This window comes from Mustela lutreola, chromosome 13 (assembly GCF_030435805.1).
Source record: "Mustela lutreola isolate mMusLut2 chromosome 13, mMusLut2.pri, whole genome shotgun sequence".
NCBI classification, from domain to species: domain Eukaryota; kingdom Metazoa; phylum Chordata; class Mammalia; order Carnivora; family Mustelidae; genus Mustela; species Mustela lutreola.
Genome location: NC_081302.1, coordinates 33268234 through 33844949, shown reverse-complemented (window position 1 = coordinate 33844949; position 576716 = coordinate 33268234). Strand labels below are relative to the sequence as shown.

The 576716-nt window shown below is 39.3% G+C and overlaps 1 protein-coding gene across 3 annotated transcripts; it reads right to left on the bottom strand.

The window, feature by feature from the left end:
• Positions 1-101831: 101831 nt before the first annotated feature.
• Positions 101832-543382, bottom strand: KLF12 (KLF transcription factor 12). Of its 3 annotated transcripts, XM_059144589.1 has the most exons (9): positions 542414-543382; positions 392889-392952; positions 335594-335683; positions 250752-250820; positions 242962-243508; positions 214607-214742; positions 172459-172521; positions 130834-130991; positions 101832-111778 (listed from the first exon to the last, which is right to left on the bottom strand). In XM_059144589.1, exons 4-9 carry the CDS (start codon positions 250773-250775, stop codon positions 111597-111599), a joined length of 1110 nt encoding a protein of 369 aa, XP_059000572.1. In that variant the 5' UTR covers positions 250776-250820; positions 335594-335683; positions 392889-392952; positions 542414-543382; the 3' UTR covers positions 101832-111596. The 3 variants fall into 3 exon arrangements, with proteins under 3 accessions (XP_059000572.1, XP_059000570.1, XP_059000571.1); XM_059144587.1 differs by lacking the exon at positions 250752-250820 and having other exon boundaries at positions 542414-543381; XM_059144588.1 differs by lacking the exons at positions 250752-250820; positions 542414-543382 and adding an exon at positions 542163-542375.
• Positions 543383-576716: the final 33334 nt, after the last annotated feature.

Here is a 576716-nt window from a genome sequence, read left to right as displayed (position 1 = left end):
AAATCAACAAAATTTTGTATGTATGCAATTCTTATAAACAATGTGTGTATGAATTTATTTTGAAGACACTCATATAAAATATTCATGGTGAAGTTAGGAAATTTTTAAGTCTTTTCAGGTACATTCCCACACTCTGTAAATTGTGTTACTCCAGTGTTTCCCATCCACTGTAGCAGGCTGCCTCAGTGTAAGTGCTCAGATTTGAGGGGCAAAGTAGATTTAAAAAGAAAAATCCTTCTGTGAGAAAATGGGCTTGAAGGTCAGTCATTGCCAGGAAAGGTAGAGTCCTTGTAAATTATTTCAGGTCCTTCTGCACACTATACCAACAGATGCGCCCAGCTGATCTTACGACAGAGTATGTGGCGATTTTTGCCCACCAGTGACCTTTTCTCTTCTTTGTCCTGTGTCCAGAGACAGGCTACATTCCCAGCCTTCCTTGCAGGTAGGTGTGACCGTGTGGCTAAATTCTAGCCCATGGATGACCTGAAGTGCTGTGTGTCATTTCCAGACCATGTTAAACAATGTCCCACAGATGCTCCTTTCTTCTTACAGATTTCTGGGATGAAGGACACGTTCAAGATGACCTTGTGAGCTACACGGCAGAGCAACTGCCACACTGAATCCCTGAATGACTGCATGGAGCATATAGCCACTTATTTTCTAAGATGGCCACGATCAGTTTCTTCCCTACCCACATGTACGCAGAGTTCCCCAATAAGAGATAGAGCCACCTCCTCGAATTCTGTGTGGCTTGACCACTTAACAGAATGAAATGCATTGTGAGATTTCCTTGCAGCTTCTGTGAAGGCTTCTTGGAACTCAGTCACTGTTAGGAAGCCTAAAGAGCCCTGTGGAGAGGTCCCTTGGAACTACCTTTAACTTGCCAGCCATATGTGTAAATTATTCTATACTCTAGCCCCAGCTGAACTGCCCCAGCTGATATCATGTAAAGCAGAGAACTGACCAGCAGATCTCAAATTCTGAATTCACAAAATTGTTAAATATAATAAAAATGAGTACTGCTTTAAGCTGCTAAATTTTGACATAATTTATTACATGTCAATAAAAAACCGAAACACTGTCTTACCTCTACCCAAATACCACACTGGAATGTATATATATATAAACAATAAGCTTCTAATTCTTTCATCTCTATTTAGCTATAATTAACAAATAAAATTATATACATTTTGTGTATACAACTTAATGATTTAATATAATATACATTGTGAAATGATTACCACGATCATCAATTAACACACTGTTAATTTCATTGTTGCCTTTTATGTGTTGGTGAGAACATTTAAGATATACTCTTTCAGCAAATTTCAAGTATAAAACACACTATCAATAACTATAATCATGATGCTATACATTAGATTCTCAGAAGTTATTTATCTTATATGCAAAAGTTTGTATTCCTTGACCAACACCTCCCCTCTTCCCCCACTCTCCAGCCCCTGGGAACCACTACTCTGGTTTCTGGTTCTATAGCTTGACTTTTTTCGATGCCACATGTAAGTAATACCATACAGACAAATACACGGTATTTGTCTTTCTGTGTCAGGCTTATTTCACTTAGCATAATATCCTTCAGGATCACCCATGTTTTTTTGTTTGTTTGTTTTTAAGATTTTATTTATTCGACCGAGAGAGATCACAAGTAGGCAGAGAGGCAGGCAAATAGAGAGAGGAGGAAGCAGGCTCTCCACCAAGGAGAGAGCCCGATGTGGGGCTCGATCCCAGGACCCTGGGATCATGACTTGAGCCAAAGGCAGAGGCTTTAACCCTATGAGCCACCCAGGTGCCCCCACCCATGTTTTTCTAAATAGCAAGATCTCCTTCTTTTTTATGGCTGAATATTATTTCATTGTATGTATATGTAACAACTTCTTTATCCATTCATCAACAGACACTTAGTTTGTTTCCATTCTTGGTTATTGTGAATAATGCTGTTGTGAATATAGAACAACAGATAATCTCTTCTAAATATCGATTTCATTTCCTTTGGGTATATACTCAGAAGTGGGATTGCAGAATCATATGGTAGTTCTATTTTTAATTTTTTGAGGAAGCTCCATATTGTTTTCCATAATGGCTCTATCAATGTACATTTCCACCAACAATGTACAAAGCTTTCCTTTTCTTCATATTCTCACCAGTTTATATTTTGTCTTTTTGCTAATAGCCATCCTAACAGGTGTGAGATGATATCTGTGGTTTTAATTCGCATTTCCCTGATGATTAGTGATATTTAGCACCTTCTGTATACCTGCTGGCCATTTGTATATCTTTGAAAAAAAAGCAAACAAATGTCTTTTCAGATCCTTTACACATTTTTAATAATTGGATTATCTGCTTTTTGGCTATTGAGTTACACAAATTCCTCAGGTATGCTGGATATTAACCCCTTATTGGATACATAGTTGACCAATGTTTTCTCTCATTGCATAGGCTGCCTTTTCATTGTGTTGTTTTCTTTGCTGTGCAAAAGCTTTTTAGTTTGATGTAGCCCCAATTGTTTATTTTTGCTTTCGCTACCTGTGCTTTCAGTACCACATCCAAAAAATCACTGCCAGGACCAACATCAAGGAGCTTTTTTTTTTCTATATTTTCTTCCATGAGTTTTGTGATTTCAGTCTTACATTTAAGTCTTGAATCCATTTTGAGTTCATTTTTTTGCATGTGGTGTATAATAAGCATCCAATTCTGTTCTCTTACATGTGGATATCCAATTTCCCCCACACCATTTATTGAGGAAACTGTCCTTTCCCACTTGTGTATTTTTGGCACCCTGGTTGAGATCAATTGATACTATGTGCTTGGGTTTATTTCTGGACTATCTGTTCTGTTCCACTGGTCTGTGTGTCTGTTTTTATGCCAGTACCATCTTGTTTTGATTACTGTAGCTTCATGACTAGTTTGTAATCAGGAAGTGTGATATCTCCAGCTTTGTTCTTCCTTCTCAAGATTACTTTAGCTAATTAGGATCTTTTGTAGCTCTTATTATTTTGAGCCTACATGTTTAGGTTGGCTTAATTGTCACTACAGGAGGAGGGAGAGGTATTCCTTCCTTTTGTAGTACATATATTGTAAAAAAGAAAAGTAGAGAGCACTAGAAGAAGCAGAGCAAAAGTCAACTTGTCCCAATCTCCCCTCTCTTGATTGAAGTTTAGGAGTAAGGAAAAAAGCAGTTGAAATAAAATGAGGAAAACAGCCAGGAAAGAAGGGCTTCTGATAAGCTTCCTATTTATAGTTCGTGGAAGAAATACTATTGCAGGTTGTCTTTGCAATCTTGGGACACAGCACAGTATGGGTGCAGGGACAGAGCTTGCACAAGATGACCTCAAGTCACAAATGGTATATACAGAACTCCAAAGATCCTGTATGTCCTCGGGATCTTTGGAGTGGGGGTTTGGTGCAGTTATCTGAGAGTTGAAATGGATAGCTTTGGTTGGATTTGCCTTTGTGGTGGCAAACTGGTGCCAAAGCCAACATCTAGAGAGCTGACAGGGACAGCTTGGAGTTACAACCATATCATAAAAGAGGTAAAGGGAGCCATGCTTTTGGAGAGTACGGCCAAGCCTTATCAAACTGAGAGACCAGTCCACAAGTTATGCAAGTAACAGACCTCAACTGCAGACACTCCCAGACCAGTCCAGGCACAGCCCAGAGCAACTGAGGACCTGCGTCTCCCCTACCACCATGAGGTCACTTGAACCATATTTCCTTCGGTATCTGAAAACCATCCTTGAAAGAAGCAGAGGAGAGTTCAGAAAAAAAGAGTCTATGAATTTTATCTGAATGAAACTGAGAGTTTATCTGATGACATTGTTTAAATTATTGTGTCAGAAAATAGTGACTTGGTCTATCATATTTCATTACCTAGTGCTGGGGAAACTTACGAAGGAAATCAGATCAGTTGTGGGAAAATATAGAAAGCACACTTTCTCTATACATTGGAGTGCATTTTGAGCACATGTGTGACCCCGTTGGATATATATCATCATTTCTGTTTTCTAGATAAGCAAACTACATCATCAAAGTCAGAACAATATCCATGACACGGCAGACTCTAAACCTCTTTTAAAGCTCAGCCCAGTGCTTTTTTTGTAGACTCTGCTGCCTCTCGTCCTCATAGTCCATATTTCTTTTCCTGCTTGTGCCTTAGACCTCAGATAGAAACCTTAGACTTAATTTTGGAATCTGATTATAACCATGATGGGGAGGGTGGAGAGAGAAAGAGTACATGGTGTTTTGAGGGACTCACAACACAGCAAATACACACACACATGCACACATGCACCTGCAATTGAAGAGTAAATATTTCCTATGTATTTACACATATACATACTGATAGAGGCAAATGTCACAGTGTACATGTGTGTATGGGCTCAGAGTTGTACCATTGAATGTAATGAATTTATTTTGCATACCTATCCTGTGGAACTATGGATACCTGGCGATTTTGCTTTGGCTCTGGGTACTTGCTGTTCCTGTGCCTTATGGAGGAATGTTTGAAGAGGAATGTGATTTGTTTGCCAAATACTCTAGATAGCTGAGGTCCACCACTTCTAGGAGGAAGTGAAGAGTTCTACGTTATCTTGCCCTTGAAGGTATATTCTTGGGAAGTATAAAAGCTCACCCTAAGCTGAGAAAGAGGGAATCTAAAATCTGCCTCTGAGAATCATAAATGATTATTAAAAAGCTGTTAAATGTGTGATGTCTTGCGGCTCCACATTGATTTGCTTCCCCAAGCAACTTTGTAAGACTGTGGACATTCTTTGTAAGAATTATTTGGTCCCAGTGGGCTGAATGGAGTAAGGATGGCTCTCTTTGTATGGTGATGTCATACTCCCAGAGGGTTCTGGCAGTTCTTGGTATATGAGGAAGTGAAAAACAGTGACAACCCTAGCTTACAGGAGATTTAGCTAAAGAGAAGTACTATTATCAACCATTACTCAAAGAAGCCCACTCAAAGGGGAGGAGCTGCCATGGGAGCTCTAAGTGGGAGCCAATGGGAGTGACTGAGGAGCATCACAATAAGAAGTTCACGAGAGAGGACTTCTTCCCTGCAGCTTTCTTTTAGGATAAGTTTATCCCAAGAAAAAAGGAAGGCAATCTACATTTTCTATTTATCATCCTAGGGTGCTAAAAGTAAATTTTCTTGTTAAAAAATTAGTGGAGAGCGCCTGGGTGGCTCAGTAGGTTAAGGGTCTGCCTTCGACTTGGGTCATGATCCCAGCATCCTGGGATCGAGTCCCGCATTGGGCTTTCTGCTCAACAGGGATCCTGCTTCCCTCTCTCTCTCTCTGTCTGCCTCTCTGCCTACTTGTGATCTCTCTCTGTCAAATAAACAAATAAAATCTTTTTAAAAAATTAGTGGGGTTGGAACCTCAAAAATTCCAAGTTACAGCTTAAGTCAACACAGAGATCTGCTCACAGCTTCTCAGCCTTGAGAAAAGACTCAGGAAAGAGGACTGTGTTCATAGAAGGGGCTAAGTGGTAAGCCATTGCTCTTGTAACCTTGTATGAAAATCAACAGAACTTCAGTTAATAGTCCTTTTCTTCTCCATTTGAAGTACAACCCTGCAAAACTGATGAGTTTGCAGGCTTATTGCTGGCACCTGTGAAAGGATTTTTTAAAAATATAGCTCCCAAAACAAAGCAGAAGAGCAGTAGTCTCCCTAATCTTTTAAGAAGCCCCCAAAATAATCATGGAAAAAAGACTGGTGTATACTGTTCAAATAAGATGTCGGGTCTTATTTAATTTCTAATGTTTAAATAGATATGAAATTTGTCTGCTAGAAGTGCTCTCTGTGTCTCTGATCTTTGTTCTGTTATAATCACAACTCTTAAATTACACTGGATCTATACCTCTAATATATCCATTTTTCAATACTTGACCTTCACACATTTTAAACATTAAGTTAGTCATGCTCCCAAATTCATTTTTCAGATATATGTTTTTCAAATGTTAATTTCATTATAATCATCTAAGAAAATGATGGGTTCCAGCTAAGTATGGTAATATTATTGCCACTTGATGGTCAGTCTAACCTCTTGGCCAGTCTCACATAATCTTTTTTTTTTTTAATTTAATATCTTTTGACCCAATAGATTAGTTTTAGGATGACAAGTTGACTTAAAAGGAAATTTAGAGACAAGAGCAATGTTCTTTCTGGAGAGCCTTAATCAGAGAGTAAGCAAAGAATCAGAATCAGATCTGGAAGGTTTCTTTATTTCTATTTTAAAATCTCCTAAGTAAAATAAATCCTTATGTCCATCTGTCTTAATAAATAGACTGGAAACAGGAGCTCTTTTGGACTATGATGCTAAGATTTGAGTGGTTGGAGTCTATGATGATTTTGGCTCTTAAGCTCCAGGGATAGTAACCTTCATAGTCTGTAACCTACTGCAAATATTCTTGGGTAGGATTCTTTTTAAAAGCAAATAAAAACAATTCAGACATTTTTCATGCAAGTTGCCTCTTACTTTTCTCTTTGTATCAATGAGTTACATGCAGAATGGAAGTGTACTTGATCCAACCAAATGACTCCTACTGGTTTTTTACTTCTCAGTATTCAAGGGATAAATTGAAAGTGTTGCTCATCTATTCTGGTTACATAAGGTAACAAGACTATATAATATGGTTGTAAGATAGAGAAGGCAGGTTAGAACTAAACAGATAAAAAGACATTTTAGAATTCATTGGAAACAGAAGAAAGTCTGGCCCAGATAGGAAATGTAGATGGAAAATAGAGGGAAACTATAAGCAACAGAGGGGAAGGATTTCAGTTTTCCTTCGCCCTGACAGCTTTAGAGGTGTGGAGAGAAGACAGGTAGAAAGTAGACAACATAAGTAAGAACAACTGTGCAACCCAGGCTTTCCTAAAAGACAGGAACTGAAGCTATCCTGGGACTTGACAGGTTGGGAAGGAGAAAGGGCCAGCACCAGTTAAGAGAAGAGAGTTGACAGAAAAGACCTTAAGGAAGATCTTAGAGACTTCGAGACTGACGCAGATGCAGTTTGGTCTTGGGAAACTGGCAGGCTGAACACAGAAGTAAATGTATCCTGAGGTCATGTACATGTTTGAGAAAACTAAACAAAGCATCTTAGAGCAGTGAATACATTTTGCAGACTAAGATTTCTCAGGAATTCTCAGTATCTATAGCTAATCTACTCATGTCATGAGTCTATGTACAGCAAAAAGGGATGAATAACAAATAGTCAACACAGTGAAATGAAAAGTAAACATTTCTTCAAAACATTTTATTAATTCCCTACTACTTACTTATTCTAACCACTTGGGACTCAGAAAAATCTGTTCCTTCATTTAATTTATGTTCTTATGGGATAAGGCAGGTGACTAACCCAAATAAGTAAAATATATATAATATGTAAGTTGGTGATAAACGCTTTAAGAAAAGCAAAGCAACCAAAAAAGTTCTCAGGAATAAGGTCATATTTGAGCTCAAATGAAGGAGGTAAGGGAGGAAAGCATGGGGATAAATGGGCGAAAAATAGTCCAGGCAGACATAAGAATAAGCGTAAGAGCTTGGAGGTAGGGGAATGCTTGACAAATGAAATCAAAGGAGACTAGATGAGAGAAATGTAGAAGAACTGAGGTTAAAAAGGTGATGAGGAATCTTGTTATGACAGGTATTGTAGGTCTTCAGTATCAGTTATGTATTTTTACATAACAAACTACCCCAAGACTAGAGTAAACAAGAGTAACATTTATTTTGCATGCAAATGTGCAATTCAAGAGGGGTTTATGAAAATTGTTAATCTTTGCTCCACATGGCATCAAACAGTGCTGCTCAATCGGGTGCGGGGGGCATCGAGTTAGTGACATCAAATGACAGTTTGGTCACATGACTGGCAAATTGGTGCTGACCGGGAGCAGTCAGAACTATGGGCCTTATGCCTTATTTCTTCTCTTCGTGATCTCTCCATAGGTGTTTTGGGTTTCCTCACAGAATGCTGGCTGCATTCCAAGTGCGAGCCTTACAAGAGAATAAGGAAGAGATGCATGGCCTTGATATGACCTAGTCTTAAAGTCACAGAGTATCACTGCTGATGTGCTTCTTGGTCAGGTCAGCCTTAAATGTTTGTACAGTTCCAGTGGGAAGGGTCATAGACTTCACTTCCTGGTGGGGGAATGACAAGGCTCTGTAAAAGCATGTGGATGAAAGATATATTATGTGATCGTCTTTGGAAAATACAATCTGTTGAACCACAGTAATAGCTTTGGAATTATTCTGAGAGAAAGGAGTGACCATTGTCACTGAGGAGTGATTGACGTTTTCAACAGGTCATGCAGTCTTCTGTGTTGAAAGTAGGTGACAGCGAGCAAGAGCTCAAAGAGGGTCAATAATGATGAGGTCGTTGTTGTAATAGGGTGAGAGTAAAGGTGGCTTGGACTAGAGTTGTGGCAGTAGAGATGGTAAGAAGTAGGGAGATTGCGCATACTAGAAAGGTTGAGCCAACACGTGTGAGAAAGAGAAAAGTCAAGAATGGTCCCAAAGAGGATATCCCTTCTTGCTAAAAATGACTGGCTTTTATCAGACAAACTCTCCCCTAGATAACAATTAGATAATTGAATAAAATGTACACACACACACACACACACACAGCCAAAAACATTTGTTCGAAGGCAGCAGAAAACTCCCAATGCGGACAGTTAGGACTTGAGAATTGAAGATACCAAAGGGAAAGAAAACACATGAAGGGGAGCCCAACACTTCATGCTACTTTGTCCTTTGGGTCATGTGCTGGTTTATAACTGGGGCATGTCTAAGAACTGAGAAGCTGAGCAGAAATGTGATGCTAACTGGCAAATAAGCATCAAGGTGCTAGAGAGACAAAAATTGGAGTTCAAAGCTATGAAGGCAGCCAAGAGTAGAGGGAAAAGACCTCAGACAGCAGAAAAGTGCAAAAAGACACCAAAAAAGGTGAGGTAAGCATTTGGTGTCACTTTTCCGAAGAGCCTAGAAGCTGAGCAGCACCATTGTGATGGTGTTAAATTTTCTAAAACTGTAAGAACTCCCCAGCCACTGATTCAAGAAGCAATACAACCTCGATCAGAGAAACATAAAGGGACTACGCTGAGTCACAGCATGGTAAAACTACTGATGTCCAAAATCCAACCAAACATGATAGAGGTAACCAGAGAAAAAAAGAAACGTAAGCTATAAAGAAGCTACATTAAAACAATAGCGTGATGTCTGATTTTTTAATGGGAGTGAAAGCTAGAAAATGATAGAATACCATCTTTGCTGAAACAAAGGACAGGTTTCTAGAACAGCATTTCTATGTCAAAAATATACCTATTTTATAAATTTTAAATTAATTTTAGAATTGCCTTCCAATCAAGTTGTATTTATTTACATCCCTACAAATGATACATGAATGCTTGCTTTGTTGCATTCACCAGCACAGGTAATGATCACTTTCTGATCTTTGTGAATTTAGAAAACAAAATACTATTTGTCATCTCAGTTTCTATTTTTTGACCAATATGGGTGGTGATTCTTTTTATACTATATTTGGTTTCTCTACTCAATGTTTCCTACATTTAGAAAATCTTAGATGCTCACAGTTTTATTACTTACCCACTGATTATTCATTGGCACAAGGAAAGCTCTTCACTGTGTTGTTACCTTTATTTTGTATCTGATGTCTTTCCTAAACTCGGTTACCAGATCTAGTAATTTTCAGTGAATTCTCCTGAGTTTTCCAGGTAGTGAATTTACACTCTGTAATTGATACTTTTGTATAACAAGAGATATACTTACTACTTTTGCTTGGTTTTTTCCTCAGGTACGCCTCCAGAATAATACTGGAAAATAGTAAACATTATGTAAACATTAAATGTATTGTATTTTTATGTAACAAAATAAACAAATTATGTAAACAAAATAGTAAACATTATGATATTGTAAGTTTCTTTTTTTTTTCACCATACAAATAATCATGTTGGCTTTGATTTGTGATAAATATGATTTGTCATTATATAAACACCCTTCTCTTTCTAGTTTACTGAGAGGTCATTTTTAAGACTTTAATTTCATGAAAGGCATTTTTAACATTTATTGTAACAAATTTATTTCTTTATTAGTCTTTTTTTGTTCTATCAATATGGTTAATTATATTAATATATTTCCTAATGTTGACCTATCACTATATTCCTAAAGTACTATATTTTTACGCTATGTTGAATTTTCATTTCTAATTTTTTTACCCTATAATCTTTTTCTGCTATCTAAAGTTTTGGTAGCAGATTATGCCAGCCACATGTAATGAATGAACAACAATGTCCATACTTTTATGTACTCTGTAATAGCTTCATTGGCATATTCTAAAACAATTTTCCAACAGTTTATCATAAGACCCATGGGGAGGCTCAAGAAAGGAAGCAGTTTTCTGACAATTTTGTTGATTTCCTTTGTGGTTACCTCTTCCTTTGTTTTTGTTTTAACTTCTCTCTGTTGATGTTTTTTTTAACTTATATATTTCCTGGAAAATTATATATTTCATCATTTTTTCAAATAGATTAGCAAGGAATTGTGGATAGTGTCTTTGTGTAAGTTTTAATTTCCTATGGCTCTATAGTTATATGAACTATAATTATAGTTCATAGTTATAGTTATATGTTGTATATTTACAAATTTTTCTGTTTATCTTGATTCTAACAGCCAGATTTTTTCTATATTTTTTACTGGAGCTGATCTTAGATTTTTTTGCAAATCTAATTTTTTCTAGTTTCTAATATGTTATTTTCACTTTTATAGTTATGAACTCTTTTCTCTTGCTTACTTTTGGATTTATTTTTTTCCTATATTTTTAGCTTCTTGGGTTGAAGCTTTAATTTATATAATTTTTTTTCATTCTTATTTATCAAATAAGGTATGTAAATTTCTGAATATTTATATCTTGGCTGTGCATTATAAGTATCCATCCTTTGTATATGAGTTGATACACAAACAAGAACTTTAAATGTCAGTTTTTGAGAAATGTACCCAAAAGCCTATATTCAAAGGATGTGAATATGAAAGAAAGTTTGAACAATTTGAGAGTACAGTGAAATTTCTTTTAGCTGTAACAACTAACAAACCATCCAGTTGGATTTGTGTCTTGTTTTCTGGTTGTTGTTTTTTTTTTTTTTTTTTTAGATTTTATTTATTTATTTGACAGAGAGAGATCACAAGTAGGCAGAGAGGCAGGCAGAGAGAGAGGAGGAAGCAGGCTCCCTGCTGAGCAGAGAGTCCGATGCGGGACTCGATCCCAGGACCCTGAGATCATGACCTGAGCCGAAGGCAGCGGCTTAACCCACTGAGCCACCCAGGCACCCCTTGTTTTCTGTTTTTAAAGGCAAATTGTATTGGGGTGGCAATATTACATAAGATATATATTCAATTTTTAAAAAAATCTTCAAGGGGACTACTTGGGTCAATGACTGTTGATTCCAAATCCTCACACTGTTTCAGTTCTTTATAATGATCCACTGGGTCTAGAAGGATGTCCTGAGGCATTGCGAGATTACCATCAGGAATTACATTATTTTTATTATATTAGTCTTAGGAAATGTCATGAGTACTTTTCTAGAAGGATTGGAGTAATATTTACAAGGATTTTGACAAAAAGAAGTTTCCATTTAATTCTTGATTACTTACAGAATACTTCATTGTCTGAGCAGTTAAATGAAACACGATTTTATAGTCTTTCTTTTATGCTTACACTACTGAGCACATTCCATACTGGTTAGTATTCTACCACTTTGGGTATATTATCTTATTTACTCTTCATAACAACATAATGAAAAAGGCAGTGATGGGGCAACTGAGGCACGTAGTGGTTCAGTCATACAGCCAGGAAATGGCAAAGAAAGACTCAAATCCAAACTGTCTGCCCCCAGAGCCCATGTTCTTAATTTTTTACAATACTACCTACCAATGGGTTGGAAAATGTGAGGCCACAAAAATCACAAGGGAAATTCCTGTGTAAATTTACCACTGGCTGGGATGACCCAAGAGTATGGCTGAGTAACTTTTTAAAAAACTTTTCTACCACTCTGGGTGACAGAGTGTCTCTTCCAGTGCAGGGACACAATCCTGTAAAGAAGGTGACACTTCTATTACCATTTCAGGGAGGAATTATGCCCATTAAATCATTAGCACAAACATCTAGACCGTTTCTGTTTTGTCTTCCAAGTCATGTACGAATTTTCCCATTCAAAGGAATCTAGTTTAAAGAAGCCCTTGCCTCAGTATGATACCACACCCAAGAGAAGTATGTGCTTTTATTTGTTTGTGGCATCAGTGTTGGGAACCAGGTGCAATGTCCCTAGCAGATCACAAGATATGCCCTCAACACAGGCCACCCTCAAAGGATGTTTTCTTTGACTTCCATAGGTTCTTTCCAACTTGGCATGGGATGGGAACTTTGGGTTTGCTTCTGGAGAATCCTTTGTTTTTAAAAAGCTAATATCCATTTCCTCATTTTTCTTGGCAAAAAATAAAACAACACTAATCGTATTAACACTTGGTGCTAACAATGAGAACCCAGAGATAGATTAAAAGTGGCCATTAATTAGGCTACTCCACTGGATAGCTGAATTCCAGAAGACTCAGAAAATTCACATAAAAACACCAATCAGTACAAAGTCTCAAACTTTTCCATTTTCCTATATTTATCATGATTTTACCATCCTTCAGTAACAATTGGGTAAAACATGATGATCTTATTCTGACTTTTATTCGGGATGACTTGTGATGTATTTGCCACAGCACAAGGCTTCCTTTGCAGGGACCAAATGCATGAAACTTTACCATGCTTTCTACCTTGCCCGCCAAGTGCTCAGGACTTTCTCTTAGTTCTTGTACTTGCATAGTCATGCAATGTCTTCTCTAAAAAGGAAAAATAAAGGAGCTTGAATAAAACAAACAGTTGATATTGATCTAAGCTCACTACAAAGGAAAGTAATTAAAGGACGGATCATTATTTCTCTGATGCAATTTTTAATCGCCCCCACAATAAATTCTGTACCTTGATTATCCCGCAGCATTCAGAGATCTGTGCTATTGTGTTCCAGGTTTCATACAATGTAGTTCAATTGAATGACCTCATGAATGTGATCAAGGCAAGTTTATTCGGTTCTTGTTTTAGTAAGTACTGTCTTACTCATCAGCTGGCTTTTTTTTTTTTTTTAAAGACCCTGGATAAATAACTTCAATAATGAGAGTTTACAGAAATGTAGCTGTGTCAACAAGAAATGAGTTTCCATTGACTGTTAGTGTAATTATGTCTCATATTTACTACACTGAATTCAAATGAGAGGGAACAAAGTCTTTAAATTTAGGCTGTCTGTATCTTCAGTAAATTTCCAACATTCTATAATGCAATAAAAAGGAATAGTTTAAGTTCTTGCTGAAAGGAAATTAATTTTGTTCCAATATAATGAGATCTTGGAGAATATTTCTCATGTAAGAAAAATCGAATAGAAATATGTATAAATTGTTGTTTTCATTGCATTGATTTTCTATTTATTGCCTTCTCCTCTAAATATTGAGCCACTCGTAATTTTTGAGTAACAGCATCAGATATTATAACACAGCATTTTACATTTAGCATGGTTTCATCTTTCATTCCTTCACTTTAAAGCCTTTTCTTTCTATTTTTCCCATTAAATTATTTCATTCTGTGTCTAAACATAGTCATGTTCTGTCACTTACTGTCTCTTGGATATGTTTCGCCTCTTCAATTAGATGACAATCCCCTTGCAGAAAGGGAGGCATGCCTTTCCCTCTTTGTTTCTTTACCTTGCAGACCAGTACCCTGAATAGTGGATAAGCAAGAAATAATTATTGATTATGATTTGGAATTTGCTCAATGAAAATTATCAAAAGTCAGAATGAAAAGATAATTAATGTAAGTCATGTAAATTCTATTAGTACAAAGATCAGTTTTTATGAAAGACGCATGATATACCAGGCACTAGATATACATTCTGTGTTTGAGCCCTGAGGTAATTATTCGTTCCACTTTTCAGTATGGAAATGGAGATTCAGTGAGGCAAAGTTCAGAGACTTGATCAGAGCCGAACAGTCCAGTTGCGGCAGAGCCAGGTTTTATGTCTGGCTGACTCCTGAGAAGGACCTTTTTCCTCTGTGCCATAATATCTTTCATGAAAACATTAAAATATAAACCTCTGTCCAAAATTAGATCCCTCATTTGGTCTGCAAGAAGTGAATGATGCTTCTTGCTGCCAAAAGTAGTGATTTTTTCTCTTCTTCCATTGAAGGTGAGAGGGGAAAGCAACTTGTCTTCTTACTCTTGCAAAATTAGCTGTGTACTATAGACTATTTCCTTCAAACGTAAATAAAAATGAAAGCTAAATTAAGAGACTGATGTGGGGGGCGCCTGGGTGGCTCAGTGGGTTAAGCCGCTGCCTTCGGCTCAGGTCATGATCTCAGGGTCCTGGGATCGAGTCCCGCATCGGGCTCTCTGCTCAGCGGGGACCCTCCTTCCTCCTCTCTCTCTCTCTGCCTGCCTCTCTGACTACTTGTGATTTCTCTCTGTCAAATAAATAAATAAAATCTTTAAAAAAAAAAAAAAAAGGAGACCGATGTGGTTTCATAACTATCTCTTGAACTCAGAAATGAAAGGATATGCCTTAATGATAATAATAGTAATATCAACAATAAGTTGTTGTATATATCTGAAATCATAACTTCAAAGTGCTTTTGCATATATTTTATAATTTAATAATAATTCTATAATGGCTTGCCTTATAAGATGGAATATTACTAAACTATATTTTATAGATAAAAAAATTTAGATTAAGCAACTTGACCCAGGTCCCAAGCAACAGATGGCCCCTAATGTTTTGAATCTGAGTTTAGTGCTTCCATCATACAAAAGATATAGAAGAGATAGACCAGAAAGTAATGAAGAGCGTCTTTAACCTGTAATAACAGGGTAGATAGAATAAAGCCCTGATTAAGAAAAAGCTAACAAAAATTCAACAGACTGCAAAATTAAATATATTCAAAATTAAATATATTCAAAACATGAATTTCATAAGCTTGCTGCTTGTAAAAGCCGACAGAGAGAAGATGGGCTTACCCACATTCTAATTTGCTTTTATCATCAACATGATAACATGATTGGCTGAAAAGAGGCATCACACTTCAGAAGGGTTAACTAAAGCCTGAGACTGGTTAAGGGATAAAAAGAGTGAATGTAATTACTCTCAATGAGCTTGGATCTCATTACCCATGCAGATTATATCCCAGATACAAAATGAGCTCTTGTTGGTGAGGTGTGGTAGACAAGAGAGGTGCTGAACGGCTGTGTGTATGTACATACCCGATCTTTAAAGAGATGAAGAAAACAGATCTTGCAAACCACGTGCCATAAACTGAGCTATTGATTCTAGACATAAGTCTAGAAAGGATTAATAAAGAAGAGCTTAGAAATCCTCAAAGATGCCCTAGTCACAGAGTGGGATCAATTACATTATGTATTAGTTTGCCAGGCTGTCCTAATCAAGCACCCTATGCTGGGTGACTTTAAAAAAATAGATTTTCTCACAATTCCGGAGACAAGAAATCTGAGATCAAGGTGTTGGCATGGTTGGTTTCTTTTGAGAGCTTTCTCCTCAGCTTCTAGGTGGCCCATCTTCTTTTGTCTTCATGTGGTCTCTCCTCTGAACCGGTGTTCAACTTCCCTCTTCCTATAATGATTACAGTCACACTGGGCTAGGGCCCAGCTTAATGACCTCATTTTAATTTAATTACTGCTTCAAAGATCCTATCTCCAAATACAGTCACATTCTAAGGCACTGAGGGTTAGGACTTCAACAAATGAATTCTGGGGGATACAATTCGGCCCATAACAGATTAAGTCAGATTTTTCTTTCATTCTTAATAACAATACACCTGGAAAGAGGAAAACTAATACAATGGTTCCTCACCAAGATGTAGGCGTGGTATGTTAAAATCAACCGGAATTTTCCCAATATTTTCTCTGTCTTGATCACCCACATAAAGATTCTGATTATTCATTATTCTCTCCCTGCTCCAGGAGAGAGCTACCATTATACATTTTTTTAAAAGGTTTTATTTATTTATTTGACAGAGAGAGATCACAAGTAGGCAGAGAGGCTGGCAGAGAGCGGAGGGGGGAAGCAGGCTCCCCACAGAGCAGAGAACCCGATGCAGGGCTCGATCCCAGGACCCTGAGATCACGATCTGAGCTGAAGGCAGAGGCCCAACCCACTGAGCCACCCAGGTGCCCCCCATCATACATTTTTGAAGAGCTAACATTTATTGGACACTTGCTATTGTCAAGTACTATTACGTGTTTAATGTGTTTTATTTTATCTAATCCTCATGAAAATCTTATGAGAAAATTCGATAAGATATTAATATTATCCTCATTTTATAGACAAGAAATCTGAGGCACAGAGAGGTTAAGTGATTTGCACAAGGTCTCAAAGCTAGTAAATTGAAAAGACAGGATTCAAAACCAACATATCTGGCTCCGAATCCAAAGCTCTTAACCACTACACTTTCTCTCGCAACATAGTATGTCTGAAGCTCAGCAAGGCACTTCTCATAATGTCCCATGAACACAATGATAGAATAGAAACTGAATTATAAATTAGAAAACAATTAAGTACATCTATACATTTTGGATGACTCTTCCTAAAGAACGTTAGCTCATGGACTGATTATCACATGGAAACACGGTTTCCACTTCTCATGCCAAGGGACTCTTTCCCTGGTCCTGTTCTACTCTATATTTAAATCAGTGATTTGCATAAGAACATAAACAAACAAGATTATCAAATGAACACATGAGATTGAACTGGGAAAGATGGAAAATATTTGTATTTCAGGATTAGGATTTGTATTTCAGCTTTATGTGGGAAACAACTGTGAGGAATATACAAAGGTGAACATTTCTTTTAGGACTGAGGCCAGTGGAATGGGGATCACTTAGCCTGTGGGTTTTCAGGGATGTTACAAAGAGAGGCCTCATGGTCTGTCTTGATGTCATCTTCCAGTCCTCTTGGTAGAAAGGTCATGAAAGACATGAGGACATGAAATCAGAAGAGGTATAAAAGAACTGACTTAGTAAGCCCCAACATAGGCATAGAAGGATAAGACCCACTTAACACCAAAATTTGTGGACCAAAAATCTTAACTCTAAGACTTCAGAAGCTTGGAAATTTTCTCATTTAAATAAAAAAAAAAATCTTGTTTATTTCTTTTTAGTCCTTAGCAGGAAAATTCCCAAACCCTTGAAATCTCAAAGGATCTACACAATGGCCTATGAAAAGAGCAAGTTAAGAAGTGCTAAGGATATGGTTGGTTGCTCCTCAAATTCTGGGGCAGAGGTGATGGGAAGATCCCAGGGAGCAAAGTGACTGGTTACAAAGGCCAAGTGTCTAAGGTCTGTTTGCGGGCAAGAAAGAAAGGCCCATGAACTAGCTAGGGCAGGGAAGGGGGCATGTAGGATATAAAAACCGAAAATCCTGACAGGACCTTTAATAACTGGAATTATTTAGCAAATGGACAGGAGTATTTTTAAGGCAATTTGTTCCCTGCAGAAACGAATAAAATTGTAAAGGGGTTTGTGTTGATGATAAGCGTGGTTGTAGATTTTATAATGAATCTACTGATTTTATTATCAATAGATTTATTATCAATTTTTTATCATTGAGACATGAAAATTAAATATTGATGGGTTAATTACTTCAAAAGATAGTCCAAATCTAGAGATTATGCCTTAGACTATACATTAATGAAAGCCTACTGTATATTTGTATGTTTACAATATACAAAGTGTCTTTGCAGACTTTACATCTAATATTAAATTATCTCCTTTAATTATTCACTAGTCCAGTCACTCCAACCCCAGCTTCTAATTTCCACTACTCTCCTGAATTGTTTCTAACTAGTGACCTCCTAACTTTTTACATAAAATCAATTCTTTTTCATCCTGTCTCATGAAACTCAAAACTCTTTCCTGTTCTGCCTTCCATGACAGCACACAGTTCCAATTATATCCCTCTCTCTCTGTGTCCATTCCTTCTGGATCTTCTATTTCGATTGCAGGTTCTTCTTGCATCCGACAAAGTTAGGGTTCCTTGGGGTTTTGTCCTTGGTCCTGTTTATTTCTCAAGCTTCAACTGCTGCTTGGACAATCACATCTAAATCCAAAGACTAGGTACCGATGTTTCCCAAATATCTCCAGCTGAGTCACTGTCACTGACCTTCAAACCTGTTTTTCCTACTGTATACTGAACGTCTTCACTTGGACATCCCAGAGGATTTTCAGATCTCACAGCCTAAAATGGAATGAATCATCCAGTCTTCTAATTTCCTCTTCACTCCTCATTCAGTGTTTCCAATATTATTGGATTACGACATTGTTTCTCAACTGCCAAGCCATTAACCTGGAGATCATTCTGGACTTTCCTTATTTCATACTCATAATTGGTCTCCAAGTGCTGTTGTTTCCTAATCATCTTGAACTTGTTCCTTTTGCTTTAACTCTGATATTTACCATCTCTTGCTGGACAAATGGAAAAACTCCCTGCTCCAGTCCTAGATTTCATTAGTCCAACTTCCACATCCCAGCCTGAGATCTTTCAAAAACATGAAACTTATGGAGCCTTTGTGCTTCTATACTTGCTCACCCCTGCCTTCAGGTCAACAAACAAACTTCACACTTTGGCATGGAATACATTCTGGCACATTTCTGCATCCGTGCCTCACTACACCCTTCCTTCTTAGGCACTACATGTGTAAGTCACATTATGCATTCAATAGTTCTCAATCACACCATCCTCTACCACACCTCCGTGACATGTTATTCCCTCCATCTTGACCATTTTTTCTCATTCTTTCTTTTACTCAACTCAGACATCACTTCCTTTCTGATTCTTTCCTAGCTGTCCCTCTCCCCTGAAGAATTAAGAATGTCTTCCATGTTCCTTTGCCACCCTATACAAAGCTCTATATTTGCACTATTCTGTATTTTCACAGCCCATGGATGCATCTATCTCCTTGAAAGACATAAGCTCCTTAAGCAGATACCACATACCAATTTTCTTTGTGCCCTGGCAACTAATATAGTGTCAGACTTACAGCAGATTGCAAATATCTGTTTAATGAACAAAGCATCTTCTTCCTAGAAAGAAATTAGCAAAAAAAAAAAAAAAAAAATCATAGGAGAAACTTATAAAGAAGTGATTGGTTTCCATCACAGAGCATTTGAGTATTAAAGCAATTCATGGAGCTCTGATAGGCATGCCTCATTTTCCCGAGATTAGTGACCTCCAAAAGTTGTCGCACTGCTCTTGCCTTCTGCTACTGCCAGAACTCCAGGGAGAAAGACAGAAATGAGGCTGGGGAGGCTCTCTGATGACTTGTAGCACAATATTCAGTGCCCTTGAGTGACCTCCTGGATACCCCCAAATTCCACCTTCATAGGCTTTACCAAAAGATAACAAAGAAGAAATTTGATAAATTTAGAATAATGAGGTAGAAGGGCACTTTGGAGAGGCCCAACTTGAGCAAACAGGCAGCAAAAGTTAAGCTCTTTAAGAAAGAAAGGGAGCATTATGCCCCATGGCTTCCAGTGGCGAGTGGAGCTGCTCAGAAGACAGTTCAAGACACCAAGTCACAGACCAGCCATGTACCAGAAGGGAGACACTGCGACCTGTGAACAGGCAGGGTAAGACATTCAGAGACAGAATGTGGCATATCTCACCTGGAAGTGGGTAATTTGTGACCCGAAAGAAAATTGCCAAGCAGACAATGCAATGCAGGCTGAATGCCGGCAAGACCAACAAGTAGTCTGTTTCATGGTCACGGTCAGCGTTCATGGACAAACAGCCTCATAAAAACTTGGGGCTTGTGAACAAATCCAACCCACAGCCTACTTTGAACAGCCTGTGAACTTAAATGATTTTTACATTTAAAAAATAGTGAACTATGGAAAGAACCAAGATGCCCTTCAACGGACGAATGGATAAGGAAGATGTGGTCCATATACACTATGGAGTATTATGCCTCCATCAGAAAGGATGAATACCCAACTTTTGTAGCAATATGGACGGGCCTGGAAGAGATTATGCTGAGTGAAATAAGTCAAGCAGAGAGAGTCAGTTATCATATGGTTTCACTTATTTGTGGAGCATAACAAATAGCATGGAGGACATGGGGAGTTAGAGAGGAGAAGGGAGTTGGGGTAAATTGGAAGGGGAGGTGAACCATGAGAGACTATGGACTCTGAAAAACAATCTGATGGGTTTGAAGTGGCGGGGGAGTGGGAGGTTGGGGTACCAGGTCGTGGTTATTATAGAGGGCACGGATTGCATAGAGCACTGGGAGTGGTGAAAAAATAACGAATACTGTTATGCTGAAAATAAATAAATTTAATTTAAAAAAAGTTGCCTTGATTTATATCTTTTGAATAAATGGAATATAGTAAAAAAAAAAAAAAATAGTGAACAAGGGGCGCCTGGGTGGCTCAGTCGTGGAGCAGCTGCCTTTGGCTTGGAACATGATCCCAGGGTCCTGAGATCGAGCCCCGCATTGGGCTCCCTACTCAGTGGGAAGCCTGCTTCTCCCTCTTCCACTCCCCCTACTTGTGTTTCCTCTCTTGCTGTTCTCTCTCTGTCAAATAAATAAATAAAATCTTTTTAAAAATAGTGAACAAATAACAGAGAACAGTATGCAACAGAGATCATATGGCTACAGAGACAAACATTTCCTATCTGGCCCTTTACAGAAAAACTTTCCTGTCCCTTTATAGATGCCTCTGTACAGCTAAGCCTCCTTACTTCCAGAACAGTTTATAAAATGGCACCCATTGGGATGAAATTTTTGAAAGTTACACTCTCACTAAGTTATTATAACTAGCTTGGATTTCTTTGTGTTAAAGGTTAAGAAGTAGACCTTATTGTCTTGCCTAAATGGATGATTTCCATTTGGAGAGAGCCTCTATGTTCTGGTCAGGGGAAAAACACAGGACAGGAAGTTAGGAGATCTGGTTCAAGTGACAACATCATTACTGGTTGCAGATCTTAGGCCGCTCACTTAACATCACAGAATTCTAATTTCCTAATCTGCAAAATGGGGATAACACCTGCCTTATTGCCCCTTGTATGGTGTGAGGATACAGTGAAATAACAGATGTAGCAGGCTTTGCAAACTTGAAAGGGAGCTACAAATAGAGGTATTATTATAGATGTGACATCATCGACACTTAATTATGGCTACTTGGGGGAAGATGAAAGACAGATAAATTAAGTTGTTAGTTATTAGTGGAAATTCTACTCATTTATTCTTTTATCTCCTTCTCATTAAGTCTTTAACAAAATTAACAAGTGTCAGGGCCTATTGAGTCGAAAGTTTTTATTCCTTAGTTCAATAAGTTAGTGTATCTGTTGATTGTGTATTATGCGCTCAGTACCTTTGGGAGGAGGGAAACTAGAACTACAGGAGGAAAAGAATGCAAGAAACCTAGAGAATTAAAAACCAAGTCAAATTAAGCAAGCAAACAAATAAAAACACCCACTTTTACTATCAAAACCCATCCCTTTAAAGCTGGTTAAAATTGTTCACATTCAGGAAACTCAAGGTTAATAGGGCTGGCAGTGCCATGAACTCAAATACAGTTTAACTTCTTTCTCTATATCAGAGAAAATGCTATTTTTTTTCTTGGGCCCCATTCTTTTTCCTTTTCTTAAGTACGCAGAAAGACTATATTTTTCAGCATCCCTCACAGTTAGGTTGGGACACGCAACTAATTCTGGCCAACAAACTCAGGCCTAAGTGATACGAGCCACTCTCTGGCCAGAGGATAAAAGAACAGTAGATTTTCCAGCAGTCTCTTTTTCCTTGCCCTGGAAAGCTTCTTAAAGTTCCATATCAAGATGGCAGAGACATAAAATAGAAGCAGCCTCAATCCCTGAGTTATTATTTGAAGGTGAGACATCCTGGTGATCTAGAAGCTTCTCCTTTGTATGAAGAATTGGTTTATTTCTTTGTTTTTACCATAAGCCACTGAGACAATATTTGTTTGTTAATGCAGACTTACCTAGCCTATTCTAACTAAGGCATTTTCCTCCAAGCTAGATATCATAGTCAACACACAATTCTATATTAAAGACAAACAAAAACTCTTCTGAACTTCTGGGGAAAATGGCAGAATAGGAGAATCCTTGGCTCACCTTGTCCCAACGATATATCTAGATAACACCCACATCAGCATAAATAATCCAGAAAATGACCTGGATACTGGCAAAACAGACTCTCCACAGCTAAATGTAAAGAAGAGACCACACTGAGGAGGGTAGAAAGCGCAGAGACACAGCTGGGAACTAAAAGGACCCGCAGGACCATCCACAGAAGAGAGGGAAACTATGGATTCAAAGAGAGGAAGGAACAAACCCTCATACCCGTCACCCTAGGCACAGGGAACCACACTGGGAAGATGAATCCCCATAACATTTGACTTAGAAAACCAAAGAGGCCTGGCTTTGTGAGTTCTACCAGCAGTGGGGCTTAGCACCTGGAACGTTAAAAACCAGCAGGCTTTCGGAGAGCCAGAAGGGCAAGAAAATGAGCCCCTTCCCTCAAGGAGACAGTACAACAAACAGCTCCACAGAGAGAGCACAGAAGCCACAGTTTGAAAAATGCCTAGGGTATACAGAAAGGAGATTTGCTTACTATCTCCCAGAGCATGTGCTGGAGGAGCAGGGATCTTTGGAGACTCTCCAACAACAAAGGAGCTGGCAGGGGCCACTTCCCTCCTCTCCCCTCCAGCCTAGATACACGGACACCTGTGGGAACCAGCAGAGCAGAAACATTCTCCAGCTAGCTAACAGTGCACTCTGCCTCCCCAGGTTTCTTTGGATTCACCCTCTCCAACCCAGTGGCCTCAGCATAGTCCTTGCTAGCACCTCACATAATGCCCTTTTATTCCCCTGTGGGCCCCCGCCCTCAAACATACCCTTGACAGGAGTCCATCCAAGGTGGTGCCACAAACCTAATACTGTGTAAATCATCCCTATGGGGTCAGCACAACTCCAAAGTGACTCCTTCCCCAGAGAGAGCAGAAAATAACCAAACACATTAGTCTGACTGCAGTCCCAGCATTGGGCTGGGGGCAGATGAATGGTCTGACTGCATGTTCCCCCTGCCAACAAAAGCTTCTCATGGGACAACACGGAGAGAGTGCCCTAAATTTCAGTGCTACCACATAGCTGACAAATGCCTGATCTGATTCAGCTTACACCCAAGAAGCCCCCAGACTACCCCACTAAAAACATGGGGACCCAACTGCTCACAACAGAAAGAGAAACATTGCAGATGACAGACTGAAGACAAAGGTGGCTCAGCCACAAAAGTAGGGCACACACAGCACATATAGGAGACACCCCTGAATTGCTAGGTTCTGGTGAACAGAGGACATTGAATTGCAGGGCACTACAAAATCTCTTCTTCATAAGGCCACTACTTTCAAGAGTAGAAGACACAGCTGACTTTCCTAACACAAAGAAACAGACACACAGAGTTAAACAAAATGAGGAGACAGTGGAGGATGTTCCAAATGGATAAACAGGACAAAATCACAGCAAGAGAGCTAAATGAGAGATAAGTAATATGCCTGCCCTCACTGGACTTTGGAAAAGAGTGGACTCTTCAGTGAGTCCCCCCAATAAAGATACAGAAAACATAAAAAGAACCAATCAGAGACAAAGAACTCCACTGATCAATCTTTATCCAGACTAACCATACAAAACCAAACCAGAACACAACAAAAAGAGCAGACTCAAACAAAACCAGAAGTAAAAGAGGAGAAATAACAACCAACAACACAGAAATACAAAGGATTATAAGAGATTATGAAAAACTATATGCCAACAAATTGGAAACCCAGAAGAAATGGATAAATTCTTAGAAACATATAACACCCCAAAACTGAATCAAGAAAAAAAAATTTGAACAGATGAATTATCAGCAATGAAATTGAATCTGTAATCAAAAGTCTCCCATGATGGCACCTGTGTGGTTCAGTTGTTAAGCGTCTGACTTCAGCTCAGGTCATGATCCCAGGGTCCTGGTATGGAGCCCAGTATCAGGTTCCTTGTTCAGTGGGAGGCCTGCTTCTTCTTTTCCCACTCCCCCAGCTTGTGTTCCCTCTCTTGCTGTCACTCCCTCTCTCTGTCAAATAAATAAATAAAATCTTAAAAAAAAAAGAAAAACCACCCCCCCTCAAACTCCCAAAAAACATAACTAACATAACGTAGGACCAGAGAACTTCATAGGTGAATTGTACCAAGCATTTTAAATGCATTAATAACTATTCTTCTCAAACTATTCAAAAAAATAGAAGAGGAATAAAAGATTCCAAATTCATTTTATGAGGCCAGTGCTACTCTGATACCAAAATCAGATAAAGACACTCACAATAAAGAGCCCTATAAGCTGATATTGCCAATAAAGACAGATGCAAAAATCCTTAACAAAATATTACCAAATGGAATCCAAAAATACATTCAATAAAAAACCATTCACCATAATCAAGTGAAATTTATTCCTGGGATGCAAAGATGGATCAATATTTGTAGATCAATCAATATGATACATTAACAGGAGAAAGGATAAAAACCACATGATCATTTCAGTAGATGCCCAAAAAGCATCTGACAAAGTACAACATTCATTCATGTTAAGAACTCTCAACAAAGTAGGTTTAGAGAGGAACATATATCAACATAATAAAGGCCATCTATGAAAAACCCACAGTGAACATCATACTCAAGGGTGAAAAATTGAGAGATTTTCCTCTAAGGTCAAGAACAAATTTTCCCCTAAATTCTCACCACTTTTATTCAGCACAGTACGAGAAGTCCTAGCCACAGCACTTAGAAAAGAAAAAGAAAAGAAAAGGCATCCAAATTGATAAGGAAGAAGTAAAACTTCTACTATCTGCAGAAGACATGAAAGACTCCACCAAAAATCTGCTGGCACTGATGAACATGATGAGCACTGAGTAATGTATAGAATTGTTGACTCACTATATTGTACACCTGAAATGAATATTAAACTGCACATTAATTATACTGGAATTAAAATAAAATTTGTAAAACCTCTTATGGTATTCCTGAGACAATTGGAAGTTTTATTTTTCCATGTGGTCATTCTGCATGCCTTCTATATCTCTAACGCTAACTCCAATAAATCACAATTATTTATGGGTTAGGCTATGTTAAATGAATATATATATATATATATATATATATATATATGACTCCTGCCTTATATATATACTTAGGTATGATACACACACATACATACATACACTTTTGTCTCAGAGTCCTTAGTTGTTTCTTCCACCTAAAATATTCCTCCCCCAGATATCCTCTTGGCTAACTCCATTGTCTCCTTTAACTCTTTCCTTTGGTCTCATCTCAATGAGGCCTACTCTGACTATCCTAGTTAATGCCACAACTTGTACCTACACACACACACACACACACACACAACCTTCATACTCTACTTTTACCTTTTTTCTCAAAGAAAATTTACTTTTTGCTATAGAATTGTTTTTAAAAAATTCCATTCAGTCTATCATGCAGCTAAAAATAATTACTGAGTATATATAATATTACTAATTTTAACCAATTCTATATGGAAAAGTCATAGTTCCTGATGGAATATGTAGCACTAAGAAGAAATTTACTAAATGGACACATATCAACATAAAAGATCGCAAAAATAAAATATGGAATGATAGAAGTATGAGACAGAATGAAGTTTACAGCACTAATCCACTCATTTCCATTTAAAAACATTTATGTAAATTTAATAACACTACATTTTCAAGGATGCATATTTAAGTAAAGAAGGAAAATGAAATAGAAGGATAAATGTTAAATACAACTAGAGGTTGTTATCAATAGGGATGAAAGAGAATGGGAGGGAAGATTAAAAAAAATCAGCAACAAATAATGAAATAATATCAAAACTCTACGGGGTTGAATAGCACCCCCTCCAAATTCATGTCCTTCTCAGAACCTCAGTATGTGACTTTATTTGGAAATAGGATTGTTACAAATGTAATTAAGACAAGGTCATACCGAACTATGGGGGGTTCCTTAATCCAATGTGACTTATGTCGTTTTAAGAAGAGGAGACCCGCATAGAGGGAGGAGAGTGTGGAGATACATGAGGAGAACAGCACATGACAATGGGGACGGAATGGAGTGACGTACCTACAGACAAAGACTACCAAGGATTACCAACAAGCACCAGAAGCCAGGGAGAGGAAAAAAAGAACCTTCATCTAGAACCTTCAGAGAAAGCATGGCACAGCTGACACCTTGATTACAGAGATCTCCCCTTCCAGAATCGCGAGACAATAAATTTCTGTTGTTTTAAGCCACCAAATTTGTAATACTTGGTTATGACAGCTCTAGCAAACTAATCCAAAAATGAAAACAAAAAGTCCTGCCTAGACCCGTGATAATGACCGTGAACTGATGTTACTAGGGTAAATAGAGGCTGCCGTGGAATTCTGTTGTTCTGGATCTGGGGAACAAGATCAACACCCGTGTGAGAAGTCAGCAGCATGCTGTCTAAGACTTGTACTGCATAGAACTGCTCTTTGTCAAGGTTGTGGTCTGATTGATGCTGCCTTCGTGGCTGTCTAAGAGAAGCTACCACAGAAGGGTATTCCTTCTGTACTTGGAAACACAGCCCAAGCTTGCTTAATCAGGGTATGCGCCAAAAAAAATGTTTAGACAAGTTTGTGTCAATCATTTCTACAAGAGGTTCTTAGGTCCCTGTCGATGAGCTGTATTTCTGAGATATTAAATTTTGCTAAAAAACAAAAACACTCCAACTGGCCCCAAACTTCAGTTAACTGTTGGTGCTTGAGGAAAGGTGAGAATCTCAGATTAGACCCTGAAGTCTGACTTGTTTCTAAAAAAGGTGGACACAAATTGCCCCAGAATTGATGGTCTGAGCATCTTCTTTAAAGTTAGGTGGCTTAGCTTGAGGCTTGAAGATGGCGGAGAAGTAGCAAGCTGAGACTGCTTCAGCTAGCCGGAGATCAGCTAGATAGCTTATCTAAAGATTGCAAACACCTGAAAATCCATCGGCAGATCGAAGAGAAGAAGAACAGCAATTCTGGAAACAGAAAAACAACCACTTTCTGAAAGGTAGGACCGGCGGAGAAGTGAATCCAAAGCGACGGGAAGATAGACCCCGGGGGGAGGGGCCGGCTCCCGGCAAGCGGCGGAGCAACCGCGCACAAAATCAGGACTTTTAAAAGTCTGTTCCGCTGAGGGACATCGCTCCAGAGGCTAAACCGGGGCGAAGCCCACGCGGGGTCAGCGTGGCCTCAGGTCCCGCAGGGTCACAGAAGGATCGGGGGTGTCTGAGTGTCGCAGAGCTTGCGGGTATTGGAACGGGAAAGCCGGCTACAGAGACAGAGCCGACAGTAAGCTCGCAGCTCCGTGTTACCTTGAACCGGTCGCAGGCTCGGTGAGCTCGGAGCGCGGCCGGAGGTCAGGCAGACGGGAGTAACTGGGCGCTGTTCTCTGAGGGTGCACTGAGGAGTGGGGCCCCGGGCTCTCGGCTCCTCCGGGCCGGAGACCAGGAGGCCGCCATTTGTATTCCCGTCCTCCGGAACTCTACGGAAAGCGCTCAGGGAACAAAAGCTCCTGAAAGCAAACCCGAGCGGATTACTCACCCCGGCCCCGGGTAAGGGCGGTGTAATTCCGCCTGGGGCAAAGACACTTGAGAATCACTACAACAGGCCCCTCCCCCAGAAGATCAACAAGAAATCCAGCCGAGACCAAGTTCACCTACCAAGGAGTGCGGTTTCAATACCAAGGAGAGCAGCAGAATTCCAGAGGAGGAGAAAGCCAAGCACGGAACTCATGGCTTTTTTCCTGTGATTTTTTTTAGTCTTGCAGTTAATTTAATTTTTTCTTTTTCATTTTTTTTTTTTCTCGCCTTCGGGTAAAATTTTTTTTTAACTGTTACCTTTTTCTTTTTTAACGATTTTTTACTAGTTTATCTAATATATATATATATATTTTTTTTACATTTTTCTTAGGTGTTTTCTTTTTTAAAAAAAAAATTCTTTTCTTTTCTTTTTTTTTTTTTTTCTTTTTTCTTTCTTCCTTTTTGAACCTCTTTTTATCCCCTTTCTCCCCACTCACGATTTTGGATCTCTTCTAATTTGGCTAAAGCATATTTTCCTGGGGTTGTTGCCACCCTTTTAGTATTTTACTTGCCCCTTCATTTACTCTTATCTGGACAAAATGACAAGACGTAAAAATTCACCACAAAAAAAAGAACAAGAGGCAGTACCGAAGGCTAGGGACCTAATCAATACAGACATCGGTAATATGTCAGATCTAGAGTTCAGAATGACAATTCTCAAGGTTCTAGCCGGGCTCGAAAAAGGCATGGAAGATATTAGAGAAACCGTCTCGAGAGATATAAAAGCCCTTTCTGGAGAAATAAAAGAACTAAAATCTAACCAAGTTGAAATCAAAAAAGCTATTAATGAGGTGCAATCAAAAATGGAGGCTCTCACTGCTAGGATAAATGAGGCAGAAGAAAGAATTAGTGATATAGAAGACCAAATGACAGAGAATAAAGAAGCTGATCAAAAGAGGGACAAACAGCTACTGGACCACGAGGGGAGAATTCGAGAAATAAGTGACACCATAAGACGAAACAACATTAGAATAATTGGGATTCCAGAAGAAGAAGAAAGTGAGAGGGGAGCAGAAGGTATACTGGAGAGAATTATTGGGGAGAATTTCCCCAATATGGCAAAGGGAACGAGCATCAAAATTCAGGAGGTTCAGAGAATGCCCCTCAAAATCAATAAGAATAGGCCCACACCCCGTCACCTAATAGTAAAATTTACAAGTCTCAATGACAAAGAGAAAATCCTGAAAGCAGCCCGGGAAAAGAAGTCTGTAACATACAATGGTAAAAATATTAGATTGGCAGCTGACTTATCCACAGAGACCTGGCAGGCCAGAAAGAGCTGGCATGATATTTTCAGAGCACTAAACGAGAAAAACATGCAGCCAAGAATACTATATCCAGCTAGGCTATCATTGAAAATAGAAGGAGAGATTAAAAGCTTCCAGGACAAACAACAACTGAAAGAATTTGCAAATACCAAACCAGCTCTACAGGAAATATTGAAAGGGGTCCTCTAAGCAAAGAGAGAGCCTACAAGTGGTAGATCAGAAAGGAACAGAGACCATATACAGTAACAGTCACCTTACAGGCAATACAATGGCACTAAATTCATATCTCTCAATAGTTACCCTGAATGTGAATGGGCTAAATGCCCCTGTCAAAAGACACAGGGTATCAGAATGGATAAAAAAACAAAACCCATCTATATGTTGCCTCCAAGAAACACATTTTAAGCCCGAAGACACCTCCAGATTTAAAGTGAGGGGGTGGAAAAGAATTTACCATGCTAATGGACATCAGAAGAAAGCAGGAGTGGCAATCCTTATATCAGATCAATTAGATTTTAAGCCAAAGACTGCAATAAGAGATGAGAAAGGACACTATATCATACTCAAAGGGTCTGTCCAACAAGAAGATTTAACAATTTTAAATATCTATGCCCCCAACGTGGGAGCAGCCAACTATATAAACCAATTAATAACAAAATCAAAGAAACACATCAACAACAATACAATAATAGTAGGGGACTTTAACACTCCCCTCACTGAAATGGACAGGTCATCCAAGCAAAAGATCAGCAAGGAAATAAAGGCCTTAAATGACACACTGGACCAGATGGACATCACAGATATATTCAGAATATTTCATCCCAAAGCAACAGAATACACATTCTTCTCTAGTGCACATGGAACATTCTCCAGAATAGATCACATCCTCGGTCCTAAATCAGGACTCAACCAGTATCAAAAGATTGGGATCATTCCCTGCATATTTTCAGACCACAATGCTCTAAAGCTAGAACTCAACCACAAAAGGAAGTTTGGAAAGAACCCAAATACATGGAGACTAAACAGTATCCTTCTAAAGAATGAATGGGTCAACCGGGAAATTAAAGAAGAATTGAAAAAAATCATGGAAACAAATGATAATGAAAATACAACGGTTCAAAATCTGTGGGACACAACAAAGGCAGTCCTGAGAGGAAAATATATAGCGGTACAAGCCTTTCTCAAGAAACAAGAAAGGTCTCAGGTACACAACCTAACCCTACACCTAAAGGAGCTGGAGAAAGAACAAGAAAGAAACCCTAAGCCCAGCAGGAGAAGAGAAATCATAAAGATCAGAGCAGAAATCAATGAAATAGAAACCAAAAAAACAATAGAACAAATCAATGAAACTAGGAGCTGGTTCTTTGAAAGAATTAATAAAATTGATAAACCCCTGGCCCGACTTATCAAAAAGAAAAGAGAAAGGACCCAAATAAATAAAATCATGAATGAAAGAGGAGAGATCACAACTAACACCAAGGAAATACAAACTATTATAAGGACATACTATGAGCAACTCTACGGCAATAAATTTGACAATCTGGAAGAAATGGATGCATTCCTAGAAACATATAAACTACCACAACTGAACCATGAAGAAATAGAAAGCCTGAACAGACCCATAACCAGTAAGGAGATTGAAACAGTCATTAAAAATCTCCAAACAAACAAAAGCCCAGGGCCAGACGGCTTCCCGGGGGAATTCTACCAAACATTTAAAGAAGAACTAATTCCAATTCTCCTGAAACTGTTCCAAAAAATAGAAATGGAAGGAAAACTTCCAAACTCATTTTATGAGGCCAGCATCACCTTGATCCCAAAACCAGACAAGGATCCCACCAAAAAAGAGAGCTATAGACCGATATCCTTGATGAACACAGATGCGAAAATACTCAACAAAATACTAGCCAATCGGATTCAACAGTACATTAAAAAGATTATTCACCACGACCAAGTAGGATTTATTCCAGGGCTGCAAGGTTGGTTCAACATCCGCAAATCAGTCAATGTGATACAACACATCAATAAAAGTAAGAACAAGAACCATATGATACTCTCAATAGATGCTGAAAAAGCATTTGACAAAGTACAACATCCCTTCCTGATCAAAACTCTTCAAAGTGTAGGGATAGAGGGCACATACCTCAATATCATCAAAGCCATCTATGAAAAACCCACCGCAAATATCATTCTCAATGGAGAAAAACTGAAAGCTTTTCCGCTAAGGTCAGGAACACGGCAGGGATGTCCATTATCACCACTGCTATTCAACATCGTACTAGAGGTCCTAGCCTCAGCAATCAGACAACAAAAGGAAATTAAAGGCATCCAAATCGGCAAAGAAGAAGTCAAATTATCACTCTTCGCAGATGATATGATACTATATGTGGAAAACCCAAAAGACTCCACTCCAAAACTGCTAGAACTTATACAGGAATTCAGTAAAGTGTCAGGATATAAAATCAATGCACAGAAATCAGTTGCATTTCTCTACACCAACAGCAAGACAGAAGAAAGAGATATTAAGGAGTCAATCCCATTTACAATTGCATCCAAAACCATAAGATACCTAGGAATAAACCTAACCAAAGAGACACAGAATCTATACTCAGAAAACTATAAAGTACTCATGAAAGAAATTGAGGAAGACACAAAGAAATGGAAAAATGTTCCATGCTCCTGGATTGGAAGAATAAATATTGTGAAAATGTCTATGCTACCTAAAGCAATCTACACATTTAATGCAATTCCTATCAAAGTACCATCCATCTTTTTCAAAGAAATGGAACAAATAATGCTAAAATTTATATGGAACCAGAAAAGACCTCGAATAGCCAAAGGGATATTGAAAAAGAAAGCCAACGTTGGTGGCATCACAATTCCGGACTTCAAGCTCTATTACAAAGCTGTCATCATCAAGACAGCATGGTACTGGCACAAAAACAGACACATAGATCAATGGAACAGAATAGAGAGCCCAGAAATAGACCCTCAACTCTATGGTCAACTAATCTTCGACAAAGCAGGAAAGAATGTCCAATGGAAAAAAGACAGCCTTTTCAATAAATGGTGCTGGGAAAATTGGACAGCCACATGCAGAAAAATGAAATTGGACCATTTCCTTACACCACACACAAAAATAGACTCAAAATGGATGAAGGACCTCAATGTACGAAAGGAATCCATCAAAATCCTTGAGGAGAACACGGGCAGCAACCTCTTCGACCTCTGCCGCAGCAACATCTTCCTAGGAACAATGCAAAAGGCAAGGGAAGCAAGGGAAAAAATGAACTACTGGGATTTCATCAAGATCAAAAGCTTTTGCACAGCAAAGGAAACAGTTAACAAAATCAAAAGACAACTGACAGAATGGGAGAAGATATTTGCAAACGACATATCAGATAAAGGACTAGTGTCCAGAATCTATAAAGAACTTAGCAAACTCAACACCCAAAGAACAAATAATCCAATCAAGAAATGGGCAGAAGACATGAACAGACATTTCTGCAAAGAAGACATCCAGATGGCGAACAGACACATGAAAAAGTGCTCCATATCACTCGGCATCAGGGAAATACAAATCAAAACCACAATGAGATATCACCTCACACCAGTCAGAATGGCTAAAATCAACAAGTCAGGAAATGACAGATGCTGGCGAGGATGCGGAGAAAGGGGAACCCTCCTACACTGTTGGTGGGAATGCAAGCTGGTGCAGCCACTCTGGAAAACAGCATGGAGGTTCCTCAAAATGTTGAAAATAGAACTGCCCTATGACCCAGCAATTGCACTATTGGGTATTTACCCTAAAGATACAAATGTAGTGATCCAAAGGGACACATGCACCCGAATGTTTATAGCAGCAATGTCCACAATAGCCAAACTATGGAAAGAACCTAGATGTCCATCAACAGATGAATGGATCAAGAAGATGTGGTATATATACACAATGGAATACTATGCAGCCATCAAAAGAAATGAAATCTTGCCATTTGCAACAACGTGGATGGAACTAGAGCGTATCATGCTTAGCGAAATAAGTCAAGCAGAGAAAGACAACTATCATATGATCTCCCTGATATGAGGAAGTGGTGATGCAACATGGAGGCTTAAGTGGGTAGAAGAATAAATGAAACAAGATGGGATTGGGAGGGAGACAAACCATAAGTGAATCTTAATCTCACAAAACAAACTGAGGGTTGCCGGGGGGAGGGGGTTGGGGAGAAGGGGGTGGGATTATGGACATTGGGGAGGGTATGTGATTTGGTGAGTGCTGTGAAGTGTGTAAACCTGGTGATTCACAGACCTGGGGATAAAAATATATGTATATAAAAAATATATGTTTATAAAAAATAAAAAATTAAAAAAAAAAAAAATAAATAAAGTTAGGTGGCTTAGTCGTTAAGCGTCCCCCTTAGGTTCAGGTCATGGTCCCAGGGTGCTGGGATCGAGCCCTGCTTTGGGCTCCTTGCCGGGGAGCCTGCTTCTCCCTCTCCCTCTGCCTGCCGCTCCCCCTGCTTATACTTACTCTCTCTCTCTCTGTCAAATAAATAAATGAATAATCTTGAAAAAAGAATAAAGTTAGGATGATTTTGACTTAGGGAGCAGAGCATGCTGCTTCCCGACCCAGTACCCATGCCTGCTAATACAACAGCCCCAGGCCCTTTCTCCGACCCCTCCCACAGCCCTTCAGATCCTGGACCTTAGCAGTTTCAGAAAGAGTCCTAAGACACATTCTTTACAACCGTTTTTGTCAACTTGCTTTTTTTTCCCATTTACGGAGGTATAATTGATAAATAAGTTGTAAGATATTTAAAATGTACAATATGATGATTTGCTATGTGTATCTATTATGGAAGACACCCCCCCTGCCCCCCACCCTGCCACCTCAGTCACTTTACCCTTTTTCTTTGTTGACAGCATCTCTCGGCCAATTTCAATTATACGTGACAGTGTTACCAGTCTCTACCTTCTACATTAGATCCTCAGACCTTATGCATCTTAGGGCTGAAGATTTGTACCTTTCCACCTATTCCCCTTACCTCCCCCACCAGCTGGTTCTCTCTTAGAGGCTAGTAAGGTTCTCTGTGTGATCACATAACCATTGTTTCCTCGGGCTCCAGCCTCGTCTCCCACCAACCCCCACCCCTACCTTCTCAGTTCCCCAGAGAGTCTCATTCAGGAGCTAAACTGGGGGCAACAACAACAACAAAAACCCTGCTTTTTCTTTTTAAACAATGCCTCAGGAAATTTTAATATAAGTCCTCTGGCAATACTTTGAGAAACAGTTTTCTAGATTTTCCAGCTTAAATGTGCCTAGGACTCACGTGAAGTCTTATTAAAATCCACATTCAGATTCCCTATAGGTCTAGGACAGAACTCCATTTCCAGCATTTCTAACAGGTTCCCAGGTCCCGTGAGCAGAGCTGAGCCATAGGCGACTCCTGAGGTGAGAAGCTTTTAAAACCCAGTGCATCAGCACAATCACACGTATTTTTCTGAAGCTCCCAGGTGATTCCAGTACAAAACTAGGTGCTAGGCTACAAAGCCTGTAGCCACTTCGGAAAATAATGTGAAGGTTGTTCAAAAAATTAAAAATAGAAATGCATATGAGCCAATAATTTCACCACTGGGTTTTTACCCAAAGAAAACAAAAACACTAATTTGAAAGAATACAGGCACCCGTATGTTCACTGCAGCATTATTTACAATAGCCAAGATATGGAAGCAATCTTGAGTCTATCAATGGATGAACAACAAAAAGATATTGTGTGCGTGAGAGTGTGTGTGTGTGTGTGTGTGTGTGTACCCCATGAGATACTACACAGCCAAAAAAAGGATGAGATTCTGCCATTTGCAACAGCATGGATGGACCTACAGGGGATTATGTTAAGTGAAAAAGTCAGAGTGAGGGGCGCCTGGGTAGCTCAGTCAGTTAAGCATCTGCCTAAGGCTCAGGTCATGATCTCAGAATCCTGGGATCTGTCTAAAACAAGAAATTTGTTTTAAAAATGAGACACAGCTAGCTAGCCTTCAAGCCCCATATCGGGCTCCCTGCTCAGTAGAGAGTCTGCTTCTCCCTCTGCCCCTTCTCCTGTTCATGCTCTCTCCATCTCAAATAAATAAATAATTTTTTTTTTAAAAAAGAGAGAGAAGAAAAATCAGACTGAGAAAGACAAACACCATATGATTTCACTTTACATGAAATCTAAAAACAAAAACAAAAAAACAAATGAATAAACAGAATCAGACCTGTAAACACAGAGAACGTACTCATGGTTGCCAGAGATGCCCAAAATGGGAGAAGGGGAGTGACAGACACTGGCTTCCAGTTATGGAATGAATAAGTCACAGGACTAAAAGGTAGAGCATAAGGAACAGAGTCAATGGTATCGTAATAGCCTTGTGTGGGGACAGCACCTACATTTGTGGTCAGCATAGCATCACGTTTAAACTTGTCAAATAGCTGTTGTCCCCCTGAAACTAATGTAACATTGTGTACTAACTACACTCGAATTAAAAAAAAAATGTTTTAAAAGTGACAGTTGTGGATAGACCTTTGTATATTTTGTCATTTGAGAGTCAGAATATAATGTGAAATTTTTCTTTATATCAGATTTATTTCTGAACCTCTTACTGTACAGGTTAAGGTGCAGAGTAGTGGTCCTGAGACTCAGCAAGCTAGCCTTCCACATGCCCCTGTGGATCAACAACAATGAGAATGTAAAGGCATCAGAGCAGTCTCATACTCAGCATAATAATCTCTCGATTTCCCTCAGTCATCCTGACTGAGTACTCATCTTGGTCAGGAGCCGTCTTCTGGCAGCAGATACTTGAATATTCTGCCCAAATCTGGAGTCCAGTTTCCAGCTCTTTCTTCCCTTCCTGCTCTCTTTGTGTCTTTTCCTTTCATCAAATGATTCATCAACAAGAAAACTATTTATATAATTAAATTCTGATTTCTATAACCCCCACCTGCTTGGGTGGCAGCTTCAAAGGGGTTTCTTCCAGGACATTTGCTTACAGGACAGAGCCAACCTTCTCTACTCCAGTTCCTGATTATCAAAGGGGATAACACCTGTGGAAAGTACCTTGGAGCCATATTATGCTAGGTCCCGTCATTGTTGCTGGTAGTGGTGGGAACTCATGAGAAGTCTTCTGAGGTGATCAGATGTAGCACTTGGCCAGAAAATCAAAACATCTGTCTAAAACAAGAAATTTGTTTTAAAAATGATATATCAAAATGTTGTATTTTTTTAAGTTTGTTTGTTTGTCTTTAAGTAATCTCTATACCCAACGGGGGGATTGAACTCACGACCCTGACATCAAGGGTCGCATGCTTTTCCAACTGAGTCAGCCAGGTGTCCCCAAAATGTTGTATTTTAACCTGAAACATTTGTGGACATAGCTGACATTCAACCAGCTTGCAATCATCTGAAGATCCTTTCTGCTGGGACAGCCATTTGTTTTGATTGGTCAGGGTCAAGACCATACTGGCTGTTGAAATATTTGGCTATCATTCCTCTATATTCATCCATCTTTTGACATAGGATCAAAATTATTTCTTGTCTTTATATCTTCTGATAGGAATTCTGATTCTTTCCTCCCATGAACTGCACCCATAACATAGCATCCTCAATTTCCAACATTAGTACCTTTAGTGTTCCCTGAGCATTGAAAGTCAGTTAAAATCGAGTGTAGAGGGGCACCTGGGTGGCTCAGTGGGTTAAGCCTCTCCCTTCAGCTCAGTGGAAACCCAGAGTCAGATGCTTAACAGACTCAGCCATCCAGGCTCCCCAGAGCTGCTTTTCAACTCCGTGCTTCCTCTTTAAGATTTTTGGACTATACTTATTAATGGTGCTTATCCTTCTGCCAAGCATTTCACAAAAGCCTTCCTCTGACCTTAAAAGAAAAGTTCAAAAAAAAAAAATACTATTGTTAAATAAGTTTGGGAAATGCCACAAACCATACCCTTCTAGGAGATTCATAATGCTCATCGGGATATTAAAGGCTCTGAGAAGTCCTGTAGCAAAGGCCTTTGTTTAATTTTGTTTACCTTAGGGTTTCATCCATTTAACAAAGTAGGCCGTTTCATATAACATCTAATCCTGAAGAGCTAATGTTTAATGAAACAAACACACGTTAGTAAACAGTACCAACTAGCAATAAAGAAAGTATTAATCTGATTTTGCAGTAGATTAAACAAATACCATCTTAATATCACTTTGAAACAGCACAATTTGTGCAGGTGTCCCAAAGCACTGTACAAATTTCGTTTAGTGGTAATGTTCTCCCTTGTACAAATAGAGAAACAAAGGTATAAAGAAGCATTAGGTTGCTTGCCAGAGTACACACAAGTTTGAGACGAATGAGAACCATAGCCCACATGTCTGAACAATGATTTCTAAACTGTGTTTACAAACAGAAAATTGCAAGTTGTAGCCACTCACCCCAACTGAAGTCTCCATTTAAGTCACGTTCTGCCTTGGTGATTGTATTTTCATTTCATGAATTTTAATTGAACACACTTATAGAATGAACACATATTAGTTTTTGCTGATTTTCACATATTTACCTCCCTAGGGACAGTCGATGATCACTTTTGTTAACTGCACGGTGAAGAAGGTGGAAAAAAAACCTCTGCTCTCACTCAGATAAATGTCTCATTGAGGAGTAGATAATATTTCTCCATGTGATTTTAACATCAAACCAATTAAAAATAAGAACCAAGGTAAACAGTGTATTCTTTGAGCCTGAAATAGAAGACAGAACTATACAGAGCTCAGGGGACAGAGTAACATTGACCTATAGATTAAATTGCTGGTGACTTTCATCAATAATTGAGAGCAGGGACTCTATAAAATCTCCAGCAGCGGCGGGGATTCATGGGTCTGCTGTCTTCGCTCAGAAGCTCATTGATAATACAAAACATGAATATATGGCTTTCTGTTGGCGTGATTCCGACCTTGAGAGAACGAGGCCCAGTCACTTGTAAGGCTCAAGAGATTTATGTGTTCTGAAGTTCGTCAGCATAAAAGGTGTTTCCCAGCAGTCTGGAAGTGCGTGCTGTGTGGTAGAGGGAGGACTTGGAGGGCTACCTGCCGACCCCCTCAGCCAGTGGTGGGAGGCGGGGCCTGGTGATGTGTGACCTCACAAGCAGATTTAGAGACATGCTCGCGCTATGTACATTACCTTTGAGTGCTCTCCCCCCTACCAAGCCTCATCTCCTTGGTCACGAACAATATCTGTTCTTTCAGAATGCTGCAATGCTTTCCCTCAAGGCCGAGCCAGAGTTGTCAAATAGAGATGAAGAGCCTTTTGGCAAAAAAAAAAAAAAGTGCTCTTAAAATGTTTACCTTCTCATACCTAATGGTTTTAGATCATATCTTCTTAGCCTAGGAGACCATTATATAAAGTACAATTAAGATCCTCTTGACATTTTCTACGAGTTCCAATTCAGCTTTGCTAATGGCTATAACTTCGTTGCCTTTTTTTTTTTTTTTTAATACCATACAGTGTTGGAAATGCAGTTTATAATAATGTGGACTACCCAGGGTGCACTTGCGGTAATTACACAGAATGTCAACAGCCTCTCTGGCTGGATCCTGTGTTGATTGCATCTCGTGACATTTTCATCTGGTCAACTTGTTGGGATTACACCTCTGCGGGCAGGCGCCTGCCCCTCCAACACTGTTCACATGGATCCTGTCGATTGAGTTTAACGTTCCCCCTGTTCAACAAAGGAAGTAGAGCTGGACCTAAGAACGGGAGCACTGTTGGCATGGCCAGTGTCCCACCCATACTGCCGGCAACTTTCATTCAGGAACCTTCTCGTGAGCGTCTAGTATAGGCTCAGCCCTGTTGTAGGCAGTAAAGGCACAACGCTTAATAAGAGCCTCTCCTGCTGTCACTCCGATGTGTCGAAGTAAGAAAGTTCAGAAACATCTTTCCGCCAGCAGAAAAATTTCTTCACAGAAGAGAAATCCCACAGGGGTTAAAGTTGGAACCACGGAGCTCTATTTCATATCCTCTTTCTTTCTTTTCCTTCCTTCTTTTCTTTCCTTCCTCCCTCCTTCCCTTTCTTCCGTCTTCCTTTTTCTTTTTCTTTTTCTTTCTTTTTTTTTTTTTTTTTTCGTTTTTTTTCCTCCCTGGGCCCACGCTCTCCAGAACTCTAGTTCTAAATACGCTTTATGTGGACCATGATTTGGTAAATAAATAGCTGAAATGAATTGGGGCCCATGCTCTACGGGGCTCTGTTGTACAACCTCTTCGGCATAATCTCCACAATAAGTCTATAGGACAGACGTTATCATCGTTTTGCAGACAAGGAGACTGAGGCACAAATAGGTCTTATTTCATTTCGTTTTGTTGAAGTCTCACACAGACTTGTTTTGTTTGAAGTCTCACACAGCTCGTGAAAGGAGAACCTGAAGTTTGAACTTGGATTATTTGCAAAGAGACTGATGCTGCTTGGCCATTAGGAGGAAAGTCCTGGGGACAAGAAGAGAACACGGACTTCCTTAGCCATCCCGGCTGCAGTACCTATGGCACCAATTGCCCTGTCAAGAGGCGTAGGGACTAAAACAGAAACAGCCCCGTATGTGATCCACATTTTGTTGTAAATATACTGACACTCAGGTTGACTGCTTAGTGTACGCTACAGTTGATCCCCAAGGAGAGAGTCACTCAATCAAGCTAACGAATTTTGTTCTACTTATAAAGTTCTGAAATAAAGGAACTTCTTCCAGTGGTATTTCAGCAGAAGCCTGAACAGACAAGTCACCTCTTCTAGCCAGAGCTGCCAGGATTCTGGGGAGTGACGTGGGTGCCTCTTACAGAATCTGATAGCATCAAGCTCATTCGGGTGGAGGACTTCTCCATTTTATATGTACAACTTATCATTTTGATAATAAGTAAAAAGGAGGAAGTCAGAGGAGGGAGCAAATTATATCCTGTTCCCAGTACACTAAGGAGAGGCTGCACATTTGGAAACGCTCACCTGTTTTTCAGCCCATTCTGAATCTGGGAAAACGGGGTGAAGAGGCCAATAGGTTAACTGGTCAGGTTAACAGTACATCTCAGAGAGTCTCAATTAGATGCTGGGAAGTGTTAAACCATTGATCAAAGAGATGTCCTGCCTGTTACCCAAGAATTGCTGGGGTTAGAATTTCTCTTTACAGTATCGATCATATTTTTTACTTGCTGGACTGGTTAAAGAACAGGTTTGGTCCTGTCCCTAGATTTCTTCAGGGCTAAAATGTGGAAAAAAACCCAAAACTGTATAAGAGTCGTGTTTATCTGAATGGGCTCCTATGTAGTTCTCACTGTCTTTGAATACAATTTATTACATTTCATTTGTGGTCTTTTTAAGCTAGTCGATTATCTTTTTTCCTGACTACAAATCTATTTGAGTCTGGATAAAATAAGTGCCAACATTTATTTATGATTTTCTTAACCACTGAGTTAGATTCTTTGGGTCAAGCTTTTCATATTACCATGCTGCAAGTTATTGGTTATAAAGCTTCTGCATATTTTTATAATTATCTTAACCAAAAACTTAATGTTCTATCAATATATTTGAAAGAGTCATATAGAAAAAAAGATGTAATATGTCGGAGAAGTTTCTTTTTTGCTATATATTTATGTAACAAAGGATTTTTGCTATGTTTTGTTATACTTAATTAGAGCTGGTTTTATAGTCTCCTATCTCTGTTGAACACCAAGCATATAAAGTTATAATGCAGCCTGCTAAATTTCTATGAATTAATATAACATAGGTGTATTTATTATATTAAAAATAAAATGAAAATGTGAGGCCTTATTATGGATGAAATAAGAAAAAGTAAAATACTAGAAAAATAGAAAGAAAAAAAGAAAAAGTAAAATACTAGAAAAAATTTTAAAAAGGTAAAATACAACCTTAAAGTATTCATTCAGATGAGGTGGATTAACTAAGTCACCGACTTTCACTCTTGATCAAATGATTGAATAGTAGGACAAATAAACATGAAATCATAAGAAAATAAGATGTCCTGGCATCACTGAGATGAGTTATAATAGCATTCACAGTGGAAAAAAACCGACATAAAATGTGTACATTTCTCAAAAGGAGCAGATCTAGAACCGTATGCCAAAAGGTATACATCTGTTATGTTTGCAAAAAGGTGTTGGCTGATACAATTTATGCATTTTAGTGTGTTAATTATTTTCTGAAAAAGTTATACATCGTTTAGAAACTTACGAAATGGTGACTAGAAGTACACTGATGAGCTATTTACTCAAAAAAATTTCCTTTTTTTAAGATTTTATTTATTTATTTGAAAGAACTAGAAAGAGCATGAGCAGGAGAAGAGGTAAGGGGACAGGGAGAAGCAAAACCTCCACTAAGCAAGGAGCCTGGTGAGTACTCCATCCCAGGACCCCGGGATCATGACCTGAGCCAAAAGCAGAGGCTTAACAGACAACTTAGCCACCCAGGTGCTTCTGAAAATTTTTAATATTATTTTAAAAATATATACAATAAAATCAAGTATTTTATGAAAGTTGTATGAATTTTGACACACAGATATTTTTATGTAGCAAAAAAGAGGGACAGCTGACTGAGCACAGGAGAAGCCTCTGGACCGTTCGGAGTTCTCTGTACTGATTGCCATAAAGAGCGCCGATGCCATAAAAGAACCTCAGCATCGGCGCTCTCCCATTATCTCCTTCTCCCCAGCACTGGTCCCTGTAGGAGAGCCCGTTGATGCTATTGCCACCAGCCACATCAGTTATGTTGCCGATGCCCTTCGAACGATCCCTCACCAGAGTCCACTGATCACGTCCACAAAACAGCTGTCTATGGTGTCTATTCTGAAACCATGAATGTCCAGGACACTGGTTTCCCTGTAAGGCTGGCTTGATCTTCCAGAGCTCCTGGCAAGGTCCTTCATCATTGCCAGCATTGTTAAACAGGGGCTACCACTTGGCTCTCCTAATATTTCCAGCTACTTTTAGGAAGTCCTTCCCCGATGATTTTGTATTTTTTTGACTTTCTGAAATGTTTATTGACACATCCTGTTTTTTGGGGGTCAAGGTCTCTTTAGGCACTGGGCCAAATATCTGAACAACAGGCATGGTGTGGCTCTCACAATCCTTCTCCCTCTCCAGCATCAGCCCTGTGCCGTTGAGTCATTCTCTATTATCTAGAATGAGTCTTTTTTCATAGGGTCCCCCTTGGCCCTTCATTCAACCTTAAAGGGCTCACCTCTGTGGTCCCACAGACATGTCCAGATTTGCCGAATTCTATGGGCACACAGCATCACTGGCTAGATTTGTCTATTTTCCCAAGATGAGCTACATCTCACATTCCCATTAGGCAAGTCAATTGATATTCTCAATAGACTTGATTCTCATATTTTAAAAGAATCATATTAGAAAGGATTTATTTAGCCCCTTCCACATAGCAAGCACTTTCCTAAGTCCTTTGCAGGACCTCATCTCATTCAATACTCTCAACCCCGGGTTGGAGTTCTCGCACTGTCGCCAGCCTACAGGTGAAGAAACGGATACCACGAAAGGTTAAATATCTCCTCAAGGTCACACACCAAGAGTGCGTATCATGGCTACACAGGAAGTCGATGAGGGGATCCTTCAGACTGCTTTAATTTTATCTTAAAAACGGTTTTTGAAATTGGCAGTTTTTACTAGGCTCGGCTTCGTCACTTTCACATTGTTTCCCAATTTATGTCTTTTTGCAGAACAGAATTATGTTAAAGAAAATATTTCATAAGGAAGTTTTACCATAAAATTATGTAAAATGGAACTCTCCAGAGTTTCATGTTCCACTTGCCCCCTGTTTGGTCAAGCATGCTGGAAAATGCTCTCTTAGCTGGACTGAAATTACCCTTTTAAGAATCAGAGACAAACTCCAACAAACAGTAAAGCATTATGTCTCTTTATACTACTGGTGGAAACCTCAGGTCAACAGAAGTACCTTGGGAGCTGGGTGGGGGAAATTATGCATTGTGCGACTCGGAGCGGCTTACCGCCCCCTTTAACCTGAGCCAGCAGATGGGAAGTTCCATCGCCCAGGTCTGCAAATCTTCTGTCTTGTTGTTTGGCAATCTGCGTGTGTTAATCATTCACCTCAATGATTTCTCAAAGAGTACTTATTCCCAAAATAGAGAAGCGGAAGTCAGCCTATACCACTGGGCAATAATTCCATCTCCTGTAATTTTCCCATAGGAGTAAACCTGATCAATGTCACTGTTGTTGAAATTCTGCAAGTGAACCAACTATAGAGTGCAATTCCCCCCCCCCCCCCCGGCGCCCTCCCTCTTGTTTTCATGTACTTTGTAACCTGAGGAGAAGTTTCCATGAGGAAGCAGAGTCCATGTTGAAGTGACTGAGTGATGTATGGAAGATCTCAAACACAGAGGCTGCCTTTAGACTTGAAAAAGGAATAAAACCCTGTTGTGTCCAAGACTGACCTGTGCAAGTAGAATGCTCAATGTTTTCCTTTGCAGAGGCGCTGGCAAAGTTCATTCCCTCAGGTGAGGATCTCACAAGATGCCCACTGTTCTCCGCTCTGACGTCCCCATGGTGATAGATCTACCTAAATAACACTACCCATGAGGGCTTTTCATCCCTTGGCAATGATGCTCATTCATGATTGTGGGCAACGTTCTTTGCTTTACTTAGGAAAAGATTTCCCACCGTATTGATGCCTACCTAAATATCAGCTAAAAATAAACCAAAAAGAAAATAATAAAAAGGAGAATCGAGTTAATTACCCATCATTCTGGTTAGTATTTAGATTATTTGAAACAAAAGCAAGTCAGCTTTTTTCATGTTTTTCTTTCAAAGCCACGTAACTTTGCAAAAGTAGTTCCACCTGAGATTAAAACTGTTGAAACTTCCCTCCATTTCTTTTTCATTCAAGATTATTTATTTTTTCTTTCCCGTTTCAATTTTGTTATGGAAATTAGTGCAGTTATGTGGACATTTCCAAACCACACCATTTAATAGAACTGAATCAAGAAGAAAGAAGAAAAATATTTTACAGGGAAGTTTTCCACACTTGACAGATGATGTTTACATTTAGTTATTTTCTAGAAGAATTGCCTGGAATCTAACTTGAGATCTAACTTCCAGGTCTTGCTTTGGGTCCTGGGGCTTAGACTCACAGGATGTGTTAAATTCCATTCAGTCTTTGGAGCAAACTTGGTTCCCAATGAAGAAGAAATTCTTACCATAATCGTAGTCTACTTACATAGAAATTAGGATCCAGGATCCCCACATCCATTACGCCACGGGATTTTCCCTTCTCTTTATGTACAGGTGAAATCTTACTAAAAGGACTTGGGAGGGCTGCTAAGGTAGGATATTGGACTCTCTGTTTATCTTGAATAGGCATCAAGTGTTGTCAGTCCTTGACACAGGAAAATAAAGTTTAGCTGAATGAATAGGTAAAGGACATACCCATCTAGAGAAATAATCGTTAATTTGCCTAGTTCATTAGATGTTTCCTGTTGACAGTTTCATTCTCAGATGAATGGCTGTGTCATTAAATGGCGGCTGTTCTATCCACTGAGAGCTAGTCATTCAGGGGCCACACTAGAAAGTATATCAGTGAACAGCCCCTGAGTGCTCCAGTGTCCCTGGCCCGGTGCTACATGTATTTTACGTATAATTTCTCATGCATTCCTACACCACACTACAAACATAAAATAAGTTCAATTTTTAAAAAGGATTTATTTATTTATTTGAGAGAGAATGAGAGAGAGAGAGGGAGAGAGAAGCTTCAGCAGACTCCAAGCTGAGCGCGGAGCTGCAGTGGGGCTCCACTCAAGACCCTGAGATCATGACCTGAGCTGAAACTAGGAGCCGGCTGCTCAGCCAACTGCACCGCCCAGGGGTCCCAAAATAAGTTCCATTATTACCGTCATTCTGACATGAGGAAGTGGGGTTAGAGAGACTTTTGAGTGTTTATTAAATTGGATTGGTGGGAAAGGTGGAACAGAAGGAAAAAGGAGCTGACATGCATTGAGTGTCTAGTACCTGCTAGGAAGAGTACATTCAGGACTTCATTGAAACCCAAAGAAATACCTAGAGGAAGGGATTTTAGCCCTCTTTTAGGCAGGCAGATTAATGTCCTGAGAAATAAAGTCATTTCCTGAATATACTTAGCTAGAAAATGAAAGTGAGAGAGAAATCCAGGATTGCTCACAATCTCCCTATTCAAGATACACGATGGATCCATTAGCAGAAGTTCACCTGACTTCTACAAAAGTAGACTGCACTTGTAATCATACATTTTTCCTCCATTTGAAACCACGTCGACGCTAGAAATAAAGCTTAAAATGAGATTTGTATTAGTTTCGAGGGTTGTTGTAACAACCTATCACAACTGGGTGGCCTAAGGAACAAAAATCTGTTGTCTCACAATTCTGGAGGCTAGAAGTCCAAAATCAAGGCATCAGAGGATTAGTTTTCTCCAAGGGCTGTGAGGGAATGATCCCTTCAAGGTCTCTCTCCTTGACTTGTGATGACCGTCTTCTCACTGTGTTTCTTTGTATTGTCTTTGTCTGTCCTTGTCTGCTTCCATCCAAATTTCCCCTTTGTATAAGGACAACAACCATACTGAATTAAGACCCACCTTAATAACCTCATTTTAACTTGATTACCTCTGTAAAGACTCTATCCCTCAGTAAGATCACATTCTGAGATACTAAGAGTTACTACACTAACATACCCTATATATGAGACACAACTCAACCCATAACAGAATTTAATCTTTGACTTTATAGAGACGGAGATATAGTAAGCTTGTGCTGGGGCCCAGGATTCTGGATGCTTGTGAAGAATCTCACTTGGCATCTCCCTGATATTCAGGCTTGGTTGAGAAGGAACCACTGGTTAAGGAATGAAAACAAGAGAAATAAATACAGACAGCACCTGACTCCAGACACTAGAACATGGAATATTAAAATTTTCTCCTGGCCAAGAGGTATGCTGCATTTCCCCTATACATGAGACTCTAGGAAGAAAAAGCGCATCCTGCTTGAGTCTCCTACCCGTGAGCTTCTAGTGTCATTGACAGTGGTTGACATCCCTTCCCATGCTGGAGCAGTGCTGAGTGGGGGGGCTTCTATTACAATTGGAAGAGCTCTGCTGCTCTGCTGCTCTGCTGCTTAAGTGGGGAGATCTGAATTGGCTTATCTTCCTGATGTTCTTCAAGTCCAGCACTGTAGCAACTGGTTTCCACACTGCTTGTACTTATCTGTTAGTGATAAGCTGTACTCCCTCTTAGAACAGTTGCTTTCCCATTTTGCCTAGGTGGCATGTAAGATAAATGTAATTTGGATATTCACTTGATCTCCTGATGTGGGACACAAGGCAGAACCCAGGAGACATCTTTAGTACAAAGATTCAGGTGTAGATTTATCTGGAAATATTTTCAATGGTCAGGGACATGCATTCTCTGTAATGAGATTCTCAAAGCCCACAAGAAAAAAGATAAGAAAGATCTCTGAGGTCAAATTGGTGGTAAATATCACATTGTTATCTCTGCTGATAACTTGCTGTTTATTACGGGATATGCATTATACTGGTGACAGGGTGAGTGAGGAACTGAGAGAAACTGGAAAATGCTAAAATGAGGGGAGGATTATTATTTTGTTTATGTGCAGTGTCCATGTATGCATAAGAGAAAGAAAGAGAGATAATAGAAAATAAATTCTTTGGAAGTATTATTTGACACATTCACAGCCCGTTCCTAGAACGAAAGAAGGTTTAAGTAAGTCAACAAAATCTTCCAAGAGTCTTCAGTTCAGGAAAATCTGTTTTACTTTTGTTTTTGTGGGACTTTTTTTGGTTTTGTTTTGTTTTGTCTTGTCTTGTTTTTAATCACAGGACCCAAAAAGCCATAGTTCCTAAAGGTAGAGGATTTTCTAGTAGTTGGAAACACAGTCATAGGTTCCAGATCCCCCTAAAGTCTGACTTGTCTCATGTATTTGAATTCCTATATGTAGAATCCACCTCCCCCTGATGATGGACAGAAAGAAAAACCTTATATTTTTTATGTGATATCCACTCCTGACTTTGACTGGTGAGTCTTGACCTTTGTACATCTTACATGATAAACCATGTCAGAACACAACCCAGTCCCCTCCACATTCACATGAGAGATGTTCACGATCGGTCATGGGTGTGTCACAAGTTCACAGTGTCAGTGTTCACCTTCCTTCATCCATAATATTGTTTCTAGTATGGATTGTAACTGTTAGTTTTTTATCTTTATGAGTCTTGGGAAATGAAGGCTACTTAATACATTAGGAGGGATAGAAGGATGTTCAGATTTGGATGGGAGAGCCTCACAGACCAGGTGCTAAAGACCACAGGACTCAATCAACCAGATGGTAGTATCCATTTTGCTCTCTTTGTCCCAGCTCCTGACCATCCACAGGTATCAGCAATTATCAGAAGATAGAGCCCAGTTAATCCAATTTCTCAAGATCCAACCCCAACTCTTCTCTATCCAGACCTTCCACCTTTAAAGCATCTCATTTTCATGTGTAACTTTTCAGAATTACATGAGAAACTCAAAATGGGTGAAAAACTTATATGTGAGAGGGGAATTCATCAAAATCCTAGAGGAGAACACAGGCAGCAACCTCTTTGACCTCGGCCACAGCAACTTTTTGCTGACACATGACCAAAGGCAATGGAAACCAAGGCGAAAATGAATTATTGGGACTTCATCAAGATAAAAAGCTTTTTCACAGCAAAGGAAACACAGTCGACAAAACCAAAAGACAACCGACAGAATGGGAGAAGATATTTGCAAATGTCTTTTAAGATAAAGGGCTAGTATCCAAAATCTATAAAGAACTTATCAAACTCAACACCCAAAGAACAAAGAATCCAGTCAAGAAATGGGCAGAAGACATGAACAGACATTTCTCCAAAGAACACATACAAATGGCCAACAGACACATGAAAAAATGTTCAACGTCACTCAGCATCAGGGAAATACAAATGAAAACCACAATGAGATACTACCTCACACTGGTCAGAATGACAAAAATTAACAAGTCAGAAAACGATGTATGTTGGTGAGGATGTGAAGAAATCTGTCGGGAATACAAACTGGTGCAGCCACTCTGGACAACGTATGGAGGTTCAAGAAGTTAAAAATAGAACTACCCTACAACCCAGCAATTGCACTTCTAGGTATTTACCCTAAAGATACAAATATGGTGATCTGAAGGGGCACCTGCACCCCATTGTTTATAGTAGCAATGTCCATAATAGCCAAACTATGGAAAGATCCCAGAGGTCTATCGACAGATGAATGCATAAAGAACATGTGGAATGTGTGTGTGTGTGTGTGTGTGTGTGTGTGTCATATATACCATATATATATATATATATATAAATGTCTGTATTTGTGTGTATATATATATATGTTTGTATAGATAGGAAAACATAAATGGAATATTACACAGCCATAAAAAGGAAATCTTACCATTTCTAACAACATGGATGGAACTAGAAGGTATTATGCTTAGCTAAATAAGTCCATCAGAAAAGACAATTGTTATATGTTTTCACTAATATATGGAATTTAAGAAACAAAACAGAGGAGTATAGGGGAAGGGAAGGAAAAATAAAAAAGACAAAATCAGAGAGGGAGATAAACCATAAGAGATTCCTAATCATGGGAAACAAACTGAAGGTTGCTGAAGGGGAGGTGGGGGGATGGGGTAACTGGGTGATGGACATTAAAGAGGGCATTTGATATAATGAACACTGGGTGTTACAGAAAATGATGAATCACTGAACTCTACCCCTGAAATTAAAAATACATTATATGTTAATTAATCTAATTTACATAAATTTAAAAAATTAAAATAATTATATGAGAAAGAGCAAGGTGCAAGTTTTACTCTTTCAGTCATTTGTCTTAGTGAAATTAAAGGTGCTATCCACTTTTTTATTCAATAAATATCAACACTTATTTGTCCTCTTTGGTAAATGATTTCTACAACTGTACTCCTAAATTGAAGTGGGTTTTTGGGGGGAGGGAGAGGCACTTTCTAATAATAATTTAATTATCTTATGTTTTGAAATATTTGAAAACACTAGTGGGATATGAATTGGTTCAGAAAAAGGTACATTTTCCCAATTTTTTAATCAACAGGGTAAAAACATTTTGCCCTATTTACCCAATTCTCCAGATTTCAGTAGTTTTTTTTTTCTTTCTAATCTAATTTATTCCAGATTCTCTGATAAAGCATGAGGGTATGAGAAGCTTTGAGGTATAGAAAAAAGTATAACAATTAGTGACATGCAAGTAATAATATGCTACATTATGGTTCAAAGGGGGTTCATGATAGGTGTCTATGTCTGTAATGTTTATCCATCTTGTCTCCTTTCACATGATCTGGGAAGGTTAGGGGCTGTAGTTTATTATGCATTAAAAAATACTAGCTGAGGGGCGCCCGGGTGGCTCAGTGGGTTAAAGCCTCTGCCTTCAGCTCGGGTCATGATCTCAGGGTCCTGGGATCGAGCCCCGCATCAGGCTCTCTGCTCAGCAGGGAACCTGCTTCTTCCCTCTCTCTCTCTGCCTGCCTCTCTGCCTACTTGTGATCTCTCTCTATCAAATAAATAAATAAAATATTTTTTAAAAAATACTAGCTGATTGTGGGTACAAAAAGAGTGCACATGGCATTTTCTTGTGTATATTTTATCTACTCAATAGGAAAGAACCTTGTTTTGAAGGTGAAGATATTATTTACAAAGAGACCATATATTAGATTTCCCTAAGGGACATTTTTGATAACAAGCAGTACTCTAGTTCTGGGCACATAGCCCTATAGATATATAAAAAGAAAGTCAGTCTTGGCATTAGTTGTGAGAAGTTGTAAATATTAAACAAAAGCAAAACTTTTAAGTAGGAATTGTTCAGCAACATACAAAATGCAGGAAAAGTTTCACTAACTAACTTCCCAGAAGGAAAAAGGATTTAGGAATAGAATTAATATATTCTTTTGAATCAGAATCTTCCATTAAAGAGGAATAAGGAGAATCCAGAATATTTGTGTAGTAAAGGCACAGATTTCCTCATATTTTGGGTCAAACAGTGTTTTACCTAATCCATAATAGTAGCTAGCACATCTTGTCATTGGAAAGATCAACACGGAGTTCAAGAAATCATAACAACTTCATATTTTAAAAATTTGTGGAACCTAATAAAATTGGAATTAATTACATATGAAAAGTGAAACTCAGCCAAAATTTGTACCTGATTATTTTGTGGTCACTTTCCAAATTAAAGGGACATCTGTAAGGAAAGCGGGGATCCAGCAACATGATAGAAACCTAAGGCTGCAGATGGTGCTCTGAGACCCATCTCCCTTTTTTTTCTGTACATTATTCCTAAAGCAGGTTACAGTAATATCAACTAGTGAACTGTGGAGTTATTTCCAAGCCTAGCATTGCTTGCATTCTAGTGGTCTCTTTAATAGTACATAGCAGAAATTCAGTTCTGCGGAATGTAAAGCTACAAGGAAGAAAATTAGAGCCAAATTGGGGGGGGGGGGGGTGTCCAGGAACGATAGTTCCAGATAAGCCTGAAATTGCTTCTAAAACAGCCAATTAAACAAAGAAACAAAAAATCCGAATCTAAATTCTGTTTACAAAACTATTCTTGGAGTAGTCTGTTCAGACCATGGAGATTCCAAGGAACATCTCCTGCATCAACGCTGCATGTTTGCTACTCCCTAGTGGCCCCTCAGTGGTGAGATCCCACCCTACAAGAAGCTGTGTACATTTCTTTAACGAGTTTCCAATTCTGAGCCTACACCTACTAAAAGGAAATCAGAAGGGGCACCTGGGTGGCTCAGTGGGTTAAGCCTCTGCCTTTGGCTCAGGTCATGATCTGGGTCCTGGAATCGGGCCCTGCGTCGGGCTCTCTGCTCAACAGAGAGCCTGCTTCCCTCTCTCTCCGAAGAAAACTTATATGTAAATGTTGAGGTTTAAAAACTGGCCTATAAGCAAGCAGAGAATGGATCACAGCAGATATTCAAGGAAATATTGATGAACTGACTGTGCTGATTGTTTTTAGCTTCTGGAGTTTATTTTGAATGAATTGCTACCTAAAAGCAGTTAGAACTCACTTCAAGGGGCCCTGTTACTTTATAATCCACAGTAGACAAAAAGAAGAGTCAAAGATCAACAAGGAAATGCTTGTATTTCTTGAGGAATTTGTCTCTGGAGAGGAGAAGGCACCCACCCACTACACACACCATTAACTAGGATCTCATGAGAAATACTATGTTCAGGGGGTGCCTGGATGGCTCAGGAGGTTGGGTGTCCGCCTTTTGGTGTTGGCTGGGGTAGTGATCTTACAGTCGGTGGGTGGAGCCCTGCAGGATGGGACTCCACTCAGTGCGTGGAGTCTGCTCTGGACTCTCTCTCTCCCTCCTGCCCCTCCCCCTGCTCCCTCTCTCTCTGTTTCTCCCTCTTGCTAAAATAAATAAAATCTTTTAAAAGTATTATGTTCACTTGAGGTCTCATAAATGTGATGTAACTTGGAAGATTGTGTAATCATTTCTGTAAAAAGAAACTATTAGTAAATAAAAAGTAACTTTATAGCTATCATCTACAATGGAAGCCTGAAGAAGAATAAAGGATATAAATTATGTTACTCTGTTCACTGGAATAAATACAAGAGGATAATTAAGTCAATGCAACTTAAAAATCAATGCAAAGAAGAAAGAGTAAGCCTTATAAAGAATATACTTGTTTTACACAACGTGGAACTTTTAGTAAGGAACCATATTTTTTGGAGATTGCTTCAGAAATAGCAACTCAGCTGACTTTATGGTTTACATATATCTTTGAGTTAAGGGAGAGTATGGACAAGATGACCTCTTGAGCTTTTGCCAAACCCCTGTGACAAGTAAGGTTTAAATAGAGGTAAAATTTATAACAAAACACCATGGGAAATATAAACACATGCAAATGTCCAGCTGGCCCCAGTAACTCTCATTGATATGTTAAATATGAAGCAAAATTATGCCTTAATATTGCTGATTTATTTTAATAAGACCACTCATGGAAGACATATTACTGTAGAAGGTTAAAATGGCCTGCTTTGCATGCACAAATTAATACATAGTCTAGGAAAATGTAACCACAGTCAATCTCAACTGATTTGGATGTTGACATTATTATTTGAGTGGGTATACTGCAAATGCATATTTGAAATCAAGAGGATTTGCCAAATGAATTAGAGAATGACTGGACATGTTTGGATTTTAAGTAAAACAACGTGAAGACTGAAAAAATTCTGGACTGTAATGTTACTTGTTTTTCCAAAGACTCACAAACTCAGTCCAAATCTTACCATCATTCATTCATTTATTGATTCAACTAGCATTTATTGAAGCTTACTGTGTACCAAACACTGTCCTCAGCACATCAGATTCAATGGTGGAAAAAAAGGAAAAAGACAAAAATCCCTACTTTAGACTTCTACGTTAATTGGGAGCTAAATACTTGTAAGAGAAGATAGTCCATAAGTAAATAAACTAGTAACGAATAACATTATCTGAAGGTCTCATGGACTCAGTGAAGGAAATAATCAAGGTGATTTGATAGACAGCAACTGGGTAGGGTTGAAGGAGGTAGAGTCAGAAGCTACTAATTGTGTGGTCTTGGAAGGCTTGGCCAGGAAGACAAAATCAGGAAGGCTGGATTTTTACCCAACTTCTGCCACCAACCAACTGTTGGATTTAAACAAGGGACACCTGTGAAATGAGCAGCTTGGTTAAACTAAATAATTCCAGGAGCTTTTTACAGCCTATGGTAGGAAGAATGGCTCCCCTAAAAATTGCCCCCCCCCACTAATCTTTAGCCCCCCTCTAATCCCTGGAACCTGTGAATACATTGTGTCACAGGGTAAAAAGGATTTTCCAGACATGATTAAGGTTAAGGACTTTGAGATGGGAAGATTATCCCAGATTATCTAGGTGGATGCAATCTAATTGCATTAATCTTAAAAGCAGAGAATTATTCTGGACCTGAGGAACTCTATCTGCTATTGCTGGAAGAGGTCCTCAGGGAAAGCATGAGAAGGAATTCCTGCAACCTCTAGAAGCAAAGACCACCAGCCCCAAGCTAACAGACAGCAAGAAAATGGGGGCCTGAGTGACACAACCTCAGGGAATTGAATTTAACCCACCACCTGAACCAGATTTATCTCCGAATCTTCCAGAAGGAAATGGAATCCAGCCTTATGAGACTTTAAGCAAGGGACCCAGCCAAGATGTACTGGGAGATAATAAATTGATGTTGTTTCAAAGTTGAGCTTATGGTAATTTGTTGTGACAGCAATAGAAAACCAACACACAGCCACTGAGTGAAAACAGCAGAGTCATCCTCTACCCTTGTCTTCAATCTTTCACACTCCCCCACCCTCAACTCCAAAAAATCAATAATTCCTATCAACTTTACCTCCAAAACAGGCATTGACCATCTTCTCATCTCTGCAAAAGTTAACTTCATCTCTCAACTGGACAGTCCCGAAACTGGACCCTCTACCTCTAATCTTATTTTGACTCCTGATCCTTAATCTGTTCTCCAAACTACTGTCAATACTTCACTTTAAAAAATGTAATCATGACATTTCTTTTTGTGAAATCTTTCAATAATTCTACTAAATCAACAGATACAAGTTCAGCCTTCATGGATATAAAAATGCCCATCACATGGCTCTTATCCCCCCCACCTTCTACTCTCCTATCCCACTCTCTGTCTTATTCTTAACATTCTCATGATGGAGTATTGTGGTTTTCCGTAAGTATCACTCTTAGACGTGGGCATACATGGAATCTATTCTAAGATCTCTGCTTTTCAGGGGGCCTGGTTCTCCTGGTCTTCCTCACAGGTGAGTTATCCATGTGACTAACGGGATCCATCCTTCCTCCTTGTAGTCCATATTACTAATGTCTGGTCTCCTGGATTCCCTGGACAAATAGGCCAAAACCCTTCCAGCACCTGCATGGGTCTCTTCCCCTAAGTTTATGCTCCAAGGACTAGACTGTAACCCTTGGCATGTCTGAGGTGGGCTAGCCAAAGGCAAATGTTACCATTGTTGCCAAAGAAAGGGAGGAGGGAGATGGAGCCAGGGTGAGAAAAGAGAATGGCAGGTGATGGATTAAGGGCTGACTCACTCTTCGCCATCATATTTCTAGCCTGGGATTCCAATAAGTTCTAGTATTCCAACATAGAACTTGGCCTTCTACATTGTTATGAAGGTACATTTGTCAAAGTAGGAGGATAAAACTTATTTTACATAGCAGGGTGCTGGCTTGATTTTACTTCTAAATATTTTGACACAAGGTATGTAGCCTCCATTTTTACCCTTGCCCTGATCCCTGTGAATGTCAAGGGTGTTTTTTCTTCCCATACCATGTCTTCATATGGTTTCCTCCATTCTTCACCTGGCTAACTCTCACACATGTTTCAAGATTCAGGTCAGTGGTTGCCTCCTCCAGGAAGCTTTTGCTGACTCTCCAGAGTCCCTTCCTTCTCAATGTGTGCATATCTGAAGCTATTAATTAAGTCTCTCCTACACTGTAAGATGAAGAGCAGAGACTATATTTTATTTACTCTGTTGCCTCACTACCATAATGTCTGGCACATGGTATGTGTTTAATTAAAATTTACTGAGCCACCTGGGTGGCTCAGTGGGTTAAGCCTCTGCCTTCAGCTCAGGTCATGGTTTTAGGGTCCTGGGATAGAGCCCCGCATTGGGCTCTCTGCTCAGCAGGAAGCCCGCTTCCCATCCCCCCCCCCCGCCTACTTGTGATCTCCGTCCATCAAATAAATAAATAAAATCTTTAAAAAAAATTTATTGAACCGAAAACTGAAAGCAAATGTTTCACTTATAATATATTCAACAAGTATTTATTAAGGAATAAAACAGCTCAAAGGGGGGAAAATTAGGGTGTGAGAGTGTGTGTGTGTGTGTGTGTACATGTGCAGGTGTGTGTGTGTAGGTGGGGGAATAGATGTGGCAAACACATCTTTCCAGGTCACGTGATAGTAATAGTTGACATTTCTTGAACACTAACCATTTGTCAGAAATTGCACTAAGTATCTCACAGTTAGAGTTATCTCTTACAGCTCTATGATGTAGACACATCACACTCTTCACTTTATAAATGAGGCAAGAAGAGCATAGAGAGGGTAAGTGACTTTCCTAAAGACCCAGAGACAGTCAGTGATGGAGTCTGGAGGGGCTACAAAACTTGGGTTTTGCCCATCAGGACATGCTGCTTCCTGACGCCTCCTCCACATAAAAAAAAAAAAAAAAAAAAAAAAAAGAAAGTTTGGACCCCCAGTGCCTTTTTGAAAAAGAGAAGATACCAAAGGTAATCTTCAAGGCATGTGTAAATGTTAGCTGAAAATTAATTGCATGTACTTTGGGAATAAATATAGAAACATCGGAAATGTGTAAATAATAACATTGCAAAGTAAAAAGAAAAATTTGGATTAAAATAAGAAAATAATAATGTACTCTACTCAGTGAGCAGGGGGTGTGTCCCAAAGGAAGCTGGGAGGTCTTGTTTCACTACAGTAGAGTTTCTGGAAGCTTCATAACACAGGATGTAAGACGGGAATGTATGGGGGCTGAGTTGGTCTTCAGCTCCAAAATGTAATACCAACACAAGTTTTGCATTAAAATGTTTTAAGACATAAATTGTTCTTCACAACAGTTTTTCATTTAAAAGAGGAGTTGCCACATTTCTTAAAATGATATTTAAGGCCATTTTACATGTGAACTTACTGGATTAAATCATTATTTTTAAGTTGAATTCAGAAAAGCAACTCTTTTGCCATTTGGGAAAACTACATTTCATGCCAAATAAGCAGTAATATTTTTAGTGGGCAAAAAAGTCACCCACGGACTCTTTTGTACGAGAAATTTCTCTGTAAGTGAACTTACTGTTTATTTCTATTTGTTACAACTGAACTTAATGCTTCAGTTCTCATTGGGCCCAATGGTTGGAAATTTGATCTCAGTCTACCCAGTGAGGTCTTCTACTCCCACTTCACCTACTCTTGGCTTCTCCCAGGATTAGGTCTACATTTATGGTGGTTGACATGATGTTGAGGCATAGGAAGGGCAAGAGAGGGCAACAACACCAACACTGGCGTCTTTGAGATGTCCTTGTCTCAATCTTGCCTCCAGTCAACATCTATCTGTGTAGGTATTGCTGTCTCCCTCCTCATTCACAATCTCACACCCTTTCTGTCTCTCCCACTCTTGTGTCATGCCCATCCCTCTTGGGTGCCGAGGATCCTTTTAACAGTTGTTCCACTGGACAATGGAGAACTTGGTGCAGCTGTTTGGGGCCTGTCTGTGCAACACTGCTTCTACATCCAGCCATGAAAGCTAGAGATGCTGGAAACTTGCTCCCTATCCAATGGCTGAGGACTCAGATCCACTTGTTCTTAGACATTCCAACTGTATCCCTGGTTTCTGTGGCACCCTTTCCTCTAGGTGTTTGGCTAAAGAAAAGCAGATCACTGCCCCCCTGCCCCCCTCAGAAATCAACAATGTGTAAGCTTCCCTGCACCTACATTTTGAATTTCTCCTTCCTCCTCCCAGAGCATCTTTATCTAGCGTGGGGCAAGAAGTCTGGCTCTTATATAATTATGCATTGTTCCTAATCTTTTGCTTCATTCTAAGGTCTAAGTTTATGAAACACCAAGGCCAAGATTAGACTTTTTCGACTTTATAATTTCCTGTCTCTTCTGACACTGTGTACATGAAATTTTCAACTTTCTTGTGCTAAAGGAATAGCCATAGGGGTAGGAGGATGCAGGGATACCGTCAAACTTGCAAAACATTGTGTCACTGTCATAGTTCAGAGATAAACATCAGAGAATCAGGAGGTGATCATTTCCCATGTGATCATTTCCTCTCTGGGCCTTGGTTTCTTCATTCATAGCATAAGAAGTAAGGGGAGACAATTTTCCATGTTCTTTTTTGACTCTAGAAATGTTACTTTAATTGCTTTTGGGGGGAAAGTTTTTATCTAGTTCTGTGCCCTTAAAACTCTGTGATCATATACTCAGGGGATTTACACTTGACTCCCACCCATATGCAGCATGTAGAAGTAGGATCCCCTCACCCACATTCTGAATTATTAAATTAAAGCTAGTATCTAATTTCCATAATGGAAAAAATCCATATAATGGATTTGTCCAATGTAACTTAGAAGTTAAATTCTCTAAAATTTGGGACTTCAAATATACCTAGGTTTCTCATCACCTTCTTTTAATGTGTATTAGTTATAGTATTAGTAATAGTATTAGTAATAATTCTTATTTACTTTGTATGAACTTTTTAGTTTCCTTGTTTTTAGAACTGGGAGATAAACTGACAAGTACCTGACCGAGAGGTGTTTTACAAAAGAATCACAATTATATTATGAACATTTGAAAAGTGATTTGCTTTTGGAATTGTGAATTATTTTAAACAAAGTCTCTAATTTTAAGAATAAAGGACTTCCACTAATCCATCAGACACGGTCAAGGGTACTGCTGATAATACATTCCAAACTTCAGCAAAAAAAACACCCAGCAAGTAATATAATAAAAGAATAATGACTGTCTTCTGGGCCACCAAGAGGAGGAGACATGAAGTTACATTACAAATACCACACAGTAGTCTATATCCGTGTGGCCAAAAGTCTATTTATGTTGCTTTCTAGCTCCCTTGTTATTATTTTGTTCTTACTAACATAGTTGGGAGGTTATATATAGTATATGTGCTATAAAACACTAAGGCCATGTTTTTAGTTTTCAGACAGTGTGAAAATTCAAATAAAAGTCTAAGTTCAGCTTTGACGCCAATTACTCCTTGACTTTAAGAAAGTCTTTCAACTCTATCTGCATTAAGAGTTTCAATGATGTCTAGAGCAAATGCTAGACTTAAACTAAAATTGATTCTATACTGCTTCCTTAGCTGTAAATAGGAAGCATAATATCGTTACCATCTGTCTCACAGAGTGGGTATGGGAATTCAAGTTCTTCTTTCACAATAGTGAATGGAATTTTGCATTTATGTAGTCATGTGCTTAATGCTTAATTACTGCAGGAGGCCATTCGCTCTCTGAGGGCGGAGGGAGTGTCTGTCTTCCCCACTGATGCATTTCCAGGACCTAATGCAGTGTCTGGCCCATCACAGATGCTCTGTTTGTAAGTTTATTAAATGAGAAGCTTCAACCTAATGTGGGTGTTTTCTCAGGGTATTGAAAACAGGTGAGCAACACCTCAACCCTGCTTTCTCAGAAGACAAAATATAGAAGCATGTGGCCATGGTTGGAGTCAACTATTGGCAAAGAAATCAAACTACTTTTCTAAAAGAGAAATACTCTAAATTTGTGCTGCTTGAAGTATAGCCCACAGACCAGTCACACCAGCATCAACTGAGAACAAGATCAAAATGCAAATTCTCTTTTTCCACCCCAGACTCACTGACAGATACTCTGGGATTGGAAGCCAGCAATCTGTATCTTAACAGGCCTTCTGGTGATTCTAGTGTGGACTGAGTTTGAGAACCACTGTCTCAAATAATCGTCCTCACATACCTTCTTTATGTAGTATGTACTTATTCTTTTACTTCTCTCAGCTAAGCTAAATATAGTCAGCCTGATGTTGTCTAGCTTCATCTTAGAGAATAATAATTAAATCTACAACAACAATTACAGCAAATGCTCTTGAGTACTTACCATGCTCTAGGCCTTGATTGTAGCACAGAAATCTCAGGCAAACTTATAAGACAACAAATCTTATCTATTTTATATACCAGAAACCAGGATTTTAGTGTATTTTCCTATGGCCAATAAGCTAGTGTTTCAAATATCAGCAGCTTGGTGCCAGGGCTGGGCTTTCAAGTACTGCGTGAGACTTTGGGTGCCAAGCCCCTGGCTGAAGGTAAACCCCTTGCATTTTGGATCCCAGCCATACAGTGAGGGGCACGTGTGAGCAAGTCTCTGCAGCTGACCCAGCTCCCCATTCTGATAGAGAGCTAAGCACCTTCTATAGAGAAGGGTCATGGGATGCCTAACGTTGGAGTCAGATTTTTCCTCAGGAATTATCTTCGGATCTTTTCTCATGCAAGGGTGAGACTGTTTAGTGTTGTCTACACAAACTTTGGTGAGTGCCAAAAACTATGATTATTTTCAGTTTGGCAGAGTTGCTACTAATCAGTCATTTCTGGAAATACTTAGACAATGGTTTCCATTGTTTCTCGAGGTTTATTTTCGCCCTCATCAATCTCAAAAGAGAGCTTAGGAAATGGGAGAAAGGAAGATGTTAAGGCAGGATCTAGGAAGGGAGGAGGAAAGAAGTCAGAAGACGAGGCTTTACCCTCAGTCTTTCACTGCTGGTGTAGGAAGTGTCACCCGTGATAAGTCAGGAGTGGTGAGGCAGATGGAGACCCCCCCTCTGGTGAGACAGTCATGGCAGAGAGGGTGCAGTCAAGGTGCAGGTGGCTGCCCTGGGACTGCATGTGGGCACCTGGGCAAACCGTCTTGACTTGACTGGATGCAAGAAGTCTAAGGCAACATGGCGGCCATGGCGCCATGACTGATGCAAAGAAGCGGCAAGAAAGGCAGCAAATGGGTCATGGCCAGGAAGCAACAGGTAATGGAGCAGCCAAGAAAAAACTATGCTAATGCAGTGGCTTCTTTAAGCGTTCTCCTGGGGACTTGCCTTTTTGACATCATTCCAGGTGGTTTCTTCTGGGGCCCAACCCACAGCGGTGAGAAAGACCAAAGAGTGACTCCGGACTGAGTGCCTACCATGAGAGACATTTTGCTGCTCACTCTACAGATCTAATCTGGTAGAACTTCCCCAAATATCTGAGGGGTAGGTGGTATTACATTCCCCATTTTATATATGAGGACTCTGAGATTTAGAGATACTAATTCATTTGTTCAAGATGACCAGCTGGTAAGAAGTAGAGCTACTCAGCTGTCTCTGATTCTATCATTTTGTTTTATTTTGTTTTGTTTTTCTAGTAGATGCTATCTCTTAAATGATGGGAGGAAGAAAGGAGAATAGGGAATTTTAGGGGACAAGGCTACTTCCTCATACTGAATAAGGAATGCTTGAATGAGATCAGACCTCTCCACTTACTTGAGTTATTGCTGTTTTAAGTGACCTTTTTTGGAGCTTGATTAGGTCTCTGGTTGGACATAATTAAAAGGAGTCTGTGAATTTAAATAATCACTATTTATAATTATATATGAAATGCTATATATATCATATAATACATATGAATATATATAATTCATAATATACATACGAATCCTCTTTTGTTTATAAAACTGATCAGTGTTTTCCCAAGAGCATCAGTCTGGAGGTAAAAGGGAGATTATACTGATCATTTTTCTTTGCCTTTCATACTCAGATACTATTTTAAGCCCGCTTATGACCACCTTCAGTTCTTTTTTTTTTTTTTAAGATTCTATCCATTTATTTGACAGAGAGAGATCACAAGTAGACAGAGAGGCAGGCAGAGAGAGGGAAGCAGGCTCCCTGCCGAGCAGAGAGCCTGACGTGGGACTCGATCCCAGGACCCTGAGATCATGACCCAAGCTGAAGGCAGCGGCTTAACCCACTGAGCCACCCAGGCACCCCATGATCACCTTCAGTTCTTATAGAGTCTTCAAGGGTATCTCCTGTGAGCTCACTAGCAAGTCTTCTCATCTGCTGTGTGGCGTTCACCATTTTCCTCCCTCTTGTTCTGCTGACATCAGCAGCTGGGTCCTCAGCTCTACAAGCAGAGTTGCTTGAATTGGGTTCACTCTCCTCATAGGACCCATGCCCACCTGGAGAGCACAGATGGCCTTCTGGTGCCCTCAAAGCTGCCAGTGCTGCTGGCACTATTCCTGGGTCATGGACCAGGTAGACCACCACCAGGAAGCACAAACATGCCTGCTTTTGACCACCAGAGGCATTCTTAGTAGACCAAGTCCTTGGCTAACATGTCTCATGATGTACCCGTGCTTCTATGTAAGACAGTTTTCTTGTGTGGATTTTCCTACCAGTTTGTCACATATGAGCAGACATGTCTGAAACAAACAATGTATGCTACGTAGATTCAAACGAGGAAATACATACATGTAAACACACAAGTCACATGTCATACGTGAGTGGTCCAGTACTGTTGGAAAGCTTCAAGGAAAAAATCAAGTTTGTATAAAATAGAAAGTAGTAAGACTACACTTTCCAAACATGTAATTACATTGATTTCTCTTTAAACCCAAGAAACTTAGCCAAGATTTAGGAAGATGAGGAAATCCTCTTAGAATGGGACACATTAAAATACACAACAAAAAAATGTTCAAAGTATGACTTATGGTATGGACTTATGCTCTTCTTTTAAGTGATTTCCACAGAAGGCATGAAGCATTTCATTTCTGTCAGAAAGGGTATCCTTTGTTATGGTCAAGTTGTACTGAAATCCCCAAACACCCAAAGGCACAGCCAGCCTCCACTGCAGATTCACTGGCGTTGACAGAACAATGGCAAAAAAACAACACAATGTGTGCACAGTGCTGCCCTCTGACATTCTGAGTCTTGGGTTTTGAACTCCACTACCGACTTCTAATGAGCCACACAGGGCCAGGCAGAAGAGGGCTCCTTCGCCCTACACTAATAAGACATAAACCTTACACTGACTAGAAAAAGCCAGATGCAAAGAGCCCCCATATATAATTCTCTAGATGTGAAATCCAGAACAAACAGATCCACAGACACATAGCTTAGTGATAACCAGGGGCTGAGGGAGGGGAAATTGGGAAGGAACTTGTAGTGGATAACAGGTTTCTTTTGGGGGCGATGGGTATGTCCTGAAGTTAGTCAATTCCAGCACAACATGGTAACTATCCTAAAAACCACGGAACCACTCTTTTAAAATGGTGAATTTTGTGTTACGGAGTTATATCTCAAAAAATTTTTAAAAATAAGAAGGTCTGGTTTACAGCAGACCCAGAGGTTATTTCTTTTCTTCACTGTCCCTCATTCTAAAGCCAAAACTCAGCTCTCTCCTGCTAATGGAAGGAGATGATAGTCTTGTCTTTCTGCCAGCAACAGGGAAAACGGAAATCAGGAAGAAAAATAAGCAGTAGCAAAAAAAGAAAGCAAAATTTACAAGGACCTTGTTTACCTCGAGTGTCCAGGACCAGGCTGGCCCAACCTGGGAAGTAGCAGGAGTCTCGGACTGGCTACAGCACCGAGCAAGAGAATACCATCGAAGGAGAGAGAGCCAGAACCAGAGCCCGATCAGAAGACCCCACAGTCTCCCCTGAGTGAGCGGGTCTGGCTGGCCTCAGCTGGGAAGAACAGAGAGTAGATGGCTGGGGGGGGGGTGCAGAAAACACGTTCCACTCAGTGCCTTGGAATCACGCAGACACAAATCAGAATCTGTCTTCCTTGGATGAGAATTGACAACCTACCTGAGACAGCAGCCCCACCCGGAATTTCCTGTCCCCATACACCCTGAGCTATTTTTTCCCCCAGCATTTATCAGCACCTGACAGTACATACATGTACATTATTTTTTATTGTTGTTTTTCTTTTAAAGACCCAACATGGAGTCACTTATCCCTGTGACAGACAGCGGAACAAGACTAAATGGCAATTTTAGCCGCTTCCAGAAATGTAACCTTTAAGCAGTCAACCTGGAATTACCTGATCAGCACTACAGAGGGAATAAGCATGATGGACCCCATTCTGTCCCCCAAAGGAAGGTGACTTTGCCTGAAATAATCCTTTTATTTATGACTTCCTTGACCTACCTTCTTTCTGCCTTTATAAGCCTTCTGTTCTGTGCAACCCTCAAAGTTCCCTTCTGTTTGCTAGAGAGCTGCTGCCTGATCCCTGAATCACTGAATAAAGCCAGTTAAGTCTTTAAGTTAACTCAGTTGAATTTTGTTTTTTTAAACAATATTTACTTATATATGCATGTGTGTGTATATATTTGTTTCCATGAAAGCAGAAACTGTTTTGTTCTCTGCTCCATCCCAGAGCCTGAAACACTGCCTGGCACATAGTAAGTGCTAAATAGGTATTTCTTCAAAGAATAAATGTAGGGATAATGTCAGAGGAGCCAAAGCCCTTCTCCTTCAAGCTCTGGAACAAAAAGGATGGAACCCCAGAGAGATGACACTTGACTTCCTAGAGCAAAGGAACTTGTATGAAAACAAACAAGGACAGATTTTCCTCTTGCAAATTGAAGTTATGATTTGAGTTTCATAATCATTCACAAATTGAAAGTTCAGTCGGGAGACATTTATACAGTACTGAGCACTTTTCAACTTTTTACCTTTTTCGTCCCAACACACTTGATAGCTATAACGAACTTTGATCTGAAATTGATGGCTCGTTCTAACACATGGGTTGGGTGGAACGGAAGGGGGCAGGGTGTGGGGGTGGGAAATCCTGGAGACGCTCAGGTTTCTTGTTGAGGTTCTGTGGTTTTAAAAAAGTCTAATGATTTGGAGACAACTTACTCTACTGTTTGAGGACACTGGTTTCAGGGTGATCAGATGATGAAGATACCCAGGTAAAAATAAAAGCATACCTCAAAATACTTCAAAGTATGCAAGAATAAAAAGAAAAAAAAAAGGAGCGCTCATTTTTAGATGTAAAAATAGACAAATTATGGTGTCATTGAGAGAGAAGCTTCATACAACAGAAAATTCCTTTAAGAAATTATTTTTGGAGGGAAAAAGACATCAAGAGTAGGTAAAAGAATAAAGAGAAGTCTTATTGGGTGAAGTATTTATTATACAACATTTTATTTCTATTAGCATGATGGTGAGAGATTGAGGAAATGTACCTATCCATTTAATAAGCATTTATTTCAACATCCACTCATGGTCAATAGTGGGGTTAGTGCTGAGGAGCCTGGTTAGTCAGATGAGCCCAAGGACAATGACAATATGATATTGGGCAATTGGGGAGGATGTATGTACACACACACACACACACACACACACACACAGTGTTCTGCGCACAGGGGCGGAAGCACCTATCCCAGCCTTGGGGGAGGGGAATGGATGCTGAACTTACTGGCAAAGGCTTCTCTGAGGTTACAAAAGCTGAGAGCAAGGGAGAGTTACCCCAACAAAGAAAAGAAAGAATGGCTAAGGCAGGTTGGGGGTGGAGGAAGGCTGGCTCAAGCTCCTAACAAAGGCATCGGAGACAAGAGAAAGCAAATGATTCAGGAGCAGAAATCCCCACAGAGAAGCAGACTCCAGGGTGGCCTGACACCATGGCTGAATGCCTCCCGAAGCATTGCCCACCGGCCCACACCTTCAGCCACTTCCTTAACCACCAAGGAAAAAGATGAAAATGACCAGCCTCCTGACAGAAGGAATGCTGTCCTGGCTGGCAGGGGAGGGGTAGAAAAAGACAGAGAAGAAAGGTAATAGAAACGGATAGATAGTAGTTATAAAATCATGGGATGCAGAACTTCGAGATGGAGGTTGAGAGAAAATCATGTGGTCTACTTAAATAAGAGAGGTGGGAGGAATATTTATTATGGTTCGAGCAAGAAAATGTTTTTGTTAGGCAAACTAAGGTTGTCCAGGGAGAGGGATTAAAACTGCAGGAGGATGGGGGATGTGGCTAAACCAGAGGACGGATGGGCATCTGCTCTCAGGAGGAAAAGCCTCCTGACTCTGGGCTCGGTGGATTTCCCCCCCGACCCCAGTCCCCACCCCACCGAGCAACTGAGGGCACCGCCTGGGAAAGTTAAAGAAAGGAAATCTTTCATGGACACCACTCCCTGGTGTCTTTGGCAGGTGTCGTCATGCCCTAATGTTTAAATACTTATGTATGTGTATTTGAATGACAGTGACCTGTGAGACCGGGAGTCAATTAAACATAAGACAAGTCCGTCAAAATAAGGGACAGTGATAGCGTCAGAGAAAGAATGGAGGAAGAGTAGTTGGTTCTTTAGTGTACACTTTACAAGGGGGAAGATACAGAGACATGGGGACATAGAAACAAACAAATGGAAAAAGTACCTACGGGCAGCGGGACTTGGAAGTTGCTATAGAAAAGAGGGCAAAGTCCATTCAGCCTTCTCCGTGGCCAGGCCACCACCGGGACACCTGTTTATGGCCCCGTGCACAAGGTAAACAGAAAGAGATGTAAAAATGCATTGACTGCTTCTCTGCCGTGGTTTAATGAAAACCACAACACAAGGCACTACCCCCTTCCCCAGTGCACCCCAGAATCCAACACAGCACCCCAGGATCCAACATGAGCTCATGATCTCCTCCTCTTGTTCACCCAACTGGCTCCTTCCTATGTTTCCTCCCAGAAAATATTACCACGATCCGGTTGTGTTGGCCAGAAGTGGAGAAACGGTTATCCTCCGGCCCGGCCCGTTCAGTCAACACACCCAGTCAACATTCAGGTGCCTTTGCACAGTCACTTAAGGCTCACGCCAACCAAATAAGGTTTATAGTTTTATGCCCATTTCAAAGATGAGAAAATTAAGGTTCAGAAAGTTTCACTTTATATACCGAAGCATGGCTAAACAAATTAGTGGCATAGGACGTTGTAAGACAAGCTGTAAGGCAAAACGACTGCCATCACACTCAGAGTAAAAGCCAAAATAGCCTTTAAATGACCTCCAAGAACTGGCCTCTAAACATGCCTCATTGCTTCTCGCCCAGTGCCCCTACCATCCTACGCCCTATCCCAGAGTCTAACCATTTTGCTGATCCGGAAATTCACACTGAAGCTTCTGGCTTGGCACCTGCTGGCTGATTTCCTGGAAACACCTCCCAGCTGGGTGCGTCCCCACGGATGCTCCCTCACAGTTTCTCTGTGTCACTGCATGAAAGACTCCCCCCTCTGAGTGACCTCTCCCAGAGGAGCTCCCCGGACAGGGCTGTCTTTCCCCCTTCCCAGCTCCATTAGCCTGTAGCACATTAGTCCTCCTCTCCCAAGGGCATGACCTTCAGCAACTATGTTCCCATTCTATCCCTGGTACCTAGAACATTCATTGAAAGGGAATGGATACTTTGTGGATATTTGATAAACGTGAATTCCATGTGGCAAATGCCTCTTGGATCCATGGTGCCTTCTGCATTCCTGCTGTTCTGCTTGGCTTCATGTCACCTTCATAGCTTGTCAGGACCATTGCCATGACCCCAAATGGTCCTAAATGATCTCCCCTACTTCCAGTCCCCCTTCATTAGAATTCATTGTTCACTTTTTTTTATATATAATATATGTTTTAATTTTTTCAATTTATTTATTTTCAGAAAAACAGTATTCATTATTTTTTCACCACACCCAGTGCTCCATGCAATCCGTGCCATCTATAATACCCACCACCTGGTACCCCAACCTCCCACCCCCCCCGCCACTTCAAACCCCTCAGATTGTTTTTCAGAGTCCATAGTCTCTCATGATTCACCTTCACTTTTTTTTAAAAAAATTTATTTATTTATTTATGTGAGAGATTGGGCGTGCAGTGGGGAGGGGCAGAGGGAGAGACGGAGAATCCCAAGCAGACTCCACATTGAGCACAGAGCCCGATGTGGGGCTCGATCTCACGACCCTGAGATCATGACCTGAGCCCAAGCCAAGAGTCAGACGCTTAACCGACTATGACACCCAGATGCCCTAGAATTCATTATTCGTTTTTATCTAATTTTTACACAGGTGCCAAAATTACCTTCCTAATATGCACATCTGTCATGTCATTTGCCTCTTCAGACACCTTCAAAAGCCTTCATTGCCTACATTAAATCTGTATTTCTTAGTTTGGGATTCATAGTCCTTTATCGCTTTGCTTCTAATTACCTTTACAAAAAATTCCTCCAGTAATATCCTGTGTTCCAGACACACTAAACTGCTCATAGTCTCTGCAAATATCACAGATGCTCAGATTTGTTGCATCCTCTACCCACTGAAATTCTTCAGGAACCAGTGAAATTGTTACCATCAAAAGAAGGACTTCATGGGGTAGTATTTGAAGAAAAGGAGAAATAAGAAAAGGGAAAGTAAAAGAAAAATTCTACTGATCTTAGAGTGAATAAGAACTAACTTATGGATGAATAGAGCAAAGACTGGGGGAAAAATATGGAAAAGAATATATAGGAAACAGGCTAAGAACACATTGACTATAAGGGCACTAAAGCAGGAAAAAGGCTGCATTTCTTGGCTGGAAACGTTTTAGTTATATCTGGTATTATAATAATTACTTATTTTTTCCACCTTGTTTCAAAAGGTTTAAGTTTTATAATAATAGTTGTGGTTTTTGAGTAGAACATGTTCTGGACCAGATACTGAGCTAAAATGCTTTGTAGGCATTAACTTATTTAATATTTAGAACCATATACAGAAGGTGATGTAACCTCTTTTTTCAGTAGAGGAAAATTGGGTTTAAATGCTAGTCATGGCCAAATCTGTTTTTGGACCCACAAGAATCTGAATTCATGCCCAATGCTCTTTTTAAACATACCACACAAGGCCCTAAAATTTGGAGACATGTCCTAAATAGTTCCTTTTTCTTCCTTCTCTTTTCTAGCAAGGCCATCTCGTCCATGGCTGGCTACCCAGAGTAGCAAACTTATAAGTGCTATACTCCACTTACTATATTACAGAATACAGAGCCACATATCAAACAGGTTCCATTTTATTATGACAGTTACATCTGAATTTATCCTTTTAAACTTTTCTGTCTTTACTCAGGTTGGCTTCAGTTGTCCTGTTTTAATAGAAAGGAATCATAACTCTCCTGCAATATAATTATACTTAAATTTTAAAGCAAAAATTCTGAACTCTGTACCTCATGGAATGACTTACATTTAAGGGACAGAATACAGTGAGGCCATTAAGTGAACGAACTTTGGAGTCACAGTGCCTGGGATCAAATCCCAGCTGTGTTGTGTACTTGCTAGGAGACCCAGAGCAATTCTCTGAATTTCTTTCTAGGCCTCGTCTTCCTCATCTACAGGTTGAGGAAAGAGTTTCAGACATGTCCAGCCACATGTAATGAATTGATGTCATTCTCTCAAGGAATCTATAGGCCACAAAGAAACAAATAAAATCTACCAAAAGCACTTTGGAGGACTTTTCATCCTGTTTGCTACTGTGACATGGACCAATATGGTGGCCAAAACTTAGTCATCAAACGGGGCTACCTGAAGATGAATCGATCATAAACTTGGATTCAGCTTCAGATTCAAGGCTCCTTCTAACTCTTCATCTACAGCCAATGGACCTGTAGTTGCTTGGCGTGGGAGGAAAGTTACATGGAAAATCTACAAGGGTGTTTTCAAAACACTCTGAGACACTGAGGATCAAGGAGTATTAGAATTCCATGGAGGGAAGAAGAGCATTCCTCAGAAGAGCAGCACCACAGACATGGGTAGCTTCATGCCTGAAAGACTGCTGCATCCGTGGTAGAGGAGCTGGTGGTAGCAAAATTAAATGCACTTGAGGAGAGCAGTGTCTGGCAGATCTGGGACACCCGATGAGAGGAAGTGTAGGTGCCCCAGAGATGAAGCAAATGAAAACCATGAGACACTCTTTGGGGACCCCAGGAAGGACTCTCAGGACTTTACAAAAGTTGGAGATCCTCAGAAAGCAGATGGAAGGGTGAAAGGTTATTGGTTAACACCTAAGAAAACAGCCCAAGAAACTCGTCAACAGCCACCATGGGAAAGAGTGTAAGCTAAGCCCACATGATGGTAGATTACAAAACATGGCCACCAGTTCTTCCCATCTATTTGCAGTATGACTTTGCATCTCATCCCATCAAAGGCAAAGTTTTCTTTGCTTTACCTCTGGAGTTTAGAATTAACCATGTTCCGTGTGTTGGCTGGTGTCCCAGTAGCAAACATGATGAAAGGACCTAAAAAGTACTTCCAGTAGGAATATCTTTCTTATGCTACTCTTAGGAACCCTACCACAACCACCGTGTAAAAGAGCCTCAGGTAGCTCAGTTACTTTCTTTGTCCCTGCCAATAGCTAACAGCTAACCAGAAATATGAGTGAGGACATTGGCTTCCAACTGACCACGAAGCCTGATTGGCTCCAGCTAACCGCAAATGAACAGGTGAGGCCATTTAGGTCTAACCCCAAATGAACTAGTTGAGGCCATTTCAGCACAAATTGCTGATCTAATGAATTATGAGCTAAAAAAGCTCTTTTGTTTTAAACCACTACATTTGGGATTGGTTTATAATCAGTGTTATTCTGAATGACATCCATAGATTTGCTATCCATCTGCCTATCCATCCACACTCCTACTTCTTACTTACTTTTTTCCCCCCAAAAAGAACATGAGATTGTTTACAGTAAAGGACTGGATACTCAATAAAGTTAATAGAAATATTAAAGATAAGAGAAAGCATATATCGTGGTCTTGGAGTCTAATAGGATTGTTAGTGATTAACATTATAGGCGTAATTTGCTTTATTGTGCTGTACAGATAAGGTGTTTTTATATTGAAAGTTTGTGGCAACCCTGTGTGAAGCAAGACTATCTGCACCATTTTTCCAAGAGCATTTGCTCACTTCATGTCTCTGTGTCACATTTTGGTAATTCTCACCGTATTTCAACCTTTTTCATTATTATTATATTTGAATTGCTGCAATCTCATGATAAAACTTTAACAGATGAAGAGTTACTTCTTATGGATGAGCAAAGAAAGTGGTTTCTTGAGATGGAATTTACTCCTGGTGAAGATGCTGTGAAAACTGCTGTAATAACCACAAAGAATTTCAAATATTAAACAGAAGCAGGGTTTGAGAGAATTGACTCCAATTTTGAAAAAAAAATTCTACTGTGGTTAAGATGCTATCAAACAGCATCCCACGCTCCAGAGAAATAGCTCGTGAAAGGCAGAGTCAATCTGTGTGTCAAAACTTCAATGTTGTCTCATTTTATGAAATCGCCACAGCCACTCCAGCCTCACCAACTGCCCTGATCAGTCTGCAGCCATCGACTTGGAGGCAAGAAGATTATGACATGCCAAAACCTCAGGTGATGGCTAGCATATAAAGTATTTTTAAATTAAGGTATATCCACTAGTTTTGTTTTTTTTTTTTTAGATATAATGCTATTGCACACATTGTAGGCTACAGAATAGTATAAACATAACTTTTATAGCCACTGGGAAACCAAAAAATTCATTTGACTCACTTTATTGCAACATTTACTTTATTGCAGTGGTCTGGAACCAAATCTGCAATATCTCTGAGGTATGCCTGTACATTTAACTCTGCAGTGCCTGAAATCCAAACCAAAAAACAATTAAAATTTGTGAGTAACTAAGACAGGTCAACCACAAAGTTCCAGTTACATGCTAAACACTTTATATTGCTGTTACTAATGTTTATAGCTTTGTGAGCTGGATATCACTATTCCAATTTTATGGATAAGAAATTGAAGACTTGAGATATTTCCCTACTTGGCTAATCTGTGGAGAGCTGAAATTTAAACCAAGGACTGTACAATTCTAAGATCCATGCCCATTTCAATTCAAAGCAGACAAAGTTTTTCTAAAATGTTATACAGAGGATAGTCAAGGATACTCTAAATCTGTTAAATATCTCTTTTCTTCATGACATACAGCATTGCCTTAGTTTCAGACCTCATCATTGCCTAGATATGCTGTTGGGCTCAACTATAACTGGTTTCTTTCAATCAAGTCTTACCCTACCCCTCCTTCCTAGCTTCTGCACTTCTGTAGGAATGACCTTTCTAAAAGTCAAATATGATTGTGTCAGGTACTGAATGAAAAAACTTTAGTGGCTCCTCATTATCTCAAAGATCACAGTCCTCTATCCATGTCTAGAGTCTCATTTCCAACCACTGGCCACTAGGCTTCCCCCATTCTCCAGCTACACAGACCTACTTGCCAGTCCCCAAGCAGACATCATCTTTGTTCCTTCATGTTCTGCATTCCCCCATTCCCTATGTCCTCGCTCACTGCTAACCCCCTTCAAGTCTTCTTAGTTAATACTGTTTCTTCAAGACAGCCTAAACATCTCCAAGATGACCAGACTGTATCTGACCACTGATGGCACCCTGGATGTGCCTTTTGAAAGACTGCTATCACGCACTGAATCATATTTTCTTGAGTTAGAGATGTGTGTTATTCAGCAGTTGTTCCCAGCACGGAGTCTCATGTCTGGCACAGACAGTCATTCAGTAAATATTTATTGCAAGAAAGAATAATTGTCTTCAATGGCAGTGTTCCCCACACATGCAGAAGCAGACCCCATGGAGCTGATCTGAAGAACTACTTCCGTTTCTCTGTAAATTCTGGGCCCAAGTCTATTAAATATGGAAGGGATCCTATTGCTTCAACTATGTAGCCTTTGAAGATCAAATACAAAAAATATCTACTTTAAGGAAAAGAGAAATGAGGGAATGATTCCTAAATTAGAAGTTTGGGGCTTTGGGTATTTTCACCTGCTTTTCCTGCATTGCCATGTCATCTTTGAGCCTTCATGACCATCATGACCCCAAATGCTGCAAACCTACCTCTCCCACTAGGGCCGCTTCACCAGGTGTTTTGATAGCCACACCTTCCATTCAGGATCACTAGCAGTTGAAGTCACAACTGCTACTGAGATGTCGCTGAGAACTGTAAGAGAGAACAGAGGACGTTGGGAGACATAGAGAATTTGGGGAGAGAACAGAACATTTTCAGAGAAAAAAGAGTTCTGGGAGAGAAAAGAGAAATGTGGGAGAACAGCTAAGATTGTGGGAAAGTACAGAGGATTGTGGGAGAGTACAGAGAATTGTGGGAGAGCACTGAGGATTGTGGGAGAGTACAGAGAATTGTGGGAGAGTACAGAGAATTGTGGGAGAGCACTGAGGATTGTGGGAGAGTACAGAGAATTGTGGGAGAGCACTGAGGATTGTGGGAGAGTACAGAGAATTGTGGGAGAGCACTGAGGATTGTGGAAGAGGGAATTACAGAAAAAAAGTATTGTGGGAGAGATTAAATAGTTAACCTGCTACTCTTCTCCCCACCTTTCCCATAGAATACACACCCACTGCACACACACTCCCCTCGCAGTCTATGTGAGTCATGTGCCTCCCTCCCAAGCCACACGGCCTTGGCTCCTTCCTGATCACTTACTTTCCAGCCCCACAACTCCTCCTGCTGGGACCACACACAGTGCTTTTCCAAGGCTATACCTAGCCCTCCGGCATGGGTACGGAGAACTGTAGGAAAGACATGGAATTAGGGGAGAACAGAGAGAATTTTGTTTGGGGAGAGAATTATGGGAGAGAACAAAGACTTGTGGGTAAGAAGAATTAAGGAAGAAACAGGTTTTGGGAAGAGAAGAAATTGTAGATATGGATAAACGGCTTTCTGTGCTTTGTGTGCTCCCTCCTGTAGGAGCCATATCCCCTCCTGTACAGCTATACCCCTGCACTCATTCTAGGCCCCCACCCACTCCTTTCTAGGCTTGGGCACTGACCACCCATATACTCTTGTGCTTCTTCATAGCCATGCCTAACCTTCTGAGGCCATGCCCCTTGGTTCCACAGAGCTACACTTTTTCTAGCTGAGACACACCCTTCTTCCTATATATTATGCTTCTCTTGTCCAGACCAATTCTCCACATTCTGCCTTAGTCCTACCACAACCTCCCAGACAAAGTTGCTCTCATTCCCTTAGGATGTTCCATACCTCCTATTGCCCTCTTACTATGGCCTGGCTGGGTCTCCAGAACTCAGCTGTGGGCACATCTATGCCCCTTGGGCCTCACTGCCTGTGTTCCATCAGAAACATGCCCTCTCTAACACACTACACCCCTTCCATAGGGCCGTGTCCCTACCTACTGGGTTTTGGCAAATGTTCTCTTTCCTAACCATGTCCCTTCCTTCACTTACCATTCCTTTCCCTCTAAAGCCCCTTTCCTGCTAGTACGTGTGTTGTCCATGGTCACTCTCTTCCCACCATAGCCACACCCCATTCCCTCCTTTTGGTCTTGCTCCTCTCATCCAGTCATGCTCCTACCCGCTCATATCTGCCCCACCCCTCCAGCTCTTCTCTTTGCTTCACCATGACTCTGCACTCCTTCAATGATATATCCCTGCAATGCACTGTGGCCCCAGACATCCAGTCCCTGCAAAGTTAGGTGTTCTCTGTCTCAGCTCAGCCCTTACTGTGAGGGGCCACATCTCCTTTCTCTCTCTCTCTCTTTTTTTTTTTTTTTTCCTTAAAAACCCTGGAGGGATTGTCCCTCCATATCTCCTGAAAAACCCACTCAGACCCAGAGCTTTGCTCACGTAGCATTTGTACAGTGAACTGAGTCTTGTGGAACCCTGATCCTTGCCTAAAAAATCACTTTCTTCAGATTTCTCCCAGCTCCAACCACCACAACCTGATGGGTAGCAGCAACTCCACTGTTCAGTGGAGAAAGAACTAGTGGATGGGTTTTGGACCATGTTCCCTCTAGCCAATTTTCAAAGCCACTGAATCTGTTTTCTTACAGCAAGGTTTCTTGTTTTTTAACCCAACCTGTGGACTGTGTTCTTTCCAGCCTTTTAGCAGATCTCAAGTGCTAGCATTTCCCAGGCATCCAATGCCCCATTGTGTGTAGGGCCTGTCAAGACAATATCACACTGAAACATCCCCTGGTTAGCTCTGAGCTCTAAGATTCCTCTGTTATCCTTCCTCCTTCCATTTACAACTCAGGTTCCATAAGAAAACCATGGAAAGATTATGACCAGCTTTCTTCCCTGAACAGTTCTTAGGGATACACTTAACCAGGGAGGTGAAAGACCCTGTTGTCTTTCACAAGGTGAACACTGTATAGGTGAACTTTATAGATGAAAACTATAAAGCAATGAAGGTGGCTGGATGGTTCAGTTGGTAAAGTGTCTGACTCCTAATTTTAGCTCAGGTCATAATCTCAGGATACTGAAATTGAGCCCTGCAGGGTAGTCTTCATGCTCAGTAAAGAGGCTGCTTAAGGATTCTCTCCCTTTCCCTCTGCCCCTCCCCCTGGTCATGGGCTCACCCACTCTCTTTTTCTAAAATAAATAAGGTCCTAAAAAAATAAAAAAGGAAACTATAAAGCATTGGTGAAAGAAATTTTAAAAGACACAAATAAATGTAAAGATGATCTTGTGTTCATGGATGAAAAGAATTAATACAGTTAAAACATCCATATTACCCAAGGTGATCTGGAGATTTAATGCAATCTTCATCAAAATCTCAGTGGCATGTTTTACAGAAATAGAAAAAGACAATCCAATATTCATATGGAACCACAAAAGACCCCGAGTAGCCAAAGCAATTTTGAGCAAGGAAAACAAGGCTGATGGCAGTACACTTCCCGATTTCCAACTATATTACCAAACTGTAGTTATCAATAATATGGTGCTGACGTAAAGACAGACATATGCTTAATGGAACAGAACAGAGAGCTCAGGACTGAACTCACTCATGTATGGTCAACTGATCTTTGACAAAGGTGTTGAGAATATTCAATACAGAAAGAATAGTCTCTTCAATAAAAGCTATTGAGAAAACTAGATATTCACCTACAAAAGAATGAAATTGGATCCTTATCTTATAGTATATACAGAAATTAATTCAAAATGGGTGAAAGACTCAAATATAAGGCTTAACTATAAAACTTTTAGAAGAAAACAGAGGGGCAAATCTTGACATTGGCCTTGACCAGATTTGAATATAACACCAGAGGCATAAGCAACAAAAGTAAAAATAGGTGAAGAGGATTACATTAAACTAAAATGCTTCTGCACAAAGGAAATGATCCACAAAGTGCAAAGATAACCTATAGGATAAGAGAAAATGTTTACAAATCCTATATCTGATAAGGAATTAATATCCAAAATATATAAGGAACTCCTACTCTTCGGTAGAAAGATAAATGAAAAGCCCAATTTAAAACTGGGCAAAGGGGGACACCTGGGTGGCTCAGTGGGTTAAGCCTCTGCCTTAAGCTTGGGTCATTATCTCAGGGTCCTGGGATCGAGCCCTGCACCAGGCTCCTTGCTCAGCGGGGAGCCTGCTTCCCTCTCTCTCTGCCTGGCTCTCTGCCCACTTGTGATCTCTCTGTCAAATAAATAAATAAAATATTTTTTTTAAAAATGGGCAAAGGACCTGAATAGATATTTCTCTAAAGGAGACATAAAAATGATCAATAGATACATGAGAAGGTGTTCAACATCACTAATCACCAGAAAAATGCCAATCAAAACCACAACGAGATATTACCTCACATCCGTTAGGTGTTGGTGAGGATGTGGAGAAAAGGGAATGTGTGTACGCTATTGGTGGCAATGTAAATCAATGCAAACACTATAGAAAATAATATGGATGTTCTTCAAAAAATTAAAAATAGAATTACCGTATGGTCAGCAATCCCAATTCTGGAAACCCATCCAAAGGAATTGAAATCAGGATCTCAAAGAGATATCTGCATTCCCATGTTCATCACAGCACAATTCACAATAATCAAGATAGGGAGGTAACAAAAATGTCCCCTTATGGGAGAATGGATAAAGAATGGATAAAGAAAATCTTTATCCATTCCACAATGGAATATTATTCAGCCTTTCAAAAGAAGGAAATTCTGCCAATTGTGACAGCACGGATAAGCCTGGGGGACATTATGGTAATGACACCGAAGAACAAATACTACATGGTCCCACTTACATGAGGAATCTTAAATAAACTCATAGAAGCAGAGAATAGGATTGTTATTACTAGCAGCAGGATAATGTGGTAGGCTGGTGGGCGAGGGGAAAGAAGCAAGGAGGTTTAGATCAAAAGGTTCAGAATTTCAGTAGTGCAAGATGAGAAAGTCCTAGAGAGCACAGTGCCCATACTTAACAATATTGTGTACTTAAAATTTTTTCAGAAGACAGATCCTTTGTTAAGTGTTCTGTGTTCTGTTGCATACTTACATGCATACATAGGGAGGAAACTTCGAAGGTGATGGATATGTTTATGGTATTGATTATGGTGGTGGTCTCATGAGTATATACTTATCTCCAAACTCATCAAGCTGCATAACATTAAATATGTACAGCCTTGTGTATGTCAATCAACCTCAATAAAGTGGTTTTAAAAAAAAAAAAAAAAAAAACTTCACCAAGGATCCAGAATAATTGTCATTGAGAAGAGTATTTTCTCAAAATTCTGCCATAAAATAAGTTTGATTCTTGCTCCAAACACCTTTGTTCTTCTTTTACTTTGGTTTCACAAAAACAGAAATGAAACCCAAAAATGAGTAGAATGAGAGAACTGTTGCTTTGGATGTGTTGAATGGAAATATTATTCTGTTTCATGTTGTTCCCCTGGAATGACTTTCTTTTTAGAAAATATTACTAAATAACTAATGAAACATGCCAAAAGGCTAAGCATTAGTTTAACTCTGTTCAATCACCTAGTTCCTGTATACAATCCAAGCTTTTAATGGCATTACAACTTCACTCCCTGATATTAAAGAACACCTTTAATTTCAAAACACCATGTTCATGCCTTCTTTGGGTTTCAGAAACCACTCTTCTACTGCATTTCAATGACTATGTATTTTTTCTTTTCTGTTCTTGTATATGAATCATGTAGATGAAAGAGTATATAGTGTACGTTCATGCTGTTATTTATTTAAATATTAATAAACGCTTTAAAACAATCAAACAAAAATCTCTGAACAGACCCTCCTGGGGAAAGCCACTAGCCACTCAGTCACTCATTCATGCCAAGCAGTATTTTTCAAATATTGTGTATATTCCAGTGACAAATAAGAGAAGTCTAAAGGAGCTTATGGTCTGCAGTTGCCCCACCTTGGGTTTTGATAAGACAAGAAATGACTAGAAAGTTGAGGACAGGGTTGAGAAGTGGAAAAAGAATTTGGAGATCGCAGATCTTCCTGATTCTATGCATAGAATATTTTAGGGTAGCGAACATAAGAAGCCACTTTTATAGTACTTACTATAATCCTTTACCCAGAAATTCTCAATCATTCTTCACTGAATGTTAAAAAAAGAAGCTTTCAGGGGCACCAGGGTGGCTCAGTTGGTTAAGCCCACATCAGGCTCCCTGCTCAGTGGGGAGCCTGCTTCTCCCTCTCCCCCACCTTCTCAAATAAATCAATATATCTCTCTCTCCTTCTCAAATAAATCAATAAAATCTTTGGGGGGAAAAAAGAAGCAGCTCTCAGTCCTGATGAAGAAACTAGTTGCGAGGTCTGTCATAACACTGAAAGCAAATTGTTCTAAAAAAATAAATCAGAATGGATTCAAGATTAGCATCATTATGATGTTGCTTTCAATCACTTACTTATTTAAGCAGAGAGAGAAAGAGGTGTCCTTCCAGCCTGGGAGTGGGAACTGAACTGGGAACAGTCATGGGAGGGTAACTAGAAGGTGAGGTTCCCCCATCATGAGAATTCTGTCTTAGACTATCTTCTCTGTCATTTCTCTCAGTCAGGCATTTGAGAGGGCTATGCAGATGACAATTGGAAGTTACACTCTCTAAAAAACATATTTCATCCTGAGGCTGGATTCTACCTGCTCCGGAAACCAGAAGACAAGTAAAAATTTAGTATTGTCTCTTTAAGTCAAGAAGCTAGATTGATACTTCATTAGCGTATTGGTTTTCTACTACTATATGACAAATTTCTACAAACTTAGTGGCTTAAAACAAAACAAAAATTTTAACTTCACAGTGCTGGCAGTTCAAGAGTCTGGGAATGGCTTAGCTAGGTTTTCACTCCGGGTCTCCCCAGGCCGAAATCAAGGTGTCGGCCAGCCAGGGGTCTGATCTGAGGCTCAGGGTCCTTCCCCAAACTCACTGGTTATTGGCAGAATTCAGTTCCTGGTGGCTCTGGAACTGCAGTATTCAGCTACTAGAACCCGCACAGTCCCCTACTTCATGACTCCTTCCACATCATGGCGGCTTGCTTCTCCAAGACCAACAGGAGAATCTTTCTGACTTCTTGTGAGGGCTCACTTGGAAAGGTCAAGCTCCACATAATCTTAATTTAAAGTCAACTCCTAGGGACTTTAATTATATGTGAAAAATTTCTTCACAGCTATACCTAGATATTGTTTGACTGAATAACTGAGATAATGTGGACATTCTAGAAGTCAGGCATCTTGGGGGCTGTCTTAGAATTCCACCCCCACACTTGAAATGAAAAACATTTAAATATTTGTTCCTACCAGTGTGACTGCTGAGATTCTTGAAGATCCAAGAATTGCCTTTCACTATCCATTTTGGGGAAAAATTATCTTCACAAAACTACTGCAGAGAAAAGTTGCCTCTTTTTGGCCACTTGGATATTCTTCAAATAGAGGATCTTGTTATTTCAAAAAATAGATTTTTCTATGACAGTTAAACTGTGGGAAGTCATGTGGGAAAATAAGACCCGTTGGTTGCAAGAAATGTAGCTCATGAAAGAGACTCCACAAGAAGAGGTCAAGGTATCACTAATTAAGAAAAGATTGTGTTGAATAGCCAGTCACCTGGATTAAATTAAGTCCATTTCCTTGGATACAAAGCGCCTGGACTCTGACAACCAGTCTGTTCTAGAATCCCTCTGTGCCTTTTCAGTAACCCACAGAAAATCTGGTATTCAATACTTTGAGTCCATAAATCCATTAAAAAAAATAAGAATGCACATTACTCTGTGGGAGGTCTGTTTGTTCTAATGAGCAAAGAATAAAATAATTATCTCACACAATGCTGCAGGTGTAGAACTCAGAGCAACTTCAGTAACTGTGTGTGCAATTGATAATAGGTCTCCAGTGAAAGAACATTTTTAGATCTCCCTTCTCTTAGAGTTTGTTTTCTTGCAAAGTAGCCGATGCCAAAATTAGTGCAACTGCTCTTTTTGGAGACTTCAAACACTGCAGTCACGTTATTGGTTCTTTTGTTTAATACATTCTCTCCATATGCTGTTGGCTTTCCTATTCAGAGAGCTCAAACCTTTGTATGTGCCCTTGGGGAAAGATGTGTGGCCTCGGTTTTGAGTCAGGAAGTGTAGCTTCTCAACATGACTGCCTCCGACTCATGTTCAATTGCTTTGGTTTGATTTTCCAATGCCAATAAAGCTGAAAACATCAATAGTGTTGCCCAAATAAATCTATTTTTGTCTCAGAGTAATTGTGAAGTCCTTGTATCAGGAACTATGAAGTCAAGTTGGGTAGTGTTACTCAGAAATGCATATGTGTCTGATGTTATGAGTCACATGGAGAAACGGATTCTTTTGTAAGCGATTGTCCTGTGGACAGTTTACGAAATGCCAATGGCTCAAGTGAGACAAAACTTGGCTCTGGACGTGAAAAAAATTAAAAACAGAAGGTTAATTTTAAACTTAAAAATGAAAGCACTTTTATTGGATTTAACCAAGAAGTAAATTGAAAAACAATAAAAATTAATTTAAAACACTCTCGAGTTCCAGAAATACAATTGCCAACCACCTTCCTTCTCCTCCCTGCTCCTCGGTAGATCATTTACCTTCCTTCCCTGAGAAAATAGACCACCCCAGGCAAAATGCCTTCAAACTCATTTCCCAAACCTTACCTACAGGGGCTCCATGAATGGCTGCTGGACGAGTAATGGACAGGCGAATGCACAGCCCCATTCTCCACTCCTTTCCTTCTGTTCAGTAAAAGAGAGCCTCTCCTTGAGCTTAGCTCAGACTCCTGGTGACCAAGCCCCCCACCTGTGCTGGATACAGCTGGGTACAGCTCCATCCTCCAAAGCAGTTCTTGGGTCCTCCCTCGTTGGGGACCTGATTCCCTCAATCAATCCTTCTCTCGCCTAGCTTCCATTTCTCCTGGTTCTTTCCAGTTTTTCCCATTAACAAATCAACATGTTTCGGCTCTTTCCTCTGATGGGAATGGGCATATGTGTGTGGACACATATATACATATTAATACATATACAAACCCGTATATGTTGCAACTTATTTAGACATTCCCTTGTCGATAGCCATTTGGTTTATTAACACATTTTTGCTCTTAAGAACATGTTCCTGTGTCCTTGCCCACAAGTGTTGACAGTTTTTCTAGGGCAGAGGTCCTCAAGGGTCCTATCCCAGGCCTATCAAGATAAAATCTCCAAGGCTGTTTCTTAAAAGCCTTGCAGATAATACTAATGAACAGCTTCAGTGGAAAGCTGTAGCTCTAGGGTGAGAAGTAGAAAACCTGTAAGAGGGAATGCGTATCTCACAATTGATTACGTAATGCGCAATTGCTCCCCAGTGTAGCAGGACCTATCTCCTATACTACCTGTATGGGAAGACTTTTTTTCTGCTTTCTTGTCACTACGTGGTATTGTCAGACATTTCCATTTTTCCCAATCCAGTGTGAAATTACATTTTAAATGATACTCGTTTATACTCCACTTACTAGCGAAGTGGAGCATTTTGTCATGTATTCTTCCCTTCTGTTTTTTTTTTTTTCTTCCATAAGTTGCCTGTTCACATTTCTTACCTATGTTTGTGTTGGTGTATTTATCTTTTTCTCATTGATTTATAGATGGCCTTCAAAATATATTCTGTATAATACTCTTTTTTCTCTATTTACAAAGTATCTTCTCCCAGTCTGTTGCTAGTCTTTTAAATTTGTAAGTTCTTGAGCAGTACTACTGGGTACAGCTTCCAGCTTCATTGCTTATGTTAAGTTGTTTTTTGTTTCTAGAACTGGAATAGACTATTCTTAGACTTTTTCTATTTCATGTGGATTCCAGCATCAATTAGTGAAGTCTGATGAAAATATTCTGTTGAGACTGTAACTTCATTGAATTTGTAGACTCCTTGACATCTTTGCTTTAAGACATTGAGCCTTTCCTCTCTTGAATATGGAGTAGTTTGCATTTATCTGGGTCTTTCATGATGATCCTTCACATAATTTTAGAATTTTAAAATTTATACTTTGATATGTATCTGTAGCTTTTATTGCTGTCACAAATTGGATCCTTTTATTGTGATTTTTACTTGGTTATTACTGAGCTAAAGAAGGCTATCAATTTTCATATGTTGATACTTATCAAATCTTGTAAAGTCTTACTGCCTCAAAAATATTTTGGGTTCTTTATGTATACAATCTTATTGACTGCAAATGACAATTTGAGTTTTCAAATCCTTCTCTATCTTACTTCTTTTTCCTGTACTTGTTTGTCTGCTGCCACGTTGAATAGCAGTGATGTATAAAAACACTGTGATGAGTTGCCCAGATGCCCCTTCAAGGACGAACCTGTTGTTCCACCTGCTGGGAGCACTGCCAGCAGGGAACCTTCACTTGGTGAGCCCCTTCCTTCCAAGATTGCTTCAGGTACAGAGATCCATCTTGTCCAAGGTCAAATCTCTTCTTTGGACCCTACCACATCCAATGGTATGGATCTGTCCAGCTTGGGACAAATCAGAAGAGTCATTCTAGCTCCATAGCTTCCCAGGCTGTGGCTGTTGTTGGATCTACTTCACAGTTCAATGTTTCCCTCACCCAATAATTCTTCCTTCCCCACTCTCTCATTGGTCTTGACCCCAAGGGCACTCCTTTTTTTTTTTTTTTAAGATTTTATTTATTTGACATATCACAAGAAGGCAGAGAGGCAGGTAGAGAGAGAGGGGGAAGCAGGCTCCCACTGAGCAGAGAGCCCGATGCAGGGCTCGATCCCAGGACCCCAGGACCATGACCTGAGCTGAAGGCAGGGGCTTTAACCCACTGAGCCACCCAGGTGCCCCCCCAAGGGCACTTCTTAATGAAGATCTGGCATGCCAAAATCTATCTCAGAGTCTATTCCCAGAACTTCAACTATGATACAGTGACTGGGAGCTTAGAATGGAATACCTATCAATCAGAATTTAGGTTACAAGCAACAGAGAATGTCTCTAGGTTGTCTAGGCAGAAAGTAAGCTCCATGAATACAGGGATGTTCACCTCTTTAATGTACCAGTGTGCCATATGCATGCACGAAGGGAAAAAAAAAAACTACGTTGAGGGCATATAGGATGGCTCCGAAATGGTAGGGAAAACCAGAGACATAGGCTTGGAAGAGCAGAAAAAAATAAAAGTTTTGGAAGCCAGGGTCATGGCCAAACTCAAACATACAGTGAGGACATTGCTACAAAAATTAGCATCTTCATTTATATGAATGCCTCCGAATTTATGGATTCCACATGTTGCTGCCTCCCCTACTGAAAGAGACCCTCCACTGTCCTTTTTTATTCATTGCATAGAAAAAAATTATATTTTCAGAACTATATTTCAAAATTAAAGTTCAGAAAGGAGTGTCATGTGTTATAACCCTAGCTGCCACAGGCATGGATCTTTTTCGCTTTGGATGTGGGAGATGGGCTCTAGTCCCCACTAGGGCTTTTGAAATCAGGAACTCCCCAAACAGCAATGGGAGTTCAGATGCTGGGCAGCCAAAAACATGAAAAAAACCATTGTAGCTTCTAAAATTTTACTAAAAGGCAGGAACATGCTAGGAAGTGTTTAATAATTGGCACTCCAGTGGGGGAAAGGCATTAATCTGCAGCATTTGCCAACTTCTGGGCGACAGTATCCTATCATGCTGAATTTCGGACTACCAGTGTGATGTTTCTTAACACACGGTTGGGAAGAGATGAACTCAATCCTTTCTCATGAGTTGGTATGAGCTGGCTCCTTAAAACCATTGCAATAAATAGAATGATCATTATAAGCTTGATTTCTCCTTTTCCACCCAAAAAATCTCCTGTCCCCTTTAGTTACAGCCCTTCACAGCTGTCTGTAATGGAAAGACTGTCTATGCCTGTTAGCTCCACCACCTCAAATCATTCATTCCTCATTTTTACTCTAAGTCCATCCACTGCAATGTACATTAGCTAATTAGGCTGTGGTGGCCAAATTCCCTGAACACTTTTCTGTACTTATGGTAGCATTTTCTACCATAAACTTTTGTGTCATGAAACTCTTCCATTAGTGTCTGCAATGCCACATTCTTCAGTGGTCTGTCTGATTCTCAATCTGGCCTTTCTCGGTCTCTTTCATAAAGCCTCCCTTTTTCTGTCCTCCCCTCAAATGCCACAATTCCCCATGGCTCCATCTTGGCCTCTCTTCATACTCTGAACTACCATCTATAAAATATAGACTTTTTATTCTACATCTTTTTTTTTTTTTTAGATTTAGAATTTTTAAAGATTTTATTTATTTATTTGACAGAGATCACAAGTAGTCAGAGAGGCAGGCAGAGAGAGAGCAGGAAGCAGGCCCCTACTGAGCGGAGAGCCTGATGCGCAGCTCGATCCCAGGACCCTGAGATCATGACTTGAGCTGAAGGCAGAGGCTTTAACCCACTGAGCACCAAGGCGCCCCTTGATTCTACATCTTAAGGCTTGTTCTTGCCATTGATTCCCAGAGCTACACAAGTACATCGAACTGTTTTTGGATTTTACCTGGAAGTTTCCTTGGAACTTCAAAATTGACATGCTTAATACTATCACTTTCCACTCGTCTTACTCCTTGCTCTGTCCCCTACCCTCTTCCACCATCCCAAGTCAAAACCTTCCTTTTATTCTCTTTATCAAAACCAGAAAAATGTGAGCAGTTTTTAAGTCCTCTCTTTCCCTAACCCACATCAAATTATCACCTAGTCTCCTAGATTGTTCTATTTGCAATCCCATGGCTTAAGATGAAGACACCATTGACTCTTCCTCATTAACTTTCTTGCCCCACTACAAGTTATTTACCCTCAAACCTGGGGTTCTTGTTCAAAGGCATATCTGATATTGCTATCTTTCTACTTAATTTCAATAATTTCCAAAAGTGCTCAGAAAAAACCATAAATATAACATATAAATATATGTTTATATGTTATATTTATTTATTTATAAAATATAAATATAAAATATAAATATTTATAAAATTATAAAATTTATAAAAATTTATAAAGTATAAATATAAAAATATTTTAAAAATATACTTTAGCAAGACATCCATTGTCATTATTGCTAATTGTAACTGACCCCTCAACATCCATTCCCAATCCTATCCTCTGTTAAAGAACAAAAATTCAGCTGATTAAATGTGAAAAGCTAATTGGCTTTATTAAGTGGTATGTGAATCAGGCAGTGTGTCATCTCGCAAATTCAAAGGCTCTCTGAGAAATGGCACAAAATGCAAAGTTTTTATAGGAAGGAGGGTGGGCAAGGGAGTTATTAGTAAAAGAAAACAAAGGATTTTTTCAGGCAACTCCCTAAGGAGGAAGAGCAGGGGGTCTTTTCATGCAGGTTACCTAGTCCTCTTTTGTGGGGATAGAGAGGACCCCTGTGACAAATTACCAGTACTGACCAGAAAATTTCTGACTGACTGGTTAAGAGTACATTTCTGAGGGAGGTTGAAACTGCACGTAGGTTAGGAATTGAGTCCCAGGGTGATGTAGCCTAGCATGAGTGACTCCATTTTGCAACTGTGATTTTCTTTTTGACACCTTCTATTATACAGCAAAGTGATTTTAGGAATGGACACTTACTTCAGAGGTAAATCCTGGTTAGTCTACTCCAAAATGATGGCCCTATCACCTTTGCCAATGATTGATTTGAAATTCCCAGAGCTGAGACAATTGATGCAGGGCATCTTGCTGGTAACATTTATTGATGGAGATGTTGATATGGTGACTAAGTGGATCCAATCTAAGACTGAAATGAAAAGTTTCATTCCACGATTAGGAGAGTTCTTTCTCTTCCCATGTTGCAGTAAACAAGAAAAAAAAAAGTAGTCTTGGGTGCCATCTTAATAGGCTGCTACCTTACTCTTGATTACTCTTGGCTGCTATCTTAGTAGGCTGAAGTTGATACTGTGAAGAACAAAATAAAATAATGGAAGAAACCAACCAACCCTGAATATGCTGTGACTTATTTTTTTAAGCTGGTTTGAAATCAATCTGAACATCATAAGGCTCTTCAAAATCTAGTCCCTAATTACCTTTCCAGTGGCACTCCTCCTTATTTGTCTTCTTATATTCTAGTGTCATTTGAGGACTAGCAACATTGGTATTACCAGAGAACTGGTTAGAAATACAGAACCTCAGGCCCCACCCTAGACCTGCTTAGTCAGAATCTGCATTTCAATAAGATTCCTAGGTGACCATATGCACATTAGAGTTTGAGAAGTGTTGGTCTTGACCAGTGGTGCTCAAAGCATGGCTCTCGAACCAGCTGCATGAGCATCAACTATCTGGGAACTCATTAGGAATACACACACCCAGGCTTCCCAGACCTATTGAATCAGAAATCCTGGGGTGGTGTTCCCAACAATCTGTGTTTTATTTTGTTGTTGTTGTTTTTTTCATTTCTCTCACATCTTTTTTTTTTTTTTAATTTAAGTTCAATTAATTAACGTGTAATGTATTATTTGTCTCAGGGATACCAGTCTGCGATTCATCACTCTTACATAATACCCAGCGTTCGTTAGAACACATACCCTCCCCAATGTCCATCATCCAGTTACCCCATCCTCCACTGCCATTCCCTCCAGCAACCCTCAGTTTGTTTCCTATGATTAAGAGTTTCTTATGTTTGTCTCTCTCTATGGTTTCATCTTGTTTCATTTTTTCTTTCTCTTCCCCTATGAACCTCAGCCTTGTTTCTTAAATTCCACATATCAGTGAGATCATAGTATAATTGTCTATCTCTGATTCACTTTTTTCTCTTAGCATAATACCCTTAAGTTCCATCCACATTGGTGTAAATAGTAAAGAGTTCACCTTTTGATGGCTGCATAGTATTCCGCTGTATATAGCTACAACATCTTCTTTCTCCATTCATCTGTCGCTGGACATCTGGGCTCTCTCCATAGTTTGGCTATTGGACATTGCTGCTATGAACATTGGGGCGCAGGTGGCCCTTCATATCATTGCATTTGTATCTTTGTAATAAACACCCAGAGCAATCTGTGTGTTAATGGCTTTGTCACTTCTCCTCCAACACAAGGCACAGGTTTTCCATTTTAAGTGTTGTTGATATTGTCTGGCTCTAGAGCACTCTCAGAACTGCTGGCTCTATCACTGTTGCCTAAACTTACTATACGAAGAAATCACTCAAAGAGCCTTGGAAATGACTGATATTTGCATGCCACTCCCAGAGAAGTTGGGCTTAATATGGAGTGGAACCTGGGCACTGGGGCATTTTCAAAGCTCCCCAGGTGATTCTAACTTTGAGCCATTTTGAGACCACTGATCTACATTCTAACCATACTGAACTGCTTTTGCTGATTCTCCCAAACCACAAAACTCTCTTATTCTGCACCAAATCCTTTGCTTTCCCCCACTCTCACCTTTCCTTTCTTTACTTGACTGGTGTATTCGCCTTTCACAACTCAGTTGCAGGTATCACCTCCTGCCAAAAGTTTTCTCTGATTGCTCAGTTTGGAATAAGGGCCTCTGCCATGTACCTGTGGCAACCAGAGCTGTTGTCTCACTGTGTTCCAGTTTATCTCTTCTGACCTGTCTTCCCTATGGAATTACAGTCTTTTTGAGTGTGGGAGGCCAGTCATATACACTGTTTCCTTCCTTATGTCTTAACAAAACCTGGCACATAGAAAGGAGACTCCGTAAGCATTTGTTGAACCAATGCACTAGGGCAGGAATCACATCTTCCACTTTCTTGGTGATTATCCTTCCTCCTCAAGAAATACTTCCTGGAGAGGTGCCTGGGTGGCTCAGTGGGTTAAAGCCTCTCCCCTCGGCTCAGGTCATGATCCCAGGGTCCTGGGATGGAGCCCCGCATCGGGCTCTCTGCTCGGCAGGGAGCCTGCCTCCCCCTTTGTCTCTGCCTGCCTCTCTGCCTACTTGTGAGTTCTGTCTGTCAAATAAATAAATAAAATCTTAAAAAAAAAATACTTCCTGGATTTTTTATTTCTTCTTCTTAAAGGAACTAATTTCATTGAAAAGTCCCCAAATTAAACCAGACAAATGTTATAACTATAGGAAAATGAGGGGGAAATAAAACTAGGGAAACTTGGATAATGCCATTGATTAACCGCTGTATGAAGGCTGCGCGTTGTGTAAACTGGGTGATTTTTTTCACTGGGGTAAGGATGTGGGTTCTGACTAAGACTGGATTACCTGATGACTATATATAGTTTCGGTGTGGTTAAGATCCTGGTTGGGGGCAGACAATTCCAGAAGTGCCACTTACTCATTGTGTGTCTCTCCTCAGCTCCTCAACTTCCTTCAGCCTCAGGGTCCTTAGCTCTAAGGAGTGTGTAGTAATGTCTGCCTCATAGGGATACATCAGGCTTTCAGTGACACAATATTTTTCAGGCATGTATCAGAATGCTTTGAACCTACTAAGTGCTCCATGTGTGGAAGTAAGAGTTAATAGAGTATTTCTAAATTCTATTTAGACTCGTGAGTAGAGCTTGGTGCCAAACTCTTCATTGTGTTTTGGTGTCTTTGTTGATCACATTATCCTCAAAATATGAGCTTGGACTCCTCGGGTTCTCTGCATTTTGTGTTTAACTCCTGATTATCCAGGAACAAAACCAGAAACTATCTCCCACCTACTCTGCCTCCGCCTTTCTCACAAACCTATGCTCTCAGAGATGCTAGTTCCACTTCTTTCTCCAGAACAATGGGTGCCTTGCAGAGTGGCGAGAATCCCCAAAAGATGGCCGCAAGGGACAGAAGGACGGGAGGGCTGGTTTGCGGATAACTGGCTCACAAGCAACAAATTACTGCTTCTAATCGGAAGTCTCAGGATGTCAGCCTCCACAGTGAACACCAACCTGCGCCAGAGGAAAGGAGCTGTGGAGTTTCCCCGGAGGTGGAGTTGTGGCCCTCAGCTATAAAATAGAGCCCTTTGTGTGCCAAACGCCGAGGGTACATTGAGACAAGACACGTTCATTTATAGGCATCAATAAAGTGAAAGCGTGAGCTGTATGAACAGAATTGAGCTGGTCAAGGACGGCGAATTCCTGCAAATACCTTGTTACTCATTGAATGTAAATGATCTACTTCTGCATTTTATCATGTTTACACAGCGATATTTTGTGGTGGCCGCTTCCAGGTTTATGTGTATTTTTAATCTGGGAAAGTCCAGGGCTTATTCACTCCTATGTTAAATAAAGGTCACTGGAAAAAATCAGAAACTCATCTAAAGCAAGAGAGGGATGGCAAGTTTTGGCAAGCGTGTACCAAAGTATTTCAACTTTTTTTTTTTTTTTTAAACTCCATTGTCTTGAAACAAAAAAATGGCTTATTGCGTTGCAAATAAAAAAGCAGCTATCTCAATTAGGTAAGTGACAACAACAAAAAGGCAAGACCCCGAGGGTGCCTTCTACTTTTATTAGAGCCACAGAGAACTAAGGACCTCGGCATGGATGTAGAAGGTCAAAGGGATTGAAATGAGGAGAAAAGGAGAAGAACCCCAAACTTCGGTTCTCATATTTTATTAAACTACTTAACATCCTCTGAAGCTGTTCATACACATTTTCCTCACCTTACAAATAAAGAACCCGAGGACCAGCAAGCCCATTTATTTGCCTCAGACTCCCACAGCTAGTAAGCCTCAGGTTTGTCACCAAGCTTGGGTCTATCTGCCTGGTCGGATCTTGAGTGTTCCTCTCTATGGTGAATATGCTTTGTTTCTTTTGAAAAAAAAAATGTGGGTACATGTGTGTTGTGTATTCATTGTACCACTCAACACCTGCAGTAGAGAGTTCATCAGCGCATGGGGTCTAGACAAGACTTTGAATTCTAGCTCTGTCTACTAGTCGTGCGACCTTGGACAGATTTGTTAAATTTTGTGAATGTCGGTTGCCTTATTTATAAAATGGGATAATATGGGGAACAAGATTGTTGGCCAGATTAAAAAAACAATTATGCAGAGCTCAGCATGTGATAAATGCCCAAGAAACGTTAACCATTGCTTCTAAGGGGGTTCTGTGCTCAAGGCTCTGGGTAAGGTCCTTATAGAGGATAAAAGCTGAAAAAGACTATTGTCCTCAAGGAAATTTGAGAGAAAATAGAGGGAACTTGCCTTTAGATATAGCCTAGCAGTCTGATTAATACAGAGAAGAGACATTTGGGAGGACTGGAATTTGTATGCTGAGTAAATGTGAGTTTTACATATCTAAAAACAATCACCACTTTCCATGGAATGTTTACAGCATTAAAATTCATCCCGTTGAATTTCAGATCGTTAATATTATCACACAGAAATTCTTTTTTAAAGATGGAGACAAAAATTTTGTCTCCCGTATGACAGACACAGAATGGTTGAGAAAGTTAAGAAGGACACTGAGTGAATTTATTTATAAATTCATGAATATGAATTTACTCTTCAAATATAAGAATAAATATATGTATGGGATAGACAAATAGATAAAATATATAATCTAAAATCTGTTTTGTGATGCAATAGTTCTAATGTCAATAATTCTTGGCAAGACATTAGCAAATTTAAAAAAAATTTATTAATCCTTTTGCTGCCTTGACCTGTTCTCAACCACACCCCTGAGAGAGATACTCAGTTCTTTTAGAGGAAAGAACAGAAGGTCACGGGGGTGGGGGGGAGCACTCTACAATTCTCCAAACCTATGCTTTTGTGTTTCTAGTCTCTTTCCCATTAGTTTTAAAAAAGAAAAAAGAAAAGAAAAGGTATTTGGTCACAGTCTGCAACTGAGTAATGGACTGAGTAGTGAAAACTAGTATCAAAATAGGTTTGATTTGCCCAGAACCCTCAAATAAAAGATATACCTTGAATAAAGCAATTTGTAGTAAACTTCTTTTCTGAACATTTTCCTTGCAGGTATTTCGTGGAGTAATCCACTCGGGCATTAGATTGTGTGGACGCTGGTGCACGAATGTGTATTTTGTCAGTTCTTCCTACTCAACAGGAAGTAGAGTTGAGTAATATATCCTTTCCTTCTTCGGGGCGAATTTCCCTGAGCAAAATCATAAACTAGGTAAAGATTATTTTCCAGGACTCTTATCTCTCCTTCACAAACCTTTGTACACTTTTCCCTTTACCTCGTGCCACTTCTGTGACTCCCAAGTACCGTGAGCTACCACAACCGCCATCACAGGCAGAGCACAGTCCCACGACGACAGTACCGTACCATTTTCATTCTTCCTCTTGACTCCAACCTGCTCTTCTAAATACATTCATAGACTCCTTCATAAGAAGGTGTGACTGTTGATAAGGCTACCACTTTTGCCCTTCCTGGCATATTGAGTAAGTGATAAGAAGCCTTAGGCAAGTAAGTGAGGTCTAATGTGTAATTTCAAACACTACGTGCCCAGATATGGAACACATTTACTGGGTAGGTGGGTTGGCAAGGGTATTTCTAGCCGAGCCCCAGCAAAGCAGCTACTAATCTGTGTAAGTTCATACTTAGTAATCATGATCTTCTTTGTTCTAGCTTTTAAAACCCACCCTTACAAAGGAAAAATACCACTTTTCCCTTCCTGGAGATGGCAGGGAGATGGCCCCACACTCCACGTAAGACTAGGATGAGGATAAAAGGGTCCCTGCTTTAGATGGGATTGAGAACCTGGGACTCTACGGGCAGGGTCTTCTGAGACGGAGGGAGTGTGCGCACTCACTCAAGTTCACAAAACACACAAGTGACTCCTGCTCCTCCGGGGAGGAAACATGGATGGGTAGAGAAGGGCAGGAGCTAATCCTCCTGAAATTTCCCTCCTGCAGAGTAAAGTAGAAATCCCTTCCCTCTAAGGAGTTGAGGAGCCAAGAATAACAACAAACCCCTTCCTGAAGGCCAACTTTAGGACAGGCCCTGCCCTGGGTGCTTTGCCTGTGTTCTCCTGTGTATAGCTTGGAAGGGGAGGAGGGTGGTGCCCCTACCCTCGGTGTAAAGACGTGTCTCCTGAGGCAAGCCACTGGTATGCCTCATTCTGCTGGTAAACTGACTAAACAAGATCTAAAAACAGCTTTTCCTGGCCTTAAAGCAATTGCTCTTTCACTGATTTGACATCTTGAACCTCTTCAACCTTCTGTAACCAAGACTAAGACTCTACCAACGTATTTCATCACAAGTTTCTTTTTTAACCTCTATCCTTAAAGCATGCACAGCTACAACCTTCTACTTATTGCCTTCGGCACAAATGGAGAAAATCCATTTCCAAGTTTGGTAGACAGTTGGGTTTTGTTTTTGTATTTTTTTTCCCCTCTCTCATCATAAAACCAAAAATGCTATGACTACACCATTATCAGCAACTGACGAGTCCACTCACAATGCTCTTTACACTGATATCAAACATGTCCAATTTGTCAATTGATGCCAACAGGCCGGTGGCGTTATCTTAAATCTAAGGTAGAGGAATCTCTCATCGATAATACATTCAAAAGAAGTAAGACTAGAAGAAATACGACAGCAGAGCCCTGTAGGTGATAAGGAAGCGAAGAGATAGAAACACCAGTGCCTCATGAAGCTTTATGGAGCAGTTAACCTTGAGACTTGACCATAGGTAAAGATCAAACTCCAACTTCGGGTTAACAGGTTCATCGAGCTTTACAAATACCTTGGTTTCACTATTTGTGCTTTTATCTGCTTCTGGACTTTATTACTGCTCTCTGTCCAGTGATAGTCTTTATATACACAGAATGCCAATGAAAAGAAGTCAAAAGGTTTCCTTTGTTATCTTTAATGTCTTAAGGTTTTAATAGAGAGGCATACCTTTCTACCAGTTAGAGATCCACAGAAAATGCCACCTGTCTCCCCTGCGAGGGTGACAAGCATTTCACGAGGCACAGTCCCCAGATAAAGGCAAAGAAACCATCGAAGTAGCAGCTCTCCAGGGTCATAGTAAAAAATAACTAGCCCATGATTAGCATTTCATTGCACATGCACAAAAGCTAATTAAATACCTCACGCGATACAGCCGACATATTGGTAAATAAATATATCACAGTTACACATCGTAAAAAAGGGACTATTATTTTGGTTTGATGTGAATAAAGGCAGCCACATCAATGTGGAAGATGAATTTTTAAAAAGGAAATGCAAAATTTTTCAGGCCCCATCTGGGCTGAATGAGTCCAATATTACAGAAACCTTCACAGAAGACAGGAAATGACAATTCTAGAATAAAATACATGAAATATTGGAAGAAGAAAGAAAACAACAATTAATGGTGTGAGGAAATGGCCTGTTCTCACTTGCCTTGTCTATGAGGAAGTACTGTGTAGGCTCATGCCTTCTTGCTCCAGAGGCTCCTTCTACCACAGGGGCAAGCTCCCCAGCCCTGTGATGCTACTACTTGAGGGAAATCAACATTTCTGACTAGAAAATTGAACTTCTCATCTACAATTCTACCCACTCAGCAAGAGCTATAGTCAACACATTTTTTTTTTCCTTGAAGAACACTATTTTCTGATTGCAGCGAATTTTGTATACCAGCTGTCATTCTGAGTTTTAAAATTCTTTATTATATAATATGTTTTTAAAACCACTCATAAGCAAATAATAAAAGGAAAGCCATTTTTAAAACGATTTTATTTTTAAGTCATCTCACACCCAATGTGGGGCTCGAGCTCACAACCCCAAGATTAAGAGTCACACACCTCACCAACTGAGCCAGCCAGGTGCCCTGAAAGCTGTTTCTAAATAAAGACTCATATATCAGGTATAGCATCAATTTAGGGCTTTCCACATGTGAATTGTATTGAAGATTTTCTTTGGAAAGATGCAGAAGTATTAAAGTAACAGAAATAAAAAGACTTTTTTGGGACGCCGAGTGGCTCAGTTGGTTAAACTGCTGCCTCTGGCTTGGGTCATGATCCCAGGGTCCTGGGATAGAGTCCCACATCGGGCTCCTTGCTCAGCGGGGAGTCTGCTTTTCCTCTGCCTCTGCCTGCCACTCTGCCTGCTTGTGCTCCCTCCCTCTCTGACAAATAAATAAATAAAATCTTTTTTTTTTAAAAGACTTTTTATTGTCACAAGACTGTGTGGATTGAAATAGTGAAAACAATATCGAATGCTAACAAGTGTGGGCACTAGGAGAGAGTCTGAGCAGAAACTTTCAGGTAAATTTGCACCCTGTAATTTTATTTTATTTTTTAAAAAATTTATTTGACACAGAGAGAGATCACAAGTAGGCAGAGAGGCAGGTGGAGAGAGAGGGGAAAGCAAGCTCTCTGCTGAGCAGAGAGCCTGATGCGGGGCTCAATCCCAGGACCCTGAGATCATGACCTGAGCCAAAGGCAGAAGCTTAACCCATTGAGCCACCCAGGTGCCCCCCGCCCCCGGTAATTTTAATAATTTGTGAACTTTTTACAGTATTTCTACCCATAAAGTGCTTTAATATTTTGATAAAAATCCATTTTCTATTTTTAAAAAATTCATATTTTATCATAACAATACATATCAGGAAGTTGCAGTGAAAGATTATGGAATACTTTTGCTAAGTCTCCTACTGATGTTAATTTTGATGTGAATAATTTGAAGTTATTAGTTATATTATTATGCTCTTTCTTTAAGAAAATCAAATATATTTATGTGTGTGTAAGAGAGTGCATTTAAAATATGACTTAATTTTCCAAAAAATTTACCAGAACATTCATCTTCAGAAGTAAAAATATCACTCACTCTCTATTCCCTAAATAATAAAGACCAAATTCCAGAATTTAGCCTTTATGGTCCTCTGTGATCTAGTTCAAAGGTACTCTTCCAATTCATTATTTCTATTCTCCTTGTTAAAGTCCTATCTATAAATTGGATCATTTATGTACCCATCAAATATATATTGAGTGGCAGGTTGTACCAGACTCTATGGATTTAAGACAAGGAAAACACAACTTCTGCTCTCAAACAGCTTACAATGTAGCTAAAAAGAAGATATGTAATAGGTATTTACAGCATTATAAGTGCAATATTTGATGTATGTTTAAGGCACAAGAGGAAATTCTTGTCACTTCCTAGCCGGATAGGTAATAGATTCCGAGATTATATAGGGGAAGTAATGAATACATTAGAATTCACTAAGTAGACACACAGAAAACAAAGTTCTAGGCTAGGGTGACATGTATGCAGGCATGGAATGTAGGTCCGTTCCAGTACAGAGGTCTGACTATTGCTGGAACACAGAATGCAGGGGTTCACCATCTCCCCAGTACTGTCTATCTATTCAGTTCTTTGTTAATTGCTCCCACTGCCATTTCTGCAGGTTAGAGTGAATAAAGTTGGTTGCGTCTGGGAACCTAATGACTTTGACATAACCTTAGACCAGAGTTTGTCAACTTCAGCACTTCTGGCACTTTGGACAGAAGAATCCTTTGTTATGGGGGACTGTCCTGAGCATTGCTACATGTTAAGTAGCATCCTTGGATTCTATCCACAGGCCAGTAGCGCTATTTGTCCCAGTCATGATAATCAGAGTGTCTCCAGTCATTGATAAATATCCCTTGGCCATGAAAATTGTGCCCTTATTAAGAACCACTGTCTTAGATCTGTGTGTTCGCATGGTCACTTTCATATTGGCGAGAGTTATAACCCTACTTTATAGGAATGATTATAAGAAAAAAAATCCATCCTATTCCAAAGTCTTCAGGAGTATAGCGTATAATCAAGTGTATAAACCCAAATAAATGCAAATTCAATCAAGTAGAATTGCATTGGGAGTGTACGTGTGTATATGTGGGTATGTACAGACTTCCCTGAGAATATGGAAAAATTTGCTAATAAAAAAATTTAGCCTGGGGATGTGAAGTACATAACCACCCAAGTACTCTTGCTAAGTTATAGTTCACATTATGAATAGGGGTCCATGTTTATAACCCAATAGGTTTTCCATCCGTGTTAATACTATACCTGTATCTCAAATGAGATCTCCAGTCTCAAGCAACTTCATTATCTGAGAAGGTAAACCCCAAACTATTTGAAATGTTCTAATTGTTTCCCTTTAACCCCAAGACAGTTTATGATTAAGTATAGAAATATTTAAGAATCATAATCATGGTGTTAATATTTTTGTGTAAGAAATCTGTGCCTAGGGGCGCCTGGGTGGCTCAGTCGGCTAAGCGTCTGCCTTTGGCTCAGGTCATGATCCCAAGGTCCTGGGATAGAGTCCTGCATCGGGCTCCCTGCTCAGTGAGGGGTCTGCTTCTTCCTCTATCCTTCCTTTCCTGCTCATGATCGCTCTCTCAATCTCTCTCTCAAATAAATAAAATCTTAAAAAAAAAAAAAGAAATTTGTGCATATTTGACACTTACAGCAACTAAGAGTATAACAGAGTATGTCCTGCTAGAAGCTAACCTTATGAATCTAATTGGAAACATGAAATTTAAGCAATGGCTTAAATTTCTTAAATTTTAAGTTGAATCTTATAAAAAATTTATATGCAAAGTCAGAACATTTAGAGAATTTAAGAATCATCATATCTAAAGTTTATAGATTAATTAAAATATTTAGTTCTTGGGAATGGCTTGTTGTTCATCCATTAAACTTCATAAAAGAAAAAGTATATATATTAAATTTACAAATTCAGTTTTTCATGTTCCAAGGAATTGAATTGCTTTCATCACCTTACAACAAGTGTTACATTTGCTAGATTAATAAATACAATAATACTATTAGGATGTTGAAGGAAAAGGTTAAGGAAGAACTAAGCTTTGGAATCTTTACATTAATAATTATATATTAACTTTAAAAATGAAGTAACTTCTGCAGAGTCTCTTTTAAAGATGTAAAGTCAACCTCAAGGGCAAAAAAAAAAAAAAAACCCTCAAGGATATAATGAAATCTACATGGAAGTAGTAGTAGTAAAGTTTTGTAATGGTGAACAAATTTCACACTGTCAACCATGAGAGAAACCTGCTCCATATCCCTTCTATGCAATGCACTCAGTCTACATTACCGGTTAGTGTTCCCTCTGACAAATTTTTAATCTGAATCTAATCATAAGGATACAAATCTAAATGGAAGGACACAGTCAAAACAACTGGCCTAGATTCTTTGAAACTGTCAAAGTCATGAAAGACCACCATCAAAACAAGCAAGCAAAAACCTAAATGAACAAAAACAATAATCAAGAAAAACAAAAAGAAGAGGGGAAAAAGGAAGGAGAAGGTGGGGAAGGCTAGTGATCGTGTGACCCTTCCCTTGACGGGATCTGGATCCCCAAAACTAAAAATCTGTAGAGGTCTTTACTGAGATATTTTTACAACTCGGATGGGATGATATCCTGGTTAAGGGATAGGTGTAGAAATACTCAGGGAAGAAGTCTAAAAGACATCCACAATTTGCACTTAAACAGTTAAAAAATGTGTATAGACAGTGCGCTAGCTGACTTGTCGATGGGTATACGGATGTTCACCATTGTATTTTTGAACTTTTCTGAAGGTTTTTAAATTTTCAAAACAAACAATTGACTAAAAACCACAAGTCACACTGAACCCATTTTATTCCCCTAGGAAGCTCATGAGCCTCATGAGAAGTTGACTCCAACCTGTGGCACAAGGGAACAAGTCTTATTTAAGGGTTCCTTTGCCAAAGACTGGCTCAGGGCTGTGCTTATTTCAGAATTTGGACCAATGAAATAGGAAGAGAGGTTTGCTACAGATTTTCCTTCCTGTTGCTGCTTCTGGGAGCAAGTCTCTCTTTTCCTCTGTTATGCTTGTACGTGGGTAGGAGCCCTGGGACTTTTGCAACCATCTCACAGCCAGCCTGAGGTAGAAGCTGCCAAAAAGAGCAAGGATGACAGGAGTTTCAGAGATAAACTAAGGCTCAAAAGATGACAGTACCTTTGCTCTTCCAGTTATGGAAATCAATTAATTTAAGTCAGTTGAAATACTACAGCCAAACATAGCATCTGATACGAGTTCCATCCCTCATGAAATGACCTTCCCATTTCCATTCCAAGCTGTAACTGGCCACAGAATTTTTCATGAGGAAAGAATTACCTTTATTTGGCAAAATATCTGGGTTGGTCCCATAGGAGAAAAGGTAAGGTCGGGGAGATGAGAACTAGCCTGAGAAATCAAATAGAAGGAAGCATTAGTCAGGCTTCTCTTGAGAACCAAAACCAGCAGGGTGTGGGTGTGTGTGTGTATCTCTATATCTCTAACCTCTATCTCTCTATCTGTAGACAAATTTGTTTTAAGGAATTGGCTGACATAATTGCAGAGGCATGTAACTCTAAAATATGATGGGCAGGCTACCAAGCTAGGGGTTTAGTGGTTCAGGGAAGGGCTGAAGTTCAAATCCAAAGGTGTCTACTGGGAGAAGTCCTTCTTTCTTAGGGGCAGTTAGTTTTTGTCCTATTAAGCCCCCCATCTACATCATGGAGGGTAATCTGCTTTATTGAAAGCCCACCGTTTAAATGTTTAATTTATTAAAACAAAACAAAACAAAACAAAAAAAACTACCTTCATGGAAACAACCCAAATAATGTTTGACCAAATATCTGAGCACCATAGCCCAGCGAATCTGACAAATAAAATTAATCATCACAATGGATACCCTGCTCAGTGTGAGAAATGAACCCACCGGGATTTGTCCTGGGAGATGTTGGGCAGGACAAAAGGAGAGAGATAGACCAGTCAACTAGAGACTTTCAAACTTTACTTTTTACATTGGGCCTCCTCACTCTCATGCCCATGTGTACATAACAAAAACAAAAGCTACTCCTCATCTTCTCCGCTCTTTCTTCTCCCCCATTCCATTCCATTCCATCTTATCCTACACCGTCCCATTTCATTCTTTACCAAATTTTGGAAAATGTTCATCTTGACCCATTAAATGAATTCAGTTGTCAGTAGTGGGACACAACGCTTCAATGGCAAACCATAACTACACAATTTACACATGCTTGTGTTTGTATGTGTGTACATTTGTGTAGTAAATCAAGGAAGAGGCTGACAGGACGGACCTTAAAATGATCCCAAAACCAAGAGTTGGAGTTGATTGTGATAACGCAAGCAACCTTGAGTCCTTTCCTCCCAGTGCTGCGTATACCCTCAAAGTTCACAGAAATCTTGGGGAGGGCTTGGGTATGAAATTAGGGACTGGAGCATCCACATGCTATATAGATCTCAGGGAACATGGAGGCCCAGCTGATTGCCTGTGTTATGGAAAAGCTTCTGTCTACAACTAGACTTCCAGGACACCGTAGCCAGTGTTAGTGGTGCTAATCCATTTTCCTTTCCCTTCCCTTCCTTTATCCTTTTTTTCTTTTCCTTTCTCTTTACTTTCTTTCCCTTCCCTTCCTTCCTTCACCCCCCTTCTTTCTTTTTAAAGATTTTATTTATTTATTCGACGCAGAGAGAGAGAGAGACCACAAGTAGGGGGAGCAGGAGAGGGAGAAGCAGGGAGCCTAATGGGGAGCTGGATCCCAGGACCCTGAGATCATGACCTAAGCCGAAGGCAGACACTTAACCAACTGAGCCACCCAGGCGCCCCTCATTTATATTTTCTACCCTAGTGTATTTATCTACCCTAGTAGGATGTAACTTACTTGTGGTTAGAGATTATGTCTTAGGTACAAATTTTATATCTTAATTAGTATAATACCTACACAGACTAACAACTCATATATGTGCTTTTCCTTATTTTATGCATGTAAAAATTGTTCCTAGTAAACATAATAACATTGACGTGTCATGCATGAGTGTCTGAACAAATAAACCATGAAATTTCCCAACCACTCCCCTTATTGTAGATATATTGACTCTAACTTCAATGTTCACTTTAGCTACAGAATATTGTTGTATATATTACCAAGGAACCAACGATCATTGCCTGAGTGACTATGTGAATTCATGTCAAACATATTACAAATCAATGGCCCCAGATCAGCAACGAGAGGTGAAGTAGGCTCCAGAGATCCTAGATCAGCCACAGAATGTACCGGCCACGTTAATGTCAACTTAAAGGGCCATGAGGATGATCAACCACGTTAATCCTCAGGACCGCATCTACCTCCCAACCTGGGCTATGATCAAGCTTAAGAGTTCAGAGGAGTCTGGGGCAGCAGCAAGGCCACTCTCCAGATGCTAGAACTGACCAGAGTCTTTGGTATGGTCTGAAAGCTCCAAGGTACACAGATATTACAGTAGCTCGTGGCACAGATTTGCAATCCTCTCCAGGGTAATGGATTCCAATATATTCACATGAACTGTAGCTATAACAAAAGGGGGCATCATGATGGCTATCCATATGTTTAAGCAATTTTGGGACATTCCTGAGTGAACCTGTTTTTAGCATACCTGCTGGAGTCTAATGTTGCTGATGTCATCATGGGCTCATAAAACAGTTTTCTCTCTCTCTCTGTCTCACACACACACACACACGCAGGAATTCAACACAATGAAACTGTAAAAGAAAAAGATCGTGTAAAAAATGTTCCTCTACAGGGAAAATGCGATTTATTTCAGAAATAGATATTCACTCAAGTGTATGAGCTGTGTAGGCGTTCATTGGTGAATTTAGACTAAACAGGAAGTGATGTAAATTACACTTATTACACTGTTGGGAGAGAAATATATTACATCCAGACAGCAGTCAGACAAAGTACAAGGAATTCATTGTGTAGAAAGAAACCGTGCAACTTTGGTGGGAAGACAATACACTATATGGTATGAAAACCATCAGTGGCCACCTGGGACTAAAATTATTTTTTAGGAAGCATGATTTTATTCTAGCACTGATATATTTTTTCTTCTTTGATAAAGCCCCAAGGTATTCAATTCTAAGCACATTGCCGTTTCTGTACTTTTAACCACTTCATGCTGTTGTTTTGTAGTCGTTATATTGCAGACAGTAAGAAACAATGAAATCATTAAGACTTGGACTAGAAATCCTAGCTTTGATGAAACACCCAGAGTAAGGGAGAGGACTGAGGAAGATACAGAATTATCTAGCACCCATTTAATCCCACCTATTGCGGAAGTATCCCGGAATCACTCAAGAGAAGAAATATTAACAAAGAGGTTACCTTGAGAGTCAAACAGTATCATGTGATTTCTTCCATGAGATTTGTCTCATTGGTCTATCTTTATGATAAAGTTTCCTGGGATGAACTGAAAAAACAAACAAAAAACGTAACTAGGGAGCTGGTTTGACTGTTAGCTGGCCTAAAGCGGACTTTTGGAAAATCAGGTCGAAGACATAAATTTAACGTCGAACTTACTGTTTTGTTACAAAGTCATACCCAAAATGAAGTAATTGAATGAATTAGGTTCAGCCTTACAAGTTACTACCATGCTTCATTCACCACAGTGTAGAACAAGACAGACCTCTCTAATTTGTTGGGCTCTGCCTTAATGGAGTATGTCTAACATGGCACAGCTAGAATCTTCACAAATAATTTAGCAAAAATGCACTTATGGTTTATTGCCTCGATTTTCAAAAAAGCCTTATAATCTTTTAGTGAGTGATTTCTTTTGCCGAGTTGGGATTGTGATCACCATGGAAGTATCAGGAAAGTTCTGACTGGGGGAGACCCCATCAGAGTGCTCAGAACAGCCAGCTTTGGGAAGGTCGGAGCAACAGGGCACAGAATCTCCATCCTGATGCCAAAGAAGCGTGTTTGGATGGGGATGGGGTGGGACGCACTCCCCCGTGGCTCTCTCCACAGGGTCTTTGAGTGGCACAAAGCGACTTTGTAGAACTCCACGTTCATTTGGAAATGGAGTTCTGTCAGTAATAAAGTGAGCCCCAAATGACTTCAGTCTCTGATTTTTATGAGTTCTTAAATTACACTCTGGTTTGTGGAGTCTGAGATGAAGGGTAGTATTTTGTTCATTTTTTTAATATTTGTATGTACATATATAATCAAAGGTATTTGTTGACTGCTTCGACGATACTGAATGCTCTTAACTCTCTCTCTCTCCCACCTCAGCCCCTGCTCCCCACCTTCTACCCTGTCTCCAGCCCCGTAGGACACCAGTCCTGCAACCAGACTGACTGGAGCAATTGCCTAAACTCAGTGCCTCACTTTTTTTTTTTCTGTAAAAATTAAGAAATAACAGAACCTAACTCAGAACTTTCATAATGAATAAAGAGGAACAAATATAATGCTTAGAACACTGCCAAGCATCTATGAAGTTTTATTTTATTATTACAATTTTAATTATCATCTATCACCTTTCTGTAGAATTGTTAGTAGTATTGACTGGCATTCTCATTGTGGAATGGATTTTTCTTGTAGATCTTCAATGGAAAGACACCATGCAGGAAGATACTTACATAGATTCTTCAAGTGCTTATTTTAGCTATTATTCCAAAGATTTTCTACTCATTAATGGTCTTATTTTCAAAGCCTCATAATCCAGTTTTCTTAAAAATATACAGAAATTAGCTTTGGCATGTGCTAGATGGATCATTCTGTACGTAGATGATACAAAAAATCTGAAAAAAATAATTCATTCAATTATAGAGATTCCATTTTCGGCTCTGAAAGGTGTTAACTTTTTCATATCACTTCATATTTCTGGACCACTTTTTAGTTTTATATTCAGTAAACTATTACATTAGGAATCCTTCTTTAGGTGCTCGTTGTTATGAGAAAAAAAAAAAAAAACCCAAACCTGTTCATTTTTGGGTACACGCTGTATCTCATTCTGTGCTTCAAATCACTATACACAAGTGGTAAAACTTTTCATAACAAAGGTTTAATTAGAATGGTTAATAACTATGATTTCCAAAGTGTCTGAGTCAGCCTTAGTAATAATTAGGGAGTTTTGTTCCATACAAAATGCTTTATTTAACCTTCATGCCTTCATTCAGATAATTATACAAATGCATACAGTTAAGGTTTAAACTCTATTTCGGTTCACAGCTCAATTCATAGGAAAGTTGAATACAGAAAAGCAATGCACCAACAGAATATGTCTGAGACACCATTAAAAACGATAACACTTGTTCATTTAAATCTCTGAGAATAGACTGGAATAATCATCCTCTGAGAGAATCTCATTAGGAGGGTCTCCCTTTACATCATCATAGGGCAAAAAAAAAAAAAAAAAAAAAAAAGAAAGAAAAAAGAAAGAAAAAAGAAAAAAAAAAGAAAATCACCATTTTACAGTAAAAGGAAAAAAGCTCTGAATATATTTACAATACATACACTATACATAAATACAAGAACAACACTTACATAATATTAATAAACTTATAACAGGGGTTGCCTAAACACTACAGAGTATATAAATGCAGAGGAAACTATTGGGAAATTAGATCTTTAGATAAGCTGGAGAAATAAATTCATTTGCAATTAAAACTCTGAACAGAAAACCAAATGAAGATCTAAGAAATGAACACCTTTGCTTGCCAGCATCACTGAGGGGGGAGTGGTGGTGTCCTTTAATGTGTAGGACCTCCTGTGGGCATTCTAACTCTCTGGGATCAGAGACCCAAGAGTCTTTTGTGAAATTACATCTGTTAAGTGAGTAAGACGCAGCACATCTATTCAATTTGCTGTTCAGAGGCTTTTGAGCCTAGAATAACTGTTTTGTAAAGTAAAGGACGTTTTTGTATTTTTCCACAGATGGATCTTGTGATCCAGTCATCATGTATAATGAGCAAAGTGTCAAGGAAAAGGAAAAAAAAGATACCTGCTTGAATTGGCCAAAGATGCTATTTTTCTTTATTCCCATCTATTTTTTTTTTCAAATATGAGTGAGAGATTTATTCAGAAGAACGTGACGTCTGAACTGACCCCCCCACGCCAAGAGCAGCGTCTAGACTACTACTAATTATAACTAGGTCATTTTAAGTGGCAGGTGGGTATCTTGAAGGTGGTCTGTTCTCATCGTTTCACAACACAGAAAGTTCTGAGTACATTCTTCAATGGACAAACATGAATCTGCTGGTTTCTTTCTTTTTTTTTTTTTTTAAATGAGCATGTTATGATACACATAATTGCATTATGATGTAGGATGACATAATACATAAGACGATGTTTTCAAGCTGGTTTTGGAAGTAGTGATCTCGCATCCACAGAGAGTTGGTTTGCCAATGATGCAATGTGTCCCACATAGACATGGACGAAACAATACAGCCACCGTTCCATGGGCGGGGGGTGGGGGCGGGGAGATGGTGATTTTTTAAAAAATGGATTTTTAAACACAACAAATTGCGGACAGACAAGTTGATAGGAAAGAGCCTTGAATATAGGCACCAGTGCCCCAGTTCAACAATACCCATCCAAAGTAATGAAGCTTGAGGAACAAAATATATATTGCTGTCTAATGTAATTACAAAATCCTGCAACGGGAAAACTAGAAACACAAGTAGGGCAAAAGCATTTCTTTGTAATGTTTTATGCCTATCTTTGGAGCCTGAAATTAGCAAAGGGAAGATGTTAGTGTGTCCCTAAAATGTCTTACTTTTTGAATACTTGAGCATTTTGACTAGAATTTGACCCAAATCCTATCCTCCTCTTCACCCTCATTTCTCCCCAAAAATGAATCTCTGTCAAAGTCTTGGTGGGCCCACTTTGGAAAAAGGAAGATTGTGTTCACCCAGTCCCTGGTTCTTGCTTTGCACAAAGGGCAGACTCTGTGGTCTCAAACGTTTACAATTTCTAGAGATGAAACCCAGAAAGAAAAACAAAGTCCTGATGTGACTATTGCCACTATCCATCTCTTTCAACTCACTTCAAGTTGTGGTTTGGTTGTTGAGAAACTGTTGCTTGTGAAACCCAATTAATGGGGGAAGAGAGCCCCTTCCTGCGGCAGCTCGTGCACACAGAACACTTGCTCTCAGCATAGAAGGGAATTTGTTTATACAGGTTTTATCTCTTCCCTCGCCAAGGAGCAGGGAGAAAGACCATAATTCAGGAGATTCATTTTCAGAAGAAAGAAACACCATGAGAAATGACATTCTCTTGATGTTTTCTAAGCCCATTAGTATTTCCATGAATCAATAGTGTCAGGGAGCTTGTAACACCGAAAAGGGGTGGGGGTTGACTCCTCTGATGTTGGACAGCTTCTTACACAAAATTCAATTAAACTAACAACAATACTATAATCAAATTATCCATAAGGCTATTTAAAACATTCTGAGGTGGTTCCATCAGGTGAGAAATCGGAAAAGGCATTCTCCGTTCTCTCTCATTGCTCAGCATCTAAATGGTTGTGATTGCCACCCCAAAAACAGCCACCAAGAGTGGGCTCTGTCAGTAACTATGCGTTCGAAGGAGGTGAAGACTTCAAATGCAATTTGAGCAGATTCTAGAAGGTCTGCAGGTGGAAAGGTTTTTACTCTGCCTACAGAGAAATATGGGGAATGGAGAAGACCCACTATGGCAACATGCCACCCACTAGGGAAGAGTGCTCATGATTTGGGATCTCTAGGCCAAACATTTGGGAGGAAAGTGACAGGTTCAGGGAGACTGGTCATTGCTGTTTGTTTACAATGATCCTTCATGCATGATTTTCCAGGAAAGGACTGATTTCAATCTTACCTACCACTGTCCTATCATGTGCTGCCTTGTACTTGGAAATAGGACTACCTGGCCATAAAACAATTTCAGTGAAAAACAGGACAACATGGCTGCTGGGAAGGCAGGTACAGTGTAGTGCAGGGGGAAGAACCCCGGCTGCAGAGCCAGAGGTATGCGGCTTCACCTTCCCACTCTGCTGTTCAGGGTTTCTGTGTTTGCCGGTGACTCAGCCAACTCTCTCTGTGCTTCCATTTCCCAACCATGAAATATAGACCTGTCTATGGGTTAGTGTGTCCAAAAGTGGTCTAGGTGAATGCTTGGTGTAGAGTAAGGCTTTAAGAAAGAAGAGCTATTGTTTGCATGGTTTGCTGAAATTTGGACCTTCTCACTTGGTACTTCTAGACACCTTGCAGAAAGCAGCCCAATCAGAAGACTTGACTTTGGGGAGATTAAAGAACCCAGCACCTTTCCTTTGACATTTCATTCGTTCTTTGACACTCTATCCTGACACATTTCCTTCTTTCTGAAACTTAGAGGAGGAAACGGTTGATGATTTCCTAGACCTGGTCTGGTTCTAGAGAGGTATGTAGATCACTACCTATCAGGGTGGTCTTCACTGTCTAAAGCCTGAGTGTTTAATCACAGTTAGACTTTTAAAAATTGCTTTTATCAAATGTTTGGCCCTGAAAGAATGTAATTTGACTGGTAGCCCTCAATAGCTTGTTTGGGTGGATTTGTGCTCTGAGATGGTAAGGCTGGACATTTCCAGGGTTCTTGTCTATTCATATAATCGCAGTGTATATTTCTATTCATGACTCCATGTCTAGAAGTAAAATAATCATAGGAAAAAGTCGGGAAGTTCTGAACGGAACTCTGGTAATTTCCCGGACCAACTCCAAATCTTGGTTAAAGCTAGGCTGACCGAGTGTCAGCAGTCTTCAGTAGACTTTTTAGGGGAGAAATGATGGTGTGGATATTCATTCCAAAATGGTTCTGTGTATGATAACAGCAAATATTAGGGAAAAAGGAAATGAAGAAATGTAAAGATGAATCTGTGCCTTTGATATTAGTGGACAAAACAAAGTAGAACAAACAAATCTCTCTAGTGTTTTGCTCTAAATAAATCGGGCTTTTGTTAACTGAGCAACGCTTTTTTGAGCCACGCACAGTGCTTTGCACGTTTGGGGCAAATCCGTGAAGTTTTTATCTGACAATTATAATTGCCTTATGCCAGAATGTATGTTGAGGAGAACCTTAACATTCAGATTTGCATTCTGACGTTCTGTAAGTAAGATTAAATTAAGAAATATTAACATAAACAAGATTAGGAATATTTAAAAGTCACAAAAGAATTTTTGTGATTATGCGAACATATTCAGTTTACTACGTGCATATATTTAGTCGGTGTGTGTGTGTGTGTGTGTGTGTGTGTCCAAAGTGTGGAGGAAAAACCCAGTGTAATGAAGAATTATTGCTGTGTAAAAGTATAGGAATATCTCATTGGTCATAATGTCTATTGACAGGCACTTTCAGCTTTTAATTCATTTCTGAAAATGGGCATTAGCTTATTCCTATTGCCAGTGTAGATTCATTTAACATGTGGCCATAACCATAGCTCTTCATCTTGTCAACATGTAGCTACTCTCCAAACTCTTCATTCCCTCTGCAATTAAACAAGAATAAACACCTCACCGTTGTTTTGTTTTCCGTTCTCGTCAAGAACTAGTTCAAAAGGGGAGCCTGGGTGGCTCAGTCCGTGAAGAACTAGTTCATCGAGGAGGAAGATAATGGAGAAAAGAGAACAATTGCTAGAAGCTTCTCTTGAGCACAAGTAAAATCCGATGCAGCTATTTCCCCCTTTCCAGGCAAAGACATTTTGAATTTGGAATCAGTTGTTTGCAACTTAAAATGACTTCATTGTGTTTTAAACCATCCTGGCTAAATGGAGACGAGTGGCCACTCCGTTTTGTCAGAGCACAAGGAATGTGCTCTGCCAAAGGAGAACAGAGTTCCCATGGCAATATTGCTAATTGTAAGATATACAAGGCATATCTGAACAAGTTTCTTTTTTTTTTATTGTGATGAAAACTAGAAGCTCTTTTTTTTTTCCCAACATACTTCATCAAACTATTTACAACCTCTGTAAAATTTGCAAGTTTGAAAATACTTTTCCACTATCACATATGTTTACGAATACAGCAAAATATTTTCACTCTATTTTTTTTAAAGATGCAGTATCCTCCTATTTCATTTTCTTACGAAAATCTGAATTTCTATTGCAACTGCACAGTATTCAGCATAAAGTACCAATGGACATGGGTCGCTAAACAGACATTACTCTATAATGAAGCTGTGAAAATATAGCATTTTTAAATTTTTATGTACACCTCTTAACTATAAAATGCAGGCAAAGTCATATATAGCATCATAAGCTGATTCCCTAATAAGGTAAATAACTTACATCTCTAGATAGCATGGATTATTACAAATTCATTCTTTTAAAAAAAGTTCTTTGTTGATATTTGCTGGCCCACTGGCTGCCATGTGTGTGCTGGCATGTGTGTTGGGGGTGCCTGTATGGGTAAGTGGAACGCAGTGTGGGGACAAGCAGAAATACATACGGAAGACACGACTTACCAAACCCCTTTCCTAGATGAGACCAAATCAAATGGAAAGACTAGTTTTAATGAGATGCTCTACCTGGGAAAAACTGAAGGAAGAGATCTGGGCAATGAAGTTAGAGAATACATTTACCTCCTCCATGTACAGGCGTGAGTGCAGAGCGGAAGCGGAGGCTGGGCTATGGACTATGAGTATTAAGGCTTCCCGGGCCTAATGTGATCCGTGGGAATTCTCTCCCGCTCAGTCCCTCATGTGAAAACTCAGCGTGTCGTGGGTGCTGGCATTCTGAACACTGCTGAAACTGTCCGTCCTCGTTGTGTGAGGACACCTTTATAACAACATCGTGGCCACATTTCTAAGCAGTCATAACAACAGGACAAAGGCGATTAGTTAGTATATCTGAAGGCCTCACCTTACCGGATTTATTCAATGGCAGCTTTGGTACGTATAATAAATAAAGTACAGAATAAGGAATACTGCATCTTTATCCATATACATGTCACTGTTCGAATGAACTGATTTCAAAGTGCAGAATTATATTTACGTTTAAAACACAAGTGGCAAAATTTGAAGTTAAAAAAAAAAGTGTATAAAAGGGAACACAATCTTTGTATAAGCTATTCCAAATTTCAACCACAAGGAGAATGGCCTTTCTAATCCCCTAGAACTGGCATTTGTAAACACTGTAGCATCTTATAAGTTCTTTCCCCCTCACCATCCTCTTCCTATTTTCCACTTAAACTCTCAAGTGAATAAAAAGTGCTCTTTTTAAAAATGCAGTTTGTATTACTGTTGCTCCACTGCTTTTGAAAATAAATGTCCTATAGTGTTTTGTCGAAGGGACGGCAGGCAATAAGTAGGATACTCCTTATGGGAAAGCCATTAGGAAGTTTAGTCTAAACGTCTTAATAGAACTTAAGACAAGCCATCAAGCAGGCTTCCCGGAGTCCACACATAACTGACAGGATGAGGCCGGAGGCCGATGGGGAAGCGTGAGGCTGCTTCCTAACAACTTAAGGTCAGAATACGGGGAGGGAATCTGTTAGAACCTCAGGGTAACCTGTAACTTTTCAAAGAACGTTAACTGCCTTGAACTCCCATCTCTACAACGCACAGAGACCTCCAGGCCTCCTGCAGCTTCTCAAGCCACCACGGCAGTCTGCGGAGAAGTTCTCAAACACGCGCCCATGTCCAACTGCGAACTGAACAGCTCCAGAGTTAAAACCAAAGAATGCTTCTAGTTAGGGGATGGACAAGTCCTGTGGATTCTGTGCCTTTTCTGGTGTTCATCATCTCCTACTGTGCTTTTCTAAAAGAGGCTAGGATGGACACAGATGAAATGAGAAGGCTTCTCCACGCCCGAAGATACTCCTACCTGAAAACCCAATTCCTTCTCTCCCCAACCGCTTTCCTTTCCGAGGGGAAACATTAGTAGAAAACTCACCAGGGAGAATTTGTTCTGTTCCAGGACGAGCCCTGGGGAAGTTCCAGTCCTGGGGTGAGATCAGCAACTCACTCACTCACTGTTTGTGCTTGGATCCCTCTTTAGAAGTATCGAGCGTGTCAAGGGGGCAGAGGGGGGTTGGGAGATGGCAGAACGCCGACAGTTTCAGCGGTTAACTTACCATCTCGGTCTGATTTCCACTCTCAGAGGGTGAGGAGAAAAAGCTCACTTCCCTGAACCCTTCCTATGTGATCAGAGAGGTGCAGCCCATTTAGCTCTGTGCTAAATTTAAATCAAGCCGTCACTCAGGAAACTCCCACTGCCTGTCAGTTCTATGAATTCTAAAAACCATTTCTACCTGTGACACTCTCAAGACATCTCTTTGCACAGAAGAGATCGGCCCATCCTCTGAGAGCAGGCAGAATGGAGTCAAGTCTACACCGCTGCTGGGCGATTCGCCTACTGACTGCCAGCCAGGTTCCAGGACCAGGAAAAGCGAGGGTGGCTTGGTTGTGTTGGCCACTCTCCGTGTACTTTGCCAATGACCAGGAACCAGTGCTAGAATGCAGCAAGAGACCTTTTTCTACCCAAAATGGTCACAGGCAATAAGAAGTAGGAATTGTATACAGTACAGATAAAAAAACTTTCCAGTTGGTAAAAAAACAAAAAACAAAAACACCCCAAAAAACCAAAGAAAACAAAAAAAACAACCCCCCCCCAAAACAAAAAGCCAAAAAACCAAAAACAAAACAAAACAAAAAAACCACACACAAAAAAACAGTGCTTGGTGGGTAATAGATTATGTAGCAAAAAAAGTTATTTATCAATAGACTCGAAGCCCTTGTTCGAGGGAAATTGCCTGATGAGTTTTTCAGACCTGGCAGAAAATGCAGAGCACATAGTTTTTGAAGATAGAATTTGACCTGAACATCATTATGCTGTTGCTTGAACATTTAAAACAATTCCTTTTAATACCATCCAACATGAATTGTCCTTGTTTCAATGATTTATCGTTCCTTGCTTCATCAGAATAAGATTCTCTGAATTAGGGGATGATCCTAAAAAGGACAGTTCTGCCACAGGAAATTATTTCAGAATGTTCAAACATTTTAAAAATGAGCTAGGAATATTGTGAGGTTAATTTGTGCAATTCCCCAAATCAAGTGTTTGTAATTAAAATACATTGCAAAGGTCTATGCTGGCAAACTTTTATATCTAAGCTATAAAAAATCTTAACAACAACAACAACAACAATAACAGAAAAAGTCACCAAGCCCCTTAGCCACGTACAGCTGAAAGAAGAACAGCTTTTAGTGGGGGAAAAAAAAATATGATAATTTTTCTGAAAGAATGCTTGTTGGTGATGTATTGCTTTGTTTACTGTATACTGCACTAGTCGCAAGAAAGGCTCATAATTTTAGGGGGTTGACGGGACTGTCATCTCCCCTCACCCTCAGCACGGAATGAGTGGGTTCAACATCCCTGTCTGTGTCAACGCAGAACCCCTGGGGTCTGATACAGTTTAGAAAATGAAATCTGTATAGAAGAACCTAATGGAGAGTCACTTAGCCTTGGCTCTCCAAGTGAGGAAACTAGCACCATGTTAGGCTTTCCTCGGGGAGCACTCCCTTTCCACTGACTCGGTTCCAAGGAGGACTGACCCCTTAACCCAAGGGTTAATTCCCTGCTATGCCTCCTTGGCCTTTCTGTTCACCAAATAACTGTTTTCAAACAAGAAAAGGGGAGCATAATCTTTAATTGTGGTATTCCACCAAGCAGGACAACAAAATTAGCAGAAAGATTACCTCAGTGCTGTCCCTGTAACCAAGACCGCTAAACCACTGGGGTGTTTTTTACAATCCCTTTAGTAAGTATGAAAATTGTGGTAACGTGAGTCCTCAGTGAAGTTATTGTAGGAAAGTCCTTTTATTCATTATTGCTTTTCTCCTCAAGAGGCGCTTTATCCCATCTCTGCTTTGTCTGATTTTTCATGTTCACTGACTTTGCCCGAGCAGCCCCACCTCTTACCTTGGTGCCAGTGTGTCTAAGAAAGTTTTTTTTTTTTTTTTTCCTTCCCCCTGATTCCTTGTAATCAAATACTAGGGGCAGGAAGAGATGATGCCTAGGTGACAGGACACTGCGATTTGAAGTGGGGCAGTAGTTTTTTTTTTTGTTTGTTTGTTTTTTGTTTTTTTTTTAAGACAGGCTCTTCCTATTCAACTACAGAACACCTCGGTGCCGGTCCACGCCAGGGCAGACGCTGGCACTACGCTCCACCTGAAATGTCGCTGCCCCTCTGCTCTGACAGATGAACAGAACGGAATCGAAACAAAACAGAAACAATCAACGACAAACAAATGAAAGATTCAATGTCGGTTTCTCTTCAGGGCATGGCCTAAGGACAAGTGGCAGGTGGCGCGACTGCCAAGGGCCGCCTGAGTGCCCCTTTCTTTTCAGGTCATGGAACTCTCCAACAGGCTGCTTCTTCTCTACTTTCATGCTGCTCGCTGGAAACAGACTGGATGTGTGTTCTAGCTTACTGAGACAGGAACTAAAATTTCAGTAAAAAGAAGGGGGCAGGGTGGGGGGGGGTGCGGGAGAAGAATCCCAATCTGAAAGGTCCTGCTCTAGCCATCGGCTGGTGATAGGTGACCTTTAAGGGATCGATAACAAAACGTCTGACAGCTCAGAAAACGTACAAGCTACAAACATCTTGAAACGGCAGAGTACACGGCACGGGGAAACAGTGCCTGTCTCTTCAGCGTTTGTGTCACGGATCTCCCAGGCCAGCGTGAAGACGTTTCTCGTGCAGTCGCGATGGGGGTTACCTTCAGACCGAAAAGGAGAAGGGTTCCTTCTTGTTCCTGCTCTGGTTTCAGACATCGTGGGATGGTGACGCCCTTTTGCGTTAACACTGTGGAGGGGATTCAGCCCTGCTGAATGGGGTGCCGCTAAGAGACCCAGCTCTTACGCTCAGCTGGACGGGAAGCACTCCTCACACCAGCATGTGCCTCCGGCGGTGCAGGGCCAGGTGGTCTGACCGGGAGAAGCTGCGATCACAGTCCGCGCACTTGAACGGCTTCACGCCGGTGTGTTTGCGGTAATGCCTTGTCAGCTCGTCGGAGCGGGCGAACTTCCAGGTGCAGCCTTCCCAGGTACACTTGTAGGGTTTCTCTCCTGGAAGAAAAAGGGACACACGCTTTGGGTGCTCCATCACTCGCCCCCAAGAACCAAGCCAGCCCTAGGGGTGGGGGCACTGTCCCTCTCCGTGGGGTTTCCGTGTGGTCATCTTTGGTCGGGAAGCCTCTGCACCCTGCCAGCGGGGTGGGGTGGGGTGGGGGTCAGTCAGGTGGGGACAGGGAGCGCGTTCCATTGCCTCCCTCCCGTGGTGACATCTGGCCAGTTAGTTCTTTAACACTTGCCTCCTCAGTGATGGGGACGATGGTACTTTATGGTCAAAGCATCCAAAGGGCCAGACTGATCACTATGGGATATAACCACAACCGCTTGACTAAAGAGGCATTCTAGCTTTCTGCCTAGGCTGATTTGGCTCTAATTCTGACACTCACGAAGAACTATATAGGGTCATTAATTACATTTGGTTTCAATACCCCTCCCCAAATGTGCATCACTTAGATGGTTTAAGGCTATTTTAGGACACAATGTCCATTTATCGGTCACAATGTCCATTTATCGGTCATGGGGAATAGGCACAAAATCTCGTCGAAAGGCAAAAGCATTCCTCCGCTCACCAGAAATTAGGTATGAATGAAGCAGATGTCATAAACATCTAGTTTTTGCTTGTCTATTGGAAAAGAATCCTAGATAGCTTACAAGTGTAAAGTTTAAATACTCTCTTCAGTGATTTAATTAGGGTGAGCCCTGAAGAATCATCAAGCTGGTTTCAGTGTTGAAACTCATGGTGAAAAGCCGTCTGAAGAAGTATGTAATTTGACCAGGTCCTTCAGTCAACTTGTAAGGAAGGTAAAATATGCAAAGGCTTTGCTTGGAAAAGATACACTATCCACTGTCCAAATGAACTCCCAGGGGGAGAGAGACAATGGTTGACCCAGGTGTGGGTTGTTTTTTTTTTTTTTTTTTTTTTCCTGGCTCTCATTCAGAATGGATGCCCTGTCCCCATGCAACCCCACATAAAAGTGATCTCTCCTGTTCCTCCCATCAAATAGTCAACAACAGGCATCCTGGCCACACGCAGTTTTTGGTCAAAAGGGCCTAAGATAGGAAAGGGAGCTTTTTGCAGATTCCTATGCATAGAGCTGGAGGGTGAGTATTTTTAACCCTACTTTACAGATGAGAAAACTGAGGCTCAATGTAGTAAGGTAACTTGCCAGTGTCAGAAGAAAAAAATGTACTTGGCTCCAAATCCAGTGCTTTTCACTGTGCTGCAGTGGAATGCATAGTTTTTTCCCATGTAAACTTTGTCACACCCTCAAAGTTATTTCTACTTTCTCAGGTATTCCCAAATCATTCATTTCTTACTTATATCATGTACCGCAATGTATCATAAAAGTTTTATTCAGATGCCTTTCTCCTCTACCCGTTTCTGAATACATGGAGGTCAGTGCCTCTACCATTTCAATATCTTTGGAGCCTAGAGTAAGTATCAAACAAATGCTTGTATGAATTAGTGAAACTGACACACACACACACACACACACACACACACGGAACCACTGAGCCCTATCAATGAGCGGACAGGTGATGCCTACATGGGAGAACCAGTCTGAACTGGACCCAACAACTTCCATTCAACCCTGAAATAAATGCTATCTATACGGGTCCTTTTAGGATCAAGTGACCCTTTCAGAAGGGAGTGAATAACACAGACCAGTTAAATCCAGAAATATTGATGCATTAACTGTGGGCCTCAGAAAGCTCCAGCTTACTCTGAAAGGACTCCTTTCAAGGAAAAGCCTACTGAGTGCAATAACCCAAAACCTCAACCGCTGACTCATTCTAGATGCCCTACAGAGACAAAAATCTTCATTTGCAGGTGTCTACTGACCAAGTTGAACAGAAATTAAAAAAACAAACAAACACAGAAATCAGAACCCCTAACTGAAAAAGATTGAGGGTCTCCTGCATAGTATATTAATGGCAACTGTTACCATGCTTTTATTTACATGTCCTCCCTGTGTGTTTTTGAATTCACATCAGGAGCATGGGTTCTAACAAGCTGAGCTGGACAGAAATCATGACTTCAAAAACACATCCATCTTTGGGACACTGTGCTCAGCTGGTGGCCTCTGTCACTAACAGGCATCTCCCAGTCCTCTCCAGACTGGAACCAGTCCAGAGTGCAAGGTTTGGAAAGGAAAGAATAGTGGGTTTTCTTAATTGAAGGATGGATGCTCAAAGTGTCATATATGTTTGACTCCCTTTGCCATTCTGGATAGGGAGGAAGGGGACCCATAGGTGGGATAAGCCTGGAAAGTTAGCAGAGGCCAGGAGGGGATGAGATCCTCCAGTGTCACTTTTCAGGAAGGATGGTAGAGTTTTGAATGGCCCACCATGGGGACAGTTTATTGTCTCAGGTGTTCTCGGAATTTCCTCGTACACCTTAATACTACACCGTGTGTGTACACCCTGTACACACTTAATATTCTCTAATTTCTTCCTCACAATTATAATAGTATAACTTTTCCTTCCATTTCGGCTGTTTAATAATGACACTTATGTCCTTTCTACTCGAAAATCTACAGCAGAGAGTGGCTCTTCGGGGCTAAATCTAGTCTGTGGCCTGCTTTTTGAGCAATCTTTGAGCTTAGAGTGGTTTTTATACTTGGTACGTGGTTGGGGAAAAAAAAATCAAGAGGGCTATTTCACAGCATGTGAAAATTACATGAAATTCAAATTTCAGCATCCATAAATATGTTTTTGTTGGAACAGGAGTCTCCATACTGTTTCAGGCTATCTGCACTGAAGGCAGAACCGAGCCCTGCGACAGAGAACGCATGGCCTGTGGTGCCTAGAAATTTACTATCTGGCCCTTTACGGAAAGTTTACTGACCCCTGGTGTAAGGGGTCACCTGAGCCTTCCGCAGGCTTCCTGATTATGTTAACTTACTGAATTGGGATACATAATGCACATTGTTAATTTGGGATGGGTGGTGAGGGAATATTTGGGCTTTAAAACAACCACTTATTCTCCTCATAGGACACCATTTAAAATTCTAAGAGCCTACTCAGTAATAAATACATATGATATTTCATGGCAAATACTTTAAATTGAGAATTCTGGACTGAGTGACTCTCTGAAAAGGCTCACTCAATCTGATCTGAGTTTTAAAAATATCTTTAGGATCTTCCCTGCTCCTTAAAAGATGAAGAAGGTCTTTCTTATAACAGGAAGGTCAGGACGGGGTAGGGTCAGGAATGTCTCTATATACTTTTATTAACAGGTGATACGGGCAAGGAATGTTATGCTTAAGCTTTTATGGATATTCAAAAGAAAGTATACCTTTTTTTTTCTTTTTTTTTCTAAGATTTTTATTTATTTGACAGACAGATCACAAGTAGGCAGAGAGGCAGGCAGAGAGAGAGAGAGGAGGAGGAAGCAGGCTCCCCGCTGAGCAGAGAGCCCGACGTGAGGCTTGATCCCAGGACCCTGGGATCATGACCTGAGCCGAAGGCAGAGGCCTTAACCACTGAGCCACCCAGGCGCCCCAGAAAGTATAAATTGTAAGAAATTTGCAAGGAATATTCACTTATCACTCAGACAATTAAGTTTACTCTTATCTGGTAACCAAAAGAACAATGCTTCTACACAACCCCTTTACAAAGCCACTGCGAACCTTGACCAGTTACTATTCTACTGAGTCTGGGAAGGCAGGCACAGGAGGGAAGGGTCAGAAACAGCTTAGCTGTATGGCATCATTTCTAATATGGACATTTCAGGAGGTGGGGCACAGGGGAAGCAGTAACTGATGGTAAGGCTTTCTTCTGTGAGCCCACAGAGGCGGAGCAGGAAAATTGAGTGCAAAATCCAAGTATTCTGTGAGGTGGAATCCAGGGCAGTAAGCAATCCGGAAAGACAAGGCTGGGTGAGATGGGAAAAGTGGGTCGAAAGGCACAAACTGTCAGTTACAGAGAAACAAAGTCATGGGAATACACAGCAAAGGCAGGGTGACTAGAGTTAGCAACACTGTATTACATATTTGAAAGTTGCTAAGAGAGTAGATCTTAATGAAAAGTTCTCATCACACACAAAAAAATCATCTGTATCTGTGTTGACAGATGTTACCTACACTTACCGTAGGAATCATTTCACAACCTATACAAATACTGAATCATGTCGTACACCTGAAGCTGATTTAATGTCAGTTATATCTCAATTAAAAAAAAGAAAGACAAGGAATAGCTCTCAAAAATACCAGAGGCAGACATGTCCCTGCTCTTGAATAAAACCACTGCAAATGATAAATAAGTTGATAAGTTATTAAGGGGCTAAGCGACGAATGAAGGCACATATGAAGAATGTAAACCTTTTCCACTAGGGAGTGGGGAGGGAGAAAGCCTATCAGAAAAGAGTAAGCTTAACTGAGTGATAAGTGAATTTGCCTTGCAAATTTCTTATAAGAAGGTATACTTTCTTTTTAATATTCATGAAAACTTAAGCATAATATTCCTTGCCCCTACTGCTGCATTAATAAAACTGGAGTGTACGTATTCTCTCCTCATGCTTAAAAAAAAGAGGGAAAAAAGAAAATGATTATCTTCTAATCTCTCTTCAAAATTAGAGGCTGAGCTATGGGGGTGGGGGAGGAGATGGCCACTCTGACCAGGTACTGGCCTGACCTCTGCCCCTCAATCAGGAGAGAACTAGGGTTTGATTATACCTGCCCACTACCTAGCATTTTATTAAAAAAAAAAAAATCAATCAATGCTCTTTTTGGGCCAGTCAAGTTCTAGAAGTGGATACAACAACAATTTTAGTGGCCACTGTATTGTATTCAACTATACATTGTATTTTACACTTGTGCCTTAAAGCAGTTAAAAGGATATGATCTTACAAGCAAATCAGGGTAACAGAAACTTCCTGATGTGAGTAAAAACTTATTAAATGATAAATTTGTTTGTAAGATGTATTGCAGTATGCATAAATGAACCCCGGAAAGGATATAATGAGCAGACAGAATCTTTCTTCCACCCTGTCTTCTTTCCTTTAAAATCTTCCTAGAAAATAAAAAAACTAAATTTAATGTTAAGAAGTCAGCGTGGTAGGTACAGAATGGTTAAGTGTATTTTCCACGACAATTTTCCTATGGAGAGAGGTTGGCTTGGACGGAAGAGAGGACTCCATCATCTCCCAATCTGTGCTTCTCCCGCACATAGCTGCTGGGCGTCAGGCTGATTGACAGTGACGGTAAACACGATTTCCAGTAATTTCTGCAGGAATTGTGAACTGCCCTTCAACGCGTTTGAATTGGATTTCAGTAAATGTGTTATTCAAACCTGTTTTCCCTAGAAATAAGCTGAAAATAAAAATAGCATGCCCACCTTCTTCCTTTTGTCTAATTCACAAGTACACTTAGAATCTTGAGTGGCAAAATCTCTGAAAGCATGGTTAATATCCCTCAAAATAATGGGAAGTTTTGACTGTAACATCGGATCATCTTTGATTTTTGTTTCTTCTACTAATCCCATGAAATAATGAAATGACAGAAAATGGTATCGTGTATGTCTTTACCAATAAGTCTTAGTAGATAGTATTTCTTGGCTAAATTGAGACATTAAGTTGCCAGTGTCTCAGGAAAACCAAAGGACACCATCTGGGTGATCAATTGGTAGCTTAATCCAATGCCATACCTTGGGAAGCAGTTTACTAACTTGTAGGTCTTCAGTTTTTAAAGCGTGAAGTTCTCCATGTCCCATAACAAATCCAAGCCATTTCCACACTTTGTGTTTAAAAAAAAAATAAAGAGAGAGAAGAAAAGAAAGGATCTGGCCATTTTTTGAGTACAAGCTGTCCTCCTCTGTTCTTTAAAAAACCTGGACTACACTATGAGAACCACTGAAAAAGGAAAATGCAAACCAAAACTAATAGCAAGAGCTTCTATTTTTTAAAGTGGAACAGTCCTATGAAGATGAAAGAGAGAGGGGGGGGGAGAACAAATGAGGAGGTTTGCAAAGTTTTGTTTTAAAACACTCTTTTTAACTGCACTTTCGGGGTTCAAGTTAAGTATAATTTTTTATGCAAAACTGCCTGTGTGTGTGTGTGTGTGTGTGTGTGTTGTAGTCACAGGCATTATTTAAACAGAAGTCTAATTAAGTGTCCTGAGAAAATGAAAACTCACGTCAGGTTTTTTGTTGTTTTTTTTTTTTCCTTGCAACAGTCAACAAACTGATTTATTATGAGAACCCCTGTCTCTTTCAATCTTGGTTAAAGAAAAGGATTAAGAGTCACTAAATGCATTTCCATGACATTTACCCAGCAGAGGCATAATAAAGTCTAAAGAAAACAGCAGGTATTGAATGGATTCCCAAAACCCACGAAACAAAAATAACTTTTTCAGGTCCCTCCCATCTCACCATCTGAAATGCTGAAAGGTGAATGTGTACTGAGACAAAAGACAGGTGCCCTTTCATATTAAAATGACGTGTGAGCAAGACGGAGGAGAGGAATGCGTCTTTGAAAAAGTCTGGGTCAAACAAAACAGCCATGTTCTCAAATCAGCTTCTCTCTAATATTTTCTCAAGCAACTGAAAAGGAACACCTTTTGCAACAGGAAGCAGAGGCATTTTTTTTTTTTTTTTCAGTTCAGAAGTGCATTTCTGAAATGTGTCCCTGTTTAACTTTTATAAAGTTACGGGGCCCCAGACGCTGACAAATGAGCTTCATTACACTCAAGGCTCAACATATTTTCTGTGACAATCTGTTTCACTTGAGGAATGGTATTTGCATATGGGGGGGGGTGGGGGGGAGTGGACCAGAATCAAGATTCCTATCTTGTCTTCTGGTTTCTGTTACATTAGTTCATAAAAGTTCACCCTATTTTAGATCTGGGAGGAAATAAGTTACTTTTAAAATGAGGACACAGAAACCTAGAGCTGAGATTATGCAGTGCCTGACTTGTTCTCTGGGTAGACGGGTAGACTGAGGCTGCCTTCCCTCTTGGTGGCGGTAAGGCCGTAGGAAATAGCACAGGCTTTGAAATCAGGGAGAAAGCCTGGCCAAACGTTGGCTCAGTCATCTGCCAGCAATGAGACCTCAGGCTCAAGCGTTCAGCTTTCTGAAGCACTGTTTCCCCATCTGTAAAATGGACACACTATTCCTACACTTGTGAAACGAAGAAGCCCACGTAGCCAGTGACTGACAAATGATAGGTTATTTAATTTTAAGTTATAAAATTCAAGATTTTTCTTTCTTTTTTTTTTTTCCCTAGGACATAAATAAAGTTCAAAACAGATCCTGTTTGCTATTAAAAACGAATTAAGGGATTTCTGGTAATTGGATACCAATTTGATCTTGATTTTCCTAACATTTTAAAATATAAATCTACTTTATAGGCCAAAGAGAACAATGTAGTATTCAATAATTTGTTGGACCAATTTGACCTTATCAAGTTGATCAAACACATTGTGTCTGAATTGTGAATTGTCTGGTCTGAGTTAACTGTCTTCTTCACGATGTGTAAATGAGATCAGGTGGATTTGGTCTTTCTTCCCCATGCAATTCCATAATGGCTATCTTTGATAAAAACAGGATGTGCCAAAGCACATAGCACTTTCTGTGCACCACACTTTGTTCTAAAGAACTTTATGGAGGCGAACTTTACGAAGTTCCCAATGAAGTAGTTATAGTAACCAACCCCACTTCACCCAGAGTTGGTACGTGGTAGACGTGGGATTTGAACCCTGGGAGTCAGACACCAGGGCCCTCAGTTTGAACCTCTCTTCTATATTGCCTCCTGACACTTCAAGTCACTGCTTTAATAAACCAGGCTATCTGGTCAGAGCTGGAGAAACAGGCTAAAAATGTGAATTCGTACTTACAGGACAGACAATATGTCAACACAGAGATACTAGTCCTTCTTATGTAGAAATCAAGTATAAATGAACCAAAATATCCTATAATAAAAATATACTTTACTGAAAGCAAAAAGTTCAAGGTCTGTTTGGCTCTTCTGAGTTTCTATTTCCACACAGTGACAATATTTATTTTCCCATGTTTCTGGTTATACTTTCCTTTCCGTTTCTTTTGCACAGTATCATTCCTTTACCTGTCACATAAAGGTTTGCCACGATTTTGACTGACTTCTCACCTGCCCATGTTCTCCTTGGCTCCCGTGGCTTCCACCACGACTTGTAAGGAAAAGATTCCTAAGAGTCGACACCTCAATCTCTCTCCTAAGCATTATAGAGATTTCCCAAGTGGCAGTTCAAAAGCCATCTCAACCATTGCGACCAAAACTCCACTCGGCATCTACCATCTGAATAAGACAAGTTTCTCCTTCTGTTTTGCTAAGTGGAAAGAAAGGCAATCCTACTTCCTCAGGTATCAGTCAAGTCATGAACTTCTCTTAGCTGGAGGATTTCTTGGACTCCTCACTGTTACTCTCTGCTGTGCAACCCAATTATTCTACCTGTCCGTGCTGCCTTCCAAGGATCTGCCCGGCCGTCCTCTCCAGTTTATCCCTGCCGTGGCAGGTGGCCTTTCTTTAGGTTCTTGCCACCTTCCACTGAAACCAACGTCTAATGGTTCTGTTTCCCTGCCTTATGTGCTACCCACTCCAATACCATCTGCACTACTTGGAGGAACATTTTCTCAAACACAGCCTGATCATGTAGCTCTTGGGACCCTGGACACACTTATGCTAAACTCTCATCACACCCTACTGTGATTGCTGGTTTTCCTGTCTGCCTGCCCCACTCAACAGCTCTGTACTGAGGAGGGTTTGCGCTTTCTTCATCACTGTATCCCCAGGGCCCACACAGCTCGGTGCTAACAAATGCTGTTGGTTAAATGGAGGACACTACTTAAATTCAAATACCTCACGTTCTTTTAAAAAGATAACATACAACAGTCAAGTTAAAGAGTAATCTGGGGGCGCCTGGCTGGCTCAGACAGTAGAGTGTGGGATTCTTGACTTCGGGGTTATGGGTTTGAGCCCCACAATGGGTATAAAGCTTACTTAAAAAAAAAAAAAAAAGAGGGGCTCCTGGGTGACTCAGTCAAGCCTCCGACTCTTGCTTTTGGCTTAGGACATGATCTCAGGGTCATGAGATTACGCTTTGTGTCAACGCAGAGTCTGCTTGAGATTCCCTCTTTCCCTCTCCTATGCTCCTCCCAGCTCGAGTGCTCTCTAACATAAATAAATAAAATCTTTTTTTTTTTTTAAGATTTTATTTATTTATTTGACAGAGAGAGATCACAAGTAGGCAGAGAGGCAGGCAGAGAGAGAGAGAGGAGGAACAGGCTCCCTGCTGAGCAGAGAGCCCGATGCGGGACTCGATCCCAGGACCCTGAGATCATGACCTGAGCCAAAGGCAGCAGCTTAACCCACTGAGCCACTCAGGCGCCCCCAATAAATAAAATCTTTAAGAAAAAAAAAAGTATTTTGTGAGGCAGGGAGTCTATTGCTAGCATTCTATCCATTCTACCATCTTTTCTAGTCTAATGAATGAGAATATGTATTTTTGAGAAGGAAAATAAATTTGGGAGGTTTCATTTAAAACTGGTGCCATTTAAAGTTCTGGTCTGCAAACAAATACCTCAATTTTAAAAGATTTTTATTTATTTATTTGATAGACAGAGAGAGATCACAAGTAGGCAGAGAGGCAGGCAGAGAGAGAGGGGGAAGCAGGCTCCCTGCTGAGCAGAAAGCCCGATGTGGGGCTCGATCCCAGGACCCTGAGATCATGACTTGAGCTGAAGGCAGAGGCTTAAACCACTGAGCCACCCAGGTGCCCCAAATACCTCATTTTAAGCCTTTAAAATTAGTAACATGATGAGTAATGGGGCCTTCTATTTTGCTGCTCAAATGAGCATTAACTGTTTTCATCTTTAAAACAATATATTTATAATTCTTTTCATTCTTAGTTATGAAGACTTTTATTGAATAGTCAAGCACAATAAATGTTTTTTATATATTATTTAGGGGTGGATATTGTTTCCGCAAAGATACAGCTCCTCATTATCTTTTATCTTTAATGATTTCATTAAACTCACGAATTTCATATTAGTAGTAATTTTGCCATTCAGGACAGGATGACTAAAACAATCTAGTCATTCTTTGATGGAACACGAGAAAGTTACAAGGGTTGGGATACTACTATCCAACTCCTGCTACACCACCATTTTGACTGGAATATGGATAAAATAAACCCAGAAGTAAAAGAGGGAAAACACAGAGCATGGTCATGAGATGCCCTGATGTTTTGAACTTTCCATTGTCATTAACGATTTGTGCACTAACACAAAAAGAATTAGGAAGGAGGGGCGCCTGGGTGGCTCAGTGGATTAAGCCACTGCCTTCAGCTCAGGTCATGATCCCAGGGTCCTGGGATCAAGCCCCACATCAGGCTCTCTGCTCTGCGGGGATCCTGCTTCCTCCTCTCTCTGCCTGCCTCTCACTGACTTGTGATCTCTGTCTGTTAAATAAATAAATAAAATAAACCTTAAAAAAAAAATTAAGAAGGGGAATTCATTTAGTAATTTATTTATTTAACTGAGGTAATAATTGGTAAGGCTGTTTTAAAAGCCATTACTTTTCTAAAGCTATGTAAAAGATGAATTTATTTTTAAAACAAATTTTAAATAGGGTAACACATTTTGTTTTTGCTTTTGTTTTTTTTTTAAAGATTTTATTTATTTATTTGATAGAGAGAGATCACAAGTAGGCAGAGAGGCAGGCAGAGAGAGAGAGGAGGAAGCAGGCTCCCTGCTGAGCAGAGAGCCCGATATGGGACTCGATCCCAGGACCCTGAGATCATGACCCGAGCCGAAGGCAGCAGCTTAACCCACTGAGCCACCCAGGCGCCCTGTTTTTGTTTTTTTTTTAAGAGGGAGAGAACCCAGGCACCTGCCCCGTGCCGGGAGGGGCAGAGGGAGAGAGAGAGAATCTTAAGCAGGTTTCACTCCTGGTGCAGTTCATGCCTGGTGCAGGGCTCAGTCTCACGACCCTGAGATCAGGACCTGAGCCAAAATCCAGAGTCAGATGCTTAACCATCTGAGTTACCCAGGCACACCCAAATAAGGTTAACACTTTCCAAACCAAGTCAAGTGAAATATGCATGGCATCGGCACCTGCATGCAGATAATCATAAATCCCAGCTCAGCATGTTTCTACATGGTCACTCTCTAGGATAGGTTAAAGTAACACCTCCACAAATGAAAACAAGTGCCACACATCCACAGCACTTTGCTTTTCATCCAGAGGATTCGGGTTCCTTTTTATTTATTTATTTATTTATTTTAAAATTTTTATTTATTTTTTTAAAAAATATTTTATTTATTTATTTGACAGAGGGAGATCATAGGAGATCACAAGTAGGCAGAGAGGCAGGCAGAGAGGGAGGAGGAAGCAGGCTCCCTGCCCAGCAGAGAGCCCGATGTGGGGTTGATCCCAGGACCCCGGGATCATGGCCTGAGCCGAAGGCAGAGGCTTAACGACTGAGCCACCCAGGCACCCCCAGGTTCTCTTTTAGAAAGGGCACTCCGGTGCTTGCTCGAGGGGGTAGGGGAGGCCCACCAGCCTCCCACCAGCCCGCCAGACAGGGCCCATCCGCCCTTCCTGGCTTTCGCGCTCACCCGCGGCTCTCGGACACGCTGCACGTGGCGGCCAGGCCCCTGCTGTCTCCCCCACCGCATTCGGAATCCCTGCTGTCTTCACGGCGGACCCCTTCCTGTGCAGAGAGCCTCCCACCGAACGAGCACTCTACAGCTGCCTATTTAATCATTAATGCTTCTGGTCCTTGTCTTCTCACTGGCTTTCTAACAAAGTAAAATTTTAATAGACTCAGAAGAAAGACCAGTTCACATTAATGAAAAGCTTTCAAAACAGACCATTTAAAGTCCCTTGTTATGTTCTGACTTCAAAAGGACCTGCATGACCGTCACTGAACAGGTACGGGCTGCTGGCTAGCCGACGGGGCAAGGCGGCTGGCGTGGAGAGGAGGCTGGCAGGTTCCTAGCGAACGTGTCTGAGACCCGGTGTCGTGACAACGGGACAGGTTCTAGAGAGCCTGGAGCTTGAATCCCAGCTCCACGGTTTGTTCACTGCACGAAAGAGGGTGAGTGCTCTAACCTTCCAGGGACTTCACAGAGGCGACTGAAATAGGTCAAGCGCTAAGAGAGCTGAGCTGAGCACTGTACCCGGGATCTGGCAGGTCCTCAGGAAATGTCAGCTCCCTCCCATCTGTGGTCTCCATGTCTGTTCACAGCATTTCTTACTCCTAAACCACACGTACCAACATCTTCAAAGCCTCCCTCTTCCTACCCTCATGTCATCAGACGGTGGGCCTGTTGTTTCTACTGCGGCCTTGTTTCCCATATGGCTCCCTTTGTGCTGGGACACGGAGATACCCAAGAGCTCTAGGCTCATGGAGGCTTCTACCTGGCTGGGGAGGGAGGGTAGTCAGACAGCCTAACAGACCAGGGGACACTGAAACAATTTTGAACAATTAATAGAGTTTCTAAAAAAGTAGGAAGAAAGGAGGGCCCTAAGCAGGCCATTTCAGGTCAGGAGTAAAAATGAAAGACTGAACTCCATAGAGTTTAGCACATTTGGAGATTCATGCGTTTGTATGACTGAGGAAAGAGGGAAATTGGGATAGGGTCTGCAAAGGAGGTTTAACAGATGAACAGAAGTCAGATGAGAAGGGCTTTGCACCCACAGTAGGAAGGTGTCCCCAGTCTCCTTAGCCATAACAGACAGCTCCGTGTTCTATTCTCATTTTGCTTCTACCTTTATTATACAGCTTTGCACTCTTGGCCTCTGTCATGACCGTTCATGTGAATCTTATCTAGTTTACTTATGGACCTCTTCACTGAAGATGGGGGCTTTGTCTCTTTTTGCCTTCTTCAAGAAAAAACCCAGCATGCCTTAGACATGGAAAATGCTCGAGAAGTGTGTGTCCTGTTAATTCTGTCTACACAGATTCAAATGGAAAACTGTCTTTTACTAAGTACTTTAAATATATTCCTTATAAGATTATGTGTATCATCATTTTGGCAAAATGATGATAAAGAGGACTTGTTTAGGCAACAGCTTTCGCTTCACTTTTTCTGAATTATAAAAATGTTAAATTAGTAGGGTCTGAAGTACAGAGATGACATGATTATAGCTACTTGTGATGAGTGAATACCAAATGAGGCACAATTTTTTGCCTTGAATCTACTGGTCGCAACAGCAACAACATATATCTGTATCAATATTCATATACACAATTTCAGTTGAACACCGAGTCCCTCCAATGGCTTAGTCACTGCATTTCCTGGGATATAAAACCGAGGCCTCCTGCAGTAATTATACCAAAGAGTGCTATGTTTATGTTCAAAGATAATAATGAAACAGAAAACCTGAGGTTCACAGAGTGAAGTAGCTTGTCTAAGTTTGCCCACCAGTTAGGGGCCAAGGACAGATTCAAACTCTCACCTGCTGCCTTCAAAGGTGGTTCTAGTCCTACTACAGTTTCCTGTTTCTCAGCAAGTAGCAGTATGCTCAGACTTACGAGTGGTTTGGCCAAGACTTACCAACAACTTGTTAGGAAAGGATTTTTTACCTGAAAAATTCAGTTTGCTCTTAAGTGATTAATTATCTTGGCATCGCTAAGCCTTATGCTTTATCTAACAACAAATCTAGACAGCAGACCTGACACAGTTTTATACGAGTGAGTTATTTAATGAATGAAGACAGATGTGGGAGTAGGAGTAGCACCCCACCACCTGATCGAGCAACTACCAGACCTATGAAGAAAGGCCACTAATATGCACAGCTGTCACAGAGCTCGTGAATTTCTTTGTAGGAATATCATCAAACCATTTCAGAATCTCACCCAGTTCAACATAATGTCAAATCAGAAGAAAGAAATGTAGGAATAGCAGTGAAAAGTGATGAGGCAAGTAAAAAAGTGAGAAGGCATGGAATCTGCAAGCATTTAGGATTGACGTGTGTGTCTGAATGTGTGTGTGTGTGTGTGTGTGTGTGCGCGCGTGCGTGCGCACGGGTGTGTTCCAAAGGCACCGTGATTATCTGATATTAATTACAAAGGCATCATTTCTCAAGGGAAGAGCTAAATCATACAGCATGTCCTTCATTTATAAAAGGTAGGGAAGGACACGTTTTAGAGACTTAAATCACAGGTGGTTAATAATTTTAAAGCATCCATATGAGTTAACGTATTTGAAGTGTAAAATTCAGATACGACTCACTTTTGATGAAGCCAGAGAGATAAGAAATGTGTTTGCTTGACAGTTACTAATTTTTAAAATTTAGACATACGTTACATAGGGATTAAAATGAATATTAGACAACACTGACTGAACAAGCCTCACGGATTTTTGAAGACCAGGGTATCAAGCTGGAATATAAAATGCTCCCAGAGTCATTCAAAACTGAATATTTTTCTATGTTAATTACTCCTTTAAAAATCTGGCTTTAAATTTATCTTTATATTTTCTTTTCTTTGTTCATCATTAAATGGCCATATTTCACAGGACACTGATCATTATGTCCTGGCCCCCATGCCACCAGAGAGCTCTCCTGGACTTTCAGACCCTCCCAGACGAAACCCAACAGCTGGTTGTTGTGCGCCATCTAGTGGCTACAGGAATCATTGATGCCTGAATGTTGCTTGCTTGTTCTGCATTTTAGAAATACCGGGACACATATTTTTAGAAAATAAGAGAACTGTGAACAGCAGTACCAGATTCATAAGACTATTTCCTCCTAAAATTGATATTTAAGTCATTTAATAAGCAATACAAATCTTAAAATGAAGTGAGGGAAATACACAGTACATGCTAGTTATGTGTAACAAAGGTTTAAATGACCATTAATTTAATTACAGTGTGTATGTACTTAAATAGACTGTACATTGCTCCATGTAGGGGAGACACAATTTATGCCAGTGAATAGGAACAATGTACCTGCTGACAACCATGGGTACAGGATTGGGGAGATACATATATTTTTTTCCTTTTTACCACGCCTTAAATAATTCACCATAGGCAAGTGTTAGTAAAGGTAGTTAAAAGTGTTTGCTCAAATCTTTACATTATTATCTAAACTGCATGGCCATGACAATACACTTAAATTATTTCCAAATTAAAACAAAATTATTTCCAAATTTAAAAAGGCACTCTTTCACACTTCTTCAACTATATTTAATTTACTGTGCAAATTCTAAAGAGATGATTGATCACATACTAATAAAGCACAAAAGGTCAAGTGGTAAAGGTAAAATTAACATGACTTTATCAAAGGAAATTTCTTACTGCTACTTGCTTACCTCCCATAGCGTGCGTACTTCTCATAAGTCATCTGTTATAATCCCAAGCTCTACATTCATTGTTATTGGTCACACAAAAATAACTTACTCAAAATGCCTGAAGCAAAGGTACGGCTGAGAACTTATTAAAAGCAAAGCAAGCCAACCTGAATCCCTCTACAACTAGTTTTGATTTCATTTTGAACAAAAAGTTGAGAAACCTTGCATAGAATTATAAATAGAAACACACCAGGGCTCACTTTGAACCAAGTTTCACTCATTATTTTTAAAAGGACTATTACTTTATAATTTAGGAGGATATGTCTTGCGGAGTAAATCTCTCTCTGTTAAGTGGATGAATGGATGTGGCATGTCTTGGTTTGGAGTAGGAATTTCACAAGGAATTTGCTGATGTAGTTGTGATACTGAGAAAGAAGGACTAAAGGTAGGATAGTTAGGTGGTTTTTTAGTTACTGGTTAACGAATTAGGACCCAGTTGGATAGAAGTCTTTGGGGTCACATCTCAGAGCCTCTTCCTTTAACCTGTCTTACTTAATACCTGGCAAAAATGGAAAAGCTGAAGGAGAGAGCTAAAATACTAAATGCAAGGTAGGCGGGGAGAGGTTTCAAAGTCATTTCAGCTTTTTAGAAGAACGGACCCAAGTCAACCAAATGGATGTAGACTCATTATTTCCCAGACTTGAAAGGGCATCCACAGCCCTCAGAAGACTGGCTCTGCTCTGTATCTCCCACAAAAGATCAGCCAGCCAGCAGTGAAACATGTCCAGTGAGAGGAAATGCACTACTCCCAAGGGAGGGGCAGGTCAACTATCAACACAACATTGCGTGTTGAGGTTTAACAAAAAATCCGTATAGGTACAAGGGAGGAACAAGATGTAATCTTGGTAGTCTTTGATTTAGAGGACTTAACAGAGAGAGTCAACTGCTAGAGGACTTAATACTATTTTTACATTTTAAGAGGTGCCCATTCACAAGATCTCTCCCTTCAATTTGTGGTGTGAAAACTTGAAAAGACACAGTGACAAGTGGGACGATATCTAGAAAAAGATGGCTAAGACCACTGAGGGTACCTGATTTGGAGAAATGAAGATGCCAGTGGTTCATGCCGGGGAGGGGCACCAGGGCCAGGGAGTAACAGTGAGAGCTCTGGTTGAACAGGTAGTTGGGGCTGTTCCAGTCAACCTGAAGGTACTGGGAGCCAAACAAGGCCATAACAGGCCACTCGATATGGAGGAGATGAGGACTCTGCCCTCAGAAATTTCACCCAGCTTGTCTTGTGGAGGAGTGAGCTCACTCGTGTAGGAACAATACCTGACCAGGAGCCACCATTGCACAAAGGGGATAAAGACAGCTGCAACCATGGGTGTTGTGAGGGATCAAATAAAACAGAAGACATGTACGTGCGCAGAAAACAGCATCGCAGGGACTTGTTCCTTGTGAGCAATGACACCCAAGGGATTTCCGAAGTTGGGCAACAAAGTAGACTCTGTGGCGTATATGGTTGATGCGGACCCTAGGAGTCTATGATTTCATCTTATTAATAACCTAAGCTAATTAATGATGCTTCAACATTCAGAGTTTATACTGCTTTCAATGGTAATGCATGCATCACGTCTCCCGTACTTTCATTTTTATGTTAACTGACCTATAAGATACAATCCCGAATGTCCTGGGTTTGCTTTCCTCCTATCCACTATGCATCACTTGGATAATGGAACAGAGGTGTCTGTGTACAAATGAGGCTAACATGTATCTCAGAAAGTTCAAGAAATAACTCAAAAATACGAGGATTTACAGAAAAAAGCTTCCTGTTCCTTTATTTATTTTTTTAAACCAGAAATGCTCCCATGAAAAGTAAGTCACGTGACCTGATCATACTTAACGACTGTGATCGCTGTTCATTACCTACTGACAGGATGGAGCACGCTTCTTTGACCCTCATGTTTTTATACTCATTCTTGGTAAAGAAATGGTAAAGAAGTTGATTCAAAAATAGTGCCAGAGAGATAGATGAGAACCCCTCCTGGGGAGGCTCAGAATCGATGGAAAGGGCAAGAATCTGGAATTCAGCAGAAAGAGGAAAAGGTCTGGGAGCAGGAATGAGAGCTGAAGAGGCAGTTTGCACAACGCCTTGAATCGGGAGAGGTATTCGAAGTGGGTGTTCTACGTTTGATGAGCAAAAGTAAACTCCAGATCCTGCAACGTGTTTTTGAGTTCAGACAAGCCTCCTACACCAGCATGGCATCACACACACACAAAGGATGCCTCTGCTCGACGTGCGGACTCACGGCGCAGTCTCTGCCCAGCAGCTTTAGAAACCGTCCAATGACATGACGAAGTAAGCGGCAAGGAACGCTGCCTCGCATGATTTTGCTACCTCGGCCAGGAAATGGTGTTCATAGTGGGATCATTTTAGTATATTTTGAGATGTAATACTATTCACAGATCTCAGCGGGAGTCTGTTCCACTTGAAGTTTCCAGGTGGAGGCAGATGCTGGCGTCTGGTGACCCTGGACTCAGCCGGCTTGTCCCGCGGCCCGTAGCTACCAGAAATTACCAGGAGTGTGTAGGAATGATTTTCCCTCTCCTATCTGCTCCCTTGAGCTCCACACATTTCAGTCACCACTTTTCCTAGAAAAGGTAGTGTAATTGTGGGGCTCTCTCCCTACCTTCAGTCTCTTCCCAGAGCCTCCCACTGGGGGCTCCCAACAGGACCCAGGAGCCAAGGAGGCTGGGGATGTGGGCTAAGGAACACATAAGGCACAGGACGGAAGGGGTGGGTAGGGGGCTAAGGCAAGAGTCACTAGGTTATTTCCTGGGTGGGTGGGCGGATGGATGGCGGGGGGTGGACGGTGACAAGAGTAAGTCGTGTGTAATCTCAATTTCTTTCTCTCTAAACTGAATATTAGAAGTCCTCCCTCTCTATATAAAATACCAGTGAAAATCAAACGGAATCACATGAAAATATTTCTTACATTCCTTACAGAGATACACACACACACACACACACACACACACACACACACACATATATATACATATATGTCAATTATATATATATATATATATATATTTTTTTTTTGGTTCATTTGTTTGGTTATTTGGGGGAAGAGACCAAGGGGAGAAAAACATGATCTAAGTGGTGCTTAAAATGCTACATTTAGGGACGCCTGGGTGGCTCAGTCATTAAGCAGCTGCCTTCGGCTCAAGTCAGGATCCCAGGGTCTGGGATCGAGCCCCACATCAGGCTCCCCGCTCTGTGGGAAGCCTACTTCTCCCTCTCATTCCCCCTGCTTGTGTTGCCTCTCTTGCTGTGTCCCTCTCTGTCAAATAAATAAAATCTTAAAAAAAATATAATGTTACCTTTAAGAGGATAGGACAACTTTGCTCAGCGTTTTTCAGTGTGCTTTGCGGACCTTTTAGAATCTGAGAAACTAGACAATGGTTAAGTGGCAACACTGACTATAAAAAAGGCTCCATCACTGAGTCCTACCACCGTAAAGGTCCTTAAGACATAGACGATGAACTTCACCATTGCTAAGGTCACTAAGACCTAAGTCTTTTTCAACTGAGACAGGGGAACACACTCCCCTCAGACCGGAAGTCAACATTAGACCGCAGTATAAGGAGCGAGTATAAACCACATTCCTGGGCACTCAGGACCCGAAGTCGAACAGTGGCCCCTTTGGGACTTTCCCCGATGCCCCATCTCCCCCGCCCTCCGCCCCAGCCCAGCGAGGAACTGTGGGACAGCGTACCTGTATGTGTCCTTCGGTGAGCCTTCAGGTGAGAACTTTTTGTGTATACTTTGTTGCATCCCTCAAAATCACATCTGTGGATACGCCGTTTTCTGGAGTCTGGGGATTCAGACCGTCTCTGGCGTCTTGTGCTCTCAATACTAAACGGTGAGATTGAACTGGAGAAAGAAACAATGTGGTTAAACCGTGACCAGCACAGCGCTCCGTCTTCATGCTAGTGACAGGAGACCCCAGCCGTAGCCTGTCGCTTGCTACAGACTCAAGGCCCTACGGACACATTTCCGACCATCCCTTTCTTGGACATGGTTTATTTCTTAATCTCGAAGGCAGGCAGCTTGGCCTGCTTCTGAGAAAACACTCCTCCACAGACAAAGATATGCTTAAAACAACAAGATAGAAACAAAAACTCCAAAAAATCAGTGGTAAGTGAGGAGATCTTCCTTATCGAAAGAACAATCTGGAATCCTACTGAAGGACACAGAGAGTATTTTTGGAAGCTCAGCTACAGACAGACAAAATGAGGGCATTCCGTAAGTAACACAGGGGGTCTGAACTGCACGTGACAACATAGAAAACTGAGTAAAATCACAAGGTACATTTCAAAACAAGTGAGGTCAGGCTGAAAGAAATGACATCAGTACATCAATAACATGAGTCATGACAAGCTATTTCTGTTCAGTGAAATGCACCTGACATTTAGCTTTTCCAGTTGGTGGTTTTTCATGGTGAGGAATCAAGCACATTGTATTTAAAGATTAGCTGTACCACCACTATGAGAAAAAGTTTCAACTATGAAATTTGGCCCCGACTTGCACAGTGTTTAATCTTAATGCCACAGCAGAAAAACAGGATTAGTTTGTAACGTCAGGTAATTGATTAACATGTACCTCTTCAAACTTTAATCTCTTTTGATTGAGGTAGAAACGAAGCATATGACTAATCGTTTTCGGTTACCCACGAAGTTCTTTACTATGATCACAAAATATAACACAAACGCGATCATCCCTATTTCTAGTGTAAAAAATTCACCACTGCTCATATTGGACATATTTTCTTCCAGCTTTTTCATGTGTTGATGTTTTTCAAAATTAAAGTTTATTAGTAAATTACCTCTTACAAAAACCTGAATGACTGAGCAAGAGTTCTTTGAAGAAAGTGACGTTTACGCTTCACTTAAGCCGATTACAGGTAAAGGGAAAACCCCACCCCCCATCCCTTCCTTCTCCTCCCACGGAAAACCTGTCATACATTTTCTTTAAATTCTTTCAATTCGTTCCAATTATCCTTACCTATACAAACCTACAGTCACAGAAGCTCCTAACAATGTTTTGTTCTTTAAGAGACATGTAGAGGGGCACCTGTGTGGCTCAGTGGGTTGGGGCTCTGCCTTTGGCTCAGGCCATGATCTCAGGGTTCTGGGATCGAGCCCTGCTCAGTGGAGAGCCTGTCCCCCCCCCCCCCCCGCCTGCCTTTCTGCCTACTTGTGATTTCTCTCTCTCTCTGTCAAATAAATACATAATCTTTAAAAAAAGAGAGAGAGACATATAGATACCATCATATAGTTCCCATCCCTTTGTGGATTTCTTTACACTTGCCTTTTGCTCACTCACCATTAAGCACAGTTTATGCCAACACTGTCATTTATTTACTTCAAGTGCTATATCCACAACCCATCTATTCTAAGATGATTTTTTTTCATATTTTGATGTCTCTAAAATCAGATGCTTCTTATACAACTTATGGCTTGTCATAGTTTAACTGGCATAAAATTATCTTTTTGTATTAGTAGTACATACAGCAGTGGTGCATTTTACAATATGTGGTACTTTTAACTTAGATCAGAGGTTGGTAAACTTCTTCTGTAAATGGCTAAATAGCAAATAGTTGGTTTTGACTTTGAGAGTCATGCAGTCTATGTCATAAATCAACTCTGCCCTTGTAACATGAAAGTAGCTATAGACAATATGTAAACCAGGAGTGTGGCTAAGGTTCTAATTAAACTTTATTCATAAAACATGGGTTGTATTTGGGGCCAGTGGTTGATGCATGACTTAGATGAAACATGGTAACAGTCCAGTGAATATTCAACTGAGAGTTTTAAAGTCTATTTCTTAAGCGATCGACATTTAGCTTATTTCTGAAACTTCACTGTAACATTGCTCCAGTGAACTTTTCTTCCCCCTCAATGTTTCCTTCTACATATGCGCCTTTTAAGTTTTCAATGTATCTTCTCACTTGTACAAATAACAGATTCAGCTGCCAAAGCTTTCTATTATTAGCTAAGACAAAATATAAGTGGTGTTTTTCTACTTGTGCCTTGAAGAGTTTATGACAAGATCTTTATTAGTAGAATGACAGAAAATACGGGATAGCTAAGCCACTTTTTCGAGCCTTCTTACGAATCAGTGTGGATTTGTGGTTTTCCACATAACTGACTCAGTTGTGGTAACTGGAGCCTATTGTGAAAAAGTCAAAATAGTGTGCCTGGCCCGCCGCACAAAGGAACAGCTTTGGTCGCTCCCGCCAAAGTATGCTCGGCCTAGGCTGGGTTTCTGGTGAACAAAACTGTACGTGTGGAGATAGGACAACAGCAGTTCATTTCTTGAATATCTAGTCATGAAAATAAACATGGATCTTGGTCCTTGGGGGCCTCAAAAATAGAGATTTCTGTGTCATGATATGTTTGACATCTTTTAAATCAAGAGAAAATGATATGGTATCTATTTCCTTCAAATTATAAATTCTATAATCAGAACGGTGTGTGTTGTGCAGTACTTTCTACAGACTAATAAGTATAAATATAGCTATGCGTAATCACATAATACGTTGTTTTGTCTGCAGTTTATTTTAGCTGTTTACTTTGCCTTGTATTTGTATATAGAGAGAAAGTAAAATATAAATCTGAACTTAAAACCTAGTAAGTACTAAGCAGGTCTTTAAGGGAACAAGGAAGTGAGGCTGCTCTACGGTCCCTCTATCACGGAGCCATTTGGCAGATGGCTAAGGAAGGTTAAGGCCACGGAACGGCATGATAGTACTTCACCAAGACTCCTGAATTTACACCGAAAGAAAGACATGTTAGGGTACGGCCTTAATGCTATAAAACTTCACACATTGACTTTCTTCATTTTAAAGTAATATATTTTAGGATACTATGAAGAACCACTCCCTCAAGGTATCTATGCAATAAACATTTTTAAAAAATTAAAAATGTAAGTACCATGGACAGCCACACCCAGCAGAGCTAGCTTGGGTAAAGTTTTTCCCTGGCTTCCCTTTTAAAACGGTAGAGGTATCCTCAGAAGATGCTGAAGAACCTTTGGCCAGGCTGTGCCTTTCAGAAGCACTTATTTGATCTTTGCAGAAATGTAATAAGAGGTGGGCTGAGGTAGAGAACAAAATGGCGGAAGAACTTAAAGAACACAGGAAGATGGGTGGACACTCCAACTCCGTGCAGGACTGCCGCTATGTTGGGGGTCCACGCAAGAACCCACAGATGGCAGGCACTGGAGGGGGAAGACAATCAATCAATGGTGGGGGTTTGGTCAACCCAAGTTCATGGCAGTCAAGGTACTGGGGCCAAGCATCTCTGGAGCCTAGAACACTGTGGGCATTCCAGCAATGTTTGCTAAATTGAATGAATGAATGAATGAGTGTAGTAAGTCAAGTATTCCTAATTTTTAATTTAATATTATCAATCAAGTAATTAATCACTCATTGGTTAGTTAATCCTTACTAGGATTCTTTTATTGCAAGTCTTCAGATAATGGTCACTCAATTCTTCGCTCTTACTCTCATTTCCCTAAACTTCATACTTTAAATACTATACAAAAGGTGGCTACTAAGTATCAGAGAGTCTGGGTAACCATTAAAACCACATACACATAAGTGTCTCAGTTCTTTGCCCTAAATTCCAGAGGATAGCATTCTAAAGCATTCCTTACAATTATAATTCTCAGGGGAAGGCCACTGAGATCCCTCAGAACGTGTAGAGGATGCCAGTGAGTGAATAAAAATCCTCCCTTTGATCCCAGCAAGCATGTGTTGAGCAGGAGAGGGTGAAGAGTGATCTTACTCTTGCGATCTCCAACTGGCCCATCTCACTCCAAGGCCCACACGCGTGGGCATTCAGGAACAGAACAGCTATCATTGCTCTCCGGGTGCATCTATTCTGCCCTTTCTATGTTCTCTGAGCAACGTGCCCTTCGCTCAGATGGCCCTTCAGGTATCCCCAAATAACATGCAAACCGGTTCTGTGCTTTCAAAGCTGGTCTTGTTCCAAAGGTGGAAACGCCGCATGTACCAACATAGGATTCTTCCAATAATCCTTCACAGTGAGCTGACAGGATGAAAATGGGAGGGCCACCTCCGCCGCCAATGTGAAGGCATCTGCACGGTTCACAAGAACAATAACTAAAGGCCCATTCCCTTCCCCAGAAGGTTAGACCATTTGGAGTAGTGAATGAGCGCCAGAGGGGGTCTCCTAGGCACTGCATTGTAATAATGAGATCTAGAGAGAACAAATGAGTGAATCATGACTTCAGTTGCACAACAGTCCCGCTTGGAATGGCAAGTTAAATTAGAATTAAACCCAGAGAGGCTGGAGAAGTCACATCCAGGAACAGCTCTATTAAAATAGAAGGCACTACATGGCTGCCATGAATGAAATTAAGGTTAACTGTAATCAGCAGGTAATAAAAGACCATTTGTCACATGTGACCTCAGTGTGATGAGATGCCCTTCAATGAAATTGAAGTTTCTATAGGTGCTTAAAAAAAAAAAAAAAAAAAAAACCAGGACATTCTTCTCAGGCGGAAAAGAGAAAGAGGACATGCATATCCCAAATTTTCAAACAAGAGCAGAAAACAGTGGAATAGCGGGTGGTTTCACAAGTTCACAGGTTCACCCTCAACTGGGAGGAGCAGGCTGCAGATAACGTGATGGCTGACAGTTACGGAAGGCCGAGCACACACAGGCTGGGCTCTAAATGCTTTCAACTTCAAAGCAACTCTGCGAGGTCGAGGTGATTGGTGTCCCTCGCTTAAAGATGGGGGAAACCGAGGCAGACAAGTGGAGTGGGAGGGTAAGACAAAGTGGGCGGCCACCCTACACCCGGATTCGAACCCAAGTGGTGGACTCTAGGACCCAATCTTAGTTATTACTTCCTACGGACTCAGATTCAGGTTAATATCATCCAGCACAAGAGAAAACAGGAGGGGCTCCTGGGTGGCTCAGTGGGTTAAGCCTCTGCCCACAGCTCAGGTCATGAACTCAGGGTCCTGGGATCGAGCCCCACATTGGGCTCTCTGCTCAGCGGGGAGCCTGTTTCCCCCCTCTCTGCCTGCCTCTCTGCCTACCTGTGATCTCTGCCAAATAAATAAATAAAAACTTTAAAAAAAATTGGTAAAACAGGAAAATGCAACAACATAATCTGTGTCATTTAAAGTTTCCCCCTCATTCAAGGATAGGAAAAAAAAAGGGCAAAAACATAAAAGCATTCTTACATGGAGTCTGCTATAATAAAGTGTATACTTCTTTCTTGAGAATTTTAAGGTAAACAGCTTTATAAATGCTGCCAGTCGAGGCAATCAGTATCATTATTTACTATTAATCTACCTAAGAAAACACTTGCCTGAGTTGCTGTGAAAAAAATATTTATTGCCAAGGTCATGTTTTTAGAAGGCTGAATCTTCCAGTGGAAGCCGATTCTGTCTTCCTTGACCAGCACCGCCACAGAACTAGGTCTTCCCCTGCCATTCCTGTTTATTAACCATGATACCGAAAATGATTTTCAATCAGCTGCATGCCAGTTACCTTAAGGGAAGGGGGGAACGTTCAGTCTTAAAAATCTACTTTGTACCGTTTTCGAACGTTTGTCTTCAAATTATTTTGAATTGGACAGAACATAGTACTTACTGGAATTGTAAATTACTTTCTGCCACAGGATACATGTAAGAACGAACTACTTCCTTGTTAGCAAATCAAACACCATGTTGGGAATGAAATATCGAGGCCAGAAGCCAGAAAAGAAGTTGATGAGACTTTCAGTTAACCGAGGCATTACAGAAATCTTGGTCAAAGAGCTTCTGTTTGCTTGCACAAGCTAGACATTTGCATTTTTTTCTTTTTCTTTCTTCCCCACTTCCTTTCTTCTTCTTCTTTTTTTTTTCTTTTGCAGGCTTTCTCTCAGCCAGTAGATGGCTCTCAGCAGCAGCAATCTTTGTATTAAATCTTGCCACATGATAACCGATTCTGTCTAGCTGCTATCAAACCACATCAGTGTCTTTCCTAGGATATTAACTGGGGAAAAGGTGCTATTTAGATACACTCCCTAATTCCCAGAAGCTACACCTTAAGGCAGCACAGGTTTACCAGCGTGAAGAAATCTTTCCTTCCCCCTCTTTTCTCTTGCCACCTACGGTTTCCTATGGAAAACTACTTCTGATAACAGATTGAAATTGTCAGATCAGCAGTTGCCATCCTTTCCAGAAGCTGTGATGAAGGCATCAGACCACTTCACGTTCAAATCTGGATTCAATAAAAATATGCCACTTTCACAAACTGTAAATCAAGAGTAATACATTCACTAAAACAGGTCAACAAGCTCAATCTTACCATATATTCAACTAGATTTTGGCACTTTTTTTTCATACGAACAGAATATGTCCAAAATGTAGTTCTAATTATTGTTTTGTGTTAATAAGGAAAATTTCCTGCTAATTACAGATAATAGGTTTCCGGATGAGCTTTTTTGGGGTGGGTAGACAGACTCAGTGTATCACAGTTTTTACTTAAATATAGCAGCTGCCACTAAGTGTTCTTCATCACTTGCTAGACCATTAAAATACTCAAAACTGCTACAGGCTTATCTTTCTGCTCTTTTTTTTTATTCACGGTAGTTTAGCCAGTAAGTTCAGAAGCTGCAATAACAAAATTCTTAAAGATAAAATGGAGGAAAAAATGAACCTTTAATGGCATTAGCTGTGATTGGTTTTATTTTCATACTTATGATGAATTCAGATTACAAGCCGAGAGGAGCTAGTGTGTTAACAGAAGAGATCCATTTTCGATAAATAGTATCTACTCAAAATAGTTACTTTGGGGGAACAAAGCATGACTTGCAAAGACTTTACCCCATAAAATCAATCCATAATACAAGTTGAAACAAGTGTGGATTTCCGAATTACTCTCGACACTCAACACTGAACAAAAGACACATCACGTACTGAAATGTTCAGATGAACTTGCTGCAGAATTTCTTCAGAAAACAATGGGGTTTAAATTATGTTTTATGCCATGAGGTGTAGCTGGATGGATCATTTGAATCTTCCATTTACTAAGTTATTATTTTAATCTGAATTTTTAAAACATTTTTATTCTAGTTCTTAACATAAAAAGTGTTACTGGTTTCAGAACCAATGGTTCTGAAAGTGATTCATCAGTCAGTGTTCCATCAGTCTTATGTAATAGCCATTACATCATGTGTACCCCTTAATGTCCATCACCCAGTTACCCATCCCCCACTCTCTGCCCTGCAGCAGTATTTTCATCTGAATTGAAGACAGGCCCTGTCCTCAGTTTGCCTTGAGCCCTACCACTCGAGGTTGCCTTGAAAAGAGTTGCACTTTCCATTTATTTTACTGGTGCAGCCCTTGAACCCATTTGATCTGGAGATCCCCTAGAACCGTGCTAAGTTAAAAAAATAAGTTCTAGCTATTTAACTGAAGAGAAACCTTGAACTCCTCAAGAATGCAGATATAATCTTCGGCGTTCCCCCCCTGAAGCGGGCACAGCAACTGATGCTTGAAAGGGTGAAGGGAAAGGAAGGAAGGAGTTTGGGGAGCACAGTCAACCCTGGGAAGACTTTACTGAAATGTTGACACTGGAGTCTCACCATAAAGGAGTTAGTTTTTCTCTATCAGAAGGATCTTATTATCAGGCAGATTCACTAACAAGATAGCCTTATGGAGGTCCCCCAGGTAAGTGCAGTCTAGATAAAACTCTTGTGTTTTATTTTTATAAATTTTTCAAGATTTTTACTTATTTGAGAGAGAGAAAGCGGGCAGGCATGAACGGGATGGGGAGAGAGGCAGAGGGAGAAGCAGGCTTGCCGCTGAGCAGGATATGGGGCTCCATCCCAGGACCCTGGGATCATGACCTGAGCTGAAGGCAGACGCTTAACCGACTGAGCCACCCAGGCATCCCTAAAACTCTGTGTCTTAAATACTAAAATATATCTAAAATGTTTCAAATATACAGTTCTTGTGAGATATTATAATGCAACCATAAATAAGCTTTTGAAGTGACCACCAAAACAGGCCTCCATCTATTTTATGCTGATCATTAACCAGGTCTATGTTACTCTAGAGATTTCTTTTATTAACACTGAAATTATATCAGTTAACTATCTGGTACTTAAGCTTACATAAATTATTGAAACAGTTTTTATTGCTCGTAGGGGATATGTAAATAACAAGACCGAATAGGTTTCATTGGTAATGTTGCACTTGAGTTTTTGTTGGCCAGTAAGGCTGTCTGGTGTCACAAACAGGCATTTCTCCTAACATCAAAATAGGATGTGCTTGAATTCTGGAGAAAAACAAAAATCTTCCCATTTAATGGAAGCAACATTTTACTTTTTAATTTCCTCTCCTGAAAACTTTCATCTTCAAATACTCTCCCAAATTAATGATGAAAAAATAAGAAAGTATATGAAGGTGACCCACATTCATATTTGAAAGACATTTGGAACATGAGGAAACAGGCTCAGCAGGTTGATGAATTATCACATCACAGCCACACAGCTAAAGACTGGCAGAGTTGGAACCAGATGCCCAGCTTCCTAACCTCTCAGGCTAGGACTTTTCTACTCTCCAACGAGGTTGTGGAAAGATCTGTGTCTAACTTTTACTTAGTATGTAGGAAAATCTGCTTGGCAACACTGATATTCTTTTTTTTTCCCCCCTTACCAAATAGACTAAAATTCCTATCCTATTTACTTTTTTTGCTTTGGCTGCCAGGAAACTCAACCACAACAGCCTAGGATTTGGTGTGTTTATTTTCTACCTTAATTGTGCAACCCCAACCCTGAACTATATAGTTTAAATTTTATATAGTACTTTTAAATGTGTCTCATAAATTTCTTTCTGCACTAGGTGGACTATTTAAGTTAAACAAGGAAAACAAAAGGGCACTATGGACTTAAAAACAGAGAAAAACATGTTGAAATTTGAATCGGGGTTTTAATATGCAGAACCCTAAAGTTTCATGATCAATAAGCTCATATTATTAAGAAAAAAAGAAAATGAGAATCTTACTTTTTGTTGCTATTCTGATAGAATACAGCAGAGACCATAATCTAAAAATCTAGCTTTGAATTATAACTTATAAGCAATGGTATTTTAGACATTTAATCTCCTTGATTTTCAGATGCCCATAATTCAAATGTGGAGCTGTCAGAACAATTAGCCAAGAGTCATGTAAACCTAACTCAACATCTAGTACATCTTTAATACTTCTTTTTTTTTGTTTTTAAAGATTTTTTTTTTTATTTATCTGACAGAGATCACAAGTAGGCAGAGAGGCAGGCAGAGAGAGAGGAGGAAGCAGGCTACCTGCAGAGCAGAAAGCCCGATGTGGGGCTCGATCCCAGGACCCCGGGATCATGACCTGAGCCGAAGGCAGAGGCTTAACCCACTGAGCCACCCAGGCGCCCCCATCTTTAATACTTCTTAACCTTGGGCTCCTTCTTCCTTTTTTGGTTAATAACTTTACGATTTAATTCACATAACCTGTAAACTGTACAATTCAGTCGCATTCCTTACATTTGCAATGATATGGAACCAGAACCTCTGCCTAGTTCTGGAATATTCTCATCACCCCAAAAGGAAATGCCATACTCATGAGCAATCACACCACCTTCCCCTACCCCCAGTCCCTGGTGACAACTAATTTATTTTCATCTCTATAGATTTGTCTGTTCTGCACATTCAGTAGGAATAGAATCATGCAGCATGTGGCTTTCTGTGTGTGGCTTCTGTCCTAAATTTAGCATAAAGTTTTCAAGGTTCACCCATATGGTAGCTATATATATCAATACTTCATACTTCATTCCTTTTCATAGCTGAATAATATTCCATCCTAAAGATCACACTTCCTATTAGCTGATGAGCTTTTCAGCTATTATGAATAGTGCTACTACGAACATCTGAACATTTGTACAGGTTCTCACGTGAAGGTGTTATTAATTCTCTTAGGTATGTATCTAGCGGCAGAATTACTATGCTAGATTATATAGTAATTCTAGTTTAATATTCTAAGAAATTTACAAACTGTTTTTCAAAGTGACTACACCATTTTGTAACTAATTTCACCAGCACTGAAAATTGTACTATCTCTTCATCCTCACCAAACATTGTATCTGTCTTCTACACTTTAGCCTTCCCGGTGTGTGTATCTCATTGTGGTTTAGCTTTGCAATTTCCCTAATGACTAATGAAGTTGAGCATCTTTTCATGGGCTCATAGACTGTCGATCTTCTCTGGAGATAAGTCTATTCAAATACTTCACCTATTTTAAAATTGTGGGTTTTTTTGTTTGTTTGTCTTTGTTTTTATTGTTGTTAGATTTCTGTCTATTCGAGGATCCAAGTCTCCTAACAAATATATGATTTGCAAGTATTTTCTCCCCAATCTGTGGACTGTCTTTTCACTCAATCTCTTGCACATATGTGCTGATGATGAAATATCATTTGCACTGTTGGTATTTTTTTATTAGGCTTTTTCCAACTGAGAAAATCAGTAAGACGAGAGAGCTTAATTTAGTAATAGTCGGCTGTATAGGTATTTTTCATCTTAACAATGTTGATTCAATAAAATAAAACAAGAGGGGTGTCTGGCTGGCTCAGTTGGAAGAGCATATGACTCTTGATCTCAGGGTTGTGAGTTCAAGCCACACGTCGGGTGTAGAAGTTACTCAAAAAAATAAAACTGAGAAATAAGCTGAGGGTTTTGGAGGGGAGGGGAATGGGGGGGGTTGGGTGAGCTGGTGGTGGGTATTATGGAGGACACATATTGCATGGAGCACTGGGTGTCGTGCACAAACAATGAATGCTGAAACACTGAAAAGAAATAAAATAAAATGGAAAAAATATTTAAAAGCCAAAAAATATTTTCTGTGAGTTCCCCCTAGCAAAGCAAGTGGGCATCAAAGGCATCCTCTAGGAGTTTTATAATCTGGTGAGGTGTAAGACTTGGATATTTATCTAGCTCAAGCAGGTGAAGAAGACGCAGACCCCTGCCGGCTGGAGGACCTGCCCAAGTCTAGCCTCCACCCTGTAAAGATGGATGTGGATTTCTCGGAGGCTTATATTTTCAGGGCTACCTCGTACGCTAGCATTTCTCCTGATGCTAGAAACAGGACATTCTTCAATCTTCACATCAGGAACAACCACATAAACTCACCTGAGTGTTTAGAATCCCTTTCACTATAGACGTCCAGAGGCTCCTGGAGCTTTGGCTTTCTATTCCTAGTGTTCTCTAGATTTGCAGAATGCCTTGGGCTACCTCTGTGAGGCTCACTGGTCCCATCCAGCCTCAGGCAATCCTTCCTCTCCCTGGTCCTCTTGCTCCCTCCTCTTTTTTCTGGTTGCTGCTCCCACCCTCCATCTCATCTTTATTCAAGAGAAAAACAACACATTCCTTCCCTTTGTGAAGGCAGAGCAGCTTTCTCCTACAGAAAGCCTTGGGGCTACTGTTATAGACAAGTCTGTGGTTGGGAGGTAGGTGTGGGCTTTAGCTTCCAGTCCACCTCCAAGCATTTCTAAGGACACATTTTCCACACCAAGAGAGTTTTGTTCTGGAGGAACTTGGTGACAGCTGTTAAGATAATAAACATTTCTCCAACTTATTATGTATGCAAATCATAATTACACAAGCCGTAAAAATGATATGTGGTAAAGAGAGGAATAATTAAGTACTATGGGATTAAAGGGAGAGAGCATTTAATTCTGGTTGAGATCAGGACAAGCTTAATGTAGGATACCAACAAGTGGGTCTTGAAGAATCGTGAGGCACGGCCATGTAAGCGGTAAGGAGGAAGCAGACGAGAAGATGACAATGGGCTAGGTACCAACGACTTTGTTCCTTTATAGAGAACATACTTCATAAATCCTAGAATAATCAGGATTTTTTTTTTTTAGGAGAATTCTGGCTTATGAAAAGATTTATTGGTGAGGAAGTGATTAAAAGTCAAGAGAACATTTATTACCATGACCCAAGAAGTAGATTCTTCTTGAACCAAACTAGTGTCTTTAAATCTGAATCAGAGAGGACCGACTCCCAGGCATTCCAGAAGTAGCTCTGTCCGTTGGTGACTGGTTGGATAATAGCAGATAAGAGAGAGGAAGGAATGAAAGGTGGCCCCAGCGTCTTAGCCTGGGTGACCAAGATAATAGCAACGTCATTAACCAGCCTACCTAGAGACCAAAGGAAGAGTGGCAAAATAGGAAAAGGTATGATTAAAATTAATCTGCATATAAACAATAGATTTACTTTGAAAAGACAATAGAGTGGCATTTTCTTTTCATTTCCTAGGCCAGTCATAATTTAACAAGGTAGTAGAAACTAGGTAATAAAGAAGTATTTTCAGGGATAACTTGAATGGATTTCATAAAAGAAAGCTTATAAAACAAACTTAATGGTAATGGAATTTCATTAAGTGCTGTCCAATCTGTAATTCTAAAGGCCAGGTACTTTGTAGAGAAAATTAGACTAAAAGATGCACAGTTTTTGTTTATTCAGTCAATTAACATTCATTAAATGTGTTTGGGGATATTATAGTTGGCAGTTTACATACTTGATGACCGAGGTGATTGCTTTTCTGATTGGTTTTAATTATAGGAGTTTGTTTTTCAGGACCTCAAAGAGATCCACTTAAGTAGAGGGGAGGACAAGGATGAAAGAAACCCTTTTGGAAGCTCTTGTTACCGCCTCAGGCAGTTTGCTGAGTGTTTTACGTATTAGAACAGCTTGAAAAGTGAGTGGACTGAAAGACAAGAGTTCAGAACTACCAGGTTAAGAATCTTGCTGATGAATTTTTAGCTGCGTCTTAGAAAAACTTATTAGCTTCCCTAAACGTTGGCTTCTTTTTCTATAAAACAGTCATACCTAACTTGCAGGGTTTTAAGAAGGATTAGGGTTATAAAAATGAAACACTGCATATAAACGGGTAGATACTCAGGAAGGCACTGAGGTTACTGTTGTGTCGCTTTGTGCTGACCTCGATTATAACCCCATTTTACAGATGAGGAATCTGGGAGTCAGTCACGCTAAGTGACTCACCTGAGAGCACCAAAGGGAATCGGATGATGCCTTTTCTTTAGTAATTGTTCTCCCAAGCACTTAAAAACACTGCCTGGCAGAGGAGGTGCTCCATAGAAATTTGTGGACTATTCATGAAAAGTATCTCACATCTATGTTCCTCCCCTTCTCTTCGTTTCTGGATGCTGGAGGCTCCCTGAGCTCAGTCCTCTGGCCACTTCTTTTTGCTGTTTCAACTCTCCTTGGTGAGCGTGTCCCTTCCCATGACTTGTACAGGTGGCTCCATATACCATGTTTTTGCATCAAACCCATTTTTATTTCGATGGCCCCTTCTCCCTGAGCTCCAGACTCACGTATCTTTTGACCTTGCGCTCAGACGTCAAACAGACACCTCTAACAAGGTAAAAGCAGGACACATGATATTCTCCCTCGAAATAGCTCCTTCCCCGGTTTTCTCAACCACAGAAAACTGACTACTCCCCTGGGGGCTCATTCTCTCCCACCTACAACAATCTGTCCATAGGGCCCTACTGGCTCCACTTTCAAAATATATCCCAGACTTGACTGTTTCTCATTATCCTCGCCGCCATTTTTACCTCTTACCTGGCTTCCTGCTACAGCATCTAATCAGAATCCTTGTCCTTTCCACACCTTTTCCCCTTCTCCCAGTCTCTTTGTTTATTATGGTAAATATACGTATCCTAAGTTTACCCTTGTAACCATTTTTAAGTGTGTGTTTCAGTGGCATTAAGTATATTCACATTATACAAGCCATAAAGACTGTATAGAAGAGTAACAAAGTACTAGGGAGGAATGGGAGAGTGAACGCGCTCTAGGAAATAGTAAACACGACAGGGAGAGTCATCAGGGAAGCTTATTGTGGGATATGGACCAGGAGGTCTTGGAGAGTACAGATAAGCAGCCATGTGAGTGGTAAAGAGAAAGCTAAAGAGGACAACCTGGCCCAAGTACCATCAACTTGGAATGTTCCTTTACCAAGAACTGCATTTTGTAGGTCCTGGAAATATCAGGACTTCTGTTTTGTTTTAGAAAGAAAATTCTGGCTTATGAATGTAGAATTCATTAGTGAGGAAGCCATTAATGTCCATGATGACCCACAGTGTTAGCCGGGTGTGGCCTTAAGAGGTGGCAGCTGCTGCCTTTCCAAAGCCATCCTGAATATCCCACTAAGCACACATTCATCAAGTTGGCTGGTCTCCATTCCTGAAGCCCAATTAATTGAAAAATTTTAGTTGTCCCAACATTCCCCTGGTTCCTTCATTCAAGGACTTTTCTTCCAGGCATCAAAGCCTACATATCATAACTCATTTATAGGGGAAACAGATGTGCAGTTTGAGAACTGTTTTAGACTAGTGACATTAATTAAGGATATTGTTTCCAGAAAGCCTAGAGTTTCTGTGAATTATAATCTATTTCTCCCAACTCAGAGAGTTCATTATCAATATAATAAATATCTGATTCTTCCAGCTGCCAAAAGAAGCCATAGTACTTTAAGACTATCTGTCTGTCTCCAAGAGAAAATAAAATGATTCACACATTTAAAAAGTCAGCATTTTATGATCTTCCCCATTACCTCATTAGCTCATAATTTCCACACGTTTATACAGTTTCAGGTGATGGGGCTACATGTGAAGGATCATATTGTCAAGCAGAAACATGACATATTAGCAAGCATTTGTTAGAGGTAGTGGGCAACTTTCCACAAGATGTATAGCATGGCTTCTGTAGAATAACACAGACGATAGTTGTTGGATGGGTTGCTGCCATGAAGGATTAATGGGATCTGTTGTGATCCACTGTTCAAACATGCCCAACATCCTCAGGGCAAGTTCAGGGGCATTCACAAAGCAGGTATGCAGAAAAATGAAGTGCTGATGTTTTTTATGAAGAAAGAGGGACCAAAACATTAGTGCTTCCCAGTGGAAAATTACATACTAATAAATACACTCTAACACAGGGGCACCTGGGTGCCTCAACTCAGGTCTTGATCTCAGGGTCATGAGTTCAAGTCCTGCGCTCGGCACCATCCTGGGTGTGGAGCCTACTTTAAAATATCTGTATCTACACACACACACACGCACACATGTATATATCATAATTTCCATCTTTCATTCAAAAAAACTTAGAGCAATAAATGAAACATTTTTTGATCTGCCATTCTCTTTTATTATATACTAACCTCTAAAAAGAAATCGGTGACTTAAAAATAAATTGATGACAATTAAAAAAATAAATTGACGACTCACTGATTCCTGAGATTTCATCCCCTGTTTGCCTTCCAGTCAATACAATGCATTTCTTTTTCTTTGGTCTTCTAGCTAGACTACCTGAGAGCAACTTCTGAGGCCCTTCAAAAAGCTGAGGGGTTCATAAGCCTAACAAATCACCCAGAAGCTTAATGCATTCAACGTGTTCGTTACTGGCAATGACACAGAAGGATTAAGTATGAGTTATCAGAAAACATCTGTGAATCAGACATAAAGTTCATACTAATTACCACTTCAATTTTTCTTGTTTATTGGGTAATTAAAGCACACTTTAATATAGAATAGCAAGGCTTTGACTTTTTCTAATTCTGTCCATGAATATTATGCATTTGTGAAAATATATGAAACTGTCTCATTTAGCTTTATCTGAAACCCATTTTTTTTTTTTAAAGCAAGAAGATTAAAGAATATGTATAGTGGAACTAATTAAGCAACTTCTTTGGAAAAATTTCTGTGTGAATTTCTCAGAATTTGACTAAATTGGCCAAATGTACTTTGGGATTAATAAACGACTGTGAACCAGTGACACCAAAATATCTGAGAATTACAATTGGTGGATGTGAGAAATCATTATTAAAATCAAGATTACTGAACTTACGTAAATCTACTTCACTCAGCGTGCATTTTTTTTAAATGTTCACTTTAGATCCATTTTTCCATGTTTGTGGTGTGTGCGTGTGTGTGCGTGTGTGTGTGTGTGTGTGTGTGTGTGTGTGTGTAAAATAGACAAGTAGAAAAAGATATTGTCTCTGACTTTTATAACTTAAAATCTGGGTGAGTCAATGTGTATTATGTTTGTGAAAAAACAGCAACAACAAAAGTAGTCCACGGACCAAGTGTGAGAAACCGTGGAGGGATTCCGACAGCGTCTACGAGAGCCGAGGGATACAAGGAGAGTGTACCATCGCCCTGAAAGGGGTGTATACATAGTTGACAGGCTATGAAGGATAAGGACCTTGGTAAACACAGCCACAATGGTTTTCATACCCCTTCCATTTATGTGATTATTACCTTTTAAAAAAAGATTATTTATTTGAGAGAGAGAAAGAAATGGCAGGGGGTGAGGCGGGTAGAAGGAGAGAGAGAATCCCAAGCAGAGTTCCCAACACAGGGCTCAATCCCATGACTCCGAGATCATGCCTTGAGCCAAAACCAAGAGTCAAGAGTGGGACGCTTACCGACTGCGTCACCCAGGCACCCCGATGAGATGATTACTTTTTCACCCCAGATGCTGGTCATCTATTACGGAGAGGAGCAGGGTTGTAGTTAAGTGCCTGGGGCCGTGTAGTCGGCTCTCCCAGCCCCATGTATCTAAGTGTGAAGCTGTGGGCAGGTACCTGAAGGCCCCAATACCTCAGTTTCCTTTCTCTAAAATGGGACAAATAAATGTCCTTGCCTTATAGGACTGTTACAAGTATTAAATGAGCTAATACATGTAAAGCATTTAAGACAGTTCCTGCTACTTGGCTAGCCTTTGCTATACTTGGCTGGCCTCGATAAATCCTACCTCCCTCTGACTCTCAGTTTTTGATGGGGAATACGTTAAGCATTATTGTTTACCTCGAGGGAAATGGCACAAGTGCTCCAATAAAATTCAGTTAAAAAGATGTATGTCAATATAGTCAACAATACTTATTATAAACTCCAAAGGTGCTAAGAGACTAGACTTTAATTGTTTTCACCACAAACAAGGAATGATAATTACGTGACAGGATAGAGGTGTCAGCTAATGGTGAGATGATAATCGTATTGGGGCTGCATAAAGGTATTGGATCAACATGTTGTATATGTCAATTATATCTCAATAAAAAATAATGAAATGTTTTTCATATAGCCCATATAGGATATAAAAGTGGGAGCATAAAGTCAATAAAACATTCAAGGAGCTTTAGATCTCTAGAAAGTTTGCAAATGCTTGGGAGAAAAGGTGGGGAGAATGAGCACACCATTTCCGCCTTTCTCGTTATTGTTATCTGATGTTCTCTGGAGACTCTCAGGCACCACTGTAGGCTGTTAGTAATTCCTGAGTCATTATTACATTTACACAGAGCTGATGATAAATAATCAGAAAACATTCTAAAACAGCTTTGCCAATGATAAAAACATACGTAAATTTATCTGCGGCGAGCACATTCTTGGATAACTTCATTTTTTATTAATTTTTAAACGATTTTATTTATTTATTGGACAGTCAAGAGATCACAGGTAGGCAGAGAGGCAGGTAGAGAGAGAGAGAGAGAGAGAGGAGGAAGCAGGCTTGCCACTGAGCAGAGAGCCCGATGTGGGGCTCGATCCCAGGATCCTGAGATCATGACCTGAGCTGAAGGCAGAGGCTATAACCCACTGAGCCACTCAGGCACCCCTAACTTTACTTTTTAAAAAAGCTAAGTTTCAAATCCAAATAAGACTTTTCCCTCTGAGCAGAAATGCATTACCTTCTGAAATGGGATAATTAAAAATTGCTAAGATGCACAGCAGTGTCCAGTCCAGAGCTGGTCTGCTGAGCTACAAGGGTCCAGCACTTGTAGAACTGTTCAGTTTTATAGGCTTTGTGACCAAGACCTGTGACCTGTTTATGCGCTCCCGAAGTAACAAGAAGACTCCTCACCTTTGAGAGTTGCCAGGTAAACCCGCTGAAGCCTTATCACAGATCGTTTAGAATGAATCACGGCATGCCTCTGTTAGTTTTATTAAATGAGATCAATTCCTGATTTATTGTTTCAAAGCAACTAGTCGGACTTTCTTTGCCAAATGTTCTTTTATCTCAAGAAGCAGGAATCAGGAAAGCGTTCTCGAAACACCCTGAGTCCTGAGGGGAAAGCATTTTGTGCTCTAGCATATGTCTAAGTGTGAGAGCCTCTGTAGCGTATCAGCGTGTGGGCAGACTTTTAGGAAAACGCAGGAAAAACAGCAGAGCAATCTGCTCTGACAGACAGTACAACTTATGTATGAAAAGCCTCCCCAGTGCTAATGCGATTTACACATCCATAAGACAGGCCTAAAAATTCCAGAAGCAAAGGCAAAACATAAGGCATAAAATGGGACGCGGTCTCAAGTGCTAACAACATTTTTACATATCCCATTTTTTTTTAAAGTTTATAATAACTCCTTCCATTCCTATAGCATCTTTCCTCCGAGAAGTTAAACTTCCTCTAAAGATGTTTTATTTGTCTGTAATGTTCCAATTCATCCCGACAATGTCTCCTTGGAACGGAGAGCAACTTGACTGCATCATACAGGAGAGAAAAACTGAAGGGCCATGAGGCCGCCTGCAGGACTGGTTCCTGTCCCCAGGTCGGGGAGAGCTATCGGCCAAAGAGCCCCAAGAGTTTGGGGCTGTTGGTCAGGTGGAACCATGGTTTTGAAGCCTTAAACTCTCATTTCATTGTTGGACAAGAACTTTGCTCTCAGATTTGCAAAGAATAACAGTAAAGACTTCTACTGCATTCTCCTGGATCCCAATTATTTTTATGGTTCTCTCTCTCTCTCTCTCTCTCTCTCTCAAAGATTTTATTTATTTATTTGTCAGAGAGAGAAAGAGCACACAAGCAGGGGGAGCAGCAGGCTGAGGGAGATGAGCAAAGGAGCTCAATGCGGGACTTGATCCCAGGACCCTGGGGTCATGACCTGAGCCAAAGGCAGACGCTTAACTGACTGAGCCACCCAAGCACCCCATATTCTTATGGTTCTTAGGCCAACAATGCATCCTCTCTTAACTCCACGGCAGTTGTCTTAAGTCCCATTCCAGAGAAGTTTCAGAGCCTCGGCGTCATTATTTTGAATTATTTCAGTTTCAAGTATGTAAGGATTATCCAACAACGCTCTAATTCGCCTCTTTGACCCCCCCAGTTATAAATTTCACTTATCAACAGCTCCACTATTCTCTGTGGCTGGCTTTAAAACAATAAATTAGAAATCGAAATTTATAGAAAACAAATTTATGCTAGGCAAAATGCCGCTCTGATCTCTTAAATATTCCAGGTTCGGTTTTAACAAACTTCTGAAAGAAGATGTCGCCGTGAGGTTGGTCGCTTACTGAGTGAGTTTCACAAGCATTTACCAAGCACCTCCCATGTGGGAACACAGCACGTGGCTCTAGGGAGGCCGGGAGGAAGGCGCTGTCCATCCCTGCTCTCGTCTGTCACACATCCAACACAGGCTACCAAGGGACGAGACACATCGCATTCCTGCCGCCACTTACACTGACCTTTTAAGAGAGGGTGGAAAGCCTATCGATATGGTGCTAGAAGAAAAAAATGACGGAAGTAAAGGCCAGTGTTTATTATTTCAGATTCGTGCTCCAGGCATTAGACTAGGAGAAGATTCCTGAATATTTAGGGCATTCTGTGGAACATGCACAATTTTTCACTTGAAAAAGCAGAACATTCTAAAGAATTGAACCAAATCTTTTAAATTATTTGCTAGCTCTAGTCCAGTCAAATCTGAGTTTATTTTTTTTATTTTTTTTTAAAGATTTTATTTATTTATTTGACAGAGAGAAATCACAAGTAGATGGAGAGGCAGGCAGAGAGAGAGAGAGAGAGAGAGGGAAGCAGGCTCCCTGCTGAGCAGAGAGCCCAATGCGGGACTCGATCCCAGGACCCTGAGATCATGACCTGAGCCGAAGGCAGCGGCTTAACCCACTGAGCCACCCAGGCGCCCCAAATCTGAGTTTAAAAGAGAGGGCATGTATAGATTTCAGTCTCTACTCCGAGCAGGACAAATGGGAATTTTCTGTGCCCTGAACTTTTTGGTATTTAAATCGTAACAGTGAACAATAGCTAATATTTACGGAGCAACCGAATGTTTGCCAGATACTTGGTTGAATCTTTTACATGTATCATCTTATTTAGTTCTTTCCACACTCTAAGAAGACAGCATTGTCATTCCCATTTTACAGATGAGTAAAATAAAGCTTAGGCAGATTAAGTAGGCTTAAAATGAGTAAGTCAAACAGTAGATTGTTAGCAACTAATACCAACCCTCTTAGCAGTGAGGATACGGAATGGTAGGACGTATACTTCTGAATGAGAGCTCAAGTAGTACAATCAGATATTTCCTTGAAGGAGACATTTCAGCCAGGAGAGACAAGAGTCAGCTCTCCCTGTGAGGAACTCAGTATGGCTCAGCTTCCCACTGCGCCCAGGGGTGACTATTTCTCACTTCTTTCACACCACCCTCTTAATAAGTCAGGGAGACTCACGGTTCTCCTCAGCACAAGGAAAAAAGTTAGCGATTAGCCCCATTCTTCCTTTGCTGTTTTGTTCTCTAAGAAAAGCCCGTACGGTTCCTTTAGTTTCTCCACTTATAAATGAGAAAACTCCCTAGATAGGAGGCAGGCAGGAGCACGTTACATTTTCAGTGGACTGAGGACATCAGCCTTTTTTGATAGCAGATTCCTCTTTCTTCAGCTCTGGCTGCATGTTGTTTCCGGAATCTGAGCCTAAAATCTGAGCGACTTTGAAGGGGCCTATTCCTCTCTGAATTACAAGCTGCATGTGGCAGGTGTTGTTACCATGACTCACGCTCGCAGAATATTGGCAGAAGGGTTTACCATAACTTTCCTCAGGATCAACTCTTTTTATGTAGAGTCTTAAATTCTATTGTCCGATCAGTGCTATCTTCTATAAAATAGACTACTGTTTAAAGATCCTGAAAGCACCAGAGAATTTAGCTTTGCTTAAAGACTTACGATATGATTATGTAACAATTTCAATATTGTATTTAGAAATCAAGAGGAGGGAAAAGAAGTACCGGAAGGAATGTCTCCTCATTCGATTCAAGTTACATGGAAACTTACTTTGAAATGGCTTCTAAAAAACCTACCAAAGGATAGAGCGTGTGTATTACGTGGTTTGCAGAGATTTTACGTGTGTCTGAAAAAAGCTGATCCTAGAAGCACATTTGAAAAATTGTTTTGATAACAGCTTGCTTCAGAGCCACCAATAATTTCATAATAACCACCTTTTTAAAAAAGTTCCTCTGTGACAATGAGAAAACACCAAGGTGGTTTCCAAGAAAGTTGTGGTGTTCAAGAAAAGGAGAGAATTCATGACTAGAAAGTACATCGAGAGTTCTTCTAACTCACTAATTCCTTGAGGCAGAATTGTATTTCAAGCATTGCAGAGAGAAAATCAATCTACACCTTTAAAAAGGGTTTGAAAAGCCATTTCAAGAACCCTACTAACCTCTCTTGTTGATCTGGAAGCTCTTCTTTCCGCCAACTACAGATACGCTTCCTTACTTCAAACAAACCCAAATACCAAGATCTAAGGCATCTCTGTACTGAAATAAAATAGACCTGGCTTGTCTGCTTTTAAATTCTCCTTCCAGAAATAATAATTCAGGTCTGACTTTGGGCAGCAGGGGCGAGGGTGATCCAGGGATAAATTTGGAATCGGAAGATCGAGATATGCCAGCTCTGTTGCACGAAGGTTGCGTTGCCTAGCACGAATCCCTGAATCTCTATTTTGGACCCTTCATTTCATCCCTGACAAAATGGGATCAATACTACCTGATGTTAATGTCCCAAAGGTGGGTTGTGAATTTCCCAGGAGAGAATGGCTGAAATAGGATTTTAAACGAATAGACGAATGGCCCTTCTGATAGGTATCTCTTCCAGGCAGGTTTTTATAGAACCTGTTTTGGCAAACCAGTGGGAGGAGTGGAGAATGGGCGGAAGCGGGCTGGGTGGTGGACACCTTGGAGTCCGGGTCTGCCCCATGGGAGTTGGTCTAGTACAGGGAGGGGTGGCGGCAGCACTGGTGAGCCACTCCAAAGCAGGGGACACAGGAAGAACGGCTGTGAGGCCGCAGGGGCGGGGGTGAATGTGTAGAAGAACAAGGTCAGAAAGGAAAGGAGAAGCCAAGTCCACCTTGGGCGAGCCTGACACCAGCAAGGTCACCACCTGCAAAATCTGTATTAGAAGATGAAGAAATAAAACTGCAGGGTGAGACACAGATGCAAGTTACAAATACAGAATTAGATATGCATGCAGAGGTGAATGTGTGTGTGTCCCTCTACTTTAATATCTGAGCTCATTATTTTCTGAGTGTCGCCCCCTGAATTCACCTTCAAGGAGGGCTCATTCTTCAGAAATGAAGAAATGCTGATACTCATGCATCCTGGTGTCAAATCCTGAGATGCCGGTGCCCCTAGAGGTACAGATCTTCTAGCCTTAGCCAGCTACATCCTCTGGACCAAGGCCTGCTAATATAATCAGTCATTTTTTATGAGTACCTACAAGAATAGCTGTTATTTATTGATTCGAATAAACAACTTATTCATGTATTCCTTATGAGAAGTTGCAGTTAATGCATCTGTATTCATTTTAAAAATATGGCTCCTTCCCATAAATCGTCTATAATGTGGGGTTATTTTTATGCATGTGCTCTTTGACCCCTGGAGACATAAGGGAACAGTGAATGCCTAGTGCAAATGCATATTCCCTTAAAGGATATTTTCTTGTAGGAAACAGGTGACTCTACTCCCACCCAGCTGTGAGTAAGGAATCACGAAGTTGTGACACAACTCACCGTGAATGGGGTTCTGTCAACAGCTACAGAGTAGGCTCTGGTTTTCCTCCTCCAGTGTAGGAAATCATGTGACATGGAGGTCAACCGGAACGAGGACTGAAGGGTATATTCTAACCGATATAACTATAATCATGCATATTTACAAATATTAAATGCTATTATTATATCCCCAGTACATATCCCAAAAAAAGATCATGGTAAACCCAGATTGTGACAACGACTGGTTTCATAGTTTGTGAAAGCGTCGTGTGCAAGAACTACTATGTTTCACTGAGCCCAAGTACCAAGTGCGGAAATGAAAAAGAAAATGCTCCTTTTTAGACATTTGTTATCATGCAAAGCACATCATTTTTACCTCCCAAGGACAGTAATGTCCTACTAAGCAGGTAGCAGATGCTGCCTTTACCAGATAAAGGGTTGTTACTGGGGTGCCTGGGTGGCTCAGTGGGTTAGACCTCTGCCTCAGGCTCAGGTCATGATCCCAGGGTCCTGGGATCAGCGAGGAGCCTGCTTCCCCCTCTCTCTTTGCCTGCCTCTCTGCCTACTTGTGATCTCTCTGTCAAATAAATAAATAAAATCTTAAAAAAAAACCATGTCATTACTGAATGTCTGACGCCTTCAGAAGGGGTCTCTAAACCCAGGGAGAAAGAAGCATGGCAACACCACTTCACAGTGGAGTAGCATCAGGTTGGTAACGATTCACAGATGAAAGCAACACACAAAAATACTGCATCACCACAATTAGGTGTGTGTATGTGTACACAGGCAAACAATGATGGGATTTTACTAGTTCAGTCATTTTTCAATTTATATACATGGGAAACCATACGGAAGGGGCAAAAGCAATGGAGATCAGACACATTTCTTTAAAACTGATAAATGAAGTTTAAAAATGTAAATAACTTGTACTCATGAATTCCATGACCTCAAATGATGTTAATGCTGAAGGCCTACACAGGAGGCAATATCTAAATGTTAAGTTGGTGAGGTACTGAAAACCCTACCTATGACAAAGAGGTGACATTCTCTTTACAAAAGGCCAACAGCACACAACCGCAGTATACCTGCTAACTCGTTCACGACTTTGAACTTTTCCTGTAAAGACAGAAGCTCCTCGAGGGTACCTTTATATTCCCAGTATTAGACACAACTGAATCAATAACAGTGAAAAATGCTAGGGCTTGGCGTAGAGTAGGTGCTCAAAACAGGTCAGACTTCCAATGACAAATATCTTAATATCTTAACAGAGCAAATTTTGGAAAACCTGTTAAAATATTCCAGAAAGCATTCTACAAGAATTTGAACACTTCAGTTTGAATGCATGTCCCATCCCTTCTAGTCTTCCTTCTTCAAACATTTCTTGAGTGCCCATTATGTACGGGCCACGGTTTTTGCAAGGTACTGGGGACTTGGGGCCCAAAAGAGAAAGGCCGTGCACACGCATACACATGCACACTGAAGTGCTGTGATAGAAATACTTGATAGGGACCCGAAGAGGAAGCCATATGTCATCAGCAAAAAAGTGGGGGGTTAAGTTGCGAACAAGGCTGTTTTCATGAAAGGACATTATACAAAAGGAGATGGAACTTTGAAGAACATCAACGTTTAAAAGGAGGTAAAGGAAGAGGAATGAAAAGAAGGGACACAGTAGAAGCATCAAGGTCAGTTTTATACATCATACCGGAGAATTCTGTTCACCTAGGTCTCAATCTTGTTATCTGTAAAAAGGCCAAAACAAAACAATTTCTAGATATTGAGATAAGTAACATTGGCTATATAGATCTCTAGTTCTACAAAAACTAGCATTGGGGGCGTCTGGGTGGCTCAGTGGGTTAAAGCCACTGCCTTCAGCTCAGGTCATGATCTCAAGGTCCTGGGATCGGGTCCCGCGTCGGGCTCTCTGCTCAGCGGGGAGCCTGCTTCCTCCTCTCTCTCTCTCTCTCTCTCTCTCTCTCTGCCTGCCTCTCTGCCTACTTGTGATCTCTCTGTCAAATAAATAAATGGAATCTTTGAAAAAAAAAAAAAACTAGCTTTGCCACCTCCTCAAAATAATAATAATCCGTATTTCTTGAGTCTGCGAAACACTGTCCTTTAGAGCTTTATATGTATTAGCGCATTTATTCCTGACAAGAGCCATGGGACAGGGGTTAATAGCAAGCCTTACTTTGTAGGTTAGGAAATCGAGGCACAGAGATATTAAGTAATTTGCCGAGGGTTATAGAGGGAATATGTGGTCACTGAAATACGAAAACCAGCTGGCTGACTCCTTAATCTCTCTTCTGCTTCTCCTCATTTTAAAGGTTAAGGTAATAGTATGTTTTAGGACGTCTCACAGCATGGTTATGAGGAATAAATGAAAGGATACGTATGCAACTGTGTGAAGCTGTAAGAAGCTCAGGAATATAAAATATCACAGAAAGGCGGTTCTACCAAAGCACACTGTCCGTTTCCTGAGGAAATCAGGCTTCACTGTTTCCCTTTGGAGAGAAGTGTTAAAAATGAGGAGTTTGTGGAGAATCACTTTGGAGACCTCCCTCTATCACCAGAGGATGAATTATTTACCAGCAATATAACCAGGCATGCCTGGGAGCAAATTATTGATTTCAGTGCCCCTTTCTAATTCCGTAGCTGGTTCCCTCTGTTATGAGGTGGCACATAACCCACAGGAGGCAAAGTCAGACACAAATGACGTTTGGATGATTGTCCTTGAGGAAGTGGGTAATTAGGAGTTGGCATTTTAATAAAAATAATAGCTGACATATATGACCCTGCTCTGCCCAGACCTTTAACCTGAATTAATACAATGAAGTTTCAATCTGCTGAGCTCTGGGAAAGAGATATTTTTGTTGCATTTTACCTCAGTGGAAAATGGTGGTGAGGATGATGATTCCCTCAAGCCAAAGAGCCAATAAATGTAGCAGACAGAATTTGAACTAGCATCCCCCTGATCCCAAAGCCTCTGCTTTTTCCACTGAGTGCCCTGGACTTCTATTTTTTTTTTTTTTTTTAATATTTATTCACCCCGGGTCAGTTTTAAAGGTCTTAAAAATTACTGGAGAACAGAAATCTACATTGAGTACCTCAGAGGCTCCATCTCCCTCTGTGGCCAATTACACCACAAGATTTGCTTTGATGGGCATTTCCTACAGAGTAAACAATCTTCCCTTATTTTCATCAGGAGGCACTTTTGGATGTGTGCTTTGGGATCCCGGGCCCATGGCTGCTATGATCATGGGGAGGTCCAGATTTTCAGCTCTTAGAGAGAGAGAGACGATTTAACTTTTCCTACCGACATGGATTGACATTTTGCCCAGCGCCACTTAAAATTCAGTACCTGTTGAGCCAACTAACAGATTAAAGAGAAAAAGATATTTATTCTCTGTTCAGCTGAGAATGTCATATGCCTTAATCCCGTTAAACCACAGACCCCGCATTTAAATCTTGTTCCAAATCCTATTTCCAGAGTTGTGATGTTTGTGGATGCCTGTGCCTTTGAAGGCATGGTAATAAAAACTAGAAGATTGATTTTCAAATCCATCAATATACACAAGAAACAAAAAAGCCATCGAATTAGCACATCCAAAGGACAAAGAATTAAAAAAAAAAATTACCCACACAAAGCCCATCCAGGAGGTGACCCTTTTTTATTGGACTAATTACAAGGAAATATAAAAGGGCAAGCTTTTATTAATCAAGCTCTTTTCACTCAGCCATGAAGAACTGCTAGGCAGGAAGAAAGCAAAGAGACAGGGTGTTAATGCAAGCCTGATAATTAAATTCAGAATCGAGTGGATCAGAAGGAAGGGCATATATGGAAAAGTCAGGTGGAGGTAAGAATTGGAACCCTAATCCCTTATAACATCATATGGTTTGTGGAAACAAGAGAAAAGGAAAGCCATCAAATATACATTTTTAAAACATCAATAAGGAGGCTACATTTAAGACAAAAGTGAACAGTGAAAATAATACCACCGAAGCATTCTGTAACATCTTGCCTTCCAGGGCATAAAGAGCTTTCCTACATAATCTCTTCCATTTATTTTTGTATCATTCTTGTGAAATGTATAGGCAAGAGCAGACATGAGGGACTCAATCTTGCCCCAGATCACATAATTAGAGAGTGACAGAACAGGTCCCAAATCTCTGAAATTCAGGTCGGCATTCTACCATTATCCTTCAAACATTTCGTCGAATGTCATAATTATAATCACAAACAGTGAAAGTGTAGAAATGATGTAACCAAGGTTTCAAGACGTTTCTAACGTGAAAAAATTCTTGTTGCCCTCTGAATCTGAGTATTTCCCCTCGTTTTAAAATACTAAATAAGGGGGCGCCTGGGTGGCTGTCTCAGTGGGTTAAGCCTCAGCCTTCTGCTCGGGTCATGATCTCAGGGTTCTGGGATCGAGCCCCGCATCGGGCTCTCTGCTCAGCGGGGAGCCTGCTTCCTCCTCTCTCTCTGCCTGCCTGTCTGCCTACTTGTGATCTCTGTCTGTCAAATAAATAAATAAAATCTTTAAAAAAATAAAATAAAATACTAAATAAGGAATGGGAAATGGCCATGAAAAAGGGAAGAGGGAATCCGCCAAAGTCCAGAGATGGAAGTTCTGATCTTAGCTTAAATTCACTGTGCAAACTAAGCCTCAACCGGGCCTCGGTGTTCCCATCATCAAAATGACGAGGTTGAAGGAGATAATTTATTTTGTGGATCGGTATATATGCTCCAGCCTGCCATGCCACGCCCTGAGCGCAGCCAGGAAATGATGGTCCTCACGATGGGAGAAGGGGTGCTTCTCCCTCTGGAGATGACAAGGTTGGAAGATCATCACACGCATACACACACGAAATGGTGACCATAAATCATGACGAGGGTGATAATCTGGTTCACAGAGCATTCGAGGATCGGACAGGAAGAGGCTGACAGACTGGGGGACTGGAGGGAAGACTGCACTGAGGAGAATTCTTAAGCCTTTCAGAATTGGTTTTCTTGGTGAACAAGGTATTTTTGGAAAAAACACATTCAGTGTGGCTGGAACGCAGGGTCCACAGAGGTGGGGAAACAGAGTTGTCTTGCAAAACACTTCATGAGCTATGCTAAGGGCTTGGGACTTTGGAACAATGACAAGGTCCAGCGGAATTGTGAAGAGAAGAGCAACAACCTTTCCGTTTATAGACATCATTGCAAGCATGACAAAGACTGCATATGGGCAGGGCAGAAGGAATCTGAATCCAAAGGCTCCGGTTAGGCATGCGGATTAGTATTTTGGGCAAGAGATGATAAGCCAGTGTTAGAATGAAGAGCCCACATTGCCAAGAAATATTTAGAAGGAGAAATGCTAGTTTGGGTAATCAAATGGATGCTGGTTCTGACCGAGTGGGAGTGACTATGAGGCTTCTGGCGTGGACGGGAAACAGGCAGAAAACTGGGCTTGGAAAATATGAACAAACACATTCTTTTCCAGTGCTGGTCTGGAAAAGTCAGGGTACCTGGTGTTTTGCAAAAAAGATGCCTTCATGTATTAAGTAAGATCTGTTTATTTAGCTGGGGTCAGATGCCTCACCAAGAAGCTCTGGACTGGATACTGGGGCAGGTGGCCTTTTATGAGGGGCGGCTGACAGGATGAGAGGTGGGGCGAACATATGGACTAGAACGTAACCGAGGCACCCACCCCTGACGGGCTGCCTTAGATGCAATGCCACAGCTTCGGTCTGACTGACCCGGGGCGATCTGTAGCTCAACCTCTCTTTGTAGAATATCAACTGATTGATATTCTACAAAAATTTTTAACTTCAGATTTTCTTCACCTCAAAAACTCTGCTGTTCCTCATCATCGAATACAGACACACACACACACCCCCTCAGGAAATAGCATTCCTATGCCAATGGTGCCCACACCGGTACCTACAGACTTGCTTTCTTCTTCAAGCTCTTGGCAACAAAAAGCTCAGACAAACCCTGGGTGTCATCTCTGATTTTCTCTTTCCCTCATTTCCTTCTGTAAGCAATAAGCTGTTGACTCTGCCTTCAAAACATAACCTAACTTGATCTCTCTCTGCCCCCACTGATACCACTCCAAACCACCGTCATTTCTCCTCAACCACTCACTGCCTCAGCTTCCTTTCCTCATTCCCCTGCTTCTACTCTTGGAATTCTTTCTCCACAGAGCAGCCAGAGTGGGTCTTGAAAAGAGGGATCTGATCATTTCGCTAACTCCCATGGCTCAGACTGACTGGATATTGTGTGCTTCTGTCCTGGCCAACCTCTCTGAGCTTATCTTAGACCCACCCCTCACTCACTTTTTTATGTCCCTTGAATGTTCCAAATTCGATCCCACCCCGGGGCCTTTGTTTCTAGCACCTGGAATAATTTCCCCCAGATCCTCATGCAGCTGGCTCCTTCTCACCCAGCAACCAGCTTCCTTGTCACCGCCTCTCAAAGGCTTCTTTCCGACCAAGCCCTTGAATGACATTCCAGTCATCTCCACGCATATCCCTGTTGCATTTTCAGCAGCGACCTCATCACTACCAGACACCTGCTGGTTGTCCATCTCCCTCTGCTACATGCTAAGCTCCAGGAAGGCAGAGGCCCTGCCTTGTCTTTTCAAATACAACATCCCCAGAGTGGAGGCAAGTGGTTGCCGTAATTTTATGGAAGGAAGGGAAAAAAAAAGGAATGAAAATATTCTGGCAAAATGACACTACTGAATCAAAAAAAAAAAAATTTCTGGCAATTTCAGAAACGTCCAGGTATATAAAAGTGATACGGAAAGTAAATGCTTAAATTGCAGCTTAAAAGTGAATACAGGCTAAGAGAAAGGCACAGACAGCAAGGCCCACCAGGGAGCTAAGCAGGGAACAGACTCCGTTAACGTGTGCTAAGGCGGCAAGAGGATTTAAAATAAACAGGGAACACGCTGATTGCTATCCTCATTTTCTAAAAGGTATTGCCAATATGTTCGGGTATTTTCTGGAAGCCCTTTTCCCCCTGAACACCATCATCACAATCATCAACCACGTTCAATCAAGTTTCCCATTCAGGAGAAGAGAGAGGAGCGGCATGGAAATTCACATATTCTCTTCCTATTTTTGCACCTTCCGCGGTCAGGTTCTGTGTTTCTTCAGTACTGCAGGAGGCACTCGTTCACACAGCTCACGCTGTGCGTAGTGCCCCCTGGGGTTGTGCACTAGGTGGTCCTGAAAAGAGGGAATCGCAAGCCCAGTGTGGCGGCACATTCCGGCTGTCAGAGGCTTCTTTAGGAGGGAAGCTTTTCTATTAAACATGTCCTCATGGCATAATTTTTTTTAAATGTCAGGGCTATGTACAGTCAGTTCCTAAGAACCAAAATGAAAATGAGCCAAACTGCCTATTACTGAGACTGATGCGGTGCTGGATTAGGTTTTAGCTTGACTTGGGAAGTTTCTGGCTCCCTTCTTCTGGAGGATGTCCCCCAAAACTTTCTGCTCTCATCTCAAAGGTTCCTCTCCTCACTGCACTTTCCTGACAGACCGGAGAGCCTCAGCCACACGAGTCAGTGAGAAGGTAGCCTTCCAGGAACTCCTGGTGTAACACTGGAGATAGTGTGCTTTATGGGGGAAACACATTCTCTGTGAGGCTGGGTAATAATGACTCCTTCAAATAACTGAGATTGTATTGTATAGGAGGAAGATTTCTGATGACCTCACGTATGATTTTATGACAGAAAACAAGGTTAACATCTGCCGAAGGAGAAAAATCTACTAGGGTCAGCAATACTTCATAGGAAACATTGGCGCTCTACCAAGAAGGAAGGGGACAGAAGAGTCTAGTCTAGAGACTGAACCCACTGGCGGCATTTCGGTTTTATACTATTACATGAATACCTACTCTCCAGATCCTTCTCCCAGTTTTCAGTGGTCTCAGAATTTACCAACTTCTACCTCTAGGTGGCAGCAATCTCCTTCTGTTCTCAACAGGGTCGCCTTTGGCCTTTGTTTCCTAGCCTCCATCTCCTAATTCCACACTTCCTTCGCTTTCCCAAATAAATACTTAACAGCCTGTAAACTTTGGGGAAGATTACTGTAAGCTACTTTCACTGTAAGAAATCAGTCTGTTCTTGCAGCTAAGCTACAGCGTTCTTCAAAGAGTACAAAATAATTCAGGTCGCAGGTGAAAAATAATAAAAAGCTATTTTCTTTCACCATCCCTATCAACAGCAAACTCTAAGGAAAGCCATGTTTTTTTCTTTAGAGTCTTTTGAGGAAAAAAGGCCAAGAACAGAGGAATGAGAAAATTGATGGAATTGGAGATATTTCAATTTTACAATAATGTTAATTTAATTTTATGGGTGATTTTAAATCACTGTTTTTCAAAAGGATGTAATTTGACATGTCCCTTTACGAAGGCAGTCCAAACATACTGCAGGATGAGGAGAAAAGATTGAATGACCATACAAAACCGGTGACATACAGAGAGCTATCCTTCTGTTTATTTGGCCTTCACAGAAACTGGAGTAAACTGGTTCCATCTATATCCTACAAAGCTATGACTTCTGCTGAGGCATAACATGTGCTCTTTCTGGAGCACGTATTTACCTCACATACTGAACCACAGGCCTACCCACAGATACTCACCTGTTCCGGGTTCTAAACTGTTAGGTTAAGAAGGACTCAAGAGAGCTGAAGTCAACTATAGCTTCATCTGAAGCTGTAACAAATGCTGGGTGTGTCAGAGAACCAACCTTTTAGGAGGAAGTAAAGATTCCTTTTATGAAAAGCTGACATATGGTTGTGGGCTAATATCTAGAACTTAGGAAATACTTTCATTCAAGGTGATACTAAGAAGAGTATTGTCTCTTTTGCACTCTTCCCAAGACCTAATTTGAATAGTTTGGGTCAGACACCATTTATTCATTCGTTTAATAGAAATACTGAAATGTGAGAAGCATAGACTAATTTAGTATAAATGACAAATTTATACCAGAACCCAAGCTTGTTGGCTCAAGCTTTTGTTGTTTCATAGGAGGTTCCTCTGCTCTATTTTATGTATCTTATCACAATAACTATGTGTATTCGGTTTTAAAGGCCACATCTTTAAATATGTGATTCAAAGTAGGATTTCTGATTACTTTTCAGCCTTTTGGCTAAGATCAAGTGCAAAGAAGGATTTCTGAGGAAATGGATGTTTTGTTTCCCTTAAAAGTTTTAAGGGAAAATGGAGATTATTTTGTTTTGTTTTAGAGATTTTCTTTATTTTTTTAAAGAGAGAGAATGAGTGCGCATGTGTGTGTGTACAAGTTGGGGGGAGGGGCAGCAGAAGCAGCAGACTCCCCACTGAGCAGGGAGCTCCATGTGGAACTTGATCCTTGGGCTCTGGGATCATGATCTCACCCAAAGGCAGACGCTTGACCGACTGAGCCACCCAGGCGCCCTGGAGTCTTATTTTGACTAAACATTGTTCTTATGATTTGGCCACTCAGTAATCGCAAAGAAGACCTGAGACAAGCCACTTATTTTAGTGACTAATTGCAGATTAGCTTCATCCAAACTATAAGAAAAGCTAAGTTCCAAGTAATGACATTAAAGTTCATGAACTATCTTTTCATGGCAGTTCAGAATCGTAGGCTGAGTCTGTACTGCTAGTTGATGAAGCAGGGTCTCCCCGTGACTGTCTAGGACCAGCCCCGCCTCCTCCTTTGGGAAACTCCTCATTACATGTGGTCTTAATGGGACTGTAGACCAAGGCACCTTCCTACCTCACAGCCTGGGCACCTGGGCCAGGCTAGGGCCCATCAGGCAGAGTCTGAAGGGCTCTATTATGGTTTTGAGAGGTAGATGCCAAGGAGCTAGAGCTGAGTCGCTGGAGGCCTGCACCTGCTTTATCCGATCCCGCTCCGGGACCCTGGGTGCTGTCCTGCTTCCCACGCTTCCTGCGTCCCAGTTCCACTGTCTTCCCTTTGACTTCGTAACCCACCTCCTGTCCTTTTCTACAAATTTACCTTTTGCTCAAGCTGGCCAGACTCAGTCACTTTCCATTACTTCTGACAAAGAAACTTGCCTGAAAAAGGAGACTAAACTGAGTGAAAATTCAAACAGGGACAATGGCTACAAGTAGAGAGTGGGTCTCAGCAGGGTCTGCAGCTACTTATTACTTTTTTTTATTAAGATATTCCTTCCTTCCTTCCTTCCTTTTTCCTTTCTTCCTCCCTCCCTTCCTTTATTAAGAGTGCATGAGGTGGGGGGTGGGGTGGAGAGGGAGAGAATCCCAAGCAGACACCCTGCTGAGCATGGAGGCCGTTGGTGGGGCTCGATCTCATGACCCTGAAATTGTGACCTGGGCTGAAATCAAGAGGTGCTGAAATCAAGACTCCCACACTTAATGGACTGAGCCACCCAGGAACCACCCCAACCCCTCCCCAATGACTTCTTAACAATAGGCTTCATGGAGTACATGTGACTCAAACCGGTAGACAGTTTTTGGATAAAGATATCACATACTATCTTATTGCCCTTTTAAAACAGATTAGAGGAAATATATTAATTATGAGGATACTGAGCCTACCTTAGGTAATCTAGTGCTGTACTAAGAAACATAATAAATAGCTAATTTTAAGGAAATTACTAGGAAATGTTATGAAAATCTAGTGGTCAGCTGAGAAAAATCATAGTAAGGTGAGAATATATCGAAACTGTCAGTTCACTGTCCACATACAGACAGAGAAGTCTCCATGACTAGAAAGATGACATTGCAAACATGACTGATAAATGAAGATCAAGATAGTACTGACACATCCAGCATTCTCCCAGGGAAGTCCCCTTCAGATTTATTATCCTGAGCAGTATTCCCAACTTATTCAAGAATACATTACGATTTTTGATTGGGTCCCCATATTAGTCATTACATCTTTCAAATATGTATTTAGAAGACAACCATGATTAGCCTATTTTTCATTCCAAATATATTCACTGAAAAGTACTATGAAAGACTAAAAGAGAACATGGCTCTTCTAGATGGCTTGTACTGGTACTTTCAGAGACACATATTTTTTTCATACAAGGAAACAGTTTCACTCGTGTTATTCATTAATGACTTCTACACACCCTTGTTCCTCACGTGTCCTAACAATACAACAATTACTTTCAAGTTCTACATCTGAACAGGTTTAACTAGGAGGGGAACGTGATAGAGTAATGTACACTGCACAATTTAAACCTCTATAAAAAGCTATGGTTTAAGTAGCTTCCCCCAACAGAACTCATGATTCCAGACTGTGTAATTTTAAATATTCGTAACCAACCTAAAAAAAAAATAACAATTACGTGAAAAATGTTATAAAGCCCTGGATTACAAACAACTCATTTTCTTATTTCTCTTTTGCTTACTTTGGATTTAGTTTGCTCTTCTTTTTCTGGTTTCCTAACAAGGAACCTTATTGAGTTCCTAACATGGATTACTTACTGGAGATCTTTCTTATTTTCTAATAAATATATTTGATACTATAAGTCTCCTTCTAAGCACTTCTCTTGATGCATTTCACAAATTTTGTTAAGTTGTGTTCACATTGTCATTGATGTCCGAATTTCTCTTCAACTTTCTTCTGTGACCCCGTGTGCTATCTCCAAGTGTGTTGTTCAGTCTCCATGAATTTTTGGATTTTCAAAAGAAGTCCTTCTGAATACTAAACTAATATTTCTCGGTCATGCTAAAATTAGTTAATAAGGCGTACCTGCCTGGCTCAGTTGGTAGAGCATGTGACTCACGATTTTGGAGTTGTGAGTTCAAGTCCCACACTAGGGGGTAGAGATTACTTAAATTAAAAAAAAAAAATCTTTAAAAAAATTAAAAATAAAATTAGTTAATAAAACAGAAATGTTTTATTTCATAATAGCGCCACACCTCACTACAGTGGGGGAAAGATCCCAGGAATCAACAAAGAATAGATGACACACACTGTTTGTTCTTCTGTAGGGTTTTCAGAAAGACACGAATGTGCTTCTGTGTCACATGTTGGTAAAAACAAAACACTCCTGGATGCCTGGATGGCTCAGAGGGTTAAGCCTCTGCCTGGTTGTGGTCCCAGACTCCTGGGATCAGTCCCCACATCGGGCTCTCTGCTCAGTAGGGAGTCTGCTTCTCCCTCTCTCTCTGCCTGCTGCTCTGCCTGCTTGTGCTCTCTTTCTGTCAAATAAATAAAATATTTAGGAAAAAAACAAAAACAAAAGCAAAAACAAAACATTCTTGGACTTTTAATAGAAAAATGTCTCCTAAGTGGTGACCTTTATGACTCAGCATGATTTATAGACCTAATTCTTCTACAATTAAGGAAATAATTGCAGAAAATAACTTTCTTTAAACCACCTCCGCCCCAATCATCTCTATTGTGACAGAAGCAATACTAGAGACAAAAATCAGCTGATACTGACAGGAATGTGAAACACTTTCATCATGAGGTTTCTTGCTGCTATTTTGGGTAATGGAGAATTCAAGAAAATGAGACCAAAAGTCTTTAATAAGGTCAATGGGAAAGATGGCATACAAGTTTCAAGTGCATATAACTGTCACCAAGCTATGAGGAGGTGGTGGAAGTAATTAAAGAATTTCATAGCTGAAACTGGATTATAACATACCAAAAGATGTGAATTTGGAGGGAATTAAAATGTAGCAACACCCTACAGGCACTTCTTCTCATTGTAATTCAGTACGAATACAGAGAACTTGCAAACTGGTTCACGATGACATGAACTACGGCCCACTTTCCGAATCTGTTCTCAAACACCGGAGAGAGCGTGCCACCAAACGAAATCCAAAGGTACCTGCGGTTACTTATTTGCCAAGAAGTATGGATTAAAAAAACTCACAAGGTCAGGCAGGCCCCTCTGGGAACTAAAATTTACACATATTAATGTCCATACCTATTATCGTAATTTTTGCCCTGTAAGTCAAGCAGCAAAGCGGTGGAATGCTCTGGTAATTAAAATAATATAATCAATATTATCTATAAATAATGAGCATGCAAGGATCCCTAAGATGCTGAGGAAGCTCTCTGGGAAGGAGTAACTGCCGCATGGCGGAGTTGGCAGCAAGGTCCTCCGTTGGGTCTCTCCTCGGTCTCCCTTCGCTCCCGCAGTCATACTAGTGTTGTGGGAATTTCCCAGACAGAAGCCTTCTGCTTAACTGGTAATGAATTAAGTGTGCCTTCCTCACTTAATCACTGGCGTTTCTCTTGCTCCACCCATTGGTAGCACCTGCTGCCCACAGAAAGACACCGGGACAGGACTGCAGAGCCCCGGGTTTATGCCCACGTCTGCCATTGTCACCGTGCTGTCTTGGGGCCTCCAATTCCACACGTGGAAAGTGAGACGCTGAACTAAACCTGATGATGCTTACATTTCCCTCAGCTCTGAAATGTCTTCCTACATTTGGAAATGCTCTATCCCTCCCTAAAGGACCAGTTCTGCCTCGGCTTTTGGAGAGGTTTCAGATCCCGACAACTTCGGGGCTTTCCTCCATTAAGGCAAAAGGTTTAAACAAGAAGTGTTCTTATTTTTATGACAAAGATATAGTTATACCCGGAGAAAGATTCTGTGAAAATCACAGCTAACACTGGCAACCGTGTGCATTTAAATATCTGCGTTCACCGTAGCACTCTATAGCCGACAATAAAACATCACAGTGCAAGAAGGTTCCTCCTGCTTGCCACAAAAATTCGTGACACAGAACTTTGTCATGTCCAAATGCGAAATGTGATTCACATTCGGAATGTGTCATAATTTGCGCAGTCACACTATTAAAACTGGAGCTTCCTGATGCATACAGCTACATAACATCTTGGGCATGTTGGTAAGAAATAAACCGTAACTGAGACGGGTGGCAGCAGCATCCAACTGGTTGGGACAGATTACATCTATCTGACTGCTGATGATTCCTGTTAATAATACTGTATTTTCTATGTCATCATATAAACAGCCCATAAAATCTCTATTACGTCATGTCTTCTACCACTCTTATGTAAGAGCCCTAGATGGATGTTTGGGGCTTAGCATAACCATCATGATGACGATCACTCAAAAACGATAGCTACCCACCTCCTCCAAATCTTCGGGAATGGAGCAGGGGAGGGGGTGAAGCAGAGAGGAGAGAAGCAAGGGTGAAAAGCTAAAACTGAGCATCTACTGAGGTGTAGGTCTTCGGAATACTCTCACTGATCCTGGAAATTTCTGGAGCCTGAAATCGACTTCAGTTCAGAGATATTTCCCACCTGCGCATACACACTACACACAGTTTCCAGATCTCTACTACATGTTTGGGCATAAAACAACCAAAAGATGACAGTGGAAACAAGCCATTCTCTGTGGGATTGATATCGGAATATAACAGCTTCACGCAGAAAGATCTGTGAAGAACAAAAGTCGATCTGCACATTCAATTCTAATAAAACTTGCCCCATTTCCCCTTAATGGAGCAAACCAGCACCCCCCCCCCCCACTGGCATTATTACATGCAAGAAAGAATGGTAAATGCTCTAAAAAAGGTTCTGATAGTTATCAGGATAAAGGAAGGTATGATTACCTCCGCTTAGGGTCAGTGGTGAAGGGAAGAGACAGATGTGCCCGTGAAAGAGAGAATGGAATTCACATGCTGAGCCTCTAAGGCTTCATCAATCCTCAAATCGACAAATATTACTCTAGTGGGGTGGCAGGAGGGAAGAGCCATTCTGAGGGACAGAGTTTATGTCCGGTTGGATTGCTACCTTTGATTAACTGACTATTAAATGAGTTGTACAATGATCTCGTGTTCTTTACTGGGGGGGCTAACGTATCCACCATGAAGTTCTTTTTGTTTGTTTGTTTTAAAGATTTCATTTATTTATTTGATAGACGGAGATCACAAGTAGGCAGAGAGGCAGGCAGAGAGAGAGGAGGAAACAGGCTCCCTGCTGAGCAGAGAGCCCAACGTGGGGCTCGATCCCAGGACCCTGGGATCATGACCTGAGCCGAAGGCAGAGACTTTAATTCACTGAGCCACCCAGGCGCCCCAACACCATGAAGTTCTTATTGACATTCTTTAATCCCTGGAAGTCAGCAGAGAGTTACAGCAAACCTGCCTCCATCCGAATGTCTGTCACTCACATCCTGGTGCTTTCACCTCGTCCCTGGATAGGGATATTCGTTACCAGATTTTCTTTCCATTCAAGCAGGCGAACACACACGTCACTTCAGTTCTAGAGAGAAGAGATGCTGCCACAGGAAGGAGGCCAGTGGCTGTGCCTTCCATATTAACATCATGCAGAGGAAAACACTACTTAAAATTTTAAACCACCTTTACTCAATAATAAACATTGGTTTCATAGATCAACCACAGACCCTGACATTTACAACCTACCAATTGTCATGCGCTTCCTATGCATAACTTATAAGTTCAAAGCTTTTCATGTTTTAGTGAAGCTTAATTGCTCTTGTGATGAACGGTATTTTTTAACTGATTGGAGCATTTGCGAACCCAACTTTACAACACACAGACGGTGTCTGTAGATCTAACTCAAGCCAGGGCCACGCCGGTGTTGAATTTACCTTATAATTCTATAAATTACCCCAAACTTCTCTTTGGGGAAGATCAACAGTCACTTCCCCTTTATCTCTATTGCTAGCATGAGTATTTAAAGTTTCCGAATTTCCAGAGCCAATCTTTCACAAAGAAATAGCAAGTGTTTATCACTTAACTGGATGTAGATGCTGGGTGAGTCACTGGCTTCCTCCTAGCCAGCTGATTTCTTTCCATGTACCCACCTCATAGCATTTACTTCAAGAAATTTCGAGATCGTACATAGAATAGGAATCTTAACTAATTCATGACCAAATAAAGCACGTATTTTAAATCCATATATGTTCCTACTAGACTTAATTTAGAAATGTCACCGGTCCTTGTATATGAGTTTCAATAGATAATGGAAACAGTAACTCAATGCTCTGCTTTTCCTACTAATTCTGGGTCTTTGCTCAGAAAGCTTCTCTGGGACAGATTTTCTTAAAGTTCTTTTCCTTTATACTTGTTCTCTTTCGCACTATCTACTCTCAAACTGGTCTTAAATAAAACTGGTAACATTTCCCTCTGATATAAGTATACCTTCTTAGTGCCTTACCCACATTTTATTACATATTATATGTTGTTTATATGATATAATACTGTGTGTTACATACGCATAACGTGGTATCTCTCTCTCTCTTTCTCACACATGCACAGCCCTCCCTCACCTAGAAGAGAGTGAGCCTCTTGAGGGCAGAAACCATGTTTTAATTTATCTTTCTAATCTAGTGCTTTTCACAGTGCCAGAGACTATAGATAAATGTTGCTGAATAAATAAAAATTGAACTTTCTCAAGACTAAAAAACAAAAATCCTTTTTGTATTTTATGGATACTTCTCCGGAGATAAAAGTGGTTTAAACTTACTAACCAAATAACATGCTATGAATTAGGTAGGAACAAGCTACCATTACTCCAATACTTCAGGAAGGAAGAGTGAAGGAAAAGATATTTGTTATTTATTCAGGGATCCACACTGGCCACTGAGAAGTGGGTTGTTAGAAGGTGGATATGCTAACTGGCAACGTCGTACTCTGTTCATTAGCTGTCGTCGCTCACTTGAGCATCTCATATCCTCTGTATGTTCTAAAGTTTCTTCGGTACAGTATGCCTTGTACTGAGAAAGAATATCAATTGGTGCAGTCAAGAAAGGAGTTGCTTCTCCCTTTCCTTTTGTGTGATGGGCGTCAGCATTATTCTCTTAGCTTTTCAGGTGTGACAGGGGACAATATGTTTTAGTGACTGTGAGAAACCATGAAGGATGCCACTGCTTTTAGACAGTGTAGGAGCAAATGGCTATATTCTCTGTGCTCCATTTCCCCCTCTGTGAAAAAGGAAAGCATAATATTTAACAACATCACCAAGCTATTGTGAGGGTTAATTAGATTTAATGGGGGAAGGGAGGGGAGCTGATTACGCCCTATTCAAATTCAAAGAGTCATTATTTTGTGTCTAAAAATAATCCTGATTTAGGAATAAAATTAATTTGGAAGCTCAATCTTTGGTAATCATCTTCCCACACTTAAAAAAGAAAAAGCCATAGTTTTTAATCAAAAACCCATTCTAAGCACAATCCAATGAAGTACAAAGGGAGATCTGTGAATTTCCATTCACTTTCCAAGGAATGCAGTGCACGGTTCACGTTTTTCTTTTTCTTTTCTTTCCTTTTTTTTTTTTTTTGAAGATATGTGTGGAAAGGTTAATTTTTTGGCATGGAATAATATAAACAAATAAGGTACGTTACTTTTTTTGTTTGCTTCACGCGAACATTTGTGAAACAGTTCAAACCACTTCTTCAAAGAATGAGTTGTCCATGTTTTTGTGACTGTAATAATTTTTCACGTCATTTTTGGTAAATTCCATTTATTTACTTATTTATTTTCAAGAACCAGTCAGTCAAGTATCTTTGACCCATGTCCCAATCCCTGGACCTCATGAATGTTACCTTCCATGGCAAAGTGGACTTTGCAGATATGATTAAGGATCTTGAGATAGGGAGATCATTCAGGCTAACTAATGGTGGGCCTGAGATGCGATCCCAAGTGTCCTGGTAAGAGGAAGAGGCAGAAAGAGATCTGACTACAAAGGAAGGAGACAATGTGGTGATATCAGAAGCAGAGGGAGACAGGCATGTGATGTGGGGCCATAAGCCAAGGACTGAGAACGGCCCCTGTAAGACAGAAAATGCCAAGAATGGATTCTCCCCTTGAACCTTCAAAAGGAATCAACCCAGCCGACACCTTGAATAAGCCCCAATAAGACATTTTTTGGATTCTGACCTCCAAAACTTTAAAAGAATAAATGTGTGTTGTTTTAAGCCAAAAGAAAAAAGAAAGAAAGAGAGAAAGAAGAAAGGAAAACAAAGGGTCTTCATATGCCCTGACTTAAGAAAGAAAGAAAGAAAACAAAGAGAGACAGACAGAGAAAGAGATAAGGAAAGAAGGAAAATTCCTAGATATTTGCGGCTAAGATAAGAAAAAAATCATCTAAATCATAATCATCAAAATTTATAATAGATCAATTTACTACAAAAATCTTTACAAGAAGTGGAAGTTGGCATCTGAGAAAAATTTCTGTTGTTGCCTAAATCTCACTAAAAACTTATAAAAGCTTCAAAAAAAAAAAAAAAGAAAGAAAGAAAGAAACATTCTTTAAAAATAATGGAACAGTGAATAATCCTGGAAAATATGTCATATCTGTTAGGGGAAAAATGTTGCCTCAGTTTTTGGTGAGTGAAGGTCTTTGGCTGAGAAGGAACTTTATGGCTTCCATTTAGAAGTTTCCAAAGGAAAGGGAGACTATGTAATTTGGTTAGTTGAAGAGTACTCTCTACAGAGAAGCAGAAATAATTCTCTCTTGTTTTAACACTACCCAATTAAAATTTCCCGTAAGACTTAACAAATTTTTATAACTTAGACGGTATACTCACCAAGCAAACTTCTGATTATTCATTCGATTTCCCCGGATCCTTGATACTGGGGACGGATGTACCCTATAGGTAGATGAGAATAATCCAGTCATTAAAAAAAGCACATTCCCGATTACAAATGAACAAATTAAAAAACAGAGAAAAAAGAGCTTGTTTATAAACGATCTCTTGTAGGTATGCTTAATATAGAAAGCCCCAGAACCTAATCACTTCTTAGTAAATGAAGACAGTTAAATTCCTATGCATGTAAACCTGCAGTCTCTCTCCTTTTGTACCACATTTATTATTTATTTATTTAAAGATTTTATTTATTTGACAGAGAGAGACAGAGAGCGTGAGAGAACACAGACAAGGGGAGTAGGAGAGGGAGAAGCAGGCTTCCCGAGGAGCAGGGAGCCTGATGCAGGGCTCTGTCCCAAGACCCTGGGACCATAACATGAGCAGAAGGCAGAGGCTTAAGGACCAAGCCACCCAGGCATCCTCCTTTTGTACCACTTTTAACGTAATAATGGCTTGTCATAATGTTCACTGTGAAGAGCCCCAAGAGCCCCACCCCCAGTTTTAATCAAATGACAGATTCACTCAGTCCAACACAAAGTTCCTGCCTAGCTAATCCTTGCAAGGTGCAGAAATAGGTAAAAGTCATGTAAGGTGAGGTGTTTGCCTAGGACGAGGGTGAGCCCCTTCTACCGCCCCTTCCCACCAGGGATACAAAGAGACAGCAAGCAAACCCTCCCTGAGTCAACAGCTGGATTACAAACCCTAAAAAAGTGAGCTAAAGAAAAGAGCTCAGGATATGCTACCCCAGAATATGATACTTGGGCCTCAGGATTATTTTGAGTTGCAAACAAGTAAGAAACAGCAGGCAAAGGAGGAGCTCTCGACTTTCCCTTTATAGGCCAGAAAACCAGGACATGAACTTCCCGTTTGTAAAGCAAAGTTTCCTTTGTAAAGGTGTCCCCCCCCCCCCCCACTTCCAAAACCAGGAAGAAGAACACAACATACAACCATACAACTCTTTACTCGGACGTAGTACTGAAATGAGACTACGTAATAACACTTATCTACCATTAGACTCCCCTGTTTCCTGGTCACCTTCCTACAATTCACCCCCTCTAGAAGCTCAAACCCCCCTTTTGACTATTAACTTTTCCATAATTTACCCCCTTTGTTAAAATGGTATATAAGAACCACACTTTAACCACCCCTTCGAGTTACTCATCACTGAGCAGGCCTGCAAGTCTGTATATTGCATGTGTAATAAAGGGGTTTTTCTTTCCCCTCTTGCTAATCTGTCTTTTGCTGTTTGTTTATTTATTTATTTAGTCTTTTGTCAGTTTAATTTGCAGGCCCCCAGGCACAGAACCTGAGAAGATAAAAGAAAGGTTTTTGTTTTTGTTTTTTTTTTTTTTTAGTTTGTTTGGTTTTTCCTCTGCAGCAGGAACTTCATCCAAATGTCCAGGAACAGAATCGGAGACTGGGGGAGGAAGGAGGGTAAACAGTTATTTCTAGCAGAAAAGCTTTCTAGATGTGATGCTCTGCTGCTGGGCTTCGAGGAAGGCAGTCAATTCAAGAGGTTAGCTAAATAGCGGAGAAGTAAAAATTACATTGTCTTACAAGTTTCCGGGGTTAGAATCATCCATCAGAATAGTTTATATTTCCAAGCACCGCTGATATTTTCCAATCAGGAGCTAGCCGCTGAACCTCAACCTCTTTGTGGGTCACTAACTGGCAAGACAATAGGCCCTACTTCCTGCTTCCTTGTGGCCAACTTCCTGCTTTGCTCTACCTTTACTGTAATTTGTGAGATCTAGGCAGTCTTTGGGCTTGTGGTATCCTTATGTCCCAAACACTTCTCTCATGTACAGGAGAGAAAAGAGTCTTTGAGCCTTGTCAGAACCAACAGCTTCAACATTCACTAGAACCCGGTCTTCCATAGTTATTGAGCAAGTAAAAATCATTTAAAAAACAGATAATACCATTCCAGCTCTGCAGAAGGGCTAAATGCAAACTTTCTGTAAATCCAGAGCCAGACTGCACTTTGCACTGGGAAGGCTTATTTCTTCCAACATCCCTTATTAACATTCTTTTCCTCACAGAGCTTCTCAATGGCTGCTGCAGCTGAGCCGCTCGGCACAGATTTTCTGCTCCGCATGGGGGAGGGGATGTTAATTATGCAGAAAGATGGAGAGAGGCCAGACAGCCCCTCTGGTGAACTGTCTCATTCAAGCACGGCTCACTTCCTGCTGTTTTGCAGCTACAAGGATCACCTGTTGGTCTTGGCATCTGGCCAAACTGGGGCCTAGCGGAAATGACAGACTCAGCTAGAAATGAAAGCCAGCGCATATTCCGGCACCCTAAATTGGGGAGAGAGGGAAAAAAAAAAAAACCATGCAATAGAAATGCAGAAGAATTATACAAAAGGTAGCAAGGCTCATTTTTTCTTCTCTTTCCTTATTTCTTTCAGTCTGTCTGCTTGAAATACAATCATCAAAATGGAATTATGAGCCAAAAAATATCTCCCCACTTAAATCTCTCTGACCCAAGGGACAATATAGGAAGTCCTCTGAACCTTCCCTACAGTCTCACTAGGGTATCAGAGTCCTACCACCTAAATAAAGTTCTAAGGAGTATTAGCCTGAACACTTACGGTTCTTTAATTCACTCCATATCCTTTCAGTGTTTGGGTCCTGTATTCCTTCCTCCTTACCCTTCGTAGTTCCATTCATCGAAATTCCACCAGGTGATGTTCGATAATGGAAGTATTCTCTTACTGATGCTTCTCATTCCATATATCAGTGGAGAAAAATGGGGCTGTTGAACTTATAATTACAATATCCTTTAGGTATTTGTATCTTGTAACACAATTTCATTGATCCATAGATCAAATACTGTAAGTAGGCAATTCCTATAATGGTTTAACAGGCTACAAAGAATTCCACAACTGCGTGGATATGAACAAATAATTACAAGGTTTCCTAAATTAAAAGGGTAAAACAAGAAAGCTTTTTTTTTTTTCCCTTCTGAAAGGGGGTAAATTGGATAACCTGGAGCATGCGTCATTCGATAAAGTAGACTATAAAGGTTTGCATTTCAGCTCCTCCCCCAATTTTATTTCTTCAAAAAGATATGCGGTGTTTTTGTGAGCTCGGGCTATGCTGGGGCACTTCTGGCCATTGCCTCCCTTCCTTCCACATATAGCAGCAGCCAGGCAGGTAGCAAAGTCAAAACCCCAGTAGGAGAAACCACCGCCTAATCTGCATGTCATGCATTATTCATGACCTCCTGATTCCTGCACCTGCATCTGGGCAGGAAGCTTACAGGGAGTGTTCATTATGCTTCTCTTAGCCTCACACAGGCTCGATTACTGCTAAGCCACTTTGTTCTGTAACTAAGGGTTTCAGGCCTTAGTACTAACCGCTGGATATGGAAAGAAAAAAAAAAAATCACCACCCTAAAGAAAAGAGCAATTTGGGTTGTTGTGCAACACGCACTGAATCCCACAATGTGCTCTTATGAGACTGACAGTTAGTGTCCGATGGAAATGCTCACGTTGGGTGACTTACGTTACGTGGAATAAAGGGAAGCCGTACCAGTAAGGCCACGTATACCAACTGTTCTGTTGACACGCGTTTCCTCATCTGAAGCACGCAGCATTTTTATAATTGTGCCCAGCACAGGGCTTAATTTAGCTTCCCTGCTAAGCATGTGAGACTTTTAAAATATCTTAATACAAAAATGGTTCTTCCTTCTTTGCATATAAGTCCAAAGAAATTGACTCTCAAATCTTATAATTTAATGACTGACATTTGTTGTCTATCAAGAGGATGCAATCGCCCAGTTCTTCCCAATGGTTTTATGAACCTTCCTGAATGGCTGGTGGCTGGAGGCAGGAGACAAAAGCCAATACTCAACACAAATTACTCATGACTAATGAACTGCTGGGGGAAGATGTCATCTGCTTTTTTAGTATCCCAACCACAGAAAAGCGAGGCCAACTTAAATCCAATCTTCTAGCCCCAAATGAAAATAGAATGATGTGGTTAAGGTACAGACTGTGGAACCAGCCTGCCTGGGACTGAATCTCAGCTCCACCATTTTCCAAGAGGGTCATGTCATCTTGGGGTGAGAGCTACCTAACCTCTCTGGGCTTCAGTTTTCTCTCCTGTATAAATGGAGATAGTAATGGTGGCCCATCTCCAAGGGCTGTGAGATTTAAATGACGTAACAGTTGCCAAGTGTTTAGAACAGTGCTTGGGACCCAAGAAGCAGTCAATACACGTTTGCTATTATCCCTAGCAGTGTTGATTGGACTGGAAAGCATGGGAAGATGAACCTGGAATATCCAGCTAATTCCAGAGGATTGAGACGACAAATGTGCTTTACAGACCTGCAGTCTTAACTACCATGTTTATATGACTTCACTAAAGGCAAAGAAGTAACAAAGAGAAATGAACACATATAGAGTAATAAGAACCGACTCCTGTGATTTCTACGATATGGCTTATTCTCTGACATCGAATTTTTCTGTTCTTTATTAGAAAATCTATCTTCTGTTTACTAAATTGCATGGTATTTCAGTTACATCCCGTTCGAGAACAAGTCAGTAATCTCGCCAGTACAAAATCACTACTTCAATGCTGTGTACCACACACCATACTAAGCACATCAGACACATTATCTTATTTTATCCTCATACCCTTATTGTTCATATTTCTTCAGAAAATAGGCTTACAAGAGTTAAGTAACTCGCCAGACTGACACAGCTAGTGAACAGCAAAATTGGAACCTGAACACAGTTATGTCTGACTTGTCCTACTCCACATTATCATCCAATCCTGTGAACTCATACATATTCTCCCCACACAACCCTAAAGGATGCAATAAAGTGTATTAGCACCAGGGGCTTCAATGAGAGATCTTACATGTATTTAAGACCAACTGCATATCTTATAATTAAATAAATGCAAAGTGAATGTACTAGTTTTTTTACCTAAAATCGGCACTGGATGAAACATGAAGCATCTGGGTACTCAAAAGAAATTCATAGTAACTACTGATCTCTCTTTAACTGCTTATTAAATTTCTTATTAGTGTTGCTATTTAAATATATCATGTACAACACATGTAAGGTTAGATGGTATAATTAATTCTAGCTACATCTACTTTTTTGTTTCCCTTTTTTTTTTTTTTTTTTTTTTTACAAGAACCAAGTTCAATCTAAACTTCAAAGATGAAACCATCTTTGTCATGGTCATCAATGGCCTCCACGTTTTCAAATCTAATGGTTAATTCTCAGTCCTCATCTTCTGAAACTCTCAGTAGCAACTGCCTTAACTAGTCACCCTACTCATATCTTTAATTTAAACATTTATTGTGTACCTACTATTTATGCATTAATTCAAATATTAATGGGACATCTGTGGTGTCAGGCACCATTCTAGGTTCTTCAGTACTGTAAACTGTGTTGAATGAGGGAATATTACCTCTATACAAACATGATTCAACTTCAGGGTGCCTACAGCACAACCATGAGTTTGGACAATAAATGGTCATCATGGGTAACATGATAAATGGCCATGGGAGCAGATAAAAGGGGCATCTGAATTATTAAAGCTTTGGAGTAGACCCGGAAGTTTCCCTAGGACAACAGAGAGAGGCGCTGAAGGGTGGAAATGGCCAACAACAAAACTACAGATTGTTTTGGGTGACTGTAGTAAGGGATGTGGCAGGTCTGGAGGGTTAGGAGATTAGGTACTAACAGGGCCTTGAGCAGGGTAGATCTCATGTATTGTGCGAAGCAGTTAACTCAAAGAATTAAAGGACAGTGTCCAAAGGCTTTTAAAGTTAGAACGGACACCATCAGATTTGTGTACTAGAAAAGCTGTGTTGGTGGCAGGGTAGAAAATGGCTGAAGAGAATATCATTATGCGGGAAGAACCACTGGAGGCCTACAGTAAAAATGCTGTGAAAGCGGGAGCCAAGATGGCAGTAGTGGGCATGGTGGAGTGGGAATGGAGAAGGAGCAGGAGGAAGACAGATACGTAATAAGTTAGGTGTTATCCCCAGGATTTGGTGTAAATACATGTAAGATGTGGGGAGGCAAGGTGGAATAAGGAAGCAGTTTTAGCTAACACCCAGACCCGTGAACTGGGTGATCAGAGGAGCCAATATAAGGAATAAAGATCATGTATGGGGATTAAAAAAATAGAGTAAGCTCTGTCCATTGCTTATACAGGGCTGGGGTTCAGCAGAAAATTTTAAGAAGAGAGCTGGAGATGCGAGCATCCATACCAGAAAAATGGTTAATGAGCCATGAATTTCATGGAGGCACAATGTAAATGAGAAAAGCAGCAGATTTAGGCCTGGACACCATGCAGGACTTCTTGCATGACTTTATTTTTACTATTTTTTTTTTTTTTAATATTTATTTGTGAGACAGAGACAGCAAGCATGGGAAGGGGCAGAGGGAGAGGGAAAGGGAGGAGAGAAGCAGCGTCTGCTAAGCACGGAGCCTGATGCAGGCAGGGCTCCATCTCACAACTCTGAGATCATGACCTGAGCCAAAATCAGGAGTTGGACACTTAATCGACTAAGCCACCCAGGCGCCCCTTTCTTGCATGACTTTAAACCTCTTCCTGCTCATTCAGGGGATGCCAGAGATCTCCACTTATTGACTGGAAGTTGGGAGTTTCATGACTCAATTTAGGCTTGTAAGATCTTATAACCATTTTTAAGAGAGGTAAGACATGATCTGTTCTACCCTTCCCTTGATGTCAGAAAAGCCAAAAATAATTAGTTTTTCCTTCAGTTTTGCCTTGGGCAGTAAGTGGCCCCAACTTCAATTCCATCGTGCAACCCAGAAAACATAGTCATCCTCGACTGAACGTCTCTCCCCATATCCAGCCCAGTCTGTCCACTACACTGCCTCCATTCAGCCCACTTTTCATTTCCACAGCCACTGACCTATTTTAACCCGTACCTGTCTCTTAGCAGCGCCCCTCCCAAAATCTTCTCTCCCGATCCATTTTCTGCACTAGAGCCACGGTAAGCATATTTAAAAGGCAAATCTGTTCTCACTCCACTATCCTTTAGTGGCTTTTCACTTCTCTTGAGATAGACCTAAATCTCCACTGGGCCTACGTGCCAATGATCTGGTCCCTGCTCACACCTCTAGCTTTACTCTCCCACAATAACCCCTTTCCCACACCCTGCTGTGATCCAGTCACCCTGCCTCCTTTCAGCTTCTCTCTCTCAGCTCTGTGTCTCTGCATGTGTTGTTCCTTTTATTTATTTATTTTTTTTTAATAGTTTTATGTAAGTCAACTCTACACCCAATGTGGGGCTTGAACTCACAACCCCGAGATCAAGAGTGGCAAGCTCTTCTGACTGAGCCAGCCAGGCGTTCCTGTGTTGTTCCTTTTATACAGAACCTCCAACACTGCCCCTTCACCTCCAGAACCTTCCTCATTCTCAGCTCTCAGCTCAAGTACCACTTTGCTTTCCCTGACTGCCCACACTGGACCATGTGTCTGTGTGACAGACTGCCATCATTCTGTCCATTAGTCCTTCACAGCTCGTATCAGGCTTATATACACACTTGTACATGTGTATATAAGTGTATATACTTATATATAAGTGTATATAATAATAATATATACAAGTAATAATAATATATAAATAATAATAATAATAATATATAAGTGTATATGATAATAATTATTTGATTATTTGATGGTGCCCTTGGGTGGCGCAGTCGGTCAAGCATCTGACTCTTGATTTCAGATCAGGTTGTGATCTCAGGATTGTTGAGACTGAGCCGGGGGTCCAGGGGCTCCATGCTCAGTGGGGAGCCTGCTCAAGACTCTCTCTCCCTGGGCCCCCTGGGGGGCTCAGGCTGTTCAGCGTCTGCCTCCCGCCTCGGTCATGATCCCAGGGTTTGGGGACAGAGCCCCCTCTCTCACCCACCACTGCGTTCCTTCCTCAGCAAGGAGCCTGCTTCTCCCTCTCCTCCCTGCTCATGTTCTTGCTCTCTCTCTCTCTCTCTTAAATAAAGAAAAGAAAACCCTTAAAAAAGAGTCCCTCTCCCTTTCCTTTGCCGCCCCCTCCACACACACATGCACACTTTCTCGCTCTCAAAGAAATGAAATCTTTAAAAAAAAAAAAAAGTGATTATGTGATGAAAAGCAGGAACTATTTCTCCTTAGCTCTCCACTACATGCCCAGTAACAGGTCCTACATCTGGTACAAAGGAGGCATCTACTAAACACTGCTCTGTAAGTAAAAGGAGAGAATAGGAACTCATAAGAGTAGCCTGTTCATTTTTCCTCAGATCGGTTGTTCCGCTATCTGGAAAAAATGAATAAGTAAATATATATAATAATTTAATATTTAATTTAATATTGATTATATATTTATTTCTAATATATATTACAGGTAGTACAAAGTAGAAGGGGCAGTGGGTGAAAAGTGCTGTGGCCTGGGTGTGGTCCAAAAGAAGCTTTGACCCTCCCAGGAGAAGGATCCTTTACATCTGCTCAGGCCTGCGTCCAGCTGTGTGCACACAGGACCCATCCAGGCCAGGAGGCCAAAGCAGACGCATCCGTCACCTCCTCACCTCCCGGGAAGTTTGGGCAAGACTGGCCGATGGGGTGACGAGACTGCTGAGACTCACCCGAGGTATGTGGTTTAGTGTTGAATCAATGAGAATTTCTTGGTTTGCATAACGCTACTATGACGATGTAAGATCTCAACAATAGGGAAGCAAACTAAAAGGTATCTGCGAACTGTCTATACTTTTGCAACTTTTTTTTTTTCATATTTCCCAATTTCTTTTTTTTTTAAATATAATTTTTTATTTTTTATAAACATATATTTTTATCCCCAGGGGTACAGGTCTGTGAATCACCAGGTTTACACACTTCACAGCACTCACCAAAGCACATACCCTCCCCAATGTCCATAATCCCACCCCCTTCTCCCAAACCCCCTCCCCCCAGCAACCCTCAGTTTGTTTTGTGAGATTAAGAGTCACTTATGGTTTGTCTCCCTCCCAATCCCATCTTGTTTCATTGATTCTTCTCCTACCCACTTAAGCCCCCATGTTGCATCACCACTTCCTCATATCAGGGAGATCATATGATAGTTGTCTTTCTCCGCTTGACTTATTTTGCTAAGCATGATACGCTCTAGTTCCATCCATGTTGTCGCAAATGGCAAGATTTCATTTCTTTTGATGGCTGCATAGTATTCCATTGTGTATATATACCACGTCTTCTTGATCCATTCATCTGTTGATGGACATCTAGGTTCTACTTTTGCAACTTTTAACTCCCCAAATCAGGGAAAAACATTTTAAAGTGCTATTTCTTTGCCGGGAGAAGAATACAAGCGATACACATTGTCTAAAAACTGCTTTTTCCTATTTTATTTAGTGATGTGTTTTCTCATTCTTTTCAACAGTTATTACTGATAACATTCATTCAAGGTGCACTGATAAACACAGTATATGTGCGTGCACACATTCTCTCACACCTTTTTCTTTAAGCGTACAAACTCATCAATCAATTCTGCTACTTTGCCATCACAGTTTTCACATGCATTGGGTACAGAATTACTGACAGCAGAAATGTTGAAAAGTGGGAGGAAGAAAGGAGTAAAAGAAGAAAAGAAGACGACACATTAGAAGGTTAATAGAAATAATGCTGTGATGGGATTCGGGCAGGGTAGGGGGGTGCAGGGGAAAGGGACTTTAGATCAGGTGTAGAGAGCAACACTTATATTGTGGAATTGACACTTATCCAAAGGACACAGATCCCCAGTTCGTCCTTTAACCTGAGATACCCTGATAATTGCTTCAATTTTCCACTTCATTTTACATGTGTGTAAGTCTGATGTATTATTTTTCACTGTTCAGTGTATGGTGCATTAAGATTCCTGTCTTTTAACATGTAAACCAAAATCCTTTGATTCTATCCTTAGAATGGACTGAGCTGGAGGAATTTCATGAATTGAAAGGTATTCTGATTGGTAGTTACTCTATTAGTCACACTGGTAATGTCTTTTATTTAGTGTGCTCTGTCGAGAAAGAATGGTAAGCAGCTGAAAAATCACTTCAAACGCTTTTACTGCTTCTGACCACATTAATTTTGAGATACCTCATTTAGGCTAAAAAAAGAGGCAAAGTTAAAGTATGTAATATGGGCTTTTTGTCACCCCAAATTGGATCTATTATAATTTAGCATTCTCTCAAGAAGGTGTTATAGCTCAGTAGGCTGTACCATTTTTCCTTTGAGCAGGACAAAATTTTACATCATTTCCTCCACGAGCCTAATGACAAAGGCATAAACCAGACTCTAAAGATGATAAGCCATCTCTAAGGAGAAAATATAGCTTACAGTTCACTGACAGTAAAATATCTCATGCTAGAAAGACCCCAGTCTGGTAATTATATGGTAACCATTGTCTTTATTTTAAATAATGTGTTTAACCAAATGTGTGTGTGTGTGTGTGTGTGTGTGTGAATCCTGATATGCTTTCCTTTAAGTGGACACAAATAAATCAAAGGCAATGGTATCCAACAGATGGATTCAGTACAAATCACAGAGCAGTCTGATGTGTAGATGGCTGTAGAGGAAGTCCTCTTACTGCCCAAACCGAGGGTCAAGAAGCTTGGAGGATTTGAAGGCAAAGGAGCCAGGAAACGACCTGCTAGCTCATGCAGAGACACTGCATTTCAGAATTTGGCAATTGAGGTCAAGAGCTGCCAAATACATCAATCAATACATCACAAGGCCAAAGTTGCCTGCGGAAATTGGCAAGGGATAGGTGAAGTATCACACATCAACTCACCAACAGGCTTGGACAAACAGCAACGCACCCACCATATAAGCACTTTCCAAATGCACCAGGCCCTCTACAATTATCAACATCACTTCCCCCAGTTAGTTCAAATTTGCCACTCCCTCCTCAGCCCCAGGGTCAACCCCCAGTATCCTCCGTCTTCTGCTTCCCATAGTACTGGCCCAAGAGGCTACAGGGTTTCTCCTGCAGAAACACGTACTGGCTATTATTTTACTAACAAAATGGGCAAATCAAGGCACAGCCAGGTCACTTCCTTTGGTTATTTCCGAGTTTGATAGAGATCACATTATTGTTCTGGTTGTTTATGAAGCCCCCTACTAAGAAAAAAATGATAAAGAGGAAAGAAGTGATTAAAAAGTAGCATTGCAGGGGCACCTGGGTGGCTCAGTGGGTTAGGCCGCTGCCTTCGGCTCAGGTCATGATCTCAGGGTCCTGGGATTGAGTCCCGCGTTGGGCTCTCTGCTCAGCTGGGAGCCTGCTTCTCTCTCTCTCGCTCTATATATATCTCTCTCTCTGCCTGCCTCTCTGCCTACTTGTGATCTCTGTCAAATAAATAAATAAAATTAAAAAAAAAAAAAAAGTAGCATTGCAGGTGCCTCGTTGGCGTAGTAGGTAGCACGTCAGTCTCATAAAAAGTAGCATTGCTCTGTTCCCCAGCTTCTGCCTACCAATTCATATAAGAGCCACGTAATCTAAGGTGTGGCTTCTTAACTTTAAACGAAGACTGGCGCCCAGCCAAATGAGTATCTAATAGCACGGGAGAGGTTAAATAATAACAATATATGGTTAAGAAAAAGAGTGCCAGTTCTCCAAATGGAGGACTTACTGCAAGACAAGGGATAACAAAATAATGCAAACACTACTTTCAGAGAGCAGAGGAGAGAAAAATCACTCCAAGTTAATGCTATGGGATTTGGGCCGGGTCTCACAGGACGCAGTTCTGAGCTGATGTGGAGAAGTAGCAGGTGTGCAGGGCAGGAAACCAGGACGCGCAAACAGGAAGGGGCAGGGAAGACGAGTAGCGCGTGCAACCATTGCAGCTGGAAGGAGTTCATGCCTTTTGCAGCCCAGAAGGTGGGATGTCTGAGGGCCGGTGATAGATGCTTTGGGATTTCCGGCTCTAGAAAGTGCAAAGCTGCTGGAAGATTTCATGAATTCAGAGGAGTAATGTTGTTGCACGAGAATGCATCTGCGAGCGGCAGGCCTATGGCCGAAAGTGAGGAAGACTAACGTCACGATTATCTGGGGGATGGGGCCATGGTTCACTTATAAGGGGACAAAAGTCAAAGCCAGAGAGGTCGTGAGGGAATGGAGTGCACGGAAGAGACTGTTCACTGGCAAAACCTAGCGACACCAGACAGAGGAAGATGAAGCAAGTACTAACGCTCCGAGAGGCTACAAGAACGGAGGGAAATGTGGCTTTGATTTGAGGCAGCTGCAGATGAATGACTGCGATTCAGGAGGGCAGATGTCGGGAATGGATCTGATTATCATAAACACGGCAGTGAAAGCGGCTGAGGGTGTCTGAAAAGAAGGCTCCACGGGCAGAGGAGCAGAGGGGCAGAGCAGGGGGCCAGCGGCAAAGGAAGAATCAGGGCAACCAAGGAAAACCAGGAGGAAAAAGACCCAGTCCCTGTCGGATCTGGTAAAGGGAACGAGAGAACTGAGGAGAGATCACTATAGTGGGTCAGTTAGGCACCATGATAAGGATGGGTTTTGGGGAAAGCTACAAAAGTGACAGGCGCCAGGCTCTACATGATGAATGCCTGAGATTGAGGATAAAGGAGAGAATGTTGGGAAACGTCTGTTTGAGCTTTTCCATGAAAAACAGGTCTTTCTGGAATAAGCAAGTGGGACAAAACAGTAACTTGATTGTTCTTTTTCTTTTTTTTCTTAAGAAAATGGAAATCATTCTGTATGTTAGGTGCAAGGTACAACTGAAAAGAAGAGCCTGAAATGACTGAGGAGGAAAAAACTGAGGGACAAGTCCTAGAGGAGATTTCCCGACACTCAGCAGCCACACGCGTGCAAATACTGGCTTCAAAGTGAGAGCTAACTGTGAATTCTGTGCTGGGCAAAGAGTTTTACTAGACAGTCTCACTTATCCACACAACAGCCTACGGGGAGGGTGGCATCACTCCCATCCTGTAAATGAGAAAAGCAAGCTCAGAGAGGTTGTTCTATCCAGCCCAAGGTCACACAGCAGAGTTGAAAATCAAGTCCAGGCCTAACAAACTCCCACATCACATTCTTAAACAATGTTCTGCTCTGTTTGTTTCATGACCAAGGAAGTAACTCCATTTTTTAAAAATGTTAACTACAGATTAGATGGAATATATAACAAAATTTAATTATAGTTTCATGTTTACCAAATGATGTTTAGAACTGAAATTATGTTTGTAAGTAGTCATGAAGTAGTCTGAGCTCTCTAAATGCATCTATATTGTATATCTGCAAATATATAATTTTATATATATATATATAAAATTATATATAAAAATTATATATATATATATACAATTTTATATATATGTGTGTGTGTATATATATATATACACCTATATATATATTTGGTCTTTGCCTGAAGTTCCAGACACAGAGCTCCTAAAACCCTTGCAATTTCCCAAGCGATCACATTAGCTTTTATTACAAGCCCCTTTAACTCCATGTGAGTTTATGCTAATGGGGTGACTTATGGTGGGGTCTCCAGATAGTTTCAGCATGAGACGTCACCAGAGGGACCAAGCATGTGATCAGAACTTTCTCCTGTGTAGGGTAGAGGGGCTGGATAGGGAATTCAATCACCAATGGCCAGTGATTTCATCAATCACACCTCCGTAATGAAATGCCCATAAAAACCCCTGAATGGCAGAATTTGGAGAGCTACCTCATTGGTGAACCCCCCTGATAGGCTGAAGGATGGTGTCCTGGGACGGGGCATGGAAGCACCACACGTCCCCGTCTTGTCCTATATGTCTCTGTCATTTGGTTGTCCCTGAGTTGTATCCTTCATAATAAACTGGTAATAGTAAGTAACACTTTCTTAAATTCTGTGAGGAATTCCAGCAAAATACCGAACTTGAGAGGGGGTCCTGGGAACCTCAAACTTGTAGCTGGCCAGTGTTCAAGGATTGAGTCCCTGATCTGATGGGACTAACTCAGGATACTTAGCATCAGACTGAACTGAGGAGCTAGACACCCCTGACACCAAGGGACTGGGGAATTGGTTGTTGTTTGAAAAACAATCACACAATATATTAACCAAACAATTTTATAATGGGCTTTTCATACTCACATTTCCCATGTGTGCTGGCCAAATATGAGAATAATGCAAATAACACCACTGTCAACAAGTAAGATTAAGATTTTTGAAGTCTGTAAATTAAACTGTCTTTTAAAAATTCCCTCCAATTTTTGCTGAGACTATTTTCCCTCAATCATCATCATTAGAAAATGTAGAAGGATGAATGACCATAAAATGGAATTAACCCATATTTAATCTAACAACCTGATACTCTCTTTTAAATAATCAAGAGAAACTGAATTTACAAGATCTGATTAGAGCACTTTGTTTAAATTTCTAGTCCCAGATTAAATACAGATGTTATACAAACTAGGCTAGGTCTGGAAATTGCCCACAAATACATTCTTATTATTGAGCATTCTTTTTGCTTTAAAAAAAAAAAAAAAAAAGAGTCTTCACAGAGTCCCTGAGATACATGCAGAAAATAAGAAGAATTAACGCAGAACAGAAAAAAAGTCACATGCTTGTACTAAACAATAACACACATAGTACAGCCCTAAAAAAACTGCACATGACCAAAGAGGAAAGCAGAAATATCATGACAAAAAAAAAATTAAATTAAATTAGAATTCTTACATTTCCTGCCCTGGAGACTCAGTGATTTAAGAAAGAAAGCATTATGATTCCAATATTTGAAAAATAAGAATTGAAATGATTTCTTAGTTTCCATTGTTTTGCAAGTCCAGTGCTAGGCATAAGTAACGTAAAAATGCATAAAATACTGCCTCCACCCTGAGGGACTTTCTAGGCTAGAGAGTTAAAGCATTATAGACCCTGCATGGAAGGGCATCATGGTGTACAGTTGGGTATAGACTCTGGACACTAGGATACCTGCATTCAACCACTACTAGGTCCTACCATTTAACTAAGTGCATGGTTTATGGGTAAGAGAGCTCATCTTTATGCCTCAGTTTTGCCATCTTTATAGCGGAGGGTACTCACAACCTCTCATTCAGAGCAATACTTGAGTACGGCACGTGCTACACAAGTCTTGGCTGCCATGATTTTGTCCTTACTTACATGAGTCCCCATGTGATGGTGTCTGTCCCTGGCCCCATGTCTTGGTGTCTCATTTTCCTTTTTACCAACAGCAGTAACTTGTGAGAGGATTCTAGGTCTCTGGGTATTTGGTACAGGCTAAATGCTAAGAGGCTACAATAAAGACTATCTCAAAACAACCAGCTTCCAATTTGGGACATAACGAGAGAAATTCACCATGAAGAAATGGAAAAGCTTAGTTTTTGAATAAAAGGTAATCAGAGGGGCACCTGGGTGGCTTAATCAGTTAAGGGTCTGTCTTCAGCTCAGGTCATAATCTCAGGGTCCTGGGATGGAGTCCTGCTTGGGGCGAGGGGCAGGCGGGGGGGGGGGGGGGGGGGGCGGCAGGGGCGGGGGGTGGCGCCGCTCCTCTCTTTCCCTCTGCCCTTCCCCCCGGCCCTTGCTCTTTCTCTCCCTCAAATAAATAAATCTTTAAAAAAGAAAAAGAAAAAAGGTAATCAGAGTTTTGCAACATTCTGCCAAATAGCAAGACATATGCAAATCCTTGTAGCCATAGTAGGCCACATTCTACACGAATCCCAGCATAACCAGAATTTAGGAAATTAAGAAGTTCTACGAACTACACACATTATCTGATTAGGAAGTATGATCCAGTGGCTGCGAGGTGACGTTAGTTTCTTTTTACTTTTGAGTCTATCCATTTTCAAATTTGGTGTTGACTGCATTTCAGATGAGTGGCTGGCATGGGAATCAAGAGGGTTTACTGGTGTCAGGTGCTCTCATTTGCCAAGCGCTCTCCTAACTGTGGCTGTGTTTACAAAAGCATCATCAGTCTGGGCAGGGCAAAACAGGACAGTCATTTGGGACGGATTTCCTGTATTCTGTATGCTGAGCAGGGACCTTCAAATTCTCTTTCTCTCACATGTATATCATTATGCTAAACACAGGCCTGCTCCCCTGTTTAAATCAGTCATACCATGCAAAGCAAACCATGGATGGGTTAAATCATGACTTTTTTAGGTAACAACATGAGCAACGTGAGTTCAAGGGCTTCGAAAATAGAGTATTTCTATTTTGCCAGAGAAGTCTCATTAGGGTGTGCGTATACCCTACCCTTTTAGCTTGACCATGAATTAATTCACACAAGTAGGCAATCTGGAAGTACATTTGCATGATGTTAAATTCAAATTATGCCATCCTATTCTTCCTATTATCTTTTATAAAATCTTAACATCTTTGTGAACTTTAACATGCTCTGCTTTGGAAACCCTACGTAAGTCTAACACAGCCCTCGCCTCAGTATTGGCTATCCTATGTTAAATCTCTACATGTTTACAGATGCTAATTCAAATCACCTTCAAATGTAACAAGCTCACAGAATCCTGCAACATTTACTTGGAATCCCAACAGCATTTTTAAAACAGACACCGACATTTTTATTTCTGATAAGAAATGCTTGATTTTAAATAAAAAGAGGGGAAAAAAAAATCACAATTTCCATGGCTTCTTTCACAGCTTAACCTTGCAACAGGTAGTCTAGCTCTGACCCTAATCCTTACTAACTCTTTTCTTTGCTTGTGATCTGGCTGCTGCCTCTACTATGTCAGTATTGGTTCTATCCCGCACAAACCCACAGCGGGAACAAGCCTTGTTGACTCCCCACTCCCCACACCCCAGGGCTGACACCTGCATGTCTCTTGGCGCCCCGTCTCTGGGCTTCCTCAAGGTCCATCAGGCTGGTGTCTCCCCAAGTTACATCTTTACCTCTAATCTTGCCCAAATTGTATAATTTTGCATTTTCAGTTCCTTACCAGAAAATGTTCGCAGAGATATCCTACTATTAACCAATTGAACATACCTAGAAGCAGGTTTATCTCCTCTCTAGTACCAATTCTCCACCCATTTATCTGTTAGTAAGATAATTATTCAACAGGTTAGTAGAGTTCAGAGCTCGGTGAGTACCGCTGATTTTTCCCTTATCCCTTGGAGCTGAAAATGATTGTTGATTGACTTTGAACGGTCTCGACTCGCCTTTTATTTTCTACCACTCTCGCAAGCCCTCTAAATGAGGCAGTTCTCAGCTTACAGTTGGTACACCTGCATCCAGGGGAAGCCAGCCTCCATCCCTGTCCCTACTAAATGCAGCTGACGCACCGCTGAGATGAGCCAGCTGCACAGACAGGGAAGCTGGCTCCCTCAGGATCCATTCCAGCTCCCTGTTTTCCAACTTTAAAAAAAAAAAAAAGAAAAGAAAAGAAAAAAGAGAGTTCGGGAAGCTAAAAGCTGCATTTCCCAGAGAGCCCTGTAATTATGGATCTCTGCGTGAGCTAACTTCCACCAGCGCAGAGAAGGGAAGTGAGGTCTTCTGGCAACCAGGACTGCAGATGCCTTACTTCTGGTGCCGACGGGGGCGGGGGGAGACTCCTGCATCCAGTTCCAATACAGGAGTATAACTGGTGGGTGGGAAGGTGGCAGAGGTCTTTTGTTAGAAATGCCCTCTGATAGCTCTGTCGGCATGGTATTATAGCTCCTTTTCACCATCAACTGTCAGTGTGGATTCTATCAAGAAGCCTAAACACCTTCCTGAACCACTCTGGCCATTTTATCCACCCTTGTTTCAGTAACCATCAAGGGGTTCCTGATGTCTACAGAAATAAGCCCTAACTCCTTTAATATCACATGAATGACCCTGGTGTTCTGGCCCTAACCCACTGGTAGTACAGCACACGGCTTTCTATTAGAACCTTTTACCCTAGGCTCAAATCATTTTTCTTCCATGGGGTTTTGGCTTATGCCATTTCACTCATTGTGAATGTCTTTTTCTCTGTCTCTGACACGTAAATCCCAGCTGTCTTTCAAAGCCCTGAACAATCCCACCTCTGCCATGAAGTCCTCCATGACCACTTCAGGCAGGAGTGACTTTTCTTTCTCACTTCCTCTAAATAGGACATATTATATTATTATATTAACATATATATTTTATATATATATATATTATTATATTAACATATTGTATATAATATATATCTGATATATACATATCAGATATATATCTGATACTATAATATGTCTGATATCTGATAATATATGTATATTAAGATTTGATTTATTTGCAGAGAGAGAGCACAAGCAGGGGGAGCGGCAGGCAGATTAAGAGAGAGAAGCAGACTCCCCATTGAGCCTGATGTGGGGCTCGATCCCAGGATCCTGAGATCATGACCAGAGCTGAAGGCAGAGGCTTAATGACTGAGCCACCCAGGCACCCCAGATTGTGTATTTCTCGCATATGTTTTGTGTTCTTGGTAATTTCTTCTTGTTTATATTTACAAGATTTATCTCTCTAATCTTCATTCTTGAGTAACTGAGTTATATCGTCCATATTTAACAATTGTATAGCTAATTTACTGAGCACCTACTATTTGGCCGGTATTATTCTTTCTAGGCACTTTTCATCTCTCACCCTTAAAATAACCATGGGACAACCTTGGTACACTCTACGGATGGTGAAACAAGTTCCAAGAAGTTATATAGTTTGTTCAGGGTCACGGGGTATGAGGCAGGATTGGTATTCTAATCTCAGGTGTATGCCCAAGCTGTCGTCTCTCTGGGGCAAAATAGAGTCTGTCTCACAAAGATGGTGCTCACAGCTAATTCATCCAACTGCTTACTGAATAACCAGTCAGTTCTCCAAGGGAGCATTTCTTGAGCACTATCTGCCAGGCTCTCTGCTAAGCACAAGTGTTGTTTTACTTAACCCACTCAGCCACCATAGGAGTTAGATGCTTTACATGTTTCAAAGGTGGAAAAAACAAACACGCTGGCACCTCGAAAAATTAAGTGACTTGCCAGGATCTTAGTGCTGATACATGGCACTTCTGGGACTGGAACCCAAGGGTTTGGCTCCAGAATGCAGGCACTGTGCGTCAGACCTAACACTTCTGTTCTCAGAGATGCGTGATTTTATGGGAAGACCATTCAGTGAAATGGTTCATAGAAAATGTTTTATTTTTAGGCAAAAAAATGACAAAAATTTGGTACACCACAGTACATTTTCTTTACTACAAGACCCCCCGTGCTTACCATGATAATTAAAAATTCCTCATATGCAAGAAGTGGAAATAGCCGACAGCTTAAAATTTAGAAGAAAGTCCTGGAAAAGAGAAAGGCAGGAAGAGCAAGAGGGACCCAGGGGAAACAGCGCTCCCCATCCTAGCCCACACACATCTTATTTACTAAAAATAATTACTGACTAAAATTTTCCCTATTTACCTTGCTCTTGATATGCAAATCTGCAATTTGTTGTCTATCTATTTGTTATTATAATACCTTTTTCTCTAGTAAAATTATTGCTATATTAAATTTGGCAAATGCAGGTGATTATATTCCTTTTTGAAACTTACATGTAATTAAACTTATTTCAAATCTTGGGTTTCAAAGCAACTGATCTCTATAAGTTACACAGCAGGGAATCTGAGCGGTTAGCTCTAATTCAACCCAAATTTGTCATCCCTCTCAGGGTCTTTTTGTTTCTTTCTCCACATGCTTTTTGTCATTCAGGAAATCAATGAAGACACAAAATGATGGCCTACATTGAAACCAACAATACTCACATCTCAGATGCATGTGAAGGCAGATGTGTGTTTTAGGCGTAAACATTCTGAGCAGTGACACAGGGTGGTTCCCAGCAAGGGCTAAGGACAGTTCTCTAAAGGACACGTCTGCACTGGGCACACAGAAACTACCTCTGTGCTCATGTATCAAACACACATCTCGTTCCCTTTGTCTACACGTCCGCTTTCCGGTTCTTCAAAAAGACTTTGTTCTTTCCGTAAAATCGGTTTCATCTCTTTTTGCAGTTTTGTTTCAGAGCATTTCAACTTTCTGTATTAGACTGCAAATTAAATAACCAGTCAGACAAAGAGAAATTCTCTGTAATTAATGCTCTTATAAAGTGTGAAATTTGCACCTACATATTCTGCTAATTACAATATGAATAAAAGTTATAGTCTAGTGAAAACTGACGAGTTTTCATGCCTGGACAGTCAATATTATACCAGTAGACTCACCAAACTGGTTTTCCTTCTAAAAAAAAAAAAAAAAAAAAAAAAAAATTCACACTGTTTGTGTATTTCAAAATAATTGTCTAGCTTTGAAAGCCATTAAGACTCCATTTTCTTGAAAGTGTAGCAATTCGAGTCATTAGGAAGACTCAAACCTACTGGGCATGAGATTTCATTTTACTATGGTGAGTTGAGAGTATAAATGCTCCCAATAACACGATGGTTTCACAAATTGCATCCTAATAAGGGAAGGTTTGCCTGACTTTGTTTTTCTATGGATATTCTCCATTGTTGGTCTTTAAGTGACCCTGTGACTGCTGGTCCTGTGATACTTTACATTTGGGAAGAACCTTAGAATCTACGGAACACCCTCAGACATGTTAGCTCATCTCATCCTCACAGAAGTTTGCAGCAGGAACAGAGGAATTATTCCATTTGCCTTCTGTAAACAAGCACCCTAAGAAGTTTGGGGGCTTGCTGGGTGTCCCAACGGTGTCTGTCCGACAGAAATGAACACCTATTCTATGCATGTTTCCTTTTCTCCTATCCAGATGGAATTTAGAGCCAAAAGCCTTTGGCAGATCCTCGGGTCCATACCGCCCTCGTGAGTGAGAATAACACTACAGAACTTGCGTAGGGTCCCAGAGTGAGACTCTGGCCATGCAGGGGCTAAGAACTCCCAAGTTTATCCAGAAGGTAAAGGAAAAGGGATTTCAGAGTCTGACAGGGCTAGATGTGGACCCTAGTTTCAAAACACACTACCTGTGATCTTGTGTGAGTTGCCTAAACTCATTCAACTTTAGGTTCTTTTTGTGGAAGTGAGAATATTATTACCTACCTCATCTAGATACAGGGATGATAAAAGATCTGTTGTACCTGGCCCATGATCACTGCTCAGCAAATGTCATTCTTCTTCCTTCTTTGCAACTCACTGTTTACATTAAGGTGCCTATCTTTCAAGTTTCATTTCATAAACTAAAGACACTTTAGCAATCCAGAGGTGCTTACAAAAATTGGTTTTAAATGTCTTTGTTGGACTTTTGCAAGTAATCCTGACATTTAAGAAAGAAAAATTGCTCAATCTTTTCATTACATGTAGTCCTTCTCCTTAAAACAGTAAAATTTACAGTTGTAAATTTGTAAAATTTATAATTTTTAAAATTGTAAATTTTACTAAATTTACAATGCTTACTTGAAGATTTCCGAACGTAACTGGAAACCCTCATCAGTCTTTCCCAACGAATACAACGGTCACAACTTTAGTTTGTTTTTCTGACTTTGTTTTTTAATTGCACAGTTTAGCGATTAGAATGGAAGTTAATCCTTCCAATTATTGAGTATTTGGGGGAGTGACCCATGCTGACACTACTTTGTAGCAATAAATGCCAACGCTCTTGGGGTGGGGGGCGGTGTTTGAAACCGAATATTACAGTGTTGGCACGGTCCCAGAGTCAAATACTCACTGAAGCATCCTTAGAGAATTTTCATAGAATGCCACAGTGCACCGAAGCCCAGTTATACAAAGAAGCGGAAGAACTCGCCACCTCACAGTCTTAAAGGGAGAGGAAGGAGGGGTCCTTATCTCCATTTTGCAGATACGAGTACTGAGGCTGGGCAGCTTAGAAACAGCAGGAGCAAAGCACAGAGGCCGAACTGAAATTCAGGAGGATAGACACCCAGTCCCTGGGCTTCCAGAAATCACCTTCTCTCTTAGAAGAAACTCCCTGCTGTTCTTCTAGGAAATAAAAAGAACACATTGCATGGATAAAAAATTCACTATTCTGATCCAGAAATTTTTGATGTAAAGGGGGAACTGCCCCTGGGAAAATGCGCCTACATTGCAAATTCACCAGAAATAAATTTTAATAGAATTCATTTTCATTCCTCTCGAGATCCCTAAAAAAGCCCCAATTTCACTTATTTTGTTTTCTTAAAGTTCCCTGAATAGTTCTCTAAATAGACACAAACAAAATATGATAGAGTAGATAAGTGTAATTTACATTTTATAAGGCCAGAATAGACATTTTTACCAGATTTAATTAATGCAAGTGTATATTCACATGTCTACTCACATGCAGCAAAAGCTACAATTTATTACACTAGTATCTAAGGATGCAGTCAAAATTAGAATATTTTTATATAAATGATATTGTACCAGAATTTCAATGCAATTTTTCACCTTTTCTCATTGAACTGAATTTTTTTCCCTGCCATATTAAATGTTTATCGTTCCAAAAAAGCTGTCAGGTCAACAAAAAATTCAGTTTCTTTGGGGCAATTTTGTGGCTATTCTCCTAGAGTGAAGCCTTACAGAAGTGATCCTTAGGAATTCTGGGCCACATTAGCCTCCTGCCTCTATTATTTGACAGAGAGCAAGCACAGGCAGAGCAGCAGGCAGAGGAAGAGGGAGAAGCAGGCTCTCTGCCAAGCAGGGAGCCTGATGTGGGGCTCAATCCCAGGACCCTGGGTTCGTGACCTAAGCCGAAAGCAGTGGCTTAACCAACTGAGCCACCCAGGTGCCCTTCCTGCCTGTATTTATTATGCAGAACCTTATGTTCTGCATATGTAGGTATTAACATTTCCTTCACCTTATCTAACTGTTGTTACATTATTTTTCCTATACTTTATTTGCCTAGTCATGAATCTTCCAATTATACCATAGTAATACATTGATGTAAATTATCCCAAATTTTCTTTTGAGATGGGAAAGGGAGTAAGAAAAGACATAAGAGGTTCCATTCTCTTGTCAGATCAAATGCTATGGGTACTGCTCTGGAATTACAATTCTTGTGGACTAGAGTATACAATCATCAAAATAGGACTCTATCTTCCTGGCATCATCCTGGACTAGTCCCAAAAGTTATTCCCCAGCATTTGCTATTTTGGTCGGTAGTATACACCAAACATGGCAAGCCACTGATCAAAATCAGCTGTTTTCAGCTGCTTTACTCCTCATGCTGACAGGCATTTAATTCCCATGTTCATTTATATACTTACAGAGACAAAGACAAATTTAAGCATAAATAAACCCAGATTTTGAAGGTCATTCACTATGGCTACAGCAGGTTACACACGCCAACTAGTTAGCTCCAATTCCAGTCTTTTCTCTAGACCGATTCCAACACAGCGGCGAGTCCTAACCCACCCCTGTGTACCTGTTACTTGGACGAAAACTGTTCGTTCTAGAAGTCTTTTTACAATCAAATTGTCTATGGAGTTTCAAAGTAAAAAGAGATAAAAGCAGTATCTACTCACAATAAAGGAAAATCCTTAATTATCATTAAGTGACTAGAAAAAGAACAATGTGTTTTGATAAATATTAAAATCCTATAGCTTTTGTAATAACAATGCCAGCATCCAAATTACCCTGCATTCTGTTTCAATTAGAGAGTATGAATGAACCTGTACCCCCGAAATTCAGTTACCGACGTCAGAATGTTGCACAGGGTATCCTGCAAGCTCAGAATCACTTCCATTACAGTAACTGAGATCCTCCCTGGGTGGAAAAGTACTAAAATAACCAAGACTATTTTGGGGTTTAAGAACCTTCCAGGACAAATGCTCTGTATCTTGATCTGTACAAAGGTCTTTTGCACGTGTCATGCTGTACACGTAAGACCTGTTTGGGTAACGACATTTGTGTCATACCTTCAGACTAAAACAATGACCCTGAAGCCTAAAAAGGAGTAATGGAAATTTTGGTTGCAAAGTGAATTAATAAAAATCTCTATGAAATTTCAAATTTCTATGAAATATGAAAGTGCATATCATTTATCCTTGTTATTCAAGTTAGAAAAGAGGCACCCAGATGATCCGCAGTGTATTATCTTGGTTACACATGCTTGACATCCACTTGTCCTTATACAACCGACGGTGAGGCCACGGCGAGGGCACGTGCTGGACACATGTGCCTGACACGGCCTGACGTTTCAGTGTGGCACACATGTGCGTTAGGAACGTACTCAGCTGTGCGATTTTATGCGAGCAGACATCTGTAGACATGAATTTGAAAAGAACTAGTGTGAAGTGACAACCTTTATAACCTATGATAGATAGTAAAAGCGAGAACAGAAAGCAGCCCAGCTAACATTTATTGAGGTTTTACTACATTACGGGCCATGTGCCAAGTTCTTGCATTCACCTTCTCAAGAACCGCATGCCTGGAAACTTCAAACATATGAACAGAGACGGTAGGAGATCTGCTTTGTGATCTGCCTTCAAATGAGATAATCTGGCCGTGTAAACTAACACAGCCGTAGGCTCCAAGTTCATAAAACTATTGGTAGGCAACTCACTTATATGTGATTGTGTTATACCTGTAGTTTTAAAAATAGATATGATTTATTAAGATGAACCCTAAACACTTAAAACCTGAAACTCTGGAAGTGCCATCTTGAAAAACATCACCAAAGCAGCTTTTCTGACGCTGGATACCATCTCCGCCTTCCGAGTCCACAGCCTACAAACTCCCTTTGTTAGTTCACAGTAACAGTGAGTGGGCTTGGACCTGTGATGTCAATGAATTTCCTGGATCTGGATTGCTTTTTATTATCAACTACTGTCTTCTTGATTAATATTTTTCACAAGTTAAGGTTCTTGACACTTTTTAATGGTATGTTTATAAATCCCCTATTACCGTTCAATTAAATCTTACTTGACATTATTTTTACAACCCAAACTCCAAATTGATTAAATTCAAGTAATTGATTATTAAAGAACAAATATAGAAATGTGAACCAAACTGTGCTAAACCACAATGCACACTTTCCAACTTAAAGCGAAGCTGTCATTCTAGACACAATTATCATGTATCATTAGAGCGCAGGAGGAATACACACTTATCAGTAAAGTCCCACAATTCAATGGAAAAAGACACCGGATGGTCTCCAGAAGTTACAATGACTGAGGAGGGCTCAGGTCTTTCAAGTATGTTAATACGTCCCTCACTCGGTATATAACAGACCTAAATAGGAACTGAGAGAAAATTCAGTCCAAACCCTTTGTTTTCTGGTTAGAGAAAAGATCTCCAGAGATTAGGTGACATGTTCTATCTCGGTCCACTTCTTAACAGTGGCAGCGTATAGGCAGCAACCTTAAGTCACCTCTAAACCCGTTCTCTGTCGTATATTGGAATAGCCTTTAAAAAAAATTGCAAGTACACAGTTGCACACACCTATGAATATATTTAGTAAAGCAAATTTAAACATCTAATGTGGAGTCTGCTCTCTCTCTCTCTCTCCATAAATAATCCCAATTGAAACACAGCTCAACCCTGCCTGTTTTCTGATAACATTCAATTTGTTTAAACATAACTTTGAAAACATCCTTGAGTTTTCCTTTTTCCTGATGAAGGAATTTCAAAAACTTTAACCATCCAAGCTGCCAGCGGATCATTCTGACCTTTAATACCATCTCCAATCCCCCATATTCCTTAAAAGATACCACATGTAGAAGGTGTAAGAGCCACGAAGGAATGTTTAACCTGCCCTGTGCAAGGTTTACTTTCTTTTTAACTGGCCCACAACATAAAGAAACAATTAGATCAACAAATTTATTAGAGTGCTTACCTACTCTTGCTCTGCCCTGCACAATATATATTTTTGTACCCTCTGCCTCCAGCTAAAGCCATGTTATTCTGCTTTGCTCTACTTCATTAAAACTGGCTTCAAGATGAACAAAATCTGGGTTTTACAAGCATCAAATTTGCTAACAAGAAAGTACTGATGATTTTATACCCCCTAAGCTGGGAAGACCCTTGAGACAATCTTGAATTGTTTTTTTCCCCCTTTGATACAGTTTTGCCTGACCCAGGGAGACCTTCCATAATGACAGCTGATTTCTTGGCATATATTCAATGTTCAATAAATGGGCGCATCCATGAAAGGTAACAGAAATTACTGCAATGCATAGCAAAACTTTAATTCACTAGAAGTTTTTCTTTGAATACAAATATCCTAGATATCATAGCGGACAGAAAATGAAATCACTCTTGGCATATTAAAGATGACATTCTCTACTTGTCTCCTCCACAAAGTCTAGCATGGTGTCTTCCACACAGCAAATGTTCAAGAAATATCGAATGAATGACATATAGGAATGAAGTAATTCCCTTTTGATGCTTATCATGTCATTACGTTGAACAGTGCTGCCACTCACAGCAATATGTTAGGAGTACCTTGATGAATCAGTAATGTTTATCTGCTAATTTGATTTTATGATCTTGGTTCTATGTAATATAAAGAAGTAACTGTGGTTGCTGGGTACTTTATAAGCACAGAAATATGTAAAGTACTTATAAGACTCTCATATCTCTAATCCAGAAGAGATAGAAGGTTATAGAGTTACCAAATAAAAGGACTATTCCTAAAAGAAAAGCTCATTTTCTCACTGGAATGAACCAAGACCTAACCTACATTTAGGGTTTAAAGTTTACAAATATTTATTCATGTCTAAAGTTAAAAGATCAAAGGAAGAAGAGTTCAAAGTGCATGGGAATAAGAAGACAAAGATGAAAATGAAAATAGAAAGAAGATAAAAATGACTCTGGCATACACTGGGCCTTTAAATAAGCATATTTTGAATTTGAAAATTCCTAATTGTTATCTGAATTAGTTTATCCAGATGATTATCAGATAAGCAACTTTATTTTACACATGTAGACAAAAACATGTGGTAACTAAAGTGTTTTTTTCAAACGTAATTATTTGAATGATTCATTCAAACTTTCTTTTCATGCTGGGTAGATGTCTAGTCTATCCACAAATGACTGTCACTGCTCTGATTATCATCTTCTCATCTTCCCCTCACAGAGACATTTCTGCATTTGCTTCCGTAAAATCTTAGGTTCCTGCTCCTTAAGCGCTCAGGACTCCTTCCTATTAACCCGCTTTATCCAAGCTTAAAGGTCCTTTTCACAACTCAAGCAGATCTGTATTCACTGTAGTTCACTTTTTTTTCCCCTCTAAATTGATTGGATTTCTCATTTTTCACCCTCCTGGGACTTCAGGGGAGCAGGATCTGGCTGAAAATCACTCTTCCCTATTTTCTTGGTGCTTCTCTTTGTTGAACTTCATCTTTCCTTCCTTCAGCTGACTCCTCGCTGCAGATCTTCCAAAACCAAGTCCTTGGCATCTTGTTCTTCACTGTGAAGAATTAAACAGACCCGGGGCAGCTGGGTGGCTCAGTGGGTTAAAGCCTCTGCCTTCGGCTCAGCTCATGATCCCAGGGTTCTCGGATCGAGCCCCGCTTCGGGCTCTCTGCTCAGCGGGGAGCCTGCTTCCCTTCTTCTCTCTCTGCCTGCCTCTCTGCCTACTTGTGAACTCTGTCTGTCAAATAAATAAATAAAATCTTAAAAAAAAAAAGAATTAAACAGACCCCATTTTAAATATAGAGAGAATGCCTTAAAAAAAAAAAAAAAGACTATCAATACCAAAGGTAGTTGAAGATGCAGAACGACTAGAGCTCCCAGGCACCACAGGTGGGAATATAAAAAGATGTATTACTTGGAAAACTATTGGGCAGTTTCTTATAAAGATAAACATGCATCTTCTTTTGACCCAGCAATTCCTCTCCTAGATGTTTATTTGAGAGAAACGAAAACGTTATGTCCACAGAAGAGCTGCCCATGAATGTTCATAGTGCCTTTCTGTAAGAGCTCAAACTGGAAACAGCTCCAAGGTGCATGGATAAGTGAGTACATAAAACCACTGAGCAACCCAATGATGCGCAAGAATCTCAAAAACACCAAGTGAAAGAAGACTGAAACAAAAGAATACATCGCATACAACTCATAAATGAAGGTCTAGAATTAATGATGGTGACAGACACTGGAAAGTGGTTGTTTGGGGGTTGGGAGGAAACAGTGAGTTTATGGGGGGTAGGGATACAAGACAACTTTGCTGTTAATGAAATCTTCATTTGGGTAGCAGTTACAGGAATATATGCAATTGTGAAACCCCTTGAACTGTAGCCTTAGAGTGTTTTATTATATACAAATAATACCTCAAAAAATAAAAATGAACCTCACTAATTGTCCCTATGCCACTGCCTCCCTTCCTATATTTCTAGTCCTTTTTCATCAGTTCCTGTTCTAGACCTCCAAACACCAATAGGAAGGCTCCGCTGGGGAGTTTCGTTGTATTGAACTCCTCTACCCACTCCTCTCAATTATGTTATTCAGCTCAAGGGCACAGCCATTCCTTCTGCCTTCATCTTACCATTCCGTCTAGTTAGCTATCACTCAAACTATCCATCATTTCTTTAAAATACTTATCAGAAATCTTTTCCTTCAAGACAGAATACAGGAAAGAGCCCTTTTAACATGTAGTGGAAAATCACATCTAATTGGGCACCACTGGTAACACTCCTTATCAGGTCTATGATGCCAGTCAGCTCCCACTTCAACTCTCATTTTCCTCATCTGTAAAGTAAGAAAATCCAGACATTGCTGTATTAAGAATCACTATGAGACAGATTTATAAAAATAAATTGGGAACCACAAAACACTACATTTTTAAATATGTACTGTTACTGTCACTGATACACATTCAAAGGCCACTGACACCCTGGTCCAGGCCTGGAGTCGCTCATGTCTACACTGCTTCAATAACTTCCAATATATTCTTCCTGATTTGGGGGCATGTGACCATTAAGTTATTTTTATGACTAATTTTTTAATGCAATCCCTTGTATAATCTTGAACTTTTCAAGATATACATGAGGCAAGATTTACACAATTCCACATTTGTTTCAAAGTAGTGTCAGTTTGGAAGCATGGGTAAGAATGTAGGAGTAAAAAGCCAAAGATATAATCATATTTCTAAAAACCTGGTTGATTTTAGTATGTAAAGAGATTACCTGGTTTCAATTCAGGAAATATCTTGTTTGTTTTCTTGAACAATTTCTAATTTTGCTGGATATCTTTTTTTTTTTTAATTTTTTTTTAAGAATTTTTTTTAAAGATTTTTATTTATTCATTTATTTGAGAGAGAGAGAGCACGAGAGAACAAGTGGCATGAGCGTAGGGGGAGAGGAAGAAGCAGACTCTCCACTGAGCAGGGAGTCCGATGCAGGGTTCAATTAGGAACTCTAGGATCATGACCTGAGCCAGAAGCAGATGCCTAACCGACCAAGCCACCCCAGGCTCCTCTTTGCTGTATATTCTTATATTATAAAACATTTACCGGTCTTCTGACTTGACTTGGATAAATAACTCTCATTAAAAGATATAGTGAAAAATTATATTGTAACCTCACAATGTAATCTACCCAGTAAAAGCTGGCAAGAAGATATTTTAACCTCCTGATTCTAAAAAAAAGTCATTTATATTTTCTAACAATTTTCTTGCTTGCACTTTCCTATCAGGTATTAGAAAATTTCCTCTAAATGTACAATTTGAAATTAGTTTTTATATTTGCATCAGAAAGTGGATATTCTACGAGAATCAATCTCATGTTTTCTCTCACTTATAACAGTGATTACACATATAGAACAAAATGGAAAATAGATGCAGAATTGGAGACCGATACATATTTTGCTACATGGTTATGAAATTTTAGCTCCAAAATTTTATTTTAAATTCTCTGTATAATTTTGCTTTATTTGTCTTTTGTCTCTGTTATAGCTCATAGCTATAGAATTCCAGAAATCAGAGGAAAAAGGCAAATAAGCTGATGCTATTTTTAGCCATTCTGTATATGGTAAGAGATTAATCAACATTAATTTAGGTTTAAAAACTGATCATAATTACATTTCACAGATTTGGCTTATTCAGCTGGAATCAGCTGCTTAAGCACTACATTTTAGTAATACCTTCTATTATACTTAGCAAAATGGAACACTTCTGAGAGTATAAACCCTGGAGATAAGAATTTACCATATGAAATTTAGATACAAAGACATAATAAATATACTTGTTATTACTGATTTTTAAAAAATACATCATTAAGTGAATCTATGGGGAAGAATTTACAAGACCTACCAGAACCACCTGGAAATTTTATCAGAAAACATGACTAAAATTTACCAAAACTTAGTAAATTAGATTTTTAATACAGGTGTATTAGCTAATTTTAATAGCTTCTAGAAACAACAGCCTTTCTTTTCTAAAATATTAGTACGTATTCTTTTCTAAAATATTAGTACATAAGTCAACACTGTCCTAAAGCTTCCCATCTCCAGGAAGAAATATGGTTCCTCCCACACTGATGCTAGGGTAGGCCATGTGGCCTTGGTCTGGCCATGGGATGTTGGCAGATGAGTGCCATAGGCAGTGGCTTAAAATGTGTTTGTACAATTGGGTTGCCTTCTTACACTCTAGCCACCGCCATGAGAAACACATGACACAAGTCGTCTGTTGGGTTTGGAAAAATGAGAGACAATGACTAGTGCTGCTCCAACAACCTGTAGACCTGCCCCAACCAACAAGCTGATGCATCGAAGAAAAGTCAATCCCTACAGTAGTAGACCACAGGGTTCTGGAGTGGCTGTCTGTACAGCATTAGAGTGGCAACAGGTGACTGATTTTTTTTTTTTTTTAAAGGGAAAAAAAAAAAAAAAAAAAAAAAAAAAACACCTTGACATTGGGTTTGGGGTGGTACCACATTTTTCTTAAGAAGTAAACTTTAAGTTTGGTGGCAGACGATGCTGGTTTACTAAACTCAGTCCTCGCCATAGTTTTCTTTCCCCTTAGCCATATTCCAATAATTGGGAACAGGCAAACCAGGTTTGGTCAATGAGAGGCAGGCAGAAGTCACAGGGTGGGGCTCCTGGGACAACTTTTGAAAAGAGACAGAGTAAGGAGACTTGGGTGGCTTCGGCTCAGGTCCTGATGCCAGGGTCCTGGGACTGAGCCCTGGGGCTCCCTGCTCAGTGGGGAGCCTGCTTCTCCCTCTCCCTCTGCCTTTTCCCTCCCTACTTCGCGTTCTCTCTCACTTGCCCGTTCTCTCAAATAAAGAAAATCTTTTTTTAAAAAAGTGCCACAGTTGGCTGGTATGCTCCTCTGGTACTTGGCTTGTAGTCTCACTTCTCCCCTTGTGATTGGAATAAGGACAGGGTGCCTGAAGATGGAGCCAATCCGTGCAACCGGTAGGAAGGAAACCACAAGGGAGGAGCAGCAAGACTGGAAGAGAGAAGACACCTTCAGGACATTCTGCACACCTCCACCGGCCTGTCCTGTTTATCCTAGACTTCCTGTTCACTGGAAAAAAGACTCCCATGTTCAAGTGCTCTAGTAAGGCTTACTGTTATTTACAGCCAAAAGTAACCGGAATGAAATGGAGGTGGGTAGATGGGTAGGTTAGGGACATAAACAGATTCACAGAAAGAATTTTATTCAAGATCCAGAATTCTATCGAGAAGTAGTATTTGAGTCGGTCTAATGTTAAAAATTACATTGGTAAAATGATTCATTTAGCTAAGAATATGTAATTACTTCTCTCTCTCTTTTTAAAGATTTTATTTATTTATTTGATGGAGATCACAAGTAGGCAGAGAGGCAGGCAAAGAGAGAGAGAGCAGGGGAAGCAGGCTCCCTACTGAGCAGAGAGCCTGATGTGGGGCTCGATCCCAGGACCCTGAGATCATGACCTGAGCAGAAGGCAGAGGCTTTAACCCACTGAGCCACCGAGGCGCCCATTACTTCTAAATTAAGTGTGGAATTCTTTCCTGTACACTAGTAATTTTTCAGAAAATCAATCAGGAATATTTGCTGGCATTTCTACCATTACTAAGCACACATGGTTTGGGGTTTACTTTCTAAGATGAGCCATGATGCTTGATGTCTTACATCTCCGCTGGATGGTGACCCTCAACTATGCAATTATGTAAGTGGATGGCAAAATATCATGGTAAAACGTCAACCTGGTAAGATTCACTCTTATCCAAGCTATCTTTTTCCATCTGTACTAGATTTTTCTGTGTAGCAGCAGGTTCTCCTTGAAAACGAATCCTTCAATTTTTTACTTTCCTTTGATGCATGTAAGTGAATGTATTCAATGAGATTCAAGTGTGTGGGAAAGTGCTATAAAGTAAAGGAAAATTATGGTACAATGGCTATAACTCATAAAGAGTAATAAGAAAAGAGAGTGTCTAGAGCATTTGACTGAAAATAGAAGAGATCCTTCAATCCTGGTGAATTGAGTTAATTTCAAATATATTACAGTATGGTTTTCTATCATGTGTACTTTCTCTGACTACATTAATAAATGAAATAGTGATGAATAGTTCTGGGAACTTGTAGCGAAACTTATTAATATTTCAACATTATCACTGAGTATCTATGTCAACACACATCAAAAATGCATGAGAAATGACTATCTATACTCACAAGTTACACCCATTAGGAATATATATGAGAAATATAAATGGTGTACATAAATTTGCAATGTGATTATAGGTAGAACATATAGCCAAAAAAAAAAAAAAAAAAGCTATATAAAGATCTCACATAGAGAAGTATGTCAACAATTAAAAGCATATTAATACTTGCAATCAGTTTGGAGTATATATATACTGTATGACCACATGAAATGTCAACATATTTCAAATTATGAATCATCTCAGAAATTACTAATACTAAAAAATATATAAATATCAAAGTAGCAAAAATGTGTAGCCACCGTCAAGTAGAAGTGGCTCATCAATTCTATCCATGATGTAACTTTGGAATCCCCTTAAAATAAAAATAAAACAAAAAGTTTGGTCTTAAAAAGCCTGATTTCTATTTTTAAATTGATCACCAAGAAATAGTACATTCACATTAAAATGAGGCATGACAGTTTAAAAAAAAAAAATCAACATATAGTTAACCCAATAATTTCCAAGTGGTTAGAAAGGCTAAAATTAATCTGTTTATATCTATAGTACCCAGAAGATAGTAATACCTGGGTAGTGGCTTTCATATATGATATGTTCTTTTTTATTTCATTTTATTTTTTTAATGATCAAAAAGATTTGTACACAAAAATTTTTGAGGATAAGCTTTTACTTGAAAGAATAGCTATATCATTTTTAGGGAAAAAGTTCTTAATGGCTACAGAAAGTACAATAATAATATATTTTTTAAAACTTGCTGGGATAATGGATATTTTTGAATCATCGTGGGGGGCAGGGGGATATGAAACTAGGTTTCGAGTACCCAAGTCAGAAAGAAGTACAAAGTAAACAAATATTTTGAAAGGGAAATTGGTTTTGCATTTTTTGGGGGGGGTGGCTTTTTGATTCTTGTTTTGGTTGAATAACTGCAGATTCCCTTAGAAAAAGGGAATTTTTATCACAGCCTAGAGGGAAAAGTATGAAGGGATAAAAATATTCAGTCCTGAGCCCCTCTCCCTAGGGACGGAATGCTGGAAGAATTCGTCGGTATCTACGGAGCTCAGTTTCTTCTGTAAGATCAAGGAATTTTTTTTGTTTTTTAAAGATCTTATTTATTTGACAGAGAGAGATCAGAAGTAGGTAGAGCAGCAGGCAGAGAGAGAAGGGGAAGCAGACTCCCCGCTGAGCAGAGAGCCCCATGTGGGGCTCAATCCCAGGACCCTGAGATCATGACCTGAGCCGAAGGCAGAGGCTTAACCCACTGAGCCACCCAGGTGCCCCAAGATCAAGGAATTTTAACTAATGTCCTCCAGTTGGTCAGTTTGTTTACTCATTCCAGAATATTCCTGTCTTAGAGTCTCTGCAGTTGTTATTCCCTTGAAAGTTCTCCCTTTAGATCTCTTTGTGCCCTGACCTTCTTCAGGTCTTTCAAAAAACACAGTCTTATTAGAGATTTCTTTCTGGAACATCTTAAGGAAACAGTGAACCCTCTCTTCCACATCCACACAGCCTAACGCCCTTATCTGGCTTCCCCAACCTCCCCCGCACGACCTCCGTCGCACTTACCTTCCTCAGAGATACGTGCTTCTTGTCTGTCTCCTCCCATCGCCACCACTACTTACATACCTGTACACCATGGGCTCCTGGGTCTAACCATGGAAACCGCGGATATTCAGGCAGACTATTCACATCCACAACGATGTAAATAGGACCGTTTGGGACACACGGTGTTTCACCTGCACAACCACGTGCAGCTTCCTTGAGACCGATGTGCCGACAAATCCACATCTCCCTATTGTCGACAGAATACATTTCCCCCTTCCTGATCAGGTCCGAAGTCACCTCCCCATCTCCCTGCTACACTCACCTCTGCACCAGTCATCAGAAACGGCTGCACCCCTACTGCACATCGATGGCCTTACCTATTCCAGTCTGAGTTATATGTACCCCTCTGTTTTCTCAGGCAGCCCTTCCTATGCTTTTATCATATCGTGCTTCGCTTCACCTCTTACATTTCGATGCTGAGCTCCCTGTGCTAAGGTACTATGAACCATTCATCCTATCCTCAGCGTGTAACACAGGGTTGAATAAAGTAATTAACCATGCACCAAATGAACGGGTCACTTAATCTGGTACTTCATGGGTGCCTGGGTGGCTCAGGGGGTTAAAGCCTCTGCCTTTGGCTCAGGTCATGATCCCAGGGTGCTGGGATCGAGTCCCGCATCGGGCTCTCGGCTCAGCAGGGAGCCTGCTTCCTGCTCTCTCTTCTCTCTGCCTGCCTCTCTGCCTACTTGTGATCTCTGTCGGTCAAATAAATAAAATCTTAAAAAAAAAAATCCGGTACTTCATGAAACAATTCAAATATCAAATTGTTGGCCAAAGCTCACCCCGCTTTTCTTAATTTAAGGAGGGACAAAGAGTGTCCCACCAAAGGCAGATATATGGGACTGTGTGTGGGTGCGATGGGCTCCATTTTGGTATTAAACACTCAAGGGACTAAGATATTCAGTGATCGCTATTTTAATTGTTTTTTTTCAGGCATGGGAGACTGATGGGCTGAGAGGCAGGCTAAGCATACATGTTGGACTTTATCTGTGTTCATTCACGGAAAATCAGCAGCTCTTTCTGAGCTCTTTCAAAAGAATAGCAACCCCAAAACATTTATCTCCCCTGGCAAGGGAATGGGCACCTCTCAGATTTACCCATCAGTAGAGCCCGTGTCAGCCATGATAGATTTAGAGTTCCAACTACTGAGGGGAATCATCGCTGTTTCTTTGGTAGGAAAGGAAGTGGGGGGACCTGAAAGGGTCCCAAACATGTTAGGCTTATTAAATGACCTATAGCTTCTCTTAAGGAGATAAGAATCCAGGAAAGATTTGAGAAGAAAAACATAAGTCCTTTGACAGGTCGTGCTCTCTGGCTTTTTCTCCAAGCACTATTAGCTCAGTTGGGTTCATTCTAATCAGCAGATGAGGAGAGGCACATGATCCAAGTCCTCTCAAATCTTTCAGTCGAAGGGTGCAAAATAAGATGACCCAGGACGATGTTAACCCTTGGACAAACCTTTCCTTTTATAGATTGGCAGAAAGCAATTCTATAAGGGATGTTCATTTTTTGGTTTTGGGAATGTCAGCATGTATGTGTATATTAAAACACACTTGAAACCACGTTTTCCCCAGTAATTTCTTTAAATAAAATAGTACCAGTGAAGTTTATAATGAAAAACACTAATATGTTCATATTTTATTTCCTCACACTTCCATATAATGTGTGATTTATAGAAGTGGAATAACTTTTTGAAAAGAAAATCCTGAGAGGGTACAGGATATAATTATTTTTTCCATATCAGATTATATTTAAAGTAACAATGAGTTTAAAGATGAAACAATCTGAAATTATTTTATAAAAATGTGTACTTGCTGGGATTTGAAGTTCAAAGAACTTGGCTTTAGATAGTTGGCAGTTTCGAGATATTAAAGCCACAACATAAAGACAGTAGCTGTCTTCATAAAGGAATATGGGTTTATAGTCAGACAAACTTGGAAACGAATATGAGCTCTGCAAATTATCAGCTGTAGGACCTCTGGGGATAGAGTAAACCTCTCTGGGTTTCCATTTCTTTATTTGCATGATAAAAACAGGATCACAGGGCAAATTAAATGAGAACTACACGAGTTTTCATAGTATCTGCCAAAAAGTAGGCTGTCAGTTACAATTGCTTGGTTTTCACTTTTCTTCCTCATTTCTTGTACCGATCTCTACTGTAATTTAAAAGACATTAACACAATCATACAGGAGGACATTAAGAGAAAGAGGAGTGGGTGTGTTCAAGAAGTTCAGACCAAGAAAAATGAAAATAAAACCAAAAAAATACCACTCACGATTTCTGACCTTTTATCATTAAATGCACTTTTCTAAAATTAAGAACTATGATGTCTGAACTAGCAACAAAGTTTGAAATAACAATAGGATATCTTTCTACCATACCTGTTCTTTTAAAGATCATTCAAGTGAAAATGTGCTAAAGATCATAATACTCTTCATTTCCAGAAATTCAAGCAGTTTTTTGGGAGAAGGGACCTTCACACGAGCAATACCAAGTTGGCCCTTGAACAACTGGGGTTGGGATGCTGACCCCCCTGTGCAGTCAAAAATCCACAGGTAACTTCTGACTACCTCTACGCTTAGCTACTAATAGCCTGCTGTTGACTGGAAGCCTTATCAGTAACATAATCAGTCAATTAATACACATTTTGCATATGTATGACATACTATATCCTTGCAATGAAGTATGCTAGAGCAAAGACAATATTAAGAAAAATCATAAGGAAGAGAAAACACATTTCCAGTATTCTACTGTATTTACCAAAAAAAGTCCACGTGTAAGTGGATCTTCATAATTCAACCCTGTGTTCAAGGGTCAACTGTAATAAAAACAGGGAGAGGAGGACAGTGAAGTGTTTTGATTAGCTTAAATGTACTTGACAATGAACCATTTAAAAGGAATATCCTTTTATTAAGTAGCAAGTATCAGGGAAGGTAGCCAAAGCACAAAGTTACTAATGCTACACATTTTTTGCTTTTCTTTCCTCTGAGAGTTATAATAAAGATCAGAGAGGGTAGGCTCCTCAGCTGTGGTGGGAGTTAAACAGGAACACGCATGCACCAATTCTCTAAGGACTGACACTGAGTAACACAGGTATATTTCCTCTACATCTTCAAACGCTTCCCTCCTCCTCCACTCTTGCTCTTACTGAAAGTACTAATACAGGATTCCCCTAATACTCAAAAGGAGAACGTTCCTATGAAACATTTTGTAAGCCAAAATGGCGTAGAGCGAAGAGGCAATGACCATTAACTTAATTGGAAGAGTTCTGGAGCATTCCCAGACTCTCAGACCCCCTCGCTAAGGCCTCTGTGACACCTTAAGAACCCATCTTGCTGATGGAGGCACACGGTAAGTGGAGATAAACCATGGCTGCTCACAGACACAGCTCAAAGCTCTGGTGCTGAGATGCTGGGTGTGGCTCCCAGAGGGAGTCTGGTGGGGCTGTTCTCTCTGGTTAGAGTATGCCTCCTTGCTTCTCTAAGGGCTTACTGCAAAAACAAACAAAAAAACAAACAAACTAACAACAACAACAACAACAACAAACAACAACAACAAAACCCCACACTGAACACTATTTTTGCTGTTCATCTTTTTCGTAAAGATGAAAATCCTCTTTCACTTTCTTTCAGTTAGCAAAAACAGGTGCTAACAGGTCTTTCATAAAAGCAGAGTGGCGTAACGGGAACTTAGGAAAACAGGGCATGCCTGTGTCTTGGTCCCTATTCTTCTAGGTTAAGGTTTTTTCCTGGTTATATTGAAATTTCTCTCAGGAGATATTCTCATTCACTTACACTTTGGTTTGTATGAAGTTGATTATTCTACTCCTGTTAACCAACGAGGAGTATGAATATTTGGAATTAGAGAGAAAGAATTAAAAAGGGAGACTGAAATTAGAGGGTCTGGGTAACACAGCCAAACTGTACCTATTTTAAAAAATATCATTGTTTTGCCTGGGGCGAGAGTTAATTACAATAATTTGCTCTCATCATGCGCCTGTACTTCTCTTTTTCCAAACACTTATTTCATAATTATGTTTGTCAAGTTGTTAAGGGTAACGACCCTATTTTACCATCGGGGGGAAAAAAAAACCAGACCAAAACAAAACAGATGTTCTATGAATTGCTGGAATTTGGCTTTGTCAGAATTATTGAACACACGGTTTCTGACTTGGACAGTATCTGTACAGTTAAAACAAGAAAAGGGCAGAGACTGTGTGTGGGCCTGTCTGTGGCTTTTTCCATTGTCTTTGAATTCACGGATCCCAAGCTGATAAACAATAATCAAGCAAATTAATGAAAATGGCTGAAATGATTAGTCCAAGCATAGTTCAGGAACCTCACTATATAAATCTAAATACATCAAAGTGACCTCAGGTTGCTGCTCTAGTACCAAGTGATGTTCCTTTTTATTTAAAGACAGAAATATCTAGTATCTGGCGGGGAGGATGCCATTTTGCCTAACAACTTCTGCGTTTCAAATCAAAGGAAACACTTCTTAAACTAAAGAATTAAAAGTTCATTAAAAAAAAAAAAAAAAAAAAAAAACCAAGTAAAACACAAGGGCGCCTGGCTGACACAATCAGTTAAGCGCCCAACTCGTGATTTTGTCTCAGGTCACGATCTCAGGGTGCTGAGATCCAGCCCCCGTGGCAAGTCTATGCTCAGCCCTTGCCCTCTCTCCCTGTATCCCTCCCCCACCCAGAAAAAATAAATCTTAAAAAAAATAACAAATAAAACAAAAACAGTAAAATGCACAGTAACAGTCATTTAGAAAAATATATATTATATATATTTATATGTTAAGGTTTATGCTATGTTGATATACTAATGTCAATAATGTAAGTCACTTAATTAAAAACTCAAACTACAGTGGTTATGGACAAGACTCTGCACCTGAATGGGAAAGAAGACAAGAACATCTACCCTGCGGGTCAGCATCTTGTTGTAAGGACAGGTCAAGGACAAGGCAGTTTCATCCATTTCTAGTGTCAATCTTCCCTGATATCCTCCTTCCTCATCTTCTTCTCCTCCTTGATTAACACTTCACTGGTGGCCAATGAATAAGAGGCCCACCTTGGAACACTTCCTAAACCATGATTCCTTTTCCCTTTGATGGGAAAGCCAACTGTGTCCTGGTTGCCCAAGGCTTTGAAAGTATGCTACCTCTAATAAACATAACCCTTTGATGCCATTGCCTCTCTATCTGTAGATAGACTTCTGAATCTAACTCTCTCAAGAAAGTTTTGCAAGTACAGGGAAGAGGTCAACAGGTGTCTTTTTTGAAATCCTTTCATCTCGTATATGCCAAGCTGATGTTTTACACTATTATTAATGTATTATTTTATTGACCCTAGTACACTGGAATTTTTGTTTGATAGCTTTTGAGTTAACAGAAGGCATCAAGTTCCAAAGGCAAACAGGAAAAGCGAAAACAGAAAATCACCAACAGCAATATGCATTAAAGAATCAAGGAGAAACTAAGAGAGAAGCAGAAAGACATACATTGAAAGTTAACTTCGGGTAAACCTAAGTAGAGATTTTTTTTTTTTTTTAATGTGTCTAACAAGGATTATATATTTATTTGTCCCAGAATAAAATTTTCCTCAGTGTATTACTTTAAGTTTTGAAATACACCCATATTTAAGAGGTCTCGGCAGAGCATTCTTTTTGCTTCATCTAACACTATCTTCTCACTTCCTGGTGTTTACATATACACACTGCGTCTTGAAAGAGACTTAATTAACTATTGATGGGTCCTGGCGTTCTTGGGCTTCCCAGGTGACGGCTCAGTATTCTTTACTAATCGTTTAATGAAAACACTTACATGAATAATGAATTTGGCATTTCCCTAGATACACAGGCAACTTTTGAAACAGTAATAAAGGCAGGCATATGCAGTTATACAAGCTACTGTGCCTTGAAAATGTTTTCACAAAGCAAGCCTGAGAGGTTAGGCTGAAAATGAGGTTCCAGTTCTTGAGGCTGCTATTAAACATTTCACATTAAAATACACTACATATTATAAGCACATAATATTAAAAGCAAAAAAAAAAATAGTTATGTTTAAAAAATTAATGTCATTATATGCCGAGTCCCAAATAAAGTAAACATAATTTAGATTTTCATAATTATAGTTCCCAACTTTAAAGTCTGAATTAACAAAAAGCACACCCACCTCTGTAAACACACACACACATGCACACACATACACATACAGACACACACACACACAGAAATTATACATGTATTATAATGATATAGGAAAATAATATGACTAAAATGTCTTTGAAATGTACTATTCATTTTAGGATTGAAGCCTGTCATCATTTAGTCTAATTTTAAAGATGGATCTTAAGATTTAGGTCACACAAAACCATACTAAACTGTGCTGATCACTGAATGAGCAATGAGGTGACTCAGACTGCCATCATTTCAAACATGATTTCAGCAACCCCTTTGATTCCATGCCTATCCTGGCAAATGAACATTTGCTTTGGAGAAACTAAGTGACTATAACCAGTTATTTGAGTGAAACAATGCTTTTTATAGGTGGTGAAGTACAAGAATATTACTGGAAACAAACACGACAGGTACTGTTAGGAAAAGCTCTGTTTTGGGAGTCAGAAGTCCAAACTTTTGTCTTACTACTACTTATTATAGGACTTTGGAGGAGTCATTTAACTTCTCTGATTCTGAGTGTTTTCATTTGTACAATTAGAATAACAACATTTTCTACACATTAATTTCCTAGTTGTCATATACTACACACTATTATATAAATAATTATAATACTAAGTCCATAGTCAATTGAAGCCTTCTATGTACCAAAATTCTGTGACTTGATTTTTATATCTTATTACTATATTACATCCTCATACCAGGCTACAAGGTAAGTATATTGATTTTCTTATACAGATGAAGAAACATCTCAGAGTGCTTAAATAACTTGCCAAAGTCACATAACCATTAGAGCTTAAATGTAAATTTGAATTCATATGTTTCTGACTCCAAATTTCATTTTAGATCCATTATATCCTATTTCCCTTAACATACCATATGTATTTGTATGTGTGCACAGATATATATCACATAAATATATACTATGTATGACCCATGGAACATAGAAACATATTCACTTTACACACACACATATGCTTTAAATTCTAAAATGTCAGTCGTGTGTGTGTGTGTGTGTGTGTGTGTGTGTGTGTTTTAAAGATTTCAAAGACTAAAGCACAGAGCAGAGTCACAACTTAGTCAATATTTGGGAAAATGAATTAAAATATGGAAAGTGACTAAGATCATTTTCAGTGACCCGATAACTCACGTGCTAGCAACAGCAGTGGTGATTTAAGTCCTACTCTTATGTAAGATTATGTTATTAAAAATTATTCCAGAGAAAAAATATACAAGGACTAGCCACCGGTTCGATTCTAGATTCCGAATCGACAATGATGGAAAAGCAACTATCTTTGATTAACAAGGATGAAATCTAACTCGATGGTCCGGATATAAGGAGAGAGAAAAGATCTTTTCAAAAATCACACACGATTCTGATTTTTCAAAGTGGTGAGATATCAACTTCCAAATTTAACATTTCAGAAAAGCTGTTCTGCACTCTCCTATCAAAACAAGATCATCATACTTGCCATATTTTATTTCTCCCGACTATTGTAAATGAATGGTAACAATGAGGGCAGTAATTGGATGGTGACATTCAAAAAGAACAATGTGTTTTTTTCAGAGTTAAGGAGAAGAGGTAGGAGGTATTAGCAGAGATGCACAGACGCCTCATTTCTAATAGACGCACAGATTTTCAACTACGCAAAATACTTCATGCCTAACCTGCTCCCAGAGAACGTAAGCCAGGGCGGAAGGATGCCGACGCGCGAGCCCGTCGCGAGCGAGAGGGGCAAGTCCCGGGAACAGGAGGTACTGCTGCTTCCATTACCCAGTGCACACCTCGGCGAGTCTCATTTCATCCTGAGAACGTGGTACTTACTCTTGTACTGCTCTGGCTATGGAAAGGGCCGTAGATCCAGTCTCATTAACGCTATCTAAGGTCACATTTGGCAGGTCATCATCGTCACTGTCACTTTTACTCTGTCTGGGAGATAGGCCTCGGGGGTCCATTTGTGCTGGGGAAAAAAGGCATATATAATGAATTAAAATTAGTGTGCACAAAGTTCACCTCGTCCTGGACCAACATCAAGCACGCCATCTCTCACCTATGCCTATCACGCACAGGGAACTCTCTGGAAATCCCAGGAATCCATGAAAGTGGTGCATTTTATGCACTGAGCATTTACGGACTTTTTTTTTTTTTTTTTTTTCCTTGTTCATTTGATTTACAGAACCTCCTTCGGCTCTCCAGTTTCAGGGGACGATTACAGAAGACGAACTATAAAATCTACAACATTACCAACTCTTGAGTGGTCAGAAACTGATTAGGTAGCTCTTGAATTACTCTGCAACCCCCTGGCTCTTCTTTCTTGCTTCTGCTGCCAGAGTTCTGGCCATTTCACTACTGGTTAGCACATTCCCTGGAAGGTGGAGAGCCAAGGGAGAGGAGATTTTATCTACCTGCAGCTCTCATAATAAGCTTAAGGAAAAACAAGGTTTACAAGACGAGCATCAAGTTCTAGGTATTTTTCATACTTGAATGAATACTGTCTCACAGTTCATTACTGTTCTAAGTAGAGATCTAGAGCACACAAAAAGGACAGTGGCTATGTTTTATGTGCTAGAAAGTGTTCATCTCCATTTCGATTTCATTTTTCAGAAAGGCATTTCCAGATACAATTCTCCTCCCTCTGTAAACTTGCCAACAAAGCAAGAAATAGCCCGATGGTCTGTGACCCCTGTGGACTGAGACAATCAGATCCTTTCAAATGAAAGGATTGCCATCAACATTTAATATGTGAATGCATATTTTTAAAATTTAGATTTCATTTCCACTTCCTCCTCCCAGTGAACAGTTTTAGTATCCACCGCCATCTAAGATTTCCATCAGCCCTCACCTCAAGCACAAAATAAGCACAGCTTCTAAATTAAAAGTATTGCACAAGCTACGCAATCACATTATTAAAATATATGACTTCAGCCTCAGCCAGCGGCAGCCAGACTGTTGGCTCTTCAAACCTGCCTACAAGAAATTTCTAAAACCACCACTGTTTGCAAAGGAAAGCAAAATACACTTAAAATCATGGTTACGATGACATCTGGGTATGCTTATAATTTTTTTTCTCAAATCATTTCTTTATTATTATAAATTATACATTAGGTAGAAACACTGGGAAATGGTGATATTTTACCTTTTTTTTTAAACCCACAAAAAGACAATTTCTCGTGATTCTACCCAATACGTAAAATACAAAGAGAAAAATCAAGAGAGTTTCCACATATTTCTAACTAAACTTGGTCAGGAAGGAACTTTCATCTTTTGAACCCACTGCTTTAGTATACTTGACATATATTCTGTCTGTAAATATAAACATACCAAAATGTATTTTTTAACAAAGAAGTGCCTCATAAATGTTAGTTGAAAGAGAAAATCATTCAAATAATCTAAAGCAGTGGTCCTCAACTGAGGACAAAATTGCCCCCCTCCCCCCCGGAGACATTTGGCAATGTCTGACTTGTCACAATCTGATCTGTAGTGACTCCACAGAAAGGAAATGCTCCTGGCATCCAGGGGGCACGAGTCAAAGACGGTGCTAGACATACCACAACACACAGGATAATCAGTCCCCCATGACAGAGAATTATCCAGTCTGAAATGCCAAAAGCACCCAAGTTGAGAAGCTATGATGTAGAGATTTAACAGTCTGGGCATACAAGAGTGTCACATCTTAAGACTTACAGTTGATGACATGTTGTAGTTTCAAAGTCACTAGCCAATAAAGGAAACCGTATATTGGATTATCTATATTTTCTGGCCCTTCCTCAAATAAAACCAGTCACCGTCCTATGACTCAGCATTCGCTTCTCCAAAAACGCAGCATTCACTTTCCCAAATGCCAAGAATCATGCAGGGACATTCATTAAGAGTTTTAGAATGTTGTCTTTGTCTGGCACAAAACACTGCTTATTTTCCATCTGATCTCTGAAGAAGATTCCCTAGAAGACGGATGTTGGAGAAGCGCTTTATAGAGGATGGTAAGCAGGTCCACAGCATCTGATAACAGGGAGCTACTGAAGCATTCAGTCACTCCAAAGGCACTAAACGCACCAATTCATTTAAGATTTATTTTGACTGTGGGCAATGGCAACTCACTCAAGCCAACGTTATATGAAACAGAATGTGCTGGAAAGATACCAAGCAGCTCACAGAATGGAAGGTAAAGATGAACAACTATCCCTCCAAGAGCACAGCACACAGGAATGACACAGGCATTTCAACCAGGAATTCATAGATAGCTTCTTTTTGGGCAACTCTATTGTAGAATGATTTGACAGTCATTCATGACTACTCAAATTCTGCCAAGAAAATGAGTATCAGATCTATCTAGGCTTCCAAATCACATATTGTGTGGTGTTACATATGCCTGTAAATGTCAGCAACTTAACATTTAAAGTTGTTGAAACATCATGCACTAGGACTCTTTTGCCAAGATACCAGATTAACAAACAGCTAAAGAACGGAGACTATCGCGGTGGTCCCATTTTGTCCAAGAGAACTAGAGCTTTCATGGATAAGTAACACAACTCAGAGAAGACACAGGCAGTTAACCAATAAGCAATCTGGCTCTGAGAGCTGAAGTCTAATTGTAATAATGATTCCAAATAACTGGTGGGAGAGTTGATGATCTAAAATATGTTATGTTTATATCTTAATGAAAGTTTAAAATATGTTAAATATGATATCTTTTTTGATGTACTTTTCAGGATCATCATAATTGAGGATTTCTTTCCAATATTTTCAATAAATATTATGAAATACATCTGCTACCAGCATGCTGGGAAACTCTTTTTACCCATACCTTCAGCCAAGCTGAGGAAGTAATTAGAAAGGCTTTTTAAAATCTGCATTGCTGATTAGGTCAGATGATTAGCTTATCTACATACTTGCATAACTCTACTCTATTTTTATTAAATGTGGGATAGGAGCATCTCCCCTAGTTAACCTCCATTAGTCTTTGAGTTCCTCAGTCGTTTCAGAAGCAACTGATTCTCTGGGGGCACCCATTCAGAGAAAATGGAAACATTACCTAGGCACCAGAACTAAAAACATCATCTACTTCCTAAGGAAGAGCAGCAAATCAAGTATAAGCATCTGGAAAGAATTTATATTTGAGATTTTGTTCCTTTTGAATGAGAAAGGGATGAGAGAGCTTTGGGTATCCCAGCTCATTGCTGAGCGGCGTGGGGGGGTGGGGAAAGGGGGCTGGGCCCCAGGGTGGGGATGATGATACTTGGTAAGTTTCATTCTCGTGTGTTACAAAATCCCTGTGAAGGTAGAACACCTGCAGTTGAACATATCTACTCTAATTTTCAAATATGTACATACAATAAACTGTTCCTGCAAAGATCGCTACAATGAATCATGTCTCCAGTTACCCATCCATGCCCTCATGTGGCTGCATCCCAGGATGACTCCAGACCAGGCTACGTGACGACGTAGCCAGTGGACTACCAGCCAACATGACACAAAGTCAAAAGCTTGAAAAGCACTTGCATACTGGGTTTCCCCTCAATTGCTCACTGTTTCTAGAACCTCGCCACCATGTGAAGGAACCCAAGAAGCCTAAAATACATGTTGCTCTGCTGGCAACCGACCCCGACTGAGGTAAGTGACTCATTTGAGCATGACCAGTCACCTTCTCACTTCCAGAAGATTACAGCTGTGTGAGTGACCACAGTGAGACTACCATAAGAGCTGCCTGGCTAAACCCATACCAAATTTTTGGCTCACAGGACGATAAGCAAAAAAAAAAAAAAAAAAAAAAAAAGTTACTGTATCAATCTACTAGATTTGGGGATGATTTATTCTCAGCAATACAAAATCAATGCACTCTCCCAGATCCTTTCGGAGATTTCAAGCAATGATGTGGAAAACTGCTACAGTTATGGTCAGCCTGTCTCACTCCTCTCTATTCTCCTCCCAAGAGGCAACCTGACCTTAGGCAGCATAAATTTAAGTGGGCCGTCAATATAAATATGGAAACTAAAAGTCACATATTATATTCTTTATTATTTACTTCTCAATCCAAAAGATTCAAAATGTATTGACAGTTATTTTGGCTTTACAGGCACCTTTCTTTGGTCCTTGTCCTGCCTCGGTCAGGCTTCTCCTGGAAGAGGCCATCATTGGTATTGTTACCTGGGTGAACAAAGCTTTTCTACCCCTTTCCTCAAGCTCGTAGCTGAAAGGAGGCTTATATGGGGGGTTCTTCTACTCAAAGCCAGATTTTGTATGTTTGCCTCTCTTCAACTCACCAGGCATTTTCACTTTACCTTCCCTCACACTATCAGCAGACTGACACAAGACACAGCAGCACCCGTGTCCACCTCAGCCTGGGCACTGTCCAAAGATTAAAGGCTCTATCTTACATAAACTGGCCCATTCAGCTCTTCTTCAAGGAAAGGAAGTCCTTTCATCGGTCACCATCGGAAATGCAAACAGTGTAATGATCTATGAACATACACGGAGGCTTTAAGACTACCACATCCTAGCCAGAATGACTCGCAGAAGAGTTTGTGCAATGCCTTTCACCTTGACCCATTGGGGCAGGCGGGGTGGGGGGTGTCCACGGTCGGAAGGGCATGAGGCAGCTGATGGGCAGGGGCTGCGTACTACCAGCCTTTCTTTTCTCCTCAGGTCCCAGTTAAAGAAACCCTGGCTTCCAGGATTGCTGCTGCTTTCTTCTGGACATGAAGAGCAGGGGGAGAATGGTGCGGTATAGGGAGAGGGAAAAGGAGTATATGGTGGTGGGGGGCAGGGAGAATGTGCAGGGGAACATGCCTAGCATCACAGAGTAAAAGAGTCATCTTCCATCACCTTCCAGCAAGAATTGCTCTAAAAAACGACAGCTGCCATGTTTAAGAGAAAGACAGAACTCTGGCTTCAGAGACATGGGTAGGACGTCTGGCCGGGTCCCTTGCAGCCCCTGACCTTGGGCGATTGTTCTCCCACCCTCCCCCTCCGTTCCTCCTCACCGTAGGGGGTTTTGAGCGGTAAATGAGATAAGACACTGAGAGCACTTACTGCCCGCCTGGCGCCGAGGAGCGCATCACCATTCAGTGGCATCTGGGCAGGAAACTTAGTGCCGCTCGCACCATCCCTTCTAGGACACCGCTGCGAAATCCCTTCCATCCCCTGGGCTGTTTAAATTAGGCAGTTTTTGTTTGAAATGTACCTAAACTGGAAGCACCATCACCGAGGCAGAATATATACTGGAAGATATATAACACCACTAGTCCTCTTGATCCAAACATTCATTTATATATTCAGCCGACAGAGATTTACTGGACAACTATGAGGAATCAAGCACTCTTCTGGGTGCTGTGGAGAGAGCCGTGAACAAGGCAGATACAAACTCGTGCCTTCAGCCTGGGGGTCGGGGGAGACAGATGATCAAAGATAAATAAGAAAAACATAGACGCAGTCAGATAATGAGGAGGGCCACAGAGGAAAAAAGAGTGGGGAAGTGGGGCTGGGGAGGGGGGCGCTGGAGGCTGCTGAGAGGAAGGTGGACCGTTCAGGAGCGGGGTGGCCAGAAAGGGCTCGTGGAGAAAATAAGAGCCGAGGGAGGACCTGAGGAGGCCGGCGAGGGGCGGGGGCGTGGGGGAGGCAGAGGCGGATTGGAGAGGGGGTGCCTTCCGGGCACAGCAGACAACAGGGCTAAGAAGTCCCAAGGTGGGAAAGGGTGTTCTGTGCCCAAGGAACCACAAGGAGGCTGTTCCGTTTCTGGAACTGAAAACGGGACAGCAGAGGGCATGAGGCCAGACAGAGGAAGGTGTGCACAGTAGACGTGAAGACTCTGAGCTTTTTGCTCAGAGGGGGAAGGGAAGCCATCTGAGAAGAATCAGCCCAGCTCCTGAGTCTGAAGCACGAGGGGAGAGATCCAGCTAGAGGGACATGCGGGAGGAACATCAGGGACATTAATATTCTCTGAAAATCTCACTAGCTTGTTTTCTCTTTGGCCACCTCATGCTAGCTGCACATACAGCATTCAATGAAAACTCAAGGCGTTACCACCTGAAGACCTGCAAGGTAGGTTCTCCATAATATAGTCGTACAATACCTCTCCTGACCTCCTTTGCTTTCAGAATATCAATTGTTCAAATAGATGCCTGATTTTTCTAGCCTATCATGCTCTTTGATTTTACTCATTAGTAAAAAAATTTAACTCAGAGTAGGGTGAACTCCAAGATTAGAATCAGCTCTCCAGGGCCCCACGTTGCTTACTGAAGAACAAAAATCTGTTTCTTGGGGTGCCTGGGTGGCTCAGTGGGTTAAAGCCTCTGCCTTCAGCTCAGGTCATGATCCCAGAGTCCTGGGATTGAGCCCCACATTGGGCTCTCTGCTCTGCGGGGAGCCTGCTCCCCCCACCCCCACCACCCCCTGCCTCTGACTACTCGTGATCTCTGTCAAATAAATAAATAAAATCTTTAAAAAAAATAAAATAAAATCTGTTTCTTACTTTCTTTACTTTTGCTACTGCTAATGAAACTGTATGCCTTTGCACAATGGCAACTGTGATTGTCTACATAATCCCAAATGCAGGTTTAAAAATGTAATCAATTATGTAAATCCTGGGATGTTGGTACTGTGTAGATATAATAGGCAATTTATTCATTTTTTCCCAATTCCTACCCACACACTTGACAGGGTAATGGCTTCTGCTCCCATTATATTAAAAAATAACCTCATAATGTTCTTATAATTCTCTAGTGCAAGTACCGCATCTCAGTTATAATGCTACTGGACCTCTCCACAGCTTTCAAGACTGCTGATTATCTCTCTTCATTTTCACTTCCAGTCTCTTAAAATTCTCTCCTCCCTTGGTTTTGGGATGGGCACATTAAGGCCTGTGGGCCTTGTCACTGTTTTTGTAAATAAAGTTTTATTTGACCATACTCATCTGTTGTATCTCTGGTGGCCCTTTAGAGAAAACATTTACTGACTCTACTGTACACTAATTTTCTTGGGTGAGTTGGACCCTCCCCCCCTCATCCCCTAACCCTCTCCCCTCCCCCAACATCCTTCCCTTCCTCTCTTTTACCTTTCATCTCCTCTTTCTGCATGCATCTAAAGTTTCCTTTTCCCCTTAAGCTTCCACTACTTACCCTCTTCTGCCTCTTTTTAATGGTGAGCTTTTCATTAATGGCACACAATCCCACAATTCTACAGTCTCAGAGGAAATGAATACCAAATTCGTGTTCCCAGCTCTGATCGCTCCCCTCAATTCCAAGTCTCTTATTTCTGGCATCCCGGTCCATCAGAACGTTCCAAAGTCATTTCAGACTAAACCCAATTCTTCTCTTGATTTTACCCATCATTTCCCTCGTCACCCAGAGTCATTCATTTCATGGGTGAATTCACTCATTTTATTTGTACCCCTTACATGAGTACGATTCACCAACTATTGCTAGTGCTTTAACCCCATGATTTTTCTGGAACTCCTCCCACCCCTTTTATACTACTTCTCCGTGAACTTTCTCAAGATACTGCTAAGTACGTTTGTCTCATAGAGAATTTCTCCAGGAAGTGAATGGATGCAGGGCTTTCCTCAAAAGATTCCTTATCTAAAAACCTTGAATTTTTCCCACCATCTAACAAATAAGGTTCAACAGTCCTCTCCAGCTATTCCTGAATTCTTTTTGCATTTGGAACTCTGAGGAGTCTTACACTCAAGGCTCCTTCCCTAATCCAGCTATATCTGGCTATTTCCTTCCACCCACTTTTAGTCAACAAAATCTCCCCTTCCTGCTGAAGGGCACCGTCTTTCATGAAGCTCCCTTTCATATTCTAATGCAACACAATCTTTTGATTCCAAAAAAATCCATACTTTGTATTTTATATATTTTTATGGTACCCGTGCATAATTTTGAATTATACTTAAGCATATATTTATTTTATATGCCTGATTCTGTCTACTCCTTGAGTAGGAAAGCCATATCCATTATACTCTCGTACACAGTAAAATATAACATTGGCTGATGAAGATGATGGTAATAAATGCAGGTCTCTGAAATGGTCACAGTGGTTCTCAGTTGGCAAAAGATTCTGCAATATAATGATGAGAGCACCTAGATCACATTTTATTTTAAAAATCACATTCTGGCTTATATTTTAATATTAACATTGTGGGGAGGGGAGTTACAATCATTACAGTTCTACGACTCAGGAAAGTCCTAGATAATTATATTTTGGGTCTGAATAAGCCAGTGAATGACATAGGAAATGAAATTTTATTCGCTTTTTAGCTAAATTACATTTAACAGGCTTTTCTTTCCTTTTAGGAAAATATTTTAAATAGTTCAACATACTTACTATCTCTAGAATATGAGTTACTGCCTGGAAACTTCGGTAAGGAATTCAATCATTTAAAATACAGCTTAAAATGAATGTTTGTTGAGATTATCACAACAGCAACGAGGGTTTCATTTTTCTAAAGAATCATGACTAAAACTATTTTTCTTGTTTCTAAAAAGAAAATGAACACAGATTTGCAATTGTCTTGTGTTCACTGGAAGCACGTCTTCGAGCACAAAAGGCTTTGGGATTAAAGAGTTCATAAAATTTTCCATTAATAAGTGGGCTTTTACACTATGCTTGGTAACCTTATACAACTCTCCCGAGTCAGCTAAGAGCCTTGAACTCTAGGAACCCTCTGAGATATGACCACGCCACTATTTCCTGTTCCTTTCCATTTTGTCAATTCATTACAACTGCTCAAAACCCAAGCTAACCAGCCCGATTGATTTATTCAGAAGTGAATCCACTTTAAGCAGAGATGATTTTAAATACTTAATAATAAAGTGATTTTGTGGTGAGTGCATATGGTAAATAATGAAATCACCAAACTCATTTTCATGTGTAATGCGGAGAGATGATTTTAGGCAATAATCCACGGCCTTTTAATTCACTTTTCTAATTTCACTTGGTCTTTTTGCGTTATCTGTGTTTTCTGGTCCATAGACTGGATAAAATGGAATCTTTCAAGACATAGACTGACATCTGCTATAATAATTTTAAGGACCACTGAATCATGGCCCTTGTCTTAGGTGCCGTGGCATGCAGGAAACAAAAAAAAGGTGGCACACAGAACTCCTGTGGCCCATTTAGAATTAACGTTGCTGTTGCCCCTCTTCCTCTTCAAAGAAGGTGTTCTCCATGCCTCATTTTAGGATATTCTTAAACCAGCAAAATTAAAAGTATGTCCTCATATGTAATAGTGGTCTCATGTGTCCTCACAGAGACAGGCAGTAGACCCTTGGAATTCTTGAAGACGTGTTCTAAGACCATAAAAAATCCTCACATCTGTGAATTATGCCCACAGGCCATTGAATCTCTTTATAGTTTTCAAGGTTGCTCATGATTTCTTTTCATAGCCACTTCCGGCCTCTTCTTAAGAATTTCTCTCTCTTGGCTGCAGGAACGTGCACACTTGTCCTCACACCCTAGAACGCATTTCCATCTGGAGGTACAGATTTCTTGTGCATATCCCCACATCCCATTAAAAAAAGATTATGGAGGTTTTCTTTCTCGTTCAGTGGGTAATTGACACGCCCCCCCCCCACACACACACCGTTGCCCACGAAGAGCTCACAAGCCTTACTCTGTGGGGCCACAAGCAAAAGGCACGAAAGCAGCACTGAGAAGAATCCTGTAGTTTGGAGGCTCAGTCTCTCATGTCCCTGTGACTCTAACCTGTAACTGAGCAAAATATCTGTAGTACCTACCAGACTTCTGGGGGACACTTGAGAAATACAAATCTTAGATGTTATACCTGTGAATGCCAGTAGAGGCTACTCTTGATATCACGGAAGGAAAGTTTTCTTTATGAGAGCAAAAGTTGGTGCTGACCCTTCTCTTTCCAATGTGTTGCTTTGGCGTCATCCTAACCCGGGGTGAATAAGCACTCAAAAATGACCTGTATAGATCTTTGGGCCAAAAAGCAAGTATGGCTACATTTTTTTCTCTGTTTCCGATCCAGGTTGAAGGACATGCCAGTTCCTGGCCTAATTTTATGCAAATTGCAAAGAGAGAAATTTGCTTTGTAAAATTGGATTAAAAGTATTTTCCATATCAAGTCTGTCTGGGATGCTTCTGTAAGAAATGATAATTCTGTTTGTTTCCCTCAATCCCTAAGAGGGATTCCCTAAGAGGCACTGTCTGTTTTCTGACTTGTTTTTAAAGAGACGTTATTTTGATACTTTGCTAACCACCCTCCTTCCCCTAGAGAAGATAAATTACCTAAGTCTCTAAGAAAACTGATGAGGTCCTTACACCTGGAAATGGAATCCTACTTCCTTTGGCTTCAGGAACATCTGTCACATTGGGGCTCCTTTGCCCAGACCCTTTCCTGAGCTCAGAGATGCAAACCCTGGACATAGATTAAGGAAGGAGCCGTCACAGGCAGCTGGTGCAGTCTCCAGAAACGACTCTGGAAGAAGGAGGCCAAAACTGTAATTCTGCCCAGAGTCAGGCCAGGGGACATTAGTGTTTCGAGAACACTATATAATATAGGCTACGTTGAGGGGCGCCTGGGTGGCTCAGTGGGTTAAGCCGCTGCCTTCGGCTCAGGTCATGATCTCGGGGTCCTGGGATCGAGTCCCACATCAGGCTCTCTGCTCAGCAGGGAGCCTGCTTCCTCCTCTCTCTCTCTGCCTGCCTCTCTGCCTACTTGTGATCTCTCTCTGTCGAATAAATAAATAAAATCTTTAAAAAAAAAAAAATATATAGGCTACGTTGAGAGAGGGCATAGGAAGCACACACTAGTCTTTTTGGCTTTCTTAACTTTAAACTGGGTTTACAACTAACTTCTCTATGAATGACGGTCTAGGTTCTGTAAGAAGAGACAGTTTCTGAACATAGGAGCTATCACAGAGAGTGAGGTCTGGGTGATGCTTCGGGTCAGTATATTTAGGTAATAAACACAAGATTTGATGTGTTTTCTTTGAACATGGTAATAAAGAAAAAATTATTTTTTTAAATTGGTAAAAACCAGTAACATTTATGTTAGAATACTTTTAAAATTGATAGTGCCCTAATAATATGCATTCTGAACATCATTTATGCTGATTTCCGTAACCAAAGCTGCCAAGCCACCTCCTCAACACTAAGCATGAGCTGTCCCTGAGGCCAAGCACGGATCTGAGAGGCCAGGATGGTTCATTATAATCCATGCAAGTTCACATGCTAATAAGAAAGAACTTCCTTGGTGTCTACCACATTTATACCATCAATTAAATAAGATGTCAGAGGCCAAAGTAACTCTTCAGCATTTACATTCTTTTTTCTCTTTCAACCATGCCAAATCTTGAAAATGTTTTCTTCCTATTGTCTCTCACACCCAACAATGTACAATGTGAAAGATAAAATATGAAGAACCATTCAACAAAAGTTCCAGTATTTTCTTTTTCAGAAACTTGCTTATAAAAATTGAGGTAAATTATTTATAGCTCTTCTTTCATGTCACTTTTATGAAAAAAAAATTCCCTCACATATATGGAATTCTACACCTATTTATTCTCTCAAAAGATCAAAAAAAAAACAAAAAACCCTTAACATTTGCAATATTTCTTTCAGGTCATTAAAAAAGGTAAAATATTAGAGAAAAAGCTGACTTTTTTTTTTGTTTTATTTTACTGTTTGTTTCCTTCTTCCATAGTATCCTGGTGTATTTAGAGTTTTTATGCTTTAACTACACAGATATCAATTAACAATGAATACAGTTTTGCCCTTTTAAAAGCTATATAAGAAGATCATATTCTACAATTATTTTCATTTAACATTAGAGATTTATTTACATTCTTTCATTTAAAATTTTTCTAAAGTCTAAAGTCATTCTGTGTATCTATTCTCCTCCCAAACACAAGGAGGATTTAGCATGTGATAACCACCCAAGGAACATTCCAACCTTCCCTATGTTCTTATTCATTATAGTTCAGAATTTTGATTCATGTTTCACCACCAAGAGTTAATTAAAATTTATTTCCTTTTGCAGATATGATTCAGGGCTAGACGCCAGCACCCTGAGATCATGACCTGAGCTGAAATCAAGAGCTAGCTGTTCAACCACCTGAGCCACCCAAACACCCCTACCTATACTTTTAAAACCAGTTCTAAGCTCACCTTTCCATTTGGGTTCTTCTTCCTTTTTTTTTTTCCCCCAAAAGCGTATTCTTTAGATCTTTCAGAAAATTTCTGTGGGTGGTAAGCTCTTAGTCAATATATGCTTTAAATAAATTTTATTTTACTGTTGACTGAATTTACCTGAGAACAAAACTCTAGGATCCCTCACTCAGTCCTCTAAAGAGACTACTGCATTGCTTTCTGGCATTTCTTATTGTTGACAGTCTTCGTTTTTCTTTAACTCTTTTGTAGATAGCTGTTGAGATTTGATTCATGTCTGACAGTTTCACTCCCGTGTGTCTAGATGCAGATCTATTTTTACTGAGTCATCTATATTGTAAGATTCATGGCTTACCTAATTTTCCAAAATACCCAGACATTTCTCTGAATATTGCTTCTCTGTATAACACATTCTATCTACTCCTATTTTATAGATATCATTTCAGATAAATTTTGGAACACATCAATTCATGTCTTGCATCTTTTCTTCCATGTTTTTGTCAGTTTTTTCACTTTACACTGTTTTCTGGGCAAAATTCTCAGTACTGTCTTTCAATTCACATACTCTTCCACTAGAATTTTCAACATGTGGCAATTGCCAAAACAAGAACTTGGGAATTATCTATATTTATTTTTTCCTTTGTCCTCGACATCCATTTGGGCAACAAGTTCTGCCTATCAGATTTCCATTCCTACTGCCTCTGCACCTGCCTTTAGGAAGTCTCGCCTGCCTTCCTATGATAACTCACCAGCTCACAAGCTTTCTCTGTCTCCCTGTAGCATTCACTTACTACAGAATTGGCCGACAAGAACTCTGCCAGAATGCACTGTGTTCTTTCATATTTCTAGGATTTTTCACCTTTTTAAAATAATTGCCTTTCCTTCCTCATATTTATGGGGATAATGCAAGTAAACATTTTACTGTGAGAAGCATCCTTGTCCTGCATCATCACCAACCCCTCCCAAGCACTGAGCTTTGTGCTCTTTCCTTTGTGACCTACCTCTGTGAGTCTACACTTATCTGTGTTATAGGACGCTTCTCAGGAAAGCTGCTTTGCCTCTTCCATTCACTCAACTATGAGCTTCCTCTGGGCATCATCTGTGCACAGTACAGAAGACAGCTGAATGATAAATGTGCACTGAATCAAATGCATAAGTAAATAGAAAGGAAAATACCGGGAAATTCCTGGATAAGGCAAAAGGTTAAAAAAAAATAAGGCTTAAAGTTTTTTTTTAAATAAAAATATTTCAAATGTTCTTATTACTGTTCAGTAAGAGTACTGGTAGTTCAAGGTTTTTACCAAGGTTTTGATAAAAGAAAAAAAAAGCAAGAAAGAAAATAAATGGTGCTACAATCATCCCATTTGTTTAAATATTAAATATGAAAACTTTCCCTTATTTAAATGGTATAATATAGGGAATAAGTTTATAATGAATCAACTAATTTCAGTCAGTTTATTAAGTCTGACAATTTCTAGGTAGTATCCTTTTTAAAATGTGAATATATATGGACACATGTCTCTGTGCATGTTCATGTGTAAATTGATACATTCGTGCATAAATAAGGCATGGTACCAAGCTCTTCTTTGAGCAAACTCTACCATGCCCAGATATGGCCACTGTACCTTGTACCTTACGAAAATGCAAGATCTCCCTAAACAAACCACCCATCGGCATATAGTAATAATGTGGCTGATACTCCTTACATCTCCTCTGGAATAAGATATGGTACGAGTAATCTTATCAAGTAGAATATGAGCCCATGATGGCTTGTGCTTGCTGTCTGTAAGGATAATTCTACTCTTGATGTTTGCCATAATTAGAAATACAGAGCCCAACACTGAAAAATAGCCATAAACCATCCAATGGCTTATTTAGACTTGTAAACTGAAAAAGCTGTCATCTTCCCTTTATATCAGATAATGTAAGACTATACAGTTAAAATTAGTTTAAGTTATAATGGAAAGGGGGGGTATTTTTCAGTGTGAGGGGCTTATGATGATGATTACTATAAAAAACGATCGCAAGTGGCCAAGGAAGGAAAGAAACAGGCCTGTCAGTAGTTACTTTACTTGCAAGGTGGATAATGAGATAATAAAACACGTAATTGGAGGTTAAACTACCTTGATTACTGTAGATTATACCAATGGGTACAACAATGCCATTAAGCAAGCAGGGCCTCACCAGTTAGCGCTCATTTGTAGGATGCTGAATCCATTGATTCTATTTCATTACAGCCATGACTTTGAGAACGTGTTGGAAAATATCTGCTATCCCGTATCACGATGCCAATCAACTTTGGACAGCATATAAGGTATTTTACTCTTTGACAAATGCAAGAACATGAGAACTACAAAAACATAGAAAAGATACTATTTGAGACTCCGAAGAGAAACGAAAACTGGAAAATGTCAGATCTTACTATGAAGCTATTCTCTGTAACCAAAGATACATTTTATGGAATTTATTTTCCAATTTTAAAGAAGGCATTTTGGAACATCTGCTATATAAGCTAGGATAATTCTAAAACTGTAATGTTATAATGATTATTAGCTATTGGCTAGTGCTTGGAATTTTATTGAACTCATTAATCTAAGAAAAATAAATATAATTATAACAGTGATAATAAATGCTGGCTGTGTTTTTACTTTGTGGTTTCCACTTGTGTTTTTCAGAAAATAACCACTACCCAAATGAGGCAAGATAGAACAGGCACGTCTGTGTTGTATATGTCTGTCCAACCAATTCTCGGCTCAAGAGAGCTCCAGGCAGAGACCAGATATGTCTACAAATGACACAGATGTCGATCCCTGAAACTCAGTGAACCACACTCTGACAAAATTTCCCTACACCTACAAATGTTAACCTACAGCTTGAGGCTGTTTTTAATGCTGCAAGACGCTGGAGAAATGGAAATACATAATACGGTACCATAAAGCTGATATTTAGCAACATAGAATTACTTCATGCAATTTACAGATAGAAAGACAGATACAGATATACAAATTTCATATATCACGAATTTTAAACCTTGACAATAACATAAAATGATTTAAAAATACAATATATCTAGTTCGAAGAAATCTGGAATTGGATCAACACTGACAAAATTTCAAAAAAACAACAAAAAAAAAAACCTGACAAATTTTCTACATAATTAAGGCACACCCCTTTAAACATCAAGTCCAAGTATGGCAAATGGGTTTAGAGTACTAAGAAATGTTGATTTTACTGAAGACTCTATCACTAAGAAGCTCTGTCCTTACAAAGAGTAGAGGAAGTAACATGGGTCTCAGTTTCCTTCTCTGTAAAAAAAGGCCATAACACCCACATGTCTGTTATTGTTAAGACTTGAAGATGATGTATGTAAAGCACAGAGAACATACAGGCATTCGATAAAGGTTAATTATTTGAATGATTTTTTAATAAATATCTGTATTAGATTTATTACATACTTTCTTTGTTGCCTACTTCAAATAGACTGACCATAATTTAACCTTTCTTTCATTGCTAATGGTCATTATTTCAAAAGCAATTATTGTGCTGTAATAAAGTATTATCTCCAAGGACTAAAGAGCTGTGTAAGCCTATTTACTCTAATCCCAAAAGACCTTGCTATGATTTTTCGAGGTCTTATTTTAATAATAATTTTGACACCTTCTTTGTTAGCTGTCACTTTTTGCTCTCAGCCTACTGACTAAAGGGAGTTTCCTAATTTGGGCAGGGGGCATAGCAGAGAGGGGGTATCGAGCTTTTGTAGCCTAGTAACGCAAAATCAGTAGATCTGTTTTCTGATAGTCAGGAAAAATACAGAAAGTGAAATGTTCCACAATTTTTGCGGCTACTGGGAAAAACATAAAAACATCTAACGAGACAACATTCCAGGGGACCCAAGTTATAAAATAAAAAATGGAGATCTACTCCTCTTGGCTCCTTTTCCTTTGCAGATCTCGTTCACTAGTTTCTCTCTATGCACAGCTGGAAAATCATTTTCTGAAGGAATGTAAGAGGTATATCTAAACTAAGAGTTAAAAGGCATTCTTTTTCAGGGCAAGGATCTCCGGCCCTCTCCTGTAAGTGATTCCTAGTATATATCATGCAAGCAGTTTGTGTTTCACACTCTAGGCAGTGAATGTGTGTGTGAGTGCGTTAGAGCCTACAATTCAGGGAAAACCACACAATCTTTCATTCTTTATGTACTCTCCATCCTCAGCCTTCATTGTTCACTCTCTTCCCGGTCTGGAATACTCCTACCTCCTCTGAGTAGCAAAATCTTATGCTTCTTTAACTTTCGACCTCAAACGCCACCTACTCTACCTTCATTATAACATATGACTTCCTCTAGAGTCTAATTCATGTTCTCCGAGGATTTACAACCTAGGTCTCTAGAAGGGTTCCTCTGTTTTAAAGGGCTGTGTGTTTATAGTGGACTGATTTAAAACACCCACTCCTGACAGAGGCCACACCAGAGATGATGAGGGAGCCCTTGGATGTAGCGCGGAGAGACAAAAATGCAATCACAAAATTGACAATTCCTTCTAAACACAGAAGATTTGAAACGACTCAGACAGAGCTCTTTTCAGATTTGTGCTTGGGTTTGCTTCATGTACCTTTAAGATTAGAGGTCTGTGGAAGGAAACCAAATCTTTATTTTATGGCTACAACAAATAGGCCCACCATGGGAAATATGTCATTTATTCTTTCTCACAAAGAGACATTCACTGCATAGTGCAAATAAAAGTAGCATTTTCCCTCTACTTAAGGTTTGTTAGATGAAATTTATGTTTTTAAAATGCACTGCAAACACCAAAATCTGATTGTACCATTATCAGCTTTTAAATCAAAACAGCTTGCTATCTAGTAAGGACAGAAGAACTGGTCGATTTATTTCATAAAACTTTATGTACAAAGAGACAGTGTCTATGAACTTAATGGAGAGAATATAGAGTCTGGAGGGGTAATTTTTATTACAATTTATAGTGGGATTATCCATACTCCACAGTTTTCAGATTTTATTGAGATTTTATGGTACTATGATGCTGACGCAGTTAACTGGAGTAGGGTAGGAGGCATAATTGTTTCACCCTGACTGGGAAAGGAAATTGGTGTTACTGTTATATAAGAAGCCCACACCAGACTCTATTAATTGCCTGAATCCAATCAAAGCCATTATTTATCCTAGTTTCACAGGTAAAATATTTTACCTGAGGGTTGAAACGATAAATAAGGTCTATAATTTTCACACGGCAATATCTTTTCATTAAGACCCTTTCAAAGTCATAAGAATACTTTTCACCCACAGGGGTTCAACTCCAGAGACGATTACAATCTAAATCATAGCAAGCATCTGTAATGTACCACCAAATATCATTCTTCAATATTAAGTCCCATGAAATAAAACAGAAACAATGCACGCAAGAATGCCAGGGAATTACAGATGGCCCAATGACATCAAACAGTTAACAGCTGGAGGAATGGTTTTCATTCATTCTGCAGACACTTAGTATTCACTGTGTCCCAGACACTGATAAGGCAATAAAACAATGCATGATATAGATATTATAATATAATTATATATTACATATTATGTATTGAGCCAAATATATTGAGCCTACACACACACACACACACACACACACAGAAATAAAAGCTCATATACTGCCTTTTAATGTGGTATTTCCCTTTGTAGGAAAAAAAGACATTTTTCCCCCAGGTCTTTTGCCTGAGAAAGAAAGGGTCTTCCAGGAAAAGGAAAGTCTATGGGTAAAAGTAGAAGAGTCGTCATGAAAAGCAATGGAAACTGTAGCTGGGACACAAGACGTATTTGGTAAAATGGCAACAGACTGGGACGGAAGGAGACAAACTGAGGATATGAGGAGTCTTGCTGGTTATCATGTTACATTGTTTCATCTCCTTTACCATGTAAGAGAAAGATCCTTTTAAGGTTAGAGTTTAGGTCTAACCAGTGTGGCCGACCAACACTGCCACAGCATTCTTAAGCATCGCATGTGAAACATTGTACCTGTACCAGACTACATTAATTTACTAATTTGTTCATATCTTCAACCCATAAATATTTATTGAGCATTAACTAATGTCAGGCACGATGCTATGTGTTGGAGAAACAGTAGCTACTGAAGCTTGCAGGGATTTGGGGAGATCCCAATATTTTAATCTTGGAGTAGAGATTTATAACAATGTATCCTACATATAGACATATGTTTATGTAAATTTTTTTTTAAGATTTTATTTGACAGAGAGATCACAAGTAGGCGGGGGTGGGGTGGGGTGGAGAAAGCAGGCTCCCCACTGAGCAGAGAGCCCGAAGTAGGGCTCAATCCCAGGACCCTGAGATCATGACCTGAGCCAAAGGCAGAGGCTTAACCCACTGAGCCACCCAGGCGCCCCTGTTTATGTAAACATTTATAACACTTACAACAACTACACTTTTTGTCAACAGAGGAGGTGACTCTCTCACTGTCTTTCTTTACCCCAGGAAACTGAGAAACCCATATATCATGAGATTGTCTTTCTAATGCTACCCTGTTTCTACTGAACCTCCTTCTCGTAAGCCCCCAGCTAACTAAGGAGGTAGTTCTGATGAATTCTCCAAGTTATTCCAGTTTCACCAAATTCTCCTATTTTCTGTCTTTCTGAGTTCTTGCTGAGTGGAGAATACGTCTCCATTTATCTTTTATTTTTTCTCAATGACATTCAGCAACACTTGTTAGCTAGCCTACAAGTTGGCATATATGTTTCTATTTATCCAACAAATATAAACCATGGTTTAAAAAGAAAAACAGGAACAGATACACAGAAAGTAATGTTTTCTTTCTGCTAAACAGAAGTAACATACAAATATACAGGATGGAAAGTGGGACAAATGAGTAGGAGTTATACATTTGTGTGTGTGTGTGGGGGGGGGGTCCAAGTTAAATATAGTCTTTTCTAAACACACACACACACATATATATATACACATATATTACAAATATATATGTATATATATATATATACAAATATATATATATATTTGTGTGTGTGTGTGTGTGTGTGTATTTCATATACTAGAGTTCTAAAAATGAAGCAGGTAAGTTACATTTCAAATTTAGGTTCAAGTAAATAGGGCATATTCACTGTACTACCTTACAACCCTAAACTAGCTAGTGGGGGAAATCTGGAAGCCATGGGAGAAACTAAACTACCGACACTTGCATTGCTTTAAAACTCTACCACTAGATGGCAGTACAAAGACTGTCATTTTCAACACAAGTGGCTTAATTCCATAGCACTACATTAGTTCTAGGAGAGGAGACTGGATGAGACAGGAGAGAGAAAATGGGAGAGTCCAAAGTAGGTAGAATGGTGAGGGGTGGAGGGACACAGAGAAGGCCAACCAGGAAAAGGGAGAACATAAGCAAATGGAAGGAAGGTGAAGAAGGCAGAGAATAAAGGTGGGGCCAAGGCGGATCTTTGAGAGGGAAGGAAAGGAAGACACCCGAAGGAAAGGGAAGCCGGAGGGGCTGAAGCAAGGGTGAGAACTCCAATGTAACCTTTTTCAGGTTTTCTGAGCAGGAACAACAGCAAGAAATGCATAGTTCAGCATGACTCAGTATACACTCTCTCTCTCTCTCTCCCAGTACCATATTTGCATGTATGTCAATAAATAGGTTGCCGAACAAAAGTTTCACTATGTAATACTTATTTCAGTGATATACTCAGAAAAAGTCTCAATTTTATTTAATTTCTTTCAAATTGCCCATTTTAAGCTACCAAATCGATTTTAAGACTCAACAGGAAAAAATCCCAGAGTATGAACAATATTGTTTCATTATACTGTAAACTAAACTACCTTTAAGTGGAGTTTTATTTAAAAAAAATCTCCACAGCTGGGATCAGGGGATACTCTTGGCCATAGGATCAAGGATTATTTGTTGAATAAATGAATTAACAGAAGAAAAAAGATGGTAGAGCCACCAGGTCATGAAAAACACACGAACTGGCCAGTGATCAGGGCACAATTCCCTCCATGTAAAGGTGGCTGGAAAAAAAAAAAAATCAAGTATATGATGGTGACTCGGTAAATTGATAGCTTTTCTTTTATTTCTCAGATAGACAACTATCAACTTGTTCTTTTCTAAAGAACACAAAGTAGAATACCAGTTAATGAAATTCTCCACTAACAATGGAAAACCAGCAAAGAGAAAAAGCTGAGAAAAGAGTTCAATAGTTCAATAGTTTGGAACAAAAAAAGAGTTAAGGGAATAAGAACAAATAGGGAACAGAAAGCGCAGCCAGAGAATTGTAAATAATTAAGAGGCCAATTTACAATAATGCTAGCAATGATTCTAAGACTGAGTTTCCCTCTTGGATCTTACAGTCTTCCTTCTTTCATTTGCTCCTATAGATCTTAAGACTCATTGGATAAAATGCTCATTTGCTATGCAAATGCTCATTTAATACAGAGATGCTAGATTTCCAAAGGTCTCTTACAATGTGTATATATCTCCAAATATCATCAAAATAATTCTATAAATACCTGCAATTATTAGGTAAAGTAAAAATTTCCTTATGGCATAATAGCACCTGTACTATGTGAAATTTATATGTAAGCGAGAACTAAATTTTTATATTTATTATTTACAATAACTTTATCTCAGGTGTGGTGAAAAATGAATGTAGCAACTACATTTATTCATTTATTTATTAGTAAAATATCACTTATAAGCATATATTTATTTATTTATACATAAATTCAATCTTTTTTTAACTATAGGAGGAACTTTTCCAACAAATTAAACTGGTATGGTGGCTAACAATTTACAACAGAATGAATACAGAGGCCATTTTGTTAAAACTCTTATTTAACTACTTTCTCTAATAAATAGATTTTCCAATCATCTACATCTTCTCCTCCTTGAGTAATATCTACTTCTGAGTGAAGTATCATCTCTCTCTAAATGTGGATTCCATCTACGGTCCTTATGTTCTTCTTTTTCTCTTTTTTTGTGCTTTGTACTTTCATTTAATATTTAACTGTGTGTAGGGGGGAAGCCAATTAAACTCATTCTTTGACATTGTACAGTTTACAAGGAGCTGATCTAGAATTTTCTCTTTTCTGCTAATTCTCTCAGCACAATACAGATAACTTCTGTCTCCTCTCTGAGCCAGTTATTATCATCAAATCTTTGAACTAAACCAATTTATGCTAGATGAAGCAGAGAAATTAACAAATTGAAGGTATTGCAGATGAACAAGAACTCAAGAAGCCAGTGTTTTGGAGGAAGATATTCAATTTCTTGTACATGTCCAGAAGTGAAAAGACACCAATAAATATCTTGTCCTTGTGGCAAATCAGGTAAATGCAAACAAGTGCCCCATGCATCTCTCCATAAAGTATTCTGAACTCTTATTTAAAACTCCATTTTTCATTAACCTTAGCTAACTGGCTTTCTCACTCTTTAACAAGTTCCTGCCTTTGCTTTATGATGATAGTACTGAAACACTCAAGTCCTAGCAAGTCCGTAGTTCAGAAGTGTAAACCCAAAGTCAGCAACACTCCAGTCCCACTTCCCAAAAGGCAGCATTAAAAAAAAATTTTTTTAATGAAAGAACATAAATGGTTTATCAACAAAAACCAAATGGAGGCCTAAAATGTCAACTATATTTGGAAATTCTCATAATTAAGCATAAGTCGAAGAATAAATTTACCAAAAGAAGCTGTAGTAGTTCAATGACTCCAAAAGTAAAGACAACCATACACATAGGCATAGGTCGGCTGCCTGGGACTATCCTGCCGTATGGACTGATGACACCAGCATTCCACTGAACGCTGAACTAAAGGAGGACTGGCACGTGTAAGGGAGACAGAGGAAGTGAGTCGGTGACAGAAGGAACATCACCTGAAATGAGGCATCCTTAACATCCACAAGTGAGAGAGCTGACAGCAGAAGACAATGGAGGAAGCAGAGATCTGAAAGGGGGTAGCTTCTCGCAAGCAAAACCATAGCCACACTCCATGGTCAGGAGAAGCCAGAGCTAGAGCCCTAGTCTCCAACCAGCACTGCGGCGATCACTGCAATGACCGTATTTCCTTTCACAAATAGAAATGGCACAGGACTAAAAATACACTTGTGGCTTCTTCCTGTTGGCTGCTGAGAAAAGCAACAGCCTGGAGGAAAGAAAATGGGGTGTGAGTATTTCAAATTTGCCCAAGACCACATCCCTTTGAAACTCCTGAATGAGTGCTATGAAAATAAGGTATATTTTTGGAGGATTCTTCACTTCATCTAAATATAATTTAAAAAAAACCCACAACATTCTTAAAAAAGATGACCAAAGGAATTACATGCCCAAATGGGGCTGGTTTCTTAACAGCAGTATCAACATGCTCTCGTCAGATATCTTGGGGAAAAAAAGTACTTTCTACTCAAGGATCTAACAGCATAATTGTTTTAAGTCTGGAATAATGCACTCAGAACCCATAGGGAGTTGTTTTTCAAGTATGACACCATTATAATAAAGAGTCTTAATGCAATAAACCTGTTTTATACAACTCTGGTAGACCAGGCTGCTGGGGGTGCATTTTCATGTAAGAAAAAGTGGCTATATAGGAACCTGGAGCTGAACACCGGCCCTCTAGGCAATCCATTTTACAACAGTCACAGGGACAGAAGAATGGGATGGTGGTTAAGGAACACTACCCTTGCTGCCCTTAGGCTTTTTCAGTTCTGATTATTCCAAAGCCATTGATCAGTCATGTTCTTGCTTGAGCCTCATTCTTAGGCATCAAGGTGAGACTGACTGCTCCTTCAGCTACCTGGAGAAAGAACAACTCACATATTGGAGGGAGGAAATGAGTCCTTTTTTTTTTCCCCCTAGCTCATCAGCTGGATGGCCACAGACTGGTTATGGTGTTGCTCTTTATTTTGAATTTCTAAAACAGACCATTCATTAATACTCAGATATAAAAAATAGTTTTAAAGGACCAATGCAAAGTGTTTTGGGTTTATTTTGTTTTCAACTACTCTATCCCTTCCTCTAGGTGATGAATGAGAAATGTTTGATCTTACATGAATTAATTCTGGTATCACTTTTATAACTCTCAATGGACCCAATTTTATTGAACCTTAATTTGTTTGCTTTTCATTATCAACCCTAGATGATTATCTGCTGTTTTTGTATTTCCTTTAACTTTCCATCGTGTCTCTTTTTTTTCCCTAAAAACTTTGTCAATCTATTAAGTTGACTTTAGAACTCCGATAAATTACTGCGAGATGTAGGTTACTTCCACAGTATCATATAAGCAACGAACGTGCAATTAAAGACTTTGCTTCTACAGCTCTTTCCTCTCTAGAATTACCCATTTTCAGCTCTCTATTGGATTATTCCTGATATCATACAAATAGGTTATAATATCTCCCTCTTTTTAAATCCTTCCCTTGAGAGCCTAAAAGGCTCTCCCGCCATCCATTTCTCTATACAACTCTTTCCTGCAGAGCTATTCCAAAGAGCTGCCTAGACTTTCGGTCTTCCCCTCCTCACCTCCCAGCTGAACGCAACTCACTTCAGTCAGTCCTTTGTCCCCATGACTCCACTGACACACTGTCACTGTCACCGGTGAACTGCACCCCGCCAGATTCCCAATTCTCAGTCCTCATTAAGCAGTGATTCAGTGATTCTTGTGAAAGGAAGAATGTAAAAAGTAGTCATGTCACTTTCCTGCCCAAAGGTCCAGTTCAGTGACTTCCCACCATATCTAGGAAAAAAACAAACAATGTAACCAAATTCTTTGAGGCCGTACATGACCCGGTCTGACTCACCCCTCTGGCCTCATATCCCACTGCGCTCCCATCGCTCATTCCCCTCCTGTTCACCAGCGGCCCTGTAGTTCCTCCTCACACCAACCATGCACCCTCTGTGCCTCAGGGTCTTTGAACTTCCAGTTCTCTCTTTCTGTAAAGGTCTTCCCCAGGTATTATTATCATAACGTACATTCCAGGTAGGCCAGATTGTACCTAAAATTGCACTCCTGTCTTTTGACTTCCCGTTCCCTTACCATGGCTTATTTTTCATTATAGCTCTTAGACCATCTGCCATAAATTGCTTGCCTCGATTGTAAGGTCATTACAGTAGACATTTGCTCATCTTGGAACCTCAGTTCTCAGAATGTTACTTGGCATATAGGATGTCCACAGGAGGAAGGGAAGGAAGGAAAGAAGGAAGGGAGGGAGGGAGATCCCCAAACTTGCTTTCATCCAGGCAATTACCAACCATGACCAACTTTGCTTGTGATCTGTTATAACTCCTACGCTTTTCTGCTACTAAGTATCTGTAAAAACTAATGAAAATATCACCTGGAAAACCTACCAAAAAAACTTCCCCAGGCTGGACTGAAACTCCTTTATAAGGTCAAATAATCCCTTTAGGGTCTTGTTTATAAATAATGTGTCTCAGGTGACATAGCAACAAAACTCGGGCCAGATCAGTCCACTGGCTGTTCCCTCTACATAGAGAGCTCCCATTTCTCAGCACAACCATTTTGGGGGCTAACTGCCATTTTGTCCTTTTGGTATCAAGAGGGAAAATGTCTTCCTTGGGAGACCTTCTCTGATATCCTCCCTCTTGTAGCTCTAGCCCAAGTTGTGTTTGTCCAGAGTATCATGCTGTTTTCTTCAGATCACATATCACGTTCAAGGCCGAACTGAGATATGTCAGTGCACGGACCTAGCTTGTCATTCCTTTAGACCAATATTCTTCAAATACATGAATGGGCTGAGTTTCTATCCTCACTGGAAAGTTTTCTCACCTCCTTCTGTCGCTAGTCAAGCACACTCACGTGGACATTTCACTCTACCTCATCCCCAAACCCTAACCACCCCACTGAGCATCACAGTGGAAACATTTCTAACCATATATAATACCAATGTAAAAATACTTTTATCAAATACAACTTTCTCCGTCTGCAATTATAATTAAACTCTCCTCGGCAAAAATCCATGCGTAGTCTATGTTTTAATCCAACTGAAGCACAGAATGTCCACAATTATCAGTTAATTATATGATTTTTTTTGTTTGTTTGTTTAATGTCTATACTTCCCAGTAGACTATGAGCACCCTGAGATAGAAACAGCATCTGTTTTGTTCAACACTGTATCCTTGGACCAATAAAATACTCACTACATGACAGATGCTCAATAAATACTTGAATGGACAAATGACTCAATTCACATGATACGTCATCTTAAAACATGGATAGGTACATTCACAGGTCTTTGTGTACATGACAGATAAGGTAAGCGATTTATCTACCAGAGACCAGATGTGTTATAACAACTTTAAAAATAATTAGCCAGTACATTCATCTGCATTTATATGGGTTAGTTTTATAATTTTATTGTTAGCATTTTGAAAATCCAACTCCCCTATCATATTTTCTTTTGCTTATCCATATCAGATATACAAGTTCAACATGGGAATGGAATAGGGGCTCCCTTTATCACTTAGCCATTTCATTGTTGGCCCAGTGCCCAGCTGCACATGTGCAAAATAAAGACTTGAAGAATTACTGAAATGCCCTTTCTTTTATTCATTCTGTGAGGTAGGCAAGCCTCCTCCACTAGACACTTTTACCATCATCTAAGTAATCAGTTAAACAATAAAAAAAAACTTATAAAATGTTATAGCAATATTTGTATAATATGGTGATTATGAAAACATAATACAAACTAATAAAAATAGAAAATATGGGATGTTTCCAGATAATTTCTCATAGTAAACTCTCATCCCTTATAACCAGTAGTAACAATTTTGAGAAGCATTTCTGTACTAACTTCTTGGGAGCAGTTTTTCATTTGTAAATTAAGTATGTTTTTTTCCTTCCAACTTTGTTTTTATACAACAGAGAAAAAATTTCTGAACATTACTGCTTCAAGTAGCTTGGGAAGGTGATAAATAATAATAAGTAACTGCAAACATTTTATTGATAGTTGATTAACCCAGACATTAAGCTCTTACTTAATCTCCTCAATAATCTTCAAGGATAGATCATGTCATTATCCCCATTTAATCTTTGAATAACACTTCCCAGTCCGAAACTGTAAGTGAAGGGACTAAGCCTAACTCAGATTCCTGATTCTGACTCTCCTGCTCCTAATGTCCATATCATAGTCCAGGGGATTTATGGTTATATCAGTTTTTATTCTAGGCATGAGAAAACTGCTGAATAAAAAACGTGGCATGAAACTAACAAACACACTTGAGAGCAAATTATAGCAGGAGTCGTAACAAAGTTCTTTGGCAGAGACATAGTTTCCAGAAAATTAAATTTTGGCAATATACTTTCAATATCAACCCCCTTAAATAAAAATAACTTCTCCCTTAGAAGATAATGTCAAATAAAAGAGATATCTCTTTTGTTTCCTTCATTAGTACATCAAAATTGTAAAAAAAAAGTGAACAACATTAAAATCTTCGTCAATCATCTTCACAATTAAAGCAGTATCTCCCTTGAGGGGAACGGTATAAGGGCTGTATCCTGTGGTATACACATATACAGATAAAGTAACGCAATACGCAAGCTTCCACTTTTGCTCTTTGTTAATTCCTAATTCTTAAAAAACCTGTGAACACATCTTGAAATTACGAAAGAAAATAAATACCTAACCCAACAAAACCACATGACGTGGCCTGCAGTTATGCTATTATTCAAATCGGTTAGCTCCTTTTGATCAGAAGTGTTAGTAACATCAGAGAGGGTTCAACTAAAGTAAAATCCAAAAGAAGACTACTTCATACCTCCTTTTTGTCTACTTGGTCACTCAGATGGTGGTGGGACTAGTTCAGGGCCTTTGCCCGAAACAGCACAAAAGACAGAGGTCTCCACATTAAGCACAGAACGCTACATCCCAAGTCTGCACACTAAAACCTCTTAGTGCTGTAAATCAGGTGATATTTTTCAGTTGTTAATACTAAGAAGGTACAATTCATTTCGTGAGCTATGAAAAACCTCAATGCAGGTAAGACAATAACTTGCCAAAGATGGATGCAGTTTTGTAGAGTCAGTTTGCAAAAATCTCTCTAACTTCACAATCAACTGTTGTTTCTAGGCACTGAATCCTACCTTATAGGATTATAAAAATCTAGGCTTACTAGCATTTTATGAGAAGGCGATGTGTTTATGTATTCATCAATCATATTTTAATGATGGGCCTCGGTAGTAATATGATATCAACGCAAAAGGAATACAACATATCTTAAACCCTCATCATTTCTGAGCCCTGAAGACAATATACATGCATAAGTGTTTAGTTTTAGAGGGAACGAGTCAATGATTATGGGCATTTTCCATTTCCACAGAAGGGTGGCTTATTTTGTAGATTCATGATAAAGGAAGACCAAATCGACAGTGTGATGCTACTTTAATTCCTTTTAATAAAAACTGAAGAAAAAAAAAAAGAGCTTAGATGTAGGAAAGCAACTTCATGATCAACTGCATAACTGCCATATACAAAATTAGGCAACCAGGTATTATTAAATAGAGTTATGTAGCAAAGCATTTCCTTCTAAATCCTGGAAGGGAATTTTAATATTGCATTTTGAAATACTGCATCATACCGAGTCATACCAGTACTTAAAATGACAGTAACTTCCACTAAGATAAGACCTCAAGCCACATGAGAATTTTGTAGTCAAACACCTAACTTCAGAATTATTTTACTGGCGACTCAACTTACAAGCAGTTATGCTAAATACAGATTATTCTATCCATTTGAGCCTTTGAAGGTAAACATCATTTTGCAAAGGAAGACATTTGAATTCCAACACTAAATGACTCGATACGTAAAAATATAGACTAAAGAACACGGAAGCAAATACCAATGCCAACACGCAGTTGGTTCGCCCTAAACCGTGCTCATCAGCTCACGTCTGCGTGGTGCACAGAACCTCTTTGGATGTGGTGTGCTTGCACACGATTTCAGGGCAGCTCACTGAATAAAGGCACAGTCAGCCCTCACGCTGAAAGAAATCAAGGCTTCGATTGGGTCCCTTACCTTTGCCATGGCTTCTCCCATCCTCCAAAAGCGGCACTACGATAGTGTTGTTCACATTTCCAGGTGACCGCACAGCTGTGTAGACAACAGGCACCGACTGGACCACCACGGGGATGCGGTGAACGTGACTCAGTTTGTTAGACTGTAAATTCATGGGACTTGAAGGCGGGACAGGATGGATGATGTGCAAAAACTGCTGGCCTCCCACCCCAGACGCGGAGGCTACAAGGGGCCCTGGAGTTAATACTGTTGACGAAGATGATGCTGAAGATACTGATGTGATAACGGTCGGGGAGGAGGCTGGACGACTAGACGACGATGAAGAGGTTGAAGTTGAAGAAGGTGAGGAGGCGGACGCTGTCATGGAAACCGGGGAGGATGACACGGCGGTGGGGGATGTCCTGGCTTTGTTGATTGACAAGTCCACTGGCTCAGTTTGTGTTTGGAAGTGATCTACAGATAACGAGTCCTCCGCGGGCTCCCCTTTCACATTATTTAGCAACAGGGGAACAGCTTCCATATCGGGGTAGTTGTGGACGTTTGGAGACTGTGGGGAGAAAAAGGGGACACATACGGATCCTTGTTAATCACATACCGAAGAGATGGCAAGATTTATGACTGGAGTGCTTATTAATTTTTCCCTTATTGCTATGAGACACTACTCATTCCCCAAATATTTGAAGATCTGCTCTGTGACAGTCATCGTGATTAGAGTTGAGAGTACAAAAGTACAAAACAGCGTTAAGACACGGCCTCTCCTATAAGGACATTTTCATCCTATTGGGAGAGACAGACACAGTTGTTAAAATCAGTGGAAGAAGTACTCCATGGAGGGGAGAAGAGGCCACAAAAACCCCAAAATGAACAGCAGTTGTACATACGATCTCTAAAAGACAAGGGCAGTATACAAAGCACTACCTACTTAAAACTACATAAATACAACCGCTTATTTATTTAAAATAACAATTATTCTAATTAAAAGCATTCATGTTGTTGGCTTGACCCATTCTGCATTTGTGAATCTCACTTTCCTCAGTTGTAAAGCGATGGGAATTTTGACAAGATAAACTCAAACACCCCTTCCAGCTCTGCTATTCTGCAATTTCGTGATTCTAACCTTTACTCAACACTATCATAATCTGGAGGCATAAAAGTACCTGGCAATAATTTTGGGGAAAATCACTATATTTCAACTTTCATATATGGTGCAAGAGCTCCCATATCATTCTCATGACAAGCACTGAAAAGGAGCACAATTGCTAAATTATTAAATATAAATGTGTTTTAATAATTGGTTTATATTTTAACTCCTAGTGACAGCAACATTTTTCTTCTCAAAATACCACAACAAACATTTTAGGAAATAATTTTAGAAAAAACTTATTCTGAAAATTTTAAATTGTTTATGAATATTTTATTTAACTTAACATAAAGATAATTTTGTACGAGTTTATTTTTATTCTTTTTACTTTTAATGAGCAAATTTAAAATAATAATTAATAATAATAAATCCAAGATTCTACCCAGACTAATGGACTCAACATTTTTATTACCAGATAAAAATATGATTTATCCTTATATTTATTCATTCATAAATTCAACAAGTATTCATTGAATGCCCACCTCCAAGGCCTAACAAAATGGCCTAACAATTTTATTGTCACGTGCCAGGCTAGCTTTACCATTGAAAATTAGACTGTGACAGATTATTTTGGTTATATCTAATTTGGCCAGGCTAACACAGGCACTGATGTTCTATTGTACAAAGACCAAAAACTTTTTTTTCAGCTTCATTATGGCATCAGAACAACAATGTCTAAAATTATATTAAATTGGTTCATTTCATTCTTTGTTTAATAAAAGATCTTAGTTTGCTATTCCCCCTAAAATTTGAGCATACACTTAAAGGAACAAAACATGTTTCTTAAAACCTTTCTTTATAGAATATAAATTATAGCTCCATTCAAAACATACAATAGGCAGTAGTGCAAGGGAATTCTATTCAACAAGATAATAAGTCAACAATGGTACCAGATCAACTAAAAAGGGAAACGGGTTGATGTTTTATTGTTGTTGTTGTTTTTTTCCTAAACTAAGATGGTTACTTACACACAAAAAGGAAGAGAATTAGAAAATATAAAAATAAACCATCCAATCTACTGCATGAAATTCTCAGTGCCAAGATTTCATTCTTTGTATTGAAACTGAGAAATAACTCTTTAAATTTTTTCAGACACTAGGAAACAAAACAGAACAAAAAACCCCCACAAATACCATAAACCAGGTTACTTCTAAAAAAACTATTAGCATTATCTTCTCTTCTAACTAGAACAGTATTTCAATTGATTCCCAGCATTATCATTTAATTTCTTTTTAGAACAATCTAAGATATTTCTTACTAGTGTGTTATACTCACATAGAAATTCTTTGTTGAGGCTGCTTTTATAAAATATCCCAAGTGGTTTGTCATTAAAATCATAAAATATGTCATTAAATACATGTTACAAAACACTGTTTGACTTCAAATATAGGCTTGATTAGTTTCTGTCTTCCTACTGTATTAACTACATCCGGAATTCTAATTTCGGAAACAGCGATTTTTCTGTCTCGTTAGACAAAAGGTTTCTATGCAGATTTACAAACTGAGGGCTGAGGTGTAAGTCATCACTGTAGCAACATATCATAATATAAACAAAAGACTAACGGATTGTGACAATATAAGAGTTGAGAAAGATGGGGCTTATTTGTAGAGATGGCTTCTGAGACATCAAGTGTCACTGAGCTTTGCGAATGGCTTCGACTTTTCTAGATTATGAACAGGAGTTCACATTTTGTATCTGCTTATTCCCTCCCTCAGAAACAAATTTATTCCTTAAACTGTTTTATAACAACAGAAGCAGAGTGTCCCTCTTATAATTCTGTTGCAAATCCTAGGAAAGCCATGAAGGACCAAATATTAAGAGTCTCCAGGTTATTTTCAAACATGTGAGAACTACTTAGCTTTTACATGAGCTTAAGCCAAAATATAGAAAATGGTCATGATAATTAGCTAGGATAAATCCAACATAAGGACTACACACATTTTCTTTGGAACGGCTGGCCATATTATGCAGGAAGTTACAAGGACCACCATCGCAGAGGCATATGTTGGTTCCTTCTTCCCACGTAGCAGGTGAAATGCACCCAGGATATCCCCAAATGATGCCTCGTCAGTAGAAAGAGAACAAAGTCTTTATTGTACCATTCACCTGTTTACGGTATTGACATAACATTACATCCTCAGAGCCCATATGTACCTCTCCTACTGGGAGGCGGCAGGTAAAGCCCCCCGGTAGCTTCGGGACGCACATGTGCAGGTGGGAAGCTAGCAATACCACTTCAAAATGGTTTCGAAACACCTGGGGCCCACTTCCGCTCCTTCTTTTAGGAAAGAGCAAAGACCTGAAAGACTAGATCCTGAAATCATCATCTGGAATTCATTTCCTGACTTTCAGAAAGGGGAAGATTGAAATGCATCGGTTCTGAGGTAAGAATCCATATACACGCAGCGGCAGTGAGGTGATGGGATGGAGCGCACGGCCGAGAGCGACAAGAGCTCTGGGAGACCGACGGGAACATCAAATGAGAGGTATTTGGAGCAGCCAGAAATTAAATAAAAGGACTACAGCGTACATCAGACATACTGTGGGTTCAGCTCCAGACCGTGGCAATAAAGCAAATGTTGCCATAGAGCCTGTCAAGTGAATGTTTTGGCTTTCCAGTGCTTCGAAAAGTTATGTTTACACTACAGCTGTAGTCTCCCAAGTGCACAATACCATTACGTCTAACAAAACAATGTGCATATCTGAATTTAAAAATACTTCATTGCTGGGGCGCCTGGGTGGCTCAGTGGATTAAGCCGCTGCCTTTGGCTCGGGTCATGATCTCAGTGTCCTGGGATCGAGCCCCACATCAGGCTCTCTGCTCAGCAGGGAGCCTGCTTCCCCCTCTGTCTCTGCCTGACTCTCTGCCTACTTGTGATCTCTCTGTCAAATAAAATAAATAAAATCTTAAAAAAAAAAAAAAACCAAAAAAAACAAATACCTTTAAAAAAAAAAAATACTTCATTGCTAAAAAAAAAAAAAAAAATGCTAACCTTCACTTCTAACTCTGGTTCTCTTGCTATTCCCACCTCATCTGCAGTTACTTGCTCCACTTGAGCCCCTCAAAGTCATCCATGAGGGTTGGAATCAACTTCCTCCAAACTGCTGTGAATGTTGATATTTTGGCTTCTTCCCATGAATCACAAATGTGTGGGCAACTAGAATGGTGAAACCCTTCCAGAAGGTTTTCAATTTATTTAGCCTGGATCCACCAGAGAAATCGCTGTCCACGGCAGGTGCTGACTTGCAAAAGGTATTTCTTAAATAATAAGATGTGAAAGTTGAAATGACTCCTTGATCCACGGGCTGCAGACTGGACGTCGTGTTAGCAGGGATACAATCAGCAATCATCTCTACACATCTCCCTCAGAGCTCTTGGGTGAGCAGGTGCCCTGTGGATGAGCAGTCATCTTGTGAAATCAATCTTTCTTCTGACCAGTAGGTCGGTCTCAAGAGGGGGCTTAAAAGCTTCAGGAGACCATGTTGTACACAGAGGGGCCGTCATCCAGCCTTCGTCGCTCCAGTTACGGAGCACAGACACAGTAGTGTAGTAGAATTCCCAAGGGCCTTCGGATTTTCGGAATGGTCACTGAGCATAGGCTTCAACTTAAGAGTCGTCAGTTGCGTTAGCTCCTCACTAAAAAGTCAGCCTGTCCTCTGAAGCCAGGCACTGACTTCTCCTCTCCAGCTGTGAAAGCCCCAGATGGCATCTTCTTCCAACAGAAGGTTGTTTAGGTTGAAAATCAGTCGTTCAGTGTAGCCACCTTCATAAATTATCCAAGCCCAATGTTCTGGAGAACTCGCTGCAGCTTCTCTGTGGCAATCACTGCTTCCCCTCTCACTTTTATGATCTGGGGATGGCTTCTTTCTCTCCTTACACCTCATGAGCCAATGTAGCTTTCAATTTTTGTTTGCAGCTTCCTTACCTCTTTCAGTTTTCATAGAATTCAAGAGTTAGGGCCCTGCTCTGGATTGAGCTTTGGCTGAAGGGATTGCTGTGGCTACCTTGATCTTCTATGTAGAGCACTCAAACTTTCTCTGTATCGGCAATAAAGCTGTTTTCCCTTTCCTACCTGTGCATTCACTGGCTCACACCTGCAGTTTCTTTGAGAACTTTTCCTTTTCATTCACAAGTTGGCTAACTGTTTTGTGCAAGAAACCTGGCTTTCAACCTGTCTCAGCTTTTGACAAGCCTCCTACACTAAGCTCATGCGTTTCTAGCTCTGGATTGACGGTGAGAGATGTATGCCTGCTCCTACTTGAAGACGCAGAGGTACAATAGGGTTATTAACTAGCCCAATTCCAACATTGCTGTGTCTCGGGGAACAGAGAAGCCAAGCAGAGGTAGAGAGATGGGGAACAGCTGTTGGTGGGCGGGTGTCAGAACACACACAACCCTTATCAAGGGCGCTGTCCTATATGGGCGCAGTTCATGGTGCCCCAAAACAATTACGATAGTAACACCAGAGATCACTAGTCTCAGATCACCATAAAAAAATAAATAATAATGAAAAATTTTCAATGTTGTGAAAATCACCAGCATGTGACACAGAGACACAAAGTGAGCAAATGCTCTTGGAGAAATGGCACCAACAGGCTTGCTTAGATGCAGGTTTGCCACAAACTCTAATTGGTTTAAGAAAAAGAAAACAGGGGTGCGTGGGTGGCTTAGTGGGTTAAGCCTCTGCCTTCGACTCAGGTCATGATCTCCGCGCCCTGGGATTGAGCCCCGAATTGGGTTCTCTGCTCAGCAGGGGGCTTGCTCCCCCCTATATCTCTGCCTGCCTCTCTGCCTATTTGTGATCTCTGTCAAAATAAATAAAATCTTAAAAAAAAAAAAAAAAAAAAAAAGGAAAGAAAGAAAAAGAAAACAAACCAGTCTATCTGTGAAGCATGACAAAGCAAAGCTGATACAATGAGGAATGCCTGTAAGGATACTTGAGAAAGTGAGAGAAGATACGGCATGCTACCGGGAAACATAAGGGATAGGAATGCTGAAAAGATTAGAAATAAAGAGAAGCGAGAAGTTTTAAGCACCATACAGAAACTTCTGTTAAAAAACAAAGAAAGGATTCCACGCTAAAATTCTACCCTTGATTACTAACCACTCAATTCTTGCTACAACACAGATGGACTATTCAATCTCAGGGTCAACTTAGTGCCCCTGTTGTTGTTTGTTTATACCAAAGCCCACCAAGACTTCTGTCTGGGAGTGTGACTTTAGCCGAATTTTGCTGTTGATGTCCTGATGTGGAGATGATGATCAAACACTTAATATATTTGACATCATTAAAAGAAACAACACCCCTAAACACATGAGAATAATTAATTTCATGAAGTATCTCGACTGATTTATCATGAAAAGAACAAAATACTTCATAAGAACATGCTATCATCAAACACGGTCTTGATTTTTCTTTTCTTTCTTTCTTTTTTTTTTTTTCCTGTATTAAATATATCTAGAGTTCTAATTTTAGAAACAGTGACTACTTACACCACAGATTTCTCTCTCCTACCTATCCAGATTCCCACATAGGTTTACAAACCAAGGGCTGGGGTGTAATTCATCACTGTAGAAATACTTCATAATGTAAATCATTATATACATATGATCTTTCCAAAGGATTACATATTATTCCTTGAAAGGGTAATGATGGAAATTTTTTAATAAAATGTCTTAACAAATTACTGCCTAAATATACACCAACTGGAACAAGATGAATGTAACAATATACTTAATAAAATATTTATGTGAAAATCTATAAAGATAAATACAAACAGGATTATATAGTCACATAGTCTTTTCTTCAAAACTCCGAAAGCCAATTTTAATCATAATATCCACTCAATAAAATATTATACATAATAGTCTAGTGAACATATTCCTTTCAGTGATCTGGGGATTACACGTGAGCTTTCCTAACAAGATAAAGTTTTTCCCGAACAAATATTTTAAAAGGTAACTTAAGCTTTAGGCGTTTCGTTGAGTGAATATAAAAATGAATCTAAAATTTCCTAATGCCGGTACCCGTAGTACTGGATGTGTCTCCTATAGTCAGCCGTTATCAGCAGCTGAATCTTATTATGCTCTGGCAATGACTAAAAAGGGCTTTTAATATTGGTCATGTCTTTTAAACACTTGGTAATCTTAACAAGAGAGGAAAAAATGTCTGGACACAATCTCATCTTTGGAAAACCCGCCAGAGATTGTTATGTGTAGTCATGGCTGAGGGCTGCTTAGACAGTATTCTGTTAAGTGTTATCCAAGATTTACATGCCATCTGTTTCATCTTTAATGGCCCCGGGGATTTTTAGAGAAGCAGAGCATTTACACACATGTGCTGCGCACGCGCGCGCGCGCGCACACACACACACACACACACACACAGTGTGTCCCAACTACCCACTTATCTAGCCACTCATCTACTCACCCAGCCAGCCAGCATTTAAACAAATTATATCTCATCTTATCTTTATAAACTTGTTAAGAAATAATCTCATGGTAGTTTAGAAAAAAGATTATAAAAGTCACCTAACATTACATAGCTCATGGTTTAACTGCTAGGATCACCTTTGCTTTATAAGCATGCAGTGTGGTTTTTATAAGAAAGAAAATTCGATTTAGACACAAAAGAATTCATGACTTACCCTGTCACTTACTAGCTGTGCCATCTTGATATATCATCATTAAAATTCTCTAGGTGTGAGTTTATCTACCTACAAAAGAGCAATATAATTCCAAACTCATATAATTGTTTTATAGATTGTATTAAGGGTATTAAGTGTTTTTAAGTAATACCGGTTAGGGTGGGACAGGAACAAACGAGCTCCCCCTCTCAGAACTAAATATTCCAGGGGGGCCTGGGTGGCTCAGTCAGGTGAGCCGCCAACTCTTGATTCCAGCCTCGGGGTGCTCAGTGGGGTGCCTGCTTCTCTTTCTCTCTCCCTCTCCTGCTCCCTTAGCTCTATCTCTAAAATAAATAAATAAATCTAAAAAAATTTTTAAAAACCCAAAAAACCAGAACTATAAATCCCAACACAACCTAATCTATGACTCTGACTCTCAGAAGTAACTTGACTTGATGCACCGCACAAAAGATATTCTGATGCGGGATTGCAGAAATGCAACCACTATATTGCACAGGTACAGTGTTCACTAATCAACCAAACAGATATATACACTACAAAAGTAGCTAAATAAGTCAAAATAGTACAGGACTTTTAGGGTCCACGTGATTTTAAACAAACACATCTCTTAAAATATAGAAGACAGTCATGTGACACTGTTCTGTTCTTTTTTAAAATTTTTCTATTTTTGTGCTTAACTAGATTGACCCATAGGATGATCTGTAAAGTGGACTACATTTTAATTAACTGGTTTCATTTGTTAATTCCACAATATAAATGATTTACACCAATCCACAGTTCAGCTTTCTGACAATATATAGTTATGTTAATTATTTTGAGATGCTGACCAGTCTTACCAAGGAATGAAACAGCACAGCATTATTTTCTTCTTGTGTCTCAAAGTTTATGTCAGTTTCATTCTCTGACTTGGTGATTAATTAAATTCAACATTTTTTTTTACAGGAAGTAATTAAGGAAATGTACTGTGTACTTCATGTAAAAAAGGAAATAAGCTCTATCTATATCCTCGATCATGGAAGTTTTAAGTTATACAGCATTATTTTAGATGGAAATACATTTAATTAAGGAGCTACATTCTTTTTTTTTTATACAAAGCACAATGCTGAAGGCAAGCAAGAAACACCTCTGGCCATTTTTGCTCTGAGTGTATATGCCACCAAACAACCACTTGTGAACAGGGTATACATTGTACTTTCTTCTCTGTTTTATTTTACTAAAAAGGAAAGCCTATTTTTCTTTTTTTTTTTTCAAGTTTTTTTAATTTATTGACAGAAACAGAGAGAGAGAGAGAGAGCGCACACACACACACACACACACACACACACACAAGCAGGGGGAGCAGGAGGCAGAGGGAGAGGGAGAAGCAGGCTCCCCACTGAGCAGAGAAGGAGGCTCCATCCCAAGACTCTGGGATCATGATCTGAACCTAAGGCAGATGCTTAACTGACTGAGTAACCCAGCCACCCTAAAAAGAAAAGCCTCCCCCCTCCCAAGATTCATCTTACACATGCCCTTTTGGTCATCGTTTGTCTTGCTTTCGGCCCAGTGATCACCCTGTTTCAGTCCACCTGTTCAAGGGCAAACTCTTAAATGCAAATACTATAGATTTGTGTCTTTTTTTTTTTTTTTAAGACTTATTTTGGAGAGAAAGAGAGAGCATGTGTGTGTGGTCACCTACATAAATATGTGTTTCTTGCGGGGAGGAACAGGGGTAGGGCCAGAAGGAGAGGAGAAACTCAAGCTGACTCCCCATAAGAGCAGAGCCTAAAGCGGGGCATGGTCCCAGGGCTGTGTGAGCAGGACCTGAGCTGAAAACAAGAGTTTGAGGCTTACTGCATTGAACCACGCAGATGCCCCAAAGTGTGTATTTATAAGACTCACCACCCTCCCAAAAAATGAAAGCAAAGTATACTAAAGAAAAGGAGAGATAAACTCTCAACCCTTTAAAACTACAGATGAGAGAATAAAAGGAAATAACTGGAAATATTCTACCATGACGATATGTACCTGGGCTCAGAAAGTATCAAATGAGCTATCCACTGCAAGCGGGGGGAGGGTAAGCTGAAGGAATATCGACTGTGTTACCTCAGTATCTCAAGTGTTAGTTTAAGACGTGATTGGTTCTTTCAGAAAATTCAGAACATACACATAACATAATAGACTATGTGCTATTACATTTACGTTTTTTGGGCTTTTGCATTTGAATTGAAAAGGATAGTCTTTTTTATTTTTTATTTTTTTTCTTTCTAAATCTATTTTCAGGGGTGCCTGGGTGGCTCAGTCATTAACTGCCTTCGGCTCAGGTCACGATCCTGGGGTCCGGGGATTGAGCCCCACAACGGGTTCGCTACTCGTCGGGAAGCCTGCTTCTCCCTCTCCCATGCCCCCTGCTTGTGTTCCCTCTCTGGCTGCGTCTCTCTCTGTCAAATAAATAAATCAAATCTTTAAAATAAATCAATAAATAGATAGACAAATTTTTTTTTCAAAATTTTACTTCTGCTTTAATACCGGTTTCAGTAGAATTTAGTGATTCGTCACTTAACGCCCCGTGTTCATTGTAACAAGTACCCTCCTTCAGACCCACCACCCATAAAATGGAAACCTTTAAAAAAGGATTCAATACACATTTACATTCATCTCAAATGTTCCTATTTCTTAGTTGTCGTGCTTTTCTATGACCTATTTATTTCCCAGGACTTTCATAATATTTATCCAAAGCAATCAGAAGCTATGTGAACCGTGGACCACCAAACTGAAACCCCAGCTGGGCACGTGTGTGCTGGGAAGTTGGGGTGGGAGGAGGTGGGGAGGCTTCCTTTGCCATAGGGTGGGGAAGGATAGAGGAGATGCAGCGAACGCATTTTTTTTTTTTTTTTTTTTTTTAAAAATAGCAGACAATGAAATGAAGCAACGAAAAGACTGACAGAAATGTCTGGACATGAACATAATGTGTTATGTGTTACATGTAAACATACTGATACTTAGCAAATAAATAACATTTTGTTTCACCACATAACATGATCAGTGAACACTCATCACATTTGCTAGGCACGAATATAGCGCGGAGGATACTAAGCCACATAAATCCTATTTCCCTGGCCAAATGATCTAAAAGAAGCAGTGTCCCTAAAATAAAGGTCAAAATGAAGTCTAGGAAGTCAGTTTTGTCCCCCCCCCTTTTTTTTTTAAACAACTGCTGTCACACTGAGCCTTACAAAGCATGCAAAGATGTCTTAAAAATAAATCGTACGATTCAAACTATATGTCATTTTGGAAAAGACAAAACTATAGAGGCAGTAAAAAGATCAGTGGTGGCCAGGGGCTTGGAGGAAGGGAGGGGAGAGACGAGTAAGGAAAGGGTGTTGAGGGCAGTGAAACTCATCTGTACGTTACTGCAGTAACACAACATAACATAACATAACCTTAACGGTGGCGGATGGACACGTGCTGCCCTGCATTTGTCAAAACCCACAGAACTGCATAGAGTGAACAGCCTCAATGCAGTGACAGTACTAACGTCATCAATACAGGTAAAGTAAGTCATTCACTGTCCCCAGTGTGCTGCACTAACACAAGACTTCATACTATGGGTGGCACTGAGGTAGGAATATGGCATGTTTGGGTACAATGTGCCCAATTATTCTGTAATTCTAAATTTGCACTAAACAAACAAACAAAAAAGTCCCCCTCATTATTTGTAGGAAACTTAATTCAATATTAATGCTGTTGATGAGACCCAGTTTTGTCTATATTTTATCGTTCCTCACAAAAATTAGTAAACCAAAAGTATTATCACAGCATTAGTAAATCTAAAAAAAAAAAAAGAAGAAGAAGTCACTGTTTCAGGCTTATGTTTTCTACCTCATGGCTAGAATTCTTTTTGGTCTTTGGTTTTATGCAGTGACTGATTTACATTAGTAAAGTTTCACATTCACAATGCATTAAAGAAAAACATGTGTGATAGACTCTTGGGGGGAAAAAACGTTCATTGGAATCTTTACCCTAGACTACAGACTCACGCCTGGTACTGAGGCAAACGTCCCTGTGCTCACTGCGGATTTTAAAATACGCATGAACTTTCCCATTCTCAAATAGATCAGTCTTCTCCTCTATCAGTTGGACCTTGCTAGTCATTATTTCATAATGATACCTCACAGTGGTGGAGTGCACCGAATTTCCGACACAAGAAAACTTGACCTGAAGAGGATGAGAAAGCCAAACAATACACCTAGAAACCCTAACACATTACAAACACATCAAGCCAAAATGCCATCTTTTCATGGAAAAGGGGGTATAGTTACAAAAATGTGGGTCTTTACAGCAAGCAAATGGGCAAGAATAGCCTCATATCCTCCCCTTCTTAGAGAAAATGCCTATGAAGAGAATTCACCAGCAAGGCCAAAACGAGTCTAATGGCAAAGACGATGGAAATCGACCTTTTCCCATGTGCCCTGGAATCAGAGGTGGCTGCAGTGGGAAAATGGCACAAGCAGACAGGTAAGAGAGTTGAAATGCCCCAAAACTTACTCATGATTTAATTCTATCTCAGCTCACTACAAAGTCACTAAAATGCTCTCATACAAACCCACACTTTTAGCCTCATCTTTCGGCTTCCCATTAAATGAGGTTTCGATGCACACAGGTCTAAGGACGATGAAAGTGACCACGGGTTTTATTAAGTGTTTCTCCCATTTAACGGCAATCGCCACGGGGCACACACAGGTGTACATAATTACCACGTGCATGTGGACAACGGCGGGTCCTTCAAGCCCCTGTTGATGATACCTACCAGGAAATGCATATAAGGAAAAGGGGAGAAGGGTCAGACTGGAGGCCCAGAGACGACAAAGACGGGAACAGGAAAGCACAAAGACATGCAACAGAAAAAGAGAACCTGCCGGCCACCCAGGACCCCTGCTAATTAGGAGATACTTATAATGACAATGGGTGACACCTCAGTTGGGAGATGAACTGAGATATTTATTTATGAGAGAAGGACTGAAAAAAAAAAAAAAAAACCTTAATAGTAATGCTGTCAAGGATGTAGTAAAATAGACACTTTATGGCTAGTAGGGTAATTGGGTACACATTTACGGGAATGCTGTTGAACTACGCCTCAAGAGTCTTAAATACCTTAAAACAAATATAACATTTTTAAGAATCTAGGGCATTGCCATCACCCTCTCCTCTTCCCCCCCCAATACTATGCATGTATATACACACACACAAACACATCGCCCTCCCAAGCTGAGAGGGAGTGACCTTATATTCAGGATGCATTCCAGGCTTACCTCTAATTACTGTATTTTGGGAAAAACAGAATAATATTTGGAATCAAAATCTTCAATCAATACCAGTGTTGCCTTGTTGGCCTTCAGAAATCACCAGAGAGAATATGTATGCTTTAAGCGAGGAGGAGGGAAAGAAATTCAGCACATTTAGTCATGATTCCTGTGGAATGTGGATGTGGAATGACTTCACGATTTTAAGCGCTGGTACTACAAAGAAGCTTTCAAAAGACGGTTGTTCTGTTTGGAAGATTACATACATGCCAACCATCTCAAGTTCAGGCCATAAGCACCTCAGATGGCTTTGGAGAAAAACCCCAGACGCAGCATCACCACTGATGTAAACAGTGCTGTGTGTCAAGCGGTCGAGATGAGGTGTTTGAGTTAATGACGACTTAAAACTGGTCCTCCTGAGGACACCAGCACTGCTGTCGAACCTGCATGTAAAGATACTGAATGAAATCACAGACAACTGGGGAGTTGGAAAAGTTCAATATTTTCTAAAATGTATACACTAGTTCATATGAAGTGTGGTTTGTTTTATCACTAATTCAATACATGAAGATATGATAACTGCTAAAGTTAAACTATTTATGAGCTTATATATTCGAGGTGGTTACAAAAGTTTCTTCCTGGGGAAACAGGATAACAACGCAGGGACTTGTAGTTAGACAAAGATAGTAATCAGGGATTTTGGCAAACAGGTATACACAGATACTCATTTTTATCTTTGTAGGAGTAAACATTAGAAACTACAGATTGGGCATAAAAACGGAAGAAAGTTTGAAACAACGGCTTTAGCCCTGGCTAAAAACAGAATCATCCAGGCACATTTCAAAGGTAAGCGATGCGGTGAGTCTGGGATCCGGCGCTGGTGCCGGTAGTTTTAAAAGCATCACACGGTACTCCAGTGACGCGCCAGCTTTGAGAAACAATATTCAGTGGCACGGAGGATACTATCTCTATGACGTTAAGCTAAAAAAATGTTAGGATACAAAACTACATAAAAGAATAAGCTTAATTTTGTTGCCTCCACCAACATTTTTACTTCATATGAAAATAAGAAAAAGGCTAGAAGACAACTGTGGAAACGTTAATAATAGTTTCTCCACTTGGTGAATTCGTGGGTGATCTAGATTTCCTTTTTTTTTTTTTTAAATCCAAGTTTTCTTTATTTTCTACAGTGAACCTGTGGTACTTTTAAAAAACAAAAAGAACTGGGCGCCTGGGTGGCTCAGTGGGTTAAGCCGCTGCCTTCGGCTCAGGTCATGATCTCAGAGTCCTGGGATCGAGTCCCGCATCGGGCTCTCTGCTCAGCAGAGAGCCTGCTTCCCTCTCTCTCTCTCTGCCTGCCTCTCCATCTACTTGTGATTTCTCTCTGTCAAATAAATAAATAAAATATTTAAAAAAAAAAAAAAAAAAAAAGAACTGTGCTATATTTCAAGATACACCTATAAGGAGGGTACAAAATATATTTTCAGGAAAAAATATTTGAAAAAAGGAACAGAGGCATTTCTAATTTTTAATCTGGCTTTCCCTAGATTCCACTGAGCCATTATGTCCTTGGAAGAAAATAACAAATTCTACTGCAGTCCCCATCTGCCAAGGGCGTTCCTCCCATCAGTTTTGAAAAGATGGGCGGCACAGCTATTTTGCACAAATTAATGTCTCTACCTACGTAACCAGGTCTCTACCTATGTAACTGGAATGAAACTAAAGACAAGAGCTAAATACAATCAGAAACTAAAGGTATGTGAGGGCAGTAACCCAGTGGGTTTACACTGTGGATTTCTCTGGAAACTCCAAGCTGCTGCATTACAGTTTACCGGGAAAACATTTTCATATTTGAGAAGTTACTGAAAACAATTATATACCAATGCATGGGAACTACAAAGCTTTTTAGGTTTTTGATGAAAAGCTTTCCCTCAATCAATATGTATTTAGTGAACATCAGTATATAATCAGCACCGCGGTCTGAGAAATGGGAGGACGCCACAGAAGGATTTTTTTTTATTTTTTAAAGATTTTATTTATTTATTTGACAGACAGAGATCACAAGTAGGCAGAGAGGCAGGCAGAGAGAGAGGAGGAAGCAGGCTCCCTGCTAAGCAGAGAGCCTGATGCGGGGCTCGATCCCAGGACCCTGGGATCATGACCTGAGCGGAAGACAGAGGCTTTAACCCACTGAGCCACCTAGACACCTCCACAGAAGGATTTTAATGTCTGTCCTGGGAGAAGCTGCTCCCCCAACCCTAACCCCAGAGCTTTAATGACATTTCATCACTTTTCAGTGAACTGCATTCAGAAAACATGAAATATATGTGCAGAGGGACTATTTCAACATTGTGCTTTAAAAAATGGAGGTCATTAAAAGTGAATCTGAGGAAACAAAACTGTGCTCTTTAAATCAACTTCTTCACAGTGTATATACAAAACAAGTACACCTTCAAAGAAGTATGAGACCTTATAACCATAAATTAAACTTAAATTTTTTTTAAATGCAGAAAAAAATAAACATTTATGTAATATTTAGTACAGTGTTATCTGGCAGAATTTTCTCCTTCAGTTCTACAGATGAAAAAATATAGTGTCATAGAAGTTGAAAGAATCACCTGAGGCCCCATATATGGACGTATGATCTAAACCCAAAAGGAATTCCTAGGCTAAATTTCCTCCCCAGGACTGCCCTTATCAGCCCTGGAACAGGGAAGGAGAGAGAGAGAGAGAACGCACGCGCTCGTGTCTTCGCTGGAGAAATTTTTTAAGGCAGTTCATGCGAAATCAGTATGTGGCAATATCCAACTGAAGAAGAAAGGATAAAAATGAGCACTGCTTGGACACCTGTGTAGTAATAAGCATTCGCTCACTTTCCCTATATCCTTGGCACATAACAAGCTTAATGGCATAAGGCGGCTATCAGTTACCCACATCACAGTGTTTATTTCTTGTTTAGTTCCTGTTTGTTTTCACATTAAGCCTCAGAATAACAGCATGTAGAAACATCTTTCTTAACAGGAACAGCATCCAACAGTTTGTGCCCTGGCCACGCTATACATTATGTAAGTTTGAAAGAAATAAGAAAACATGACGGAATAAAATGGAAAATCATAAATCCTAAAAAGACTTGTATGTAGCACAACTGGGGATGTTAAGTGGATAAATCAGCTGTTTACTGAATTTCTTCTGTCCCTTTACTTTAAAGCCAAATACTCAGAAATTTAAAAAAAAAAAACACACATTATTATATTTTTGACCAATGATGCACATCTCCTGATAAAAGCAGTGGAATAAGGTGTAACTTTTGTAAATAGAACAACAGTAAGTGAGAGGCAGTGGGGTTTTATAAAAAGCACACTTGCCTGAGTTCTAGCTTAGGTTCCATTCTACTTATTGTCTTTCTTCCCTTAATTTCTAATGAAAATGACTCTGAGTATGCTTCTGCCCGCTTCCTAGGCCTCTTCTGTCCTCCAGCCCTACCCGATTCCACTTGTTCTGAACCAGATCCTGCCCTCCCTCTGCCAAACACTCGGAGCTTCAAGTATCCTTCTCGAACCAGCCTGGGTGCCCATGAAGACGCCATTTCTTCTAGTTCTTTGGCAGTCCTGAATCACAGTCGCTGGTCCACAGTAAGTTCTTAATTAAAGCTCATTAGTAAAGCTCCAGTTGCTCTCTAAAGCCCTTATTAACTCTAAAATTGAATAAATCTATGAAATTACCCCATGTCTAAAACTTAACAAACAGTAAATACATTAACTTAATTATATCATATACAAATATTAGAGTTGAACATTTCTCTTGGCTCATTCCTTCATTTAAAAATAATTTAATTTATTAATTGCCATTTTATTAATTCCTCTCACTATAGAACTTTAAGGGACTAGTTTCGGAATACTGCAAAATAATTTTTAAAAGAGGGGTTTAAAGATGCACTCTTCCAGGGGGCCTAAAACCTAATAAAGCCAGAGTCTCACTTCCTGTTTCTGTTCATTTGAAGTATATTCCTTTGGGGGCTTTTGTTTTTGACAACTGGAAAATGCACAGATAGAATTGCTAGGTAGATTACCATAACAGTTAAAGGATAATGTTCTCTCTGTTTCTAAAATTTAGTTTTATGTCTATCAAATTCCACGAAGCTAGTTCTGCTCTTGTATGTATTTTTTCTGTCAACCAGGAAATAATACATGAAAGGGAGATTATAAGTTTTATAATGAGATACGATGATAAATGTAAATATCTGACCTGGTTAATTTTCCATCCTGCAGTAATTAATAAAAAAGGCTACTCTAAGCCCTTCAGTGGAGATGTCCTACACCACCAGCTCTGACTCGCTCCTTCTTCCCTCCAAACTCTACGGCACATTGTCCACACATCTTATTCTCCTTCCCTTTCTCCTCTTCACCTATTTGCTGACTGTGCTCAGTTCCCTTATGTTAATTTTAGAAGATAAGATCTTTTGCCTAGCTCCATTCCATGTTCGCCAATTTCATCTTCGTATCTGACCTGACGTTCATTCGTTCTTACACTAAAGGAGCAGTTCTCAGCCAGGATAATTGTGGCCCCGGGGTCTGAAGATATTTTTGATGATCACAATCGAGAGCAAGGGTGACAGGACAGATTACAACAAAGACAAAAGATCAGGAGTGCCAAGGTTGAGAAACCCTACACTAAACTATCATTTCTTTCCAATCTTTTTTTTTTTCCTTCTACCATCCTGTTTTCCCCTTTTTTGGATTCTTTTGTTTTCTTCTCATTTTTTCCTCCTCAAATTCCCTCATATGTATTTACCATGTAAATGTACCTGTACAGTCCAAACATCAGCATGTGCATCTCGGTGGGCGTGGTTAAGGTATTGGTACGAATGCTCATTAGCATGTCCACATTCCCAAGACTTCCTAGTGTGTAGTACACTTAAAAATCGTGGGCGCCTGGGTGGCTCAGTGGGTTAAAGCCGCTGCCTTCGACTCAGGCCATGATCCCAGTGTCCTGGGATCAAGCCCCACATTGGGCTCTCTGCTCAGTGGGGAGCCTGCTTCCCTTCCTCTCTCTCTGCCTGCCTATCTGCCTACTTGTGATCTCTGTCTGTCAAATAAATAAGTAAAATCTTTAAAAAAAAAAAAAATCATGGGAGTGTGAGCATGCAGTGCATATACACAAAAATTAATTTGAGGAGTTTACGATCTAGAGATTAGATGCTTGTATATGTGTGAGCTCATATGCTTTCCTTTTTAAATATTTAATTGTTTGGCTTTCATACTTGTGCTACAGAGAAAAGAAGAATTCAGCTATATTTGTATTTGTAAAGGCCAAGGGGGCTTGGGGTTGGGTCAGAGAGCTGAAATCACAAATGCAACTGATGGTCCCAACTCCATTAAGCATCTGCCTTTCCGGCAAGGATCTGGGTCTCAGCCAAACAATGGCTCCTGCCAGCTAAATCTAAGCCTCAGATCTGAATCACCCTCACCAGATATAAGGGCTTGAAGTCATTTGTATCTCATACAGACGTGTGTATGTGCGTTATGGTATATTCATTTAATCCTCACAACATCCCAATAAAGGAAATTATTATTGACCAATTTTACAGAAGAAAAACAGAAGCTGAGGAGGGTTAAGAAATGTGCCAGAGGCTCTACAGGTGCTGAGTGGCAACAGGCAGAGAGTCGTTAGCCATTTGAGACAACAACCCCCCCTAACCCCCGCCCGACCTCGGAGGTAACGCAGTACTCATTCCCATGACTGATTTGATCATGTCTGCCTACAGGAGATCAGGAAAGACCAAAATCACTGTAATTACCCCCCTTTAAACTTTTTCCTTTCATTTTGTGCAATTTAAAGACTATCATTTCATAAAGGAGAAAGTCAAAAAGGTTAAATGAAAGCTTTCATGGACTTCATGAACGTATATTAGCAGAATTATTTTTCCTCTATTAGTTCTCCTTATAATATCTCTAAGAAAACACTAACTGTACATCACTCAATTATTTATTGAATATATATTAAAAAAAAGAAAAAAATCAGGTACATTAATCACTTCTTTGATCCAAATAATAGAACTTTGATTCCCATGAGATAAAGTTACTCTGTGGTATTTTTTGGCTTTAAATGATTCCTGTGATGAAATCCCAAATTAATTATTAAATAAATAAGCGAGCTCACATTCACATGGTTCATTCTCTTCTTAGCATCAGTGCTTTCAGTTGCAGTAAAATAGCCAACATTCAATTATCTACAGTCTTACAAGGGATCACAGAATAATAATCCCAAATGACAGATAATCCCAAAAGCATTTATGCTGGGTTTTAAATTCATTATATGATTCCAGCAGATTTACCGCCATAATTATATTCTTTTTCTCAGGCTCGTATTAAAATTCATTTGTATTTCCTGAGCACAAGCCAAGTGATAGCAGAAGGGAGGATCCCAGATAAACGCTGAATGACAAAAGGAAGTTGATTCGCTATTAGCATTTTTCCTGTAATCAACATGGAGCTAATCAAGAGCTGATCAACGAAATCGTATTTCATATGTGTTAAATGTCTTATATGATTCATTTTAAAAAGATATAGTACAACATTATAGCAGAGGGGCAAAGGGCATAGGTTGTGGATGTTAGCAGACTTAGGTTTGTGCCCTGGCTCTGTACTAGTTCTGTGACCACAAGCAAGTTGCTTATCTTTCTAAACGTCAGTACTTCACTTAAAAATTACGCTAATATCTGTATCTATTTGTACCATTTGAAGGGAATTTGGAAGGTTAAATTATTGAAGGCACACTGCCTGACAGAGTTAGTTGCGGCTGTATTTTTTGGTTGTTGTTCTAGCTATTATCTATTTTACTCTAGTGCTAAAACTAGAGATTACTTACATCTGACAGCTTATGTCCATCTACCTTCCATAAAATGACATGGCCTTTATTATTCAATGAATCAAATATAACACATTGTAGGGTCAAATGTTAAAATCTGTCCATCATCTGTTCCAGCAGAAAACATCTGGGGATTATAATGTATTATAACTATCAAAACTAACTGGAAAAAATTAGAGATGCACAATTTCTTGTTTTAACCCCACTGGGGCCATATATGTTTCTGAATTCATATGTTTAGGATTTTAGGAAGGTAACAGCACACCTCCAAACCTCCAGGTTTGAGGTAGAGTTGAGTATTTTTGCAGTAAAACAACTAAGCATTTACACTGTGTTATACATGGAGACTATGGAGATCTACACATCAGTTTACTCCAGGCTTTAATTCTAAATGAGTTTTTAAAATGTTAATTTTTCAGTACTTTAAAGGATTTCAGAATTATGAACAAGAGATTGTGAGACTGGAATATTACCAATTGGGGAAAGGTAATTGAAGACTAAAACAAATCCTTTTCTTGGTTTGCACAAGATGGTCCTGGATAATTTCTTGTCAATGCAACTCTGAACAGTAAATCAGGCTTAAATAATTGCTCCATAATTTTATAAAGGATCCAGCAGATCTGCTGATTTGTAGAAGGGTGACATACAGATGGCACTGTCCCTTTCCCCTTGTGTTTCAATTAGGAATTCATTTCTTTCAAAGCCATACATTACTGATGAGCTGAATTATCAGATTTGAGTTTTAATAAGCTATTAATTTTGTGATGCTTTCACTGGTCAATAGATGAGGCAGAATATGAGCAATGATAGGAAAGGTGGCTGGTTCTTAGCGGGGGGGAGAAAACCTGACTCATGCTGTATTTTCTCACAAATACAAATATACCCTGAGATTAAGTACAAAGATGACATTTTGATGTATATTTATAAAAGATTAAAGGAAAGGGTTTATCCTGTTCACCGATACATGAATATTCTTATTGTGAGTAGAGGAAAACATTACTGACTATAAATCTAATATATCCAATCAGAAGGGTCTTTGATTACAAAGAAGTTCAGAAGTTAGTCTGGCTGCCAAGGCAAGACTTGCTAAAAATTCTGTTCAAAAGGAACATCAGTCAACACAAAAGTCTGTCCTTCAGCCTGTGGTAAATTTTCTGGCATGAGAAGTTCACAGAGGAATGATGGAATATATGTGTCATACAAGTGGTATATAAAAAAAGATCATAAATACAAGGATTTCAAAGAAGACAATGTTGACAACTCTGCATAAGGTTGGTTGAGAATGACAGTTTTCAATTCAATCTAACATTAAGGAGTAATAAGAATCAACAAGTTTAAAGGCTTCATTTGTCCAAGTTCATGCACAGGGAAACCCTAATAGAAAATCCAGGATGACAGACATAGATGCTGTTATAATAATTAAAGATGAGAATAAAGGCAATAAAAAAAAAGAGGAATCTATAAATAAAGCAAATGTTATGGTCAATTCAATAGGTGAATTTTAAATACGACTTTGTACTTGTTGTTAGACTAAAAAAGTAACATATGAGCAGCTCCACAGATTATCTCAAAAGGGACTGGACACATTTTCACCACTGGTTCAAAGCATGTATTAAATTGAAAAACTTTTTCATGAAGGGCTTTATGGGTAAGAGCTAAGGCAATAAGATAAAAAATAATCTAAAGTGATCTAGACAATTTATAGCAGGCAAAATGTGTGAGAAGAAAGGGGTAAATTTCATTTCTTCTAAGGCAGAGTACTTTGTACAAGATCAGCTCTCCTGGGGCACCTGGGTGGCTCAGTCAGTTAGGCATCCAGCTCTTGATTTTGACTCTGCTCATGATCTCAGGGTTGTGAGATTGAGCCCCACATTGAGCCCTGTGTTGGTCGTGGAGCCTGCCTAAGATTCTCTTTCTCCCTCTACCCCTCACTCTTCCCCACCACAAGAAAAAAAAGTTTTTTTTAAGATCAACTGTCCTACTAGGAGACAACAGAAAACAGAAAAGGAGAAAATATTACTCCAAAATTGGAATCTACACATACACACAGAAGCCTAATATAAATTCTAGAAGAAAAAGAAATGGAATACCTGACATTGAAAACTTGATACCTGTGTTTAACAGCAGAACAGACACCGCAGAAGAAAGGATTATGAACTGAAACATAAGTGAGAAGAAATTTGCCAGAATGAAGACTGGAATGAGGAATTAGGTAAGATAGTAGGATATCTTTTTTTTTTTTAAGACTTTATTTATTTGACACAGAGAGAGAGCGAGCATGGGGGAGGGGGTCAGAGGATGGAGCAGACTCCCCACGAGCAGTGAGCCCGATGTGGGACTCAATCCTGGGACTCTAGGATCATGACCTGAGCCAAAGGCAGTCACTTAACTGACAGAGCCACCCAGGCACCCCAGATAGTATGATATCTTAAAAAGAATAAGACATAATGGGATATATCCTATGTGCATCTGACTGAAGGCCCAGAAGGAGGAGAGAGAGAATAGGGAATAGGGCAGAAGTAACACTGAAAAACATAATGGTCAAGAATTTTCTAACCTGAGGAAAGATATTAAGTTGTAATTTCAACAATCTCTATGATCACAAGCCATATAAGTCCAAGGGAAAATACTCAAGAATTGTCAGACAAGAAATGACCGTCAAGGAAGTTACTACAGGACTAGAGAGCTACTTTTCAAAAAAAAATAGTGAAAGCCAAAAGATAACGGAAGGATATCTTTAAATTGCTAAAAGAAAAAATAATGAAATAACTGATAACTTGTCATAAAAAAGTCAAAGCAAAATAAAGACCTTTTAGACAAAAACAGAATTCACAGCCAGGAGAATAATACCAAAAGGTATACTAAAGAGAATTCTTCAGCCCCGAGGAAAATTATCTCATATAAAAATATGGAAGGAAAAGAATAAAGAGCATTAAGAAAAATAAAAAGGTAAATAGGTAGGTAAATCTAACTGAATAATGACTCTGTATCAATAATTATATCTTGTTCGGTTTAAAATGTAGGACAAAGAAGAAGAGGGATATAGAGAGTTAAAATGTCTCAACAACTTTGTGTTATCTAGAAAGAAGAAAAATGTCTATGGTGGTCATTAACAAGTCAAAGGGACAATGCAATCCCTAGGAAATGCCATTAAAAGTAATAAAATAATATTTATACTGATAAGCTACAAAGTTTAATAATAAAAGGGAAAATAAAAGAAAGTTTCTTGATTAACACAGAGAATACAGGGATGGGTAAAAAAATATTACAAGGAAATAAAAAACACACAGTAAGATGGTATATTTAAATGTAAAATATTCCACATTCTGCAGTTTAGTAGTCTAGCTTTTTTAGGGTTTTTACATATCTTTATAGTTTAAATTTTTTAACAACCTACAAGTGGCAAATCTTGAATGTTAGAATCTAAAAGTTGAAGCTAAAAGGATGAAAAGAATTAGGAAAACACTAAGCCACGAAAGGCTGGTACAGCTATACAAACACTAGGAAAAAAGTTGATACTAAACTAGAATAATTAATGCAAACTAAGATGGATAATACTAAACTAGATGGATACTAAACTAGAATAATTAATACAAACTAAGAGGTCACAAAGTGATCTCTTTCTATATATAATAATTCTCAGTTTGGATCCACCTAAAAAATACCCACCAAAAGCAAAAATATAAAAGACTAAAATGAAAAATAGACAAATCTATAAATAAGTATGGAATTTTAATACATTTCTCTCAACAACTGATAAGACAAGGGATAAAAAATGAGTATGAACATAAAAATTAATAAAGATAATACAATTAATAAACTTATTTTATTTGATCTTTTAGAACATGTGCTTAAGATCTTCCCAATGAAGTATTTTTCAAGTACTCATGAACTACTTATCAGAATTTGAACATACCATGAGCTATAAAGTAAGTCTTAGCAAATCCTAAGAGTTATCATTATTCAGCATATGTTCTCTGACCACAGTGGAATTAGGCTAAACACTAATTACCAAAAAATAAGTAGTATATTCCGGAGTACTTAGAAATCAAGGGGTACAACTTGAAGTCAGTCCATGGGCTGAAAATACAACAAATATTGAAAAAAATAGGGAGGCTCCTGGGTGGCTCAATCAGTTAAGTATCTGCCTTCCACTCAGGTCAGGATCCCAGGGTCCTAAGATAGAGCCCCGCATGGGGCTCCTGGCTCAGAGGGGAGCTTGCTTTTCCCTCTGCCTCTGCCTCCTGCTCCCCCTGCTTGTCCTCTCTCTCTCTCTAGCTAGTTCTGTGTGTCAAATAAATAAAATCTTGAAAAAAAAAAATAAAAATGGGATATGTGAAACTGTGGGATATAATTAAAGGTGTGATTAGATCAAAATTTTTGCCCTTAAAACATGTATCAGGGTGGCGCCTGGGTGGCTCAGTGCGTTAAGCCTTTGACTTCCGCTCAGGCCATGATCCCAGGGTCCAGGAATCAAGCCCCGCATCATGTTCTCTGCTCAGCAGGGAGCCTGCTTCCCCACCTCTCTCTCTGCCTGCCTCTGGGCCTAATTGTGATCTCTGTCTGTCAAATAAATAAATAAAATCTTAAAAAAAAAAAAAAACCCATATATCAGAAAAGCAGACAGGCGGACAATCAATGATCTAAAGATCTAAAGAAGTTAGAAAAAGAAAAGCAAATTAATTCTAAATAAAAACAGGAAGAAAATAATAAACATAACAGCAAAACTACTTAAACAGAAAGAAATATATAACAGAGAACCTCAACAAAACCCCAAACCTGTTATTTAATAGACTAATAAATTCATACACTTGCAACAAAACTTATTTAAAAAAATGTAAGAAGGCAGCCATTAACAATGTCAGGATTTAAGCCCACAGGCATTAAGAACATAATAAGAGAATGTTATAAATAGAGTTATAAACAGGGTAATGTTAACAAATTTTAAAATTCTGATGAAATAGAGAAATTGTTTGGAACAAGTGACCAAAACTGATAAAAGAAAAAAAGGAAAACCTGAAGTTTCCTGTATCTATTGCAGAAATCAACTTAACCTTCTGAGTAAAGAATCTCTAGGCCCAGATTTGTTTTATGAATTAATTATTTCAAACCTATTATTATGGAGTAATTAAGAAATAACCCATATCTTAAACAAAATCTTCCCAAGAATAAAAAAAGAAAGAATACATTTCTAAATGATTTTATGAGATTGGCATACTTGCTATCAAAACCTGCCAAAATTCAAAAACAGGCAAAACAGGCAAAACTAAACTACCATTTTAGAAGTCCGATGGTCATGATTCTTTAAATTGGACAGTGATGGGATATGAATGGGACATATAAATTCCTATTTGTTTATCTGGGTGGCAATTACATGTCTGTGTTCACTCTGTGAAAATTTCACAAATAGCACACATAAAATTCAGGCACTTTTCTGTGTGAATGTAATAATATCAACTTTAAAAATGAAAGTTAGCTAAAAGAAATAAATGCATGAGCCAACCCCTTAGTTTCGACCTTTCTGCAGATCCTTTAAACAAAAGCATGTGCACATTATCTTAAGATTAAGGTTGTTATCTAGAAGATTAAAGTTGTTATCTGTTCAATATTCTAAACACTCAAGTTTTTGCAGACAGTTTCTGGATTACCAAGACTCCTCAGTGCCTTACCTGAAGACCGAGTATAATAAAGCACGGGGCAATTACTCTTGACAGAACTGGCAGTAGGGAGATAATGAGATTAGACCCTGGCAGGAACCTGGACCAGTGTCCAAGATAGAACACAGAATATGGGTCAGCCTCCACCAACTAAAAAAATGGATATAAATCTATAAATCTGGAAGTACCGTAGGAAGTCATGGACCATTACTGGATACCCCACTTGGCTAAGATATCCTTAAGAAGTAGGTATGGGAGAACTACCTGGAATGAGGAAAAGAAGGAAGTTAATGTTTTCTGATAGAATGTCTAAAATCAAAAAGACAAGAACTATCAGGTGTTGACAAGAAGTTGGAGAAAACAAAGTGTTGTGCACTCCTGGCGGGAATGTAAATTGGCACAGCCACTGAGAAAACAGTGTGGAGGTTAGTCAAAAAATTAAAAACAGAAATACCATATGATCCAGTAATTCCACTATTGGGTGTTTACCCAAAGAAAACAAAAACACTAATTTAAAAAGATATATGCACCCATATGTTTACTGCAGCATTATTTACAATAGCCAAGAAATGGAAGCAACCCAATTGCCCATCAGTAGATAGATAAATAAAATGTGACTTAAACACACCCTGCACACAAACCCACACAAAATGAAATACTATACAGCCGTAAAAAAGGATGAAAAGGATAAGATCTTGCCATTTGAGACACGGATGGACCCAGAGAGTATAATGCTAAGTGAAATAAGTCAGACCAAAAAAGACAGATGCCATATGATTTCACTCATAAACAGAATCTAAAAACAAGTGAATAAACAAAGAATAGACTAAGACCTATAAATACAGAGAACAAACAGATGGTTGCTGGAGGGAAAGGGGGATGGGGGAAGGGCAAAATGTGTGAAGGGGAGTGGGGTATACAGGTTTCCAATTATGGAATGAGTAAGTCATGGGAATAAAAGGTACAACACAGAGGACATAGAAAATGATATTGTAATACCACTGTATGGTGGCAGATGGTCATTGCATTTGTGGTGAGAACAGCATAATGTATTGAGTTGTTGAATCACTTGTTGTACACCTGAAACTAACACAACACTGGGGGTCAACTACACTAAAAATAAATAAATTAATTAATTAAATAAAAATAAAAATTTAAAGCATTGTCTAATAGGTATGCCTGGGTGGCTTAGTTGATTTCAGCTCAGGTCATGATCTCAGGGTCGTGAGATCAAGCCCTGCATCAGGCTCCATGCTAAGCAGGGAAGCTGCTTGAGACTCTCTCTCTCTCCCTTTCTCTCTGCCCCTCCCCCTGCTTGTGCTTTTTTGTTTTCCCTCTCTCTCTTAAAAAAAAAAAAAAAATAGAATTTAAAAAGCATTGTCTGATAAATTTTTGAAACATTCTGGGAAACAGTCAAGTCTTTAGGAGTCAATGTTCTCAAAGGCTCTACTGTGAAAATCAAAACAGAGGCAAAGAAATGAATGATACTTCATCACAGTAGATATTTTTATTTCCTTCACGGTTACATCCCCCATATCCAGAATGTTTGCTGAATACATGAACAAAATGAAACTGCTGTTGTTACATGCTTCTCTTTGTCCTATTTGCTTATTTCTTTCTTGATTATCTCCTTTGGTCACTGAATTGACCACTGTACCTATCATATTTTCATGGTTTTAAGCCTAAAGCAAGAATTTGCATTATGTCAAATCTGTGTGTTTATGTATGTGTGCATTGTGCACACATGTGTGTAATAACAGATGTAAGTTGAATCATGTTAAAATGAAAGGTGAAAACTCATCACATAATTTTACTATAGAACATTCTAATGCATTCAGCAATTGATCTAAATGAGTGATCTTTATTAGTTTTGGCCAGTTGATAACAGCTTGCTAAAACAATCTAATTAATGATCAATTTGACCTATTTTGCTCTCATCTCTGCTTCCCTGTTAAGTGAGAACTTCAATAGAGAGAGAACTCACTTTAGTAGATTCAACCTCTAAAAATAAACACAAAGGAGAATAAGCCTAAACATGAAATGAGCCAAGAGAATCCTCTGTCAGATACTGAGGAGCAACTTCCTAATAAAGCTTTTAAATATGGTCTGAGATTTCTATCATTTTATTACTAGCCTAATTTTAAAATAGATGGCAATTCTCAAAACACTTGTCAAATTTTCTTTTGCTTTAGTTTTGTTGTGGTTGTTGTGTTTTTACTATTTAGAAATTAACTACCTATTACACAATTTAAAATCAGTGGAAGGCTCTGACCAATACGTTATGTGATCAAAGCACCTGGAAATTTCGAGTTACTAAAAACCCTATTGATCATTCTTTCTCTATGCTCACATTTATTTTGTAGATTTTTCTAAGAACTATATAAACCTTTGCTCAGTCTGAACTCTTTAGTGCACCATTTTATTAAAAAAAAAAAATACATGAGCTTGAATATGTTCTATTTCTGGTCCAAGTAAAAATATGTGAAATGAAAAGATTTAATACATTATTCTTAGAGGAAAGAAAATGTAGGGTTATGGAATGTCAGTAATATGTTTCAAAATGTCTAGAAATAATTCACACTATGTATTCAAAACCCCTACTATAGCATTTAAATTAAGAAAATATTCAAAATTTATAATGTGAATAGTAAACATATGGCACCACTCAAAAAAGGCATTGAAGCAAATAATTCATTAAAAATGCAAATGAACACAAGTGAACTTGGTTAGAAAAGTCACATCAGGGAACCAAAGGCTACTATAGCAGAGAAAAAGGCAAGGTTGAAGACTGTTCACAGGGGAGAATTCTGATGAGGTCAAGTGCAGCCTCCAGAGCTGTGGACTACTTATTAAGGAAGCAGCAGTTCTGAATTTTTATTACTGAGCTTTGCTTCACACCATGATGATATCAGATAAGGTATTTATGAATTGTCTGAATATTTGACCTTGGGACCATTTTATGGATACTAGATATATTGCTTTTTATGGGAGGAAAATAGGCAGTTCTATAAAGGTAAATCATTCAGATTATCAAAAGAGAAAAGGGGGGTATCCCCTGTGAAACATTTCATGCCTGTTCAATAAGTTTAAGCAATAATGCACTATAGTAAATTAGAATAGATTATAAATCAATTAATCAATCTTCCTAGAAGCAGTACAGTCATATATAATGACATGATGCCCTTTTTATAATAAAATTTAGTACCAATAAATTCAGTTATTTCGGAAAATGTAACTGCAGCAATGCCAGTCTATTCTGAATTATCATCTGCACGATAATGGGCTTGTTTCTTTAGCACAGAGCACTGACTTTATACAGAAGCAAAGTACTTGTGAAACTTGGGAAGCAGACAGGAGCACCCTATCATACCACACACCAACTTGGCAAATGGCTTACTCTGAGTAAAACCATTTACTGCTACCAGTTCGAGTCACTGATGTGGAACAACTGACCATCTCAACTGTCATCACAATTTAATAGTTATATTATTTTCTTTAGTAGCAGGCATTAGTTCTAAAGTTTACAGCGATAGCTTTCTTTTAAGTAAAACCTCTCAAAAATGTCCTGGATTAAATATTAAATAAAAAAATTTTTAAGAGCCATAGCTTTTTGCCCTTATCACGTTGCTAATATCTAGAGCTATTGCTAAAATGTCAGATTTTGGTTAAGGATTTCAAGGATGAAATATACAATAAAAACATGATTAGTAACAGTGAGTATTATTTACTAACTACTGTTCCAAAACTACCACTATCTCAACAGTTGTCCATCTTAATTTTTCATATATCATATGTAAAAGAATACTTCTTTAAAGAGAACACAGTAACTATTGACTAATTAGAACACCAAGTACTCAATATTAAAGAATTTTTTCTTATCACATTTACTTTTGTAATACTTAACCTGTGCAAAAAATACAATATAGGTAAGCATGATATGTAAATAATAATTTAATTAAACATTTCAATAAATAAATCTCTATAAAGCATAATAAAATAGACACCCATCATCAGCTTTTTTCTTTTCTAATACAAGCATTTATTCCAGTAGGGGTTACAAATAACAGTTTTACAGCATCCTACATTATCTCAATATACAGTATTCCCATTATTATACAATTCTAAATATTTTTTTAGTTTCCCTTATGATTTCTTGTCTGATTCAGGAGTTATTTATTAAGATATTAAATTTCAAAATTTATATTTTTACCTTACAACTTCTAATAAATGTAATAGTCAGTGTGATAGGAATTTTTAGAAATCTAATTAGGCTTGGTTTTATTCCCTATTTTTGGTACATTTTTGCAGTTTTGAGATTTTTGAATAAAGGCTTATTTTCTAAAATTGTTGATGGAGGAATCTCTGTTTATTCCATTTACCTTAAGAGCTATGTTACATAAATCATTACCTTTATTAGTTTTTTTATGGGACATTAAAACAACTGACAAAGGTATAATGAAACCTCCCCCCATATCATAGAGGGTTTTTCAATTTTTTACATTTAATCAGTTTTGCTTTATATATTTTCATGCTGCTTTTTTAGTTGCTTACAAGTTTAGAACTGTTAAATCATCCTGATAAAATATGTAGTGAAACTCTATCTCTGCCTAATTATATTTCCTGTACTAAAGTCTAAATGGTCTTAAATAAAATGGATAAATCTCCATGGTAAATCTGTCATGATTCCTTTACTTTCAATCCTTGTTTTTAGGTTTAGGTGTGTTTATTACAAACCACATATAATTGTGCCTTTAAATCCAAACCAACAATCTCCATCTTTTGGTTTTGTGTTTAGTCCACTGCATCTGTTTTCTTGTGCTGCTTAACAATTCATCAAAAATTCCATGGCTCAAAACAAAAGAATTGTATTATCCTGCAGTTTCTGTGGGTTGAGAATCTAGCAAATTTTAGCTGGGTGCTCTGCATGGGGTATCGTAGGCTAAAATCAAGGCTTCAGTAGCTTATACCTTCATTTACAGGTTCAACTAGCATGTACCTTAGGGTGGGGTAGACAGAAAATCTTGGGAGGCCAGCCAGAATTCAGCCTACCACACTCATTTACACTTATTATGATTAGTGATATTTGGCTTTTTAAAAAATCATCTTAGTTTTTTGCTTTTTTATTTGTCCTGTCTTTATTTGTTCTCGTTCAATGTCAAAAAATGTATAGTATAAGAAAGAGAGATGCTTACACACTTTTTTGTTTGCTGTTGTCTTATACAATTTTTCCCCACTCTACTAGTTTGGGAAATTGTGTACTGTACCTCTATTCTTTCAGTAACTACTCCTGAATTCTTACCAAGCATAATAAACAAGGTCATAGACAAATAACATCAAACTAACTCCCAATTTTCTCTCCAAACTTAACTGTTACTGTACTTCAATATTCCAGTTCTCTCACTTAATAACAACCATACAAATCAAATATTAATAGTATTACTTTAAGAAGGAAAGTGTATATTTATGAAACATTTACAAATTTCTTTGGTCACCAATGTTTTTTACATTTCAGGTAATCCTTTCAGAATCCGATTTCCTCCTGAATTAATATATCAGAATCTTTCAGCTGAATATTTTAGAATTTCCTTTACTTAGGTACTCATTTTTTGTTCACCAAAAATATCCTTGTTTTTGCTCATATATTTGAAAGATGTTTCACAGAATTATACTGAGTGACTACACAGCTTTATGTTGACATGTTCTCTCAGCATTTTGAAAATGTTACCCCATTTTCTCCTAGCTGCCATTGTTAATATCGAGAAGTTGGATGTCAGTCTATTGGTGTTTTCTTTGTAAAGTGACATCTTTATCCTGCTATTTTTGTGAATTTCTTTGTCTCTGTCACTTTTCAGGGTTTTTTTCATTTTTAGAGGTTTTTTTTTTTTTTTAAGATTTTATTTATTTATTTGACAGGCAGAGATCACAAGTAGGCAGAGAGGCAGGCAGAGAGAGAGAGGTGGGGGGAAGCAGGCTTCCTGCTGAGCAGAGAGCCCAAAGCAGGGCTTGATCCCAGAACCCTAAGACCATGACCTGAGCTGAAGGCAGAGGCTTAACCTACTGAGCCACCCAGGCACCCCTCATTTTTTAAGTTTAAGTGTAGCCTATCCATGGAATCACTTACATATTATTTATTTTAAAAATTCTATTTGGTTCAGGATCTTAGTCAGCCTTAGTTCTAATACAGACACTGTTCTCATGTTAATTCTAGTTCATGGCCTCAACATGTTTTAACATGTGTGTGTATATGCACACATGCATTTGTCTTTGTGTTGACCGGCAAGGGAACAACTGGGAATGGTAGAAGGACCTGGAGATCTCCCTTATTCGTTCTCTTCTCTAATTGTTTGGTAGCAGAATGTCTCTTCAGAGTTCCCCGTCCACTGTACTACTAGAAGTAGCACTGTCCACAAGGAACAATTCATCAAGTCATTTTTATTAACCATGGGTTTTTTTCTAGAAGTTATTCCCTACATTAGTCCCAGAGACTTTTTCATTACCACAACTTGCGCCATATGTAATACAATTTCCCATAATGCTAAGTTATTTCCCAATTTTGAATAAAGGGCATGCCTATTATAAAACCGAGTTGACCCGGCATACTGAGTCTCACCAGCCTGATAGAGCTAGATAGGTCCTCAAAGCAACCGTTGCACACAATATCAAAATGATCATAGGCAAAATTTCCTTTAGGCAAAATGATGTAATTCAGGTAACAAAAGTGGAGGGGGTGGATCACTACTTTATATTCAGTAATGTGCTGCTGAAGTATTCTCCCTCAAATGTTTCCCTATCATGGTTCATTTTTCATATATATGGCTGGACATCAAGATTTAAAAAAAAGTTTGCTCAACCAAAAATGACGGTAAATACTCCTATATTTATTCACTGCTTCCTAAGCTTCCTCTAGGTATTCTCATACCTTACCCTGTGCTAGAGAAGCAGTTAGGGAGTGTCAGCGGGTACACATAAGTGCTTACTTGATATAAAATAGTTGTTCAAGATATCCTTTCTTGGATCTGAGTACTTTCCTCAAACAGATGTTTATCTAGTTAATAAATCCTCATTAAGCAATTTAGTTGTTGATTTTCTTAGTGTTTTAGCTATCATAAAGGACTTCATGATAAAAGTCATAACTCTACTGGCATTTTCTCTTGACCTTCATTCTGCAAAGGTGTTAATGGGTATCTCTCATGAATCTTAGACTCCTCATGGATCTTAAGAGTTACACTGACCTTATACCTGGTTCTGGAAAAACATAAACTCAAAGTAAATTTAATTAAATTACCTGCTCCACAATCTCTAGTCACAATGGAAAATTACAGTCTATATGGATAATCACATAAAATTATACAGATGCTAATAAAAAGGGAAAAAACTTTTTTTCATGCTCCTATAGGGATTAGCAGACATAAAATTTAACCTTAGAAATTTGATGTTTCTTACATAAAAGTACTTTCTCATTTGGACATGCTATGGGGCTATTCTAAGGAAGCAAAATTAAAAGAGGAATGAAGAACAATAAAAACGTAAAGAGGGTGCAAAACTCCTATTAATTATTTCCAAATATTCCCGGACTGAACTACTCTGCGCTGTCTACTTCTCATAACTCCTCGGGCGAGGCTGTCCTTCTCTGACCCACAGCTCTTTCCTATGTTGCAGCCCAACTTCTCCACTGACATCAGATTTAACTTTCAAAAAAAGGGACATTTTTCTAACCAGAAAAAGTAAGATGGAGAAGAGGCCAGAGAGTGTCACTGGAGAAGCTTCTATTTGGATGGGGTGGGTCATGGAAGGCCGATAAAGTGAAACTGGACTGGAAACCTGGGTAAAATAAGGGAGCTACTCCGTGAAGAGTGATCCATGAGCAGGCAGTGGGCTAAGTATATTTGAGAAGTTTTAAGGAGGCCAGTGGAGGGAGAGCGGAAAACATGAGAGAAAATGATTCTGACAGGGGAGTGAGGAATCAGGTCACATAGTATCTTTTAGGAAATGGCAGTGATTTTTTTTTTTTTTTTTGAGAAGTCTTTGAATAGAGGTGTGATATGGTCTAAGTTATGTTTAAAAGGACCATCTTGGCTGTGATGAGGATAACAGACTCTGCAGAGGAGCAAGAACTTTCCACAGACTGTAGGAAAAATCCAAACCACTGAGAATGTCAATCAAGGCATTAAAACAGAGGACAGACCTAAATCCTCCAGGTTTTCTCAGAGTCTGGACTACCTGCTGCTCAGTGAGTATTGCTCCACCATTCACACCATTTTACCTTTGCTGATGGTATTTCTTATACCAAAATACCATTTTTTTTTCCTTGCTTGGCAAAATTCTACTTATCCCTCAAGGGTGAGCTCAAATGTTACTGGTTCGTAACCCTACCTCCATGATCCTGGGATATTCAATATTTTTCCTGCTACTCTTTTGACATGACACATTGAATGTGACACAACCTTGGGAATAAAAAGAAAACAGAGCAAGGGATATGAAGATAATGAGACACTGTAGGCAATTACTAAAACTCTATGCAAATAAATGTTGGAATTTCCATAGAAGCAAATATTAGATATGAAAGTACACAGTAAAACCACAATACATAACACACAGAAATAAAATATTTTGAAGAGGAAGTATATCAAAGTTTTCCGTAATTCCATCGGCACTGCCATTCTAGGTCAATCCTACAAAGTTATCAACAAAACAACAAGAAAATTATTTAAAGAGGTAGAGGGTCATGACTTACACAAGCTCTACACCAGGGGTCTGGCAAGCTGGAGCGTCTGGGCCAAATCCCAGAAGACCATTTTTGAAAACCATAAGTATGGAACACAGCCACGTCTACTCATTTACATCCTGTCTGTGGTTGCACTTGCAGGACAACAGCAGAGTGAAGCTATGACTTCAGACCATATGATCCTTAAGGCTTGCAGAATCTAAAATCTTTACTATGTGGTTCTTTCCAGAAAAGGTCTGCTGACCCCTGGCCTACCCTACTTCTCCAGAAGCTTCTTAACACTTGAGATTCTCAAATAAATCATGTTCCTTATGGGTGCTGTTCCTTCTACCTGGAGCGGCGCTCCCCACCTCCTCTATCCTGCTCAACTCTTTGCTCCTTTAAAACCCTGCTTGGGCCATCTGTCTAATGAAATGCTCCTCTCTGTCGAGGGTATACAGAGACCCTTCTTGGGTCCACAGCAACTCATAGATGACTGGAGCCTCACACACACACACACACACAGCTCTTTTGATTGTAATTATTTCTTTTCTGGCCACCCCTATTAAATGTTAGATTTGCTGAGAAGAAGAAATATCTTATGGACTTGGCATTTCTTCTCCAAATGAACAAATACTAAACTTTTCAACTTGCAGACTTGGTGTTACACCCAGACTAACTCTAAGAAGAGAGCTAAGTGAGGGAGAAGGAAATTCAAATTCAGTTCATTGTCTCACATTGCAGTCAGCATGGTAAACGGACTACATGCCGTAAGTTTAAGAAAAAACACATAAAGAATTACTCCAATAAAACATAAATGTAGGGTCTTTGGTCCTTATGAGGAATTACCCCCAACCTGTGATGAAGGTTTGCTCTGCCACTTCCAGCTGCTTCCATATGCCTGTGGCCATGACTCACCCATTCCCTTCCTAATTTGCTGCTTCAAAACTACTTTTAGAGCTGGAAAACAAAACAAACATGTGGTAAAACTAGTGTCTAAAATTAGAATAAATAGACTTTTAAGGACCTGTGGGATTTTTTCACAGGTGCATGAACAGGGCTGCTCTTCCAAAGACAATTTTTCTAAATTCCAGATTCTTGGCTGTGTTCTTAATGGTGTTTTTCTTGAATCAGAAACCTAGTACAATTAACTGACCTATTATGGAATGGAAACTGTACCTTGACCTATTTAATGAAAAAAAAAAAATCTATAAAGACCTTCTGCCTTTAAAAAGAATAGGCTTGATGGTATTGGCAAACAGATATTTTACAATGCTAAGAAATAAAGTATGAACCCAATTTTTAGCAAGGCGGATACCCTAAAAAAGTTCATGTCTAAAATAGATTAGAACTCTTTTTATGTACCTATTTATAATCATTAATTACTGAACATGCTCTCTAGCGATAACAAAAGTCAAATTTCAGGAGTCACTGCCAAGTGAAAATTAAACAGAAATTAAGAGAATGCAGCTTTGAAAATGTAAGGTATATTAGGGGAAATTATTCCATTTTTACAACTCAGGATTTACAAACTATTATTTACAAAGCCATAGATTTCATTTTCATGGCTGTATTTTGGCATCCACACATAATCATTAATTCCTATTTTCTAGAGAGAATAAATAAACAAACAAATAAAACTTCCTAAATGTTTAAAGCAGTAAAATAATTGCTTTCATCTAATTAGCAAGATACATTTCTTGCTTATTTTTAATATGAGAGAGGCCCAAAACTTTCAACCAATGTAATCAAACACAAACACAAAGCTCTCCTGATTTATAAACCTAAGGAAATAAATTAATACAAAAAAATGGATAATACCGTTCTAATTACAGTTTGAAGGTCAAGAGAATTTCATTTTCTAGTTTTTTTGTGTAGAATTATCATTCCATATGAAAAGATTTTCAAGGGGCACCTGGGTAGTTCAGTGGGTTAAGCCTCTGCCTTCGGCTCAGGTCATGATCCCAGGGTCCTGGGATCGAGCCCCACATCGGGCTCTCTGCTCAGCAGGGAGCCTGCTTCTCCCTCTCCCCTCTCTCTGCCTGCCTGTCTGCCTACTTGTGATCTCTGTCTGTCAAATAAATCAATAAAATCTTAAAAAAAAAAAAAAGAAAGAAAAAAAGATTTTCAAATAGTTTCATTGCCATATAAACTTTGCTTCCTCTGTACACATTAGATACCAGGTTTTTTGTTTGTTTGTTTTTGGTTTTGTTTTTGTTTTTTTGCACACCATGGTGGTTTCCTTATAACTTTTTTTTAAAAAAAGCAAACTGTGTTGTTCATCTAAGTTGTTTATAGGCAAAGGTAAAAGTGCTCACTGTGTATAAGACCTCATTTATACTGAAAGTTAAAAAATTCTCTGCTTGTCCTTCCCATCCTAATTCACTAATGACTCTGGAAATCTGATCCTAATCCTTGCACGAGGTAATAAATTTTTTTCTTCAGGTTTTTATTTATAGTCTTAATATTGGGATGGAGCTAAATCTTAACTTGGTTGGTGTGGAATTATTTTACCTATAAGACATTAATAAAAGTTGTTATAAGATGAAGTCAGGTGACCAAGGCTTCTGCATCGGTACAACTCCAAATAAGTAGACTGATATATGGCTTTGTCCAAAACAATGAACAGAAATTACAAACTATGGGCTTGTGTAATGTTCTGTTGGCTCATTTAATCTTGCCTTCACTACATTTTACAAGACCATGTTATATGTTCTGCCTGATGACGACAGCAGCTTAGCTCTCCTTTTTTTTTTGGTTTCGCCCTTCTGATTTCATCCCTCCAAGGCACTAGAAATACCACTGCAGATGAACCCTGAAGTTTAAAAGTTCCTATTCTTTAACACCGGAAGAAGCCACCCTTTGGGGGATTTTCAGAATGACATCTTTTTCCAGTTTTACTGAGACAGAACATCATATTAGTTTTAGGTGTTCATAATTTGATATGTGTATATATTACAAAATAATATCCATAATGTTAGCATCCTTCACCCACATAACTATTTTTCTCTTTGATAACTGTAAGTTATCTACTCTCTTAGCAACTCTCAAATATGTAATGCAGTCTTATTAATGACAGTTGCCATGGTATACATTATGTCCCCAGAATTCACTTATAACTGGAAGTTTGTATCTTTTGGTCACCTTCACCCATTTCTCCCACTTTCCAACCCCTATCTCTGGCAACCACCAAACTGTTCTGTTTCTATAGGTTCTTTTTTTTTTTTCTTTAAGTTCCACATATTAAGTGAGATCATATAGTATCTTTCTCTGATGTATTTCATTTAGTATAAAATGCCCTCAAGGTCAAATACACATTGGAAATGTGACATATTTCACATAGTATAAATACACGTTGTTGGAAATGTTAGGATTTCCTTCTTTTCTTATGAATGAATAATATTCCTCTCCATGTTATGTGTGTGTGTGTGTGAGAGAGAGAGAGAGAGAGAGAGATACACACATTTTCTCAGAAGGTTATTTTCCTCAATAATTTTTATTTGGGCTATTTTTGACTTTTACCCAAATTATGGTCACTCAGAATACATTGACATAGAGATAGAAAACTAATATACTAAAATAAACAAATTTGTATTTGGACATTATTATATCAAATGAATGCAGACTTAAATAACTAATTTTATTAGTTAAATTAGTTAAATTAGTTAATTAGTTAAATAACTAATTTTAATTTCAAAACAAGCAAATGAATTTAGTGAACAAACATGGAAATATGTTTTAAATTATTAAGAAATAAGACTTGTGTTTTGAAAATAATCTTTATGAAAATGTCAAATGTAGGATTCAATTTTATAGACTTCAAGTTTGTTTTAATGACAAAAAAATCTAAGTAACTGGACTGCACCAGCCCATATTTTATTACTCAGAACTGATTTAAATAAAAATGACAGTATTTGAACCATGAGAACCAATGATAAAACCCTAAATCAATGTTTGTAATGCTTTGGTATGTCATCTTATAATAATTTTAAAAGAACTGCAAATATGTTGAGCCAGAAGCAGTATAAATTAATATATATTAATAGAGTTCATTTGTATATTTGTATATATAGATATATATTTTTATTTTATTTATTTATTTTTAAGATTTTATTTATTTATTTTACAGACAGAGATCACAAGAAGTCAGAGAGGCAGGCGTGGGGAGGGGGGAGCAGGCTCCCGGCCGAGCAGAGCAGAGAGCCCGATGCCAGGCTCGATCCCAGGACCCTGAGATCATGACCTGAGCCGAAGGCAGAGGCTTTAACCCACTGAGCCACGCAGGCACTCCTAGATATATATTTTTTTAATATGAACGGAGACAATTATGGAAGGACCGTATGTAGAACCACCTAAGGAACTATCTCACACTCAGGAAAACTGTCTTTATGGCAGGAGGTCATACTCATTCTTCATGGTTCTTTTCATTCTATTGTTACATTAGTGCCTTTGTATACTGTCTTCTGAGAAATGAAAAAAAAAATCAACCTTGAACACAAAATTTATTATTAATACAGTAAGTGTGAGGATGACCACTAAATTAAGAATACCTTTTCCAAATAACTACCACAGCTAACACCAACATTACAGTGCCTCCTCTTTTTAAAACTTCGTGAAGTTTGTTGTTAGCTATTAAAGATTATAGCTTATTACACATCTTTTTACTAATAAGCAACTTTAATGAGAACAGCAGTAAATTCATTAAAAATTAAAAGAATTATTTGCATGAGAAAAAAATGAGTGATTCTATCTTAAGTCTCAAAAGTTTCTCTTTGTTGAAAAAGACAAAGCACCAACTCTTATCATATCAGCCTTAGGAATGTGTGGCATAGTGCTCCGGAAGACAGATAAATTTAAATGTCCTTGCCAAATTGGTAAGGGCCTTACGTAAGCAGGATGGCATTCAGTCAGAGCATACAAGGTGGTCTAGTTAGGGATTTTTCCTTTTTTGTAAACTGGAGAGATATGACAGGGAAGGACACAGTAAGGTTATGCATGAAAGGAAAGCGGAGGGGGTCCTGCTGGCCCAAAGTGATTCAGCAGCTGAAACACAGTAGTCAACTCAGTCTACCCCATATCTAGTCAACATCCAATTATTTGCCAAGCTTTGGGTCAGGGCACTCCAGGGTAAAACAAATGCATACCCACCTTTACCTCAAAGAACTTCCAACCCAGCGTGAAAAAAAGGCATGTACATAGCAAATTCACTTGCAAGGCACAATTTGACAAAAGGTAGGATATTTGCCTCTGAGAGACAAGTGACATTTTGACAAAGTTAAATTTTATTAGAAAAGTTAAAATTTGCGCTTGTATTAGATGACAATGGGTGAGATAAACCATATTCCTATTCCCCACTGAGTGGCTATTCTACTCTAAAGGACAAATTCAGAGAAAATGGAGCAAGAGCCAAATTAATTATAGATACAAGTTACTGGAGAAAGCACTGACCTTTCCAGGGCACCTTCCCCAAATTTAATACAACTGAAAAAAAGCAAAGTCTTCTTTGAACACTATGTTAAAATTTAAGTTCCCTCCTTGGTTTTCAAAGTTCTACAAAACAAAATTTCAGTTTACCTATCAGTCTCATTTCTTAGAATAAGATGCAACTCTTTTTTCATCTGGAGAATGAGGATATTAACAACATTACTTCCGACACTTGTGCTGAGGTTGAAATGTGTTGAAATGTCTAGAACACAACTGTACCTGTATTTTTCTCTTCCCTCAGCAGAAGAGTACCCCCTTACCCTCTGTGGATCTGAACGTTATTCATCTTCATACCAGCCCAAGTACTGCCTATTCAGTCAAATTTTCTCAGACAACGTAAGCCACCAAAACCATTTGCTCCAGTGTCCTTCACCTCCTCGCACACGTGCATAAAATAAATGAGAATTTATAGTCAAGAAAAGAAAAGAATTGTATAATCACTCCCATTGTCCTCTCAACCAATCATACTTCCTTTTTCACTGCTCTACCAGGCAATATCCCCTTTAGAATGGGTATCCTGGATCCAAGGCTTCAAAGCCTTTGGCTCTGGTCTTCCTCTGGCCATAACCCCTCTCCAAAGGGACAGGTGTCTGCCAGACCAAGAGAGGATGAGTACACTCAGAGCTGCACTTGCCTTCTGGAGCAGCACTGCCCAATGGAATTTTCTGCAATGATGAAAATGTTAGTCATCCTCACTGTCCAATATGGTAGCCCCTAGCCCCAGGTGGCTATTACACATATGAAATAGGACTAGTGCCGCTGAGGAATTATTTTATTTGAATTGATTTACATTTAAACTTAAACAGCCACATGGAACCAGTGACCACAATATTGGCTACCAAGATCTGTTATCAAGACACTGGATTAAAAAAAAAAAAAAAAAAAAAAAGACCACCAATGAATGATCTCCTTGCTGCCAGTCCATTGCTTACTTGCTTTTTTTCATCTTCTTTGATGTTCCATAAGATTCAACATTGAATAATCACCTGTTAAGTATTTTGTTTCTATTGAGCTCTGGAGCACCGTACTTGCCTGGGTTTTTGCCTGTGCACCTGGTAGTCTTCTTTACTGACTCTACATACTGTGCTCAAGCTTTCAGTACTGAAATTCCTCAGGGTTAGTCCTGCACCCTCTACTCTGTTTACATTCTTCTATGAAATCTCATTTGTCAATATAGCATTCACTATGAAACCTCCATTTCCAAACACAGGTCCCCACAGCCATTAGTTCATTTGAAATCTTCACTTAGCATCCAAATCTAACAAACCCAGAACAACACTCTTAATTTCTCTTCCCAGTAAAAAGTCATCTCCTTTTACAGTCTTCCCTATGTCATTACACTATCAACATCTACTTAGGAGCTCCAGACCAAACAGCCCTTTCTCTTTTATCAACCCTAAAACCCAATCTATCAGTGACCACTTTTCACTAAACTTCTAGAACCTTCTAATATCACGAACCTAGTCCAAGTCACCCCCATCTCTAGTCTCAACTCCCAAGAAGTCTACAGACTTGTCTTCCTGCTTCTACACTTTGCTCTCATCACCAGCCAGCCCAATGAAGCAGCCGCACTTTCAAATAGGAGGTAATGGAAGGATCAGTGACAGTGGTCATTTGAATCAAGACTTGAAGTAAGAGCCAGAGGAAGAAGTTGTCGGATACCCAGGAAAAGAGATATCCGGGGAGGGGGACAAGCAAAGGACTTTAAAACTATGAACGAAAAATAGCTTTTATTCTAAGAGAAATGGAAAAATGCTGAAAAGTTCTAAGTAAGAAGAAAAAGCTGCTACGTAGAGTATGGGCTGAAGGGGCAAACATGGAAGTTACGTTCCCCTGAAGAGGCTCTCGGTGCAGTTTGGGTGAGCAAACTGTGGAGGTGGAGAGGAATTCAGAGGTAAGGCATATTGAGAAGTCATGAATTCGATGTGGAAGATGAAGGAGCAAAGGGTACCCAGGAGAACTCCTATAGTTTTAGCTTACGAAATTCAACAACGGTTGGTGCTACCTACACCAAGACGGGGATGACAAGGTAAGGAACCGATCATTCAGACGGGCTGTAGTACTGGAGGTTTTACAGAAGCATCAGCTGAACAGGTTTCAAAAAGGGACAAACGTCACCGGGTGCCAACATATGGGAGTGCTACGAAGTTGAAAGTCTTTGAAGTTCTAGCTTCCGGGTACCTACAATATGCCCCTGATAGTCTGGATCTGGAGGGCTGACGTTCTTGCTAGAGAGTTAAGTAGAGAGGCCAGTTCTATACACAAACACAGAGCACACAGACTCTCTCAGATTCTCTCTAGCTACCTTCCAGGACATCCTTTAATTCTGCATTAAATCGGTGCTTAGTGCTGGGAAATCTGTGCTTAATTGTAGCCAAATGACAAAATTAACTAGTAGCAACAGGGTACACAGCAAGGGCTCTTCTTGTATAATGGCATTAACCATATCACCAGAGAGAGAAACAACTCTACTGGAACCTTCAAAATGCCCAATGTTTAAAAAGAAAGAAAGAAAGAAAGAAAGAAAGAAAGAAAGAAAGAAAGAAAAGAAAAGAAAAGAAAAGAAAAGAAAAGAAAAGAAAAGAAAAGAAAAGAAAAGAAAATCAAGGTATAAATTTTGTTAGTGTCAAGATCAAAATCACTCACTCACTAGCTCTGATCACACACTCACAAAATTAATCAGCATCAGAAATACCAAATAATTTCAAAAACAGAAATCGGTGATACATGGGCCACTGCAGAAGTATGGGCTGCCCAATTTTAATCTAGATGGATACTCTAAGGCCATTCATCCACACACTAAATAATTTTTAAAAAACTTAAAGAGAGCAAAGCTAATAAAAAGGCTATTTCATTTTTTAACAAAAGGTCTGTTTTGTTTAAATTGATTTTAAAAATACTACTCCTATCCATCTATTCATCTACTTGACCTTTAAAATCTTTGTAAACAAATAAATATTTATCTAAAGTTGTCCAAATTTTATTTCCATGAATTAAAAAAATGAATTCTGAAACAGTTTTCTCAGGCAAACCAAAATAAAGGACTGTATGACAAATGACTGAATGCATAATAATATGATGGTCTTTTGTAAATTTGTTTTATTTGTAATAAAACAAACACTGATATTGATCATTAAATTAAAATATCTGATGAAAAACTTTATAATTTTTAGATAAAAAGAATTTAGACTTTAGAGATGATGTTAGGTTATCTCTTAATATTTTTATTATAATAGTTTTGTTAAATCATTAAGGCTGCCTTGAATTACGAAGGCTTTTGGTGGGGAAATTAGATCTTGCTGCTATTCAAAGCACCGAAGACAACATTCAGCATGCATAATTCTATTACTTATTGTTTCATGAAAACTTTATCAGGAGAAGAATAGATTTTCTTTGTCTTTCATCTGCATTAGTTAAAAAGGTTATTGTGCTTCTGTTTCTTAAAAACAATATGGTAAGTAATATCCAAAAGGAGAAAAATGAAAAAAGAGATACACAAAACTTACTGGATTTGTCAAAAAAGAAACAACCAATACACAAAAAATAAATGTTTTTATGGTTTATGAACCTTTCTTACAAGAATAAAATACCTTTTGAAAAGTAAGAAATCACGTAAGACTTTAGGGGACTTGAGAGGACTCAACACTTGAGTCTTTTCTGCTGTCATGCTTTGTACTCTTCCTTTATTTTCAAAAAGCTTAACTATGAAGGCTTCACTGCTTGGAAAAGTCATTTAGAAAATATGGTCAACAAGTGAAAAACTTCTCAACACTAAAAATTTTAGTATCATGTTTCTGTAAATCTGCAACATAGGAACCACACTGATCGTGTAAGCTAATGGACCTTCACAGATTATTTTAGTTCCAGACTGATTTATTTAGACTTGTCAGAATCTTTTCATATCACAAGTCCTTCTGCATAGTTTCTAATGGAATCCAAATCAAAGCATGCACCTGTGCCATACTTTTAAAAGGGAGTTGGAAGATTGGGGAGAGGCACAGAATGCCACTAGGTGAGCAGAAGCTACATTTATAGATAAGTATGCATATCAATGTACAGATCTATGTATGTAAGTGTGTATGTGTGTATATATGTATCTGTATATGTATGTGTGCACATAAATCTATAAAGGCAAAATTCCATTTTATCTATATAGTCCCTTTATAATGACTTATGACATTAGGAGTCCAAAGTTCAAATTACTCTAACCATCAGTGATAGCAATGTCCTTGAACACCTAGGTACACAGGCAGGACAATACTGCTTAACACCTACAATGCGGGAACTATGTTTATTATATACATCAAGAAACTAGAGATCTGAGAAGTTAGCCTTTTAATTTCCCAACATATATATTTAGAATCTAAGCAATTATTCTTCTTCTCAATGACCAGGTGCTATGATTTTAATGCCTGATTGCTAAGACACCTATAGAAAACCCAAAGACAGATATGTGGGTTAAATTTGAAAATCAAGGAGTTAACCCATTGTTAACATATACATATGTTAACATACACAAAAGGTACACACGTTAATGAACTTGTTTTCACTTGTTTAAAAAAAGTTAGCATATGGGGTGCCTGGATGGCTCAGTGGGTTAAGCTGCTGCCTTCGGCTCAGGTCATGATCTCAAGGTCCTGGGATGGAGTCCCGCATCGCATCGGGCTCTTTGCTCAGCAGAGGGCCTGCTTCCCTTCCTCTCTCTCTGCCTGCCTCTCTGCCTACTTATGATCTCTCTCTGTCAAATAAATAATTAAATCTTAAAAAAAAAAAAAAGTTAGCATATACACACATTTAAAAATCAAGTTTTGAAAGATTATCTTTCATCCAAAAGACCCAATAGTATAATTAAGTTTCTGAGATGTTTTTATTTTAAAAATATCAGCAAGGATAATATAAAATAAAGGGTTAATACAATTTAAAAAATTAGTAAAAAGTTGGGTCAACAACAAAATAATTTAAAAAATATTTAAACAAAATGTCACTGTGCTACTTTTTTTAGAAAATTGTAAGAAAAAAGGAATTAAATATAATCACATCTTTTCAAAATGTTGGTTGTGAGGGAAACTTTCTAATATGAAATAGGTTTTCCATTTCTCCAAATACAAAAAGCAAAGAATTAACTAAAACAGTGGATATATAGGCCTACTTTTTACAAGATTTCCTCTAAGTAATGGTTTATGGAATTCAATTGAGAGTAACACTAAAATAGGATCATTGACTTATCAAATATTGACCATGAATATATTTGAGGCAGAGAACACACACAGTGTCTTTCAATGTGCCACAGGAGGACAGTATCTAGTCTTGTTTATAGTTTATTATCAGATAAAGAACAATAATTTTCCATTGACTCATCCCCACTCACTAAACTGGATTCTTTATCTTCTGCCTCATGTAAGAGTCAAGGATCAATGATTTTAGCATCACTTTGGGCCATAATTCAAGAAATTATTACCAAAAATGTCTTAGCTAGTAAGCACTAAGTAGTTAACCTTATAAAATTTCTATGTGTTTGCTTAAACTTTTTTATATTAACCCGAAGTACTCTTTCCATAAAAAGAGCAGAAAAACTTCATTCGGTTACGGGATTTTCTCATGAAAAAAAATAATCCATTTAATCCCATTAAGTTTTATTTTTAAAAGATCACATCACATAATTTTAAGTGGATTTGTTATTGTATAATTAATTGTAAGCAATGATGACTGAAGGGAGACAAAGTTAAATTGCTTAATGGAAGTTTTAAAAAATTAACAGACACTTACTTCAATAGACTTTAACCATGTGCAATCCAATGGACTGTCCTAAAAGAATTCAAAAGAAACTAGTAATTTTACATTTCCAAAGATAAAGTAATGTTGAAAACGGAAACAATACATATTTTTTTGAAAATGCTCAAAACCCTTGTAAACATGTCAAAGAATCTGAATTCTAACTTTTTAGCTGAAAACTCAAAATATGGAATGCATTTTCCTAGACTATTCTAACATTTCTTTTCACATGAATGAAAACTAAAAATGAAAGGACAAAACCAGAAATACTTCCAATAGAAAGCTAAAAGCTCATTTAGGAAACATGCACATACATATAAATATATTTTCATGAGTAGGGGTAAGTTAGGGAAGATTACAAGAATAAACTTTGGTCCAAAGATTTACATTTTTATATTAAAAATCAAATGTTCTTTTAAAATAAATTTTCACATATTTCAGAAAATGCAGACTGCCTCCCACATTGCGGCTACATAAGGATAAAAATCCCACTTGCCTAGAATGACCTAGAGTAAGAACCATCTCCTGTCCTCTAACAGCTGAATACATTACAGATGGGACAAATAAAGGTCACTTCTTCAATAATTTCTTAGATTAATACATGCTGTAACTGAATTACTTCTGCCTTAAAAAAATGAAATTTAAAAATGAAATGAAGGCCCAGAAATACAGCTTTCAAGAACCATAGGGGATGATGGGTTTTGGACAAGTACATGTTCCAAATAATCATACTCAAAGTTGGCTTAGAAGGAAACTTCTACGATAATTGTGCATTTTCTTGCCTTCTTAACCAAAATGGGGATATTACCATCTTTTCTTGGGGAGGACCCATTTATATACATCAACTTTTATCTTCTTCTGAACAGGTGGCTGCTGTTACACATGTAGATGACAAGAAAGGCAAAAATTTGTAAACTCTACAGTTTTCCTGTAAGTTTCATTTCTCATGAAGTTTCTGTTGATAGCTTCTATTTCTGGATCATTTCTTTCTTTCTTATTAGTTAGGCAGAGTAATCATGAGAAACTCCTGAGCAACGTAACATAATAACAAAATTATCTTCCAAAAAAAGTTAAAATATTTAAATACAGGTTTGAAATGTTGAATTCAAAAGCCAAAGTAATTAATCCTCCCCCACCCAAATAGTCACTAACCTTCTAGAACACAGCTTCCTGGTATTATCACGTGTGGTTGCTTTGTCAATAGCATTCATTCACAGTATCTTGTTTCTGTGTTAGTACAAGAAGCAACTTGGTGGCAAGAATTTACCTTACGGCCCAGTTTGATTTTTTAATGGTATTAAGTCAAGAATTCAAAGACTCTGGGGTACCTGGGTGGCTCAGTGGGTTAAGCTCAGGTCATGATCTCAGGGTCCTGGGATCCAGCCCCACATCGGGCTCTCTGCTCAGCGGGGAGCCTGCTTCCTCCTCTCTCTCTCTCTGCCCACTTGTGATCTATCTCTCTATCAAATAAATAAATAAAATCTTAAAAAAAAAAAAAGAATTCAAAAACTATGGATTTGGATATCTTACTAAGGCCTTGTTTTAGAATCTACAAACTCTTCTCTATCAGCAGAAGTCTCTTCTGAACTGTTTCATAACCTAAACATTATTCTGGAATAACCCAAGAAAAAAATGGGGCAACAATGGAAGGCAAAGAGAGTACAATTATTTAAAAAAAAAAAAAGGCAGTGATCTCACTTCTTCAGGATCAATTCTAACTCTTTACTGCAACAGAACAGTATTACTGTTCTCAAGTAATAAAACTAATTTTGGAAAGAACTTTGAGTGAACATTTTTTAAAATGTCACAATCAAATGACTACACATATATTTAGTTGTATTTGAACACTCTAAGATTATAGCCACTAAGGTTTTTATCCACTTTGGCAGATAAAATGTTTATATGAAATAGGAGTATTAGGAACTATGGTGGTACACACACACACACACACACACACACACACCCCAACCAAATTCCTATTTTGTCTAAATTGCTATGGCAGAAGCCATTGACAAAAATCCAATGCCCATTAGTTAGGAATCTGACAAATAAACTAGGCTCTATCCATACAATAGGGTACTACACAGCTATTGAAATAAATGGCTTAGAACTGCAAATTGCTAGAGAGAGATGTCTCAGTTATCTTCTTCAGTTAAGAAAAAAAAAATTACAAATGAGTATATTCTGCAAGATGCAATTTGCATATTCTTAATATAGGCACAGACCATCCTGCTGTTACAACGCACCACCTACCTTGGCTACATCTGTGGGGATGGAGATAAGTGCGGTGAAGCTACTATTTTTTAGCCACAACCATCTTTGATTGTTTCTTCTATCAAGAGCATATTGCTTTTGTTAAAATAAAAAAATAGACGGATGACTGAAATCAACCACTTTTGCTGCCAGTGTAAATGTGTTCAGATAATATAGTGATCGAGAGAGAAAACTTCAAAAATAAAAAACAAAAGACACACATAACCCTCTAGTTGTTTCCTATTTTGCTGACTGCTTTTCAGCCCTGAAGCCGACTTCCTAATATCTGATTTTGAAAAGGCATGCTTCAAAAAATCCATGACCCACACCTCTGCATTACTCTTCCAATTAGCACTGGGTCAGAAAGAGGGGCACCTTCCAATCTCTTTGCTAATGACTAAATAAACACAATCCATGTGATCTAATTTAATTATGTGTGTGGTGCAGATCTTTTCATTAGCTTTAGCTGAATATCTGAAAATAATTTGATCAGCTCATTTTTCCTCAGCCTCATTGTTTTAGAATGCATTCGATCAACAATATTGAGTGCTTACGATGTGCCAGATACTGCTCTATATAGATTTTTTTTTTTTTTAAAGAAAGAAACACAATAGTGGGTTTCTCTAAATCAGGTCCAATAAAGAGACAGGTGCCACGCTGGGTATTTTAAAAAGAGGAGATTTTAATACAGGTAACAACAGAGCTTGGAGAATAGTGAAGAATAGTGAAGTAACCCAGATTAGCAACACCAGAAACTCCCAGAGCCAGTCTCATCCCATGAACTGGAAAGGCAAAGGAGAAAAGGATGTTGAAAGTGTCCAGGGCTGGCTTCATTTGAATGGAATTAGAACAACAGTAGGGACTGCCCCAGGAGCTGGGAGACAGAGACAGCCACTGCTAGAAAATGCTGCGCAAGTAAGAGAGAGAGAGAACCCTACTTTTCCATTCAATTAGCTTTCCTACTTGCCTGCCAATGTCTCCTACTGGTCAACCTTCTTGAAAAGCCAGGGGGCCAGAGAACTTGGAAAACATAATTTGCAACAGAATGGATGATGCTAAGAGACATTCAGTCTTCAGTAAGGACTAATGAGCACTTTGAGTCTCAAAATCTGTAAAACTGCCCTCACTTTCCAGATGTCTATAAACCACAGACGTGAGCACACACGCATGCGCACAGAACACATGTGTATATATGTGCCCAGCCAGACCAGCGATGAAATAATGCCCTATAAGGAGGTTACGGAGTACAGCCTTTAGAGCTTATGGGGGTCTAAGAGACTCTCTGGATCCCCTAATCTCATCGCCTTTTTTATTCTTTTAAAATTTACGTCTAGGTAGTTTGTAATAGGTTGCCACCAAGAACGCCATTATATTTTTGATTTAGCTATTAATGGAGCATAGATATGCTATTTATTTTAAAAGCACCCTTAGTTTACTGAATTCAAGTCATTTAACTCTAACCACTCTTTTCTTTAATTTGAGGTACTCAATCACATTCTCTTGAATTAATGAAATATTTATCTAAAATTATCCACTGCTTACTCTTTTTGTGTTCCATGTAGACACTGAGTAGGTGTTCTAAAACAAAATATAAGAATAGTAATAATAATGATGATTCTTCTAATAGGCTGTTTGTTTTCTGATTTTGATGGCAACTCTTGTTATTTTTTTCCATTAAATATCATGTTAACTATTAGTTAGAAGAAACTCCTATTCCAATATTAAATAAGTTCCATTTTTCAGTATTTCTATAAGGAATGGCTGTTGAATTCTATCAATTGTCAGGATTTACTGAGAGGATTATAGAGTAATAGTTCTTCTTTAACAATGGATTTCCTTTTTATTCATTTTTCTGTCTCCTTTTCCTCTTAATCCTCCCATATTTCTTGGCTTATATCCAAGAAAGCCAACCAGCGAAAGTCTTCCTTTGCGGCTATCCCCCTGTTCATGAGCCATGCAGCCCCAGTGTGAGTTGGATCTGTGGTTCTTCAACATTTCCTCACTAGTTCCACCCCTGCTGGATAATGAATGAGAAGCTGCTTCTTCGCTGCCAGATCCTCGCTTTTATTCAGTTTCCAGATTCAGAGCTATCCTAAATAGCTGAGGTTACTTAAAGTTTAACTTCGGTGTCATAAAGGAATTTATTTTTATATATCCTAGAACTGCTAAAGAACTTAGAACTCTTTTGCCCTTATTCTACAGTGAAAAACAAAACAAAAACAAATCACCCAAAACCCAGTTAAGTAATTTTTTCCAGTGGTATGCAGAAATGCCTAGTAGACATGTAGCCAACATCTCCACCTGCCAACCAGGTAGGAGTTTTCACATACCATAATTATTCCCTTGTCTGTTTGGTTCGGGCAATGGAACTTTCCCCATATGAAAGTATATTCAAGACCTGAGACATGAGAAAAGGAAATCACATGCCTTGATCCATAGCAGTCAACCTACTGTCTTCACGGTGGGCAGTAAGTAACGCTGACACTGAACAGAAAGGTCACTGAGTGAATAAAGAGCCATGTGTTGAATGAACAGCCATGGACAGCCATGGCTGGCAGTACCCGGGCATGGGATGAGAGTCAGGGATACCCCCAGAGAAGAATGAATGACAGGACACAGCAAAAGACTGACCTGACCGGAATGGAAAATAAGGTAGTACTGATGTTAGGTTAGCAAGTTTTGCAGCCCTAGATCTGAAGTTTGCTCATTAGGAAATAGGTCAGTGAGAAATTACCATAGGATTCTGGAAAAGGGAAACATACCAAGAGGCTACAATCAAAGACGGGTTTTTGAGGAATCATGCTCCAAGCATCCTTCACATTCAAAAGAAGTAATATCAAAATTATCTGCTGTAAGGCAAGACATGCTGCCTCTGATGAGTTCCTTAGAACTCAGATAATAGGTTATATTGAACAAACAGTCCCCAATTAACTGATTTTATATCTTTGGATGAGAAACAATTTCTGATGAAATCAAACTATCACACTGAGAGCAAAAGTAAAGGAAGTGTGACAGAAGGGAAGACTTCCTGAATGTCCAGTCTGTGCCAAGCCATATGCTGAGGACAACCGTGGAACCCCGCCACAGAACCAGTGAGCTTCCAAGGCTGTAAGACATTAGAAAAAGCTGATAGCAAAAGTATGGCATTTTCAGCTTAATCTACCAAAAAAAAAAAAAAAAAAAAAAAAAAGTTAACATAAAAATCATCAGAACTGCATAATCTAGATCTGATATTCGGTTTTCACCTCCAACTAATTCACTTCTTCTTTGAAGCATTTCAAGGTCTAATAAGAATTTCTCTAAATCTAGGCTCTCTTGTTTAGAAACAGCAATTCTTGTCACATTTTGTTCTTTACCTTAGAACCTAAAAACTCTTTTTGTTTTTGGAGATTCATTAAGTCCATAAACATGGTGCCTGAACGACAGACTCAAGTTTTTTCCTGCTGTAATACAAAGACTAACGATTGGTTCGCCACCAAGAGAATGACAGATTGGATTGTTTGTGAAAGTGAAGCCTTCCACTTTATTCTATCTATGTTTTATCGGTTAAAAATTCTAAACTGTGGGGCGCCTGGGTGGCTCAGTGGGTTAAGCCACTGCCTTCGGCTCAGGTCATGATCTCAGGGTCCTGGGATCGAGTCCCACATCGGGCTCTCTGCTCAGCAGGGAGCCTGCTTCCTCCTCTCATTCTGCCTGCCTCTCTGCCTACTTGTGATCTCTCTCTGTCAAATAAATAAATAAAATCTTAAAAAAAAAAAAAAAAATTCTAAACTGATAATACAAAAAAAAAAAAAAAATTCTCTCTTGAGCAAAGGCTTGTGTCATATTCCACATCTAATCTCAAAATGCACCAGACCTGAGAAACCAATAGTTACTTTTAGATCTGGCATGTCTATCTTTGACATGATAGTAAAGTTCATGTACACTCACACTTGTGTTCTCAAATGGCAAAATGACCTTGAAATTTCTAAGTCATGGTGAAAGGAGAGAACATCATATTCGCAACATATTGAAATCATTGAAGAAAGCTTTTTTATGGTGGGGGGAGGGGAGAGACTGCCTCAAATGAAAGTTAACTTTGTTAACTCAAACTCATATAGCGAGGGCAGTGTCCTGCTTTCCTCGTCCTCTTCAGTCTCGTATCTCCCAAGGTACCAGCAATCATTCTGTAATACACATCTCACAACATCAGGCCCCTCCTTCAAGTGTTTCTTCTGTTCTCCAATTTTCTTAGGATAATTTTCAAACCCTTCTTATGATATGGTTTCTGTTTATTTCTTTACAATCATATTAGTCCACTTGTATCAGCCCCCTACTTGCCCTATAAATGGAATATTCTGGACCTACAAGGTTCCATGCTCCCTCTTCCTTCTGGGCCCATGGGAAGATGGTGATCCCTGCAGGTGAAGTCTTCTCCCTTGTTCCTGCCACCTGCCTAACTCCTATTTCCCCTGTAGTCATGAACTTAAATTTCACTTCCTCTAAGACAGAGAACTTGACCTCTAAAATTTGGGTTAAACAGCCCTCCCTAATGCATATTTCCTATTAAAGTGCTTTTCTTATTCTTACTAAAAATTTTATTCCCCTTTTGTATCATCTGTGCCAAAAAGACACTGCAAAACGTTCAAAGGGCAAATTAACCTATGTTAAAAAGTGATCATCAGGTTAGTAATTTTCAGATACAAGTGGCAGCAATGCATATTTTTTTCTCCACCTCTTCTTTTTTAATCTTTATTATTTTTTTAAAGATTCTATTTATTTATCTGACAGAGAGAGGTCACAAGTAGGCAGAGAGGCAGGCAGAGAGAGAGGATAGGGGAAGCAGGCTCCCTGCTGAACAAGGAGCCCAATGTGGGGCTCGATTCCAAGACCCTGGGATCATAACCTGAGCCGAAGGCAGAGGCTTTAACCCACTGAGCCACCCAGGCGCCTCTTCTTTTTTAAAGAAAGCCTTATTATAGGACATCTGTAGGATGTTTTCTATTGTACTCGATTTGTCCACTAACCCAAAGCTGAAGACAGAAAGATAAGCCACTTCCTATTTAAACAGAATCATAAATATCTGCTGCCAGACAATTCCCTCAGGGCTTTTTAAAAATGTGGCTGAAAAAGCTCTGCTACTCATAACCATAATCTGAGTCTGGCCCACTTCTTAAGTTCTTAAGAGAAAGGTTAGGAGAAAAAGGACAGAATCAGAGAGTCAACTGTCCTCTACCTAGGCTGTCAGGGCAGGGAAAGGAGGATTAATTTAACCAAAGGTAAATGGGATGGACAACAACAAAATCTACCATAAATAGGACAATACTTTCAAGAAGGTGAAATTTGATATTTCAAGCCTTGATTGCACATATACGAAGGTGATACACTTATGGATCACCCTTCTAAAACGGGGAAAAAGACATCAGAGACCAATCGGTAATGAAGGGTGGTGGAATGAGCACAGAGCCCACACTCCCACTTTTGGGCTTTACCTTATGTGAGGGTCCTACGAATTAAGGGACATTGTAGAAGGAAGCCAGGCTGGCACCTCAGAATAGCTATCCGGCCACACAAGGCAACAGCAGTGGGAAGAGGCCATGAAATATGGCTTCTTCTGATGGCAGCTGTCGAAGGAGGTGCGGCGAAAAGGTTATGTCAGCGCCAGATGTCCTACCCTCCAAAGCTGCTCAGGAGGCCAACCACCAGAGGCATCTGGTGCTGGAGGGACCAATGGCAGGCCAAAAGGAAACATGGCTGCCCGGCTTTGGAAGGTTCTCTGGGAAAGGGCAAGAAAAGTGATCATCGTCCATATGGAAAACTCTGCATCAGTGAGGCCATCGGCAGTTAAGGAGACCAAGCCAGATCAAACTGTGGAGTCTGTCTCACTACTGCCCCTCTGCCCTCCCACCCCCTATTCCCACCTATTAAAAGAAAAAAATGAAAGTTGACCCAGAGACCAACACCACCTCCTTCTCCTTCTCTAAGATATATTCCAAGGTGAGAAATTAGAAGGAAGTAAAAACACAGAATTCACTTTCCTCTTCCGAGCCATCTGCAAAAGAAAAGAGCTTAAAGTTGGGTATGAGGTTGCAGCATGAAACTGAAATGACTAAAATTCACTAAGAAGTTACAGAAACCCTTCAAAATGAAATGTCAATTAAGGGATAGGAATGCGAGCCCGGGGGGCCTCAGGAAAAATACAAAGTAATTCCACGTTAATACTTGACCAAATTCAGATTGTTCAATAAACTGATTAGAGATCTGTCATCATAAAGGGTTTGACATACACATGAAAGTACACTACCCAAGGGAGGAAATGACTTGCTAGATCTCTACATATTAAAGACAAAATTTATTTAAGCTATTCCTTAATACTCAATAGACGAATCCTTCTGTTCCTAACCACCTCTCTTTCCAATAAGTTTTATTAATTGCTAGTCACATAGCAAAACAGGTGTCTCCAAAATGTGAGAACACATCCTAACCCCTTTAATACATGTTTTTCAATATATTACATTTTAGAATAATTTTCAACTTCAGTGAAATTCATTCAGGGTTCTATGCCTTAATGAGATGATTACATGGTATGCAAATAAAGTCTTCTGCAGCTCTGTTATTACTCCTGAAAAAAATCTCACTAAGTACATAGATTACTGACTCTGAAACTACCACAATTTCTGACTTCTAAGAAAAACTAATCATACATAGGTAAGAAATTGGGTTTTGCAACAATACAACTGAAATCTCATTCTTGGGGGGAAAACAAGTAAAGTCAATTCAACAGTGCTGCCAAAATGAGCCTAATTTCTACAGGTTTTTCCTTTAGCAAGGACACTCTATTGGCTTACTCAGTGCACTGCTCTTGACTCTAAACGCAGCTATACGAAACACTCCACACACGTCCTAATCAGAGTAAGATTTTTGTTGGCCCATCTGCTATAAATTTTATGCCAAGAACCAAGAAAAATCTTGGAAGTTCTAAGTCCTAGTTGTAAAAACAGAAGATAAATTTTGAATCATAGACTGTTAGCCCTGCAAAAACACTCCAATGACAACTTGATTAATTCAGAGCCTGTTCTGATTGAAGTGTCTTTTCCCCTAAAAGAAATAATAGATTTCTCTAAACAGTATAACTGCACACACGCTAAAACAGTTTAACATAGATCACCCTTAATTGTGTTTTTGTGTTGATGTTTATATGTTGTCTGTCCAAAAACTTGAGCCACGTTCAGCAAACATCCTAAAATTAGCTATGGCTTCACCTACAGAGACAAGCAGCACAATGATCTCAGGTTCTTAATATTCCTTTGAAATTTATTTCAAAACTGAGCTAAACAAATCAGTCAGAAAGCTTCAGCCAAGCGGTCCACCCACGTTCAACAACCTTTTCTCTACCTAATGATAATTACAGTCTGTAGAACAGGCAGCCTCTAATAAAGGACGGCAACTTTAGAAGACAGATACCTGTAGGGGCCTTTCTGTTGCCATAGAAATATCTTTAGGCCACCTTGTCCTCAGCATGAAACATTACCTCCACATTAACCTGCTATTAAGGGCACATGCACACGTGTGTGTGTGTGTGTGTGTCTGGGCTGGGGTATATATTAGCCCAAATTATAGGATAACTCACCCTGTCCTGATGGTTATAAATGATATGTGGTTCTCAGTTCTAAAACATTCCCCAAAATGGAGAACACAAATCTTCTCCGTGACAGGAGCCCCTGACTAATGGGTTCCTGTTCCCTTGGCTCAATTGAAAACTTCCATAATGCGGCAAAGCAATAAAGATCAGCAAAGAATTCTCCATATCCCTTTCCTTCATTCTAAGCTCAAGGGTCAGTGCCTTCCTAAAGTAAAGGCATCAGCCACAGTTGTGAAACAGGGAAATAAATCTCATCATGTTAACCCAAACATGAAAAACCTTTTAAAAAGCCTTCAATGACTGCAATGCTGTTTTATAATTAAAGGCTGTTTTTAAAAGAATCAGATGAACTTCCCCAAGGTATACTAATGGCTAAAAGATGTAATTTTATTTTACATATCTGTGAATTCTTTCAGTGGAAATTTGTGGCCTACCTTTTGGGACCGCAGGTACAAAATGGAACTGGGTAATCTACAGTGCTTAATCGACGCATGTTTAAGACCATTTAAACACAACATTCTAACTAAATATAAAGGATAATTTCAAAAGCAAAATAACAAAAATATAATTACTTGGGGCTTTTATGATCCCCAAATGCGGATGTTATGTCAGGGCGCAGGTAAGGAGGGAAGGAATGGGGAAGAGCATTAGAAGGGTTACAGATTTAATTAAACTCAGTGGGGGGAGGGGGGAATATGTAAAATTTTAATGCTGAACTACTCTGAGGGAGGCAAGGTGTTTCTTAGTCACTTCCCATACCCAAGTTGTTTAATTTAAGATTCTCCAGCATTACAACAGGGCCTCTGACATTCGTTCTCTCAATTACTTCTAAAATTCGACCAGGGATGGAGGCAGAAGCGGAGTATCCTTCCATTTTGACAGAAGCGGATACCAAAGCTCAGGAAGATTAAGTGATTGCCCAAGTTCACAGACGTGATCACAGGGCTGCCAGGGAGTAAAAATAATTCTAACTCTACAGCCTGCGTTCTCTCCAGATTTCATTATGGTATTCCTTTAGGTGTTACTTTATTTAGCATGATAGCCACCCACTTCATTCTAAAATGTTCTCCACACAATGAAGAAACGTTGTCAGCACATGGTAATGATTCACTGCTAAATCAAAAACATTAAAGATTCCTCCTCTCCTTTTAATGTTATTCTCACAGATAATTCCTTACTGCAGAAGTCGAAAGACCCAATCCATCAATAGCCCTACGCTACTTTCAGTGAGAAGATACCACTATGATTGGTCCCAGTCTTACACAAGGAGCAACCGAAAAATAAGTGCGCTCCAGCAATATGATCCTGAGTTTTTGTTGTCGTTGTCGTTGTTGCTCGTGTCATTTCTTTTGGAGAACCACAAAGGCATCCATCTGTACAGTCTTCACTAGTTGATCCTAATAGGATACAGCTGCCTTATTCAGATCAGCCCCTCTGCCTGTGCCACTGCAAAATTATCTCTATGATTTTTTTTTTTTAAAGTTGGCCCACAAATCAAGACCTTATGCTTTTTCATCTGTACTAACAAGAGTTTTTATGTAACATGATCTTAAAAGAAGATAGCCTCTCACTTGGCCAGTGCCTAATTGCTATATTAATTTTTAAAGCAATACCATTAAAAAAAAAAAAAAAAAAAGATGCTGTCTGTGTGTGGCGTCTGAGTGTGCCAGAACACGCTGAGACGGTGATGAAGTGATCCTCACATCAAGAGATGGGCAATAAACACTAAAATTAACCACAGAGACTGAAGTCGTATTAATTATGGCATTCCACAAATACATGATAAGCCTCTAAGTAGAGCAGTACAAGGAAAATAAAAGGGAATGATAAATTTGACATGATACTTGAAAGTCTACTAAAGGGATCAAAATCTGGCCATCTTTCTAGGATATTCATATTATTATGAAGAAGAACAGGGTTTGTATCTCAAGCCAAATTCAAGAATAGGACTATGTAATTATTTTTTCAAAGTTTCGCTATCCATATTTCAAGTCACACAATTCTCACATACGTAGATCAACTGAATTTTAACAACTGGGAATGTGGAAAAGTTAATGCCTCAGAAGTTTCAAAATCTTCCACCGCTCTTGGACCCAGCACATAACAAATTCAACTAAAGATATACTAGTGAATACAACAAAGTTGTCAAGAAAGACAATAACCAGATATTTTCTAATGACAACTACAACACAATCACCTTCAAATGTCTGGACAGCAGGTAAGGGCAAAGAGAAGACTAGAAATGCAGACTTAATAGATCAGAAATAAACCAAGTATTCTTGACCATGGACTTTGGGGAAAAATGTCAGAGATGGTTAAAGGTTCTGTTTAGCTATTAAGGTTCTATTTAGCTATTAAAAGCTATTAAAGGGTCATTAAGAATATCCAGTCTTGGGCGCCTGGGTGGCTCAGTGGGTTAAGCCGCTGCCTTCGGCTCAGGTCATGATCTCAGGGTCCTGGGATCGAGTCCCGCATCGGGCTCTCTGCTCGGCAGGGAGCCTGCTTCCTCCTCTCTCTGCCTGCCTCTCTGCTTACTTGTAATTTCTCTGTCAAATAAATAAATAAAATCTTTAAAAAAAAAAAAAAAAAAAGAATATCCAGTCTTGTAGTTGCACCTAGCACAAATGTAACAGATTTGTTTTCTGGGATGCCCAAATTCATTTATGTAGCCATCTCCAAAGCTTTTGGCTCCCTTGGATTTTTCAGTATACAATATAGCAAATGCAATTTCTACTGGAGAGCATAGAATAAGGTACTACCTAACTTTATCAACCTCAGTTTACGTGACAGAACGAGGATTTCTCATTTGTATTTTTCTTATCACTCACTCAGTTTGTTTAATTTTCATGCCATTAGCTCACTGTGAATTTTGGGTCCAAAGAGGCCAAAGGACATAATGTCAGAAATCCTAACTACCTCTGAGAAAATTTTTGTCACTTCATTTCAATGATGATCATAAAAATTACTGTCACTATATTCTGGATTATTTATTACAGGGCTGTCATGTGATTTCAGTGTCTGAGTTTATACCTTTATTTTCTATGGTACTAGCAACATATTGAGATATAATTTTAACATTCCATCAGTGGGAGAGGAAGGGAGCAGTAACAGCAATTAACAGTGATGTCTACGAGCCAAGCACAGGCCAAATGGTGGCCCTGGGAGCCATATGATGGTTTCCTAGTAGTTCAAATTGAGAAGCCTAAAAGGAATACATAGAATCCGGTGGCCCAGGACTGTCAGACTCAAAAAGCCTGTGCCAGGGGCACCTGGGTGGTTTCAGTCATTTGGGCGTCCGACTCTTGATTTTTGACTCCGGTGATGATCTTGGGGTCCTCAGATCGAGCCCCGCGGCAGGTTCCGTTCAGTAGGAAGTCTGCTTGAGATTCTCTCTCTTCCTCTGCCCCTCCCTGCTCCCCTCTGTGCACACACGCTCTCTCTCCTTCTCCTTCTCTGTTTTATTTGTATGGCTACATGAGACCTATTACACAGAGGTTGCAAGCCTGTTTCTAAGGCACACTTGATGAAATATTATAAACGAAAAAGTCACATTCAATTTTAGAGACACTGAAGGCGTTTTTTCCCTCCCTTTGGAAGGAACCTAATCATTACTCACATTTAACCGGTTATTAACCATAATTCCATTATTCAATCACCTTTCACTTCTAAATAATTGTTTTATTGTCCAAGTAAAAGCTTTTGGGTTGTTTTTGTTTTGTTTCTGGCCTAGCTAAAACGTGAGGCAGCACTAAACCTTTTTAAATTTTCATGAGGTTCTGCCAAAATATCTTGCTATCCTACTGAATTGTTCCATTGGTCAATTAGTAAGCTAGGTAGCTAACAGTACAACTTCAGAAATACACAGTGCAGAGTAAAACCAAAGTATCTGTGCCCAAGTCCAAGAATTTCTACAAGTATTAGTTCCTGTAATCTTGTCCTTGTTAAATTATATTGAAAAGGAAATTCTAATTCCAGAGATTTAATTACCCATTAATTTAGTAACTGAACTTACATTGTATTGTCCCCTTTTCATTTTATCATTGTAAAACCTACAGAAAAACAGAGAACACCAAGGAATGCTCCACTGAAAGTAGTATCTCAAACTCTGGATATATAATAAAACAAACTTTGTAGGTTTAATACATTTTTCTTCAGACTAAACAGAAGTAAAATTGTAAATGTTTATAAAGATGCTTTCTCCTCATGAAATTTTCAAAATGGCGCCACCACCACTACCGCAAACTAGATTTATCTAAAATGAAGCATCTCTATTTCCCCCCAGTTATTTCATCTCACCTTCCTAGCTTTTTAAAATTCAATTGTTCCAGTCATAAAATCCAGAATAAAGGTCCCTGTTTGAGTTGGTCTTGTACCTTCATATCAGATCATTCCTTTAATGAATTGGAATTTGACTCAAAATGAATACTGACTGAATCTTCATCATTATGTTATACTATTAATTCAAGTCACCTTATTACACTAGTAATTACAAAAACCAAACTCTCAGCTGCTGTCACCGATTCCAGTTCTTTAGTCCCAAAATATTTTCACAAAAAAAAAAAAAAAAGATTAAAAAAATTTTTTTAAAGGTTATATTTATTTATTTGACAGAGAGAGTGATCACAAGCAGGCGGAGAGGCAGGCAGAGAGAGAGAGGGGGAAGCAGGCTCCCCACTGAGTAGAAAGCCTGATGTGGGGCTCGATCCCAGGACCCTGGGATCATGACCTGAGCCAAAGACAGAGGCTTAAACCACTGAGCCACCCAGGCACCCCCCAAAAAAGATAGATTTTTTTTTAAAACAAACACAATGATGGCTTTACCATACCTCTTCTCTGTTCTGTGTTTACTCCGCCTTTAAGCCTTTGTACTAGCTACCCACAAGCCTGGAGTGGTGGTCCTCTAGACATCTGTGTGGCTTACTCCATCCACATTTTTCAGGCTTTGAGCAATACCTGTGCATCTTATATCAACCCTTTGGATCAATCTTTAATCTCCTTCAGTGTTTTCATTTTTTAAAAAATATTTTTATTTTGGGACACCTGGGTGGCTCAGTGGGTTAAAGCCTCTGCCTTCGGCTCAGGTCATGATCCCAGAGTCCTGGCACTGAGCCCCACATCGGGCTCTGTGCTCAGCAGGGAGCCTGCTTTCTCCTCTCTCTCTCTGCCTGCCTCTCTGCCTACTTGTGATCTCTGTCTGTCAAATAAATAAATAAAATATTTTAAAAATATTTTTTCATTTTTCATTTATTTGACAAAGAGAGACAACAACGAGGGGGAGTGGCAGGCAGAGGCAGAGGGAGAAGCAGGCTCCTGCTGCTCAGGGAGCCGGATGTGGGGCTCCAATCCTAGACCCTGGGATCCTGACCTGAGCCAAAGGCAGACGCTCAACCGACTGAGCCACCCAGGTGCCCCGCTGTGTTTTCATTTTTCTTTATAGCACACACCGTCTGATTGACCTCTCCACTGTCTGCCTCAGTCCCCAAGAAATTAAGCACATGACTGACTATTTACGTTAATGTTTTATCCCTCACTCCCTAAAACAATGTCTGGGACCTAGCAGAAGCATAACAAAACCTTCACTGAATGAACAAATGAATGAATGGCCAACAGAGGCACAGCTATTGGTGCCAGCATTCCAGCCATCACCACAGCACCAGAGCACACAGAGCTTACTCCTGCAGAACTCAGAGTGCAAGGGAAAACGGGCCAGTTGTAAGCCCTTGCTCAGGAGACCCAGGATTTACACATGAGACCTTGTATGGAATTATGTAATTTGGGAGTTAAACTTAGAAGATCACCTGCAACCTTCCCAGTCCATAGAATCCCAAGTAAAATTTGTACAGTGTTCAGCTAACCTCTGTTCCCACCACCAGTGGCATAGCACACAGTACCTGTCAGAAAGAGTATCTCATTTTTGAAGCAATTCTACTTGTTACTAGGGTTTTGCTTCCTCATATATACCAAACTTGACTTCCTATAACATCCAAAGTTTGAACTAATACTGCTTTCTGAACTAAACATAATGAAATATGCATGAAATAAATGTATAATAATCTTTTAAAAATATGTAAATCTGTTGAATCTCCTCACATGTCTGCTTCCCTGTGAGCTAAATACACTGTTACCGCAGGTGAGATGATTTTCAAATCCCTCACCTTCCCGGCCACTTCTATCTGAAGAGATTCCACTTTTCCAAAGTCAAGTGTGCTGCCCTAATATGACAGATGTAGTATTTCCAGCACAAAGTCAAAGACATTTTAAAGAGTTGTGATATCCAGCCCAGCATTCATCAGTTACTCTTTCTCAGTCTCCATTTTTCTATCTTTAAATGAGCCAAAGGAAGTTTCCTCTATGATTGTCTTAAATGGCTTGCTGAAATCCAAGTTCTCTGCTATTTCATGGATCTGCGATTCCAAGAATCTTTTCCATCAGGTTATTCTGTATAGCATCACCCTATACCTGCATAGTCTTTATAACTGATACATTTTTAAGTTGAAAGATTTCAAGCTTTTCTCTTTGGATGTATCCAATGGCTCAGCAAGGTGATGAAAACAGCGGTTTTCAGCCCCAATCACAAAAGCGTAATCGGGAGCTCCCAGAAGTGCCACTAGTTACGTGTAGGACTAGTATGAAATTCCAAGGTGTTTAATTCCCCATTTGAACTAGGTCTCCTCCACCTCGCCCAGCTTCCGAGCATGCCCCATCAACACAATCTACTGGTACTGTTCTTCAGAAACAATTGTCAGGGACTGAAGACAATCGAAATGTTCTATAGTTTTCGGAATGCATGTACTTGCCTGTAGGGAGAGGTAGAACATTTGACAGCTCCCAAAGAAGATCGAATCCTGCCTTTTAGTCCTGTTAGAACAGACAAATGTCAATACTCTGGTTTCTCTTCAGATCATATAAATCTTTCTCCTTTTACTAGGAGACAAGCGTCAAAATATATTGGGCACAGTTCTGTAATCAAAACACAAGTGTGGGTGCCTGGGTGGCTCAGTGGGTTAAGCCTCTGCCTTCGGCTCAGGTCATGATCTCAGGGTCCTGGGATCGAGCCCCACATCGGGTGCTCTGCTCAAGCAGGGAGCCTGCTTCCCCCTCTCTCTCTGCCTGCCTCTCTGCCTACTTGTGATCTCAGTCTGTTAAATAAATAAATAAATAAAATCTATAAAATAAAAACAAAAAACACGAGTATAACATTACCTAACAAACTAAAGCTGGAGATTGTTCTGCTTCTTGTATAAAGGCAGCTTGTGTCTTAACCCCAAAATTTTTAGCTAATGGGAATACTGAACTTTATAGCAATTAATTCAAACTCCTAACTCTTAAAAAAACAAAACAAAACAAAACACAATAGTGATAAGAGATAAGAGGATAAGGTAATGGCGGTGAGATGAGAATTTTTTTTACAGTCTCGGCTTATTAAACGAAAAAGTTACATTAACAAGCAATTTCAACTTTTGTTCATAAGGTTGATATAAGATGTTAGGAAGCAATCGCTTCAGTCTAATAATATAAATTCAGTGAACTCGCAAGATGATCTTTGAAAACGTGATTTAATGCAATTCAGGGCCTCGATACTGCCCATACACCCAACAGATGATTAACGGCCAAACACACCACTCCTACAGTCAGCAATAGAGAAACACTTACAAAACACTGGTTTTTGAGTTCATAGAAATGTTCTGGGAAAAGTGCATATATAATGAATTTTGATAATGGGGAAGGTGTTCATTCATTTATTCTAATTGAAAAATTAGCTTTTTCAAAAATCCTTTTTTTAAAAAATATACCTAGAATGTAATAAATACATCAGGAATTACAGAAACGAGGAAATATTCAGATAGTAAGAAACAGTACAAACACTCTACCAAAACTTGCCCTCCTTATGTTCTGAACCACAGAAATGTGTGTGTTCATGCTTCCATTCTAGGACTTTCTTATTTCAAAACAAATAAAAGCTTATAAATGAAACACTGTTGTAAGTCAGAGGCCCTGTGGTTTGCTCCAAAGCTTCTATTTCTTTCATACTTCTAGGAGGAACAACGATTTCGGGTAGGATGTGTCCAGAGTATTGTTTTTTTACCTCAGGTAAGGCTCTGTTGAAGTCCTAACTACTTCTTATTCCTTCACAATAACTCCCTAAACGTAGTTTCTAAAATAACAATTCAGAAATATGCTAGTAATTATTTAATTAACAAGGGCTTCTAAGGCTATTAATGTTTAGTGTACTTTTTCTCAGTTCATTATGTTGAAGTTTGCTCACTTTTCTTCCGTATGTCATTAAAGATTCACTATGGCTTATCAGCCCACGAGGGCAGTTCCCACTGAGTGGTTTTCCTTTAAGCAAATCCCAAGAGAAAATTCAAACTTAAACACTCCTTTATGGATCCTCTTTTGGCTTCAGTTGTGTCCCCCAAAAGGATTTGCTGAAATCCTTAATACCTCAGTACCTCCCACAGTGACCTTATTTGGAAACAGGGTCTTTCCAGATGTAGTCTGTTAAGATGAAGTCCATACTAGAGTAGGGCAGGCCCTTTAACCCGGCATGACTGGAATCCTTAAAAGAGAAAAAGAGACACAGACAGAAATACAAAAGGAGAAAACGGAGACAGGGATTGAAGTCATACCTCTAACAGCCAAGGATCGCCAAGGACTGCTGGCAAACACCAGAAGCTAAAAGAGGCAAGGAAGGATTTTCCCGTGTAAGTTTCAGAGGGAGCACGGCCCTGCCAGCCCTTCTAATTTTGGACTTCTAGCCTCCAGCTAGCCAAATACCTGTTGTTTCAAGACACAAAGTGTGTGGTCATCTGTGAAGGCAACCCTGGAGAAAGCTAGTCCATATATTAACTCATACACCACGTTTCCATCTTAACTCTTCGACTCTTCTCTCCCCTTCACTGTCTTAATTTCCTCCTACAGTGCCCAGCTCCTACCCTGCCCTCACTCGCAGCATGAAGCCCTGTACCTCCTCCTCTTTATAATGTTCTCTCTTCCTCTCTTGAATATTCTTTCCCCACGTCTTCACTTTTTTGACTGGTCTTCCAAAACTCACCTCTTGTGTTAATCATCTCCATGTAACTGAAGGTCAGGCTTTATGCTGACCTTCTATTTTCCCCCAAGCACAGTACACACGCTGGTGACACACGACCCTCTTCTCCACCAGACTGCAAGCCCTTCAACCTCCGTGACTGCTTCTCTTCCTTGTACACCCGGGACCAAACTTCACGCCAGGCCCCCAGTACTCATGGCACCGCTGAACTACTCCTGTCTCTCCTTTTTTCATGCTGCCTCATCCCTATGCATCGCTTAATCATCAACTTAGAATTAAGCAAATAATGTTAGGGTTTCCTTCGAGAACACCCCTAGGTATAATTCTAGGAAAAGCCCACTGATGCAACACTTGAGAGCCAGAGCCTAGCCCCAGGAACCTGGGCTGTCCTTTCGGTTTGCCATAATTTTAATCATTGCCTGTAAATCATGGTCTGTATTCCATTCAGCTTTAGACTGTCCTGTTAATTAGCAGGCAGGCCCGTGGAGGAAGAATTCTGAGTCTAAGAAAAAAAAAAAACATTAGGCTCCCTTCCTTCCATCGTTACCAGGACAGAACTGTCATCCCTCTGGCACATGGAAACTCCTTCCAACAGGAACCTGCAGGTCTTCTTTTAATTCAAGAAAGTGTTTCTAGATTCACTTCTTGGAGAAGAAAAACACACAGCCGTAAACTAGATCTTCTTTGCTTAGCTTTTATTTCAACAACTTTCTTCTGCAAGACCACTTTTACCCTCATCATATTTTCTTTCTTTCTCTTACATGCCTACATTTCTTCGATGCTCCTGAATCTGCTCCCCCTTGAACACCTTGGAATTTAGTCTTTACTGCTTCCTATTTTACTTATTTTTCCCATTTCCTTCTTAACTTCAATTAAATTATATCTCTCTTCTTCCGGTTTTTAATCCATTCCTGTTCTTAAATTTTAAAACTGTGCCTTAAGAGTGTTCCCTTTGGGGCACCTGGGTGGCTCAGTGGGTGAAAGCCTCTGTCTTCAGCTCAGGTCATGATCCCAGGGTCCTGGGATGGGGCCCCACATCGGGCTCTCTGCTCAAGGGAGTCTGCTTCCCCCACCCCCACCTGCCTCTCTACCTACTTGTGATCTCTGTCAAATAAATAAACAAAATCTTAAAAAAAAAAAAAAAAAAAAAGAGTGTTCCCTTCCCCCCTCCCCCAGTCCCAAGTAATTGTTTGTAGTGTTGCTATTGTCTTCTCCTGCTTTATGGTTGGCACTGTGAGGGGAATTTTCATCGGCTGACAGATTTTGAACTCCTATTTTGTTTTCTTCTTAAAATAGTTCTGAAGCCTGCTTACCGCTGCGTTTTATGAGCAAGGGTGATGATAGTTTAGAGTGGTTAATGCAATTGTGAGGTGAAGAGTGCCCTCTTCTGTTAGTGTAGAAAAAAACGTAGCCTCATTCATATATGGTTTGTGGAGTATGATGGGCAGGAGAGCTTGGTGTTTTCCACTTATTTTAGACTTTTTAGATCTTTAGGTCATAAATTCTCCTCTTGCATCTTTATGCTTTCACAAGAGAGTTTCCAACAGTAAATTTCCCATTTTATCCTCTGTATTAGTTTCCCTTTTTTTATTTTTTAAAAGATTTTATTTATTTATTTGAGAGACAGTGAGTGAGAGCATGAGAGGGGAGAAGGTCAGAGGGAGAAGCAGACTCCCCGTGGAGCTGGGAGCCCAATGGTGGGACTCGATCCCGAGACTCCAGGATCATGACCTAAGTCGAAGGCAGTTGCTTAACCAACTGAGCCACCCAGCTGCCCTGTATTAGTTTCCTTTGGACGTGATAACACATCAACAGAAATGTAATGGCTTAAAACAACAGAAATTTATATTCTCTAACAGTTCTGGCAGCCAGAAGTCCAAATAAGTCATGTATGGTTAAAATCAAGGTGTCAGCAGAGTTGGCCCCTTCTGGGAGGCTCCTGGTGAGAATCTGTTCTTACTCTCTTCCAGCTTTGGGGGGCTAGTGGCATTCCTTCGCTTGTGGCCACATCACTCCAATTTCTGCTCCAAACCTGCTCCATGTCCTCACCCTGTCTTCTACGCAGTGAAATCCTATCCTGCGTCCCTCGTGGAAAGGCACTTGTGATTTCACTTAGAGGTCACCCAGATAATCCAGCATCACCTCCCCAGCTCAAGATCCTCAGAATAATCACATCCACAGAGCTCCTTTTGGCAGATAACAAGGCATCGGGCACAGGCTGCAGGGACCCAGACATGGAGGCCAACATTCAGCCTCCTGCTCTTCCCCAGACGTGAGGCCTTCCCAAGAATGCTTGCATGGGCCACACACACACACATTTCAAATCCTTTCCCTGCTGTTGGCCTCTCTACTCAGGCCTCTTTATAAGTGTATTTGAATTTAGCACAGATTTTCTCTTTTGAGGGATAAGCTTTATTTCAGCTACATCTCTTTTCTGTATAATTTTTTCAAAACCCCAGTTCTCCACAAAGGCTTGAAGGTAAGTTAAAAAATATCTTTTCTAAAAATTGGCATCTACCTTTCTACTTAGAGATAATTTAAAGTTTGTAGTGTGCTCTGTCTTCCTGCCTAGGAAGGCCTAAAGCATAGGGTTTTACAGTTTTATCTGTTCTCGTTGATCTACACAGATTTTGAGATGATGTTTGGAGTAATCTAACTGCCATAATTAAGAAAGAGAAATCCTGAGTGAAACAGGCAAATAAACAGATTCTACTTTGGGACAGATCTGTTACCTATACAAAAAGGGCTTTAAAAAGTTAATGATTTAACCTAATGGCTAAGATTACCATAGAAATAACAACCCATTAAACTACAGAGTTATTGGATTTCAGAACTGGCACAGACCACAAGGACCAGAGCTGTCCAACATCTTGTCAAAATCTCTATCTGGCTACAGCAGATGAGCTACAGGAGATTCTCTCCTCTGTGAGAATCTACTGTTCAACATCCCCCAATCCAAAAAAAAAAGTTAAAAAAAAAATCAAGAATGAAATTAATTGTCTTTGCTTCCTATTCTGTTTATGAAATAGAATCATAATATTTAAATAAGAATCATTTAGGAAGTATTATGACGGATTAGCTAGAATATGCCAGATCTTTTGTAACTGAAGCCTTAAGTACTGTCATTTAACGTTGATGTGAAAGGGGTGATGAAGCAGAAGATTTAGTGACAAGCTGTGGTCATATAAATTAGTATATTAATAGCAAAGAAATGGAAGATAAAGTAATAGGATATCTGCATCTTGCTGTCAGTATTCTAAGCTGTAGGTACAGGGACTGGCTTTGAGATCTTCTGATAATGTGATTGTTTTTATTTGACTGTTAACTTCATCTGTCCCCAATTAACAAGTAAAAAAACCCCGCATTTTCAGAGCAATAAAATATTGTCAGCAATTCTTCTGAAGGTAGGAACATGTACACTGGTTGTCCGTGGACTCCTCCTGCCCCCAACTGAGTCAAATAATGGTCATGTCTTTAAATAAAACTCTGCAACTGACTACTGTCCAAATTTGAATAAGCATCCCCACAAATAGACCATCTAGAGTTGGGCACAGGTTGCTACCACGTCCCTGATTGGTCCTGCCTTAAACAAACAAGCAAAAACCCCAAACCTCCATTTTCCTAGTGCTATGAAAACAGCCGATATATAGCATTCTTACATAGACACGGCCCCTTAACATGCTAATAAATCTCAACAACTGAATAGCACCAGTCAGCTCAGAACAACTCCTCTTGTGCCTGTGTTGACCCATGCAGGGTCTGTGTCACTTATCACCACTCTGGAGCTAGCCCACATCTTCTAAAACATATCAAATCCCTCCATGTTCAGAAATCTCCTATTATTTTTAAATACTTGTATTTTCATACTCGCCAGTACTGCTCATCACACACATGTATGAGGGCAACACAGGGGTACACTTAAGAGCCAAGAGCCTGGGGGCGCCTGGGTGGCTCAGTGGGTTAAGCCTCTGCCTTCGTTCGGCTCAGGTCATGATCTCAGGGTCCTGGGATGGAGCCCCGCATCAGGCTCTCTGTTCAACGGGGAGCCTACTTCCTCCTCTCTCTCTGCCTGCCTCTCTGCCTACTTGTGATCTCTCTCTCTCTCTCTGTCAAATAAATAAATAAAATCTTAAAAAAAAAATGAGTCAAGAGCCTGACTTTTGGTTTGTACTGTGCACTGAGGTGGCCTCTGCCATTAATATGTAGTCATCACAATGACTGGTTTGGGTCTTTTTCTTCACATTCGGTATCTTTAAAGAAGGAAAGGATAACATCTAACTTTCGACCAGAAGAATTAAGTGAATTTTGCCAGAAGAATTATGTGAAATAACGTATGGAAAACACTAAACCTAGCAAATAAGTGATCAATACATGTTAGCTAGTATCACTCTTTCTGCTGCAATCTCCTGTTTTCAAATGAGAACTTCCTTCATGGAAGAGATGACGTATTATGTGATTTGTGTCCCTAAAGCTCCTAGGGCAGCATGTGGCACAGAACAAGTATTCAGAAGGCATTTTTTAAATGAAACTGAATGAAAAAAATTCATCAGAAAACATATGCTGGGCTTCTCCACTGTCAAGGCACAGCAAGAGATGAAAAGGCAGCATTTCTGATATTCACTTTAAGTCTTGAAGGTCTTATCTAGTTAAAAAATTTAAATCTAATTAAAGGGCCATTAATCTTCAAGTATTTAGGCACCAGTTAAGAATATACGTGTGTGTGTGTATATATATATACACACACATACATATTTCCCTCACAAGACTGAGTGAAAAGGACCAAATGTGAATGCTGACTTGGCAAACACAATTATAAATGAGTTAAACTGAAAACTCATTTTTCCTTCCTTCATTTTTTCCAAATAGACTTCCCTCCTCAACCCTTCATATTTCTTCCTCCTACTCAAATTTTTGTTTCCATGGCAATATGCTTCCACCTTGAAATTCCATCACTGGAATGTCTACATTTGGTCTACAACTATTTCTGCTGCTCTCTCTTTTAAATTGCTCCCAGAAAAATTCCATTCTCCCTTCTATGATGTAGATGAACTACATAAACGCCTACCAACTTTAGGCACATTTCTCACCTCGGCCCCTGTACTGTACAAGAGTCTGTACAGAGGACTATTTTAGGTGTATCTTAATACTTGATAACAAAAGAAATACAGAACAGACTCTGGGATGAGAACTACATTTGATTCAAGCTTGTTCTGATTCGAGCACTTTACGCACTACAAAGAGAACATTTAGAGAACTACTTAACAATCAAAACCAGGAAAAAGCAAGCCTGCCAGTGGAAGAATTATCCAACAAGGACTCATTTCCTACCACCTGATCCTGAGTTTGGATAGATGCAGGATCTCGCAATAGTTAAGGGAACCCTAATTGCTACCAAGGCTCTCCACTGATGTGCCCTAAACACCACTCCTTCCTATTAGACTCTTTAATGCTGCTTGATTTACTCTTAATTCCTCCATTTTGAGTTGTGCTGCCAAAGTCCTGAAGATCTGAAACACACCATTACCTCTGAATAGATGGTCAACTTGACTTTCTGAAAACCTGGTCAGATTCCAGAGAATACCTGCAAATGCGACACGCTAACTGGGTGCCACTTTGTCAAACTACTGGTAGTGACTCCTAGAGCAGCTCTTCCCCTGAGCTTGTATGTGCCAATGGAAGTCCTCGTGACTACGCCAGCAGTGCAGCCCACGTCAAAGGAGGCCTCCAGATGTCAAAAGATCACTTCTAGGAAAGCTCATAGTTGACAGAGGAATCATCGATGAGTTTCTGGCATGGCTTCAAGAACGCTAACGCAGAAAGCTCCTCAATAAAGAACCACTCGAGAAGTACCATGAAGATTTCTAGAATGGTCATTCACAAATTGGATCAATAGCCCAGAAAATCTGCCAATCCCATGACAGAATTCTGATCACTTAGGAAGACCTAAGACTGACCAGCCGAGAAGGTCTCATGCGTATGATCTCTCTGCGAACCCTGCTTTTCTCCATACAGGGAAGAAAGCAGCCTTTCTCTAAGCCCTAAATCTACAACAGAGTACTTAGAGACGAAACGAACCTCTTTTTTTAAAAGACTAAATTCCCTCCACATTGAAAATTCTCTAAAACTAAAATTGGCTATACACCATTTTATAGCTTGCCCTAATGGGCCAAACGATCATGTTTATTTGATTGTTGTGCTTTACCCATCTTCAAATTTCTAGCTACATCATTAACATAATATACCATACTGTCATGAATTCATCTTTAGTACTGCATTTGAATGTAAACCAGGATTCTGGGCATTGTAATCAATGTGCCATGAAAAGCAAAATAACTCCCCAAAGATCTGCAATGTTGAAAAGCAAACGCTTTCATTCCTCAAAGATGTGTTCTAGTAACCTCAGGGTTGCACTCCGATAGACTTTGGCAGATCCCTCGATTCTAAACCCTTCTCTGCGAGAAAATGGTGCTGAGCGTCCCCATCAAGTCTGTACCTTTACAAATCTTTCTACCCTACGTTTCCTCACTATATGGCAAGGAAGGAAGCCCAGCCAGCAGCAGAAGTTACTCCAGATTCCACTGAGGGATTTCACTGTCAGGACATTCTCCATTCTCCTTCCAGGGACCACATGGCTGCCATCGTTTCCCTTTCAAATTCAGGATAACGAAAAAGTCGTGGAAAAAGCCTGTTCTAAACAATATAGCACTGCCAATATGTGAGAAGTATTTGGTGTTTGTGCATACAAATTTATTTATGTATAAAATAACAATACGCATACTTTCTATGAATATACATATGTGTAAATATGTGCACATAGATTTATATTTTGTTTTTATGTACACATGACACATATAAATATGCAATCTGTATTACATATGCATAACTATAGACATATGTACATGTAGTCTTGAGGGTGTGTGCGCGCACACATACACATTTATTTTTTAAAATACGCTGACATCTATGTGGAGGTGAGCTGCCTTATGGGCCAGGCGTAGCAATGGGTCATTCCAGGAAAATTCCAGTCCAGTGTTCAAAAAATAATTCAAATATTTAGTCAAGTCTCTCGATGAAAAATTAAAATGTGATTATAATGCGCAATCTACATTCTAAAATGCCCTTTTCCCCATTTTCAAAATCTGAAACACTTGGCAGATCTGTCCCTTCCTGCCCACCAAACTTCTTAACTCTCTACCCAAACTTGTCAGAGCTATTTTTTGGCTCTTGGGCTCAATCTCCCTACCTCCATCCCCACACACTCCTTCAAAATAAATTATTCTCTCATTTAGCAACAGCTCTCTGCCCTTTCCAGAACAAACCAGAATGTGCTAGATGTCCTGCTTTTTCACTTCTATCCAACCCCCCTCCACCATCCGCAAAAAGTTATCTCTCTCCTGTGATCCAGATTCTGTGTAACAACCCATGACAACAAAAAAGCTGGCAATAAAAAAAAAGAGAGAGAAACCGAGAGAGAGGCTATGAATACTTACACATTAATATGTTCTCCTGTCTCACATGTCTATCAGAAAAAATGATTAAGACTGAACATTCCAGGGGCGTCTGGGTGGCTCAGTGGGTTAAGCCTCTGACTTCGCTCAGGTCATGATCCCAGGGTCCTGGGATCGAGCCCCACATCGGGTTCTCTGCTCAGCGGGGAGCCTGCTTCCCCCCCCTTCTCTTTAGCTCTCTGCCTACTTGTGATCTTTCTGTCAAATAAATAAATAAAATCTTGAAAAAAAGAAAAAAAAAGACTGAACATTCCGGAGTTTTGATATCAGATGGACACATACTCATTCTTCCACTTAATTCCTCAACTGAAATGTTCCAAGAACCTAATGAAAACATATGTGCTTAAAGAACTACAAGTATCTGTTAATTAATACTGTTCTCACCTGGCCTCTTATCTCCTAACATAAACTTAGAAGTTTTTAGCTTGAAAACCTTTAAAGTAACTCAGGGACTTTATAAGTTCCTTCCCTAGAGACTGAACAACACACATATTGCAGACCCATAAGGTAAGCTTTCCAGGTACCATGTCTCTCAAAGCTATTTCAGCTGTCTTCTATACTGTACTCTCAGGACAAAGGCAGGATCAGAAAAAATATTAAACCTCTATGATCACACCTATAAGTTATGAAGATAAGAGGAGCTTTGGAACCTGTTATGTGGACTCCTGTTATGTGCCTGGAGGACCAAGAGATAGCATTATGTTTTTAACTGAACGGATTTTTTCCCCCGTAGGGAAGACATATGCTTTAAGCAGTACAGAGAATCTAAGGGATTTCTACTATTGCATGAAGTTGTTTTTTGGTACCTAGTTCCCATTTAACTGAATGAATTTATTGTCCAGTTTCAACTGCACCGCTTTTCATTTAAATTTCTATTACCTTTGAGTAATAGAAAGCTTCATATTCTATATGTACCAAAAATTACTTGATTCTTCCCAGTCCTTGCCTTAAAGACTTTACCAATGAAGTGAAGATCAAAGTTGTGTTTGCATTTTTTTTTTTCCTTCAATGGCCTAAGTTGGAAATCCTACAGATATCTTCCTGGTGTCATAAATAGGTCACTTGCGTATTTCAAATATACTACAGGACTGAAGATGAGCTTAACATCTCTGTAACCATGGGGCGGGGGGGGAGGAGAAAAAAACAGTAAAACCAAGAAGCTAGTTTATTGTGTAAAAAGTTTTAAGATATTTAATTGACAAAGGGATTGCCAGAGTTTTTGTCAATGATTTTAATTTTCCTAAAAAATCCAGACTACAGCAGTACTGTTCTCACCTCAAAATAATCTCAGCCTGGCTTAATAACACCAAGGGAAAGAGGTCACCAGTTTTCCCATATCTCCAAAGAGTATTCGTAAGTTAGGGCTGTTCTGTGGCAAAGTCACTTGCTGGGGATTAAAAGCAAAATAGAGAATTAGGCTATTATTATTCCTATTATTTAGACGGGTTGGTAATTAAGTGGACTTTTAAGTTAATATTCGACTATCACATATGCTCATCTCTGACTGCTAAGGAGTGACAAAGGCAGAGACACTGTGAGAAATGAGACTGGGTTTTGGAAAGCAGGAGGGAGAAAGGGAGAGGGAGAAGAGTGGGACATGAGTCTTGTCAGATCTTATAAAATGTGTTCCTCTGTTTTGTTGGAGGGAAGAGGGGCAGGGTGTGACCCATCTTTTCTCACAGTCAGGAGAAAGGCAGACTCTGTGGACCATCCATGCCAGAGGTGACAGAACTGGGATCCTACAGAGCAATGTCACGACACTGTGTCGTAAAAGCTTAAGCACAGAATCTCAGATTTCTAGTCAGGCTGAGTGCATTCCAATGAAAGGAGCATTTGCTGAGAGCCTACCTGATGCACTGTCATAGGGGCTGTGTAAGGTGTCCGCTGATGCAAAAGTACCCCAGTTCAAACATAAAAAAATTTAAAAAAAAAATTAGAAACTGACACCTCTTCAGATAATTAGAAAAAAATTACCCTAGGAAAATCACGCGCTAGGGCTCCTGACTGGCCAGAGAGCACAGAGTGACTGTTAACCCCCAGACCCCGACGGCAGGGGAGCCTTATGAAGCCCCCAGCAGCCCCAGTAGCCAGGCCACCAGCCTTTCAGAAGTGAGCTCCAAATCTGACACCAGTCTCACGGCAATAGTGAGTCTCAGTCTGCACAAAAGATGTGGGATCTTTAGAGACATCATTTAAATGCCAATTTTCATGCTTCCTCTTCTAAGTTATGGCAGTTATAACATCAATATTTTAAACAGTTCAAGTATTTTTTAACTTCTAAATGAGTCATTCACTCTCTTAGCAGAGAAGAGGTAAAATAAAATGTCAATGACTAAAATGTGAACTACTTCTTCAAAGACAGAGTTAAGTACATTTCTCATGATTCAATGGTAATTGGCTTGGAACTTGAAAATACAATGCCGCACCTGACATGGGAATTCACTGGGCTCCACAGGAATCCAAAGGCTGCCTGAGAAAGTGGACCCGGTACAATCAGAATTACACTGACTCGACTTCTTTGGAAATTTCCTCACAACTCTCCCTGAGGTGGTTTTGTTTGTTTGTTTTTTGGGAGTTTTTTGGGGTCATTTCTTTCCTTTTTTTTTAAATTATTTTTTTATTAGCATATAATGTATTATTTGTTCAGAGGTACAGGTCTGCGGTTCATCAGTCTTACACACTTCACAGCGCTTACCATAGCACATGCCCTCCCCAATGTCCATGGCCATCACCCGGCCACCCCATCCCTCTCACCCCCTCCCCCACTCCAGCAACCCTCCTCTGTTTGTTTCCTGAGATTAAGAGTCTCCAATGTTCTGTCTCCCTCTCTGGTTTCCTCTTGTTTCATTTTTCCCTCCCTTCCCCTATGATCCTGTCTTGTTTCTCATATTCCTCGTATCATCTCACTGAGTTTTACACGAATTATTTGTTCCATTCAGAATTCACACGCATCTACTCATCCACTCTGGGTTACTAACAATTGCTAAGATGTCTCCAGACCACCATGCCCCTCCCTGTACCCCCCTGCCCAGCCCAGCCCATCAGCCAGGGACAGACAGTCCCACGGGGTCTCATGGTCACCACAGGAGCCCTTCCTTTGCTCCGTGACAGCAGGGAGCTTCCTAAGTTTAGATGGTACCACCTTCCAAGTCACAGTCACAAGAAGCCTAATGAGAAGTCAGAACCTCACCCTGGATCAGCAGTTCTCAAAATGTAGGAAGCATGGGAATCCCCTGGGGGACGTGCTTGACACCCAGGGTCCTTTTCCCTGGTCCCAGAATCTCTGGGCAGCCCCGGGCAGCAGAGCACACTCTGGAAAGGGCTACCTTCCATGCCCCAGGCTTGGGTCACAGTCTTACTGTCAGTGTCAAACAAGAACACCTGCATTCTCCAGCCATCCCTTAGAAGCAGCTACCATACTTCATCTGAGCAAAACCTTCATCTCTGTTTCCACTGTGAAAAATGATGATCAGAACGCATGTTCTATTCTGTCTCCTCACTGAATTGTAACCAATAGCAAACAATAAGGCACAAGGCGGTGCTCTGAAGCACGTGAAGGATATTCACAAGATGTAAAGGGGTACTCAGCTAGAGCATGCCCAACTCTTTAAACAATAAAGCACATCAGTACATAGCCAAGTGTAAAATCCTCAAACTTGAATTATACATATAACTTCATATTTTCAGGGCTCTCCCACGTAAATCTGTTCCATGTCCCTCCCCACTCTGTTTTTATTTTAAACAAGTGAATAAACAAGTAGGAACCAAAGATGTTGTACAAGGATCACTTATTTTATAAAACTAATCAGACCAAATCACTTTTAACTCATCAAAGACAGAACAAATGGTGTAGTTTTAAGAACATGGTGTTTCACTGCTTGAATTACCCAAGTAGTGGTGGCCCTGGCAGAACTGGGCTAAATTCTCTGCACATCTACAGTACTGAATGATTTCCGTAAAATAAGAGTGTCTCTAGACTTACACACCATTTTAAGACTCTAACTGAGAACATGACAGAGCAGCAGTCGAATAACTCTCTGGGTCCATAAAAATAATGGGCCCAAAGTAATCCCATGGATTACTCCCAGAGTGTTACACAGAATTACAATGAAATCATATTAGATAAATGAAATGGTATAAGGAATATGAAAGGGTGTGAAGCATGAAACTCAAATGTCTAACCACTTAACTAGAACACAGCTTTTATGTGAACAAATATCAATAATTCCAAAACTGTCTCAATGAAATTTGGAACGGCAGACCAGGCTTGAAAATTCAGTACCACAGCAAGAAGTGGGGACCAGCATGAATGAGAAGGCACAGAAGAAAAGGAGAGAAACCAACACATGAGCTAAGAGTGAGGAGAGCCCCAGAGACAACAGATTGCCCATCTCCCCAAAACAGCGGTACCGCGCCAACATTCTTCCTTTACATGACAAGTGACAGAACTCTGTTGTCCACAGGAAAGGATGAATTATACCCTCTTTCACTCTGAAAAATCTGCTCTCCGATGGCTGCCTATCCAAGGGTAAGCCCCGGTCCCATCAATGTTCTTCCACACTCTTTCCACCTACCCAAGACTGTCTTCTTTGTCTTCTCCATGGCTGTTCTCCAAACTCGTCCATCAAGACTCAGTTCCACTTGCATCCACATCATCAGGTCAGCACTTCCTTGCCCCATTAAGACCTATCACTGAAGTGCGTGACGATTTCTGGGGATCTCGTCCATCCACAGCAATGCTGAAGATCCTGAACCGTGTACATGACACATTGGCACTTGAATTGTGCATACGGCTAAACAACTGAGCTGTCGGCTAAGTGCTGGAAGGCCTAGGTTGTAATCTCCCACTGCCACGGAGGATGTCTGGGCTCTAGGCAAATGACCACATTATTATGTTGCCAACTGTTGATGAGAAAAATGGTGATCACAATACCCTATACCACTTCTCGTTACATTTATGCAAACATCAACAATAGCACATAATAAATTCTGTCACTTATGCGAGGGATACATACAGACGCAAAGTAGCACTTTGCCACCACTTTTCCTCAGACTACCAACTCTGAAGAAGAAAATACATTTCTAACACCAAGAAATGCAAGGTCTGGATGAACCAAATCAGATTCAGTCAACAAATCAACAGACGATATTATTTCAATAAATATTTTTCACGAAACATGACAATTAAATAATGAGAATGATTCTTCAAAGGCCTGCAAAAATCAATGATTTCCCATGATTATTTCACCTAGGATATTTCTAGCATTTGTTAACTGGCAACCTAGTATATAACAGGAAACATCTTTTTTTTTTTTTTTTTTAAGTTCAAACGCAGCTAGTTCTGACACTGAGAAGCAGCTTGATCTTGAGAGAAGTTCCTTAACCACTGTTAATTACATCTGGCCTCACTCGTAGAGATGATCACTGTAGGATTACCAGGACCGTCTTTGGAGATGATATAAATGACCAGACACATCGTGTCAGTGTCCTTAAACACAACCCTAACAAGTAGAGCTATTCCTACTGGGATATTTAAGATTAGGATCATCTTCCAAATAAACTGGGGGGACTCCTTCATGTTAGGCTACTGCCTACTTAGATCCCTCACAACTTGAACCCCAAATGATGGTTTTGAAACTGAATTCACAAATGAATGTGCCTGACATCAAACAGTTAATACACATAATGCAATCTGAGCTCAATGAAGTGCTAAATTAAGTGGGCACTGACTACAGGATGATTCAACAAAAGTGCAGACAAGAGAGAAATCAATGGGAATGTACTTCATGGCAAAGGCACTGTTGTCCTGGGACGCGCAGGATAACCGCGACCGAAATCAGCTACAGTCACGGAGAGGGTCTTATGATGAAGCAACAGCAAGCAGCTAGTAAGTATTATATATATTAACTCCTTTATTACCCAGAAACTCCACAAGGTAGGGATTACTATAATCCCCATTTTACAGATGAAGAAACCAAGGCTGAGCGAGAACCAGCTTGCTCGGGTCCTAAACAAATGCTGGTGCCAGAGCATGAATACAGCCCGTCCAGATCCAGGGTCCACGCACTTAACCCAAGAATCACTGAGCTAAGCCCCAACATACTGAAGCAGGAAAGTGAGTAGCGGTGGTAAACAACAGAAGACATCCTGACTAGCTGAAGTGGAGATATATATATATATATATATATATATATATTTTTAAATATCGATTCAGAAAATCTCCTAGTAGGTCAGAGAAGCATGCTTAAATCCTACACAGCAAGGAACGATACAGGTGGAAGAAAGCCAAACCACATCCCAAGGCTCTTCCAGTGAAAAGACACTGTTCCTGTCTCCCAGCATTTGATGTTAGAGCGTCTGTCACAACCTCTTCCAAACAGCCAGACACTCCGGCCACTGCGCTCGCCCCGAGAGTGGGCGGCCCTGCCGGGCTACCTTCAGCATCACTCCAGAGCACGGGGCCATGGACTGGCAAAGGGTCTACACCCTCGCCGTACGAGTCTAGGGAGTGGAGGGATTCCTGTTCCTGTTAACTTTAAAGATTCTATTCTGGGGAACTGGAATCACAACATGGGAAGCCAGCAAAAAGTCAAGATGAGAAAGCAAAGAAGTCACGGAATCCCAAAAGAGTACCACACACTCTGATAACACGCTTTGGTGAATCATGTCAGCTACATAAAGTAGGTCAGATCACGTAGGTACAATTTCCCGACATTTGAAAACAATTTACTCTAACAAAGGCCATAGGTCTCTTAAAATAGCAAGTCACTTTTCAGGGCATAAAGATGATAATTTATGTAATTCAAAAACTAGGGATATCAATTATTTGGTGGCTTTTCTCCCACTATTTCCAAATGTTATAGCTTAACATTATGCATCATTTTTCCTGTAGAAAAGGCAAAAGATATTAATTTAAGAGATAAGTCACATTATATATCATATACTAGTTTTGCCTCTCCTAGTTCTCTTCCTGTTTTTGTAAGGATCATTTTTCAAAACAATGGAAATTTTGAATGGTGGCAATACAACTATCTTTGTGGAAATAGAAATTTAAAATAAAATATTCATTAGAGAAATAGTTTCGTTTTATGAAATGGAGAGTTATTTTTAAACCATTACTCCTTTAACCATCATGGCCATATGTGTTTCTGAATATTTCAAATGCCTTCTACAGTAACAAGTGTTTCTAGTTCTTCATGTTTAAGCAAAGTTAGTTATACATGATGAGATACAGTACCCCTGAATTAAGTCCAAGAATACAGAACTAAAGACACTTATTTTTAAATTTGCATTATGATAAAGACAAGTACATAATAGCATATTATCAGTATAGGTTTACTGTGTAAGCATACACATGGATAGTACCATTTTTTAGTGGATAATGGAATGTAGCTTTGGAGGATTATTAGGTCTTTTGAGATCTATGTGAATAACTAGGCATATATTTTAATTTACATGCACCATATCATACACATATATCACTTTATATCATTAAATTAAGAAGAAATTCAGACTACAGTAACAACTGCAAGAGCAGTTGCATTTTACTGTTTACCTAATGCATAGTGCACCGTGTTAAGGTTTATGTATACAATTTCATTTATTCTAGCTGAATTCTATACCCCTTACTGTACCTGAATTTAAACATAGGAAAAGGTTTCACCTCTTCCCCAAAACATTTCTGTAGTTCAAAAAACCTGCAAAGAAATGTGAATCTATCCCAAGGAGAATAATCCAAGGAGGAGAAATGAAGGCAACATCGCCACTTATACGTATTTGCGGAATGTCGGTATGGAAACGGGGAGCCACTGTGGCGATAAACTTTGGTGGGAGAGAGATAAGAGCAAATGGCCGAATACAGCCATGCAATGAGAACAGAATGAGAGAATGGTCTTGATATCTAATTTATGACTCAATAAAAGAATAGACATTAAGGGCTTTGACCTATTATTGATATTTAATTTATCACAGTAATAAAGATGATGTATATGAAAATAATTTTCTCACACAAAGTGTTTGAGGGTAAAACACTGAAATTTCTAAAAATCTAAGTTTTTACTGGGGTGCCTGGCTAGCTCAGTAGGTAGAGTTTGGGACTCTTGATCTCCGAGTAGAGAATTTGAGCCCCACATTGGGGGTTGAACTTACTTAAAAAAATTTTTTCTAAGTTTAAAAAAAAGTAAGTTTTCATTAAGTACAGTATTTGCTGGGGGAGTGGGGAGAAACATATCCTATACATGAGAAGATCATGTGTATGGGCCTAAAATCAATGTCTAAACTGTCTGGTCCCTAAAATGTGCCAGAAGCCACTACACTGTTCATAGCAAATACTTCACTTCGAATTTTTTGCCTCTGTTTTCTTAGTAAACACACAACAATATATTGATGATCCAATTTTTTTTATATTTTAGTAATTTGTATTCTTTTTTTTTTAGTTTTTAATTTTTTATAAACATATTTTAGCAGCCATCAAAGGAAATGAAATCTTGCCATTTGCGACAACAAGGATGGAACTAGAGCGTATCATGCTTAGCGAAATAAGTCAAGCGGAGAAAGACAACTATCATATGATCTCCCTGATATGAGGAAGTGGTGATGCAACATGAAGATCCATTTTTAAATGGTTTGAATACTCCTCTTCATATGAAATTCAGAACAATACCTGAAGCAACTCAGGAGACTTATTCTACTTCTTGGTTAGAGCTGACTTAGACAAAGGAGGTTAGAGGTTTACAAACTACAACTGTGTTCATTTCTTTCATACTGAAAACAAAAATAGTATACATTGAGGTTAAAAAAAAAAAAACCTAAGAAAAGTACATTCTTTTTCTTAATTTTGAAGTCTTCTCAGGCTTTAAGAGTGAATACTTTCAATCATCATCTTCATGGCTTCATTGACAAAGGTATAATTAGTTATGACAAGAGCACAGCAATGAAACTGAAGATGGAGAGGTGGGAAGAGAACGGATCATGGGAACCCTAAGTCATGTGAACATCAGAGTTCATTTACGACTGACAAGAAGTAGATACTCTTTTACTAAGAAAATCTGACAGTATTCCCTTCAGACAAGAAAAAGGACTAACCAGTGGATCGAGACAGACTCATCTTTCCACAGGCCACAGACAAGACCAGTCAGCAAGATATTAAGTTGATCAAACTTTCCACCAGCTGGAATGTGCCTTGGTAGCAATGTACGTACGCATTGTCCTCAGTGATGATGCTGACGTAATTTGTAAAGCAAAAAAAGAAAAAGCACAGTGGGCGTCTTTATGTTGTTACATATTTATAAAACTCTGGGCTTTCAAGATCCTATGACAGAGACCAAGAAGTTTTCTAGAAAACTGAACCTGATATGTGGTGTCAGCTTTGCTCTGCTCCTTTAGATTTCCAAAAGTGACACACAGCAAAATACAATTGTGTCCATGTGATAGTCATGGAATACTCTTGTAATTTCTACCATTATTAAATACTTGCAAACATTATTTTATATTAAAATAAACATGGCACATAGTAAAAAACTGTTTTTGAATCCTACACAATTAAGATAAAAGAGAGACCCAAGAAATCCTATTTACTGCAGACTACTGGAGTGGCCATGAGCCTCTCTAGGTAAATTTGCATTTATTGGCATGTTCAACTATCACCTTCCATAAGATCTGCTTAAATCCTTCTTAAACACGAATATTATAGTGAGAGTTATTTTATATCAGATTGTTTGCAATACTGTAGTTACAACAGCTATCAAAGCTGAACAACAAAGAAAGCTTACAATAGTGCAAAGATTCTGATTCACAAGACAGGACTCCAGTCCCATCCCTGTTACTTACTGGGGATGTGACCTTGACATACAAGAGCTCTGCAATTTTCTTTAGTAATGGGGATGACATTACATACTCAAGACATACAAAAGCATGTAGGACTGTTATGTCCTATAAATAAGTGATCTTATCATTATGAAATGTTCCACTTTATCTCTGGCTATATTCCTTTCTATGAAGTCTATTTCATCTCATATTAATACAGGGATCACAGCTTTGTTTTCGGTGTTGTGATTTAGGGTATACATATCCTTCTCTATCCTTTTACTTTCTGTTTGTTTAAAAGAATGTTTAGTATAGGGATGCCTGGGTGGCTCAGTGGGTTAAAGCCTCTGCCTTCGGCTCAGGTCATGATCGAGCCCCGCATTGGCCTCTCTGCTCGGCAGGGAGCCTGCTTCCCTTCCTCTCTCTCTGCCTACTTGTGATCTTTCTCTGTCAAATAAATAAATAAACTCTTTAAAAAAAAAAAAAGAAGAAGAAGAAGAAGAAGAATGTTTAGTATAGACTTATTATGTCCCTGGAAGAAAATATCCTAAACTATTAACAGCTTTTATTGCAAGGTAATGTGATCATGTCTTTAATTTCTTCTTGAAAGGTTTTTATATATACTTAAATTATTTATTAATAAAAATGTTATTGGACATAAGAATTCCAGTGTCTGATCTGGAGCAGGATAAGCCTTGTCCACAATCAACAAGACAGGGAAGACTTACACCCAAGTGACCCCACGTTTCACACAAAACTTTTTCCTCCAAAGTCAGGAGAAGGGCATTGTTAAAGCCAACCTTTATTTAAGAGGTATCTATTGTAAGTAAAGGCAGGGCCATTTACTCACACATGACTGCTGCTATAACAAGCAGGCCTTCTAAAAAAGTCACATCCCATGTGAGGCCATCAGAAATTATTTCTGCTGAAGTTCTCCTTCAGCCACTACTGTAGATTACTGGTACAGTAATCTACACCAGCTCTCCGGTACACTTATGAATCATCAGCTCTCAGGGTTTAAACACTTATTTTTATTTTTAATTGAGGTCATGAACACAAAATATATTTACCCACATCCATCTTTAAATGTGCAGATCAGTAGTGTTAACCACATTCACATTACTCTCGAACAGCTCTTTTCTCATCTTGCAAACCTGAAATTCTACACCCTCAAACTGCCCACATCCCGGTCCATCAAACCCCTGACAACCACCATTCTTGTTTCTGCTTCATGATGTTGACTATTCTTGATTGTACCCTGTCACTTATTAGGTACCTGCATCTTTATATTTAAGGAGAACATCTTACAGGTGGGATGTACTTAGGTCTTGCTTTTATTCCCAAGCTGAAAATCTATCTTTTAAATGGAGTGCTTAAACTCTTCCCGTTTCAACACAATTCTTAACATACAGTGTTTAAATGCACCAACTCACGCTTTGTTTTCTCTCTCTTCCACCTGTTCTTTGTTCATCTTTCCTCTTTTCTGCCTTCATTCTGAGAAAATGGAGTATTTCTTAAAATGCTTCCAGTTGATTTCCACCCTTGGTTTATTAACTTTATTGGCTTTTTTACTGTGTAGGTGTGTGTGCGTGTGTTTTGTGTGTGCACGCGTGTGTGGTTCTTCGTCTACCTTCAAATAATACCATCCCAAATGGTGTACTTCCTTCCACACCCCCATCTCTGTGCTACTGCTGTTGTTGATTTTCATCCAATAGGTCATAAACTCCACAATGTGTTATTATGTTTGCATTGCACCATTTTCTTTTAAAAAGATTTTTTTTTTACATCTTTTATACTTGCCTAGACTCTTAGCATTTTGAGTACTCTCCATTTCCTTGTGTAGATCCAGAATTTCTATCTAGTGTCCTTTTCCTGTCACCTAAGGAAGTTCTTTCTTCTGTCTTATGTGGTGAGAAGTCTGATCGCTTCTTTACATATCAGATATAGTCCCCTCTTCTCTGCTGGCCGCTTCCAGACTATTCTTTATTACCTATTTCCAGCAACTTGATTATCTTATGTTTTGGTGTGGTTTCTTCAGCTTGGGGCTAACTGATTTTCTTGGATATGTGGGTTCTCCTCATATTCAGATAATGTCCAGCCATTATTTCTTCAAATGATTTTTCTGACCCTGCCTCTCTTGACAGTGCAATTGTACATATGTTACACTACTTGAGATTCCTCCACAGGTCACAGAGGTTCTTTTCATCTTGTTTGCTATCTGATCAATTGATTCAGTTATGATCAATTTCCAGATGGTGGAACCTTTACATCACTGAGGGCTAGATCTTGTTATGTCTTCTTCCAGAGTGCTGGATTTTGCTCTGGTATAATTAAATAACTTCCAGGTTAGTTTGACATTTTCAGGGTTTGCTTTTCACCTACATCAGGGCAAAACCCAGCCGAGACAACTGTGGGATGAATTCAGTCCCATTACTAACCTGTGGCCCTTCTGAGACCTCTATCTCATGTACAAAGGTGTCTCTCCATTCTGGTCAGTGGAAACTGTATGTGAGCTCTAAGAATTGCTCCAGAGGGGCACCTGGGTGGATTAGTCAGTTAAGCAACTGACTTCAGCACAGGTCATGATCTCAGGGTCCTAGGTTTGAGCCCAGAGTCAAGCTCTGTGCTCAGTGAGGAGTCTGCTTGTCCCTCTCCCTCTGCTCCTCCCCCACACTTAGGCAGACACTGTCCCTCTCCCTCTCTCAAATAAATAAATAAATAAATAAATTCTTTTTTAAGAAGGGGGGGCCTGGGTGGCTCAGTGGGTTAAGCCTCTGCCTTCCACTAAGGTCATGATCTCAGGCAGGGTCCTGGGATCTAGCCCCACCTCGGGCTCTCTGCTCAACAGGGAGCCTGCTTCTGCGCCCCCCCCCCACCCCGCCCCTTGCTGCTCTGCCTACTTGTGATCTCTCTCTTTGTCAAATAAATAAAGAAAATCTTTAAAAAAAATTAAAAAAGAAAGAAAGAAAGAGAAAAAGAACTATTTGCCAGTTGCCTTCTTTGTTCTTTTCTTATTTTCCTCCACACACAGGTAGATGGTTACCTAGCCAAACCCTTCTTAGGGGGTCACTTTGAGGATCTCTGGAGCTCCTTCTGTACAACTCCTTTCTCTGTTATTGTTCCCCTTAAAAGCCAGTTGCCTTGATCTTTCCCAAATTCCAATCCCTGCTACCTAACTCAGTGACTGTTAGGCCCTATCTGGGTTCTTCTCTCTGCTTTGCTCTTAGGCAGAAGGCTGACACCAGTAAGGTTCACCTCCTTTTCTGCCTTACTCCTAAGGATCATAGTCCTTAACTGTCTGTTGCTCAATATGTAAAAGCATTTCATATATTTTATCTGGCTTTCTAATTGTCTACGGTAAGAGGTCAGTTCCCATGGTAACTAATCCCACGTGGTCCAAAGCAAAAGTCCTCCAAGGGTTAAATAAGCTATAATCACAGTTATAAACTGTGAATCAGCATGTAAATATTAGCACATGAAAACATATCTAGATAAAGAGCAACTCTTGCCTCATGGTCCAGATTTTGTTTTTGTAATTCTACCATGAAGACCAGTACATGGAGGAAAACACAATCATGCATAAACTGAAATATTGCAGAGAGGTTAATTTTCCCTAACTCCAAATTTCCAAATTATTCTTTAAGAAGTGTTCTTTTTTAGAAAGCACTGACCCTATAAAAATGCAAATGACTCCCAGAAAGAATAGCACTTTACATTTTCCTCAATTAAAGAGACTCCAGTTAGAACTGGTCATCAGTGGGTCTGTGGGTCCGTGGGTACCCTGAGCCATCACCGCATGCACGGAGGGCTGGGAACGTCTGGGCTGTGAATGGACAAGAATTAAGTTGAAGGAGAAAGTACATTGCTAATGGGAAAGAGGGAGGGCAGAATTATCAACTTCATAGCTTTGCCCAGGGCAGCCCCCAAGGGAAAGGATTTGCCTGCCTGCTATATTTCCCTTGGGTACTATCTGTAATTACTATCACAGCTCATTGATTTTCAATTCTTTCTATTAATACATTTATTGGCCATTCTGACATTATTAAAATCAGTCCAACTCTGCTTCTTTAGTGGAGGATAGCTCTTCCTTAAAATGAGTTTTGCAAGTACAGATACTTTTTCCTGCCCTTTTTTTTTTTTTAAAAATGGTCTTCTCAGATTAGGAATAACACAACTTCTGCATATGTTTTTCTTTGAAGCCACGTAGTGATATGCAAAGATTTCACTACAGATCAAAAGATCTCAAGCCGTGGGTCATGGGAGAATATTAAATGATAAGCAAATTCATATGTCTAAGATAATTCTACCAATTTACTAGCTACGCCGGCTCCTGTTCTGCAGTAGGGGAGGTAATAATGAGCCTCTGTTAAAGGGTAATGCAAGTGGCATTTTTACAATGCTTTTTCTTTTCTTCTGATGAAGTCATTACAGTAACAGTGTCTTGCTAAGCTTTTATACACAGATATATATTAAACCTTTTATGTGAGATTAAACATAACAGTTTTCTGAGAAAAAGAAAAAGGTTTGTTGTTGTTGTTGTTTTTCTCTAAAGCTACTAAATTTTGATACAACTGCCTGTCTTAAACATTCCATAGCACATGTCTCGGTTCAGCTACAAGACTTGCACCTGTCTCCATTTCTTTATTAAGCCTAAAGATTGGGGTCTTTTCCAAAACAGCACCTGTCTCAAAATCCTCAATATTCTACAGTCTGGCCCTGGCTCTCACTTACAATAAATAGCATCTGAATTACTATTCATCAAGCCCTGCCTAGCTGTAAGCTCCTTGTGCTGAGATGATGAGGAATAGTGAGAAGCATAAAGCAAAACTCTACTCTACAGGAAGGTACAATATACTACCTTAACGCTGCTAGTCTGTCTTTTGTGATACAGAAATGCCTTCACCACCTTGTTATGAATGTCCTGCAGAATGCTTTGCAAAAGTTACTGCAAGCTGCATCTAGAAAAAGGGTCATTACTCCCTTCTGTCCTCTCACTCTAGTTTTCTTAAAGATTTATTTATTTATTTGAGAGAGAGAGAGAGAGAACACAAGCAAGGGGGAGCAGCAGAGGGAGAGGGAAGAGCAGGCTTTCCACTGAGCACAGAGCCCGATGTGGGCCTCAATTCCAGGTCCCTGGGATCATGACCAAGCCAAAGGCAGATGCTTAACCAACTGAGCCACCTAGGCGCCCCTCTGCTGTCCTATCTCTAAAATTAGGGTGCTCATAGGGATCTCTGGCCTGACATTTCCTACTCGTAAGCCATGAGGATACGATTAAACCCATCTGCTGCCACACCTGCACCCTTCGGGGTCCCACAGCTGCGGTAAAGACACATTGGGCTTTGCCCCCGGTGGAACGCACGAAGGTCTTCTACAACCCAATCACAGACTGTTTGGAGCCCTTAAAATTGGCAAAAAACCCAACACGTTTCTCCCTCTCTCTCTGCTCCACTCTTGCTACCACTCTCCACCTCCAGGCCCACAGGTCAGAAACGCACGTGCCCTACAGCGGAAGGGAGAGGAGAACCCCAGGCCTGAGCACTGCTGGCACTCCTTCCCCACAGACGGAGCGGACACTGAGGGTGGCCGGGTGAGGCGAGTTTCCCTGAGGACTCCGTCTGATGCCCGTGCACTGATGAACTTTTCTATTTTTATTTAGAGAGCTTCTTTTCCTTTTTAAACATTTTACTTCCAACGATCTCAAAGATACACAAAATCAGGCAGAACGGTTACACGAGCCCCCAGGGTACCGGTCACATGGCTTCAACAATGACGGAATCCTGGCCCGCCGTCCGTCATCTTCCTCCCCGCGCATTCTGTCCCCCCACTTCACTCTGCCGCAAATCCCACACACCTCATCGTCTCCCCGGTAAACACATCAAGAAGTATTCTCTGACGTATACACACTCAGAACCCCTTTGCTAAAAAATTGTGGCCAAATGCCACTGTCACACCAAAATATGGTGTCACTTTCGTGTTCATGGAATCACTGATTTCTGGCTTCATTATCCCATTTCTTATGTGATAAAATCTAACCAGAATTTGAAATATTTCTCCAGATATGCTTAAATAAAAATTCAAAAAAATAAATAAATAAGGGTTAGACTTAGAGATCTGATTTAACTCTTCTTTTAAAATTCTAAATTATGGGGTGCCTGAGTGGCTCAGTGGGTTAAAGCTTCTGCCTTCGGCTCAGGTCATGTTCCCAGGGTCCTGGGATCAAGCCCCACATCGGGCTCTCAGAAAGCCTGCTTCCCTTCCTCTCTCTGCCTACTTGTGATCTGTCAAATAAATAAATAAAATCTTTTTTTAAAAAAATTAAAAAAAAAAAATAGAATTCTAGGGCGCCTGGGTGGCTCAGTGGGTTAAGCCGCTGCCTTCGGCTCAGGTCATGATCTCAGGGTCCTGGGATCGAGTCCCGCATCGGGCTCTCTGCTCAGCAGGGAGCCTGCTTCCTCCTCTCTCTCTCTGCCTGCCTCTCTACTTGTAATCTCTCTCTGTCAAATAAATAAATAAATCTTTAAAAAAAAAAATAGAATTCTAAATTAGTCCAGTTGTTTAATCTCTACTAAATATGATACGAGAATTGCATCCATAGAAACGGAAGCAATGGGGTCCTTTTTATTCCTGCTCTTCTTCAAGCAGGGAGGCAGGCTCTTCGGAGGCTGGACGGTTCACTTCACTTCCCAAAAGAGGAGAAATAGGTGGACAGAGACCAATGGGTCCCACACAGCTGGCCCATGGCACGGGGAACATCTGAACTTGGGTCTGCCCCCCTTTCAAGTCTAGGCATTTCTACCTGCACACACAGGTAGCTTCCTCATGGTAGGATTGTTAAAGTCCCAAGGAGAAATGCTTTTTCTCACTCCTGGCCCATTACCAGACTTGAAGAATGTTGGCTGGAACCTGGGCCAGCCTTTAACACCCCCACTGTACAGTCGAGGACATAGAGGCCTGGAGTTATGCGGTCACTTCCCAAGGCCATTCAAGCCAGGGAGCTCCAAGGCCAGGAACAAAAATCATATTTTACATCTTTGAGGCAGTACCCTTTCTCTGCTCCTTCCTTATCTCTGGGTAGAATCGTTCCAGTCCTCTTCTTCCTGCTTTCGTCCTTTGCTTAATAACATGTTAGAACATCCAAAGGCCGACAGCATTTGGGAAGCTCTTGTAACAGCAGGACACAAGCACCAAAGGTCACAGTCAAAGTCATTCAAGCACTCCTTGCTGTGCCCCTGAAGTGTATCACAAGAGCACGTGCCCTTCCCATGGACTGCTTAGCAGCATGTGCTGTATTACCGACAAGCCCGAAGAAAACCAAAGTCCCGTTTCAAGAGACTACAATAATAATCTACTTAGATATCATAAAACTAAGGATGCGGGAGTGACAGAATTCCAAACAGAAGGCGGGGAGGGGCACAGAGTCGGTGTGGATACGTTACTGTACCTATTCCGTTCACAGGGCTACAAGCTGAACACTATACCATCAATGAGAATGTGTGTTTCCAGCATTTCCAAGTTTTATTGTTTTATTGTTTATTTATGAAGTCGACAGAGCAGGTTTATAATGAGGAATGACGCACTGGTTCCGTATTTTTTCACCATGCCAGTTATAATACCCAGACAAGTAAAGCATGTATTTCCTGACCACTTGCCGGGGACTGGGACCTGCAAGAAAAATACAAGGAACAGTTCTTGCCCTCCAAGAGCTTACAATCTGATTGAAGAGCTGTGACTATCCCCTTCACACACCATTAAACTATTAAGAGAATGAGGTCAGGCAACCAGAACTTTTCAGAGAAGACAGAAAGCAGAGTAGCTAATCTAAACCCATTCCACAGTCTTTCTTCCAGCTCTGAAATGTGGTCATCAGGTCTGGAATTCCTTGGAAGGGTGGGGAGATATGTACAGACCAGCTGACAGGGACTATTTATAACCAGCAGAGGAGAATGGACATATGTGTGCGTGGCGCACTGAAACAGGAGGGCTGTATTATGTAGTGCATCTTTACAATGCCACCCGGAGCCTGAAAAGCACTTGAAACTTTTCTTCCCCTAAAGACTGAATGTTTAATGTCTATATCTTAAAAACACACTCGTGAAATTAAGTCTTCAGAGTGATTTCAGAATCTAATCCTTGACATCAAGCTGAGGCTTTCTCATTCATTGCTGTGATGCACTGATTCATTTCTATGACTTTGTGTTTATTGTTACTAATATCACATCTTTTTCAAAAGCCCATAATCACATATTTGATCAAGTTCAGCAATGTTCACACTTTCTTATAAAAATAGTCAAACTTCAACCAGCTTCTAACAGGAACTGAGGAGAGTCCTAGAAGACTGAAATAAGGAAATCTTTAGAATTCTGTTATTCCTTATCTAAAATAGTTCTGATTCTGAAATGATACTATGTATCACCCAACCCCATTATACCCCAATTAAAAACTCTAATAAAATGAACAAAAGTGAAGTTCACTAAAAGTCTAGATTTTAATCCCTAATTTTAAAGAAAAATTGGACTGAAATATTATAAATGATTAAACACAAATTACTATATTTCATAAATAATGAGGTCATAATACATTCCATTAAACACTGGGCTGCTTCTCTTAAAGCTTTACTGTAAAAGAGAACAAAATTATGTCTGCCATATATTTAAGAAGTTCATACAAAGGTAAGGAAAAGAATAAAATCAAGTTTCTACTTCCCTTCAACATACACAATCTAAATGCGGGTTAAAATATTAACAGCAGCTCCATTCACAAGGAGGAAAACTGATTTTAATAACTAAGAGTTAAGTAAAACCTACAAACCTACCATTTTTCCTGTCCTTATTTGAGGGCAGTAAATACTTTCTATGAAGCAAGTAGCATGAGGTTCGTATTCACAATGGAAAACCCCTAGGAATCCTGGCTTTTGTTTTTTGTGCATCTAAATCTTTCATGCAAACCTTACCTTACAACTGAAAACGGACAGTAAAGGGGAAGTATCCTGACATCACCAAAGGTTCCCAGAGCTGGCGGCAATGAGGACCCTCGTTGCTCTGAGCAGCAGCACAAGTAGGACCTTCTGGCTTCTGTGCTTCCCTGCTTTCCTCCAACACGCGTGACTCGAGTAGATTTACTGCTACTCGAGTTGAAGAACATCTCGTGACATAAAAGCAACCATGTGGGATATACCACTTTATCGTTTTTCCATCAGCAGTGGAAAAAGGCTATTATCCTCTGTGAATGGGACACTGTGGTCTGTGTGGTGTGTTCAACTTAAACACGGGGTGTGTAGGAATTTACCTGCAGAAACTGATGCTCATGCACTTGGAATAGGAAAACGGAAATTCCCAAGAAATCAAACAAATCCTTCCCATGTTAGGTCCAACAGCAAAGGTAAAAACTACTTGGTCTGGAAGACATAGAGTTTAACTTGATTGAGTCAGGCTAGAAAATCCAGGCGGAGACAAGATGTCTTCCTGCGGCACTGTCTACAAGGAACAAATGGTATCATTCGCCGCCAACCGGTTTCTTCTATGGTGATGCTCCGCAGCCTAAGTGTCAGGTTGACCCTAAGTGGGTCTGCGGACACATCCCGCCCAGAGCGGGGAAGGCGTGTCAGCGGCTGACATACTCCACAGAGTTCACTGCAGAGCGACAACAATCAACACTGACTACAAACCGTTTCAGACACAGGCTGCACGTGAATAAAAGAACTTTATACTGTGACACCATTCGCCCTGCCCCGGATTGCTCGGGCCTGGGGAAGTTACCGCAGAAACCCTCTACGTGCTACCAGCAGGATTCATGCCCTCGGTTCCTCACAATGAAGTCCCTCTAATCCAGCAGCATCCCAACCCCTTGAGCCCCTCGATTGGGGTCCCACACCAACTCACGCACACAGATTTTTACAAGTGAAATTTAATCGACATTTATAATGTCTTCTGGTTGCTCACTTATAAAACACGGCCAGTGCTGTGCTGTTTGTGGTTAAGAGATAAGTTAATAAGATTAAGATGAAATATTTACTTAATCCATCCTAGTTCCGGTCACCTGGAGTGCCTCAATGGTGGGGGGTTAGTAACACAGGGAGGCAGTGGGCCCCCGGGCACACGAGCAGTGCTTTCACACATAAATACGAAACGTGGTCAGCCAAGGCCGCACGCAGTCACACGGCCTTATTACAATTTCAACTACGAAAGCTACAGATGTTAACAATTACAAAATCACCCATGTCCTTTTAAAAAAGAAGTCCAGCTATGCTCTTAAGTCTTCGTATTTTCAATTTTCAACCCAATCTTAAGTCTTCATATTTCAATGTTCGTGTGTCAATTTTGCTATGTCTTGTTAGCTAAGCCTTCTTTTGCTTTACTCGCACTTCAAACTCACCGACCCGAATTTCGTCAACTGTCATCTAGTCCTCGTGGTACACAAAAGGGTAAATACAAATGTCAAAAGTGAAACCAACCCGGCAAAGAGGAACATTCCCATACCTGTACCCTGTAACTTCCTAAGAAAGAAGCCATTTTGGCATGGAGGTTATATTCCTATTTTATTTTTTTTTTTAAATTCCTCTTTGCTTTGGATTTTTATTAGCTTTTCAAAAACCTTCACTAACTTAAATAAAACCATATGGTTCTTATAAGGTCACTGTGCCTTCCTAGTTTCAGGAAGTTGTCTTTTCCAAGTTAGACATGGCTGAGGCTACAAATGGGCGAGAATCCACCAGCCGCAGATGATCGTGGGTCAAGAGAAACGGCACAGGCAAGTGAAAGTCAGCAAATGTCAGGATGCTCTGGAAATGACTGCTGCGCTCACGTAGAGAAGAAGGTGGGGCATTGTTGGAAACTTACCCCTTGTTCAGATTCCAAAAGCTCGGTTTTGACTCTGACTGACGGCATCCCATCAAGCATTAACATTCTGTTCTCAAAGGTGTTGATATTCTGAGAGGAAGAAGAGAGAGAGAGAGAGAAAGTCAGCCATAAAGCATTCAAATGAGGACATCTGGTAGACTCTTCCTTCATGGTAGTACATTTAGTATTGCTAACCTAATTTTTTTAACAATGAAGTATAATTAAATGAGACTATCAGCATAACCAATTATCCCCCCATTCTGAACTATCATTTGAAATAATGACCACGAAGTTGAATTAATCAGTCTGATTCTCTGACCTCTGGGTTAGAGGTCAGACGATAATAAACTGGAGTAAAGAAACCTTAACATTAATTTATATGGGGCTGGAAAGATTCATCACACTTTTACAGCGGTGGAAAGAAAGAAAAGGATGTTTCTCTCTTCCTTAGCTCCAGAGGTTGCATGTGTGCAGAAATCCACAAAGGAGAAAATAGATAAAAAATGACCATATCCTCACATTATTGTCAAAATCTAAATAATTTTTAAAAACAAGATAATATAATTTTAGACACTGAATTTTAGTATGGCACTTCAGATCAAATGAAAATTTCTATGTATTGACCTCAAACATTTATTTCAAAAACAACTCATATAAATTTTTAAGCTCAAGTCATAACCAAAAAATAAATAACAATTTGTTTTCTATTTTGGTATTTGTTTGGCTGAATTTACCATTTCTTGAAAGGAGAACTTCTACTTATTTCTATAGTGACTCAGTAGAATTTCAAACAATATTTACGAAAAGATTAAATCGAGGTTATTCTCTATTAATTTTCACTGCTTTGGGGATTTTCTAAAGTCAATAACCTATGAAGAGAGTTCAAAAGACACTTATGATTGCTTGCTTCAGGCCAAAATCCTGTTTTAAAACACGTTTAGAATGTCAACCTTCCCTTCCCTACTGACCAAACTCAGAAACTGAAATGACTAAGTTTGAGTTTTTAGAATGGTTTCTTTGCTCAATCATAGAACGTAAGCACAGGACTCTAAAGTAGTCTCCTCAAAAGAAAAAGAGATCCGTTTCTAAATATTTTGCTTGCCTTTGATGACAAAGATTAATATCATTTCTACACCTTCAGGTTTTTGCCTCTCACATGGTTCCTTTTCTGTCAAGTAGTTAAATAAAAACAACTCCCACTTTGATAAATCATAAATGTTTTTATTACCAAATAATACCAACAGAGTGCAGTATAGTAAAGCTCTAATTATCTCTATTTCTTGCCAATCTTTTTCAAGAAAAATAAGAAATAAAATTTATAGAACCTCTTATCACACATATTTGTTCTGAGACATCAATAAGAAGAAAAGGCAAATTTACTCCAGAGCTAACTAATGAGCATTTAAAAATTCCATGCTACCTAGTCTATTAGGTAATAAAAAGAAGAAAAACTACTGTCAGGTTCTTTTCTTAGAAATGTGCAACAGTATTAAAACTGGCAGGATGCATTTTTTTAAATTTGTGCTTTTGAGTTGTCCATATTTTTTAGGCATTTTGCATCCTAATAGCTTCAAGCAGAAAGAACTGTGGTCTCCCTGGCAAGCTCAGTTAATTTGTTCAAAGCTTTAAATCCTTTCATGGAGGCTGGTGGATTGTTTACACATCAGGCATGGATCTCAAATCCTAACGTGTCACTTGCTTCCGTGGTTGGAAGCGGCCAGCTTGGCTTGCAACCACCCAGTTTTAAGCAAGCCTTCCTGCAGCCCGCCAGCCCTCCACGCCCCTGCCCTTCGCAGCAGCCAGAAATCTCCCCTAACAAAGCATCCCGTAGGCTGTTTGGTTGGTAGACAATGAAGAATGAGTTGATACTGCTTCCTACCCTGGAGGAGGTCTTGCCCAAAGGAAAGGGGGAAGATGCCTCCCAAAGACAGGGAAAAGACAAAGCGAGGTTCTGGAAAGACAGGTTTAATGAACTGTTGGAATCTGATTAGAGGCTAATGTCCCTTTCAGTGCTCTGTACCAATTTACAGCTGATAGACTTTAACCATTCTCTTCACAGGCTGTGATAAACTCATTAGTTTAAAAAATGCAAGCTAACCAGAGTCTTTGAAGTTAAAAACTGATAAATCATGAAAACCTGACTCGGCCCATGTTCCATTTAGCACATTTAAATATCACTGTATTTTCATGATGTTTTTTATTGTTACTCTTGAATAAGCCTATGTGTGTTAAAGATAGGATGTAGATGTTAGTTTCCTATAAAAGTGGAAAAATAAAACACCTCTTGAGAGTTTTTTTTAAAGAAATTAAGTTTTCCCTCAAAATATTTCTCTTTCCATGATTTTCCAGGATCAGCCACAGCCCCAACTATAATAACACCATGAATAATAGTGTTCACAGCTAAGAAACCAATCCTTAACTATTAAACTCAACTAGTGCAGATTCAATTTATATATACGTCTGAAAGCGATATTATAAATTTATATAAAGCATATTCATCTCTACATTCATGATTCCAACCCTGCTTAGTATAAACATAAGCACTGAGCATCACACCATATTCCGGACCATTCAGGAAAGGGTATGGTTTTATGGAGAACATGGTAATTGTATAGCTTTGAGGACATAGTTCCTGGGATAAAATATGGATTGATTTATCTCCCTAAGCTAAAATCAGATACATACAATCTCAGTTGACTGTAAACTTTAAATATGTAATAACCTTTAATAATTCGCAATTGCTGTCAAGCATATCTTGCCATGATCTTAATCAAACCACATTTGCTGTGGAATCAATAGCTCAACTGATTCCCAAGAGGTAAATAAAATTACACCGTCATCAATTTAAGGAACATCATATTCTTTGTATATTTGGTTGTGATGAACATTTTGATATTATACAACCTTGTATAATTAACATTTGTGTATGTATACATTCATATACACATGTGCACACACGTGTATACACTCACACTGCGTGCTTCGTATGAATACACTTTATTAATTAAAGCAAAAGGTAACCATTAGCTTATTAGATGGTCGTTGACCAACCACATGTACACTGAATGAGAACAGTACTCTGGACTTTTCCTTTTTGCCGAATAAGATTTGGCAACACAGAAGTCTAACTGATGGTAGCTCTCTTAGTCAAAACCAGAACAAGCATAACCTTCAATCAATGATCCTAACATCTCAAAATATTTTAAATGGAATGGCCAGGAAATATAGAGACCGATGTTCAATGATCATCTCATAAAAACAGAATGGGGTGGAACTTCCCCATGGCAACTACTAGAATCTGTCCTCCTATTCCCAAAATGCAAGCCTTTTCTTCACCCTCTTCCTGACTGTGGGTCCCCCAGTTCTTTGGAGAAACCATAACTGTTTTATCATAGCCCCCAAACATGTGCTGAAACACAAAAGAGTGAAATTCATCTTGTTTTATACAGGTAAGGACCAACAAACCTAAAAGACTAGAATCAGGCGGAGCCAACAGGTTCGAATATCTATCATTATATAACAAATCACATCGCAGAATAAAAAAAGGCATTTTATTGTTATCTTAATAAAAAACACAATTACATCATATGTGTATATCTATTAAGGACTAGACCTTGTGCTAAGGGATACTCATTTAGTCCTTACAGTAACCCAAGAAGTCAATGCTACATTCTCTGAAGATGAGACATCTGAGATATAAGAAGGTTAAACTGTCTAAGGTCTCAACATTACCAAGGGAGTACAGCTCTGTTCCAAACCAATCCTCTCTCTCCCCATCCGCCACTCTTCCTCCTTCACTCCCCTCCCCTCCCCTCCTCCCTGCCCCACTCACCCCTCCCCATCTCTCTCTCCCCTCTCTCCCTCTCTCAGGAACTCTGGAATCTCCATGAACAGCTCCTCTCAGGACTAAGCTAATTTAGTCAGTGAATTAAATGTGCAAATTCTGGTCACTGGTGAGTATCAACATTTTGGGGAATATCAGTAAGAGGTCAAATAAGCCCATGGTTTCAAAGCTATTTCCTTTTTTCCTTTAAATTAAAGTTTCAACATATTTTCTTGCCTTGATGAGATTATGCATCCTATCCTAGAAATACCTCATCATTAATTTAGCAAGTCAACCCATCCTGATTTCAACACCCAGAAAAATCTATGGTAAACTCATCTGCTATCCAGTGTTTTGAAAATATTCATATACCCTTGGTGGCTCATTCAATATTTACACAACAGTTTCATGCACTTGGATGATACAAGAATTTTACCCTCTATGTTTGATACTCAAGGAGATACACCTAGGCATCACATTTAATTTATAATTTCTTAGATTAAGTGTAAGAGCGTATTTTCCTAAGCTCACATATCCTCACAATGATCAATCAATCTGGTGCAAGGCGTATGCTTAATCAAAGCACCTCTCATGGTACAAAATAAATATCAGTTCAAACGTACTTTGCCATTTCGTCCCAGACTTTCATCTTTCATTGTTTTGCAGCACGAAAGAGAGGATGTCACACTGATGACCGTATCAGTACAACTAAGAACTCAGCTAGGCCTGCTGGAACTCTCGACTTAAACCCCCTTCAGTGGTTGTAATGAGCCATAAATACATTATTTTGAACTATCTGTCTACAGTCTTAAAAAGACAAAACTCTTCCACAAATTCCTCCCACTGAACCATGGAATTAGTTCTGTCATAAGGACTGGTAAAACTGTACTCGTCACATGGGGACTTCTATTTTCCCCATAGCAAGGATCATTGTTTCCTCTGTTGGCAAGTGCTTAATTACCACAACAATGCAGTTCACACTGAAATTTTAGAAATGTCATCTGAGAGTCCAAGGAACACTCTCCACCCCCGCATTAATACAAAGTGTAACAGAAAGTTAGTGTTATCATTCCTGTTCTGAAGAACTGCACACACTTGGGGGTTGTCCATTAACCAGATCTCTCCATAAACAGGGAGTGAGGGTCTCTGCTGTGCCAAAGTCACCTCCTTCCATCCACGCCACATCTGTGAACCACAAGGCACTGTGGCCAATATCAGGGGCAAGCCAAAGACAGAAGAACAGGAACCATGTAAAAAAACAAACAAAAACCAAAAAACAATAACAACAACAACAAAACAGAGGACACTGTCATGGCAAGAGAAATGTTCGCCTACCACAGACCACACCCTACAGAGGGAGGACAAAACTTCGGCTCAGCCAGGCAGGTATTAACATTGCAGGGAGAGATCTAACATGTAGGAAGGAGCAGGTGTGGGGTTGCAAGGATGAGCCAACAAGCAACAAGTTTATAAGACGTCATGTAAAGATAAAAGAATTATTCAGCCATAAAAAGGAAGGAAATCCTGCCGCTTGTAACACCATGGATCAACCTTGAGGATATCATGCTAAGTGAAGTCAGTCAGAAAAAAATAAAAAAATAAATTAAACGATCTTGCTTACACATGTAATTGTAAAAAACAAACAAACTAACTAACTAAAAACACCAGGGAGCTCACAGATACAGAGAACAGACTGGTGGTTGCCAGAGGTGGGGTATGTATCCACACATAGCAGGGAAGGTGGTCAAAAGGTACAGACTTTACTTACAAAACAAGTAAGTCACAGGGATGTAACACACAGCATGGTAACTATAGTTAGTACTAACTGTATCGTGTATTTGAAGACTGCTAAAAGAATGGATACTAGGAAAACCATTTCCTATATAATGTGCTGGAGGCTAACTAGACCCACTGTGATCATTTCACAATATATACGAATATCGAATCATTAGCGTTATACACCTGAAACTAACATAATGTTACACGTGAAGTTTATCTCGGTAGATAAATAAAGACCAGAGAAAAGTGAGTTCGGTCCTGGAAAAGGACTCCAGAAAAGACTCTCTACAGGGCTAGTGGAATCTAATTCTGAGGATTTAGCCCCAGCAGAGCCCAGAGCTAGGTAACAGAGCAGACAAGAATTAGAAAGCACGTGCCCAGCCCAAGTCTCCTTCCCCAGGCGCACCCATGCACACAGAAGCCAGGCACCATGAGCCTGGGCACAATGGACAACAGAGCAGACAGGCTCCACACGTGGAAAATTACACTTGCAACACAACCACAGCATGATCACAGGGATCACAATTTTAAAAATAATAATATTAACAACCATAATAACAATAGCTACCATTTGCTGAGTGTATATGTACTGAGTGTTTTACATTCGTCAAATCATTCATTTGTACATTTACTGATTCATTCCAAAAAAACACTTACTGAGTATCAGGCACTGTTTAGGCACTTAGGGTATTACCAGTGAACAAAAGGGAGAAAGTTTCATAGAGTTTCATTCTAGCCAGTTATTCCCCCTCCCCCTTTTTTTTTTACTATGTTCATTTTAGAAAAGAAATTCAGGTGCAGAGAGATGAAGTCATCCGCCCGAGATTATGAAAATGGCAAACAGTCTAACTCTGGGGCTAAGTCTACCTTCCACTGGTTTCAGGGATCGAGAGCCTCAAGCGCTGGGTATTCAGACTCTGGCTGCAAACCCTATGGGCCTAGAGCCCCCCAAGCTACTGTGGCTCGCGTTTTCAGGCCTCTGAGATCTGACAAAAGGCTGGAACCAGGGCTGGGCAGGAGCAGCAAGGAAAAAGGCAGGCTGATTAGAGATACACTGAAGGCAAACAGTGCAAAGGTCGTCTAAAGTCCTTTCCCTGCCCTACAGGGTACCACCAACCACGTGTCCCAGGTGCCCCGAACCAGCTACCCAACCCCATTTCATACCATTCTGCTCAGGCTATATTTCAGCCACGTCAAAAATGTCCCTCCGCTGGGCCTCTGTGTATTCTATTCCATCTTCATATTCATCACTACCTGACAAATCCTTTATTTGCCATTATACTAGAATCTAAGTTCCAGGAAGGACATGACCTTGTCTTCTTGTTCCTAACAGTATCCTTACCTCCAGACTTGTAACTGTATCTAACAGATAGTAATATCTCTGTAAATATTTGTTGGGCTAATGAGAATAATAAATGCAGGCAGATATAAGGCCAATTCGTTCTCCTGGGTCTAACCGACCCAGGTGATACTGATTGTTGACAGATGAGAAGGAGAGCATAAGCACAGTCTTATTAGGGCTATAAAATACCCCACATTTATGGAGAATGGTAGAGGCTGTGGTGTGGCTGGAGCAACTGCGTATTGGAGGAGACACTGGAGAAGAGATCAGGTCAGGTTGCAAAGGGCCTTATGGGTTACAGCACTTCATTAAAAAAACTTTTCTATAGTGCTGCTATATGCTACCTGCTAGGAGCACAAGTGAACAAGGTAGAAAAGCTCCCTACCTCAAGAGCTGGAGGGACCTAGGAAAGAAATGTGTTTGGGCGTCACACAGTATGTGACTGGAAGTTGTGAAGGTCTATTTTGCAAAAACACAGTATGTTTAAGCTTTGTGTTTAGTAAGACAGCACTAGAATTAATTTGGAAGATGCTCCATGAACATACAGGTTTGGATGCAGAAGGAAGGGCCAGTTCATAGGTCACCCCAATAGCCTAGGGGAGAGGTGGTAAGCTAGACCTAACGCCATGGCAGCAGGAAGAAAGAGGAGGAAGAAAAGTTCAGAGGCAGAATGAACAGCTTTTGATGGTTGACAAGGAGGAGGAAGAATGGTGATAAAACATAGCCAGAGGGAGTGTCGAGGATGGCACTAATCTTTCCAGACTGTCCACAAAGGTTGAGGCAGGAAACATAATAGGAAAAGCCACCATGTCATATAGTCCTCCAACATCTCTCTCTTTTTTTTTTTTTTTTTTTAAGATTTCATCCATTTATTTGACAGAGAGAGATCACAAGTAAGCAGAGAGGCAGGCAGAGAGAGAGGAAGGGAAGCAGGCTCCCTGCCGAGCAGAAAGCCCGATCGGGGCTCAATCCCAGGACCCTGGGATCATGACCCAAGCCGAAGGCAGAGGCCTTAACCCACTGAGCCACCCAGGCACCCCGAGTCGTCCAATATCTCTTAAAGGACCTACTCTAGGACATCTGGGTGGCTCAGTTACTTAAGGGACTGCCTTCAGCTCAGGTCATGATCCTGGAGTCTCAGGATCGAGTCCTGGATCAGGCTCCCTGCTTAGCAGGGAGTCTGCTTCTCCCTCTGACCCTCACCCCACTCATGTTCTCTCTCTCAAATAAATAAATAAATAAAATCTTAAAAAAAAAAAAAAAAAAGGAACTACTCTACTCTGGATTACATGAATATTTGGGTATATCATTAATTCCAATATATTTTTGTATACACAAGATGTGTGACACACAGAGGTAGATTTTCCTTAAGCAGAGTGTGTTCAAATCTTCTGAGAGATACATAAAGTCAAATGTATCCAAACTTGGAAACACAGGTTTGGTTGAAATAAAGCAAACATACATAAGTCATTTTATTAGCTATGTATTCAAGACAAGAACTGACTCTGCTTTTACTAACACTGTCTCTGCAGGATTTGTAATGTTTTACAGACTTCTGCAATAATTGAAACTTACAAAAAAAAAAAAAAAAAGAAGGAAGAGGAGGAGGAGGAAGGAAAGGAAGACGGAAGGGAGGGAGGGAGGAACAGATATATGCCAAAGTACAAGTTTAAAAGGACTGTACGTGAACATACTCATCAGTCATTTACCCTTTATGAAAATCGTGTGGATAATAATGAAAACACATTCAGAGCACTGAATGGCTTATGTAATGAAATGACAACACAGGTCTTCTGTGCCTAGAGAAAATTAAGATGACTATCAAATATTAAGTCATTTATTTTCTGTAGGAAACAAAGGAAATGACTACTGACCTATATTTCTACCTTTCCTGGTCTACAATGATGTTAAACGGTTCCTTATCAAATCCAAATGGATTATCTTACTACAACATGGGCTTGTTGAGAGTTTGTCTCCTGCACAGTCTGCAGAAATAGCACTGAGGAGTTGGGAATAAGTAAAAGAACTTCGAGGAGAATTAAAATCCAAGTTAATTTTTTTTTTAATTTTGACTATTCTGATGAAAACAAAAGACAAAAGCTCGACCTTAAGGTTCTCCTCCGTAGCCAGAAAGGCATGTAAGCTGCAAACAAGTAAACTAAGTTTATATTAAGATATAAACTAGGTTTATATTAAGATTCTATACCAAATATCATATTATATTCTTTGAAAACCCTAAGCACGATATCGGTTTTTAATGCATGTTTCAAAAAAGTAAAGGTAGTAAAAGATGATTTTTACAGGTTATTTCATCCAAGAAGGATTGTTAAAGCCTGGAAAAGCACTACATAATGTTTGTCGTATGGTTGAAAATGTAACAAAAGTGATTGTTATTAAAAGATTCTATTGACGATGACGAAGCTGCAATAGTTGGCATTGTCTGGACAGCCATGTCAGACAGGTCACAAAGTGGCCATGCATATCCTGTCCCTTTTTCCCTCAATACTCTGGATCGTGCGGATGCAGTGAGGACATTACTGGTTGGCTGCCAAATGCACAGGCTCGACAAAATGTTATCTTTCAATTTCCAAGTATATTCACCTCTAGCTATGACTTTTCCAGATTCCCCGAATGATGTCTTCAGGTGTCATAATTAAATTTTATGTATCATCCAAATCCCAAGCTAAGTCAACATTTCTATTGGCAATGCTGTTACATATCCACTTTCATTTCTTTCCAATACCATCTCCAAGAATTCAAACTACCTGATCTTTAACCTTTTAAAAGCACTCTATGTCCACATCTCTGCTTTTTTCCGTACATTTTTATAATTGCACAGAAGTTTAAGTAGGAATAGAATACTGTCTAACATGGGCTCAGTAAAATACACTTCCTGGGTTACACTCAACACATATTTGTTTGGTGTATAACCTTCTTAGGGTTTCAGTTTTCTTATCTGTAAAGTGCAGATAACTTCCTACTTCACAGAATTGTTTTAAGATTTCAATGAGATATGGAAAGAACCTAGATGTCCATCAACAGATGAATGGATCAAGAAGATGTGGTATATATACACAATGGAATACTATGCAGCCATCAAAAGAAATGAAATCTTGCCATTTGCAACAACATGGATGGAACTAGAGCGTATCATGCTTAGCGAAATAAGTCAAGCAGAGAAAGACAACTATCATATGATCTCCCTGATATGAGGAAGTGGTGATGCAACATGGGGGCTTAAGTGGGTAGGAGAAGAATCAATGAAACAAGATGGGATTGGGAGGGAGACAAACCATAAGTGACTCTTAATCTCACAAAACAAACTGAGGGTTGCTGGGGGGAGGGGGTTTGGGAGAAGGGGGTGGGATTATGGACATTGGGGAGGGTATGTGCTTTGGTGAGTGCTGTGAAGTGTGTAAACCTGGCGATTCACAGACCTGTACCCCTGGGGATAAAAATATATGTTTATAAAAAATAAAAAATTAATTAAAAAAAAAAAAGATTTCAATGAGATAATGCATACCAAGTGTTTCAGTACTTTTTAAGTCTTTTATGTTAAGAGCTATATTAAATAATTTTAATTAGTAGTAATACTATTTTGCCATTCTATTAAACTTACTGTTAATAGTGAATGTTCTAATCTGATTTTTGTTTGACTCTGAAGAACCACTGAGGTTTATGTGTTAGATTCTATGAACTATCATTAAAGTGGAATGGAAGGGGCACTTGGGTGGCTCAATGTCTGCCTTGCCTCAGGTCATGATTCCAGGATCCTGGGATGGAGCTCCACATTGGGCTCCCTTCCCGTGGGGGCGGGTGCTGCTGTTTCCCTCTCCCCCTGCTTGTGTTGTTGTGTGTGCTCTCTCTCAATCTGGGCCAAATAAATAAATAAAATCTTAAAAAAAAAAAGTAGAATGGAAATGGTAGATTTGTTAAAAAAAAAAAATACTGATGATGGGAACTGAAGGAAGACTGAGCTACACAATTAAAATAAAATTTCTCAGGAAAAATGGCAAGAATGAACTATGCTGTCTGTTTAAAGCTGTAAGGCTGGGACACCTGGGTGGCTCAGTTGGTTAAGCAGCTGCCTTCGGCTCAGGTCATGATCCCAGCGTCCTGGGATCGAGTCCCACATCGGGCTCCTTGCTCAGCAGGGAGCCTACTTCTCCCTCTGCCTCTGCCTGCCATTCTGTCTGCCTGTGCTCACTCTCTCCCCCTCTCTCTCTGATAAATAAATAAAATCTTTAAAAAAAAAAAAAAAAAAAAAAAAATAAAGCTGTAAGGCTGCACACCAATTACATACAGACATGACCTGCCTCTCCCCCGGCATCCCAGGGAGGGCGTTTAACATCTCTAACTACTAGGTGCAACCTTGAAGTGTCTGACAGCCCTTCCGAGCAACCACGAGCTATTTGATTCAATGCTAAAAACCCTTTACTTCTGATTCTCCTTCATATGATTGCCCAGAGATATACTGTCTTAAAGAAAAACACTACTATAACATATCTAACATGTATGTTACTAGAGAAGATATCTACAGAGGAGCCTGCAATTCGAAAGGCAGAAAACTTGAAAAATTCGGGGGGGGGGGAGGGGACAAAAGAACAACAGAGAAGATAAAATAAATCCAAACGGCTAACAATTTGCATATTTAGGGCAGGAGGAAGCCAGTGACAGGAACACCTCCACGTCCCCAACCAAGTTGCCGTCATTCGTCCTTCCCCGTCGGCACTTGCTCATTTTATCAACCACGCTTTTCCCATCTCAGACTTTCTATAAGGTATGTGTTTCTGCACATGTGTAAGTAAACTAAATCCAGGGCTAATTTTTTCCCTTTTCTCAAATTCTAAAATGTAACACAATGAAAGTTAGAAAAGAAACAAAATATATTCAACAGAAATCTGAAGTACACGTTTTTATTAAGGAATTCTATAACGGCACAGCATTTACTCAGGCCTTGTAACTTCCTGCCAGCCAATTCATAAATCTGACCCATAAAAATAGAAACAGTGTAATTTTGAAACTGTGTAACTTATGGTACCCCCGAAGTTGCTTTTACCTTTTGTTCTGCTGCTTAAGACTGAATATGGATAAAATAAATGTTGCTTATAAAGAGAGTAAATATGCCCCCTTAGGAAGTCCAATGCCATGACTCAAATATTCTTTCAGACCTGGGCTTTTCACCATCTGCAATATGGACATTTAGACCAGATACATCATTGTGGCTGGGGCTCCCCTGTGCACTGTAAGACGTACAAAAGCATCCCTGCCTTCTAGCACTGGATCCCGGTAGCCCTCTCTCACCCCCACAGCTGCACTAATCAGAAATTATCAAATGTCAAAGGGAAGGGGATGGTGAGAGGAGGAAGGTGCGCCCACTTAAGAAACACTAGTTTTGTAATTACTGATATTATGAACTCATTAGGAAAGAATTTTAATTTTATGTTGAATTTTATTACCCAATAATATAAACACTACCTCAATATTAGAAGAAAATAACATCCGGTATAAAGAATATTTATAGTTTACTTTAAAATACACTCACTGGGAAATCAGCAACATTTTGTAAGATGGTTTTCTTATTTTGTTTAAATTCCTTCTAGACCCCTTTCTGTGTATCCAAATTTCCCCACTAAACAAATGCAAAGATCCCGGCAAAGAGCTGTGAATTTCCTCATCCTGTGAGGATTTCAATAGTAATATAGCAATTTCAGGAAGCTCTCTTGACCCATTCTTGGACATGGCCACTGAGAATCGACCCATGCAGCCTCGAAAATCCCCAAAGTAAGAAACTGTAACTATCCAAACACATATGGCAATCCAACTTTCAATGAGAAACTAGAAGACAAGAGTTTTAATTCTTAGCTCTACATCTGATTTACTGGATGATGTTTTATACTTCACAGAAACCAGGACTCTAAGGTCAAAAGGATACCTTAGAAAAGCTGACCGCATCTTAAACAAAAGAAGTCAGATAAAAAGAATCATAAACTGGGGCACCTGGGTGGCTCAGTGGGTTAATACAAAAGTAAACCTTCTAACTCTAGAAGTCCCTCTATCCAAAAAAAAAAAAAAAAAAAAAAAAAAAAAAAGTTTGAAAAGACAAAAGTTTATCCATTTACTCATCCTTAATTTTTGGTTAACATTTGAAATCTGGCAAGTATAATACAATACATCTAACATTTCTTTTCATTAAACTGGAAAGCAACATGCAAAAGAAAGAAACTGGACCACTTTCTTATACCATACATGAAAATAAATTCAAAATGGATTAAAGACCTAAATATGAGACCTGAAACCATAAAAATCCTAGAGAAGAACATAGACAGTAACCTGTTTGACATTGGCCACAGCAACATTTTTCTACATAGGTCTCCTAAGGCAAGGGAAACGAAAGCAAAAATAAACTATTGGGACTACACCAAAATAAAAACCTTTTAGGGACGCCTGGGTGGCTCAGTGGGTTAAAGCCTCTGCCTTTGGCTCAGGCCATGATCCCAGGGTCCTGGGATCGAGCCCCACATCGGGCTCTCTGCTCAGCAGGGAGCCTGCCTCCCCGTCTCTCTGCCTGCCTCTCTGCCTACTTGTGATCTCTCTCTGTCGAATAAATAAATAAAATCTTCTTTAAAAAAATCATAAATTAAGTCTATTAGTACATAATGATTAAAAGCGACTTATAAAGGAGCTAAAGCATTATATATGGTCATATATTACATATGTGGTTATATAATACATGTATGTGGTTATGTACTATATACATGTATCATGTAATATATTTAAATATTACATAATTAGAAAGTATGATTATTTAAATTAAATATAAAGAGATTTGCTTTAGGAGCATTATTTTTCAACACAGTATTGGATAAACCAGATCTTTAAAATCAAACATATTGCTGCTGTGCTTTAAGAGAGCAAAACATGGTAAAGTTTATCTTGCTCGTAAGTACATGGTTTATTCCTAAAGATTAGAGCACTATGAACCATCATCACCTTTTGAATGCTATAAAATTGTAAGAACAAGAGCCTCAAATACCATAAAATGCAATTTTCTCTTTCACATTAACTTAAAAGTTTACTAAATTCTTAAAAAAAAAAAAAAAAAAACTGAGAACACACAAATAGAGGAGAAACCCCAAGGCCTATGAGCATCTTGGTAAAAACAATGACAGCAGATGATATTTCAGAGAAATCACTGAACAAGCACATATATAAGTATGTATAACACCACACTGCTTACAGTATTTAAAAAAAAATTTTTTTTAAGTGAATCAATCTAAATGCTGGACAACAGGAAATTAGCTGAATGGATTATGGGACATAAAAACCACTGCATAATATTTATTCATTAAATTTATGATATGTGCCTTTTGTGTTGAAGGAGATGAATGATCATAATTAGTGAAAAAAGACAGGACAGGAGAATACGTTGCCATACGGTTAAAAACAATGCTCAGAACAAAGAGAGTGTGAAAGAGATGAAGAGAAGAGGAGGGAAAGGGACTGAGTGGGAGACAGACAGAATAAAACTAAAAGGATGCACATTCAAAATTACAGGTGACAGAACGTGGAGTCATGTTTTTCATTTTTGCTTTGACAAATGTTCTCACTTCTCATGAATTTCACAGATTATCTGTGTAATTAAAAGAAATATTTGGGTGTTAACCTTTTGAGATAAAAAAGAACCAAACAGATTAAAAGGAAAACAGAGCAGAGAAATCAACATTTTTAGCTAGATCCCCTCATAGAGTTTAAAAGGGTCACCTTGCTTCTCTAACCAGGACAGTGCACGCACGCACACACACACAGAGCCACGGGTATATTCATGCTACCGATAAAATTTAACTACTACAAATCTAAAAACTATGTAGATGAAATTGAAAGTAACTTACTAAGTTATATTTATAATTGATGCACTGAATCCTGTTACATTGCTTCACGCGGGCTATCAATTGTCTGCATATATTTTCATTACCCACAGATCTGTGATATATTGGTATTCAATCTGCAAATTATGTTCTAGGCAATTCCATGACTATAGAAAAATGGGCACATGATACTATTACCTTGTGCTAAGAGTTTAGCACCCTGAGAAAAGAAGCTATGGGCCAAAGACTTTTTTTTTTTTAACTACATAGAGCAGCAGAGAGTATATTTTAAAAGGTTTTAGTCTTTGGAAAAATCAATCTTTTCTGTTCTTCTGTGAAAAACCATAGGAGCAAAAAGATTTACATTCCTCAGATTTTTAAACAAAATATACTATCTTGTAATAACCACGGACAATTACATTCTGCCCATTGTGCAGATTTCTGATTACGTAACAATCCTGGAATTGTTATTTGAGGAAATTCCTAGAGAGTGAAGAGGACAAGAACTGGATTCTTAGTGTTGCATTTTTGGAAGAACTGAGAGTATCCTCAGGGACTTTCAGTTTCTAGTCCACCCCGTAACAAGTCTAAAGTGACCAACTATCATACCAGTAAAAGGCCAAGTAAACAAAAATCACAACTTTTGTTAGCTCCATCTGAGAAATGAGGTTGTAAGGCAAACTGCCGCCCTAAAAAGTAGAGAGAAAGACAAAAGGATATAGAAAACCACAACTTGCCAGAACAAAGATCCTTGAACAAAAACTTTTGTGGGGACCAGCGCTGGAGAAGACAACCCCGAACGGCAATTAAAGAGTGGCTGGAGGCACGTGGTAGACAGCCTGAGTCAGAGCTCCAGGGGAATGCAGTTATGTGGGGTCCCCACATTTTTGTGAGTTTTATCTGTAGGAGCTGTACCATATCCTTACAGTGACTATGAGAGAAAAATCCCTTCACTATCACCAGAGGGAGGATTTCCGTGTGAAATATGCCAGACCACTGAGTTCTTCTCAACGAGGCCAGTCCTTGGGAAAAATTCTTACCAGAGCCTTACCTGCTAGGGTCTCATCTGCACCGTCCCTACTGCAGGAAGGGAAATAACATACCTCCAGTCCCCACCAGCCACCCTGTTCATGTAAGAGGGGAGCGGCGGGGGAGTGAGAAGCACCGGGGAAGTTCAAAGTCAAGAGGCATAGTTTCACCAAAAGACTGAGACCTGACCACAGGACTACAAAACACGTCTTTTCTCCCCATACCTTACCATTACTAAAAGCTTATTTACTGGAGTTCATTTATCTCCCTTTCTACAAAAAATTCAAGGCATACTAAAAAGCAATTTGAAGACAATGAACAAATATCAGAACCAGAGTCAGATATGGCAGGAATGCTGAAATAATCAGATCAGAAAATTTAAAACTATGCTTAATATGCTAAGGGGTTTAATTTAAAAAAAAGAAGAAGAAGAAGAAAATAGACAACATGCAAGAACAAGCGGATAACAGAAGCAGAGAAAGGGAAATTCTAAAAAAGATGCAAAAAGAAATGCTAGTGATCAAAAACACTATGTAACAGAAATGAACAATCCTCTGGATGGGCTAATACGAGGAAGAGGAAGGAGGAATCTGACATACTTTGATATTATAAGGCATTCAAGCTACCCATGAAGCAGAACAGTATTATTTAAAAGGGGACTTGGATTAATTGTAAATGTACATTGAAAACTCTAGGACAACCACTATAATAATTTAAAAAGAAATCTGATATGCTAAGAAAGGAGAGAAAATGCAATTATATGTAATGTTCAGTTAAGACCACAAAAGCTAGAAAAACTGTGGAAGACAAAAACGGGAACGAAGAACCACAGCAACAATGGTAAAAGAAAATACTCACCAACATGGTGAGTATTTATCCAACTACATACGTAATTATTTTACACATTAGTGGTCTAAATATACCAATAAAAAGAACAGAGGGGCACTGAGTGGCTCAGTTGGTTAACCATCTGCCTTTGGCTCAGGTCATGATCCCGGATTCCCAGGATCAAGCCCCACATCAGGCTCCCTGATCACCGGGGAGTCTGCTTCTCTCTCTGCCTTTCACCCTGTTCATGCTCTCTCTCTCTCTTTCCCTTTCTAATAAATAAATTAAAACATTTAAAAAAAAAAAAAAAAGGACAGATAATGTCACTGTGGATCAAAAAATAAGGCCTTGCTATATGTTGCCTATAGGAAACCCAGTTTAAATATAAAAACATATGTTTGTTAAAAGTAAAGGGACAGAAAAATATATACCATGCTAACACTAATTAAAAGAACAGAGCAGTATCTATTATTTCAAATAGATCAGAGTTTAAAGCAAGGAGAGTTATCAGGGATAAAGAAAGGTATTACGTAACAATAAAGGACGAAATACTCCAAAAAGACATGAAGATCCTTAATATGTTTGTGTCTAGCAACAGAACATCACAATGTATATGGCAAATACACAAACAGAACTTCAAGGAGAAATAAGTGAATCCACTATTACAGATGGAAACTTGAACACATTTCTATCCTAAATGGACAGACCCAGCTGGCAGCAAACCAGCAAGGACAGAGTTGAACTCAACAGCACCATCAATCAACTGGATATAACTCACTTCTATAGATTCATCCAACAACAAGAGAATTACACATTCTTTTCAAGTCTGAATTCACCAAGACAGACCACATTCTGAGCTATCAAGCACACCTTAATTAATTTATAATATGTGCCCTCAAACTACACTGGAATTAAAGTAGAAATCAGTAACAGAGCTGGAAAATTTCAAAATACTGGGGAGATAACACACTTTCAAATAACAAATGGGTCAAAAAAGAAATCTCAGGAGAAATTTAAAAGTATTGTGAACCAAATAACAATAAAAACCAAATAACAATAAACTAAATAATAATGAAAATACAACCTATGAAAATTTGTGGGATGCCAAGAAAGTACTTAGAAGGAAAAGCAAAAGTAGTAAGTACAGGAAAATTTATAGCATTGAATATATATATGAGAAATATCTAAAGTCAATAATCTAACATTATACCTTAGGAAACTAGGAAAAGAAGAGCAAATTCATCCAAAGGAAGAAAGAAAAGAAATAATAAAAATTAGAGCAGAAACCAATGTGAAAACAAGAAATCAATAGGGAAAAAAAAATCAACAAAACCAAAAACTGGTTCTTTGACATGATCAATAAAATCAATAAGCCTAGCCAGGCTAACTAAGAAAAAAAGAGAAGATGTAAATTAATAATACCAGAAAAAATAGAGGGGATATCATCAGAGACCCTATGGATGATAAAAGGATAAAAGAATACTATGAGCAACTGTATGCCCCAAAATTTGATAACCCAGTTGAAACAGATCAGAACCTTAAAAGATACAATCTACCAAAATGAACAAAAGAAGAAATCGGTTCCCTGGTGCTAGTAATACATTATATGTTAATTAAAAATTCTTTTTTAATGAGAAAATTTTTTAAAAAGGAGAAATAAGTTATGTGAATAGCATGTATATAGTAAAGAAATTGAGTCAACAATTAATAACCTTCCAAAGCAAAAGCACCAGGTACAGGGGTACCTGGGTGGCTCAGTCGGTTAAGTATCCGACTCGGTTTTGGCTCGGTTCTGATCTCAGCGTCGTGGGATTGCACCCCACAAGCATGGAGCCTACTTAGGATTCTCTCTCCTCTCTCCCTCTGCCCTTCCCCCACAATCTCTCTCTCTCTCTCTCTCTCTCTCACACACACACACACACACACACACACATACACACACACACACAATAGCACAAGTACAGATGAGTTCATTGGTGACTGGCTGATTCTACCAAACATTTAAAGATGAAATTATATCACTCTACCATCTCTTCCAGAAGACAGAAGCATAGGAAACACTTCCTAACTCATTATATGAGGCCAGTATTAACATATTACCAAAATCAGACAAAGACATTTTAAGAAACTACAAACCAATCTCTCTCATTAACACTGATGCAAAAATTCTCAACAAATATTAGCAAAAAAGATGCAAGAATATATAAGCAGAATTATACACTTCAGACAAGTGCGATTTATCCAAGGTATGTAAGGTTGATTCAACATCAGAAAATCAATTAGTATAATCCCTCCCTTTCAAAGGCTAAAGTGAAAAAAAAGTCACATGATCCTATAAATACATGCAAACATTTGACAAAATCCAACGTCCATTCATGATAAAAACTCTCTGTAAACTAGGATTAGAGAGGAACCTTCTCAACCTGACAAAGAGTATTTGTGATGGCTAATTTTATACGCCATCCTGACTTAGCTAAAGCATGCGAGATAGCAGGTAAAACATTATTTCTGGGTGTGTCTGTGAGAATCGTTCCAGAAGAGATCAGCATTTGAATTAGTAGATTGGATAAAGAAGACCCATCCTCATCTATGTGGGCAGGAATCAAGCACCTACTGAGGGTCCAGACAGAACAGAAAAGCAAGAGTGCAAATTCTCTATTTCTCTTCTTGAGTTAGGGCATCCACCTTCTACTGTCCTCAGACACCAGAGCTCCTGGTTACTCAGCCTTTGGATGCAAGGCCTTGCACTAGGTTCTCAGCCCTTCCATCTTAGACTAAATTATACCACCAGTTTTCTTATTTTTTTGTTTAAGATTTTATTTATTTAACAGAGAAAGTATAAGTAGGCAGAGCAGCAGATGGAGAAGCATGTCTCCGCTGAGCAAGGAGCCCGATGCAGAGTTCAATACCAGGACCTTAGAATCTTGACCTGAGCCAAAGGCAGATGCTTAACTGACTGAGCCACCCAGGCGTCCTTCCACCAGCTTTCTTAGTTTTCCAGCTTGTAGATGAAATCTTGTTGTGTATCTTATCCTCCCATAATCATGTGAACCAATTCTCATTATATCTTTATGTTTTATTTCTGTCAAGAATCCTAAGCAATATATACATCTACAAAAGACCTATAGCTGACATCATGCTTAAGGGGGAGGTTTCCACTAAGATCAAAACAAGGCAAGAATGTAAGCTCTCATCATTGCATCATTGGAAGACCTAGTTAATGCACTAAGACAAGAAAAGGAAATAAAAGATATACAGATTAGGAAGGAATAAACAAAACGGTCTTTGGTTGCAAATAACATGATCACTTATTTTTTAAAAATCCAAAATAGTAATGAGTGTCTATTGCACGGTTGTAAGATACAAGGGTAGTATAAAAGTCAATCACTTGCCTATATACCAGCAATGAACAAGTGAATTTGAATCTAAAAACAGAGCACCATTTAAATCTACTGATTCAGGGGCATCTGCGTGGGTCAGTCGGTTAAGTGTCTGCCTTCAGCTCAGGTCATGATTCCAGGGTCCTGGGATTGAGCCACTCAAGGGGCTCCCCCCTAGTTCTCCCTCCCCCACTCCCCCTGCTTTTGTTTTCTCTCTGGGTGTGTCTCTCTGTCAGATAAATAAAATCTTTAAAAATAAATAAATAAAATACATAAATCTATTGATTCAAATGCTAATCTCTGGCACAAAAACAGTCTTTTCAACAAATGGTTCTGAAGCAAATTGACAGCCCCGTTGGAAAAAAAAAAAAAAAGAGAGAGAGAGAGAGAGAATCTACACATAGAACCACAGACCTTATGCCCGTCACAAAAACTACCTCAAAGTGGCTCACAGACCTACATGTAAAATACATGACTATAAAACTCCTAGGAGGTAAGAGAAAACCCAGATGACCTTGGTATGGAGATAACTTTATAAATACAACATTAAATGCATGACCCATGAAAGAAGTATTTCTTTAGCTAGACTTCATTAAGTCTCATTCAAGAGAATGAAAACAGAAACCACGGACTAGGGAAAAGTATGCAGGAGAAAAAGACATCTGATACAGGACTGTTATCTAAAACATACAAAGAATTCTTAAAATTCAACAATAAGAAAACAAGCAACCTGATTAAAAAATGGATATAAGACATTAAAAGATACCTCACCCAAGAAGATATATGGATGTCAAATAAGCATATGAAAAGTTGTTCAATATCATATGTCATTAGAGGATTGCAAATTGAAACAATGAGATGCTACATCTGCTAGACTGGCGAAAATCTAAAACAGTGACAATATCAAATGCTGAAAAGGATGCAGTGGAGCCATATGAACTCTCATTCTTTAATGGGCTGGAATGCAAAATGGTACAGCCACTTTGAATACAGTTTGGCAATTTCTTACAAAACTAAATGAACTCTTACTATATCACCCAGAATCCACACTCCTTGGAATTTATTTAAATGAACTGAATATGTACGTTCACACAAAAACCTACAAAGGGATGTTTATGGTGGTGTTAACTCATAACTGCCAAAACATGAAAGCTGCTAAGATAGCCTTTGGTAGGTGAATGTATAAATTATAGTGTATCTCAACAACTGAATATAATCAATGCTAAAAAGAAATAAGCTGTAAAGCCATGAAATGACATGGAAGAAATGTAAATGTGTATCACTGAGTGGAAGAGCCCTATCCAAAAAGGCTACCCACACTGCATGGTTCCAACTACATGACGTTCCAGAAAAAGTAAAATTATGGAAACAGTAAAAAAGGAGGAATGGTTTCTAGAGGTTAAAGGGGAGTGAAGGATAAATAGGAAGAGCAAAGAGGATTCTTAGGGCAGCAAAACTATTCTATACAGAAGTACAATGGTCAGTGTTGCTGTGAGTCTGAAACTGCCCTAAAAATAAAGTTAATTTTTATAAATTCTCTGTTGTACAAATTCCACTTTTTAATTTAAAAAAAGAATATATTCTTTAGAGCAGCTTCCAAAAAAGCAGTTAAAAAATAAATGGACAGGGGCACCTGGGTGGCTCAGTGGGTTAAGCCTCTACCTTCAGCTCACGTCATGATCTCAGGGTTCTGGAATTGAGTCCCACATGGGGCTCTCTGCTCCACGGGGAGCTTGCTTCCCCCCGCTCTGCCTGCCTCTCTGTCTGCTTGTGATCTCTGTCACATAAATAAATAAAATCTTAATAAATAAATAAATGGACAATTCAAGAATGTACTCTTACTTTATTCAGTGGACCTCAGAAATAGCATCTAGACATACACAAGAAGGCTAAGTCCTAAAAGCAACCACTATTGCCAAGTCTATGAAACTATCAAAAGAAGCAACATGCTATCCCAAGACTTTTGAAGAGACTGACCAGTTTCCCACACTGTTTATTATTTGAACATACTTACAACAGTGATTCAAATGTTATTCTATTATCCAACATTAACAATAACACTTTGTCAAGACCAATAGAAGGGATTGGCTAATAATCTTAAATACCAGGCAACAAGGGAAATACATCATTCTGTATTTAATCATTCTTCTCCTAGCAGTAAAGAAAATTGTCACTCAATGTACTTGATATATATAAGACTAAAATACAGTTAAATAAGGCAATAAAAGTTATTTTATGCCAGAAGATATCAGAAGGATATGGGTATATGTATATGTGCCTGTGTGTGTTTATATATGTTATATCTGTTATATTGATTAGCATGTTGCTGAAAAATGTCTAATGGGAAAAACAATCGCAGGTTTTGTGTCACAGCACTCTGCCTTGCCTAACCTTAACTTTTCAATCTGTTTCCAACTTTTTTAAAGATTTTTTATCTATTCGAGAAACAGAATGAGTGAGAGAAGCACAGTACCAGTGGGGGGAAGGGCAGTGATGGCAGACAGAGAGAGAAGCAGGGAGCCAAACATCGGGCTCGATCCCAGGATCTGAGCGGAAGGCAGATGCCCAACCAACTGAGCCACCCAGGCGCTTCTCCATTTCCAATTATATAGTACATTATATGAATATCAACAAAGTAGTTTTCAGTAGTAAGTCTTCCTACTTTCAACAAACAATACAGGTTGTTCAACAACGTTTTTGGAACGTTTCTTTCTATCAATCATCCATCTTTGAAATTAAAAAGTAGTCAACAAAATAATTCCATTTCTCAATATGGAAAAGTCTTGTGGTGAGGTAGTACTTGGTGTGATGCAGCAACATTAATAAACAAACTTTTCATTGTCAAATACCTGACGGGGCAAACTTTCGTACTGTGACGGAAAATAAGAGACAACATACAATGCAATTAGAGTTGTCTAAATGTAATCACTTGGTACTAAATTTACATTTCTTCAAGCTATTAGTTTTTAAATAAGAAACCATGTACAACTTCAATGCTCAGATCTGGTGCAAAGATCCAGGAGGGCTGGCAGAGAGACCGCACCTCTTACTGACACGCCGGAGGTAAAACCTAGCACTCAACCATTACGAAGAGAAACCTAAGCAGTCACAGCTTCTGCTGCTCAATGCGTGGGCCTAGTTTTACAATTTATTCCCAGAGAAGCCAACAAATACAGAAACTAACTTGATAGGGTAGACAGATCCTTCCTAAAGTACTGTTACAAATACCTAAGGTCTCATTTAGATCATTTGGAATCTTCCATCCAGAAGTCAGACAATGAGAAAGAGATCCATGCTATGGCATAACTTTTAAGAGGAAACCGAGCTGTTTGGTACTTTTTCACACCTACATGAATTGCCGCCAAGGCTGCACAGAAATCCAGTCTGCAAGGAAACACAAATGGGAATAAGCAGGCGCCTGGCACAGCAAGCAGCTCGCCACCGGCTCTGACCCGGGACTGACGGTCCCTGCTCTCTGTTCACAGGTCAGTTCACAGAACACAGGAGTACAAAACCAAGCCTAGCTGGGCCTTTTTTCCGGGGCAAAAGAGCACTGAGGATGGCAAAACCACACTAGAACTTCAGAACCCCTCGATGAGAATCTAGTTCTAGTATACAACCAAAAATGTTTTAGATCTCTCAATTCTTCCAAACTAGTATCAGAGTAATCTATAAGAGGCGGGGTACAGATGCTCAGACACGTGAATGATGATCTGAACCTGAAGTATAAAAGTTCAGGGAAGCCAAAGGCCAAAAGAGGGTCTGTAAGCAGTGTTCTGACATTATCGGACATACAGAACAGGGGGCAGATTTACTGCATTGTGGGGTGACCAGACAAGGCTGGACATGGCAGCCAATCCCAAAGGCCCAAGGGATAGATGTGCCAGCACACCTGTAACCCATCTGCAGGCCATCGCTGCCACTTGATAGAGGGTCAGTCGAAAGGCTTGGCCTTAGGATCGAACACCTTCGATGTGACAAGGTCACAAGCAAAACTGCCACAACGAGCAGTGCTGTGAATCAAAGCACTCTCACCATCTTCATGCTTTAGGATGTAAGTGCTGCCACCATTATAAGGACACTTTTCTAAAACAATAAAGCTCTTACATATTTACCTCAGATGGAAGAATCTTCAGGGGAAGAGATTTACCGGCAAGTCTCCATAAGAAATTTTATATTTTAGAAGCACACTGCATTCTTCACACAATTTAGAAAGTGTATTCATTTGATATATTTTTTTTTTTTTGGTCTTTTAAAGATTCATTCATTTATTTGAGAGAAAGAAAGAAAGAGTGAGTGCAGGCATCAGGCAGGGAGGAAGAAGACAGAGAATCTCCAGCAGACACCTCCTCACCACTACCATCCTGAGCATGAGCCTGATGCTGGGCTAGATCTCATGACCCTGAGATCACAACCTGAGGCAAAACCAAGAACGAACACTCAACCTACTGTGCCATTCAGGCGCCCCAACGTGATTTTTGTAATATATAAGGGCTTCCATCCTGTAACGTCCTGTAACAGAGACGGATCGGGTTTGCAGACCAGGATGACAGACAGGAATCCCAGTTATCACCACGCAGAGAGCTTGCATTCAGGCTACATGGCTCTCCATGACCCATCGCACGCTATCCACAAAGGCATCTCGTAGACGCTGATTCAACACCCTTATGGCTGGAAATGCAGAGAACACACACACACGACTGCTCACTGTTCCAACAATCCCCTTCTGTTCTTCACCATTCATTTCTCCTCTCCGAAAAGCCCAAATAAATTAAAATTTTCCACTATAACCATAAGGCATGAGGTGACAGGAATTTCAGCAGAGGAAAAGGATGGTGGTTATTAAGCCCCAGTGACAGCACACTCTTCAAACTAGGACATGACCACCTCAGACCACAGAGCTACCTTTTCCAAGTTCTTGCAATGTAGCCGCAATGTAAATTAATTAAGAACAGGCCACTCTCATCTTCTAGTGGGTGGGGCTATCAACCTCAGAGCAACTTGGCTGAAAATATTAAAAGCCATAAAATGCACATGGCCTTTCGCTCTAGCGATTCTAACTCTTGGAATTTATCCTAAGGTAATAATTAAGGATGTGCAAAAGAATATTTATTTCTCTGCTGTTTCTAATTACTGACTCTTGGAAGCAACCTAAGTGTCCAAAAATAGGAGAGTGGTTAAATAAATTATCAAGCTATAAAATAAAATCCCACTAAGGGTCATTTCCAAAGACAGGGAAATGCGTCCACTGACATAAATAGGTTTGTACTATACATTCTTCATTATACAAACCAGAATACAAATGGCATATAGGAAGTTACCTCATTATTCTGAATGTAATGAAAATTATGGTAGCTTTGCTGGTCTCTGACTTCTTTTACATTTTCAAGTATTTCTCTAATAAACACATAATGAGACATACCATTTTGATAAAGAAATTAAAAGGGGAAAAAAAGAAATTAAAGGGGGGAAAACCTGTAAAAGTGAGGGGGAAAAAATGTCAGAAAAGAAACTAACTTTAAGAGGTAGAAGGGCCGTGCTTTAGGAAGAACTCCTTACAAGCCTGATTGTGAGGCTCTGAAATGTGCAGTCAGCGGAGGTCATGGACTCCCTTTTCCTTGGGGATCTGTAAGGAAAGAGTAGCCAACTCTCCTTTGAGGACAGCTTGAATGCAGTCCTAACCTCTGCGGCCTCTTACAGCTCTGTGTGCAAAAGGACTGAGCCAACATAGAATTTTCACTCAGTGGCACATAAGGTAGTCAGGTCCTTACGTCACCCTGATCCTCCACAATCCTTTACCCGATTCAACAGAAAGTAACCACTGAGGTCTCACATCAGCACTGAAACCCAATGACCTTGAACTTACATGCCCAGCAATGTGCCAGCATTTTAGCCAGGAAATATAGTGGAAAGTTAACAGTTAATGTTCCACGATGCACCAATAACTTCTATCTAACTGACTTTCCACGCTAATAAAAAATCCTAATTAATTTCAGACACTTCAATATCCTAAATGGAAAAAAGAAACTGGTAGCTTCCACTTAAAACTTTTTGTGTCTACCAACAAGTTTTATAGATAAAACATTATAAATTGTGACCAAAATAAATGACAGGACAAGGGAAAAGACAAATAAAAATGCTGAATTCTGACAAGTTCCTTTGCTTTAAAAAAAGCCACCAATTTTGTTTTCTGATCACTTCCCAGGAATATAAATGTAACATTTCCCAAGTCCACACTTAAATGCTTTTTTGGCTTTTATATTAGTTTCCTGGCCCCATGAAAGGGATTGTAGGTTCAGAAACTGACAGCCAAATAGGTTGAACTGAGAATGACAGGTGAAATAGGGTTGTGCCAGTCACCAAAACCGAGAAAATTGCGTTTCAGTAAGTGCAGAATGCCACGGAATACCAAAATAAAGAAATCAGCCAAGACTGTTAAACACACAGTTACAGAACAGAACTCAGGTGTTCAAAGACAGAATGAGGTGGATAATATATGAATAGGAGTCTTTAAGGGTCCCTCAGGTTTAAGGTTCTAAGGGAAAGTCAAGTGGGGGGAAAAAACATCTCCTGAGGCTCTCATCCCTTCTCCTAAGGATGAGACGTAAGGCATCAACATTACACGCACGGCATTGGACACAGACAACTCCTTCCCGTAAACATGAGGGCTTCAGTTCTAAATAAGGTCACGTAACTTTTAAAACATATTATTCTGTACACCAAGCATCTAAGTCTGGTCATTTGAATGAAAGAGTAAGTAAGTCACAAGAGAGGTCTGCCCCTTTATCAATAAGTCTCATTTACATGGCCTTCTTGGAGTACTGTATTGTGGTGAGCTTAGTTTTTTATATTCTGGAGAGTTTAGTTTTCCCTATGGCTAAGGGCTTAGCTCTTTTTTTTCAAGGGCTTATCTCTTTTAAGTTCAAATGTAAAAGAAAAAGTACTAACCACTTGGGATGGAAATACTCCTTACATATTTTACATAGAAAGGGACATAAGTTAACGTTTTCTTGATGACTCAGGCCAATAATTATGACCCTCAAAGACTAGGCAATGCTGCCCACAGAGATAACCGCAGGGCCCGCTGAAGTGTGTCTACACTGCAGAACCTGAAACTGTCGGGCTTCTTGTGCTCGTGTATCTGCATTTCATAGTCTGTCAGCCTTTTATTTCTCAATACCGTCATGTTCTTTTTATAGATGCTCCTTCTGCCCTGTGGGGGAATAGCAAGAACACTGGACCAAGAGTCAAGTTGATTTATGTTATTTTTCTAGCTAAATGACCTTGAACATGTCACTTGGCATCCTTGGGCCTAAGTACAATGAGGAAATTCAACCAGATAATTCTTAAGGTCCTTTGTAAAATGCTTATTACAAATTTGCTGCTTCTCATCTGTTGTATATTTTTAAAAAATGGAATCAGCAAAACTTGCTGAAAGTAACATAGAAACTTGAGTGTCCAACATACGCTCCTGTAAGGGAGGGTAAACCTACATTGTGTCATCTGTTGTCTTCTCAGAGGTCTTATCTGCGTGATTCTCAGTAGTTGGTGGGGTCTCAGACAGCTATGGTCTCTAGATAACTAAGACTCTACTGGTGATATGCTACTATATTTCTGCATGTCATTTGGTAAATATTCTCAGGGCAAATAATTATTCGATATGCCTCTACTTCAGGCCCCCGCAAAACAGAATCTGTGTATGTCATCATTTATGCCTGTCAGTAAACTGATTGCAAAATGAGTACTCTAATTTTGAAACCTTCTTTGCCTTATTAAATATTGTTGAGATGACAGAATTTAGAAGTTTTCTAAAAGATGGTCTTGTGAAAATACTTAACAAAACATAAAACAAAGTACAAATGTAAAGAAGATTCTGTAAACTCTAAGGGAAGGGAATTTATTCGTGTATTTTACTGGAATCCCTAAGGCACGATTTCCATCTGTTGCACATTCAGAATTACCATGAGAAGCCTGAAGAAGCTAAACTTCCATCTGCTTCTCCTTCTCCTATGACACATTCTTCCTTGAGAAATCCAGGTCACACTCACTGTTGCAATCCCATCTCTCTACAGGTAATTCATCTCTAGTTCCCATCTCTCTCGAGTTCTAGGTCTCTATTCCCTATCATGACCTCTACGGGGATTTTCTAGAAGGTAAAAAAGTTGATAGAGCATCCTCACTCACTCATTTCTCTTCCCATTTCATACTTCGCAAAAAACCTACATTCTTTCCTGCTGCATTGTTCTCTACTCCTGTGAATGATATCAGCATATAGCAAAAGAGAAATCTAAGAGCATTCCTTAATTCTCTTCAGTCCGTGATCAATGACAAAGCGGTTTGGATGCCAGCTCTGAGCTCTCTCTCCGCACCACTCATGCTATCTCCACTGCTAGAGCCTTCATTCGCATCATCATCTCTTAACAACTATTAAACACCTCGTTTCCCAGCTGCCAGCAATTTCCCTTCCAGTTTATGTACATATCAGCAACAAATTATATTTCTATAAAACACGTAAGGTTGACTTTTTTCCCTATTTCATATATATCTTCCCTATTATATATATTAGTATTATATATAATAAAGAGATGATATACAAAACATTAAAATCTATATTATATACGATATATAACTTTTATCTATACCATAATTAATATAGTCTATGATTAAGACAGAAATACATAATACATATTTATACTTACAAATATATAATTATGTATCTAATTTTTTAAAGGCTTCCTTTCGCTTATGGCAACGATTTTCAATTTTTTCCACCACATTGGAGCTGGATTTCCCAAGGGAAATCCTGGGTTGCTGCTGAGTTAGGACTCCCACTGTGTGTATGAACATGTGTGTGGTAGGGCACGTCTAGAGAGGGAGGTGTAGGATCTAAACTTATGAAGGATCAGAATACAAAGTCTATCTTCTTAGAGATTCTAAAGCATATCCTAGACAATTACTGAGAATAATGAAAATGTATCTGACCAAACTAAATCAAACATATGAAGATACAGTAGTAGAAAAAAGAGTTAAAAGCCAAGAGGCTGAGTGCAATTCCCTTCAATATATCCTACATTCCAGAAGACTATTGGAAACAAGTCCCAGATTAGCTTCTAACCTCTCCTCTATCCCTTCAACAATGTACAACCACTAGAATCTTTCACATTCCCTTCTACACATTAGGGCACATCCACACTGAGTTCATCCTGGGAAGAATATCCCTTCCCTCCTTATTTATTGACAGAACTCCTACTCATTCTTCAAACCCTCATCCAAACACGGGTCTGTGGAGATTCCTCCATCTCTACTGTAGTAGTCAGCCCATGCTGCTACACCAAATACCACACACCCGGTGGTATAGACAACAGAAATCTGTTTCTCACAGTTTGGCGGGCTGAGAAGTCCAAGCCCAACGTGTGGGTCTATTTAAAATTCTCCTGGTGAGGCCTCTCTTCTCTACCTGCAGACGGCCATCTTCTTGCTGTGTCTTCACATGGGGAGAAAGAGATCCCTCATATCTCTTGGACTAAGGGCACTAATCTCACTGTCAGGGTTTCAGTCTCATGATATAATTACCTCCTGAAGGCCCCACCTGGAAATACTGTCCCACTGGGGCTTCAACACATGAATTCTGGGGTGAGACAATTCAATCCCCAGCATCTCCCACACTGAAGGACTCCATTCCTTTACTGTGTTTACTAGATTATAAATTCCACCTCAGGGCTGAACCCTATGTGTTAGTTACCTATATCCCCAACCTCTAGCATATTGCTGGGCTCTAAGCACACCTGTAAAAAGCGCTCTGGGCATGCATGGAACAGGAGCCTTTGCAACAGGTCTCAGTTAATTAACATATGCCATTCTAAAAATCTTCGCCAAAGGGCTACCATCAAATCTTCTTCCTTTCAATGCCCCCCCACACACACATACACGCACAGAGTATATATCTATAATGTTAGATATATACAAATGTGTGTCTTCACTTATCTACTCTTTGTTCTTACCAAATGGAGACCAACTTAAATTTTCAGATGTCACATAATCAAGACTTTGGTTAGGATCCACAAATCCTTGCTGATGACTGACATTCTGATGCTGGTACTACATGCAGAGTTCCTAGGTTCAATATGGTATTACATTAGGTCAGTCCCTCTTCCATTGGCCATGCTTTAACTCCCACATAGGACAGTGAGAGAACACAGAAGGTAGTCTCTAATAATAAGGATTTAAACCCACAGCATCAATATTTCCAGCTCGTGTGATTTCTCATATGTTAAACTGATATAACAAGATCTACCCCACAAATATTTTTTTGATTGATCAAATGAGAAGACATGTGACAATATGCTTTATAAACCATAAGCACTACACAGTCTTTTTTTTTTTAACCAAGAAGTATCTTTATAGAATAATGATATTTTAGATCTCAGTTGTACTAAATTTCTTGATTACCTTAGATCCAACACGACCAAGTATGTTACCCTAACAGTTCTCATTTTCTTGGGTAAATAGCATAGGACATCTGAGCGGGCTTCCTCAAGCCACTTTGGACCAACTAAGAAAGCCCATTAGTATCTACAGGCTTCCAGGTTGAAGGGATCAACTTCCGTGAGTTCTAACATGCCCACTGGCTACACATGCTGGCGATACCAGCTCCTCATACACACACCCACTTCCATTCAGACTGTTGGACAACTTGGCCGCTAGCCTATAAAAATGTGGAAACACTGTAGGAACATTAGCCAATAAAGCATGTACTGGCAGCAGAATCAAATATTTAGGCTCTTAGATGAACTCAAATAAATCGTTTGTGTGTTCTAACAAATGTTTCATTTGGAAAGCATTTCCCAGTGCAGATGCTGTCAAAAGTACCCATTTTCGGTGGGTTAAATCAAGGGCTGGAAGTAGCAGAAGGGCGGGGAATGTTTATTAAACAAAATCACATAAGCTGCATAAAAAAATGTTAACAGCAATTGGGAGAGCACCCTTGAAAACCGAAAGAGTTGTTAGGGGTTTTCACAATTAAATTTATACCAATTGCAAATGGTAAAAAATTATAAACATAAATAACACAAAATGAGAAAGTTCTCAGAACTTGGCAAGGGATAAAAAAACAGGGCTGCTTTTAAAATTCTGTAATATATCAATAAAAACAGATGCAAAAAAAAAGACGCAGTCAAGCAAGGAGTCGAGAAGTGAAGCATGATAAATTAAACCCTTCATTTGCCGGAATCTTGTAGAAAGCAATCAATCGCAAATACATGTAAGGGTTTTATATTGAGGTCAATAATTTGGGGGAAGAGACATAATGCAAACCAAATACATGAACTTCTGTAACAAAATAAACTTCGAAACCAAACTCCAGAGAGAGCCTCTGATAAGCCGCCAGAATCCAATGCAGGCACAATTACATACTCTAACAGACAGGAGAACTATTGACCCCTGTTCTTAGGCAACCATGTAATGCATATATTATTTATCTGGGCTACATCACCCTCCCCCAGTTTAGTTCCACCTCCATGACAATATAAGGCCATGTTTTGGGGAATGCACGGTGTAGATTTCTCCTGAGGCTCAAAACAAGAAAACTCCTTAATTAACTGTGGCTAGACAGGTTTCACTACCAATTTTCTAGTAGATCTCGTGTATGACTACTAATGCTAACGAAAATACTACATTCGTGATGGTAATATGAACTACAAATAAAGAGAGATGAAAGATACTTTTTCAAAATTTCTTTACCTGAATTGATAAGGGCTTTAAAAGCTTCTGTTTGTTTGCTAGTTTCTTTTCCACTCACAAACTAACTGGTTGCACAACTACACGGGCCAAACACTCCCAGTGTTGGTGTTATGCAATCAATAAAGGTTTATCAAATCAAAGAGAATGGTACAGAGAGACTCTCAGGAAAATAAATGCTAAGATATAATGGGAAAGAAAACCTTCAAATGTTGGAACACTTCACTTTGAGAAAAAGAAGGGAAAAAAACTTAACATGCATGAGCATGTAAAATCACAGCAACCTGTTAAAGATAACGTAATCACTGCATGAGGATTTTAAGACTGTTCAAATATTGTGGGTTTTGGTTTATTAGGATAAAGAACGACATTGACAATAAATGCAACTTCTCCCATCAGCCTGACACATTTTCATTGTGAATGTTCCATTAAAGAATCATGGGAGGTCTTTAAAAGAGTCTTCAAAGTCTGACTCCTTATCATGAATCCAATCAATAAAATTATCAAGACAACTGATTAGTAATAACCATTTAGAACAAATGGTGGTTTCTCACTCACAGATAATTTTTGAGACATTATTCCTGACAGTTTCCTTAATGATCATCCCTATAGAAGCAAACATACACCAAAAGCATTTAAACAGGACATAAGAGACTGGATGTCAAGGCTGATTTGAAGGTTTCTGTAAACTTTCTAAAATTTCAGTTTACTTTTATCATCTGGTATGTCTCAGATGGAACTCACCGTAATCACAGCCACAGCGGAGCAAGTTCAAACATAAATGAAACCAGTAACCAGTAGATCGATATGAGGTGACAGGCTCCTGGCTAAAATCCTGCCCTGGGGTGACCCACCATTGCCCTTCTGCACCCTACAGACTTAATGAATCACCAGGAAGACACCGACGATTGTGTACATTTTACCCATGTGAGAAGCAGACTTATAACAGGACCAAAAAAAGAATCATTCCCCTTTTGTGAGATAAACACCGTGAAGTACAGGGTATGTTTCCACATGGCCTCAAGCATCATGATTTCATGCAAGCAATGCACCGATTTTATAAATGCTTCATTATTTTGAACTAAATCGTCCAGAACGACCGAAAATCCGGACGCTTAATGAGAGATCATTTAAAACGGGATGCACGTTCTTGTAAGTTGCTTTGGTTAGCAACAGGAAATGGAACAACAGCGACATAGAAAGGGAGCAAAGTAAAGCCCACTTCGTATTTCTTAATAGGGTTTGCCCCAGAAAATATGGAAAATGGCCTTGTTATTTAACAGTGAAGATACTCCTACAGGCCCCAAAGTAATCTTAAATATCTCACATCATTACCCTGTGGGGAAATTTTCAGTTCTTTAACGTACTAAAATCTATGCACCAGGGCTCATGGGTGTAAAGAGGGAAGCCACAGTCTGAAACAAAGTATCAGGAAGTTCCCTGAGGAGAAGCTTCATGCCACTCAGCCAAAGGTGCAGAAATAGTTTGCATGTCTTTGTAAGGAGCTGTTATACCTGAGTGCTCCTTTGGAAAGGGCATCATTGTCTCTGTAGGGCCAAAAAGAGGGAGAACACTTTGACACAGCTTGCCCATCATCCAGCCAAGCCCTTGCCTTCCTCCACTTCCCAGAACAAGTCCCTTCCACACCTCACCTCGAATTACAGCAGAAGGAAACAGGCAATAGCTAGTTCTCAAAATGTAAAAACCAAGAGAAAAATCACAGTCCTCCTCTATAATAAGAAATAAGGGACAAAAGATTAAAGGACAGAGTAGCCCAGCAAATAGAATATCTACACACAGGCCAAGATGAAGTGAAACGTTGAAATACATCACTGGATAGAATTAAAGGAAAAAATGCAAAGAGAGAATAAAGGAAGGAAACAAGCAGGCAGAGGAAGGAAAAACGTTCTTGCTCCTAAAGAAAACACAACCTAAAAGCAAAAAGCTTCACATACTGGGCAAACCTCAAAAAATGATTACTAGTGAACAGGGACTCAAAGATTAAGTGATAAAACAATAGAAAAAAAATTTTTTTTTAAAGATTTTATTTAATTATTTGACAGAGAAAGATCACAAGTAGGCAGAGAGGCAGGCAGAGGGAGAGGAGGAAGCAGGCTCCCCGCTGAGCAGAGAGCCCGATGTGGGACTCGATCCCAGGACCCTGAGATCATGACCCGAGCCGAAGGCAGAGGCTTTAACCCACTGAGCCACCCAGGCGCCCCTAGAAAAAAATTTTTAAGTGTTGCAGAGCATTCAAAGTGTACTGAAGTCCAAAAAATTATCAGTTATGTACTAACAAAGAAAAAAAAAAAAGCAATGCAATGAGGAAACATGACTAAAAATTTAATTACTGATGTAGGAAAAAAAGATTTATTTAATCCAGTGAATACAGAAGAAGAAGACAAATACATTTTTTTAATGGAGAAAAGAGGCATAAAGAACAAACTAAAAAATGCTGATCCTGTAGAAAAGAACCCAAAAATTGGCTAGAAAAAATATTTCAAGTAATAATAGTATGAATTTTTCCCTAACATGAAGGAAGAACAGATTGAAATAACAGACAGTGTTCCAAGAAAAATGATACAGAATGATCCAAAAGAAGTTATATCCTTAAGTCACTGAACTTCAAGATAAAGAAAAAAATTCTGCAGGTGTTCTAACAGAAACGAACAGTTCATTTACACATGGGAAATCGGACTTGCCTCCCTGTTCTACGAGGAATACTCAGTGCCAGAAGACAAGTAATCTACAGATTTCTAAGTGGGACCCCAAAATTTTCAAGCAAAGTATCTTATGAATGTAAAAGAAAGATATTTTAACATGCAAGAAATCAAGCAATGCAGCATCCATGAGTCCCTTCACAAAATAAATTATTCAATGGAATCTAGCCAAACACATCATTAATACAGAAGCTGTGACAAAAGGACTACTTTGGTACTACAGAACTATAAACTTCTATGGAAAAGCATGATCCAATTATTTTATTAAATCAATCTGACTTTAGAGTAAAAAAGTAGCTGATTAATATGCTCAAATAAAAAGTATCTTAGGGAATACGATATTTTCTTAACATTAGTTGACAATGTTTGATTTAGTTGACCAGGAAATAAATTATAAGAAATAGCTTAATGAAAAGCCATGGGAAAGAACCAGGATGAGTATCAAACTAATTTAAATCTTTTGCTGCTTGATGACTTGATAAACTTTAAGAACACAGTGCAGGTTTCCTACTATTCCAAAGGACTAGGTAGAGAGTTCTACACAAAGAATGAATTTGCTATTTGTTCATTCATTCAGTACAAGAAAATCTGGAAACTAAGAACTGCATGTTCTATTGTAACTCTTCACTATATGCTCATTAGAAATTAACTCTTCCATTAATGAAACAAGTATTTTCATCTAAGTCTAAAATTTTAATCAACTGCATGTTTATTATGTAATACAAAAGTAAACCTTCTAACTCTAGAAGTCCCTCTATCCAAAAAAAAAAAAAGTTTGAAAAGACAAAAGTTTATCCATTTACTCATCCTTAATTTTTGGTTAACATTTGAAATCTGGCAAGTATAATACAATACATCTAACATTTCTTTTCATTAAACTGGAAAGCAACATGCAAAAGAAAGAAACTGGACCACTTTCTTACACCATACATGAAAATAAATTCAAAATGGATTAAAGACCTAAAGATGAGACCTGAAACCATAAAAATCCTAGAGAAGAACATAGACAGTAACCTGTTTGACATTGGCCACAGCAACATTTTTCTACATAGGTCTCCTAAGGCAAGGGAAACGAAAGCAAAAATAAACTATTGGGACTACACCAAAATAAAAACCTTTTAGGGACGCCTGGGTGGCTCAGTGGGTTAAAGCCTCTGCCTTTGGCTCAGGCCATGATCCCAGGGTCCTGGGATCGAGCCCCACATCGGGCTCTCTGCTCAGCAGGGATTCCTCCTCTCTCTGCCTGCTTCTCTGCCTACTTGTGATCTCTGTCTGTCAAATAAAAAAAAAAAAAAAAAATCTTTAAAAAAAAAACTTTTGCACAGCAAAGGAAACAATCAACAAAACTAAAAGGCAACCTATGGGATAGGAGAAGGCATCTGCAAATGACATATCCAATAAAGGGTTAGTATCCAAAGTACATAAAGAAAATATAAAACTCAACATTTAATCTAATTTAAAAATGGGCATAAGACATGAGCAGACATTTCTCCAAAGACGACATCCAGATGGCCAACAGACACATGGAAAGATGTTCATCATCACTTACAGTCAAGGAAATGCAAATCAAAACTATAATGAAATATCACCTCACACCTGTCAGAATGGCTAAAATCAACAACACAAGATCCAACAGGTGTTGGCCAGGATGTGGAGAAAAAGGAAAACTTGTGCACTGTTGGTGGGAATGCAAACTGGCATAGCCACTCTGGAAAACAGTATAGAGGGTCCTCAAGAGGTTAAAAACAGAACCACCCTGTTTTCCAGTAATCACGCTATTTGGTATTTTCCCAAAGAATACAAAAACATGAATTCAAAGCGATACATGCAGCCCTATGTTTACAGCAGCATTATTCACAATAGTCAAGATATGGAAGCAGCCCAACTGTCCACTGATTAATGAACGAATAAAGAAGATGAGGCATACACACACACACACACACACACATAATGGAATATTATTCAACCATAAAAAGGAATGAAATGTATCCATTTGCGAAACATGAACAGAGACAGTGTACAATGCTAAGAAAAATACTGTATGACTTCACTCATATGTGGCATTTAAGAAACAAAACAAACAAGCAAAGAGAAAAAGAGAGAGAGAGACAAACCAAGAAACAGACCCTTAAGTACAAAGATCAAACTGATTATTACCAGAGGGGGGGGGGGGGATGGGTTAAATAGGTGATAGTGATTAAGGAGTTCACTTGTGGTGATGAGAACCAGGTGTTGTATGCAAGTGTTGAATCATTGTATCATGCATCTGAAACTAACACTATAAAAATAAAATGATAAAATATAAGACTGTAAGGTGTAAAAATGTAAAAAATTAGATTTAAAAAATATAAAGTTTATTTTCATTATTTCAACCATCTCTTTTTAATCTAAACACTAGAATTTAATAATGAATGCATATTTACTTAAACATAATGAGTGAAATTACCTTAAATAAAGGAAATAAATTTCCTTAAATACAATCTGAATATTTCTCTTAAAAAAGAAACAGATTTCAAAAAGAATCTCAGAAGTATTTAATGAATAAGATCAGGGGAAAATACATTAATAAAAAACATCTACAAACTATTAACTGTGGCCTTATGATTAATAAAACATATAAAAGGCAGACATGTTACAAGGTATACTAATGGCATTAATTCAAATATCTTGCCCTGCATTCTAATACTATAATGCATTATATTTTTCGTAATGGCCCTGACTGATCTTTCTGTCCTGTCCCCAAATAAATTACCCATTAGTCTTTCAAGTCATGTTCTTCTCTTCTCCATCTATGGTAACTTCTTGTATGATTCCATCTGCCTGGATCGTTCTCTTTCATAACTGTTCAATATTTACCATCATTCTTCAGTGATCATCTCACTTGAAGATGACTTTCCTTTTCTCTTACCAAAGTCCATTCCCTTCTTCACAATCCCACAGTTTCTATCTCCTCACTGCATTGTATCATATTCTTGCATTATAGCCTTTTGTGCTTGTTTTTCCATGCTCCCCCTCCCATATTTCTCTTCTCTTCATAAACATGGCTTGGGTGATCCCATTTATTCTCACAGCTCCAAGTCCATCAATACAGCCCTGATTTCCTAAGTTTCTACCCGGAACTCGCCCTTAAGCAACAGGCTCAAGGACACCTACTGGAAAAATCCTCTGGGATTTCTCCTAGGAAATTCCAATCTCATGGGTTTAAAAGATCTCAAGGTATTTGGCAAACCTGTTCTTCCCAGTAGTCCATGCTACACCTTCATGTCATTTCTGTCTTTTTTGCTTCAACACCAAGTATACTAAATAACTAAATCATCATGACGTTATCTCCTAAATATCCCTCGGGTACGTCCGGTTTTTTCTCTATCCCTGGAGCCCAGCTAGCCCCAATTCACAATAGCATCATCATCAGTCCCTTATCTGGTGGTCTTCCCTAGTTTCCTATTCCAATCCTTTTAACATACATTCAGAAATTCACCGATATGCAAATCTGATCATGTCAATTTCTTTCTTTAATCTCTTCAAAAGTTCCTCCTTGTTTTCACAATAATAGCAAATTTTTTAAACTGTAAGTCTCTGAAGTTTGGCTCCTCTTTTCCTGAACAGTAATCATTCCTTTTAAAACTCTACTCTCAAATCCTATATATCTTCTTCTTCTTCTCCTCCTTTTCCTTCCTTCCTTCTTTCTTTCTTTCTTTTATTTATTTAAAAAGATCCTCAAGTGTGCCAGTATTCTCTCCCCACCCTTCCTACCCATTCCCTGGTTTGTCCCTATTCATCTTCAGGTCTCTTTGTATCATAGTTTAAACATAGGCTTAATTTTCATTGGGAAGTCTTCCCAAGACTTACCCAAGCAAATCTGGCTTGGGTGCCCCTGCTCTGTTCTAACAGAGAACCAGGTACTTCTCTTGCCAAAGCACTTCCCACTCTGTGGTGATAAATGTCTTTGTGTTGCTCTGCATTCGCTAATAAACTCAGGGCAGTGCATCTCACCATATACACCATTGAAAGCCCAGAAGAACTGGCACTGTGCGTGGCACAAAGTCATTAAAAAAAAAAAGTTTAAAAGTTAATGACTAGGACTGGACAGAAAAGCGCATTCACAGCATATCCATATACATTTCATCCTCTCTAAAGCAACACATATGAAAATTGTCGTTCAGAGACTATCAATATATTTTTGAAAAATAAATGCCACATGTACAAACGTGAACTTGGGAGCATGTCCATCTATCACTTCAGGCTTGATAAATGATGACTTCAAGTAACAAGTGGCTTAAGATAGAAAACGAAGCTTCACACGTTCCTTCTATCACCTCTCACGTCCATTCACCAATATCCCTCAATTCTGCCTCTGAAATATACAACTTCACTTTATTCCCCATCTCAGGTCTGACTTTTCCAAGCCAAACCCCCACCATCTCAAAAGACCCTACATTAGCCTCCCTTGACTCCAGTTTGTTTGCAGCCTTCCGATCCATTTTCCAGCAGAAGCTCATGTTATTCTTTCACAACTCTTGACCTGTGCATCTTCTGCTTATGTTCTTCAGTGAATCCGCCGGCATTTAAAGTGAAAAGGAAAACTGTCCTCACAATGCTGAAAGTAACTAAGTGGTTGGAGTATGCATGTTAAATTCAGACAAAAAAAAAAAAAAAAAAAGCATTCAGGCAAAATGGATTATGAAAGAAAAGAAATATTACCCAGTTAACGAGACATAGGGTCAATTTTTCTAGGAGTATTAATCATTCTAAATGAGTATTCATCGACTTAGTGTAGTTCAAAATATATAAAGCCAAGATTTACATGAATAAAAAGAAACTGACAGAGTCATGATTGTAATTAGAGATTTCAACCAACTCTTTCAGTTGTGGATAGATTAGCCAAGCAAAAATCAGTAAGGTCAGAGATACAGAGCGAGATAATTAAAAACCTTTACCTATTGAACAAACACAAAATGATGTACACAACAAGAAGAAAACATACACTCTTTTCAAACATACAAAGCATTTACAGAAATAGTCCTTATATGTAGCAAGACCATATAGAATTATTATCCAGTAAATATGCTATAAATACAATGAAATCAACACAAGGTAACTAAAAAAATAACTAAAGATACATTTGAAAATTAAGACTTCAAAATAACTTATGATTCTAAAAGAAATTATAACGGAATAAAGAAAAAATAGGACTAAATGATATAAAGAAATTATACACTAGAAATGCTTTGAATATAAAAACTGGAAATCAATTAGCTCAGCAACTAAATATGTAAGACAAGAATGTGAGAGCACAAAGAAATTGTAAGAAGAATAAAGACAAATAAAAAATTAACAAAATATAGACCAAAAAAACAAAGAAAAAAGAACTCTTTGAAAAGACTATAGCCTAGTAGGACTCATCAAAGATAATTTAAAAAAAAATGAAGAAAGTAAAAATAATCATTGTGAAATAAGTAGATGAAAAGGGAGATACAAGTACAGAAACAAGGTTTTTTTTTTTTTTAAACAAGATTAAAAATATAATTAATGGACAACTGGGAACACCCTTGTTATGGGCTCAGTTGTTTACCCCCACAAGTTCTTAGGATGAAGTCCCAGTACCTCAGAACGTGACTGTATTTGGGGACAGACCTTTAAAGAAGGAATTAATGTAAAATGAAGCAAAATGGGTGAGCCTTAAGACAATAGGACTGATATCCTTTAGAGACATTAAGGACCCGAAGGTATACAGAAGAAAAGACCCTAACAAGGAAGAGGGAGAAGCAGCAAACATCCAAGCACTGTCAATGGGAATGTGATCTGGTGCAGCCACTGTACAAAACAGTATGGAGGCTCCTCAAAAAATTAAAAATAGAACTACTATATGGTCCATTAATTCCACTATTGGGTAACTGCCCAAAGAAAATGAAAACACTAATTCAAAAAGATATATGCACCCCTGTGTGTGCTGCAGCATTACTTAAAATAACCAAGACATGTAAGCAACCTAAGTGTCCACGTATAGATGAACGGATGAGAAAGATGTGTTATATATCTACGATGGAATACTATGCTGTCATAAAAAAGGATGAGCTCCTGCCATTGAAACAGCAGGGATGGACCTAGAGGGTGTTACACAAAGTGAAATAAATCAGACTGAGAAAGACAAATACCATAGGATTTCATTTATGGGTGGGGAGGGAGGATAAAACAAAAAGCAGAATCAGATCTATAAAAACAGAGAACAAAGTGATATTGTCAAAGGCAAGGAGGGGATGGGATGGGCAAGTCACAGGAATAAAAGGCACAGCATAAGGAATACAGTGATATGTAATAGTGACGTACAGGGACAGATGGCAGCCACACTTGTGGTGAACATAACAATAACACTAACGTTGAATTACTATGTTGTACACTGAACCTAATGTAACATTGTGTGTCAACTATACTCAATTTCAAAAAATTATAATAGAAAAATAAATGAAATAATAAAACACGGGGAAGAATAGAAATTCTTACTGCTAGAGAAGGAATAAATTATGGTACAGCCTTTTTTTTTTTTTAAAGATTTTATTTATTTATTTGACAAAGAGAGAGAGATCACAAGGAGGCAGAGAGAGAGGAAGGGAAGCAGTCTCCTGCCTAGCAGAGAGCCCGATGTGGGGCTCGATCCCAGGACCCTGGGATCATGCCCTAAGCCGAAGGCAGAAGCTTTAACCCGCTGAGCCACCCAGGAGCCCCTAGGTTTTTTGTTTGTTTGTTTGTTTGTTTAAGTAGAAAGAAATCACTACACTCAAATTTCAAATTTTCAGGCTTTTCTAACTCTTAAAATCTGGTGAAAACTAATAAATCCTCGTGTTTTTAGTGTACATATAAGAAAAAATGTGTACATATATATGACATATACTTATATACACATATATAAGAAAAAATATAGTGTATATAGTATATATAGACTTATATATACATATATAAGAAAAAATATAGTGTACATATAAGAAAACATGTGGATATATAGCATATACATCCACATTTTCTTAGGGATTTGTAAGTCATAGAGGAAGAAGAAATTAAAATTTCCTTTAGATATTTGTAAGTCATAGAGGAAGAAGAAATTAAAATTTCCTTTAGGTATAAAGTGAAATGATTTGGGACCCTGGGGAAACCGTGTAACAAGGCCACTGCCGATGTCTCAATCACAATTATTTCTCTTCAATCCAGGGGACAGAGCAGGCAGAGCAGCTAACTCTCCCTTCCCTCCCTGGGTGGGCAACTGGACATCTCTACTTACTGCATCTGTCTTGTATGGCTGTCCTCCAACTAGATGATAGGGATGCAAAATACACATAGAGGCCCCTGATATCGACATGACCTAGAGAGCTGTTAAAACTCTACAATTGCCATGTTTTTGTATCATTCATATTAGAAAGAGAGCCAGGAATGAAAATAACTCCTGGACTTGCTCCTTTTAGCTTCTCATAAGCCAGGTTTGAAGGGTCTGGTTGACAAAAGAAAGAGATTAGGGTCTTCTGTCTACAAGCTGGAGGCCCCCCGTGGTGTCTGGTAGTGTCCACTGGGGCTTCCTCGCCAGTAATGCCTTGAGGCTACAGAGGAAGCTGAAGAAGATGGCCCCTCTGCTCCACCTCCAACAACATACCCGTGCGGCTACAGCTGCCATGCCCCACCATCTTCCCAGCAGTCCCTCTATGGTCTAGTCTTATAATAAAATTCTACTCAGCTGTGGAAATCAGTATTCTCACCAGTATGCATATCAAAACCAAAAACTTTGCATAACATAAGCACATCACAAAGGAACATACACAGCATGGCACTACTTATATGATCTCCCCAAACACCCAAAAGCAAATAATATATAGCTCAAGAATACAGATTTATAATTGATAAAAAGCAGGGAAACAATAATGCAAAATTCAGGATCATGTTCATGTCTAGGACTAAAAAAGAGTTTTAAAAATACTATAAACATTCTATTTCTCAAGTCGGGTTTCTTTTTGTTATATGTGCTATAAAATACATTCATTACATATATTCTTTTATATCTATCAATCTACTTAAGTTATCTACTTAATAACTTCAAAAAAGCTTTTATCCTTACTTTCTCCATTAGAAAAGAAATTCTTTTAATTAAATAAGAATTTTCAAAATTACAGTTCTAAAAAAAATTGACATAGTTGGCTAGAATTTGCTTTATTAACACAATATAGTCATCACACAACATAAGCAATTATTCTAACACAAGAATTGAAACTTATCCAAAGCATAAGAAACAGAGGGTAGAGGGAAATCCTCAGAACATTCAACTAATCAAAATGAAAGAAAAAAAGCACATTATCCCAAAAAAGTCTATGTTGCTAGATGTCTCAATATAAATTTATTGTGTTAAAACAGACAGATTATTCATCATAAATATACTTAGTACAGAGAAGTACTTTCTCCACACTTGTTATATTTAACTATACCCTAAACAGTAAATTCAGAGCATTTTTACCGTAACATCAGCATGATTAGGAAAATCTTTATCTTACCATTTTCCAGTCTGTAAATCAGCCCTTTTCCTCGACTACCACTTACTACAAAAGTCAACCTTAATTAAAGAAACGTTTCAGGTTTCCATTTCTCAGGATCTCCTCTTTCTTTCTTAGATGATCACACTCCTTAACACCTTCTTCAAAAATGGAAAAAAGTAACAGAAATCTATCCTCATTTTTCTTCTCTCATTCCCTTCTTTTGTTCTCATTCACACTCCACCCATCCACTTAGTCAAATGTTTGCTGAAATGATGTCCATCGGGTACCTTTTGCTTTAAATTCAGAAATGGGCAAAAGGTCACCCTAGTTGCTTTAACTGGATTTAAAATCTGTGAATTGCAAGTAACATGTTCCCTTTATGCCTTTCTTTCTCCCAAACCTCCTAGTCTATAATGGGCTATGTAACCTTGAGCAAGTAACTTGATTTTTATTGATCTTTTTCCTCCTACGCATTATCCAGTTGAATGAGATAATTCTTATAGTACTGTCCAACTCCAAATTTCCACATTTCTAAGATACAGGTTTGAAATTTTCGGCATTACTTAAGAATAAAAATCTAGAAAGGAGTTGCTATTGATGCCAACAACAGCATCATCTCCTTGATGCAGAGCCATACGTCCTGGCCTACTTAACGAGACTGAGCACACATAAAAAGAATGACATGAGCTACCCCACTGGTCCCACCTGGTCTCAGCTCCTACCCAGCCAACAAGTTTCCATGTGGAAAGAGCAATTGCTAGGGCTTTAGCAGTATCTCAGCCTCACAGTTAAAGGCAAAGTACAACTGAGATCAATTTCTTGCTCAGAAAGCATTAGAGGCTTTTCCACTATAATCAAGTTCTTGGATTACAACAACACACATTGTTTCTGATGGAACGAAAAACAAGCAGCTTTTGTAGAATTGATTAGAACTGGGGAAAAGGAGTCTATCTCACTCTTAGCTGCAACACAAAAATCTCACAGCCTTTTCGCTCTCTTTGCCTCCCCTTGGTAATTATTTGCACCAAGATAGCTACAGGTGGATTGTAGAGCTGCCAAAATTGCATGCCACCTCCACCTTTGAATGTCTGCCCCCTCAATTTTTTTCAGATTCTATGGGGAGAGATGAGAGGTAAGATGAGGTTGTAGTAATTATCAAATTAGACAAGGGAACATTTAAGATGCTTTTAAGTCCTGGTGTGGAACCAGAAGAACTTAGAAATATAAATCTATCACTTAATTGCTTGAAAAGAAAATGTTGCTTACCATCCTCTACCTGTGGTCAGCCTCCCTTCCACCCACACTTCACAAGGGCCATCTCCAGAATCATTTCTCTATGGGCCTTCTACTCTAAGTGGCACTTTTAGAAATGATATACAAATAAGTGTTGCAAAACAAACAAGAGAAGGATGCAGCTTTGCTACTAACCACTGTGCAACCTTACACAAGTGCCTCAGTATTCCAGAGACTGATAAAAGTTGTTACTGACAGAAGTAACAAATCTGGCCAGCAGACCCACTCCCACCTCTTTCCACCGCTTTCTCCTTTTTAGAATGAATCAGTGCATTGCGGAGAAGGGAGGAATTTACAAGCATCAATTACATGCTACAGATAACATTTTCTGTCCTTTGTATCTACAGTTTGGCAACAGTAATCCCCAGGAGAAGTTGTCACCACCGGGAAGAGTGGAATCGACAAAGGGATTAACCAGGTAAAGGGTCTTCATTTTTAGGATCCTGATGGTTAAGGAATGAGAATGATATTCGCGATTCAGTTTAAAAGTAATTGGATGATTACATTAAAATCTTTGATTAAAACTCAGAAAAATCTAGCAGACATTTACCCATAAGCTAGAAGCAATGTCTCTCTCTCTCTCTCTCTCTCTCTCTCTCGCACAAACACACACACACACACACACACACACACACACACACACGAAGCATAAATGTGTAAATATAAACTGGTCTGTTCCACAAGTACCTGACCTTATTTCAGCAATCTAATTATTCCTATTCTCGGATTAGAATTCTACTTCTGAATTTACTCTATGTCACAAACTCGAGTCTAAGCCTCTCTGGGGTTCTAGATGAAATTTTAGGAATTTGAGCCAGGTTGTTTTCAAAAGTTTTTCTTTTTCTCTCGGACTCGAGTAAGCAGCTAGTTCTTGGCCGTCACTCACCTCATCACCTGCTCCTTCACCCTTGCCCCCAGGAAGTCCCCTCACACAGGATACGCTAGTCCTGCACCGGAACTCAACACAGACCTCCAGGAAGTCCCCCACCGCTCGCCCAGACGAGAGCTGACATGTGGGATAAACACCTGCCATGCCAGCCCAGCGAGCGGTGTTGTACAGAAGTTGCCTGGGCCACCATCTTTCTACAGCCCCCTTGCTTCTACTTGGGAAGGGCCATGGGGTAGCTCTTTGTCCTCCAACGACCCACACTGGATCCCCTGCTCCCGTATCAGAGCCTCCCAGTTCCTGAATCCCCATCTGCATGAACACCCGCCTCCTTATTAACCATCCCCCAGAGCTGCTGACCTCCCGCTGCTGCCTGGCCACCTGGCCGCTAGGCTCCTGCTCTCCCGGACAGTTTTCATTCATTTCCTTCACACCGTGAGCACCGACGCTTCCTATCACTCGCGCTCACAATACTGCTCCAACTCCCACTGCCTGGATAAGCCCCCAGTGACAAGACAACTCACATGTTTCCACCAAATCAGAATCCCCTTTTCCCTGTGTTATGTCTTGCCCGTCTTGTGTCCTCAACTGCAGCTCCCCGCAGCCACGTGGCCCTGATCTGAGCCCAACTGGCGTATGGCATTGGGGACGGACAGTCAGTCTAGCCGTCTTAGCCACGCCAACAACTGTGTCCAGGACCACACAAGGCCACACTGATCCACTGTTTTTCAGTAGAGGAGTCGACCGGGAAAACGGTGAGCCCAGGCCGGTGGGCTCTTCTGTGTGTGTCTTGGTCTCCACGACAAGGTTTGGTACCGCGCGCGGGGCTTCAAGTCCTCAGACGTGCCCAGTAGCATCAAGAGAGAGTGCGGAGCTCAAAAGAGTGCAGATGATCAGTGAGACTCAAGGGGAGGGCAGGTGAGGAAGGAGAGCTTCACGTGAGAAAGGAGAGCCAGCAATGCCCGCTGGTGGCTAGGAACTGTCCCAGCTTAGCGGAGCTCAATGTGCATCTCGAGCACTGACTGCCTTCCCCACATAATCCCTCAGTCCCTGGGTGATGAGGGACATTCTGGAAAGACGCAGAAGGAAGAAATGTAGCAGCAGTCACATCTGTTTCACACTCAGAAGGTCAACGCAGAGCTCCAAATGCAGGCACAGCTCACAGACACTGTCACTACTAGGCAGCTGGTGCACCTTGCTGAGAATAGGACAGGTCCGCCCCCTTGACTGCGGCTCCTACGGGACCTCTCCGGGAGCTCAGCCAATTCCCGGGCCATGATGTATTTAACACAGGAAGGGGGTCCGGCTCCTCCTCCAGTCCTCAGCATCCCCAAGACTGGAAGCTTAGCAGCAGCGAAGAATCTGTGAAGAGATCGGCTCATCCTCACTGTTTCCTGTGTGCCCCTGCTCTCCCAAAGTTCCCACTCATCCTTCCTTCCTGTCCCGCTGACTTCTGGCCAAACACCAACGACACAGAAGCAACAGCCACACACAACTCGCTTAACTAGCTCCAACAAGTGGATGAGGTCAAATCCTGAGAATAAATCCCATATTCCCTAGCATTCCTATGGTTCCATTTCTCTCATGACTGGTACAGAATTTGGTACCAGAACCAGTTCTGAGAAACAAAGCATGTTGAAGGTCAATAATCAAATGATTCTTCTCTTGGAATATCTGTGAGTCCTACTTGCATTAGGCTAAGGTGTACTGAAGGATTAAATTATGTATAAGATAAAGAACTCCACTCATTGTTCAGTCAATAATTATTCATGATTGTATTAAAAGTCCCTTTAGAGAACAGTAGGAAATTAATTCTTAGCTAACATCAGCTTGGGAGAAAAAAAGGAGGTTGCTTTTTTTTTTTTAATGTACAGATGTTGATAATATAAAATTAACCACAGATATTATACTTCCATAAATGTTTCCAATAATCAATTACTACGTTGCTTTAATACTATAAAATTCTCATTAAATCAACATTGCTTAACTAAAATGGTCATGTTTAAAAGATGTTCATATCATTTTTATGATCACTCCTGAAATTTTCTGGTAAAATATATTATATAAATGACTTTGATAATGCACTCTAAATAGAAGAACATAAAGCTTAGCGGAAGAGCCACTATAATCAAATGTCCAGAGAAGGAAGATGTGTGCGCAAGGAAGAGAAAGCATGAAAGCATGTGAGCAAGGGAGACAGAGAGGGAGGGGGAAAACAGAGAAAATCATTTGGACACATAAATGAGCCTCAATAGATTCTGGCTGAAATATTTAATGACATCACTGAATATCACATTTACCATTAACTCCAAGAGGAAATTTTGCAGAGCACTTTAATGCTCAGCCAAAGAAAAGAAAATACGGTTCATAGTTACTAAGATTTTTTTGAAACAAAAGATCATAACTTTTCTTGTTTGCTCCCATTTCTTCCAGTCAACATGACGCGATCATTCAAGGCCCAGGTCAAATGTCACTTCATATGTGAAGCCGATCGTGGCCCGTACCAACTCTCGGTTTCATTAACTATATTGTAGTATTAATCACACCAAATTGTAGTAACTTATTTTGCCTGTCCCTGAGATGATGAAGACTTGAGGTCAGGGTCTAAATTTAATTTGTCTTTGTAGCCCTGTGTCTAACAAATAATACTTCTAAATATAGGATTGCTGGGTTCATCACACTGCAGGGTGGGTGTGATGATTAATTCTGTGTCAGCCTGACTGGGCCAGAGGGTGCCCACATTGAACATTATTTCTCAGTGTGTCTGTAAGGGTGTTTCTGCATGAGATTAGCATTTGAACTGAGGACTCAGTAAGCACACTGCCCTCCTCCAAAGCAGGTGGGTATCACCCAATTGGTTAAGGACCTAAATAGAACAAAAAGTGAAGGAAGGGAAGCGCCAGTCCTTTCCTGCTTAAACTGGAACAGCAGTGTTCTCCTGTCCTTGGATTTGGATTTACACCATCAGCTCCCTGGTTCTCAAGTCTTTGAACTTGGGCCAAAATTGTACCACTGGATTTCCTGGGAGGTCTCCAGCTTGTAGATGGCGGATCATGGGACTTCTCAGTCTCCATAATCATATGAGCCGATTCCTTATAATAAATCATATATATCATACAGGATATATATACTTTCTGTTGGTTCTGTTTCTCTGAAGAACCCTGATTAATATGAGAGAAGGTGTCGACACTCTGTGTCGACACCAACTCCCCTATCATATCCAGTATCTTCAAGAGTTTTATTTCCTCCAAGAGAAAGCTTAATGTATCAATTCCTTATCAACACAAAGGAACAGTTAAACCCTAAAACCAGAAGCTGACATATTAAGTAGGACACCCAGTACCCCCAGGTACATCCCAGCATACCTTTAGTCAAAGGGAAAGAAACATATACAAATACTGGTCTGAGTAGTGAATTTTCCTAAAGCAGAACTGATGCCTTCTGAACTCAATTAACATGGCTTAAAATAGTAAAAATAGCTATCTTAATGAGCACTTAGTGACTGCCAGGCAATATGCAAATGCTTTAGCATTTTTTTCTCATTGTACCTTCACAACAATATTTACAGAGGAGGCGTCATCATCATCATCATTTCCACGTGGCAGACGTGACAATGAGAGAGAGAGAAGCTGGGTGAAGGGGGAGCCCTGGCTGAGCCATGATTAAAAACCAGGAGGTCCAAGCACAGAGCCTCTCTTGTCAACGCCGCAGGAGGCTCGGTAGTCCCTAAAATCTCCCTTAGAGGAAACTGCAATGTCCCGCAATTTTAAATATTCTTCCTTTAAAACTCATTGAACACTTTCAGAGCAAATTTAAAAGAAAGGAAAAGGAGGGTGGGGGGAACCCTCCACCTTCTGTGAAAGCAAAGACAGTCAGAAACCCAGACCGCCAAACAAAACATACCTGTCAAAGACTGTGAAATCTGGGAGGCAGCTGGGAGCTGACATATACCTCCTCAGGCCTTAAGCAAAACACAGAATTTCTGAAAAGTAATAATCACAGTTATGAAATGCCTACCCAATGAAAGCAGAGACAGCACCACTCAGAGAGCGAGCAGAGGGACACGGCATGTTTTAGAGTCCAGCTTGTTCATCTGGACCGAGGTTCCCACCTGAGGTGAGAAGGGAGTCAGAGCCTTTATCTCGAGAGTCCTCCACTGTATAATGGAAGCGAGGAAGACTCTGGAAATGACAGCTTTACTTAGAGAGTATTTGAAATAACTAACTCGAGTCAAAGATTTGGACTCATGTAGTTCATACCCAAACTCGTGGTGCCCCTGCCCACAACACTCCCTGGGATACAGGCCAATACTAGCCAACACTGGGCCCATTCGGAGACAGGGAAGAACCAGGGCCACAAGAGAACTGTGCAGAAAAGCAGCAAATACCAAGAAAAATGTAAGTAATAGGCCAGTGAGTAACAAACATAACAGGAGGAATGACCCAAGGAGACACAAAGAATTGGGGCAAATAACACTTCACAAACTACACACACAAAAAAAAAAAGGAACACAAGAGCATGTCTACAAAACGAAAATATTCAATGAAGAAGTAAAAGCGTTCAAATGATAAAAAAGACAAGTTAACTGAAATCAATGAAAATAAGCTGACAGAGCTCTGAAATACTACAGAAATACTGTTTAAAAAAAACCACTTGGGTTACTAAAAAGTAATGCAGAACTTGACTGAAAACATAGTAAGAAAAAATGCCTACTAGGAAAGCACAGTAAGTGAAAACAAAAAGTTAAAGATGAAGACCACAGATGCAAAAACCAAGGAGAAATATTAGATATATTTTCAGGGTTACTAAAGAAGAGAACAAAATGAAAAGAAAATATACTTTAAATATTATTTTTAAATGTGAAGACATACATACAGACTCTATTTCTCAGAGTTTAATGACAGGATCCAAGAAAAACTGATACAGAATCATAAAAACCAAGACATAGTCAATGAAGTTACTGAACTTTCTAGCAAACTAAAAATAGTGCACAGATATCTGAACAAAAAGCAAAACAAGAAAAAGTGGATCAGTTTGCTTCAGTCTTCACAGTGACACCAAAGCCAGAGAGCAGGAAAGCAGTAGTTCCATACTGCTCAGAAAAGGAAGAAGTAAGACTAAGCTTTAATATTGAACTAAAGCTGTGAGGGAGACAAACCATAAGTGACTCTTAATCTCACAAAACAAACTGAGGGTTGCTAGGGGGAGAGGGCTGGGAGAAGGGGGGTGGGGTTATGGACATTGGGGAGGGTATGTGCTATGGGGAGTGCTGTGAAGTGTGTAAACCTGGCGATTCACATACCTGCACCCAGGGGGATAAAAATACATTATACATTTATAAAAAATAAAAAATTTTTTTTTAAAAATATTGAACTAAAGCTTTGGTAATTGTGGTTCATAATCACAAATAATAAAGAAATCACTGGTAATAACCTTAATCAAAAAAGGATGATAAAACAACGAGAGGGAAAAATACAAAGAAACGCCATCAATTTTCCTATCATTTTTTTTAAGAATATATTTATTTATAATAAATATAAAAGTGAGAGAGGGAACACAAGCAGGGGAAGAGGGAGAGGGAGAAGCAGACTCCCAACTGAGCAGGAAACCTGATGTAGGACCCTGGGATCATGACCCCAGCCAAAGGCAGATGCTTAACGACTGAGCCACCCAAGTGCCCCTTCCATCTTCCCCAGCATAAAGTCAAAAGATGCTGTTTTGAAGTTAAATTCATTAAAAAAAAAAAAAAAAAAAAAAAGCTTATCAGAATTCAAAGAGTTTTTCCCCACTTAACTCTTTAATTGAAGTATAGTTGACAGACAATGTTATATTAGTTTCAATTCATTCTTGACTCATTGCTCACCACAAAAAGCATAGTCACCATTTGTCACCACACAATGCTATTAGAGTATTACTGACTATATTCCCTATGCTATACTTTCCATCACTGGGACTTTCGTATTTTAATCACTGAAAGTTTGTACCTCTTAATGCCCTTCATCTATTTCACCCATCCTCCCAGAAACGTTCCTTCTGGAAAGCACCACTTTGTTCTCTATATGTAAGAGTCTCTGTTTGTCAAGTAATAGCAACACACTGGTGAAAGGACATTAATTTGAAATTCATAAATTCCTTCAGCTTAAGTCCACTTTCTATTTCTTCCGTTTTATACTGGAAGCAAAATGAAAAAACATCTCTTCATTAGAAATACGAAGTATAAATATCATGATGCTTTCTGTAAGACCACCTTTATTTACTTGTATATACACACAGAGACGTTGTAAATAACATTCGTCAAATGATAAAAGGTGTGAGGCAGATTCCGATGAAAATTCCATCAGTATTTTTCAAAGAGCTGGAGCAAATAATTCTAAAATTTGTATGGAATCAGAAGAGACCCCGAATTGCTAAGGAAATGTTGGAAAAGAAAAACAAAACTGGCAGCATCACGTTGTCTGATTTCAACCTTTACTACAAAGCTGTGATCACCAAGACAGCATGGTACTGGCACAAAAACAGACACATAGACAGCAGAGTAGAGAGTAGAGAGCCCAGATACGGACCCTCAATTCTATGGTCAAATAATCTTCGACAAAGCAGGAAAAAAGATATAGTGGAAAAAAGTCTCTTCAATAAATGGTAATGGGAAAATTGGACAGCTATATGTAGAAGAATGAAACTCGACCATTCTCTTACACCATACACAAAGATAAACTCGAAATGGATAAAAGACCTCAACGTGAGACAGGAATCCATCAGAATCCTAGAGGAGAACATAGGCAGTAATCTCTTCGATATCAGCCACAGCAACTTCTTTCAAGATATGTCTCCAAAGGCAAAGGAAACAAAAGCGAAAATGAACTTTTGGGACTTCATCAAGATCAAAAGCTTCTGCACAGCAAAGGAAACAGTCAAGAAAACAAAGAGGCAACCCATGGAATGGGAGAAGATATTTGCAAATGACAGTACAGACAAAAGGTTGATATCCAGGATCTATTAAGAACTTCTCAAACTCAAAACACACAAAACAGATAATCATGTCAAAAAATGGGCAGAAGACATAAACAGACACTTCTCCAATGAAGACATACAAAGGGCTAACAGACACATGAAAAAATGTTCATCATCACTAGCCATCAAGGAGATTCAAATTAAAACCACCCTGAGATACCACCTTACACCAGTTAGAATGGCCAAAATTAGCAAGATAGGAAACAACGTGTGTTGGAGAGGATGTGGAGAAAGGGGAACCCTCTTACACTGTTGGTGGGAATGTAAGTTGGTGCAGCCAATTTGGAGAACAGTGTGGAGGTTCCTTAAGAAATTAAAAATAGAGCTTCCCTATGACCCTGCAATTGCACTACTGGGTATTTACCCCAAAGACACAGATGTCGTGAAAAGAAGGGCGACCTGTACCCCAATGTTCATAGCAGCAATGGCCACGGTCACCAAACTGTGGAAAGAACCAAGATGCCCTTCAATGGACTAATGGATAAGGAAGGTGTGGTCCAAATACACTATGGAGTATTACGCCTCCATCAGAAAGGACGAATACCCAACTTTTGTATCAACATGGACGGGACTAGAAGAGATTATGCTGAGTGAAATAAGTCAAGCAGAGAGAGTCAATTATCATATGGTTTCACTTATTTGTGGAGCATAACAAATAGCATGGTGGACATGGGGAGATGGAGAGGAGAAGGGAGTTGAGGGAAATTGGAGGAAGAAATGAACCATGAGAGACTATGGACTCTGAAAAACCACCTGAGGGTTTTGAAGGAGTGGGGGGTGGGAGATAGGGGGAGCCTGGTGGTAGGTATTATGGAGGGCAAATAATGCATGGAGTACTGGGTCTGGTGCATAAACAACGAATTCTGTTACACTGAAAGGAAATTAAATTTTTTAAAAAATAAAAAAAAAAAAGTGTGAGGCGGTGTTTAAAAATGAGCAATACATCATCTTTTCAAAGAATAAAGCCATTATTCTACTTTAATAACTGCATAATATTTCTCAGATTCCTGTACATTATTTTGTTCTCATTTCCTAGATAAGAGAAATTAGATACCCAAAGGTGAAACAACTTGATGGAAGAGTGACGTAATTCAGGATGATATTTTAATAAATATGTGATATACCCACTAGTTTCCATCATTATCCCATCTACTGATTCGGCTCCATACGAGGATAAACTTGTAATATAATTACATATGCCTGACAGTAGAATGAATTGCCACATACAGTATAAATTCCGAAGAGTACTCAACATAAGGCTGATGGAACCAACCAACCTTCCAGAAGGTTGCCACACCCCAAGCACAAGTTAGGCTTAGTGACGTTTGAGGGTGCTTCCAATTCTGAAAATGACTTTATAATGTGAAGTCATACAACAAAGTCACAAATCTCTCTCATGCTATAAAAATAATAGTATCAGTACCACGCTCACATTTAGAACTCTACGCTTTAAAATGTTCTTCTGAAAACGTCATACTTCCTTTTCTGCCATAACAACCATTGAAATAGGACAAGTGTCATTAGTTCCACTATGCAGTTGAGAAAATTAAAATTCAGAAAAGTCGTCACTGGTCCACGATCATCCAGACAGATCATTATAGTGTCAAGACTTGTTTTTCCGGGTTTTTCTGTTTGTTTGTTTGTTCTAGTCCATGATTACTAAGCAACTACCCTACATAAACGTGTAGTAACCCAGCGCTGACCACGATTTACTTACATGACCCTGGGGTTTTCCGAGCCACTCTGCCTACTTAGTTGAAAATGGAAGAAAGGTTAGGTTGCCGTGATTCTTGCTATCCTGTGTTGAAGAAAGAGCCTTGGAACTTCATGGAAAAGAACTTTAAAGCAGCCACATTATCTATGCCCATCACTATGCTATAAACTCTTTTTTGGTAGGAAATTCAAGATTCCTCAGCAAAGCTTGCTATTGTCCTTGTGGTTTCCAAATACAAGAAGTAAAAGTCATCCACTGCTGGTGCTGGACGGTGTATGCAGCTGTTCAACAGAGGTAGTCACAGAGCAGAAGTCTGAATGGGAACTCTGGTGAGGGGGGCTCATGTATATGCGTGCGCATGTTCTGGACACCTGCTCTAAACCAGCAGCTGAGAAGCACTCGGTAAACATACCCTGGAGCGGCTGGAAGACAGATGGGGCAAAGCCAGGTTTGCGGAGCCCGGTCCCTGAACAAGCCAACTCATTCACTGGGACAGCAACTGGTGAAATACATTCGAGAGCATATATGACATACTTCCTGCCAATATTTGGGAACAGAAAATGATGGAAGATGGGATCTTTTCTGAATTTCCTTGATGTCTTCCAATGGCAGATCGTAAGGGGACAAACTCAAGTGCAAGGAAAGTGAATAAAAGAACTTAACACTTGAGTAAGGGAAACGACTGAATGCAAATATAGGTTTTTTCAAAGAGAAGATGAAGGCTGCTCCTGGAAGTGAGACTCTTGGTGTGGCCACAAAAGGAATTCTGCAAATGCTATTTAGGCCGTTTAAATATTCAAACCTAAGCAGAAAGGCACAGCAGGATATTCTGTGGCTCTTGGCAAGATTTTATCACTAGTCACAAACTGGAAACATACTAAATAGTTTTTAAAGCGATATTCAAATGTCTTTTCAATTACGTAGACAGTGGCAATGTTGCTTGCACTGCTGACATTCTAAAACTGCATCTTAAAAGTGACCTTGTCAATACACTTAATACATAGAAAAGATAAATTTTCAAGCTTTGCAATTTTCTCCCTGAATCAAACATTGTTAAAACTAACAGCATCTGGGACGCCTGGGTGGCTCAGCGGGTTAAGCCTTTGCCTTCAGCTCAGGTCATGGTCTCATGGTCCTGGGATCGAGCCCCACATCTGGCTCTCTGCTTGGCAGGGAGCCTGCTGCCTCCTCTCTCTTTGCCTGCCTCTCTGCCTACTTGTGATCTCTCTCTCTCTGTGTCAAATAAATAAATAAAATTTTTCAAAAAATCATTTAAAAACTAACAGCACCTGATTCAAGCAGGCTTAAAAAGAAGCACCAATGTATTTTCTGTTCTGAGACATCTGTAACTGAAAATACAGACCAAAAAAATGAAAAACAGCAGTAAGAAAAAAAAAATAATTCTTTGGGACAAACATATTAAGTGAAATACTCACTGTTCCTTCCTCCATACAGACTTCTGAATAAGACTTTTATAAGCTAGGAGGCACAATCATTTAGAATGAATCACATATATTATAGTCAATCAAGATAATATTTTCAGAGTTTTTCCTCAGGGTAAGTAGTAACACAATGATTCTCTTTGCCAACATCTTCAGTTGTCATAAAATTAGTTACAGAACAATGACATTGTCAAAATAAATAAACTCACAAAGTTAATACTGAGCCACTCAAACAAAAAAATTTAATAACAACTGAATGAAAACATAAAGTAATACTATACCAACATCATATATAAGGGATAAACATATTTTGCATGATAAGGAGTGAAAGTTTCCATATTTACATAGGGACAAAGCAAGAAAATTTAAATTTATTACCTTTGCCTTAGGGAGTCCATAATACCGTTTAACTTTTTGAATGAAATTATCAGTCGTGTGCTGGTGCTAGCTCATCCCCAGCTCATGAGTGCCAGTTGTTAAATATTAAAGATCCCTGCAAGCTAGTTGTTAAATCATTGAAACCAATCATAATTAGAGTATTTACACCATGGGCAATGATGAGCAATACAGACCACACCCCTCCATCCCCCCCCCCCCCCCCACCAACCCAAAGCCAGTTTAATAGCAACTCACTGATCCAAATAAAGATACACAGTATAGGGGCTCAGTTGGTCAAGCATCAGCCTTTGGCTCAGGTCATGATCCCAGCGTCCTAAGTTTGAATCCTGCATTGGGCTCCCTGCTCAATGGGCAACCTGCTTCTCCCTTTGCCCCTCACCACACTCATGAACACGAGCTCTCCCACTCCTTCACTCTCACATGCCTTCTTCCTTTCTTTCTCAAATAAATAAAATCTTTAAAAAAAAATACACAGCACAATTAATTTTCACAAAGTAAATTCTCCCATGTAGGCAATACTGGAGTCAAGAAAAAGAATATTACCACACACCCGCAAGCCCCCCTTGTATCATGTGTGAATCCATGCACCCTCTAGAGGTCTGAAAATCTTCCAGATACAAATACTAGAAAGGAGTAATTTTAGCAATGATGAGGGAAGAAGGCAATGTTAAATGAAAGATATAATCTGGAAAATTATCTGGAAGCAACTGCGAAGGTAGGCGGGCAGAAAAAGACACAGCATGATATACATTTACTCGACAGTAGCGGAAGCAACGCAGGAAGGAAAATACGAAATGGCAGGTACTGCGCAGCTCCACAAGTGTTATGAGGCACATGTCTATGAAACAGACCTGTTAAGTGCGAAAATCTTAGGAAAGAGATAGTTTAACATACTGTAATTCTCTTTCTTTTGCCTATGATTTTTATATCATAACCAGTAGAGAGCAGGAGAAAAGCTCAAGTAACTGCCACACCTAAAGTGACAGCTAGTATTTGATTACTATTGAAATTCACAAGACTTTTTACCCCCTCTAATTTACAGTGGTACCTGTCTGTGAAAAGCCCTTCAAAGTCATCCCACTCCTCTGAGGAAAGCTGACTCAGCTGGCACAAAGAAAACAGCATCTGACAGCAATCCTGTGCCATGTGGCGCTGGTATCGGGATTACGCTTGTAGGAACGAACATATATTTACACAAAAGCTGGCTTCTTTTGTTTTTCTTTGTCCCAGGGATCAGTTGTATCCAGTGGTCTTCCAGTTCTCAATATTCATCAATAAGATGATTCCTTAATTTCAGCCTAAGTTCTATGAAACTGATAACAGCTAGACTTACACAAAAAAGGGGTTTTTCCTTATAAATTTCTTCATATTTAAGGGTTTAAAATTTTTAAATTACACTTTACAGATAGATGTATGTATCGAAGTATTGACTTCTGTCCCATACCCAGACACAGAATTGTTCTAATGAGAATGGCCCCCAAGTCATGTTTAACCTAAGATTTTCAATGCAGTTATATACAATTTGACTAACCAACCTTTATTGTTTTCCTCTTCATATGGATATTCATTCATCCATTTGTCTCTAGAGTCACATTGATCCTGCAAGAAACACACACAAAAACAGATAATGAGAAAAAGTTCCACATGTTGATGACATTCTTCCACTGGGGAGTGAACAACTTCATTCTGCAACTCGTTAGGTTCTTCATTGGTAGAATGAGGTAATCAAAGCAACAGTCACAGAATATTTTTTTCACTGGTTGTTTGTTTTTTGCTTGCTCTTTACCAGCCACTAAAGGGCAAAGTGGAGAAATGCGGGAATAAAAGCACGATCTCGGGCGCCTGGGTGGCTCAGTGGGTTAAGCCACGGCCTTCGGCTCAGGTCATGATCTCAGGGTCCTGGGATCGAGTCCCGCATCGGGCTCTCTGCTCAGCAGGGAGCCTGCTTCCTCCTCTCTCTCTCTGCCTGCCTCTCTGCCTACTTGTGATCTCTCTCTGTCAAATAAATAAATAAAATCTTTTAAAAAAAAAAAAAAAGCACGATCTCCAACTAGGACAGCTCCTGAGCACAAGATAATGGGGATCTGTTTAAAGAGAGTCGAGGGAGGGAAGAAAAGGAAAGGGAGGCACCAGAGAGACAAAGGGGAGGAGAAAATGGCAGAAATTGGTTTAAAAGTAAATTTAATATACGAAAGTCACAAATATTCTTACTGAAGCACTTGGCTCCCTTATTCGTAGCAAACAACGAATTTTTAAGTAATGCTGTTTTCCAGAGGAAATGATTTTTTGCCTTCTTTACAGCTGATACATATGCAGCATAATTAATATGAATACTTTTTGGTGCCTTCATGTCGATCAATACCCAAGCAACTTCTTATTTATTTTAAAGATTTATTTATTTGCAAGAGAGAGATACAGGGGGGAGGAGCAGAGGGAGAGAATTCCCAAGCAGACTCCTTGCTGGGCGCAGAGCCCACCACCTAGGACTCAACCCCACAACCTTGCGATCATGACCGGAACCTAAATAAACCAAGAGTCCAGTCAAATGCTTAACTGACTAGGCCACCCAGGTACCCCCAAAAATTAATCTCAAAAGCTCCCATATCTCCAGGACCGTTTGGATCTCACTAAATATAATTAAATATTGCTGGATTAGAGAGTTCTGATTACAATAAAGCATTTGCCTCATGTGGAAGTATCTTGAAAGTCCTCCTGTTTATTTTCATTCAGCACATTATGGAACTTGCTTCAGAATTCCCTTTTCATGAGGCAAATTTTCTTTGGCATTCAGTTAAGCCAGCTTAGTAGGCATAATTGATTTTGCTTTTTCATTCGGAATTACACTCAAGAGGGACAGGCCTTGGTGTTCTCAGCAGCACCCACTCTGCTGGTGGCTCACCCCTGCAGCACGGCACAGATTTCCTCTGCGTGGGCCTCCAGACATTTGAACAGAAAAAGGGTTCACTCGCTCATAGGGCCTTAAATGAAACACAGCACGATTCACAAGTTCCATGGGCTTGGTCTGTAAGGCAGACTGGCTTTTAATTTTATTCTAGTTTTAAGTTAATCAATCAATTAACCAATTTCTCCTTCTCTCTCTCTCTCTCTCTTTCCCCTTTGCGCCCCTCCTTCTTCTCCACTTCTCTCTCTATACATAATTAATATATACATATTTTAAAAAGTTTATATCTCAATATGTATATACTACAGTTTTTACTACTAGAAATCCTGCTGAAAAACAATATAATGTAAATGTAACATTTTAATAATATTTTTTAAAGATCTTATTTATTTATTTATTTATTTGGCAGAGAGAGACAAAGCGATTGAAGGAACACAAGCAGGAGGAGTGGGAGAGGGAGAAGCAGGCAAAAGGGAGCCCCATGTGGGGCTCAATCCCAGAACCCCGGGATCATGACCTAAGTTGAAGGCAGACACTTAATGACTGAGCCACCCAGGCACCCCAATCATATCTTAATATTACAATGGCAAACTAGGAAAATTCTCTGGAAATTCAGACTGTAACTCTTCTATTTTACATTATGAAACCATAATATGGTTTCCCTTGAAAGAATTAAAAAGTCATCTTAAAACACCATGTTCTTATCAAACACGTCCTGTCCTTTCTAGTCTTCAAAATATATCTAAATCGATCAGTTCCAACTTAGCAGAATGTACTAGGTACGTCAAAAACTGGCTTCAATCTTACATTCCAATTTTGTAGGTTTTTTTCTCCCCACACTTTGATATATCTTGGCCATTTTTCACATGATATTCAACTTCCTGATGCTTAATCCAAAATTTGTAACACTCCACTGCAGAGATATATTTACTCCCTAATTTTTGTCTAATAATTTACGATTTTGTGCTACTGCTAATAATGTTTAAACATCCTTCTATGTGAATCATATAGCCACCAGGGCCTCTGCTAGCTGGGGTGATGACATAGTGACACTGGAAGGGACGCCCTCTCTGGGCAGACAGGGACAGACTCTAATCAGAAGGGAGGGCCCAATGAGCAGAGCCCAGGGCAGATCTTCACCACCATTCACCCCCTGAGCCGGATAGCCTCATTTACTATACTTAGCTGCTCTGAGTCTGCACCTTTAATTACTGCCTTAGAATATAGTTATAGAAGTGCAATTACCACATCAAAATAATAGGAACTTTTTTTCCTGGTTTTTCAAAACGTCTTTTTAAAGAGACTCTACCAATTTATGCTCCCCAGAGAAACAGAAGCCCGTGCTACCATAGCGCCACATCCATCTTTATTTCCGGAAACAGAGCACATTACCTCACACATTTTAGGGGGATCAATAAATATTGTCAAATGAGTAAATGAAGGTAGTAATGACAAATGGAAGAAAAACAAAATAAACTCATGTTTCTATCAATCATGCGGACTCTTCCTATCCACGGAACTAGGGCCTCCGTTATCTAATTTGTATTTTTAGATAAAATTAATCTGCTAACTAAAACATTAAATAATGTGAACTATACCCAATATAATATCCCACATTTTGACAGCATTTGGAGATTTACAAAGTAGCCTAGTGATATAATTTGTACCGAAAGCAGTTCTGGAACTTGAGTACATGAACTATTTTAAGATCGATTTGACAATGATGATTAATTTCATGCCCAAGGTAACCAGTTAGATAATGTCAGGGTCCTTCTAGAACTCCTTAGCTCCACATCTGAGCATGGATTTTTGGTTTATCTTTACAACCACCTATAACTTCAATGTATATACCTCTGTATCTTTCAAACCTGAGAGCCTGATATAATGCTAACTTTCGTTTTCTGTTTAATTTACACTCTTCAAAGAGTGTTCAAGCTCATCTCCTGACCGGCAGCTCCCCTCGAGTACCCCGATACTTTAAGTAGCACATGTGACAGCAAATGAAGTCACGGTGGAGAGCTGAGAAGACCAATCCCTGGGCTCACCGCTGTCTCCCACTGGCCATTGAACCTGAAACAATTCATCCAACCGGCGTCCCCATTTCCTTCTCCGCAGAAGCAGGGGTAACAGTGACACCAGTTTGTCTACCACCTACCCCAACTAGGGTCATGTCTATGCAGCAATGTGTCCTGTCATTCACACAGGAATTCTCACTCCTTCATCAGTGGCCCAAATTAAGCAAGAAAGTAACAGGACTTCTCAAAATTGAGACCACAAAAGAGATGAATGTCAACTTGATTCATGCTAAGGGGCCTTTGTGTTGCTCCCCAAATCCCCATCAAAATCAAGCCATGATGTAAAATAGGAAAATGGCACCTTTCCAGCAACAGTTAATATCTCATCAATTTCCTAATTAAAATATTACTTAAGTCTGCCAAATAGGTTTGTAAAATTATCTCATAAATCTTCTCAAAGCACAGAAGTTTTAAAGGCCACTGTCCTCATCAAAAATTCATCACACAGGAGGAGTCAAGATGGCAGAGAAGTAGCAGGCTGAGACTGCTTCAGCTAGCCGGAGATCAGCTAGATAGCTTATCTAAAGATTGCAAACACCTGAAAATCCATCGGCAGATCGAAGAGAAGAAGAACAGCAATTCTGGAAACAGAAAAACAACCACATTCTGAAAGTTTATCTAATATATATATTTTTTCTTTTTTACATTTTTCTTAGGTGTGTTCTTTTTTTAAAAATTCTTTTCTTTTCTTTTTTTTTTTTTTCTTTTTGTTTTTTTTTTCTTTCTTCCTTTTTGAACCTCTTTTTATCCCCTTTCTCCCCACTCACGATTTTGGATCTCTTCTAATTTGGTTAAAGCATATTTTCCTGGGGTTGTTGCCACCCTTTTAGTATTTTACTTGCCCATTCATTTACTCTTATCTGGACAAAATGACAAGACATAAAAATTCAACACAAAAAAAAGAACAAGAGGCAGTACGGAAGGCTAGGGACCTAATCAATACAGACATCGGTAATATGTCAGATCTAGAGTTCAGAATGACAATTCTCAAGGTTCTAGCCGGGCTCGAAAAAGGCATGGAAGATATTAGAGAAACCCTCTCGAGAGATATAAAAGCCCTTTCTGGAGAAATAAAAGAACTAAAATCTAACCAAGGTGAAATCAAAAAAGCTATTAATGAGGTGCAATCAAAAATGGAGGCTCTAACTGCTAGGATAAATGAGGCAGAAGAAAGAATTAGTGATATAGAAGACCAAATGACAGAGAATAAAGAAGCTGAACAAAAGAGGGACAAACAGCTACTGGACCACGAGGGGAGAATTCGAGAGATAAGTGACACCATAAGACGAAACAACATTAGAATAATTGGGATTCCAGAAGAAGAAGAAAGAGAGAGGGGAGCAGAAGGTATACTGGAGAGAATTATTGGGGAGAATTTCCCCAATATGGCAAAGGGAACGAGCATCAAAATTCAGGAGGTTCAGAGAACGCCCCTCAAAATCAATAAGAATAGGCCCACACCTCGTCACCTAATAGTAAAATTTACAAGTCTCAATGACAAAGAGAAAATCCTGAAAGCAGCCCGGGAAAAGAAGTCTGTAACATACAATGGTAAAAATATTAGATTGGCAGCTGACTTATCCACAGAGACCTGGCAGGCCAGAAAGAGCTGGCATGATATTTTCAGAGCACTAAACGAGAAAAACATGCAGCCAAGAATACTATATCCAGCTAGGCTATCATTGAAAATAGAAGGAGAGATTAAAAGCTTCCAGGACAAACAACAACTGAAAGAAATTGCAAATACCAAACCAGCTCTACAGGAAATATTGAAAGGGGTCCTCTAAGCAAAGAGAGAGCCTACAAGTGGTAGATCAGAAAGGAACAGAGACCATATACAGTAACAGTCACCTTACAGGCAATACAATGGCACTAAATTCATATCTCTCAATACTTACCCTGAATGTGAATGGGCTAAATGCCCCTGTCAAAAGACACAGGGTATCAGAATGGATTAAAAAACAAAACCCATCTATATGTTGCCTCCAAGAAACACATTTTAAGCCCGAAGACACCTCCAGATTTAAAGTGAGGGGGTGGAAAAGAATTTACCATGCTAATGGACATCAGAAGAAAGCAGGAGTGGCAATCCTTATATCAGATCAATTAGATTTTAAGCCAAAGACTATAATAAGAGATGAGGAAGGACACTATATCATACTCAAAGGGTCTGTCCAACAAGAAGATTTAACAATTTTAAATATCTATGCCCCCAATGTGGGAGCAGCCAACTATATAAACCAATTAATAACAAAATCAAAGAAACACATCAACAATAATACAATAATAGTAGGGGACTTTAACACTCCCCTCACTGAAATAGACAGGTCATCCAAGCAAAAGATCAGCAAGGAAATAAAGGCCTTAAACGACACACTGGACCAGATGGACATCACAGATATATTCAGAGCATTTCATCCCAAAGCAACAGAATACACATTCTTCTCTAGTGCACATGGAACATTCTCCAGAATAGATCACATCCTCGGTCCTAAATCAGGACTCAACCGGTATCAAAAGATTGGGATCATTCCCTGCATATTTTCAGACCACAATGCTCTAAAGCTAGAACTCAACCACAAAAGGAAGTTTGGAAAGAACCCAAATACATGGAGACTAAACAGTATCCTGCTAAAGAATGAATGGGTCAACCGGGAAATTAAAGAAGAATTGAAAAAAATCATGGAAACAAATGATAATGAAAATACAACGGTTCAAAATCTGTGGGACACAACAAAGGCAGTCCTGAGAGGAAAATATATAGCGGTACAAGCCTTTCTCAAGAAACAAGAAAGGTCTCAGGTACACAACCTAACCCTACACCTAAAGGAGCTGGAGAAAGAACAAGAAAGAAACCCTAAGCCCAGCAGGAGAAGAGAAATCATAAAGATCAGAGCAGAAATCAATGAAATAGAAACCAAAAAAACAATAGAACAAATCAACGAAACTAGGAGCTGGTTCTTTGAAAGAATTAATAAAATTGATAAACCCCTGGCCCAACTTATCAAAAAGAAAAGAGAAAGGACCCAAATAAATAAAATCATGAATGAAAGAGGAGAGATCACAACTAACACCAAAGAAATACAAACTATTATAAGAACATACTATGAGCAACTCTACGGCAATAAATTTGACAATCTGGAAGAAATGGATGCATTCCTAGAAACATATAAACTACCACAACTGAACCAGGAAGAAATAGAAAGCCTGAACAGACCCATAACCAGTAAGGAGATTGAAACAGTCATTAAAAATCTCCAAACAAACAAAAGCCCAGGGCCAGACGGCTTCCCGGGGGAATTCTACCAAACATTTAAAGAAGAACTAATTCCTATTCTCCTGAAACTGTTCCAAAAAATAGAAATGGAAGGAAAACTTCCAAACTCATTTTATGAAGCCAGCATCACCTTGATCCCAAAACCAGACAAGGATCCCACCAAAAAAGAGAGCTATAGACCGATATCCTTGATGAACACAGATGCGAAAATACTCAACAAAATACTAGCCAATAGGATTCAACAGTACATTAAAAAGATTATTCACCACGACCAAGTGGGATTTATTCCAGGGCTGCAAGGTTGGTTCAACATCCGCAAATCAGTCAATGTGATACAACACATCAATAAAAGAAAGAACAAGAACCATATGATACTCTCAATAGATGCTGAAAAAGCATTTGACAAAGTACAACATCCCTTCCTGATCAAAACTCTTCAAAGTGTAGGGATAGAGGGCACATACCTCAATATCATCAAAGCCATCTATGAAAAACCCACCGCAAATATCATTCTCAATGGAGAAAAACTGAAAGCTTTTCCGCTAAGGTCAGGAACACGGCAGGGATGTCCATTATCACCACTGCTATTCAACATCATACTAGAGGTCCTAGCTTCAGCAATCAGACAACAAAAGGAAATTAAAGGCATCCAAATCGGCAAAGAAGAAGTCAAATTATCACTCTTCGCAGATGATATGATACTATATGTGGAAAACCCAAAAGACTCCACTCCAAAACTGCTAGAACTTATACAGGAATTCAGTAAAGTGTCAGGATATAAAATCAATGCACAGAAATCAGTTGCATTTCTCTACACCAACAGCAAGACAGAAGAAAGAGATATTAAGGAGTCAATCCCATTTACAATTGCATCCAAAACCATAAGATACCTAGGAATAAACCTAACCAAAGAGACACAGAATCTATACTCAGAAAACTATAAAGTACTCATGAAAGAAACTGAGGAAGACACAAAGAAATGGAAAAATGTTCCATGCTCCTGGATTGGAAGAATAAATATTGTGAAAATGTCTATGCTACCTAAAGCAATCTACACATTTAATGCAATTCCTATCAAAGTACCATCCATCTTTTTCAAAGAAATGGAACAAATAATGCTAAAATTTATATGGAACCAGAAAAGACCTCGAATAGCCAAAGGGATATTGAAAAAGAAAGCCAACGTTGGTGGCATCAGAATTCTGGACTTCAGGCTCTATTACAAAGCTGTCATCATCAAGACAGCATGGTACTGGCACAAAAAAAGACACATAGATCAATGGAACAGAATAGAGAGCCCAGAAATAGACCCTCAAATCTATGGTCAACTAATCTTCGACAAAGCAGGAAAGAATGTCCAATGGAAAAAAGACAGCCTTTTCAATAAATGGTGCTGGGAAAATTGGACAGCCACATGCAGAAAAATGAAATTGGACCATTCCCTTACACCACACACAAAAATAGACTCAAAATTGATGAAGGACCTCAATGTACGAAAGGAATCCATCAAAATCCTTGAGGAGAACACGGGCAGCAACCTCTTCGACCTCTGCCGCAGCAACATCTTCCTAGGAACAACGCAAAAGGCAAGGGAAGCAAGGGCAAAAATGAACTACTGGGATTTCATCAAGATCAAAAGCTTTTGCACAGCAAAGGAAACAGTTAACAAAATCAAAAGACAACTGACAGAATGGGAGAAGATATTTGCAAACGACATATCAGATAAAGGACTAGTGTCCAGAATCTATAAACAACTTAGCAAACTCAACACCCAAAGAACAAATAATCCAATCAAGAAATGGGCAGAGGACATGAACAGACATTTCTGCAAAGAAGACATCCAGATGGCGAACAGACACATGAAAAAGTGCTCCATATCACTCGGCATCAGGGAAATACAAATCAAAACCACAATGCGATATCACCTAACACCAGTCAGAATGGCTAAAATCAACAAGTCAGGAAATGACAGATGCTGGCGAGGATGCGGAGAAAGGGGAACCCTCCTACACTGTTGGTGGGAATGCAAGCTGGTGCAGCTACTCTGGAAAACAGCATGGAGGTTCCTCAAAATGTTGAAAATAGAACTGCCCTATGACCCAGCAATTGCACTATTGGGTATTTACCCTAAAGATACAAATGTAGTGATCCAAAGGGGCACATGCACCCGAATGTTTATAGCAGCAATGTCCACAATAGCCAAACTATGGAAAGAACCTAGATGTCCATCAACAAATGAATGGATCAAGAAGATGTGGTATATATACACAATGGAATACTATGCAGCCATCAAAAGAAATGAAATCTTGCCATTTGCAACAACATGGATGGAACTAGAGCGTATCATGCTTAGCGAAATAAGTCAAGCAGAGAAAGACAACTATCATATGATCTCCCTGATATGAGGAAGTGGTGATGCAACATGGAGGCTTAAGTGGGTAGAAGAAGAATAAATGAAACAAGATGGGATTGGGAGGGAGACAAACCATAAGTGACTCTTAATCTCACAAAACAAACTGAGGGTTGCCGGGGGGAGGGGGTTTGGGAGAAGGGGTTGGGATTATGGACATTGGGGAGGGCATGTGATTTGGTGAGTGCTGTGAAGTGTGTAAACCTGGCGATTCACAGACCTGTACCCCTGGGGATAAAAATATATGTTTATAAAAAAAAAAAAAAAATTCATCACACATGTTTTGGTGCTTACTTTCCTGGCTCCAAAAATGATTCTCAATTGTCAGGTAAAGAAAAAGCAAAGGGTTGGTCCCTTATTTCAACACAAAGTAAATATGAGAAATAAGAAAAGGCATGATATATTACATTTCGGAAAGAAGTTTAGACTTACTTTTAAACAAAAATAATTGCTGCCTAGAACTGTTCGTAAATACTCCTGTTTTAATGGTGAGTCTGGAGAAATTGTAGCAATAGGGAATCATCTTCTAAATTCTGTTCCTTTTGAACTTGTTTCCTCCCCCTAAAATTTCCTAAAAGGAATTCTAAGTGTCCTTTGTAATTCAAAGACAGTTAAGTATCCTGGACAATAGAACTGACCTTGGTCAGAACAACGTGGATACTACCCAGCTTAATGAAGAAGGAGTTACACTTTAGAGTACAGGCCCTAACTCATCACCTGTAGTAACAGGTTGCTAGCTCTTCGTCACACCTGAAATTATCTGTTATGCTCTCCATCTCTAAAGGTGAGTGTTTAATACATTCTGCATACTTCAGGAACCCTAAGTACACTTGTTGCCAGTTCCTCTGAAAATCCTTTTATGTATCTTTAAACAGAGACAGCAAGACACCTTTTAAAGGTGCTTATAGACATCTGACTACTCAGGGTATTCTACTCTCTGCCCAAAGGTAATTTAGTTGCTCTGTTTCAAGTAAATTGAATTCTGGTAATGGTACAGCAATCCCATTTGGAATTCCGTCTTCTAGGTTCAGTTTCACAAATCACTACTTCATTAGCTGTGATCTTGTGTTTTCAAGGGCTGATTAAAAAAAAAAAAGTCAGGTAACAAAGGTTTATATACATATTCACAAAACTTTTCAAGCCAATTAGGGACTCCAGGCTTTGTGAATTTAAGTCGATGGTATTATGTAACAGACCCACCCCGGCCTTGCTGTGCCTCAAGGTTTTTAATATATACGTTGCCTTCCTTCATTTAAAGTTATTTCTGTTTTACCTGTCGCAGTGAGTTATCTTGGGAACTAAAAATATTTGAAGGTTAATCTAAATATTTCTGGAGATAAATGCATATCTAAGTGCTACATTTTCATAGCTATTTTGACTTAAAAATGAAAAAAGACGCTGAAGACACAAAGCAATGTGCTTGTTGCTAGGTGACAGGTGACACCTACCTGAACTTGTACAGCATGAGACTTCTTACTGCTGAGAAAAGACACACGGATTTCCATGGCACAAACATCATTTTCTACAGAGAAGCAAACTAGTCCTCAGATATGCTTCTTTAACATAGGCCGTAAGTAGTCAGCAAGTTATGTCTATATGAATATCCAATTTTAGAGATGCCTCTCACCACAAATAGGAAAAGACAGTTGGTTATTTTCCACTTGGGAAATGTGGTTCTGCATTCTAAATAATGTCTACATATGAAATACATATAATTTTCATGATTTGTTATTAAAGAGTGACCATTATTCTTTGTATCTCATCAATTCCCCAAGTTTTAACAGAAATCGTTTCAACTAGGGTAGGTAGAGTCCACAGAGAGAGCAGTATCTTTAAAATAAGTAATCCAATTTCCATTAAATTTATTAACACAAAACTATCACAGCAAAGACCTCATGAATTAAAAAAGATAAGGCAAAAAACTTCAAGGCAGATTATTTCCTGGATATATTTTGTAATTCCATACCTACTTTCTAGTATTACCTCACTTCCTTGAGACAAAAGCTCAGGCACAAAGTTCCACCCCTTTTCTTTGACTCATCAGGCAATTCAGGTGATGATATACAAACACCAAGTACTCTTCTACACACACAATTTCAGGATCTCACATGAATAAATGACACACTTCACTCCATCTGAGAAGGACTGTGTGCTTTCTCACGTTGAAAAAAGATCACAACATGAATACCAAACAGCAGGAACACCAGCATTAACACTTGGCAATAATGTGACTTAAGGCAAGCTGTTTTAAGTTTTGGGTACCCTGTTCCTCGTTTACTAATCCTCTATCACGGGACGCATGGGTGGCGCAGTTGATTAAGCATCTGCCTTCAGCACGGGTCATGATCCCAGGGTGCTGGGATGGCGCCCCATGTCCATAGGGCTCCCTGCTCAACGGGGAGTCTACTCCTTCCTCCTCCCGCCACCCACTCCCTGCTTGTGATTGTGCGCGCACTCTTTCTCTCTCAAATAAATAAATAAAATCTCGTTGGGGAGGCAGCTATGAACGTTGAAAAGGAGAATGTACAATGTACTTAGCGGACACTCTGGCACTTATCAGTTATTCAACAAATGTCAGTCCCAACCCTCCTCCTTACATTCATGGTCAAGCACAGACTCTTATTTCCACTTAAACTTTCCTGAGAACTGGGAACAAACAATGACCTATTCGAATCCAAGTTACACTTCCCCAAGACTACCGTCAGTCTTGTGTGTTTTTTATAGTAAGGTCCTAGGACAGACGACAGAATCACACCCCTAGGCTCTCAAAGTACGGCGTCCCCAATTCCTCCATTAAGAGAATTCAATGATGTAACTGCTAAGAGAAACAGGAGACAGGGAATTTCAGGTCCTTAACAACCAGAAATCTTATGGAATTCTATTAGTTACATAGAAATCAAATGAAAATGCTCCATTTAAAAAAAAAAAAAAAAAAAGTTCTTCCCTATTTCCAGCTTTATGTTTCTCTGAAATTATGCTTCCACCCCAAAATTTTTCACTATTAGCAGACAACACAGAAAGAGCAAACTTTACGAATTAAGGTCTCACTCAGAGTGAGGTATGGCCCAAAGCCTGAGCAAACATTGAAGAACAGAGTTCACTGAATCAACGGCCCATTTTCAGAGGGAGGAGGTAAAGCAAAAGCACACCGACATGGAAATTACTCTTTTAATTCATTTTCAGCTTCCATTACATCGCAGCATTCTTTGCAGACAGAGAACAAATAAACCTTTAAAAGAAAGTAACCATAGCAAATGAATTAAGCATTTCTTTTACATATATTGTGCTCAATATAATGGTTTGAAAAGTAATTTATGCTATGCTCATATTTAAGTGTAATTGCCATTTTATTGGGGCTGCACAGCCAAAAATCCGATTTGTATTGCAAAGAACTGACAAGATGATTAAATTTTGTCTTCATATGTCTAATTTATGTGATTTAGATTACAACACAAATAGGAGCACATGCAATTCGTACTTGTACGGGAAATGATGGCGTACAACACCACATTCCGCCAAAAGTGACTTGGCCACACACACGTTTGCATTCCCATGTGAAGAGCGTTGACGACTTTCTCTCAATCCTTTCTATCAGGATGTGTTTTAAACCATCATACTAAAGATATTACAAATCTTTGGAGTTTCCAAGGGGCTGGTGGGAGGAACAAAATAATAGGGTGCCAGTTCCCTTCCTAACACATTATGCAAGTATAATGTGGTAGTATGATTTATACATTAAAAAGCAAGCTTCCAATTTTGAAAACAACTGAAAATACAATCATGATCAACACATAGTTGGTTCCAATTAAAAATGCGTAATTCACACAAGCCTAATAATTTCTCTACTACTTTAGTTCAATGAGCGTTGTCTGTACATAGCGAGGCATATATATTATGGGGTAATTACAAATTTTATATATTCAAGAAAAATAAGTTGCCTTATTTAGTATGCAGTATGCAGTATTTGGCTTTCCTATTAATTATTGCTTTCTTTGTTTAACTTGCCAATACTAAGCAAGATAAATTACATTCAAGTGCATAGTAAATAGTGTGCTTAGGGAGTAAATTTATTTTCTAGTCCATCACAACAATAGTTGATTAAAATATGTTGCTCTTATCCAGTTTTGAATTAATTCATGTGAAATAAAACAAATATTTATTAAATTGTGGGGGAAAACATTTCATCAAACTGCAAAACCTGAGTGGAAAAACAAATGGCACACATTTAATTACAGTTGACATTTAAATGAAATTTGCAATCTCAAAATATTTAACAACAATTAGAAAATATCAGACAAGATATTTTTAGGGTACTTTCATGTTCAATCTCTTCAAATATCTGAACCCAGAGGAATTTTAACATAGGCGGACTTTAAAATAGAATTTGAAGGATGGATCAGAGAGCTTAATAGATTTGTTTTACTGACATTTTGATACAATGATACAGAAACAAGAGGATTCATCTGATATTTTTAACGAATGTCTTACGAGTTGCCAAGTGCCTTACTAAACAACAGTTTTGTCCGGCTGAACTCATCAATTCAGTTTGCACATTCAGACATCACAATCATTACCCTATGTAGCTCATAATCTGGCCCACCACAGATAGCAAGCTGTCATCATAAATACATTATCAATTAGTATTTCTCAACGATGAGCAAATTAGTAGACCGTCAAATAAATTGCATAACCATATGCTTCTCTCATGACTAAATAATACCAGAAAATCAAAATACTATTTGTTGAGAATGACAAATGATATATTAGGTTGATTCTTGTTTACAAGGATCAAAGACTCCTTTAAATGCTGGAGAAATACGGATATTGGGAGTCAAAGCAAATATAATCCAAGTAATTGCTAGCAGATGATGAAGGTCTGCTGATGTTTAATTGCGATATTCCTTCCATGGTATAAATATTCTGTTAATTCACCCGTGGATCGCCTATATGCCAGAAACTGAGGACATTAAAAACCCTATGCCACAATACCTAATTTAAAGAAGCTCACAAAGGTGAGACAAATATAAATAAGTAAAATAAGTATAACAATAATAGCTACCATCTACTGGCTACTTACCATAAGTTTAATGCTGACTAGCTGCTTGTATTATCTAATAAGTTCATGTACAAAGCATGATGACCTAGGATTAAATACCCACACGTTACAATAAAAATAACTGTGACTGAAGTCCGTATTCTCTAGCCTGTATCAAGTCACACGTTCCGTAACAAAACAGGAACTCTGTGGAAGAACAAAGTAGAGTGGGAAGTCAAGGGACCCCACCTAGCTGTCACAGAGGAAGATGAAATAAAGTGAAGCCTTGAAAAGTGGGGGAGAAGAGACATTTCGGTATGCAGGCAGTCATCAGTACGTTTAAATCTGAGTCTCAGAACATTCGTGTGTGTGTGTGTATGTGTGTGTGTGTGTACAAATACATAAAATTTACTATGTGTGGGTACACACACACACACACACACACACACACACACACCAAAGAGCATTCTAGGAGCTAAAAGGGGGCTCTAACATGGAAAAAAAGTCTATAATGTAGAAAGATGATTTGTTGCAAATAAATAATAAAAACAATCCTAAAAGTGTGACTTCTAGTGTCTTACGTAGGCTGTCTTACAGTATAAAGGGATTTATATTAGGTGTACTCAATCAGGAACACTAAAGTGACTTGCCCAATACTACAATAAAGCCAATTTTTAAAAGGGTTTTTCCCCCTAATTAGAAAGTAACACTTTCATTAACTCATTTAAGTTTTTAGAGATTTTAGAACTTCTGTACAATCTTCTACATGAAATGCAAGATTCATGTAATGAAAATCCTTTCTTCCTTTTCCTTCCCAATGACCTAACCATATGCACAGATACAAAAAACCCTTAACTTTTCATATCAGAAATAACCTGTATTCTCTGATAATGCATTCAATATAAAATAGCCAATTCTGAAAATACATTTCAAAGAAGTATTTCTGACCTGTGCTTGAGGCCATTAGCCCAAACAGCTATTAAAATACTTAATTAGAAAATAAATTTATCCTAACTTTGGCTAAATATGTTTCCATCAGCTCACAGTGTTCAAAAGAAATTACAGAATCTTTTCTGGCTCTGAAGATATAGACAGAAACATAATACTAAACAATCTAAATAAATTAACCAAATAATAAAGACTTTACCCTCATAAATAAAGCCAAGCAGAAATAATTTATGCTTTCAAACAGTTAATTTTCCAAACTTCCATTAAAATAAAAAGAAAAAATAATATAAAGGAACTATAAAGTCCCTACCTAATCATATGTAGTCATTAATGCTCCCATTTATAAAAAAAAATAACTTTCTCAATCACTAGGGATTCAAAAATGAAAAAGACGTCATAGATCATATATTTTAAGACTAAAAAAAGGTTGGAGGCGGCATGCTGCTATTTGGGAAACCACTGAGCCTGCTAAAAAAGCATTGGTAAATCTGGGGAACAGTAGATACCAGGTGTTGTGGTTTGACACATACTTCATCTCTGCAAAAATGCCATGGTTTGGAGGATGAAAATAATTGCATTTTTGTTCATGAGGACCAAGTAGATGACAACTTGCTGGAGTCATCAAGAATAGGGCTCTGAAGTACATGCACAAATCTGTAGTTTAAGTTGAAAACAGCTTTCAACCAACATCTAAATGAACACAAGTGTCACATGAGAGCAAGCCATACGCTATCTGGAGACCCTTCTGGATGCCAAACTTTGTCTAAGATACTATCATTTCCTTCATCTTGAAGGTTGCTGGTTGCCTACTTTCCATAAGGACGTTTCTTTTATTTTCACTCATAAACCACCAATTTCAATATGCTTCACCTTCCAGGTTCATAAAATATTTTATGACATTCAGAGGGGGATCTTCCAGAATTCTCAATGGTTTTAAGATGTCCTTTCTGTTTGATCTCTCAGGAAGTTCAACTACCAGAGACTCAATTATTATCTCCCAGATCAATATCTCTAAACCTAATTTCCCCTCCTAAATCTCACTCTACCTTGTCCCACTTAGATTATCACTGAACAATCTAACACTTAGATTCCTGTGATTTTTATACAGATAGTCTTATCATGTCTGGAATTGTGATAAAGACTGGAGATTGGCAGCCAAGATAGCTCCCTTACACACAAATGCTTACCATCCTACCATGGGGGAAAAGCCTCACTTACCAGCACCCAAAACTGAAGTCATGATTTATTCTTTTCCCCAAAAAAATCCTTTTCCCAGTTTCCCACTGCAGTCTGTGAAAACCATTAACATCTAGACCCTGGAACCTTATCTTTGAATCAATTTGAAGATTCTTTTCTAATACATATAACAACAATCATATTTATGCCTCCTAAAACCACTTCTGATTCACTTCTTTAATTTTCCTTCACTGCCTCCACATCCTTACCTCTCTTTAACAAGTCTGGATTATTATTAATCTATCTGTCGCTAGCCTCTGCTCTTTCCAATGCACATTACAAACAGACACATATTTTAAAAATTTCATCATGTTACTCCTGGTCTCAAGAATTTGCCATTTGTAATTGCAATGTCTGGACCCCTGCTGACGACCGTGACCCTTCAGAAGAAGCTGAAGTTTCTCCTCCTTCCTCTATGAAGAGTTTCATCACTCTCAACAGGCAAATTCCTAGCATTATCACCTCTTCACATAAACACAAAAAAATATTTGATAAAATGAACCCATAGTAATCATTTTTTTACAATCAACCTTAGGGGCACCTGGGTGGCTCAGTCAGTCAAGTATGTGACTCTTGATTTTGGCTCAGGTCAGAATCTCAGAGTCCCAAGATCAAGCCCAGTGTCAGGCTCCTTGCCCAATGGGGAGTCTGCTTAAGATTCTCTCCCTCTTTCCCTCCCTCAACTCTCACTCACTGTCTCTCTCTCTAAAGATAAATAAATATATCTTTAAAAAAAAAAAAAAATCAGGGGCGCCTGGGCGGCTCAGTGGGTTAAGCCGCTGCCTTCGGCTCAGGTCATGATCTCAGAGTCCTGGGATCAATTCCTGCATCGGGCTCTCTGTTCAGCAGGAAGCGTGCTTCCTCCTCTCTCTCTCTCTGCTTGCCTCTCTGCCTACTTGTGATCTCTCTCTCTCTCTCTGTCAAATAAATAAATAAATAAATCTTTAAAAAAAAAAAAATCAACCGCATTAATTTGTTGTAGAGTAGCTATTTTAAAATCTACCAAAAGCATCACATTTAATGGTAAAATGTTAAAGCTTTTCCCCACTGCAATCAGAAAAAGAGCATTTGTTATCACTTTCTCAATTCAACTTATGCTGTAAGTTTCAGCCAGTATCAAAAAGAATAAATAATTTTCAAAAATAAAGATGGGGCACCTGGGTGGCTCAGTGGGTTAAAGCCTCTGCCTTCAGCTCGGGCCAGGATTCCAGGGTCCTGGGATCCAGCCCCATATTGGGCTCTCTGCTCAGCAGGGAGCCTGCTTCCTCCTCTTTCTCTCTCTGCCTGCCTCTCTGCCTACTTGTGATCTGCATCTGTCAAATAAATACATAAAATCTTTAAAAATAAAAAAATAAAGATAATAAAAGGAAACAGTAAAACTGTGATTATTCACAGAATAATTATTCATGGAATGATTGCATTAATAGAAAATACAAAGATCCTAAAGGCACAAAATTAACACATGAATTTAGTAAGGTCAATATAAAAAGCTAAATATACCTGCAAAAATCTAACTATAACAAAAAATCAAAAGCCAAGAAAATTTATAATACTAAAGAATTAAACATCAAAAAATAACCTTAATAAAAGATGTTCACACACCCTGAAAAAAAAAAATTATTGAGAGCAATTAAAGCAGTACTTAAAAAAAAAAAAAAAAAAAAAGGCTATACCATGTTCATGAGTGGGAAAACTCAATATTAAAACGTAAATTCCCTTTAAGGGTGCTTGGGTGACTTAGTCAGTTAAGCAACTGCCTTCAGCTCAGGTCATGATCTCAAGGTCCTGGGATAGAGACCAACATCATCAGGCTCCCTGCTCATTCTTCCTCTCCCTCTGCCTTTCCTTCCTCTCATGAATAAGAATATTCAATATTCTTCTTTCAAAGAAATAAGAATAGCCAAGGTGATCTTAAAGAAAAAGGACAAAGTTGGGGGACTTATATTTTCATATATCAAGATTTATAAAGTCCTAATAATTAAAATATTTTGGAATTGACACATAAGTCTAAATAAACTAATCAATAAACTCACATATAATTGGTCACTTGATTGAGATAAAGATGGCACTATCCTGCAATCAGAAAAAGAGGGCTTTGTCAATAAATGATGCTAGTCAAAAGAACGCCATATTTGGAAAAAATGTGAATTTTGACCCCTACCTCACAACATACACAAAAATCGATTCCAGATAAATATAGTTGTCAATATGAAAGGTAAGAAAAATAAAGTTTCTAGAATAAATAAAAGAGAGAATCCTCATAATCTTGTGAGGGGCCAAGATTCCACAAACAGAACACCAAAAGCACTAATCATAAGTGATAGGCTAATAAAATGAATAATATTAAAATCTTCATCAAAATTCATTATAAAGAGAATGGAGAGGCAACTTGTATACAGAGAGAGGATATCTGCTATACATATATCTAACAGAATATTAGTATCCAGAATATATAAAGAATTTCTACAAATCAATTTAAAAAATGTAGAAAGCACAAAAGAAAAAAATGAGTAAACAATTTGAAAAGAAAAATGAGCAAACAATTTGAAAAGGGACTCAATGAAAATGGCGAATAAACACATGAAAATATTCTCACCCTCTTTGGTCATCGAGGAAATGTGAACTTAACCACAATGAGATACCACTGTAAATCCATCAGAATGCCTAAAATTAACAATACTGAGGAGCCTGGGTGGCTCAGTCAGTTAAGCGTCTGACTCTTTATTTCAGCTCAGATTGTGATCTAGGTTATGAGATCTAGCCCCACACTGGGTTCTGTGCTGGGTGTGAGGCCTGCTTAAGATTCTCAATCCCCATCTCTCTCTCTGCCCCACCCCCATGCACATGCTCACTGCCTCCCTCTCAAAAAAAAAAAAAAAAAAAAAAATTCAATAAATTAAATTAACAACACTGACAGTACCAAGTTCTAGTGATGATATGGAAGAACTAAAAGTCTCATATACTGATGGTTTAAGGGTAACCTGTAAAATTAATTTGGAAAACTAGAAGTCTTCTAAAGCTGAACATACACATATCTAATGACCCAGTAATTCCACTATCTATCCCTAGGTATATATTCAACATAATTAAGTATATATATTCACAAAGTACATATACAAGAAGATCACACAGCAGACCTATGTGTAATAGCCAAAACTATATACAATCCAAAGGCCCATCAACAACAGAATGGATACATTGGGGCATATTCAAATAATGGTATGTTCAACAGTAATAAGAAGTGAAGAACATGGAAAAAATTCATTACACAATATGAAATAAAATTAAACCATTTAAAAAAACAGTTACCATGGGACTTCTAGCATGATTCCATTTATATAAAATTCAAAAAGACAAAACTAATTGATGGTGACAGAAGTCAAAGTAGTACTTATACTTCGAGAGTACTAATGACTAAAGAAAGATACAGGGGAGACTTCTGGGTTGATAATGTTTTAATTTTCTATCTTGGTGGTAGGTTTATCAATGTGTCCAACTGTGAAAATTAACTGAGGCACACCCTTATGATTAACATAATTTATACACATCTTTCATTTCATAAAAACTAACTTACAGGGCACCTGGGTGGCTCAGTCAGTTGGGCGTGATTTCAGCTTGGGTCGTGATCTTAGGATCCTATGATCTACCTCCGGTGACTGAGCTCTGTGCTCAGCAGGAAGTCTGCTGGAAATTTTCTCCTTCTCTCTCTTTCTTTCCTTCCCTCTGCCCCTCCCCCAGCTCACACACAGGCATGTATTCTCTATCAAATAAATCTTAAAAAAAATTTAAAAAGTTGACTTTTTTGGATTATACCAGTACATAATTTTAAGTCAGATTATCCAAATTATTATCGGGTGCTATCCAGTGTACGCATAAGTCACTCTAAAGTGAGATATCACCTACAGACCAAACAATGATTAAGAGAGGGCTACATGAGGCATTCTTGGCCACAGGAGAGCAAGCAATTAGAAACACACCTGACAGTCCAACTCTCTTTGAATAACCTTGACACCTAGTGGCAGTTTTTAATGCAAGCAAATTTTTTTTAAAAGCAAAAAATTTTTAAAGCAAATTTTACCATGCGTTTTTCAGCAATAGGCTGAAATCTTGTCACTGATCACCAAACATTATTTGGTGAGATTTGTGTCAAATTAGATGAAGAAAACAACAAAGCCCTTCTTCCTTAACTTTACAGCACTGCAGTACTACCATTAACTATTATTACCACCTGGTAAATTAGCTAACCTGTCTGGGCATCAGCTTCCTCAAATGAAAGGGTGAAAAGATTTTCAAGTCTTCTTCCATTTATAGGGTGGCAAACCTACAAATCCTATATTTTAAGAATCCATAGGGGTGTCTGGGTGGCTCAGTCAGTTAGGTGTCCAACTCTTTATTTCAGCTCAGGTCTTGATCTTGGGGTCATATATTCAAATCCCGCGTGGGACACCTCACTGGGTGTAGAGTCTACTTAGGAGAAAAGAAGAAGACGGGGCGCCTGGGTGGCTCAGTGGGTTAGGCCTCTACCTTTGGCTCAGGTCATGGTCTCAGGGTCCTGGGATCAAGCCCTGTGTCAGGCTCTCTGCCCAGTGGGGAGTCTGCTTCCCCTTCTCTCTCTGCCTACTTGTGATCTCTCTGTCAAATGAATAAATCAAATTTAAAAAAAAAGAAAGAAAGAAAAGAAGAGGAGAGGAGAGGGGGGAGGGGAGGGGAGAAAGGCACGGAGGAGGAGTAAAGGGAAAAGGAAGAGAGGGGAGGGAAAGAAAGAAAAGATAAAAGAAAATACAGGTCTCCAAGGCATAAGCTATGAAATGGAATAAATAAATAGTGGTTGATAGAGTTTGAGTTCTAACTCTGAATTGGTTGAACTTAGAAAATTTAACCAAACTTCTCACTCCCAGTGGCTCTGACCCCACTTTCCGCAGGAATACAATGGGTAACTAATGCATCCACTGTAACTTAGCATGCCACATAGCTTTACTAGATGGCACTCTGAAGAGAAATTCTTAGGAGATCAAAAGGGGACAACAGAGTGAAGTGTTTTCACTATTGCTGCAGCGGAGCCCGTGGACACAGCAGCAGTGAATGAATGATGCCCCGGAGGTGCCCTTGGAGAATTCCAAAGGGCTTTCCTTTCCAAGCACAGTTCCATAAAGCAGAGCATTGCAACGACTTTATCTGTGCCTGTAAACAATCTCTAGTGCTACAGTCTTAGCACAGCCAGAAGTGAAACCGCCACTTTGTCTCGTGTAATTTAAAGGAGTATGTTATTTACTATAGTACGTCTGCAGTAAAAATCTAATCGGTAAATCGGGTATGTGCCAGGCACCGTGGCAGGCATGTCACACGTTCTCTTCGGTAATGCTCCCCGTGGAGAGGGGATGACTCACCCCCACTTCACAAGTGAAGAAAGAGAGTGGGATGAGTTGGATGGTTATCAGACGGCACAGCCGACATCTGAGTGCACTTTTGTCTGAGCCCGAGATCCATACTCTTTTCCTCACGCCATAGTGCCTCCCCCAAGAAGCTTCTGAGCTATGAGTTTGAGGGACATGCTGGGCCAGAACCCATTTATCTGCAGACGTGGCCAGATTTCAGGCATGCCACCAAGCACAGGGACGGCACACACCGCCACGGCGGCCTCCTCCTGGGGCCGGATCAAGCAGCCACGGGAGAGACCTCTGTTCGCCGTCTCCATTCTGAGCAGGAGTGGCTGATGGCGTGAGTCTTGCTTGCTGCTGCTGCTCGGGCAGCCTCTTCCATGTCTGGTCTACGGACTAAAATGTCTAACTTAGGGGCGCCTGGATGGCTCAGTGGGTTAAAGCCTCTGCCTTCGGCTTAGGTCATGGTCCCAGGGTCCTGGGATGGAGCCCCACATTGGGCTCTCTGCTCAGGAGGGAGCCTGCTTTCCCCCTCTCTATCTGTCTGCCCCTCTGCCTACTTGTGATCTCTGTCTGTCAAAAAATAAATAAAAAATCTTAAAAAAAAAAAAAAAAAAAAAAGCTCTAACTTAGTGTGGCAGAGTTCTTATCTTCCAGGGTGGTTAGTCTTTAATGTAGGTTTTCTCTGAGGCTTCATGTAAGAACCCACCCAAACACATTCCAGGCATCGCAGAAGCCCAGAAGTTACTGGAAAGTTAACCCTCCTGCTGTGAGACCATAAACAGTAACTGCAGAGCCAGTTAGACTTCCTTAAATCATTTTATTCACCTGATGCTAGATTTAGCCTTCTGTAGCTCTTACCTTTTCTACCGGCAAGTTATAGGGCTGTGGACTAGTCATCTCTCTCTAAAATTCAGCTTTTCCACATCCATAGAAATGGCTAATATTAACGTCTACTTTGCAGGATCTTTGTCATGTCTGGATAATCTAAGAAATGCAATTTGCAAAAGGCACTCCATAAAGACAGTAGTTAGTATTAAATTCTCTTTTTAATTTAGAAATACTACTTTGGTTTTTAAAAGCACAGCAGTACGTCATATCATTAAGCCACAGAATGTGTTGGAGCCCAAAGCAGATCAGAGAAAAAAAATCATATGAACTTCTTGGGTATCCTATATTATTATTATTATTATTATTATTATATCATGCCAGTTAAAAAAAGTAGTTACTAAAGTCAACCAGATTCCCAGAAAACATTAATATGTCTTACTACTCTCTTGTCTACAGAGACAGAGGCAACAGAAGATGGCTTTATAATTTTTCATAATATCATGACCCAAATAGACTAAATCCCACAGAGGTAAAGTTCACTCTGAAAATCTATCATTCAGAATTCCTGTTTCTGGAGATTACTTGGCTCTATTTTTAAAAACTTAATTACTTAACATTATACCGATTCCAGAATTAGTCAGACTTTGGTTTTCAATAACTTCTTCACTCTCTCTTTTATTGCCTCTTTAATATCATTGGTCTTTCTCCCTTACTAGGAAATCCACATCTTGATCTCTTTCACTATGAACTTTAATCCCTCGTTCACTGAGTCAACAGGATTTATCCTTCTTCTTCCAACTAAATCCCCATTCTAGTTAAAAATAAAGGATGCCAGGTATCAGAAAGCACAGACTTCGGCATAATAATAAAGAAAACTGCCATGAAAGTATGAATCGAAATAGTATAAAATCTCTGCCTGCAGTACTACAGAAACTAAAGGCCAAACACTGATAGATGTTACACCAGTCATGAGTCTGTCTACTGAGCATCTGAAACATGACTGGTCCAAATTAAGCTCTTCTCTAAGTGTGAAATACACACCAGATTTTGGAGGCTTTTTACCAAAAACAAAAACAAACAAACAAAAAAACCCTAAAATATTTTACTTATTGTTTTATATTTATTTTATGTTAGAATGGTAATATTTTGAATATACTAGGCTAAATAAAATAAAATTAATTGCATCTGCTTCTTTTTATTTTGTAATGTCATAATTAGGAATTACTTAAGTAGCATGCATTATATTTCTACTGGGCAGTAGTCAAGGTCCCACATTTCAAAGCCTTGCACACCACACTGTAACTTTCCCAGCCTCTAATTATATTTTATATAGACCTTAATGACATGTCTACTTTGCCCACTTAACTCCCCAAAGGTATGTTTTCTTGTTTAATCTAGTGTTTCATGTATCTGGATGTAAAAGGATCACAGCATTGTACTGTTAATTGAGCAAAATCTTGAGCCCCTCAGAAAGCTATGATTGTGCAGAATGTATCTGATGTTTACTGCTACCTGATTTTTATCTCACCAGATTATTAATCTTCAGTTCTTTGAAAACTCTGCAAAGTGATCTCAGAAGCTTTGTGTGTTCTTCCAGAAGCACGGTCATTCGTGTACAGCCATGCCCAAACTCAAGTGTCAAGGACTTTCTATAGCACTCAAGGCCTATTAAAACTAAAAGATTCCCAGAAGACCAGAAATATAACCTTGCATCCACTGTTATGTCCCGAAAAATAGCCGTATTTCAACTGGTAAAATACAATGTAACATATTCTACATCACATATCTGCTCCGTGGCGGAAGGGCAATACATCGGATGGTATACATCATTAAACCAAACACAGCCGAGTAAATGACATTACAGCACCATTTGGAAACACAGACCAAACAATCCTCCTAAATTTCTAAATGTCAAACCTACTGACAATAACATTTTCATCCGTTCTGTGTTTACTGTTGCTCCTTCTATGTTTCTTCTCAGGCAGCCCTCTGAGTAAACAAATTTGAATTACAGAGTTTGTAATTTTCATAATGTACAAATTGGTGAAAGAATTCATTATACATATAAAAAATTTTACAGCTCTTTTTTAAATGTGACAGTACCTAACAATCACATATTAGCTTTTCCCAACCTCTTCCCCCCGCCCCCCAACAGATTTGCCTGTGGAGACAATGTCTTCAATCCCATGATCTCCACCAAATATCTCTCCCCTGCTCAGGCGGGGACCCATCCCTATCAGGCAACATAAGCAGGGCTACACTCGAGAAACAAGGCTCACTCAGAAATAAACCTTGGACATCAGAGAGGGGATCTACCCAGTAAAAAGCACATGGCTTGATTTCTTCTGAATCTGCAGAAGGACTTGAAGAGTTGACTGATCCCTACAGCTTGATATAAACACAACGGAGGCCCTCATGTGAGAGGATTCTCTGAACCCATGACGTAGGGCAACCTGGAAATGCCAGGCTGTGCATGAAGTTACCAAAAGGCAAATTCAGCGCTTCCCAAACTTTTCAAATCATCCTCAAACTGTCCGAAGACATTAATGTCTTGGTATACCTGTGACCAACCACAGCACACCAGCTGGGAAGCTCTGGGCCGATTTACTGAGGGAGTTACATGTCTCACTGCTAACGGGAGCTGGAAGGTTCAAACAGAGGAGTGTAGCTTTTCCAGAAAAGCTAGAAATGGGAGGGCAAAGGGATGCCCTCTCTGGAGAAGGCCACTGCTACTCAACTTCTGACAGCATGAAGACGCTGTAGCCCTTTACAAACTTTTCTAATTAAAAAAATAAAACAGGGGCGCCTGGGTGGCTCAGTGGGTTAAAGCCTCTGCCTTTGGCTCGGGTCATGGTCTCTGGGTCCTGGAATCGAGCCCAGCACTGGGCTCCCTGCTCAGCGGGGAGCCTGCTTCCTCCTCTCTCTCTGCCTGCCTCTCTGCCTACTTGTGATCTCTGTCTGTCAAATAAATAAAATCTTAAAAACAAAAGAAGCAAATTAGAAATTAAAAAATTAAACAATGGCTGCACCTCTGAACTGACAAAAACCAGACAAAACAAAAACAACAGCCACACATCGGCCAGTTCATGAGATGTGTTGCACACAGATGCAAAATCTAATCTTCAGATTCAAAATGCCTAGGAGGCCAAGAATTACAAATTAGAGACACCCTCGATTTATCGGGGTCTTTTGCCATGGTGGGGGTCTTTTGCCACGGTGAGCCAAGAAAAACAGAAATTCACATAATAAAACACGGTGTTTCTTACAGAAGCATCACTTTCACTTGTAGATGTTTTTTGAAAATTTACATTAAAACAGAGTATGTTATGAATACAGGTCAAAAATTATACAATGTAACGTAAAACAAGAGAGTCAGAATACATCTACTACTTGCAGCAGGCTACTTTCAACCACATACCTGGGATTATTTCCTTCCTGAGGAAAGTTTGAGAAGTAATCTACTGCGTAACCATCAGAAAGGACAAGAACCTTTTAAATTGGTTCTGAATACAGTGATTTTCAAGGTTTCTTCCATAGCTTGAAGCTTTTAAGCAGCCCTGGGCTATTTAGATTGCTACTTTAAATGTAATTGAATCCTCAGAATGTTCTAGAAGGCTCCTGGAAGACTGAATTTCAGCAGTTCAGGCCTGCAAGCCCAGTGGACAGAGGGCACCCCACTACAGCACCACATTTGCCCCCTTCTATACCAGTAAATGGTTTTCTTCGTGTGTTCTGCATTTGTTTATGGGTAATGAATAAAACATTAAAATCGCTATTTGGAATATAAAACACTGTAATTCTTGCAAATGATAAAGTTATGCTGGCTGTAGTTTAGGGTACTAAGGCTGTTATTTATAGAATAAAACCCATTATCACTACTCAAATATTGAACAAGAATAGTTTGTATTCAAAGATAAAGTTGCCACAGGGGACTATTGATATAGGAAATATGGCTGGAGAGATATGAAATGCATATTAAAATTTATATACTGAAAAGAAAAATGTATTTAACAGGTATATTTAATATTCCAGTAGCATCGACTAGAATTGTTAAAGTTATATTTGCTGACATTTCAATTATAACCTTCTATTTTCAGTGCCTTCAGTTTACTCCAAAAATTTTCTCCAGGCCCAAAAGTAATGTACTTTATAAGGTCTCAGTCTGCCAATGATTTTTTGGTAGTGTTCAGCACATTCAAACTTCCAGGGAAAAGACCAATGGCAAATATGAACGTTTTTCCTCACAGGACTACCAAATTTTAAAATGAATATGGGATGGATTTAAGACAAGGTTTTTCCAAGTGAAGCAGAGAGGCCAAGAGTTTGCCACATTAGTGAAATAATAGCTAGTGGAGCCAGCAATCAAACCAAGGGATTTTTCACTCCAGATTCATGCTCCTAATATTGTAGTTTATTGCCCTGGCATTATCATAATTTGATAAAAATATTTGTATAGATAGTAATTTATACATAGTATTAATATACCATATATAGCATATAACGTATTATATAACTATGATTTGATCTTTTTTTTTTAAAGATTTTATTTATTTTCCAGAGAGAGAGCATGAGCGAGGTGAGCGGCAGGCAGAGCAGCAGGAGAAGCAGGAGAAGAGGCTCCCCGCTGAGCTAGGACCCCGATGAGGGACTCGATCCCACGACCCTGGAATCATGACCTGAGCCAAAGGCAGCCATTTCACCAGCTGAGGCACCCAGGCATCCCTGATTTTATTCTTTTAAGTTTATTTATTTAAGTAATCTCTATACTCAATGTGGGGCTTAAACTCAGGACCGTGAGATGAAGGGTTACATGCTCCTCCAACAAAGTTGGCCAGGCCCTCCTCCCTATGATTTTAATCCACTTTGTAGATTTCAATATCTTACAAGTCTTCCTATTAATGGCTAACTTAATGGTATGTAACCCTCAAAGCAATTACAATTTGTACATATAATTCCTTGTGCGATTTCTGAAAGTCCCCACTAGACTGCATTTTCAATGGGCATGGGGCATTCGAAGGCTTACTGAAGTTGCTCAGCCTGTCTAGGACCCAGGTTTCTCAAATATAAAACAGGAATAATAGCAGCGCTTATGTTGGAATGGCTCCAGGAATGAAATGCAAAAATGTAAGGAAAGTGCTTATCCCAATGCCCAGCATACAGGAAGAAGTAAACGTTAGTCATTACTGTTGTTATTGCTGATAATAATGTTACCGACCCTTTGTCCTTGTGACTTACACAGGGTTTGGTACATGAGAGGGGCTCAGTAAATAATAATTAAATAAAGAAATACTTTTTAATTAAGACTTTTTAAACAACACTCCCTACCCCTGCCCCTGCCCCTACCCCCATCCCTTACATGCAAATACAGGGGTTCTCTCCATCAGCACTGCCATCTCTCAAATGTGTTTTTGTTTCCTCTACCTGAAACACAACTCCCCATCCTAATTTTCGTCTGGCTAACTCCTACTTTTCGTCTTAAGTTTTGGGTCCCTTTCTTCTCTTATGGGAAGTCTTTTCTTAAACTGAGAGCCCATTACGCGTGCCTACTTATGCTTTTTCACTGGGTTCTCTTCTTGCTCCTTAACTGTCAAAGCACTTAACAACAAGTCTTCTTGATGTTTTGTTTTTTTTTAAACTTTCCTTAATACCCAACTAGACTGCAAACTCTTTAAGGTAGACACCATTATTTACCACTGTAAAGATATACAACATAAGAGATGTTCAAAAAAACATTTGTTTAATGAATGAACAAATACATACTACTGAGTAACATTTCCATGATTCCCATCCTCCCTAACAAATATCAGAGTGGATTTGGTATTTGGATCAATTTTAGAAATGAACAAAAAGGGAAAGACACTTAGGATGTTTTGTTTTTCTTTAAGTGAACAACAACAACAACAAACGTGGACAAAGACGCCTGGGTAGCTCAGTGGGTTAAAAAGTCTCTGCCTTCGGGGGCACCTGGGTGGCTCAGTGGTTTGGGCTGCTGCCTTCAGCTCGGGTCATGATCTCAGGGTCCTGGGATCGAGCCCCGCATCAGGCTCCCTGCTCCGCAGGAAGCCTGCTTCCCTCTCTCTCTCTCTCTCTGCCTGCCTCTCTGCCTACTTGTGATCTCTGTCTGTCAAATAAATAAATAAAATCTTTAAAAAAAAAAAAAAGTCTCTGCCTTCGGGGGCGCCTGGGTGGCTCAGTGGGTTGAGCCGTTGCCTTCGGCTCGGGTCATGATCTCAGGGTCCTGGGATCGAGTCCTGCATCAGGCTCTCTGCTCAGCAAGGAGCCTGCTTCCCCCTCTCTCTCTGCCTGCCTCTCTGCCTCCTTGTGATCTCTCTCTCTCTCTGTGTCAAATAAATAAATAAAATCTTTTAAAAAAAAAACTTGGACAAATTCCTCCCAAAAGATAGCCAAATGGCCGCTAACGTATGAAAGCTTTGCACCAACATTAATCATTAGGAAAATGTAAACTGAAGCCACATGAGACACTAAGACACAGCCATCAAAATGGCAAACACACACAGCAAGAAAATATGAATAATAGCAAGAACATGGGGCATCTGGAACTTTCATATACTGTTGATGAACACCTAAATTGGGACACTTAGGAAAACTACTTGGCAGCATCTACTAGAATGAAAGCATATTCTTTAAGACTCAGCAATCCCAGCAATCCCACTTCCAGGAATACGCCACACAGAAATATACACACGTGCATATCACAAAGCTTTCACAAGAATACCCCTGACCGCTGAAAACTAGAAACAGGAAAATGTTCACCAACAGTCAGGTGGATAAATCAATCTGTGGAAGTTTTCAATAAATTCATACACTGGAACATTATACGGCAATGAAACAAAAGAACACTCTGGATAAATCTCAAAAACATCCTGTTGGGTGAAAGAAGCTTAACTCAAAAGACGACCTGTTATACTCATGTTGAGGGATACAGCTATGTATGGCAACAGAAATGAGAGAGAACATAGATGTTCACTTTGTGGGGGCTCACCCCTTTGTACCCCTGTAATATGTGCCCTTTTCTGCATGCGAACTGCACTTGGGTGAAAAGGCGAACTAAAAATAAATGAATAAATGAAGGTCCTCCACCGAAAAAAAAAAAAAAAAAAAAAGAAGTCAACACAGATGATTCACACAACTCCAAGAAGTCTGAAATCCTCTGAACTTGACTAGTCACTTGATTCTACCTGAGATCTCATCTTAATCTTATTTCTAACTCTTCTCTTTCCTGACGAATTCTATTTTAATCTGTTTGCTAAATATAGACTACATACACACAGGTTTATTGCCATAAAAAGTGATGGAACAGCAGAAACGGGGTCGTGATCTTTTTATTGCAAAGTAAAAAAAAAAAAAAGAAGAAGAAGAAGAAGAAGAAGAGGAGGAGGTTTTCCTGAGATGAGTTGGCAACGGTCACGAGAGAAAATGGATAGACACATACATCTATGTATTTATATTTATACTTATACAAACATCTCAAACAAATGGTCTGAGTTGGAAGTAACTGGCCAAAGAGCAGGGAAAGGCCTGGAAAAGCAGAGCACTGGAGTATCAAAGATGGCCTATGCTAAGGGGAGAAGCAAAGAAGGGATAAGAAAGCCTCAGTCAGGGCTGGCAGTTCCAGAGCTGTCACCAGGAGGCATGCCAGCTCAGCCACAGCCCGGGAGGGGGCACAGGGCTCCGGATTATCCAGTGGCACCTGCCAGCATAGGAAAAACGTGAGAAATTGGGGTTGGAATAGCCCAGGCTATGAGAAAGCCTTTGAAAGTACTTATAATTCTTGCCTTTTGCTTTTTTTTAAAATTAGAACCATAAAGGCAACATCCTCCATAAGTTAAACTTCAACAGGATCTTACCAATTTTAAATTAGTAACATGGGGCTACATCATGAATTCTTCATTTTCAAGCCCTTGCTCACTAGAAATTTCTCAGTCTCTCCCACCCTCCCCTCCCTCCCTCTCTCTGGTTATTCTGCCTTCTTATGCATAATACATGGCTAATTATCTCCTGCAAAAGTGACTTAATATGCAGAAATGCCCTAAGGGGGAGCTCACCACTGCTGAAAAGGTATACAAAATAAATCCATACATATCATTTCAAGAAGGCAAATCCTCCTCTGGGAATAGGTCACTGTTCAAACATTCAGGAATTAGATTTTACCAGACATTTTGTCTGTTTCATTGGAAATTATGTTTAACTCCCTAACATTCAAATATTTAGGCATCATCCTGCTCTTATAACAGATCATTCAGTAAGACCTATGGCTCTGAGAAGCCACATGATGTTTTATTCTTTACCAACGACAATAATAAACCAATGTCAGGCATGTTTCATTCATCTAACAGAAACCATTTTATATATATATATATATATATATATATATATATGTTTTTATTCCCATACTATTAACTCTACATATGAAGACTTCAAGCTATAAAGTTTTTTGGCTATAGAGTAATTCCATTTCATTGTAAACTCTCTTCAGATGACAAATATATTCATCATAAATCAGTACAATTACTATAGAACTATCATAGAGAGAATGAAGCTATGTTGTTCGTGTTGAAAATTGGATTTCTCTGTCCAAAGCTTATTCAAAATAGGTCTTTTTAACTTACAAGTCCCTTGCAATCAAAGATCTGTATGTTTAAATCAAAGCAGGGAACAGATCAATATAACTTTGCATCTCTTCATGTAATTAGATCGCAAAATAAAATTCCCTCTTTTCTGGGAAATTTCTTTTAACATTTTTAGGAAAATAAAGATCTGCTCCTTTAACTATGTCCTCAGCAAAGGCAAAAACAATGGTCTGGACTACAGACCACATGGAAACCTTCTGGTCTTTTCTTTCTGCTTCCCCCGTAATAGTAACAGAAACTCTGTCGCTGGTCCCTGTGCCCATCAGCTCTCACTGCTCAGTGTCATGGCCTATATGTTAAATACAAATGTCAGGCAGTCCTAAAATCTCAACAATTCCGAACTCTTTGGGGATCAACATAAAATGACATTCTGTTGAGTGGGAAATCCCATGGCCTATGGCCATGTCTTCCAGGGGTCTGACATGCTGGAAAAGAAAAACACAGCCTGCTTTTAAAGGAGGTCATTGTTACATGAAATTTGTTTGTTCAAAAAAAAAAAAAAAAAAGACTTCACAAGCCTCCTATTTATATTGGCTAAAATATCTTTTCATGCATATATAAACTTTGAAGAAGCCATTCCAGAAATTTTAGCAATTCTTTGTTAATCGCACAGTTCTCGTAGACTAAAGCAACTTCCAGCGAGTCAAAGTGACACAAAATAGCAAGCGGCCCCTGCCAGTGATGGATTCAAGTGCTCTACTCCCATTCAGCCTATCCGTGTCTGAAGAAAGAAGATGGGTACCTAATCACTACTGGACAAATCCCACAAAGGCAGCAGCACTTTACAGATGCCTAATACATCACACTGGAGGTCTGGGTACAGGCAGGACACTTGACAGGATGCAATGATTTAGAATGCACTCCAATTTTTAAGGAAGTCAGTGTTAGAGCCAGAAACAGGATAAATGAAAACTTTCTAAGACACATGTTTTCTGAGATTTATAATCAGGTAGAGATAGAGAAAGCGAAGGAGATTAGACAAGTGTTTAGACTTTTCCATCAAAATATGGAATGGGAGAAAGATTTTAACACCTGCCACTTCCTTTGCAATTGTGAAGAAAGATGACTGACAATTCTCGTGGGTTTTCATTACCATCAAGATCCAGCACCTTCCAAGTCTGCTACTACATAACTGTGTCAAGCAAACCATATCTCAGAACAAAAGTACTTTCAGGTAAAGGGAATTGCAAAGAAAAGGGAGGCATGAAAAGAAAAAAGCATTTTGAATTACACTCGGAAATATCGGTTGGGTGTCAGGAGTAAAATCACTTTGACTTGTTACTAATAAGTTTACAAAATTGCTACTCACATTTGGAATGATCAGGCAATTGACTTGATAGCAAGTGACTTGATACATTGTTCTTATCAAGAATAAAAAAGAGACGACTTAATATAATAAATCCTCGTCTATTAATTCTACTCTGGTCTAAGGAAATAAGGGTCCTGAAAGTTGACGGTTGGTGATAATTCCACGTCTCTAAGAAACTTTTAATAGTAGAAGCTACAAACAAGACATGATATCCTTGAGATAATGATACAGGAGATCCTGGAAAACGACTAGAGGGTGGGCAGGAGGGGAAGTTTCCAAGAGGGAGAAAGAGAGGGGGGAAAGGAAGGAGCGGAGGTGGGGAGGGAAAGAAGGAAAGAGAACAGAAACAACACCAGCTTTAGTGTAAGACCCAGAGAGAGAGCTTGGGGCTGGCTAGTACAGCAGGTGAGAGCTGACCATGGACATCGTCCACGACCCCATAACTGCACTTCTGTAGCTCGAGGTCCATAATGGTCAGTGTTTTTGTATCAAGGAAATTGGCAGATGCAATTAATCAGGGCTTTTTACTCCAAATACTGTTTCCCAATATGTCCCTGGTTAGATCCAAAGTACAATGCTAAGCGACAGTCCTGTTCCAGTAAACCAGAAATGCTATCATCTACCTCAAAGGACCATATGAAAGCTAAATACAAGAGTGCAAAGTGCATAGAAGGCATAGAAGAATTTCAGATAGCTATGGCTATAACTTTTTTTTTTTTTAAGATTTTATTTATTTGACAGAGAGAAATCACAAGTAGATGGAGAGGCAGGCAGAGAGAGAGAGAGAGAGGGAAGCAGGCTCCCCGCCGAGCAGAGAGCCCGATGCGGGACTCGATCCCAGGACCCTGAGATCATGACCCGAGCCGAAGGCAGCGGCTCAACCCACTGAACCACCCAGGCGCCCCTATGGCTATCACTTTTAAGAATCCAGTGCAAAGTATAGAAACCAACTTCTAAGAATTTCACCGATAGCCATGTTCTCCTTAATGGTAGCACTAGCCAGACCACAGGCTTAGAATAGTTGAAAGAGCAGCAGCCAGATCAGTAGTGAAGTTTAGAGACAAATAAACAAAAAGGGACACAGCTATGATCACAGGGAGGCGAGCAAAGCACTAAAACTTGACAAGAAACCAACGCAAAATGAAAACTCAACACAGGGACATTCATTCCAAACCTTCTATGTGAAATTTAACTATATTAAATCTGATGTTTTAATGTCTTCATAGATATTTCAAATACGCTGTCACTCTATAAGTAATAGCCACAATGGAAGTTATAACGTAAGTCACGCAAGTTACTAGGAAGCACTGGGGGTATGAACAACAACGTAGCTCTCCATCAGCACTGAGAGTACAACCCAACGGTCAAGTCTACACTGAAGATGGTGAACTGCAAGACCAAGAGGAACTCATTTTTATGAAACCATCACAAAACACAGCAATGACATCCACTTCAAACAGAAATGCAGAAAAAAATACAACTTATTTTATGTACACATTTGTAGGTATGTACACATTTCTACATACAGAAGAACAGCGCTCCCTCGTTAGATAAATATCTGTCCAGACATCCACATCCACACACATCAAGTCCCCTCTCTACAAAATCAGTGGGCATTCCCCACACTCATAATTAAACAGCCACCCCTGGCTACAGGACATTTTTGTCAGACGACATTTTTCCTATTCTGTTTCTTCCCCTCTGTAGATTCTACTCATCTTCTATGCTTTTTCACGTCTACATTTTCCTTCTCGTTTCCATAATGTGCTAGGCCCAAGACTGGTTTTCTAAGAGTAGAAAAGACGAGAAACGATGCAGAGAAAAGGAGGCAGAAAAGTCAATCGAAAAAGCACATGAACCCCCAGCACTACCCAGATGCAACCACTCGTGACCACACCAATCCCCCAACACATCCAACCCACACACCCCTCACTGGCCCCCTCTCTGTCAAAGATGTTCAGGAAAGCCATGCAATATAGAGTTAGAATCAGGACACAGATTTCTGTTTCGCTGAAACTAACTATATCTAAATCTATCCATTGCACGCACGCACGCACACACAGACACCAAGTCTCAAAAAGTTTTAAATTTTAAGTATCCCTGCTATTCAGTGGAATATAAAGAACTTTCGACCAAATTTCTCAATGTCAGCTACACATCAGAATTCACCAGGAGCTTTTTAAACTCTGAACCATCTGAACCCCTGACCAATGACCCCTGAATGTGTGCGGCTGGCGCTCAGTGGGCCGTAGGTTTGAAAAGCCATCTAGCGGACCACAGTGCGCAGCCAGACCCGAGAGCCCGTGCCCTACACCTAACAAGTCTGTCTTCTTACTCTGCATGAGCGATTCTCAACCTTGGTTGTATACTCCCAGATTCCCTCCGGAGGCTTTTAGACATACAAATGCCAGGGCCCCACCCTAAAACAACACAATTACCATCTCAGGGGAATGGAAACACTTTCTCTGGAGACTACACTGAATGAAGCTGACTGAAAACTAATGCTTGGGGCGCCTGGGTGGCTCTGCCCACCCAGCTGAAGTCTATGCCTTCAGCTCGGGTCATGGTCTCAGGGTCCTGATATCAAGGCCGGCATGGGGCTCTCTGCTCAGCAGGGAGCCTGCTTCTCCCTCTCTGTCTGTCTGCCTCTCTGCCTACTTGAGATCTCTATCTGTCAAATAAATAAATAAAATCTTAAAAAGAAAGAAAAGGAAACTAATGCCCTTTGCGCCTTATCCTTTCTAAACTTCATTTTTGGAATTCCCTCAACTATGATAACTTTCCTGATTTTATATTCAACTTCTGATTTCTTTCCTGATTTTATATTCAATTCTACTTATAGTACACTTCTAGTAGTACTAACCTTTCAGGAACAACATTAAAATTACTTCAACACTCATATCCAAAACAAACCTTCCTGTTAACTGGCGGATGTAGAAGGTTCCTAGGGCTGCTGTAAGGAAGTAACACAAATTCAATGGCTTATAACAGTTACTTATTCTTTCACAGTTCCAGAGGCTAGAAGTCCAAAATCAAGGTGTAATTAGAGCCACGCTCTCTCTGAAGCCTACAGTGGAGAAAGCGTTCCCGCCTTTCTCGTAGCTTCTGGTGTTGCCAGCAATCCTCAGTGTCCCTTGCTTTGAAGACACCCCACTTTGGTCTTTGTCTCCACCATCACATGGCATTCTCCCTGTGTAGCCTATGCCTCTTCTAAGAACACCGTCATGTTGGATTAAGGGCCCAACCCACTCCAGTATGACCTCATCTTAAGTAATTACGTCGGCAACAACCCATTTCTAAATAAGGTCATGTTTCGTTTAGTTTTTTCGTTTTCAGTGTTCTGGAATAAGGTCACATTCTGAGGTGCCAAGAAGGACGTGAATTTTAGGAGGGATGACTATTCAACCCCATACAGAAGAAAGGAGGTACAGGGAGCGGAGAACAGCAACTATGGTATGAAGCATCCGGTGTTGACTGTGAATAGGTAGTAGATTAACCAAGTTTCTAGGAACCTCAGAGAAAATAAATGGAGTATGGAAAATATAATCAGAGTCAAGAGTGTCCCTAAGAGACTAATCTAGAAAGGGATTCCAATCCCTGACAGTTTATCACCACCAAAGCAATAGAACCCTTCTTCCAACATTCAGCCTCTAAAATAACAAGTTGTCTACAGCTTAGAAGTTTTTACATTCATATCTCTGCTGTCGGTGCTATAGCAATGCTCTGAAAAATTCATATGAAAACTCAAGCATTTTCCAATAGGTAACACTGTCACACACAGGATTATACTGGTAGTACCATGTTCTAGGGAAGGCGCATTCTAGAGGAAATGGACTTTGTAGAATATACTACCTCTAACAAACTCATACCCAACCACCAACTGTATTTCAGAGAAAATACTTCCTGAATTCCAACTTCATATTTTCTTTTTTTTTAAGACTTTTTATTTATTTATTTGAGAGAGAGAGACACAGTGAGAGAGGGAACACAAGCACTGGGAGTAGGAGAGGGAGACGCAGGCTTCCAGCGGAACAGGAAGCCCAATGCAGGGCTTGATCCTAGGACTCTGGGGGATCATGACCTGAGCCAAAGGCAGACGCTTAACAACTGAGCCACCCAGGTGCCCCCAACTTCATATTCTAACAAATACCCAGCAAAGTAGTAAACTCTCCTTGATTTAGTGCCTTGGTGGTCCACCTAATGGTTTATACATTGAATTGTCCTCGCTAGCTATAGGTGGCACAGAAGTTCCCCGCTCCCCAATAACCAAATAAATAGATGGGTACATGTATCATTTTGTCACACTCAAACACTCTGTGATACACTAGCAGTCCCAGTGATAAAAGCAGCAATCGGCTGGACTACAGCAGAGTAAGTGGGCATCCGAAAGAGAAAACACATCCAGTATACATGTAGTACAAAAATTACTGACCATAATCACAATTCCTCAGGCACAAATCAGTTTGGTCCCCAGATATATTTCATCTCCTTTGACCTTATAAGTATCTTATAAAATAACTGGCAGTATAAACAAGTTAGTGTTGATCACTCAACCACTAAAAAGATGAGCAGAATCATTTATTTGAGCCAAATTTTGTTTTCATGAGTGAAGATGCATTAAGAAAGAAAAATACAAAATCTCTCTAAAACCTAAGAAATTAGGAAAAACTCCGATTAGTTATAGATTTGTATTGGTTAAATTATTTCAGTTCCAATAAACTTCAAATATTTGAGACTCTACACAGAACAGGACCGGCCTCCCTGGCACTTCTCAAACTTTAATGACTCAGTGTCTTCCTAACCACATTGAGTTCTCAACATAAATAAGGCAAAAGAAATCTCCCTTTATAACATAGCTCAGAGAGAAAAAAAAAAATCTCTTCTATTTACCAGGCTGACGTTTACTTTGATCTCTTACAGACCCTTTCAGGTATATATATATATATGTATATATACATATATATGAAAGAGTTAAAAGCAAGCAAACTCCTTCGGGGATATAAAATAGCTTAGAAGTCAGGAACAAATGCAAATAAACTGAAAACACAAGAAAAAGGCATCTCTATTGCTTGCCTTTGCTCAGTCTGACAGCCGTTTTAAAATACAGGTGAGGAAATCTTTCAGTTTGGCTGTGATACTCGGAAAGAAGCTTAAAGCAGTAACTCAAGTAAGATGAAGCCAAGCTTCTAAAACAAAACAAAACAAAACAAACAAACAAACAAAGGTAGCAAAAGGAAGGGCCTTTATGCAAATGTCATTCCATCCAGGCTACTTCTATTTTCCAAGAAATCTCTGCTGCTCATCTGCCCTGAAAAGCATCCAAATACATTGGATGCCCCATCAAATGTAGCTATAGCTTCAAAGTCAATTTGAACATTCTTAATTATGCAACTAACAATGAACTTCAGTAAATTATACATGTTGAACATTTCAATTTCTTCATGGTTTTTAAAGAATCTACGAATGGTCTAAGTAGCTACAAAGGTTCTGACACTTCATTTCCATAGGACTATTAGCCTCTAAATAGTTTACTAACATATTCGGAGCAAGAATGATACGCAAGGGAATTCAGAATAACACAAGTTCATGCTCTGCCTTTTTATAAAGAGTCAACGTCATGAATACAAAATAATGTAGATTATATCATCAATCAATAAGCCATGAATAAAGCAATGAAATGCATTAGATTAGACTGATGTGACAAGATAAAGAAAGGTCTACAGATAGAATTAAATGAAGACACCGAGAACATCAGGCATCCAATCTGACTACTGCCACATAAAAATCACTCCTCCAGAGTCCCTGTGATGGGGAGGAAAATATTATTTGGAAAAATATAAATGTTACTTCCTTTAATAAGTAGATTTGCTAAACCTTTCCCAGGGAAGGAGCTGAAGTTTGGATACCCTTATTCCAAACTTGACCTTATAAAGAACTATAACTCGTATCAGATGAAACAAATGCCAATTTCATTTTTATTATTATAAAACTAGTACAAATGATTAAACATGGATTACAAATGCAGTGCAGAAAACTATCTTTAAGACTCAAAGGAAAAAGAAAAAAAATCTCTACATTAGAGGAAAAACAGGTTTAAAGGAACTTGGCAATAGTTCAACTACCAAAATATATGTGTAAAAAAATAAGGAAAGGCGGAAGAGGAAAGAAAGTTATTTTAATTCAAGAAAAAAAAAAAAGTGGAAGATTTGCACATCAACTTCTTTTACAGCTTCATGCTTCTCTAATAAAGCTCTACATAAATGTTCCTTGAAGCTTAAATTGTGTAGTGAATAAAAATCACCTTGACTTGTACACTTAAAAATGCCTAAAAGTCAATTTGATGTCATGTATATTTTACCACAATTAAAAAATAAAAATAAAGCAAGGGTTAAAGGCTCTTCTATTCCCAAAATAGGGAAGGAATGGTTTTCAGCTCTGTAACTTACATATGCTTGCACATATTTCCAAGTTAGATACGGTCATGTGAAAAAAAATACGGATTTAACTCAACTTTTGCTGTTTGAGGACAAGTACCTCCTCTTCATCTCTGAATTTCCGGTATTTCGAAAAGTGCTTTGCACAGTGTGAAAACTTGGAACTTGCCAAATATAAGGAAAGAAAATAGCTGAAAACAGTACATCTTATATTAGGATATTTTATTACAATTTTTAAAAATATATCACCTGATCCTGGAGTCAAATAGCATTATCATTGGCCTTGATTGATTTCTATCCGGGCAAATCTAAATCTCAGATTCTAATCTTTGTTATTTGTGCTGGGAAAGGGTTATGTCCATTTTTAAATTTTCTAACCAGTCTAGGACCCCTGGGAGACCACGAGGTATGGGAAGGGGGGGCCCATTTGTGCACCACCCTGGATCAGCTCTCACAGTGAAGTCATGTGCCCTGGGAAACTTGTCAGGTTCTTTCCTGTGTGAATAGGCACCTAGAAAGGTCAGGGGCCTGCCTTGGGTTTCTGACAGGAAACAGTGCCCCAGAAGTGCAAATTCACACAAAGGGGAAGCTGCAGGACTGAGACGGAACAGAACCAGCAAGTCAGAAAGTGCTTTGCTTCAAAATAAAATGGAATAAAGACTCAGAAAAGAAATGAGCAATGGGAAAGAGACAACAGAATTAGTTGGACCAAAATTACAATCGCATCAGTGAACCTGAAGCATAGCTTTTCCTACAGGCTACGGAGCGACTCACACATGGAAACGCAACGTAAATCTAGTCCCTTCATACCTTCGTGTCTTCCTCCCTAATTTGCTTATTTTTTTTCTCCTTAGCTCTCACACTTTTCTCTACACCCCCCCTTTTTTTCACATCTAATTATGCATCTCAAGAAAATTCCCTTACCCCTTTCTGTCTATTCATTCATGATGCCTACATTTGGGGGGTAAGGGGTGCGGTGAGTAAATACTAAGATGTGTTCTCCTACAGCTCTGGTAAAAGAGAAAGCAAGGGAAGGAAGACTTCGCAGAGTTGTTTTAATAGCAAAACTCAAGATAAAGATGTCCGAAGGCTATTTGTAAATGCCCGTAAAACCAAAACAGTGGTTTCCAATTTTTCATTTGGTGACTGGGGCTTAAGATAATAAGAATTTAAAGGAAATGTTACAGTAAGTCAAACCATCAGTACTTGGTTATATATAAGCCAGAAATACATTTTCAAAGGTTGGTTTTGTTCTGTTTGTTAATCATCAATGATTTTAAAATGTATCTGTTGTCTGTAATGAAATAAGAAAAGGTGAGAGATGGTTGGTATCAATTAAATCAGCCAATTTAAAACTAATGCCTTACATCCACTGATAAGACCTGATAGAAAGTACCTTACTCCTGTGCTGCCTCTGGCAACACCAACTAACCAGAACCCTTTTAAAAGGCACTTGTGTTTCAAGAATCAAAACAGTTGACAGTATCTGACACACTAGTAACACTCCCTAATTAATCCTCCCCCATTCCTAAAAAAAAAAAAGGGCAGAGGTGGAGGTGAATTGTGCATAAAAAGCTCATTGAAACACCACTTGTATCTTAAAAACTAGAATAAGTACATCAAAAGGAAATGGCCAATATGATTATAATAAAACAATGTAATAGAGTATTATATGTTGCCATTATAAACTACAATTAAGAAAAATGGGATAAAAAGCAATATTAAGTAAAAATTATCTGCATATGAAGAACAATTAGTAAAATATATGAAAACTTTTGCTGAAAAAGTTTAGTGTGTTTTCTGAGTATGGTTTTTTTTCCCTATCTCATTTGCATTCCTGATAAAACTTCATAATGTTTAAGAAATATAGATACAATATAAATTTTTAAAGTATATTTCCCTCATATTATTTTGAAATATTAGTAGATTTCAAACAGCAACATTTATTGAAAAGATTATAAAGATTAATAAGGTCACTCCTAGAATTTTTCTTAATATGATAAATAATACAATAAACAAGGTTCTTATATGGAAATGTTTGAAGGTTTAAAAATGTTCAATTATTCCTTACGCTAATGGGAATTAGAAGTACAACATATATGAGAACCGCATCATAAGATAAGCTTACGTTATACGAGAAAAATAAAGAAAAAGAGCATTTTCATATTTTTTTAAAAAGAGTACATGTTATATGACCAATGACAAAACTCTAAAGAAATAGCCTGTGATCATAGATGACATATACAAAAGGAGTTCGCAATTCTCCCTATTATTATTTATAGTTAGCATCCGTGGAATACTGACTTCCAGACAGCTTGCTAGATATCCAGTTATCATTTCACACAACACTAACTAGATGCTTTTAGTAACTGCATTTTTTTAGATGAGGCAACTGAAGGTCCCATAGGAAATAAAACTTTTCCAAGGTTACATGGAGGACATCCAAGCAATAATAAATGGTAAGCCTGGGACTTGAACCAAATTCTGATCCTTTCTTGCCTTTCTTCTCCAAAGTTGAGAAGAAGAAAAAAAAAAACTTATAAACCATATAAACCAGGATTTTTACTTATATCTCTTTTTTTTTAAAGATTTATTTATTTATTTGACAGAGAGAGATTACTTATATCTCTTTATGTAATCCTACTAGATTTGTTTTCCTCCATTGTTTTAATCAGCCCCTTGAAATGGAATAATTGCTATCTCCAGGACAAGAAAATTTCATCCATTCATTTTCACTGTGTTTCCTATTAAATGTTTCCAACTAAAAAGAAACTTGATCCTTAAAAATCATAAAATTTTTAAAAAATCATAAAATTAATATAGGCATGTTTCCTGATCATTTTCTCTTTAGGTCAGACTTAGCTAAATCATGAATAATCTGCCAGAATATAATGGATGGAATATGTTTATTTTATTTAGTGTGGAAGTCACTCGTGATTGGTAAGTATTCAGGAAGACCTATTAATGGATGTGGGCATCCAGGGTGCCCAGTATCATTCCACCATTTGTCCTCAAGTATTTCTCTATGTCTCACCTTTACACCAGGTGCATCTGAGCCTCTAGGAAGAGCCTTGCACTCTGATGTTAACAGCACCTTCCAACCAGCTCCTGAGCAGTCAGCTCCCTTCTGGAATAAAATGTGTGGCTCCTTAGGAGTTCAGTTCTGTAATGTAATCCCCTAAAAGCATAACTTGCCAAATCTTACCTCTAGAACACAGTTTAAGTGCAGAACCGGGGCCCGGTGGGAAAGGCAGGGGGAAGGGAAGCAGGGAAAGGAAGGTGCTGCAGGTCGGACCTGAGTCATCCATGGAAGGGTCTAAGTTACTTAAAATGCTGTATTTCCTCAAAAATAGATGTGAATTTTCTCCATAAAACTCTGCAGATCTTTTTATATTACATTTAAAATGTTTTAAGTCATTATTTGTCTTGAATTCCCTGAGTCAATTGATGCCCTCAGAGATTGGGACCCTGAGCACTAGAATGAAGCCAAGCGAGGGCTGAATGGTGGGGGAGGGGAGGGTGTGCTCGCTTTATCCAGGATGGGGGAGGGCTTACTGGAAAGCGGAAAACAGAAGAGAAGATTACCAACAAGAGTCCCCTGAAGATTAGAAGGCTGCCTCCCTGGGATGATGCATGAAAGAGACTTCTAAAAAGAAGTCAATGGAAAAGAGCTAGGAGCAGCAGCCAATGCCTGTCTGGCCCTAGACGATTTCCCTGCCATATTATCACCTCTTTTTTCTTATACCTGATTCCACTCTGTATCTTTACTTGTGTCAATCTCTAGTCCAGTGAAATGCCAGTTCCTTTCATTAGTGAAAGGATATTTCACCACCCCTTCAGATGGCCCACAACATTTTTAAATACCTACATGAGAAAGAAACAAAAAGTCCGAACAGCTCCACTGTTCCAGAACAAAACCTGGCTGTCATGTGCTCACCTCCCACACTCTCCCCATATCTGGCCCACTTCCAATTGATAGAAACTCAAGAGAAAATAATCATATTGTACAGATAGTACTTAACCCACTTAGTGTCAGATCTTAGAGGCTTATGGCAGACCAGAAAGAACACATTTATATGTTAATGTTAACCACAAAAGTAGCATCCACCATACCCCCTTAGTCACTATATGGGCACCATTGAAGTTAATACAGTACTAAAGGCTTCTGCAAGATTCACCTCATTAAAATAACAAGTTTAGATATAGTTACTCTTCTCGGACCACTCTACAGATGAGCAAACTGTAACTTGAAGGTACAAATCTTGCCTAACGCCCCAGAAACAGAAGCAAGTGATTAAGGCAGGGCTCAATTTCACTCTCCACAATCTGCAACTATGGTTTTGAACCGCTACACTCTACTGTAATTTGTTAAAATCTACTTCCTACCCTCTCAATATCTGAAAGCACTATATTTAGCAAAAAGGAGGAAGAAAGGAGGGAAAAGGGAAGAAGAACTCAGTACCAACATGTACAAGGCGCTATGCTACCTCCCAGAACTACAATGGATTAGGTAGTGTTCCAAGTCCTGATGGGTTCATAGGCTCCAACAACTTGACATTCCTTCTAGAGGATTCTCTGGTTCACCAATCTCCATCTTTATGCTCTCTCAAAATTCTTGCTTGCTTTCTCCACAATGCCTACCTTAACTAATTCTCCTTTACTCAGTTGGCCCAGCAATGCTATTGTATTTGATGTTGTATGTGATTTACAATTCATTTAATTCCTTTTGTTTGGATGGCTTCAGACATGAAGCTTACATTCGATACATACAGAGATGGTTGTGGTTTACTTTGTTCTAAGTAACCAGTTGTCCCTAAGATACACTATATATTGAGTATTAAGCAGAGATTAAATTCCATATGACAGGGGGATCTCGGGTGCAGAGAACTGGATTACTCTTATTTCTAGGTTTATGAGAAACTATCATCAGAAGTCTCTTTTATTTTACTAAGAGAATGTGTATAGGTTACTGGTAGTAATCTAATTTTTGTGTGAGGCACACAAGCATTCGTTACTTTATTAATAAACATAATCAACTTGATTTAAATCATTGCAATGCACAAATATGATCGTCTACCAAATCAGAATTTATTACTTTTTGCATATACCCTTAATATGCTACCTGTTGACTCACAGATGTAACTTTCTTTCATCTATAAAAAAAAATTATAAAATGATAAAATAGCAGAACAGTTAATATCAATAAAATATAAATATTACTTAATATACATTATTTTTATAGTCATACCCCCCAAAAAACTGACATTTATGTTACTTAACAAAGTTAACTAAAATATTTATGAAGTCACTGACCAAAAAAAAAAAAAAAAAAAACTCTCAATTTGGCAGATTAATTTAAGAGATTAAATATGTTCTTCCGTGTTGCAATAAAAAAGTAAGATTTTTTTTAAAAACATTTCAAAGATTAAATTAACTGGTAATTCCACATGATCATATCCCAGTAAGTACAAAACTTATTTTTTTTTAAAGATTTTATTTATTTGACAGACATACAGTGAGAGAGGGAACACAAGCAGGGGGAATGAGAGAGGGAGAAATAGGCCTCCCACTGAGCAGGGAACCCGATGTGGGGCTGGATCCCAGGACCCTGGGATCATGACCTGAGCCGAAGGCAGACGCTTAACGACTGAGTCACCCAGGCGCCCTAGTACAAATCTTATTTTAAAAATGTGTGCTTTTAAATTTTTTATCCTGTTATAAATATATATTTCCACAGATAAAACAGGTTACTTTTAATGTTGGGCTAAGCAACAAACTCAAATCCTCATTTTCCTCCTACTAGTCATTATTTTAGGCAAATAGGAAGGAATAATTGATCACCTTTGGGGATTTTTATACAAGAAATCTCTTTACTGAGGTGGGAACTCAAACCAAATGACATCCAAAGCCCCATCCAAAGTTTCTTAATTAGGAGTTTCTTTCTTTCTTTCTTTCTTTAAGATTTTATTTATTTATCTGACAGAGAGATCACAAGTAAGCAGAGAGGCAGGCAGAAAGAGAGGTGGAAGCAGGCTCCCCACGGAGTAGAGAGCCCGATGTGGGGCTCGATCCCAGGACCCCGGGATCACAACCTGAACAAGGACACTGAGATCATGACCTGAGCCGAAGGTAGAGGCTTAACCCACTGAGCCACCCAGGCACCCCAAAAAAGAGTTTCTTAACTAAGAACTGTTCACAAGTGTGTAGAAACCCAATCAAACTGATAGCCTTCATTATTTCTTATGTAAAAATCTCTGGAATTCTGTTAATATATTATAAAAATACAATCTGAAAACTGAAAATTAAAAACAAAGTATGTGTAATAGGAATTTCCAAGTCTATTAAGCATGGTTTCCTGATTAAAGGACCTTTCTTACTATATCTATGAAACTGAAGAGAAACTTTGGAAAACCAATATAATTAAGCCTTAGAGAAGGCCTTGACAACTTTTTTCTTACCTGTCAAGTTTTCTACATTACTGCTTCACGATGGAAGCACTCTATAATCTGACCTCACCTTACTGCACTGCCCATGGCTCCTAGCTGGCCACGACTGAACTACTGCCTGTTCCCAATGGGCTCATTCTTGCTTTCTGCTCAGGCTACTTGTGACCCTCGGCCACCAACTCTCCAGTGTGCAGTGTCAGTTCGATATTTTCCCCATGCACTGACTTATTACACCTGAGTACTGTTCAACCCTATCCATCTTACGTGGAGCCCCTACCTTTCTGACTCAGACCTACTTCTTCAGTATTTTCATCTGAGGCTTACAATTTACCTCCTGAAATATATACTCTCTTAAACAGGGACTATTTGGCTCTGAAGTTTTGCTTCCGCAACTCGACTCTTAATTTTCTATCTGGTACTCCTTTATGTCCGGAAATTCTTGGTATTTGGTAAATACTTGATGGTTTAGTGATAAAAGTAAAACTACATTTATATGAACTTTTTTTTTCTTCTTCAGTTTTCCAAAAAAGATTTAAATTTTTAAACTGCTGTAGGTGTTTAATGTTCCATTATTTGCATTCTTTAAAACTCAATTTTGTGTATCTACCCTTAAACATGCCTCAGGAAACATCATTTACTAATTCCTAATATGCAGTGCCCTGTGGGTGTTATTAAAAATGTCAACTATATATATGCTAATCATTCATATATTTTATCTTTTCCTCATTAAGTAAAACCTGACACACACTGTACACAAATTAAAACAAGTGCTGCCTGCCCTTCTAAAAACTGTTATTTATTGTATAGTATAAACATTAAAAAATAGTTTTGACTTTTTTTCAAGATATTATTTATTTATTTTGAGAGAGAGAGAGCATGAGCACATGAGAAAGAGGAGGGGGAAAGAGGGAAAGAGGGAGAGAGGTAGAGAGAGATTTAAGCAGACACCATGCAGACACCACATCCCCCCTATGTTATGTTAGGGGAGCCATAACAGAGATGACTATTTTTTTGATCCTTATTGCATGACACATACATAGGTGCTCAAGGGACAGAGGGAAGTTCCCACCTTTTATAAGGTGAAGTATTTAGGGAGATATATTTGAAATCTTAGCATATTATTTCACAACCCCGAAATCATGATCTGAGCCAAAATCAAGAGTCCAAAGCTTAGCCAACTGAGACACCCAGACGCCCCAGTTTGGCCCTTTTATTTCTGATTAGAAAATATAATGCGCATATTCTAAAACCCTCAAAGAATGCCTAGAAGTGTAACTAAGAAAATTAAAATCACTTGAAATAGTAGTAGCAAAATAGCAAGCACTGTTACCACATCTGGTATATGCCCTCACATACATGTATACACACATACAAAAAGCATGAATTCCCAAAGCTGCTCATTCCGTTAAGTCCCGTCTCCACACTTATTACTGGTGTTACCTTGAGCTCTTTAGCCTCCTGATGCTTCTGTCTACTAATCTGTAAAATGGGGCCAATAATATTTCCTCAGAGGAATGCAGTGATTATTAAATAAGATGACCAATGTAAAGCACTTCACAAAGCATCTAAAATATAGCAAATTTCAATGTTACTATACAGTTGACCCTTGAACAACATGGGTTTAGACAGCATGGGTCCACTCACACATAGATTTTTCTCTTTTTTTTTCCTTTAAGATTTTATTTATTTATTTGTCAGAGAGAGAGAGAGCAGAAGCAGGGGGAGCAGCAGGCGGTGGGAGAAGCAGGCTCTCTGCTGGGCAAGGAGTCCAATGTGGGACTAGATCACAGGACCCCGGGATCATAACTTGAGCTGGCTGGCTCTTAGTCGACTGAGCCACCCAGAAGTCCTCCAAATTTTTTTCAATAAATACAGTAGAGTACATACAGAAGATTTTAATAACCTTTTCTTTTTTCTAGCTTACTTTAGTGTAAGAATACACTGGGAAAAACATTTTTAACATAAAAAGTACGTGCTATTCCACTATTAATGTTATCAGTAAGGTTTCCAGGCAACAGGAAGCTATTGGCAGTTAAGTTTTAGGGGAGTCAGAAGTTGTATGGATTTTTGATGGCACAGAGTATCGCTCCCCTGAATCCTATGTTGTTCAAGGGTCAACTGTATATCCCTGACATACACGCCATTTTGTAACCCACTACGTCCCTTAGGTGACAACACTTCATACACAGACTTGCCTACCAATAAATTCAAGAGCAGGCTATCACTGTAACATATTTATTTAACTATTTATCCGGCATTTTGGTTGCTTGAAAATTTTTAATGACAACAATACCCTAGTGAACCTAACTGTAGCCAATTCTTTGCAAAACTGTATTTTGGAATAAATTCCTGGAAGTAAAACTTGTGGTCCAAAGGTTACTCACTTTTGAAGAGTTTATGTATAGTTCCACAGAAAAGCAGAAGTTGACAAAATGCTTCCACAGCAAACATACACATATATTTACCACAGCTTTCCCAACAGTTGGTAAGGCCATCTTCTATCGTAAGCAATCGAACAGTGGAAAAAAATGGTTCTAATCTGTACTTTTTGGAATACTGGCAAGATTACACACCAAGTCAGTGGTTTACTGTTCATTTATGTCTTCTTTTGTGAAATACCTGTACAGGTCTTTTCCCATCTTTATACTGGGGCAGCTGTTTTATTCTGGTTGAGAGATTTCTTCCTTCAGACTATGAACTTCTCATTCTATTATATATTACAATTAGGTTTTTTTTTTTTTCCCCCAGCTGATACCTGGTCATTTAAATTTGCCAAATATTTATTATAAAGATGGGCTTAATTTTTTTAGTCAAACGCATCTATTTCCAATTTAGGATTTCTGGATTTGGCGTCACGCTTTAGAAATGTCTCCTCCAGACAGATTTATCAAAGAAACTCCCCTAAATCTTACCTTAGTACCTTTTCCATATTACTCTGATTCAGTTTTTATAAGGTGAAGTATTTAGGGAGATATATTTGAAATCTTAGCATATTATTTCTGAAAATACTTCAGGTTGGACAAAGCATAATGCCTAGCCAAACCACTGTATTAAGGATGATATAGAAGCGGCTTTATCTAAGCTCCCAGAGGAAAATACTATAAAAAGGCACATCATATACGCTGGCTTCATATTTTTAGCAATTAATTTTTATCCCAATCCATATACCTCTGTTCTGCTTTCCAGACCTATTTATCCCACAGCTTACCTCACATCTGTACTCAAATTACTTCCTTGGGGGAAATGGCCTCACAAGGTGCCTATTACAAGTACTCAGAATTTTTCCTTTTATACTATAGCCGATCTCAGCTGGAAAGGATACATTTATTTTGTTAATTTGATTACCTGAGCCATAACAGAGATGACTATTTTTTTGATCCTTATTGCATGACACATACATAGGTGCTCAAGGGACAGAGGGAAGTTCCCAATATAGCTTTTTGTCTTGTTAGGGAACATTTGTTTGTTTTTCTAACAAAAATATAAAGTCAGATTGAAGCCAAACAAAGCTGGCAGACAGTCCTGCTTTGGAAGTCATCAGTCTTTCCCTCACACAGTTTTAGAAAAGCCGAAGAGGCTCATCATTGTGCTAAAAATTCATTCCTGATGGGTTGAAAAGGAAATACATATCTCATCCCAAAACGATCCGCTGAATTGTGTTATTTCAGTATCATTTCGTGCTCTTAAAAATAGGTAAATATCAGCAGCCTTTCAGATGCTCTGCAGTTTTAAATCATACACAAACGAGATCAACGTTTGATGTCTAAAACTGGTAATCGAAGAAGAGTAGTAATGCAAATCCGTGTAGGGTTTGCAGTTTACAGAGTAGGTCATAAACATTATTTTATTGAGTATTTGCAATGTTAGTGTAGGACAGAGATTTTATAGTCAGGGAAGGAACTCCACCAGAATGAACCAATCTAGTCAGTGGAGGAACTTGATCCCAGGATGCCTGTCGCCTGCCCAGGGTGCATCTAGCTGCCCAGGCACACAGCCCAACCCCAACCTGCTGCCTCTCTGAATGTCCCCTTCTTGATGCCCAGCGTGCACCTTACAAACATGTCCACCTTAGGTGATGTCCAGCCCCTCCTTAGGAACCATCCCGAAACGCATGTTCTCTAAACCTTCACAGACTGCACTCAAACCGCGTTCCCAGTGTATTCTGTCATGCTCAAATACTCCACAGTCTCTTATTTTGCATTACTGGCAAACCTCTTTTTCTCCCACTTGTAGATAAATCTTTTGAAGAGATTGCTAGTCCTTCAAAGATAAAAGCTTTTTTAACTTCCCACAGTGCCTAAGGTAAGTCTTCAATACTGATTGTTAATAAACTGGAACGGGGGGGGGGGGGGGGGGGTTTATGTTCCCAAAAAATGAAAACAAGCTATTCTGAAAGGCCATGCCTGACACCATCCCAGACCCGGTGTCCCCTCACCCACTTGCAGGCTCCCAGATCCGCCCACAGGGTACACACACACACACACACACACACACACGCAGAACACACCCAACAGGAACACAGTGTTCCCAAGGTGGACTGGGAAGTGGCAATATTTTTCCTCTCCCAAGACCTGAGGAGTGGCATTTGGAGGCTTTTCTTTACAAAACAGGTTTTTCACATTAACTTCTGCCCCAACAGGAGCTCCAGGGTGAGGCAGGAAGGGGCAGAAAGGAAGGAAAGTGCTAAACAGAGACAGCTGGGAAGGGCCCTTCCACGCCCAAGGATGAAATTCCCAAGAAACTTCCATGGTTCTGTCTTCCGGGATCATGGAATGTAAAAGAGTAAGTGGGTGAGGGAAGAGGGAGAGATAGTACCTTCTCTCCCAAGACAAGACAGGTCTCATGTGGATGAACTTATAGCCCAAGTGCCAACTCTGTCACAGGGTCTACTTTTACCTTTGAGACATGTGAGTAAAAGATGTTCATTTCCAAAACTCCAAACTATTTCCCAAAAGCACACCTTCCACTACCATCTGTTTTTCTCCTTCTATATCAAAAGTGTCCTCCATGTGTGTATGTAAATATGGGCGGTTATATCTGCAACCCAACCTGGTGTGTTCACCTCAACACAGATTTCCTCTCAACCCAGAAGAGTCACAGTGAGACACGCTTGGCCTGCTGGAGCCCGCATGCAGTGCTCTGTATTTCTTGCCACAATTACACACAAGACATCCACAGTCATGGCCATTAAAACCTACTGGACACACCAATTCATTGCATATGAAAATGCATCAATTTCTGCTCTTGAGGTCACTTCCTACGATGTACTTGTCAATATCTACCTCATTAACACTGCAGATCCCCATTTTTAGCCTTCTCTTTTCATTTTGCAACCTTATGCGTTTTCTGGGTAATGAAGAGATCCTGTGTTCCAACTAATGAGAGTAAACTCCCATTACGATCATGTTGATAACTCACAACTTTGGAGAAGCCAACTTCAAGATGTTTCTTTAAAAAAGAAAATGTGTAGGGTGCCTGGGTGGCTCAGTGGGTTAAAGCCTCTGCCTTTGGCTCGGTCATGATCTCAGGGTCCTGGGATTGAGCCCCACATCGGGCTCTCTGCTCAGCGGGAAGCCAGTATTCTGCCCCCGCTCAACACCGCCTACTGCTCTGCCTACTTGTGATTTCTCTGTCAAATAAGTAAATAAAATCTTAAAAAAAAAAAAAAAAAAAGAAAATATGTAAACTAGTCCAGCGAGGGATGACCTACAGACTGGAGAACAGCCACAAATGCTATCACTGCTGTTCTCTTTTCCCAGAAACATAATTCTTTTCTAGACCATAGTTAAGCCATAAGCAAATACAGAGCACCAAGTCAGCACTATCATAACCCATCATGGGGGGCAGCAGATAAAAGGGCAGCACAAGAAAGCCTTGGAGAGATGAAACCATTCTGTATCTTGACTGTGGTGATTGTTAACATGAGTACACGTGACAAGACCCCACAGAACTATACACATGAGCACATATGAATGAGTGAGTACAAAACTATGGGAACCTACAGAAGCTCTGCAGATTGTACCTTGTCTTGAGTTTGATTCTGCAGGAGGTCAGAATTACCACTGGGGGAAACTGGGTGAGAAGACATGAGATCACCCTGTATTTGGGTGGTGGGGGGCGCAGGGGGAGAACTCCTGTGAATGTACAACTACTTAAAAATAAATTTATCAAAAAGAAAACCTGTCAGTTGCAAACTCTGTTTGCTATCCATCCATCCATCCATCCGTCCATCCATCCAACAGTCCACCCATACATATATACATTTAGCCAACCATGTATCATTCAACCAACATTTACTAAGCAACTGGCATTGTTCTATATAGCTGGGGGCTATAAACACTAAAATGATTCTTCGATCTCTACGAGCTCACAGCTTAGATAACCACTACAAAAGCCATATATAAAGGAAAGAGAAGATACAATTATGCTCCATATGAAAAAGACACATGACAGCCTGTAATTGGCCCACGTCATAGTCACGCTTTAGGAGAAAGCAAATGTATTTGCCAATCACCATTCTATTCACAAAACAAATGATTATGTATGGTCCATATAAAATGGTCATATTAACCTTAAGGTTCACATCATTAAAAATCTCAACCCTTAAGACAACTTTTTGCTGAAGGTATTTCTATCTTAAGAGCAAAGAATGTTGAGTTACAATAAGTTGACTGCTTTCAGAAGACAAGGCGTTGTGTTTGACTTCAAAAGCTCAATGTTTCTTTTAAATTCCTTTTTGAGATACATCTTTGAAATGTTATTAAAAATTGTTCAAGGCAAATTTACAGCTTAAAGCATGTAAAACTGAGGAGTGATAGTCTCCCTGGGGATATAGAAATGCTTGATATTAAAATTTAAACATCTAGGGGTGCCTGGGTGGCTCAGTGGGTTAAAGCCTCTGCCTTCGGCTCAGGTCATGATCCCAGGGTCCTGGGATAGAGCCCTGCGTTGGGCTCTCTGCTTGGCGGGGAGCCTGCTTCCTCCTCTCTCTGTCTCTCTGCCTGCTTGTGATCTCTGTCTGTCAAATAAATAAATAAAATCTTTAAAAAAAAAAAAGCAACAAAAAAATAAATAAATAAATAAAATTTAAACATCTATAACTAATGAAAGAACATTAACCTGGAACAGAGGTCACTGTTTTTCAAAACATAGCTATTGAGGTAGGGGATGGTGCCTGGGTGCCACAGTCAGTTGGGCATCTAACTCTTGGTTTCGGCTCAGGTTGTGAGATCAAGCCCCACACAGGGCTCTGAGCTCAGCACAGAATTTACAGGAGATTCTATCTCCCTCTCCCTCTGCACCTCCCGCTCACTCTCTCTCAAATAAATAAATCTGGAAAAAAATAAAATACAGCCATGGACTCACTTCATATGTTATATGTTTCCTTGGAAAAGTTTTATAAAAGTAAGCAACTTCATTTTAAATTAGTATGATCTTTTATGTAAGAGATACTTTCTCTTTATTCTGATTAATTTTGAATTAATGTATCTCAACACTTCGATTTTTTTCTTTCACTCAACACTTTAGTTTTCATTTATCCAGTCTCTCTGTCAAGCTGGTCTAATCAGATCTTTGGGTTCCCTCATACGTCTAATATTATACCTGCAAAATCCTACAAAAGAAAACATAATTCTGTAAAAAACTTAAAAATAAAGAAATGACACTACTATTATGCTTTAAGATCAATACAGATTTATTACAAAGTATTACTTTCGGAAATAGGCAAAAATAAAAATGAAGGACCAATGTTAGGTTTCAAAAACGTAATACAATTAAGATAAAGATGAAAATTCTACATGTATTTTTAGCATTAGCTTAGATGATCACCGGACTCAAAAGGAGAGGCAAAGACAGAAACATTACTATATGAAACTGTTGCTTTACCCCAGCAAGACCCTGTGATGCCCACAAAATTTTCACATAGGACCTACAGTCCAGAAATACAATATAAAATTGTGCCTTACCTAATGAGTCATTGCATAAAGTACATAGTATGGCTTGTTCAAAAACTAAACTCATCAGTGTCAAAACCTGACCGTGGTGCAGAGCAGACATTCTGGTTGGAAGAATTCAACTACAGGTATCACAGATTAAAATATATAAATGGTAAGCCAGGCACACAGGTCCCTTGATTCAAACTTTGCCTATTAAACAGCCATTAGAAGACCATGTCTCTGAAAACCTAACCTGTCACAGACTATGAAAACAATTCATCACCACTTCATTTTATTTTTTTGAGTCTACTTAAGTACCAGTCATAATGCCCAGTGCTAAAAATCTAACAGGTCATCCACAATCGACGGGCTTCATGCCATCACAGAGAACACCTGTGAGGAAAAGATCAAGGTGTGCTTCATGCCGTTCGAATACAGAATACAGACCTGGGCCATCGGATCACCCACTCCTCCTGAAAAACACTGATGCCCTGAGTGGATGCGCTGGATGCTACAATCCCAGACCAGGTCATAGAATTCAGCTACCCCAGGAATCTCCCTCAAGCCAAGAACAGTTTCAGAATGAAATCGACTTCCAGTACTTTACACTCAGAACAAATATCAGTATGCCTACAACTTCTCTCCCTTATTTTCAAACCACTTAAGACTGAATAAGAGACTCCTTGAGTACTTCATTTAGATAGACAGACTGCACTACACAACAAAGCTATGGTTATTAATAGACGTTTTCTCCACAATTTCTTTTGAGAGCTGTCCTCTCTCCTTAAACACACCCTAGATATAATATTAAGTCATACAACCCAGGTTTTCAATAGCTGAGATTGTAAAAAAATGTTTATGCCAACTATCACAGTAATCTTTGCCTCAGCAAAGCAGACCAGAATGAAAACCAGCTCTTCTGATTTCCCTCCACCCTCTCCAAAATCTCCTGGACTTAAAAGCTTGACGTCACCCCTGACTCCTCCTCGTTCATCCAGATCTTTCTCATTCTACTAGTTGCCAAGTCCTATAGGTTCTGAGAATCACTCTCAAGTTGAGCCCTTCTTTTCTATCTGCACTGCCACAACGTCCAGAATGGCTTTAAATAAAATCTACAACATAACCTACACCATATCTCGAAAACAAATCCCTACCATGTACACCTCTTACCCAACAACCATACTCATACCACTTTTGTATACCTTTCCTCCTTAGCATCTGTGCACACACACTGTTCCTCCCACCTCAGTTCTCTAAAGAAATCCCATCTTTACAACTGAGGTCTAAGGCAACCTCCTCAAAGAAACCTAATTCTATCATCTCTGAACCCCCACGATATGCCTTGTACTGTTCATATGCCTTGCAGTGCAGTTACTTGGGTACCTAACAATAGGCACACGAGTATAGAAGTATTTATGTAAGTATTTATGTAAGGAGAAGACTGGCCTTGTTTTTTTGTGAGTACTGCGCCTCAGATAGGACACTATACAAAGGAGATAATAAATAAACATTTATCAGATGGAACTGACCTTGAACATTCATGTTAAGATACTGACTTACTCTCAAATGCAAGCACTGTGTAAACTTAGCTAAGTTTTGATGAGTAGGAGGACAGAACTTTAGCAGTTCAGCTGATTATGGCAACTGTTATTTCCTAATAGTCATTATCAAATTCACAAGCATCCAACGTTCAACTTCTTGAAAAAGGAGAAAAAAAAAAAATCAAAGATATGGCAATGAAACCCCCCAGATCATTTACACACACATACACACACACACATCAAAAGTCGGGTAGGGAGATTCCAAGGCAAGACAGTAATGTTTTCCAGCTGAATGGCTTAAGTCAGAACGCCTGATTTTGCCTACACATTTGTTACTGTGTGAATATATACAAGGTAAATAAATTTTCTGCACATTGAGGTGCCTGGGTGGTTCAGTCAATTAAGCATCTGCCTTCAGCTGACGTCATGATCTCAGGGTCGTGGGATCCATCAAGTCCCGCATCAGGCTCCCTGCTCAGTGGGGAGTCTACTTCCCTCTCTTTCTCCCTCTGCCCCTCACCCGTGCACACATGCTCTCTCTCAAATAAATAAAATCTCTAAAAAACTTTTTTTCTGCACCTTAATTTCATCATATGCCAAATAAAGATTAGGGTGCCTGGCTGGCTCAGTCGGGAGAGCTTGCATCTCTTGATACTGGAGTTGTAAATTCTAGTCCCACATTAGGTGTAGAGATTACTTAAAAATAAAATCTTTCGGGAAGCCTGGGTGGCTCAGTGGGTCAAGCTTCTGCCTTCGGCTCAGGTCATGATCTCAGGGTCCTGGGACTGAGCCCTACATCGGGCTCTCTGCTCAGTGGGAAGCCTGCTTCCCCTCTCTCTCTGCCTGGCTCTCTGCCGACTTGTGATCTCTCTCTCTCTCTCTGTCAAATAAATAAATAAAATCTCTAAAAAATATAAAAATAAAAATAAAAATAAAAAATAAAATCTTTCTGGGGCGCCTGGGTGGCTCAGTGGGTTAAGCCCACTGCCTTCGGCTCAGGTCATGGTCTCAGGGTCCTGGGATCGAGTCCCACAGCGGGCTCTCTGCTCAGCAGGGAGCCTGCTTCCTCCTCTCTCTCTGCCTGCCTCTCTGCCTACTTGTAATCTCTCTCTGTCAAATAAATGAATGGAATCTTTTAAAAAAAAAAATTTTTTTTAAATAAATAAATAAAATCTCTAAAAAATAAAAAATAGGAGCGCCTGGGTGGCTTAATCCATTAAGGGTCTGCCTTGGGCTCAGTGGGAATCTGTTTCTCCCTCTGCCCCTCCCCTGACTGTGCTCATTCTCACTTTCTCTCTCTCTCAAATTTAAAAAAAATAAAATAAAAAAAAAATAAAGATTTTGACATTGTATCTTCTTCACATAAAACATCTATGTGCTGAGTTAGTGCTATATAGGAGTTGGCCATGACTATCTTCTGTACTTTATAATCGTTCATTCACAACTTCCTTCAGTATTGAGAATGAGTTTATCTACTGCCTAATTCTTAACAGAAAGGCTTTCATGTGCAATTAACAGCAAAAGGACCCAATCTTGAAAAGGGATCTGACCTGGTAGCATCTCCATGTTTTTCCTGTAACAATGATATCGGAAGGCCAGGGGGTCCAAAAGAGCGCTCAAAAGAAGCCAGCCCAGGATAGGATCTCTGTTTTGATTTAGCTACGTTAAACAATATTGGAGTTAGGGTTCTATGAATCCTAGTTATAGCCAGAGTTTGAATTAACTGAAAGACTTAATGGATTGCTGAGTCTTACCATCAATTAAGTAAGATCTGATAAGTATGTCCAAAAGAGTAATAAAATAATTCAGAAGGACCTCATAAATATGTAACATCAAATATTTGCAATGTGTCATTCACTCAAACAGATAGGATCTGTGCTTCACAGAAAAGGAACTCATAAAGCATTTAAATGAATATGAGAAAAGCATTAACTGAGGCACAAATTAAAACTGAGACAGCACAATGATCCCCACTGGTAAGGAGACTTTCTAGTACATAGATATCTCAGGATACAAGGCGAAGTAAGAAGAAAGAGTAAAATTATGAATTTGAGATTCAAGAAAGCAGCAAAAACTAGTCAGGATCTTTCTCAAGATTATCCAAATGCAAAAAGAAAAAGAAAAAGGAAGAAAGGTAAATAAGGTTCCATGCATGATAAGTAACGTCTGACGAATTGACTGAAAAACCTTTCCACAAGGTTAAACTGAGATTTCCTTCGTGAAATATTATTTTTTCATTAAGTCTATAAACTTGAAAGATTGGATGAAATAAGGGTCTAGTGCTGCTCAAGCTCTTCTAATTATCCCACTAATGGCCAGAAGGAAAATAAAATTAAGACCCTCGTCTTCTGACAGATTAAACCATTTCAAACATCAAAAATTAATGCACTCAAATGCTTCAAAAGAATAGAATATGTTTCGTGCTGGCTAAATATGGGTGTGGGAAAGGACAAGGAAAAGATAATTCACAGAAGCCTGATTGGGGGCCATTCTGTCGGGGACGACACAGGAGCAATGAGACCAAGACAACTCCAAAAATCATTCCAACTTCCCTATAAACATGTGGCAGTCCTGACTGGAAACATGAACACTGATTGACCTGTGTGTGTGTGTGCACACATACTCTCAGGCTTTCATAACAGTTTCAGTCATTCTTGATATTTTACTAAAATATAGTAAATTCAGATTATTCAATTATCTTGGTCCTCAACCAGGACAACTAGCAAAATCTACCAAGCTCCCATCTCTAAACAGAACTGACTGATTAGTTAATGCAAAGAAAAAAAAGTAGTATATACTGTAAAAGACATGGTGGGTTTAGTTGTTTTGTTGTTGTTGTTGTTGTGGGTTTAGTTGTTTTGTTGTTGTTTTGTTTTGTTTTGTTTTTTGAGATTTTATTTAATTGTGAGAGCACGAGCTGGGGAGGAGGCAGGGGGCAGAAGGAGAAGGACAAGCAGACTCCGCACTCTCCCCACTGAGCAGGGAGCCCAAAGCAGGGATGGATCTCAGGACCCTGGGATCATGACCTGAGCCAAAGGCTGGCTTTTGACCACCCCGGTGTCCCAGGTTTAGATTTTTCCCTTGGGAAGAATTCCTTGAGGAAGGTTTGTATTTCTCTATTCAAGGCAATATTTATATCTTCAATGAAGACTAAAATTGTAAAAACTGGGCAATGGATCTAGTTATAATAACTTTGGCAAGTCCTCACAGCAATTGCTGTTTAGGCTGAAAGAAAAGAGTGGGAGAACATTATATCCATTAACACTCCTTAAGGATTCTGTGTTTACAGACAATCTTGTAAGGAATTTTGCGTCTATTCTTATTCAATATACAATACTTTTCAGCAGATCATATTTCATTTCTGTGTCTTTTTGGCAAACTGGGGAAAAAAAAAAAAAAAAAGATGTGGTCAATAAATGAGTAACTTCTCCAGTCAGAACATTAATAAAAAACTTCTTATACTTTGCCCTTAGATAAATGACTCATCATACTGCCCAGGAAAATAAACCACCTCACAAAAAGATCAGTGACTGAGAAAAACTATCAGTCCCTGAGCTGCAGAGGAACGAAAGGAAAACAACCCAGAAATAAGGTCTCTTGTTCCATAATCTGACCACAACTACTTCTGCCCTCTTCATTCACCAGCAGGGTTATCTGGGATCTCTAATTCTATGTCTGTAAAATGGGATCACTGAACGAATGCTCACTTTGCAACATCTCACCAGCATCAAGCACAGCAAGCACCCAGATCTTCGTTTTTAAAATCATTCTCCGATAAGAGGAATCAAGGTCATCAGATACAAGGAAATTCAGACAAACTGTCACAGCCAAGAGAAGCCAGAAACATGACCACAGTATGCAGTGTGAGATGCTGGATAGGATCCTGGAACAGAAAAGGGACAGTGGGTAAAAACTGAAGACATCTGAATCAGGTATGGACTTCAGATTAATAAAAATGAATCGATATTGGTTTATTAACTGTAACAGCTATTCCATACTGAGGTAAAATGTTAGTAATAAGGAGAAGTGGGTATGGGGCATGTGAGAATTCTATCTTCACAATTTTCTACAAATCTAAAACGTAAAAAAAGAATATAAGTTTATTTTTTTAAATGTCTGCCTCATCTTCTAAACAAGGCTAAAAATTTTAAATAATTTATGGAAGAAGTTTTTGTTCAACGGACATAAAGTTACAGTTACACATGATTAGTAAATTCCAGACATCTTATCCCATAGTGCATACAGTTAACAATGTGGTGTGCTGTACAATGATAAAATATAGTTAGAAATACAATTTAAAATTCGCTGAAAGGGTAAAGCTCATTTTTAAAAAAAAGATTTTATTAATTTATTTGACAGACAGAGATCACAAGTAGGCAGAGAGGCAAGCGGGGGGGGGGGGGCGGGGGGGCAGGGAGTAGGGGGGTGGCAGAAAGCAGGCTCCCTGCTGAGCAGAAAGCCCAATGCAGGGCTCAATCCCAGGACCCTGAGATCATGACCTGAGCCAAAGGCAGAGACTTAACCCACTGACCCATTCACGTACCTGGTAGAGCTCATTTTAAGTGTTCTTACCACAAAGGGGGAAAAAAAAGCAGAGGAGACACAATCTCTCAGATGTGATAGATAATTTATTACAGTGATCAAGAGGTGATGGTACTGGGGGGGATGCTGATGTCAAAATTCAGCAAATTATTATATACAGTTTTTTATATATCTCAATAGTGGTCTGAGAGAAGTCCATGGCAGTCCTCAGTTTGTTCACAGGCTGCAATACCTGTTTTTAAAAATGTACTTAAGGGGCGCCTGGGTGGCTCAGTGGGTTAAGCCGCTGCCTTCGGCTCAGGTCATGATCTCAGGGTCCTGGGATCGAGTCCCACATCGGGCTCTCTGCTCAGCGGGGAGCCTGCTTCCTCCTCTCTATCTCTGCCTGCCTCTCTGCCTACTTGTAATCTCTCTCTGTCAAATAAATAAATAAAATCTTAAAAAAAAAAAAAATGTACTTAAGGGGCGCCTGGGTGGCTCAGTGGGTTAAGCCGCTGCCTTCGGCTCTGGTCATGATCTCAGGGTCCTGGGATCAAGCCCCGCATTGGGCTCTCTGCTCAGCGGGGAGCCTGCTTCCTCCCTCTCTCTCTGCCTGCTTCTGATCTCTGTCAAAATAATAAATAAAATCTTTAAAAACAACAACAAAAATGTATTAAAAATAAAAAGAAACCTACTTCCCCATTTGTTTTGCGAAAGCAACAACCTACTCCATTTTATTTTGAAGGACTCCCAGAAATAAATGTCCCCTCTGAAGAAAGAAACGAGGATGACACTGGATAGGTCCTTCAGAGAGGCTCAGAGGAGAATAAGAAGTTACAAACTGGAAATGAATCACATCAGGATGTTCACTCAACTATGGCTGAGATCAATTGCAGAGATACACTGTAAACACTCGAACAAGGAATGTTTAATTATCACTAGCGGAAATCATCCCTAGTTAGAAAACACTACTGTAATTTTTTTCTACCACAGGTATTTTCATCTGATTATCTTACTACTATATTTCTACATAAGCAAGGAATACACTTATTCTCCCTTGCTACACCATTATTGGTATTAATTTTCTTTTTTTTTTTTTATCTCTTTATTGTCATTGATTCTCCTGTAAGTTATTTAAACATTCTTCATCTTCTTTGGAAAGAGCTACTGAAAAACAGAAAAAAAAAAAAACAAGAAATTAACATATATATTGGTTTTGAAAATCATAGCTATACGAAGCTTAATTGTATATAATGCAACTAGACATATACTTATCTTCCCAGCATCTTTTCAAAATCAGCTCTTCTTCCTCTGAGAAAAATCCTGCTCAGTCCACCTGTCTGGGAAAGAAAGTCCCCTCCCCTCCAACCCAGGAGTGGTCATCTCCGGTCTAACCGATCTGAATACTCTGCCCCTCGTCACCTTGGCTGACTTAGGGAACAGGTGACCAAGATAACTGTTATCAAAAAAAACCGCTTGCTCTTTTTCTAAGAATACAAAATATCTATAAAATAGGCAACCAGCAGCCATACTGTTGCCGTACTTCAATAATCTGAGAATAGAGCACTGAAAAGTGCAGAAAGAAACAGAGTACCCATGACATAATTTCAACTACTGCATACGTCAGTAACTAAAAACAGCTTCACTTCTTGGATGAACCCACTTCATAAGCCAATAAACCATGGGGTGAGTTTGATGGGGCAAGTCTGAGTTGGGCCGTCAGTCAAGATGGGATACAGCTGCAAAGGTCAGCAGCCTTATGGACAGCGGCTTAGGCAGGACGGTAGTCTCTGTCTCAAACATTCTGAATGCAAAGTCAGGCACAGTCAACGACTGCACAGAGGCTCTGCTCCCCTAAGTGCTACAGACACCATGCACACCAACACACTCCCAGAGCCTGGCTTTATGTTATCAGTTTAGAAGGACAGCCAGAACTCCAGCCACCGGATCTACCTACCTTCCGTGCAATGGAAATAAAGGATAAAGAGGTGGGGCAGATTTTCAAGCTAGGCTTGTAGAAGCTTCCATGCACTTACATCACATTGGCTGGAATCACCCGGCTATGCATAAAGGCTACAAAATGTCTTCTTTACTTTGGGCAGCGAGGCACACAAGGAAAAACTCCATTACCACAGATAAAAGAAAGAACAAATAATGCAGGACCATTAGCTTCTGCCACAGCTGCAGCCAGGTATCTAAAATTTCCAACCAGAACAACTCATGCAGATCCAATGGCTACATCATAGGTGTTCTTTCAATGACTGTATTATTTTTAAAAGGGAGTGAGAGGGGCGCCTGGGTGGCTCAGTGGATTAAAGCCTCTGCCTTCGGCTCGGGTCATGATCCCAGGGTGCTGGGATCGAACCCTGCAGCGGGCTCTCTGCTCAGTGGGGAGCCTGCTTCCCCCTCTCTTTCTCTGCCTGCCTCTCTGTCTACTGGTGATCTCTTTCTGTCAAATAAATAAAATAAAAATCTTTAAAAAAAAAAAATAAAAAGGAGTGAGAGAAACTTTAAGGCATCAAATCATTGTAGTACTTATGTTCTGGATACTCCACACAACAACACATAATTAGAGTCCAGCAATATGAACATCTATTTTCACACTTCAGAAAATTCAAATTCTGGGAGCAGAGCTTTATCGTGTGGCCCAAAGTTGTTAACAGAAAGAAAGAAATTCAATGAGGATTAAAATCTAGACCATATAAAGAAATTCTCCAAAGAAAAAAATCAGAAACTCAATAGAAAAACCTGGTAAAACATACGGATCAATGATTGGCAGAAAGGGAAACTTAAACGACCAAGAAGAATATGACTTTTGGGTAAAGAAAAAGCAGGACGATCACATACATTGACTTTCACTCCCTTCCCAATTCAAATAAAACGAGAGGGAATAGATTTTTCTTTAGGCATAGAATGTGAGATGAGTCAATAACGGGGAAAAAAAAATTGGAAAGGCAAAAAGCAGATGGAAGAAAGGTAAATGATTTAGCAGACCCTAGAAAGCTGAATAAAACTAAGCCAATTGTGAGGAAAACCGAGAAGCAATATGACTTACCCCAAAAAAAAAAAAAAAAAAAAAACCTTCCAGAATCTGGGAAGCTGTCAGCTCCATATGACTCTAGAAATGGGGTAAGATTTAGCTAAAATAAGGGAGATTGGCTGACAATCTCTCTAAGAATTTGTTACATCTCCAGATACACTACCTTAGTGAACGCAGATGTCTACCCATCCCCATCCTGGAAGACCAGCAGTTTATTCCCCATAGAGAGAAAAACGTGGAGCCGCTCCTGAGACATCAGGGATACTGTGTGGATGAAGGAATCACAGAGAGAACAGAGTGAAAAAGGGAACAGTCTGTTAAGATGTCCAGTTTTCTTCTTAGGGTGTGAATCACATCCCTGACCTACACCCATCAGCAGGAGTCTGGGTGGTCTTTCTATAGAAAACCTAATTAGCCCTAGATTCAAGCCTAAGATAGTTCAAAAAACAGTAACCCAGCCAGCGACTCTGCTGAAATGCTCACAGATCAGCTCAGAATATCCAGGAATCTACGGAGTGCTCCAACCAGAGATTACAGAGACTATTAATGCATTCAAAAGATAAGAAGAAGGTGTCATTTTAAAAGGATTACTGTAAGAACAAAAACAAAAAATATTTTAGAAATTAAAAATAGGATAGTAAAAAAGTGAGATTGGGGTTCCTGGGTGGCTCAGTCAGTTAAGCTCCTGACTCTTCATTTCAGCTCAAGTCATGATCTCAGGGGCCTGCAGCAAGCTCCTGGTCAGGCTCCGTGCTCAGTGCCAGGTCTGCTTGTCCTTCTTCCTCTGCTCCTTACCCCCCGCCCCATTTGCTCTCTTTCTCTAAAATAAATACATACTTTTAAAAAAAGTGAGATAAGAAAACTATAGGAAGACTATGAAGACAATCTTTGAGAAAGCAGAACAGAAGAGAGAAAACAGAAGCAGAATAATAAAAACACTGGCATTTCATCCCAGAATATCTGACGTCGGAATATGGGAGTTAAGAAAACAGAAAATGGAGATCAACCAAGAAAGAACCACCCCCCACTCCCGCTCCCCACTTTCATTCCCTTACGTCAAGAACTGAATAGATGATCAAAATAAATTCTGAGATGGCACTTTTTTGGAGGGAACAGTACCTTGGATGCTGCGATATGTCCCTATCTGCCTGCTTGCTATCTGAACCCAGGAAACGGAATGAATTTGGATGACAAGAGATTTCTGTTTTGAGGGGGAAAAAAGTCTCTAAAACAAGGATTTACAGTTTATCATTTACAAAATGATAGGGCCAGCTGAGTACCCTGCAAAACCTGAAGAAAAGGGACCACACAAAGCACATCACTGGGAAATTCAGAACATCTGGAACAAGAACACTTGTTCACGTATTACAAGATTTCAGACACTGAAAACTCAAGAGTCAGGGGAGAAAAGGTCATTCACAAAAGTACTGGGAATCATAATGGCATCCACACAGAAGGTGGTGTGGAGGAATACTTTTAAAGTCCCAAAGGAAAATTATTTTCAACCCTGAATTCTAGACCCAACTAAAGTATCCATGAATTATAAAGGTGAAGATATTCTTAACATGCTAGATGTCAAACACTTTCCTCTCTTACAACCTTGCTACTCAGGAAGGAGGACACACATAGGAAAAGAAGGGGGTAAATAAAGGAGGAGGAAGGGGGAGAGAAGGAGACAGAGGGCCCAAGGATGGAAAGGATGATAGCAGGACCCCAGGATGAGAGCTGAGCACAAGTTGGAACGGGGCTGAAGGCCCCAAGAAGGACCTGGACACAACCTTCTTCTCATGACTTGGAATGCCCAGAGTAAAGCAGGAATGAGAATGTTCAAAACTCAACCAAAAAAAAAAAAAAAAAAAAAAATCAGGCAATAAAATTTACAGGAAAGAAAAAGTAATCAACGTACATGGCACAACTGTGACTAACACCACCATAGGTATAATTAGGTGAACATTTAATACTGATTTAATCAGCGTTGAAACAACTACGTTGGAGAGACAGAGAAGCTGTGTGTTTTTGGCAGGGGGGCATGGAGAGGAAATGAGGTAAGTCCTCATACTGCATATGGGCAAGCCCTCGGGTAAGAGTTAACACTAAAGGAAATAGAAAGAAATAGCAACATATATGAGCTATCTAGGGATATGATGCTTGAAAATCAAAAGAACCTGAAGAGCAGTTGAGAAAAGTTCCTCAGAGGATGGGAAAACCGAGAGGAGAAAACAAGCAAAGAATTGCTGCTTTTTTCTTCACAAGCTCTGTTGGTCAGTTTGACTCTTTAAACTGTGTGCATACAAAATTGTGATGAACATCAACACTGAAAGACAAAATGAAAAGGATTTCTGACGGAAGGAGGAGGGCATCAGGGGCCATGCCGGGCTGTGGGAGGTCAAGACCAAAAATACACTCTGAACCCACCACAGTATGTGTGGTGGGAGCTGGCGGGGGGGGGGGGGGGGGGAGAGTACAATTTACACAAGAAGAGGATGTGGAAAAAAAAAAAAAAAGAAGAAGAGGATGTGGGGCACCTGGGTGGCTCAGTGGTTAAGCCGCTGCCTTCAGCTCAGGTCATGATCTCGGGGTCCTGGGATCAAGTCCCGCATTGGGCTCTCTGCTCAGCAGGAGCCTGCTTCCCTCTCCCTCTCTCTCTCTCTCTCTCTCTCTCTGCCTGCCTCTCTGTCTACTGTGATCTCTCTGTGTCAAATAAATAAATAAAATCTTTAAAAAAAAAAAAGAAGAGGATGTGAACCCATCAGAGATTTTGAGCAGAGGACCCATGTGACAATTTTAAGATAAGATGATGAATCTTAGCAAGCAGGGGAAGTTGGGGACTGAGAGGCAGAGACTCCAGTCAAGGTGATATTTCAATAGTTCAAGTAAGAATTCATAAAGGTCTGAATTTCCGCAATGGCAAGGGATGTTATAATGAAGGAGAGAGAAATTGAGGGGAGAGGTTAAAACTCACCAGATATTAAGTAAAGACACATCAACACAACAAGGTATTACTTTATACATATCAGGATGATGACCATTAGAGAAGAGAATGATACCAAGTTTGGGCAGTGGTTTGGGGAAAAGGAAAACTTTACAGACAACTTGTAGATATTTAAGCCAGCACAGCAATAATGAAAAAAATAAAAATACGGCAGTGATTAGTGACATGAAGTATGTTTATGCCCGGTATGATCCTGCATCTCTGCTCTTCTTAAGTACACATTTTTGGAAATGTTCAAGGCAACACTGTGGTATTGAGACTTAAAAGCATTCAAGATTTCCACTAGGGAATGAAAAAACTAACGGTGGTTGGTAAATGTTACAGAATACTACACAGAACTGAGAGCTAATAGCAACACAGAGAGAACTTAAAGTACAGTATTGGGGGAAAATTGTAAGAAAAATGAGTTGTATAGCATAGAATCGCTATAAACACATACACGAACACCACAGATGACTCTGCAAGTCTCCCCCCCTCAAGGGACATATTGCAGGGACCTGGGGAACTTATGCTTGGCTGATGGTGAGGAGCAGGGCAGAAAATGGAAAGAGGAGTGCAAGTGGAGACTGAAGAAAAAGCAAGGGGAAAGAGCAAAACAGGAGAGGAGCCTTAGGGTACCAGAAGGAAGGGGGAACACAGACTGAGTAGTGAGATGGACTCAACCATCATCAGAAGATCAAAAGCACCAATACCACTCACGCCAAACCCACCCACAAAGAGAAAAAGAATTGAAATCAAGTAGAGAGAAATAAATGTGAGGTCATATAAAAAGAAAACAGAATTTGTAACAAGAAGGTAAAGACTCCCAAACCTTCTAACTGTATGACCCAAAACGAATTATTTTACCTTTCTAAATCTGTTTCCTTATGTGTTAAAAAAGGAAGATGCAGTAACTTCTCAGAGTAACTATGAGGATTAAACTAGATCAGAAACCTGCCACACACTGTGTAAGTCCAGGATATGGTGCCACACTTGGGTATTCTCATGGTTTGCCCACCTGCTGCCCATTGGGTCATTCTGAGAATTATGTTTTTGAATCAATTATTCCAAGTTAGTTTTGTTTTTTTTTTAATTTTGCTACTAGCCCCACTCTTGAGAAGACTATTACTAAAATAGTCTTCTAATAGCTTTTTGACACTCCATGGAAAGGAAAGAACAAGGAGTCCATCTATCAAAAAGCTGAGCATCAAGTTACCAGCCAAGGAAGCAGGCTGTTGACCCTGCCCAACACCACACCAGACCACATCACACACTACTCAAAGGAAGAATTCTTCCCCCAAAGCAAGTTTCCATTCCAATCTCCAAAATTTTCAAGTGAATGTCACTGGGACATCACAGCCATGAGTAATGAATGAGACAGAATCAAATGTGCCACCTCTAGATAAAGTCACCCCACCTGGTGTCTGTACTTTTCGTTCATTACCACAGTTTAGATAAAAGTTGGAGGGCAACTGGCTTTCCCTCCCTTTCATGTACTCTGCTCATTTCTGCCTCATGAACTACCAAATATCCTCCACCTCCTGGCTCTAGGCCATTCTTCCTCATCCCTGCTAATCGACAGTCTAGCTTTCCCTCTAAAACCTCCAGAGTCTCCCCTACCTGCCTTCTCCAGAGTCTCCTCTGCCTGCCTACCATCCACCACAGCCACACCAACAACCATTAAAAAAGCACATGCAGATTAACCTAAATCTAACAGTAGAAAGCCCTTTTATCAATCAGGAAACTCTATACTCTAGATTTTTTTTTTTTGGGGGGGGGGTATATGTTTACAATGAAATTACACACTATAATAAACTGAAATACCTAAAATAATTAAAGATGAAGCATCAAAGCACACTTCCTATATAAGCTATTAAATAAAATATTTATAGGGCAAAAAATTTTCATTGGGTCTTTGTGGTGAAAAACTGACTGTATTCTAAACATACTTCATTTACATTTAGTACATATTCCTTGAAAGAGATACAACTCTCAACTTTCCACGAAACTCTAAGAATCCCGGATGGCAAGAGATACCACCTACCATTATCAGTACCACTACCTGCTGCTACTACTAATACTGGGATAATGGAAAAGGACTACTGTGCACGGGACATTAAATCCTTTCCATGTGTTAATTCATTTAATGTTCTCCCCAGTCCTACAGGTAGAGCTACCGTCCCTGTTTCACAGAAGAGACAACGAGACCAGAGGGAAGGTCAGAGTGCCCAAAGTCACAAGCTGAGAAGGCAGGGTAATGGGACCCAAGGCCAAGAAGTCCGAGGCTGGTGCTGTTAACCGTTCAACATCCTGCCTCCACTGGCTTCAGGAACAGCTGAAACAAGGCTCTATTAAAGGTGGAGGCTTCACATCTGGGTACCGGACCTGGCACACAACAGATGGTCCCTAAGTAACATGAACAGCCGTAAAGCTTAAAATTTTCACATAAATATCTTTGGATGAAAAACAACACGTTCAAAATATTGCTTAGAATTGTATTAGTCCATTGTTGAGAGGGGGAAATGGCATGCAGGAAAAAGAGAAAACCTTTTGGCATCTCCGCTTTTCAGTCAGGATGAAATGTAAAATGGGACCTAGAAACTCAGATGCATGGAGAAACTGGAGATCAATTCACTTTGTGGGAATAACAGTTATAGAATGTTGCTATGAATGTTGGAAGGCTTATTTGTTAGTTATAAGAAATTTCACACGTAATTTTTTTAAATAAAATTCCAATCCCAGTCAACTTTTCCATGTATTCCATCACAAAATAAGATTAAGGTATGCTGAATCTGAAACTGTTCCCGTATTATCTTCAAGAGGTATTTCAGGCTGCTCACAGTATCAAAATTCTTAGACCGAAATGTTCTAAAAACAAAACCTATGAAGTTGACCCCTGACTCCAAAAACCGAACACCACCAGGGTGGTCAGAGCAGATAAGACAATTCATAAAGAGAATTCAAAGCAACTAATTCAGGGTGATCATTTAAACTTCTAGATGCTTTGGCCCCAAATAATTTATACGTGAAATGGAATATTTTTTAAAAACCACTAAGGGCTGGGTCACAAATCAGGTCTCAACTGGTACCAAAAGATTGGGATCATTCCCTGAGATTTTTAAACCACAATGCTCTGAAGCTAGAATTCAATCAGAAGAGGAAAGTTGGAAAGAACTTAGATACATGGAAGCTAAAGAGCATCCTATTAAAGAATGAATGGGTCAACCAGGATATTAAAGAAGAATTGAAAAAATTCATGGAAACAAATGAAAATGAAAACACAACTGCTCAGTATTTGTGGGACACAACAAAGGCGGTCATGAGAGGAAAGTATATAGTGATACAAACCTTTCTGAAGAAACAAGAAAGGTCTCAAGCACACAACCTAAACCTATACCTAAAGGAGCTGGAGAAAGAACAGCAAGCTGGAGAAAGACCCAGCAAGAGAAGAGAAATAATAAAGATCACAGCAGAAATCAAGGAAATAGAAACCAAAAGAACAGTAGAACAGATTAACAAAACTAGGAGCTAGTTCTTTGAAAGAATAAATAAGATTGATAAACCTCTGGCCAGACTTAGTAAAAAGAAAAGAGAAAGGACCCAAATAAATAAAATCATGAATGAGAGAGGAGAGATCACAACCAACACCAAAGAAATACAAACATTAATAAGAACATATTATGAGCAACTATATGCCAGCAAATTTGACAATCTGGAAGAAAGGCATGCATTCCTAGAGACCTATAAACTACCAAAACTGAACCAGGAAGAAACAGAAAACCTCAACAGACCCATAACCAGTAAGGAGATTAAAGCAGTCATCAAAAATCTCCCAAGAAACAAGGGCCCAACGCCAGATGGGTCCCCAGGGGAATTCTACCAAACATTAAAAGAAGAATAAATATCTATTCTCCTGAAACTGTTCCAAAAATAGAAATGGAAGGAAAACATACAAACTCAATTTATTAGGCCAGCATCGTCTTGATCCCAAACCAGACAAAGACTCCCACCAAAAAAGAGAATTACAGACCAAGATTCTTGATGAAAATGGATGAAAAAATTATCACCAAAATACTAGCCAATAGGATCTAACAGTACATTAAAAGAGTTATTCCTGGGCTGCAAGTTTGGTTCAACATCTGCAAATCAATCAATGTGATACAATACATTAATAAAAGAAAGAACAAGAAACATATACTCTCAATAGATGCTGAAAAAGAATTAGACAAAGTCTTGATCAAAACTCTTCAAAGTATAGGGATAGAGGGTACATATCTCAGTATCATCAAAGCCATCTATGAAAAACCCATAGCAAATATCATTCTCAATGGGGAAGAACTGAGAGCTTTTCCCCTAAGGTCAGGAACACGGCAGGGATGTTCACTATCACCACTGCTATACAATACAGTACTGTAAGTCCGAGCCTCAGCAATCAGACAACAAAAAGAAATAAAAGGCATCAGAATCAGCAAAGAAGTCAAACTCTCACTCTTTGCAGATGATATGATACTTTCTGTGGAAAACCCTAAAGACCCCACTCCAAAACTGCTAGAACTCTTACAAGAATTCAGTAAAGTGTCAGGATATAAAATCAATGCAAAGAAATCAGTTGCATTTCTATACACCAACAACAAGACAGAAGAAAGAGAAATTAAAGAGTCGATCTCATTTACAATTGCTCCCAAAACCATAAAATACCTAGAAATAAACCTAAATAGGCAAAGAATCCAAATTCAGAAAACTATAAAGTACTAATGAAAGAAATGGAGGAAGACACAAAGAAATGGAAAAATGTTCCATGCTCATAGATTGGAAGAACAAATACTGTGAAAATATCTATGCTATCTAAAGCAATCTACACACTTAATGCAATCCCAATCACAATATTATCAATGTTTTTCAAGGAAATGGAACAAATAATCCTTAAATTTAAATGGAACCAGAAAAGACCCCGATTAGCCAGAGGAATGTTGAAAAAGAAAGCCAAAGTTGATCACATCACAATTCCAGATTTCAAGCTCTATTACAAAGTGCTGTCATCATCAAGACAGTATGGTCTGGCACAAAAGCAGACACATAGATCAATGGGACAGAATAGAGAGCCCAGAAATAGACCCTCAACTCTATGGTCAACTAATCTTCAACAAAGCAGGAAAGAAGGTCCAATGGAAATGAGACAGTCTCTTCAAAAAATGGTACAGGGAAAATTGGACAGTCACATGCAGAAAAATGAAACTGGACCATTTCCTTACACCACATACAAAAATAGATTCTAAATCGATGAAAGACCTCAAGTGAGAAAGGAGTCCATCAAAATCCTTGAGAACACAGGCAGCAATATCTTCAACCTCAGGGGCAGCAACTTCTTCCTAGAAACATGGCCAAAGGCATGGAAAGCAAGAGCAAAAATAAACTTCATCAAGATCAAAAGCTTTTACATGGCAAAGGAAACAGTCAACAAAACAAAAAAACAACTGATAGAATGAGAGAAGATATTTGACAATGACCTATTAGATAAAGGGCTGGTATCCAAAATCTATAAAGAACTTACCAAACTCAACACCCAAAGAACAAATAATCCAATCAAGAAATGGGCAGAGGACATGAACAGACATTTCTGCAAAGAAGACATCCGGATGGCCAACAGACACATGAGAAAGTGCTCCGCATCACTTGGAATCAGGCAAATACAAATCAAAACCACGATGAGATACCACCTCACATCAGTCAGAATGGCTAAAATTAACAATTCAGGAAATGACAGATGTTGGAGAGGATGTGGAGAAAGGGGAACCCTCCTACATTGTTGATGGGAATGCAAGCTTGTGCAGCCACTCTGGAAAACAGCATGGAGGTTCCTCAGAAAGTTGAAAATAGAGCTACCCTATGACCCAGCAATCGCACTACTGGATATTTACCCTAAAGATACAAATGTAGCAATCCAAAGGGGCACATGCACCTAAATGTTTATAGCAGCAATGTCCACAATAGCCAAACTATGGAAAGAACCTAGATGTCCATCAACAGATGAATGAAGGTGGTATATCTATACAACGGAATACTATGCAGCCATCAAAAGAAATGCAATCTTGCCATTTGCAAAGATGTGGATGGAACTAGAGGGTATTATGCTGAGCGAAGTAAGTCAATCAGAGAAAGACAATTATCATATGATCTCTCTGATATGAGGAATTTGAGAAGGAGGGCAGGGGGTTGCGGAGGGGAGGGAAGGAAAAAAATGAAACAAGATGGAATCAGGAGGGAGACAAACCATAATAGACTCTTAGTCTCACAAAACAAACTGAGGGTTGCGTGGGGAGGGTGCGGGGGATAGGGAGAGGGTGGTTGGGTTATGGACATTAGGAGGGTATGTGATATGGTTGGTGAGTGCTATGAAGTCTGTAAGCCTGACAACTCACAGACTTGTACCACTGGGATAAATAATACATTTTATGTTAATAAAAATAATTAATTCTTAAAAAATTAAAAAATAAAAGGTCTGAAGATGAAAAAATATACTAGGATAAATAATAATTTTAAATATGCTTGCATATCTTTTATTGTAATTAAGTTCTCTTACTAAAATGTGTTTTGTGAAAGTAAACTTGAATACACTTAACATTAATTTTGCTCATTTTGTTGAAAATTTTAAATAACTGTAAACAACTATTACTACTACCTTATTCTTTGTAAATCTTATACAAAGATTAGAATGAGGGGCGCCTGGGTGGCTCAGTGGGTTAAGCCGCTGCCTTCGGCTCAGGTCATGATCTCAGGGTCCTGGGATCGAGTCCCACATCGGGCTCTCTGCTCAGCAGGGAGCCTGCTTCCTCCTCTCTCTCTCTCTGCCTGCCTCTCTGCCTACTTGTGATCTCTCTCTGTCAAATAAATAAATAAAATCTTAAAAAAAAAAAAAAAGATTAGAATGACCTTTTCAGAGCCTTACTATAATCTTTTAATATGTTAATACAGCATTGTGAATGTATCCAATGTCACTGAATTGTACATTTGAAAATGCTTAAAATGGCAAATTTAATGACATGTATATCTTCCTATGATAAAAAAAAAAATTACATTCTATTCCTTCGGTGATGGATTATTGTTTTTAATTTTCTATAAATATTGCTATAATGGTTTAAAAGTTCTCTCTTCTCACTTCTTCTAGCACCCCAAGTAGCTATTACTCCATGCTTCATACTTCCTTGACTTTCCTTCAGGTTTTCTTACCTTCTTAGGATTATGTGTACATGGTTCTGAGTTCACTAATTCTTTTTTCAACTGTATCTAATCTGCCATCCAATCTGTTCACTGAGTTTTTATTTCAACAGGTGTTTAATTTTCATATTTTAACGTTCCATTTTAATGTTCTTTTCCAAACTTATCCGTTCAAATCCCTCACTGTAGAAGTACAGTTTTAAATGCATCCTTTATTTCTTTAAATACTTTGTATGTGTTTTTCTTGTATTATGTATAGGACAGTTCCAACACCTAGAGTTCTCTTGTGATTAAATCTGTATTTCTTGCTACTGTTGGGGGGAAAAAAAAAAACAAACACTAAGGAAGAGCTCTATCGTCAGCAGCTGGACTTTTTCACTGGCAACTGAAGTCCCACAGAGAGTCCCACTCACTGAGGAGTGCATCAGCTCCTTTATGGTGGGCACAGTCTAGACCTGACACTGACAGGAGAATGGGGCAAGGAAGGGCAAGAAATGGATAGTTGGGGTTAAGATGACAGAACACAAGGGAACTCTGAAATTAGCAAACTCAAGGGACTCAGGTTACCAAGGAGAAAACAACCCATGACTTACCTAAAAGCCCAGAGCTAAAGGCAGACAGCGTCAAGATCAGAGCCCCCATATCCCTGCCAAGGCCTTCCTCCCAGCTGTGTGGCCTTGTTGTTCCTGCAATTTTTTGATGTTTTGGACGTATCAGTGTGCCTATATATTTTACCAACTGCATTAACATAGGGGCCTTTCATTCATTAGATAGACTGCTTTCCATTCTCGAGAGAAATGCTTCTTACCTCCTTTCCCCAAACAAAAACAAAAGACTATGATCTTATCAAGAAAAATGGCTCAGAAGCTTAGAACATTTTCAACGTACATCCATCCTAATTAAAATTTAGTGAGCAAAGATTTGACGTTAAAGAAAATTAAAAGCCCGTTATGATATTATACTCTGTATTTACACATAGCATTTATGCCAAGGCATCCTGACATCCCTATGAAGCAAGTGGGGAATAATTATAATAATTAACATCTTATGGACAGGGAAGTTAAGACAAAAAGACGGTACATTTCTTCCTCGAGAGCATCTAGCAGAATGGGCAACAGTGAATAAGATATCTCCAGTCCCAGCACACCAGCCATTGACAACAGTACTAAATATTTAAAAAGCCACAGAAAAATCATGTTACAAAAAACTACCAAAGGCAAGTTAATTTGAAATTTTAATAAGTCAAATTCTGCCTTTACTTTCCCACCAAAATGCCTTGTGGTCTTACCAACAGCAAAGTCAGAAACTGAGACATCAGTTTCTCAAACCCAGTCCCTTCACGTAAATGTCTCTAAAAATCAAAACCCGGGCTGCAAAGTAATTGATTAGCAGGAAAAACAAAAACAACAGCAATGCCTTGCACTGACGGGCTACAGTAACAAATCAACGCAAGGCACTTACTTTGCCAGCAAAGTATCGGAGGATACATATAAATTGTATTTTCTTGGTTCTCTACGCAATGCCCTAGTTGGGCTGGTTTCTGTATCACTGTGAACACAGGAATCTCATCCCCAGAGCATGGGAACAAACTGCAGGCATAACCAACACTTTTAACCCACTCCCCATAGCTGATGAAACAAAGTTCTCCTGCCTCTGGGCTGCTGGTCTTAAGTCTCTGCAGGCAGGGCTCACAAAGACTCAGCACAGGAAACAGTCAAGGCGTGTCCACAGAATATTTTTCATTTAACAGAGGAGGGTATGGATAAGCGATGGTGACAGTTGGAAGAAAAATAACAGCATCAATTTACCCTAAACACAGTTGTTCTAGGCAGTAGGCGGCCAGTAAGCAATAGCTCTAAAGCACCCAGCCTAGGGCCAGGATACATGGCTGCATGCATTAGTCCCAGGAACAAGTTCCAGGTGCAGTTGGCGGAGCAAGCATGGATAACGACAGACAAAACAACCCCGCAAGCAACAGTGGATCCTACAGATGGGCAAGAAAGGCAGAGGAAACAGGGACCATCGCATGAGTGGTGCCAACCACCTCCAAAGGTTATCCTCCGCCCCGTTCAGCGAAGATGGGTGGGCTTGAGATCAGAGACGCAGTCAAATACAACACCTGCCTCCCACCCGGAGAGGACGTGTTAATAGGACTGAAGAGCTGTGGGAGGTGCGGGGGAGGAAGGAGGGAGGGTGGCGAGAGAAGAAAAGAACGAAGACCACGCTGTGATAGGAAGTGAAAACCAAGGACCGCACTGAGCGTACACATCAGTGCATCAGTTATGCAACATACATGTAACCCACATTTCACTGACTGTCACTTCTTTCCGAAGCATCTGTTAGAGATTTTTTTCCCCCTGTATGTTTGTTGGTAGTTTTTTTTTTTTTAAGGCCTGCTTTTTATTGCTCACTTGTCATTCTACTTACAGTAAAGATTAATAACACTGCATATGGTGTGTGATGAATAAGAAATCCAACTTATATAGCACTAGGTGTAAAATTATGCAGTATATCCCTTTGAGTGTATAAGAATCCTATTTAACATGAAGAGTTTCCTACACAGAAGTGAAACTTATTCAAGTATTTGCCATGCTTTGGTCTACAAATAGGATCAGAAAAGTAATCTGTGAAAACAAAAACTGCACTACCCAACTATTTCGTGAAACTAAAAAATATTCTTTCAAAGTTACAGTCAACTCCAACTCATCAAAAATCTACCCAACCAAAAAGCCAAGATGACCGTAATTTGTTTTGGCTTTAATCCTACATGTAAAGAGAAGTGGAAAAACATTTAGAAGCCATGCCTGCCTCCTCTGGGAGGGAAGGGGAGTGAAATCAACTCTATGTACAAAAACCTGCATTCTTCCCCCTCCATTGTGGGGCCTAGTGAAGAACGGGGAAATGGAAGAGTTAGAAAATACTGTCTTTACACATGCAAAAGGAGGTCCAGAACTGGGTCTGGTCACCAGAGCCAGAGAAAAGTTGTAGTGTAGTGCCCTGCATAACTTAAGAGCTCAGAATTATTTTTTCAAGTCGCTGGGAGCCATTCATAAGAGCGAGAAAGGGAGCTCCAGACCACGACGGGCTGCCAGGCGCAAGTTGTTGAATCCTGTCGAGGGAATTTTAAAAAAGCAGGGCTAGGATCCTATTTCAGGCTTTTTTGTTCCTGAACTTCCAACTTTTCTCTTTCCCTTATCTCCATAAAGCTAAAGCTAACTCCACATGGTCTTTTAATTAAAAAAAAAAAAAAAAAAACAAGCCAGGCAAGGGGCTGTGGGCCTGTGTAGGTGGGTCCCAAGTACAACGGGGCCTGCCAGCTGGAGATGCTGAAACAGAAGCAGAGCTCAGGGGCCAGTTGTCCCCAACCTCCGTCCCATCCCCACAGACCAAGAGAATACTCTGATCTCCCCCCATTACCTCTGAAAAGGGGCTCATTTCACTGGACTCTCTGGGAGTAGATTACAGCAGCTTTTATACCAAAAAGACAGGTTTAAAGCAGTCAAAATGGTGGCTGCTATGAGGCCTTTTAAAACCAGAACACCTGCGGATGTCTGGGTGGCTCAGTCGTTAAGAGTCTGCCTTCAGCTCGAGTCATGATCCCAGGGTCCTGAGATCAAGCCCGCACTGGGGCTCTCTGCTCCGTGGGAGGCCTCTTCTCCCTCTCCCACCCCCCCTGCTCGTGTTCCCTCTCCCACTCTCTATCAATAAATAAAATCTTTAAAATTTAATTAATCAAATTTTAAAAACCAGAATACTCAGTATAAGTTGAACTATCTATCAGTGAAGAAGGTAATTCCCAAGATATGTTAATGGGTGGCCTCCATCTCTTACACAAGTGAAGCAAATTACTCTTCCTGTCAGCTAGTCACAGACACACAGGAGAGACGAGTTAAATCACCGGCCACAGACTGCAACTTAATTCAACACCTTTAAAAGAAAACACATTATTGGTATAAAAATTCAGAAGTTATTAGAGACAGCAACTGCTTAAAAGTTATGTTTGCCATCCATCAGAGAAATTAGGAAAAATAAAAGAGAGGAATGGTAACATGCAAAGGGAAAAGAGAACGATGAAGGGTAAAAAGAAAGGAAGCCAAGAATGTACAATGAGGGGGAAGGAGGAGATGAGGGGAGATACAGAGACACATGAAGGAAGACAATTTTAAAAATGAAATAAAAAGTGGTTAAATTAACTCTAGGTAATTTTTGATAAATTTCTTAGAGCCTCAGTTTCCTCCTCTGTAACAGATACAAAGAAACGTATCTCATAAGTTTATCAAAAACAGCAAAAGTACCAAAAGTAACATCTAAAAACATATGAAAGTACGTGCATAGCCACACACAGCCCAGAGTAAGATGCAGAAGGAAACAGGAACTCAGAACATACAAAATGACCATAAATGAAACCTGATACTATGAACTTGGGAGTTGTTAGTCCTATTATCTACTCTCTTTGAAATGTTCACTGATCCCTATATACAGGTTTTAACATCTTGAAATTTATTCCTCAAAGAGCATGTATTTCAGCCCACCAGAAGCAACACGATTTTCCCATACACAGGGCTGAGGGCAGTGGGCCAGTTCTAGTCCTTGGTCCCTCGTGTAGCTGACACAAATGAAAATGAATCTTTCAAATAAGGGCCTTGAAGGATACATGCAACAAAGTAACAGCATTAGTCATCATAACAACAGTCTACGTTTATTTTGCTCTTTCTACAAACCAGGCATCATGCTAAGCCATTCAAGATCTTTCAAAACATCACAATAATCCTTTTAGATAGGTTCTCTTATTAAGTTCATCTTATGAATGAGGAAAATGAGGCCCAAATACGTTAAGTCACTTACCCAGGGTCCCACAGCGACAATGGCGGAGTTAGATTTCAAGCCCAGCCTTTAAAAACTAGATCAAATTTCATGAATCCTCAAAACGGCAATTTTATTACGGGACATACAGTAACTCTCAATTAAGTTCATTCATCTAATTTCCATGATGTTTCCTATAGAAATCTAAATATTTACTAGATTTCAGGTAAGGAAGACACTGTTGGGTCTCCGTTTCTTTATGTGTAATTGAAAAAGTTCCAAACGATGTTCCAAATTTTATCAAATAGAAAATTACCCTACAATACCTCTCCTACCTTCCTAGCAATCCCAAAGCAATTCTGATCTTTCTCCTGCTGAAAACATGATAGAAATCTTTAAATAAGTGTCTTCTGGAATAGTCTGAAGGACGCACTCCCCTAATAATGGTTAGGTTACTTTGAATTCACACTGCAGAAATCAAGGCCATGCACTCACTGCAACCTTGACTTTAGAGGAGCTCTGTGAAACTCTGAACTGTTTGTGAATAAGATATGTTAAGGCTGTGCCTTTTTAACCAAAAATTTTAAAAAGTACACAGGAGCTCTGTACATTTTAGTAATAGAGAAACACCCATGACAAATACTTTGGCCTTTTCTTTTCTTTCTTTCCTCTCTCTCTCTCTTCCTTTTTTTTTTTTTTTTTTTTTTTTGCACTAGGGCTTGCTATTCAGAATGAAAGTACCAGAATCTTCCTCCATTGTCTGAGACTGTGGTCACCCTACTTCTAATAAACAAGGCAGCTTCCTGTCTCTGGCTTCCCATTGCTCAATAGGGTTTGAATCATGGCAGCTTTCACAGTCATGACCCCTGAGTGCACTCAGGCTAAAGTGTGTCTGCTTTGATTTGCTCCCCATTGGAGGAAGCCACTTATCAGAGAATACCTTACTTTGGCAATTTAAAATACTTGCATCAATGAAGCAGAAAAAGAGTTCATTTCTTACACTCAAACACAGTATCTCATTATCTCCAAATTTACCTCCATTTGGTGGATGTAGTTGGACTACTTCTAAGTTTCTGAAGGGATGAAGCTCTGTGTGTACTTCTGGATGGTTTTGGAAGTGGTTAAAACAGCATCTGGTACATGATTCTCTAATCAAAGACTCACTTGGGCTTTCCTGAAGGATCTTTCAAGACCGAGTTCACCGGCCAGAGTCCATAATCAGAAAATTAAAATAATGTATTTTAGGTTAAAATAAATGTACTTCATTTATTTTATGTATTTCAGGTTAAAAAAATTTTTTTTTCACCAAGGGATAGATCTTTCTCTTAAGGGTTTAAAAATACAACTTCACAGGATAGTCTCCCACTTTGGGCCTGTTCTGAAGTAATTTACCACGCAGCACAGTGTTCAGCTTGTTTTCCACACACTGATAAATTATATATGATCCAAGTCCCACTTCCTTTATTTTGCTCATGATCTCCTACAGGATTGTGTCAGCAAAAGAGCAGGCTTTCCATTTGCGACCTTTCTGAGTAAAAGAAAAAGGGAAAAGAAACCATCTTGTTCGACAGACAGACAAAAGAGCTCATCTCCAGCTTTCCACCATCCCACTCCCCTTCCCCGTGGCAACCCATTCTGCTGGACGGCCTCCGCATCTAGATATTGAGACATTGCTTTAGAGAGCCCGTAAAAGCTAAAACTCCTCTTCACCTTCCTCCCGCCTGGGCCATTACACAAGCCCTCCTGCTTCCTAGAGATGTCAGAGTCCCAGCCGGTGTGAAACGGTGAGGCTGTCCGTCAGCAGCAAAATGTTCTGCTTCTGAAAACCTCTCTCTCAGAGCTTCCTCTGTGTGGCACCTCCGGCCTCCTTGCAGCACCGTGTCAGTGTATGAAAATAGCTCTGGACTGATGACTTCACTAGTTCTCACAAACAGGCCAGTTGGCAGAAGGCTCGTGCAGTCTGCTTCTGATGGAAGGACATTTTTTTTTCTTTCCCCACCACCCTTAATATGAATATTCAGTTTCATTTTGACTCTAGAGGAAGCCTCCTTGGTCAGGTTAAATTCAGCACAAACCTCATGCAAAAATGTCAAAACCCTGCAAAGAGACCTGAACCAAAAGAGCTAAGCTATAGTCAGTAGCAAGCATCCAGAGTCTGTATTAGGATTTTGTATGCTCAACATCAAGGACATCCAAACTGCTAGGTAGCCCAACCTTACATAACATTTTCTTATTTCACTCATTTTAGGGCCGAATGCCTTCCTGAAGAATCCTTGTGATAACAGATAATCAAATTTTTTGAAGTACTATTTCTTATGTTTACTGCTTTTCCACAAGAAGGCTGGCATAAGGTGTCGAAGTAAAAGTTAATTACCCCTACAGCTAATAATTAATGCTTAAATGATTTTTGAAATTAAAAAATAATAATAATGTGTAAGGCATTCACGCAACAGAAAAGGCATTCTGTATCAGAACACCCGATTTTTTAATGATGTTTATAATTTTCCTTTAGAGAATTTTTCACTTCCTTTTATAGATACCACATGCTAGGAAGAGAATATTCTACGGAAAAAAATAGAACCTTCTGATGTTCTGGCATCATAACTCAGTGCTACGTCCACAATGCACTTTGATTCCGAAGGAGAACATTTAGATTAACTGCTTCAGTGCCCAATGGACACAAGATTTATGCCTGGAGGAAAAGCTCCATATGATGGTATGGACATAGAGCTAATGAAATAATTTGGTTCACTGGTTTAAGAGGGTTCGTCTAAAAGGGGTGTGATCACTGTTCCCAAAAGAGAGAAAAGCACTAACGTTCTATTCCCACCACCCCTCAGTTCCTCTGTGTCCGTCACAAACAGCATCTCAATGGCACTGTCCTCTTGCAAACGGGATGGCGGGAAATCACCTCCTTCCACCAGTCCCAACCAAAACATCGCACAGGAATCTTCAGAGAACACATGGGTACATATATGAGAATGAATTTTTAAAATGCAATTTCCAATGATTTGTTCATTCCATTAATATTTGCTGAGTATCTGGCATACGGCAAGTACTATCTACTGCCAATAGGGACGAACACTGCCTTCAAGGATTTCCCTCACTCAATCATTTTTAGTTAGGTATTATATAGCAACGAAGTCTTAACAAGATGAGACATAGATTGCTGCAATTTTTTCTTTATGTTAATCCAATGACTTAGAAAATTTGATTTTGATAGTACAGCCAAAGAAGTATTCGATACCCTTAATTATAAAAGCCAGGACCATTTTGGGCATAGTTCAGAGAAATAACGATGAAATTAGAGTTATTATGTCGCTCTCCTGCAGAGGCTAATAAACAGAGGTACAATGGAGATTCTGAATGCTAAAAGGTCAACTATAAATGTCATTACAGATATAATGATTCACACAGTGATGGAACAGGCTAGATAGTTTGTGACCATCAAATTTCAAAACCATGAAAGAACTGAGAGCTACTAAAGATCTCACTTTTTACTAAAGCTGCCTGGGAAGACTGTGTGACTTGTGCAGAGTCACATGTTATTCTGGAATCAACATGAGTTTTATTTATCCTGTGTTTTTTTCAGTATACTACTGTGTGTCCGAAATTGTCTCACACATATGCACACACATACACACGTACATTATACTACCATGTGTCCAAATCATACACAAAATACATGCGCACATACACACCTGCCTCTGATTGGTTCACATACACTATTCTGTGTCTGAGTCACACAAACACACACACTGTATCACTGTGTGGGGTTCATATACACCCATACACACATATATACTGCATTACTGACACACACGTATATACATGTACCTTATACTATTCTGTGTTTGATTCAAATGCACACATGTGCACATATATAAATGTATGTACACCGTACTGTTCGATCCATACACACAACTTACTCATGTATGTATCATTCTATTTTGCATCATCTGCATATACATACACACACACTTCACTGCGTATCTGATTTATATGCACATTCTCGCATATTGGTCTATACACACGCTAAAATGTGTAATAGCAAATCCTGTTCATATTCAAAATTATATATTCAAATGTGAATAGACATATAGACATAGAAATTCAAATGTGAAAGACACTCGTGTGACTATTTCAAAGTTATTATAATTTATATTACATAGCAATTTATCTGGACTCTGATTTACCTCTGTCAGAGTCTCTAAGGACTACACAGGAAATAACACGTATCTAGGTGTATAAGATGATGTAGAAATCCAGTGAGCCCTCAGGTGCCCATGTGCATGACCACTTCCGCTTCTGGGCTCAAGGATGAAGATTTCGGTATTGTTTCTGTTATACTGATTTCCATATTACAGGGTAAGGGGGTGGGTTTGCACAGCGACCAGAGATGAAGCACAGTATTACGCGTCCTTGCTTCAGCACAGATCTCCAGTCTGTGAGCCCATAAAGCAGTAGTGCAGGAGTTATGTAGAGGAAGTAACTGAACCCACGGCTTAGGACCACAAGCTCCAGAGTACAACCTAAACGAACATTCCCCCGAGGGCTCACAATACAAGAGAACTCTGAAATGATCCCTCTAGATATACAAAATCAGGGTTCTCTGGGGAGTTAGAATTAGCAATGGTGAGCCCTCTAAGAAGGTTTAAGAAGAGGGGACGTGGCAAGCAAGCAACTCGGGACTCTTCCCAGTAACCAGCTGATGGGATGATTCATCAGGACACACAAAATGGCCCTGAATACCTATGGATAAGGTCTTCAAAATACCCATAGTTTATCTTCTTAGAGCTGTATGTTTCCTTCTCTGAATAATGCCCCATTTTTAAGAGATGACTTGTGCCCTGAGTACAGATTAAAATGGAGGAGACCACAGTAACTAGCTGTTGGAACGATTCATCAATACAGAGAAGACGGCCTTGAGGACCCAACCCGTAGAGGAGATTTTAAAAGGGCTGGAAGTCCTGCAAGAGGCAGGGAGGTGCATAAACAAAACATGTGGGTTGTGGTGGAGGACGTGGGCTGTCCACATCCACAGGCTAGGACGGCCGGTGGACCCACAGAGGATGCTGAGCAGAAGAGACTATGAAGAGAAAATAGAGATGCCTGTGGGGGTTTCAGACTGTACTGTTATTCTCAAAAAGTCTACTGAAGCAGATGGTGAATATTTTGAACACTTGCTTTCTTAAGCTACTTGCTCTAATAGTCTAGTATGCTTTTTTTATCCATAAATAATTTCCCTTTATTATGAAATAGAGCCATTACCAACTCACATACACATTATGTTGAAAGAGCCGATATAGACAAACTATGAGGTACTGCTTTTATAATCATTATAGATAATAGGCTCAAGGTTTCAATTAAGACAGTGAAATTAAAAAACACACACACACACACACACACACACACACACCAAGAAAATGGTAATGTAATCTGCGTATACACCTCTGCTGTCAGGCAGGAGAGTTTCCCTTAACACTGAAAAAATCAAAACCAGCTGCTCCTTGGGAAAAAGTCCTGTCAAACTAGATAGCACCATCACCCTGGCCTTGAAAGACAGCTCTAACAGGTCACTAGTTAACTCTTAAAAACGGCACTTGATTCCAAAAAAGGAAATATGCAGCTTTAAGAAAATAAACCACAGGGACGCCTGGGTGGCTCAGTTGGTTAAGCACCTGCCTTCGGTTCAGGTCATGATCCCAGCGTTCTGGGATCGAGTCCCACATCGGGCTCCTTGCTCCGCAGGGAGCCTGCTTCTCCCTCTGACTCTGCCTTCCACTCTGTCTGCCTGTGCTCAGTCTCGCTCGCTCTCTCTCTGACAAATAAATAAATAAAATCTTTTAAAAAAAAAAAAAAAAAAAAAAAAAAAAGAAAATAAACCACAGGTACAGTGAAGACCATCATGAAGACCTCATCCCCAGCCCAGATCCACATCTGCTATGGATCAAAAGGACCAAGTCCTGTGTAGGATCGTAAAGGATACAGTCGGAGGGGACATAAATACCTAACTGCTTCTCAAAAACTGGAGGGGAGCCCTAGCAAGAAACATAGGGAAACCTTCAAATATTAGCAGTTCAAGGACAAACTAATCATCAGGCCTGACAAGAAGGAATTCGTGAATAACCTTTCCAAGTGCGCCAAAGCAAATAAAAAAAAGTTGCTTAAAAAGATAAAACCTTTAGAAATACAGCAAGATTTTCTGTAAAGCATGTATTTTAGATGAGAGAAAGAGAGAGGGAGAGAGAGACTGAGTAACTGTTTCCTTGGTGTCTATTAGGAAAAGTATTAAGAATATTGCAAATCCCAACTTATATTTTGAAACAGGTTGCAGGAACTAAATCAAACAGTGCTTAACGTAAGGAAGAGCCTAGACCTAATTATTAAACCATATATGACAAAAATGTGATTGGCATTATCAGAGTTAAAGACTCAAGGTAGTATTTCTAAACTGTTGGCTCAAATATAAAATTTCAATTACAATCAGCCACTTCACGGAAAGGATGCTAATAGGGTGCCCAGCCTCAGAACTGTCAAAATGAAGGCCTTCCAAACACTGAAGAAAACAACATATTAAGGGACAAAAACAAACAGGAATTAATGAAAGAATATGCTTGAGCACTCACTCTACTTGATGGCAATCAAAGACCAATTTTAAAAATTACATTTTGCCATGGTTAAAGCAGTAGACAAATGACCAAGAAATAGACACTGAAGCATGAGACCTTCCAGCAGACAGGTGCTCAAAGTGGTCTTATTTAACATTTTTATAAATGATGTGCATGAGAAAATGCACTGGAGAGAAGGCAAGTTTGTTTTCAACTTTTCTAGTTAGAAAAATGCCAAGTAACAGAGATAACCATCGCTTAGCACAATCTGACAAATACGGTAGAATGCTTTTAACCAACTTCCACTTAACCAATGGTCTGGATTAACCAGCGATCTCCTTTCATTTTGTATATCATACTGACAGATGCACCTGGAACACTCCAACCAGCACCTCTCCTGCAGTCACCTGAATTATATTTGTGGTCAGAGTGATTTTGATCCTAAACCTGTTTATGCAGTTACATCTCATTATAATGGATTTTATTAAGTGTTATATTACCTAAATAAATGAAATAGGAGGATGGAATGATGCAAAATAGCTGAATCCCTTGAAAATTTTCAAAGATTAATTCATAAAAAATTGAATTTTTAAAAATTAGCATTGAATAGGGTATGGGCATCATAACTATACAATAATGGGAAAAAAAAAAACCCTAAATAACCGTAACAGTGTGTCCAGGGTTTTACTTCAAAGAATCAAATCAGGAAAAATTAGACAATCCACATGGGTTTGATTTTGATAAGAAACACTGAACCCATCTGTGGATCCATACTGGAAAAAGAAGTATAGGTCTTATAACAAAGGTTTGTCAAAATACATGTATTTGTAAGTTTTATGTTTGAATAAAATATGTAAGATATGCATACATCAGTTTTATGCTCCTCTATTGTTATAACTTCTTTGACTAACTGACCAACTATTGATTTTTATTTCTCTCACTGATAAGGTTACACTATATATTCGGATGCCTACTATGTGCCATGCACTATGATAGGGACTGTGAATACAAAGAAAAAGGTTTTAGCCCTCCAAAAAAGTCAAAATTTAATGGGACAGAAGGATATGCTAACAAATATTAGCAATCCGTTATATCCATTATACTAAGCATCATAAGGGGGAGCTGGCTTAAGTGGTTTTGTCAGTTAAGCATCTGACTCTTGATCTCAGCTCAGGTCTTGATCTCAGGCTTGTGCGTTCAACCTCTACATTGGGCTCCACACTGGATGTGGAGCCTACTTAAAAATACTAAGCATCATAAGTAAATGTTAAGTGTCTAAAAAAAACAAAAAGCAAAAAAATCACCTGTATTAGGCAGGAAGGTAAGTTCTGACAGAGCGCATGTACAAAAGCTAGGTAGTACCAAGAAGCACCAGGGGTCCCCGATACCAAAGTTTTCAAATTATAAAGAGACTAGGAAGATAGGGGAGGGCTTGAACCATGAGGGACAAAGTTATCTGAGTATCAGACCATAAATTATAGGGAATCATATTTTAAACAAAAGAATGACAGAGTCATACTTGCATTTCAGCAAAGCATCTTTTTTAAGCAGTTTAGAAAATAAATGGAAGTAATACAAGACACCAGTTATGAGAATATGAAAATAGTCTACTGAATAAATAACAGAACAACAATACTGAGGAGGTAAAATCAGCCTGACTGATGAGATATCTAAGGGGTGAGTGATAATGACTCAAAAACTGAAAACCAAGATTCAGAAATTTAGCAATCAACAGTCAAAGATGAATTAACAAAAAGCTGAAGTGAAGGCCATTTGAAGAAACAGATAAAGAACATAGTTGCGAACATGACGATTTTGAAATGCTATTATATATCCACTTGGAAAATTTAATGGGAAGTTGGCCATCTAGGTCTAGCAATCAAGAGGTGATTTTTTTTTTGTTTTAGGATTCATGAATACATGAATAGAATTTGAAGATGCAGGAAAAAAATGGGCACACTAAGAAAGGAGGGAGAATGAGGAAACACTTCTAAATATGAGCTTTAGAGCCAAAAAGAAAAGGCAACTAAGAATTAACCCATAAAGGAGACTAAGAATCAACCCAAAAGAAGAAGCAGGAGCATAGGAATAGTATTGGAAAGGAAGGAAATTAAAGAAGTAGTAAACCACATCAAATGTGAAAGCAAGGTCAAATAAGACACCACTAGTGAAACCAATGTATGTAGCAGTTAAGAGACTATTAGCAAAAGAAGTCTGAACTCAGTAGCAGGCAGGTGCGTAAACTCAGGAGCCTTAAGTTGGAGTAGGAATTGGAAGATAAAGAAGTGGAAACAAATTACTTCAAGAAGCTATCCTATAACTTGAGGGAAAGAGAGAGAGAAAGAGAAAGAGGATCTTTCCTTGAGAATGGAACGAAGTAAAAGAAAAGTTGGTGGTGGTGTTTTTTTTTTAAAGACAACATAACTTTAGAAATTCTTATCAGTTGAGGAGTCAGTGGAGATGAGCATGGGCATGGGAGACCTGGTGAGGCCACTGATCTCAGAGAAGCCAAGAAGGAATCCTATTCTAAGAGGACCGAATGTCAGCCCAGTCCCAATCCAGAGGAACTCACCTGCCTTGAAGATAGGGCCACAAACCAGTCAGGTGAGAAGCTGAGGAAGACACCTACTGTTTCAGTGACACAAACATTAATTGGTGACCATGAGAATGGCATTGTTCAGTAGAAGGAATGAGAAAAGCAATGAAGTTTTACAACTCTCCCCATGGGCAATACAAGGGACGTCCTGAGGCTCTGGGAGTGAGTCTGGAATATTTTCCTTATGGATAAGGAAAAGACTATTCGAGTCATGAATTATCAGTTTATATGTGTATAGGATCATGGATGACAAGCTATTAATAAACTTAAGGCCCAGAAGTCACCATGAACAACTTACAGAAGACATTCTTCTCATATACTCTTAACCACATAAAACATCAAAAAAACAAAACACTAACCAAGTAGAACTGAAAATAAAGCATACAACGTTACCTTTGCAGAGCTATATTAACCACCAGACCTTACTAAATAATGCATGTTAAAGACAACACCTAATTACAATTTAATGATTATGATAATGCAGGAGGGCTATATGAAAATAATATGGTGCTGGGGCGCCTGGGTGGCTCAGTTGGCTAAGCATCTGCCTTCGGCCCAGGTCATGATCCCAGGTTCCTGGGACTGAGCCCCACGTCAGGCTCCCTGCTCAGCGGGAAGTCTGTTTCTTCCTCTCCCTCTACTGCTCCCCCAGCTCATGCTCTCTCCCTCTCTCTCTCTGTTAAATAAAATTTAAAAAACAAACAAAAAACTTGAGAGAAATAGAAATAACACAAAGAAAAGGAAAAATCACGATTTTACATGGCAGGTAGTAAACCCACATAAAATACTTCCTTAATCTGTGGGAGTAAACTTTCTTTAATTGCATAAATTTAAAAAATTAATGGACAGCAAAATAAAACAGATTCAATAGAAAAAAAGAGTTTATGAAATTAAGCCATCAGTGGACTGTGGGGGTAGTATTCAACCTTCTCAACCCAACCTGAGTTCTCTCTCTATAAAGGATATTTTCCCTGAAAATACAAAGTTACCTGGAAATAAAGCAGATGAAAGCTCATCTATGCCACCCACCTTCTCACCAAAATATATCCCACCTTTATTATTAATTATTTGCTTAGTATCGTGCCTATCTTTTGTACCTCTTAGTACTTAACAGAGTCTGGTATACGGCGGATATTCATTAAAAAGAAAACTTAAGGGGCACCTGGGTGGCTCAGTGGGTTAAAGCCTCTGTCTTCGGCTCAGATCATGATCCCAGGGTCCTGGGATCAAGTCCCACATCCAGCTCTCTGCTCAGCGGGGAGCCTGCTTCTCTCTCTCTCTCTCTTTCTCTCTCTCTCTCTCTCTCTCTGCTTGTGATCTCTGTCAAATAACTAAAATCTTAAAAAAAAAAAAAGAAAGAAAAGAAAAGAAAAAGAAAACGTAAGGCATGGGCGTGGGAAACAGGGGTAAAAGAGGTTAAAAGGTATAAATTACCAGTTATAAGTCCTAGGGATGTAATGTATAGCACAGTGACTAGAGATAAAAATACCGTAATTGCGGGGCACCTGGGTGGCTCCGTGGGTTAAAGCCTCTGCCTTCGGCTCAAGTCATGATCTCAAGGTCTTGGGATTGAGCCCCACACTGCTCAGCAGGGAGCCTGCTTTCTCCTCTCTCTCTCTCTGTCTGCCTCTCTGCCTACTTGTGATCTCTGTCTGTCAAATAAATAAATAAAATCTCAAAAAAAAATCCATAATTGTATTTTCAGAAGTTGCTAAAGAGTAGACCTTAGAAGTTCTCACAAGAAAAAAATCTGTTAACTGTAAGTGCTAATGGATGTAAACTATACTTATTATGATAATCATATGTGTATGTGTGTGTGTGTGTACAATATACATACAAATTTTTTTAAAGATTTTATTATTTGAGAAAGAGAGCAAGCACGAGCAGGGAGGAGGGGGAAAAACAGGCCTTCCTTCTCAGCAGGGGCTCAATCCTAGGACCTGGGCTCATGACCTGAGCCAAAGGCTGATGCTTAACCAACTGAGCCACTCAGGTGTCCCTATATATTGGACATATTGGACAATATTGAATCATTATGTCATACACCTAAAATTAACATGTTATATCAATTATATTTCAATATCTTGAATGAAAAATTAATGAAAACATTATGATAAAAAATAATGAAAGCAAAATCATTATGAAAAAAAAGCATGAATAAACTCCGGCCAACTCCTAATCTCTGTTTCCAACCTATTCACAGAAGATATACAAATTTATATAAAAGATTACTCTCCTTAACTATCTACAAGAAACTAAATACCATAATATGTAAAAATAACATACCCCCGCTCTAATGCAAGCTCCAATGTTTAAAATTTTCTTGTTCTTAATTTAAAGGTTTTTTTTTTTAAGATTTTATTTATTTATTTGACAGAGAGAGATCACAAGTAGGCAGAGAGGCAGGCAGAGAGGGAGAGGAGGAAGCAGGCTCCCCGCTGAGCAGAGAGCCCGACGTGGGACTCGATCCCAGGACCCTGAGATCATGACCCGAGCCGAAGGCAGTGGCTTAACCCACTGAGCCACCCAGGCGCCCCACTTGTTCTTAATTTAACTAGCATGTGTGTTATCACACATTGAAGAGTAACTGATACATCATATATTTAAATGTTTTTTTTTTAACTTAGCCATTCTGACCATATGATTCTAAAATACAAGATTTTTTAAAGGAGTCAAATACCATGGACTGGGGGTAGAGGTGAGGAGTCACAAGCAGTCATGCTGACCTTTGCAACTCCGGAACCCTTTCTTAGACATTTCTGAGGCATAGGAAGTTCCAAATCCCGCTCAACACTGCTTAAGGAAATGCTTTGTTCAGACTGTTTTCAGAGAAAACAGTCAATAACCATGCTTGTGCCTCTGAATTCAGCTGCACCAGCTGCTCACTTAATGACATTGAAATTAGGAAGCTTTGTTCTAATGGTGGCCATAGAGGCTCCTTTGGTCGAGTTGTATTTCCCAAACAAACCAAAGCCTTTAAAAGGCACACACCAATACACACAGGTCCAGAGAATAAATTATTTGCAAAATGAAATAAAGCAAGCCAAAGAACCCAAATAAAAAGTACAAGAATTCAGAAGGGAATGCAGTGAGAGGGGAGAATCACCTCAAACGCCTAAACTTTAATTACTTCCTTTTAAAAGCACAATGTTGGGGCGCCTGGGTGGCTCAGTGGGTTAAGCCTCTGCCTTTGGCTCAGGTCATGATCTCAGGGTCCTGGGATCGAATCCCGCATTGGGCTCTCTGCTCAGCAGGGAGCCTGCTTCCTCCTCTCTCTCTCTCTGCCTATCTCTCTGCCTACTTGTGATCTCGCTCTGTCAAATACATAAATAAAATTTTTTTTAAAAAGCACAATGTATGTCTTAAAATACCTTCCTAGGAACATGGGGCTTGCTATGATTCTGGTCAACAATACTCAGTACTACATGGATAATCTATCATTGCCAAGAGTGGCATCAAAGCCTCAACAGGCAGAACTGTGCTGTTAAACCTCGCAGTGGGCCTTTCTTCCCCCAGTTTAGATCTCCATCGGAAGCAGTACAGCAGGATCCACCGCCAGCTCCCCCTACCTGTTTACTCGCATTCAGAAGGTATTTTCTACGTGCTGAGAGGCTGCAAAAAGCACAAATAACAAGGAAAAGCAAAATCATGGATGAAACACTGAAACAAAATAAAATGAAATGTGCCATGGGCTGAAAAAAAGGCTGGGTCCTTAGACCTGGCAGTCACACTGTACGAGTCCTCTGGGGAGAGGCTCCGATGACTTACAGCCCACAAGTCACAGTGTCCCTTGTATTTATGACCTAACTTGACTCTGAGCTCACCCCAGACTCAGGCATTGGTAGGACGCAGGTGAGTCTGTGGTGCATGCAGAAGTCAGACCCAAGTTACTAGCTCTAGCCCACGTGATCCTGATGGCGTAAGCCTGGCTAGAATTGGGATGTCCCTCAATGTAACAGGGAAGCAAACCAGTAAAGAAGTGACAGACGAGGCTTAGAGCGTTCCTGGACATCAGAAAGGCCTAATTTCGACAGGATTTGAGGCACAGCCCAGCCGTTTGCCAAGAGGGCTCAGGTGTGATTCCATTCAATTCCACAAATATGATGCATCTTTTGCCAACTCAAACGTAAGAAAGGACTCCAAATTATATTTATATCCTTGGGATATAAGACAGTGTTGGAACAGACAGTAGGCACTTAATAAATATCGAAGAAAGGGAGGAAAGGAAAAAAATAAAAGGCAGGGAGGCAGGCAGGTAAAGAACTTCTGCCAAGTGGGCATTTGCTGGTACTGAGGATACGAAGATGAACAGTTCGGCAAATGAATTTCAGAGGTGCTGGCTAGAGATTCAATCAGCGCCCCCCTCACCCATTTTCTAAAGTAGCTTTGATTTAATGAGCTCTTCTTCTTGAGACATCAGACAGATAAATGAAAGTTAAACTAGTCTGGAAAAATTAAGCTGCAGGCTTTTGTTGTTAAAATTCTGAAAACAAGAAACTAAAACAAGTTTTTAACCCTGGCCACACATAAGAATCATGCAAGAAACTTAAATTTGCTAGCTATTGGGTCCCATGTGGGATTAAATCACCAATTAAATTACAATCTCCAAGGAACAGGTAAAGATAACTACTATTTTTAAATACACATGCGATTCTAATCTGCATCAAATTATGAGAACCATTCTTCAGTAAATAATGGTAAAGTTTTCAGCCCAGGATCTATTATGATCTTGGTAAGCTATACCAGAAAGCTAAGCTGCATTTAATAACCATGAGTATGTTTACAGCTTCTACAGCAATAAATGAGACTCATTGGTTTAAGCAAAAATCACCTACTTTACTCTCCTGACCAAAAACAGCAATGGAGAAACACTAGGACACTGATAAAACCAAAAATAAATTTTTTTAAAATTTAAAAAACCATTTTAGATATCCAGCTCAGCACACTGGCACAAAATGTCTCTAAATAGCTCAGAAATAATTAGTAAATATAATTAAAGGTTTTCAAACACAGGATTCTGACATTAATTTGAAGATTACTTATTTTGTTTAAATCACCTCTTTAAAAAAAAAAAAAAACACAGCTTTATTCATAACAGCCCCAAATTGAAACAGAACCAGGATATCCCTGAATACCTCCACTTTATAAAAATGAGTTTTCTTGGGGCTCCTGGATGGCTCAGTTAAGCGTCTTCTTGGTTTCAGCCCAGGCCATGATATTAGGGTCGTGAAATCAAGCCCCGTGTCTGGTTCCAAGCTCAGTGTGAGATCGACTTGATTCTCTTTCCCCACATACCATGAGAGACTGTGAACACTGAGAAACAAACTGAGTGTTTTGGAGAGGGGGCAGGTTGGGGGTTGGGTGAGCCTGATGGTGGGGATTAAGGAGGGCACGTATTGCATGGAGCACTGGGTGTGCAGCATCAACAATGAATCTTGGAACACTGAAATAAATACATCCATCCATACATAAAAGATTCTCTCTCCCCACAGGCACCTGGGTGGCTCAGTCGGTTAAGCATCTGCCTTCACTCAGGTCATGATTCTGGAGTCAGGGGATGGAGCCCAGCATTGGACTCCCTGCTCAGTGAGGAGCTGGCCTCTCCCTCTGCCCCTCCCCCCTACTCATGTTTTCTCTCTCTCAAGTAAATAGGTAAATAAAATCTTTAAAAAATAAAAAAAAAAGTTCTAAAATTGATTGTGGAGCAGTGCACAACTCTCTGACAATACCAAAACTACTGAATTGTATACTTTAAACAGGTTAAATTGGCATGTGACTCTTATCTCAATAAAGCTATTAAACACGGGGCGCCTGGGTGGCTCAGTGGGTTAAAGCCTCTGCCTTCGGCTCAGGTCATGATCCCAGAGTCCTCGAATCGAGCCCCACATCAGGCTCTCTGCTCTCTGCTCTCTGCTCTCTCTGTCTGCCTCTCTGCCTACTTATGATCTCTGTCTGTCAAATATGTAAATATTTTTTTTTAAAAAGCTATTAAACATATAAAAGAAATATTTAAGTAGATTTTCTCAATTATATTAAAACTGGATTTTTTTATAGTTGTACACGGGCTGTGGCTATTCCACAAACTATTAGTATAAATCAATTTTTAATGTTAAATTTTCTTTTTCACATTCTCCAAAATCAAGGGTGCAATCCATACTGAAAGAATTTTGGCTTCAACTGCTTTTGAAAATCACAGCCTAAAGCAACGTGAAATTATAAAAAGTAACACTAAAATACTGAAATTAATGATACCATCATCGGGGAGCAGTGAATAAAATGTGATTAAGTTATTAATGAATCACTAAGTGTGATGTGGTGGAAATGATATGGGCCTACATGTCCTAAATCCCAAATTCTAGATCTGACCCCATCATTTGTGAAGTATTCTTAGACAAACTACCCAAAATTGCCATAAAAACTCTAAGTCAGAAATTCATTTTAAGAGTAAGCTGAAGCAATGTTTAAGAAACCATTTGAAAACTGTTTGGTGCTTGAAAAAAATAGTGTTGAAATTATTTTGGCTTTGTTGCAAAAAGAGAGATCATGGAGTTCAGAGACTATGATGTGTTCCAAGAATCTCTAAAATTTTGTTCTCCACCCACTTTTCCCTGTAGCATCTCTTAAACTCTTCAAATTTTTCTTGTCTCCATATTTTCTCATCTATAAGGGAGAGACATATTTGCCTTTTTAAGAAGCTACTGAACTGGGGTGCTTAGTTCACCCACTTAACCCAATGGCTCAGTGCCTTAAGCCTCTGCCTTCAGCTCAGGTCATGATCTCTGCTCAGCAGGAAGCCTGCCTCACCCTCTCTCTGCCTGCTTCTCCACCTACTTGCGATCCCTCTCTCTGTCAAATAAATATATAAAACCTTAAAAAAAAAAAGTTACTGAACTATAAATCAAGTCCTCTACTTTATTCAGTCAATGAACCAAACTGGCAACTGACTTCCTTCACCCCCTTTTGGACCCAGGAAGATACAGTGGGTTTTCATGATATTGCAATTATATACTGCAAGCGGGTTTTGTGTAATAGTTGGTTTCATGGGGTTTTGTTTTGTTTTGTTTTTTGTTTTTAAACAAGAGTCCCAGCCAGCCAGGGGAAAGGAAAAGAGCCAGAAGAAACATTATGAAGAAGCACGGAAGTTCTAATAACCAGAAGAGCAGACTGACACAGAGGTTCTTATCAGGAAAGGTGCCTATTTACAGTCAAGGAGCAAATCCAAATTTCCGCGCACACAACTACCACTTTTTTACAGTAATTAGTCTTCTCCTTCAGAAACCCCATCACGGTGAAGCCCTGCAAATGAGTTAATTCCATTTCAAAAAAAGTTACACTCTTCTCTAAAGCAAGTAACTGTTAGGCCCCCCAGGATAACAACCATATGATTATGACAAAAGCTTTCCGTTTAAAAAGGGAAGATATGGGCAAATGGAAATGTTTCTCCAAACTTTTTCAAGCATTACTTAAAACTGTTATAAGGCACGATTATAAATGATCATGAATTTAATACTATTATTTAATTGAATCTTCAATTCTTTTGTAAGGATTAATTATTGCTTATATTAAATTTCCTCCACTGTGTGACAATATGGAAATATATAGACCCACACATGTGTGAGCTGCTCAACTATAATTAATGATGCACTTTTATTCTCTATTATTGTGTGGAAAACATTCTGACACAAAATAAATGAAGCATAATCATTCAGAGTAATGATTCGAATGTACTGATTAATGAAACCAAATAGCTTCTCTGTTCTTTGGTTAAATTAAAACATTTACACTCTGGGAATCATAGGGGCATCCCTAAGTGGATGTTTCCTAGGTAATCATTTTCCCTTATAGAAATCACCTTACCCTGCCATCACTGTAAATAAATTCCCATCGGTCGTAAAATGTACCATTATTTTATGTCCAAGAAACAAAAACTCTGTCAATCAAAATGTTCTCCAATACTAAGTTGTCTTCAGAGATGTTAAAAAAGTGTGAGGAAGAAACTGGAGGGAATGTGACCCATACGCTTAAAAACCATCAGATGGTGCGAGAAAGGAAAGAAGGAAGGAGAGAGGGAGAGAAGGAGGAAGAGAGGGAGGAACGGAGGGAAGGAAGGAAGAAAGGAAAAAAGAATCATATGATTATTCAGATGGATAGATAGGCTGACTGATTTCCAGAGCCCTAGCACAAACCTACTGACTTAGATATTCTGGAGACTGGGCTAAGATACTAGTAGAGTTGACCCTTGAACTACCAGAGGTTAGAGGTACCAAACGTGGCATGCAATTGAAAATCCAAGTATAACTTCTGACTACCCGAAAAACCCAACTACTCATCAGTGACCTGCTACTGACTGGAAGACTTCCCAATAACACAGTCGATGAACATGTATTTTGTATGTTATGCTTATTATACACTTTATTCTTAAATAGAGAAAAGAAAATGTTAAATCATTTACAGAACTGCACTGATTTATCGAAAAAAGTCTGCATAGAAGTGGATCTGTGCAGTTCAAATCCATGTTGTTCAAGGGTGTCAACTGTTATTTGTAAAAAGCTCCCCAGGCAAGAGACCTAGAACTGACAGGCAGAGACCCATCAATTACACCAGTTTTCTAATTCTAAGAACCTCAAACACGACGGCCGCCATGATGGATACTGCACTTTGTTTTCAACAGCTGTTTATAGGTATACATAAAGTATGTCCTATAACGGAAACTGAAGAGCCTGAAAATACCACTAAAAAATGTATGGATTTTAACACCAATACTGATGAGGGCAGAGACAAAGGAAGCCTCTTAAAGTCTCTGTATAGGATTCCCTCCTCCCATCACTGAACCAGCCCTTTGGGTGGAGCCGGGCCCCAGTGACAATAGTATGGGTGTTAAATTTCTGGTTCAGGAAGAGCTCCAAGTCTTATATTGGGTCTGCAAGTATCTAGAGAGCCGTTGGTAACCAACTACCACCCTGGGCCAATCCTGGGCCAGACAGTTCTAGAAAACCAGAGAAGCAACAAAGCAATGAAGTAACAGTACTGTTAGAGGCAGACAGAACAGGTCTTACAGCCCAACATTGCCACTTAATTGCTATGTGATCTTGAGACTGATACTGAACCTCGATGACCTCATGGAGGAACAACATGGATAATAATCAGATTTGCCATGAAGATTCACTGAGATAACACATGTAAAACACCTTATGCAATAAGTGGTACAAAGTAGGTGTGCAATAATTAGAAAATGACATCACTACTGTTGCTTCTTTCGTCTATCTCTGCTTTTATTTAAAAATTACTTTTAGTACTACAGATTTCAGTACTAATCATTCTATTAACATGCATTGATTTTTTGTCTCTACTTCTAATTTACAGACTTAAAGACCATGTTTAACGTCATGGTTCTTCTCTGTTCCTCGGAGTTCAACACATGGTATTAAGCAACTAGTAGATACTTTATCAACGCAACCATTCACTCAACAGATAATTACAGATTTGTCATGTGCAAGACACCATCCGCGGCATGGGGAACAGCATACTGATCTCTACCCTTGCATTTACAAACCATGATCAGTAAGATCTAGTCCATTTTATTGAATTATTCATTGGAACAGCAGAAACATGCACATGTGTAAATCACCACATACAGGCAGAGAAGGTCACCTCCCATAGATTTACAATAACCTGTTCCCCTACTCCACTCCGACTGGAAAAATATAAGAAAATAAGTCACCTTAATTAATTATTAAAACTACCAATTTCAACTTGCATAGACCAGAGTCTCATGTTCCAAAACCCTCAACTAATGGGGTCTAAATATAAAAAATGTCTGTCCATGCTCCATAACTTGTAGAAGAGCCCATCACAAATTTCACCTAATTAAAAATATTATACTGCAAAACTGTTGATTCAAGGACAAAAGAAATCACTAAAACAAAAAGGTATCTCTATAGGATGCTATAAAATATTTCAGTGTATTCACAAATTGGGCTTTGCCTACAATTCCAAAATCTCATTTTCTCATGCAGAATTTCTTCCAGTTAGGAAAAAAGGTCTAAGTGAGCTAAAAAAACCTGTTTTGAGGAAATTATACTGTATTGTAAGTAGCTAAGAAAGAGATTGTATGGTATCAAAATCAAAAGCCGGTCAGTAAAGAAAAAACACAATTTTCTCTATTTGTTCCGCACCACACTTTGTTCCCCTCCAAACCTACCTCCTGCCCAGTAACCCTCAGATTCCACACTGTGAGCTGACTGGGACTTCTACTGCTTACTGTAAGACCAACCAAAGACAAGATGTTTTGAAGGATGAATATGCACATATTTTTGTACAAGATGAGTATCTAGTTTGCTATTTCTGGCAAAGGACAGTGAATGTCCAAGGTTGTCAGTACAACTTTTATCTCCTGTGATTTAACTGGACCTTTAGCAAGCACAAAATATAACTTCAAAGGAAAGATTTCTTTTCCCCCCACGATAAAACAAAACAAGCCAGGGAATATTTTCCGGGGCGGGCGTGGGGGGGGGGGCAGTGGGGATGGGGCGGGCTCTAACAGTCCTTAAACCAAGATTTAAGTTGGTAAAAAGTTTGAGAGAGGAAAATTAGAAATAAAAGAACTGCTTTTGCAATTAGTAAAGCAAAATAAGGCAAATATCAATGAAGTAAAGATAAAATGCTTCAAGAAAGTTAATATAGTATATAACTAAAACATAGGAACAGGAACTTTCAGACAAGAAGTTTAATTTTAGGTATCTGACAATATTGAAATGAGTGGACAATAGACAGATCTGCACAGTGGACTCAGATATCCCAGTTTTCAAACGGTGTGACCCACAGAAAAGGTATCATTTCTAGATCAATTATTAGTTATCTCATACAAAGTGATAGGAATGTGGATAATCTGATTTTGACAGACATTTTTTGAATACATTTGTTACGTATAAAACTCTGTAAGTCCTCTAGGATAGAGACATGAATCCAAGTCCAAAATGTGTTTTCATGAACTCAGACAATAGTTTATTTTCAAAGATTTGTGCAGTTAATGTTGAAATAAGTATTAGGTTCTGACATATGAACGTGACATGTTTATAGCTCAAAAACAGTTGAATAATGGTAATTTCATATACTTGATACCTAACACCTATCTTTGGAAGTTAACAAAATAACTATGAAATAGAAGTCTAGGCAAAATGTCTCTAAAAGTACAGAAATTAAGATGCAAAAAAAAAAAAAAAAGGAAAAAAAAAACCCAAATTCATTCATTTGACTTTGCAAAAGCAGGACAGCTTCTTGAAGCAGATGGCATCTGAACTAGGAATCAGGTTTTGAGAGTTGGAATAGTTAGAAGAGGGAATATAGTGAGGAGGAAGTGGCAGATGGGAATTTTAGACTGGGGGAAAAGCAAGAACATAAGTACAGGATCATAAAGTGTAATAGAATAATTCAAATGGCAAAATTATCTTTTTTAATATCATTGAACAAGGATGTGAAGTTCTTTATTAAAACAAAATTTAAATTCAATTCACCTGGGAAACAGACTTGTCCTTATACTCAAAAAGGAAAAAAAAATACCTAGAATAATATAAAGGTTTTCTGATAAATGATAGAAAAATTATATAGGAACGTCAAATCAACCATCCCCGACAAAAGAACTGCAAACAGTCTCCAGTTCATAGACATCTCAATATAAAATAACAGACTAAAAGCTCCTCCTGTTCTGCTACAGATGCAGCACAAGGGTGCCCTGAATTCTATTCTGTTCGTTAATGAGCAAGAGCTTTCCCCCTGACTAGTGGTCTTATCGATGCCTCTGCCTTTCCTCCAAACACCAGGGTTTTAGAAAGACCCACTGGATTTAAAGGTCAAACTCTTCCCACCATTCTATTTTACAAATCACTACAAGTAGCCATTATACATTTGCCATGGAACCGGCAAAATTTAATAATCACTAGACCTTATGGAGTGCTTTGTGGGAACGCTGGCTTTTGCATGGTTATGAAGATGGTAATGAAGTCAAATCTACTGCTCCATTACACATATTATTTTTAGCCACAATAACAGTGTTCCGTTCAAGCTTTAGGACAGTATTTAAATAGATGGTTTAGGAAACAATAAAGCCTAAAAGAATACTGTAGGTGTATTCCAGATTTAGAGTGAGTAGGAAACATCAGGGGAATTTTATCTACTCCATCAAACAATAAAACACTCTGAGCCAGCAACAGAGAGAGGCCAAGAAAACAGGGGATGGGAATTTTTTTCTTATTGAAAAGTCGGCAAGCTAATAAAAAGATTAATCAAAGAGCACATTAAACAATTATTGTTTGGCAGGACTTTTTTTAAAGAGTAATGTTAGGTGCTGTGCTAGTTCTACTGCATAAACATTTGACCCAAGAGATACAATCAGTTAAGATCACAACCGGTTAAAGGAGTAGGACAAGAGGAAGAACAGACTAAGGGACCACATGAAGAAGGAATAAGACACACATACAGTGAAAGACAGAACACATCAAAGAAAGAAATACAGAGAAAAGCACCTATGATCAAACCCACAAGAACATAGAATAGCATTGCTTGATCTCTCAAAACATTTTTGCTTAAGTCTATTAGCTGTCTATTGTAGTTTCATGAATATATGCAAAAATGGAGATAACTTGTATCTTTGATATCTATGTCTTCGATATATATAGAGATATATAGATAGATAGATAGATAGATATAGAGAGAGAGAGATACCGAAGTCATAGATATCAAAGATACAAGTTATCTCCATATATATAGATATATATATATAGAGAGAGAGAGAGAGAGATACCAAAGACATAGATATCAAAGATACAAGTTATCTCCATCTCCACATATATATATATCTTTGATATATATATATCATATATATGATATATATCTTTGATATATCTCCACATATATATCTTTGATATATAGATATATATCAAAGACCATATAAAATTATATTAAGGGTTGACTATAAAGGTTCTTTCTCAGCTAGAGCCCATGAAAACATTAGGGCATAATGCAAGAAGAATATAGCTAATACTTGGGGAAAATGGGATATTCCTATTGAAAATGTTGGAAAATAACAAAATGTGGTAAATTAATCATTGTTTGTATGCTTGAGCATGATACAAAGTTTGATCATAGAAGTTAGAGGAGGTAGGCTTAATTTGTGAAATGTAACCACAAATTTCAACAGTCTTATCTCCATTTAGAGTTTTAGATTTAGAGAATTAGATTGTGATTGTTTACAAGATCCTTCCACAATTTTATGTCAATTTATTTTTTACGGTCTGATAGCTGGGTTTGGTTTTAGTTTTTAAAGATTTATCTATTTTAGCTATCTTAGATACTCTGCAAGCATGCATGAGCATGGTGGAGAAGAGGAGAGGGAGAGGGAGAAAGAGAATTTCCAGGGGACTCCTTGCTAAGCAAGGGGCCAACACGGGACTCGATCCCAGACCCTGAGATCATGCCCTAAGCGGAAATCAAGAGTCGGACGCTTAACCGACTGAACCACCACAGAGCCCCTGGTTTTGGTTTTTAACTTAGAGGTGGTGAGAGATGAATGAGAAGATGTTTCTAGAAGTTAATATGAATTCAAACTTGCTAATTAGGAAACCCACCAGGGCACGTGACTGTGTTTTGTCTACATGATCTCTACATACTATTTTACTTTCCAGGTTGTTATTTGTAGGGGCTATACCACTTAAGTCCAAAGAAGCCTCCAACGTAGTCACCCAGCTCGCTTCCCAGATGCAAAAACGGTACAGGACCTTGTCACTGATTTTTAGGTGGAGGGAGAAGGCAGTGGCAGAAAGGCACCGTGAAGGGCTGGCTCGTCTGAAAGACCTGGAACAGCAGGTGTAGTAGGAGCGGAAACCAGGAACAGGAAAACTGGCCACTGTCACCAGCACTCACTTTTATAACCAACACCTGACTGCCTCTGCCTGCACCACAGACCCACACAGATGAAGCTTTGGCCAAAATCCACATCAGTACAGAGCAAAAGTCAGCAAACCTTTTTTGTTGAGAGCCAGAAAGTATTTTCGGTTTCATAGGCCAGAGTCCAAAAAAGCCCCAGACAACACTTAAACAAATGGGATGTGCACCCATAAAACTTTATTTATAAAACCAGGCTGTGGCCCATAGTTGGCCAACATCTGGCCCTGACTTCTCAACTCTCGAAAGTTGTTTTTCCGGTAACATTCACAGCCTCCTTTTGAAGGACTCAGGAGTCCTAGTGCTATTATAGCGTTTGGGTGCAATGATAATAGTAACAAGCACCACACTGACTGTTGCTACCGGTAGCATTTGTGGAGCACTTGCTATGTACCAGTCACTGCAGGAATTATTTTACATAACATTCCCTGAAAACTCGCACCTCCTTGAGGTAACTAACCGTGGTTACCATTATTCCTATTTTCAGATATAATGTCACAGCATAAAATGTCAAACAGCCTTCACTGGTGGAGCGACTAAACCCAAGTTCTTTGTCACTCTGACCCTTGGCCAGCCCAGGGGAATCTAACTTTGGAATTCACCAGAGTCAACAAGAAGCTTATTTAAATACCGATTCCTGGGTTCCACTTTCAAAGGTTCTGATTGAATCATCATCCTAGGTTATGCCTAGAAGTCTGCATTTTAACAAACACTTCTGGTAAATCTGGTGCCAACTGTCCGTGGAACAAACACTGAGAGATACTACAATTCCGTACAGCATCTGTGCCAGGAGCCAAGTATCCGTGTTGAAACTGCTGGTGCCTGCTAAGACCATCATTTGAGCAAATGATTATCCTCAGTGAGGAAAAGCTGCAGTAGATTTCAAGATAAATTTTATTTTTGGCTTGCTTTATATTCTTATTCATTAAAAATTATGAAAGTAACACTGAGGTTTTTAATATTTGATGTAAATATAAAATAAAAGATTTAAATTTTAGAAGCCAATTTTTATGAAAATTATTAGCTAAATAAATCCCTGATATTTTAAGCCTAGGGAGAGACTGACAATCTACCTGGTAGCATTTTTGTTTTAAAGGCATAAATATAGAGATGTAAATCTCTCCTTGTGTCTTCCAAATGTAACCGTCTAGAACATTTTACTTCTGTGCCACTGAGGATGCTGGAGAGGAACTGTGACATAGTTAGGCAGTAATTTCATTTGGAATTAATTGTGACAACACAACTTGTTGAATAAGGAAGAGATCATAGCCCAAGGTATAAGTTCAGACAGGAAGCAGCAGCCACATGAATTCTACCATCAGAAACACATGCGACCAGAAACCACATGATGTGAATGTTGGCAAAGATCCTGCATCAGAAGTTAATGCAGGTCAGAGATAGAACAGCAAAGTGGTTTAATAAATAAATGAATGAATGAATGAATGAATGAATGAATAAATGAATCCTGGAGGATCTTCTCACTTCTGAGAGTAGCTGATGCCCCTGAGCTTCGGCCTTTCTGGAGGAGTCCAGAACCATCTGCATAAGCAATCCCACAATAGCAGAGTTGGGGTCAGCCACTCGGAAGGAAGCAGGGACTTGACATTTATTTAACACATGCCTAGGCCAAGATATGTGCTAAATGCTGCAGCTAAATCACTAATTAAAATACCCTCCCTGTTCTCAAGGAGCTTATAATCTGACAGAAGTGAGGCTTCCAGCCCCAGCTGATGTCAGCTTCTGGTCACGTCATTTAAGTTCCTGAGCCTCAGGGGGTTTTTTATTTGTAAAGTAGAGGTAATAAGTTCTTCATTTATTAGTGTCAAATGAGAATCTCTGTCACGTGTGAGGTGCCACTATATAATTAATTGGTAATTAATTCTCAGTGCATGGTGAAGAGGACGCCCGAGGTGGGCTACATAGGAAGCCCCATTGAGTGCACGAACATTAAGTGAGCAGAAAAGAAAGAAACACCTGTTAGTACACCCAGGTGCGTTCTTCACAAGGAGAACACAATGAGGGCACGACCCAGGGTAGTTTTACCAGTACACCCCTTATTCTTAGAAACTTCACAGGGATGAGTGATTGGAGGAGGGCGCGGTACCTTACAGACTGGAGACAAAAGCATGGCCCCGTTCTCCCTCAACATCATGGGACCCTAAGAGGAAAGAGTTTGCTAAAAACTCCATGGAAGATGGTGAACAAACAACTCTTACTATTTGGTAAACCTATTCAGAAATTCCACTAAATACCACTTCTCTTCAGAGAAACTTAATTCACCACAGAAACTGTAAACTACTGTATTGTGTCCCAAGCTTTTAAAAAATAAGAAATCTGTGCAATTATTCTACATTTAGTAGAATTGTGCAATTATCATTTATAAAATTCTCTTTTAATCACTAAAAAAAGTTAGTAAAATTCTAAATACAATTCCGAGTTTAATCTCCATTACATCCATTTTTACTTTATTCATACTGTAATATATTCACTGCTTTTCAGGTATATGATGGGGTAAATTAGTTCTATAAACACACACACACACACACACAGTCCAATAAACATTTCTACCCATATTTAAAAAAAAAAAAACTAGAGAACAGAAAACACACCAGGTTCATAACTACAATAGTTTCTTTCATTCCACTGTAAAAAGAGGTTACCATGTTCTCTTCCCAATCCTTTTATCTTCAAAATATATTAACAGTAGACACTATTAATTCATATGCCAATTTATTTAGTAAGTGTGTACTTTAATAAGCCCATAAAGAAATAATAATCGATTACATGTTAAAAACTCCACAGTTAATCCAAACATCTAGACATTTAAAAATTGTTTGCAATGAAGGCATTTCAAGAAAACTACAGAGTGTTATTGCTTATGAATACAGATACAAAAATCCTCAAAAAATACTACTGAGGCCACATCCAGCAACATATAAAAAGAATTACATATCATAACCAAGTGGGATTATGTATCATGAACAAGTGATGATATGTAATCCACTTCGTCATGATATGTATCCCATACAAAACAAAGTTAGTTTGCTATCTGAAAATCAATTAATGTAACACATCATATCAACAGACTAAAAACTATAAACCACATGATTATATCAATAACTGCAGTAAAAGCATCTGAAAAACTCCAGCCCCCTTTCATGATAAAAACATTAAAAAAACTAGCAATAGAAGAGAATGTGCTCAACAAGATAAAGGTCATTTACCAAAAAACCACAGATTATATCATACTTAATGGTGAAAGACTAGAGGCTTTCCCCCTGAGATCCAAAAAGAGACAAGAACATCTGTCTGCTCTCACTTTTCTTCAACACTGTACTAAAAGTTCTAGCCAGGGCAATTAAGTAAGAAAAAGAAATAAAAGCCATTCAGTTTGGAAAGGAAGAAGTAAAACTAACTCTATTCACAGATGACATGCCTATATATTCAAAATTCTTACAGAACTCATCTTGAGACTTAGAGTAAATAGGGGCGCCTGGGTGGTTCAGTGGGTTAAAGCCGCTGCCTTCGGCTCCAGTCATGATCCCAGGGTCCTGGGATCAAGCCCCGCATCGGACTCTCTGCTCAGCAGGGAGCCTGCTTCCCTCTCTCTCTCTCTCTCTGCCTGCCTCTCTGCCTAATTGTGATCTCTCTCTGTCAAATAAATAAGATCTTTAAAAAAAAAAAAAAAGACTTAAATAGTTCAGCAAGGTTGCAGGATACAACATAAATATACAAAAATCCGTTTTATCTTGTTTTATTTTATTTTAGGGAGAGAGGATCTTTTTTTTTTTTTTTTTTTTTTTGGTCACAGAGAGAGAGAGAGAGAGGAGCACAGGCAGAACAGAATGGCAGACAGAGGCGAAGGGTGTAGCAGGCTCCCTGCGGAGCAAGGAGCCCGATGTGGGGTGGGACTCGATGTGGGGTGGGACTCGATCCCAGGACGCTGGGACCATGACCTGAGCTGAGGCAGCTGCTTAACCAACTGAGCCACCCAGGCATCCCTCAATTTTATTTTTATACACTTGCACAAACAATCCAAAAGTGAAATTAAATTCTACCTGGCTAATACTATGTTGCATATTTAACACTGCTAACAAAGTAAATCTCACCAGTTATCTGTAAAAGAAAACATAATTCTATAACTATGTGTGATAAGGAATGTTAACTAGACATTGTGTTGATCATTTTGGAATACACAAACATCAAATCATTATGTTGTACATCTGAAAATAATACAGTGTTATATGCCAACTACACCTCAACTAAAGGAAAAATTCTATTTACAATAGCATCAAAAAGAATAAAATGCTTAAGAATAAACTGAACAAAAGAATTACAAAACCTAAACTCCAAAAACTACAAAACATTATTGAAAGAAATTAGAGACCCGTATGAATGGAAAAATATCTCATGGTCATGGTGAACTATGGCATCTTTGTCACAAGTAGCACCTGAGAAAGAAAACTTCCTAACTTGCTGAGAGAGATTCCAGAAGCCAACTTCTTCTCACCCTGCAAGGAAAAACACAGATACCCTCCCCTTCTCATTCCTGTAACTTCAGGAGCCAGCCTAAGATTAAAGCTGACACAGAAACTGGATCCATCCTTGATAATCCTGAGATGTTAAAACAAACTAACTCTTTTTTTTTTTTTAAAGATTTTATTTATTTGAGAGAGAGAGAGAGACAGCGAGAGATAGAGCATGCGCAGGGGAGAGAGGGAGAAGGAGGTCCTCCATTGAGCAGGGATCCCGATGGGGGGCTCAGTCCCAGAACACTGGCATCACAACCTGAGCCAAAGGCAGACATTTAACCAACTGAACCACGCAGGCGCCCTTAAACCCAACCAATTCTGAAGACCTACCTACCTCTCGATTTTCTATTATCAGACGACCACAGTCCCTTTTATTATTAAAGTCAGTTTGAGTTCATTTTCTTGTAATCAAATACATCTTATCGGTAGGAAATGCTACTGAATAAGTGTAACGGAAATATAATCTTGGAGGCAAGTGTTGAAATAGCTGTTTCTGACAAAAGGCAAACGACCTTCCTCCTTCAAGTACTGAATCATGTCTCAATGCTTCATCCAGAACTCTGTACTCAAATCTTTTTCCAGCTCAAAGATCTTACCTGAGCTCCAGTTCCCTAATTCTAATAATGTGAGCACACATGCATGCGCCCAGATGCCCTACCATCAACTTATAGATAATATAAGCAATAACTGAACTTGGAATATGACCCCAAATCACCTCTTCCACAATGATCCTGTGGGAATGGAATCTTCATTCTCCAAATCACCGAGCCCTGAAACTTCAGCATCCTCTTTCTCTCTTCCTCTACATCTGTAATTCTCTGGCATCAAAATATTCTTCGGGAAATGCTCTTAATTCTACCTACTGCTTGCATTCCAAAACATCCTTATTTTAGTGCAGACCACAATTTTTACTTTCTACTTGGTCTCCTTGACTCTAGCTTCTCCTCCATTAAATCCAATCTGCATGCTGTTCAGATTAAGCTTTTTGCATTACTTCACCATGTTGCTGCTGTACTTGAAAAGTGAAAAGTTCCACCAGCCTAAATTAAATGGATAATGGTAGTGATGGCAGTGTAGTTTCATTTGCGCTAGTGAAGCTGGGAAACAACAACCAACAAACAAACAAAAAGATAACACCATGGACACCTTTAGGAGGTGAAATAATCTTTTGGGGACAGATTGCATATAACCAAAACTTGGTAAGAAAAAAAAAAAAAAGGAAAAAAGTGACTTCTGGGTTATAAACTCTGTCTCCTAATGTTTCTTTAACACGAAATATTCTGTTATTTTTCTAATTTTGCTCATGTCCTTCCTTCATCAAAACCAGGTCTTTCCTTTTCCCTCTAGCACCTATAAAAAAAATTCATATACAGTTTCTCAGTTCTTACAATTACTTCCCATTTATCAATATATTGAATATGAACACGTACAAAAATCTAAAGTGTCCCAGATTTCATGGAGATTAAATTGCAACTTTTTGAATTTGCCTTTGCTGCCATGAATGCCCCAAACAAGAAACAAAGAATAAAGAAACTAATATATGGAAGTCATAGGTTTAGGCAAAGCTGGAGTTCCATTTAACAAAAAAATAATTTTGTAAACTATAAATAACCATAATATAGTCATTGTCATTTGGTTGTAAATAACATGAAGGAATTCGATGAAATTAATTTTTAAAGAGCATTCTAGCTATAAAGTTCTAATTCAAGTTTTTTCAAAATATATCATCACATGCAAAAAAGAAAATGTAGTCAAGAATGGACTCTAGGGGCGCCTGGGTGGCTCAGTGGATTGGGCCTCTGCCTTCGGCTCAGGTCATGATCCCAGGGTCCTGGGATAGAGCCCCACATGGGGCTCTCTGCTCAGCAGGGAGCCTGCTTCCCCACCCCCTGCCTGTCTCTCTGCTTACTTGTGATCTCTCTGTCAAATAAATAAAATATTTTTTAAAAAACAGACTCTAAAAATTATATATAGTGAGAGGGCCTATAATCAATACATTATTCCTCAGGTCAACTTCTCCAGGTATGTAAGATAAATAAAAATACAAACTAATGTAAAGGAGCATTACATTTTGGTTTAAATAGCAATCCACTGTTTAAACCACTTTGATTTCAACATAAGTTACTAACTAAAAACATCTGAAAATCATTCCCTCCTTGAGGAAGGACAATTTACCTCAAATATTTCAGAGCTCATTAGGTGTGTAAGTGAAAGGCAATGAGAAAAAAATACTAAGCGGTATTTTATGTTTAAGTTACACAAGTATGTAGTTCCAGAATTTAAATCAGTATATTTTATAGATTCTGACATATATAACTTTATATATTTTAAGTACATCTCACATAATATATATACCGTACTCATAAGTCTTTGCCATATGCACTTATGTACACATACATAGCATGAAAAGTTTAAAATCATGTTCATTCAAATTATCCATCATCAAATCCTTTACCATTTGAGAAAGCAAGGGACAGTAGTTTCGTTATGTCTAAATACAAAATGCACATTCTGCAGATACTTGGAAACTATAGGTTTAAAAAAGAATATGAAGGGTGCCTGCGTGGCTCAGTGGGTTAAGCCTCTACCTTCGGCTCAGGTCATGATGATCCCAGAGTCCTGGGATTGAGCCCTGCCTTGGGCTCTCTGCTCTGCAGGGAGCCTGCTTCCTCCTCTCTCTCTCTGCCTGCCTCTCTGCCTACTTGTGACCTGTCTGCATATAAATAAATAAAATCTTAAAAAAAAAAAAAAAAAAAGAATATGCAGGGTGCCTGGGTAGCTCAGTTGGTTAAACATCTGACTCTTGATTTCAGCTCAGGTCATGATCTCAGGGTCATGAGATACGACCCCATCCAGCACAAGGCCTGCCTAAGATTCTCTTTCTCTCTCCCCCCTCTCTCTTTTTCTCCTCTCCCTCCCTTCACCCCCCTCCCCCCAGTCCCCTCTCCACCAGGCCCCACTCACAAGCACTGCACTCTTTAAAAAAAAAAAAAAAATAGCACACACATGCCTTCATGGAGGGGGGAAAAAGGATCTGAGCACAGTGGGCTGCCACAACCCCCTCTCCTTTCCTTTATATGTCATGTATGTATCACATACATATCGCAGGTTGTCTCCTCCCCAGCTTGTGTATTTCTAAGGGGAAAGGATTGGGTCAAGGAACCCCCAGATGAAGCACAACATCGGTCACATAGGAGGGACTCAATAACTGTTTTTTCCTACAACCAGAAAAGCTTTTATGTCCATTGTCCTATTGATTTGGCTACCCTGTTAAAGTATTTTTGAAGAGTTACCAGCATAAAACACCTCACATATATAATATATTTTATACAATATTATATTTACTGGATGCAGCATTATTTCTTCTCACTTGTTTTCACACTTAATATTGTTCAGATTGCATGGGAGAACTCAGTTCTAACACAGATTTTTGAGATGTGATTCATAAAGTCTACATTTCATAGACTCTGATCATACATCCCTCAGCCTGAAAAGTTTGCATTTTTTCAAATCTCCAGACAGAACAAAGATCAGCTCATCCCCCTTTTTTCAGATTCTTGGGATATGACTGAAAACCCCATATGGGATTTCAAATTAGAAATGTCAGGGGTTGAGGACAATGAAACTGTATTTCATAAAACCTCAATTATTTGGAATCTTCAAAGAATAAGACCTTCAAAATGGCTTTGGTAGAGTGATATACCAAATACTTTTGATACACTGAACACTTGCATATCATCACCGTCATTGTCATCTTTTTAAATGATGATAAAAGTGCATTCAGTTTCAATTCCTTACAAAGAATGTGCTAAAAACAACTAACTATTCTTAGTGACTTGAGGTTACCACTTTGCATACTGGTTACTTTGAGAACGACCTCTGCCAAGGCAAATATCAGATTCCCGGACAGCACTGGGTGTGCGGAGTTGTCTTCAGCAGGTTTTAGGGATGCCATCAAGGACACACAGTTCCGCAACACACAAAAATACACCCTGTATCTCTCTTACACCATCACGGAATCCTCTGATGAAGGTAGGTTTCCCCATCTAGATTTTTACCATCTTTCATCATGTTCCGAACTAGCTCTTCTTGTCTGAAGAGCCTCAACTTTTACACACGTTCTGAGCAGTTCCTCTTAGTTGTGTTAATTTGCTGACAAGGGCTCACAGGCTTTTCCTGGTGGCTCTCTTTTTCCCCCTTCGAGCTATAAAACTGAGAAAACTTTCATCTAAGTTGGTAATACTGGAAGCAGCAGAATTCGAACTCCAAGTTTTCCACAAAATGGACGACGAGAATTCATCGTTCTAACTAAAGTCTTAGCTTCATCTGGAGTTTACCTTCCTTTGGATCCTTTCCTTGGCGTTCAGCAGAGTACTCAGAAAAGCAAAAGGTGGGGGAGCAGACTGTACCCAGCTACAGGAGAAAAAGGTCACTGATTCCTCCAGCACGCATAAATGAGCAATGGGTACCAAATATTACAACCATACTGAACCTCAATCTAAATTAGAGAACCATTCAATATGTAAAATACATTCTAATCTAAATAAAATGTGATCATTCAGGATTCAATTATTTAACTTGCTCTCTTCAGACAAACTATTTTAAAGGCAGGGACGCCTAGGATTTCCTACAAGCTTTTTCAAATCAATATTTGTAAATCATGTTTCTGTTTCCTAGGCAACTAAGTAGGTTATACCTACGGCAAGAAAACTCCATCAGTGTCATTTTTCCTTCTATCCTTGGCTCACACATGTGGTTACTGCTTATTAAAAGAAAAAAAATTACCTTCCAGTATCACTGAAAAAATCACAACAAAGCAAGGGAGCCAAAAACGCCACCTTCTCAGCCTGCTTCTTCTCCAGCGGCGTGACGGAAAAGCATAAAGTATAAAAGCCTGCCCAGAGAGCTCTGAAAAACTAGAAAGAGGTTTATGAACAAGTTCAGGAAGTACCCAACATAGTCTGTGGCCTTAGCCTAATTCATTATGTGAATGGGAAGACCAAAAAAGGTGAAAAACCTGGATTTATTCGAAACATCAATTCAGACATTTTGGAGCTCAAATTCCAAATCTCTTTCCTTGAGTAAGTTACTTCAATTCCCTGAACCAGAGCTTCTACCTCTTCAAAAAAGTACAATACATAGACAGCTCCATTGTGGTAATAAGAATTCGGTTAAAAGATGAATGCGAAATACAGACTAATTTCCTATCTTGAAGAGTCTCCAAGAGTCATGTTCCAAGATGGCGGAACAGGTCTTTTCTCAAAGATTAGATGACTAGCGTAAAAGAGTTACCTGTGGAGCTCTCATCTTAAGGCGTTTACGTGAATACCTGGCATTTTCAGAAAGTACAATGAAGCATCAATTCTCCAAACATCTGTAATGTGAGAATGGGACTGATATGTATTGGTTGTCTTTGCTGGGTCCACCATACTAAAGCCTGCTCTGGCTTTTTTCTTTAGTTAACAACCAAATACAGGAGGAAAACCAGGGCACAAAATCACAGCACGGACGAGCTATAAATATGACTGCACAGTTAAGTTTGCTTAAACAGTTTCAAATTTCTAAAAATCATTATTAAATCGCAGTAACTCGTAAGGCATCACAACCCTGGCCCAAAGATCGAACGCTACATATGCTGCTGAGTTTTGCTGCTTAACAAGACTCAGACACTACATCCCAACATTTTTAACACATTTTTAAGTTTCCAGTATTTTCACAAACACTTCACTACACAGCATACTTTCAAATATAAATGTTATACATATATTCATGTGCTTTTATGATTTAAATGTCTGCAAAGCAACTTTTTTCTAAAGCAGCAACTCATTATTTTTCCATACTCAGGCCCCAACTCTGCAAACTGCTCCTCCAAATACTTTTTTTTAAAATATTCTTTTTGACATCTAGGTGCATCTATTGGCCTACTGCATAGATATTCAGAATTCAATCTTCTATTCTATTCCCCTTATAATACAGATAAACCCAATAAAGAAAAAACTAAGAAATGAAAATAACCAACCAGCTAAATGACTTTTTGTAAACCAGTTAGCCTCTACTATCAAACGATACTTAACACATCTGAGCTCTAAATTTCTCTCTGTAACAGTCACCTCCTCACACAATCTCAGAAATCTTGGTCCCAGGAATGTAACCATTTCAACCATAATACTAAAGGTAATTCAGATGTTCAGTTTTTCATCCACAGCTAATGCTGAACTCACTGCCCAGAATCTCGAAATCACACACCATGAGAGAACATTGGGCCCAGTTTAATCAAGTGCTAAAAACAATCTGGGTAATTACTAACTGTCAGTATTGCTTACCTTCTGGCAGAAGTTTGGTGCTATAACCTGCTAGGTCAATCGAATAATAATAGTTATAATCATCATCATCATTATAATTACGATTATTAGAACTATGGCCACATCCAAAAGCACTGAGTGACTGAGAGCCCCGAGAGCTATATTCCTATCCGGGACCCTGGTACACTGCATCCAGGCTCTGTAAAGTCATTACTTTTGTCTACCTAAGACAGACACTTTCTGAAGTTCCTTCAAACTTCCATGACTCCCTAGGCCTACTGCCCTAAAGTCCCTAGACTGAATAGTGAATGGCTTTATCAAGCTTCATATGTAGGTTTTGCCACAAGACAGGAATGCATACTTCTCAGATATTTAGTCAAGACCACAGGAAAGAACCATTATAAAAATTAGACCTTAGTAACCTTTGTTTTTTAGTCTTTATGCAAGGAGTCTTCATCACTGGCTTAATGTTTTTTTTGGAAAATACCTCACTGGGCACTTTATGTAGCAATGCACTATTATTAAGCAAGTATATTCAAAATGTAAAAAGGTTTATCTTTAAGCAAACAAATTCAACACAGAATTCTTAATATTTTCAAATCTTTAAATGATAAGGTTGCATGCGTAGGCCATGTCATATAACACAAATGACTGAGATTTCATTAACATGTGTTTATTTTCTGAAGTTAGAAAAGGCTGCTTTTAGGACTCATTTTCTACTGCTGGACCTCTATTCCTAATTATTATTCTACAAATGGTTTTAAAGGAATCTCTTTGCCATATAAGCATACAAACCCTTTACAATACAAATCTTACCTTGTTCAGAAACATGAGCCCTGTTCCCTCTGACCAAGAGAAGACGATGTGAAACCATAACATCAGAGTGCTGGCCTTATATGCAGATTCTGGAACTCTCAGAGCCTTTCCTTGAGCTTAGCCATAGATGTACACCCACACCACAAATACTAAGGAATTCATTCAGTAAATCTTGGGAGACAGACAATACTAAGTACAGGGTACCATGAAAGCACTTCCAATGTACCTCTCCGTAAGATTCATTCTCCCCTTTCTGTAAAATTCATTACTTGTAATTCAGTGGTTTCACCCCCCAGTGATGGTTCCAATTGAGTGGAGACTGTCCACTGTTGACCTTCTTCACTTCTGCAGTATACCTAGCCCAGCACCTCACACAGAACAGGCAGGGCTGGCTGAGTGTGGACTGAAACTGAAAACAAAGCACATACACATCTTCTAACAACACCGTTAAAGGTATAAAATGGTGCGATTCAACCATAAAACCCAGTTTTGTGTCCAGTGGCACCAGAGGACACAGAGTCCTGTGGGGAAAAGGAGGATGTCACCGGCAGGGAAGCATGCCTAGTGGGACCACGCACCAGAGTGCTGACAGACAGAGGGGAGCAGCAGGGAGGCACACTGGAGGCTGCCTGCTGGAGACCAAGGACACAGGGCCCTGGGGGCAGAAGGTGAGGTAATACCAGGCAAGGAGACATGCAGAGGATAGGGAACATTGGTAAAACGACTGTGCAAATAAATACACGCGCCGAGGCTAATAAAGTCCAGGCTTCTGCTGGAGCAGGTATTTACAAACACAGCAAGAGTAAAGACTACAAAGAACTTGGAAGTGTTGCACTAGAATCAGGAGTACAAGTGACCTTTGAGTAACATGGATTTGAACTGTGTGAGTCCACTTAATTGTGCCTTGTTTTGTTGTGTTTTATTTTAAAGAGTGAACAGCAAAAGCCACCAGACATTTATTTACAACTATCCACCCTAGTCTGACTTTCAAAATACCATTGTCCACTAAAAGGAACCAGAGGCGCCTGAAGAGAGAATGTATTGCAAGGAAGGGGCCAGGAACGTACAAGATAAGACTATAATAAGATAAGGTTGCGTGCATAGGCCATGTCATATAACACAAATGACTGAGGTTTCATTAACATGTGTTTACTTTCTGAAGTTAGAAAAGGCTGCTTTTAGGACTCATTTTCTGGAGTCCTAGAAATCAAGAAGTGCTCCAAAATTGATCAGCGTGTGCTGAAAGATACATGAGCTGCCTTGAAGAGGCTTCCATTTCCAAATCTGGGATAATACGAGCATCAAAGTAAGTAAGGATAACAACATACTGTACCCACTGAATAAACGAGGAATCTAAGATGTATGAAAAAATAAATCAAGGAGGGAGGAGGGAAGGCTCTTCCACAAAGCGGATTACCAGTAGAAGAAACAACACAAAATTAAAATCACTACTTGGCAACAACTATCCCTGCAGGGGCTGATTCAGGCAGAGCAGTGGATGGAAAACAGGCCTGGTGGATGGGACTATGATGAGGGAAGGGATACTGGTGTAAGCTTAGCACTAGCCAGTTACACAGCCCTAGTCAGTTACACAGCACTAGTCAGTTACACAGCACTAGTCAGTTACACAGCACTAGTCAGTTGGGGGGGGGGCACCTTGATAGAAGGGAAATCTGGCAGCCATTGACATGACCCAATGAACAAAACTGACATCATCTTTGGCTCAGAATCATCCTAACGAATGTAAGGCCTGTGCTCTACAGAACTGTCAAAGATATGAAAAACAGAAATGACTTAAGAAATATTCCCAATTGGAGGAGTCAAAGACATGTGTCCACCGACTGTAATGAATATCCTTTGACGGGTTTCTCACCAGAAGGGAAAAGCAAGGGGGTGGTTGGTGAAATATGAATGAGGTCTGTGGTTTAGATGGCTGTGTTGTATCAGCGTGGACTTCCTGATTTGGCCTTCTGTGTATGCTAGTTATATAGGAGTATTCTATCTGGGGCAAGCATACACTAAAGTACTTACGGGTAAGGGGGCATCATGTCCAAAGCTCTCTCTCAAATGTTTCATTAAGACACCAAATAAAAATGGGAGAGGTGTATGAAATGCAAACACGCTGAAATTCTAACAACTGCCCTGCTTATACAACTTATTAGAAATGTAAAGTCATTTCTAATAATTTTTTTAAATTACAATTTCTAAAAATTCTACTGGAAAACTACTTCTAGGCCACTGTACAATTTCATTCCAGATGTTTAAAATTTTTTCACTTAAAATTTGCTAAGAATAGTAAATAGGAGTTTCCTTTCAGCTGAGGGCTTCTTCATGATGTCAAATTAAAACAAGGATGTGATCCGAAAATTTTGTCATTTCAGAAATGTTAATCTCACTGCTAAGAAATACCATCAGCAATGCAACATGGAAAATGCCTATTCGGAGGCCTCCTGGATCTAATAACAGCAGGACGGAGCAGGAACAGGGATAAGTAAGCTACCAGCAGTCACTAACAAGCAGACAACCTCCAAAGTGGCCCACCTACACCCCACAGAGAATTCTGAAGAACAGAGTCCACACCTTTAATTAGAGGTATTTGGCTAAGTTATAATGCGCTATTTGTGTTTGATTTTACAGATCTTTTTGAGGGAAAAACAAATAATCAAAATTAAGAAAACACTTCAATTTTCCTTGAAAGGATCTGAAATGAAAGAGTCAACCTCAGAATCACTACCAATATGTATTGATGAACCATAATTCAATTCTGCCAAATTTCAAAAGGGCTTGACCTACTAGGAATCTATCATATAAAGTATAATGATTACATAAATAACTCATCATCACCAAATGAGACCAACCTTACCATAGTATCACAGTTTATATAATGGTTTAAAGATAAATGATAGAAGTTTTATTAGAAGTTGATGGAGTTAGCTAAAACAATATCATTGCAATAGATCCTAAAAAGTGAATTTAATATGAGAAAGGTCAGAACAATTTTCCCCGTGATATAATTACCTTTCAAAAACTGAGTTACAAAATTGATTTTACCCTGTTATTAAAACACATACATACATAGATACACACACACGCACACCCCATTCAAACAGAGAGAAGTGTATATACATAAGGAAATTTCCCAGATGAGGTATTTTTTGGGCCGGTGAATCATCACAGTTGAACATATTTTTAGTACATTACTTCAATGATTTGTACATTTTGTTTCTAGACAGTTTTGAGCACTGCATCATTATTCCTCTGTGGACAGGTAGAGATATTCACTGAATGATTAAACTCATGTTCTGTTATCCGACATTTATTCAACCATAACTTTACAGCCTCACATTTCTGCACATTCACATAAATTGAGATTCATAAAGATGAATATGGTACCAAAATTTCTTGACTTGCATGTCCTCTGAATCATTAAAGATTAAATGCTATTCAATATCATTTGGTTCTGCTGAATCTATGTATCTTAAGTTCCAAATGACCAGGACCTCACCTTCTTTGTCAAGTTAGGTATGGCTTTTACCATTATTTGTCTCCAGCTCGCCTATATTTCTCTTAGCTTCCTGATTTCTGTTCGTGGCAGCACCATTTTCCCAGTCGCCCAAATTGAAAATATAATAGAGCTAGAGATAGCTAGTATACAAGTCCATGAGTCGATAATGTTCTAGCAAAAAAACATTCTCCTAGTTTAGCACAGAAGTTCATAACCATATATAGTGCTCCAATTTAAATCTACTGACTTCTGAATGCACTGGATTTATTTCAAGAAGCAACAGACTAGGAACATAAAAGGGGACCGCCATAGGAAACTAACAGGCACTGGTGACTTTAAGATGAAATAGGGCAAGGGGAGAGGCACTCATACCTTACACTTGGTGCACAAACATTCCTAAAGTAGGTTAGGTCTCCCTTTGTGCTCTGTGGAGGCTGCAGAGTGGCACTGGGTACTTCTCCTCTATAGCTCTCTTCCACTATTATTCATTTAATTAATTTCTGAAATTATTTTGTTGGATGTCTGTCTTTTCTTCTAGATCATAAGCTGCACAGTTCACAGTGGACTGGGTCACCATTCTGTTTGGTACATCACCAGGGCCAAGGACAGCATAAGTAAATAACTGTTTCAGGGCCAGTCAGCAACCTGATAAATACAAGGTTTATTGGAAAAGTGTATTCATAAATTTCTAAAGAAAGTTGATAACCATTATGCAGCTCCGGTGGCCTATGAGAAAGGTCAGGAGATACAGTGCCCCCCCCCCAAAAAAGTAACTTATTTAGCCATTTCAGAATTCTTAAAATGCCAGTATTTTCTAGAAATACAACTAAATGATTTTCATATCTCTAAAACAAAGTTGAGCTTTGTCCCAAGTTATCTCTAACTCTACCAGACTATTTAATTTTTTTGAAAAATATAAATCTGATTAATGAAGCGAAAATGGGAAAAAGCAAAACTAAACACTAAAACTCAAAAACACCAAAATCATATCATATTTGAAACAGTATAACTAGAAGCATCATACAATAAAGAGTAGAATTATCTGACAGTATTGTAGGTTTATCGACAAAGCGAAGAGGAAAAAAAAAATACTGAGAAAGCAAGTGAAGGAAAGGATCTTTGGCAAAAGGGTGAATTCACAGATTCCTATGGAATGGAACGCACAGGCTGTATTCTTGGCTTCTCTCACCCAGGGTACAAGTGGAGGGAACAGCATTAACTTGGCTTTCAACCTAAACGTGTGAACAGATACAGAGCTTCCGATCAAGGACCTTTTCTATGAGAGGATGAAGTGCTTGTTCAAATAATTCAATACTCAAGCTCTGAAAATAAAAGGATAAAAACTAATACACACTGTGCCTAATTATCTCCCAAGGAAAGGAGGAAGGAGGCTTTTGTGAGGTGAGAGGGAGAAAACGCCTTTCATACCATGTGTAAGGACACCATGTGCAGAAGGGGAAGAAAGGAGAGAAACTCAAGACCAGACACTGATGCTCTCAGCATCATCTCTTATTGTAATAAAATTAAGGTAGTTATGAGATAGCAACTTCTTGTCAGCCTTAAAAAGAAATGGTGTAATTGAATTTCACACACTTGATTGAGCCCCTACTCTATATAGCTTGTACCACACAGTAGCTAAGAAGTCAAGGCTATTTATAAAGCATTGTTCCTGTCCTCAAGGCACTCATAGTCAATTATATTTCATAATCACATTTGGTGCTTACTAGCTATTAAAGCCTTCATCTATGCTTTACCTGGATATAGGAAATGGTTGCAAGTCTTAAACAAGTATCTATTCAAACTCACATTTGAGACTGTTTTGATAATACAGGTATTTCCAACAGCTGTACCAATTTTTTAACTGGACATCTTAGACATTAAAATTGCATTTAAGTATTTAACATAAAATTTTCATTTAATTTCCGGAAAAGTTTATTATTTTACATTTTGGTGATACCATGATGAGTACATTCACTATAAAAGGAAATTGATGATTTTTCTAACATAATAAGAGTGAGACTAATTTAGGACACTTTATAAATTCCCATTTCTTTCACTCAACACTACATTTCAAGACATAAATTTTGTTTTTTAAACTTTCAGATGGTTCAGAATTTTTTCAAAATATTCACATTACTGATAAGCAATGGTGTTTTCTGGAGTTAAAAATCAATGCATACTTACAAAACTGCTCATAGGAATTCTGCATTTTTCACTGGGTAATCAAGGCCATAAATTAAGTCATATTCAACAAAATATAACTGTGTAGAAAATAATCTAATTATGCTAAGCAAATAAATATTATACATCTGTTCTCACTGAAGTACTGTAAGGCATTTTTCTCTATCGATAAAGACAGTAAGGTGTTTTAGCAACTCAAATCTAGCTCTCCACTAACTATGTAATACAGCCAAGCCAAACAATTCAAGAAAGATTTTCTTATCTTTTTTCTGTATTATGACAGTAAAGTCTTGCCAAGGGAGTTAGTTCCAATGCAAAACAACGCAAAGGAAAAAAGATAAAGATACCTCCATGGGACACACATGTATTCAGGATTCCATTTCCAAGAGCATATATTCTGGGAGTCTCTCTGTGATTTTTCTATAAATTTTCCAGTCAAAATTTGTAATTACAGTATCACTAAGTTAAAGAAATAAGTCGAATTTCAAGATAATAATATCTCCATTGAAACAAAAGTAAAAAGGAATGTTAATTTGCCACTGTTTAGATCATTTTACGTTCTACCTGTTTGACTTTAAGGTCTCTAGGTTTGTATATCAATTTAAAGAATAAGAAATAGCTTAAAGACATAAGCCGCATATCAGAAACTGGAGATCAAAGAAAGCCAAAGAAAACCATGAAGACCTGCCCTGTACTAGGAATCTTAGGATGGTGCATCCAAGATTCTACAGTCAACACATGGTCAAGACAGATACATTGTTACAGAAGTTTCAGGGGAAATAAGCAACTGTTAAGACAAATATATTTAGTTATGAGATAGGTTAGACCATTTGTCTTAATTAAACAAGCATATCCACTATATATATGTTCCCTTAATTTCCATTCCATAAAAATGCTAAATCCTCAATGTATTATGTGGTGTTTTTGTTTTTTGTTTTTAGCATCAGCCATCTCAGAAACTAAATGTATCTATCAAAGACACTTAATAAGGACTGTCTCAAAAGTCTCTTTCCACATTATTTGAGTATGCCCCTCATCTCCTCAAGTATTCGCTATGTGCTCTGCAACAGGAACAATAATCATTTACCTACTGGTTTTCTTAGAATCTCTTTAGATCAGTTTTTTCAATGCTACTAGGAAATCAGATGGCCGATGAATTCCTACTGAATGCTCTGCAACTTTTTGAGAAACTAATGGTTCACTGACATATCTTTCTTCCAGAAGCTAAGTAGAACTCCTTATGAGCAAGAGACTAAAGTTAACACATTTACATCAAATTTTACTTTGAGCTAATACACTGTTTTTAAATATATGTGGAAATTTTCTCTAAACTACTCATATGTAGGGGCACCTGGGTGGCTCAGTGGGCTAGGCATCTGCCTTCTGCTCAGGTCATGATCCCAGGGGGCTGGGCTTAAGCCCCAGGTCGGGCTTCCTGCTCAGTCGGGAGTCTGCTTCTCCTCCTCCTCCCTGCTCCTGCTCTCCCTCACTATCTCTGTCTCTGTCTCTCTCTCTCTCAAAAAAAAAAATAAATAAATAAAATCTTTTAAAAATATTTTTAAAAATAATAAGTTACTCACATACTGTGTGACAAAGAATTTTCAATAAATTCTAAAATGTAAAACGTGTTTATCAGCTTTTCTAACTAAATGTAAACTCCAACCATGTTCAAATAACCACTTAGAAAATGCAACAGAGTGCTCGCTTCGGCAGCACATATACTAGAAAATGCAACAGAAAACAGGAAACGGTACTAAACTTGAGGGTTTGTAAATGATAAATCATAAACTAATTTTCAGATATAAAACACACAAATCATGAAATGAAGAATTGCTTTTAACCACCAAATGGAAATTTTTTAAATTTGAAATTTGAAAACCACAAAATTATTTTGGAGGTAAACAGGAATATCAATACTGATTTAAAAGAAGTAGGAAATCTGACCAGATGAATGCCAAAGAACAGATTCCATGGGATGCAGGGGGAGGGGAGAACTTAAGTAATTTATTTTAAAAAGACAGGTACAGGGGCGTCTGGGTGGCTCAGTGGGTTAAAGCCTCGGCCTTCAGCTCAGGTAGCGATCCCAGGGTCCTGGGATCAAGCCCCACACAGGGCTCTCTGCTCAGCAGAGAGCCTGCTTCCCCCTCTCTCTGACTGCTTCTCTGCCTACTTGTGATCTCTGTCAAATGAATAAATAAAATCTTTAAAAAAAAAAAAAAAAAGACAGGTACAAACATCAAGTTTCCCAATATTTAAAGAATAGAAAATATATTTTACAAATACTTTTAACACATCATTCAGATGCTCTGATTACTCTAGAGCACACACAAAAAAATGGGAAACTTACTTACTACTAAAAAGCCACCTACCATGATTCAACATGTCAAAGAGGAATATCATAACGTGAGATGCCCAAAAGTATTTGATACAGTTTGAGATCTATTCTTGATTATAATTCTTAGTCAAAAAAGAGAAGCATACTTCCTTAACATGATAAAAAGATCAGCCCAAACCAATGGAGATTTCCTATAAACATACCGACAATGACTAGTTAAAAAATATAAAGGGTCGTGGGGTACATTCCCAATAGCAACTCTAAGTATAAAATATCTATAGAACTCAAATCATGAAAGCCCTTTTACTGAAAAACAACATAAAACAAAGTTGGAGTAAACTGTAAATGCATACCACATTTCTAAGGAAGCAATATAATTATAAAAGTCATATGGAATAAAGTGGCCATTGTAGCCAAGACATTTCAGGGAAAAAAAAAACCAAAATGGAAGATTTGAACTAAACTATACTAAAACATACTATAAACAAACTATACCAAAACATCTGAAATATAGCCACTACATTAATGTGGCCACTACATTAATAAGGAATGATGATGTTTCAAACAATGGTTATAAGATCTTCAAATTTTTCAAAAGAAATTGGAAATCTAGATTTTTAAAACAAAATCTCTCAAGTTTCTCTCTTGGCTTAAATCTATGAAAGCATTGTATATTTCCAAGGAAAGCATTTCTGTGGGTTCAATCAGCCACAGTGGACCTCAGCCCTATACACACCCAGCACTTCCTGCCTCACCCTGAGCTCAAGCTGCTTCCTGTGCCTGGACAGCCCTTTCCTCTCCCTCCACCCATTGAAAAGCAACCCACCCATCAAGGTGTAGCTGGTAGGCCATCCCAAGGAGCATTCTTAGGTAATTTCCCTGTAGGGCCAGGATTACAGCTCTTATCACAGCTTATCTCTAGAAGTCATCCAAAGTGTTCTAGCCCTTCCCCTACATTGGGGAATGGGAACAAGCAACAACTCCTGCTACAACCCGTTGGCCTACTCTACGCCAAGCAAGCACCGTAGGATGGCCTGCAGTCTCTGTAACCCTCTCAACAAGCACACAACAGGTATTATCCCCATTCCACAGCTGACGTATTGGGGTTCAATAACTAAACTCTGGAAGAAACAGGATTCTGATTCTTTTTGCCAGACTTCACCAACCATATTACAGTTGGTCTGAATGTAAGCGACATGACTTGGGATCAATCTTTCTCTGAAAGGAGCTCAGTGGAATGAGAGCCACAGCTAAAATAAGCAGTCTGAATGTAGGATCTGGGGTTTATAATCTACCATAGAATATAAATGCCATAAGAACCGTAAGAGACCAACTACAAGGTATCCTAATTTTCAATTTGAGATTGACTTCTATAACACAATCTGTATTCAAATTTACCTTTTGCCTCAGCAAATTTTATTGATCTACTTGAATTCTATGGACCCAGTGCAGAAAAAAAAGAGGTGGGAACTGTACTACGGACTGAAAGAAAGTTTGACTAGTAAGACATCTTCTGAGGTATCCTTAATATTTTCTTTATTTTAAGCTCAGTGTAAGGTTTTTATAATACCTAATTTGTAATGCTTTGTAGGAACTAAAAATAAGGCATCTTTGAAATACCTACACTTGCTTACTGTAAGAAATTTGAAAATAATCCTAAAATAATTTGTTGACAGTTTCTAAAACTACAACACTTTGGAATAGTTCCAGGAGTTGTTAATTGAAAAAAAAAAGTCTAAAAACAAAGCTCCCTCACAAGATGATCTGAAATGCCCAATTAATCATTTGTCCTAAAGAACATAATTTTGTTGAAATATCTTTAAAAATACTATACAACTCATATAAGAGCACAACTGTGCTAATGAAAAATAAACGATCTTTTAAAAATGTTATTACTAAACTGGAAATAAAGCCTTTTAAAGTGGTGTAATTAGAGAAATCATCAAAATAGCATGCTTCCTCTTTTTTTGAATCTTTGAAATGTTTTTTAAGTTCCATTTATAAAAGAGGCAAAGATGTTAAAGCAAACTTAAGCATTTTCTGGCCATTTCTAAACTTCTTCAATATTTGCTTAAGGTTTGAAAATCATAAATTTTAATCAATAATACCCTGGCTCAGATTTTAAGTTGTTCATATTTATACAGGTTCTTTACAGCAGAAATACTTCACTGTCCTTTACAAAGAAAAAAGAACCCCTACTTCAATATATCATAGAACAAGAGTTTATGCACTAGACTATGCACCTAGAGGCCAAATAGAGCACATGACCTGTTTCTATAAGGCCTGCTCTCCAGGAAAAGTTTTCACATTTTTAAAGAGTTGTAAAACACACATATTTTTAAAGAGTTGTAAATATATGTAGGTGTTCAAACACACACACACACACACACAGACACACACACACACACCTAGAGACCTTATGTGGCTGGCAAAATCTTAAATATTTACTTGAAAAAATAACGGAATAAAACAAAACAAACAAAACATTTACTTTCTGACCCTTTACACAGAAGTTCGCCAACTCTCCACACCCCCCGCCCCTCAATCACAGAGTTCAGAAACTGTACTGTGGCCTCATGTGTAGACCACTGACCTCATACTGTACTCTATGCTGCCAAAAGTACTGACCCAGAAGATGAAGTGATGAAGCATGGGTGGACGGTGATTTTTTTTTCTAATACATTTTCTATTTACCACTGAGCCAGACGACTGGAGGCTGAGATATAGCAGCCTCCAGTTGACAATGCGACTTCAAGAAATGGCTCTACTAAGTAAGTAAGTAAGTGAAGATGATGGGATTTCAGATGGCGTGCTCATCTCCCAGCCGGATTGAAAGGGTCCGGAAAGGCCCTTTCATACACACTTCTCCCTCCAGACCCTTCCTCTAAGGACACTCTTTCTTACTCCTCATTCCAATCCAGATCAAAGTGTCTTCCTCAACAAATCCTCCAGAACCCCCAAAGTTAGCTGTACCCTTCGAGGCCTTCAGAACATTCTGTACAAAATTTTACTATACAATTTATTGTAACGTGTTATTATGTTTCTGTCTACTTTCAAGAAAAGGTTGAATTCCTGGTAGCAAGGACTTTGTCTTGCTTCATTTTGGACCCCTCACTTTCAGCAGAACAAATTCCCCATAGTGGGTAGAGATTCATTTCCCGTGGCTACCTAACAAATCACCAATAACTTGGTAGCCAAAAACAGAAATCACTCTTTCATGGAGGTCAGAAGCCCAAAATTGAGGTAACGGCAGACCCATGCTTCTTTTCTTTCTTTCTTTTTTTTTTTTTTAAAGATTTTATTTATTTGACAGAAAAAGAGAGAAAGAGCACAAGCAGAGGGTGCCACAGAGGGAAAGGGAGAAGCATGGCGCTCAATCCAGGACCCTGATATCACGATCTGAGCCCAAAGCAAACACAGGCAAACACTAATCGGACTGAGCCACCAGATGCCCCTAGGGCCACACTTTCTCAGGAAGTTCTAAGGGAGAGTCCATTCCTTGCCTCTTCCAGCATCCGATGGCTGCTGGCACTGCTTAGTGTCCCTAGGCTTGTGGCCACATCACTCAGCCTCCGTCTTCATATGGCTTTCTCCCCTTCTGACTCCTACAAGAACACTTGCCATTGAATTTAGGGCAGGTCGTCCAGGTTGTCCAGGATGATCTTACCTCAAGGTTCTTCACTGCATCCGCAAAGACCCTTTTTCCCAAAAAAATGTAACATTCACATGTTCAAGAGAGTGACATGGACACATCTCTCTTGAGAGGCACCATTCAACCCATTATAGTGCATATTCAATAACTACCGTGTTCATTCTTCTTGCCTTAGATCCAAATAAAATAAACATACACTAAATAACTGTCCCCCCCAAAATATGGAAAAAGAAAAGCATCCTATTTCCTCCCCTTCTTTGCCAAACTCCTGTTTGAAAAGCAACGACTGAGGCACAGCCAGAAGCTTGAATAGCATCTCCTTGCCAAGCCCTAAGAATTACTCTACATGATGCCCAACAGTGTATCTTTGGAGATCATTTCTTCACTTGTGGGAATAAATCCCAGAGTTTTATCTCCTTCCCCACAAACTAATACTCTTGATCACAGGGTAATTCTGCAAAGATGTTCTCTGGATGAGGTTTTGATCTCTTTAAATTCTTCACATACCACCATGAATGTGTAATTTTACTATAGTGGTACAAACTACTAAGAACTCACTTTTACTAGAAATTTAGGACTTAATGCCTTATTCTTAAAGAATTTAGGCTCTGGATCTGTTATACATTGAATATCTGTCTTTCCAAAATGTTTATGTTGAACATCTAACCCCCATGGTGATAAATGTATTTGAAAATATGACCTGTGAAAAATGTATTTGAAAAATGTATTTTAAAATATGACCTGCTCATAAAGGTTAAATGAGGTCATTAAGGGCTTTAATTACAAGAGACACCAAAGCTTTCTCTCTCTCTCTCTTTCTCTCTCTGCCATGTGGGGACACAGTAAGAAGATGGCCACCTACAAGACAAGAATAAAGTCCTCACCAGGAACTGATCCTGATCTGGGACTTCTACTCTCCGGTATTGTGGGAAAATAAATTTATGTTTTTTAAGCTACCCAGTCTGTAGTCTTTTGTTATGGGGGCCCAAGCAAATTAAGACAGGATCTAAACACAATCCTAAGAACACTACTATAAATACTCAATGAAAATTAGCTGATTTCCATGACTGGATTGTTGCCAGCACACAGTTTATGATTTTATAGTAAGACTTTGCAGAAAATACTTAAACTATTTGGAAATCAAAGATTGCTCATCTTTTCAAATTAGGGTTAAAAACTAAGATAATGATTTCAAACCTTCTGTGAAGTGTAATTGGGACTGAAATAATCTTTCTGCTCAAGGTCTGCATTGTTAACTGAAGACACCAATGAACTTCTATCAAAACAGCAATCTCACAAATTATGAAACAGTGTCAGCAATACAATATCCATAGGATCATATTCTTAGAATAAAGCATCCCTAGGACACCTCACCATACCAGAGAACAAAGATAATGAAAATTCACAGAAGAAAAATGTAAGAAAGATGGCAGCCACCTTGCTGCAAGGTGCAGTGAAAAATCTATTTCTCCCTATTCTTACCACGGACAGCAAGTTGTATCTGGCAAAGGGCATCACATCTAACAGGGAACCCTTCACACTGTAGGCATCAGAGATCTGTGCATCTGTTACTAAAGTGTTCTGGTGATGGCAGTTTATTACAACAATTTTTTGTCAAACAGAGTAGTCTTAAGGAAATAATGCATTTTCTTTCTCACACATTAGAACTATATGAGCTAATAATAATGGTGGCACAAACATCAAGCCAGGGAAGGACTACTCACCATCAGTCAAACGTGCAGAGTATCTCCCAAATTGATGGGAGTCACATAAGAAATAAAAGGAAATAAATATCACTTTGATTACATTCACAAAAGGAATTATGATGGAAAAATGACTAAAGAAATCATAATTAAGAAAAACAATATACAGTCATGTTACATGTAACTATTAAAGAGGAGAGATAATAAAATGGGTTTGAAAAAAAAAAAACACCTAGATACTGAAAAAAGCACTCCTTTATAAAACAAAACAAAATTTAAAAAGAAAAGCTAATGACAGACTAGATAGATTGGTAGAATAAAATCCGATATACTTAAACTCTTCCTCAAAAAGAAAGCACACAAATGACCATATTAATGTCAGTCAAGTATGACATATTAATGTCAGTCAGTATTTATGCTGAATGCCTTTGTACTGAAAGGCATTCAGTACAAAAAAAAGGATAATTATAAGAAAAGTCATGGAATTGTATGTGCCCAAACAATACACAGATAAATATGCATGCAAAACTACTAAAAATTTAATGAAGCCATAAAACAATAAAAGTTTTAAAAACAAAACATAGGTGTGCAAAGCTTCAGGATAACCGATTTGCCCGTGATATCTTGGATAGGACACCACCAACAACAACAAAACAATAAATTGGACTAAAGCAAAAGTAAAAGCTTCTGGGCATCAAAGGACACTTCAACAGAGTGAAAAGACAACCCACAGAATGGGAGAAAATATCTGCAAATCATGTATATATGATAAGGGGTTAATATCCAGAATATACAAAGACCTTCTAAAACTCAACAACAAAATCCAACTTAAAAAAAAACAGCAAAGGACTTGAATATACACATCTCCAAAGAAAATGTACAAATGGCCAATAAGCACATGAAAAGATGCTCATCATCACTAATTACCAGGGAAATGCAAATCAAAACCACAATGAGATGCCACTTCACCCCTCTTTGAATAGCTAATAACAAAAGAAAAACTATAATTCCAGAAAACAGCATTAGCTAGAATGTAGAGAAATTGGAACCCCTGTGCACTGCTGGTGGAAATGCAAAATGACGCAGGTGCTGTGGCAAACACTACAGAAATTCCTAAAAAATTAAACACAGAACTACGACAATATACAGCATTCCACTTCTGGTTATATAGCCCAAAGAATTTACAGCCAAGACTCAAAGAAGACATTTGAACACACATGCTCATGTGGTATAAATACAATTTAACATTATACAGCCTTAAAAAAAGGAGGACACCTGGACACATGCTATAACATAAATGAACTTTGAAGACATTATGCTAACTAAAATAAGCCAGTCACAGAAAGTCAACATATGACTCTACTTATAAGAGGTGCCTAAAATAGCCCAACTTATAGAAACAGAAAGCAGCACGGTGGCTGCCAGGGGTGGGGGAGGACAGTGGGAGGAGTTCAAGGAGCACAGTTTCAGTTTTGCAAAATGAAAAAGTTATGGAGATTTGTGGCACAACAATGTAAATATACTTAACACCACTTAACTCTACACTTAAGGATGCGTAAGATGGTAAATTTTATGTTACTTGTATTTTGTAATTTAAAATAATAAAAAATGAATTTTAAAAACCCAAAGATATAAAAATATGACTAGAATACAGAACTCAATACACCACTTTTTGAATTAATCAATTTTAACAGAAAAAACTGTTAGAACATAAAATAATTAAAACAAATCAATAGGAGCACCTGGGTAGCTCAGTCGGTTAAGCGTCTGTCTGCTCAGCAGAGAGCTTGCTTCTCCCTCTACCTCTGCCTACCACTCTGCCTACTTGGCTCTCTCTCTCTCTCTCTGTCAAATAAATAAATAAAATATTTTTAAAAAATAAAACAAGGGACGCCTGGGTGGCTCAATGGGTTAAGACCTCTGCCTTCCACTCAGGTCATGATCCCAGGGTCCTGGGATTGAGTCCCACATCGGGCTCTCTGCTCCATGGGGAGCCTACTTCTTCTTCTCTCTTTCTCTCTCTCTCTCCCCCTCTCTCTCTGCCTGCCTCTCTGCCTACTTGGGATCTCTGTCAAATAAATAAATAAAGGGGCACCTGAGTGGCTCAGTGAGTTAAAGCCTCTGCCTTCGGCTTGGGTCATGATCCCAGAGTCCTGGGATCAAGCCCCACATGGGACTCTCTGCTCTGCAGGGAGCCTGCTTCCTCCTCTCTCTCTCTCTGTCTACCTCCCTGCCTACTTGTGGTCTCTGTCTGTCAAATAAATAAATAAAATCCTTAAAAAATAAATAAATAAATAAAATCTTTTAAACAGATTTTAATTTTTAAAAAATCATTAAACTCAATTTAGCACATGAAAAATGGAAATAACACATTCCTCAATAGATACCTTATTCAAGTCTCTATAAAACATTTATAAAAATAAATCACAGGAAAAGAAAAGTATAGTTATTTAAAATCACTGGAAAAGGAACGTATAGTTCTTTAAAAATGAGAATGCTTCAGGGGCATCTGGGTGGTTTAGTTGGTTAAGCATCTGCCTTTGGCTCAGTTCATGATCCTGGGATCCTGGGAGCCCACATGGGGTTCCCTGCTCAGTAGGGAGTCTGTCCCTCTCCCACTGCCCCACCACCCTCCTCCCCCCTTTGTGTGTGTGTGTGTGTGTGTGTTCTCTCTTTCTCTCTCTCTCTCTCTCTCTCTCAAAATTTTTTTTAAAAAATCAGTCTGTTTTACAAAGTTAGTCTCTGAATATAAATCAAATTTAAATATAAATACAAAATAAAGACTTAAAAATAGTTAATACTCAGAAATTTAAAAACACAGTTTCAGAGATCCTTGATGTAGAGGCCACTTTTAGGCAAACAGGCTTGAGGGTTGAATGTAGAAAGGGCCCACAGCAGGAAAGGATACTCAATGGGAAAGAGTCTCTTCCACAAATGGTGTTGGGAAAACTGGACAGCAACATGCAAAAGTATGAAACTGGACCATTTTCCTACACAAAAATAAATTCAAAGTGGATTAAAGACCTAAATATGAGACAGGAAACCATCAAAATCCTAGAGGAGAACACAGGCAGCAACCTCTTTGAAGTCGACCTGAGCAACTTCTTAGTGGATATGTGACCAGACGCAAGAGAAACAAAAGCAAAAATGAACTATTGAGACTTCAAGATTAAAAGCTTCTGCACACAGGGCGCCTGGTGGCTCAGTGGGTTAAGCCGCTGCCTTCGGCTCAGGTCATGATCTCAGGGTCCTGGGATCGAGTCCCGCATCGGGCCCTCTGCTCAGCAGGGAGCCTGCTTCCCTCTCTCTCTCTCTGCCTGCCTCTCCATCTACTTGTGATTTCTCTCTGTCAAATAAATAAATAAATAAATAAATAAATAAAATCTTTAAAAAAAAAAAAAAAGCTTCTGCACAGTGAATGAAACAGTCAACAAAACGAAAAGGCAGCCTACAGAATGGGTGAAGATATTTGTAAATGACATATCTAACAAAGGATTATTATAAAGAACTTCCCAAACTCAACAACCTCAAAACAAATAAACCAGTTAAGAAACAGGCAGAAGACATGGATAGACATTTTTCCAAAGAAGACACCCAGATGATGAACAGACACATGAAAAGATGTTCAACATCACTCATCATCAGGGAAATACAAATCAAAACCATGACTAGATAACTACCTGACATCTGTCAGAATGGCTAAAATTAACAACACAGGAAACAACAGGTGTTGGCGAGGGTGTGAAGACAGGGGAACCCTCTTACACTCTTGTGAGAAGGCAAACTGGTGCAGCCACTCTGGAAAAGAGCATGGAGGTTCATCAAAAAATTAAAAACAGAGTTACTCTATGACCCAGCAATTGCACTACTAGGTATTTTTAGGCAAAGGATACAAAAGTACAGATTAGAAGAGGTACATGTACCCTGATATTTATAGCAGCATTAGCAATAGCCAGACTATGGAAAGAGCCCACATGTCCATCGACTGATGAATGGATAAAGATGTGGTATATACACACAATGAAATATTACTCAGCCATCAAAAAGAATGAAACCTTGCCATTTGCAACAATGCAGATGGGACTAGAGGGTATTATGTTAAGCAAAATAATTCAGAAAAACAAATACCATATGATTTCACTCCTTTGTGGAATTTAAGAAACAAAACAGATGAACATATAAGAGGAGGTAAAAAAAAGGAAGAGGGAAATAAACCGTAAGAGACTTGTAACAGAGAACAAACTGAGGGTTGATGGGTATTCAGGAGGGCACTTGTTATGATGAGCACTGGGTGTTGTATATTAGTGACAAACCACTGAATTCTACTCCTGAAACCAATATGGTACTGTACATTAACTAACTAGAATTTAAATAAAATTTTAAAGAAAAGGGGGGAGACCCACAGTGACCCCCTGGCTGAGGACAGACAAGCCCATCAGGCAATCCACCTCAAAATATTCATAGGCTCTAATTAATGAACGGGCCACTTAAAACTAGTCACAGTTACAAAAAAAAAAGGGAAGATTCCATACATTGCCATACCTCTTCATCTTCCCTCTTCAGAAGTAGCCCCCACCTACTGCCTCACGGCAGACAGCCTCTCTTCTGCCATCCAACCCGCTGCTCCCTTAAAATGTATTCAATTAGCTTCTATCTCCTTTGTTGTACCTCAAGTAAATTCTTTCACCTTGTACGCCACTGGTTTCCACCCAATCATCACCACACATTTGAGGGACCCCATCCGATAGAGAGACACCCCACTGAAACACTATGTTTGACTCAAAGAAGAAATCAATAAAATTATAAACTAAATTATAGTAAAATTACAATTAAAATCACAAAAATTTGGTACAATGAAAAAGGAAATAATTCTTCCCCTAAAAAGTACAGAATATAGCAAATGTTTAGATCTAACTTTAATGCCTTCCTAGTTAAAAGATTTATTTTTAAAAGAACTAAGCAAAAGGAAAAAAAAGAGAATTAAGAAAATGTGCTAAAAGTCAAAAAAGAAAATAAGTAAAACCAGTAGAAATGATGAAAAATTCAAAAGCTTTTTTTAAAATATTAGCATAATAGCAAAGCAATTTATGGAACATTTAAGGAAAAAAAAACAGTAAAAAAAATAAACAGTAGTAGGAACAAAAAAGTTACAAATGCTTTATAGTAGAACTGTAATTACATAATAGAGAATACTACATATTATCCTGCCCTAACAAATTTAAAAATTTATCAAATGGGTATATACAGAGATACAGAGATCATAGATATGGATAACAAATCAGTGGCTGCCAAAGATCACAGATACAAATAAGAGATTGGTGGTTGCCAGAGCAGGGTATTGTGGGGAGGCGGGGGGAAGCGGTGAAAGGGATAAACATGGTCAAAATGTATAAACTTCCAATTATAAGATAAATAAAAGTACTGGGCATGTAATGTACACCATGGTGACTACTGATAACAATAATGTATTGTGTATTTGAAAGTTTCATCCCTAGAAAGAGAAACAACTATCACCGTGTAGTGACAGTTGTTACCTAGTGTTAATCATTAAGCAATGCATACACACATCAAATCATACACTGTACAATTAAAATGAACAGAATGTCCTATGTCCATAATATCTCAATCAATTTTTTAAAAAATGAATGGACAATCTGCTAGCCAAAACTTGATCCAAAAAATAATGGACAAATACATAGAAGAAACTAGAAAAAAGATTACATATCTGCCACTAGAAAAAATATAAAACCATGACCCAACAGTTGACACCTAAGTATTAGTCTATAAGAAACAGTTTCATGGGGCACCTGGGTGGCTCAGTCCCTTAAGTGTCTCTGCCTTGGGTTCAGGTTATGAGCCAGGAGCTTTGGATCTAGCCCCGAGTGGAGCCCTGTATCAGGCTCCTAGCTCAGTGGGGAGTCTGCTTCTCCCTCCGCCCTTCTTCCTGCTCGTGCTCTCTCTCCCTGTTCCTGCTCTCTGGCTCTCACTCTCTCAAATAAATAAATAAAATCTTAAAGAAAGAAAGAAAGAGAGTTTCAACTATAGCTCATGGAAAGACAGAAATATTTTCTCAATTTCTATATCCACCAAAATATCGATACAGAAACATGATTCAGTACTAAGGAAAATATTATAGACCAATCCCACTTGTGGAAAAAAAAAGAAAAAAAATATATATATATATTCATTCAAAGCTTCATACTAATTTATCAAATAAAATCAATTAAATTTATACAAAACTAATAACTTATGAAAAGACAGGGTTTAATCTCTAATGCAAAGATAGTTCAATATTAATGAATCCTCTAATAAAAAGCTTTATAAGAGTCAACTAAAGAAGAAAGAAAGATGATTTATCAGATGATTTTTTAAAAAAACTTACATAAAATTCAACAAACAGTCAAAAAAAGTGGGGGGGGGGAATCTAAGCACATTTAAGCTACACAAGGGTAGAAAGAAAATACGTATTTAAGATAACTATCCTACAAAATCATGTTTTTGAGAGCAAAGACTTTAAGTTACAAGGCAACAGGGTAAACTAAATTCCAATGGGTAACAAGCCCATTCACAGAGAAAGAGGACATTGCCTTTGACCATGATAATGGAAATAGAATGAAGGGTCATAAAAGCATATAAGAAACAGAAAGCAGAATGGTGGTTGCCAGGGGCCCAGGGAAGGGGGAAAATAGAGAGTTGCTGTCCAATGGGTATACAGTTTCAGTCTGGCAAGATGAGAAAGTCTGAGATCTTCTGCACAACAATGTGAATATAAATGACATTACTAAGCTGTAGGTTTAAAAACAGTTAATATGGAAATTTTTTATTGTTTTTTTAATTGCAATAAAATATTTTAAGAGTGGGAAAGAGAAGGGGGTAAGAGCCAGGGCAAAGGAAGAGATAGAATCTTAAGCATGCTCCATGCCCAGCACAGAACCTGACACAGGGCAGGATCTCTCAACCCTGAGATCATGACTGAGCCAAAATTCAGAGTCAGATGCTTAAATGACTGAGGCACCCAATTGCCCCTCTTCTAATTTTTAAGCAGATTAAAAAACAAAAACAAAAACACTGACATTTTAACAAATTCTTAAAAGATGAATGTGGGCTCGCTGAGTCAGTCAGTATCCCAGGAAACCCCTGATGCCAGGACACACCACAGCCAATCACCCTGCTCTTTTCCAAGCATCCTCCAGGTGCTAGGACAAAAGAATGAAAGAACAAGAGAAGTAAGAAAGCCCCCACCCTAAAAGGGGGTACAAAGGTAGATATCAGCTATCACAGGAACACAAGGATAAAACTTGGCCTCATCCCAGACTCTACTGTCAAATAAAGCAAAAGCCATCTGCCACAGGAACAAGAACAGTAAATACTCCAGCTTCCTCCTTGCAAAGGTGAACTGCAGCTAGAGAAGGAGAAGATTTATCTGCCTCCAGAAGAGAGACTCTGCCTATCTCTTTACCCAAGTTCAAAGAAAAACAGCCATTGGATGAGAGACAGAAATCACACACATTTGACCTTGCAGTGAACATTAGGTTAAAACTCATCTGCTCCTGGGGTAAGGCAGAAAACTTACCCAGATCCAGAATTCTAAAATAATACAAAAAAGAAATCAGAAAGCGCACACAAACATTTAAGCCTGCCATTGACACAAGATAGTCTGACTACAACAAGAAGGCATGCTATCAAAGTCTCAACTCAGACTTAGGTACACCAGGCTCGCCTAAGACTGCTGTTGGTATAAGAGAATTGAGATCCTACCCACTCACCCACCCACAAGTCCTCCCAGACTACTGCTGGGATAGAGGCAAAAGAACAAAAGGAGGCTCCCTGTGACAGTGGAGTTCAGAGCTGACCAAAACTTGAGGGTAGAGCAGGAACACTGAGAAGAAAAACACTGTGACAGTTCAGGTCTCACTGAAGTCTTAAGGTAAAAGCAATGCGTTCCTAAAGAAAGCTCAAGTCTCTAGTGATATGACCGTTCAAAAGCAACAACAAAGTAATAACTCAACACATCTACTGACCAGAACAATTTATCTTCCCTCTTTACAGACACTAATATCTTGCAGAATAAGAGACATGTCCATTTTTTAGCATAATTATTTACCTCAGTCTCTACTGTCCTTTTATACAAAATGTCACAGTCAACAAAATATTGTAAGACACAAAAGCAAAGCAAGTTACTAGCTGTCAAGAGATAAAGCTATCAATATAATTGGATCCCAATATGGCAGAGATATTGAAACTACCAGAGATACTTTTAAATAACTACAATTAAAATGTAAAAGAATCTAGAAAAAAAGACAGACAAAAGGGATAAATGGAGAAATTCAGTAAACTGAAATTTTTTTAAAGTGATATAAAAACACTTTATAAAGTGATATAAAAACACTGAAGAAGCAGCTTTATATCAAAGATAATTCTTTCACTAAGTTTACAAAAAACTCAACAGAAAGAATTAGTGAACTTGAAGATAGGAAGACACAACAGGAAGAATTAGTGAACTTGAAGATAGATCAAGAAAAATTATTCAGTCTGAAAACTGAATGGGGGGGTGGCAGTTGCAGAGGATCCGAGACCTAAGGGACAATTTGAAGCAAACAAATGTACTTGTCCAAATGGTCCAGAAAGAGAGAAGAGAAAAAAGGGGGCAGAAGAAATACTTATAAAAATAGAGGGGAAAACCTGTGAAAAATTAGAAAGGACAATAAACTACAGATCAAAGAAGCTAAGAGAACTCCTAAGCAGGATAATTACAAATTATAACAAGCCAATACGTGTAAAAACATTTGGTTTTACTGAAAACCAAAGTTAAAAAATATATCCTGAAGATATATAAAAAATATATCCTGAAGATAGAGAAAAATAACGTTATATATGGAGCCACAAAATCAAAATGACAAAGAACATCTCTTTGGCAACTATGCAAAGTAGAGGATAATATAGCATAGCAACATACCTAAAGTAATGAATGGAGAGAAAACTGTCAAACTAAAATTCAAACCCAGCTAAAATATTTCAGAAACAAAGGCAAATAGACTTTTTCAGATAAACAAATCTGTGAAAAATCACTGTCAGTAAACCTACATTTCAAGAAATATTTTCTTTAGGCAAAAATAATATGATACCAGACAGAAATTTAGAACAAAGAAATAAAGAATCTTTGAAGTATAAAAAACATCAGTAAATACAAAGACCTTTTATTCTGATTTATGATCCATATATTTATCTGGATCATATGGATATAAAGATTTTATATCCACAAATCTTTAAAGCAAAACTAATACCTAGGAAATATATGGTTTATAATATGTATAAGTTAAAATGTATTAAGAAAATAACATAAACAGTGGGAGAGAAAAAAAAGGGCAGTATACTGTTATAACTTTCTTTCTGACAAAATACAGAAAGTGGTATTGTATCATATGACCATGAGAAATTAATGACATATATTGTAAACCTTAGAGTAACCACTAGAAATATAAAACAAAGACCTGTAATTACTGGAGATAAAATTGACTACTAGAAAATAATCAAGCCCCAGAAAAGTCAAGATATGGAAAAATAAGAGTAAAAAAGCTAGGTGAGACAAAGAAAACAAACAGCAAGTTATTATATTGAAATCCAATCATATCAAAATAATGTTTAAAGTAAACAAATCATTCCAAGTAAAAGTTAGAGATCATAAAATTGGATTAAAAATTCACACACAATTGTATGTTGTCTATAAAGGAAAAACAGGGATATTACATGATGATAAAGGGGTCAATTCACCAAGAAAACACAACAATCCTAGATATGTATGCACCTAATAACAAAGCTTTCAAAATGCATAAAGCAAAAACTAATAGACCTGAAGAGAATCAGATTAATTCATGATTGTATTTTAAATACTAAACTTTTCTTTCCCAATAGCTGAGAGATTAAAAGAGAGAAAAAAAATCAGTTGACAATACAGAAGACTCAAACATTATTAACCAACTTGGCTCACTGATATTTACAAAATATAGACCTAATTGACATTTATAGAATGTTCCACCCAATAATGACAGGACACATGGTTTGTATGTATAATGCTCACCAATACAGACCATATACTGAGTGATAAAGCAAATCTCAGAAAATTTTTAAAGAATCAAAATCATACATACTCTGAATGAAAACAAATCAGTATCAGAAAAATATCTGTAAGATCTCCAAGTATTGACTATTAAACAACACAATCTAAACAATTCAAAGTGAACAATGAAATCACAATGGAAATTAGAAAATATTAACTGAATTAAAGTTTAAAGGAGCAGTATTCAAAGGAAAATTTATGGCATTATATCCTTATGTAAGAAAAAAAAAGGTCTCAAATCAACACTTTAAGTGTCCATCTTAAAAAAACTAAAAAGAGAACCGATTAAACCTGTGACAAGCATAATAAAGAAAATAATAAAGGTCAGGAATCAATGAATTAGAAAAAAAGTAAAAATTAGAAAAAAAATTAATGAAACCAAAAGCTGGCCCTTTCAAAACATCAATAAAATTAATAAACTCCTGGCCAGACTGATCAGGAGAAAAGGAGAAAAGTGACCAGTCACCTAAATCAGATATAACAAGTTATCAGTACAGATCTACAATCGTTAAAAGTACAGGACAATATAAACAACTTTATGCCGATAAATTCTGTGACTTGGGTGAAAAAGCCAAATTCTTTCAAAAACACAAACCAAGATGTTTAATTCACAAAGGATCATATAATCTGAATAGCTCTGTATGTGTTGAATAAATTGAATTTATAGTTAAAAGTCTTCCTGCAAAGGGGGAAAAAAACTTTAAATCCAGATGGATTCTCTGGTGAATTCTTCCACACATTTAAGGAAGAAATAATTCTACAAAAACTATTCCAAAAAAATAGATAATAGAACACTTCCATTGTTATTTTAGGCTAGGAATAACCTGAAAGCAAAAATCAGATAAAAATATTAAAAGAAAAAATAAAAAGAACTGAACAGTATAAACACATATCTTAATTCTTTTTTTTTTTTTTAAGATTTTATTTATTTATTTGACAGATAGAGATCACAAGTAGGCAGAGAGGCAGGCAGAGACAGAGAGGAGGAAGCAGGCTCCCTGCCAAGCAGAAAGCCGGATGCGGGGCTCAATCCCAGGACTCTGGGATCATGACCTGAGCCAAAGGCAGGGGCTTTAGCCCACTGAGCCATCCAGGCACCCCAACACATATCTTAATTCTTAACAAAATATTAGAAAATCAAATATAGCTATATATAACTAGATAATGCACCAAGAACAAGTAAGACTTTTATAAGTAATGAGAGTCTGTCACAACATTAAAAAATCAAGCCACACAATTAATTCACCATACCAACAGACTAAAACAGAAAATCTTATCATCTCAATAAATATAAAATAGCCAAAAACCTATAAAAGTACTTAAGAGAATTTAAGAGAAAACAACCATTACAAGTAAAATACTAAGATCTTTTTGAACCATAAAAAACTATATAAACAGAAAGACATCCACATTCTTGAATGGGGATGACACACTGAACTAAAAATATTAAAATGTCAATTGTCCCCAGAGTATATACAACATAATGCAATTCCCATTAGAATCAAACAGGGTTTTTGTGTATTTTTTTAGTCCAGGGGAGTTGGGACAATAGATGACATATTCCTTAGATTTGGACTTTACTACTTTAAAAGAGAAAAAAAAACCCTGGTACTATCATAGGATAGCTGAGAACATAATACAACTGCAGAATTTATATTTACTGGTAAAAGAATACATTACTTTAACAATGGTGCTAATATGCATCTGAAAGTAAAAGTGGATCCCTCTTCTATAGCACATATAACTAAAAATTACAAATTACTAAAATTACTAAAGATAAGATCAAAGTGGAAGGGAAAAATTCAGTGTAAGTGTAGATTACACATCTGTTTTGTCAATGGAGAAAACATTAAAAAAAGTTAAGTAGGACAGAACGAACTGATTATATAAAAATTAAAAATGTTATACATCAAAAGATACCTCTTGAACAAACAAAAGATCAGGGTTGTTTTTTTTTTTTTTTTTTAAGATTTTATTTATTCATGTCAGAGAGAGAAAGAGCCCAAGCAAGGAGAGTAGCAAGCAGAGTAGGCAGAGGGAGAAGCAGGCTTCCCCTTCCCTCCCTTCCCCACTCCCCCGACACCCAAGCAAGGAGCCCTCTGCAGGACTCCATCCCAGGACCCAGGGATCATGACCTGAGCGCAAGGCAGACACTTAACTAACTGAGCCACCCAGGCACCCCAAAAGGACAGTTTTTGACAAAAGTCTTTGCAATCCAGATATCAAATGGTTAATAGCTATAATATATAAAGAACTCCCACAAAAGGACATTAACCCAAGTAGAAAAATGAGCAGAGTATGAAAGGGCAATTTTTAGAAGAACAACTCCAATGTACCTACAAATATAGAAAAAGATGTTCAATGCCACCAACAGTCAGGAAATACTAATTTAAAGTAACTGTGAGATACTACTGCACAACTATCAGACTGGGAAAGTGTCAACTTTTCCTAATGGAGTTTCAGGTTAAGGATTTTGCCTGCATTACTGGTAAAAAGAACTGCTACAGCCTTTTTCTTCAAAGCAATGTGGCACCGTTTTGAAGCAGTAAATAATCCCACCCTGGGAATCTGTCCCATTGGTCTGTCAAAGTGTAGATATAAAGGTATTTCTCTATTGTTTCTATATTATTAGTAGAAATTATTCTATATTGTTATTAGTTTCTATAGTGTAATTAGTGGAAAAACTAGAAACAAAAGTATTGCCCATCAATAAGTTAATGGTTCAGTAGACTATGAAATAACCATATTTGAGAATATCAGGCAATATTTTGTTTTCGCTTTTGTTTTTGTTTTTTTTTAATGGAGTAGAGATACAGCAGTTGAGTGCAAGTATTTCCCTTAAGCTATACTGAACCAAAAAACAAATCTGACAATAGTCTCCAAAATATAATCCCATTTTTATAATCAGTGATCAAAAAACTTTGTGCAAATGTGTTTATGATGCTTAGGATATGGAGAAAAATGTAAAAGGACACATAGTTCTGATGACATGAGTTACGGGGGAATGGAATGTTATTGCTGGCTATAAGAAGTAGGGGAGAAGTAGGGGAAAAAAAAAGAAAAAATGAAGTTTAAAGTCTTCACACACATACTTACTTTTATCAGAGAGATGTATTTCTAAACACTGCTCAATGAGTTTAGGCGAAACACTTCTTTCCTACAGATTTTAAGTTGTCCTTTGAAAACCTTACTCATAAAAGTAATAATAGTAATAATCAATTCATTTAAGTAAATAGCTCGCTTTGAGTTGGCTATAAGCATTAAATGAGATAATGCCTTTTAAGTGTACCATACACATTTTCAGTACAGCAAGCACAAAATATACCTTTTTTGAAAGGAAAAAGAAACTTAAAACAATCACATGCTTAAATGGAAAAGATTTTCGGATAAGATGAAAAGTACTCAAAAGAAACTAAAACATGAATCTAAAAATATCTAGGTATTACTTTTAGGCACACTAAGGATCTACATGAAAATAAAATAAACTGAAATATAGTACAGTATGGGCCTCCCTCTGGCTGTAGCTTCGAGGCTTCCTCCTGATCTGCACACACTTAGGACAGAGAGTACCTTTGCACTTTCAGCATCTAGCACAAGCCTTGGTACATGGTAAGTGATGAACCGTCTCCTCATTTTCTTCAGAGTAGAAATGCCTCTATTTGCACAGTTTCTTCTAAAATCTGAGCTATTGCATATGGTTTTTTTAATGCCCCTTTAAAGTACGTTTTGGAAGGGGATAGAATTCATCCAATAATATTCAGTGACTATCTTACATGAGCTAGATGCTAGACACAGGCACCTCTTTTTTGCAAAGTAGACTTTCAAAATCTAAGACTAAAGGAAACTTAGGAAGACAGCAGTGGAATGAAATGGAAAAAATTATGTTACTGGGGTTGGAAATCAAGGTTCTAGTTTTGGCTTGGCCACCTTCTAGTTATTTTACCTTCATATGACTTTAATATCCTTGAGAATAAAAAAAGTGACATGTGTCCTGTCTACCTTATAGGATTGTCAGGATGAAACTAAAACCACCCTGTAAACCACCAGCCACTAAACAAAATTTTTTTTGTTAGGCCCACACTTCCCAAGTATTCTGGAGTGTCTTAATTACCGAGCTATTTATAAATGAAAACAACTGCTTCAGCCTAGTGCCTTGGTATGATCCCAATATACTCAATAGAGAGCTCAGTATACAACAGGAATTCTATCACTGCCCTTTATAGACTCATTAAGAGTGGATTTCTTTCTTGTTATACATTGTCTCAAAATGAAATGTGTGTTTCCTTAAGTGTAAGTAGTTACACCTAAAGCAGAAAGCTAATGCACTTTCCAGAGGGTGTCACTCTGAACAACCAACCACTTTAATGTAAAGTTTCTTCCTAAATATCCCGTCAAGCCACACCTCTGATAAATTACAACTGACTGTGACCTTCTGTAAAACTGATTGGTTTTCAAGTTTTTCCTTCTGTTGTTCTTAAGTTAGAAAAAAAAAAATCTTACTCTCATATTCAAGGTTTTTGGTCAAAGGTAAAATTCTCATCATTTATAAATTATCATACATCAAATCTTCAGCGATATGAAAAAATTTCACTAGACAGCTTCACAGAAGGGGTACTTTTAAAATTTTATTAACCAATCATCACACACACACACACACATACATATGAGTTTTTTTTGTGAAGTTTTTTTTTTTTTTTTTTTGCCCAAATAAACCTTCTCTAAACTCATTATAACACTGCATGCCCTACTAGCCAAGCACTTCCCAGGATTTATTTTTGGAAATCACAATTTTCTGGTGATAAGGCAAATGATAAAACACCATAAAGCCATCAACTCTAAAAGATAACAGAAAAGGAGGTGTGAAATCACTACAGTAGCCAAAATATGGTTTTAATTTGCTTTCTTATTCTTGTAGGTTTGCTTTTTTCTTTTCTATAGAAAGTAAATGTTTCCCACAAAGAATTATTGCCATATCCATGAAAAACCTGAAACTCTTGATTTCGCAGATAAGGGGCATTTTTTCCTATGCATTTCGTTTAAGTAACTTACAGCCCTTGGTCCATTTATCACAAATTGCTTTATTATAATTTTCTACATTAAGTCTTACCTCCTCTCCTTGATTTCAGCTCAGTAATGATGATGTCCTACCCATTTTTATACATGATTCTATATTCATGATAGGAGCTGAATATATATATACACATATATGTCAAAAGAGGTAAGGCATTTCTTAGAGCGATTATGTTTTTTCTTACTTTTATGACACCTTTGACTATAACAGCCTTATCAAATGGCACAATGTGTATTGGCCAGAAGTTACTGGTCGACTACTGTCACTTGGAAACATCCTGTAGCTGTTGCCTTCTAAAATAATTTTTTGGATGAGGTCTCATAAGTTGTTTCAGTACACGGATCACCCATCACAGAACTGGCTTCTGTATTAAATATTCTAGTCAATGTATTCTAGTAAGTGTAGTATGTCAATATAATCTACAAATAAAATAACAGCCTCTAAACACAGTATTTGTATAATATTCCCCTTTTTTGCTCGATTCTACAACAAGTTTAACTCTGGAATAGCATACTTAATGCTAAAGGGAGAGCAGAGAAACACAGGGAGGAAAGAGGAACACAAAGGCTTTCCAGCACTCAAATCTTCACTTTGGCGCTAGTTGGCTGTTGACCACGATCGCACCAATTTGGTGAAAATCAGTTCCTACATCTATAAAATAGAAACCTTAATATCATATATAGGTACTCAAAGAATATTAAATAGAGTAATCTCATGTTTTTCAATATATAATGCACTCCTGGAAACTTACACAAAATCCAAGTAAGTGTAAGTCAAGGGACCAGACTTCTGGGGATCCACACCCAGAGACAAAAGAAAAATTACAAACTCTATAGTTACATGTAATCTATTAAATTCCGTACTAAAAACAGATGTATAGCATTCTGTATATTCCATAATCTTATTTTTCACAATTTATCAGATTAACTCCATTAAAGCACCTCCAAAGAGTCACTTTTCAACACACCTAATGATTTCTGTTTCAACTGTGTATCAAGATGATAAACCCTGTTTCTTATAAGTAGAAGCAGCCCTTTCATTTTCTGCCTTTTTCCATTTATTTTGTTAATGAAAAGCAAAAGTAGTACAATTTTCAAATAATCTTTAAAATTATTGTCAAAGTAGCAAAGTCATGGGGCGGGGGCGGGGGGTGGGAAGGAACTCTTACTTGGCAGTAAGCACCATCACTCAATAGCTTTAAAAAAAACACCACCCGTAAAATGATGTTCCTAAGTCAAGATCCAGTGTATAAAAGGTATTGTATTCTAGGGGTCTCCACACATACTATAGTATAAACATAGTATGTTCATAGTATAAATTATTTGGAAGTCAACCTACACATACCTGTATACTAAAGAGTACATACTAAATTAGCCAACACATGAGAAATATGGCGCCTAACTTCTGCACAAGAAAGAGCAGCTAATTTATTTTGTTGCTACCCTTCATTCCGAATGGATTACTTTATAAACCAATGATTCTAAACTGTCTGCTTTTAATAGAAATCCCTTATAATCCAGCAATCACATCACCAGATAATATAAGAACACTAATTCAAAGGGATACATGCCCCCTGGTGTAGCAGCATTATGTACAATAGCCAAGATACGGAAACAGTGTCCACGGATATACGAGTAGAGACCGCAAATACATGATGGAATATTACTCAGCAATAAAAAAGAATGAGATGTTGCCATTTGCAACAAGATGTATGGAGTTACTGAGTACAATGCCAAGTGAAATCAGTCAGAGAAAGACAGATACCATATGATTTCACTCATATGTGGAATTTAAGAAACAAACGTGCAAAGGGAAAAAAAGAGAGACACATCAAGAAACAGACTTAATTATAGAGAACAAACTGATGGTTACCAGAAGGGAAGTGGGTGGGGGGTTTTGTTAAATATGTGATGGGGATTAAGGTGTGCACCTGTCGTGAGGAGTACCGAGTAATGTATGAAAATGCTGAATCACTGTATTTTACACCTGAAACTAACATAACGCTGTATGTTAACTAACTGAAATTAAAAACTTACAAAAATGGAGAGAGGCACAAATACCCTGGAACAAACTAATATTTGTAGAGCACTAAATGTTAACAAGGTACATATACTAGATGTTTTATGGACATCACCACAATTTTAGTCCTCAAACATATCTACAAAGCTGACATTACTTGTTCTTGTTTTCACTTATCAGTGGGTAAACGGAGACTTGGAGAATTAACTTGCCCTGTTAGACAGCCAAAACCTGAGCAGTCTGAGGTTTCAAATCCAGCGTTGTTCGACTCCACTACAAAGCTTCATTTTGCAAAAATAAAATTTTAAAAATTCAAGAAAATATTGTGAATTGTGGAATGGCTAAGAGAGCTGAATATACATAGCTAGAAAACATGTAGGTAGGAAATATCCATGACACTGCCCTTTAGCTACTGAAGGGTTAGCATGGGGCTGCACTCCTTCATTTGTTCTTTCCATGAGTATTTTAGCCCTAGCCCTGTATGATAAGTCACAATGGTAGGCACTGGGTGAGAAGCCGGGACAGCAACTTTGAGGAGGATACATTTCCTGCTCTCAAGGGGCTTACTACTGGCAGTAGACAAGGCAAAGCAACAAGCAGATGGAACAGCATGTACTCCAGGGCCCCAGAATACAGACTAGAGCCCTGCATGTTCTCAAAGCAAGGGATGGTAAATAGAGTCCCACAGAAATTGATGTTTACATTAATAGCTGTAACATGAACAGGAGTTAGGGTGTTTGTGCCACATGGAAAGAGCCTGAAACGAGTTATATCGATGAGCTAGTTTGAGTGTTTCTTTGCTCTTGCAAGAATAGTGTTTACACAGTGTGAAACATACTTTGCTTCTTAACTGAAGAAAATGTAGCTGGGGAGAAATTATGTAAATTAAAACTGTTCTTAATTTTCTCAAATGTATGTGTGTAAAGAAATGTGCGTGGCAGGAAAAGGTGTGCATATAAAATGTGTTCCACAGATTTTCAAATATCCATGCAATATCTCCATCATTTACCTCTCTTTACTGTGCATGTATTGTGTTACAATGTTTTGAGTCTAACCAAGACACCTTAAGCCATAAATCAGACATAGCTTAATCAACAGAATCTTGGCTTAACTAGGAATTTGCAGTTCAATAGACTGTTCTAAATCATAGTACAACAGCATGAATGTAATGATTCTATTAAAAAAAAAAAATTAAAAGGATTTTTAATGACCAGTTGATAGAAGTTTCAGTTGACTCACTGAAGAAACAGCCTGGAGGTTTACAATCCCTAAATAATCACTGTTGATCTTTATTTTCTGTTTTCTGTAAAATGATCATGGGAACTGTATTTTCATGGACCTTCTTCAGAAAACCTATTCGGATACTTCACCTGCATTATATAAATGTTAATAGTCAGTGACTTTCATACCAGCTAGAGAAACTTTTTAAGAATGACTTTCTCAAGGTCACAGAGCAAATCTCTAGTGAGACAGGAATGGAATTCATGACCTTTGACTGCCAGAAGTTTTCTACCCACACTCGGAAATTCCTTCTCCATAAGTGTAATTTATATGCTCACTTTGAGAGGCTGGAAAGTTCATCCCTTGTAGGGATGTGGGGGATGGAGAGGGAGTGGTTTCCCTGTCCAATCGGTTGCCAGGCCAGTACTTTCCAGTTTTACAAAGTGATTTGTACCCACACTATCCCCTTTCACCCTCACCATACCCCTGTAAAATGCACATTATTTTTCCCATTTTCTAGACTCGGAGAGGTTATGAAATGTGACCAAGGCCATTCAGAGTTAGAAGGCAAGAGCCCCTAATTCAAACTGTAGTATCTCTGCCCCTTAAATCCGTCCAGACAACAGGAGATATACCCTTAGCAGATACATGATTGGGAAATGAATAAACATTTTCTTTAGAGTTATTTATTTCATTTTTTACAATCCTTCCTCTTGGTTGTCATTTAGTTTTGCTGGTTTGTTTTCTTTGGGGAAGGGCTGTTTTCATGCTGTAAGTTTGCTTGCTAAAATAAAAAAAAAAACCACAAGTGAGAATAATCTTACTAAACACAGGCTTTGAGAAAACAAATTGTGTGCTTTCCCTCTTTATTCGATGATGGGGGAGGGGGCTTTTAACTATAATTCTTGGTCTTAGTGTATGTGGCATGGGGGATATATATACCAACATAGAAAGACAATATAAAAATTCGCATTCATAAATATAAATACTGTGTATGTATACACACAGGTACATACACAAAATAGCAAACACACACACACACACACACACACGTATATAACTACACATATACATCATGACAGGAATTATTCTGAAAACCCCTAAGTGTGGTGAATGTAGCACTGGGAACACAATTCCTGGCTGTCTTGGCCAGTCTGCCGTAATGGGGCAGCCTCTGTTACTCTGATGGGACTGGGAAAACTGTCCCAGAGCTCTGCAACTGGTTCTCGCCTTCCACACACGAGGGCAGTGCGACGACAAGGGCTTTCTACTACACCATCTGTACCTAAAAAGCGATACTGTTTGGACCAGTCCAGTTATGCTAATATCCAAAACTATATACCATGGAATTAGCCACAGAAGAGAAGCAGGACTTTAAGTTGAAAAAAAGACAGGAAGAAAGGCCATACCAGAGCAGTTTTTTGGGTGAATATCCTGCAATCTACTGCCAGACCAAAACAAATTTTTATGGAGCAACAGGACTACTCAAGTAGCCACTTTTATGACAATAAACACCCAAAACCGAAAAATCCTTTTGTAACATAATTACTGAGAATATATAGAGAAAGCAACCATTTAATCCACAGCATGTGTTCTCCACCACAAGAACTCAAAAGCTGACATCAGATGGGGTGTGGCCGGTCTAGGCCCTGGAAATGAATTCTGGTCTGTTGAAGTCAAACAGTTCTCTGGACCGGTTTGGGATCTAGAAACACAGCAGATCTCACAGAGCCTAAGGCTGTTGACCTCCTGGGCACAGGGCAAGGCCCATCTGTTTACTAGCATTTTGATTTTGGGAGCTGTGGTTGTGGTGGATGAGTTAAGGCTGTGGTTTATAGGGTGTTGCCAGTGATTTAATGTTAAAATTTTTCCCCTTACATTTTGTACATACTTAAGATTGAAAGCTGTGTGTAATTTGTAGGCTGAAAAATAAATACAAAGAAAAATTTCACACAGAAAATAAACGGACACCGGGCAAAAATACATATATTTCTACTCTATTGGCATACAGTATTTTCAAAATATAAATGATAGAGGTAAGCAACTGCAACCTATTTTAGGAATTATTTATAAAAATGAAAATTGTTTCAACAAAGAATAAGACAATCATGGGTGTGGATTCTAAATAAATCAGTGTGGGGTTTTTAAGCTCCTATTCATTAATCAACATGGAAGCAGGAGTGAGGAGACTTCCTTATCCAAAAAAAGAGTAACTTTAAAAATGAGTCTGTGCCTCTAGTATTGTAGGATACAACTATGTTGCATAAATCCACAAATCACTGACAGTTGCATTTATGAAGTTAACACTCTAAGAAGATAGTTTCTCTTATATACAAAGAAAACCTTTAGCACCCCCAATTCAATGGAATTGTACCAATGAAATTCACATAAATATGAAATTCCACACTTTCCATCTCATGCGATGGTAAAAACATCCCGGGCCTTTATATGTTGAACTATTTAACAATATCACCTCACTGGTAAGGTTACTCAATAGTCTAGATTAACCAATACTGGCTGCAGTTCAAGATGCCCTCAGTGTAGGCCTAAAGGTCTAAGCATTTGTGTCCTCTTTGCAGAAAGGAAAAACAAACAAAAACAAACAAAAAAAACCACACACACAAAAAAACCCCACCTATGTTTAGGATCAAATTATTTCATTAAGCTGTTAACAGCCTGCTTCATGATATAACATGTAAAACTCACACAGTCTGTTAAAGTGCTTGTTTACTTTTCACAGGAGGTGGGGAAGTAATCCCCTAGGAACATATATATATTTTTAAATGACCAGAGCACTGTTGCTATTATATGCCTGATGCACTCTTCGTAATGAATGAACGTCAAGCATCCTGATTTGTTTTTCCCTGGGCCTAGGGAGAGGGAGCCCACGAGTGTTTGCAGTGCCTTCCCTTTCTGTACACACATAGGCTGCAGCTGTAGTTAACAAGCACCAGCCAAGAGTTGCTAAGGTCAAGGTCTCAAATGCTACAGCAGGACCAGTTCTCTCCCAAAGGACATTCGGTTACTGAAAAAGAACTTTCTGGAGAAAAAAAATATATATATATTAAGGGCTCACCGGCACAACAATTTTCATTCAATAAATAGTAAGACAAAGCATTCCAAAATAAAGTTTATCTGAACGAAGTTTCTTTCAAAGAGGCATTACCAAGTAATAAATCAACTGAAGCAACTCAAAAATAAACAGAAATCCCTCAAGAATGACAAGCCTGGCAGAACTGTATTCGTCACACAGTTTTATTTCATAAACTAAAAGTCCCAAATTTTACCAGCCTTCGTATATTTTATAATAGTTATGAATTACAAGGCAGAATTAAACCTCTCTCCAAAATACACAACAAACGTCTGCCTATACCTCTATGCTCTAACTGCTCTCTCCCCAACCCAAAGCAGCTTACCAGACTCAAGCTAGTCTTCACATTGACCTGCCTGCAGCAAGAGATACAACTTATGCAACTGAAATGTTTGTCCTTCAACATCCCATGTCCACTGAGCTTCCACAGTTAAACATTTTCTAGCCTGGAAGTATACCCCTTTATCACAACCAATTTTTATGTGGTTCTAAACAAATGTAAACAACATGGGAATGAGGTCTACAAACAGCACAGCCCGGCTCCTGGGGGGGAAGGGGTGTCAGCGGTTTTATTAAATGCCAATTCCAAAGAGCATTTCTTAGATGATGGAATACACCCACTCTTCAAAGTGACCACTCCTATTCCCATCACGAGCTGCGCCCTGTTAAACGCCACCAAATTTATTTCAAAGCATTTACTTATCCAAACAACTCTATCCTCCAGTAAGAAAAGGGCCTGCAGGCGTCTTCGTGGATTTGCAGAATGACGTTATTTGATTGACAGATGTCTACTGAAGCCACTGGATGCACATGCAGTAAATGTAAATAGAGCTGCTCACCTCCCCAGTGTTACTGAGAAACAGAATATTAAAGCTGATTTAAAATAAAATACCCGAGTGCTCGGCAGAGAATTCTATTAGCCAGTGGAATTGCTTAAAACAATCCATACAGAACGATACTTAAAATCTGTACGGTTAAATTAGAGAGCTGACAATATTAACCATACAAACTGTTTATCCAGATTACACATTCCGTTGTACTAATACTCTTTAACTCAACACAGTCAGTTTTTATCAGCTGAATTAAGGGTATTACTATTAAAGTATGCAAAACTCGAAGCGCAGGGGGAAGGGGGTTGGGAAGCTGCAGGGCATATAACAAAGGAATTGGTACTTTTTCCAAGCGTTTGCCTCAAATGCACTTCGAAACAGAACTGTTGAGTGCACCCCACCCTTTTCCCCAAAGATAAAAGTTTTCAAAGTTCTAATAGGCAGTTCTCTACCCAACAAAAGCAGGATTGATTCTCCCCGCAGGGGAGCATCTAACATGAACACCAACTAATGTCGCGGAGGTCAAGTCCGAGTCCTGGGAGCGAGCTTCTAAGGCAAGAAGTGGCTCCCAGGCCGTCTCCGCGGGCTTCCCGGCTCGCGTGGACGTGCAAAGTTGCCCCTTGTCAACTCCGGCCGGCTCCCCCGTAATTGAAAATAACAGCCACGGGCCAGCCCCTGGCTACTTCCCTGGACCAGGCACCGTAGCAAGTGACAGTTACACATCATTACGACCAGAGACAATAATGAATGTAGCACCAGGACCACTATTCATGCCAGCAGTGTCATCTCCGCCTTAACCCCTTCCCCTCCACTCTCTCCGGTGCACACCCACAGCCCACACAGCCCCGGTGCGGCGGCTATTCTCCGAACTCGCTCTATTCCTGGGGGCAAACTACTTCCACAACACCCCCCCCCCCAATTCAGCCCTGGTGTTTTATTTCTCATCCTTGGCAACTGTCAGCCAAACACTGCAACCAACAATTCCACTAGGGGTAGAAAAACATTTGCTTAATTCACGGTACTTGATAAGTTTAAAAAAAAAAAAAAAGAATTTGGGGGTGGAGGGGGAGAAACGTCCTTCTTTCTTCACCACACATCCGACCGACGCTACTTGCTCTGCAATAGCATCGCCCTCCCTCGGCCCCCTCCCGCTTCCCAACACTTTCCCCCTTTAAGAACATAGACCAACCAAAATGATTTAACTTGAGCAGATGACAGAAGGAAAATAAAACATGTTAAGAGAATACGGTCTGATTTGGGATGGCAAAAAAAAAAAAAAAAAAAAAAAGGAGGGGGTTGTTTATTTTGATAAGAAACGGAATCGGCACAGACCTGAACAGAAGCTGCAGAGCAGGAGAAATTGTTTTCTTTCCCTCACACAGAGTCCCCCTCTCTCTCCCTTTCTCTCTCTCGCACACACACGCGCGCGCACACACTCACTCTCGCACACACACGGCGTCACCCGCGCACACTCACACGCACACTCGCACACGCACAGGCAGAGCCTCTCAGCTGCTCTCTGCAGTTCTCAGGAAATGAATGGGGGGCAACCCAGGGAACTGTTGTACTTGCAAATGACTTACCCGGATCACATGATGCGCTAAATGTAGGGTGGGCCGGTGGGTGGAGGCTGCCGAGACGCGAGCCCCGGTCTAGCGTGGGGAGCCTCGCCAGGCCCGCATCGAATTACCCCGGGGCCCAGCCGAGGGGGTTGCAAGACGCCGCTTCTCCTCCCTTGCAGCCCGCAGCTCAGGAAACCGGAGAGGCGCGGGGGGTGGGGTAGGGTGGGGTGAGGTGAGGTGGGGACGGTGAAAACACCAAACCCCCAAACAAAAGAGCTCCGGGTCCTCCTCCCCAGAAACAAAGCCCCGCCGCTGCGGGCGAGCCCCGGGGTGGGGCCGAGGGCGGGGGCGGCGGCGGGGAGGGGCTCGCTCAGCAGGCGCTAAGTCGCTTTATTGCCATAAAATGGGGCCCCCGAGCCGCTCCGCCCGAGGATTAGGAGGCGGGCTCAGAGTGTGATGGTTGAAATCCCCTGTGGGAAACTAACCCCTCCCCGCTCGCAGAGGTAGAAGGCAACACCCACTGCCCGGCCCTCGCCTCGCCGCCCGGGCCGCCGGGCTGGGGGGTGGGTCCGCGGAGCCTCCACCCAGCCCCACCCCGCCCCACCCCTGCCCCCGCCCCCCGGCCTCCGGCCTCGGCCGAGCTTCCCTTTCACCTGCACCACCTTGCTGCGGCACCCAAAATAACCTACACATGGCCAACGAAGCTTTGGGAGCCGCCGGCCGAGGGGGGCCCGCGGGGCCTCGCGGCGGGTGGAGCCCCCGGATTGCAACTCGCCAGGCGAGGACTCGCGCTGAGCCGCGAGAAAGTCCCCTCTTTTGTGTCAGAGCGCGCAAGGCAGCCTTAGGAAGAGAATTCGGAGGCAAACCGAGCGCGGAGCCCGCTCGGCCGCCCGCCCCCTCCCCGCTCCGGCCCGGGTGGGGGCGTGCAGGGAGGGGGCCGGGCGCCCGAGCCGTCCCCGCGGCTCACCCGCCAGCTAACTTGGAAAGGTGTGGGCGGAGCCGGCTCCAGCGGCCGGCCGAGGCTGCGGGCGCGGCGGCGCGGCGGCTCCCGGGGACCGCCCCCGGGCGCCGGGCATCGCCCGGGTCGGGCAACAATGGGGTCCGGGCAGGGGCAGTCCGGGCGGGCGGTGCCCTGGATGCTGGGGTGCGCGCGGGGGGTGGGGCGGGAGGAGGGCTGGGCGAGGAAGGAAGCGGGATCATTGTTTGGGTTCGGGAGCGGCGCACGTTGCGGGCGAAGCGGGGGTGTCCTCCCTCCCGGTGCTTCACCTTGGGATGGATGGGGGCGGGGGAAGACGCATGCCTCGCCTGGGAAACCCGGCAGAAGGGGCGCCAGCCCGTGTTAGTTATTCGCGAAAGCAGGCGAACTTGCAGGAGCGGAAGGAAGCTGGAGCTGCAGACCCCTGCCGAGGCCCCGGGGGCTGTGGGGCCCGCGGTGTCGGGGAGTCCAGCCCCCGACCCTGTGCCCCAGGAGGGAGGCACGAGAAGCGAGCGGCCCCTCCCTCCCCGCCCCCGCGCCCGGGGGAGCAGATCCGCGGGATTCTGGGGCGGGAGAGAGGAGGCAACGGCGGGGCGCCCGTTCCCGCCGCGGCTCGAAGGGCGCGGGGGTCAGCGCCGCGCCGGAGGGTCGGCGGGGGCGGGGAGGAGACCGGGCGGAAGCGGACGGGCGGGGTGGGGAGGGGGGCCTGGCGGGGCGCGGCGGTCAGCGGTGGAGATGCGAGCGCCACTTTTCTTGCAAACCTAGGTGAGCGCGCTGGGGCTCCCGGGCCCGCCGTCACCCCTGCGCGGTGCCCCTGAGCCCGCCCCGCGCGGGAAACCGCCCCGGCGGTGGGAAGGCTGCGAAGGGGAAGTTTATGTTAGGAGAGCAAGATTTGAAGTAATGTGGCACCAAGTGGGGTGGGAAGAGAAACAAGGGAGAGGCCGAGAAACAGGAAATGAGAGCAAAGGAACGACTTCTAGCCAGGAAAAGCCGTGTTCTACATTTTGTGTGGCATTTTCCAAACATCTCTAAAGGCCCGGTGTGCGTTATTAATGAAAACAAAGGCAGTGTACCGCCTGGTGCGGTCTCTGCCACCTGCCACAGTCTGTGCATGGGGAATGCTGGGAAAGGTGGTCCAGCCTGGACGATGAGTCCACAGCCCACTTCTGATCCTCACTGGACGAGTCAGCGGGCCTGCCTCTTAGACATCCGACAGTATTGAGAGGAGGGCTCTGCCCTGCTCTCGGGGTTCCGAAAAACCACAAATGGCCTAAGTGTGACGGTGTCTGAAAATCACAGACCACTCCTTAAGCAAAGTCGTCTTAGAAGACGAGAGCTGTGAGAGCAGGAAGGCGAGGGATGCCCACATCTGAAGGTGTGGGTGCGGCAGGAATCAGGAGCCCCGAAAGAAAATGGGACCTGGAGGCGGAGGGGCCATTGCAGGGTGGGGTCTCTATTTCGGGAAAGCGGCTCCGGACCCCACCCCCTGGTCTAATCGCGGTTAACAGTCCCTTACACTGCACTACATCTGGAAGAAACACGAAAAGGCGTGTTTGGAGAACGGTAGACTATCAACAAATGCAGTGTTTAAACGAAAAACTTGCCTCTACTAGAAACACTGTGAAGTTTCCCTCTAGGTGGGGCAGGGAGTGAAGGAAGTGAGTTTAACCGTAAGAGTGAAGGATGCTGTAAGAAATTATGTCATTGTGGCAGTTCTTGTACTAACAGCTCTTTCTCAAAGCTGAGTGGCGGACCGACCATAAATATGTTCTGTAGCAAGTGCTTTTCTGCACGTGGAAAAGCATTCCAAGCTGCACTCCCTTTGGCAACAGCCAGAGGCATGTAAATAGAATGACAAAAGATCGAAAAGTACAAGACTCCATTCCGGAGAGATAAGGAAATTAGAGGAAGGTCAGTGTTAATATCCAGAATCTGGGTAATGTGGTTAAAAGAAGGGAGTACATCAAATATTAGGGGGGGGGAAGTACTTGCCAATTTTTTTTAATTGTTGACAGATGAGAAAAAACAGAAATGTTCCATTAAGGCAACTCCCCAGATTTAGAGGAAAGGAAGAAAGAAGAAAGATACAAATTTAAAAGGCAGAATCACTTCATTGTGTATGATCTGGGGATGGGTGGGGAAGAGCAAAACCAAAGAATAAAGAAGATGGTTATCACTGAGAGTTAGGATACTGCAGTAAATTATGTGTGTGTCTGTACATACATTTGTGTATATGAACTGAAGTTCCAATTCAGTTCATTTACTCATTCCCTGTATCAAACTTAGCGTTAAGCCAACTAACGGTGTGAACAGAAGGGGAAAAGGTAGAAAAATAGTACCCATAGCCTAACAAAAATATGTGCACATCTTTACATTTTTGTCCCTTACCCTTCGCTTCCATTTGTGTGCAGGGATATGAGAAGTCAGAGAATGTAAACATGTCAATTTTTCAGCAGGAATGTATAATTCTAACCGCATACAAGAATGTTTTGAAATTACAGAATCATAAAATTTCAGGGTTGAAAGTATCTTTCATATCCCATTCTTTATGGTACTTCAATTCTGTTTAAAACCAAGATAATTTGGGTCAAAGATGACTCATTTTCCTAAATGCATATACTTCTTTTACTTAGTCTTGATTATTACAAGTACCAAAAGGTGCATGGATTAACAAGGCTGCTAGAGGTTGGTATTCTGAGTTTTTTAAACTTGGTATTCTTTTACCTAACATCTTGTCCCAGAAAAGAGAAGAACCTACACGTACCCCCAAGGCAAGTAATATCTCACTCAGTGTAAACGATAAGGCAGAACTCACAACTAGAGATTTTAAGTTGTTAATGTAAAAATAAATGTTACCTACCTGCAAACTTTTTGTCAGATCTTCTTAATTATACTTCACCAGTGGTAATATTCTGAAAAATTAGTGTCAATGATAGAAAAATCTTTTACAGTATTAAGAGTATTATCTGTACCACACCCTGATTTCTCTAAGGTAAAGACTCTCTTCAGTATCTGTGTATATTTAAAGTTCTTAAGCCTTTGGATTAGTGATGCCAAGGATCGCATGGATGATTTAACACTAATACAATTTCAGGCAGGGATGGGGGAAAATTGAGTCCATTTTCAGAAGTAAAAGCTGTGTTGAAAGACTAGACTTGATTCAAAGTCAAAATAAATGTGACTTCCAAAGCTATAAATAAATCTTAAACTATAGTTTTGACTTTTCCCTGCGGTCAGAAGTGAACGTGTATTGTCAGGTTTCCATGCCCATTTTTTTCACATGTCGTATTTTGGTAATGATGCTCTGCAAAAGGAAGTTTTCCTGTTTGAGTTTGAGAAAGGCATGTAAAAAGCCTTACTAGGAATGCAAACAGCTGGTGATATTATGTGATTACATGGTAAACAACATGTTTTGATTTGAGTGAGGAGCTGTCTGGAAATTAGAGGAAAATGACATTTTATAACTTTGTTTTGTTGCAATCAATACAGTTTGGGTCCTTCTAGCTTAAATATCTTTATTGCGCTCTCAGACATATCTCTTCTTTTCCAAGCTCCTGCATAGTCATTTCTAGTCAAGTCTCCTGCAGCGCTCCTACTCCCTCCCCCCCACCCCCTCCTCCCCATCCCCCCCACCCAACCCACCCTCCACCCCGCAGCTCTGAAACTCTGGCCTCCTTCCCTCAGGTCCATTCCACCTCACCTCCAGCAAAGCCTTAATTAGAGCATACTTACATTTAAAACCCGAAGTGACACAAATTAGCATCAATACAATAACCATGACATTTGAGGGCCCCACATAGATTTTCATGTATTTCAGACTTCAAACCCAGGTGGATACCCTGCCATGCCCTCTCCTTCCTAGCTGCCTTAATAGATGGTTCACCGCCCCGCGCCCCGCCCCCTGCCCCATTATCGCTATGGAATCTTCCCAAAATGATTCCATGACACCCCACACACAGATATACATATCCCACCCCCTCACCACAAAATTATCTTCCCCTCTTGAGGCTTCTTTTAATGTAATGGAAAGAGTACCTTTTTGATTCTCCATTTTTTCCACCCATTTAAATGATATTCCCCATACTTGGAAGGATTAACGTTTATTGGGTCCTCACTTGGGCCAGTATGAGATACACAGCAGGAGATAACCCGGCCCAAGTAGGCATCCAGCAAGTGTTAATTCCCTCACTTATCACTAGGGTACTTTCACTAAATAGTATTGGCGCTCCTAGATAGGTAACCCATTTGAGAACTGAAGATGCACCTTAACCATGTTTTTAGCCTTTCCCCATCACAGTATTTTGTACATGGTAGATGATTAGTGAAATGTTTGTTGAGCCAATTAGAATAACATACAAAATTGGAGTGACATATGTTAAAACACAATATAGCTGAAAACCTGAGTTTCCATTTGGGGGCACATATTAAAAACAACAAGCAAAACTGAAATGTGTTCAGAATCCTTTTGAACATGGATTCTGGCAACTTTCTTTTAAATTAGAAGTCTTTACATACAGAAATGTATCAGATTTGGAACACATTTATCTAATTTTGTTGTCCCTATCATATTTAATCATTTAAAAATGATCCAATCAATTATACTATTTTTTCATTTTTTAAGTAGAATTGTATTAAATATAAATTTTCATAACCAGAGTGAAAATTCATAGGAAAAGTTGTTTTTCAAAATGGCACTTTGTGAGGTGCCTGGGTGGCTCAATCGTTGGGCATCTGCCTTCAGCTCCGGTCATGACCAGGGTCCTGGGATCAAGCCCCCCATCAGGATCCCCGCTCTGCAGGAAGCTTGCTTCCCCTCCCACTCCCCCTGTTTGTGTTCCCTCTCTCACTGTGTCTCTCTCTGTCAAATAAATAAATAAAATGTTTAAAAAAAAAAAAAAAGAGGCACTTTGCAAGTCTTTAGATTGCAAATGTTAGAGATATAATGTAATAAACAGATAATTTGCATTTTTAAAATATAACAAATTGAGGCATTATCAGATTTGAAATATAGCTATCCTTGCCTTTTTTATTTTTATAATTAGAAATTATGCCCCATGGAAATAATTTAATTCAGCTAAAGTGTACATAGTTTGCAGAATACCACTTTAATTTCATGCTATATACAAGACACTAGCCTCAGTATTATAAGCATACGAAGATGAGCTTAGATAAAAGTAATGAATAACTATAATATAAAATACAGTTACAGTACTCTGGATAAAGTTGTATCTGTTAGGTAACACTAAGAAGAATGGAGAGAGAGCCTTTGTGGAGGTTAAAAATTTCTCCAAAAGACATTTTTATTTTTTAATAATATGAACTATGTCATGTGTGTAAAATAATATATAACATATATATGTTATGGCACATTCCTGTGGCCTCTTCCTAGCTTAAGTAATAGAATATTTCCAATACTCAAAGCCCCCACTCTGGTCATGCCAGTCACATCCCTCTCCTAGCCCTACAGGGGTAACTACTGTCTTTTCTGACTTGGGGTTCATAATTTTATTGTAATTTTTTATATCTTTTATTTTGATATAAAGTCATCATAATCATTATTTGTCCTAGTAGTGAATTGCCATTATTTATTTAGCTTATCCCCACCACAAGAATTTTCTCCAAATTTTTACAATTATACTTAGATTATAGTGACTATCTTGGCATCTTTCTTTAAAAAAAAAAAAATTTTTTTTAGATAGTCTCCTCTAAGTTGTTCCCAAAACAAAGATTATGAATTTGTTTTTACTGTTCTAGAAACATACTGCCAGATTATTGTTCAAAATTATTCTACCAACTTAACAATGACCACATCATATATCTGAGAGTACCATCTTCCCTGTGTTCTGGCTAAGGTGTTCTGGTTAGTTGAGTGGCGCTTCAGAGAAAAAAAAACAAAAAACAAACAAACTTTAAATTAGCAAACAGAAATGGCTAGCATTTTAATTCTTTGATTAGTAGGAACTGAACTCTAGGACCAGGTAACACTGGTAGGTAGAAAGCTTGGGCTGAGTCAAACTGCTCTTGCCACAACTTGCTACTATAGGAAACCAATGACGCAACAGCTGCAAAAGATATTACAAATTCAGACTAAAATTCAACAACCTATTATTTTGGGAAAGGGGTACAAGGAAAAGAAAATAGAAAACAACGTCTCATATTTCAAGTCTTGGTAAGAAGTGAAAAGAAAGGTCTGAAGAGTAGGAAATTCAGGAGTTCGGGCATGTTTACAGTTCTGATAACACTGGAAGTCATGTGAATAGATCATTCATTCTATCCAACTGGAAGATAAAGAACTGATTAGAAAAGAATAGAAAGAAAAAAATTAAAACCTAAAACTTGGGAATAACAGAACAGGAAAGGAAGATCTAGGGGAAAAGAGAAGGAAGGGAAGGGAGAAGATCACTGATTAAGTATCGCTTTATTTTCCTTTGCAAAGAACAGAAAACTTGACTAATGGCGGCTGAAGATACATACTTTTGGTCTCAACTTCTCCTTCAACAAAACAAGAAGCCAAAGGGAGGTAGCTCCAGTTGGGGACTGTACAGCTGCTCTTTGGTGCCATGAGGCCCCAAAGCTCATTTTGTTTCCCTGTTCCCCTTCTTAAAGTGTAACTTCTTTTTCTTGCCCCACTAGGAAGAAAGAAAAAAGCTAAAGGGGAAGGCCAAGTTTTAGAAAGTTTTCTAGAAGCCTCACCTGTTACCATCTGCTACTAATTCATTGGCCAAAATTGGGTCACATGACTTCATGGACACCAATCGCAGGGAAGTAGGCAAGGAGAAATGGAATCTGGGGCATTCATCGGGCAGTGTCTGCCTTTTTGTTACGTAATTGTGCAGAATGTTTTAGTTGCAAGATGCATACCGTTATGTTGCTGAGGGTCTCTTTGGACTTGTTGCTGGCAGATAGCTAAAAAAGGAGACACATGCCATTCGGCTTCAGAGTTATTGACCCATCATTGTAAAAACATCATTTCATAAACTATCAAAAAAAAAAAAAAAAAAAAGATGCTTCTTTACCTGAACTTTTCCCACATAATGTGGTTTTAAAAAATCATTGAGGTGCACAAACCATAATGTAGTTGATTCTAGATTAATCCATGTATGAATTACCTAAGGCAAAATGTGAATCCCAGCTCCGCCTCACCTAGTTGTGTAGTCTGGTCATGGTTCATCTTCCTACTGCATCGATTTACATCGAGAAATGAACATTAATTTTTTAAAAGTTGAGTAAACAGGCTGTAATTAGAAAGGTAAATACCAACTGCATTTGTATTTCACACTCAAATTTTACTGAGTCAGTAGTGAAAGAGCTTGCACCTGTGAACAGAATGTTCTAAACTGATTCTGGTTCTCATCACTTGATTGAGTGGCCCTTGACAGCTCACCTCATTTTTCTTGGTTTTAGTTTTCCTCCCTATACACGTGGGGCAGTACCTTCTTTATAAGGAGATGAAGAACTAATGAGGCCGTACATACCTTCCTCTACGAGGCTGTAAGCTCTATGAGATCTGGCAAGAACTGTGCCCAAACACTTCTCAGATGTCCCACCAGTGCCTTGGGCAGTGCCCAAAACACAAGTCCTCAAAACTTTTTGAAGGAAAAATGAAAGCAACTTCCAAATTATCTAGCACATACCCACACATTGTGGGTGCCCTATAATTATTTTTTCCATTTTATTTTATTTCTTTTCAGTGTTCCAAAATTCATTGTTTATGCAAAACACCCAGTGTTGCATGCAGTACACGCCCCCATAATAATACCAACCATCAGTGTCACCCAACCCCCACCCCCTCCCTTCCAAAACCCTCAGTTTGTTTCTCAGAGTTCACAGTCTCTCATGGTTTGTCTCCCCCTCCGATTTCCCCCAACTCACTTCTCCTCCCCAACTCCCAATGTCCTCTGTGTTATTCTTTATGCTCCACAGGTAAGCAAAACCATTTGATACTTGACTCTCTCTGCTTGACTTATTTCACTCAGCGTAATCTCTTCCAGTCCTGTCCATGTTGATACAAAAGTTGAATATTCATTCTTTCTGATGGAGGCATAATACTCCACATCTTCCCTATCCATTCATCCATTGACGGGCATCTTGGTTCTTTCCACAGTTTGGTGACCGTGACTGTTGCTGCTATGAACATTGAGGTATAGATGGCCCTTCTTTTCACTACATCTGTATCTTTGGAGTAAATACCCAGGAGTGCAATTGCAGGGTCATAGGGAAATTCTATTTTTAATTTCTTAAGGAACCTCCACATTGTTTTCCAAAGTGGCTTCACCAACTTGCATTCCCACCAACAGGGTAAAAGGGTTCCCCTTTCTCCACATCCTCTCCAAAACACGTTGTTTACTGTCTTGTTAATTTTGCCCATTCTAACTGGTGCAAGATGGTCTTCAATGTGGTTTTGATTTTAATCTCCCTGATGGCTAATGATGATGAACAGTTTTTCATACGTCTGTTAGCCATTTGTATGTCTTCTTCGGAGAAGTGTCTATTCATGTCTTTTGCCCATTTTTTGACATGATTATCTGTTTTGTGTGTGTGTTGAGTCTGAGGAGTTCTTTATAGATCTTGGGTATCAGTCCTTTGTCTGTAGTGTCATTTGCAAATATCTTCTCCCATTTGTGGGTTGCCTCTTTATTTTGTTGACTGTTTCCTTTGCTGTGCAGAAGCTTTTGATCTTGATGAAATCCCAAAAGTTCATTTTCACTTTTGTTTCCTTTGCTTTTGGAGACATATCTTGAAAGAAATTGCTGAGACATATCTTTTTTTTAATAATTTTTTTAAAAAAGATTTTATTTATTTATTTGTCAGGGATAGAGGGAGGGAGAGTGAGTGAGCACAGGCAGACAGAGAGGCAGGTAGAGGCAGAGGGTGAAGCAGGCTTCCCGCTGAGCAAGGAGCCCGATGCAGGACTCGATCCCAGGACGTTGGGATCACAACCTGAGCCGAAGGCAGCCGCTTAACCAACTGAGCCACCCAGGCGTACCTTAATAATTTTTTATGCTGAGACATATCTTGAAAGAAAAAGGTTACTGCTATGTTCTCCTCTAGGATTTTGATAGATTCCTGCCTCATGCTGAGGTCTTTTATCTATTTCAAATTTATCTTTGTGTATGGTGTAAGAGAATGGTAGAGTTTCATTCTTCTACACAAATCTGTCCAATTTTCCCAGCACCACTTATTGAAGAGACTGTCTTTTTTTCCACTGTATATTTTTTCCTGCTTTGTCGAAGATTATTTGACCATAGAGTTGAGGGTCCATATCTGGGTTCTCTACTCTGTTCCACCGGTCTACGTATCTGTTTTTGTGCCAGTACCATGCTGTCTTCATGGTCACAGCTTTGTAGTAAAGTTTGAAATCAGGCAACATGATGCCCCCAGTTTTGTTTTTCTTTGTCAACATTTCCTTAGCAATTTGGGGGTCTCTTCTGGTTCCATACAAATCTTAGGATTGTTTGTTCTAGCTCTTTGAAAAAGGCGGAATTTTGATTGGGATGGCATTGAAAGTATGCATGGCTCTAGGCAGTATAGACATTTTAACAAAGTTTATTCTTCCAATCCATGAACTTGGAATGCTCTTCCATCTTTTTGTGTCTTCTTCAATTTCTTTCATGAGCGTTCTGTAGCTCCTCGAGAACATATCCTTTACCTCTTTGGTTAGGTTTATTTCCGGGTGTTTTATGGTTCTTGGTGCTATAGTAAGTGGAATCAATTCTCTAATTTTTCTTTCTATATTTTCATTGTTAGTGTATAAGAAAGCAACTGATTTCTGTACATTGATTTTGTATCCTACCACATTACTCAATTGCTGTATGAGTTCTAGTAGTTTAGGTGTGGAGTCTTTTGGGTTTTCCATATAGAGTATCATGTCATCTGCAAAGAGGGAGAGTTTGACTTCTTCATTGCCAATTTAAATACCTTTTATTTCTTTTTGTTGTCTGATTACTATTGCTGGGACTTCTAGTACTATGTTGAACAACAGTGGTGAAAGTGGTGCCCTATAATTATTTATTTTCCTTTTATATTAGCTTTGTTGTTAGCTTGTTTAATACAAATAACTTATTCTTCGTTTACTATTAAAGTATGCCTACAAGAATAGTAAAGCTGTTTATAAAGAAAAATCATCTAAAGGAACATACAAGATCTCTGCATATTGACTAAGATGTTTGAACCCAGTTAATTCAATTAGCAAAGATTAGTATTTTCTCATATTTGGGATACATCTGTTTTAACTGACCTATGTTTCAAGTCAGACTACATATAAAGTTCAAATAATTTAAACTATATCTATGACTTAAAACAACTTTATTCTTTGAAAAATAGACATTAAATAAAGAATTTTTCTCTCCCTCCTTCCCTTCTTCCTCCCTTCCTCCTCCTCCTCCTTCTCCCTTTTTAAGACAGGGACAAATTGTGGATAATCTATCCACTAAGACTTAGGTTTCCCAGTTCTGAATGTTTGTCTAGTTTACCAATTAGTTTTTTGAACCTTTTATACAAAATTTGAAAACAAATTCATTCCTAATTTCAGATAAAAATGGCCATGGCAAATGAAGGAACAGAACAAAAACCTTTCTCAGGACAACACTAAACATCACTACCTCTTTTTGAAACTGACACTTGTTAAATCTTTGCTATGTGCCACACACTGGTCAAAGCATTTTACATACAGTTTATTTACCTTCACAAGAATTCTATGAACTTCTACTATTGTTTTTACTTCTTCGGGGCTGGCCTTGTCAAACCACTTTAAGTTGCAAGCCCCACAAGCACTCCTAACCTCTTTCCCCTTTATCTTTCTCCATAAGCCACTTATCACCATCACCATCAGATACACTGTACATTTTGCTTTATTGTCGTTGCTTCTGCCTATCCCTCTCCAGCCTACCTCCCCAAGATTGGGAGTTCCAAAGTGCAGAGGATTTTTCTCTGGTATTTGCTGCTGCAGACCTGGTATAGTAGGCACTCAATAAATACTTGAAAGGGAACAGCACAGATGAGGATTTTGAGGCACCTGGTGCTTTCATATCGTCTCTCTCTCTCTCTCTCTTTTAGGTTTTATTTATTTATTTTAGAGAGGACAGCATGCACATGCGTGAGCAGGGGAAGGGAGGGCAAGAGGGAGAGAAACTGAAACAGATTCCCCACTGAGCATGAAGCCTGAGGCAATGCTCCATCTCAGGACCCTGAGATCATAACCTGAGCCAAACTCAGGAGTCCGTGGGTTAACCGACTGAGCCACCCAGGTGCCCCATCATTTTATCTTCAAAACAACAATTACAAGGATTTTGTGCCATCTGTCATCAATTGTTATGATATAAATCATGCCTGTGTAGCTCATTAACATGAAAGGGCTTGATAACGTCCGCAGCCCCAGCAGCTAAAAATGGGTCTCAGCAACTTAACTGGGTGGTGTGAAATCATGAGAGGAGAGAGAGCTTCTTTGAAAATGAGAATGAAACCAAGGCAAAGAACACTGAATACAGGGCCATTGGCTATTGCTACTGTATCTACAAATTTGTGTATTACTTCTATTTAAATAAACCACTGACTGACTGTTTAACTAAAATACAGTGTCACGCCTTCATATTTCTTTCACATCAATCACTGAAATATTCGCTGTACATAAGGAATTCTTTAGTCTCAGGAACCGAGCAGTGTAACATGGCGGAATAAATGTATGGCTGAACACTGTCAATATTTTAACTACTGAGAGAGAAAAATGAGATGGAATCATAATATTTTCATCCTCACATTATGCCCGGTACTTTTATGCCTAAGTATTAAGATGATAGGTGCTATAGAAAGGGTGAATAAATACAACAGAGGAAGTCTATTTAGTTATTTTAGAGCTGTTGTATTGAAATACTGCCTTGTTTACAATTTTCAACTCCACAAATCCTCATCAATTATTAAATATTTTCCTCATTGAATTAAGCAGGGCAACTGTATTCTCTCAGGAGAAAACATCAGGTGAAACATAAGGCTTACTTTCAACATACAAAAATGCTCCTCTATGAGTGAAATTCCTTAGGTTTATTACACTACCCTTCCCACCCCGACCCTAAGCACAAAGTACACATTCTATTTATTACATAAAAGGACAAAGAATTTAAATCCCGTTCTTTATTTCTCTGAAACTGGAAGCAGTTCTTTCCAGTCGCAATGACAAAACAAAATATCTCATACAACTTAACCACCGTTTTCCAGGCATTGTGCTTGATACTGTCCTGGCTGACTCCAGAAAGGTTGCAAAGAAGATAAGCATAGGCAAAAGTCAGGGAGAGGAAGTGACTTGTCACATCTTACAGTGCAAAATGCTATGTGATCCTTCACCATCAAACATTCGATTTCTTTTCAGTGGGATGGCTATATTAACATCTCATTTGCTCATTTATCAAAATTACTCATTAAAAAGTTCGGTTGAGTAGTGTTCTATAATGATACAATTTGCTATTAGCATGCTTCTTTGTTTCATTATGAGTTATGCCCATTGTTTATATGGCTTTTTGCCTGCTAGAACTGTTATCCACATGCATGAGTTCACTGGGCAGCCTCCTAGACAAGAAACATATGGCTGGGTCTGCTGCGAAAATCTAGATGCACACCACACGTAATTCTATCCTTTCGTGTGCACGTGTATTGACTTGTATCCATTTGTGCACATCAACATTTAGGACCTGTATTTCTTACTAATGAAAATATTTATATAATATAACCCCCCAAATACTTATAAATACCACTTTTATTTACTAATAGGTAATCAAGCTGCAAGGAAATATGCCTTTTTATCTAGAAGCATCAAAGTTAGAAAGGGGAAAGGCGGTCCTCTTGGATTGGGCAACAAGCCCTAGACTTCAGGTTTTTAGCTCCTATTTCTGAACCTGGTCTTGGATCAGTTTCCAAGATTCATAGCAGACATATTCAAGCACATTTTAAAGCTATATTCAAAATGTATTTTTTATTCTTTGCATCACAAAGTCTCAGAAATATCTTCTTAAAACAAGCAAGCAAACTTAATTCTTTTAAACTTCAAATCTAAAGGGAGGTTTTAATTTTAACTCAAACATGTTTGTTTGTTTAAAAAAAAAAAACGTACACACACACAATTGCCATAATTATCTTGGAATTTTGTCAAGGTAGCATTCTTTGAAAATTGTTAGGGCCAGATCTTAAAGTGAGCATAAACCAGGTACTTAAAGGACATTAATAGCTAGCAAGTCACATCTAACTTAAAGGGGGGAAAGGTTTAAATGGTCAGAGACCTTTGGATAAAAAAGCACATTAAACGAACATCTTAACCATGGAGTTATAAATATGTCAGAAACATGCTTTCCTGCTGCTCCAGGAGTGGAATGATTTTGCCATGTTGTTGACCTTTACTAAAGTCAGTTAACCCTTTAGTAACCTTTATTTTCCCATCAGGAGCAATACCTGCTTGGAAAGGAAATGCGAGACCACAAATCTAAAATGATATTATTTTGTTACTATTATTATCCCCAACAGAAAAGCCATTCCTTTCTGCAATAATGCAGCGCAAGTTTGATAAACCTCTACAGTAGACTGTCGTCAAAATCTTGGGGAGAAAATAGATGAAGAAAATCAGTGAGGAGTAGTGGGTTTGCATCGTACTTTTACGAACCAAATCTATTTGTATTACATGTTTTGTTTTAAAAACATTCTTAATTTAATTCCTTTTCCCACACCGTTAATAAAGAACCAACATTGCTGCTTTACAATTTCAAAGGACTTTTAATTTAGAGAAGTGCTCCATATCAGTTACTGCATTCTCTTGTTACAGTACGCATGTAAAAAAATCAATGTGCTAAGTGCTTGATGTGTTTTATCTCATTTAATCCTTGCAATAGCCAGTGAGGTAGGGGATATCCTCTCTGTTTTACAAAGAAGAAAACCGAGATCCATGGAGGTTAACCTGTTTCCAAGGTGACCCGGCAAGTAGGAAATGAAGCTGAGATTTGCTCCTACGTTAATGGACTTCCGGTAAGCACTCTTAATCACTGTGTATTCTGTTCCCACAACTGTGAAGGAAATCTTTCAGTGGACACTTAGATACTGAAGTGTGAACGGCTTGCCGGGATCTCCCAGCCTGTGCATGTCAGGTTTGAGTTCCTGGAGCTGAGCACGTTGTTCTTCCCATGGGCCTGAATTGTCATGAAGGCTTCTTGTACCCCATCATGGTTCATGGATGAGGAACTTCAGAGAACAGCTCCTTGTTGTTCCTGTACACACCAGGCCATCCTGCCCCGGGGCTATGCACTTGCTACTTTCTTTGCCTCTTGCCTCATGGTTTACCTAGAGAGTTAAGTTTTGCATCTAGTTCAGATGTTGCCCCTTGCGGATGGAATAGGGGTGACTTCCAGAGCTTCTGTCGGGTACTGGGGGGCACCTTGGTGGTGCTATAGTTGTGGCAGTGATTTTCCAAACTGGATTCCATGGAACGGTGTTCTGGAGGGTGCTAATAGGTGGTGCTACACTAAGACTTCAGTGCTCTCAAGCATCTGGAAAAAACTTGGTTGTACAATGTTAAACATCTTTCCTTAAAGAAGATGTGGTAGCAGCTGTTAACCTGTTCATTGACTCTAGCAGAGAGAGCCAACGTAGTATACAATGGTTCCCCAAAATATTCCATCAAACACATTTTTTTTCAAACACATTTTTTAATAATCTGGGAATATTTTCCCAAGAAATAGAAGTCCCCCAATGCTTACTTGGGATATAAGCACTGCCTGGTAATCTTAGACATTTCCTGACCCATTGACTCTTTTATACCCATCTCATCTCACACTTCCGAACCTTATCTTCCATGCTCACTGTCCGGTGATACAGCTTTGCTTCCTATTTCCCTGAGAGAACAGAAGCCCTCAAGAGCGGGTTTTCCACAGTTACCCATGTTTTTACGGCTCCACCTTCCCTTGTGATACCATGAACAAGCCATCAGTTCCCCTCTCTAAAGTTAGCTCTTCCCCCCAGCATTACGCCCCTGTCTTCTCACCCCATCATAGATATTCCTCCAGGAGCTGTTTCCTCACTTCTGCATGGCCAGGTTTTCCTCCTCCACTGAGTCATGACCCCTCAACACACAACATCCTATCACCTACCAAGTCTTAGAAAACAAGTTTAAAAATCATTCTCCTGACCACATAGTCTCCTCCAGCTCCTGCCCCGTATCTATGCTTGTGATAACAAAAGCCTGCCAAGAAGTGCCCACTTTTTTCTGTACTCCATTTCTCTTCTGCCGCACTCTTGAAACCAATTCACATTTCCATCCCCACCACTCTACTAAAATTACACTCACGAGGGTCAATAAAAATTAAATGTAGGATTTAAATCTAGAGGCAAGGGGTGCCTGGGTGGCTCAGTCGGTTGAACATCTGCCTTTGGCACAGGTCATGATCCCAGGGTCCTGGGATGGAGCCCCTCACTGGGCCTCTTAATCAGTGGGGAGCCTGCTTCTCCCTCTGCCTGCTGCTCCCCCTGCTTGTGCTTTCTCTCTATCTTACAAATAAATAAATAAATCTCTTTTTAAAAAATATAAAAATAAACCTAGTGGCAAATGCCCAGTCTTTAACTTGGCCTATCAGTAGAACTTGGCACAGATAGGTCAATAAGATGAAGTTTAACACTGACATCAACTGATGGGTAAAGAGAGAGTTTAACACCCTCTCCTCCTTAAAACATTTTTTTCCCTTGCCTTCCAGAGCAAGACATTCTCTCATTCTTTTCTCCCTTCCCCCAGCTCATTTTTCCAAAGCTGGAGTGCCCACATTCCCTGTTGGATCTCTTAACTATCTCTGCCTACTCCCTTAGTGATCTCATCCAGTCTTATGGCTTTAAAGGCTATCAATACGGAGATATCTGGAAGGGCCCTTAACTCCAGACTGATATATTCGACTATCAACTCTAGAGCTAACCTCCTATGCATATGGGCACCTAAAATTAAGTTGTCTAAAACTAAGCTCCAGATCTTATCTGACCCCACCCTAGCCCTAAATCTATTCCTTATAGCCTTCTTCATGTCAGCCAATGGCAATTACTTCTTTCCCCTCACTGGGTAAAAAGCTTAGTGTCATTCTTGACTCACTGACTCAGAGTTGTCCTATGGTCAACCAGCAATTCCTATTGACTCAACTTTCAGATTCGATCTAGAATTGGTATGCTCTCCTCACGTCCATTGGTACTACCCTTCGTCTTTTACTTACTTAGTTTATTGCAAAAGCCTCTGACACTGACTCCCTGCTTCTATCATCCCCTCCTTACACACATTTCTCAGGACATGATTCAGAGATACCCTCTTAAAACAGAAGATCTGATCTTATCACTCTTTGGCTCAATGCCCGCACAATGGCGTCTCACTCTTTATAAGCAAAGCCTCCACAGACTTCTAAATAGTATGTCAGGGTTACCTGCTACCTTCTCCACATCCCTTCTCCCATTCTTCTCCCTCCCAGTTTTCCACCCACTCTGGCCTCCTTGCTGTTCCTGAACACGCCAGGCCATCCTGCCCCAAGGCTATGCACTTGCTGCTTTCTTTGCCTCATAGTCTTGGCCCTTAGATCTGGGCCTGTGCATATCCTCTCCTCTGGTGGTCTCCTCACCTAGTCAATGAGGCCTTCCCTCTTAAAACCTTTTGAAATATAGCAGCTTCTTCCCTACCTTGTCCCATCTCCCTTCTCTGGCTTATTTTTCTCCATATGTTAACATCAACGGTAAACACAATGTATTTTTTATTTTCTATCTCCCCTAGCTAGATTGTAATCTCAATAAGAATAAATCTTTTGTTGTTTTATTAGCTAATGTACACACATTGCCTAGGAGAGTGCCTGGAATATAGTTGTCACTCGATAACTATCTACTAAACTTATTGAATGAATTAATGAATACCACTCTAATATATGGCAAAGGAATTCTTCTACCCAAATATCATCATACATGAAAAGGCTTAACACTCATACATTGAACACTGGTGTCTTTAATAAGCAAGCTTTGTTTTCATGAACAAAAAAACGAAATACCTAGTAGCATTATTAATCAGTTATAATATAATACAATAGTGCTTGTCCTGATTAATAATTTTAGGATTATAATAGGTGATGAGTTTATTCACAATTATATGACTATAAACTCATTTAGGCATTTTACAAGTGTGGATAGGGAATTAGTTTAGGTTCTGAGGGATGAGTGAAGACTAAAGACTAGTAGTTCTAAGAAATAGTCTTGAGAGCACAAAAAAAGTGGTACTTTGGGGCATTTTCACATCACCATTTACATGTAAAATTATAATTCCAACTGGGTAAAAAAAAAAAATGTGATTAGGCACTTATAGTCAATAGACAAACCTGCTGCAAACTCAGAAGAATCTTCAAATGGAGGAGAAAGTCAAAATAAACAGTAAGCAATTCTGGCCAGGAAATGACTGAAGCTCATAAACACATGATTCAGGAAGAAGTAACCCACCCCCGGTGAGTCTTGGAGTCATTGCGGCAGTGACGTGAAGAATGAAGATAGCTCTTTACATGCTAATAAAAGTTACCAACCCAAAATATGAGGACTAAAAAATTATCTGTAATTAACTTGCAATGCTATAAAAATGCATGTTCAAAAGGATGAGAAATAAATACAAAGTAAGACTTGTGGCACCCCTAGAGAGTAAAATCAGGCAGTTCATAATGGAAGAGTGTTTCACTTTTGACAGTATTTTCCAAGAAAGAGGGTGGCCTGACTTGGGAATATAAATAGATGTTCTGGTACAGTCCTTTAATGGAGAGAAAAGCAGTCCACTGAGCTCCTACAATGTGATGAAAATAGCTTGCAAGACCACCCAACACATTTACTTGATCCCAGACTTCCCAAGCCATATTTTAAAAATTTGGTTCCTCAATACAGGCTAGTTGGCAGGAATATTAAGCTAAGTTTCTCATTATTAATTATTTAAATATCATCCTGGTACAAATAATTCATGTGTGACTTGGGGGCTAGATGAGCCTGTTTTTCTTTCCAGGCAAAATTACGAACTTAATCAATTCTTCTAGAATGCTCCCTTCTTGAACATTAGTCTTTTACTCCACCACAGTCCCATAATTATATTACCTCTTTCAAAACCAAGGATTTTATTTGCCAGTACTTTTGTGCCACCTGATAAACTAATAGCACATTTTAAAGATGTTTGCTTCTTAAGACCTATAAGTTGATAAAACCAAAGCATAAAGCGGCGCTAGGGTGGCTCAGTGTGTTAAGCCTCTGCCTTCAGCTGTGGTCATGGTCTAAGGGTGCTGGGATTGAGCCCCGCATCAAGCTCTCTGCTCAGCAGGGAACCTGCTTCCTCCCCTCTCTCTGCCTGCCTCTCTGCCTACTTGTGATCTCTGTCTGTCAAATAAATAAACAGAATCTTAAAAAAAAACAAAGCATAAAGTTCAGATGAAAGTGGAATGATGTAATAATGTAATAATAATTGGTAGCTATCATTTATTAAATCATTTATTAAATGTTTGCTATATACCTGTTACTTTTTTTTTTTTTAAGATTTTGTTTATTTATTTGACAGACAGAGATCACAAGTAGGCAGAGAGGCAGACAGAGAGAGAGGGGGAAGCAGGCTCCCCGCTGAGCAGAGAGCCCGATGCGGGGGCTCAATCCCAGGACCCTGAGATCATGACCTGAGCAAAAGGCAGAGGCTTTAACCCACTGAGCCACCCAGGTGCCCCTATACCTGTTACTCTTAATATGTATATTGTGCTTAATTTTCACATAGTCACAAAATCTGGATGCTAAAAATGAAAATGCTTTTTTCCTAGGATAACTGAAACTGCTTAAGAATTTCCAGTCTTTCTGATGCTGCAAATTTCTGTATTGCCAATTCAAGTTTACTTAGTAATTTCCTGAACCTGATGTGGTCAGTATAAGTTTTCAAATCAGTTTGTGATTTTCCCTTATTTTCTACTTCAAACCAGGAGTTGAACTAAAATCCTGGTCAAAAAAGGGATCAGGGAGGGACTGCCTGGGTGGCTCAGTGGGTTAACCCTCTGCCTTCGGCTGAGGTCATCATCTCAGGGTCCTGGAATCGAGCCCCGCATCGGGCTCTCTGCTCAGCAGGAAGCTTGCTTCCTTTCCTCTCTCTCTGCCTGCCCCTCTGCCTACTTGTGATCTCTCTCTCTGTCAAATAAATAAATAAAATATTTTAAAAGAAATTGTCTCTGCCTAGGGATGGGTCATCTGATCCATGTGGTATCCTCTGTGCAATTTATAGCTAGTCCTGTCTGAACTTGAAAACCTGGTCTATACACCGTTAAGTCCATACCCCTCCAGTGGTCTCAAGTTGTCAGACCATTCTTCTTTATCTTCTTTGTTCCAAACGTGAAGTCTCCTTTGATCCACCTGTTCTCTCAGTGCAAGCCTCTTATATCTTTCTCTACACCACACTCAGGTCAAAAACTCAAGAACTCAGAGACCTTATTCAACTTTGTTAGTTAATAGCATTTGGGTCATTGTTGGATTTAAGCTTTTTCTAGAACATTTGTAGTGTTGTGGGCTTTACCTGGGAAAGCCAAGTTATTACTCTTTTGTTTTAGAATCTCCCTGAACCTGTTGCCTACCATCTTGGGTTTCTAGACATGACCCTTGTGAATTTAATTTCCTCCTTGCTCACTCTGGATTTTTTAACTTCTACTTTCAAACTTAAAATGAAATGGTGACTTTTTTGTTGTTCTAAATTGGATCCGACCCCCTCTTGAAATAATTATTATTTACTCAGTACATAGAGTTTTGAAAACATTAAGAACTTAAGAATGACTGCAAAAATAAATTGCATTGGTTAATTTCCAAAAATATTATCTTCTTTCATCGTCCTAATAAATATTTGCATCCCTAGGGGGAAAAATATTGGCCAGGAATATCATAGTTAAGTCCCTGTTCAAACTTTGCTTACCCATGACTTACTTCTCAGAGTTTCTGAGATTATGCAGTTACATGGGGATCATGGGTGAAGTTATCCTTGTTTCTATTATAGGATTATCACTGTTGTCCCAAAGATTTCTCTTTGCTCACTTTCCCCTCCAGCGTAGACTATGCTATGGAAGGTGCTACCCTGAAGTTGGACTAAGGATAGGTCTTTGCCTAGGGTTGTAGGAAATGATGTATGGAACACCACTCTAGGCCTCTTGGGATTCCACTGGTTCCCGGCAATAGTGACTATCCTATTTACTGCATCCTGGCAGTCCAGCTAGAGAGATGATAGGAACTGACCACTCCTTGGTTCTTGCATCATCATGGTGTTCTTTTTTCTGCAGGTCTCAAGTTCCTCCCCAGTCTATTTAGCTTCTATCACACTAGTTATGGGTACTCCTCACAGCTTAAACATGGGATCTTGTTTCTTCTTCCAAATCAAACTCTTTAAATATACTGCCATCCTCACCTTTATGGCCCAAGCTGCTACCCCTAGAATCAACCTTCCCTCTGTGAGTAGGAGATTTATTTCTTTGGCAGTTCAGAGTCAGAGCTGATGGCCCTAAGTATAACTCCCCATGATGTTCCCTCTTCTTTGTCTCTGCTGACTATCAACAGGTGTTCAGTGAAGTGAATATCAGTTTGGGGGGCAAGACTTTGGCTTTCTGCATACAGTTCTCTCATAGCATCACAGTTCTGACTTGCTTCCATTCTTGTCTAGAGTTTGAATTAGTTCATGGTGCAAGTATGCCTTGCACGAGTGTTCCTTGGAATTTCAGGCAAGGCCCCACATGTAGCAGATTTAAAGTTTCACAGTCGCTAACCTATGTGTATAAAATTCTAATAGTGTTTATTTCTCTGCAAGTGAAATTAACTCAGTTGTGTACCTCCCATTTTGGAGATGGCAAAGAGATAATCTGAGTAATTCAAGATGACTCAGTTATTTACAACTTCCATGTGGCCAAATCAAGTTAAATATTCAGTCGGTTTTATATTCACTCTCTCTCCTTCCATCTCTTTTGGGATATATATGTTGGGAAGAAGGCTGTTGCCTTTGCATTGTCCTGTCATTGGCGAGGCGTGTTTGGTCCAAGTGATGTCTCCTGAACTTGCTGGCCTCCAGGGAGCTGTAGTTCCCCTGAGTAATCTCTGCTGCAGTGCCCTGGGGCATTTATGACTGACGTCTGTGACCTCGAGCCCCAGAGTCTATACATTTTTGTTTTTCTCTTGTTTGTGCCACTTCCACGCATATGGGACTGTTTTGCATAGAAAACTTTCTTGTCCTTTCTTTCCCACTCTTCAGATGCTATGTTGGAGACTTGCTCCAAAACGTATCTTCCCAAGTTATATCTTGGGAAGCAAAACTGTAGTCCTCTCTTCTCTGAGACTCTCCCCACAAACAGAGGGTTTCTGTTGCTATTTCTATTCAAAATTTAGTTTCCAAATTGGGACAGAGTTCTGGGCACTTCTCAGAGGGCTCTGTATGATCTAGTCATGTTTCCTCCAAATCAATTCATTCCAGCCATCTGATTCTTCTCTTACATCATTTGAAATGAGGGAGCCTGCTCTGTGATTATCAGAGAGCGTTTTCTACCATATAATGTGTAGTTAAAATCTATGCTCTGAAGGAACCAATCTCTGGATCTTTAGGACCCACAAACCCTTTTCTTTCTCATTGAGTCCAGTTCTTATAAACCAAAAGTGCTTTTGACACTTTGCACTATATTGACATAAAAGGGTGCCACAACTCAGCTTTTTTTTTTTTTGCCCCTTCCCCTAGGAAAAAGGCAAAAGCCTAAGGAAGAAAAAATGGACCTTGCAAAGCTTGCCTTTTCATGAAATCATATATATAACCTACTGGCTTCAAACTTATGTAAGAATGGCCAAAAGCCATAGGAGGAAGTAGAGAGGAAGCCTGGAGAATGCCAGAGCTCAGATTGGACCACCTCCCGAAGATAAGGGGCTCTCCCTAATTGCAAATGCTACATCACTTGTTTACAAGAATGGGGTCAGGAACTGGGGTGAGCAGGGCTCTCATTGAGGCCCTCTAGATCCATCTGGTTGAGCTAAGCAGAAGAGGTAGGGCTAAACAAGGAGTCACACAGTGAGCGGCAATTGCAGAACATTGGCAACCTCTGTGCGAGTTCAGGGGGAAAAAGATTTCTGCTGGGAGGGCCCCCCGGTGTACCTTCTAGACTTCATGACCTCCAGCAAAATGTCCAAGTGCTATAGCATCAGGAAAAGATATTCTACAGGAGAGAAATATGTATAAGAACAGCCAGTTTTCCCAGCAGATAAACAGCATGCACTAAACTGTCAATATTTTAAATGCTTATACAGTGTCTTTAGTGGAAAGTGTCAGCCAAAGATTAAATATCCAGCCAAACTATCCTTGAGATATAAAGACCAAAGTCTGTCCAGGCTGTCTGAACATGCAGGAGCACAGGGAATATTGTTTGAATAAACTCTTCTTGATGAAATCCCTGGAGATGACTTTGGAAACTGGCTGGTGTATGGGCAGGTAGTACTTAATCTATTTAGCTGTAGGCAAGGGTAAAACCAAATGTGAGGGAACGTGGTGATCAAACAGATATGGCCATTTAGACATTATATAACTAATGCAACTTTGGAGACAAAGCAGGGGAAATGGGAGTTAGAGTAAGTCTATCTATTGCTTCATCTGTAATGGCTAAGAATCAGGAGATAGCATTTAAAGTTGACAGATCAAGTAACAGGAATATTAGTGTTTGTAGCCATACTATTAAGCATTAGAAAAAACAACAGAGATGAAGAGGAAGTAGCAGAGAGGAAGGAGGAAGCATGCTAATTTTATCATTGCTCACAATAGAAAGTGAACAGATATTGTCTAAAGAAATGGAAGGCTGCTGATACTATGTTGTTGTAATTATAAAGATTTCAGTAGTGTAGGAATACAAAAGTTGCATTTACAATAATTGATCACGTATTATGCTACACAGAAAACCTTCATGCATATTGAAAAGTAGTAATAATACAAATAATTCTCTAATTCTAGCACAATAAAATCAGAAACGAACATCAAAATCTAGAAAATACTGTATTTTTTCAATGACTCTTAAAATAAAATTTTCTTGTTTCATTTTACTCATTTCTGAGCACTAAGAAAATGATATCAGACTATAATAATTTCCTGGGATTTTTTTCTTTGCTTTTAGCCAATGTCATTCTTGTTATTTATCACTATATTACACATCACTCCAAAACTTGGTGTAAAACAGCCATTATTTATAGTTGATAGTTGATGGACACAGACAGACATCTCACAGTGTCTCTGGCATCAGGAATTCAAGAAATGCATGGCTGGGGCGTTCTGGTTCCATGTGTTTGGAGCCATGGGGCTTTTGGACCTGGGGTCATCTCTGAGACATGGCCACTCATATTTCTAGTGCCTGGGCTGGTTACACCAGAGCTGCTGGGGACTGAAATAAGCAGAATTTCTCTGGGCTTCTCCCTCCATCTCTTTCTGTGGGGTCTGGTGGCATTAGGGTTGTCAGACCCCATGCAAGGCAGCTCGATTTTCCAAGGGCCAGGCAGAAACTGTAGTGCCTTTTATGACTTGCCCTTAGAAGTCACACAGCATCTGTCCTGTATGAGTTGAATGGGTCAAAAAGTCCCACCCAGACTCAAAGGGAAGGAACACAGACTCTACCTGTTGACATGGGAGGTTGTGAAGAAGGGAATGATAAATTTCTGGAAGAACATTTGAGGCTGGAAATACATCGTGGCCATTTTTGGAAAAATATCATTTGGCACAATTATCTTTCAGAGGTTCAGCCATAACATTGAATGCTGCCGTAGTTATTTATCTGTCTTACTGTCTGAAAATGCTTGAGTTTATTAATCCAGTCTTTGGTTCATGGACATTTGGGTTCTTTTTTTATTTTTTAAAGATTTTATTAGGGAGAGAGAGAATGAGAGAGAGAGCACAAGTAGGGGGAGCGACAGGCAGAGGGAGAGGGAGAAGCAGGCTTCCCACTGAGTGGGGCTCAGTCCCAAGATCCTGGGATCATGACCTGAGGCGAAGGCAGACGTTTAAATGACTGAGCCACTCTGGTGTCCCATTTGGGTTCTTTTTTAGTTTCTTGCTCTTGTGAATGTCTTTGCTATAAGTATTCTTGCATAAGTCTTGTGACACCTGCACGTATGTCTCTTGGGAATATACGTAGGAGTGAATTGTGTCATAGTGTACCCAGATATTCCACTGTGCAGTATAATAGCAAATACTCTTCCACCGGAGTTGAATCAATTTAGAATCACCCACCAGAAATACATTAGTTCCAGTTTCTTCACATCCTCTCCACTTTATACCTCCCCCTTTGCAAATGATGTATCATAAGAAGGTATGCTAAGATAGTAGGTCTTCAAAGTTCTGATCATGAGAAAAAAACTGTAACTATGTGTGATGATGGATATTAACTAGACTTATTGTGGTGACCGTTTTGCAATATAGGCATATACTGAATCATTATATTGCACACCTGAAACTAATCTAATGTGTAGGTCATAGGGCACTTGGGTGGCTCAGTGGGTTAAGCCTCTGCCTTCCGCTCAGGTCATGATCTTGGGGTCCTGGGATTGAGCCCCGTCAGGCTTTCTGCTCAGCAGGGAGCCTGCTTCCCCCTCTCTCCCTGCTTGCCTCTCTGCCTACTTGTGATCTCTTTCTCTCTCAAATAAATAAATAAAATATTTAAAAAAATATATAATGTGTAGGTCATTTATAGCTAAATAAAAAACAGGTAAATGTTCTACATTGGGTCTTGGTTAATTGCGACCAGTGCAGACATTCTCAGGGTGCACTGCGCAGGCGCACTCAGAATCAACACTCTCCCTGTGATGGTTACAGCGCCTTTGCTTTCTCGCGCCTCTCCTCTTCTTTCCTATGTTCACTACGGTGTGTGCTGCTGCTGCTTCCGTTGCACTTTGTCGGTGTGTTCTTACTGTTTGGAAATGTTATGACATTAAAAATCACGTTTCTCTTTAAAAACTCCTTCGTAATGACTTTGGTGGAAACAAGTGGAGTAGAGATTGCGCATGTTCGGGCATGACTGAGAGATGAGGGGGCCAAGGAGGTATGTGCAGGACTTCAGGGCAGGGCCCTGTGGGTGGTCCGCGGAGGTCCGTGTGAGGGCAGCGACCTGTAAAGGCTGCGGGGGCTGGAGAGTAAGTGAAGACACATGTGTGGCTGCAGGATGTTTGGCTGGATTCCTTCCCAGATCCCCTGTGGGGGATTTGCAGCCGGGGTTAAGACGGAGATGGGGAGTTGCTCTGAGTTCTTGGAGCAACCTAAAGCTGGGATAGGGAAGCCAGAGTGACCTTCCAGCGTTGCAGATGTGCGCCATTCACGGTCCAGCATTAGGTAAGTAGAAGGCCACTGGGGTCCCTCACTCAGACTCTTGCTTTCCTATTAGAATCTGCTCTTCCTGAACTTCTGAACTTGGATTACAAAGCAGTGAGCAGGCTTCTTGAGAGAAAAAAAAAAAAAGAGAGAGCCCAAAACAAGTGAGTCCCAGACAGAAATAAATCTTGGGGCAATCATGAAAGGGAGACATGTAGAGAAGGAGTTGGTTGTAAAGACAGAATATTAGATTATTAGAATAAATAGAAGGTTATATGTAGATATAGAGTATTCAGTATGAAGTATATGGAAAATGAGGAAAAAGCTTGAAATTATCAATTACAGTAAATTTTTCATGGTCAGGGTCTTTGTGTGACCCCTGTGCAGTTTGCAATGAATGTTCACTAAAGGAAAAAATGGAAAACTACTATTAGTGAAAAACCGAATTTGTAAAAAAGTCATTCACCAATCTAGATTCTATTTATTTATTTGCGAGAGAGCATGAGTGGGGGGAGGGGCAGAGGGAGAGGAAGAATCTTAAGCAGGCTGCATGCTCCACAGAGTCCAAAGAGGGCTCAATCTCATGACCTCATGACGCAGAGATTATGACCAGCGCTGAAATGGAGACAGATGCTTCATCAACTGAGCCACCCAGGCACCCCACCAATCTAGAATTTAATTCACCAATTTTTACTACAATTTTTAGAGTTAAAAGAGCTGTTTGAGATGATTCATTGATTCAACAAGCATGAATACCTACTATGTCCTAGTCAAAGGGACTGAAAAATGAGCTATCCCAGTTATGCATGCCTAAGTATGAGGAAACAGGCTTGAGATTCCTACACTTCAAGTACCTCAAGGCAGAGCTGAGACCAGAACCCAGATATTCTGAATTTTAGTCCTTTGTGTTCAGCATGGCCATGTTCCTTCTAGGGGTCAAGTTTACTGGTGACCACATGATGTCTATATGTGTTCTTGAGACCTGAGACCTTAGGTGGTAAATACATAGGGCTGCAGATTCCAAGAAGGTGCTTACCTTTCAGTCTAACTGAAATAAATTACACAAATGAACGAGTGTAGCCTTTTGGAAAGGGTTTTTTTTTTTTTTCCCCCAAAATGTAACATCACACCAAGATAGGTTCGAAGAGTGTGTTATGGGTAAGATAACAATATTTTCCTAAATTCTCATCAGGGAATCCCAAATCTTTAAAGTATACTGAAAATCAAAAAGGGGGGTATCTAATAATGCCCGAAATTCTGATACTGTGTCATTTGAGTCCCAGAAACTTTATTTATTTTGGTTAAAAAAATTTTTTTTAAAGATTTTATTTATTTATTTATTTAACAGAGAAAGACAAGGCAAGAGAGGGAACACAAGCAGGGGGCAGTGGGAGAGGGAGAAGCAGGCTTTCCCCCAAGGAAGATAAAAAAGGGCTCCATCACAGGACTCTGGGATCATGACCTGAGCCAAAGGCAGACACTTAATTAAAAATATTTTTAATTTTTTTCGATTGAAAATCGAAAGCCAGACAATGCACATATTCCATTATTTCCTTAGCCCACTCTGGAGCAACTGAGAAATCTAAGAGGTATATGTAACCCCATGATAGAGAAGTTCTTGTATGCCTGAAGGTCGTTCAATGTCTTTTACTTCCATCCAGTAATTACCAGATATCCTCTCATTCTGATATTTTTCAAGGTGACATTTCTATTGAGAAGGTACTATTCTAACTAGTCAAAGTGAGTACTATGATCTGCCTGGCAATTACGTTTTTCAGAGTAAATTAATACATTGGCATTTTGGCTTCTCAGTGCTTTGCTATTTGTTTAATCTGAATTAGCTCCCCAGAGAGAACTGGAAACCCAACTTAAGGATGTAAGGGATATAATGTCTTCTTTTGTGTAGGACTATGGAATGATAGCATGCATCCCACATTCTTTGTATATGTCTCTTCTGTATCCTGAAGGGAACATTCTGGACCCATGGAGACCTCGTTGATACATGAACATCTAATAGAACTCAATCTAAAATAACCAGCTAGTAGGTCTCTCCTACTTATCTTTTTTTAAAGATTTATTTATTTATTTATTTGACAGAGAGATCACAAGAGTAGAGAGGCAGGCAGCGAGAGAGGGGGAAGCAGGCTCCCCACTGAGCAGAGAGCCCGGTGCGGGGCTTGATCTCAGGACTGGAGATCATAACCTGAGCTAAAAGCAGAGATTTAACCCACTGAGCCACCCGGGCGCCCCTCCTACTCATCTTTTAAAAAAAATATTCATAATTATTTTATTAAGCAAGAGAGTATATATACTATAATTAATTATACTATATTATACTATAATTAAATACAAACATATTCTAAAATAAGGATAAATAGCTGCCAGTACCTTCAATTCTCTTACTCACTTGAGGTTTCATTTCAAAGCCAGTTGTATTATCTTTCCTACCTCATCTTATTTACCTCATCTTTCTTACCATCTTATTTATGCCTCCTTGTAACGAGAGGCTTCTTAAATACAAACAAGGGGGTTACATTCTTGTATAGTCTTGGTTTGGGAAAGAAAGGAACTAAGAAACTTATCTATAGTGAAGTTTGTTTTGATGGAAGGACTCAGCCTAATCTGTGTACATATCTAGGCATTTCCAGAGGACAGAAAACATAGAACAAACAAAATGCCTCTGTAATTGCCAAACGAGCCCAAGGAAGATAAAAAATGATGAGTGTCCCCTCATCATCATTTTTGGCTCCTTTCCTGCAGCCCCACCTTCAGAAATAGGGATACAGAGTTCACTCCTTAGAAGTGGATGTCCTGGAAAGGGAAGGAACTTACAGAGGTTGGGGGAGGTGGAGGGTGGGGACACACTGGCGTTGGAGAGTGGGGTGGAGTAATTCTGAGTAATTGACTCAAGAGAACTTTTGACCCAGAATGCTTGAGTTTGAGTCTGATGTGGGTCTGGTCTAATTGACTTAAAGTGCAAGCACACAGCTCACTGTTTTGTAGATATTTTAAAAAGTTCTGATAGGCACGAGGAGGAAGGAAGAGCTCCTTCTTGCCCTCTTCATCAAGGCGTTCATGTGAGAACAGAGGAGCAGCCATGATGGGACCAGGGGGGACAATTATAATCGTAACTAGGAAGCCATGCTGTTCGTGTGGGAAATGTCTGTAAGATGAAGCATGGGTGTCAGTTTGAAACCTTCTGGAGTGTTCTGGATGCATCCTGCTGGGCACCATTAAACTGGATGAGTAGGACGTGGGAAAGGGGGTTGAATTCGAGTCTTTACAAATGTGTTCATCTGTACTGTGCCATATTTTAAAACTTGTTGCTGTAGCCTGTAGTGTGTTGCCTAGCATCCTCCCGAATTCACATACACCTGAAACCTCAGAAAGTGACCTTATTTGGAAATAGTGTCTTTGTAGATGTAAGTAGTTAGGGCTCTAAAATGAGCAGCCCGGATTTAGGGTGAGCACTAAGTCCAATAATTGGTGTCTTCATAAGAGAAAGGAGAGGAAGATTTAGGCACACATAAAGACACAGGGGAAGAAGGCCATGTGAAGATGAAGATGAAGAAGATTGGAGTGATGCAGCTACAAACCAAGGAACACCAAAGGTTGCCAGAAGCCACCAGAAGCTGGAAGATAGGCATGGAACGGATTCTCCCTCAGAGACTATAAAATAGCTCAATTTCAGACTGCTGGCCTCCAGACTATAAGAGAATAAATTTCCATTGTTTTAAGCTACTAGGTTTGTAGCAATTGTTATAGCATCCCTAGGAAACTAGCTCATTACCCATATTCCTCAATTTTAGATCCAGCCAAGGGTGGCCCGTGGAAATATGGGCTGTTTGTTTATTTACTTAGCTATCGAATAGAGATTAATTTTCATTCCTTCTCACCTCTTCCCTTCTCACTCCCAAATACTCCATATACATAAGCAAACCACACACCAAAAAGTACTCACAGATGAAGACTAAAGGGTCGGGAGCAGTCATAAGAAATATTCAAGATAGTTCCTTTCATTACCTGAATAATCTAGAGAGGGGATATATCATGTACTCTATTTTAAACCAATATGTTTTTATTTCAATCATTTTAGCAAGCTCTCTTATAAGAAAATATTTTGACTACTAGGTAGAGTTCATTTTAATGAAGTATACAAATTTCACAGTGGGGAGAACCCTGGACAGGTGGCAGCAGCAGACATTAACTTCTATTTCCAAAAGATGGGTTTCTACAGAAACCTGCAGAATTCTGCAGAATCGCAAACATAACAAAACCTATAAGAAAACCTGTAAACTCAACAAAGTTAGGAACATTGGACTTCCCTTGGGAAGGATGTAAGTTACATGCTCAGGTCAGCTGTTCCTCCCCCTCGCAAAAATAATATTCTCCTTCTCCCTGTGGCATGTCCCATGCCCTCCCCCTCATCAAACACGGTGTTTGAATGACACTACAAAGAACCCTCTTATCTGACAACACAGGTTGATCAACACTGAAGAGACCTTGACCAATATCTCTTTTGTCTTTCACCTTTCACTTGCGTTCTTTCAGATGTGGTACTTAAATTAAGCCAGATGCTTAATTTTGGGGTTTCCTATGCTTTCTCCCAGCAGTCAATCCCAACAACTTGGAGGCTTGCCTATTTTCCTGTGTGTGTGTGTGTGTGTGTGTGTGTGTGTGTGTGTGTGTGAAACAATATAGCTCTGAAGTAGTAGAATATAATGCTGTTTATTTGCTCCTCTCTTTTATTTCTCTCCTGCATTACTCTCTTACCTCTTGGGACTCTGCTTGCTTATTTTCACTCTACTCCTCAGCATTTGCAAAGTCTGTATTTCCCACCCCTGGCAAAGATCTGTTGGTCAGCAGTGACATTGTCTAGTGGTCCTTAAGACCATCACTGCTGAATTTGGAACTATCACAACTGAAGTTGGAAAATGGCAGGATATGCTGAATAAAATAGTAACTACAAAGTTAGGGTGTGCATTTTTTAAAAGCAAGTATAAGAGGAAGGATTAGAAAGGAAAACAAACTGTATTTTAAAAAAAACAGGCAAAAGATAATAAAGAGAACAAAAGAAAGTAAGTGAGTTGCTAGAATTTTGTTTATGTTCAGATGAGAAAGTAGGTGAGCGGCTCCATGACTTGAAGCTAGGGTTTGCTGGAAGAATGCAGATACCAGCAAATGGATGTAAGTGAAATAAGGATGGAGAAACCAGAAGACAAGGGAAGGAAAAGTTCAGGGGATCAAAATAGAGGAAATAAAGAAATAGTGAGACAATATGAAAGAAAAATGAAAAAAGAAGAAATATCGGTGTAGTGCGTAAGAAAAAGAACAAGAGATAAGGAAGGAATTGAAGGTAACAAAGAAGTGCATTTCAGGAAAGGCCACACCTGGTCATTGCTTTCTAGTGAACACATTTCAGTAATATGACAGTGTTTCTATGTGCCCCTTTGGAAGTTAGCATTACAGAATTTCAGAAACACTGTGGTTTGAAAGAAGTCTTATATTCTACTTCTGCTTTTATTGTCTGGTTAAATGATCACTGACAGGTCACTTGACCCCTCCACTTTGTTCCCAGGGTAAAATAAAAGTTTTTTTTGTTTGTTTGTTTGTTTTTAGTTACTTTTTGGTTCTCTAAGAAGACATGATTTTATGTATTCTTACGAAATGACTAATTAGGAGTCAACATGGGAATGTTATTTTTAAATATCTGTATTTATTCATATACTTGGGTTTTTACTTCATTTACTCATATTTTAATTTTCTTGTAGATCCCTCTTTTTAAAAAAAAATTCCCAGTAGAAGGTGATAACACATGAAAATAGAACAACTTGTTATTTTTAAGCTACCTAGATCTATGGCAACAAGTGAATTTGCTATATTTTTTAAAAAGCTAATTTGAGGGTTGCCTGGGTGGCACAGTTGGTTAAGCATTCTATTTCTCAGGATCATGAGATCAAGCTCCATGTTGGGCTCTGTGCTCGACAGGGAGTCTGCTTGAGATTCTCTGCCCACATACATGCACACTCTCTCAATGTAAAGTAAATAAATACATCTTTAAAAAAGTAAGACAAAATGTTAGTTCAAGATGATTCATTCCAATAGTTTTTTTAGTGAACAAATGTGTTCTTTTAAGGCCTAAAAGACACAGTGAGAGTTATAGGTTGATAGCCCAGTCTAGAAGCGACTGAGAGACTATAATGCTTTTGGGTTCGAGTAACAGAAAATCTAGCTAAATAGTAACTTACATATATAACACATCTGGTAGTTGGCAGTTGCTGAGATGGCCTACCCAAAATGGGATCATCCCGGAGCCTCAGTCTTTCCATCTTTCAGCTTTGCCATCTTTCTGTAACTTCTTAACTCATGGTTGCAAGATAGCTGCCACATCTCCAGGTATTACGTCTTTTCATCAGTATGACAAAGCAGGAGAGCAAAAGTTCCTGTTTGCTCCTTTTGGGGTAAAAAGAGAAATGCCAGATTCCCTTGATGTCTCAGACCAGAACTAGGTCATATCCCACTTCTGGACATGACCACTAATGGAAGAAAATAAGATTATTATAAATGACCTAGACCAATAATGACTCATTCCCTGGGGCTAAGTCAAGATCCTACATTTCCTGAAATCAGATCTCTGCCCATTGCAAAATCATGTTTCTCTTAACAGGGAGGAAAAGATAATGACCCTTGGGTGGGCAACTAACAGGAAGACTTGGGATAGCTAAGAGACTTTTGGGGCAGAATATGGAGAATGTGTTTAATTGGTGGTTTTTGGTTCAGGATGTGTCAATTGGATAGGATTTGAACTAATATATAAACATTTTCTTTTTAAAAAGTAAAAGACACTTTAAAAGATCACAAATTCAATGCTTCATCTGAGAATGACTGAGGGAATGAACCCCCCCCCCCCATAAAGTCCTGAATAAGATTATAATTAACAAATAACTGCTAGGAAAAGATACTGAAAGGCTGGATTGATTACTTCTAGCTCACTCCTGTCAGAAAACCTATAAAAAGTCCTCCTTACAGGGGCACCTGGGTGGCTCAGCCGGTTAAGTGCCTGACTCTCGATGAAGCCTTGGGTAGGGCTCCATGCTCAGTGGCAAATCTGTTTGAGATTCTCTTTCTCCCTCTCCTGCTGCCCTTCCCCATTGTGTGTGCACATGTGCTCTCTCCCTTTCCAAAATGATTAAATCTTAAAAAAGAAAAAGTCCTGGGGTGCCTGAGTGGCTCAGTCGGTTAAACGTCTGACTTTTGATTTTGGTTCAGATCATGATCTCAGGGTTCTGGGATCAAGCCCTGTGTCATGCTCCCGGCTCAGTGTAGAGTCTGCTTGTCCCTCTTGGTTCCCACGCTTGTGCTCTCTGTCTCTTTCATGAATAAATAAATAAATGAAGTCTTTTCAAAAAGTCCTCCTTATGTCACTTCTCATGTACTGCCCCCTTCTACATTTCTCTTCATGATTTATTTTATCGTTATCCTATTTCTGCACTGATTTTCCCCTACTTTCCTTTGTCAAATAATGACCTTCCATTTGGTTTCCTTCTCCCAACTCTGAGTCACCATCTACTTTGTTCTAATATCAAATGTGCAGCACTCCTCAGTTGATACTTACAACAGTTCACTGGTATTCTTCCACACTTCTTTAACCTCTTCCAGATCTATGCTCAAACAGTTGGCTACCCTCCCACTGAAGCAGGGTCATCTCACTGATTTGCATCACCCAGGCTCCCCTGCCCGGCTCACACTGTGATTCTAGCCATTCTTTCTCTTCAGACATATTTGCAGCCGACATTGTGCTTTTGTAATTATGCAGAAGCAAGTGGAGGCAAACAAGACCATATTTTTTTCTTTCACCAAACTAGAACTATGTATTGATCCTCCTCTCGGCTCACCTTGAGCCTTTCCATTCTCGTAAATCCCAGTCTCTTCTTCCGCATTCAGACACCCTGGTCCTGGGCCTTATTTATTCTTTTCTCTTTATTCTTTCCCTCTTCATCTGGCCAGCTCGCTAC

Excerpts from the sequence above, each read along its gene's own strand:
- KLF12 (XM_059144587.1), bottom strand. The coding sequence starts at position 392,921 with ATGAATATCCATATGAAGAGGAAAACAATAAAG. Across the intron at positions 335,684-392,888 it reads TGAAGAGGAAAACAATAAAG|AATATCAACACCTTTGAGAA; the intron begins GTTGGTTAGTCA and ends TCTTCCTCTCAG. Across the intron at positions 243,509-335,593 it reads TTTTGGAATCTGAACAAGGG|TCTCCAAACGTCCACAACTA; the intron begins GTAAGTTTCCAA and ends TTCTCCCCACAG.